General features: G+C 40.1%; 2 protein-coding genes across 11 annotated transcripts; one reads left to right on the plus strand and one right to left on the minus strand.

Moving 5' to 3' along the window:
* Window positions 1-28,791: 28,791 nt before the first annotated feature.
* Window positions 28,792-188,535, minus strand: SOBP (sine oculis binding protein homolog). Of its 4 annotated transcripts, XM_067702428.1 has the most exons (8): window positions 188,401-188,535; window positions 174,780-174,918; window positions 172,437-172,622; window positions 145,848-145,999; window positions 96,319-96,414; window positions 87,814-87,954; window positions 48,264-50,204; window positions 28,792-30,748 (listed from the first exon to the last, which is right to left on the minus strand). In XM_067702428.1, exons 1-7 carry the CDS (start codon window positions 188,494-188,496, stop codon window positions 48,267-48,269), a joined length of 2,748 nt encoding a protein of 915 aa, XP_067558529.1. In that variant the 5' UTR covers window positions 188,497-188,535; the 3' UTR covers window positions 28,792-30,748; window positions 48,264-48,266. The 4 variants fall into 4 exon arrangements, with proteins under 4 accessions (XP_067558529.1, XP_067558530.1, XP_067558532.1 ...); XM_067702429.1 differs by lacking the exon at window positions 96,319-96,414; XM_067702431.1 differs by lacking the exon at window positions 87,814-87,954.
* Window positions 188,536-219,092: 30,557 nt separating this feature from the next.
* On the plus strand, window positions 219,093-482,439 carry PDSS2 (decaprenyl diphosphate synthase subunit 2). Of its 7 annotated transcripts, XR_010933790.1 has the most exons (9): window positions 219,094-219,682; window positions 322,135-322,269; window positions 370,905-371,103; window positions 390,154-390,228; window positions 427,134-427,307; window positions 428,248-428,379; window positions 445,150-445,182; window positions 481,327-482,028; window positions 482,086-482,439. XR_010933790.1 is itself a non-coding variant. In XM_067702437.1 (8 exons), the coding sequence occupies exons 1-8, from the start codon at window positions 219,402-219,404 to the stop codon at window positions 481,405-481,407; spliced, it is 1,110 nt and encodes a 369-aa protein (XP_067558538.1). In that variant the 5' UTR covers window positions 219,094-219,401; the 3' UTR covers window positions 481,408-482,439. The 7 variants fall into 7 exon arrangements, 6 of the variants coding, with proteins under 6 accessions (XP_067558541.1, XP_067558542.1, XP_067558538.1 ...); XM_067702437.1 differs by having other exon boundaries at window positions 481,327-482,439; XM_067702436.1 differs by lacking the exons at window positions 481,327-482,028; window positions 482,086-482,439 and adding an exon at window positions 454,491-455,129.
* The last annotated feature ends 9,396 nt before the right edge of the window (window positions 482,440-491,835 follow it).

Here is a 491,835-nt window from a genome sequence, read left to right on the forward strand (position 1 = left end):
TTTTTATTCTATACACACACGAAAACTAAATAGATGAAATAAAATCATGTCATCATAATTGTATTCTGTTGAGATTTTTTTCTTCACATTAACAGTGAAAACTTTTTGCTCAGTGCCACTGTAACATCATGAAGTGTCATGAGGCCAAAAGGTTTGTGTTTTACTAGCGATGCTGTGATTATGACAAGGCTCTCGCTAAATAATGAGGAATTCTGAGTAAGTGGAAATCCATGTGTGCTGAGCTCTCGAGGTTGAATGATGATGATTGAAATGTTGTGCCTTTTGTTTTATAAGTTGAGGGGTTTATTTTCAGATTCTTTCTTTCAACTCAGCCTTAGTTAATCTCATGTTTCCACCTCTTTATTCTGCATCTTGCTCCCAGTATGCCCACGCGGGAGACTCTGCTGTCTTTCCACCTGGGAGACGAGCAGCTGCATGCTTTCCCTGGTTAAGTTCTGTCTTTAAAGAAGGTACAAATACGCCATCCCCTCATCTCGGTAAGAGAGAAATAGGGTTGACTACGTCCCTTTTCTCTACCTAGATGGTCTCCCCTCCCTTCTAATTAAAGACTGTAAAAGGGTGCATGTGCACACGTATTCATTCGTGTGCTTTTGATTAGATTTGGGGATTTGAAACAAAGGTCATCCAGTGAAAGTTTTTGCATCATTTGCTTGTGCCGAGGCATGTGTGCAAGAAGGGCCTGGTGTGTGTGCTGCAGATACGGTCATTACTTGAAAATCCATTGTGCTTTCACTCTTTATGGACAGAAGGCAATTCTGGAGCATTACTTCAACTCCCTGCTTTATTTAGAAGTGCTCAAGGAATGTGGAGCTTCGATTAGACAATGTGTAGTTTTGGGGTCTGACTTTTTTATTTTTTAAATACTGATGGATCTAATCTTGCAGACCAGAAATCAATGAATAGAACTCATTGTATGGGGAACAGCATTTACACTGGAGAGAAAGCAGTAAATTCTGTCACCTGGGGAAAGAGGCCGCTCCTTAATTTTTGCTCTTTGCCGGCATGATGCAATCAGTGTTTCCCGATGTTAGGAGAATCCTCTCACCTCAAAATGTTCCTATGTAATTGTGTCACATAATGGGAAATTGTAACAGGCAATTTGGTTCTGTAATTCAGTTTGCAAAGCACGCAAACATAAGATAACTAGGTTAAATGCAAATAGGCATTACACTAAGGTACAAAAACAGGTGGGGAGAAAAGATGCTGTGTCCATAACTTAGAAACGACATGAATTTCATTCCTCATGTGCCTCAAAGTGTAGCACTTATTAAAGTTATTTATCCTCTACTTTAATTTCATCACATACCATTCATACAGATGCATCATCTGTATGTTTTTTTACTGCACATATTTATAATTTGTCTCTTATTTGTAATAAACAGGCTCCAGCGAAGCACGTTCAGGAGTGAGGTGATGTGCTCGTTTTTTACGATGTACAGTGCAAACAGACTATTAACAAATAGACCATTATATATGACACCATATCAAAGTGTGCTTTAAATTTTTCAAAGCCTTTTGGTTATTGTCTGTAACTTTTTCCTTGGTGCCAATTCTTTCATTATTTAGAGGTCTGGTTTTTCTTGTTTTTTTTTTTTTTTTTTTTTTTTTTCAGTATGCAGGCCTCTCACTGTTGTGGCCTCTCCCGTTGCAGAGCACAGGCTCCGGACGCACAGGCTCCGCGGCCATGGCTCATGGGTCCAGCCGCTCCACGGCATGTGGGATCTTCCCGGACCAGGGCACGAACCCGTGTCCCCTGCATCGGCAGGCGGACACTCAACCACTGTGCCACCAGGGGAGCCCCTAGAGGTCTGTTTTTAATGTATTCCCTTAAACAGTGACTGTTTAGTCAGACATATTACGTATCTGTTACATAGTCAGATATGTACAGTTTCATTAAATAAACACTACTGGCCTTAATGATTTTAATATTTTCAGGTGCTTTTTTCCATTTTTGATGCAGTTTTCCTTTTTTTTTTTCCTAGTACAGTGTATCATGGACCTGGGACTGATTCAATAAAATTTCTCAATCCTAAGATTCCAAGACAATGCAGTGTTTTCTGTTCAGGCTGTAAAAAGCATTTCTGTATTTTTATTAAAGAATGGAACTTACAAGCCTCTGTATACTTTGTCTGATCAACGTTTTAATGTTCATTATTATTTCATTAGGACTAATTCCTATAAGAAGATAACAAGGAAAAGTCTTTCAAATGAAGTCTTTTGACAGCCAAGACCCCAAAGGCCTGATTCACAGCTGCCTGGGAGGCCCCTCCCACTGGCTGCCTGCAGTCCAGCCCCTGCGGTGGTCAGCCCAGCCCCACAATGGCTCAGGAGGGACTTGTTACAGGAGCCCAGAGGTCTCTACTGACTACACTTCGTGTCTCCTTGACCTTCCTATTCCATCCCATGACTACACAGGGGCAGCCCCGGGGCAGGGAAGGAGCACCTTCCTGCTCCTTCCCTGATTCGATCAGAGCCCCCAGGTAAGGGTCCACCCAGGCTTATCTCGGACTGGGACCTCCTTCCAGGTCAGTAAGCAGGGACACGAGGGCTGCCTCCTGTGACAGGAGGATTAACATAAATTGCAGTGCTTGGAAATCTCCTCAAACAGTGGCCTTTGAATCTGGAATCCTTGTTCCAGGCTGTTTACTCCCATCAGTTGGTTGTAACTCTAGCTGTCTGGGGGTCGTGACTGCTCCTGAGTTTTGTTTGTTTGTTAGTTTTAAATAGATCTTTATTAGAGTATAATCGCTTCACAGTACTGTGTTAGTTTCTGTTGCACAACAAAGCGAATCAGCCATATGCTTACCCATGTCCCCTTATCCCCTCCCTCTTGAGCCTCCCTCCCATCCTCCCTATCCCAACCCTCTAGGTGGTCACAAAGCACCGAGCTGATCTCCCTGTGCTATGCAGCTGCTTCCCACTAGCTATCTATTTAACATTCGGTAGTGTATATATGTCCACGCTACTCTCACTTTGCCCCAAATTCACCCTCCCACCCCATGTCATCAAGTCCATTCTCTATGTCTACCTCTTTATTCCTGCCCTGCCCCTAGGTTCATCAGTACCTTTTTTTTTTTTTTAAGATTCCATATATATGCGTTAGTGTACGGTATTTGTTTTTCTCTTTCTGACTTACTTCACTCTGTATGACAGACTCTAGGTCCATCCACCTCACTACAAATAACTCAATTTCGTTTCTTTTTATGGCTGAGTAATATTCCATTGTATATATGTGCCACATCTTCTTCATCCATTCATCTGTCGATGGGCACTTAGGTTGCTTCCATGTCCTGGCTATTGTAAATAGTGCTGCAGTGAACATTGTGGTACATGACACTTTTTGAATTATGGTTGTCTCAGGGTATATGCCCAGTAGTGGGATTGCTGTGTCATATGGTAGTTCTATTTTTAGTTTCTTAAGGAACCTCCATACTGATTTCCATAGTGGTTGTATCAACTTACATTCCCACCAACAGTGCAGGAGTGTTCCCTTTTCACCACACCCTTTCCAGCATTTACCATTTCTAGATTTTTTGATAATGGTCATTCTGACCTGCATGAGGTGATACCTCATTGTAGTTTTGATTTGCATTTCTCTAATAATTAGTGACGTTGAGCGTCTTTTCATGTGCCTCTTGGACATCTGTATGTCTTCCTTGGTGAAATGTCTATTTAGGTCTTCTGCCCATTTTTTAACTGGATTGTTTGGGTTTTTTTTGATATTGAGCTCCATGAGCTGTTTGTATATTTTGGAGATTAATCCTTTGTCTGTTGTTTCATTTGCAAATATTTTCTCCCATTCTGAGGGTTGTGTTTTTGTCTTGTTTATGGTTTCCTTTGCTGTGCAAAAGCTTTTAATTAAGTCCCATTTGTTTATATTTCTGTTACTATAGAAGGTGGATCAAAAAAGATCTTGCTGTGGTTTATTGCAAAGAGTGTTTTTCCTATGTTTTCCTCTAAGAGGTTTTTATAATGTCTGGTCTTTAAGTCTTTAAGCCATTTGGAGTTTATTTTTGTGTATGGTGTTAGGTAGTGCTCTAATTTCATTCTTTTACATGTAGCTGTCCAGTTTTCCCAGCACCACTTATTGAAGAGACTGTCTTTTCTCCATTGTATGTTCTTGCCTCCTTTGTTGTAAATTAGGTGCCCATATGTGTGTGGGTTTATCTCTGGGCATTCTATACTGTACCATTGATCTATATTTCTGTTTTTGTGCCAGTACCATACTGTCTTGATTACTATAGCTTTGTGGTATTGTTTGAAGTCAGGAAGCCTGATTCCTCCAACTCCATTTTTCTTTCTCAAGATTGCTTTGGCTATTCGGGGTCTTTTGTGTTTTCATACAAGTTGTAAAATTTTTTGTTCTAATTCTGTGAAGAATGCCATTGGTAGTTTGATAGGGATTGCATTGAATCTGTAGATTGCTTTGGGTAGTATAGTCATTTTCACAATATTGATTCTTCCAAACCAAGAACATGGTATATCTCTCCATCTGTTTATTTCATCTTTGATTTCTTTCATCAGTGTTTTATAGTTTTCTGAGTACAAGCCTTTCACCTCCTCAGGCAGGTTTATTCCTAGATATTTTATTCTTTTTGTTGCAATGGTAAATGGGAGTAGTGAAAGAGATACTACTCCATTGTAGGAATGTAAAGCACCATCACACGCGTTGAGCACCGACACATCTTGCCTTCTGATCTCTAAGAACTTCCATTCATTTTAGTGCTCAGTGAACTTGCACATTTTCCCATTATCCCTTTTATAAAAAAATCATTTTTTAAGCAGAATTGCTTTTCTCCTTGAACTCTTCACCAAGGTTGATCCAATATCCATCTAGGAGTAGCTCCTAACTTATTGTTAACCTATTAGTGAAAGCAATAAAAAACTATTGAGACGCAAGGGCTATTTAGATGAGAAATATTTCTGTAGAATCCCCCGGGATTGGGAGGTGAAGGAGCAGTGGATCTGACAGTAGCTCTGTTGCCGGTTTCAGACTAACAGGTTTGGCAATGATGTTTTGTTAGCAGCAGTTAATCAGCGAATCCCATTACTTAATAAGGTTATCATTCTTAGCAAAAGCTGCAAATTACAGTTTCTTTCTCTCCAGGCTGAAGATAACACCCTTAAAAATTTGCACCTACAAGTAGTATGTCGTTAGTGGAAACCCAGTGCACAGAAGCCCACTGAAAATGCCATTTGTGTGCAAATGAAGTAGATATTTTATCCAAATATTTTACAGTCATGCCAGCCTTTCGCTTCCCTTCTCCCCCACTGTTTGACGCTGGCGTGGACTGTAAATCAGGAAGAGGTAGGAAGCTGCTCCTTTGTTCATCACCAGCTGAAGGAACACACTCTCATGTCCACCGAGAGTAAATTCACAGGCTTGTAAAAGCCTCGCTAAGTCAAAGCCAGTTCCAGGTCCGTCTGCTCATCAGCCTTGGAGGAGAATTTCCAGTGATTTAGTGATCCAGGAGATCCACTTTCCTTCAACAAAACCACCTCCATTAACGTCCCTCAGCTCTCACTTCAAGTCTCTCGTCCAGGGCACTTAGAGTAGCTCTGAGCTCCGCCACCCTACCCTTGACTCTTGCCGGTGTTTAAATCCCATGGCCCCATCTGCCAAATTTCCTGTGCATGAGTTCATACATGCTCACCCATCCCTTTCCCCGTGGGGCCTGGGAACCTCAGAGAAGGACCACGTGGTGCTGAACATGCTGGCGTCTGCTTTGACCTCCTACCAAGATGGCGTCATGTCCCCTGTGGAAGGGGAGGTGGTGTAATGGTGAGTGTGTCATGCAGCTGGTGGGAGTGTTATGACAGCCCCTCAGAGAAGGAGGCAAAGGCAGCCATTCCCTCCACGCAAAATACAGGACTGGAGGTGCTCGGCCGAAGCCGTTGGGAGCCAGGAGAGTAGGCAGTGGAGACCTTCTTTCAGCATCACCTCCAGAGGGGCAGGGCTGTGTCTGAGCACCATGCCGACACTCCCAGGTGTAACCCAGCAGACCTGCCATTCCCTCTCCACACTGCTCCACTTTGCAGTTCAGCTGTTTTGTTTTGTTTGGTTGGTTTTTTCCTTTTGGCTCAAAAAGCTCCAGAGGGGACGAATTTGAGAATTTTTCTGGTGTGTGGTGTGTGGTATGTGGTACATGGTGTGTGTGTGTGCGTGTGTGTGTGTGGAGTGTGTTTTGTGTACGCACGGAGTCTCTCTGCCTCGTTCCAGTAGTGGATGACATTTTCCCTCCCACCCTTTCTCCTCTCGCCCACCCCTTCCCACGCATCCTCTGGTCCCTAGCATTTCTTGGAGCTGCGTGAGATTTCCCCCGGGAAGGACTTTGTGTTTTCTGGCTGAATTATTCTTTATACGTCTCCAGTCCAACACTTTCCCCTTTTGCTTGCACCTCTTCATCCTTCCTCCACTTGGCTCTTGAAGCCTTTTTTCTTGGCGTTTTATTTCCTCCTCAGCCTTCTCCACCCCGACCCCAGTGAGACCGTCTATGGGCTCGTCTCACAGCCTTACATTTTCCACCCGCAAACGCTCTTCCAAGGGCCTCAGTGACTTGTGAACATTCCTTCCAAACTTGTCGCCTGGAAACAGGATGGCAGATGAAAGATTTCTTCATTAAAATTAGACACTTTAAAGAGGCATCCAGTAAAAGCTCTGAGAGTCCCAATGGGCCTCCAACTGCGCGGAGTTGGTGCAGAGGCCGGGAGGGGGCCTGGGCTTCAGGGAAGGCCAGGACCAAGCGCGCTGGGTCTACCCGCCCCCCCCACCCCCGCTTCTGACACAGACTCCCTCCCACTCCCCGGGCAGGGAGGTTTTGAGGTTTGGGGCTGTTGCCTCGCTTCCTACCCATTGCTCGTACTGTGACTGCTGCTGAAACAGCTCGTGTGTGAGATGCCTGGAGGTCCCGATGACCCGTGGTTCTCAGAGAACTGACTATGATTTATGACTTGAGAACCTCTGGATGTAATTCCACGCTGTGATTTCTCATTTGGGCTCCTAATGTTTGATTACGCAGCTGGGCGGCGGCCCCTCTAAGAGGCCAGTTCCCAGCCCAGCAGAGTGCGATCCAGGCCTGCAGCAAACTCCCGGGCTGGGCCTTAGGAAACTCAGGGCCGGGGAGAGCGGCTGTGGAGCTCCGGCTGCAGCAGGCGAGGTGGCGGCACCAAGCCGGTTCCTGCTCCGCGCCAGGAGCCGGGCTCGGCCCTGGGTGCTTCACGCACGACAAACATCTCGCTCATTCCTCCACCACCCTTGCTCCGTGGGCACCTGAAGGGCAAGGTGAGCACATGGAGGACCCCTGTCCTCTGTGAGGCCTTTGGTTCTCTGTGAGGACCGAGGCCGGGTCATCGAATCTGGTGATCAGGGCCTCTGTCCCAGGCAAGGACCAGCTCTCAGGCCCAGGCCTCAGCCTAATTGGAACCTTTTCCTTCTTTCAGGGACTTTGTGAATAAGCCTCTCAAAAGTTACCTAGGGGCTTCCCTGGTGGCGCAGTGGTTGAGAGTCCGCCTGCCGATGCAGGGGACACGGGTTCGTGCCCCGGTCCGGGAGGATCCCACATGCCGCGGAGCGGCTGGGCCCGTGAGCCATGGCCGCTGAGCCTGCGCGTCCGGAGCCTGTGCTCCGCAACGGGAGAGGCCACAACAGTGACAGGCCGGCGTACCGCAAAAAAAAAAAAAAAAAAAAAAATACAGTTACCGAGACACCAAGCACAAAAATAGATGGCGATTTTGGTTTTTGTCACCCAGCCCTCCGAAGGAAGCCAAGGATAAAGCCCCTTCTCAGTAGAAGCACACTCACACACTCGTATACACTCGCAACTCTCTTTCACACTTACACACTCACACACACAGCACTCGCAGCAGATGTGCCCCATGCTTTACTGTAGACCCTGGTTGTATGTAACTTCCAAGCAAGCTCTTAGGATTGACATTCCAGCCAGCGCACTGAGTCCCGCGGCACCAGTGAGTGAGCCACATCAGTCGAGTCCTTCTTGTCCGGCCTACAGTCCGCCCTCATCCGTTCAGCCTCTGCAGAGTCACGGCCACGTGTGCACACATTGCTCCTGCCAGCAGACGTTCGCCGGGTCCCGGACGCCGTGGTGTGTGAGCACGGTCCTCCTGAAGCAGGGACTGTGTGTCCTCATTTAGCTCCGCTGAGACCTGCCCCTGGCAATCAACCTGGAGGCAGCAAGGACTTGGGGTGCACGTCAGGGGGCAGATCTCGAAGAGTACGTGGACCAGCCTTCAAGACCTCACACATCGTCTCCAGGCAAAGGGAAGCTGTTTTCCTCTGTCCAATGAGAGGGGCCTGCTTCTGCTGGCCTGGAGAGCTAAGGAGAACTGGGGGTGAGGATTCCCAGGCTCTTCCAATCAATCAGTGTCCCTATCCCAAGTCTCAGGGTCCCACTCTGTCACTTTTAGGGCCATGAATTTGCCGCAGGAGACCTAAGGCTGCACATTCAGTGTCTTGCACAGCTCTGCCTCTATTATTATCAGATGCCGGGGCTGATTTCAGCACAGTTTGTGCCGTGGATGCAGGAGATGAGTGTTAAGGGCTGTCACAGAGGCCCCCTGACTTTCCCAGCATGCTCTAAGTGGGCAGTAAACTGTCCCAAACACTTTTTTTAAATCAAGTATTACAATGCCATCAAAGCAGCCAGAACCTACCGCAATCCTTACCATTGTAATTACCCCATTTCACCAGTCAAGAGCCACAGCCCACGCATATCCCAGCGGCTCCCAAACTTTGGTGCATATAAGAATCACCTGGTAAACTTTAAAAACTGCTGACACCTGGCTTCCACCTAGAGACAGTTTGATTTAATTGGTATGGGGTGGGGCCCAAGCGTGGGGTTATTTGAAAGATCCCCACATGATTTTAATGTGCAGCAGTTTGGAAACTACGGCGTATCCCAGTCCCTTGACTTGCACCTCCACTGCAGCGCGGGTGAAAGCGTTAGTGCCACCACTGCACGGTGGGTTGTTCCCAGTCCACTCACTACCAGAACCAGGGCCTAGTGCCTTCAGACCAGTGGGCTATTCAACTCCTAAATCACATTCTGAGGATCTGATCTCTAGGACCTCACTTGGAACTGTCTCTGCCCAGAATCTCTAGAAAACAGAGGCTGAGCAAAAGGTTATATGTTAAGACTTTATTGAGAAACAAGATTCTAGGGAAGCAGAACTGAAGATAAGAAAGAGTCAGGGGAAGAGAGAGTGCAAACCTCAGGAGGTGCGTTACCAAGCTGGTCACGGCTCCACGAGAAACCGATTGCTCCGTCCTGCAGAGAGACCACATGACACGACCCATCCTCAGACAGTCCCTCCCAGGGGAAGAAGGGAGACGATTGCCCCTCCAGCTCCCATCTTCCGTTGGTCCTTGCGTGCCAGTTACCATTTCCAGATGTGTCTGTATGGGCACCAGTGGGTCTCATGGTATCCTGCATCTCAGAAGGTGAGAGTCAAGAGATATGCGGCATGGCGTGTGGGAGAGGCACTGTGACTATTGCTGTGAGACACACCACCCTAAAACTCAATGACTTAGAGCAACAATCATTTGCTCACAATACCATAGGTAAGCATCTTGGGCTGGGTACAATGGAGTGGTTCTTCCCTTGGTCTTGCCGGGGGTTACTCCATAACCACAGGCATCTGGTGGCTCGCCTGGGGCTCACCTAGGGCTGAATGGTCCTAGACGGCTACACTCACACGTCCAGCTGCTTGCCGATGGCAGGGCCTCTCTCCGTACGTGGTCATTCACCCTCAAGGGGGCCGGCCTGGGCTTCCCGACGTGGCAGGATTGTGTTCTAAGAAGGGGAGACAAGAGGCTGCATGGTCTCTTAGGGCTGAGGCTCAGAAGTTACACAGGTCCTTCCTCCCTATTAGTCAAAGGAGCCGCGAGGGCAGCCCAGATTCAAGGAAGGGAAGATAGGCCTCTTGATGGGAAGGACAGGACAGGCACACAGCAATGGGCATGTGCACGGCAGTGGAAGGGATCATTGCAGCCCTCTTTACGAAGGGTGCACCGCGAGCATGGTGGCTTCAAGCCTGCCACCGGCCCCGGGCCCAGGGCAATGTGGAGGCACACTGACAGAGCAGCACAAGTTGTAGTTAGAGCCACTCCAGCTCCTGCCCAAATCCAAGGAGAAGGTGTGGATCTGGTTGGCTAGTGCCTGAATCTCTATCTTAGAGAGCACTGTGGCAATGTCTAATAAAGTTGAAGACTTGCCTACACTACAACATCAAAATTCCCTTTCTAGAAATTCTCACAGGTGTTCACAAGGAGGCCAAATATATTTACAGCAGCATTTGCTTGAAATAGCAAAACATTAGAACAACCTAAAAGCCTATCAACAAGGGAATGGATAAATGAACTCTGATCTATTCATTCAGTGGGATACTATACAATAACTAAAACGATACAGGCGTGTCAACACAAATAAACGCCAGAAGTACAATGGTGAATGCAAACCAAGTTGAAGGAGTTTTTATATAGTTTGAGCAAATCTTTAAAAATACAAAAATGATACCTTATATTGTTTAAGTATGCACATGTACATAGAAAAACACGTATGGGAGAGAGACTCTGAACCTCAGGTTTCCCACAGGGCAGAGGAAAAGGATGTGGGGGTGGGGAGGATGTAAAAACACTGCCACATTTTGTTTATTAAAACAAAAGGCATCTGAAGTAAACATACAAATGAGAACTTTTGTTATATGTGGGCCTTGGGCTCAGGGATTTTTGTACAATTTTCGATACATATTGTGTATTTGAAATATATCACAATAAATAAAAGCAAATATTCTTAAAAGACACCAAGAGACCTCAATTCTGGCCTGGGTTCAAGTTCTAAACTTGCCCTTTGATAGAACTAGGTCTGGAGATACACACCAAAATGTAAATGGTGCTTTTCTCTGGGTGATGGGATTTTAGATTACCTTTATTTCCTTAATTTTCATTGCATGTTTTTAGTATTATTTATATTTTTTATTCTCAGAAACATGTAAGACATTAAAGGAAAAAAAAAACTTGTTCTTTGGCCTTAGACAAATCACTAAACTTTAAAGCCACATTATGCCTCACAAGAAAAAAAAAATGGAGGGACACACTACAAAACACCTAACCAGTACTCAACACTGTCAAGGTCATAAAAGCGAAAGAAAAGTGGGAAACTGTCATAGACCAGAGGAGACTAGGGAGACATAAGAACCAAACACAACATGATGTCCTGCCTCGGATTCTGGGACAGAAAAAGGACACTAGTTGAAGAACTCTTGAAATCTGAATAAAGTCTGGAATTTAGCTAACATCGATGTGCCAGTGTTGGTTTCTTAGTTTTGACATGCGTACCATGGTTATGTGAGGTGTTAACAGCAGGAGAAACTGGGTGAAGGCTATACGAGAACTTTGTGTACTATCTTTGCAACTTTCTTGTAAATCTAAATTTGTTCTGAAATAAAACATTTATGCAGAAAAACTATCTCCCTTCAGGTCAGGAAGAGTGGTAGGGTGAGCTCAGAATGCTAATCAGCACTGGGAAAAAACAAAAAGAAATAAAACATATTAGGATCAAAAAGGAGAAACTAAAACTGGTATTATTTGATATGATTGTTTACACAAAAAATTCAAAAAAACAGTCAAACTATTAGAACTAATAAGGCTTCAGTCAGCTGTTATCAACACACACACAGATAATTAGAAAATGTAGATATTCTTAAAGATACCATTACAATAGCAATAAAAGCTATAATTTATCTCGGAATAAATCTAACATATAATGTGCAATATCTTTATAAAGAAACACAATTTTATATCGAAAGATATAAAGGAGAAATGGAATAAATGGAAGGTGCACCATGTTCATGGAAGAAAAAATGTTATATCATAAAGATGTCACTTCCTGACCAATTGATGTATAACTTAGTCAAATTATCATCAAAATCCCATCAGAGTTTTTCATGGGATACTTCCAGAGTAGTTCATTTCCACCAAGGGATGGGCCACAGGAAAAGCTCCACAGAGCAATGACCCGTGACGACAATCTAATCTCTTCTTTGCCACCATCCCAGGGTGATGGGGTCTGGGTCTCAGTCCCCGTTCACCCCAATAAGGTGACGAGCAGGGGAGTCTCGAGTCAAACCTATGACTGTGTATTTCAGCATCGGCCGAGTTCTGCGTTTTTGAAAGAGGAGCAATGGAGAAAATTGGTTCCTGCTATTTCTATTGCTCAGGAACCAAAGCCTCTTCAACCCTTGGATCTGGCCAGCTAGGACATAATAAATAACCCCACCCGTGGAAAAAATGCCTTCATGTCATTCCACGAGTTTATAAATCAGTATGTTACTCAGTTATCCCCTGACTTCATCTTTTTCTCCATCACTCCACCATTGGGGATAGTGTCCTTCAGGAAAAACTTACATTCTGCAATGTGCATTTCATCTTCTTCCAATATGGAAAAGCAGGCTCAGTGGAGGAAGAGGGAGCAGCCACTGCCAGCTTTCTGCTTGGAAACATGCCATGGAAAGGCATCCAGGAAGACTCTCGTTGGAAGACGACTCTATCAGGCCAGATCAGGAGTTTACGGCCTGCAGCTCATGCAGGAGACTCCAGTGACCCTCTAGGAGAGGAGCTGGCCCCTTCCCCTGCCAGTGTCTGTTCCTCCAGTCTGTGAAGCTCTGTGACACAGCTCAGGTCAAAAGATGAACCCCTACAACTGCACACCTGTGTACATGGGGACCTCATAGTTTGCAAACCATTTTGTCTCCTTTGATCCACACAACAACGCTGTGACTACTGCCATTTGAAAAATGAGGAATGTGGTGTTTTACAGAAGGGGAAGCAAAGCCAGACTTCGAATTCACAGCTAGGAAGCAAACAAGCCAGAACTCAGGCCCAGATTAAAAATAAATTAAAAATTGTCCTTACTCCTCTGTCTCCACACCCTGAGCATCGGTGCTTTCTGGGCTTTCTCCCCACAGTCCCCACCTGCCTCAACATCTTCAAGCTGTGGTTTGGTCAAGACGCCCCACAGTGGCCGTTTTACTCATCTGAAGGCAGAGAGAGGCCTGTGGTTAGTCCACAGGCAAGACCGAGGGAGGGGCTTTGGTAACTTAATCACCGTGCCCCTACTAATAAGAATGGCAGTTTCTCCAAACAAGGAATTTTATTTTATTTTATTTTTATTGGAGTATATTTGCTTTACAATATTGTCTTAGTTTCTGCAGTACAGCAAAGTGAATCAGCTATACGTATACATATAATCCCCTCTTTTTTGGATTTCCTTCCCATTTAGGTCACCTCAGAGCCCTGAGTTCCCTGTGCTATATAGCAGGTTCTCATTAGTTATCTGTTTTATACCCAGTATCAATAGTGTACACATGTCAGTCCCAATCTCCCAATTCATCCCGCCCCCCCTTCCCCCTTGGTATCCATACGTGTGTTCTCTATGTCTGTATCTCTATTTCTGCATATTACTCAGCCATAAAAAGGAACAAAACTGGGTCATTTGTAGAGACATGGAGGGACCTAGAGACTGTCATACAGAGTGAAGTAAGTCAGAAAGAGAAAAGCATCGTATATTAACGCATATATGTGGAACCTGAAAAATCTATATAGACGATCTTATTTACAAACAAGGAATTTTATTTTATTATTTTTTAACATCTTTATTGGGTATAATTTCTTTACAATGGTGTGTTAGTTTCTGCTTTATAACAAAGTGAATCAGTTATACATATACATATGTTCCCATATCTCTTCCCTCTTGCGTCTCCCTCCCTCCCACCATCCCTATCCCACCCCTTTAGGTGGTCACAAAGCACCGAGCTGATCTCCTTGTGCTATGCGGCTGCTTCGCACTAGCTATTTTACGTTTGGTAGTGTATATATGTCCATGTCACTCTCTCACTTTGTCACAGCTTACCCTTCCCCCTCCCCATATCCTCAAGTCCATTCTCTAGTAGGTCTGTGTCTTTATTCCCGTCTTACCCCTAGGTTCTTCATGACCTATTTTTTTTTCTTTCTTAGATTCCATATATATGTGTTAGCATACGGATATACAGATTGCCAACAAACACATGAAAGAATGCTCAACATCATTAATCATTAGAGAAATGCAAATCAAAACTACAGTGAGGGCTTCCCTGGTGGTGCAGTGGTTGAGAGTCCGCCTGCCAATGCAGGGGACACGGGTTTGTGCCCCGGTCCGGGAAGATCCCACATGCCACGGAGCAGCTGGGCCCGTGAGCCATGGCCGCTGAGCCTGCGCGTCCGGAGCCTGTGCTCCGCAATGGGAGAGGCCACAACAGAGAGAGGCCCGCGTACCGCAAAAAAAAAAAAAGCTAAACTAAAAATAGAACTACCATACGACCCAGAATCCCACTCCTGGGCATATACCCTGAGAAAAACCATAATTCAAAAAGAGTCATGTACCAAAATGTTCATTGAAGCTCTATTTACAATAGCCAGGACATGGAAGCAACCTAAGTGTCCATCATCGGGTGAATGGATAAAGAGGTTGTGGCACATATATACAATGGAATATTACTCAGCCATAAAAAGAAACGAAATTGAGGTATTTGTAGTGAGGTGGATAGACCTAGAGTCTGTCATACAGAGTGAAGTAAGTCAGAAAGAGACAAAAAAGGAATTTTAAAGGGCAGCCAGCCACACCTTCTCTGCGTGCTGGGCGGTCCTCCTAGAGCCGTGCGCAGAACCGGCACCTGGCCAGCCCACTGCTGCCACCTTGTGGCCGAGAAAAAGAGCGCCCGCCCATTTCCCCTCGGAATCACATCAAGGAAGGAAGCTGAAAGCTAGGACCAGCCCGACCTTCTTCTGTCCTTCTCCTGCTCCCCTGGCAACCCCCATCCTCTGAAGCCTTAGTGCCAGGGCTGCTTAGGAGCTGGTATAACCCTCGGTGGGTAGCTGCAGGGCTTCCTCGGGCCAGGGGCTGCCCAGCTCCTGCCAAACCACGGTGGTGGTCACAGGGCCCTCTAGGTGGCACCTGCTGCCCAAGGCAGTAACCAGCACGCGTGGCACTCGCCAAACAACTGACAGATGAAACAAGGATTTGCTCATAAAAATAGGCCTGAACCGGACACCTGAACACCGGGTCTGCTTGGGGCCCTGTGTCTGCTGCCGCAAACTGTGAACATCAGAAGGTGGGCAGAGGACACTCTGCTGGAAATAGAGCTTGCGGCGGACGGCTTCTGGTGATAGCTACTGAGGCAAGTTTAGAGGCAGAAATCATCAGGGCACTTGTTCCCATGTCAGCAAGAAAACACCTCAGATTCTCGGGAGACACTGACAAGCAGTAGGAAAGGGGTGCCCTTATGACCCCTGTTTGCACACCCTTCTAGTGGAGGCATCTAAATCTGGGGAGTCTATTGCTGTTTTAAGATGTGGTTGCAGTGATTTCAGTTCAAGGGTTTCTTTCTTTGTTTGTTGTTTAATATCCCTAACAGTCACCATCCGTGTGGCTGTGATTTGCTTACTAAGGATTTAAGGCAGTTCTGTGTCAAAGCACCGTGACGCCCCATTACACTTTGGTAGCTGAGGGTCCTGAAGCAGATCATTTGATCTCTTGCCCTCTGTTTCCCCACCTATAAAATGAAAATATTGAACAAATCTGTATTTCTCAAAATATGGTTTCTGAACATATGTGCCTGAGAATCACTTGGTTTTATTAAAGACCCAGTCACTACTCTGGGGTCTGGGGATCTGCATTTTAATCCATTCTTCAGGTAATTCTTATGCACGAGTGTTTGAGAATCACTAAACAAGGTGACGTGGGGTCTAAGATTTACTGAGACCTACATGCACCAGGTACTGGCAAGAGAAGTTCCTTTACCTCAAAGAGCCCACAGTCCTGTTGGGAACAGAGATGAGTGAACAAAAGATACAGCAAATGACAACAGATGCCATGAGGAAAGAGGAGAGTGGGTGACTGCCTGGGTCATCATCACTGAGGGCTTCATGGGGGAGGTGACGCTGGAGTTGTCTGGAAAGATGGGGTCACCGGTGCAGAGAGGGTGCTGCTGACAGAGGTCAGGAGGGGTGCCTCAAAGGTTTGCCTCGACAGCAGCATGGGACTTTCCGCCCCGTCCTAGGGCAGGAACTGTTAGAGATCCGACGCCCACTCCTAGGGTGAGGCCAGCATCTGTAAGAGGAGAGGAACACGCTAAGGATTAGCCTGATGTTTTCATTTGATCCAAAAATGGATCCAAAGCTCTGGTAATCTCATCCTCTCCTTCCAAAGCAGTAGGAGGTCAGGTCCTCACTGAGGGAATGCCCGTGTCCATCACGGCACACACGTGGGAGGCCCGTGGGACCGTCCACAAAAGCAGGCCTAGGGTTCTGTGTCAGCACATTACTGTCTTAATAAAGGATATTTTAAAAACAATAATCCTTTTCCTCCTTGTTTCTCTTTTTCCTGTGCCCCTTTTCCTGTCAATTTCCTTGACTATGTAATATTTAAAACTTTATTTTCTGTAGCTTTTGGAAGGATGTATAAAAAAATCAACTCCACCTTTTTTTTTTTTTTTTTTTTTTTTTGCAGTACGCGGGCCTCTCACTGCTGTGGCCTCTCCTGTTGCGGAGCACAGGCTCCGGACGCGCAGGCTCAGCAGCCATGGCTCACGGGCCCAGCAGCTCCACGGCATGTGGGATCCTCCCGGACCGGGGCACAAACCCGTGTCCCCTGCTTCGGCAGGCGGACTCTCAACCACTGTGGCACCAGAGAAGCCCCAACCCCACCTTTATTCACCTGCTACGTGGGGTCCGATCCATGTTCTTAAATCTGCCCTCTGCACCTCAGCATGGGTTCTGTCCAGGCCCTCGTACCCAGGTGGCCAGCATCCTGGTCTCCCCAGCCTGGTGGCCTTGGGCATACCCTGGGGAGGAGCGAAGCACCTTCCCATCCATGCTCTGCTGGTGCTGTGCTAGAGGCTGTCCCTATGGGCTCACGAGAGCTGATTCTCAATTTTCAGTTCCCAGTTGTTAAATACAGACATTATTAAAAATTAAATTATAGACATTACAATTAAGTAAGTTATGTTAAAAACAAGAGTAATTGGTGCTCAAAACTTATCACTCCCCAATTATTTTACCACCTTATACTATTATCTATGCTCTCGGGGTTATTTATACCTGTTGCATCTGAATAGTGGAAATACTGTAAAATGAGGAGCCACTGCACATGTCTTGCCAACTCTGAGTTCAATGACATCACACTGTTAGCTTGAAACTGATCATGGTGAAAATATTTATGCCACGGAAATCAGCGTATGCTAGACACCAGGGCTTGATTTATGGTTTTGCTGATTGTCTAAACTTAAGAAGGTAATGGAAAATATTAATAGTGAGGACTAAACTCAAAAGCATGTCCTATATATGGCTGTTACATTGCAAATAGCACAAAAATTTGAGGGACTATTCTCTCCATATTTGAAGGCTACTATCTGATTTAGGAAAAAAGTCATTGCTGTCACTGATAAACAAGCAAAGTTCCAACCTGTCTTTGTGGCTTTGGTTTTGTCTTATTTGTTAACACACAAGAAAATATCGCTGAATGCTCCTTCAGCAACTGCAACCAGGTACAGGTACAAGAATTCAGCCAAAATCAACAAAAACGTCCTGTGAGGATCAACTGGCTGCAGGGAATTGATAACATTGTATATTTTATTATTATGTGTAATTGTGTGCTACACATCCTTTATGTTAGCAATATTTACAACATACTTGTGTACATATGTATATGCACACGTTATATTTTCCATAGAGTCCACGGTTGAACATTTACCAGGGCACCATTAATCTTCTCTGGGCGTCACATCGGTGGAATACAGCTCCTATGCATCAAGGCAACACAAGCTTTGGTTGGTTTTAATCGCCGTGGTGGTCACCAGAAAGAGCACTCGAGTGAGGTCCCTGAAGGCCCAGGTTCTCACCTTGACACTGCCCCTCACTAGCCACCTGCCGTTGGCCAAGTCACTCAGCCTACGTCCCCATCTCAGTTCCCTCAGGTGCAAAGATAGGTGCATTGAATGGTATGAACGGTGAAGTCCAGTCCAGCTCTCAACTGTTACGATTTATGACTGTGTGAGAAAGGGATGAGTCTGAAATTGCAGGGCTGCAACCCGGGAGATGTTGGTAGTATAGACCTAAGGATTCCCAGCTCTGCGCTCGAGTGTACAATGTCATCTGTGACGTTACAGGTGTGTTTTAAATGTCCTCGTGTTGTTTGGTTACTATACTTTCAATAGGAATGACATGAAATCCAGCCAAAGGGGAGGAGAGAAGCCTTACCCATAAAGAATGTCTTTCTACGCCTGTCACTTTGAGATGAAATAGCATAAATCTGCCTGAGGAGATGGGAGTAAGAAAAATGTATTAAATATGCTCTTCAGGCAAAGGCACTGCTGTCCTAATTGTCCCTCTCCCCACAGAGCGCAGGTAGCTCAGGACCCAAAGGGTGATGGCCCCCAAAATATAATAATCAAATAGAGAGCACTTCAGAGCTCCTACTGTGCCTCTGTAGCCTTCACGATGCTGGGCAGGAAATGGTTAAGCAGGGACCATCCTGAGCCGGGCAGCCACCAGCAGGGGAGGACCACCGATTAATAACACTACACAGGAAGTCGGGCCTCCTTCTCTCTGCCCAATGGGGAAATCCATTTTCAATTCTGACCTCAATGAGGAAGTTACTCTTCCTGCCAAAAGGGGTGGAATACAACCTTCCGCATCCCTGTGGCACAGCAGAACCAGAAGACAGAGGGCAGGCGGAGAGAAACAGCACTGAAGGCAGAGCAAACCCGGGAGAGACAGAGCAGGGGGTCGATGGACACACACCCCCCTTAGTAGTACAGGGATGAGACGACCCTTAACGCTCACTCACTGAAGCAGGAGACGAGGCTGGGAAATGAGCAAATGCTCCCAGGTGTGAAACAGGAATAGCAAGAGACTCAGGAGAAGGTCAGCTGAACATAGAAGAGTCTAGACACACCAGACCACACCGCCTATAGGTTCCTGAGTAGAGAGTAAACGGAAGGCAGGCCAGAAGTCCACTGGATATTTTTATTATAGTGTATATATTTAAACTAATGTATGATTTAAAAAATATATAGGTCTTATCCAATTTTTTTGTCTTTATAAAATCCCCAGTTGAAGAACCCCTCTGGAAATTGTTTCCGGTTGACAGTTGGCCCAGGAGGATCCTGACCTCATGGTTAAAGTCCAGGATCTGATGCTTAGGGTGAGAAGAACCAGGTCAGCCGCTCTCTCCCCTCGCACTTAGTGCAATGAGAGCTTCTGTTTCCATCTAGGTGTACAGTGCGTTTACATGTTCACATGCTCTGTTGCCTAAGGTCCAACCAGGAAAACAGAAAGCACCTCAGCACTTGCATTCACATGCAAGGGAATTCAACGAAGGGGACTGGCTGCACTGGTGACGGTGATGGTGAGCTGAGCAGCTGGGCAGGGGATGGCAGGGCCACCCTGAGGCTGAGGGACAAAGGGAGGAGGTCATTACGGGAACTGCAATACTAAGGACTTTCCAGAGGGGACTGGAGGCTTGCCAGAGAGGAAGCTGCTGCCGGAGAAGCTGCCTGAGTCAGAGAGACGGGGAAGGGAATACCTTCCCCCATGTTCCCATGGGCTGAACTCAGCCAGGGTCTGGTCCCCTCCCATCCAAGGCAGAGCAGGGACAGTGAAGGAACAGGCCCAGAGCTGGCACACATAGGATCACTTCATCCTGGAAGTAACTCCACAAGTCGGTATTACAACCTCCATATCATGGATGGAGAAACCAAGCCTCAGAGACAATGAAAACCAACCCAGCCAACAGCAGTGTAGATGGTGGAGCTGAGACAGAAGCTCAGACCTTCCATCTGTCCACCCACACTCTGCCCACTCTCCTTATTTGCTCCTGCACTGGTGTGGGGTTTAGGGCTGCCTATTGAGCCACACGGCATTTCCCAGCTACCCACGGTAGTGGTCCTTCACCTCCAGCTCTTTCCTGGGCCAGGATGCACAGTCAGGGCACCACGTGGTGCCCTGGCATGAGGCGAGACCACTGTGTGCCAAGACTGCCATCCTGGGAGGGGGACTCATGGAGGGTCTTGCCCAACCTCCCTGAGCCGCCATGGAAGGACTCTGTGTGCTCGTCAGAAGGCAGAGCAATGGGCCAGCACATAGGCTGTACCAGCTAATTATCTAGCCCTCCTTCTGCTGCCTGGAAGCCCAGGCCCGGCTGGACGGGTGGGCGTTCTGTGTTTCTGATGTCAGATGGCCTGGTTCCATCTCTCACTGGGGCTGGTATTTGGTTGGTTCCTTTGGGCTCCCATTTGGATCATAAAACACAAACATCTGCTGGGGTTCTGGTTGGCCCGTGGCAGACTTCAGAGTGGAGAGGGACGGAGAAAAGGTGAGGAAGGGAGAAGGGACTCGGGGAGGGAGGATGAGAGCAGCCTTTCCAGAGGAGTTCATTAGCTACCGTGTGATGGAGAGAGGCTTTATCGAGCCAGGGCCCTGATCAGCCCCGGAGGAAGGGAAAGGCAAACGAGAAGATGAATTTTCATGGAGTTTCACTGGAAAGCCTGGGGTAGAGTCTGTGCCTGCTTTTCCTCCACTGCTTTGCTTCCTCCAACTGTTCCTTTTCTCACCAGTTGGCTATCATTTTCTAACGCATTTTGATAATTACTTTATCAATCAAGAAAGATAAACAAAAGCCTAAAAATGTATCCGAGGAGATGAGCTCCTAGAGCTAACCAATCTTCAGTACTATGTTCTTTATGTCTTTTTTTTTTTTTTTTAACAGACGTTCTTGGGAAACAGTTTAAGGGCTCGGGGCCTCATTCATCGGTGGTTCCGTAGAAGATATCAGCCACCCTCTGCCCCCCGGCACTGATTCAGAGAAATTCAGTGAGTTAAGGAAGTGCTACCCAAGCAAAATAAACACCCTGAAAAGACTCACCTACAGTCTTATCCTTATTAGAATGACCCTTTGCCTTTGACTGGTTTATTAAATCAACAGAATATTGGGTCAAGACAGGGAGCACGTCACGAGCCACTCCTAAAAGGTAAAAGGCAGGGAGTTTGTATCATTGCAACTGTTTAGGAAGAAAAAGTGTCGGTTACTCAGTGAATAAAATTCACCTTGCAGAAGCCAAAATGCTGCCTAGATGTGCCCTGTGAGGGACTGGATGTAAATCCTGTCCATCAGCCTCAAGCGTGTATCACGGAGGGGTCTAGCTGAGCCTGGCTTATTGAGAGCCCCGGGAGAAGCCCAGGAGCCCCGCACTGGGGCAGGGACGGGGACTCAACTTCCGCCTCCGTCCTAAATCCATGACTTTGGAATGAAAAGGTCACTGGGGGCAAAGCACGCTTGTGACCAATTGGAAAGTCTTGTGCAGCCTTCCCCATCCCACCCCCCAACCCCTCCCGGGTATCCTTAACTTTGTGCCCTGCCAGGAGGAGGCCTGAGTTTTCTCTCCTATCAGGAACAGCACAGGACTAACACCTTCAGTGATCATTCCCGACAGTCCTTAGCAGGTACCATAGGGATATCAGACCTGAAGGAAACCGTTCAATTTATAGCTGCTCACGTAAAAGCCATCAGGAGAATCACGAAATGATTCTCCATATGGTGCCCTGAAGCTTCCAAAAACTTCCAAAAACTATACGAGAAAGGGGCTTGGAAGGAATTCTTTCCTTTTCGGAGACAAGAAGGGTGGAAGCCAAGCATCTGTGGAACCAGGGAAAGACACTCCTCCTTGACACTCAGCCCCACTGCGTCCCCAGGGGTGGCCTGGAAGATCGTCTGTGACTCGGCCCTGCACCCGGGGTCACCGACATGGGTTTGTTAGGCTTTTCCATTAACCAAGCTTATGTTTTCTAGTGTAAATGGACTCTACAGTTACATTGTGTGGAAGCTTCGGGACACGGTTTGCCAAATGGAAAAACATTTGGAGGTTGGGAAAATATCTTGCACATAAATTACTGACGGCACAGAGAATCTAAAAGAGGGATAAAATCAGAAGCCAAGGAAAAGCCGGGAAGGTGCCAAAGTAAAAAACGGAGAGACAGAGACAGGGAAAGCGATGTAATGATTTCTCTTAATGACCTGCCTTCAGACCGAAGAGGCGAGTTTCTAAGCCATGTTTGAGCCTCATAAAAGCCATGTGCCTGCGTATTGGGAAATATCCTTTAAATGGCAAGATCAGGCCCCCACTTTACATCCTTTCTGAGTGGAGCTCTCCGTTGATTATGTTAAGTGCTGGCCACCGGTAAGAAACACAAAAAGGTCATTGTCCTGGACTGTGGCAAAGGCCAGTTACACACTTGTTAATTTCCTGATTTATGACACTGAGGAGATGGAACTGAGGGCAAGGCTTCCTCTGTCTCTCCCTCCCTCTGTCTCTGTCTCTCTCCATCTTTGTTTCTCTCTTTCTCTCCCTCTCTCTCTTGCTGTCTCTCTTTTGGTGGTGCTGGTGGAAACTATTAAAACAGAGGCAGATCAGGAAGTTTGTGATAAAGAGAAGCCAGGCTCTCGTCTGACATACAATCTCTCTTGGCTTCAGTAAACTTGCTCCTTCAAGGCCTGCCATCAACAGAGTCGGGCTCACGTTTCACCACTAAATCTGAGTCAACAATCTCTAATCTGGACACTGGGTTCGGAATCCAGGCTCAGGTTGCACTTGGAAGCTGACAGCAGGGACGAGAGCAGAGAAAAATACGGCCTTTGTTTCTGGTTTGCTCGTCCCCACTGAGCTGAGCTGAGGTCATGTGTCGTTTTCTGTCATCAACAAGATAAAAGTTTGCACCTCTCTGGCCCTGAAATGGCTCTCCTGCCATTTATATTAAGGCCAAGAAGCTCTCTGCCCCAGGATTGGAGGGCCAAGTTTGTGGAGAGCTGAGATTTGGAGTCCTTTTCATCTTTCTGACATGTGATACCGTGACATAGGCAGCTCTTGCTGGGTTGCTATGCAGATATACAATTTCTGAAAAGTTACACCCGGAAAATGAAAACCTCGGGCTGGATTAGCATTTCACAAAGAACAGGGATAAAATGTGTAGCAGTTAGGCTAAAAAGCTAAAAAAAAAAAAAGTGAATTAAAGTTTCATGAAAACAAACTCTTTTTTAAAGGATCAATATGTATAAAAGTATCTTATTGCATTCCTGGCCTTTGGTCCTGAGCCCTAATCCAGCTACCGCATGTGAAGGGGATACCTGAGGCAAATGGACGAGACCGGAAGGCAGGTCTCGGTGTGGGCTGGGGGCTGGGTGCTGAGAGCACGCAGTCCAAAATGCCCCTCCTGGGTGCTGTCGTTTTATGGACCTCTTCTTTCTCTGTCTGTAATTGTTTTCATTGTTTTTATGTTGTTATCTTTCCCTTTAGTTTAAGTAAACCTAGAAAGAAGGGGAAGAGAATACCGCATCGTCTAAAGCTTGTGGCTGAATATGCTTCTGCCTTGACCTTCCCTTTCTTGATCAAGGTCAGAAGGCATGCCTTCCAGAGCTCACTCCCTCCACCACCAGCCTTTCCTAAACACATTTTTTTTCAAATATTTCCAATACCAGGGCTTCCCTGGTGGCACAGTGGATGTAAGTCCGCCTGCCGATGCAGGGGACGCGGGTTTGTGCCCCGGTCCAGGAGGATCCCACATGCCGCGGAGCGGCTGGGCCCGTGAGCCATGGCAGCTGGGCCTGCGTGTCCGGAACCTGTGCTCCTCAACGGGAGAGGCCACGACAGTGAGAGGCCCGCGTACCGCAAAAAAAAAAATATATATATATATATATATTTCCAATACCAGAAATTATCTTAGATGGAGCATTTAAATGGAATGTGAGGTGTTTGCATGAGAAGCAGGAGAGGGGAAATGACGAGGGGTTTTCCTTATTCTCCCCGACCAGCTGAGGCTCCCCGAGCCGGCCTTATCCACACAGCTGGGCAGGTGGTGGCCCCTCACTGCTGCTCAGAGGCTCTGGAGGGGAACCCAGAGCAGGAAATGGGGAAGGGGGGTTCGAAGACACAGAGGGTGTGGAGCAGATTCGAGGGACTCAAGTGATCCTGCCTAGCAACTCAGTCCTTCGACACTGAGCGCACTGCACGCCAGGTGCCCGAAGGGAATGCAAAGATGAATTAGCCCTGGTGCTTGCTCCCAGGCTGTTAGAGGAAGGCTCGGCAGTGGAAATAAGCACCCTAAAGAGCTTTGGAGCGAATCCCCTGGAGCCTTCTTCTTTGTTACGTTATGAGGCCGGCAGTGTTTGCAAAGAAGAGTTCTCATTCAGGACAGGAATTGATGGGAGGTTAGGTGAGGAAGATAAGGGCAACTGCCTTTTTCTATAACTCAGGAGATGGGAACCATTCCCGTGCTCATCCACACATCACTTCCAGGGCTCATGCTCCAGTCACACTCGAAGGTGAGATGACACATGTGAAAGTGTCAGATCTGGCGTTCCTCGAGGTACTCGATTAAATGCTCTTCCATTCATGCGTGCAGGCATCTATGCACCTGCAAGAGGGAAGCGGAAACGTGAGCGTGCTGGTGAGGGAAGGGCTAGGTATCCGAATGCCCAGATGCGGGAGCACGCTCTGCCCTTACTTAGCCCCTGTGTGCTCGGCTTCCTCATCTATAAAATGGGAATAATCATAGTAATCACCCCACAGCGTTGTTGTGAGGCATAAATAAAATAATGCAACCAAAATGGCATTTAGTACGCATTGGATAAATGTCGTTAAGATTAGCATTCCCTCTTGGAGGGGTTCACGTCTGCTGGTTTGGCCCAGCCCTGCAGGTGAGGAATGGGTGAGGAAAGAGAACGTGATTTGTTCCCAGAGATCTGGAAGCAGGCTGGAATGACATCATCAGGCACGTGTCCCATTGGCTGATTCAAATTCATACTGAGTTGTGACCTGAGTTGACACTGGTATTTCTGCTGCTGCGGTACCATCAAAGAGCATTGCATACGGGGACTGAGGGTCCAAGTCTCGGCTCTCTGACTTATTAGCTGAGTGACCTGAGCAGATCGCTTAATCTTCCCGGACTGTACCTTCCTCATCCAGAAATGAGGATCGCACGGCCTGTATAGCATGTGGTTTAATAAGAATTGCCTGAGACTGTCTGTGTGACTGCTCGGTGTGGTGTCTGGCATGTGGGGACTTTCAACATTTCTGTCCATTCATTCGGTCAGCTAGTTGACCCTGGATCCAGTGGCCCAGCCCCAGAGTGACTGTGAGGCTTGGCTGTAGCCCCCTGCCCTCCGGGCAGAGGGACGGAGTCCTGTGTGGCCCTGGCAGCCCCCCTGCTGCTCTTCTTTGACACCCCTTCACCCATCCAAACAAGTGCCACAGGAGAAAGCCCAGCTTACAGCTCCCCAAATCAGAATAAGGGGAAATGGAAAACAGCCCCTGGCCCACATGCCCCCTTTCTTCCTGCCCCAGGAATCTAACACAGGACCAGCCTGCCTCTCTCTCCGCTCCTCTGAGCTGTTGACACAGGCTCCCTTCCCATCTCCCTCAAACTTTCCCTACGGAATCATTGACTGTTCCTTTTCCGGTGATGTGCAAAACCAGGCGTCAAGAGACGTAGATTATTTTTTCCTCTCCAAACACAATATGAAGGTCAAACGTGTCTCCAACTCATGGTTTAGGCACCAAGTAAATGACCCGAACTCTCCCTGAACCGCCAGGCATCCTGGGCCCTGGTGAGGTCATGCTTAGCATGACCAACGGGGAGGGTGGCCACTGGAGCCCACTGCTGGGTTCTGATTCTATTTGTGGACAGAAGCCCCCTTCATCGTCATGCCTCAGTTTTTTCTGACCGTGAAGTGGGGATGTGGTAATACCAGCACCTCCTTCACAGGGCTGCTGTGAGAATTAAGTAAGCAGATGTGTGTAAAGCTGGGGCCGTGCACAGAGGAAGCAGCTAATTCATTGTGAACCAGCTGAGGCCCCTCCTCTCGTGAGAAGAGCTCCATACACTGGTGGCAACTGTTCATTCCATCCACGGTTGAGAAGATAGAATAAGAGGTCCTTTCTGGGTGCTGAAGACTAACTTTCCATCTCTATGTGTGTCTGGGGGTCAAGGAATGATCTAATCTCCAAGGCTCCTCAGGGTAAAAGGTGTAACCCTCTGTGGCCTGGAGTCACCGCACATCACAGAAGCCCCAGGGCAGTGCTGCGTCTTCTCCCCTTGTGTCACTCCTTGTTTTCAAAAGCAGTCTGAAGATGTGCTGAACCGGGGGCTGCTGCTGGTACCTCCTCCCTTGAGCACCAGAAACAAAATGAAACTCCGAACACAGCCTTCCTGTGTCTGCCACACGACAGCTCAGGCTTCTGGGGTTCCCTGTCCTCTTCTCCCATCAGGCTGGTAGGAGAAAAGTACCTCAACTCAGCCAGCATTTTCTGTTCCAAGAGTGGAGAACAGCTCTTCAAAGATGCAAAATTAGGAAGACCACGGTGCCCGCCTTCGAGGGGCCCGGATGATGTGGGAAAGACCCTGTGAGAAGTGGTCTCGGTCCATTTAACCAAGAGCTGTGGGAGACAAGGAGGGGAGGGCGTAGGTGTGAGTCTCGAGTGCCTTCGCCCCCGGGCCCCAGCCCTGACATTTGGCTGTGCCTTGTGGGCAGGACCGGCCGGCACCTATAGGCCTGCTTGCAGCTCAAGTTGCCCTTCCAGTGTCAAGGGAACACCTGCAAAAAGAGGGTGGCTTTGCAAAGCTGTGAATCCAGGCTCCACATGTGCATTCATATAAACTCTGGAAACCTACAGAGAGAGCCTGCTGAGACCAAGAAGTGGTCCTTCTTTTCCACAGCCCCATCTTCCCGTTACATGTAAGCCCACCGGGGCGGGGGCTGTGAGCTGTGTTCGTTTCCAGTCTCCCCTCAGCATCACACATGGGGCCTTGTGTTCAGTGGGGCTTTGATAACCAACAGGGAATTCATTGCCTAATTTCTCAGAAAGCAGAGTGGCCTCAGCACATCCACACACCCAGTAAGACGTGGAGGGCAGTAACCATGAACACTCAACTCTCTGGCTTAGTTTAAAATGAGGGCCACTTTAGAACAAAGCTGAATCACTGCCAGCAACTTACAGAACTGAATTACTGCCACAAAATGACAATTCATGAAAATGTCAACAGTTTTTCTGCAGATTGGACGTGCAGCCTGGGCTCTGGCACCAGCCCCCCTGGGTTTGAATCCTATTCTGCAACTCACTGGCTGCGTGATCTCGGGCTATTACTAAACTCACTGGGCTTTCCGTTCTTCACATGCAATAAAGGGGAAATATCAGGACCTTCCGTGAGTAAGTGAGGCTAATGTACACGTACTCAGCACGTGCTCGTAATTATTGACATTATTATTTCTATTTCTCTCTGTACAGTTTTGATAGCCCAAGAGGATTCTGTATTTCAGGGAACACTGAGATTAAGAGAAGGAAGAGAAAGAGGAAAAGGTGTGCTGTCTGATGAGATGCCACGGAATCTTTTCTTGTTGGAACAAAGGGACCTTTTGTTTCCTGAAGGGTCAACATGTTTGCCGGACAATCTTGGACTACAGACAAAAGCAAAATCAATACCCTGGGCGATTGCGTCTATGGCCAAGTCCAGCTGAATAACGCTATCAGAGACTTTGCACCAGACAACCCCAGCTGGGTGCCCGCCCCCGCGTGGCCTCGGCTGGGGCTGAGGAGTTCCCATGGAGTCATAACCATAACCCCACACCAGGAGCCTCCGAGATCACTCAGGCTCCACGAGAGAAAGAAACCGGGTCACCAGAATCCACTCCTAGAATGGTTATATAGAGAAGATTGCTGATGGTGCCTAAGTTTTTTTTATATATATAAATATATTTATTTAGGTTTTTTCTGGCTGCGTTGGGTCTTCCTTGCGGTGCGCAGGCTTCTCGTTGCGGTGGCTTCTCTTGTTTCAGAGCACGGGCTCTAGGCACGCGGGCTTCAGTAGTTGTGGCACGCGGGCTCAGTAGTTGTGGCACACGGGCTTAGTTGCTCTGCTGCATGTGGGATGGTCCCAGACCAGGGCTCGAACCTGTGTCCTCTAAATTGGCAGGCAGATTCTTAACCACTGTGCCACCAGGGAAGTCCCAGTGCCTAACATTTTAATGAACATTTGTTTTCTGACAAGCTAAACCAACTCAGTGTGGACTCGACAGGTCAATTCACCTTTCTAGGCTTCAGTTTTTTTCACATGTAGAACAAGAAGATTAGGCTAGATCTTCATTGATTAGAACTAGGTATCAATGTACTTTCCATCTTAGAAACTTTCTGATGTTAATTCAGGTACCAAAGCAGAACCAGATCGACCCCTCTCGTTCACAGGAGCACTCCCGACCTACAGTGAAATGATGTACTAACGGGACCAAAGTCCACTGGGGAGGTTTGCTTCTGCTGCATGGTGCTTCCTGAGCCTTCGACCAGAACCCTTGGAACTGAAAAACATCAGGACTTGGAGAGCACTTGGGAAGGGACACCCCAGTCTACAGGCCCAAAAGCCCACTTCACACGCACTGTGTGCTGTCAACAATGGACACGGTGGGGAAGCAGACCCTTGAACAGGCCAGGTGGGCTCTTGTTTGCAGAGATGCAGGTTGGGAAGGGCCAGCATCACCCTGATATTTCAACATCTTTTAAAACTTACTAGCTTTATTTAAAAAAAAATTTCCCTGGGGGAAAGAAATGAACACCTTCTGTAACAAGGAAAATAACAACAATAGCCATAATAATGAGAAAAGCAAAATAAGCACATGTAAGTGCATTTTTCTTTCTTAGAGATTTATTTTTGTTTGATGAATCGGACACTGGTCAGGGAGAGAGGAAAATGCTGGGGGCCCCGCAGGGAAAGGGGCACCCAGAGGTGGGGCTTCTGCATCCTGCGTGGACAAGTTTGGTGTTAGGGTCGGTTGGTTGGTTTAATCGGCTGCTGGAAGTTTTCCTTTTGTTCACTTTTATAAATCTCTCCCCAGACTTGCGAGCTTCCCCTCCCTCCCGCCCCCTTCCCTTGCTCCCCAATTTCATTTTTAAAAAGCGAGCTCGCTCGCCAGGTGTGTCCCCAAGCTCTCACAGCTCTAATAAATAAGGAGCACCTGTAAAACAGTAGCTTGACTTGTTAAGTGACTCTGTACAAAGGAGGATATAGAAATACAGTATGTACACCGCATCCACGGCCCCGTGGTGCTTCAAGGCCAGCGTGACTCTGTCTTGGCCTCGCCTGCCCACCACACCCCACCGCCCCGCTGCTGCTGGCTCAGCGGCCTGTGGGCGGGGGCACCTGGACCCCTCCAGAGGGAACAATTGCTTTATTGGAGTTAGTAAACAGATACACTGAATCACAAGGTGATTTGATTTTTTTTTTTTTTTTTTAGTTTTCTTCTTTTTTTTTGTTTTTTTTTTCTTCTTTTTTCTTTTTTTTTTTTTTTTCTGTACTCATCAGAATGGGATACTCCACGACTGTCTCACCAACTCAGTGCCAGTACACATGCTCTAGAGGACTTCTGGACTCGCAGCTACAACTGTACAAGTGCACACAAGAAAATCTACCCTGTTATCCTCCACCCACTGATTGAGGATCGAATTGCACATTTCTCTTAACCATGACAGGAGAAAGCAAACAGTGAAACAGAATCATGGGCGAGCTTTCTCACTTTCCCTCCTGTTTTCATTGGTTTGTCCATACCATTCTAATTATCATGAAAGGGCTCTGCGTATAGAGAGATTGCTTCACTGACTTCCTGGATCACCGAAAGCCATCAGGGTTGAAATTTCATCCAAGTCTTTCCTGACGCCCAGCAAATATTCCCCCTCGGATTATTTTACACCTTGAGGGCATTTTGGTCTTCAGTTCAACACTCTTGCTCTGTTCCCAAATGGGGTGCTATTTAAGGGAATTTAAGGAGAAAGCTGAGAAGAATAAACATTTACCGAGTTCTCTTGGCATTCAGTCTCTGAAAAACCACAGTATAAACTATTCATGCTGCTTCTTACATCTGTCAGATCGAAAATTAAAAGCCATAAAAGTGTAACACTGAAAATATGGCATTAAAAAGGATAAAGGTGGCCTTTGTAAAAATAACAAGAAAAGTATATTAGCCAATAAAATATTTTAACTCTTCATTTAAAAGTGCATCCTAGGCAGGACAGAGATGAATCTGAAGCATTGGGACTCCAGTATGATCCCTCTCCGCCGTCAAAACGTGAACAGTATAGGTCCAAAACCGTACAATGCAAATCACAATTCTTCGTGTAGCAGCAAAACCACAGCAGTTTTTAAAAAGGTTAAAAAACGATTTTTGTTTTCAAATCTGTATCATCTTCCAGCCTCACCCTCTGAGCCTTGAAGATGAGGCAGGGAGAATACCTACATTGGTCCTTGTGGCTTGTTGGTGTTTTGTCGTTTTTTTTTTGTTTTTTGTTTTTGTTTTTTCTTTTAAACCAGGGGCAAAATCCCTAAGTTCCTCTGGGGAGAAGCAGAGATGGTGGCAGCAGGAAGGCTGGGCCCGCTTGGTGGGTCCAAGACGTGCTGGCTTCTCTGGGCTAGAGGCCACCGAGGGAGGGCTGCTTCCTCTGAGATGCTTAATGACAGGAAGCGGCTTTATTTGCTTGAGTTTTAGCCAGAGGGGGTGGTGAGCTGACCAGCTGGTGTCACTGGATGGCGAGACATGGTTTGCTCTGCGCCCTCTCTCCATGCAAGGTACCCTGTGAGTGAGCGTTCCTAGAAAAAGAGGAAAAGGGGTTTGTTAGAATCCACTAGACCAAACTACCCCCCACCCCCCAGGCTGGGGAGAACCCGGGCATGAGTCAGAGCAGCACACTCTCCAGCTGTCAGGTCAGACTTACAACAAGGCCCCAGAACTGGGGCGGCGCAGCCTGATTTCCACACAACTTTCATTCACGGTTCTGCGCAGGATCAGCCCTGCCAGCTTTGTGTGAGGAAATGAAACTCGAGTCGCTTTTTGGAAGACCATAATGAGCATGGAGCACCACGCCCTCACCCAAAGACTGCAGCAGCATCCTTTGCAACCCAGCAACAGTCACTCTCCACGTTACTGCAGGCTTAACTGGCAGGAGGTCTTTGGAGTTGCCCAAGGGCATCCCAAAGCCAGGCAAGGTCATCGGGGGACCCTGGTGTTGCAGACCTCAAGCCTGTACCCCGTGTAACAGCCCTAGTGTCTGCTGCAAAGGAGGAAGGCCATGAGATGGACTTTTTAGCATGTGAAAATTTCCTGGGGCACAGAGACCACTCTTCAGAGGTTTCCTACAGGGGCGACTGAGCTGGAAGAAGAGCCCCTCTCTGGGGTCTTGCCTGACAAAGGTGAGCCGCTCACATCACTTCACATCCAGACCAAGCATAGGACTGGGATCCCAGGGCAGAAGGTCTGAATAGGACTGTTGGGCTCTGCCTCTCTTATCCTTACTGGCTTATTTCATTTGCTACCAGTCCCTTGGCTTGAAACCTCCTAAGGACACTCCATCACCCCCAGGAAGCAGCCATTCAGAAGGCATCCAACTAAACTGTAAAGTCCCTGAGGTCTGGGGCTGTGTCTGTTTTGCTCAAACCCCTACACCCGGGGACAAATGTATTCAGCTCAACACACATTTGTCAAATGAATGAGAATCAAACAGCTCTTGTCCCCCATGTCCCAAAACGGTACTTTTTTTTTCCTGCCAATAAATGGGGATGTCAGATATGTGAATGGGAAAATTTGGCTAACGTGAGGTGGTGGGAGAGGACTTGTAAACATCTTTACAACTGTTGAGATTATTCCTAGACCAGTGAACAAATAATTTCAGGTGATAGAATGTAGAACTTGAAGGGACCCCAGAGATAATATACACAGTCTCCCGCATTTTATAGACGAAGAAATGGAGGCCACAAAGAGCACTGGAGAGTTCAGAGTGTCTGTAGCATGAATTTAGCAGAAGCGTGAGGAGGTCAAAATGCCCATTGGGAGGACTAGGTCCAAGCTTGTGCTTTGAACCCTGCTATCCAAATACTGGTGTTAATGGTAACCATAATAATGATCAGCCAAAAACAAGGTTTGAAAATCTGAATGTGCATGACAGGAAATGCCTGAGTTCCCCAAATCACATTAAATCACCAGATCTGTGTGCATTTAATATGTATATTAAATAACCAAAGTGAAAATGCAAAACACCACAAATATGCAATGGGAGTAGAATTACAAGGTCATGGAAACCTTTTCATTTGGCATGGTCAGATTTGGAAATGTGGCTATTTCTCTCAGAATAAAGAGCTCACTTTAATTTCTTTCTTTTCTTCCTCTTCTTTCTTTCTCTCTTTCTCTCTCTTTTTTCCTTCCTTCCTTCCTCCCTCCCTCCCTCTCTTCCTTTCTTTCCTTCTTTCTTTCTAAGACATAATGGTGGGAAGAGGTACAGAAACAAAAACACCACAAGCCACCAACAAATGAGAAGTCACAAAGGATTGGGAAGAGGCCTTGGAAACGGACCCAAATGGATCCTGAGACATACTGTAGCTGCTTCTGGGCAGGATTTACTTTTGTTTAGGAAGCACAGCCTGGAACTTGCTTTGGAGGGAGGGAAACCATCCCTACCTCTGGGCTTGGGACTAAGAGTGACCAAATCTTGTAGTCAGAGAGGAGCTCTGAATCCTTCTTTAAAAAAGGAAAAGGAAAAGAAACGGTGTTTAATGGTTTCTTCCAGTGACTGAGAAACGCCACCATTTTGAATTACTCACTCAAGAACGCTGCGACTGCTTTTTCAAGGGTGTAAATTGTTTCTTTAATGTAATCATGAACCCCCCAAAGAGGACTATTTCTCAAATAAGTTTCCTTACGTTGAAATCGCCTTTGGACAAAGGCCAAACATGGACAGCATCAGCCTACTTAGAGAAAATCTCAAGGCTTTCATAAGGGACTAGGAAAACGGGATTATAATGAGAGCCATTCTGGAACCTTAACTACAGCGTTTGCCATCCCAAACGCTCTAATAATCATTATCATTCTCTGGTATCTATTATTGTCTGGTAAATAATATGTGTTTTCCCCCGAAGTTCTACCGGGTGCAGCTGCACCGCACTCTATTGTTTGCAGCCCCACTCCTGCTGCCTGGAAAGCCTCCTCACGCCAAGCTTATTTCAAGAGAATGGCAAAGGGAGGATCTGTGCCGCTTCCTTCCCTCTCACCGCACACTTGCCGTGTCTGGGACACCCCCCCAGGCCAGATGGTGGCAGTGCAAGTCCCTCTCGGCGGATAACGTTTGAGGAGGGGGTAAACTGAAGGCCCCCTCCTCTGTCCTCCTGACTCTGGCTGGTTCAGGGCAGCCCCCATGCTGGTGACACAGGAATCAATGAAAATGAAGAACCAAGCTTGGGCATCACTTTCCTGACAGTTATTTGTTTGCAAGGTGTGAAACTCAAAAGTGGGGGACCTTGGAGTTTTAGAAAGTGATCACGGCAGGAAGTTCCAGAGCCCAAGTCCGTTCCGACTCAGCCCCTGCTAAGCAGAGGTGTCTTCTAGAACAGTCGGTCCTCTCTGTCTAAATTTCTTGGTCTGAGTAAAGGGGAAATTTCTACAATATGTGAGACAGAGACACAGGTTACAGCATGAACCCTATGTAGCCGTGTGACCTTGGACCTATTCCTTAACCTCCCCAAGCCTGGATTCTTCCTCTGTGAATGAAGGCATGGGTGAGATTTTCTATTACATCTTCCATCTCTCATATTCTGGGATTGTAGGATCTTTGGACCAAAGCCATCATCAGGTATGGTGGTACACAGTTATCCATGTATAAGAAAGACTATTCATTTCTCTATCCTGAAGTCCCAAGTTTCAGAAAGAGTCTCCTTCTTTCTATTAATCACATACACACACTCTCACCTTTGGCAGAGATTTATGGAGTGTCCCTTAATGCAGGGGGTTCTGGGGAAGTGGTTCCACCTGTGCCTCACATTCGGGTTTTCCTCTGAATTGGGGTTTGTCTGAAGGCAGGACAACCCAGGGTCCTGCCATGCGGAACATCTCTCTCTCACACACACACACACACACACACACACACACACACACACACACATCCCATCCCGTGGACCACGTTGCACCGTGTATGAAGACCAGCTCCACAGTGCGTGGTCTCCAGCAGGCATGTACGGTCAGCATCTGCAGAACTCCAGGCCCAGCTGCCCCTTCTGGCCAGAAGAATAAAGTCTCTCCCTCATGGACTCAGCTGCACACCAAGTGCCCTGAACAAGCCTCTGACCACCGGCAATTTCCCTTTCCATCAGGAAAGCATTGCTAAGAATGTGACTGAGTTACTTCTCCTTTATCACATAAGCGTTGTCAGAGTGTCATAGAGAACAAATATAGGCCTGAGTACTAATAACTTCTTTCAGTGTTGATACTGTCAACATACCATCATCCTCACCTTTTCTTCTTTGACCTTTACAGCCTAAGATGTACGCAGGTTGCATTTAAAAGGAAATTTTATAATTTCCAGGCAACCACTCCCAAAAGTAAACGTGTATCCAAAGAAACTGTCTGTCCTATTCTACATCCCATCATAGTCCCTCCACGGCACAAGATTTCACCTCCACCAGGCAGCCTGCCTCCATTAATCTAATCTGTTTTCTGAACTTTTATTCTTCTTTGCTTCCTCAAATACCTCTGTCATTAGCATAATCAAAATCCAGTAGGTCTGTCCTGTCTTACCTGTCTAGAAGGCAAGCTCTCCAGGTCCATCATATTTATTCCCCAGAGTCCAAAATCCCGTGGCATCAACCCTATAATGTACAAGAGATGCCCACTGCCAGGCCGGCTTGCCTTTGTCCAGTTACCCCAGCCCTGCCCGTGATGCCACTCGGGCACATCGGCCCATCACTTATCACGGTTAAATACAGCTATTACGTGCTGGCTTCGGCCACGCTGTTTATCTGGGACAATAATGAGTCCCTGAGGACTGGATTGCTCTCAGGTAGCCACAGCTATTCTGGGACGCTCACAAGGGTAGAACCCCGTGGTCAATGAACAGAGCCGCCTGCACCAGCTGATAAGGCTGGGTGTGATGCCAGACAGTGGTCTCTGCACCAAGCCCATCCCGGAAAGGGCTACGGCTTGCTGAGGTTTTGCCAAAAAATGGCTCCCTCTCTCCTCCATCGACCATCGCTTCACGAAGAGTTCTGAAATGGCTTTTACCAAGTTGGAAACCGTTTTCATTTACGAAGTGGATGGTATCTCTTTTCTTATAGCTTGCTAATTGATGAAAGTAATTTAAAAACATCGCTTCTCTAGCATGATTGCTATGGGAAATAACCCATGGTGAGGAGAGGGGAGTAGGGCCAAGGGTGAGCTCCAGCACCACTGAGCTGCCCACGGCCTGGCTCTGATAAGCTAAGGCTCAAATTATTTAAAAGAAAGAAAATTAAACCAAACATGAGGCCTTCTTTTCTTTTTTATAATTTTCCCCTTTAGCAATATCTCTTATTTTACTCTTTAATCAATTAAAATCCCACCCATACAAGACCCCCTGCTGAGATAACTCCATCTTTAATTTTTTGTTTTACAAATTTAAATTTCGGTTTTCTTTGCTTAGCTGGTTCTAGGAGTTAAATGGGCAGAGAGACCTGTTTATTCATATGAGTGGCCAGTGCTATCTTGCTGACCTCTACAAGATCTTGGGGGGGACAAAGAACCCTGAGCCACAGAACCCCCTCTTGTGCACTTGCAAAAGCCTTTATCTTCACCCTGGACAACGGATCTCTTCAGCCACCTCAAATCTTTTTTTAAAACCTGGGAGTTTAAGCTAAACAAATTACCCTGTCTCTGGTCCTTTTCTAAAAGCAGGCAGGGATTCATGACTAACTGCACACATTTTTACAAATGCACTGGAGCAAGTGGCTGCATGCATTCGTGAAAGAGAAAAATAAAATGAAGAATTACATGATATAGTTAATGTTTTACAAGAAATTTTGAATAAGAGCCTCAAGCCCTATGCCGCCTGGATTTCAAGACCAAGCACTTCCTATTATGGTTTGGGAAAGCTGCAGTGTTTTCAAAGAAAGTTACATTTACTGAGCACTTAATGTCAAATACTGCGCTAGGCACTTTTATATATTTATTTCACTTAAAAACAAATATATTTTATATACTTATTTCATTGACACAACAATGCTACGAAGTATTTATTACTGTCTCCATTTTACAGATGAGGAAACTTTCCCAAGAAGGTTAAGAAACTTACTTGCTCAAGGTCACCAGTTAGAAAGGGGCCAAGCTGGATTGAAGTCCAGCTCCTACAACCTCAAAGTCCATGCTCGCCTCCGAGTGCTATCCCCTAGCCCAGGTTTCACCTCTCCCCTTCCTCACCCTGACAAGCAGGGGTCACAATGTCAAAGTTGGCAGGGGCCTTAGAGACAGAACTCCGAGAAACTATTTGCTAAGAAATAATAATTGCATTTTCATTCAAGTCCTATCCAATACACAAACTAGCTGATGCCGGTTCTTGTGCCTTCCAAAAATTCTGCCTTGGACACAAAAGTAGATGTTTATTGTACTAAGATTGAGTCTGTTATTTATTTATATAATCTGAACACAGGCAGTCTAAGTTAAAAAAAAAAAAAAAGGAAAGAAAAGAAAAGAAAAAAAAGAACCTAGAGAAAAGAGCAGCTTTACATGGCAAGTAGCTATTGTCTATGGATCAACAGACTTTAAGATTTTAGGCTAGGTCTGGAAAAGAGGTCTGACACTTTACAACCAGCCTTTTAGCAGAAAGAGAGAGGGAGAAAGAGAGAGAGAGAGAAGGGCTTCATTTCACGGAAACTTCGTGTAAAAAATTAGAGCAAGCATACTGATTCCCTGCTACCCCCCTCTAACAGCCAAGGAGATGGAGCGTGTGCTTAATAATTGCTTTTCTGCAACCCTTCCACCCTTCCACCCCAGATGTTCAGGTACAACCTATTTCCTCTCTGAAATCAGCTGCCCGGTGTGAGGCAGTGATGCCGTGGGTAGCAAACGTATGACTCTGGTCCTTGGCACAGGGCGTGTAACTCAAGCAGCTCTGGTCGTATCCCGTGTCCCACTGAGGGGAAAGGCAGATGAGGACTCAGGTTCTAATCCTGGCTGCGCCACTCTGTGACCTTGAGCGTTTACTCTGTTTGTCCCAGTCCCTACTTATAAAAGTGGAACCAGACATCTTAGGAGAATTTCTGGAATCATTTCCCTAACCTCCGAGGTTGACAGCATCGAAATGTTTTGTTACCTCCCATTACACGTTGAGGGAAGACGTTCTGGGCTGCAGGGGCTACCATTACAATTCTTATAATGAGCACCTAGTATATATATGCCAGGTGGGCATTTTCCTTCTGTTATTTACACTGGAGCCTGATAACGCTATGAAGTATGGGTTATTATCTTCATTTTTTTTTGTATATAAGACATGCTTGGTGGTTCTGCAGGAAGATTCTGGAGCCAGGCTGCCAGTCAGATCCCAGCACTGCCATTTACTGGCCAGTGACTCTGGGTAGGATATTCAACCACTCTGTGCCTCAGTTTCTTCATCTATAAAATGGGTTTAATAATGGTAGCCCAGAGGGTTGTTGTGGGCATGTAACATCTGGAACACTGCTTACATATAGAGAGTGCTCAATAAACATTAGCCGTTACAATTATTAAATGAGAAAAAGTAGGCATAAAGAGGTTATAAAACTGGTCCAAACTCACAGCTGGTTTTCAGATCCAAGCAGACCTCACTCCAGCCCTGGACTCCTCTCCCAGGCATTGTAGCCTAATAGGACAGTAACTCCATTTCCTGGGCACCTCTACCTATGTTTTCTTATCTGCTCCTCCCAGCAGTGTTATGACCTTGAGACTGAGGCTTGGGGAGGTAAAGTCGCTTCCTCCTTCGCTTACTAATTGGCTCTGCTGGGATTTGAACCCAGGCTGGCCCAACCCCAAAGCAGAAGTCTGTATCCACTAAACCACACCGCTGCCTTCCTTCACTACCAGGAGCCCACTGTCACCACATGTGGAAGCTTCAGAAGATGTACGACCTGGGAAGTTACAAAAGATAAAAGGACATTTCCAAAAGTTGCCACACCACTTTAAACGTGCCTGCCAGCCCTGGGAGGATCTGATTCAGCTTCTGTGAAGGTGTCTGAGGTTGAGCAAAGCCACACAAGCCTTGTGGCTGCTCTTCATTCCAGGGACCGAGCTTTGGGCATCACTAGGGCCACCGTCCAGGCTCCACGTCCATCCTCAGGGAAGTCCTCTGCTAGGAGAGCTGCTGCCTGCCTTGTGCACCCATTGGGCGACCAACGGCCTGCACCACGCCCTGCCCCACTGGCCTAAGGCTCAGAGCAGCTGGGCAGTCAGAAGGGTGGAGCCCCTATTTCCACGGCAACCTGGGGCCCGGCCAGCATCCCCCTTGACTGAACTTTGGAATGTTGTGAGGTTTCCTTCCACTGTGTGCTATGAAACCTCTTAGGTCTGCTCTGGGCACAAAGAAGAGAGCTCATCCTCCCCTTGCATTGCCACAATGGCTTTACACGCGTAAAACATAGATGTGGCAGCTCTGGCGGCTCACACTGCAGCGATAACATCTCGCAGTGTTTAGAATCCACTGCTGGTAACAAGCCTGTCATCAGAATTCAGTGATCAGCTCAGCGATGCTAGTCTTTCTCTTGCTTCCTTTTCAGTGCACAAACAGCTGCTGAAGTAATTTTCCTCAAACACAGATTTCCTCCTGTCACTCCTCTGCTCGAGGTCGTGGTGACATTGCCTAACGTACAGAGTACAAGTGCTACAACCTTCCGCTCCACTGCCCACCTGCTCTCCTCCAGCCTCCACCCCCTCTCCGTCTGCAGCCGAGCCCTTCACTCCAGCCGAGCGAAGGGCAAGGTCATCCCTCACGCGACTTCCTCTTCTCCGCACCTGTGGCTCTTGCCATCCTACTGCCTCTTTTATTCCTCCACTCCCGACTGCAAGTTCAAGGCCCTCCCCAGTTTTAGAACCTAACTCCAAACTCACCTGCTGTATGGAACCCTAACCTGGTAACTCCATTAACTAGACCTCTCCTGACACTCTTCTCGTTCATTCACTCAATAAATACTCATGTGCCCATCCTGCCAGCCACAAGCTAGGTAATCAGTTACAACAATGTGTGAACTGCCCCCATTCACACCAAAGCCCTCACCAAAGCCCCCTGTCTACAGTGTCATATCTGTTTGCAGGTCCTGCATAATGCTTGTAATAGTGGCCTTGGTTACTTCTTGCCTCACTCAGGTTATTAGCTCCTCAAAACAAGTCTAATGAGACTCCTGCCACTGCCTCTCCCACTTTTTTTTCTTTTCCCTCCCTCCCTCCCTCCTTCCTTCCTTCCTTTCTTTCTTCCTTCCATCTCTTAATAACAGTGTCCCTGCATGGAGTCAGTATTCAATACAGTTAGTTGAAAATGGATGTGTTTTCCCCTCTAGGGAAATAAATGAAGACTATCTTTGAACCATAAATGAGTGAAAGGGGACTGCCTCCCTCTGTTCGGATATGATTAAGAGTTTATTAACTTTCATGGGTCGTAATATATTAATTAAGTATAAATTAACCATTCTAAATATAAGGTTTTTTTTAAAAGTTACTATCCCTGTGCATCACACACACACACACACACACACACACACACACACACACACACACATACACACACACACACACAGCTGAGACACAGAACAAGTTGATCGGAGGATCAGACAGTAGGAGGTGCTATCAAAATCAGAACCCTGAATGAGTGACCACTCAGCTTCATTTGCAAGGTCATAAGGTTTTTCCACAAAAAATTTTTCATAGTTTTTCAACTAGTATTTGGGATTCAAGTTGCTCAGACCTTGGTGGATATGAAAATAGACCTTCAGTCCCATGTTTACGATGTCACCGTATTAAATGAGAGGAATGGAGGGACCTGGATATATTTTTGGTTTGGCAAATTGTAAAACTATTTTTTTTCAAACATTTGGGGTTTGGCTAAAACCAAAACTTATTTTGCCAAGCACTTTGGCCTTAATTTTTAAACCCATGTGTATTTTAAAAGAAATTCAATCTATATGTTTCTGACTCATTTACACTTAACTCATGAAAATGCTGTTTGGTAAGAGCTATTAGATGTCCAAGCAAGTTTATGAGCCCTTTTAAGCCTTCTTTTCCTCGTTCTTGCCAGAAAGTTGTATTTTGCCAGCCATAAAGAGTGTGAGCCCCAGAGGCCTGTGGTCAGTTTGAAATTTATAACCTCTGAAGCTTAAATGGATTCTGACTTGGAAAAAGGTTTTTTCGCTCTCCTCTTTTTCATATTAAGTGCTCGAACAGGCTACTTATGATAAAGATGGGATCCTGTGTCTCAGTTTCCAAGATGGCTGAGGGTGAATAGTGAAGAATTCCATCTAACCACCAATAAACTGCCTCTAAGACATTTTGGAGGAACAATACGACACTTTAAGTTCCTCTGGACACAGATCCAATACTCTAGTGGAAAGTTTTACTAATTACTCTCAGGATAAGAAAAAGAGGTAGGAATCAACATGATTCAAGTTGAACATTTTATCTTTGGGGGACTTGGTAATTCTTTAAAAAAATCACAGACAACCAATCCTGTTTATGACTTCTTATACATTTAAAAAATAAGCTGAATCTACTAAAAACGACATTTGAATTAAAACCAGAAAAGCAGGAAGAACGTGCATGCGTGCTGCAGTGACTTCACCCTGTATCTACTGGACGCTCAGATGATGCTCAGATACCACTCAATTGTAGTATTCTAGTGGGAGAAAGCTTTTGGATAAAGTACTTAAAAATGGCTTATAAATATTTAAAGTATAAGCATCTAACAAATCATAATGACAAAGTTTTACATTTAACCACATGTGCTCCAAATATCTTGAAATTAGTCTAAATATGGGTTTAAAATATCAAAAGGGCTTGTTGATGGGATGCAGAACTTTGCAGAGAAACTTAAACCTGATCATTCTTGCTCTCACAACACCCAATAGGCACAATTTTTAAAGTGTGCGTGTATAGATTTCCTTAGAAAAAGATCATGCTACGGTCTGAATTTCCAAAACAAGAGTTGAAGGATGAAATATAGGGTTTCCCCTTCTCTCACCAAATGCAACTTAGCCACTTTGCTTCTAGATAATTTGTTATTGTAGGTTGGCTCAAATTTAAGACAGTAACATCTTAGAAACAGTTGGAGAACGAAGCCAGCTGCAAGGAGGATATCATTACAAATTGAGACACATGTTATATGGGAATACCATTCATTTTCAATACCAAAAACATGTCTGGGGAAATAAGCCATGCAAATGAGGGAGAGATATGCTTTTTAATTGCATTTTTTGGACATTAGGTCAATGTTTCATATCCAACGGGTCCATAATGTATGTTTCTCCCTTCTGTTCTTCTGTCGCATTCTTACTTCCCTTTTTACCCAAAACAAAACACAGCTTGCTATCGAAGAAAGACAACAAAGCAGAGGTTCAAAGGGGGAACTGATGAGACAGCCAGCGTTGCAGCCAACTGTCTGGATGGAATGAGGCCGGGGAGTGCCGGACAGCTTTGATTGACCCAGTCCTGACCCCACGCCCACGTGGAAAGGCAGTTCTGCTCTCGTGTTCCCTTCTCTCTATTCAGACTTGTGTGTTTGGTAAAATTGCACAAGCATATTGTTGCTTATGGCCACAGCTCAGTCCTAGGAGCTCAGAGTTAAGGGATATCAGGAGCTACTTGAATGGTGTCAATTTAAGAATGTTTAGTACACTCAGGAGCTTTTTTTTTTTTGCGGTACGGGCGCCTCTCACTGCTGTGGCCTCTCCCGTTGCGAAGCACAGGCTCCGGACGCGCAGGCTCAGCGGCCATGGCTCACGGGCCCAGCCGCTCCGCGGCAATGTGGGATCTTCCCGGACCGGGGCACGAACCCGTGTCCCCTGCATCGGCAGGCGGACTCTCAACCACTGCGCCACCAGGGAAGCCCCACTCAGGAGCTTTCTAAAGCACAAAAGGTGCTTTAAAAGTTTTGTTCTCATGTCCTTTGCTTTTGCTCCGGTCGTTTTCACTAGAATCTTTTAAATGACCCCCTTGAAATAATTTGTGTGCGTGCGTTTCCCCTCCTTGCTGATGGCTGCACATTCTCAATCCTGATCCCACCCTACTTTTTTCTCAAGCAGAATGCTGTGGAAATCCGTAAATCTAGAGAAGAGCTCTCCGTGGTTAGTACTGCAAGCTGGCATCTGAGATGGCATTTACTCCTTTTCCTTGAGAATGGGACCCTGTTAGATGATACCAGTGCTAAATTGTTTATCTTTTAAACTAATTTATTTGTTTCTCTGAAATGAATTCCTTTTATGTTTTTGAGGCATTTGTAAAAAAAAAAAAAGTTTACACATGCAGAATGCATTGCCTTAACATGCAGCCATGTATATTTAAACAAGCAACTGAAGGATACAAAATAATTCTGGGTGGGATAGGGTGAAGGAAAACAGAATGGCCACCCTCTGTCCCTTTGACACAATCTCTTCAACAAGAGAGTCTGGAAAAGGCAGAGTGTTGGTGGTGGATGGTGTTCTACTACATGAGGTAAGTGTTCCAGGCTGCAGTGGATTTTGGTCCTCAAACACCTCTGCCCCTCTGTGATGCTTGTCTGCATGAAGGTAGGTGTAAATGATTGAACCAGGATGCCCAGGAAGTTGCTCGAGCCAGCAAGGGAGTGATTCATTGGAAACCAGACAGGGAACTTATTTCTAGTGCCCTCCTGGGCGATGGCTTGTTGGTAGCTGGTTGAATGCTTTCACCTTTCCAAGCACACCCTCTCCAGGTGAAGAAGCATGCTAGGGAGCTAGGGGGCTTGGTAGAGCTCCAAGACATGGCCATGCCAATGCCCTGGTGTTTACTGATCTGTCCACTTCTCCGACTCAAGCCATTCTCCTCCCTTGGCCTCAACAGCAGGGTAGAAGGTTTTCCACTGAAGGACAGCATCTGCCTGTACAGCACAAACTTTGGAAGTCCAAGTGCTGGGGAAGTGTCTAGCTTGTTTCTTTCCTTGCTTCCCCTTTCTTCTTTCCCATAGGCACTCACAAGTTATAGTAACTTGAAGAAAAGTCTATCACCCTTTGCATTTTGTCACTAAGGCAATCTTATTGAGGCAAGGGTCCACAGCAAAAATTGTTAAAAATAAATTCCAAGTTTTAAGGGAAACTTACAATTAATTCAGCTTCCTCAGAGTAACAAGAAAAATTTCTGCTCAGGTATTGCTTGGTGATAATATAAAATAATCTTTCAGAGATGTAAGGCATACTTTTCCTGTAGCCAAAATCTATGGACTGCTCCTCCCAAGAAAACACCTCCGTGCACAAGCACATAAAGCTTTCCACAAAATTCCAGAGGGAATAGCTGAAGGCTATGCATGGACAAGTCTATGGAGACCAGCTCCGGGGAGCTGACACACAGATCGGGAGGTCTGTAGATCAGGGCCAGGACTCGCGCTGCACTGCCTGACCCTGAGGATCGTCGCTAAAGCTCGCGCACTAAGCACTTCTCTTCCCTCACCCTAGCCCCAGCCCTGCTGAAGATGGAAGGCTATGGCTACATCTGAAAGAACTAAATACCCGGTCACATATGTCATTTCCTATCCCATCATAATCTGATTGAAATAATATCTAAAGCCAGGTGCCTGCACATTAAAACCCTCCTTCAACCCCCTTCTCCTAAAGGTTAAAAGAGACCTGGCAACACTGAACGAGATGTGTCTAAGGCCAACCTTGACACTGTTCATCCAGAAAATTCTCCTCTATGAGTCTCAAATGATCACAGCAAGCACTCTCTCAGGTCCTCACCACTCACACGTGCGCATGACGCAGACCTGGCCGTTCCTCACTGCTGGCTCTCTGAATAACCTATACCTAGAGCTGGGCAGCCATCTGCATCCTGACAGACGGGCAGAACTTGAACATCAGGGATTACGTCACCAATGAACGTTTCCAATAACCAAGTATTAGAACATTAAAAATCTCAAGTCTGGCAGAGATCTGAGCACACCCTACTTGTACTGATTTCCTCCTCTCAGTCACAGTTTTTCCTCTTTTCCTTGCTTTCGTAGTCGGCACCCACAATCACATTTCAACTGCCTGGACTTGACTTTGCAGGCAGCCAATCCTCTCAAACTTCTCAGCTGGAGAAACCAAACCGGCAAAAAGTTACCTGCCACCTCCACCCTTGCGGCTTTCCTAATGAGGCGAGTCCCCTGCCCCCTTCTTGAAATAGTCCTTTCTGGGATTGTGGCTCCATGGCCAGACTAATAATTAAACTCTAAACTCCAAAAAGTCAAAACTACAGCCCCTCTTCTTCGGCTGTCCCAGAGAAAACAAAAAGTGGAAGGAACTCTTGCTGTTGAGGCTAGGGGAGCATCTCGGAATGGGGGCCGGGGACAAGACTGTTGGATTTTCTTTCTGGTTTTAAAAACACATAAGGAATTTGGGAGTCACAAAGGTGGCAAGTTCTTGGTCTTGCCGCTCCTCGGGAATGGAAAAAGTGAGGGTGAAAGGGTTACTCATGGTACACATTTTTTCCATTGATTATTTTACTTAAAGAGAAGATGTCATTTCCCTGGAAAATCAAGGAGGGGGGGATATTTGCTTTTGAATATCTTCAAACATTTGCAAATGGTTACTCTGAACTCCCCAATGTACCATAAACAAGTGTAAACTGTAGAAATTCAGAAAATGTACAAATACAAACAGCTATCCCCCAAGCTCAAAGGCAAAGACAAAGAAAGGAGTATTCCATTTATAAATGGAATTCTTTGTGGAGAGAACAGTTCGGGAAATGTTTATACATTGTTTCCCTTATTATTTGGGGGGATTTTTTTTTTCAGCTTACAGAAGCATCTTAAAAGTTGAAGATAAAAGGAAGTTTCCAACCTTTTAAAATCGTCGACTAAACTTAATTGGTTCTGCATCTAGGAAAATATCTGCTCATTTAAATCATTTGTAATCATATCAACAAACCAGAATGCATAAAGTCAGGTAACTGGGAACAGAATAACTTCAAAATGGAAAAAAGAAAACCCTGCGATTTGCCAAGAACTAGCAAAAATGATGACTTCTTTGAAGGTAACTGTAGCTGCCTGGATTACTGATTTCAAGACACAGTCTGCTTTGAATCTATTTTAAATGATTTTTAAAAATAGTAATACAGTATGAAAATGGTGGGCATAGTGAAAATGAAGAACCCAGACGAAAGTTACTGACAATGAGTCACCAACAAGCACAAGGAGAAATCACTCACCTGCGCCTCACCCACCACAACTCAGCCCAGGTTTGGTTTTGTTTTTTTAGTGCTTTCCCCTTTGGCTTTAACTTGTCACCAAACAGTGTTCACTGTCAGGGCACAAAAGCCATGCAGTTCTTTACTGAACAGATGCATTTCCAGGTTCCATAACCATATGCATAGGCTGGGTTTCTGAAGGCATAGAAGAAAAACAGCACCACGTGTGCACAGAAAATCAGGAAGGGTCAGAGAATGGGAGTGAATTACGGCAGGTTGAGACTGTGCTGTGAGCTGACACGGAACTACAGAGGGCAAGAGGCAATGCGATTTAGTGGAGCAGAGGCGTTCTTCCCCACCTTAAATCACTCGCCTTGTCACCCCACTGGAGCTGGCAAAGCCTGAGAGTCTCTGGCTTTAGAGAAAAGCTGTAATTTCTTGCGGGACCCATCATAAAAAGAATTTTCCAATCTCAGGGGGATATGGGCAATTTCATCATTGCATCTTCCGAAAATGACTGAAGCCAGGTTAATATTTTTAGTAATGACTCTGGTCCACATACAAGACCCTAGCCTGACTCTTTATTCAGAAACATATATCATCCAAATAGCCATCATATATTTAATGCTTTTATATTCTTTTGACCCTATACTACTTATGGACTAGTGACACTCTTCCTGACCTGGTCACTTCTCACTTTAGCAATGGTAGTAAAATCTTTCACCCTCTCGTTCTTCCTTTAATGTCACACACTAGAATGTGTTTAAAATTACAATTCCTGATGCTTTTCTGGCTTTCTAAAGGCCATCACTTTTTTTTTGTCCCACATCTTCCCATTACTCACTGCTTTGTCAACCAGATTAAATTACTCTGGTAGAGAAATCAGGGGCATTTTCAATTGAGGTGACTATGAGAAGGCTGAGACTGTCTTTGGAGAGCAGAACTTGCAGATATAAAATCAAGGATTGGTGAACTGATTTTTAGTATTCTGCTCCTACTGGCAAAGCCATCAGTGGAAAAGGAAGCCTCAGACTATGGTGGCTGAGAAACCCTTCTCACACCACCCAGTAAGGCCCCTTTCACTGGCTCTGAGCTTCCCAAGCAAACTCCTGGCTATAAGTGAGGTAGGTGCCCATGTAAATATGCTGACTTAGAGACAATGGTTTGGACACACCACATCAAGTGTGCTGGTCCACATCTATATTTCCTACCGTGGAGTAATGGGTTGGTATTCTAGGTTTTTCATTGTTGTTGCTGAAAAAAAAAACTGAGCACGCTAAAAACAAACAAACAAACACCATCTAAACACTTAGAGAAGTTGGTAGGTAGGCTTGGTTTTTGTCTAGGAACTTTCCCCCAAGGCAACTGAGGTGGATAAAAGAATTTTATCAAGTAGGGTAATAAAGGGACCAATTAACCTATTCTCCTACAGTGGTTCAAAGAAAATGTAGCCCTGGAGTCAGACAGCCTACATTTGAATCTCAATGCTGCTTATTAACTTGGTAATCTTGGGCAAGTTACTTAATTTCTATGTCTTAGTTTCCTCATCGGTAAAATGAAGACAATAACAATTGCCAAATGGATCCTGACCCAAATAAATACTGAAAACCACTTAGAGAAGGACCTGCACATACAAACGTGAGCAACTGTTCTTCCTAGAAGGTCCACTTCTCCTACCCAGGCCTCCTTCCTCCCCGGTGTACATTTCCACCAGACTATAAGTGCCTTGAGGGCAGGCACTGCACCATATTCACATTTGTAACCCCCAACTCCCGGAAAGAGCTGTGCATAAGTTATGTGCTCAGTAAATATTGATTTCCCTTCCTTTCCTCTCCACAAATAGTTGATAAACTTCAGCAGAACATTAGCCTGTTTGCTGTCCTTGTGGACAGAGGAGAGCGCTCAGGCTCTGGATCCAGCAGGCCTGAGTTGAATAGTGGTTCCCTCACTTACCAGCTCTGATTTGGGCAACATCTCCAAGCCTTATTTTCCTCCTTGGTAAGACGCAGACGATGCTTATTCCACCAGGATTGTTGGGAGGATCAAACAAATGAGGCCACATCTGGCTACAGTGGGCAGCCATGCAGGCTAGTTTCCCTCCCCCTTACTGAAATTCTGGACTCGTTATTTATGGTTCACTTGGTATTAAGCAGGATTCCGGACCCTCCCCTGCCAGAGGTCAGAGATGTGCGCTCTCACCCACTTTGGTGATGTTGCCCTTTTCCCTGTCAAAGCCTCCCACTGCCTGGAGAGGTGAGCACCTCACCCACTGAGCTGATGAGCCCCAAAAGGGGAGAAAGCAAAGCTGGTCAGTGATGCTTGAGGCCCACCCCGGGAAATGCTGGTTGGTGACAAATGAAGGAAGAGACCCCGTGAACACGAGCTGCTCCAACACCTTACCAGGCAAATGGGGCTTCGTGGCCTGGGTTCAGTTGGCATAGCATGTAAGAAGGTTAGATTTTATTCTCATCGTGCAGATGGAATCCCCTGGTTATTGAGAACATTTGGTGAATTAGGACATTCTGCCAGTGACTCTACCAGCTCCAAGAAGTGGCTCAGCTTGCCTTTTAGCACAGTCCTGTAACCTCATGACTGAACATTTACCGGTCCCAAGTAATCTCTCCTTCCTCCCCACATCCTCTTCTACTTACAGGGATGAGCCTAATAATAAAAGTGTAATTAGTAGATAGTGTTTCAATGCAGGTTCAAGAATTGGCTTTATCCTTAAGTAAGTGACCCTGGGCATGGCACTTACATGCTGTGAGTCAGTTTCCTCATCTGTAAAATGGGAATGATGTTGGATCAAGATGATGATAGTGTGTGACCACACAAGGTGTACTGTAAAACACGTAAGGTAAAACCATGATTATCAATACAACTCTCTCGCGCGCCTCTGCCCTGTAAGAAGTAAGGAGGGGTGCGCTGACTCGTGTGGAGAAAAGCCCCAGTGTACATACAAACCTTTTACTTATTCTGATTTCTAATTCGGAGGCACCTCCTTTTGAGCGGAGGCTCCAGGTCCTCGGGCCCGGCGCTGAGCATGGGCGAGGAGATGATGCACGGCGCCATGGCAGTCTTCTCCGCGGGTTTTGGCACAGGCTGGATCACGCAGCCCGTCTTGGGCAGCATACGCAGAGCATACGCGTGGTCCTCGTCCGCGGGGTTATTAAGGTTCGGGTCTGACTTGTCGCCTCCCGCCAGGGCCTCCTCCCCCATCAGCTTTTTGGCCGCCTCCCCGTCCAGGTGGCAGTTGGAAGCACAGTTGTTCTCTTTGACGGACTCCAGCTCGCTCACCGCGGGCTCCTCCGGCGACAGCAGCTTCTTGGGGGGCGCGGGAGGCGGCGGCGGCTGGGGCTGCTCAGGCGGCGGCTCCGCGCCCTTGGCGCCCTCGGCGGCACCGCCGCGCGTGCCGTTCACAATGACATTGCAGGCCGCGGCGGCCTCGGGGCCCGCGGGCGCTCCAGGGCCCGGGTCGCCGGCGGCGGGCGGGCTGCAGTGGCCATCCCTGCAGCCGCCGCAGGTCCTGCGCTCCGCGGCGCCCGGCTCGCGCTCCGCCTTGATGTGCGCGTGCAGCGCGCGGTGGATCACGTTGTGCAGCCGGGCCCGGTGGCCCACGGTCAGGTCGATGACGCCGTCCTGCGGGCCCTGCAGCACGCCGGGGAAGCCGAGCTGGCCGCCCGCGCCCGGGGGGCTGCCGGCGCGCCGCGTCAGGTCCACCACCTCGCTCCGGCCGTGCTCCGCGGGCGCCAAGCTCAGGGCCTGGCCGGAGCAGCCGGGCGGTGAGTCCGCGGACTTGGACGAGCCCTGCTTGGAGTCCCGGGGGGACAGGGAGTGTCCGCCAGGCTTGCCTCCTGCCGCCGAGGAGTCGCCGGGGGCGCTCGGAATGAAGTTCTCCCCGTTGCTGGAAAATCCGTTGGGGGGCTTGGAATCATTGATGTGAGGGATGGGAATAGGGATGGGGATGGGCACGGGCAGGGGCACGATCACGGGGTATGGCACGAGCAAGGTGGGGGGCGGCACCAGCGGGGCGAGCGACGGCAGCCCGAAATTCATCATCTGGGGCACGGGCATCGGGCCATTTGGCATCATGCTCACTGGCGGGAAGGGGAGACTCGGCAAGGGCGCGCCCGGAGGTGGCGGCGGTAGCAGACCCGGAGGGTTCCCGGGCATGGTCGGGGTGCTCGGGGGGTGGATATGGGGCGACAGCATGGGCCGGTGCATGGGACTGGAGGTGGGGCCCAGGTTCCTGGGGCCGCCGGGCGGGGGCCCGATGCCGGGGAGCATGGGGTTGGAGAGAGGGCTGTTAGGGTTGGAGGCGTGGTGCGGCGGGCCGCGAATGAAGGGCGGGCGGATCTGCTGCATGATCTGCTGTTCCATGAAGATGGGCAGCGGTACCGGGCCGCGGTTGGTCATCACCATGGGAGGGCTGCGAGGCGGGACGCCGAGGGGAGGCCCGATGCTAGCAGGTGGCTGGACGGAGACAGGAGGGATGTTTGGAGTCTCGCTAATGGGCATGGACTTGGGCACTGGCGTAGGGATTTTAGTAACAGAGCAGTTGGCAGTGTCAGATGGAGAGACGGTGGTGGACACCGATGGGCCAGGGCCCTGGCTTTGGCCAGCTGCAGCCGCCGGGGAGGGGGCCTTCCTGCGAGCATCTGTTAGAGGGATATTCCAAGAGTCTGGAGTGAGCAGCTGCACCCCAGTGCCTTCTGCTTTATTTTCCATGGGAGGGTGTAATGTGCTGCACAGCCCAGCTGGAAGATTGGCCTGTGTCTCTTTGTAGAAAATGTCCATTTTGTACTGATTGAGACATTTTGCACTGCAGAACTGAAGCCTTCTTTCCCCGTCCCCAAAATCCAGGTATTCTTTTGTGTGTCTTATGTGCTTACACCAGTCACATACCTACAACACAGTAATAAAGAAGAAAAAAGTAAGGTAAACAATTTCCTTTGGTAGCTAGCGTTTCATGTTTTACATGAAGGTTCTTTCAAACTTTATCATAATTTTTCAAACAGGCGGAAGTGTTTCCTTCTAAAAGGTACAATTCTTAAATGTTTGTAAAACAATTTCTCTTTGGAAGCCAGAATTGCTTTATAAATATGAACTCTTCAGAATAGCAATTACCACCATCTCCTATTTTAAAAAAAGAAAAAGAAACTGTGTTATCCCATTTAAGCATGACTTTAAGGTAGATCTAACAAAAAAAAAAAGAGTACATATACCTGCCCACATAGTTTCACTGGTCAAAGAGGCTCATTGTACATGCAAATCTAAATAGTTTTGGTGAGAAGAATTCTCCAGAAAGTTCAGTGGACTTTGAAATATAGACCCTTAAAATTCTCCTCATGCAAAGTCACTTTACACTATTGACTGTTGGATAATGCAGTTGGAAGGGGTGTGCTGTGTTAACCAATAACACATAGCACTGAACATCATTATGTCTGGCTTCCAAGGGGAAACTTGGAATTAGTCATGAAGTCTGTGTGAGGTTTAGCTATTCCCAACCTGTGATGTTGCAGCAAGCTAGAATTATTTTTTGAGCTGTTTGCCCACTCTCTCTCAGTAGTCAGAATTTTTGGTGACATTTCTTGGCAGGCAGTCTTATTTAACAACTTTTCAAACACCAAGAGAACGTTTTCCAAAAGTTTTTATGGCTTTTCCCCCCTTCAAATCTACTCCTGGCAAAAGAGAGACATCACCAAATTTATTTTAAAGTTGGGCTGCAGAACTAATTAAAGGCTGAGAGCTTTTCCCAACTGGAAATCACTAGACATCAAAGTTCAAAAAATAGTCATTCTCGGCTTCAGAACCCATTACTTTGGAGAAATTATTGTGATTTCATTAACACATTAATTTTGTAACACCATCAGCTCTCACAGATGGTGAAGACATGATCTACAATTCAAATACGACTCTTGTTTGCACAAATGTCTTTCCTTCATATGGCATTTTAAACAAGAATTAATACGAGTAATCTTGCCATAGCTATAAACAGATAAACAGATGTCAAAATTTTCAATGGTTCTTTCAGTGCCTTACTTTTTTGACTGAACATTACATACACAATCTTTTTTTCTTTTTCTTTCTTTCTTTCTTTTTTTTTTTTTTGGTCATTTCCTCAGCACTCAAGCCATACAGCAACAGAGGAAGAATTCTGAAACACAATGCGATGGTGAGTTCATTGAATTTGCTTCTCTCTTCAGTAAAGCCCTGGTTCCAATATTGCTCTAAATGGAACCTGTTTTTGTTGAGGAGAGAGTCTGTTGTTCTGTTGCTGGTGCATGTTGCTTTTTTAACTATGGTAAACTGATAGCATTAAAAGATGATAAATTTTAATAATGATTGGTCACATAAACAATGCAAAAACAACATATGCTGGGCATTTGATTACTCATCTCATTGAACTCTCAGCTTTCCTAGACTGTAAACAGTGGTGGCATGCTACTATGTGATTGTGAGTATACACACTCGTGGCAGATGTAAGTCTGTTTGTGTAAATCCACTCTTTTCCTTCGCACTTTTATTCCCACTGATATCTGCAGGTGATATACTCGATGGTGTGAGATTGAATGACAAACACTTATTGGCACACATTAGCTTTTTGTTTAGTCTCATATGAAAATACCCTTTCAAAATGCTTGTTGCAAAAACAATAAAATCAATGCTAAGATACTCCTGTGTTTCACTACAGTGTTTCAAGTTTCTCCAGAATTAAGAGGTTTGTTTTTTTTTCATAGTTGAGATGTCTAATTTACAAATAAGCACAGAATTGCCTCTGATGAGAAGAGACACACAGAATCTCAGACTCTCAAAATTCTCATCTAGATAAAGGTTAAAGAAACTAGTAGTGAAAACTTGATGCATGTAAGTTATTATTTTTAAAACCTGATCATTTTTAAAAAGTTAATGTATAATGACATGACATTTAAATTCCAATATGAAATAAAGCCACCTGATTCTGTTTCAATGTTAGGCATCGATAGCCTAAAATGTAAACTTTTAAGCTTGAAGTGAAGGATCAAATATAGCCTCTTTAATTATGAACTAAAAAAAATTATCAATGAATTAAGCTAATTTAAAAAAATACCAAATTTTCTGGCATATTTCTTTTGGATCGTATTTTTTAACCATAAGGGGAAAGAGTTTTCTGAAATCCTTAATTGGTCTTCAAATTGCCAGATTGAATTATTTGCCTCCAGAGGATTCCTCTGTTTCCTCAAGCTAAATAAATATTTTCAAGTAGAGTCACAAAAAGTAACCTAAATATAACTTAAATGTTCTCCCTTCACTTTCAGTAATTCATTGACGAATAAGGAATGCTCACAGATCTATCCCAATTATCCAATGAGAATTCTCCACCACATTTTATCTATTTCACATAAAAAGAATTACAGACATCAAAGTTCGAAGAAAATTCTATTTCATCAAATTTTCCAGTTAAAGCAAAAGCCTAATGGTTACCCTACTTGATTTTCTGCAGCATCCCACGATGTTTAGGTAATAGTGTGACAGTTTCTGACAATCTCATTTTGGGTAAGGAGTGTGAATGTGAGTGTCTTCTTGTCTTGTTACATTTCAATTCCGAACACTAGTCTAAAAATACAATAAGGCAATCTTTCTGATGAAGCAAAAAATTATTTGGGGAAAAAACTGTCACTTAAGAAATAATGGATCATGTTTGTCTTACAGGACACATCGTCTAAGATTAGGTCAATGAATTTATGGCACAAATGGCTGTATCATGTGAAGCAATAAAATGCAGCACATCATTCATTCTACATCTAACTAATACGCTTCTAGTAATTAAAGATTTCATCATAAGAGCCTGAGCTGATTACTTAAGATGTGGTAGTTAGGTGAAAATATATACTGTAGATCTTTCTCTTTAATAAAAGAACATTTGCATATCCATGAAATACACAGCATGTGTCTCATAAACTATGGTTTTTCTGAACTGTGGTGTTATGGGGTATTCTTCCCACCTTTTTTCCACAGACGGCTTTAATTTTTTTCAAACTTTTTGAGGCATTATTTTTTCCCTCATTATGCCAAGAAGTACCAAAATTCCTTCAGATATTTTAGAAGATAAAGACTAAGAAGTGCAGAGCTCAACTCACTGGGCTCTGGAATGATTTCCCCCTAATTCCACCCGGCTTTGTTTCTGTTGGAATCTGGCCTCTTTGGTTCCACTTCTCTCCCTAACAGGTCCCAGATTGGACGGAGCTGAGGCTGAAGCTGTTTAACGATGGCAATCTGGGGACCGAACAATCAGCTAATGCCAGGCTATTGAGCGAGACAGCTGAAATGCTTCGTATCACAAATACATAATGTATCACCGGGGAGACAAAAAGATCACAAAGGAGATAAACAAATGCATATTCCATTCAGCCCTATAACAGCAGTCCTCAAAAAGATTAAGTTTACCTTCCTGGGATGTGTCCAATTCTAAACAACAGAATGAACATTTCCTTTAGTCCATTTAGAGTATTTATATTTTGGTGGCTGGCTGCCAGGGTAGTACTTATAAGCTCAGTGGCCTGATGGATTCACTCCTTTCCTGTGAAATAAATGTGGCAACCTACACCGCTAAACTGCTCAAAAGACACTGCCTCAGCAGAAATATCACTTGCTCTTGATATAAGAAAACTGAAAGGCAGGACTTCTGGTTCCTATAACTCTTTCCATCTTGTATTTCCCCTGGAAAGAAAGAAAGCTATTCATGTTGGCAACTGAGCCTTTATATAAACGTCCAAAGTCAAAGCCAAAGTATGCCATGAGGTTACCCACATGGGCACGATATATACACTCTGCTGGGCTCAGAAGAAGATTCAGGTGATCAGGGAGGGAGACAGGGTTCCTAATTAACACACATTAATCAGCTGTCAGCTGTGGCAGTGAACTTCATCCTTCAATGGAACCCATCCACCGCTGCCTTCTGAGTGGTAACCTGGCATCAGGCGATATTTCATTAAGAAACTCTTTTGCTGAAATCTTTCTTATCTGGGCAAAGGCATTTGCAGCAATGGAACAGTAAAAAGATATTAGCAATCTCTTGAATGCCATCAACAATCTGAAAAACAAAATCTTCGCACGTTCCTGACTTTTCACGAACACAGCACCCATGTAACAGCTCAGAAGTTGTAGCCCCTTAACCAAAATTGGAGCTTGCCATAAGAGGCTGGTTCTTTAGATCTTGGCCTGTTAAATATGGCATTGATCTTGCGGTCCAGGTCACCTCAAAAAATCATGAGCTCACCTAAGAGTGAAGCAAAGGAGGCTGGAGAGACATGGACAGGGGTGATCAGTGTTTTGAAGGGTTTGGGTCTGCCTCACCTATAGACAGTCACCTCATAGCATGAATTGAGGGCCTCAGACTGATCCCACCTGAATACTTGCTTCCAGCTCAACCCTGCAGTCCCATGGCCCCAGCATCAACTGTTCCTTTGGGTTTAGACTCTGCCTTCATCAGGGCCCTAATTCGGTGCACTTGGGCAGCAAAGGATGCTATAGAAATCACATCTGACTTGGAATCAGAAGATGTGGGTGTGAGTCAGAGCTCCATCATTCTCTCTTATGAAAATCTCAGCTTCAGTTTCTTCCTCTGTGAAAGGGAGCTAATATAGTAGTAGCAAGCAACACTGGTGTGCTGGGCCTAACAGTAACCTTGTTGCATAGAGAATTTTTTCAGTTCCTAGCCTGTCTCCCTCGTGGTTGCTGATTTCCCAGGAACATTCCATAGGCTTAAGTTCAGTTTAACTTAATAGGAGGATGTTTTTCTGGCAGTGTGAGGAGGAAAAGGGAGGTTTTCATCTAGGCTTTCCTAGGAGTCTGCGTGTCTTTGAGACATGGACAAACACATGCTGAACCTCACAGACTCCAGCCCCCATCCTGCATCCTGCCAGCCCAGGGGTGACAGAGGGACTGTCTGCAGTGACAAGGAGCCAGATGACAGGCCTATGGACATCCCAGCTGCCCACCATCCTGGGAAGGCTCTTTTCAGCTCCTGGGGAGCCCACTTTTTCCAACGCCAGTCACTCTCTAATTCAGGTGAAAGCTTGATAAAGCAGCATGGCTGCTTGGAAATGAGTGTTAGAACCATTAAGATGAATAATTCCTCTTAGGCTCAACTGCTGTTTGAACAGTGGAAGCCATAAACTGTACTATTCATGTTTTATTAAAAAACAGAGCTGATGAACGATCTGCTTGACTCATTACATGGCAGAACTATCTTCCAAAGGAAGGGCCAGAAGCCACAGTATCACATGCCTTGAAGACAGGCTGACCCATGCCCGGCGTGGCAGAATGCGTGTGAGGGCGAGTCCCCACAGAGCGGTGCACCAAACTCTGATGGGGGGACCGAGTTCACCATTCCAAGTTTCCTTGCAAAGTTGGGTTACAGTGAAGGAAGGAAAAAGATGACCTAGCCTTAGACGTGCACAGCTACACAGAAATCAGGAGTGGGATTTAGAATGAGCAAGGGCTGTTTTTTTTTTTTAGAGCCAATTCATGGAGAAGTTCATTTGCAAAATAAACTTTCTGCAGGTTTAGATTCCAATGTGATGATGTTTGCTACATGGTTCCTTTTGTTTAAGGGTCTTATTTGGTTTTTTGTTTTGTTTTGCAGTTTGGCTTTCTCTCTCTCTCTCTCTCTCTCTCTCTCTCTCTCTCTCTCTCTCCTCTCACATAGGATTTGGAACTCAAGGAGAGACTAACGAGCATTTTTGTTAGAATTGAACATCTCATTAGAAAGCTGCCCTGGAGGAACTTTATACCATGACTCAAGTACTACTTATAGGTTAAGCTGGATTTCAGAAACCGTGGGCCAGGTCCTTCTCTTTCACACGTGCCATGAGCTCTGAAATGCAGAGCAGAGATGGGCTTGGTTTCCAGAATTTCAATGAGTGTTGACAAATGGCTCCTTACTGACCCAGGTCTCTGTTTCTACAGCCAAAGCAAGAGATGGAGTCCTGGACTGTATTCCATGACCGAGCCTCCATCCTCACAGCCAAACACATGACTCAGAAGAAGGTGACGTTTCCCTTTGTTCTGACATATTCGGTCGCCTAAGTGTGTTAGTATCATCACAAAACTCTCCACTTCATTTAAACTGGATACATGCAGCTCACCTCTTCTTAACACAGGTCACCCAGACGGAAACTGAAAAATTCAAACATTGGAAAATCTGATCCACCTGAGGCCAAACGTTTGCCTCTCTGTTTTCCAGTTCTGTGGCCGTGAAAGGCCACAGGAGTAGCCCAGGAGATCTCAGAGCGATGAAAGTGAGCCCTGAAGGATACCTCAGAGATCATCTAGTCCACTCCTCCAGCCTCCAGCTCCTGGGGAGGTGCTTAACCACGCTGAGCCACAGGCGCTCAGCTGTAAACTGAGATCATCCATAGTGACGCATTGCCCAGGAAACACGTGAGGAAGAAAGAACCAGCAAGTGATTGCAGACATGGAAAACGTGCCCCATAAAAGCGGAGAGCCATGTCCTACCCCATCCCCCACTGAAATGCTGCTGCCAGGCCCCGTGACTCGATTTTCTCTCCTTTTTTTCAACTCCAGGTATTCTGTGACCTGCCTGAAAATTTTGCCATGACATAATCCAATTTATTCATTCATTGAGGGCCCACCTTGTGTCAGGCACTGTGCTAGGAACCAGGGATAGGAGTTAAGTAAGATGCATCCCCTGCCCTCATACAGCTTAGCATCTACAGCAGGAAACAGGAGGCCTGCACGGTTTTGTTTTGTTTTTACTGAATCCTCTTTGCTTCAAACTGAAGCTTGAGAATAACTGAGCTTCTATTTGTAATGCTTTTATTTTTTTAAAAATAAGTACTGAGCTGTGCTCAAGAAGGCACTGAACTGTGAAACAATGGGAAAGATTCAGCACCTGCCCTCAAGAAACTCAAAATCTGTCTATTAACAGTCATGGGAGAAATCTGCACGCACTTCCTCTCCCCAGATTTCTTCTAAATGCAACGAACAGTTTCTAACTAAAAAATAGTCTTAATATTTTACTCTCTCAATATCTAACCTCCCTTTGCTCTGCTAACCCTGTGACTCCTCTTTTTTCAAATGTATATCTGAATTTTTTTTCACATGTATATTTACGTTGGTTATTGTAACTCTCCCTGTTTTCCAAATAGATATCTGAATCTCTTTTCAAATGTGCCTTTGATCTCCTTTATCTTTACTTGCTGTTTTCTAAATGCATACTTGAATATTTGAAGTTTCATTATGTGTGACTGTAAGAGCCCACTCTCCGTCTGAAAAAACTGTAGGGAGGGACCTTGGGTTGCACCTGTGTATAAAGGGAGCGCCACCAAAGTGATGTGTTGAGAAGTGAAGTGTACTAATTATCTGGCTTCTTTTTATCTGTGGTCACTCACCTCATTTCTTCCTTCACACAGGCTTTTTAGAAAATGGCAAAAATGATATTTCAAAACACATGGCTTTAATTCCACAACACAGCTAATCGCACATCAATAATAGGACTTTTTGGAAGGACTGCTATTATGATCTGTGATATCTGAAACAGTCTCTTTTTTTCTAGGGGTTTTATTTGAATCTGCCTCCCAGCCCCCTCATCCACCCAGGCTGTGTCTTGGCATCAGCGATGAGAAGCAGCACTGAAATGCCACAGGACCAAGGCTGTGTGTGTGCAGGTGGTCCAGGTCAAGGGCACTGCTAGGCGGAATTCACGGCTCCTCTGGCAGTTCTGCTCCTCAGCTGCCTCTCTGGCTGCTTCTCAAAGGCTCGCAGCTGCTCCTAGTGAGTCTCATTTATTTACCAACTATATACTGATTGCTTGAAATCTGCCAGACACCTGGCAAAGGGCTTTACCTGCAATGCTTCATTCAATCCCCTTTTAGCAGTCTTGAACGTTTCTGTGCTCCTGGGTTCCAGACTGAACCAGATCCTACCTGTGGATGCCAGGATTGCCCCACTTCAGCCCCTGGTGTCCATTGCTGCCCAGTCCTCAAATCTCTCCAGGACACTCCATTGAAAATTATGGCTTTTATTACAGTGCCTACTGGAAGCCCCAATTTGATGTAATAATGATAGATTATACGAGTTAACAATAGCTTGCATTATTTAAGCACTAGTAACCATGCTAAGCATGTTATGTGGATTACCTCTTTTAATCTCCACAAGTACCTTACCATATAGATAACTGGGGTTTAAATAACTTGTCTAAGATTCCCTATGCAGATAAGAGATGGCAGATCCAGATTCTAACTTAGATGTGTGTGGCTTCAAAGCCCAGACTGCACCACTATCTCAAGGACTTTGGCATTTTCCTTTAAAACTACAGAAGTTTTACTGATGACTGACTAATACAGGCACACCTCCCTTGTTTGCACTTCTCAGATACTGTGTTTTTTACAAGTTGAAGGTTGGTGGCAACCCTACATTGAACAAGTCTATCAGTGAGCAATGGTATTTGCTCACTTTGTGTCTCTGTGTCACATTGTGGTAATTCTCACAATATTTCTAACTTTTTCATCATTTTGTGTTTGTTATGGTGATCTGTCATCAGTGATTTTTGATGTTCCTCTTGCAAAAAGATTAAAGCTAGCATTTTTCAGCAATAAAGTATTTTGTAATTAAGGTATGTACATTACTTTAGACATAGTGCTACTGCACACTTAGACTACAGCATAGTTTAAACATAACGTTTATATGTAGTGGGAAACCAAAAAATTCATGTGACTCCCTTTACTAGGATATTTGCTTTTATTTCCAGTGGCTTGAAACTAAATCCGTAATATCTCCAAGGTACGTCTGTATTTGATAATAGCTTTGTTTTGAAATTTCAGAATTACAGACATTTAGATCTCTAAGGAACTTCATGGGTCAAGCCCAACCTACCTCCCCCAGCAAACGTGTGTTTGCTTCTACACAGATGGTCTTCTAGGTGCCCCTCATCTTCCTACGACAGGGAGACCATCCTGATCCATCCACACAGCCAAAGAGTGAATCCCACAAAGACGATCTCTCTAAAGAGGGTTGCAATATAGTGCAGAGTCCTGCGCAGCCTGCTTTGCTGTCGGACAGCTTTGAGTGTCAGAAAGTTTAACCATTCAATGTTCCCCATCACTTCCACCCATTGACAGTAGTTCTGTTCCCCAGGGTCTCTCAGCACAGGTCAACTCCTCTTCCAAAGCTCAGCCTTTCAAATACTTAAAAAGAGCCATCATATTTTCCCCAGATTTTTATTTTTAAACCTCCCCAGTTCCTGCACCCATTCCCCAGGGACAAGTTCCCAGAGCCCTCCTATCCTGTCTGTCCTCCTGTGTCTTTTACGCAGGCATATACTTCACCTTGGTAATGTCCCTCTTAGAGGGTGGAGTCCAGAACAGGACGCATCAGCCTGACCAGCATTGAGTCCAGAGAACTCTCCCCTCCCTCACATGGAACACAGTAGCTCCACTAATGCCACCCTAGAACACATGTGCTTTTTTAGCAGTCGTATCCCGCGGTTAGGTATTGCTTTTTCAAAACAAACATTTATTGAATGTCTGTTATGTACTAAGCCTGAAGCTTTCACTGATCTCCTTTAATTCTGACAACAAACTTGTAAAGGAGCTACTGTTTTTCCCATTTTGCTTGAAGATAAGAAAACAAATGTTCAAAGAAATGATGTGGTTTCCCTAAGGTCTCAGCCTACAAATAATGGAGCCAGAATCCAGAACAGAACTTCCGACCCATCATTTTTTCACTCTGACATGCTGCATGCTTCACTCTGAGTTTCTGGTCAACCAAAACCTTTTTCTCTAAAGTGCTTATCAACCACTTGTTTAATGATATATTCAAGGCCTTTTGAGGGTAAGCCATCAAGCCTACTGGTCTAGAGTTTCAGAAATCAGAAACCCTTTCCCAATTTTGAAATTTTAGTCCATTTCTGTCTTTTTGAAACCTCTTCCATTCATCATGATAGAATAAAGATTATCCCAAAGTAAATATGAAATTATCCTCAAATTCCCTCCAAGCGGCAGGGAGAGCTAAATGTGGTGAGTGTAGCAGGTGCTCCCTGCCTATCTCTTTGCCCCCAACGTGGGATTCATAGTTTTCTTTAGGGTTTCTGTTACCCTTTCCAGTATAAAGCGCATTCTCTTTATGGAGACAATGGGAAAAAAAAAAACAAATAAAGGTTGCCCATCCTTGTCTTCTCACCCTCTTTTGTTAAACATTACACCATTTGCTCTAAACACTGAGCTCTCCAATTCTGCTTCTTGCTCCTTCCATGAGCATAGCCCTAATAGCTCCTTTTATTACCTTGGGCAGTTCCCCCAAGGGTTTACCCCTTCATGCACCCTTGCCTTCCTGACACAATATTCATTTTCAGAATTTCCCACCCTCCATTTTGCCCTCCCCACCCCCACAAACTACACTGAGCCTCTGATTTGGGGAACAAATCAACCTTCCTTGGATTAAAAATGTCTGCTTATCCCAATTCTAGGGAACATGGTTGATCACATCCATGCACATTCCAAGATGGTTGGGTCAATTCTTTCCATCCACACACCAAGCTGCTCTCCCCTGTATTAATCAATATGGTGGTTAAAGTAGGATTCCTCTCACAGCTTCTCCACCTTCTCAGAACTATGCACAAGGCATGGGAAGGAGGATCAATCGCTCCGTTTCTAACAGAATGGTATCCTTAGCAGATGTCTAGGTAAATGGCCCCATATCTTGCTTATTTGCTAATTAATCTATTTTCAATATCTACTTCATATTTTGTACTCAATTACCGCCCCCCAAGTACTTCTTTTGACGTTTCCTTTTATTTTCTTAAAATTCCCACCTTGCATTTTCCCCTCAGGTGCATGCACTGCCATACAAGGATATATTTTCCAGAATTTTACCCACCTACTAGGTATGTTGGTGGGATGTGGTGTTTTTCATTTTAGTTCTATATGTCATCTCTCATCTAGGCATTAACCCCCCTCCAAGTCTCAGTGGCATCTCCAAGATCGTTTTTATCTTTTGGGGCCCACAATCCAGGGTAACTTGGTCCTTCCCACTCTTTGCATTGGTAGAGAGATGTCAGAAGCCATTGTTTGTTCCTACCTGTGACTTTATTTACTCTTAAAAGGGACTGGCCCCCCTTTTTCATTATCCCATCTCCTCCTGTGTCATATCTGCTGCCTTCACTGGGTCCAGTTTTAAAGGTTTAAAACAGAGCCAACTGGTTTACCTAAACTCTTATTTACTCATTCTTTTATTAAATCTCAGTTATTAAAAACAAAGAGGAAATTCACTACTATGAAATTTCCTATGATGCGTACTTCAAAGTCAAAAGCACACCACAAAAATAAAACCAGAAACCCAAATCAGCAAAACACTTGACCCCCATATTCTCTCCACTGTGTTTCCAAGGGCTTGTAGAGTGTTTGACAGTAACATAATTGCAATAATGAGGAGACTTGCCAGCCAGGTTGTGGTCTGAAGCTCGCGGATGTTTTAGCCCTAGGCTCAGCTTCAGGCCAGCACCAGTCGCCCGGGCCAGAGTCACCAATGGAATCCCTTATGCTCAGTTACACACAAATGTGACATTTATGGCATCTGGTGCACAGTGCTACCAATTCAAAAGGCCCAGAGTACTGGGCTCACGAACTTGGGGAAAAGAAATAATTTAGGCTATCTGCTGTCTTTTTAGTTAATTAAAACCAGTGGGAGAGCACCTACTTAGTGACAGTTTCTTAGGTATCTGTGAGGGATATGCTGGACTGCTTCCAACTTCAGATCCCCATGTTGGTTCCTTTGTCTCTGAAAAACTTCCTGGATGTTTGTGGACCCTAGGTTCGCCTAGTTCTCCTCCATCTTTGTTCCATGAATGCAGCCACCCTGCTGAGCTAACTACTTAACTGAAAGCCAACACTCCACTAATGCTAGATTCTCCACTGAGCATCCCTCTTACGATTCCATCCTCAAAAGCAAATCCTGGGTTAGCTCAAGCCAATCTCCCCATCCAGGCTGAATGTCTGAAGGGCTAAATGGTATGAAGCAAGACAATTTGCGACAAAGGTATGTTAATTCATATATGTTTATAAACACATCTGTTATTTCTACAACTCCTTTCTTCCAGTAAATGCAAGTGGTGCAAAAGACACTATCACAATACCACTCACCAGAAGTCTGTGAAGAGATCAGCAGGCAGGTAACAGACCTTATTTTAGAGATAAGGAAATTAAGACTAGCAACAATTATATATCCGTTATCAGTATTTGGGTAAAGGCCCCCATCTCATAACCCGTATATGACTGACTACATCATTCTTTGGTCTCCTCTGAAGAAAGGAAATGAAATGGAAAAGGATCCTACCATTTGACCCACTGTACAACTGGACTGTTGGCTCCTAGGTGAAAAGAGAAATGAGTATGGTGCACTGCCTAATCCAAATAGCCTGTACAATGGACCTCAGATCTGGTACGATACAGAAGAAGGGTATATGAGGGGATAATTGAAATATGTGAGGCTGAGCCTCTCTTCTAGTGCTTAGTATCTAAGAGTGAAAGAACAGGCGTCGCTGGATATCTTGTGTTATATCAAGGCATGCCTTTGGTGTGGACTGGCACGTACAGAAGTGGGGAGGAACAGGAAAGGGGAGAACGAGGAGAAGAAAAACAAAACTGTGTAGGAGCTACCTGTGTATCAGAACAGAAGCCATTAGGCACTGAGTGCCTGCTATGGCCACTGTCTGCTGCTGTCCTGCCCTTAGCAGACCGGACTCGAGGGTACCTCAAGACCTGGGGCGGGGACTCTGCCTAACAGGGACAGAGCAATTCAGCAAGCCAATCAGGTTTTCTTCTCTGGTGAGCTGGGAATCAAGATGACCTCAAGAGACTAAGTAGTGGTGGGAAGAGTGGGCAGAAAGCCAGAGGACCACAGAAGACAGGCAGTAAGCAGAAGCGCGGGGGCAGCACAGGTGGTGAGGCCGAGTGGAGAGGAGAGGGCTGGAAGTGGCAGGACTGGAAGTCACACAGCAGGAGTTGCAAGTCCTCCGAGGCCGTGTGCTAGAGCAGGAAGCAATGGTGCCTATTCCTTGGGGGCAAAAAGACTGTCCCATCGCCCAGTTCTTGGCACTGTGGGGCCACGTTTGCTGCCAGAACAATTGCCCAGGCTCCAGGAAGATGGGCAGCAATGGCTAGTCCTGCCTTGCTTGTTTCCTCGAGCTTCTATATAGCGAGCCTCCAACTTCAGGGAGACCAAGAATCTACCCCAGCTTTACAAACTTTCTCCGATTTAATCCCGACCACGGCCCTTGCCGGTATTACTCTATATTAAAAGATGAGGACAATCTGGGAAGGGTCAGGGACTTCAAAGTTCTTTCTGATCCCACACTACTTCCTCCTGTGGTTAAGGAGCTCCTTGTGGCATCATCCTACCGTGTACCCTGCTATAGGTGTGGGGTGCCCAGGGCAGCCTCGGCCCAGGAAAGCAGGAAGGTGACATCAGGATATGCCTCTTACACAGATCTCCTTACACCAGCACTATTTCTGAGGGTCACCACAGAAAGGAAATGTGACTGCCACATCAGGTCCTTGCCTGTTCCTAATTCCACTGCAAACCCCGCCCCCCTTCTCATTGACTACTCCTATCCCAACTCTATCGCCTACAGGGTATCCTGAGAAACACCAGTCCCATCAATGTTCTGCCCCTAAAAAAGGAATCCATGGTCAAATGAGTTTGGGAAAAGTTGCACACCCTATGCTCCTCTGGAAGATTCTCATTGCCATATTTAAGCCACTGAGAAGTTCTGCAGAAAAGAAACATTTAACTTCAGTAATCCAGAGTTTCCTCAACTTTCCAAAAATAGAAATCTTTTTTTTTTTTCCTAGTAGGATCCTGTAGAAAATCACTTTGGAAAATGATGCCTGTCAGACAGAGCCAGGAAACCTAGGCCTTAACATTTTTTGTTTGCTTAAAGCTTTCCTCTGTGGTGCCAGGCCTGGGCCTTTACACCCCAGAGCACTGTCCTGCACATGGTAAGGCTTCCCACGTGCAACTGTTGGTTGTTTTCTGAATTGTAAGAGAAGGCGAAGGTGATTCCCATGCCTTTGCCCTTCCACATGTTCACAGGCTCTGCCCTGCTGGGAATCAAGGTTACTCGTCCCCTTGCAGCCCTTTTCTCAGCCCTACAGCTCCCTCCTCCCCTCTCATCAGCTTCCTGTGTTCATCGAGGCCTGGACCCTATTACATTTCACCCTGTGGTTTCAGCTTCTGCAGTCACTACAAACTCAATTTCTGTCCTCTCAGTTCTAGTTACCTGACACAGCCCGCCAGCCCACAGGATGTCATGAATACTGTTACCTCTTGTGTGACCTTCCAAACCCTGAAGCTCCACCCAAGAGCATTTTAGGTCACACCACTGCATTTTCTGCATTATAGATGGATGCATGAGCATCTCATGGGAACCGAGGCTCCACGATCAAGGGGGCAAACTCTTAGAGCACAGCAACAAGAAAAACAAATGGCTTATCAGTATCTTCATATTCATATACAAAGGAACATCCTTATCTGTCCCACTAAATAAAAATATAAAATCAAGAATTACTGCCCCAATCAGCTTTGCTGGCCCACTGACTCTGAACTGGATTCGACTGGTCCATGAGGGTTTATTCCACGCCAAGCCACACTGGTCCTGTTATCTCTTCCTCTGGCTATTCTCCACCATAGGAGAAATTCACCCTCACAGGAGTGTGTCCTACATTGGGTTACACTGTGCAAAACTGATAGCAGGAACACCACTTAGCAGAATATTTCACCCCACTGTACTGAGGCATGCTGCCAACTAGGCACAGTGGATGAAGAAATTTAATTTTGTCCATTGTGTAAATAATATGTAACCCAAGCATCTGGAAGAGTGTTTGGCACATAGTACTCAGTAAATATTTGTTGAATGAATAATAAAGTGAACTAACAAATGAAAAAGAAAAAAGAAAGAGTGTGTCCTAAACGGCCAGGAGAACTATGGTCTCAAAAGGAAAATGGGTGGTTAACTATCCCTGGGCTAAGTCCATTTTTCTAATCAGACACCTGCATCCTGTAACACACACTTCATAGCCTGATAAACCCAGCAGGAGCACGGAGGCCCTAATACTGCGATTTCTAACAGATCACCTACTCTCCCAAGTCCTATCAGTTGGAAGTAACTCAAATTCTTTCCTAAGTCCTGTTAACAACGTACAGTCATTTTATCCAACAATCTGACTGAAAAGGGTTGTGACAATTGTCTAATGAGAAAGCCTAGTACTACCTAAGCTGCCCATACCTATGTTTCTAGACACTTTAAGAGAACACGGGCTTGGCCCTGGGAGAGTCAAAATGAGCCGTGGAGTGAGCAGACTCGCTGGCTAATTGAGTTTTTTGCTTAGCGCCAGTGAGACGTAAGACATGAGCTCGGATTGGAATTCCATTATGGGTTTTTAATAATTAAACATTACATGTTCGGTACCTTACTCTTCTGTATTACTTTTTAAATATTAATCTATTTACATCAGCTGGACTTCCTGCAGCTTGACACGCAGTAAATGGGAGTCACACTGAGAGAGACAACTGTGTTCCTAGCTTAAGACGTCTTTGATGTTCAGTAACAGTAAACACGACACTAACCCTCAGTTCAACCCAGTCCTGTAGCATGACTACCCCCCGCTTTTAGAAGGTAGTTTCTTCCATTTTCCAACACACTCATTATTACACTGACTTTTTAAATTAGCAAGAATCCAAATTCGTCTTATTTGGAGAGTTTTATAATGCCCCTTGAGACCTCAGGGGCGCGGGGGGCACCCTGCCCTCTTCAGAACCAGGGTTGGAAATGGACGTGGAAGGCACCTGAGGGTTTCCTTGGCTACTACCACACACTGTGATGAGATGCCAGCAGGAAAATTCAAAACCCGGAGTGCACGTAAAAACCTCATCAAGGGCTAACCCTGCTTTACACAGTGCCCTCATGCCGAGAGGATGTCTCCTCGGGTGGGCAGCAGCCACGGTCCTCCTGGGGAACGCTGCTGCTTCCGCTGCGGCCTTTCCGCCTCCCATTTCATCCCTGTCAGCAGCTCCCCGGTGCCCTTCTCTGGGCTGCTGGGGGGTTTCTGACTCTGAGTTTTGCTGCCTGTCCGTCCTCTCCTGGCTCCAACCCAGAACATCCTGGAGACAGAGAGAGGGCTTCCCGAACGGACGCCTGAATGCAACAGTGGACAGCCTGAGGCTGGTCATCAGTGGAATTCGGGATTCTAGGCCGGGCAGGATGATCAAAGGCCGTCTAAATCCAAGGACGGGGAGAACACACGCAGCGAGTGTCCACTGCCCCAGAGATTATGGACCCCGCTGTCTCCGCAATTAAGGTAATCAGCAGACCCACGTCTCTGCATGCCCCTCGCAGAGCGCGCCACAGAACAGTCTCCGATTTGGTTTCAACTTAAGAATTTTATTCCCTTTTAAGCAAAGCTAGCCGTGCAGACCGGCGACGGTCTGTTTTAAAGAGTAAAACTCCATCTTATTTAATAAAAAAAGATGTAGGATTCAAAGTGGAAAATTACATGGGAGCTGCCCTTGTTATAGGAAAATAGCCCCCCTACCCGGACTGCCCACCTCTGTGACCACAGAGGAAGCCGGGACCCCCCCAAGAGGTTAAACATAAAAATCTCTACCAAATTCAGTATATCTTTCCATTGTTTTACCTGTCAGTACTATTTAATGGCTTATGCAAAATACCTCATTTCAAATGTCTCTAATTAGTCTCAGAAGGAAAGCCCAGTCCCACACCCTCCAGGCTATGCATGTGCCCACAATGGCTGGTCACATGGCCGCATGTGACCAGCTGGTCCCAGACCACACGGCTGGTCCGGGAAGGCCGCAAGTCCTAGACAGTGACTGGTGGCCCCCAGAATCTGGGCCCATCCTGGAAGAGTTGTCTGTACTAGACTTTGGGAGGAACAAGTAGATTCCTAGCATGTAGGGGAAATGGTCCAGAGAAGAAAAGCTCCAGGATTATGGAGGGTTTGCAGTGGCTGAGGGCGCCATCTTCCTCAACCAGTTGTTTTCAATTCTCCCTGCAGCAGGTGTCTCCTTTTGACCCAGAGTTTCAAGATCCTTTCCCACCGATCACAGAACGTTTGACTTTCGCCTCCTCTTCCTGCCCCTTAGAGGCACCACTAACAAGCAGGCAGAGAAGTCAGGTGCCTGCTCCACCCCAGATTCTCTCCAGAATTCTCCTCTGATTCTCACATTTGGATTTGACCCTTGGGAACATAACCACCTTTCAAAAAGTCCTGGTTGTAAGAAAAGCAAGCACTTGCTATAGGCGGACAGAAGTCATTCAGTAGGAGATTGCCCACTGAGCTTTTCATGTTTATGAGACAGACTAGAAGGCAGAAAGCTAAGCACTCTCCGTTTGCCTGATCTACAGAGACTGTGGTTTCCTCAAGATTATCTCGGCCTTTGTCCCTCTGATTTTCAAGTGACTTGGAAAACACAGGACAGCATTCCCTAGAAGATATCTAAAAGCTTCATCAATCTATTGCTTGGAAGTAGCCCACTAATATTCAGTCTAAATCTTTCTTTGCTTAATTTCATTCCCTCACTCTTACCCTAATTAGATATACCCCTTGTCTCGAGCTAAATACATTTCTTCCTTCCTCAGTATTTACATCCTTCAGATGTCTGAAGAACATGACCATGCCAACCACCCAAATCCTCAGACCTCACTAATGTGAGCCGAATGCAGTAGGAAGAATGATAACACAGAAAGTCCCTGTTGTTTGCCTCAGACTCCAGCTGGGTCTTCCCTGCTTTGTTATCTCCCAAGATGCTTACCCACGGAGCAGCTCCATTTTGAGCTTTCCAATTATTAGCCTAGAAAGGGAAATGCCAATGGGTCACAGCAGTACACAGTGATCAGAGGGTATTCAAATTGATGCTCCCACTGAACTTATAAAAAGGAGACAAAATCCCCAAAGAATAATTACTCTAAATATTTCAGAAATGTCCATCAGTGATGCTGAGTGATTTTTTTTAAAAGGAGAGACATAATTTAAACAGTGAAAATGACAGATCACTATCAAATTCCCTTTCAATACTGGTTTTGCATTCAGCATATAACAACTCAGCAGCTAAGTTCAAGGTCATAATGCCTTGGAGTTAAACAGGCACCAGGGAGTCATTTTTGTCTCACCTTCCATTCAGTGCAGGGAGCCCTGCCACAGTCTGCTTGGCTGGTCATCAGACTCAACTGTGATGCTTCTGCCAACGGGGAACTCACTACTCCACAAGGGTGTCCATCCTACTCTTCTGAGCAAACTCTTTCTGATACTGAGAAGAAATCTGCCTTCCTGCAACCCCTACCCATAGGCCTGGCCCTCTCCCCCAGAGCCACTCAGCATGGCTGTGTCCTCTTCCGCAGAGCTGCCCTTAATCTACCTGGCAACAGGGTCATATGTGTTCCCCTGGCCTCATCTCAGTCACTTCCATTGTCCTTAGGGCATCATGACTTCCAGACTGTCACAGTTCTGGCTGCCTCCATCTCACCTTCATTTCATTCTCAACACGTGACACCCAAGGTAAAACACAACACTCTCCTGAGCCTGCCCTCCAGGGATCGCAAGCGCTTAGCTTGCAGGGGACTCCGCAGTGTGGTTCCGCGGTTGTTGGAAAGGTCTTCCTTTCCTCTTCTTCAGGTATGACATTCTACCTTTAAAGATTTATTTCTTTAGGTTAAAATAATACATATCCAGGAGTCCTCTGTTAAAAATCCAAATATCCCCAAAGGGGTAACATTTTAAACCACCCACAGCCAGTATAAATTGATTTATTCAGCAACTTTGGACTGAGAGCTGGATTCTAATTGCTGGCTTTGTCATTTTCTAGCCATGCAACCACAAGCAAGTTATTTAACCTTTCTGAATAGGAAGAATAATTAGCTGAGAATAACATATTGGGGCCTATAAGTTAAGACCATAGTCCCTGAACATTACCCAAGTATCTGTGAACTTATAGCAAATACATTTTTCCTTTTCTCTTTCTTTTCTGCCCACGTACTACCTCTACAATTCTCAGGGGGGAAAAAAGGGCTGTTTTCTACAGACAGGAGTAGAGTGGGTCATTGTTATAGTTAATACCAAGGTCATCATGGGGTAACACAAAACATGTGAGTGAAATTCCAATCAACACCTGAATGGTTATGTATTTTTAATAAATGTTTTTCTGCCAGCCCTTTAAAGTATTTTGAGGCATCACCCTTGAAATAAAGTCAAAGAGAATCCCTGATCTGAACAGGTATTTTTCTTCTGGGATTAGTCTTAGAAGGACCCTTGAGAAACTCTAAATATCGATCTCTGTAGCATAAATGAAATGTAAGCAGCCACAGCCTTGACCCCTGGCTAGGATGGATGAAGCTGCAGTAGGGCAGACTGCACTGAGTGTTCCAAGTTTCTATAGAAAGACAGCTCTGGGGCTCTGGGCCAGACCTTCTCCAACTTAATTAAGTACACGTCGGAATCACCTGGTGGTCTTGTTAAACCACAGATTCCAGATATTTGTAGACCAATGTTCATTGAAGCATTATTCACAGTAGCCAAAGGATGGAAACAATCCAAGTGTTCATCAACAGTTGAATGGATAAACAAAACTTGGCACACGCATACGATGAAATATTATTCAACCATAAAGATGAACAAAGTGCTGATACATGCTACACCACCACGGATGAACCTTGAAAACATTATGCTAAGTGAAGGGAGCCAGACCCAAAAGGCCAAATACTGCATGATTCCACCTGCATGAAATATCTCTAGAATAGGCAACGCATAGGGACAGAAAGTAGATTAGAGGTTCTCAGTGGCTGGGGGGAGAGGGGGGAGGGGAGTTATTGCTTAATGATTATAGATTTTCTGTGTGGGGTGATGAAAAGTTCTGGAAATAGTGGTGATGGTTGTACAACATTGAGAATGCCACTGAATTATATGCTTAATATGGTTAAAATTGCAACTGTTATGTTACATTATATTTTAGCACAGTATTAGAAAAAGCGAACCCCACATATTCCAGGGCAACACCCCCAGAGTTTGTGATTCTGGTCTGGGACGGGGGTCTAAGAATCTGCATTTCTAACAAGTTCCTAGGTGAGGCCGATGCAGCTGGCCTGGGGACCACATTTTGAAACTACTGCCACAAGCCTACAATGAAGCTAAGCAAACCCTTCAACTTCTCCTGCTTTGCTTTGCTGATCATCTAGAAAAGCTCACACTTCTCTGCGTGTATAGCAATGTCAAGCCAAGCTGGGAATAATAAAAGCAGCTGCATCTAGGTCGACTTGAGGCTCTCAGTGCTTCCCTGTGGTTTTCTCCCTCTTCTACTCAGTTTTGAGCCACCGTTGACCAGCAGGAATGCCAATAACTAACACCAACTTCAGCAGGGTAGGGACACAGGTACATGTCAGAATGTGCACTGGGGGCCTGGAGAAGTCATCTTCAGGGTCTCATCCTCGGAGAACTGTCCCCCTCCCCAATCCAAACTCACCACATGAACAGTGGATTATTTTCTAATAGGGCTTAGAAAAGTGCTTGCTGCCTAAAGTTTCAAAAGAACTTGTGTGCCAGGCTCCCTGATATTGATCTGGGCAAGATATTCGTATGGGGCATACAGGACGTAATGCATATGTCTCATTCGGGGTCTGGTAAAAGGCCGAAAGGCTCACATTTCTGAGATTCTCTTTTTTGACATTTTTGGGTTCACCTCAAGTTCACTGGTTTTCCCGACGGTATTACTTAACTTCTTCAAATTTAATATATTTTTATTCCTGCTCATTTGAGTGTTGTATTTCCACACATGCATGCTTAATTGAGCAAAGTGCACTGGACGTTTTTCCCTACAGAGGTAACACGGCACGGCTTTCTCACCCGGAAGGAACGGCATCCTTGTCACCACTGCTGAGTAGCCTGCCGTCAATGGCTGACACATGAATATCCATGGCAACACAGGTGGACCCAATGCCTGGCCCGATGCCAATGGATGGAGTGGGTCGGGTCCTCCCACCGGGCTGAGGGAAGACGATAGCTTTTACTCAGCAAGCAGATAAAGTGTTGGTTCTTTTCCATTTGCAGGGCTGTCGTGTTTAAATATGAAAATGTTGCTTATAGACAAATGTTAGTGACAGCGGCCTGTGGAGACTATCACAGTTTGCACTCTCACTCCTGCTAAAAATAGGCCTCTTTTCTCTGGATTCCTTCAAATTCCACATCTGCAGGAAGTTTTTGTTGCCGTGGTTGTGGCCCTTTTCTTTCTTTTCCGAAGATTACTACTCTTTGGCTCCGCCAGGGCCCCCTCCCCTTCCCCCTCCCCAGGAGAAGCCATTCAGAAGGACGATAAACACCTCAGGCTCAGACAGTCCCACAAAGGCCTCAAGTGGGTTCTCAGTTCTTATCACAAGCCCTGCCTCTGAAGTCTTTAGGGAAGGGGGAACGGGGCAGCGACCAGTGGCGGAATCATTTGACCTTCAGCAGTAAAAGATGGGGCCTGATGGGACTGACGTGGCAGGTTGGGAAGCAAAACCAGAGGGTGAGACTCCTGTGTTTGGGCCCCACTTGGCAGCCACACCTGCAATGGCCAAGCAGACGGCCTGCTCTCTCTCACATGCTGGAATACTTTTGTTTTCCAGGTATTATATTCACACCCAGCAAATGGTAACTATGGTAATGATGCATTTTGAGCAAATGTTCAGTTCTTCTCAAGGCAAGTGTTCAATAGCCTTTATTATTCTCTCTCCTTCTTTCCTGCCCAAGGTGTGTGTGTGTGTGTGTGTGTGTGAGAGAGAGAGAGAGAGAGAGAGAGAGAGAGAGAGAGAGAGAAGGGAAGGAAAGGGGGAGGGAAGGAAGGAAGGAAGGAAGGAGGGAGGGAGGGAGGGAAGGAGGAAGGTAGGGAAGCGTTGCCGTGGGTATTTTCAGAACCAGCCAGAAGATATTGCATGGCACAGGACCTAAGCGCCTGGAGATGCTCCAAGTGCTTCACAACACGTTAGAATCACTGCAAAAGATTTTCTCGGCCCCATTCTCAAGGGTTCTGACTCAGCTGGTCTGCAGCAGGTGGGGTCCCCTCAAGGGCTTGCGTGGTAGCCACGTGGCACCTGCCCCGGCCTCCTGAGCAAAGGCCACAGGTCGGCTCTTGGATCTTTTGGCTGCTGAGACCTGCCATGTCTTCTTCCCAGACCATCCTTCCTCACTCCCTGCCGCCTCTGCGGGCCACTCACCTCGGATATGCCCTCCTTTTCAGGAAGTGGCAAGGATCCTGGCTGTGAAACGTTTCACGGGAGACAGTCCAGAAAGCTGTTATGGCTCCTCCTCCCCCAGAAAGGAAGACGGGCTAGCTTTGCAGTCCTGGCCCAGCTGCCTTGTTCTGGGGGACCCTAGGCAGCTCTGGACTGAATGAGCACCAGGGGAAGGGAAGGATCCGTCTCATAACCCTTCTGCTCCCAGCTTTTCCCAAGTACCTGACCCTTGGTAGGTACCTGACAGAGGTTTGCTAAAGTGTTAGGTGTTTTCTCAGTTTTCCACAGAGCACACAACCTATGAAACGGGGCAGGGGGCCTCCAACTGGGAGAGGAGATGTGACTAAGAAGAAGGCTCTTTAAATGAATTCCTATGAACTGATCCCTCTGTGGGCCCCGACTTGGCTTATGGAAACTGGAGATGTGTGTTTATGGTGGGGGGGATCCTCCTAGAACTGGATCCCTAGGTCAGGAATGGGTCAAAAAGCACCAGAGGATGGAGCCCTGGGACGGCTTGGGCAGCATCTTAAGATTATGACCCCATTGCCCAGCCCTAATTTACTGTCTCCCTCCCAGTTTAGTCCTCCCCAGGGATAGGGTGCAGGGCTTCCCAGGTAGACCTTCCAGAATCTCTGTCCACTTTTATCTGGGATTCCTAATGCCCTAATGGAGCCAGTGGGTAAGATCAGCCCACTGAGCAGGGCTGCTAACACCAGCCTGAAAGCTCCTCGGGATCCGGCAGAGAGGTCCTGGGGAAGGTATCAACTACCTATGTGTTAAATACAAATTCTGCACTACAAGCTGAATTACGACCAAGAATCTCAGCATTGTGCCCCACAACTGTTCTGTAATTTCTCTCTACCATCCACAGACATCAACGTATTCCTGAGATTTGCCGAGGAATAGGATGTGTAGCCTAATGGTATACATCCTGAGGCTTTTCTTGCCTAGGGGAGCTATTCCTACAAAACCCAGTCTCCTGCAGCAGCCTATGTGCCCCTCTCTAGAGTGTTGGTCTCTGAGGTGGGGCAGGGTACCTCAGAGAGTACAAAGACAATCTACTGAAGTGATGGAAGAAAATATTAGGGTGTCTAATGTTTTGTTTTTCTACTGGTGGGGCATGTAATCAAAACCCCACTGAGATCACAGGTCTAAGGGACAGTCTGGCCTCACTTTTTATGAAACACTCAAAGTGGCAGATTAGGGTGTGAATAGCTGGGGGGCAAGGATGACGCTCCCTAGGTTTTTCTTTGGGGAGGGCGATAATGGGCAGGTCAGAAGTGACGGATGCCCCTTGTTTCTGTGTCAGCCGAAGGAGCTTTCTGACGCCAAATCTAACAGACTCACCTGATTCCCTCTCGTGGATCGGATGTGATTCGTCCCTCCTTGGGACCCTTCTTTGGCACTTTTCCCCTTGCTCAAAGCTCAGGTCACTGTAATTTCTGATGTTACTTGAGTTTTTATCATGTCTGTCCTAGACTCTTAGCTTCTCGAGGGCAGTGTCTGTTTCTTAACTCATCTCCTGAAGGCTTTGCATACAGTATCTGATGGAGAACGCTTGCAAACATAAAGCTTTCATTTTAAAAGAGATGACCATGTCATAGTGAGGTCACTGAGCACTAAGTATTCCCTGACTTTGGGTTCCATACTCAGTGGAAACTTAAAAACAGCTTTTAAGTTTGCCTATGTAAGTCCCTTGATTCATGTTTGCCTAAGACTTTTTAAAAACCACTATTTATTATCACTGCAATCTCAATTTTAAAAAAAGAAAAGAAAAAAGACATTTCAATGCCACACAACTAAAAGACATAATCTCAGAAAGAAAAGATCAGCCTTCCCCCAAAAGACTGGGACCTTACACCTCCATATAAAGTATTTAAACAGCATCCTCATTTTTCCCATTCATAATGCCCCAGTCCAGGGATTACCATTTAGAAACAACTGAGGCGGAGGGAAGCAACAGCACAATTGCCAACCAAGTCACTGACAGCACTTTGTTCCCTTGGGCAGTGCGGAAGAGACAAGCCCGGTTCTGAACAGAACTAGTGATGTGTGAGATGTAAGATGTTTATCCCACTTTCTCCTTCATAGGTCTGTCTCTCCCTTCGTTATCTATCCTTCTTTCAGGGCCTTGATCCCAGATAGATAAAACCCAAGGTTTTCACCTTAGATAGCATCAAAACCCAAAGCAAATAACCTCTGATGGTAGAATTTCAGGTGAGTGGGTGGCCATCCCTCCCCCTTGAGTAGCCCTTCAAATCAGAGCATCTTCATGGTTACAAGCCAATCCACCTCTCTCCAGCTGGCCCTCTAAAAAGGTCCAAAGCTCCAGCAGCCGTTAGGACCCTGACTGACACAGTCTCTCACATCTGGTCAGAGGACAGCATAAAATGCTGATAGAGTTAATTCTATCATTTGAACTGAAAACAATGTTATACCCAGAAAAGGTGATTATACTGACTGTACTGCATGTACATCATCAAGAAGACCCAACCTTAAGCCACATACTGCCCACAGGCACACAAAAGGCTGCCGAACTGCACGTGAGCAGCTCTTCCTGAGTCCTTCAGTACTAAGGCTTTTCTATTGTTTCTTCAGTTTGTCAAGTGCTAGCATATGCTTGCTATAATAGGTACCAGGTACCAAATGCTTAAGAAAAATTAGAAGAAAAACTCTTAAATGGAAAAAATTATATTCATTTAAAAAAATCTTTTGGTTGCACCATGAGGGATGTGGGATCTTAGTTCCTCGATCAGGGATTGAACCCACGCCCACCACAGTGGAGATCGGAGTCCTAACCATTGGACAACCAGGGAAGTCTCTATATTCATTAACTTAATTTTTTCTGCAACAATGCCCGTATTTGACACCAGCAGCAGAACATGAAGGCCCAGCTGGAGGTGCACCAGTGTTCCTTGGGAGTTTAATGATAACAGGCCAGAATATTTTACATCAGGCCTGTCCCAGAAATTCCGGGTGGCCATAGACATGATCCTTTAAGTTAACCGTCCACTTCCTGTTGTGCAATAAATTGTCACCAATTGCCTGAAAAAAAATATCAGGACACATGATCTGACCTATATTTGTTCTGCCATGGTGTGTAAGGCAGACTGGGATGTATAGCTGAAGCCCCAAGTCATCTTGCTGATTTATAGTGACAACAGGCAGAACATTTGAAACCAGGTGCCCTGGAAAAGGTACAGTAGCCATATTAATAACATCACCCAGAGCACATCCCCAGGACTGGACTTAAGGTCAAATGCTCACTGGCCCTAATCCCTTGTCACACACACCTTCTTCCCAGTTCCCTTTCTTGGTGTGGACAACAGACTCTGTACCCAGACTATGAGAAACCCAAGGCCTCCCAGTCTGTCATGTGCTAAGCTCCCTCACCTGTTCAATGCACAGGGTGGGGAGGGAAGGGAGGAATGGGGGCAGTGCTAAGCCCCAAGTTGGGCACCACTGTGGACAGCTACTTAGAAGTCACATGGCAGGGACCGGGATTGCCCAGGCTACCCTTCCCACAGCACATGTTCACCTGCCTGAGCAGAGGGAAGCCAGCCAAGTCCAGCCCCTCCTGGTCCTCCAGGCAGAAAACAAGGGGATGAATCCTGGTTCAGACCTTGCCCCTCTATCCTCCACCCTGCCCAGCCTGTGGACCCCACCTCCCATCCCACCAGGCTGAGCCACCTCTCCTAGGGTGAGATGCCACGCGGGAACCCTGTCTTTTCCCTTTGGGGATTAAACAATGAAGCCCAAATGCCAGGCACCAGAAGCTGTTTGGAATTCAGTTTCCCATCAACGGCCTCACCTTTTCTTCCCAAACTGGAGCCCTAAAACTCCGACTGCAAACATGCAGAGGCGCTAAAGCAGTGGCTGAACTTCCTTCCCGTGGAGCTGTGGTCTCTCGAGGCTGTGTCCCCCATCCCATCTACCTTTACCAGCCCCCAACCTGCTCCTTCTAGAGACTCCCAGCAAGATACTCTCTCAGCTGAGGGTACGAATTCTATCTGTTGGACGGGATAAGATTTTCAGTGGCTGTGAAAGAGACTCCAGCAGGGGAAGGAGTACGGGGTATGAATTTTTGAATGCGTTGTGGGCAGGTGTCCTATGATGATAAGGAGCCCGCTGAAGCCGACTCAAAGTTACAGGATAAAAATACCCAGAGCTTCTCAGACTGTAGGGTACACGTGACTCCCCCAGGATCTGGTTAAAATGCAGGTTCTGATTCAGGATGGCTGGGTAGGGCCTGAGAGTCTGCAATCCTGCCAGGGGCCCGGGTGGAGTCCAGGCTGCCCGTGGGTGGACCACATTTTGATAGTGAGGGGCTACAGACAACCTGGGGTGGGAGGGTCAGCCCACAGTCAACGGAACCATATCTTCTGAACCCCAAGACAGGGCCTATGGTCTAAGGGAAGATTGGGGTTTGCTTTCGGGAGCCAGAGGCAGTGTGGAAGCCACACCAGGATACTGAAGCTTCTCACTTCCTGGGACATTCTCAGAGACTCTGGGGGTGGTGGTTCTGAAACTCAGTTCCCGAGGACACACTGTTTGCCTCTAAGCTGGACCAGCTGGAGCTGCTACTTCAATCAAATCACTTTGTCTCCTCCCAGACCACTGAGGAGAAATGTTAATGCACTAATTTTGCAAATTTATGTTTTTCTCCTATATATTTTCCTCAGCTTTAACTAGAAAGCTTCAAGATTTAGCTATGGCAGGAGAACCTCTAGTAGGAGAAGGGCAGCTAACTGAGCAAGAGGCAGAGATCCCTGAGCTTCACCACCTCTGGGGCTGCCCCACATCAGCGCTGCCGGCCCCCCCGCCGGCCCCCCCACCATGGGTCTGTAAACGGCAGCTGTCTGGTCTTTAAAGCGCGCGCACAAGCATCAGCCCTACTTTGACTTGCTTTATTCCCTGCAGGACTTCAAAAAAGATATTATAGTATACAATATGTGAGAACAAAAGGGAAATACACTCAGAGAGTACAGGAAGCACAAAGGCTGCCGGGCAGTGCCTGGTCTGTTCAGCATTAAAAGTTGAGGGGAATGTGAGCACGGGGTCTGAACAGACAGAAAAGTGAGGCGAGGAAATGGGACGAGGGGAAGATGTCTCTGAGCAGACTGACAGGTGACCGTAACCTGTGGGGAAATGCAGCCAGGAAGAAGTTCCTGGGGGCTGAAAAGTTTTTATGAACTGGAATGTCATATTTGAGCTTCTCATGGTCCTGTGATATAAAAGCCCTCAGTAAAAAGTTGCTGCATGCACATGCACGCCCACAGGGACACACACACACACACACACACACACACACACCACAGTCTGGCACAGAGAATCTAATATATCAAACTCACAGGTCCCAAAGTGCTGGCACAATTATGCAGGCCTGGGTCGAGACACAGGATCCAACTTCAGGGCCAACTTGGAGGGCGTTATTATACCACAAATCACTAGGGGGCGCCCTCACCGACATCCACACCGTAGTGAGGGCCAAGAAAGCCTGCCTATCCCCTGCCCTCACCCTTCTTAGTTTCCGAAGGGAAGAAGGTGGGAAGGGGAAATAGATGGCAACCGGGGTCGGGGTAGAGATGCGGGATTGAGTTTAGAAATATGAGACGCCACTCCCTTCAGTCTCTTCATAAACGGAGTGGCCAGGTCTCCAGAACAGGCTGAGCAGGGAAATAAACTCCTATCACAAGGCAGTAACCACAGCATGCATAAACAGGAACTACCCAGATTCAGCAGCAAAGGACTTATCTCACAGACGGAGGCTGCAGGATCTGCTAGCAAAGCATTCAAAGATGACGAAACCAATGGGCAAGCAGCAAAGGAAGATGAATGGGAAACAAGAAACTGTCACTCCTGTTTAGTTAGCTTGATAATATATTTACTGAACTGTTTATGACTTTGTATGTCATATGTGTATTACAGATGGCAAAAATTCCTCCTAGTTCATGCAGTGGGGATTAAATAGGTCAATAATTCATAGTGTTCCCAAGAGTGACACTACTTCCAGATGCTGGGCACCTGAACTCATCTGAGGACCACTGGTTTGTGAAAACAGATGATAAACGTGAAACTGGGAAGGCTGTGCAAATCCCGGGATGTGCAGTCATCACCCCGATAGCCAAGGTGCCTGTGTCTGCCTGTGGGTATGATGCCCTCAACAAAGGACATCCCCCAACACAGCCCTGAAATCCCAGCCCAGCAAATAAGGAAACTTTCCCAAGAGCAATCCAATTTGTTCAACCTGAACTTATCTCCTCACCCTCCACTTTTTAAGGAATTATTACAGGGGTTGGGGGTTGGGGGTACTCCAGGCCCCCAAAGCATGAGAGCCACAGGTACCCTCCACCTTCTGGCCCTGCCTTCCCTCATGGGACCTCCCATCTCCGGGGGGAAGGGGACTGGTGTGGAAACACCAGCTTGGTGCGGACACACCAGCTTAGTGCACCTCCCTGGGCATAGAGGTTTCCTTCATGCTCCTATAGCACTTTTTTGAGACTCCTATTACATGGTACTTAAACTGCTTTTGAGACAGTTTTCCACTGTGTTTTCAAAGCCTGCCCTGGCATGTCTGTAAACATCAGTTCATATTCCTGGAATAAATCTTTTTTGTGTTCCATCCTACTACCCACAGGGGTACAGATGGCATGTTTTATGTGGTGGCCACTATTTACAATCCAACCCCATGGAGGCCCATGAGATGCCACAAATGGAGCCCACACAGGAAGACAGCCCCTTCGGTAGAGACATTTGTCCCGACGGGCCAGGAGTGCCAGGAAAGGACACACCCTGAAAGTACATGGGGTGCCTCTGTGCCGCTGACACACATCCTCTGTTCTGGGCCAGTGGGGTCTTGGGCATCCCCAGGAGGCACACGGAGAGGCAGGCTTTGCCCAAGTGACAGTGGGGTATGTGCGGCCAGTGGCTGTAAGCAGGCAAAACAGCACACAAAATGCCCAAAATTGGTTGCAGAGTTAAAAACATCAACAAAGCAAATCCTTCCTACCAAGGAGGCTCACCACATTCATTTGCATGTTCATGAGCATCTGCTAGCTGAGTACCAACGTATCCTTCTTTCTATCCTGATGGACAGCCATTCATCACAATAGACTTGACCGTGTCAGTACCTCAATGAGGGGATAATAGAAGCAGGGTTTTTTTGTTGGGGAGGAGGGAGAGAAGGAGAGAAGAATCGCTTCACTCTGAAAAATACTCTGAAGAAGCCACGGCTGCCTCTGTCTCAGACGAAGATAGCATTTGCCGAAAATGTCAACAGATTGCTTCTTGAGTTGGAGTAGTGCAGACATCAAAAGCTTATTTTAACAGGGCATTTGCTTAAAATCACTTGGTTGGTTTAGGCATTTAGAATGTCTCTGACTATATAATTTGGATTAAGAGGTTCTTGTTGGGTTTTACTGATTTAGCATAAATCAGAAGGACATACTGGAATAGACCCCTTCACATAACCAGAGCCTTTAGGCCATGAACGTAGTAAAATTTGCTCTTTGTTTGTGCTGCATTTTTAGTGGGTTCTTTTTTCTTTCTTTCTTTGTTATTATTATTTTTTTTAACGCGGCTTAGTTGCTATGCGGAGGCTTAGCGCTCCTGCTTGGGGATCAGTTCCAGACTTCGGTTTGATTTGAAACAAGCCAAGCAAATTTGCCTGAATGTGATTTCAAAAGGTTTTCCTATTTCTCTCATCAGGAGATTGAAGGAAGCTGGGAAGCAAGACACTATTTGAGTTCAAATAATGCTGGCCTGATTTTCTCAAGAATTCGGTACGATTCAGTAGACACAGTTCTGATGGACGACCACCGACCACAGCTGCAATGGCTCTCAGGACCAGGTCTCAGGAAGCTTAATTTCAAAAGGCAGATTACTCATACTTGGAGATAAAGTCTTTTTCCTCCATTTTTACTTTTCTTTCAGTCTTTTTCACTTTCTCTCTCCATATCACATTGACTAGATGTGACTCAAAAAGTTAATGGTAATTGCTCTCATCTTAATTTAGCAAAGAGAGAGGAAGAGAGGGAGAGAAATGAGTGTAAGTTGTAGATCTAAGCACAGGTCATTACAGGTGTGTTATATTAGTGTATTCATGAGCCCCCCAGGGACAGACATGCTGCGATATCCAATAACTTTCTTAATGTGTAATTACACACCATCGGACTATAATTGATTAATTGAAAAGAGAACGTAGGCAGATGTGAGGGCAAGACTTCTGCTGCTCATTAAATGAATATGTCCTTGCTTGTCTTCAATAAGTTAAGTGGAACTACTCAAAAGCAATTAAGTCAGTAGTGAAATTCATTAAATTTTAAGTAATTATTGGTATTAAATTCTGTAATAGAATTCAAGACTTTGCATCGTTCTATTTCAAAAAGAAAGATGATCATTCTATGGGGCCAATTCAACAGAATGAGGGCTCTGAGAAAACTACATCTTGGAGCCACTGACATTTCGTATGAAAATCACCTGAGAGAGAGAAGGAGCTGGAAGAGGGCTAGGGGGATTTCCGGAAGCTTTGCTTGCCATCCTAGACCAGATAGACGCGAGTGTCTCACTTAAACCTAGGAATGTAGTCGTGTTTCCAAAGCAATTCTTTCATTTAAAATCTTAATCTAAATAGTTCGAAAAGAATGAAAAATACATATTTTTAAACCTAATGCCTTGAATACTACATCTGATACTTTCTCTAGTAGCTAAATTCAAACACAAACATGGATATGCGGCATTGAATGCAATTTGGAGAAAATTCTTTCCAGGCTCCACTCTCATGTGGGAAATGAACCTGGGTGACTGGGGTGGCGGCGAGATTATGAGGTATGCCACAGTTCAGAGAGGGAACCCCAGATAGTTCTCAGAGCCCAGAAGTGGCTCCTACACCTCTGCCACTATTCATTCTGCCCAAGAAACCAGACAACTCAGAAATCTATCAGAGAGGAACTCCATTCAGCCAGTGCTGCCGCATTCCAGACATTCCTGACAACTCCCTAGACGCAGGAGAGACCTTGGAGTCTGAGCTGGCTGTGGAAAAGTGCCAACAGGGAGCCACACCAGTACGGTTTGTTCATTCATTCATGCAGTAGGTATTTCTTGAGCGCTTATTCAAAGCCTTTAGTAAAATGAGTTTATAAATACTTATGTATGTCTATATCTATCTATCTATCTATCATCGATCATCTAACTATAATATAAAGTAAATGTACAAAGAACTTATAGAAACCAGGGGGCAATTCTGTGAAGATGGAGTCCATTTCGTACCCATCCAAGATGATCTTGCGCCCTGCACCTCGTAAGCACTCAGTAAAAGCTCGCTGACTGAATGATGGAAGAAACTGATGACGTGGGCTTTGAGGAGAGCATGATTGTGTGTGGCACCCGCATACAGTTCTCTAATTTATGGAAACAGTTAAGAGATGTTAATGGCATGGCCAGGATAAGCCAAAGAGATGGTGATGATGGCAGCTGAGAGTGAAGGAGAACTGATTGCAGAACCTTTGTCTATTCCCAGGTTTCTTGCTCTAACCATCAGCATCTTTAACAGTCCTGTCATTTCTTTCTTGGGATAGAAAACTTAAAATGTAAACCCATGTATTGTGGTCATTTTAAAAAAAACAACAACAGTGGCTTCAACTACATTTTTTAAGTCATACTTTCAAATCTACAAATAACTCTGTATGGTTAGTTTCACAATCTAAAAAGACATTATTGTACTTTCATTGTTTGCTGGGGCTAACACTTCAATGACATGAGAGCCAGTCTAGATGCAAGGCTGTGGGGCTGCTGGTTCTGGAGAGGCACTGTTCCCACCCTGGGCCCCGTGAGAGGCGTCCCCACAGCAGGCTGACCAGACACAGAGACAGGAGGGAGATATGTGATTCTTACCATTCCCCAAAGGAGGAGAGAAAAGCATATTACGTACACTCTAATTGCTGTTGGAAGAAAAAAAATTCCAGTCCTCGCACACATTGTAATTTTAGAAACCATAACTAAAGCTAAAACTAAATTAGACTAAATAGGTGTATTAGGCTCAGAAAGAAAAAAAATCAGGGCATGTGGAAAGACATTAGGTCTCATTTTCTGTTTGCATGTTTTTCTGCTATAAAGGGCAATTTATTGTCCCACAGCTCATTTTAATCTTCAACATGACCTTGATAATCTGTGTAGGATAGAGGCAGCCCAACAATTTCAAAGAGGAGTTCTAACCAAGGGAGATGCTTTCCAGCTTTATCATGTTCACTTAATGACATTCTGCTCACATTATTTTGGATTTTTGCTTCTTTTCTTTCTTTTTTTTCATTTTTATGACTGTCACAAGTTCCACATGCATTTTAGCGAAATCAGGCCAAAAGAAAACTGATTTATCAAATCAATAATTAAGTGCCTAACTGATACATCCTGAAACTTATCAGCATATGAACAAAGAAGATGGCCAAAGAAGTAGGTGATGGTGTTTACTTCCAAAAGAAAAGTAAAATTTTAAATAGTCAGGTAATTAGGAAAATCAGGGAATGTGGGATTATAAGAAATTTGCTTTGGAGGTTTAACTAGCAAACCCTTTTTGTGTAAGACTTTTTTCCCCCCAAACCATTTTATATTAGTCTAATACTCTATCTTAGTAAAGACAGTAAATTCAATAAGATGTTTTTTCTTTGATGAAGATCTTGAAAATCTTTAGGCTCATTACTGGATAAATACCAGTTCTCCTTCTAGAGTCCTGTACACGTGCAAGGTGTGAAGAGTAAGCTAAATCCACACAATCAAAAGCTATGTGTTATAAGATTTTTGTCTTCATTTTTAAAAGACAAGGAATCTAATTATTCATGTGAGTTTTATTTACTGGCATTTCTTTCTTTCTCTTAAAAGTTGAATACAAAAAAAGGGGGTTTATTCCCTTTATTAGTTACCTTTTGTTGAGTGCTTATTATACACCAAGCACTTTATATGTATTATCTCATTTAGTTTTTATGGCAACTCTAAATGGTGTATACAGCTATCGTTCCTGTTTTACACATGCAGAAACCGACCTTCCCAAGGCCACAAAGCTAGTCACCACACAGCCAGGTTAGTGTGACTCCAGGGCACATATGCTGCACTGCCTCTGTGCTGTTCTCTGGGCAAAGGAGTTATTGCATTCTTGTTAAGGGAGATTCTATCCCTCTTTAATCCAAATTTAAGATCCTTTCCCCCCTAGTTTGTGTTTAAATCACAATGATCCCTGAATCATTCTGGATCACAGTTCAGTTTCTTGCTTCTACTTTGATCTCAGTTTTTCCCACTGTTCACAACTACCTACTTACTCGATTACGACTCTTATCCAAAGTCTAAATTTATAAGAAAATTGGCTTGGGATGAAATCTTTGCCAGTTACTTATATTAACATGGTCATAAGAACTTGATGGCCAATATTTTTGGACAGTCATTTGCAGTCTCTTTCTTGCCTTTCCAGCTGTGAGAAGCATTTGTCCTCATCACAGTGTGCCTGGACTGCTCTAACCACCTTCTAGAAGTCTCGCTGCTTGTGTCCTGCAAGGCGTGAAAGCACTGCTTTCGTAATGGCACGTCCTGGCGCAGTTACCTAATACAGATCCCATAGCCTAAAACACCAAATGTGAAATTAGCTGTCTGGCTTTCACTGTTTTTATTACTTGACCACAACGTACCGAGGTAACTCTATTCTCACTACTCACAAAATGATGCCAGGCAGTGTCTCGATGACCCCCACGTGCTCCCTGCTCACCTCCCTCCCATCATTCCACCAATAGTCTTCTCTTTCTCTGAGACATACTTCCATTCCCCTTCCTCCAAGGACCAGCCCAGGCCCCACCTCCTCTGAGGATCTATTCCTGATGACTCCAGCCCACCATCTCTTCCCCATTAAATGACCCTTTACTTCCTTTTTCTACACATAATACTTCAGTACATATTTCTATTCTCTAATCAGCATACCACCACATCTGGCACTTTAATATACACTGGAAGTTCATTGTTCATATCAGCACAGTTTGCATGTAAGCTCCTTATGAGAAGGATCCACATTTTATGCTGTGTTTGCACTGCAACACACGTCTTTTAAGCACAGCACTGGGGAGATGGTAGGTGCTCAATAAATGCACCTCGACTGAAAGACAAATATCTTCAAAATCTGGGTCACATACATACCCCATCACCACCTACTCTCATATTAATTCCACCTTCTGAGTTGTCTCCATGACACTAAACACTCAGGTTTTTAGAAAAGGTTTTAAATCTTTACAGATATTGCACTGAATTATAGATATCGTCTTCATGCAAGGTACACAGAAGAATAAATTAGAGATGTAAGAAACTATCCAGACCAAACACACCAGAGAATATATCCCTTGAGAAAAGGTCTTTTGGGTTTGAATTATCAAGACCGGCTGTCTCTACTGATGCAATTCTCAACTTGGCTGATTTGATGACAGTCATAACATTGTTTAAAAATAAAAGTGCTAAGGAAAAATGAAAATGAAAATTTCACTACAACTTTATTTTTCCATGTTATTTATTTTTATGTGTTCATATATAAACATCAAATTATGTTTTTGATGTTTATATCAAATACTGCATAAATGATTGAGATGTGTTAAATGCCATAGGCTCATAAGCACTTCTGTAATGCTCTAGTTTATTTTCATTTTCCTTTATGTATGTATCCACATTTCTGCATGGGATATATAATTTGCCTTCATACACTGTATTTTATATACACAATGATGTCACAAATTGTCAAAATTCAAGCTCTCTGGCAAATATATAAATATTTCGCTAAGCCAAAACTAGTGTTTACACCATTTTTGTCCTAACACATTTATCAGACAATTTAGAAGTTAAAAACACCACTGCTTGAAATGGCTATATAATGGAGACCCCAAAGTATTTCATGTATCTTAATAATCAGGCTACTTTTCATTTGAAGGCCTTATTCTAGCATATGCTCAATATTAAATATCGCCTCCCTTCCCATCTCAGGCTTTGACATTTAAAAATGTTTATGTGGTTTTCCCCTTCTGTGTTCACACAAAGAAGAGTATAACAGATCCTGCTGCAATATCAGAATCAGATTCAAATTTTCCATTCAAAGGAAACCAAACTATATTGAGATCTGAACACTATAAAACAGCAGAGTATTTCACAAAGTTAAATATAGGGTGTAACTTAGCTGATATCCTGAAGGTGGATTATCAAATTTGAAGTGTAGGAAATGTACTTATCTATGTGTACTTGTCTCTTCTGTAGATTGGGAACCTCTCTAAGAGATGATGGCGTTGGTGATGATGATGGGTAAAAAGATCCTGATTTATTTTAAAAACCCATACTTTATCCTGATTTATTTTAAAAACCCATACTTTATCCTAATGGAATCTACAGCTCATTCTATTGAGAAAGAGAGAGAGAGAAAGAGAAACCATTGCTTCTCCACCAATGTATCTTCATGGATTTTCAAGAGAAATATTGATGGATATGCAATCCAAAGTAGAACATTAAGCACTTTTCTGGATAATTAAGGCAAAAGTACTGCTTATTATTTTAAACCTGGCTTATCGGGAGTATGCCTTAACCGGTTCAACATTTCCCTTGAAATTATGAACAAAGCCATCTATCAGCTCCACTGAAGGGAAAGGATACAGCAGTAAAATTCTCAGCCAAGACAACCACAAACCAACCCTCCACTCCACCTTGTCCGTGGCCAATGCACAACCCAGACCCAACCTTAAGCATTTCGTTTTTATGTGAACTAGAACCAGGGGGATATGTTATTGCATGCGTTCAACCAACAATAATTTTTGAGCACCTACGTCCACAGATCATTGAATCTATATCACCACTGATCGTTAAGATGCTATTATTTTATACCATTAGGAAAAAACATGGCCAATGAAAAAAATGACAAGTCATCAACTGTAACATGCAATCCCCCTTCTTTTTTTGGCCTTTCTGCACAGCACACGGGATCTTAGTTCCCCGACAAGGGATTGAACCTGGGCCCTTGGCAGTGAGAGCTTGGAGTCATAAAATATGGGGTGGGCAAGCATGGTTCTCAGGGGTACACAGAGCTCTCAGCTAGGGGAGCCTCATCTGGACTTAAAAGAGGGTTATCTCAACTTCTGGTTGTACGTGGCCAAGGAGGAGAAGCTGGGAAGACAGCCCTCATGGAGAGTCCGATGCCTCAAACCAGAAGAGTAGGAAGTGTACAAAAAACATTATTACAAAAGACGCTTAAGCCAAATTCAATGAGAAAACACATTAAAGACCGTATTTGCCTGAACCTGCTTATTTGCCATTGAATCATGGCCGTCTATCTTTCTTCTTCTCTTGAAATTTCCTCTCACCGGTCCCCCATCACCCCCACATCCCCATCTCCGATTTCTTGCCTCCTTTATTACTCATATATGTCATTCTTCTCAAGTCCAAATACTTTTTATTCCCTTTCCCTTTTTCTCCCAAGAGACTTTCATTAGCTTGTTCTTCTAGCCATAAACCAAGCATATGACTAAATATGATTAATCCTAGTTCTGGCTGGTTTCTTAGGCACTTTTATATTGATAATTGATATCCTATCTGGTTTTCTGGCTTTGCTTGATATATGATGTAGAGTTTCTATCAAGCCATCAAAGGTGAATTCTCTTTGGTACTTTGGGTAATTGTTCAGTTCTAGCAATTAAAACAATGAGGGAAAATGTCACTGACCCCTAACTCCAGTATGCTACCTGATGGCCGGAAGTCTTGAAGGCAATAGATCAGTTCACCCCGAGGAATACAACCCCATCAAATCAAAAGAGGCCAAGCCTTTTTTGAAACGGCCTTATTGATTGTAAAAAGAATCAAAATCTTCAAAAGAAGATTTAACATTTATCATATATCATCTATTGCTGTCAGATTTTTAAAAACCCACTCAAACGCTTATAACACATTGAAAATTATATTTTCTATAGAGTACCAAATTTAAAAATATATATACTTTGGTTCCTTTCCCTATAATTTAGTATTCATTGGAAATTCTCAAACACTGACATGCCTTTCTGAATAAACTCCCCTTCCTAACGTTCCCACAGATGTTCTTTCTGGCTTCCGAATTCTACCAAAGAATTGTTACCATAAAGGAACTACAAAGAGCGATTCTGGATTAATTGCTTAATTCCTTCATGTCACAAACATAGATTGAACCCCTTCTCTCGCCCTGGGATGGAAGAATGTATCAGACCTGGTCCCTACCTTGAGAAGGTGGCAGTGTGTCTTGGCCTGAGCACAGGTCAGAGAGATGTGGGTCAAATCTAGGCTCTGCGCCTGCTCACTAGATCCCCTCCTCTCTCCCAGGGCAAGGAACGTAACATCCCCGAATTTTAATTTCCCCATCTGTAAAACAATAATAACAATATCTACTAGCAAAGGTATAGAGCGTACAGGGTCTAAAAAAGGGTCTGTAAAGACCAAGCACAACGGCACGTTGGGGGCGCCCCACAAAGGATGGTTTCTTGTCTCCTTCCCTTAACAGGCTTATCAGAGGCACGTCCATTTGCTACTGCAGACATTTACATGTGTAAATTATATTTTTCCTTTGCTTTGCATTTATTATCTTCGTTGTATATTTCTAAGATTAACAGTTTTAGTATTAAAGGAGAGAGCAAGATGAAGGGGTCTTGGATCACGTAGAATCTTCCTGGACAGTTATATATATTTTTAAAAAGCTTAGCTATAAGAATTGTCTGCATAATGCACCTTTGTCCCTCTCATTGTTCACAAGGAATTATTGTGGCTTTTGCATGCAAATATAAATACGACTTTCAGATAATCTGTTGCTAGAAAATTTGGTCAATGGTATTCTATGATGTGCTAGTAAGTATGCAACCTTGAAAGAAATAACCATAATCATAATTACAACAACCTCAATTGAATGCCATCAATTTGCTGAATACCGTTCTAAGCGTCATAGGGGTATTCATTCGTTCAGACCTCACACCAACCCTACAGGATACATAGGATTGTTGTCCTTATTTTACAGACAAGGACATGGACACAGAGATATTCAGTGACTTGCCCAAGGTCACACAGCCAGTGGGTGGAGTGGTGGAGCCTCCTGAATCTGAACCAAATAGTCTGGTTCAAGAGCTCAAGCTCTTTACCCCAACATCGTACTATTTTCTGGAAGTTTTAAATTCTTCTTTGAAAAAGTACTCCAACATTTTAGTACCTCACAAATCAGCAACATTTGCTACGCAGCCAACAGGCATCTCTAGTGCCCTCGGCATAAATAGGCAAGTGAGTGGATGTTCAAGGGTTTCTCTGAAGTTTTGTCCTAAATTAAAATATTACCTGTGGGCTTCTATCCGACCCCACCGGAAAGAGACTCTCGTTAGAGAATAAAGGCAGGTACTTCCAGCATTTGCCTGAAGATTTTGTTTAAACTAATGCCACCTCCTAGATCCATTTTATTAGTAATAAGACTCCTGCTTATTGAACTTTTTCCTAGTCTGTGTCAGGCGCACTAAGTGCTTCATATACATGATCTCATTTACTCCTGGAAACAACCCTACGAGGCAGCTACTATATTTATCTTCATTGTATTGATAAAGGCACTGAGGCTCAGGGCAGGTAAGAAAGTTGCCCGGCTTGCACAGCTGGCGTGTCTGCAGAGCTGGGACTGGGACACCCACTCTTACCCACCCTACCACAGTGCCTCCCCTGGAGAACACATGGTCCTCGATCCCTCTCTCTGGCTCCAAGAACCACTGTGATGTACTGTGTGATGGACTGCTCATGTAAGCTAGCATGAACATCAAACCATATGCCTCTGACCTTTTTGCACAATGGCCCTGGAATGGGAAAGGCGAAGATCTCCATGCCTTAGAAAAGGGAGCATGCAGGGGACCAAGGGTCTCCAATCAAATCTAATCCCAAGCAGAGTACCTACACCAGAGCAGAAGCAGGGGAACTCCAGCCCTCCTGCAGACAGCTTCTCCCCCAAAGAAAGAAACTAAAAAGGGACAGTTAAAAGAGGGTTTCAATGGGTGGTAGGTGAGGGGAGATGGTCTTTGTGGGAGAGGGTCTTTGTACAGGAGAAGAAAAAGGCTCTAAATCACAAGACCATGGCAGCAATGGGAGCCAAGGGGCTAAAAAGAGAAAGAGAGAAGCAGCAGAGCCAGCTGGAGAGCCAGGGGAAACAACAGCACAGATGGAAACAGAGGAGTGTGCAGGTGAAATAGGACAACTCAGGTGGAATCCACTCCTCTGCCTGTGTTAAAGTCCAGATGGTCTAGGTGGAGAGCATAATGGTGCCACCTCTTTTGGAACTGACCCTTGTTCAGTCTAAGATTGGTCCTCTTCTTTCTAAAACGGTCCATTTTTCTTTAAAAAAAATAGTTCAGAGAACTGTGGGAACACAGGAGTAGCTCCAGAGTAAAGGGATCTGGAGGGTGGGTAGAAAAAAATGGTTGGATAGGCCAACTCTCTCCAGATAGCAACCAATCCCTGGGGATTTCTGGGTCATTTTACACCTTTGGGGCATTTACAATTACTATTTCAGGAAACCGGCACACAGCATACTACATACACATACATCATACTATATTTTATTTGATGTGATGGGAGTCCAAGTGTGTCGCCATGAATTTTAATTCTCAGTGCCTGGGCTGCTCAGTTGTAACAGCAAAGAAACAGTGTGTCAAATCAAGTTGAGCTGGGTCATGTATCTGGCTTTCCGCAAGACTGGCAGTGTTAAGGGAGGTCTTTGGTCAATTATACCTATTTTGAAAAGCCTATCGAGTTTCAAGTGAAATGTGGCTGTTTTTATCACCTTTTGGGCGTTCTCATTAAGATTCCATGATCTAGCCAGAAAGGCCTAGCAGTAGCTAATATCTGACAGCAATCCAGAATTCCCCCTCACTGCCGCGATGAGGCCAACATGCACTGGTGAGAGGGGCTGGGTTGCAAAGAGATCTGATCTTACTGTTAAATAAACACATTTAAAACTAGGGGCCTATGCAAACTATTCTATATAGGATGCATAAACAGCAAGGTCCTACCGTATAGCACAGGGAACTATGTTCAGTCTCCTGTGATAAACCATAATGGAAAAGAATGTTTTTAAAATGTACACATATGTATAACTGAATCACTTTGCTGTACAGCAGAAACTAACAGAACATTGTAAATCAACTGTACATCAATAAAAAAAGAAAGAAAAATTAAAATATAGAAGAACAAAGAAGACTCAAGTCATCGCTAGCATTATGGCAAGTCTTTCAACTTAAGGGTTTTTAAAACTCCATCTGAGGGCTTCCCTGGTGGCGCAGCGGTTGAGAGTCTGCCTGCCGATGCAGGGGACACGGGTTCGTGCCCCAGTCCGGGAGGATCCCACATGCCGCGGAGCGGCTGGGCCCGTGAGCCATGGCCGCTGAGCCTGCGCGCCCGGAGCCTGTGCTCTGCAACGGGAGAGGCCACAGCAGTGAGAGGCCCGCGTACAGCAAAAAAAAAAAAAAAACAAAACTCCATCTGATCGTCCAAGCCTTACAAGGCTGTGCTGAGCAGGGAGGGAAAAGCATATTGCATAACCAAGATTCATTGGTTTTATGTATACATAGTCACAAAGCTCTAATTCCCAGTTTACTCAGTCTTAATGGATTCTTCATAGCCAGAGAAGTGGTGTGCTAGTCTTTACAAAAAAACAAAACAAAACCAACCAAACAAAAAAGCATATAGGCTTCACAATACTTCAGCAGAATAAAAGGGTGGGATGGGTAAATGGGTGGGTGAAGCAAGATTAATTGTTGATAACTGTTAGTATATGGAGGTTCATTATATGACTCTCTACTTTTGTATGTGTTAGGAGTTTTCCATAATAATTTTTTTTTAATCCACAGAAGTACTAGGAATTTCCATGAAGCAGAACTACTGAAGTCTAGACTTGAAAGGATGGTGTCAGTTATTTAGACCTCTGCAAATGGGCCGGCCTACCAGCTCACCCTGTATCCTTCAGGTACCCTATACTCCAGCCAACTTAGTTGTCAAATGAGGTGTGAGTCACCTGGGCTGTACTTTCCCACTTCCTTGCCTTTGCCCATGCTATTTTCCTCTGCTTGGAATGACCCCTTCCCTTATACCCCAGCTCCGACTATAGAAAATCCAACCCACGTAAGGCCTAGATCAAAGGTATCCTCCTTTGTTAAGTCTCTAATTATGGCATGTGGAAATAATCTCTTCCTCCTTTGTACTCCAGAACTTTGTGGGTGCTCTCTAGGGCCACAGCTCACTGTGTAATGATAATAATCATGAAAAAAAGAAGCATGATGATGATAGCAGTGAAGATATACTGAATGTTGTATGTACCAGGCACTTTCGATATGTCATCACTTTCGATCCTTACAATATCCTTTGAGGCTATTACCCTTTTATTATCACATTTTACAGATGAAGATCTGAAATGCAAAGAGGTCCAAAAGGCGAAACGGGGGTCCAATGTGATATGATGCCAGATGTATCACCATAAATATTAAGCCTTTGTGCCTATGACCCTTAGCTACCACACCAGAGTGATATGGTATAAAGTCTAGTTGAGACAAAATTCTAACTTTCAGGAAGACCGGAGGGCCCACATTCCTGATGGTTAACAATACTGCATATGCCTATTCTTCCTACTGAATTGTAAGCTCCTTCAGGGAAGGGACTGTGTCTTTTTCTATTTGTGAACCCCCAAAGCACTGTCTAGTAAAATGCCTTGTACATAGAAGATGATCAGTAATATCTTGTTAATTGAACACTGCATTAATACAGAGCAGTTCTGCCTAAGGGCGATATACAACTCTTATAATCCACCTTGCTGCCTCCACAAGGAAATAAGATGGACACATCAGCCCACAGAACTGCCTAGGCCACTCTCCTCTCCACCAGCTCTATTCACAAGGCCACAAAACTGAAATAGTTTTCATCTTCTCCCTACATTGGCATTGTAAAGAATGAATTCTTCTTTCAGAAAGAAGAAATAATTATTCCCCAATGCTATTTTTATTTAGCTTCCCAACTGAGGGCCCCCTCCCCTTTCCTCTGCAAAGCTCCCACCCTCAACAGAGTAGGGAAAAGCCAAAAGGAGTCAAACTTTGTCTAGGTGATGACCCGGGAATCTGGAACTAAGGAAGACAGGCTGTTCTCCTCTTGAGTTTCCTTTCTCTTATTTCCCCTTTCAGACTTCCTAAACCCGGGTTCTTTCCAACCAAATTACACCACACTGATTGCTGCTAATCTCTGACCATATTTTTATTTTTTATTATTATTATTATTTTTTTGCGGTACGCGGGCCTCTCACTGTTGTGGCCTCTCCCGTTGTGGAGCACAGGCTCCGGACGCGCAGGCTCAGCGGCCATGGCTCACGGGCCCAGCCAGTCCGCGGCATGTGGGATCTTCCCGGACCGGGGCACGAACCCATGTCCCCTGCATCGGCAGGCGGACTCTCAACCACTGCGCCACCAGGGAAGCCCTCTGACCATATTTTAACCTTCTTCCTGAACACAGTGATGCTCTCTGTCCCCTAAGAACACTTGGGGCTCAATTGTCTTCAATTCCTTCCCCAAACTCTTTCAACGTTCCTTTTTCTCTAGCTAGAAGTCTTCTCCCTCCAAGGACTCAGCTCATGCTATACTTCTGCTAGGTGTTACCCCAGGTGGCTTTCAAGAACTGAGCAAGTACTAGCTTAAGAGAGGTATGATTTAGGTCCTTCTTCCACTCTGGCTCTTAATGCAATTCCCACCATCAATATGAGCATTTTAATAGGGGAAATGAGAAGGCCTTCTAGTCCCAAAAGAATGAGGCAATAATGGTAAAGGGACTGGCAACAGAGTTGGGATTTGGGACAAGGGCTGGTCATTGAGGCTGGCTCTAAGTGTTCCCTCTTCTGGGCTCTCATAAGCCACGATGCTGTATTGTTCAAGTGATATGAATTTCCCACATTTTCTTTTACTGAAAGCTATTTGCTTTGGTCATAAACTTAAGCCAGCAAAAGACCCTGAGGAGTGTGTGTGTGTGTGTGTGTGTGTGTGTGTGTGTGTACATACATCTACCTACGAAGAGGTAGATGGGGCCACAGTGAATTGTGATATATCAAATAATACTCAAGTTTTATCTAATGCCACTCATCTTGACAGCCTTGCATTTTCAAAATTAATAAAAAGCATAAGGAAACTGCTACACAGTCACCAACCAAAGAATCTTGGCCACCAAGCTAAATATCTAGTCATCTGTGTTGTACATTAAGTGTGAAGGCACATATCACAGTTTGAGATTTAAATGGGCAAAGCAATACCTACAGGAAATCGACAGTCACATAGCAGGTTTTTCTATCAGCCAATGCTTTCTTTGTCAGTGCCTTCTGATTACACACACTTGTGTATTCTAGGCATCGGTTCTACTTTGCTTTTGTTTAGGTTACTTAATATTCCTCCTCTTCCAAGAAGCAGAGACAATCAATAGTCAGTTATAAAGTCAGAGGCCATGTCCCATCTACCTGGCCAGGGTACTTTCTGTCAACACCTGTGGCCCAGAGGGTTAGCCTTCCAGCCATGTGTTCCTGATCACCTGGGAGCGTGGAAGTAACCTGTGCCCTCAAGCCTTTCTCCCAAGAGCCATCACCATCTTCCAAAGAGCTCCCCCACTTTCTAAAGCCACCCTTGTTCTAGCGAACCATGCAAGATGGCAGACCCACCCTTAAGGTAAGAAAAGCCCTTTGGAGTGGGGCTTGCAATCTTCTCTCACCAAGTCTTTTTAAAATTTGCCCTAAGCTGCACTAAGAAAACTCCAAGGACTTCCTATTTCTCTCTTATGAATGAACAAATCATTTTCATATAGAAGCATAACTTCTCAGGGCTTCATAACCAGCCAAACACCATCCTTTCTCTTGCAACTGAAAAAAATTACAATTCTCCTTGGAGAAATAAGCTTACTTGTTTTTTCTCTCTATTTCTTTTTTTTTCTTTTATCACAAGAAAGTGTACTGACCAAAATAAAGCATTTCTAACAGCGACTAAAAGGACAAAGATTGTACCAATCTCTCAAAATTACTGCCAACACAATATCATGTTTAAGCACAGCAATGACTAAACGTATATTTTCTCTAAAGATAGCTGGAAAAGATGTTCACATATATGTTTTACTTTCTCCAGTATAAACTGACCACAGCCAGAACTCAAGCACATTCATTTTTCCAATAAATAGGAAAAAAAATCAAATATGGCATATTAGTTTTAACAATATCTCTAAAAAGGAGTAAGCTACTCTCAAAAGCATTTTGATACCAAAACATAGTATAAATGGCCCCTATAGTCTTCTGCTAGAAAATCAGAGTGACGGAGTAAAACATTAAAACGAAAATGAAAGAAAAGGGTTCCCCCCAAACAGGTAATGCTAGCAAGCCTGGAGGTTTAAGAGCCCTAAGATAAAACATAAGGTGAGTTAAAATTTCAGGAAAAAAACTGCACTTATAAGCAACAAATTTGCCTGTGGATTAGTTGGTCAAGGGACGACACACAGAATAAGTGATGCTATTGTAAACCACGCAAACTGTGGAGTGGGAAGGAGTTTCTTACTGTCAACATCCAGCTACTGTGGCTAGAATGAGAAAGAACTGTATTTTTCTCTCTTCTCCTGCTCTTTGGACACTTTGTTTTTAATGAACAGTTGGTATCAGAGCTAAGTCCAAAGACTGTTACATGTGGGATTTCCTAATGCAGAGACCTGGCAGGGCTGTGCTGTTAGGCCAAAAAACTAAACAGAAAAAGAGACTACCTCAAAATGTAACAAGTGAGCATCCTCATTCTCTTTCAGTGTTTTCATTTAGTTGGAGCAAATGTTTTGCTTTAATGCAATTGAAAAGAAAAGAACATTTAGGGACAACATAGCTAGATCCCTCATAAAGCTTCATTTTCAAAAGCAGTGTTTGAATCTCTAAATAAATGACAATTCATTCTCTGTTTACTTTAGGTAAACAGAAAATGCATTGCAGAGCACTTGTTTTCAAAAGCTAATCAAGAACATTAGGTCCCAACAGATTCATTTAATAGAAATATAATAGGCATTCCTGCTCGCTTTTCATCTTGTCTCGCTATAAATGCTAAAATGAACAGCAAATTAACCCTGCATTGGAACAGAGTCCCTGTCACAGCTGAGATCCTCTCTCTCACGACTTGGAAACATCCCCGCATCCTGTCGCTGCTTTGACTTCTACATAGGAGAGAGAAAGCGCCTGATTGAGTTTGGCAAGAGAGTGTAGGAATACTTGAATTCTAAAGGGAGTACTGCGTGTCAACTCTGCTATCTTTCCTAGCAGAACAAAATATTACCATGTTGTCTCCTAAAATAGTGTACAATTAGGAAGTAGGAGGAGGGATGGGGATGGGATTTTTTTTTTTTTTTTCTTTCCAAGCTACATACATCAACTGTCTTTTTCTATATTTTTAACTTTACTAGCCATTCTCCAAATGGCTGCTTATCAACTACTATACAGAACAAGCTAATAAAGACAGGGCCATCCAAGCTCTATAATCAGATACAAAAGATTTGCAAACAATTTGAGATCTTATAATTCATATTCAGTGATATCAGAATTAGCATTTAGAACTCTATACAGAAAAACTATAATACTTCAAAACTTATGTAATAATGAACAAACCCTTTCAAAAACTGTTTTCACTGTGCTAAAGTAACATTCTAGACTTGTTGTAAGTATGTTATTCTTACAAGTAGTTCGCAGTTATTCTTGAAGGCAAGCCTTGGAGTTTCCTTAGCATAGTGCTGCTGGGGAAAATTTTCAGCATGTCCATCTTCATCTCTAGCCTGAAGGGAAATATAATGGCCTATTTAGGGACTTACAAATAATGGAAGAAAAAAAGCTAAAAGCATAACAGCTCAGATCATTAAACAAACGGGAATCCAGAAATCACAACATTAATAAGAAATTTGTTTAAATACGCAGTACGCCTTTTAGGTATCAAAATTTGGGATTTATTTTTCTTTACATAGTTCAGTTTGAACATGCAAATTCATTGTGGTGTAATATTTAAAATGATACAAAACAAATCAAAAGCAAATAATTCTGTTGAAAATTACCACCACTTCAGACTTCCAGTGACTTTTGTTGCACATTTAGGATTATATGACATACATACGTGTTTAAACTTTTTGGCATGCTTAAGCAATCTCTAGATAATGCACTTTTAAAAAATTCTAATAGCAAGGCCATAAGAAAAGCAATTTGCATAGTTATATTTTGCATTGTAATATTATTAGAGATAAACTGATTCCCCTCAATTTTTAAATAAAGATCTAAAAGGAGTAATGATCTAGTAAGAACAATGATTCTTCAATCAAATGCAGTAAAAAAAAAAAAGATTTAATTAAGAACCTGCATTAAAAGTTACTGGTTATTTTCATCTACACTGTTAATTAAGAAAGCTGAAGTTTAAATGGAGACATTAACAGAACCCATTAGCAATACCCCTTGCATACAGTCTTCCCTTTCTAATCTCCATTGGTTTCTGGTTTGGAGTTGGAGAGAAGAAAGAGGTAGGTGAAAGGAGGCGTGTCTGCAGCACACTCATTAAACCATTCATTTGGGTGACACTTGCACTCTGCTCTGCACTCCTCTTATCTCAGCCCTAACTGCTCTCTCTTTCCTGGCCTCCTGAAATTCACAGCTGAGCTGTCTCCCTCACATATGGCTTGCATATAATTATGCATATTCCATTTTGCACTGCATTAAAATGATGAGCTCCTGGCTCCCTGCCAGCTGATTTTAAAAAGCCCAAGTGAAGTAGGAGAAGGGAGAGAAACACAGGGAGAGCCGCACAGGAAGCAGCAGGTAGTTCTATCTGCTGTCTCTTTAGATAAAATGTATGTCTGGCACCAGGGGAACAGCTGAGAACTACCTGTTGTGATGTATGGACTGAGGAGGAGAAAACAATGAGCATACATCTGTGCATAGCGATGACAGCGCTGATGTATTGTTTCTCTTTTAATGGCGTGAAATCTGCCCCTGACAAGTATCACTCAGAGCTCTCAGCTAGACTAGGGACTGTCGTTTTAGAAAGGGATCACTACTCCGTACATTTTAGAATGTACAGCTTGCCTTTCATAAAGGCTTCTGCCACTTATTGCAGGGAGGGAACTGATGGAATTTGGAAGTGGACTGTCATGGTAGTAATACTGGGGTTACAAAAAGTATTTTTGAGATCTACAAACATCTCTGGGATTTGGTGCCTTTTAATTTTACCTTTTATTCCCCCCCTCTACCAAATCAGAGTAAAATAAAAATGCAGGATTGGACGATGTGTGACAGAAAAAATGTGTAAGCATGCTCATGTCCAATCAAGGCACTGAAACCAGTGATGTTTCTTCTCACAGCATCAGGTCTACTAGGCAGCTACATCAGTGTTTAAGCCAATAGAGCCTTAAATGGGGCCCATTTTAAAGCAGAGTGTATACATAAAAGGCAGCTGTATAAAAAGCGGTAAGATGCCAATGGGTAGCAAACATGTCAGATTCTTAAGTGAATTTTAAGGCACTCTGTGAGGTGCAGGTCTCTTGAAGGCAGGGACCACATCTATTTCATCTTTCTTACTCTACTATGCCCAGCGCCTTACTTTTAGTTGGTGCTTAACAAACATTTCAGTGATGAAAAGAAACCCATACCTGGTTAGTAACTAGACCCTACCACAACTCTGTAGAAGACACCACCTCAAAATATGCTAAACTTGGTGGTAGGTTTATTATATTCCTGATGCACTATGATGCATATGCTTGGAAACATACTTGGCATATAGTTTACAAGGGCTACTATTTACATATGTATGTCTATATTCAATATATATGTATCTTGTGTATAAATATTCATAAGGTGGAAGATGTTTATTATGCATGTACTATGTATACACATTCATACACACCAGATGCCTGGGGATATTTTCAACATTAGTGGCAAAAATATATTCATTCCACTTACATGTAAGGTGCTCACAATGCTTTTTATGTTTTTAAAGAACAAAAAAACCCATTAAGGTTTGACTGTGCTTCCTCAAAGGGGCTCCAGGATTTTATATAAAGTCTCATAATTTATGAGAGTAAATAAAACAGCAGTGGAAGAGAAAGTAGAGGAGGGTTGGAGTGATCAGAAGTGGAGAGAGAAAGGCAGAAATTTGCTTCTTTATTAAACCGTGTATTTGCCTCTGCATCACACTCCATGGAGCTTGGAACAGTCTGCCTCTGATAATCAACCTGATTCTTGAGTCCAAGAAATTCCATCCTCCAGCCATTCGCTGTGTTTCCACCACATGCCACAGAGACGGAAAGCATATGACATGCAAGAAGACCAAGCACCATCACCCTCACGTGTGTGTGCACACACAAGCACTCACACACCTCTCACTGACGTAATTCCCTTTGCATTCTCAAGTTTTTTAATGTAAAATTTTAAATTATTATTACTGGACTAAGTGAAATTAAGTGCATTCATCTAAGGCAGTAGTTCTCTGCTCTGGTTGCATATGAGAATCATCTGGGGTGTTTGTTTTTTTTAACATATTGATGCCTGAACTCCCCCTCCCCACTATGTTTCCAAGATTCTGATTTAACTGGTCCAGGGTGGGGCCTCGATATGGATTTTTTTTTTTTTTTTAAAGCTCTCAGGTGGTAGTAATGCACAGGCAGCCCGAGAACCGCTGATGTCAGGAGTGTGCCTGGAGGAGGGGTATTGAGAGGGGGCCCTGAGCGGACTTGTCAGCATGGCCTCCAGCCAGGCCCCAGGCCCACTGGAGGGAACAGCTATGCAACACTAGGAGGATACAGGATGTGTCTCCAGCAGTGGGGTTTACTCCAAAGATTTAGAGATTTCATGACTAGCTGCTTAAAGCGAAAACTTCTCTTTATTTATTTTTAGTTTCTGGTGTGACAAATAGTCTTGGAAGAACTACTACACCTCTTCTTCAAAAAGGCCTTCCTGAACCTCACTAACCAAGTCAAATACCTCCACTCTGCCCTCTCTTAGGCCTGACACAGGTGCACCCTTACACTGGCTGCTGTAATTTTTGTCTTCCCCACCAGACTGCAAGCTTTCTAAGGGCAGGATGGTGTCTGGCTTCTCGCCATTGGATCGTCGGCCCCAGCCACTGACTGGAGCATAGTAAGCGCTCTGTAGGAACGAGTTTAATTATCATTCCACAGCAACTTGTGGCAACGTTAGACAAAATCCATTAGAACTTCTTTACCCTACACGCGCAGATTCATTTCAGCACTTCAGATTCATTTGTATATTGAAGCCATTGCCTTTTTCTGCATCTGCCCCATTATGGGTGGCAGACAATGGCGTACCATGCAGGTAGACAGAGGGAGTCCACGACCCCTGCAGGGAGGGTATGTAAACACTGAAGCTGCTCGGAATCACTGCTCACAGTAATAACACAAAGCAGACCAACTTTCGGCTGGTTTCATTATTGTTCTGGAATTCTCTAAGGACTGTGCCTCCTCTAACGGCCTGTGTCGAGGCGGACCACCCCACCACCAGTTCGTGGTATCCACTGGGGCCAGGAGACCGGTGTTGATGTCTGACTTTGTTCTAAAGTGACCAGTTCTTGGGCGTCCCTGGTGGCGCAGTGGTTAAGAACCTGCCTGCCAACGCCAGGGACATGGGTTTGAGCCCTGGTCCGGGAAGATCTCATATGCCGCAGACCAACTGGGCCTGTGCGCCACAACTACCGAGCCTGCGCTCTAGAGCCTGAGAGGCACAACTACTGAGCCCACGTGCCACAACTACTGAGGCTGCACGCCTAGAGCCCGTGCTCCACAACAAGAGAAGCCACCACAATAAGCCCACGCGCCGCAACGAAGAGTAGCCCCCGCTTGCTTCAAGTAGAGAAAATCCGCACGCAGCAACAAAGACCCAACGCAGCCAAAAATAAAAACAAACAAATAAATAAATTTATTTAAATAAATAAATAAAGTGACCAGTTCTGACAGAAGGAATGTCAAAACACGTCATGATGAACTAACTCTCTCCATGGGTCTTATTCTCAACAGCTTTATTCTGACTAAAATGCTAGAGATTTATGCCAACTATGGGGAAAAGCAAATGGGAAACTTTTTCACATTTTACTACAAATGTGATTGTCAAACCAAAGGTGCATTTTTGATCTATTATTGTAAGAAGGCTTCACTTCTTGCCATGGAATAGAAATAAAACTTAAAGTCCTTCAGTTAAACTGCAAGGGGATTTCCCCATCTCGCTTCCACTCATGCATCTATTTTCATGCCATGCCTAGCATTTGAATAAATAATAGCTAATGTGAGAAACTAAGACTAATTTTCTCTCTATCTCAAACACCTCTGGCTTAAACAAACTTTATTTTCACCTCTCTTTCCCTGTGAATCATCACTAATTTACTTTTTAAATTTTGATTCTTACATTCAGCAAACTTTATTTCTTCTTTCAAAGAATCCACTTATTCCTTTGGGCTAAAGCCTTGGTGCCATGCGCATATCCAAGCAAGATCAGCATCTTTTCTCCTCAGGAGGATTCCTTTAGAAAATGTGGAACATTCTAAAAACAGCTCCACTGGCCCATCCCAGAAAAGTGCAATGTTTCTGACTCAATGAAAAGGTTAACACTGTTGCCATTTAAGTGGAAGGATAACTAGGCTTGGGAGTTAATACCTCCCTGTGAGGAATGGGACTTTACACCTCCCTGTCATTGTGATTTCAGAACTTCTTTGGAAAACAAGAAAAGGTTCTGCCTGGAATCAGAGCTCGGGGGAGCGCTGTAGAGCTTCCAGACTTTGCTTTCCAACCCTTTAGCAGATGTAGCACGTGTCAGCTCACACATGTGCTGTGGTGACTAGACTTGGGAACATCAAAAATAGTGCATCTCAAAGTTGCAGGAGTACGCTTAGAGATACAGAGCTCTAGAGCAAAAATTTTAGATTTTATAACTAATTTTTGGAATCAGAAGCAATAGAATTTCTTTTCAAAATTCAAGATAAATTGAAGTTATCACAGGGAGACCACTTCTGAAAACCCCTGGAATTTCATTTTCTGGTGTACCATTTCTGGTCTGAACTTCCTTTGTCGAATGTCTATACACACTGCCACATGTGGCCTTTCAGCACGTCACGAACATCTCTGTGGACTTGACGTAAACAACAGCCCAGCTTCTTTGCCGCTCAGTGAGGTTCAGCCAGTGCTGGCCCTGGGCTGGACAAGCTTAGGGAGGCCTCCGGAGTAGCTCCTGCTTCCACTTGAGGTACCGCCAAGTTACTTTCATCTCAGTGGCCCAATTCCTCATGACTGAAAGCCCTTTTCCCTTCAACTGGATTCCTGTCCCTTACCTCATTTCCTCAGGGTAAAACCAGTTTCCATCTCTCCTCCCCCACCCTTCTCCTGGAAAATTCTTAGGCATCTTTTAAGCCTTCATTCAGACTGCAGCTCCTTTAGGAACCCACTTGAGACCTCTTCCTCCTGGTCTAACCTGGGCTTTGTACCCTTCTGTCTCTCTATATCCACTCCCTCCATTGCACTGTACTATGACCATCTATGTGTTTGCCTTCCCCACTAATCTGTGTGGTCCTTGAGTGCAGAAACTGTGGTCAGTTCAGCTGCAAATCGCTAGGGCCTCATCTAGTGCCTGGCATATTATAAAGGCTCCATAAATGGTAAGTGAGTGAGAGAATGAATGAATGAATGAGTCCTATCCTTTAACCCTAGCAACTGGACATTCTGCCTTGCACCCCAGTCCCCAGAGGTGAATGTTCTGCCCCTGAACCGAGGAGAACTCTCCATGCTGAGTCTCAGCAGGCCTCTGCTGGTGCTTTCTGACGTCATCTGCCTCACACCTGGGCCATCACCGACTATTCCATGAACTTCTGCCCAACTTGATTAGTGTCCCTCCCACTTGGTTAGACACTAGGGTCTTAGCCTGAAGATCCTGTACTCAATTTGGACTTTGGCCAATAATCCTTTTGTCCCATATGTTTCTCTCCTCCACCTCCCACCTGGACTGACTTTTGCCTAACAAAGATCAGTCTAACCTCTGGTCTTTGCCTACGAAACTCTCATCCCCCAAATTCCGTTCCTAGATCAACCAACCTGGTGCCTCGCTCCCTGTTTCTTTATCTCACCTAGTCATAGTGCCCCAAGTCCATCTGGGACTCCTTGGTGTAACTCACCCCAGTTAGGACTCCTCTCTCACCTTCCCTACCAGAATGGAAACGCCTGAGGGCAGAGACGGTGCATTATGTATGAAGCCCCCATGCTCAGCGAGTACCTTGTATAACAATCCTATAAATATACGTTGAATGGATTCATTAATCCTTTGCCCTTCCTTAAGGTAAGACCCAGAAATGCCCTTTTTTCTCTACTCTGAGCTGCGTATCTCTACAGATGGGTTGTTTCTATGTAGGTACATATTCAAGTCACTGAACATCAGAAGGCAGATGGGTCATGACAGGATTGTGTGTGCATGCAGCTTGGGCAGAGAGCTTTCTTTCTAGACCGAGGACTCCCACCTGGCATCGGGCTCCCTGCTCTGGAGATACTCCAGGCACCCAGAAACTTCAATGTGCGGAGCCAGGCATCTGCTCAATTCATGTTGCTACCAATCTTTGCATCCCGATCCTTTGCCCTCCCTTTCATTAGCTTGTCACTGAAGACTGACTATGGGATTCTGCAGCAGTGCTGCTTTACTTTGCTCTTTTAACAAAATGTATTTAAATTCCCACTTAGCATGTGGGCCGAGGGAGAAGCTGTTTCCCCCAGCGAAGTTCCTCCTAATTCTCCATCCTCCTCAACTGGCAAGCAGAGGGGCTCTCTCCATACCTCTTCAGGCCCCTCTGACAGCTCACACATCTCTGATGGATGAGACGGACCTATTTGCTGCTGCCCTTTTTTCACTCCATACAAACCTTTATATGTATCATAAATTTTTAATAGCCAATTTCGAGTCTTCAAAGAATAACGGCAACAAACATGCAACATGAAGATAATGGGAATCAAATCATGCTTATGGCCTCCATGAGCATCTCCTTAAACGACGTCAGGTCAGAGCTGCTCAGACCTGCGAGTGTATGAGGCTACAGGGCTGATCTCGCGCCTGATTAATGGCTGCCCTCACTCAGGGCCCTAATGGATTGCATGACAGTTACGGCAACAGATTCCACATCAGCCTGAAATACAGCTACCACACGGACTAAAATATATCATCCTCAATCCAGCACGTTACAGCTGTGTCTGGAATAATCAGAGCAGTTGCTAAGTGGTTCTGAAATCCCTGTTTTTGCTTTTCCTTTTTAAAATCTATTTTCTCTTTAGCGAACAGGTGACCCTTCTGGATTCATCTTGCACTGCTATTTGTCAGGTCACCTGAGTGTCTTTGTTTGGTAAGAACTGTTTTTTCAAAGTGGCCACATGTAAGACCCGGCAACTGGGGCATGTGGCCCCTTCTTTTCAATTCTCAGCTAAAGCGACATCACTATCACATCCCAGTCAGCTTCTGATCATCCCAGGACCCTTGATCCACAGTGGATTATCCAGACTCCTGACTGCTCCCCTTCCCCCCCCCCCCACCTCTGCCCATAGCCCGCCATTTGGTTTTTCGCTATTCATTTGCATCTATTACCCTGGGACCCTAGAGGGGAAACAGAAGGCAGGGAATCACAGATGACTTTCTTTTCTCTGACCAGCGACCACAGAAATGCCATAATCAAGGTCCAGATACAACAGGGTTGCCTCCATCTCCTCTGGACAGTTCATATGCTAAGCCGCAGTCAGCCCCGTCCCCTGGGTGCCCACTAACCTGCAGACGGGACTGCAGAGACCCAGAGGCTGATCTCAGCAATCAGCCTGCACTCTTGTCACTGGTCCCCTACCAGCTCTGGTTTTGAGTCCACTTCCATACCACTCCCAGCTCTCCACTCTCACCCTTGACTCTGGCCCTGCCTTGGGCCCTTTCATCTGTGCACTTGGCCTGCCTGGAGCCTGCAGTCCCTCATGGACTTAGCTTTGGACCGTCCACTCTGGTCCTCCACTCTGGACAGCCACAGGAGGGTTACTCTGGTCACTGCTTTGGCCTGGGACAGTTTTACGGTCAGCATCCAATAACAGTGCTCCAAGTACGATTTGTCTTAAAGATACGATTTCTTTAGCAAGAAACAGAACTGTGAATTATGCAATGTGTGTAAAGATCTAAAATTGGCCTGAACATGAAGAAGAAAGACGAGGACTAGGTGTAAAACCCTGACTGTCACTGTGCACTGTCCACACAAATGTTCTGACTGACTCGGAGCGGTGCTGTGATTTATGTGGAGGGGGCAAGCAAAGAAGAAGGACAGGGTGACCGGTCCATGGGCTCTGCCCCCGGGTCTTTTAGATCGTGAAGTCAGAATGCGATTCTGAACAGGATGGTCCTCCTGACAGCTCCAATTATGATCCACGTGAACCTTGACCTGTTAACAGAGGCCCCATCAGGCTTAGAGGAACAAAGTGTAAATTACCTGGCTTCCAACCCCAGGACCAATCGGCAAAGATGGCAGCACAGAGGCTTCATGAATAACAACCTCTGCTCAAACAACACTCTCTGGAGTCTTAGTTTTTAAAGCCCAGTCATTCTGCAGATGATGAATGGAGGTAATAAAAGGTGGGATTGTGGCATGTTTAAATAGGAGATAATCGTTCGCGCAGAATTTGACTGGGGTTGACAGAAAGGCCTGTTGAGGCCTTTCTGCCGAGTATCAGGTTAAAGTCCATTTTTGGATGACAATTTCAGTTAACACTTGTTCGTTCCTCTGTTGTGATTACTACTATCATTATTATTATTTATTATTATTATACTTCCAGGAAGTATATTCTGGAATCAAAACCCAGGTGACAAAAGACAAAAAATGACCTGGGTCTCCACGTCCTCTCCCTTTTTAGAATAACTGAGAACAGGGGATGCGTAGGCTCCCTGTACAGTGAGCAGCCCTCCCCCTTCCCCCCCATTTGCTTTAATCCCTCCCTCACCCAACCATTCTGGTACCAAAATTCCCAAACTATTCCAGTTCCTCTGCACCCTGGTATCTCAGTTGCCCAGTGTGATTCTAGATATGAGATAACTGGTAGCCCCACTGGAAGGAGGTTCCCAGACCACAGACTGGACCGCACGGGGGAGAACGTTACCACTTCCAGAACTTCCAACTCAATGACCGCTTCACAGGGCTCTTACCACAAAGGAAGAAAACTCAATATAGAAGTCACTTTGACAGTAACACAAGACTCAAGTCTGTTCTGTGCAAGACACCATGCTAAGAATTTTGCAGACTTCAGCTCATTAAAGCTCCCCAAACCCTTATGAGGTCTGTATTACCATTACCACCTCCATTTTGCCAGCAAGGAATCTGAAGTGTAGCCAAGTTAAGTACCTTGTCCAAAGCTAAAGAGCTGATAAAGAAAAAGCTTGGCAGGTGTCTCGACAGCAGGCACCGGCTCCTGTCCCCACACCGCAGGGGCTCTTCCACAGCGGCACAGCCAGCAGAGGAAGCCTGGCTGACAATGAGCAAGAGAAACGGCAGACATTTTCGGAAGGCAGAGAAATGATGGCTCAAACGTCCCTGTGGGTCCTGGTGGAAAAGAGGGACATCTTGCCCTGTGGTCTCCCCTCTTCATGGTGAAGCACTGATGCCCAACGCAGCTCAAATGGAGGTGGTCACGGAAGCTGGCACCCCACAAGGGCCTGAGGGGCGGTCTACTAGACCACAGCCAACACAAGCAACAAGAAGACACCAAAGCCTGAGCAGACCGAAATCCTGAGCCCACCAAGGTGGAGGGCAATGGCCTCTCCAAGTATTCTGCCCTTGAGGTATGGGGCAGAGACGGGGAACGATGGAAGGGGAGAAAGGGTGAGGAGTGGACATCGAAATGGGAGTGTGCCAAGGAGTCTTGCACAGCAGCAGGAGGAACTCTGCATGGAGATGGGGAAGGACACATCCTTGAACTTGACGGACTTCTCATTAGGGGGCCTGCTTGTTTTCAAATCTCTCTTATATTTTGGTTTCATCCTACAAATTTAAGATTATGGGATCCTAAGGTGAGAGTGGGAGCCCAAATCTTTTCTTGGATATCAAGATAGATTGAGACGGGCTTCCCTGGTGGTGCAGTGGTTGAGAGTCCGCCTGCCGATGCAGGGGACATGGGTTCGTGCCCCAGTCCGGGAAGATCCCACATGCTGCGGAGCGGCTGGGCCCGTGAGCCATGGCCGCTGAGCCTGCGCGTCCCGAGCCTGTGCTCCACAACGGGAGAGGCCACAACAGTGAGAGGCCCGCGTACCGCAAAAAAAAAAAAAAAAAAAGATAGATTGAGACATGTTTTCAAGGACAAAGGATTCTAAATTCATAAAACTCTTCTGGTGGCTCTTGCCTAAGCATAGAACATAAAACTGTTATGGTTTGATGTGGAAAATAGTAAAAGGGGAATAAGAATGATCAGTTGATATAACTATTACTAGTATTAGCTTTCCTTTATTAATAATAACAAGCAGAATGCAATCAAGTATCCTAGTGTGATAAAGAAACTTCATTCATTTCTTTGCCTTACGGGATGACAGACCTTTCCCTGTGGATTATATTAAAATGTTTTGCCCAAATTCATAAACTGTAGGTTGCACTACTCCAAATTTACGCCGAACCACTTTGTGTGGCATTGTGACTTCACAGAAAACAGACCGCAATGACAAGAGCACTTACATAATTTTTTCCTGAGGTCTCATTCATTCATTCATCACTCATAGAGCATCTACAACTAAGTATCCAAAATGAATGGCATCCAGCCCACATGCTCAACACATTTTAATTTCCGAAGTTCAATGATAACAATAGAACGAACGATCCCTAGCCAAGGTCCAACCATACACCTTCTGGAGTGTCGAATATCATACGTTTATATCCTATTTAAAATTTAGATTTTTAAATAATTATAAATTTGAAAGGTAAATAAAAGTAAACCACAAAAAGTAAGGAGTAGAAAATATTCTCATAAACACACAAGAATTATGAGGAAGTAAAAACCAAGAAAAAGCAAGAGAAAATTCTGAAAGTTTGAGCAGCCCTGTGCCATTTGGTTGAAGAAGTTAGTACAGAGAGGGGTGAAGAGAGCCATTTGGTGCCAATAACGAGCTGAGCGTGATTTCCGGTGAAAAACGGGGGACGTAACATCCAGCTTAGAAATTCGTTGCAAGGATTGAATGAGAAAACCCATCACATGTCCCACACAATGCCTGGCACAGAGTAAGAACTCAATAGATGACAGTTATTTAAATTTCACAAGTCCACTTCTTTTCTGGAGAGAAAAACTCAGCTGGCAGGAAGGCCATAGTGACTCAGTATCTTTTCTTATCATTAAAGTCTTGATTAAAATCAAGTTGCAGGCAGCTATAGGGCATGGTCAGCAGCGAGAGGCAAAGGCGAAGACACTGGCGAAGGTTTGAGGGCTTTTAGAAATGCATAAACACACCCTCTAATCAGTATCCTAACCCCCTACACAGCATCGGTACTTAATGACGGCTTCTATCTCTCTTCTGCCATCTGACTACCCATTGTGCCCTCTGCAAATAAGGCATCATTTTGTTTTCTAACCTCTTTATCTCCTCTTATGTTTCATGTGTAACATCTCCATCAAGAAACTTTCCACCCTCACTGGGCAGCTCCCACCCACATAAGCAGCCTGAGATTCCTGGAGACTGCTACATGTTGAATTCCACCACCTTCACCACACTTCTGCCAAATTAACAACCAAGGTTTTATTGCTGGTACCCTTCTTTACCATTCACATCATCCCCCTTTATTCCCTATTTTCCAGCTACTAACTTCATCCTGTATGAACTTTGTTTCTAACTCAGTGATAGACGACACCTGTATCATTTGCTGATTTCAATGCTCAGAAGAGGTTGGACATGTATACATGGTGACCACACACTCTTTCCAAACTGAATGGCCTCACCAAAGATGGATAGGAGCAGACAAATAGAGGCGAGGAAGAATTTCCAAACAATCTAATATTTGGTTCACCATTTTCAGAAAATGTGCAAATGAGTGAATATTATTTTCTTATTCAAAAGGCTAGGGCTTTTTTAAACTAAATGTTGCAACTCTTATTAGGTTCTTATTTGTTTTAAAATTCAGTTCAATATTGTTGTCTTTGAGGTTTTTTTGTGTTTGTTTCTTATTGTGTTTATCCTCATCTTTCGGACACATCATCCCTCCTTCCCAACCCTTAGACAGGACTCTGAATCACCTGGCAATCCCCTCACCATAAGTGAGAATCCCCTCCTCCACTTAGTCACCTGTACAATCAGAAACAGCTTTCTTTTATTTTACTGACCTATTTCATCTTAAAGTAAAATGCCCTCCTTTACAAAACACTTTCATTTCTTTCCACCCCTTGCCCTGTCGCAGGAAGCTGCTGTACGGGTACCATATAATGTTTATACTCATTTGTTTCGTTATATTACATCCTGCCTTCCTGCTCTAGGATCTGATGTCTACAAAGATATAATCAGAATTGGTTTAGATTAGTATCTGTGGCAGCAATTCCTATAAATGATACAGACAAGGCAGTAGCTATAATGTCTGTCTTGTTTCAAGGTAAAAATGAAATATGACATCTTTGATGGAGAAGACTCCACGGAGACCCGGGTGGAAATGCAGCCAGTTCTCCTGCTCACAGACATCTCTCTTTCCCGTCATATGGCTGACAGGTGTGTAATCATGTTCCTTAGTCACAGTTTGTGTTAAAATAACCAATTACCAAATGAATAAGAGTCGAGTCCCAGTGTGACTGTCGCCACCATTGCAAAGTGACGATGTGCTTCTAAAACACAGGGCTTGGACTTCCCTGGTGGCGCAGTGGTTAAGAATCCGCCTGCCAGGCTTCCCTGGTGGCACAGTCATTGAGAGTCCACCTGCCGATGCAGGGGACATGGGTTCGTGCCCCGGTCCAGGAAGATCCCACATGCCGCGGAGCGGCTAGGCCCGTGAGCCATGGCCGCTGAGCCTGCGCGTCTGGAGCCTGTGCTCCACAACGGGAGAGACCACAACAGTGAGAGGCCCGTGTACCGCAAAAAAAAAAAAAAGAATCTGCCTGTCAATGCAGGGGACACGGGTTCGAGCCCTGGTCCGGGAAGATCCCACATGTTGCGGAGCAACTAAGCCCGTGCGCCACAACTATTGAGCCCGCGCTCTAGAACCAGTGAGCCACAGCTACTGAGCCCGCGTGCCACAACTACTGAGCCCGAGCGCCACAACTACTGAAGCCCACGCGCCTAGAGCCCATGCTCCGCAACAAGAGAAGCCACCGCAGTGAGAAGCCCGCGCACCGCAACAAAGAGTAGCCCCCGCTCACTACAAATAGAGAAAAGCCCATGCGCAGCAACGAAGACCCAAAACAGCCAAAAATAAATAAATAAATTTAAAATAAATAAATAAAACACGGCTTGAAGGGGAGGCTCTGATGCGCCCCTCCCCAGCCAAGGATGCTCTCCGAGGCTAAGAAGCCTTTCCTACTCCACGATAAATTTGCTAAAATGCAGGACATTTCTCCCCTGGTCCCTGCCCTTAGTAATGAAGCTTCCAACAGGGCCACCACGGATGGTCTGTGGGACCTCCCAGGCAACTCAGTATCCGTACCATTTCCTGTCCTTGATCTTTCCAGAACACATCACCCTCGCCTCTCATTGAGTACCCAGAGGTGCTCACCCACCTGACCACCTGCCCACCTAGATTTCCACATGAACAGGGCAGTATCTACCATCAGCTATTCTTCTCCCCATGGTGTACATCACCTTCCCTGAGACCCCGCAGTGACAAGAGACAATGCTAAAACCCAAGAGCCCTGCCATTCCAAGCCTATCGTCCCAGGCAAGGAATTCCCCAGACCTACTGCTCGGGAAAGGTGGGGTAGCACACAGGTAGCCTATACAGAGACACGTGTCGTTCTATGTTGTGGTACAGTCAACAGTAGCAAATCCATCAGCACTCACAAACAATGTAAGCACAAAAATCACACTTTTGATTGGCCCAAAGGTTATTTGTTAACATGCTGGGGAAGAAAGTCTACAAATAAGTCACATGAAATCAATGTAGCAAGTTGAGATAATGACTTAGTAACAACAGATCAATTATAATAGCACTGTTATTATGCTTCATCAAATATAATAACCCAACCCCTCCTGTTGCAGGGCCTGTGGGTAGAGGAGCCCTACCTCCCAGACTGGCGGCTGAAGAAGTTGAAGGACAGGTAAAAGGCAGTTACTGCCCTGTGGCTTGGTTTCCCATCTGTGAAGCAGGGCTAGTACTCGTTACCCACACTCGGTTTAGTGAGAGAGTGGCTATAACCTCCATGTTACACTGATACATATAGATCACGAAGAGAGTTTGAGTTTGAGTTGAGCGGACATTTTTTGATCAGAAATACTGTATGCTTTCAAACAAACAAGTTTCCAGTAAAGCCAAAGGTAGTGACGATTCAAATTTTCAGCAGCAAATATGAAAGTAAAATACAATTAACCAAAAAACTCTCTGAATTGGTTTACTTCAGGTAAAGTATACAAGGAGTGAAAAGTACAATTATCTTATATCTCTCATCTTTTTTTTTCCTTATCATAGAAGAAGTTCCACCAGAAGATTTACCTATAAAGACCAGACTAATGTTACTTTCCTGTAAAAAGGCTTGGTAAGCTATGCTTTGCATGAGATGAAGGACAAGAAACATTTACGGGGAAGAAAAAATAAATCAGCTGGTTTTCCTCTCATGTCATTCCTCTGTAACTGATGAGTTTTTAACCACAGTCTTGTTATCCTCATTAGCATAAGTGCTAATTACACCTCTCCTCTCCTACCAGAAGGGCAACCGGAACTCCACACCGGCCTCAACAACGCCTGGCACCCCGGACCAAGGCTGAGGGGGCAGGATGAGGTTAGGGGCACTGTGTAAGGTGAGTGGAAAAGAGTGGGACAGATGAGCTAACAAAGGGGAGGGGGTAAAAAATGCAGGTGGGTGTTGAAAGCGAGGGTCTCTTTCCAAGGAGGTGGCGAGGCCTGGTGCCGCATTGCGTTCGGGGTGTCTCTCCTCCACTTACTCAGGCACTCCTGGCAGTTTTGGCAGCGGCACCTCGGGGGAAAAGCACACTACTCTGCACATATGGTGGAAAGAATCTTGTGCATCAGTTGAATGCATGCTGTACTACATACACATTCTGTTTTATCTCCGGGCCCAGCCGTGCTGCAAACGCTTGCAAATTGGGAAACCTTCTGTGCAGTAAAAACACGGACAGGAGAAGCTAGACTGTGACTTATAAGATGTGACACCAGCCAAAAAAGCCAAAGTAACAAAAAGTTAAGGCGGGTGCTTCACACTCATCGCAACAAAGGCAGCTCTGCAAGGCAGGGAGGGACTCGCAGCCAGCATTTATCTCATTCCCCTTCATCCTGTGGTTTCAGGCCCAACGGATGGGCTTCCCTTCCACACACACGATGTCCCCTGGGGAACCTCTGCCTGTATCCATTGCCGATTTCGTTTTTGGAATGCTTGAAATTTATATGGACAAAATAGCAGTGAAATTTCTCAGATGTACCTTGGAAGAGGCTAGTGATGAAATGGCTATTTCTGGGCTCTGTCTCATCCCGAGGCCTCTAGCGGACCATACTGCAATGGGATGCCACTGCCCCTGGTGAGCGAATGGCAACCTTTTCACTCCATAAGTGTTTCTAAAAGCACAATCTGATACTGCTCAGGATTCAGAACTCCCTGTATATGGGGGATGTAAAAGGGGCAAAGTGCTGGATTGTTCTGACCTTGCTTCTTTCTCACTCTTCCTTTACCTGACACCCCCCCCAATAAAGTATGATTTCTTGAAGTAACTTTTAAAATAAATGGTCCCTAATTAAGGAGATTGATATAAAAACCCATTCTCCCTTTAAATCAGAGCTCTTCCTTTCTTTTCTGTTCGCCTTGTGCATGAGTAGGGAAAAGGTGTGAGAGTGTAAAGATTTCTTTAATAAATGAAGACTATTTTTACACGGGTCAATGCATTAAGGTTTCCATTGCTCTTTTTCAGCCTGCGGAGAGTGGTAATGTCTCCCTGTTTCACAAATGAAGATACTGAGATGTAACCAGGTGATCCAACTGAAGGCACAAAAGAATTATAATACGGGGTTCATGGCAACATACTGACTGGTTCAGGGATAAAAGGAAAAGAGCAGAGGGTAGCCAGGGTAATACCCAATATAGTCCCCACTATCTGCTGGTACCTTTCTTATTCAAGGACATATCTCTCCCCCCCTAAACCTTTCGTCTGTGCAACATCAGGGGTGGTAAAGGAGCAATAGGCTTAATAATGCTAAGTGTGTGTTGCTCCTTCCCTCACTTAATCTGTGTGTAGAATTCATGATTTCGATTCCATGTTATTCAGTCACACCTTAGGAGTGACGGAAGTTATTAACCCCAAACTGGTGGGAAGCTCGGAGTTGCCTGAGGCATGCTTTGCCTTATTTCAGTCAGTTGTTCATTTTCAATATGTTTTTAGTTTGTCGAGTTGCTAGAAACAATAAAATACATATTTAAAAGATTGTGTTTTAAAAGGACTCCACAGGCAACTTCACTCTGCACTTTCCACTGTTCAGCACTTTGTCCTGTCTTATTCTTCTTTGTTCTTGTGGCTGCCTTTTTTTTTTTTAATTTGTTGAAATATACAGAAAAAAGTCAGTCATTGGAAGCGACTCTTGCCATTTAACTCTACCTATTGACAACGGCGTGTGATTGTTACTGATATATTTGAAATTCTTAATGGAGATTTCTGAGAAGGATATGCAAACCGAAGGGAAAGAAATATATTACATACTTGGATAAAGCCCCAGGTCCTTAAAATGGACAAGGTCATAAGAGAACCAGCCAGTTGCGTTTAAATACTTCCCCTCCTCCTACACGCCCACACTAGAGCCAGAAAAGGTGGAGCCAGGGGAGAGCCTCTGGGCTACTTTCAGAGTCTCTTTCCTAGTTTTCCCTTTCAAACCTCCCTTCCATGCCAGGCCTGCCAGGGCAAAGACACACCTTCAGCATCACAGCTCACCCCTGGATGAGCAACCACTGTCTACGCCACAACATCCTTCCTCAACCACGAGATTACCCCCCAAAGCCTCTATTATTGGGCATTTCAAGTACGGCTATTTTGTTTTGTATCATCAAAATACCTGCGTATTTTACTAACCAAATTCTGAGACTGGATTGCATTTTCACACACAGTATATATTCAATGCTTAACCAAGGCTCCTCTTAGATGAACTTCTTCCAGCATTCTGAATTCATTTTCCTTATCTCATCAACTATAGGAATTATGGGAATTATGTAAGATCTGGCCCTTTCTCTCCAGGAGTTTTCTGCTTGGTTAAGAAGATTAGACATACACACATTAAAGAGAGGAAAAAACTGGCAGATTCTTGTTTAAATATGTACCCTGCTTTCCAAGGCCATGGGAGAGAGGTATCCTTTTGGGCTGAAGGTGGTCAGGAGGAGATGCAATTTAGCTGAGCCCTGGAGGGAGGCTTTCAATAGGGTTTTTTAGTCATTTTTAAGGTCCTGTCCACCTTTCAATTTCACACTCAAGGAGCAAGACTAAAGAGGAAGGAAATGTGCTTTTGGATCAGAACCACAAGTCTGGTTCTAGATGATTCAACCCTATACTTCTACCATCTTCCCCATGTGCTTCCTGCCATTTCTTATCCACTTCTAGATGTAGTCATTTTTTTTCTTTCCTCCTTACTACATAAATAGGAAATGAATGAAAAGCCTTTGATCACCCTTGACACCTAGCAAGGTGCTTGACACAAGTCAACATTCAATAAATGTTGGGCAGTAAACTTGAGATATCAGTCAAGGTGTCTACCTATCACATCCCTTTCCAAGGGACTGTGTACCCTGTTTTGTACCATGTGACCCAGCCTTGGCTGACTGGAGCAAGGATATGCACATGACCCAAGGGCGGCCATTAGATAAGCTGTCCAGCAACCCACGATGTGCCCTGTTGCAAAAAGACAGACCGATTGCATCAGATTTCCTCTCTCAGGAAAGAGAACTAGAACACAGCAAGAGACTACAACAGGTAAGGATGGGACCTGAACTGAAAGATCACAATATCAAGGGGAGCTGGAGAGGCCGTGATGGAGTTGTGCGCACTGAAGTGATGAGGACCACGAACTGTGGGGAAGCAATGAAGTCTGGTTGATAGAAAAACATGGAGCAGAGAGCCAGAGAAACTCAGAGATACCAAGAGAGAGGAGGTGGAGAGAAGCCAAGCCCTAAAGCTGCCTCAGTTCTCACTGCTTTCTGGTTCCAATTCCAGCTCCCCTTCCCTAAAGAGCCTGGCTAAAATAGACAGGAAGTTCTTCTCTCTTCAGTTTAACTCCACTCTCTTCCCTTTCAAAAGTCTCAATGCTTGTATTCTTTCTCTCCCACGGTGGAGAGGGAGAGTGGCTACTGCAGATGGAAGGGGCCTCAAAGGGTGAACAAACAACGAGGGTTTTGCAACCATCGCGTATCTCATCACAAACCTCCATTACCTGCTGGGTCCGATACACAGGGCACTGCATTAAATCTTAGGAAAGGGAGTGAGAACGGTTTGGGTTTTGTTTTGCAGGAGAAGACAGCAGTGTTAACAAGCACAACCAGGTTGCCTGTTTTCCTTCGTTACCTGAAACCACCACTAAATGCATGGATTAGACAATGCTGTCTGTTTGGTGAAGAGTGGAGTCTGAGTAGATTCTATTTTTTACAGAAAATTAGCCACAGCCTTTCACCCTTCGGGGCATCTGTCATTTCTAATTTCTGAGAGTGGCAGATGTCAGCTCCCTTAGCAAGGGACAATTTTTAAAATCTGTTTGTACACATAAGCTGACACAACCTGAGCTGAAGCCCACTGGGGAGACTACAAGATTACGCTCGAAGCAGCTGGAGAACACGGCTCCCAGTGCCTTCTCTGCCCAGGAGGGGCGGGATGACCCAGGGCGCCTTCCCTCCCCAATTCCCTTTATTTCCATTTAACATATTCCAGCTTACAGTTTTGGAAGGTGCAGAGACTGGTCAATTAACACGAATACTCGGATTAGGTGCACTTTGATTTTTCAGTCTCTGGCTCTGCACTAATGCCTAGAAATTAGGCGTATATCCTGCCATTTAATAGAACCTCATTTTTGTTTTCTGGGTTTTTTTTAAAGTTAATATTATGTACTCATTCCACTTATCTCCAGATACCTCCAGTTATAGCCAAAGTCCAAGAAAGTACTAAGGAGTGAAGAGTTACTCCCTGAACTCTGCCTCCTCTCCTTGGGCTCCACACCTCACCCCCCGCCCCCATCCATCCCATACCTACCTGGTCCCACTCTTAGCCCAGGAGCCCTGGGAACCTAGAGTAGGCTCAGGTCACCTCCTACCCAGGTGACCATATGGAAACTGAGTCAGATTTAGCGCTTGCTCTCTCTCTCTCTCTCTCTCTCTCTCTCTCATACACATGCACACACAAACACACCCCTTCTAGTACTCACCCAACCTGAATCAGACCCTTTGCACCTGCCTCGTACTGGATTTGGAGAACCCAGCATGAGAAGGTGAGGAGTGGGGAGGTAGAACTCTCTACCACGGTGGAGACTCTGAAACGACCTGGCCTCAGTCACACGGAACCTGCCAGGACAGCTTTGTGCAGACAGTCTACCACAGATCAGACAGAGGCAAGCTCAGTGGGACCTAACAGAGACTCTAGAACACATGGACAGCTAGGTCCTATTTCTGATTTTCTATATCACCTCTTTTGTGTCGTTAAATATCACTGAGTCCTGAAGAAAAGACTTCTTGAGGTCTCTCGACCCTTCAAATGACAAGGGGACTCCACTCCTTTATTATAACAAGATTTGAAATACCACAAGTTGATCTAGTCATATAATCCAAACCAAAGAGAAAACATTGGACAATCTCAAACTTTGTGTTGCTGCCATCCAAACTTCAGCTTTCAATAGGCATCTCTTCTTTCTCTCTTGCCCTCTTCATTTTGATTTGCTGCCCTTTCAGGCAGTGCTGCTGTTTTCTTTAGTAGACCAAAAGCAGTTTGTTTCTGAGTTAAATGTCACTTCAATATTTCCCCAAGTGAGATGTTTGAACTAGTTGATGAGTTTCCTAAGCAACAGAGAAATGCTGGAAAAATATTTGGTATCTCAGGTCTGAAAGTTGCCTTAAACTTTGGCTCCCTGAGGCAAATGAAACAGATAGATTGAATACTCCAGTCTCACTAAAGTTTCAAGTTGAAAAAATAAAGTATTGGCCTGAAAGCACAGAAGCTCTAAAAGCCAGCCTCCTAAAGCCATGCCACTCGGGTTGGTGCCCTCAAACAATTTCAACACTGAAATATTCTAGTGACAGTAAGAAACAATCGCGGCACAAATCCAGAATCACGGAGCCATAGTCAACAACTAATGTGTGAGGAGGGAAGTAAGCTTCCCTAGCCAAACACAGAATTCTGCAGGAAAATTCCTGTGGGAACCCAGATTATGCCTTGAAGGCTGAGATTTGATTAACCTTCTTGTAGCATGTGTAACGACAAATGTTATCGGTCATAAAATTATCCAGCCCTTATTAAAACACAGCTGCAGCTCTGGGCTCAGTGACCTCCTAGGGGAGAGATTTCCATAAGATAGCAATAGACTTTATGGAAGGAGAGCGCCTTCCTAGCGTCAAAACTACGGGAGAGTGTTTTACACTTTAATGAGGAGTTCTTGAGAGAGGCCAGGCTCCTTGGCATTAAAAGCTTTAAGGAATAGAAGGACCAGATTACATCCAGTCTGCTACTAGGTGGGCAGCCAGCCTACAGCTCACAATATGGATACATCCTCCCTTGACAGGGAACGTGCCGAGTCACATTCTCAGGCGTACCTATCTTGCATCCAACTGTTACCGCTGAGGATGTTTTCATTTCTCTTTGTCTTATGTAATCATAAAAATCTCAGTCTCTGAAGGAAACTTAGAAACTCTCTGGTCCAACTACCCATCCAATTCCATCACTAAGTAGAACTCCTGAAAATGGGAGCCTGGAAGTGTTCCAGAGAGGCTATGAAACCCTATGGGATGTTATCAAGGGGTAGCACAGCCAAAGGAACAGATTTCTCCTGAGAGCTGAAGCTAGCTGGCTCTCCATCTCAAGTTGTAGGGGGCTTCCCTGAACCTCCACATTCATGGAGAGTGTTGCTGTAAGACTCCACCCCCTATAAGCCAAATACCATTGTAAGAAGGGGATCCTCTGCTTTTCTGGGCGCATACAGGTGAATCCCTTTTTGTCTATTACAAGTTTTGTAAATAGCTAGGGATAAAATAAGAACAATGAAAGTGCTTATTCTTTTCTGTAGTTGGATGCCTATGATTTATATCCAATTTCTTTTCTTCCACATGAGCCACTAACTCATTTTTACTGATGGTGCTTCCTTTGTGAAATTCAAATCTGTTCCTAGAAATACTTCCCTCAAATACAGAGTATTTCCCCAGTTTAATTTCTCCTAAATCAATAATTTATCTGCTGAAAAAATCAGAACCTGAAGGATTGCAGAGTTTTGTCTCATTAATTTTTTCTCAGTGACGTAAATTTCCCAACGATATTGTTTATTTGTTTTTGGTGGGTTTTTTTGGCCCTGCCACATGGCATGCAGGATCTTAGTTCCCCATCCAGGGATTGAACCTGCACCCCCTGCAGTGGAAGCATGGAGTCTTAACCACTGAACCACCAGGGAAGCTCCACCAATGATAAAATTTTTTTTCAAATGATGTAAAGCTTTTCTTGTGAAATTATGTTGGACCACCAAATTGCTACAATTCATGATTCTTATTTTTCTATCTTGTACATATCATGCTCCTATTAATATTTTATCACTTAAAAATTATTATGAATTTTTTAAATAGCCACAAAAATAAAGATAATAGAATAGTGAATCTCCAAATTCCCATCACTCAGCTTCAACAATTATCAAATTTTTACCCCACTTACTTCATCCATCCCTTCTTTTCATTTTCTCCTTGCAGAATTATTTAGAGTAATTCTGAGTCATTTCATCCTTATACACAGCAGTGTACCTTTCATTCTATCAATTTTTGCTTAATTTGGATACTATTTTATTTCCTTTTTTTGAGATTTTTCAGGTTTGGCCTTCAGGTAAACCATCTCAGAATGTTTCAGAGAATCTCATCATCTCAATATGTCACATTCATTGTCTCTACTTTGGAGAGAAGGTGAGAGGGGTGGGGGCAAGGTTTGCCTCACCAGTAAGAACACCCTATCATGAAATGTGAGATGCTGGCCATATATTCAAATTGTCTGCAAAACTGGCATATACAATTACTTGGGGAAGACAAGTTAATGTGCATAACTATACCACTCAGTAACCATAAGAAAATATGCTGCTGCCCATATTCTCATCAAGACAACACAGCACCGTGTACTGAGTGACCTGCCAGTGTCTAAAGACAATCTTTCTTTAAAATTTCTTTTATTAACCTCTAAAAGGTTTCCTTTTAATCTACCATCATTAAGTGAAATACAGTATTTAAGAACCAGGGAGCCATTAAGAAGCAAGCGTGCAATGATTTAATAATATTCTAGTTCAAAGAATACATGATTTCATGATTTTAATGATCTCTTTTGAACACCATAGAATCCCAGACCCTGGAAAGAAATAGAAACGTATGACACACCATTCAAGGGATCTATTTCTCTCTGTTGTTCTTACTTCCTTTTTTTTTTTTTTTTTTGCGGTATGCGGGACTCTCACTGTTGTGGCCTCTCCCGTTGCGGAGCACAGGCTCTGGACGTGCAGGCTCAGCAGCCGTGGCTCACGGGCCCAGCCACTCCGCAGCATGTGGGATCTTCCCAGACTGGGGCATGAACCCGCGTCCCCTGCATCGGCAGGCGGACTCTCAACCACTGCGCCACCAGGGAAGCCCCGTTCTTACTTCTTTTTAAACTATCAAGCTGTAATAATTATTCAGTCTAAGCAGCCCCCAGTAAATGAAACAGCCCTTAGACAGCTGTCAAGGCTCAGTCTTCCGGAAGCTTTGATTTTAATGAAACTCATTAAGGAAAGAACTTAACAGAAAATATCATAATTTGTCTTGGTTCAGAAAACTAAACAGAAACAAAGGGCTTCTTAACCTGACAAGGAGTCTGACCAGCCAAGCTCCTTCCTGCTCTTCAGAGCTCCTCACCAGGCAGCTCTGCACATGCATAGGATTAGGTTAGAAAAAGTGCCTCGTCCTAGAGGGATGGCCCAGCCCAGCCCAGCCCAGTGACTTGTCTCAGCTTCATGGAGAAGGCCTCCGCAGCCAAAGCGGAGGTTTTTTGGAGCCACGCAGCGCAAGCACAGAATATTCAAGGAAATGAACGGCTATGGAAAACATAATTCCCATTAAAGGGCTACAGTTGGAGGAATCGTCCACACATCTGGCTGAAAACACTAAGTGCAACTTCTCTCCAACAATGATGAAATTTTACCTTGGGTTTCTTTCTTTTTAAAAAAAAAATTTTTTTTTTAAATATAAAGCGTATATATGAAGGGACTTCCCTGGCTGTCCAGTGGTTAAGACTTCGCCTTCCAATGCAGGGGGTGTGGGTTTGATCCCTGGTCGGGGAGCTAAGACCCCACATGCCTCGAGGCCAAAAAAACCAAAACATAAAACAGAAGCAATACTGTAACAAATTCAATAAAGACTTTAAAAATGGTCCACATTAAAAAAAAAATCTTAAAAAAAAATAAAGCATATATGAAGTATATAGTTTCCTTGCTTTCCTTTTCCTAGTATCTTTCAGGTCAAATTAACCTGGAATGTTTCAAAGACTGGACGAAGCATTCACCTAAACTTCTATCTACCAGCTAGGACGCTCCCAAGGAGGGTGCTGACGACCCCATAGTCTTTAGGCTCGGCACAGCCCCAATTTGAAAATGTTTAGATTACAGGTAGATTTAATTGGCATCTTGCCCTAATAGGTCAGGTCACCCCAGAGACAACTTTACAGACAGAGGGCATCAGAAGTGTTTATGAAACTGAAAGCAAGTATAACACTGACAGTGGTCTCCCTGCAAGCACACATTTCTGAGTCTCTCAGAAAAAAAAGCCTGAAAAGGTGGTTGGGCTTTTCTAGGGATTTCGGTTGTGTTAGCAGCAGACAAGGAACAGAACAGAGCAGGGACTGTGTGCATGGCACTGCTGCACCCACCTTCAGCCTGGTATAGGGATAGCCAAAAGTACAGTCTGGTGGGAGAAGAGACCCAGGCCCATTCCCAGCCTGGTCACTTATGGGCTGCCTGACTGACCTGAGGAAGCTATTTAACTTCTCTGAGTTTCAGGTGCCTCCCATATAAGATGAGGACAAAATACCCTTTTCATCAGGTTGTTGTGAGGATTAAACAACACAAAGTGCTTGGCTCGTTGTCTCATGTAGTAAAAACTTTAAAAACGGGAGGAACTATAGGCATCCACAGTTGTATAGAGAGGGTGCTAACACAATAACCCTTGGGGGTCAGGAAGGCTCTTGGGGCCAGGATTTGGGGAAAGGATCCTAGAAGGAGAGGAACAAGAGAGGAAGGAACCCCTCGTGTGGTGGGCGGAGGTGACACCTGGAGGTTCCTTCACTTGGCTGACCTCTCATCCTGGTGTTGCACGTCCCCTAAACAGGTCCCCAGGAGCTGAGCTGGGGACAAATCCTTCCTGAGCTAGTCTTCTCAAATCGTTCCTGAGTTAGTCCTGTCCTTACCATGAGAATATACACAGGAGACCCAAGAGAGAGCTGCATAAAGCTTAACTGAACATCACTTGGGATGGGGAAGGTTAGGTAAGGCTCCTGAAATCCTCTTTTTTACAAGCCTGATAGGTAAGATGAAGGCAGGAGGCTGCTAAGAAAATAGAAATCACCAGACAGACAAGAGGGAAAAAAAAAGAGAGGTTCTTCTATGGCACACAGTACTGTTTCAACTGTCTAAAAGGTCATTTTGAATTAGTTATTTTCTACCTTTTGCTGGGCTCCATTTGCTATACACTGGGGCATCAGATTCCTCCCTGCTCATTGCTGCCCTCTTTCCTCACAGGGTTATAAGTCAGTTCTATGCAATGCATTGAACACTGCCTTTTCAAAGGAGAAAGAAATTGACATGTACATTGCAAACCAGTGAGTGATTGATGACTGAGATTTCTACTTCAGATTACAAGAGTCTGTGTTTGCTGCAAGGTACAAACTACGTGTGGATGGTATTAAGAGAAAATAATCTATTTGTCACCCAAACTTCAGAGAAATCCGTATTCTTTCACACAATACAAAATAAGTTTTGTATGGTGATACCACTGAATAGCTGAGAATAAGATAATTATTCCTACTACTACAAACCCGGAAGACAGATTAGTTAATCTGCAGAGGTTTTATACAACCCAATAATTCAGGAACAAAGCTATGTGGGATAAGTGATCAGGAGATGAAGGACCCCCGACTCTGGATCCATTTACCCCAGAGAGGATTATGCATACATTGTAGTTCTCAGTCATTTTCCAATATCTCCCCTTTTTCTTAATTTTATGCCTGTTTCTATTGTTTTCTTGGCTAAAATAAACTTCATCTGAATTTTTTCATCTTCAATCCACTTAGATTCTTTGTGCCAAAGTATTTGCATATTGAAAGAAGAAAAAACTACGACAATCAACTAGTTTACCATTTATTCTTGCAGCCTTCACAGCCCCTGTAAAGATTCCCAGGTTCAAAAAATGTGACACTTGAAAAAAAATTTTTTTAATTAAAAAAAATTAAAAAATGCAACACGATGATAAAAATGAGGTTATCTATTAGTCTACAAACTAGCTCTTTTTAACATTTAATTAATCTAATTTGATAAACAAATTAACATTCCTTTCAATGATCCCTATTTCAAAAAGTCTGGTCTAGTTTATTGAGTTCATCATTTAGCTCAGACCTAGTCCATTCATTCATTCATTCATTCAGTGAATATTTATCAAGAATCTTTTATTTATTTATTTATTTTTGCGGTACGCGGGCCTCTCACTGTTGTGGCCTCTCCCGTTGCGGAGCACAGGCTCCGGACGCGCAGGCTCAGCGGCCATGGCTCACGGGCCCAGCCGTTCCACGGCATGTGGGATCTTCCTGGACCGGGGCACGAACCCGTGTCCCCTGCATCGGCAGGCAGACTCTCAACCACTGCGCCACCAGGGAAGCCCTATCAAGAATCTTTTATATGGCTGACACTGCTTCAAACACTGGAGATATGCCAGTAAACAAGACAGACAAATCGCTGTCTTCATAGGGTTTTGTTATGATAGGAAGTACGGACAATAGGCAAATATCTATAAAAAATATACCATATCCAGTAGTATTATATGTTATGAAAAGAAAAGCAGTTGTACGAAGTTAAAGAGTGATGGGGACTGCTGATCTAAATAGGTATTTGTTGAATAAAATAACAAGTGCTCAATTTTTAATATCACTAGGGAGAGTTTAAAATTTTTCTTATCTTCCATAGTATGCTATGAATTAGTACATTGGAACAAACATGTAGCTCTGATATTATGCAGTTTTACTTATTAATTCAATTTTGTTTATTAATTTATTCATATGCTGTCTCATTCCTGAAAAGATTCATGGTAGAGCTACTGTGCAGTTCCACAAATTGCCCTGTCCCTTTACTATTAAAGAACTAGACCTTTATGAAAACAGAAGAAACACAAACTCATTTCCAAAATATTTCATTTTCTCTCATCTCAAGTTGATTTCCTTGACAATTTAAGTGTGTCAGTAAGTACTCAGAACCAAGATTTTCCAGGAAGATCAAATGAAAGGGCTAAAAATCAATACAGTCAGCAACCACTTCTTATAATCCCAATTTTTGTAGACATTTTACTTTGTGAATTTTTTTCACAATGCGTCAGTCTCAGAAGCATATCAGGATTGATCCGGTAGTCAGCATCCTAAGTCTAAAATGTTGAAATTTCATATTCTGGTAGATATACAATGAAGGTTAACATGACATGGGAGAGTGGAGGCAGAATGAAGGGAGAAATTATTCATAAATTGTGAGGAGTCATCTTTTGCTGATGCTCCTTGGTAGGATGGGAGAAGTCTGAATCACACAGGACAAAGGATAATCTAAAACTTGCAATGGAACATGCACAACTAAAATCCCCCTCGATAACCAAACTTGGCCCCTCAAAGCTCCTCTTGACAGCCAGAATTTAGGATGAGGATGATGACAGGCAACCCAGTGCATTGCTGTGAAAACTCAATTCATGGATAATCAAGTGTAGTCTGCAGAAAACGTTAGCACATAAAGTGAAATCTCTGTTTGAAATCTACTACTTGGCACTCGGTGTCTATCTGTTCAAACATTTTAGAATAAATTTCTGAAAGTTTGACTTATTTTGACCACACCTGATATGCAATTATAGGACTTGAGATACACTTTGATTTGTGGTTCATTTTTGCCGTTCTCAAAAGAGTAGCCATTAACAGTTTTCAAATAGCTATATCTTCCATAATTTTTTTTTTTTGTCTGCGCTGGGTCTTAGTTGCGGCACGCAGACTCTTAGTTGTGGCATGCATGCGGGATCTAGTTCCCCGCCCAGGGATCGAAGCCGGGCCCCCTGCATTGGGAGCATGGAGTCTTACCCACTGGGCCACCAGGGAAGTCCCATATGTCTTCCATAATTTTTAATAGCTGAGAAAATTTTTATATGGAAATAGCAGAAATAGATTTTTGCTGGTAAAGTAAGCCTATGGGTCACAGAGGCATTAGTATTTAATAAATATTTGTTAATATTTTATTTAATAATAAAATAGTTTAAAATATATTTTTTACTTTTCAAACCACCTCTACTGGAGGTATTAATTACTTATGCAAAGAAAGTTTTGTATGTTTTCATTTTTCTGTTTATTTCAAAGGAAAAAACCCTCTAAAATGTGAAATATATTTTCTATCCCTTAGTTTTAGCTCTGCTTTGCCTCCATACTACGTTTGTCTTATCTACAAAGTAATCCTTGCACCAATAGCAAAGCGAATGTACCAAGTGCACACAAAATATATGTAATTAAATAACACAACTGGTAAAGATCAGAGAGGAAAGATTAAGAGGTATGTGAATGCTTTGTAAATTACAAAATGTGATACAAATGTTTATTCTTATTGTTGCTACTGGTGACATCCTATCAGTTAATTTCCTTTAAGGCTCCTTACATAATAGGTTAGGCCACAGCTTTTTGAATTACCATGTGGCTCTCTTTTATCAGTCACTTGATTTTCAGAGTTGCCAGATGGACACATCTGTTCTGAGGTCTGACTAGACTCTGATTCACCCAGGAAGAAGTAAGTTCAAACAAGCCCAATGCCTACAGCTGCTGAAAGATCTGTCCCAGATGATTATTTACATGCTAACTCCTGTTCATGTATAATACCCATGATTCTCCTGCTCAGACTCAAGGTTTGTAGACGAGATTGTGCCACTTGCTTTTTAGGCACAAATTAATGCAGTCGGACTATATAATTAATCCATGCCATTCTGTCAAGCCAATTCACGAAGAAAGAGCATTGGGAAACCACACCATTACCCCTGTTTGATATCTCCAAATTGTGTTCAGTCATTCGCTCTCAGGTGCGATGGATCAGAAGGGCCTCCAGAAAAGTGTCTGAGGTGATGGAAATCAGGCTGCTGTGAGCACTGTGAGATCTCAGGTAAGCTGATTTGTGTGTGCATGTGTAGAAGTATGGCACTGGTATAATAGAAAACCTCTGACTACATGGAGATTTTGGAGAGGCCGTTATTAGGCCATTCAGCATATCAGGGACAAAGCACTGATTTACTGTGTTAGCTTGAGTGTGCATTTCTGTCTTTTACAAATGACAAGCCACTGAGTGGGATCACTGCATACCACCCTTGACCTAGGACCTTCTTAGAACACAGGCCACCTGTGCACCATTATAACACCTCTATTATTTTAACAAGCAGAGCCGTGGTCTGGTTTCCCTGACGTGCCACAGAATTCTCAGGTCAAGTGTAACTGCATATTACAGAGCATCCTCTGGCATGTATTGTTAAAGCCCTCATTAAAAAACCTCCAAAAGTCTTCAACTGTGCAATTGGAAATGTTTCCAAATCCTCTTATCCCCAACATAGCAAATCCCATTGTTTATTAAACCTGATGTTTTGTAAATCTGATACTGCCTGGCTTATAGGGAAGGAATATCTTCCAAAGCAACCTAAGAGAGTTCTTAGGGAAAGAAAAGCAAATCAGGAGAACCCCCTTCCATGGTAAGAAGACAATTCTAGGATTTGGAGACACAACAGTATTGCTAACCAATTACAGTTCTGTTTGGGTCATGCCGCTATCTATAGCAGAAAGAGGCAAGATGGCAGATGCCCTGGGTTATTTTAATTAATTTAATCATGTGACTAATTGGTCTCTGCTGGGTTTCTGTGGTAACTGCTTCCTAGGTGCTGATGGGCAATTGTGTTCAATGTAGCTTGGAATCCGCATGTAGGGCCCAGTGCCTCGGAGAGCTTGCAAGGAGAGCTGTCTGTGCAGCTGCGCTCGGAAGGTGCCCCGCTGGGCCTCTGATTGTCTGGCTGCGGAGAGCATACAGCTGCAGCGTCCTCTGGAACCAGGCGCTGCCTCCCTTTTCTAAAAGAGCATTGCTTACCTACCTACGTGGCAAGAACTCACTGTGGACATAGGAAAATGACCTGTGATCAAACAATGCTCAGGTTCGGCAAGGATTTGGAAATGAGATGGAGAAAGGTATCTGTTAATAAAGGGACACTGGAACGGGAAAGAGGAGAGAAGGAAAATTAAGGCTACTCTTCCGGGCATGATATGCAGCCCCAGGAGCGATCATGTGTTATTCATAGCTGCCCTAATCAGCCATCCTTTTAAATGCCTTTCGGGATTTATCTCTTCTTTTTTTTCCTGCTCTTACAATGCCATCTCCTTGTCACCGAGAAGGTGCGTGGGAGAATGGGTGGGTGCGTGGCCAGTTTTAGAGCACAGTCTACTTTAGACAGATGGAAGGAAAATGACTTCCAAATTCTCTCATGAAGTGGGATATGTTTGTATTTGGGCAATGCATTCTAGCACCTGTGCAGAGAAAAAAAATGTCATCACAGATTTCCCTCAGAAGGGGGTTAAAAAAAAAAGGTGAAACGACTAACTGCAGCACAAAGCTGCTGGACTTGACCAAGCCCTTCCGTCTACAGTCCCAGGCAGGCTCTCAGAACTACAGTTACTCCCACCCCAACCCCACCCCTGAAGAGAGAATGGTCAGTGCTTGCTTCCTGAGATCATTCCCGTGTCTGTACGAACGCGCCATGAATGATACTCTTTTCCAGAGAGGGAGTGGGAGGCAGCAGCAGGATGGCATTGCTTCTCCCTAACAAATGCCACAGTGACCCACAGAAGCCATTCTGTGTCATGTGTGCTCCAGACTTCTGCAAAGGGGCGGCTCCAATGGACTCCAGCCCTGCTTTTCCTCCCCCAAACATGAAGGGATGTCTTGGTAAATTAAGCTAAACTGGCTTCATCTAAAAATTTCACATTAGGGACGGACATTAAATGGGCTGACAGTTAAATTCCTTTAAAAAGTGACAAGGAGTTCTGTTAAGTATTATAATGCAACTGACAGGACATCTAGGCAGCAAGCGTTATTTAATCCAACATCTTGCTAAGACTGGGCGCTTCCCCACATCTGTTATGTCTCTGCAATACAAATGGAAGAATCCGTCCGTAACATCACCAGTTTTTGTGACTTTAATGACATCCATTTTGAGAAGTATCTGTCTGCTCTAAGTATCGGACAAATTGGTGAAAATTTGTGTCGTTTGATTCTCAAGGCCTACGGAAGGAGCATCATCTCTGGCACTAAGGCAGAAGTTATTATTTATCATTGGACGCTTATTCTAAAGATCTGCCTGGAGACATCAAGCAGTACCAGTCAACCCCGAGCCTGCCTGTACTGTCCCTAATGCTGTTGGATTTATATGGCTCTCCTCCACCTGTTCCAAACCTCTGTTCCAGGCTGCACAGGTCAGAAAACCTTTTGTCTTCTATCTCTGGTTTAAGGGAAGAACTCTAGTTTTTAGAAGAGCAGATGCGGAGCCAACTTCCCCCACCTCCAATAACCCTTAGTCAGGACTCTAAACCTGGATTCAAGAGGTCCACAGATGAATGTCAGAAAGTCCACGAACCTACGAAATTATCTGTAAAATTCTGTGTGCATGTTTATTTCTTAGAGAAAAGGTCCCCTTTGATGTTTTCTTGAATTATCCAAGAAGGCCATGATTCGAACAAGAGGTTAAGGACCCCTGCCCCAGACAGTTTTCTATACAGGTTTGTGCCCCACTCCGCCCTCACCCTGCCTCTGATCTGGCTGTGGGTATCAAATTATTTAAACGGGGAAGTCTTAGCTGTCATTTCTTTATCAGCCTACTATAAAATAGATTCAACCACTCTCTTTCCTTGGCAGCCAAGCTGTCCTCCCAAACAATTCCCCGGACGTTGCCAGACCTTGTAAAGGATGAGCCTCACACCGTGATGCGCAGCGCAGCTCTGTGAAACAGGCCTGGCCACTGTCTCGTTGATTGTGATGAGAAGACCGGGCCAAACATGGCAACAATCTGTCCCCCCATCACCTTTGGCCCAAGGCTCAGAACTACAGTGGAAGCTGCTTGGGAGGCTGTTCCTCCTTCACGTCCCTTCTCTGGCCCCTCCTCCCTGTCTGGTTTTCGTCCACCCCAAAGTCACCTCTGCCTTCTTTTACTTCATTTTCTCCTGATACAGGAGCTTGACATAGCACTTTTTTTTTTTTTTTTTGCGGTACGCGGGCCTCTCACTGTTGTGGCCTCTCCTGTTGCGGAGCACAGGCTCTGGCTCAGCGGCCATGGGTCACGGGCCCAGCCGCTCCGCGGCATGCGGGATCTTCCCGTTCCGGGGCACGAACCCATGTCCCCTGAATCGGCAGGCGGACCCTCAACCACTGCGCCACCAGGGAAGCCCAACATAGCACATTTTAAATGTGAGCATTCCCTTTTACTGTCTGATCAGTATACCCATCACCCCCAGTTCTCCATCAGGACAAATGCATACTTAAAAACAAATTATAAATGGGGCAGCCGTGGGCCATTTTAAGGGATAAACAGGACTCCGTTAAGAGAGTCCACAAGGAAAGCTTAGAATAGCTGACAGAAATACCTCAGTTTAACCTGTTAAAATTGTAGAGTTAAGGTCAAGGAGAATCCAATGGTGAGACCTTGAAGGGTCCCCTCCCTACCCTGCCATAATAATTACATTCAATACAAATCTATCTATTCATCTATTTTCAAGCTGGGTTCTCAGTCCATTCATGAGTCCCAACCAGCAACTTTTTAATGAGACAGAATAGAACAAAACAGAAAATATCAGAGTATATCACATAGAAAAGTAAGTATTGTTTCATGAAACTTTTGTTTCAGTTTTAAATAGATATGCCCTGTTTTGTGTATTCTAAAGCTTGAACCTTTTTCACATTTTAGTACTTCTGAAATTGTGCTGCATCTTAACGATTGTTGTCAGCCAGGTTGCCGTTGTGACATAATTGTGGGAAAACCTCCTGATGACACTTTCTGGTAAAATCAAGAAAACGCCAGCATCAAAGTGACTTAGATACTATGAATACGGTATGAGTTTGGGTGTGTGTGTGTGTGTTGGGGGGTGGCATACTAAATTACAAAGCGAAATTTACTTCTTACCACAGGTTCATGGTAAATAAAAGTTTGAAAAATAGCATACTAAGCCCTTTCATAAAGTTTATAATGTGCACTTACTGATATTGATATTCTAATCAGAAAGAAGAGCAGTTTCCATTGCTCTTCAGACAACTGCCAATGCAACTCTCCTCTTGTGGCTGCCATCCGAGACCTCATCCTAGTTGCAGAATCTGGGGTATCTGCCCTTCACTAACTCAGGGCCACAGTTTTCTCCTCTGTACAAGGAGGATGTTGAAGAAGCCTTCTAATAGCACTTTCATTTTGAACAGTCCAGGAAGTATGCAGATAAGCATGCAACTCTTCACATGTCTGTCATGAGCCCTGTCTGTCTATTGTCTCCTTTGCTGCTTCCTTTATCTCCTGCAGAAGAATCTTCATAATACAACCCAAGGACCAAATGATGTCTAGTATTCCTATAAAGTCTGTAATGTTTTAAAGTGTTAAAACATAATGTGGGAATTACAGTAAGGGTTATACAGTTGTTTTTTAATGTGCGGCATGTGGAACACTCATTCCTGACTCACATCCTTCTTTCCTGCCTCACCATCCTTAGCTTTGTTCCTAGCCATACCATTTCCTGAATTTACATTTTGGTCTCCATCCTCACGTGTGCTCACTTGTGCCCACAGCCTGGCCCCTGGGCTGGAGAAGTCACCGTCTGGTCCCCCGTTCTTCTTACCCACATCTGTTCCAGCCCACCTCACACCATATCATCTGTTTACTTCTCAGTCTCACCTACTCAACTATGAGAGTCTTAGAGGCAGAGACCTCTCCTTATTTGTCTTTGTCTCCCCAGCCACGAAGCAATGCCCAGCCTGCTGTGGACACCGCATAAACGAGTAAGGGAATAAACGTGCGGCATGAAGTCAATTTCCACGCAAGCACAGGAAAACGCACACACTCAGGCAGACATTCTTCTGAGCAGAAACCACGTCTCAGATTTCTGTGTTCCATGGCACCCAGCCCTGAGACAGGTCCAGCCTCGGAGAAGCTAACTGAGCTGCTAGTTCATTCACTGGCTGCACAGACACGATCTGTACCCAAATCCCTGAGCTTCTTTCCGGCCTTTTACTTCCGCAACCTAGGCCGGTATTGTGGCCCAAGCCAAGAGTGCTGGGCCCCACTGTTCCTGGTCTTGCTGGCAGCAGCCCCTGGGAAGGGGCTGAGTGACAGAGGGAGTTATTTCAGGACCCACGACCAAGATGGAAGCAACCAACTTTCTTCCTGTCCCCACTAGGAGGAAGCTGGGCCTTCCAGGTGTGGAGAGGAGGAGCCCCATGGGTGCGGGGCTAACCAGGAGTGAGTGAGGCTCATCTCCCCACTTCTCATGCCCTGCACAGCTGGTGTAGAGCAACACGATGGTGGCTACCAGGCCCCGGATATGCCTGGAGAGTACACACGACGGAGGAAAACTATAATAATCACTTTGATATAGGTTTTATTTAATACGTCTTCCTATCTCCCTACATACATAGGGAGAAAGAAACTGAGGTCCACATCACCATTATCAGCCCCTGACCAAGTATTCAGGTCCTGGGGTGTCAAACATCTCCTTATCCAGAGCTGAATTTCATAGTTATAAAGAATTAAATTTCACTGATATTTGCTAAGTGACAAATGGCTGCATTCAAAATGTAAAGGAAGTGAGCAAAAGGGCTTGAACGAGGAGGGGACTTCTGCTTGTGGGGAATGGAAATGTTAATCTCACCTCTGTTTACTTTGGGGCACTTTAATTTTCTTCTCTCATCACATTTAATACAAAACAATGCCCTAAATGAAACACGATAAGGCATCTAAACTTTTCATGCAACTCTTCCCAAATTTCTATTTAATTCTGGCTGTCTTGACTTAAGCTTCAATAAATACAAATAATTTCTATGAGCTCCGCCCCTGGCCTTGGGAGTATGCCTCTTCATAATTAATTCTCTGGAGTTTATCTGTTTTTAATTTACTCTTTACGTCAACTTTAATGCTCTGGAATTTGGGAAGCCAATATTCTTTTTTTACTTATTAAACAATTCAGGATACAGGAAAATGAAAATTATATCTTTGGTACAGGGCTCTCTCTGGTGCTAACAGGCTATAAGACTGGGGATTCTTTTTTTTTTAAATCAGTGTTGACTCGCTAATCAGGTTCAAAGTTTCACTAGATTTACAGCAGTGATGTCCACTGCCTTCACATTTGATTCACACATTCCTTATACTCTATGTACTCTCAGTGGTACCACTTTAACCAGAAGTAAGAAGTCAAACTAAATCATGGACCTGGGATGTGAGTCTACCTTCTCTTCCTTCCATTCACCTGACATAGTCTAAATCACCCCTTCCCCGGAGCACGCCTCATCAGCTGTGCAGTGCAATACAAAGGGGGAGATGTTTTCCCACCCTAGAAACTCATCAACTTGAACCCTGAAGCATGACATCTGAATACCTTACTGCAAGAGCAGAGGCAGCTCACAACTGCTATACACGATCATTAACAACCTGCTTGCATTTCCAGGGCTGCCTCGGTGGATTAATATATGCACCATGTATTAAACCATCTGCCACGAAGTTTGACCCAGTCTCTCTCCATGGTGGCCAACTGCAAAGGTTACCTCTGAGTGTTAAGAGGCAGGGTACACTTTCATCACATTTATCGGTACTAATTCTTAGTTTTATTATTGGTTCTTTTGTCCTCAACAGAATACCTTTTCAGGCTCTTGTGTCTCATATTTGTATAGCCTGGAGTCTAATGAAAATATATTTAATCCTCTATGTCAACTCTTTTAAAGTTCAGCATTAACCTTTCATAAAAATCAGGTTAAAGAAGAATGAACTTCACATTTCCTGGGAAGATGGGACAAAGTTTGATTATCAGCATATAGCCCGATGTACTTTTGTCCACTTTAAAAAATTGTCTTTAAGGCAGTGAAACATTTCAAAGTTTTTTGTTTTTTTTTTTTTTGGTTTTGTTTTTTTAAGTCTAGGTAAGGAACAAAATTGAGCCCCCTTCACACAGGACCAAGTTCCCCTCTCCGGAGATGCTGAGAGACAGCCCATATCAGGGAGTATGGAGATTGAAACTTTTTGCTTCCTTATGCTAGCTGGCAGCTCAGTGAATGGAACTGCATCTGATGTCAGGTTAGCTCATTATATTTATATATTTGCAGAGCAGGGGGTTTTGGGGGTAGTGGGGGCAGGGGGAGAGGGGAGATATTCCTCTGTGGTTTTTCAAATGAAAGCAACTTAGAGAAAATAACAAAATTCTCCTCCTTCCTGACATCTACTTCCAAATAAGCAATCAGTATATTAAGTGACACTACTCTTAATAATAACCCCCTGGGATGGTATGCTATTAATTTAACTGTACTCTGAGGAATAGCATCCGTTCCTTACCTAGGTTCTTAATCCAAGGCAAGGCTTTATTCCTTGCCTTCAGTTATTTATTTTCCTCAAGGGTCCCTTCACAGGGAGTCAGCCAAACTCTAAGTGAATTACTTGGATTTTTGAAAATCCAAATCTACCTTACTTTTTGCAAGGCCGTATTTGGCCATTTTTTAGTTAGGTTTATATTGAACGTTAACTCAAGACACAAGTACTATCTTTTTCCTCAGAGGAGGCTTCTCAAATGGTGACCCTACAAACTCTGTATTGTTTTGTGATTCTTCAGAGTCTGACTTCTCTCAAAATTATGATAACAGAAGCTCACCCATCTAAAATCCAGGAATTTTCTGTGTATGTATACGTGTATGCCCCTGCACTGCAGGCGCAGAGCAATACACTTGGGGGATTGCATCCTTAAGCACTCATGGGTACCCTCAAAAAAGGCTGAAGTCCCTCCCAGCCAGTGATTTCGCAGTTCTCAGGTATGTTTACAATTTTTAATAACAGTAACATCGTAATTTATTTCCTTCATGTGCTTTGGACCTTCTGATTCACGGCACTTAAGCTTCTCAAATTTGCTTCAGCTGATTTTTCTTGGAGATTCTTGGAGATTCAAATCACCATTTCAGTTGCAGCGAATCCCTATGAAAACTGTTTTGCATCAAAAATATAGGACAGGGAAGCCCAACTCTCCACATACTATGTCTTTCTCACTGCTTTCTGATCTCCTTAGAGCACAGTTTCTGATACCCAAGGTACATAAACACACTGTGTGTTTTCACCATCTCTGGTTGCTTTTTGAAATGTCATCTTTTTGCCCTCTCCATTCCCCACTGGTCTTTAACATGTCTTCTGAGTTTCTGGAGACAGATTTTTCACTTTTCTAAAGGATGCCTTTTTAGTACTAATAAAACTTTCATACTTGTCTGCTTAATCACGCCAGCTTTACTGTCCCTTTTTTTACTTTTTTGTTTTTGGCTCAGAGGTATATGAACCATCTGTGCCTCGAAAACAGTTTGCTTAAATAGCCTCCAGGCAGATTTTATGGTTTTTAAGTTTTTTACTTTAACCTTCAGCCTGCTGTTAGCCATTTTCATCACAGTTTTAAAATCAGCCTCTTTTGGAAATGACTGTCACTATACGTAGTTTTCAGAAGTTACTGGAACTGGAAAGGGGGGCACTGACTCCAGCTGAACTGCACTGTGGTTTCCATTCACAGTCATCTGAGGCAGGTGCAGGTATGGTTAAGCTTGATAAGGGTCATCTCCTCCATCTGGCATCCTGAAGAGTGATGGAGACCCCCTTTCATTTAGAATAGCCATGTCCATATCACCCAGTTAAAACCCAGGAATATTCAATCTGATTTACTTACCTGCCTTTTTATTTATCACCACATGCCTATGACTTTGTCATTCTGATCCTAGGCACTCAATGAAATACCAGGCTGAAACAAAGAATCCAAAGAAAGGGCAGAGATTCCTCCCTTCCCGCCACACCAGTGTGCCGTGAGAAGCGCCCTCTGTTCGCATGCCAGAAGACGTGCTGCTCTGTTTCCATTTTATCACAGTTGTCTGGTCTGGGGACCAGCGTGTCAATAAGCATTCTTCTTTGGTGGAGTATATCATCACCCAAACTTCCTGTCTGCCCTCACATTAATATTAACATAGCTCTATAGTTTCTTTCTATAACAAAACCACATCTCTGTCCACACTCAGCATCGTGGGGGCTTGGGGGTAAATCTTTCCATCTTAAAGTAGTTTACCCCATTTATTTTCAACCATCTAACAACATCTGTCAGACGATAATGACACTATTTCTCTCTCTCAAATCAGGGCATTTTTACCCAATCTTTTCTCTGTGGTCACTGTTGCTTTTCTGATACATTTGATAACTAAAAACACTTGGGTTCTTACTGTTATCATTATTTTTATTATTATTATTTGTTTACAAAATGCTTTTACCTCCAGGAGTTACAAGCTGTCAGTTTACTCCCTGCAATGAATTAGTACTAACGTGCTAACTCTGTAATTACGAAGTTGAGTGAAGAGTCAAGGAAGGCAGAGGCTAGCAGGCAAGCAACGAATCTCCAAAGGTCGGTAGAATGAATGAAAGAATGAATGAATGACTAAATGGACACACAGGCAATTGGATAAGTGAGATTATGGTTGTAGGGAATGTTCATTTGTTCCATTCTTTTCTTGTTTGCAGGTAAAATTCCATCCCTTCCCAAAGAACTTGAAATGAGCAAAGAAGGAGCAAATCAGGGCCAGGATTGGAAATCATGTTGCTGTGTTCTCAGCCCAATAAGCTCTTCCTTCCCCTCTTCCCCTACTTAACACACCTTCATCTCTCAGATTTCAGTTCAAGCACGACTTCCTCAGGGAAACTTTCAGATCTCCTGATTAGTCAAATCTCCCTATAAGAGGCCCTCACAGCACTGTGCCCACACCATCACAGCAATTGCCACAGTGGCAATTTCACATCTGTGTTATTATTTAAATAAATAGCGGTCCCCCACTGGAGTGTAAGCTTCGTGAGGGCAGGAACCAGGAGTTTTTTTGTTGTTGTTTTTTGCCACTATAGTTCCAATGACTAGCGCAGTGTCTGGCACATAGTAGCTGCTTGACAAATATTTGTTGAATTAATTAATTAATTACTGTGAAAGCTGCAGCCTCCAAGGTCTCTGCTCTTTGGCCACCTGAACTTGATGTATTCAGCCTCAGACTAAACCACAATTTGTTTGAACACTCTCCTTTCCCTTCTGTTTAGCAGACACAGTTTTCAGCCACACAGAAAGTGCCTTAAATGTGGGCGAGCAGGCTAACTCTTGATGGGGAACAGTAGCCTCATCCCATCACCCATCTAGTCCCAGGCATCTGCCTCCCCACATCCAATATGGTCCTTGGCCAACATCTCCCAAGCCACTTACACTGATGAAACTACATGCTGGGTTATCTGCTGTTCTAACTGCACCCTTGTTCCTCTTCCTAAATGAGTATATCTAACAGCTAACTACAATCCCTTTGTCTTAGCTCTGTGCAATCTCATGTTCTATAGACTCCAAAAAGAATAGAAAGAGTCAGCACTTTGGTCCTGGCACTAAAACCAACATTCTAATTATCGGGTTTGTCAAAGCAGCTGGTCCTGGGTAGAAGAGGTAGTTCATCTAAGGGCCCTATGATGAATGTTAACCACGTTTTTATCTTTCAATCCACACATGGGTTTCAAAGTCCTTCCACATGACAAAAGTCGATGGGCATGACACATTCACTGTGTAAAGAATTCAACCTCATGAGATCACCTCTCCTCTCTAGTGGGCATTTGCTGGTACCTACCGTCAGCCATCACTCTGACCTCTTCCTTGTTTAAACACTTTCCAGATTTTCATTCTGGTAGCTTCTCTTCCCCCATGCAGCTTCCCATGGGCTTTAGAGGAAAATGAGCCCAACTCCAATGTCAGAAGGAAGCCCTGATTGGCTCAGGCTAATTCAAACATCCATTGCCCTGGTCATATGCCAAATTCAGGCATGAGCATGTGATCTAAGCACAGACAATGAGTGTGAATTTCAAGACTCCTGCTCGGAATGCTAGGGCACAGGCACTCTGTCTTCTATTGGATGTGAACAAGGAGGCATATAGCCCTGATTGCTGCTAGCAGCCGCCCCATGGCCTCTGGGGAGCTTGCATTATAACATGGCCAACACTCTATACAGAAGAATACAGAGATGGGAAGAAATAAGACCATGATAAGATCACTGCACTGCAGGACCAACCTACCCTGAAGCATACTGTAGCTTAGGACTCTACAGTTTCATCAGATAAAAGATGCGTTTCATTGATTAAATCAGTTTGAGTTGGATCTTCTGTTATTTGCGTTAAAAATCCTGATACACCCTAAAAGTACATAATCACCAAATTAGGTCTACTCTTAGAATAAAATAAACTTTAGAGTGATTTAATCCAAAGATGGCCCCTTCAAAGTTACCATCTCCTTTGCCTCATGCTACTTTGAGGGGTAGAGCTTGAGAAGACCAGCATATGCTATAGGTCTCCCAGAGCAAGAGCTGGGTTCTCCGTGGAGCTTGAGTTTGCCTCCTGAGGCCTAAACCTCCCCACTAGGTTGGAAGCAAGCCCTGTCAACCCTACAGAAAGAAAATTGCTGTGTCAGAACATTTAACCAGCAACGTCCATCCTCCGTTCATTTCTTCCCACAGTTTGCCAAAAGAAAGAAAGAAAGAAAGAAAAAGAAACCTAAATTGGTTCAACATACTTTTGCTACTGGGAAATGTTTCATAACTACCAATGAATAATTCAGTGAATATGATATTTTTAGTTTTCTATTGCCAGACACACCCAACTTTGATGGGAATGCTGTTGCCTTTCTTACTCTCCAAATCCCCTTTCCATCCAGGATCTTAAACGTATTATGACAGAGATCCAATCAACAACAAAAATCAGGTCATGTCACGTACCCTACTCAACACCTCCGAATAGCTGCCGTCACACTTAGAATGAAATCCGAACTATTAGCTCTCCAGCCTGCATGATCTGGCCCCTAACCACCTTGGTCATTCAACTCCAGACACTCTGACCTTCTTGCTGTTGCTCAAAAATGCCCAGCCTCTTCCTGCCTGAGGACCTCTGCCTTTCACTTGCTCCCCCTCCTCTCTGGAACCCTCTGCTACAAGCTCTTCACTTGACTAGCTCCCTCACTTCATTCTGTCCCTACCCACACATCACCTCCTCAAAGATAACTTCTGTGACCATCAGATACAAAACAGCACCTCGTCACTAGCCATCCCCTCACCCTGCTTTTTCTTCATAGCATTTATCACTACCTGAAATTGTGTTAGATGTATACATATTTTTAACCTGTATATTATCCATCTTCCTTAGAGAATGGAATGCAAGTCCCTTTAAGGCAGGGATTTTTCTCTTGTTCAAGGATGTGTCCACCAAACCTAAAACAGTACCTAGCACATTATAAGAGCTTAATATATCTTTTCACTTTATTTTCTAAGAATGAATGGATGAATAAGTAACAAGGTTTTTTTTTTTCTCTCTCTTAAAAACAAACAAAAGAGCAGCACAGAGGCACTCATCTCTGGTTGGACAAATCCCCCTTGTCTTTAGCTACTTGCCCAGCTTTATCTCACCTACTCCTGGGTCTCTGTATCTCTAAATCCTTTAAAACCAACAACTTAAATTGCTCCAACTTATGACACATACAATCCTACAAATGACCACAGAAAGGGTCAGGGCCTTCAAAGGTTCTTCTTATAAAGAGTTGGATGTGCAGTCACAGAACTGCTCGCCATATTTTAAGTAATATGAAGTCATTCTATCAGAACGGAATACAAGATAACACATCATTTATTGGATCCATATAGAAATCACCACTTTATCACGGAATGTTTGGCAGAGGCCTGTGAAGCAGACTAGCAGTCATCATACCTCAAAACTCCTATTCCACACTGAACCCCCAAAATATACTTATTGGGGTAGAAGCCTGCTCTCTTGATACTAATGAGCTAGTTAAGAAAGTGAAACACTCAGTTTAAGTTTGTGTGACAAAAATTGAATGCAAAGTCTTTCATTTATGTCATAAATTCTACTATCTCTGTGGAAAAAAATAATAATTTCAAAGTCAAGGCAGTTGTTTTTCCACAGTCAAAAGTGGTTAAATACTTTTAAATACATTTCAACATATTTATGAAGGAATTTTTCTACATGCTTCCAAAGCTCTCTCATAAATCAGTGTAATGTTTCCAAGGCACATTTGGAAGTAAAAAATATATATCTCCTAACTGTATTTTCTTCTATTAGAAGATGAGTTAAGCAGAAAATATATTAATATCTGAATTTATAATAGGAGAGGTTAACCCTTAACCACAGCAAACTAATGAGGAATATTTTACCACAGAAGGATTAATCAGGGCTCTTTTAACACTATGCAATTTGACATTTTAAGGACTTAATCAAGAAAGAATTTTCTTCACCTATTTGCTTTTCATCATCAGGATGCCTTACAAAGACAACACATGTCAAGCTCACCATTCTCAAGCTTAATCTCACTGCCTTAAGAAAATGTTAATTTAATTAATATTCCACAGCTTTTACAAATAGTTCTCACAGAAGTAACGCTACTACACTTATGTCATCTCCGGGCCAAATTCAGCTCAAACATGCAGAAAATATCAATATAGATGTGGTGCGCTCCAAAGGCTGGACCTGACTAACCCTCTGTTAGCAATGAGACAACAACACAAATTCTGGGAGGTTGTGATTCCTGGACACTGGCTTCTATCTCCAGCCGTTGATTATCTCTGTTAAAGACTACAGGAGTTTCATTTAACTAGAGTGCTCAGTAAATTGCACAGAGTTCAAGCATCTTTTATGGATTCATTAAACCATTGATCTGCCTTCTAGAGCTTGTAGTAGTGCCCCGCTCTGGCCCACAGCCTGTGTTTACAGAGAATGCAACAGACTGGCTTTGTAACCTTCAAAGGCAGTCTGTCAGGAGACATTAGATTCCGTTGTGTGCATGGCCACCCTATGAGTGGATTGTAACTTAGGGAATTTCCCATTCTCAGTCTGAGCGGCTGGGGCAGAAATTAAGTGGCCTTCTGTAGCAAGATTTTCTTTATTCCTTCCTAATCTGTGATAATAAGAACAAAGAGCAAAGAGCCCAAGGAACAAAGAATTGCACTTGGCTTGCCCAGTTCACACTTTTGCTTATGTGTACAAAAGCTATCCAGAGGTACTGAGATGGGGGAGAAATAAAAATAAACACGAGCGTGCCTATAGTTTGCATCTCCTGCATATGGCCCTCTTGGGTGTACTAGGTTTTATGACCAGACATTGAAAAAGTATATGAGAGAAATTCTGGACTCAAGCTACTATCTTAAAATATCTCATAGCAAGCCACCTGGCCTGTCTTATGCATGCACTTTTTTAGACAGTTAACATTTTTAACAAAGCATTTGAATTAACAGAGCATAACTACAATCCCACGAAAATGCACAATCATCTCTCTTGGTTTATCTAGACAGTGCACTAAGCACTCTTAGAAACTCCTCTCCCCTCTAGTCATTACTAGTAAGGTCTCATGACACCTTCCTTTTAAAATCAGGCACAAAGAGACTCTGTGCTGCACGTAGCTTATGACTGGAGAAGCACATGAAAATGACCCGTTAGATAATTCTTTAAAAGCTCATTCTTCAGATAAACCTGAACACTGTTAGCAGCAAGGTGAGAAAGTCGGCAAGACAATGACTGGATCAATAAGGAGAATGCAGGTCCCAGATAACTAGATCCCTTCCTGATCACCTGTTTCCCTGAACTGCCCACTACCCAGACAGACACTGGACTATGAACTGGAAGCAAGCACATTCATCACTCTGCAGCCCAGTCACCAGAGCACAATGCGGCTGATGCAATCTGACACTGTGCTTAATGTTAAAAGGGAGCGTGCCTTTGAGATGGATTGGATAATTACCGGCAGTTCAGATGAGAAAAACTTGCTTTAAGTGTATAGCAGGAGCTATCACCGGGATGGCCAGAGACTGACCGAAATTAACATTCAAGCATCTATGTCAATAGCCCTGTGTATTGCTCTCCAGGTGACCAGATTCAGATCTATGAAAAGTACTCCCTCTTCCTTCTGCTCATTGGAAAGAAATAGTATTGGGGCTTGAAGCTATTTGGAGTTTTAATCATCTCTTCACATTTAATCTAAAATATCTACTGTTACTCAGAAGTTGACATCTATTCTGGGTAACAGATTAAACTTATTTCTCTGTTTCCCCCACAACCTCCCCAAATGTAGCCCATTCAAAACTAGACGTGGCTGCTATTCCTTTCTTTCAGTACAAACTCGCTTGCCCCATTCTGTTTGTGTTCTGGGAATTCCTTAGACCAGTGTTTCCCAAGTGGTGGTCAAGTGTTCTGGTAAACACAAGATCACATGCCTCTCCCCCAGGCTTCTGATCGATGGCTTCCTAGGGCATTGTGTCCCACCTGGCCTGCAGAAGCTCTGTCCTGGGACACTTTCTGCCTTTCTTCAAGAGCCCAGGCATCACTTTAACCTGACCTGCATCTTATTTCTCTGGCCAGAATTCTCCTGTTCTACCCCCCACCCTGAATTTGTAAGGACTAACACCGTCCCTCCCCTCTGCTGGTGCTTTTTTCATAGGTTCTCATTTGCAGCAGCTCATCAACATTCCATCCCATATTTCAAAATATGAGAGAACAAGAAAACAGGTGGGTTTGTTGTTCTTTCCCCAAAGCTTCCAGAGGACACCCCTGTTTGCTGCAACCAAAAGGGAACTAACTCAGCCACTGGCCTGCAGATTAAAGGCAGAAGCCATGCTATGTGCAGGCAGTGGGCAGGCTTGCAGCACAGACACTGCAGAAGCAAAGCAATCATCCCCCAGGGCAGGGTGAAGGTAGACAGACCCAACAGGCTCACTGGCACCCCATAAAATCACGGTGAATCCACAGGAAGAAATCCAGTGCTCCCTAAGCATTCCTGTCAATCAAGAATATTTGCAAACAACTGGCAAAAGCAAGTCTGTGGCTTGAGCTTCAGGCAGTCAGGGGACATTAATTACAAGTAATTTAATGTCCTTCCCTAAACCTTCATGAATGATAGCCATTTTGCAAATTAAATCTTGCAGGTGTTTAAAGGAAAAAAAGTAGACAGGTTAATCACAAGATTAACAAGGCAATTGTTACACATTTCTTTTGCACTAGTAGGTTCTGTAATGAAGTTTGAAACTGAGAATCTTCCCCAGGATGTATTCAAGTTTAATAAAAAGACCAATAGTCTAAATAAAATGTAACTCCAAATAATATGATGATACATGCTGTGTATCCAGGGATATAGTTTGAAAGTAAAGGAAATGCTTATTAGACAATATTCCCCTCGTTGAACATTTGTTATTATTATCATGATTGTTAGATCTTAATGGTATCATCTGCAAATGTTGTTTCTATCTATATAACCTTTTTATTTTTAATTCATCCTTATCTATTATCTACATAGGTTTCTTTCCCCTATAGTCTGTGGAGGAACAGCAACACTGTGATATTGAAGAAGTATTTCCATCTATTCTTGTCTCAAGTTATGGAAAAACTAGAACGAGGAAGCAAACTTTGGTACTGTTAGGAATTTGTGTCTATTATTAAAGTATCAATGCCACTAATCCACAAAGAACACTATAAATTTGGTATCTGAACAAGGAAAGAAAACAACCATTCTTTACATTGCCTGCGTTGGACACCTGTCTTGAATTTTGATTTCTTGCTTGATTTGTGGCCATCCGTTTAGACAACAGGATATTTCCTGTGCAGAAGGAAAAAGATCAAACACAGGATATTTGGAAATGACTACTATTTGTGACCTTGTTTGTTACTCTTGTTTTAAGTGGGATAATGGTTACAAGGCATCACTCCCTTAGGAAAAAATATTTTTGTGTCTGTTATTGTGCAGAGTAAAACCGGTATTAGTTGGACTAAACACTTCAGCATCTCTTGCAAAACCACTAAGGAGTCCACAACTTTCCAACTCCTAGGCAAATCACTAGGTTAGAAATGTTCTCAAGTTCTTCTCTACGTGTGGCCTCAAAAGGGGCTGGGAAGAGAATGAGCTATTAGGTCCCTGAAAAGTCTCCAGTGCATTAAGTAATGAGACTGACATCCCATTGTTCGGCTGATGCCATAGACTACAAAAGTATTTTTCTTACCCGTTGTTTCAAACACTTTTGAGTCAGCAATTGGACCTGATGGGGATAAGGATTCTACGAAATATGATTATGAATTAATACTGTACACTTCTTAGAGCCAACATCCTGAATTGTGTACGCTAGTAGTTAGGTTCCTTAAATGAAGACAGCTGTGACTCACAGTTCTAGCAGAAGTATTCTGAAGAAAGCGTACATACTTACAGTAATCCAAACTACTCTTCGAATTAAATTTTAAATTGGTTTAAAGATATAACCTATATGGCATAAAAGGTTAACTTGGCTTCAGTCCATCCCACCTTACTTCACAGCACCAGGGTTTAGGAGAGAGGGATGTGACATTCTTAACCTACTCCATCAAACAAACACAGAGACCTCTGGAATAAGGTTTGAGAAGCAAATGAAATTTAAAGAGCCAGTTTTCAGTGGGCCTTCATTTTGAGAGCTGGGCTATTTTTGTCCTTGTTTTTAGCAGAAAAGCAGTTCCTGCCTCTATCCCCGAGCATTTGTGACGAGGACAGCAGGGGAAGCACAGGCACAGCTGTCCAAATTACATTCACAAATGCAGGTGTTGCTCAGACACAAAACAGAGGTCAGCTGAATACTGCTCCTAATTAGCTACCTTTTCTACTAGGATTTTTCTTTGTAAAGTTATGCATGCGATTTGGGTTCAACTTAGAGACCATTTTTAGATCCCAGCATGCTATCCACCAAGAAGCGGGCTGTCATTATAAAGCATAATTTACAGCATAGTTAATTTTACATGTTTTTTTAGATTCTACATTATACCTAAGGCAAAATTCTGTTCTGCATACACATTATTCACTGTTTTCCATCCAGTTCTCATTATTTAAAATTGTAGAATTTAGCCAGAAAATCTTTTAGGTAGGGATGGGAAGAATTCTGCCCTCTTTCTAAGATTAAGAAAGTCCACAGTTTTAATAATGAGGACTAAAGACTTTGTCAAATGATACAAGAACAGAAGTAGCTATTTGCTATTGTCTTCAGTGGGGAACACCCTGGGGCTTATTACAGCAGTTCTTAGAAATGGCAGGATGGAGACTGGTATCTAATACAATCCATTAGGAAACCCAAGCCCTAAATGAAATGACCACAAAATCCTATCAGTTAACAGAAATGCAGCAGCTGTACATGTTTATTGTAATACAATAGGATATTGTTGCAGAGATAACACTCTTAAAATTAAAAAAAAAAAAAAGAATCCAGCAAGCGATGTGACCAGTTTATTTCTCTATCTGAAAAACGAGAATGTCTAGTGTGGCAGAGCTTTGGAATACATAAATAAGCATGAAGATTGCAGAGAAGACAGGTATTGTATGTACACTAATGGGCTGCTGGGATCAGCTGTCAAAGTCACTGGCTAAACTTCAAGCCACTGCGGCTCCCAGGTTTTGCAGGATGTTCAAAGAACTACCCCAATAACTCCTTGCAGGAAGTGAAAAGTAATGGTCTTTCTCCCCTTGCTGACTTTACCTACTATAAGTATTCCAAATACTAATTCCTATCTTGGCTCCCAGTTATCTATTTTGCAAAACTGTATGCTGTGGAAGTTTAAACTCAGTTTGACCTTAAACTTTATAATCACAAATATGTACACATTGTATATATGATATATATTATACATATATATTATTATGAACTGCTTTTTCAAACTGAATCAGGTGCCTTTCATCAAAGGCTTAAAAAGTTGGATCACTATGCAAAGTGTAACATGTATCACAGGGATTGTGACAAATTCATCTTGCTTGATTTTATTCACTACAGGCAGTCCATCAAGATTCAGACACATAACCCTTCAGAATCATAAAGAAACAAAAACCCCTGTTCTATAGCCATCTTCTGGGATGGAATGCAAAGTATTTTGTTGTGGTAAGTAAGGCTTTGAAGATGAAAGCACTGGGTCCACTCTTGTGATTGTTACCCCAGTGCTCAGCATTAAAAACGGGAGCCCCAGGGTCTCAGAGATCATTTTAATCCCCCTATATTAAAACAAAACGTGTCTCCCATGCGTTGCTCTAACTACCCTCCTCTGAAGCTTCACCGGCCCCTCCCAAGGGAAAGTGAACTGTTGACTGTCCCAAAAGAATTCCAGACAATTTCCTTACTTGCCTCCCTGTTCCAGTGAAGATTATGAGCCTAATTCTTAGAGACTGCTCCTAAAATTCCACCCCGCTGAATTCTGCAGCCTAATTCTTTCGGCATTATGTTTTTTGGCAGAATAATGTGACCCAAATTTGCAGTAGATAATTTGCTGCAACAGTGCTTCTTGCAATGCAGTGAGCACAAAATTAGCATTTCAGGATTACAAATAAGACTTTAAAAAAGTAGCAATTGTTTGCTTCAAAGAAGGACAGATTTTGATCTTATATTATGGAAATGGAACTGCTTAGCAAAATGTGGATGATTTTATGAATTAAGGAAAATTTACAGATCAATGGAAAATAATCAAGAACTAGCAATTTATTTCAGTAATTGGTGGCAAAATGCAATAGCGGTTCTTAAAAGATTAAGAAATTAGCTGTGTGTGTATGTGTGTGTTGATTGTAAAGACATCATGCATTCCATTTCCCATCAATGGTGGCTAATGCTATTCTAAAAGGACATTTTTATATCTGAGATGTCTTAAAACAAACAAAACAAACAAAGAAACCATAACTATGGCTGTTCCTGTGTTCATCCACCATGATTCTCACAAACGCTTGGCTGTGTGAGCAAGGTTGGTTCATGTATTCATTATTTCATCTTCTCTCAATATCAATCAACTTTAATGTAAGGTGTCAAGAAAGACTTGACATTTTTCTTGATTAGAATTTGTGGATCAGATTTTGGAAAGAGCTAGAGCAATATTCGCAATGGGAACAAGTATAAAACTGAGTGGACTAAAGCTTTCTGGCCATGCTTCTGTGGCTAGTTTCTCAGCCTTGATAAGAAATCTCTACCACTTATCTTTCATGGACCCTAGTCTAGTACTCTACTGCTGGAGAGACACTGTAACTTAGGATACCAGCTGCGACCACCATGTCCTCATCAGATTCATTCACCCTCTCAGAATTCAAACACCAAGACAAGAGAAACTGAAGGGCAGGTTACACATTAGAAGAGGGTTCCTTATTCCAGAAGGTTAAGCATGGCAGAGAAAGAGAACAGACAAAACAGAAAGAATAAAAGTACGGGGTGCGCACTGATTTCGGCTAGAAGCTAAGAGGCGCATGCGCACAGGGTGGTGAGGCCTGAGTGGGCCGCCTCTCTCTACGGTGCTCTTACCTTATTTCTCTTGAAGTAGGCTCGTCGGCAGGCCGCAAAGCACTTCTCGCTGCAGAAGCTTTTCACCTCACTTCCCATACTCAGGGAATAGCGCTTGATTCCCACTTTCTGGCACCAGGCACACATTATTTGTACATTTGACACATCATCTTCTATAATAAAAGTATAAGAAAAATGTTCATATCAGAAGCAAACATCCCTTCAAACTTAGACACACCCTGAACCTCACAGAGCTACTTGAGGTCTGTTCTTAATTTCAGTATCTCACCACTTTCTGACCTAGTAGATAGCCAGCTCTTGGTGGGAAGACTCAGTGCTTTTTTCTTTTTCTTTCCTTTCTTTTTTTTTTTTTTTTTGGTTGTCTCCTAAGTTTCCAAAAGACATCATTTATTTAAAAACCAGAGCATGACTGCAGAGCCATGAGGATTCCTTGCACTTGGTATCCTGGTACAAATGCTTATTCTGCCTGGTTAAACCAGGCTCAGTACTAATGAAGCTTGTAAAGAGACCCATATCTTCAAAGGTACTGCTGACAGCCTACAAGATTCACACTGGGTGGGTTGCCCAGTGCTAACCTACAAATGTGATGCCCTCATGTGAACTTGGACAGTCAGGAGCCAGGCTCAATCTTGACCTGTTCCCTATTACTGTTACATGAAAGGGGGTGTTGTTTACTCCTGCAATATAATGGTTCCCGAGTGATACAGTTTCTCAAAGAAAGGAAAGATGTGAGTGGCCATCTTCTCACGATGAAAAGGCACCATCCTGGCTCACACAACAGTCTGCTGTGATACAGCCTTCCCACACTGCTGTCCTCGGGGAGGCGCAGGCCTGATTTAAATTCCCCTCCTTGTGATATGGTTCGTGGTCCCTGGATGGAGGAATGGTAATGGGGGTGTCAGCCATGAGGCCTGAGGTCACACATCTGCCCAGATCATTCTCAGCCAGACTGGTGGTCCTTGTAGCTCCTGTAGCACCTGCCACCCATGTCATGGGAATGCTCAGAATAATGTTAGGTGGTATGCAGATATTTTCAATATTTAAACTACTGTATTTCTTTTCCTTTGTAAGAGAAAAAAACAAATTTTACTAGCACAACAAGCCCAGGATATCACAAATACTACTGCTTAAAACAAAGAAAGGCTTTTAAAGTGAGTCAGTTAATAAAATATATTGAGGAAATCATAGTGCAGGTGGTAAGATGCTGTAACAAAAATGTGATGGTGATATTCAAATGACTGAAGTCTGGGAAACAGTGGTCTCTTTACAGGGAGTGACTGTAGGAGAGACTACAAGTAGAAGTCTAAGAAATATTTTCTTGCTGCCTCCTAGGGGCTTTCACTATATCTTACGTTTTCTCAGTCTTCCCCATTGACTCTGTGTGTGTGTGTGTGTGTGTGTGTGTGTGTGTGTGTGTGTGTGTGTGTGTGTATGACTGATTGCCACTATTAGGTGCATCTCTTCCTCCTTTATCAATTTTTTTTGTACTGACCCAGACTCATGCTCCAGACATGACTGGTAATCATAAAATCCCCAATAAGCTCTGGTATACTGTTGTCTGATTTCTGAATAAAATCCCCCAAAGACTAATTGCTAAGCAAGGCCTGGTCCGTGAGTTGTTGACATATTCATGGTTCATAGAGTCTGTCATGCAATCATTCCATTTCCAGGGAAAAGATTTGGTTTGAGGCAGTGCGGTCATCAGCCTGCAAAATTAGAAGCAAACTAATTTGTAGTGCAGTGATAACGGCATTTTTTCCCCCTGAGTGTCATCACTCAGAACTATGTAAAGCATTTTATTTACCTTAATGGAATAAGTGTTGTCATTTTAATGATCATTTTTATTTCACAAATTACATGTTGTAATTTATTGTTAATTATCAAATGAGACAGTGTAAAAGGCAACCTTTGATGTTAATCAAACATTTTTGATAAAATAACTTTCTTTAAATGGAGTCATAACATGAATTCAAATGTCATACAATGATTGTGTTTAATAATTTATTCTATTCAAAAAAAGATTTATTTATATTTTGTATGATTTCTAATATGGCATCTGTCTACATACAGACATTTTACATGGTATGAAAAATTAACAAGACTCTATAATTTACCTTAGAGTATGGAGGAGTTTTAAAAATTAAACTAGAAAGACTACATTTAGAAAATAATCATCTATCATTACTAAACTAACTAGCACTAATAGTTTCTATTTTCCCAATCCATTAGCTGCTTTAAAATCTTAAATTCCTGAAAAAGAATATGATACAGCAGAACTCTCACAAATGATCCGTTGGCAATAAGCTTGATTCTGGTGAAATCTGTAAGGAAAAAAAGATTTTATGGGGGAAATTATTTGGCCACAGAATTCAACGAGGAGACCCCACTTCCCAAGGATCCACTTTAGAACATGCATTAGGTTTCCCCTTTCGGTTTCTTCCTTTCAATAGTCTGCTTTGGGGGAAAAAAAATGTTAAGTGTTTTAGTCCTAGATCTTTAACTATCATAGACTAAAACTGAGATGACAGAGGGTGGAGAGCAAAGCTATAAGAAGACTGGGCAGCGGGCCTGAGCTCTGGCCTGGCCTGAAGGAATGATGCCTGGGGCAAAAAGGCCACTCACGGGTCTTTCTCCCGCTTTACTCCATCATCACCGCACAGACCTACTTGTCTTTTTTTTAGGGGAGGCAAGGATAGTTTCTTACAACAGAGATAACAAATAAACAAAAAGTAGAATTTTAAAGCAGGTTATTTTTATAAATCATTTGTACTACAAAGTAACAAAACGGGAAGATGAGACAAAAGAAATTGCATACTTTTGTATCTGGCAGTTGGAAAACTCTTAGGATGGTGGTTAGGATCTGCCTTGTTAAATAATTCAGTATCCCCATCCTTTTTTCATAAAATTCTGTTTCATAAAGGCAAACCCTTTAGAAAACTTCCATCAGATACCTCCTTTTCTGTCACCAAACTGCTATCAATAGCTAATGCTCCAAAGAAGCGTCTGATAAAGGGATTGTTCCAAAAGTTCAAGAAAACATTTTCAGATATCTCAGATATTCTAGTCTTATAAAAGTCATTTTTATTAATATATTTAAGAAATTAAGAAAGAACTGTGATTATTAAAGTTAATTTTGTCAGCTAAAACTTAGCTCAAAATTCTGCCACCAGACATGAGATGGTGCCCCATCTTAAACAATATGACTGCACCTCTAGAAAAGTGAGCTCTTCTTAAGTGCTTAAAGCCAAGGGGATAGGTTCATTTCAATAACCGCATCTTTTTTTTTTTTAATCTGAAACCCAGGAATCGTGTGCATGCTTTATATTAGCAAAATAAAGAGCCCAGCCCTTTAGCTTTCTGAATCTTAACTGCTTTCAAAACTTTTTTATTTAAAAAATATTTCTTCAAACTAGGGAAAAACCTGATTTCTTATATTTAGGCAAAAGGTCCCGGCCATTAGAGATGATATTGCCTCAAAGAAAATTCACGTAACAGATCTTTCCTTACAGCCATTATTAGCCTGTGTATTTTTCATAATGAACAATGCAGCAACAAATGCAAAATGCTTACAGCATTATATCACATTCCAGTTTATATAACATAATAAATTTTTCATATGATAATATCATATAAATATGCATCAGTCAAAATATGCATGTTTCAGTTAATCATGAAAAGTTTGTACCACCTCTTTTGGATTTAATTAAGCAAAATATTTAGGGCATTATCTTTCCAATCTAATGTTCAAAGAGCTATAGAACATTATTCTACTTTACACCCCAGAAGGAGAAATTTAGATTAATTACTCTGAGATAAAATCAAAATTGTATTTATTTATCATAGTGCAGAGAAGTATGAAGTCAAGCATTTGTGGAATGCCTTGCTGAAGCTGTTTGAGAGACTGCTTTATCTGGTGACTTAAAAATAAGGATGGCCATTCTAGGGGCATTTTAATTGGCTATGAACATGCATACTAGCTTACCTGACCAGAGCCCAAATAAAATCAGGTGGGCCTTAACGAACCCCAAGTGATTAAACTGTAGATTTACCACCCCTCTGTAACTTTCATGGGAATCCAAGACTGAGGAAAAAAGACTGAAAGTATCTGCTGGTGATATTTCTCTCTTCCAACAGTTCCTAGAATGCACATGTCCAGATAATCATTTCAAGACTTGAATTATATGAGACAAGCTGCAAGACAATCTGAAGTGATTCCTGTGTGTTCTCCACGCCATGAGATGAAAGCACAGGTAACACTCTATCAATCTATTTGTTGAAGAAGGTATATTGAAGAACAGAATAAAGACATGGCCTGAAAGGCAGGCAAAAAACTAGGATTAAAGTTTGCTTTCTTTCCAGCCCTTCTTGTAATAATTGAATTCCAAAAACTTTAAGGCAGTCTGATTTAAAAGTCTCTATAGAGACTCTAATTTAAGAGTCCTATAGAAGCTTTTGTACAATTCCCTGTGTTCCAGAAATAAACATAAGGGAGACCCAGCGAAAATCTGGACCACTGAGTCAAAAGGAAAATAATGATACTTAGCCATTATTTACTATTTAATAGGTGCCAGGCACAGTGCTAAATTCTTTAAATCCATCACTTAGTCTTAATCACAGCCACTACCCCGCAGGCAGGCACTAACATTATCCCCATTGTGCAGATGGGGAAAGTGAGGTTTAGAGATTAAGTGATTTGCTCCAAATCACACAGCCAGTACAAACCAAAGCCAAGATGAAGCCCAGGGCATCTGGCTCTAGAGCCCAAGCTCTTGACCACTACACCTTAGAGACCACAGCCTTTCTAAATGGGTGAGATTATGCACCATCCACACAGACGTCCCTCCACAAAAAGGACTAAAAGGTGTCACAGACTCTGCTACTTACACAGCACACTGCTCCGTGACACACTAATAGACAAAGAAAATGGAATCCAAATGGTCAAAAAGTCTTTGAGGAGACACCTGAAGTGTTAATCGATATTTGTTGACTGATTTTTTAAAAAACAAGTTAAAGGCCCACAGTGCAAACCTTTACTTCTTTATGACTATGATACTTGGATTTGCTGCAAACATTCTGTCTGAACTTTCACCAGCAAGTGCCACTTGAACATTAAATGATGAGACAGAACCAATATACCTGGATCTCAGGAAGCAGTCATTCTACTCACAGGAAAGCAATACTCTTCCCAGCTTTTTCTTTTGTAAGGGAGGGCAGTCACAGCAGGACATGAATAAGACTGACTTTCCATGTGGGTGAAGTGGGGAACCACTTACATGTGTAACTTCAAAGATGCCAATAAGAATATCCTAGCTTCAAAAAGTATCCTCAACTGCTCACAAAAATTTAATTCTACCATTAGAGAGTAATTTCCTGGGCTAAATATTTCTTATATCCTATTAAAACACAAATTCCCTGAAAGCAAGAAGGCTCGATATGTATTTGTCTATAGTGATTTATGCTTTAAAATGAGTGATTCTTTCTGAAGAACAAGTTTTCACAGAGAGTGATGAGAAGGGCTAAGGACAGGGCTCCAATGAGAAAGAGGAGGGCAGAGATGGGAGAGGCTAGGACAAAAGAAGCCTCTGGTCACTAATTTGCTAATGTCTAGCCCTGGGCATATAGGTAGAGCAAGCTGAGGGCTGCCAAGTAAAGGCAGAGTGGACAGAAAAACTACTGCCTGATCATACTGTAGCACAATGTCAGATATTTCCAGAATGACTTTTACATGTGAATTTAAAGCACCGTGGAAGTTGAAGGAGGTGGGAGGAATGGCATATCGCTAGGGATCTCTAGAAAAGAAAAGCAACAGGCAGATCCACTTATTACAGCTCAAGGGGGTGACTTTTTGTTAAGCAAATGAGGTAACAAATATATACTCCTTTGTGAACCTAAGTCACTATTATTTGAAAGACATTGTGATGGAGTATGGAGAGATGGAGACAGAGGAAACGGGTGAAAGTATTAATACTGCCCCTTCTAGTTGTGTGATGTGGGTAAGTCACTTAAGGGATAGTAATGCCCACCGTAACTCTAGCTGTGGTGAGGATCAATCCAGAGAAAGTAGACACATTCTTCATGTAAATGAGCCTTCCTTAGAATTACTGGCAATTAGAGCCATAAGAAAAGGGTAGGTGTCACAGCAAAGGAAAACATAAACAAGACGAAAAGACAACCCTCAGAATGGGAGAAAATATTTGCAAATGAAGCAACTGACAAAGGATTAATCTCCAAAATTTACAAGCAGCTCATGCAGCTCAATATCAAAAAAACAAACAACCCAATCCAAAAATGGGCAGAAGACCTAAATAGACATTTCTCCAAAGAAGATATACAGATTGCCAACAAACACATGAAAGGATGCTCAACATCACTAATCACTAGAGAAATGCAAATCAAAACTACCATGAGGTATCACCTCACACCAGTCAGAATGGCCATCATCAAAAAATCTACAAACAATAAATGCTGGAGAGGGTGTGGAGAAAAGGGAACTCTCTTGCACTGTTGGTGGGAATGTAAATTGATACAGCCACTATGGAGAACAGTATGGAGGTTCCTTAAAAAACTAAAAATAGGACTACCATACAACCCAGCAATCCCACTACTGGGCATATACCCTGAGAAAACCATAATTCAAATAGAGTCCTGTACCACAATGTTCATTGCAGCTCTATTTACAATAGCCAGGACATGGAACCAACCTAAGTGTCCATCTACAGATGAATGGATAAAGAAGATGTGGCACATATATACAATGGAATATTACTCAGCCATAAAAAGAAACAAAATTGAGTTATTTGTAGTGAGATGGATGGACCTAGAGTCTGTCATACAGAGTGAAGTAAGTGAGGAAGAGAAAAACAAATACCGTATGCTAACACATATATATGGAATCTAAAAAAAAAAAAAGTGGTTCTGAAGAACCTAGGGGCAGGACAGGAATAAAGACGCAGATGTAGAGAATGGACTTGAGGAAACACAGGGAGGGGGAAGGGTAAGCTGAGATAAAGTGAGAGAGTGGCATGGACATATATACACTACCAAATGTAAAATAGATAGCTAGTGGGAAGCAGTCACATGGCACAGGGAGATCAGCTCCGTGCTTTGTGACCACCTAGCTGAGTGGGATAGGGAGGGTGGGAGGGAGATGCAAGAGGGAGGAGATATGGCGATATATGTATATGTATAGCTGATTCACTTTGTTACACAGCAGAAACTAACACACCATGGTAAAGCAATCATACTCCAATAAAGATGTTAAAAAAAAGGGTAGGTGTCAGCTGTGTGCAATCTGGCGAGGCCCAACGAGCAGGCGCCAGTCTCTTCAATCACATCCCCCACCAATGGATGACATCTGTAGACTCACTAACTCTGAATACAAAGAAAAACCCAGTAATTGGTTAAATTTATTTAAGAATAAAGCCATTAGATTTAATAAAAGCTTCACTTACATTTATTCTTTTTTAAAATTACTTAATTTGAATTAATAGTTGACAGGGTGTTGCCAAATATATCACTGTACTGCCAGATATTCTGTAATTAATAGACGGGAATTCTTTGTAATTATCACATCAACTATCCACACATGGGTGGATCTTTCTACACACCTGAGAAGTTTGCTCTTTTAAGAAATATCATAGGAACAACTGAAAATGTCTGCCACCTTGGTAACTGAACTATCAATAATTGCCAAAGAATAGAGTCTGAATTAATACAGTTTTATTGCACTTGTTTCTCGTTAAAAGGAGAGATGCAGTTAAATGATAGCAGTTCCATACGATTACGATTCTTTATAGTACCTAAAATTATCCCTATTTTTCTTTTGGAAATAGAATTATTTGAAGTGATTTCAAGATTTTAAATAGTCAACACCCCTCTAAATAGGGTAGTACTTAACCCCAAAATAAAATCTAAATTGTTATATATAAACTAAAATTTGGTTCCAGTATGTAAAAGGAATGAGCACATATTACACAAAATGACAGGAAAATGATGGAATTTAAAATTCATTTTCAATTTTCTAATGGAAGTTTTCTAGCTGATTTTAAATTATTTATGTATATGATACATATACATGGGGTGTATATATATGTGTGTGTGTATATACATACATACATATATATATACAGGTCACACACACACACATATTTGTAAAAGATGTGACTTCAAAATGAATTAAACATTTACATCCAGGTGCAGGTCCCTGTGTTATGTCACTGGTCAAGAACGATGAGTTGACTAGGACATGGCCCTGCTCCCAAGAGAACAGGCAGAAAAGTGTGTGCCCCATCATTTGACAGGGAGAATGTGATAAGAGAGGAGTTCAGAAGCCTCTTCGAGCCTAGAGAGCACAGCTTCTGAGTTGGGTCTTGAAGGATTTGGAGCGGGAGAAAGTTCAAGAGAAGGAGGGAAAGGACAGAGGACCAGCAGGAGCCAGGAAGTGGCAGACACACTCAAGGATGGGGAGGAACCCTGCAGCAGCTCAGCCACTACAACTGCATGAAGAGAAAAGTAGGAATTAGACTGGGGCTGTGGGGCCTGCATGAGGAGTCCCTTGAATATCATCTTGCTCTGGGGTGGGAGGGGTTCCTCTTCATTCCACAGGTAATGAGGAGCTCCCAAACATTTCTCACAGGACATGACAGGAGCAGAGATGGGCTGAGAAATGTTACCCCAGCAGGGTGGATCAGAATTCAGAAGACCGGGGGCTTCCCTGGTGGTGCAGTGGTTGAGAGTCCGCCTGCCAATGCAGGGGACGTGGGTTCGTGCCCCGGTCCGGGAAGATCCCACATGCCGCGGAGCGGCTGGGCCCGTGAGCCATGGCCGCTGAGCCTGCGCGTCCGGAGCCTGTGCTCCACAACGGGAGAGGCCACAGCAGTGAGAGGCCCACGTACCGCAAAAAAAAAAGAAGACTGGACTCTTGTTCCACATCTTAGAAAAAAGCAACATGAGAGCAGCCTCAATGACTCATTCACTTTTGTGTGTTCAGTGACTAGTACATAGCAATGCTTAAGCTATGTTGAATGAATGAATAAAAGGATGGATGGATGGATGGATGGATGGATGCAGAGGAAAGGAGATGAAGTTCTGAACCCGTAGAATAACATTTCTAACAGTAGAAATGAAAAGGAAAGGATAGATTTAAAAGTGAGACCTAAACAATCACCAAAATATAAGAATGTAACTCACCCAAATTCAGAGAATTCTTCTACCTGTGTCTCTAGTCAAAGCATACCAGGGAAAAGTCCAAAGAGTTCTTTGTGAAAATTGACTCTGTAGTCAAATTCAAAGTGAATTTGCTTTACTTCCAGTGTCCCTTACTCACTTATTTTTTCAACATTCAAACAAAGAAGGTAATAAAAGGAGAGATCCCAGAATGTCACAAAATAGTAATTCTCTCTTGAATACCATACTAAACTTGGATTCTTTAACAGACACTACTAAGCACATGTGTCTGCAGCTCCTTGACATTAACTTAAATACTTTCACTGATTAGCCAGAGTAGGGACTTCTGATAAGTCTCCTTGACAATCTCACCTCCACGTCTCAGTACTCAATATAGAGAGTTTGTCTTCCCTATGTACCCACCCTAAGAAGCTGGAATAAGAAAGGAAGAGGATAAAACTTAAGAGTAAGGAAAACCCAGAATCCTCTATGCAACATTTCCCAAAATACACTCCCCACAGAACACTAATACTATGGGATACTTAAAGGGGTGTTATTTTTTTAAAGACTTCCATGGTCAAATATGCATGGAAAACACTGGGCTGAACAACAAGTTCTTTACTGTAAGACTTTTGGGCTCCACCAATGTGTAATTAGAAATCTTCAAGAGGGAGATAAGAATGGCTGTATTTCACAAATTTGACCAGGGACAGGTATTTTCACAGAGAATCCACAAGACTGGATTTCTAAGGATGTCTCCCTGGGATGTTCTGCTCTACTACCCTACATTAGTGCTGAAGCATGAGCACTTCCATGTGGGCCATTAATTATGAGGAAGGTTTCTCCTCTGTTGCCCAGAATTGGATCCTCCATTGCCAGGAGTTTTGTCTGCACTGGGCAGAAGGACAAGTCCAGCAGCCGTGTGGCCAGTGCTGGGTTTGCTGACCAACACCCACCAGCCCTCAATAAACACCACCAGACTGAACAAAGACACCCACAGTCCACTAAGTCCTGTGGTGTCTGCTATAGCCATCATATACAGAGAAGGCAACCCTTTACCTGTAAAGTCCTACAGAGAAAATGGCAGAAATCAATAATAAGGCAATGGGAGAGTAACACTGCTCTTAATAGACTGGATAATTCATGTTCACTGGCTGGTTGCAATGGAAAAGAAGCTTGAGTAAACTCTTGTCCCCCATCCCTGAGTCCTGGATTTGACCCTCTGTCCAATCTCAGGTGCCCTGGGACAATGATGGGTTTGCTCTCCACCGGACCTTTCTCTCCTACATGGCTAAAGTCCACACACTGAGTCCCAGCATCTAGCCAACAAATGCACATGATTAGGGACAAGGGAGCAAGGTCAAAAAGTGTGCACGAGCACATGCATCACTGCTGGAAAAGCAATTCCGAGCCACTGCCCTGCATAGAGAGGCATCATCTCCAAAGAAACGCAAATAGCAGCATATTAGGACTAAAGGGTCAAGCTGCTTTATATAGGACTTCAGCGCAGGAAAAGTATACCCGTTACCCACTATTTATCTGAAGGGCTCATTTCCCCTTCTGAAATCTGGCTGTCCCATTAATTACACTTAATGGGCCCCGCAGTGGTTGACAAATCCCCCCAGAGGGGGAACCTTAATTGTAGACAAAGGATTCATTTATTTACTCTACTTTGTGCCAGGCACTATACTAGGGACTGCAAATACACTGGCAAAGAAGACAGACACGATCCCAATCCTCAAGGAGGTTTCCATGGCTGCCCCTAGCATAAAATGCCAACATGCAGTAGAAAAGGACCGTGAGAAAACCAGGCCTGCTCCCGGGGCTCTGTCACCACTGGGGGTGTCACAGGAGCCAGGTGTGCTTGGTGACCACAAAGCAGGTATAAGCAGCCCCACTGTGACTGACCAGCACACCAAGTCCCACCTCTCAGCATTCCAGGCAGTTCTACTAAGCAGCATACCTGCTGGGGCTACCATCCTAGGGGAGGGGAACTGACAGGCTAGAGACCAGGGGGTCAAAGGGACACGTGGGGAGGGTAAAGCCTTCGCATCAAGCACCACTGTCTCCTCCTCAGCCCCTCCTCTTCAGTCTCCTTCAACAGACGGAAGACTGGGAAGAACTTCACTCAACTAAATTTGTTAAAAGAACCAAGATGAACCCGCTGGAACACTGTCAAAAAGATAATTCACTCCCCTCTTCACCTTCCCATCTTAAAATATTCATTTAGATTTCTTGAATGAGAATGATGAATGATGGAGGGGCTCTCTGAAGGGGCCCCATGCCAATCCCTACTTGGGAATGTGATGGGACATCACGTGTCAGAACAGCGCCACTATGGGAAAGGGGGAGGGTCACACCCACTGAAACCTTTCAGAGTCCTCTCTTCTCTCTGCATAGTCCCCGTGGGCCATAGTATTTATGCACTCCTGTGACTCCAGCTACCATCCATAAGATGAAGATTTCCAAATCAACACAGTTACTTCTCAGTTTATTTCCAACTGCCTCCCAGCATCTTAACCTGTCATGTCCAAAGCTACATACACACCTTTCCCCTAACCTGTCCCTTCACTGTGTTTCCCATCTCAGTTCCTGGCCCACGCATCCATGCAGTTACCTGCTAACAGAAATCTGGTCTCTTTCCTGCCCCTTTCACCTCCCACATTCTGATTAATCACCAGGTCCTCCTAAATATTTTTATAATATTGCATTCATTCATTCAATTACTATTTACCCAGTCTAATTGCATACCAGGCGTTACTCTAGGCTATACGAGACCCATCCTCATGGAGTTTACTGCTGTCGGTTCCAGTGAAGCCATCAACACCTCTCACCCGTACTACAGGTGGCCTCCCATTTCACTCCCATCTAGCTCATTCCCTCCACTCTGGAGGTGAGGAATTCTTGTGAAACACAAGTCTGATCACTGCTCTCACCTGCCCAAAGCCCTCCAGTGGCATCCACTGCCCTCCAGAAGTTGGAACTCCTCAGCATGGCCTCTCCATGGCTCCCAGGACGAGGCCAGTCTCACAGCTTGTCTACTCTCGGGCCCGTGGCTTCTGTTGCTTTCCTTGAGGCTCTCTCCTCTGAGTCTTTCCAAGTGCTGCTTCCTCCCTCGACCACAACCTCAAAATCCTTGACCAATTCAGTCCTATTGCTCCTCCATATCCTAAACCTCCTCCTATGGGAGCCTTTCCTGACCCTGAACCTGGTCAGATCCCAAAGCACCCTGGACTTGATCATCAACACACTTGATTGAGATTTCTTTTTAATGTCTGTCTCCTCCACCAGACTGTGAGCTAGTTAAGACAGGGACCATATCTGTCTTATTCACTAGAATGAAATGTCTGACTTTGGGCCTCAGCATAAGGAGAAAAAAAAGCAGAATCCTTACTAGATGTACCTTGGGTGGTTGGATGTCCAGGGCGGGGGCAGGGGGTGGGGGAGGAAGCCAAGGGCACCATCTTTGCTAACCACTCAGAACCAAGTTGCCTTAGAGGGAAACACCAGTGAAAAGCCCCAGAACAGAATGCAATCATTATTTCCACTCTCCTTGGCCAAGTCCATGAACTAAGTGTTCTCAATTTAACAAGAACTTTGAGAAGTCAGCATTGGGAATGTCCCTAGAATAACACGAGTTACCAACTTCACCATCACTCCTCTCTCTTAACCAAACCTTATTTATACCTTCAAATAATTAATTGCAAACAGTTCAGTCAAGTCTAAATTAATTCCAGAATTAAACACATCCACCCTCTACAAGCAAAGGGAAGTACAGCTGACGTTTCCTCTTATTTCCTATTAGCATCTTAGCTCTTTGGTGATCTGGGGCAGGGTGTTCTAAAATCCTAGCTAGGTCATACCCCCAAAAAGAGTTTATAGAATGCCAAGAAAAGTTCTAGGCTGCCTCATGGATCACAGAAGTGTGTGATTTATAATCCATGTTTAGATGGTGTCCGTACTTCTGCCATGAAAGCAACTCAGTGACCTTGAGAAGGTCATTTACTCTCTCCAGCCTCATTTTCCTCATCTGTAAAAGAGGAGATTTAGCTAGATGATCTCCTAGGTCCCTTCTAACTAAAAATCTAGGACTCTAAATCTCTCAAAATAACAAGATCCATTTAAAGGAGGGCAGCCAAGGGGTAATCTTTTTCCTTTCTTTTTTTTCTTGAACCCCTCAATTTCCTTCCTTTTTTCTCCTTCTGTATGGCCACCACTATTGTCCCTTGCCCTTACCACAAGAGGCTTAGAAAATTCTTTGGCTGATGGGACAATTTTAGAAATGGACCTTTCTAAGCTCTCCAGTATTTGCACCACCACAAATCTGGTACCCTCTTTTTAATCCTTTATTATATATTTATGCTTCACTTTAAAGGGACAAACATGAATGTTTATAAAATTCTAACTTTTTATATTATTTTCCATTAATTTCTGATCTTTCAGTGTGGACCTCCACACACATGGTATTTTATGCTGAGTTTCCCAGAAAACAGAATCTGAGACAAAGATTTGCAAGCAGCCAGTTACTGGGCGTGTGATTCCAGGAAGTAGGGGGTGGAGGACAAAGGGAATGAACCTGGGGAGGATGAAGAGCCAACGTAACGATGTGATACTAAGTTGGCCACTATTAAGGAAGACTGGTATTCAATCATAAAGAACAATCTTTGGAGTATGTGACATACATTTCATAACTCTTTACCCAGGGGACAAAAAGGAGAAAGAATTTATTCATCACATCTATGCCCCATTGACCTAGTGTGTTAATTCCCCTATATTTCTGGTTTGCATTTGTGGGCACGCAGCCAAAAAGATTTACACAAAACTCATGCTGCCGTATCAGGGAAGTCCCAGAGCAAGAAGCTAGGGACATATGCCACAAGCATGAGGCAAGATCCTTTCAGAATGCACATGCCTAAGCTGTCAAAGTACTATAGCAGTCACTATGGGGCCAAGAGGATCTGGTGTGGCACATAAGAGGCGTCCCATACTCAGAGTTGTCATCACTATAGAGCCTGGTTTCTCAACCATGGCACTATGGACATCTTCAGCCAGATAATTCCTTGTGTGGGACTGTCCTGTGCATTGTAGGAGGTTTAGCAGCATCCCTGGCCTCTACTCACTACACACCAGTACCACCCCCTCTCCCAGCTGTGACAACCAAAAATATCTCCAGATATTGTCCAATGTCCCCGCGGGGGGGGGGGGGGGGTGCAAATTTACCCCCTGATAAGAACCACTGGTGTAGAGTAATGTATATCCTACTTTAGTCACTCACCCGGTGCCCCTTCATTTCTCTCCACTTTACACGGTATCAGAAACAGCTCTCAAGTAGACCACTGTGAGAGATATTTATGCCTCATGCCTATAACTTAATTTTTAGGCTTCACCATGATATAATTCACGTAAATAGGTGATTATTCCTTAATAATAAGGAATGATGAGATTTTAAATACTCCATGTGAGAAAGCTATGAACAGACTAGACATAGGACAAAAATGTTAAAATTACATTCTAGGGTTTCGTTGCTGAAATCAAGACAAGAAGGAATTAAATTTTTTAAAAAATTTTGAAACCTAGGTCTTTAAGTCAAGGACTCAATATATTTTGAGACAAGGATTTTTTTCTCTGAAGTATGCATATGTAATATACACACAATTTCACATTCAACTTCAAGGCCCACACTCACCCACCTAAGGCCATCCAAGGAACCCCTTGGAGACAATGTTAACTACAGTTGACGAGAATTTAAACTGTTTCCAGTTTTTAACTATTATAAATAAATGCTCCTATAAAGGTTCTTCCAAATGTTTTTGGCATATATATATATATATATATATGTACATACATACATACAGAGAGAGACAAACAGACATTTATGTTGAGTATATACCTAGGATGGAATTATTGGATAATAGGATATGTTTAGTTCAGCATTAATAGATATTCGCAATCAGCTTTCAAGAGTGGTTATACTGATTTACACACTCAGCAGCAATGCATGAGAGTTCCAATTGGTCTGTGTCCTTCTCAATGTTGGGTACTGTCTTTTTCATTTTAGCCATTCTAATGTTTGTGCACTGGTATCTCACTGCGATTTTTTTTTCTTTATTATATCTGTATTCAAATCACAACATATACATGTAAATACTGAAGTGGAGCAGAATACAAAGATTGGAGGGCTCTTCTAGAGGATCTTTGTGTTTCTTTTTTTTTTTAACATCTTTATTGGAGTGTAATTATTTTACAATGGTGTGTTAGTTTCTGCTTTATAACAAAGTGAATCAGCTGTACATACACATATATCCCCATATCTCCTCCCTCTTGCATCTCCCTCCCACCCTCCCTATCTCTCTCCTCTAGGTGGTCACAAAGCATCAAGCTGATCTCCCTGTGCTATGTCTCACTGTGATTTTAAATTTTATTTTCCTAATGACTAACGAGGTTGAACAACTTTTAATATGTTTATGGGCCACTTGGATATTTTCTTTAGTGAAGTGCCTGTTTATATTTTTTGCTCATTTTGCCATTGGGATGTTTTCTTTTTTATTTCTAGGGGTTCTTTATATATTGTGAATGTGAGTCTTTTGTGGAACGTGTTTTATAAACATATCTCCTACTCAGTGATTTGCCATTTCATTTTTTTGAAAGATGTCTTCTAATCAACAGAAATTCTTAACTTTAATAGAGTCTATTTAATCAACCTTTTTCTTTATGGTTAGTGCTTGTAGTATATAATTTAAGCAGTATTGGCCTGCTCAAGATCATAAATATATTCTCTGAGGCTTTCTTCTACAAGCTCTATTGTTCTAACTCTCACTTTTAGATCAACAATCCATCTAGAACTGATTTTTGTGAATGGTGTAAAGAATCAACATACATTTTTTATCATAAGAACTGAGAAGACTATTCTTTCCTTACTGCTCTATACTGTCACCTTTGTTCTTATGGACTGAATGTATGTGTCCCTCCAAAATGCAAGTTGAAGCTCTAACTCCCAATGTGATACTATTTGGAGATGGGGTATTTGAGAGTTAATTAGGGTTAGATGAGGTTGTGAGAGTAGAACCCTGGTCTAATGGGATTAGTGCCCTTATAAGAGGAGACACAAGAGAGCTTGCTATCTCTTTCTGCCATGTAAGAACACAGGGAAAAGGCAACCACCTGCAACTCACAGAGAGAGTTCTTACCAGATACCAACCCTGATGACTTTGATCTTGGACTTCCATTCTTCAGAATTGTGAGAAAATAAATTTTGGTTATTTAAGCAACCCAGGCTATGGTATTTTATTATGGAAACGCAAGCTGACTAATACATTTGTCATAAATTATCAATTTAGATTTGTTTCTGGATTCTAGTGAAATGATTTATATGTATATCTTTATGTCATTATCTCATTGTCTTTTTTTTAATTCAACAGAAATCATTTATTACTGCTCATGGTTTCTGTGGATCAGATATTTGAGAGTGGTTTGGAGCAATTCTGGCTCAGGACTGCTCATGAGGTTACAATCAAAGGTCTCTGGGGGCTACAGTAATCTGAAGGCTTGACTTCAGGCTGGGGTATCCACTTCTAAGGTGGTTCAGCCATAGGGCTGGCAAGTCAGTGCTGGCTACTGGTAGGAGGACTCAGTTCCTGTCTACATGGTCTTCTTCACAGGACTGCTTAAGTTTCCTCATGCTTCCCACAGAGTGAATAATGTGAGAGAATTAAGCAGAAACTGCAATAAGCTTTTACGACAGCATTAGAAGTTGGTCACACAGACCATCCCTGATTCAATGTATGAAGACACCACCAGGAAGCCAGGATAATTGGGGGCCATCCCAGAAGCTGGCTACCATAATTTCATTATCTAAAGTCCAAAACTAGGCAAAAATAAACTATTTTAGGGAGGCATACTGAGGTGTTTAAACTATAGAAGAAAGAAAGGTAATGATTACCATAAAAGTGGTTACCTCTTGGAGGAAAGAAGGTGTGAGTAGACAAGGATCACTATTTGTAAAAGGATACATTTATGTTTTACGCACTTTTCCAAAATGTATATATTTCATAATTGCAAGAAAAGGTTCTTTACAAAAATTAAACCAAAAGAGAACTGACATGAAACAGAAAGTGTTCTTTCCTCTTTTATGTCTCAAATATAGATCAATAGATTCCTAAAGGATAATTTTAAATATGGTCAAAAGAAGAATAACAACAACAGCAACAATTAACACTAATAATATTCATTAATAATTATTCTAGTCTTATAATAAATGTTGAGATCTCTTAGTATAAGTCTTCGAATTTTGCTTTTTTTCCTCAAGATAATCTTGGCTACTCTTACCCCTGTGCATCTCCATGTATACTTTAGAAGCAGCTTTTTTTTTTTTTTTTTTGGTGGTATGCGGGCCTCTCACTGTTGTGGCCTCTCCCGTTGCGGAGCACAGGCTCCAGACACGCAGGCTCAGCAGCCATGGCTCACGGGCCCAGCCACTCTGCAGCATGTGGGATCTTCCCGGACCGGGGCACAAACCCGTGTCCCCTGCATCAGCAGGCAGACTCTCAACCACTGTGCCACCAGGGAAGCCCCTAGAAGCAGCTTTTTAATTTCCACAACACTTTATGATGAAATTTTATCAGAATTGAATTAAACATATAGATCAATTTAGGAAGAATCTGCCTTTTTAGAATATCTAGTCTCCAATCCATAAACATGGTGTGTCCCTTCACTGATTTAGGTTTTCTTTCATTTCTCTCAACAATGCTTATACTTCTCTGTGTAACAATCCTGCACACATTTTGTTAGATTTTTTCCTCTGGGTATTTGATGGTTTGATGCTATTTTCAATGGTATTTTTAAGGTTTCGTGTGTGTGTGTGGCTGGCATATAGAGAAATAATGGATTTGGCGGTACTGACTTGGGGGTTTAGACCCTGATAAATGCACTCATTAATTATAATAGTTTATTTGTTCATTGGTAGGGGAGAGAGGTTCTAAACAAAACAGCATTTCTACCTTTCAAATCTTTTTTTCTGTTGCTTTTTCTTGCCTTATTACATTGTCTATGAGTTCTAGTACAAAATTAAATAGAAGTAGTGATAGTGGTTATCTTTATCTTATTCTTGATCTCAAAAGGGAAGTTTTAAATATTTCACCATTAGGTATGGTGTTTGCTGTAGGTTTTTTGTGGATATTTTTTGTCACATTATGGAAGTTTTATTCTATTCCTATTTTTCCAAGAGTTTTTATTATTAATTGTGTTAAATTTTTATAAAATTGTGTTTCTGAATCTTTTGAGAATATTGTATGAGCTTTATTTTGTTCTGTTAATGTGCTTAATTATATTGACTAATTTTCAAAATTTAAATCAACCTTGCATTCCTAGGAAAAAAATCCAAGTTAGACATGATGCATTATCCTACTGCTTATATCACTGACTTTGGTTTGCTATGATTTTGTTCAGGATTTTTGAATCACTGTTCATGTTAAACAGAAGTTTTCCATTTTAATGTAATCTAATTACATTAAATTATCATTTTTACTTCTAATGCTTTTGTCATGTGATGAGATCAAGGTCATGCTGGGATCATAAAATGATTTCTATTCTCTAGGAGAGTTTCTCTAAGTTTGTTTTTATTTTTTCCTTAGATGATAGAATTTAACACTGAAGTTATCTGGATCTAGAATGTTCTTTGTAAAATGATTTAATTATTTAATTTCCTTACTACTCAGGAAATGTAGGACTACTCAGGTTTTCTTATTCTTGTGCCTGTTTTCGTAAATTAAATTCGACATAATGTGACTTCTCTTTGCAGAAATTCTGGGAATTACTTCCAGTGATCACAACTTATGTATAACATCAAAATGATTAGGTTTAATACCATATGGGTGATACAGTCTTTTTATATACTCATATTTCACCTTTCTAGCACTTTCTCTAAATTTTATTTTTTTAATTAATTTTAATTGGAGTACAGTTGATTGACAATGTGTGTTAGTTTCTGCTGTACAGCAAGGTGAATCAGTTATACATATACATATATCCACCCTTTTTTAGATTATTTTCCCATATAGGTCATTACAGAGTTTTGAGTAGAGTTCCCTCTACTATATAGTAGGTTCTTACTAGTTACATATATTTTATATGTAGTAGTATGTATATGTCAATCCCAGTCTCCCAACTTATCCCTCCCTCCTCTTTCCCCCTTGGTAACCATAAGTTTGTTTTCTACATCTGTGACTCTTTCAGAGTAAAAATTAACAATCATTGAAAGTTGTCCTAAGTAGCATAAATCTTCCATCAGAATTTCAGCTGCTGTAACTACACACATAGGTAATTGGCTTTAAATATATTCAATCAATTAACAAATACATATTATGACATATTAAAATAGACCCTTTCAAATATTAAATCATCTAGGCATTTCACTATACAAGTCATAAAACCAAGATTTTATAAATGTAGGGAAATTACAGATTACCTTAGTTAACTACATCATTTTTCAGACAAGGAAACTGAGGCTCAGAAAGGCTAAGTGGCTTATCCAAGATTAGACAGCCAATAAATGGCTGAGCTGGCATTAACAATCCAGGTCTCCTGGCTCTTACTCTGGTGGTCCTTCCACCACATCATGCTACCATTCAAACTACACATTCCATTTGGCATTAAGAATGACTGAACATATTGAAATTTGACTTACATCTTTTCAAGACCCCTTGATTGTATAAAGAAAGATAAAACAGGACCCATGTCATAGTAGCTAACATTTTAAGACTTCATTTTGTGTCTTTTTTATCACTTTGAATTTCAAATGACTATCTCTAGCTTACATTATGTTTCAGATGCCATTTCTCCCCAACTGTACAAACATAACAGTTCCTGAGTATCTGCGTATAGACTTTCTGCTACTCCAGTTTAACTGCCCTTCTACTCCCCATGCACCTTCCAAATGCTGTTAAATTATTTCATACTTTCCAAAGTCAAAATAGAATAATGTTTTGATTATATATCAAGTACACTGTAAGTTCTTGGTGATCAGGGACGATATATATATTTGTATCATATACATATATATAATTTGTATTTATATTGTATATATTTGTATTATCTCATATAATGTAAAGAACATTCAGTAAATACCTTATTGACTAAAAGACTGACACAGTGTTTTGAATAATCAAGTGGTATGAATATGGGTTAAGGAGACATTGTGCCTAAGTTCAGCTACCAGCTCGACCACTTATTACCTGTGTGACCTCAGGCAAGTTGCTTAACTTTTCTGGGTCTCAGTTTCCTCAATTGTAAAACAAGGTTAATAATAGCATCCACACAGAGTCTTTCTGAAAATTAGATGAGATAATCTATTACACAATGCCTGGCCCATAATAAGTGCTCAAAAAATATTAGCTTGATGAGATTATATCAATACTGTTATTAACTACTCCTCTTCCTGTCATTCACCATAATTCCTCCTGTCCTCATCCTAAGCGGTTTGGAAAGATCTCCAAATCTGAGGGTTCAGTGAACCTCTTCTTTTTATTGAGAAATGTATCTACTACATAAATAGTAAGTCATCCAAATCCCATTAACTCTAGGTAATTTTATTTAATAATCATATTTTAAAAGTTGGACAAATAAATAAATGGCAAAGCAATTTTTATTAAATCCTGTTTTCTCAATGGCTATTTGGAATACAGCATTCATATGCAAGCCCCAAGAATATTGAATAACAGATAAAATAAATAATGATCATAATGCAAACCACATTCTGATTCCCACTTCCCTGCAAGTACAACTCCATGTAAGAATTACAAGAGCCAAAAAGTAACATGCTTATTAACTGTGGGCTACTCAGCTATACACATAGAGCTTAGCAGATCACGTGAATGTTTCCATATTCTCAATTAAGCTAATGGTTCCTTAGAGCCCAGTTCTTATAACCCCTTAAGAATTTCAAGATTTGCCTGAAAAAATATATCACATTTCCATGACTATGACTGAACACAAATTTGGAAAGCTCACTGAAAGCAAACCATCCTGGAAGACAGGAAATGGTCATTGTTTTCCAAGAAAGGCAAGACGCTCCTGCACAAAGGAAATCAAGCTGGTCTTAGAAGCTTAATCTCATGTCCCTCCACATAAACCTGTGTGTGCTGTGTGGATGGACCCTGCCTTGCACTTCACACACGGGAACATACTGGGGAATAAGAATAAGGTCACTTACCATTTGAGGTAAGAGACATTTTATTCAAAATTGCCATATAAATGCATCCAGAGAAGTATATTCCCTCCTTTTTTCACATTTCATTTTATTTTAAAGTATTCAGAGATTTAAAGGGATTCTGGACTTATAATAGACAAGTTATAAGCCTCTGGAAAAACCTGACAAAAGACTCAGATCTAAAATATTGTTTCCTAGATACACAGTGTTTTCTGCAACTGGGCTCAGTGAAACTTTCACTAGCAAAGTCTTTGCATTTCATCTTTACCTTATGAACAAAAAGAAACTGCACTAATTGTTTTACTGATTTTTTAAAGTCTTGAGAGCAAAATGTTGTTCATGGAGCAAGTCTAAGAGCAGGAGATAAAAAATCCTGGTTCAAGTCCCAGCTGGTTACTTTAACCAGAAGTAGGCAACCCAAGCTTGCCCAACCACTGCAGAGGGTTGATGTCTGCTCAGTGGAACTGGGTGCTACTACACTTGTAAAGCAATAAAGACCAATATAAGGTCTTTGTAAAAAAAAAAAAAATGTATTTAAAATTCATTTTGAATGGCTTTGCTTCAATAGTCAAACTTGCGTGAGAGCAGAGCAGGCATAAGTGTTCTGATGGAGATTCACTGTTGTACAGCTCTTCCAATCCATGCTGGAAGTCCTTTACTGGTACAACCCTCTCTGAATGAAGTCCCAAAGGATTGAACCCATATTAAAATCTCTAATATGAGAAGAATTACAGCAAGGTTACAATGTAATTAACCTGAGTTATCTTTCAAAACTCTTGCTGATATATATTCTGCCACTTCAGACTATGCTCACGCTGTGGTTTTTTAAATTAGCAAAGAAGGAGGTTTTCATATTCATTCTAACTGAAAGGATAAAGGAATGTTTGTGTAAAAAGAGAATTGGTTGATACTTTCTATTATTTTCTAATATTATTCTTATCATTATATTCTTATCGTTTTTTAAAAATGGTGACTCTATATGGCAAAACCTTATTTTGTCCACTGCAGAAAAGTCCGTGATTCTTATTTAAAGATCATGGTGATTCCCTTCATTTGCTTGGAGGGAAAAGAAAAAAAGTAAAAGCAGGGCTATTATTCTGTGTTTATAACAAGTCTATTACCATAGTAACGACTGTGATGTCACAAACCCTATACCAAGGGCCAGATTCTGTCTCTGAGCGGGGAAGGGCAGCTTAGCCTTGGAAATCGGATGAAATTGGATGCAAACATGTGCAGCAGAAGCAGGGTCAATGCTTGTGGTAATCACCAAGGTGCAAGAAGTTCCCCTTCCGGGAAGAAAAAGGGTGCAGGAACAGAAAAGCAATCCCCCAGGCCCAGAAATAAGCTACCCCCACAGTTTTGTCTGCAGCTGTGCAAAAGGAGAGTGGAAATCCAAGCGAGTGTGCTATCACCGTGTTCCCGATCACGAGTATTCCACTGGGCCCACTGGCTGCCAAATGTGGATGGGATCCAGTGGTGAGCCTGCCTGAGCACAGGGAACACTCTCTGGAACTAGTGCCTGACCAGATGGAGCCTTCCGGTACCTCGAAGCAGGAGCAACTTGCTTCATGATGGCAAGACTTTAAAACCAAGCTGGGGGGTTACCACTGCTAGGTCATCCTGGTTCACAGAACCACAGATGCTTAAGAGTTAGAGAACTCATCAAGTCTCCCCAAAGATGTGGACTTGAAAAAAATAACCTTTTGCAGGAACAAGCTATATCCCCTGTCACTAAGGAATCTGAAGTAGCAGATTAATAAATACTCTTATTCTGATACAGTCTAGGGAAGTTTCGTATATATACGCTGACAAGGCAACTTTATATTAAAAAGAATATTGGATTAGGAGTCAGAAGACCTTAGTACTAGTCTTGACGCAAGTACTTAGAAGCCACCTGACCTTGAGAAAGCCATTTAACCTATTTGAGCTTCAGTTCTTTATTTAATGATATCTCAAATGCTATTTCCCAGGGTTATTGTAAAGATCAAATTAAATAAAATCTGAATGAGTTTCATAACTGTAAAGGGTTTAATACAAACATAAGGTATTATTAGCATTTTCACATAGCCGGCTTACAGTATACCAGGAATAATTTGAACACTAATCGTTCTTTTCTTTCCAGGAATCCAGAGCATACACACAATCCTCTTCTTCCCTATCCCGAGAAGTAGACACTTGCATGATACAGTCAACTCTGAATTATTCAGGGGTTGATTACCAAGGGGCCTTTTGTTCCTAGCCATCGTATGATTTATTAGTTTCCCTCAGAAATGCCCCATTAACCTATATACAGCTAGACCATTGACAGAGGGTCCCTCAACTGGATTACCTTGAATAACAACTCTGGTCAAAGTTTTAGCAAAAGGAAAAATTGAAATGATTAACTAGATGGGAGTTTTTGGATAATTTGTGGACTTTACACTTATCTATGGATAAGTACACACATCACTGTCACAGAGGCTATGGTCATGGTCAGACAGACTGAGACTAATCCAAACAAGATCCTAGCACTTTCCCAGTGAACAACAAAGTAGCCTGTACTATCTTCTGCATGTGCAATAGGAATTTGAATATCAGTCATTCATTCATTTATTCAACAAACACTGGTGGAGTACCTATTATGTGCCAGAGCTCACCACATACCCTGAAAACCCCACTATTTTCCTGCCCTTTCACTGTCCCTTCCTCACGATATTACACAGAGCACCTTGACAAATCTCATAGCCTGACTCTTAGAAACTCTATTCACCTTCCTGGTATCATGAGACTTTTGCCAATCTTACCCTAGTGCTAGGGTCAGCAAGCTATTGTCCCTAAGCCAAACCCTGCCTGCTGCCTTCTTTGTAAATAAAGATTTATTAGAACACAGCCATGCCCATTTGTTTATGTATTATCTATGGCTGCTTTTCTGCTACCACCGCAGAGTTCAGTAGTTGTGACAGAGACGGTAGAGCTCCAAAGCCTAAAATACTATCCGACCCTTTACAGAAAAAGTTTACTGACCCCTGCACTAGATAACATAACTAAATCAAAATTCATCTCTCCTGTAAGTTTCTGCTTGGAGAATAATAGAGTAAGCTCCTTGAAAGCAAAGAACCTTTGTGTATCTTTTTCTTGTCATATAGAACCCTGGAGTAGGATCGAGTCAAGGTTTAGAGAAGATACAGAAAATTAAACATGTCCTTCCCTACATTCTGTTTTCAACAGATGAGTGCCTTGGAGTTCCATGGAAGACAGCATAAAACCACTGGTGTTCAGTTACTCTGGCTTCTAAATCCTCAGAGTTCCTACATCTAAGACTTCCAAGGCTCAATTTTTGGCCTCTATCCTTTGCATATTTATTTCTTGATCTGATGTGGAATTAGAGTTAAATAGGAGCTGTGTGCTGGAATTCCACGTGGCTGGCTCAGCAGGAAACTCCAGGGCAGGTTTTTTGGCATGCCAAACTCATGTTAGCCTCAGCTATGCTAATTTCTAGAGCTGTTTGCTTTGCTCAAATAAATCTTAGAGGGGAATTTGCATTTGGATACACACTTTTTTTTTGCACAAATTATGTGCATGATAACTCTGGGGCAGAATAAGGACTGAAAAAAAAAGAACAAGAGGCATGGTGTTTACTGAATGGTTTTCATGTGGCAAGCACTATGCTGGTGCTTTACCTACATTTTCTCATCTCATGGCCACAACTATCCCATAAGGTGAAACTGTGATCCCCATTTTACAGATGTGGAAATCATGTAACTTGTCTACACTCACAGAGCTGGTAAATGACAAAGCCTGGATTTGAACACAATCTGTCTGAATGTGAAGCCTGTGTTCTTTTCACTTAGTCACACTGTTTTATTGATACCCTCATCATCATCACCACTCACCTAAGCCCCTGGACATACTTTCAAACAATGAACCCCACATTTAACAAAATTAGTCACCCTTCTCTCCAGTTGTCCTATGCAAAATATGTGTTTGACCTTTAGGAGATAAATTTGGGTCCCTCTGCACCATAAAACAATCAACCAAAGGAGAACAGTGGCATTAGAAAGACAAACTTTATATGTAACACAAATTATGTTAGTATTTAGTAGACAAACACGATTACAAGTGATTTTGATAGGTAAATGGATTTTAATGACATATCTGAGGACCTCAGTATGAAAGGACACTTTTGCTGCTAAAATGTCATAGGCTAAGCAAAAGAATGTGCCCATACCATGAAAAAAATGTTAGTAACACTTAGAAGATGGTACCAATATATCTATAATATAAGCCAAGGAATTTATATCTACAAATATTTTCACTATTTATGGAAACATAACCAAACACCTATCTTCCTTAAAAAAAATACAAGCATTAACTTTAGTGAGTTATGATAAGTACTGCTATCAAAACTCAGTATTTATCATTGTTCAATTCAACATACAGAAAAATAACCAGTGTAGCAATTAAACGTTCTAGCATAATTCTGACATTTTACAGCAAGCCAGATACAATATCACTGAACTTCTTTCTCTGTGTGGAGCATAACTGTAACCTAGCTTGCAATAAGATTTTAAGACTGGCTTAATAAAACAACATCATGCTCAGCCCACTGCCGTCTAGCTTAATACACCGCCATCTAATTTTCTAGAAATATAAAAGAACTGATTACATTTTCATGCAAATGAAATTCAGATCTCCATTTTTTTTAAGCTCTCAAAGAGCTTTGCACAAATTAAAAGGAACTCTGTATGAGATGGGTAACCTAGGTTGTTTCTTAAGTGGATTTATAAGAAGGCACGCTGGGGAACAAGCCTGCCACACACACTTCACAGATTGCCCCTTCCTTCGCAAAACCCACAGAGGAGACGTGGTCCTCACTGCACCACCACCCAGCTCAACCATGGTTCCTTTTTTTCTTGCTAACCAGGCAGTATATATCTTATTTTTTTAATTAGTTCATGCTTTTTTTTATTTTAAACAGATGATTTTAGAGAAGGAAAATAACTTCTTTTATAGCCAGGGGTAGGAAAAATTTATTGTCAGTTGAAAGTTGACAGCCTAACTAGTAGTAGATTGGCCTAATAAAACAATACTACTTTAAATAATACATGCACTAACATTTCTTAGCTGCAAAGTCCCTAAAACAGTCTTTTCCAAAATTAACTTAAGCATTTAATAATTACCATAGGATGGTTAAAACAATTTTCTATCAATCATTATCACTGGAAACCCCAGTATTGACTTACCTGCCGGTGGCTTTATGAAAGGTGGAGGAATTAAAGGTACAATAATGGGCACATTGCCATGATCCTTTGACCCTGCAGGTGAGTCACTGAGTCCATTTCCTGTGGCAAGCCCTGAATAGCCTGTGCTTATATTGTATGGTGAAATAACACTGTCCTCAGGTAATTTTGGTTTTGGCAAAGAATTTTCTGTAAAAGAAGAAAATCACATTCAATATGACGAAAGGGCTTACAACCACATTTTCTCAAGTAAAATGGCTATGGAATAAAAATTTTATTTTGCAAATCTTTAAACACTTTATCAGAACTCCACAGACCATCCTGGACCTTTTCAGTCGTGTTACCATAAATTTCTAAAGGGCTTCTTTATAATTTGCTCCACTATGATAGCTAACATCTCAACTGTACTGTGGTGATGAATTTTAGCATTGTAAAAGCCCATAGAAAATTGAGAGGCAATTAACCCTTTCCATGTACAAAGTGATATACAGCAGACATCGCTCTCTGTCTACCAGGGGAGAAGCTTAAAAAGTGCCCCTGTAGCACTGTAACCAGGTCCCACTGTATTGTAAACTTGAGTGATAATATAATTAAAAGAACCAATGAAGGGAAGAGATATGGGAACAGATGTATATGTATAACTGATCCACTTTGTTATAAAGCAGAAACTAACACACCATTGTAAAGCAATTATACTCCAATAAAGATGTAAAAAAAAAAAAAAGAAAAGAAAAAAAAAGAACCAATGAGAAAGAAGCTGATGATTAGGAAAAAACTGTTGTTTCACAGGGTAGACCCATTAACCCATTAATACCCATTAAAAATTAACAAAAATGATCATAAAGAAAACTTATAATGATATGAACCTTGTGAATTTTATCCTTGCATGTGAATCATTAAAAACAACAACAGTGGCTTCCCTGGTGGCGCAGTGGTTGGGAGTCTGCCTGCCGATGCGGGGGACGCGGGTTCGTGCCCGGGTCCGGGAGGATCCCACATGCCGCGGAGCGGCTGGGCCCGTGGGCCATGGCCGTTGGGCCTGCGCATCCGGAGCCTGTGCTCCGTGATGGGAGAGGCCACAGCAATGAGAGGCCCGCGTCCCGCAAAAAAAAAAAAAAAGAAAAGAAAAGAAAAAAAAAACCAACAACAACACTCAACCATAGAAAACAACTTGTTCCCTCCAATAGCATATCCTGGCACTCTCTCCATGTTCCCCAGAGGCAAAGATTATTACCTAGACCAAGTGTTAAACGAGCTATTAGTTTACAGAATATAAACTCGACTTGCATTTTTCGTTTACAGTGAAATTGATGACATTATCTCTGTAACATGATGTGTACAATTTCATACCAAGCTTAACATAAAATTTGTCACATACGTTCAATTCCACATGCCTGCAGGACAGCTCATTTACATTTCATTGCTTGGCATATAAGAAGGAAAAGCACTATCTTAGAGACTGGAAATAAAATGCATGAACAGGTAGTTTATGCCAATAGATATTGAATGTAATGAAAATACTGATCAAATTGCCAATTATATCACACAATTAGTTTTAGTCACACTTTATTAAAGTTCCCCAAATGGATTGCTTCTTCACATAATCCTTTTCTTTGACAAACAAACACTCAATCCAAATTTAGGTTCATAAACTCAGTGTGCAGATCAACACCCACCAATGATTCTAGGCTTCATGAAATATCAGGCACTGCTACCCACCGGCAGATTCAGTGTTATTTCAGCTCCACTAACCTTCTAATTTCTACTCTTTGGCTGGGCTTTGATGATCATTCTTATGGAATTATATAGGACCCAACCTTCTACTACTCTCTTACTCTTCTTCTTAACCTATCCAAGGCTGTGTGGATGAGGCAAGGGTGAAAACTTCAAACAGAAAACAGAAATAGGGCCTTCCTTTAGAATTCCCACCCAAAAGGGGGGGAGGAGAAATTATCAAACTAACCATGATTGTCTCTTACCATCTGAAAATCTAAACCTAACATTTCACTTAACAGAAAGCACCAGTCCTTAACAATTGATATATCGAAGGGTTCAGGAAACTAGAAATTAGCAAACACTGTCCCTTTCTATCAATTTGTGGGCAGGACCACAGCGCTTAGCTAGCCCTTGTCTAGCTAACTGTCCCATTGCTGGATGGAGATTAAGCTGTGTCTATTTTTGTTTTATGTTGTGCTCTTACATTCTGCAGAATTCTGCTTACGGGGATGTCCATTTAAATCAACCATTGGCATCATGAACAAAACGAGTCCCAGAGCAACTCAATTCTGGCAGGTTGAGATAGCCAATCCTTGTTTGCATGAAGGAAAGGACATTGAATATCATTACCTTTGAGAACAGAAATGTGCTGCCGGCTCTCTCCATCTGTAGGATAGTTTCTGAATTCAATATCTTCACCATCTTTCAATTCAACCTTATCATAGCCATACCAGCCAAGAAGTTCATTCATGGTGTTTTCTGCAAAGTTCTGAAAGAGAAGCATAGGCTACTTATGTATATAATCAATAACTATTTGAAAAGAACACATAAATCGAATTCTGTTTCCACTACCCATTTTCTGCCAGCCCCGCCCTACCTCCCTTAGAGTCATGTTTATTTTTCAAATCACGTTCAAAAACTGTCATGCGTTTAAATCTCAGGATGACGCATCCAATTATGACAGGCCTTCAGACATTTGCAATTTAAAGATAACAAGAGAAAAGGTATTTGTCAGTTTTGCTTAAGAATAGGAAGTCATATTTTGGCATATCCTTCTGCAAAGTCTATATCTTTCACTAATACAAAAATATTGAAAGGTAAAAGCACAAAAACAGCTAAGAAAAAATTTTGAAACTGAAAACAATCGACCATTTTGTGGCTCAGATTAATTTAAACTAGAATTGCTTTCTAATTTAGGTGTTGTTTCTTAACATGACTCTTATCTCAGATAAAGCAAAATCTCAGCAAAGAAATAATTTCTCAACTGTCAACCACTACCATCCAGAAAGCTGAATAGTCTACAAGGGTTTCCCTTTTGTAACAGTATTCTTTAAACATTGAAGCATAATTTCCTTTACGAATTCCACTAGTGACAGATTCTTTCCCCATGAAATCAAAGGTCACTGTGATTGTCTTCTGACAAGTAACATAAAAGTACCAAATAACTTTAAGGTTACTAGCCAGCTCAGATTTTGGATAATGTATGAAAACACTTTATGAACTATAAATCAATATACAATCAGCCCTCCATATCTGCAGGCTCTGCATCTGCAGATTCAAGCAACCGCAGTTGGAAAATATTTGGGAAAAAATTCCAGAAAGCTCGAAAAAGCAAAACTTGACTTTGTCATGCAGGCAACTATTTACACAGCACTTGTATTGTATTTACAACTATTTACCTAGCATTTACATTATATTAAGCATTATAAGTAATCTAGAGATGATTTAAAGTATACGGTAGGTTGTGTGTAGGTTATATGAAAATACTACACCATTTTATATAAGGGACTTAAGCACTGTGGATTTAGGGATTGTGGTGTGGGTGTGGGGTGTCCTGGAACCAATCCCTTGTGGATTTGGAGGGACAACTCTATAAAATATAAGGCATTATTATTGTTGTTATTATAGATATCAAGCTGTGGAAATAATGGGTAAATAATAGTTGGACAAATTTAAAGCTTATACTACCAGGTGACTATTTTTAATGAACTTAACAGCTGCTATATCTTAATGCTTGTGTGTGCCTTAAAGCATCTCTATCTGAGAAAGAGAGAGTAGAGAAGTGGTTACCCGGGGCTGGGGGCAGCAGAAACGAGGAGACTGGTCAAAGGGTATAGTATAGCATGCTGTACAGTATGGTGATTATAGCTAATAACACTATCATGTACTTGAATGTTGCTGAGATAGTTGATCCTACATCTTTTCACTGCAAAAAAGAAATGGTAACTATATGACAGGATAGAGGTGGTAGCTAATGCTACGGGTAGTAGTCATTTTACAATATATAAATGTATCAAATCAATACATTGTACACCTTAAACTTGCAGTGTTTTGTGTCAATTATATCTCTTCTCAATAAAGCTGGAAAAATTTTAATAAAAAGGATCCTATACTACAGAGTAAGATAATAAATGTTTGTTGAATTAATTTTTTTAAGGCATCTTTATCAGGCAAGGCAGGCTGAGCCTCCTAGACTGAGCTAGAAAAACTATACATTCTAACCTTCTCTGTGGCTCACAGAACCTTTTCTCATTCTCCCTAGAAGTTGTCATTTCTGAATTACACTGGGATGTATAATTTATACCTGAAACAAGCACCCAGGCTAAACCAGCATGTGCACAGCCTCAACGTGTAAGTTCCATGTTCTCTTGAACTTCACTTTAGATTTCAGCAGGGGTTGCATAACCCCTGGTGGTCCAGTGGGTAAGACTCTGCGCTCCCAGTGCAGGGGGCCTGGGTTCGATCCCTGGCCAGGGAACTAGATCCTGCCTGCGTACTGCAACTAAAAGTCCACACGCCGCAACTAAAAGATCCCACATGCCGCAAGGAAGATCCCACATGCTGCAACTAAGACTCGGTGCAGCCAAAATAAATAAATTAAATAAATAATAAATAAGTAAAAAGAAATATTAAAAAAAAAAGTAAGGATATTACACTACATAAAAACAAACCTGGCATTTCAAACCACCCACAGGATGCTAGATTTTTTTTTTTTTTTTTTTTTTTTTTTTTTGCTTTAGTACCCACTTGAGCTCAGAGTTCCAAATGGGTCAATCTGTGATAGTATAATGCACAAGCAAGTTTTAAAAATCTAGCCAGGTTGATTCAGTGTTACCGTCCACAAGGCCAACAGCCAGCCATATCAAGCTTTACTGAGGCATTTATTCTATCTGATGGCTGGTCATGTCCACATTAAATAGACATTCTTTTCATGAATGCACGAAGATGATATGATCGATATGTATAATAAGCTCAGCAGCTTCTGGAATACCACCGAGGAGGATTCTGCTAAATGCTGCACTACTCAATCAAAAGAGATTGCTTTAATGAGGTGTCAGTCTCCCTCCCCTAACACCCAATTTCTTTCACTGAGCTGAGTGCCTGGACTGGAGAATGACAGTCCCTAAGCACACAAACCAAGGTCCTCCATCAGGGGTCTGGCAGCAGAAATCTCTGAGGATAAGGATTACATCTTGCATCAAAAAAACAATTCCCAACAGTGCTAAAAGCCAAGTTCAAGCCATCCTACTGGTTTATATGCTGTTTGCCTCAATCTCTAAGAGAAATGTGCCCAAAACCCAGAAAATCTCTTGCATAGTAACTCCTGGCCACCATATCTAATTTTCTAGACCATTTGTATCTTGGGCACCTCTTTCTCTGGTTCTGTCTAACCTCTGAAGCGACACAAAAGCTACAGATGCATAATTCACGGAGCAACCTCCCAGCCAAGGATATAGATTTGTTTGTTTTAGTCCAGCTGCAAATCCGTTCAGCCTTTCAGAACCAATCCCAGGGATGGGATCCAGAAGTTTCAGACATTCGCATAAATACTGAAACCTCAACTGGATTATTAACACAAAATTCATATTATTTGGGCATCTTAAGTGCATCACTTAGTTTACGGTTTGTCCTGAAAACTCAGAGGCTTCATGGAACAATCAATATGATCAACATGGAACTGATCTATTCCATTTTCGAGTTACTATAAATGTCAGCGAAAATAAACTCTAAAACACTCCCTTTCTTATCACTGAAAGTAAAAAGAAACATATTAATGTTTTGATATATGACTGGAAAAGCAGAAAACAAAAGGTTTATAGAGCCTTGAGCCATAACTCTCAAACTTTTCATAAAAAGTCGAACAAGATCAAAGAAAAAGAAACACCAAACTACAAGAATAGGTATCACCTCTGTCTTATATACTATTGCATTAAGAAATCAAAGAACCCCAAGGAATAAATAATTTTTAATTTCTAGTTAGAACTTGATGCTAGACATCATATGGGCTCGCTATGGTGCTAAACCAAAGGAAATGAAATGGATTTTTGCAGTTACCATCCAAGAAACATAATATATTCTAGGAGAAGTGAATTTAATGTTTATGGTCCATAAGGGTTTTCAAGTTTTTCTACCAGAAAATTAAGGTGATAAGAGTTAAAGTGCAGAGAGACTTTTGAGGTAAGGCTGTTTGATAATAGGACAAACCACTGTACTAAGAGAAGCTGTAAAATTTGCTTCCCCCCATATCTTCACCCAGAATTTCTCCTGGAGACTTAGAGCAGGAAACTCAAGTAGAATCTCTTAAAGGCCCTTCTAGCTCTAAGGTCCTGTGAAATCAAAGAATTTCTACTTATACAAGAAATAAATTGCCTTTTGCTAAGAAGTATCATAATTACAGTGATCACACAGCATAAATTTTACTGAACAGCCACTATCTCAAATATTTTATCATTGTTCCCATAAACCATCAAAATGTGCCAGAATTTCAATATTCTGGCATCCAAAACACATTTTGCAGACTGCCTCTCACCCTTGGAAGTGGCACAAAAATCCTCCCTCATACCATGTGGTCCAATTTGGGTTTGGAAAATAGGTCACTATAATTACAATGATAATGTCTAACACTCTTATAGCACTTTACAGTGTTTCCACATCCTTTAACTCTCTTGTTCCTTTCAATTACCCTGTGAGTTAGGTATTTGATTTCCACAGTAAACTTTTGGTGAACCTCTGTGACATCCTCATTTTACGAAAGAAAATTGGAGCATACAGAAGGTAAATGACAGGCATGAGAGATCACCTAGTAAAGTCAGAACAAAAATACAGATCTTCAGATCCTTATACCAGGACTCTTTCTATTATAAATTCCGTACAGTCCAATGTGTCAGCAACTCCAAAGGAGCTACCTCCTTGGACCAACAACAGTATTGCAAAGAAATCATATCACCGATGTCAATGTCACATACAAAGAGCTTTTCAACTAGGACATATCTACCTATGCTAAAACTTTGCTTGTTTTGCGACTTGATCATTGACCTCTACTCTCCTTAACTGTCTTTATTGTTGGGATAGGGGGGTCTTAAAATTCATAATCAAAATTTAATCTTCTCATTTGACAATTTTTTGACATCACATCTGACTCTAATGGCTTTGCACTTTTAATACTATACCTCCATACCCCTTCCTCTCCCTTTCCAATTCCCCTCTCTCACCTCCAGGGTTCCTAAAGAAAGAAAAGCCTAACCTTTAATCTGAAAGCATGATCTTTTCCTAGAATTTAAAAAAAAAAAGGTCACAGAAAGATAGTGGAAAGACAGGAAACTTAACTATTTCCCCACTCCTCTGAGTTCTTGGCAAAGTTTATTTTTATTGGACTCTAATTCCCAGGACATTCATTAGACACTCTCCTTATTCAACTAGAAATACTGTATGCCTGTCAAAGTTCACTCTAAATGGTTTTTAATTGAACATTTTATCAGGTAAATAATAATGACTTGACTTCAAGTCATTTTGAAAATCACAGTAATTACAAAGCCTCAAAATACTCTGAAATGCAAGTACTTCAAGGTCTTCAAAAAGAACTAATGATTTTATTCTGAAAACACCAAAGTTTAAAATATAGGGTAGGTGCCACCGATTTCTCTTATCTCAGGCCTTGCATAACTGAATGTCAGATGTGTTTTCAACTTGGTATCCTACCCAAGAAAGTAGAAAGTTTTCAGAGAGCTCCCAATCATTCATTCAGATGAGGGGAAAGCCACATCCTCCCTCTTCCCACAAACATAATTCCCATTTCCACTCCAAGTCCTACATCCCTCCACAGTGCTAGTATAATATGTCATCTATCCCAACGAAACACACTATAAGTTACTTGAGGGCAGAAACCCTTTATTTCATTTTATGTCCCATCTAGCACAATGCCTAGCACTTAGAATCTAATCAATAAATGTGCTAACACATTTGGATACATCCATAAATATTTTTTAAATATGTAAATACAGAAAAATTATCAAACAAAATTCAGGACAGCTGATTCTAAAAATAAATATGTGAAAGCTTAAAAAATTATAATATCCAGGGCTTCCCTGGTGGCGCAGTGGTTGAGAGTCCGCCTGCCGATGCAGGGGACACGGGTTCGTGTCCCGGTCCAGGAAGATCCCACATGCCGCGGAGCGGCTAGGCCCGTGAGCCATGGCCGCTGAGCCTGCGCGTCCGGAGCCTGTGCTCCGCAACCAGAGAGGCCACAACAGTGAGAGGCCCACGTACCACAAAAATAAATAAATAAATAAAATTATAATATCCAATGTTAATGAGCACTCTCAGACTTTTTTTTTTTTTTTGATGTGGACCATTCTTAAAGTCTCTATTGAAATTGTTACAATATTGCTTCCGTTTTATGTTTTGGCTTTTTGGCTTCGAGGCATATGGGATCCTAGCTCCCTGACCAGGGATCAGACCCGCATCCCTTGCATTGGAAGGCAAAATATTAACCACTGGACCTCCAGAGAAGTCCCACCCCCAGACTATTGGGAATTCAAGTTAATTCAACTTTTAGAAAAGGTAACTTGACTCTCTGCAATAAAAGCTTAAAATTTTACATACCCTTTGATTCAGCAATTTTATTTCTAGGTATAGTAGGGACTATTCTAAGGAAATAGGTGCAAAAATATGAATGTTCAGGAATGTTTATCTCAGTGTTGCTTTCTTAGAAACAAACTATATGTCAAACAATCGGAATTCAGTTAAATAAATTATAGACTAGTCATGAAATCACTGAAATGGAATACTATTTTGCCACTAAATATATGCTGTGGATAAATTTTTACTGCCATGAAAAGTTATTAACAATATGTTAAGTTTTAAATGGAAGGTTAGTAGTTTTTTGTTTTTGTTTTCTTAAAAAACATTCATCATACATAGAAAAGGACATGAAAAGACATACATCAAAATGTTGACGGTAATGGTGTCTGGGTGGGAAAATTACAGGCTTTGTTTTTCTTTTTGCTTATTTATATTGCTTATTCTACTATTTATATCATGTCCATGTATTATTTTTATAAAAATCAAAAAATAGTTTTAATTAACACAGTCTTCTCACAGACAACCATGTCAGTCATATTCACAGTCCTAATAACAGTAAAAAGGATCTGCCAGTTACATTACTTAACTTCAAAACATTCTTACACACATTATCCAAGAAAGTGGAGCATATGAGAAATACTTTCAAAGGAAAAGGAAACCCCCAATCCTGAACAATTTACAAGGTGGGGAAAAAAAATGCTGGTATCTCTGCCAGTTAAGGTTATGAATAATAGAATGATGGTTATTTTTGGAAAATATTTTATCTCCCTTTTCACCTCCATGGGTTCTGACTGACTTCTGAGGTAGATTTCTATTAAGCATCACTGGGTTCACTAATTAAGATTTTTAAAGGGCTGAGGGGATGAAGCTGTAGAAGAAAAGCAGTTCCTTTTGTAGGAAGTAGGAATTAAACTTGATTAGAAATCAATTTCTAGCTCTACCTATCCCCAGGTCTGAAAGTTAAAAGAATTATAATATCCAGTGTTAATGAGCACTCTCAGACTACTGGGAATTCAAGTTGATTTGACTTGAAGTCATCTCTCTTAACACAGACCTAATGGATTGGTTTTATTTTAAGGTTCTACCAAGAAGCAGGCAACATTTAAACAGTGAAAAAGAACTGTGGGAAGAGCCCTTTACAGACTACAAAGTACTTCCATGCTCATGATCCTACTGGGTCTGATGGTATCCTAAGGATAAGTCACTCCCACAGACATCCCATGTGAGGGTCATCCACATGCATGTTATGTTAAGAGCAGCCAGATTCATACTCTTGGTGCAGACTTTACCCATTGAGCCTTGCTGTTTGTATCTGAACTGCATACAGATTTTTGGCCTGAAATCCTTTTAAGAAGGTCACTGAGCTCCATCTGGGTCATTTTGCAGCATTGTTCTCAGCCACGACACAATGATTAGCACACAGTTCTAAGGGCAGAGGACACATCAAAACACTAAAATCCAGCTCCGACCTGGAGCCGGCCTGAGGAGAAAGTCTCGTTCTCTTATTGACACAGTCTGAATTAGATGGGTGTATTATTGTCACATGAAACCAAGATTGTGTGTTTCCACATATAAAAATCTACGTTGCTTTACTGTCTTGTTGTGACACAGAACAGACAATTATGTCCCCATGTTTTAATCTGTGGCCAGGACATCAAATGTCCTAAAAAGGTCAAAGAAATGTGTGAAATTGTGGAGCCCAGCCCTGGGGCCAACACTGTAGCAGGCATGGCAGGTGTGCAGCTGTGTGCAGCTGTGTCCTATCACAGCTGCAGCACTGGCCTTAAAATCACCAAGTCTTGTTACATTGTTTTCCTGTCCATGCCAAAAGCCACTGGCCTTAAAGCAGGACAGAGTTCCACAACCCTTTAGTTATATAAGAGATATTAACACCCATCAGTCTACAGATTCTAAAATATACATTCACCAAATCTCACCCAGCACAGGCTTTCATGTCTGTTTACATGTTTCAGTTGGCACCATCAAAAACAAAGTTGTTTTTTTTTTTTCATTCTACCCTGGAATATCCCTTCTCTTTTAGGAAAATATTCAATAATCTTATTAGCTTGAGTACAAGTATGGCTGACTTCCCATTCCGCAAGAGGAAGTTTTAGACTTCAGAGATTTTTAAATGATCCACCTTCTACTACTTCTAATAATTTTTTCAGAAAAATAAAAAGTATAAAGACTCGATAAAAAGAACACTTCCTTAGAAGATGCAAGAAGTCTGGTCACCCTTGCAAGACACCTCTATTTCCCTGGAACTCTCCTTTTTCAGACAGTCACTTGTATTCACTGATATTTGCCTTTTCTGAGGCCCTGTTTTTGACTTTCATTTAAAAACTCTGTTACCTCTTGGTTTCTATGAGTCTGTCTTTCACACAAGGAGAGTAGGGCTTGGCTTCTCAGAGCAGTGCTTGGCAAGCACAGAGGCAGGAAACGCAGAAGGGAATGAGTCTGTCAGACTCATTTTCTTCTAGTTCAAATGTTTATTTCAGATTCGGGAGGAAGTGGAGTGGTTCCTTTCCATTTCCTCCTCTCTGGAACCTGTGAATTGTGTAAGGCTTAGAGAGTCTCACTCTACCACACACTATCCTCACCAGTTCACAGATGGAGAAAGAGACTCTTTTCAGAAAACTCCTGGTTTGAACAGAGCAGAATTCATAGCTCTCTGTGCCCTCCCAGGACCTTCTCTTATGGTTTGAGACTAGAGCCTTGAGCAGGACAACCGAGAGCAACACAGAGGACAGGGCTGGTGGGCTCGGGAATATCCTACACCAGCTCCCAAGGGGCAAGCACCATGCTCCGACTGACAAGAGTTCCCAGCCCTGCCACGTGGCACACCTTAGACCACTGCTCAGCCAGGGAGGTCTGACATAATTTGTGAATGCCACAGTGAGATCTAGTCCCAAGCCCACTTTCTAGGTTCCTGAGACTCACTGTTTCTGACATCAGGATGGAGTTTCAGGAGCAAAACTTAAAATATACCTGTTTTAGTAATGAGCTGATTTCAACCTTAAACATGCTGACTTTTCCAATCCACACTCTGATATCTCTATTTTATTTTATTTTATGGCAAGCTATTTAAATCACTGCACTCACCAGCTCAGCTCTGCAACTTGCTTTATTGTCTATGCAATTGACACAGGTCATTTTTAATGCCAAATGGAGACCATCAGAAACTAAACTAGAAAATCTTATGGTGAGTTTACTACTAAACTCTAACAGATGTGCCTGCCTCTAACTGTAGGCATTAGGACTGAAGCATAATTTTAGGTACAAATTACTTGCTAAGAATATTTATAGACAGAGAAATTCAGCAAAGACCCTAAGACATTTAACACAGATTATCCTGTAGTTGAGCAATTGATAAGGAAGCCAAACATTGTAAATGCATTAATTATGGTTTGTTTAGGAAAGTTTCCAGGGCAGAGTGCTTGATCTAATCACAATGGTTTTGTCAAAGAGTTTTAAAAGATGAAAATCTGACTCATTATCTCTACTCATAGTCTACTTTTTTTTGAATTGTATTACTGTTTGGTAGTCACTAACCATGTTCACCAAGATCTATGCACATAAAATACATACCCTTAAGTGCAACTATATTTATACTTACTCATATATTTACATTTGCACAGCCAATATTACATCTAGCTTTTATGTTATGTTCTGGATGAACACCTGAAACGAATTAACACTTCCATATACCAGAATTCCCTCCTAAGAGCCATTTGTTATGATACATGTGAGCTAACAATATATTGAAGGCATATTACAGTAGATACAATCACAATATTCGCTTTAGAAACCGAAAGTAGTCAAAATATAAATTGAATTGCCATCTGATTTTTTAAAATCCTCTCTACTGGTCACTAACTAAATAGGGCAGACTGATTGTAAGTACAGTAAAGCAATAAGTCTTTTTAATTAAGAAAAACCAGGATGAAGTGGGGGGGGAAGGAAAGATAAAGAAACATTGTAAAGGTCATAATGAGACAAATATTTCTACTTGAAGATATTTTCACTAAAGGACATTAAAGGCAAGCTATGCCAAGTCATGTACTTTTCACACACAAAACTATATTGTATCAAATTTAAATTTGTTACAACTGCTTTGTACATTAAACCAGTGATAACGAAAATGTAACTCAATATCTGATCTAGTGAAACAGCAACCAACATTAGCTCCCAGCCACATGAAGACAATCTCCAATGCCATTACTGGTGTCAGCTAAACCTCTGCCAGTGTGTCTTCTCTGTCCATTTTTAAATAAATTTGTGACTATCTCAATTAGGAAATCTTGAAGGAAGTCTCTATGATGAGGCAATTTTGTTGCTCATTCTCAGCTCCCTGCATTTGCTGTACTTAAAATAGATGCTTATACCAATGTCCTTTCTATTACCCGAAGGGGAAAAAAAATCACATACACACCAGTCCTTTTTCTTTCAGCTCGCAGAGAAGCAACTTGATCCAACCAGTGTTGAAACCTGAGTAGGTCACTGTACACCACGATAAAATTCCCTAATCCCTGAGCCAACTCTCCCTAAGGGGGGGGCCTCCTCCGGATCCTCCACTTCCCAGGCTGACTTTTACATTCGCTCTCTCCTCGTTCCCCCTTTCATTTCCCCTACCTTCAAGCCTTGATATGTGATCCACGGTGGGGCTCAGGTTTCCGTTTTTACAGCTTAGGCCGTGCTAGCTGTATACATTCCTTTCTCTCTGCCGGGCTGTGATTACTTACCAGGGCTTAGTTTACACTGGTCCAGATGAAAGCCGTTCAGATGAAGGCAAACACAGCCAGGCAGCTCCAACGGCACCGATATGAAGCTGCACAAGGCCACATTGTGTTCTCGGTGACATTTTGTTGCACATATTTTTATGCAGGGCAACCAACTTGTTAGGTTACTCTACACTTTAGGTTTGGGGAGATGGAGGGGTAATAATACCATGAGGTTCAGGGAGGGGTTTTATTGATGTGGTTATTAACATTAAAAGCAGAAAAATCTTGATGAGTTCAAAATAACCCTTCCAGCTTTTGACTTTGAGAAATCACTTTTAAAATGAGGACTTTTGGTTCTATTATATTAGAAGAATGCATACCGAACAATTCCACTAGAAATGGGATTTCATGACTCACTGGCATGATGTGCATTGACACGACTGAAGATTCTGACCCAGTGTCTCTTACACATTGTTCCAAACTAGGGAGAAAATACTGATCCTTCAGGCAATTGAATTATTTGCTGTGTAAAACTTCTTATTTAATGCTACTCTGTACTGAAATGATAAGGATTAAAACTTCAAATAGTAGGTGGTGACTTGGAAGAAAAATAACATTTTAAAAAGAGGAAAGTCTGTGCACGAACGTTAATTCCATACTTAGTCCTGCAGCATTGGCTAAAAATTGTGTAATTTTTCCCCTTCACACAATGTTGTTTTTGTTTCTTCCTCACCAGTTCAGACAAACATCTGTTATACTGTAGAAGGACAACTATCTCCCAAACCACGGAGTGCTCCCACAGCCAAAGTCAACAACGTGAGACCCAAGCATCGAGCACAGTCAGCCTTTATATCCAGCCGGGATAACATTTCACATGTTTTGATTAAAATTAGCTAATTTGTAATTCTAGAACCTATGAAACTTAAAAGCTGCCATCCATATAGATCGCATTAGACAGTGTTTTAAAGGGCCAGTGCACACTGTGACTTCTTAGTGCCTTTACCTCTCTCCTCTTCCTCCACTCCCAATTTAAAATGAAATGGAAAAGTAATCTGGAAATGCAGGACAGGAGGGAAAGGCGAGTGAGGAAGGATGGTTATTGTAAACTGTTTGAATTCCATCCCCATGGGAAGACAACTCCTGCTGGTCTCTTTTTTAAAAAACTGTCTATCAATGGAATCAATGGAGGTTTCCATCACAAGGAATGGCACTGATTTCCAAGGCAAATCTTCCTTAACTCTCCTTGGACTGATGCTGCACCTCATGCTTCCAGGCACTAAATTCGTCACCCAGAAATAAAAACCCTTATTCCAAAATGCAGATTGCTACAGACATTTTCTGGAAGAAAGGAACGCTAAGCATAGGCACCTAGGTACAGATATAGGATGTATTATCCGTGTGCCCCTTTCTAAACATGGGCTTCATTCAAGGCACTCTCTAGAATATGCTTGTTCTAATCAAGACAACATCAAACCGCAATAAATTTTACTTAGTTGCTTGCCATCTTCATCGTTTGTCTTTTAAATAGCAACTTAACCAACCTGACCAAGTCAGTGGGCAGTGTTAAGGATTCTATGCAGAAGATGGGGAACACCAAGACGGCTGCAGAATGAAAACTAAAGTCCCCCCTGAAATCTGCTACTTGTTTGTAACTCACAGAAAGACAAAAAATACAAATAAAACAATTTTTTTAAAAAATCAAGAGAGACTCGTGAAATCAACACAAAACAAAACCCTCACCGGGCAAAAGCTGCAACTTCATGGAAAATAAGTGGGGGGGGGGGGGTACGAGGGGGGTCCGGAGCCGAGCGGTGCTCTTGTGCAATCACTCCAACGCGAACAGCTGGAGCGCCAGGCTGCTGCGCTCGCCACCTCTGGAGCACCGCTGGCCTGGCGGGGAGCCCGGCCTCGCCGACAGGACTCCGGGCTGGCCTTTCCGAACAATGGGCAGGCGCTCTGCGAAGGCCGCCCCTCAGACAGCTATCTTGCACCGGGGTTTGCCCGGGTCTGCTTAACTGGGAAGTGGAGCATGCAAAGACGAGCGGGAGGCGGAGGCAGACGAGTGAGAGGAGCGAGCAGTTGCGTGCGAAGCGAGCCGGCCGTCAAAACGGTACCCAGACCCGCGCCGCTCGGGCCACAACTCGCCCCGGCACTGACAGCCCCTTTTACACCGTCGCCGCTGGCTTCTAGTCGGGAAGCGGGATCGAGGAACGGGGAGATGAACTGGGGAGAGGGGTGGAATCCAGCGCTCCCCGGCTGCTCCGGCCCGGCGGCTCTTAACTTTGGAGGGATCCCGGGGATGGCTCCCGAGGAAGAGGGAAAAACTACCCCACCGACTAGGAAAGCCTCTTCACCATACCCACCCGCCACTTGGGCTCCCGGTCCCCTCCCTCTGAAACGCGCCTGTTACCAACCTGGGGTTTATAAGGTTAAATAGTATGTGGTTTCCCGGCCGCCCCTCCACCCCCATCAAATCTGAGGAAGGCAAATCTCGGGGATGCAGCCCGAGAGTTGGCCTCGGTTTGCACCTGGAGGAGGAGCTGAGGCGTTCTGGGCATCCTACAGAAACTGACAAGCGCTCCCCTGTACCCTCCGAATCTATACAACGGCCCAAAGGGAGCAGGCGGAAGAAAGAGCTCAGGCTCTCTGGCCCCGAAGTCCAAAAATACCTTCATTTCCTCATTGATCTCCCTTTTCACTGGGTGAGCCGGTTTCCTGCTTCTTTTATTTTCCGGAGGTCTCCCTTCTTTCTCCATTTCTGCCATGTTTTTGTGTCTGGTTTCTGTGGAGATGAAATGGCTGCTGCCGCCGCCGGCGGTGGTGGCGGCGGCGGCGGCGGTGGTGGAGGTGGTGCTGATGGTGGCAAGGCTGGCGGAGGTAGCGGTGCTGGCGGGGCTGGGGCTGGGGCTAGGCGGGGGGGAGGGAAGGCGGGCACCGGAGAAGCGGGGTCTCTTCTAGCGGCGGAGAACGTCAGTGGCTGTCAGAGGGAAAGGTAGCTCGAGGAGTCTCGGGGATGCCGCCGCCGCCGCCGCTCCTGCTCCCGCTGCCGCCGCCGCCGCCGCCGCCAACGCCGCCAACGCCGCCGCTGCCCCTGCCGCCGCCGCTGCTTCTGCCGCTCCCGCCGTCGCCGCCGCCGCCGCCAGGCTGCATCCTCGGTGCCCCGTGGAGTCGTCAGCCATCTTCCGTCGCTCTGTCCGTCTGCATGGGCGAGGGGAACGTGGGCCGGGCGCGGAGAGAGCGGCTCTGGGCGTGCGTGCGTGGATATGTGTGTGTGTGTGTGTGTGTGTGTGTGTGTGTGTGTGTGCGCGCCCAGGAGAGCGCGCCAGCCCAGGCGCCCAGCGCCTCCCGCTAGCCGAGCCGGGGGCGGGCCGGGGGCCGGCGCCGGGAGGAGGGGGCGGGCGGGGGAAGGGTGGGGGGGCTAGGACAGCCCCCAGCTCCCGAGCGGGCGTGGCTTCCACCGTCACTGTAGACGCCGATGCTGCGCGGCTCCGGGGGCTGCTCGCGGCCGCTGGCTCATCCGCGGCGGGCATCCGCTGGACTCGGAGCCCCTCACGGCCGCTACCTTGGTACGACGCCTCCCCGGGCCCTCTCCGACTCCGGCCGTCCCCCTTAGCTCCGTGATGAAGGCCCGGGTGGGCTCGGAGTTGGGTTTTGAGCCCGAACTAGAAGCTGCTGAGGAAAAATGAATGTGGTTGAGGGGAGGAGGTTGGGCGGTGGGAGGGCGCGGGGATCCGAGGTCGCGTTGCTAGAGGTCCGCTTTCCTCCCCCCTGAAGAAGGCAGACTGAGCTCGCCCCCTCCGGATGGCAGCGCCGGGGTCTCGGAAGAAGGAAACCACAGTCCCGACCTCCCCACAGCTGCCAGGACAGTGTCCCCTTCTGGGGGCCACCTCCGGGCTCGTGAGGCTGGAGGCCCCTTGGAAAGACCCCCGCGCCCTGCTCGGCTGGTCCCCAATGCGGCGCGGGCTACGTACGACTGCGCTTGCTAGAAGGCTTTTGCCTCTCAATGAACCACTTAGAAGTAGGACATCTCGGCCTTCAGCTCCCTGCTCTTTTTTCTTTCTTTTCCTTCCAGTTCTTTCTCAATCTCTCTCTCTCTCTCTCTCTCTCACACACACACACACACACACACACACACACACACACACAACGTCTCACTACAAAGTAACAGCCTTACCCTGTGACCCCGCGCGCACTCTTGTCCCGGTGCCCTGAGTTTAACCCCCCAAAGATTGGGTGCTGCTGGGAGCGCAGGGTCCCGCGTGGGTTCCATTCTCCAGGGAACGGGACTCCCTAGCCACCCCGGGCGGGACCCTCCCTACCCGCTGGGTGCACTCGTTCCCCTAGACTTCCCTGCGTGCGTCTGCTCTCCCCGAGACGTGCTCGCTCCCCCTGTGCTCGCTCGCCTACTCTTTGGGCCTCTCTGTCCACGCCCGGGGCCAAGCTCGGATGGCGTTTCTCCCTCTCTGGGTTGAGGCATTGGCCTGAACGTTTTGATGAGTTTTCGGTGAGACACGCAGCCCTAAACCGCTCGTACACGCGGCGGGGGACACATTGACGTTCCGGGCTTCGCTTTCCGGCGCCGCGACACTTCGTAATTACCTGACACAATGCGATATGGGGGTGTCCATTGTTCCACTGAGTGTTATAGTGGAGTGTGCATTCTGACAGTCAATGGAATTTTAAGTCAGTGGAACTTAAAATTACACATTTTTTTTTAAGTACTAAAAGACAGAATGAATTCGGTGTGCGGATATGAGTAACCTTTCCATTAAAATCTCAGTTTGGCCTGTCAAATGAGGCTCGTCCTGGGTATTACACTGCCTAATTTGCATTTTGGCATTGTTTTGTTTCTTAAACGTCAAATTAGAGCTCTTTGGGAGCGTACTCAGGAGGGCTGAGTACCTCCATGTTGGCTATTTTGCCTTTTAGCATCATTTTGTTTCGTAAAGGTCAAATTACAGATGCTTGGGAGGGTACCCAGGAGACCTGAGCACCTCCTCTCGCCTCTTCTCTTCCCTGTCTGGAGAGGAGGCTGCACCCGGCTCCGCGTGGCTAGTGGATCCCAGGCGAGCCAAGAGGCCAGAGGGAGCGGGGCCGAAGCAGGCTCCGCAGCGCCTGCAAAGGGTCCGCGCGAAACGCCCCAAGGAAAGTTAAAAATCCTGGGGCGGTTATCCCGGACGCGAAAAAGTCAAGAGGTGAGGGTCGATGAGGTTTTAGGGAGTGCTCTGCCGTACAGGGGTCCCCTATTCGAGATATTACCGGTAGCTTCTGGGAGTGTACCCAGGTATACACAGGTTGTGAGCCCAAGTGCTCTGGCCAGGTCACGCAGCCCGCAGTAGCCCACAGCTGATCTAAGACGACCCAGGCAGCAAGGATGCGGGGAGGAGCCCAAACCTGTTTGCACTAACCGCCCCCCTCCCCCTTCCTGGAACGTTAACACATTTCCGAGTGTGTGAGAGTGGGTGTATTTCACAGTGAGGAATAAGCATCCTAATGCCGTTGCTGGAAGGGAGAGAAGAAGAGGGAATATTTTTGATTTTTCAATCTGGATTTCATCCAAAATATCTGATAAATGGTATGTGGGTTGGAGTTAGTCTTCTCTGTTTTGTCCTCTCAGTCTTTAATGAAAAATAGTGAGAAAACTTTTTTTGGACTTTCGAATATTCTAAAAGTGTGGAAACATATGTTATAAAGTGTACACAAAGAGAAGCTTTTTGTCTTCTGGAAACATATTTAAGTCCCCTCTGTTTCCTTTGGTGCCAGAACCATTACAATTGATTCACTGTGTTTCAGCTGATATCAAATACCAAGTTATATACCCCAAGTCCTAAGATACAGTTTCACAAGTTAAGAATAAACAGAAAAGGTGAACTGTAGCCCAGAGTTATATTTAAAGGCAGCTATACTTCCTTTAAAGAAAATTACTTGCTCTGCCATTGTTCAGGCATTTAATAAAAATAGTCATATTAATCAGCCACCTGTTCCTTCTAAGGCATATGTCCTCCAGAAAACCGAGGTGAGAATGTTGAATTACAGCCCACAATGCACATCTTCAGTGACAGAATGAAAGCTCCTAAAGTATGTGTGAGGAGACTTTTAGTCTAGAATAAACTTCAGAGCTGATGATTGTTGCACGTTGGCAATGACAAGGTGTGGGTTTCTTCAAATGTGCTACAGATGAGGACAATTATAACAAGCTGCTGCTTTATGAATACCATGAGTCCAGTAATATTCCCTGGATAACTTCATACAGCCTGTAAGAGTATAACCTTATGAGGACAGGAACAATCAATCTCATACTTATCTCAGAAGAGTCACTCTTTTGCTTCTTTGACTTAGCCTTATGCTCTCCAATCATCAGCTTGTTCTCTCTCTCTCTCTCTCACATGCACACATACACAAACGCACCAAAGACAGACCCTGGACATAGAAAAAGTCTTCAATTTTCCCTTTGGTGACTAGTCCTGCCAGTCACCAAAATAAGCACGGGACTGACCTTTCATGCATCATTTCTCAGTTATATTTTTGTGACTTCTTTTACTCTTCAAGGTTGCTCTTGATGTTTGTTCTAGCCTGATTCCTCCAGAAAATACATTGGAGAGTGGATAGGAAGACCCCAGGGTGATCTGCCTTCAGCCCTCAACCCCTAGATCTGCGTCTTTGTTATCTCCAAGAACACCTAACTGGAAGCCCAGTCTTCATGCCTGGTAAGGAATTAATAGATATTTGCTGATTGAGCAGTATGACATAATGACAAACTTACTTTTGTATATTGTTTGAAATTAATGCTCCTTTTGAACAAGCTCTGTGATCTAACCAAATGTGGTGACTAAAATATGTGGGAAAATTACTATGCTGGAGACATTATTAGAACTGTCTCATCTAACATCCACAAAACCCTATGAGGCAGCATCTACTGTGATCCCCATTTCACAGATGAAGAAACTAAGGCTTACACAGCTAAGTTATTAAGTCACAAGCTAGTAAGTTTTGGGATTTGAATCCATAACTTTCTGTTCACCTCTGGATTTCGAGTTCTTGACACTATACTAATCTTCTTTGACAAATTCCTTTTAACAATCTGTATTTTATATAATCTAAGACCCACATTTTTCTAATTTTAACATCTCTGAAATTGTGATATATCTTACAAGACTTCTTTCGATTATAAGTGACAGCTTTTTTTCCCCTCCTTGGTATATGAAATAATAGTGTATTTTCCAATCAGTGGCATATTTGGTTATGGTAGTTTATGCTGCAATATCAAATCATTAGAAAATCTAAGAGACTTAAAACAAAAGAGGGGGCTTCCCTGGTGGCGCAGTGGTTGAGAGTCCACCTGACGATGCGGGAGACGTGGGTTCGTGCCCCAGTCCGGGAGGGTCCCGCATGCCGTGGAGCGGCTGGGCCCATGGGCCATGGCTGCTGGGCCTGTGCGTCCGGAGCCTGTGCTCCACACGGGAGAGGCCACAGTGGTGAGAGGCCTGCATACTGCAGAAAGAAAAAAAAAAAAAGAGGTTTATACTCCTTGCTCACACAAAGTCTGCTGAAGATCTGTGTGACTCTCCAGAGCAACTGTCTTCCATGTGACGGCTTGGCATTGCACCTCTGTACCAGCATGTACTTCCATAGCCACTAAGTAGGAGAAGATGGAGCCCTGGAGGATCTCACACAGCAATTAAATGCTCCAGCCTGGCAGTGACATAGGTCACTTCTGCCTCCAATCCATTGGGTAGAATTAGTCATATGGCTCTGCCCAACTGCTAGGGAAGCTGGGAATTGAATCCACCATGTTCCCCAAAGGACAGGAGAACTGGATATGGATGACCAGTTAACATTTGTACCACAGTGTTTTCTTCATTCACTGAAATATGGTCATTAGGATCAGGTAATGTAAATATCATAGATCTATTTTATTCAAATCCAGTGAGCAGCAATTGGCCTGTGATTTGTTATAGTCCATCTTAAGCATACATTCAAAATTCGTGCTCATGTTAAACTTCAAAGAACAAAATTCAGAATTAATTTCAAAAAGAACATTATGAAACAGAATAACTATAATGCAGGGGCTTTAATCAGGAGCCTACAGGTGAGCTTCCAGGGCTTTGGAACCTCCTGAAATGATATACAAAATATTCAGTGCATTTTTTTCTGAGGAATGGGTACATATCTGTCATTCTCAATTGGGATTCATGATTTATTCATTCCCTTATTCAACAAATGTGTATTGAGAGCCCACTATGTTCCAGGAATTGTGTTCTGAGTGCTTTGGGTCCAGTGCAAAGATGACAGACAAGTTCCCAAAATCTCACTAAGCTTACAGTGTACAAAAGGGACAATGAGTAAGCAAACAAATAATCAAAGAAGGGCTTCCCTGGTGGCACAGTGGTTAAGAATCCACCCGCCAATGCAGGGGACACGGGTTCGAGCCCTGGTCCAGGAAGATCCCACAGGCCACGGAGCAACTAAGCCTGTGCACCATAACTACTGAGCCCGTGTGCTACAGCTACTGAAGCCCACGCACCTAGAGCCCATGCTCCGAGAGCCTGTGCTCCACAATAACAGAGAAGCCACTGCAGTGAGAAGCCCGCGCACCGCAATAAAGAGTAGCCCCTGCTCGCCGCAACTAGAGAAAGCCTGTGTCCAACGCAGCCAAAAATATAAATAAATAAAATTAAAAATAATAACAATAAAAGAAGGCAATTTTCGATCCAGATAGGTGACATAAAAGGACAATGTGATAGAGAGGAACTGGAGTAGGGTGGTTATAGAGGTTGGGGTCTGCTTTAGCTAAAATAGTCAAGATAGACCTTTAGGAGGAGAAATTTGACCTGAAATAGGAAATATGAGAAGGACTGCCTATGCAGAGGTCTTGTAATCCTGGAGAAAAGTGTTCTGGTCAGAATTCTATAGGAGCTGAAGAATGTACTCAGCACGTTGGAGAAATTGAAAGTATCTAGAGCGTGAAGAGTGGTAGGAAAAGTAGTGAAAGAGGAATGCAGAGGCCAGATTATATGGAGACTGCACATAAGGGATGGATAAGAGATCAGAATTTTATTTTAAGATCAAGGTGGACAAATGCACAGTATAAAGAAACCCCCTTTGCATGGGAAGGCCTAAATTTCTTTCTGGTTCCATTATTTGTCTGTGTGGATCATCAGGCCATGATTAGCTCTGCCATTAATCAGCAGGTTAACTCAGCTGGGCACCTCCCTGAACGGGGATCCCCTTCCCTCCTTGCTGTTCCAAGAACATCCTCACCCCCTTTGCCATGGTGTCTTGGTGAAGACCATGACCTTCTCAAAAAAATGGAGGCCTTCTGTCAGATATAGGGCTATAAGAAGCTCCCCAGCTGGTAGCTTCAAACAGACTCAACATTCTTTGCAGGAGAATAAGGGGCTTCATACTTTAGTGAGGCCTTGAGCAAGTCATTTTACATTAACATTCACTTCTTCATTTGTGAAGTGAGAATAGTGAGTTATATTTTGGGTGTTGTTATGTCCATATAATGTCCATTAAAGTGAACTAAAAATAAACCTGCACAAATTTCTGTATGCAAACGTGTATCATCTGCTCTTCTGAGGATCATTATTATTTTACAATAGCCTTAGGTTTATATGTACAGACTAATACAGATGTGTGCCAATTTAAGGAAACCTGACACATGAGGAATAATCGTCTAGATAATAAAAGTGTTCTTCATTTTCAAACTAATGTACACCAGGGTCCTTTTTAATAGTAATTTGCTAAAATGTAATAATTTTAATGTATAAAAATGAGATTTTCATATACATTTTCAAGAATATTTCTATCGTATCCATTGAGGCAAGCATAGCAGTACCTCCAAATTCAAGGAAATGGTCAATTCGAGTTATAATTCTTTTTTATTTATTTATTTATTTTTTGCTGGGTTGGGTCTTCGTTGCTGCGCTCAGCCTTTCTCTAGTTGCAGAGAGTGGGGGTACTCTTCATTGCGGCACGCAGGCTTCTCATTGCAGTGGCTTCTCTTGTTGCGGAGCATGGGCTCTAGGCACGTGGGCTTCAGTAGTTGTGGCGCACGGACTTAGTTGCTCCGTGGCATATGGGATCATCCCAGACCAGGGCTCGAACCCGTGCCCCCTGCATTGGCAGGCGGATTCTTAACCACTGCGCCACCAGGGAAGCCCTCGAGTTATAATTCTTAATTTTATCCATTGAAGCAGAGATCAAAGCCTAGTGCTTATTTACCCCAAGCATCTCTATGCTCAAAAAAAAAAAAAATGTTAAGCTCAACTACCAATGTGTATGTCTGAATATAACAGCATTATGTGTAGTAAACCTGTGGAAATAAATGAAGACCATCCAAATGAGAACAAGCAAGGTCTGTTTATTTAGAGCAAGGAAGTCAGCCACCATCACTTGCATTTAGCAGAGACTCAAAGGCAGGCATAGGAGTAGAAAAACTTTATAGGGAGGAAAAAAAAAGGCTTCAGGTGTGCTCTGATTGGAGGTTGCTGACTTGGAGACGCTGGAGAGGGCTAACTAGACGCAGGGCATCCTACTTTGGGGGAAAATCAGTTTGGGGAGCATATTGGCTTTCTCTAGTTCGTCCTGAGTTGGAAGCGGGTGGTGGTAAGGAATTGGGAAGCTGGCAGTCTTTTACCAAGTTCCAGTCATTCTGGGCTGATTGTGGAGAAATTGGTTTGGCTTCTCTGACTTGTTGCTTCGGAGATTATGGGTCAGTGTTTTTGTTTTTTTTTTTTTGGCTTTTCTTTTTTTAAATTTTTTTTAAATTGAAGTTTAGTTGATTTAAAATGTTATGTTAATTTCTGCTGGACAGCAAAGTGGCTCAGTTATATATACACAAACTATTACATATAGAATGGATAAACAACAAGGTCCTTCTGTATAGCACAGGGAACTATATTCAATATCCTGGGATAAACCATAATGGAAAAGAATATAAAAAAGAATGGGTCAGAGTCCTATTGTCATACATGGTTTGGCCATTGTCCAACTGTATAGTCAATCTCTCAAGCCATTAACTAGAAAATAATATAGGCCAGGCAATGAAGAATAAACTAAATCCAGGTATAGGGCAACTTCCATTTGTGGTGAGACAATATTTTGATGTATTAAGAAGTGTTGTTTTGTTTGTACCTGTTAATTCCTTTCTACCCCATGCACTCATTCATTTAAACTAGACTTTAGCATCCATTGCTTCAGGGTAAGGCTGTTATAAAAGAAATTCACAAAACTATGAGTTGTCTGTGACTTTTGAGATTTAAAATGGGCTTGTGAAATTCACGGCAGAAAAAAAAAGTTTGAGAGGAAACTTTCTTCTTTGAATTTCAAAAGTCTAGATTTTGAGTATCAAGACCCAATGACCTGAAGGATTTAGATTATAAAATTTACGCCTTGGGAGTTCCCTGGTGGTCCAGTGGTTAGGACTCTGTGCTTTCACTGCAGAAGGCGAGGGTTCCATCCCTGGTAGGGGAACTAAGATCCTGCAAGCTGTGTGGCACGGCCTAAATAAATAAATAAAGTCTATGCCTTAAAAAATAGGTTCCAAAAAAGAAATGATAAGCCAAAGGAAGATTTCCCAGTCCAGAAATGGATTACGATTCTGTGTGGTTGCGGGGAAGAGGGAGGAAAGGAGTTTATACAAGGGATGGAGGCTCACTGAAGCTTCCCACCCGGGTCCCAGTTCCCTGGGGTGTCAGAGGAGCAACTGGCACACTTGCTAGGTTTGAGGGAATCTGAAGGCAGAGGGCAGAGAGTCGAGGCGAATAGTGCCTCCTTTCTGAGATGCAGCCTGGAAGAGTGCCAGCCCAGCATGGTGCAGCCAGGCACAGTGTGGGTAGGCACAGCGGTGTGCGAGGGCTTGGACAGAAGGTCCTGGGGTCGCCGTAAATACTCTCCACTCACCATAGTGTGTGTTTCATGTGTGGCTGAGAGTGGAGCAGGTGTGGCTCTGAGAGACTGCAGAATTTTTTTTAATTTATACTTAATTTTTAATTGATGTATAGTTGATTTACAATGTTGTGCTACTTTCTAGTGTACAGCAAAGTGATTCAGTTATACATATATATGTATTCTTTTTCATATTCTTTTCCACTATGGTTTATTAAAGGATATTGAATATAGTTCCCTGTGCTATACAGTAGGACCCGTTGTTTATCTATTTTATATACAGTAGCTTGTATCTGCTAATCCCAAACTCCTAATTTAGCCCTCTCCCCTTTTCCCCTTTGGTAACCATAAGTTTGTTTTCTATGTCTGTAAGTCTGTGTTTTGTAAATAAGTTCATTTGTATCATATTTTAGATTCCACGTATAAGTGATATCATATGGTATTTTTCTTTCTCTTTCTGACTTACTTCACTTAGTATGATAATCTCTAGGTCCATCCATGTTGCTGCAAATGGCATTATTTCATTCTTTTTTATGGCTGAGTAATATTCCAGTGTGTGTGTGTGTGTGTGTGTGTGTGTGTGTGTGTGTATGTACACCACAACTTCTTTATATTGTATATTCATCTGTTGGTGGGCGTTTATGTTGCTTCCATGAGACTACAAAATTGAAGTAGGCCTGCCCCCAAAATGTTTGATCAGAGATTCCATGAGGACTTCCACATCAGAGAATGCCAGCTGGAGAGGTGACAGTGGCTGAGGAGTAAATGCCACCCACCCACCCACCTGTCATGTAGATGCCAGCCCAGTGAGAAAAGTGCAGGGGATGGACACGAGAGAAGACTAAATCAACTGAGATTATCTGAAGGTTTCATTTCTACCTTCTAGCATAGTAGTCTTGTGAAACAGAGATTGGGTTCAGTTATAACGAAAGAAAAAGTTTACATGTAGCAAATACCTAAAGTTTTTACATTGATACTTATAGCTCACACATAATATTTACCCTATAACTCAAATTTGCTTTTAAACAATTTTTTTAAATGGAGTTTTCTGGCTCCTGAAGTAAATTTTGGGCATTATCTGCCTAATTATTTACTATCTAAATAGTATCACCCAAACAAGAATAGTTTCCTTGAGGTTATGGCCTTAATATCATAATAAGACCAATTTAAACACAGAACATTTTTAATAATTAGGCCAAATTCTAGTAAATATAAATTTCAAATTAGTATCTGAGTTATCATGAATTGTCATTGCCTTCCTCGATGACATCCATTGATGAAATCAGAACCCTTCTCTGTATTAGTTATATATAGATACTAATGTAGACTTACAATAATATCACATTTCCTTTAGATAATCAAATGCCATTAAAACAATTAGCCCTCTGACAATCCTATGTTGGGTTATATCGTCAACTATCGTGTCTTGAATTCCTGCTACAGCCAAGTATTTTGTGCAAATTATGTCATTTATTTCTCACAACCATGCTTGAGGGTATACTTGTTCCCATTTCACACCTTAGGAGAGTGAAGCTGAGAACAGGGTCACACTAGGAAGTGGCCGATCCCTGATAAAAGTCCCCAGTCAGCCGACTCCCAGACAGGTGAGATATGCTTTGACCTACACCACATTCTGCTCTTCTCTGCTCAGCCCTTCTATCACCTTTTTTTTGGAAAAGAGAGCATGCAAATACTGTAAATAATTCTAATTTCTACATGGATGTTATAGAAATTAAAACATCCGTAACAAAATACTCAACCTTTCAAAAATAACATACTACATTTTAATATTCTCAAACCAAATATGGTATTCAGTAAATGGTTACAGAAGATTGATATCTATGTTTTGACCCACCTCCTTTGAGAAACATTACATGTTGTAAAAAACATTTTTCTTTCACAGAAAATTTGTCTCCAACGTGCTGTTCGGCCCTGAGTTGTCTCTTTATTACATCCCAGAGGGAGGACATTGAGTGGAAAAGTTTCCACAGTTTCACTATGAGAAGACATTATACATTTCAGTGGAAGAAAGAAAATGTCATCAAAAGCTAAGTAGATAAGTTAAGGATGCTATAATAAGTCTTGGGATATAGGCTGTGCATTTGTTTTGTTTTTTAATTTCATTAAAGTCAGTAAATCTGTGTACCAGATGCTGAAGTAGGACTCTTGCTTCAAGCCAGTTTTGCCCTTCCCATCTGAAGTCAGCCAGTCTTTAGTGCAGCTGATCTCCTTTTGAGTCTGGAGGTGAGGGAGAGCTGGCAGGGACAGATGGAAGAGAAGAGAGAAGATCCGGGGACAGTGACTAGAAGCTGTGCTCCTTGAGGAAGTCTCAGGATGTACAGTATGGGAAGGTGCCGAAGCCCTAAACTGGGAAACAAAACAAAACACCAGCATGGGGAAAAAAAAAAAGGAAGTTCAACATTGAACACAGAGTATGCACAGAGGCATCTTTTTATGTGGTGAGCAGTAGAGTTTTGTCGCTGAACACACGAACAATTATATAGAATTTAGTAATACAAAAGCTACTATTTCTTGAATGCTTTTTACACACCAGGGACCATGCTTAATATTTTACAGAGATTATTTTATTCAATCTTCACACAGTTGACACAATTACAGATTGTGTTCCATTTTGCAGATGAGGAAATGGAGAGTTAAGACATTCAGCATTTGCCTAGTAAGTGGGCCAGCAGTCTGAGTAGAGTCTAGAATTCTCCCTGCCACCTTGTATTACCAATGGTTTTGGTGAGGAGTCTTGCTTACAAGTAACAAAACGAGCTCTAACTGTCTAAAGAAAAAAAAATGTTGGAGGAAAGGGGGTTCACAGAATCCAAGAGGCTGGGAGAACAAGCTTGGGAAACAGGCAAGAACCCAGGGCCTCAGGAGGCCAGGCCACAGGAACACCCTATCCAAGATGCCACCATCTCTGCTTCTGCTATACCATACCTTCTAGAAATGACAACTGGACATCATGCTGACCCCATGAGCTGCCCCAGATGCTCCTCCTTCATCTTCACCTCGGGGTGCACAGGCCTGGATGGAAAGGTCCACGGCCAGGTGTTGGAGCCCCGTTCCATATTCCAGGGGGTGGGGAGAGTGAGATTCAAACTGTTTGGCATCCACAGTGGAAAGTGAGGTCTTATATCCCAAGATCACACGCAATGAAGAATTCCCCTAAATGCAAGGACAGATGGATTTTGACAGCCAAAGGAATGTTATAATGTCCTTCCAGACTACCAGCTGTAGCCACTTTGTAGCAAATCATTCCATTAGGAAAGTAAATGTAGGGCTGTTAAAATAATTTTGAAAGGTCAGGCAAAGGTGGAATTGTGCAAACATTAAATATTGAAAATCAAAACCTGACTGACCTAGAATTTCATCCTAATAGATTTATTTTCAATCTCTAAATGCAGACTTCAAAAAGGCAAATTTGGTAACCCATATGCTAAACAGCAATTAATTGGAATGTTTAGGGAATGGAATGTTCTTGTTAACTTAAATTTCTAACTAAATGTGATTAAGCCTTTAAAAAGACCCACAAGCCTTTATATTTCAGATCTTGTCACTGGAATTCTTAATAAAATATTTGGATTGTGAGGATTTTGCAGTTCCTCAGAATTACTGATGCCACCATATGTGGTTGTAAAGTGCAGTCGGTGTAGACTGTGCTGAATGTGTTCAGATCTCGGGGTATATGTTCCATGTACATTTCATTAGCCAAATTTCTTTTTTCATTTTAGGCTGATCCTTTTGCAAATTTTTATTAAAATTCTTATTTTTTAAAAAAGATTTATCACCTCTTCACATAAAGGGGAAATGGCTATATATTCAATTACAAATGCAGAAACATATAATACGATTTGATCTTGAAAATGTAACAGCCATGAAGGCATCCAATATTCCTTCATTAGCCAAACTTCTGATATGAGTTTGCCTTTTGTTTTCTCCATTGCATAAAAATTAGATAAAGAGGAGGAAATAAATTCTGTCCACGTAAACTTTTTTTTTTGGAGCCTACTAAGGGCAAGCATACTACTAGGCACTGTGAACATAAACATAAATAATAAAGGTGTTTTTAAAATGAGATGGGAATTCAGAAAATGGGCTGACTAATTCTGAGTGAAGGATAGAGATGGCAACCATCTGAGCTGGGCCTTGAGGAATGAGAAGTAGGATATTGTCAGATGAGGGAGGGAGAAGGAGGACATCCTAGGCAGGAAGAACAGTGTGAAGAAAAGTGTCAAGACGTGAAAGTGCAAATGGAGGAAAGGGAAGGGGGAATAATTCAGTGGGCCTAGGATGAGTATGTTAAAGGGGGCTATGAGATCACCCCAAATGTAGGATAGGACCAGACTGTCAATGGCTGCAAATACCATCCTAAAGGACAGTGGACTTCTTTCTGAGAGTCCTAGGAAGCCACTGAGTCTTTTTTAGAAGGTGATAAGATCATAAATGTGGGACAGGAAGATCACTTTGACAACAGGTAAAAGGCAGAAGAAGAGACCAGAAGTAGGAAATTACATAAGAGGTGTTTGTAAAAGTCCAAGAGGTAATAAATTATTGCTTAGACTAGTGCAGTAGTAGTTGGAAGGGATTCTTTCTACGAGTTACCTTAGAGACAGAATCCATAGGAATTGGTATCTGACTGAACAGAGGGGAGAGGAGATTGTGTGAAAAAAGTGAGTATTTGGATAATAGAGCCCATTGCATAGTAACTAACTCCTTTTTGCAAAAACAACAATAAAAATTGCACTTCTAATTGGCTCATTGAATAAGTGGAGAAGTGGATTCCAGTTTTGATTGATCATCTCTCCAGCCCAGACCTACTGAAGTAGGTTGTCTGGAAGTAAAGACCAGTAATTCATATTTTAAAAGCTCTCCAAGGATTCTGATGATCAGTCAATTTAAGAAAGCACTGCAATTGAAAATCTGAACAGCAAATGATACCCAATAACATTAGATTCTGCGATATCTTATGACGTCCTGTCTGCTCTACTTCTGAAACATAGCCTGAATCTCAGTATCCTCTCTAATTCCTCCACACCCATCCTAATATTAGGCCCATTTATTTATTGCCAAAACTAAGTAACTGCCACCTACCTGGGCTCCTTGCTTCCACTCTTGTCCCTGTGCAGTCCATTCTCCACAAAGCAACCAGACCATTTCTTCAAAAATGTGAAACAGAACTTGCACCCTCTTGCTGAAAATGTTCCAGTGACTTCCTGTCACACTGTGATGGTTTTAAAATATGTCCATAAATTCTTTGTTGCTTCTCCCTTGAAAAAATAAAGCCTGATTCCCCTCCCCTTGATTATGGGCTATTCTTAGTGACTTGCTTGTAAGAAACAGAATGTGACAAAAGTGATGGTGTGTGATGTCCAAGATTAGGACATAAAAGATATTGTGGTTTCCTTCTTGCTCTCTTTTCTTGAATCAATCACTTACTTGGGGGAAGAGAGATACTATGTCACATTCAAGCAGCCCTACGAAGAGGTCCATATGGTGAAAAACTGAAGCCCTCTGCCAACAGTCAGCAAGGAACTGAGGGCTTCTGCCAATAGCCAATTGAATGCTCCATCTTGGAAGCAGATCCTCCAGCCTCAGTCAAGCCTTCAGATGACTGTAGCCATAGTCAATATCTTGACTCCAATTATCTGAGAGGCCCTGAGTCAAAACCACCCAGTTATTTGGCTCCCAAATTCCTGACTCACAGAAACTATGAGATAATAATGGTTTTAAGCTATTATGTTTTGGGGAAAATCTGTTAGCAACAATAGATAACTAATACACATACTTAAAATACAATCCAAACTCCTTGCCATGACTGGCAAGGCTCTACATACTTAGAATTCTGCCTATATTACTAATTTTATCTACCACTCACTTTGTGGAAAAGACTAATAGTTGTCCCTTAACAGCTAATTGTCTCTACTTTGTTTAGAAATAGAGTCACCAAAGTTTATCCAGGTATATGAATTCAAACTACTGACCATATTTCCTAGCCTGCCTCACAACTAGATTTGGTCATATGGCAAATTCTAGCCAATAGGATGTGAGCAAAGGGATGTGTGTCACTCCCAAGTTTTGCCTTTAAATAGAAGGGATGTGGCTTCTGTTCCCCTTCCCCTCATTTCTGATGACTAGAATACCAGTATGATGGTTAAAGAGGAGAAGCTGGACTAGCCATGTCAAGTCACAAGATGGAAGTCTCATGGTAAGCATGGCAAAGCAACAGGATAAAAAGAGCATTGGTCCCCAATACCATTAAGCCAGGTCTGTCTTGTCTTTAACATGAGCAAGACACAGGGCTATATATTGCATTAAATCATTGCATTTTTTGGTCTCTTTACTACAACAGCCCAACCTATACGTTAACTTACTCAGCTCCTTGTTTACCATGTTCTAGCCACATTGATCTTCTTTCTTCTCTTCTACTACCCTGAGGTCTTTGCACTTGCTGTTCACTCTGCTTGGAATACTTTCCCCAGCCAGGAGTCCCCCATGGCTGACTCCCTGCTACCAGGTTTCATTGTTTCATCTAAAACACCTACCCCTGTGTTGTTCTCCATTACATAATCATGAATGAGTTCTATTCTTCATGGTACTCTCAGCACCTTAAATTTTCTAACTTATCTGTTTGTTGTTTGTCTCCACTAGAATACAATCTCCATAAGATCAAGACTCTTGTCTGCCTTATTTCCCGCTGAATCTCCTGTGCCAGGAAAGTGCCTGCACGTAGTAGGTGCTCTATAAGTATCTGTTGTGCAAATAAGTTAACAAATGAATTGATGATAAATGATGTCAAGAGCCTAGTCCTTGGATCACTTTTCATAATTCAGCCTCCTTTATCTGCTGAAATTAGGGTAAGTTAGGTAACAATAATGACTCAACTCAGGATTAACAAAAGAATGTCAATAAGTCTCTTATACCTTCATTATTAAGTGTTCTGATTTAATGAGGAAATAGAAACACAGAAACAGTAAATGAATCTCTGCCTTTAGCCTTTAAAACCCAACTAGAGAAAAGTAAAAACGAGCTCATAAAAATATTATGCCTAAAGAACAGATTCTCTTAAATCCTAATATAGATTATCGTATTACATTGCCTCTAAGATGCCAGCTATTGTGAGACACACCATTGTTTTATGTACCATGAAAAAAGAAAAAATGCTGCTGTGGTACATTGCGTTACTATTCCTCTGTGCCCACAGCCCCTTCCCAGCCTCAGGGTGGATGGAGTATACTTCCCCTGCTCCATTGTCAGGATTGACCATGTGACTTGCTTTGACCAACTGAATGTGAATAGACATGGCAAAGGCCATATCCAGGCAGCTTTAAATGTGCCTGTGAGGTTAGATTCAGCTTTTGCTCCTTCCCTCAACCGTGAGATAATGGTAGAATAGTCCCAGAAAGTGGCTAGTCCTTCCACCTGGATTCTAGAATGACATATGTAGCTGTGCAGAGGTAAGCCAAGCCCAGTCAAACCGACCAGAGCAAAGGCCAGTGGAGCCACAGCCAACCCACAGCCCTACATAATGTGAATAAGAAATAGGTTTCATAGTAAGCCAATGAGATATCGATAATCACAACAAAAGCTATGACCATTAACCTACCACATACCATCAATTGGAAGCTGCATGTTGGTTTCAGAGATGTTAAAATGTGGACCAACGTGTGTCTTAGGATCAATAAAATATGGTATGTATTATATGTTATCACATATCAGCAAAGATATATTGCAAGTGCCCAATAAATATTTGTTGACTTGATTTTATGTACATGATGATGTGGAGTTCATATTTTTAGTGAGAGTTCTTGATACACACCTTTTCTTTTTAACACATTATATGTAACAGTATAACCTTAGGTATTAACTGTAATGGAAACTAAAATTTATATAGCAAGCAAAGTTAAAACTAAATAAAAGGCAAGCTGGGACTTTTCATTACTTCTCATCTGTCCCCACTCCTTACACCTCATATAATTTCCTGACTTATATCCCAGAGGACTTCCTTCTCTATCTGTCCCCCTCCATAGCCCATATACTAGATATTAGTATTCTATTATTTGGAGGCCAACAGAGAGCAAAGGTAGCAAAAATGGAGTTCAGTAGCCACTGGCATAAACATAAGACTAAATATTTAAATGTATGCTTGTGAAACAGGTTTTTCATATTCTCCAAACTAGATGAGAGACTGAATAGGCTGAAGGAGGGAAGAGGTGGAACCACATGAGCCACAGAGTTTCAGAGATGTCAGCATCTGCCAGAACAAGCACCATCTATCGCCAATGCCAGGAGCTGTGTAGGTCCTAACTCAGAGCATTGTTCACTGTATATGGTGTAACACTGAATATGTATAAGCTAATCACAATATATAATTTGGATATTTTTATCCAGAAAAAAAATTAAAGTGATGATTATGATAATAATAAACATTAATTGAGCAGGGCACTGACTATATGCCTAGCACTAGGCTAAATGATTTATCTAAACTATCTTAGTTGTTCCTCACAATAGTCTTATGTATTAGTAGCTACTGCTGCAATAATGCTTTGTAACAGCCACCCCAAAATCCAGTACCTTGCAGCAACAGGCATTTATTCTCTTTTTCATCCTTCTGCAGGCCAGCTGTTTGGGTGATCTAGGCTGAGCTCTGCTGCACAGCTTTAATTCAGGTCGTGGGTAGGGGAGACTGGCTCCAGTGTGCGTTTTAGGTTAGATCTGCTCCATAAGTGTCTCATTATTTTGGGAAGAACAGCTACCTGGGGCATATGCTCCTCATGGTGACGTTAGGAGAACAAGAGGGCAAGTGAAAACACATGCTGCCAGGCATGGAACTGGCACACCGTCACTTCTACCAGTATTCCATGACCAAGACCAACATCAGTGGGGCGGGGTGGGGGTCATACCCCAAGGGAGATGGGAGTGAATATTTGCTGAACTATAATCAAAAATATTTTATAATAAGGTAGGTATATAGGTATTTTACACCCATTTTACAGATGAATGAACCAAAGCATAGAAAGGTTAAGTGACTTGCCCAAAGACATTCAGCTAGGAAGTGATAGAACCAAGATTTAGATCTAGCCTGATTCCAGAGCCTAGTATCTTAACTATCACTCTATACAGTTTTAACAAACCATACTCCAAAAGGCATTATAAAGAGAAATATAGAAGCAGTGGTAATTTTACAATAATAAATGGGACCCGAGGAAAAGAAGTATGCAAGATAAAAGACTATTTTGAGTTCCTAATCAATAAAGATGATTTTCTCACTAGCTTTCATAGCTGCAAGAGGTTATACTGTAGCAATCCACAGAAGGATGTGGGTTCATTTATTTTTGGATTCCCCCCACACCGTACCAATATGTTAACATTTTATCTATATAAATACTACCTTTGTTACTTATTTCCTATCCACCTCCTTTGAAAGGGATATCTCATTTATTCTGATAATTACAAGTAACCTATAAAGGAATTATAAAGTGTCTCCTTGTAAAAACGCTTGGGGCCTTCAATGGTAGTCGTATTAAATCAATATTAAAAACAATGAGGTCCAATAAAAACATTAGATTCGAGCCTTAAGAGGCATGCAAACAGTCCTGCAGAGAAAAAAAAAACCTGAGACATGATTATAAAATATGAGAACGAAGGTGCAAATATCACCAACAAATCCTTTGGAAATATTTTTAAAGAAAAGACTCTCTCTCTTACAGCCTGGGATAAATGAAAAACAGGAGAGAGTTCTATGCCCAGGGGACTTCAAAGATTGAGATGTTGACCAGTTCATTCAGCTTCAGTGTCTTGGAATGCCCACAGACAGGCTGTTTTTTAAACTCCATATGCTTCCTATATCACAAGTACTTTAGAAGAATTGTTTTTCTTCTTTCTACGATAGCAAAAGAATCTACTGTCATGAAATAGACCCCTGGGTCAGTGTTACAAGTAAAGCCCAAACCTACTGTGAGACTCCCACTTCTTACTCTAGCTTTCTCTCCTCTATTATTATGATGATTTCAACTTCAAATTGCAGCTGTGGTCATTCATTTCCCTTTAGAAAAAGTATGAAGCTGAAACATCTTCCAACATATAAAACCAAATAGCTACAACTTAAACTACCCGTTTCAGATTGTTCAGATCTTAACTTAAACAAATCACCCATATAAAGGCATTTTTGAGACAATTTGAATGTTAAGAATTTTGGTCATTTTGTTAGGTGCAATTGTATTGTGATTACTTTTTAAAAAGGAAGTCTTTATTTCTTGTAAATAAATTCTGAAATATTTAGAGGCAAAATATGATATCTGGGAGTTGCTTCAAAATACTCCAGCACTGTTGGGAAGGGGAGTGAAAAATGTGGATAACTGCCAAAACCAGATAATAAGTACATATGGTCTCATTATCCTTTTTTTTCTACTTTTGTGTAAAGTTTGAAAACTATAATAGAAAGTAATAAAAAGTAAAAAAAATACCCATTTAAAAATATCACAAAAAGACCTCTGTAAGAGAAATCTAATAATTCAAAAGAGGGCTTCAAAAGTGAATGGATTTCTACCTGAAATAAAGTAAGATCTAAGCCCTATAACTTTCAACATCCTTAAAACAACACATCACCATAAGATTCACAAGCAACACAGCGTTTCAATTGTCTTTTGTACGCACATGTGTATGCTATGTGGGTAAATTGTATGATTTGTTCTGGAGTTAAAAATAGCCATTCTCCTAGAAGTATAAGAAACAAAAGCACTTTATATCTATATATTTTTTACTGATTTGAAGTCGGGAGGACCTATGGTTGAACAGTGGAGAACGATGGGGGTTTGTGATGTAAGTTTCCTATTTGCCGGGCACTGATCTAGGTACTTTATGTTTATGAACTCATGCTAATATTCAAAATTACCCATTAATATAGGTAATATTGTTCTTCCCATTTTACAACTAAGAAAACCACAGCACTGAGAGTAAATTACATAATTTGCTCAGTTTTGCACTATTGGTTAATAGTAAGGCTGGGATTCAAATGCAGGGAATCTGGCTCTTGTGTTTGATCCCTTAATCTCCAAGCTCTGTCACTCTCCATGGAAAGAGTGTCTTGTAGAGTTGTTCTTTGTTTAGACTTTGGGGACCCAGTCTCTTTTATTCTTAGAAAAATAAAGCAACTCTTACTCCCTTTGACATCAGCATGTTCCTTTTATTTTGTTATACACTTCAAACCTATTACTCCCAACGTAGTCATACCAGCCCTATAATACTCAAACATATTTATTACAGATGTTTGCTTATGGCATGATTTCAAAGAACAGAAAACATCACAGCGAGCTCTTCTGATTAATTTAAACCACGGTACTTTTGAGAAAGAGCTCTGACACCGTAGTAGTTGACAATGACATCTCTTTTATGTGGATGTCAGCTGTTGGGAAATGACCTTACATGATTTTTTCCTAATCATCTGATCTCAGATGGTCTTTCGCAAATTTTCTTCAGCCCAGCAAGTTGATACCACTGCTTCTGTATTTCCAGGTTTAATAATGGAATCTCTTTCTCTTTCTCCCTCTCATTTCAGACACGTTATCTTTATTTGGGAAAAAATAGTTTTTAAAGATATATTTATCTATGGGCCACACCATAATAGCCTTTGCATATGATGACTTTAATTTGGGGGACTTTGAATAGCTATTTCTAGATAAGAATTAGTGTGAGTCTACATGGGGCTTCAAATTGACTTATTTAGTTGACTTGGTCATTGGACTTATGAAAAGAATGGCTTGACTGAGTTGTTTCAGTAAATTTGTAAAAAGTGATTTTTTAGAATTAACTGACCATACTGATTTGATTGTTCATCCATAGACACATCCATCCTTGAATTTTCCATTTTCCAGTTTTAGAAGAAAGCTGCATCTTAAGACAGAGAAAATATTTTCAGGTAATTTAGGAGTTATTTTTATTACTACAGGGCAGCAGTTACTGATAAGATGCCTTGACAACTCTATAATTTGATGTTGTCAACCTTTCTATGTATAACAAATGCAGTATGTCTTGACCCCCTTCTGCCTGATGTTACCTATGTATGCATTCTATGCAACAAAAGGAGGATTCTTCTATATGTAGAATTCTATCACAATTTCTCTAGAAACTTAGGGGATGAAGTCTGACCTATATATTTATTTTTCTTAAAAAAGAAAGAAAATAAAGAAAGAAAGTAGATAGGAAGGGAGAGAGAGAATGAGAGAGAGAGAGAGAGAGAACCAACAAGAAATAATAGTAAAAATGGTTAGATTATCATTTTTCTAGAATAGTTATTCTCAACGCTGGCTGCATATTAGAATCTCCTGAGGAGTATTTGAAAAATACTGATACCTGGTCCTCAAGTCCAGAGATTTTGATTCAGTTAGTTATGGTGACTTTTTGGTCTTCATGAGAAATGTTTAAGTGGCAATGGAGAACTAGCTGAATTTGTAGTCATGGAGACATTCTTTGCTCTGGGTTTACTGATCTTATCATAAATAAAATACAACTAAAATAACTTCTGAACTTGAGTGTGATGATGGAGTAAAGAAAGGAATGGAGAATAAAGGCCCAGCTCATTCATTCAGTATTCATTCAACTGACCAACAAATATTTATGTGGTGTCTATTCTTCAGCAGACACTGTATTAAGAGTGGGGATGCAATGACAAACAGAACCATTAAAGAAGAATGATAGGGTCCTCTCTGAAATCTTCCTTATGGGCCTGGTGTTACAACCTATGTTAATGCCTATGTTATGTTACAACCTATGTTAAACAACCCAAGGTCAACTGGGTTGTTTGGATCAGAGAGACAGAGAAAGACTGAAATGACCATAAGGACCAGATTAGTCAACTAGTTAATTTCAATCATGGAATAAAAACGTTTTGATACTTAACTGTACCTCAGAGATCATTTACTTTTGTTTTACAGATTTGTAATTTTAAACTCAAAAGGGTTAATGACTAGCCTATGATCATACAGTGATTCAGAACAGAACTGTTGAACTCAGATTGCTAGCCATTTTTTTTTCAACTTTTCTGTAAATCTAAATTTATTCCAAAATAAAAAGTTTAATTTATTTTTTAAGTGAAGGAAAAGAGAGAGGACAATGAGGGTGGAAACTTCCAGATCAGAACTTTATGGTAAATTAGAGAACAGAAAACGTCCCTACTACAGACATCCAGAAATACAGATAAACTTTACAAACATCCTTTGAAAATTAAGCTGGGCTTCCAAGAAAGTGAGGAGGGCACCCAGGGGCAGGAAACAAAGTTAGAGATGGAAACCAAAGCAGTGGGAGCATGCGCGGCAGAGCTCTCGGTATGGTGTTGCTAACGGTTTTTAATGCTGTCTATGTTCAAGCAAAAACCGTCTCAGCAGATTTTTTTTTTTTTCCATTCCAAGTTCCTAAAAGAAAATAGTCTCCTGGAAGGAGTCTTTGTAAAAGAAAAGGACCAAGTTTTTCCCCCACCCACTGAGCTAATCCTAGTGTGACATTAACTAGCAGCATTGCTAGTCAATTCCACATTGCTGTTCTGTAGGGAGAGAAACTAGGAAAAAAGGAGAGCCCTCTTGGTCCATTTCCTCCCTAATTAGAGTTGTTCTAAGGTAAAACACTCAGATCATTAGATGTCAAGAAAGAACATGTGAACATGGGGAGGATTTGAGAAGGAAAATTAAAATGAAGAATTATAGTCATATATACTCTCCCACATCATCTTTGAAGGTTAATCTGTAAGATGGAGAGGACATTCAGTGATGTGGGAAATGCAGATTCCTACTGTAATGAGATTCCATTTTATACCCATTTGTTGTAAATTTTAAGAAGTCTGACAATATCAAATGTTGAGAGGGAGTGATCAACAGGATCTCTCGTAAATAGCTGGTGGAAGTGTAAATTGGAAAAGCCACTTTGGAAAGCTGTTGGGCATTATCTATTAAAGTTGAATATTCACATATCCTACAACCCAGTAATTCCAATGCTAGATGTAAACTTTTTTAACATGTGAACCTGGAGGCATTTGTAAACCTCCTCATGGCAACATTGTTGTAACAGAAAAAAGAAAAACATCTGGAAGCAATCCAAATGTCCATTGACAGGAGAAGGGATAAAGTGTGGTATGTATATTAAACAGCAGTCAAAACAAATGAACTGCCACTATAAACATCAATATGGGTGAATCTCAGGAAAACAATGTTGAGTAAATAAAAAAGGTCACAGAAAATTACATCTAGCATTGGATTTCCTTTTTAAGCTAAAAATAACAAACTAAATAATATACCTTTTAGGAATACATATAGTATTAAACTACGTGTCTTAAAAATCATGGGAATGATAAATACAAATTAAGGATAAAGGTAACCTTGGATTAGGAAGTAAGGAGAATGGGATGGAGGAAGGCCACACTGTCAGAAGTAAGCTATTGTCAGTATTCTAGTGCTTGTGCCGGTGGCGGGTTCACTATATATATTTTACAAGGATTTAAAATTATGAATTATATATTTGTAATTATAATTTATAAAAGATTTATAGTTTTTTAATTGTAGCAAAGCAAATTATCCTATAATTTAGCAACTTAAAACAATATTTGTTATTTCACATAGTTCCTTGGGTCAGGCATCTGGGTGCATCTTCGCTGGGTGGTTTGGCTCAGAGTTTCTCACGAGGTTACAGTAAAGCTGTGAGTCAGGGCTGCAGGCTCTAAAAGAGCTGGAGGATCTGCTTCCAAGATGGCTCATTCACATGGCTCTTGGCAAAAGGCTCAGTTCCTCAATACATGGGCCTCTTCATAGGACTGCTCATGACATGGCTTCCCCCACTAGAGCAAGTAATGAGAGAGAGAAAGAGACAGACAGAGACAGAGAGAATATGAGAGAGAGAGAGACCAAGAGGGAAGCTGCAATGTCTTTCATAAAACTAATATTGAATTAACACACCATCACTTTTGCTGCATGCTATTGATCACACATACCAACCTTGAGACAAAGTGGAAGGGGACCACACAAGGTACGACTATTCGGATGCAGGGGTCACTGGGCACCATCTTAGAGGCTGCCTACCACCATAATAAAATAAAAAAGAACAATGCATGGACCAAGGATGAAAGTGTGTTAAGAAGCAATTATGTGTACCTGAAGCTGGAAAATAAACAAATAAATAAATAAATGCATTCAGTTCTGAAGACAACAGGATACGGGGGAAGGAGTGAGATGAGCTTTAAATCTAGCTCTACCACTTTCCAGCTTTATGACTTTGGGCGATTCATTTGACTTCCTTCCATTTATAAAAAAGGGATGAGGATATTTACTTGCCTCTTAAATTTTTTTTAATTATGAAAATATTCAATCATACATGAAATTGAATAACAAATACCATATACTCATCATCCTAAATCAACAACTTTCTAGATTTTAGCATACTTGCTTTATCTATTTTTTCTCCTCCTGAAATGTCATAAAGCAAGTTCCTGACACTGCATTATTCTATCCCTATATACTTTAGTATGTATCACTTAAAAATACGGACATTTTTCTTGCAGACTAACACATAAAATTAATAATTCCCTTGCAATATCTAATATATCAAAACTATGGCTCAGATTTCTCTAAATGTCTCAAAACTTACTTTTTTACAGTTGGTTTGATAGAATCAGGATTTAAACAAAGTCTACACATTACATTTGGTTTGGTATGCCCCTTAAAAATCTTTCAACTTAGAGGAGTCCTTGTACTCATTCCCATTTTACCCTCTTGTCTTGTTAAATAAATTCAGTCAGTTGTAGAATATCTTACATGCTGGATTGGTCTGTTTGCTTCCTTGTGAAGCTATTTCACTTGTTCGTCTCCCTCCTTTGTTTCTAGAAAATTGGAAGTTAGACCTACAGGCTTGAGGAGATTTAGATTCAACTATATGGGCAAGAATATTTCATAGGTAGTTTTGTATACTTCATAATGCACCACACCAGGAGGCACAGCTATGTGGACTCCCCACTCCTAGTGATGCTGTCAGTGGTTAGTGGTTGCAGGTGGTGTCAGCCTGAGGCCTCCATTGCAAAGTTCCCCACCAACCTCTCATCTACTGATGATTGTTGCCTGAATTGATTATTTCGTAAGGAATTACAATATGGTGATTTCCTAATCCTATCCTTTATTCCCCTTCTATTAGGTGGAATTGTGTTATAAACTTTCTTTCACCAGCCTGAGCTATTTGGTTACCACATTAGAAGAGGCAGTTGTTCCCAGTTTCACATCCTCTCAGCCTGCCTCCTACTACAGCCATTGCTGAAGCAACCTGCTTCCTGCAGGTGTAACCTGACAGCATCTCTTCTCATACATCTCACGTTCTACCCCCAAGTTCCTCTGACTCCATGAAGGTGGGACATCTGCTAGCACTCACAGGACAGCTTAGAAATGTGAGGGGGCTAAGGTCCCAAGGGGAAAATATGGATCAATGGGCCGTGGAAGCTGGTTGATAACTGCTCCTCTCTTGCATCAAGCTGACAATTATGAGGTATATTCTACATAGCAATTCAAGGAGTCCCTGCAGGCTCAAGGCCTTATTGCCCACTGTGATGACTAACTCAAGAACACCCTTGTATTGACTTGCCCTGTTTCACTCTCCTAGTCATCCGCTGCTGTTTCCTGAGAATGCTGTCCAAAATATACTACCTAAAAGAAAGCCCTTGTCCCAGGTTCAGCTTTCAAGGGGGTAAGCCAGACTAAGACACCACTAAATGTAATTCTTTCAGGAAGGGCAGGATAAATGCTCTATTCTTTCATTATATTGCAAATACTCAATTAGTTATGTCTAATAATGAAAAAGATTTATAGGTCATCAATGAATTTCAATCAATTGTACTTGTCTTACTCTTTTCCGATGCTCAGATTGTCCCTTTTTCAGCCAGTAGAAGCTCCTTTATGCTGACAGCATTTTCCCTTTGACTTGTCCCATTAGACTTTAGACTTTAATAGCTTCTGGCACAACAGGGTGTCCCAGGCTCATCATGCACATTTCTAGCCCCAGACCTGATATCTGTCATTCCTCCAAAGAATGTCCTTCCTTTTAATTAGAAATGATGTATTAAAAGTACAATATGAACGCTAAAGGTGCTCATTGGTACACGATTATCATTACTTCTAGGACTTTTCAAGGGATAAAGCAAGTAAATTTTTTTTCCTTCTTCAATAAATGTAAAATTTTCCTTGTTGGGATACAAGAAACATTTTTTTTTCCTGAAATGTACTTACTTATTTTTTAAAAATTTATTTTATTGAAGTATAGTTGATTTACTATGTTAATTTCTGCTGCACAGCGAAGTGATTCAGTTATACATATATAGATATATATATTCTTTTTCATATTCTTTTCCATTATGGTTTATTACAAGATATTGAATATAGTTCCCTGTGCTATACAGTAAGACCTTGTTGTTTATCCATTCTATATATAATAGTTTGCATCTGCTAATCCCAAACTCCCAATCCTTCCCTTCCCCACCCCCCTCCCCCTTGGTAACCACAAGTCTGTTCTCTATATCTGTGAGTCTGTTTCTGTTATAAGAAACACTTTTCAAAAGGAAAAATCATAAGTTCATACTATTTCCAATTCACCTTTAATCTTACATGGATTCTACTTACTCTGAAAATCATTCATAACAACTCTAATATTGGTTTTTACCTGTAATATACAAGAATAGTTTGAAAGTAATATTTCTACTAGCAATAAGACACTGAATGAAGTTTAAGACTTCTTTGTAAATCTATTTATCCTGAGAGCATATTCTTCCATGAATGTACAGTGAAAACAGTATTTTCTGAAGTCATTAAATTAATTACTTGGTGTGATTATACCACCAACTTAATATACAGTTAGGTAATTTGCTTCAGTTGTTTTCAAATTTTAGGAATCACATTTTTCTTTTGAGTTTAAAATTATTTTGAATATGTAAAATATATATATATGATTCTAAAGTCAAAACTATATAGTCAAGGTATATTCATCAGAGTACTTTGCTTGCATGCCTGTCCTTTCCACCTGTTTTCCCCCCTCCCAAATGTATAAAAATATATATTTGTAGTTCACCTATCTAAAAAAATAGCATACTATACTGTTCTGCACCTTGGTTGTGCTTTTGTTGTTGTTTAAAGCTGACATATTTTCTGGAGATATACGAGACAGATTTTCTGGAGATGGCCCTCATTCTTTTTCAGAGTTGCATAGTGTTTCATTGTATAGATCTACCCCAGTTTATTCAGCTAGTCCCCTACATATGGTTATTTGGTTTGTTTCCCGTCTTTTGCTATTACAAATAATAGTGCAGTGAAAAACCTTGTGCATAAGTCATTTTATATTTTGGGAAGGATTTCTGGAATTCGGATTTCTGGGTCAAATGTATATTGTAATTACACACAGTATATAAACATATATGTAATTTTGCTAGGGATTATCAAATTCCCTTCCATAGGTGCTGCTTACACAGCATTTTACATTCTTACTGGTAATATGTACCATCCCTGTTCTCTAGCCTGCCAACCCAGTAGGTGGTCAAACTTTTGGATTTTTGCTAATCAGATTATTGCCTCCTTTTATCATTCTGCCCCAAGATATATGCCATGCTTTCATCTACTTTTGGAACAACTCTCTTAGCATAAACAATAGGTGATTGTTTTGAGGGTGATAGGAGGGTGGCTGCAGTATCCCTATCTATTTCCACTCACCTAATCATGGAAATGCTAAAGCCCAAAGCATACACCATCCGTGTTAAGACCTTGTATTTCCAAAGGCTGGTTCGAGTTTCTGGCCAAAGAAAAGGACATCAAATATGACCTCACTTCTTTCTAAGGTCAGCAGAATGCAGAGAGACAGCAAGTGAAGTCCACTAGTACTTTACCAGCTTCAGGATCTTTAGAAAGGTGAAGGAGGAACTGTGACCATCTTTTGTCAGCTTTCTGTCTCCAGAAAAATCCCAATGCCAAGGAGATGTCCCTGTGTATGGCTGGAGGTTTCCACAGATTGTAGAGTGACTACTCTCTAATCTGCAGGGCTGCTCACACCCAGGACCTCTTCTGCTGCTTTGTAGGAGTAAATGTCATGGATGGGAATTTTTTTCTTTCAGCATCTCCCATTTCCCTGTATCCTTATGGGCGATTTTGCCCCCCAGGGGACATTTGGCCAGGTCCTCAGACAAATCTGGTTGGAGAGGGGTACTACTGGCACCTAGTGAGTAGAAGCCAGGGATGCTGCAAAACATCTACTAAGCACAGGACAGCCTTCACCCCCGGCCCCCTGCCTACCATAACAAAGGATTATTTGCTCCAAAATTTCATTAGTGCCAAGGTAAGGAACCCTGCTGTATTCTTCCTTTATGCACACATTCACAGACATCCTCAAAATGACTATCAGCAGTGACAGAGGAAGGGCAGAGTCACAGATTCTCCCTCTCTGCACCTCCAGAAGTCACTAGCAATTCAGATATCTCTTTAGTCAGACTCTAAGGAGTTATGTATTTATCTGGAAGATTAAATAATAAATACCATTTTAACCTTCTAAAAACTGATTATCATTAGGTATAATGCAAACTTTTAACTCTAAGAATAAAGGAAAGTGCTATTTATTTCAAGTAAATGGGACTAAAAGTCCCATGAATAATCAAAAACTTGGTTAATAGAGTATGACCAGAGAATAATGCTCTTGGCTTCTGTGGAGAAATTAAAGTACATGCTGTGAATTGGTATTAAGGAAATTGCATGAAAAGTTAGTCTTAAAGTACCATGCTGCTAAAGAAACAGCCTCAGGTGCACAATATATCACATTCAGTCCTTATCTCCCTTCCTTTTTTTCATGACTTCTTTCACCTTGGATAACCCAGAAGCTCAGGCCTTGTAACTTTTTAGAATGGTAAGGTAGCTCACTCTCCACATTTATTTTCATCTAGAACAGACCTGAATTTTATTGCCGGGAGTGTATTATCTCTTTCACAGGAATTGTTTTTGAACTTCGGCCTGCCTTATTTATTGGGCCAGACTGTTTTTAATACTTATGAGCATAATTCACTTTATCTAAAATGTACCCTTGAAAAGTTATGCCTAAACTGAACTTTTGGAAATAAAATTGGATTGTTAAATCACAAGGGAAATTTGCCATTCAAAGGGAGTCTGAGGCTAAACCTTTTTAGAGAAAGCATCTTTTGTGCAAAGTGAATAATTACTCCTTAATTTGCCCGTTTTTAAGTCTGAATTTTTTTATGTAGCCCGAGTCTAGTCCAGTATTAGGCATGATGCTAATTTTAAAAATATCAATCATGAATTTGAAAGGATTTTGAAAGTTAAAGAGAGTTTTACAAGCTATTTTTTTAGGGTGTAAAACTCGGTAATATATCTTTATTATTAACAAGGGTTTGTTAACACTTGTTTTGGGTGATGAGCAAGGGGTCAAGATGCTAGACATACATGATAAAAAATAGGTAGCATTACAGGACCACACTGACAACAATGAGAAGTGGTTGGTAACCTGTTACTTAGACAGTAATGTTGTAGCTAAGAACATGGATTCAGAAACCAGATTACCTGGGTTTACTTTCCTGCCTAGTGTGGCCTTAGGCAATTTACACGACTTGGCTGTGCCTCAGTTTCCTCATGTGAAACACGGAGAATACTAATATTATCTACTTAACGGGGTTGTTTTCAGGATTAAATGAACTAATACATGGGCTGTATGTAAGTGGAAGCACTAGAGTCAGTGGTAGTTTTGGATTCTCGACGGTGAGCGGAGCTTCCTTCTAGAAGTGTCTCTGTGCACCCGTTCAGGGGGCACTGCTGGTTCTGCCTGAGCTGTACACATGGGGCTCAGTGAGGCGGCCAGAGACAAGGAATGAGGACACAACCTGGGGAAATAAAAAACAAAAAACACCCTTTCTGCGGGGCTACGCCACCTTTCCTAGGTTGGGAGCAGAGGTCACGAGCGCTCAGCCCCACGTCCGGATTCTGCCTCCCACCTCACTCCACATGAGCCGTGGCCCACAGCTCCTGAAGCCCCACAGTCCGAGAGGCGGTCCTCACGCCAGTCCACCACCACTGCCAGGGCTTGGCGGCCGATGGCTTCCCAGAGGAGCTGGCGCCTCCGCCTGAGCCCTTCCTTACGGAGGGCTGGAGGCCGCGAAAAGACCATTAGTAGACACCGACCCTCGTTCACGACACATATTTATGCGTGCCCACTCTGCGCTGCGCGGTGGGAATCCTACGACGATTCAGCTTCGTCCCAGATTCAAGGGGCTGGGGCATCACTCGGGGCCCACAACCCGGTCTCTGTCACCCTCTGTCCTCGCAGGCAGGGACGAGAATGTGGGAGGAGCTGATGTTTTCATCCTACCTCGCCTTCCGGGGTTCACCTCCAAAGCCCCGCCCCTCCGGGCCGTTCACGGCTGCGCCGTAAAGTAGGAAAAAATTCTTTGCCGCAGAACAGCCCGCCTCCGTTTTTACGGCAAGCCGCGTTTGACGCTCACAATATGGCGTTCCCCACTTAGGCAGTGCTGTGGCTGCTTCCTTAGATGGCCGTGGGCAGCGCTGACTTGGGGCTGTGGTCTGTCTAACCCAGGCTGCAGAAAGCTGCAGTTAAAGTTCGTTTCTGGTCACGGCTCCAGAAACCCACCCTCCTCTGAGGGTCAAGAAGCGCTGCTTCCTTCTAGTTCCCGCAAGTTCCTCATCTGCTTCTAGCTTGTTTCCCGCGCCACCTCCGGACACCCTCAAGTCCCTGACACCCCCAGACTCAAACTATGAGCCTTCGGCAGCTGCTTTTGCGCTTGCCCTGTTATCTCGGGGCCTCGGGGCCCCGACGTGGCCCCCTCGACACCATCTCCTCGGTGGTCTCCTGGCGTGGTCAGTCCTCCAGGTCCCCGGCCCACTGGAACCAAGTGGTGTCAGAGGCGGAGAAGATCGTGGGCTACCCCACGTCCTTCATGAGCCTCCGCTGCCTGCTGAGCGACGAGCTCAGCAACATCGCTATGCAGGTGCGGAAGCTGGTGGGGACTCAGCACCCTCTGCTTACCACAGCCAGGTGAGCTACTCCCTCTCGCCCTGACACACTCGCACCCACTCGGGTCCTTTTTTCTGGCCTATACACCCTTTCCTCCCTCTCTGAGACTGACTGCCTGCTTATTCCTTTTTACCTCTTCCTTTCCTCAGCCATCCTAGGCATTCGATGTTGTGTCTTCTCTATTCTACTCGCCTTAACTTACTAACTCTGCGGAGGAAGAATGAGAACACGTGCGGTTTTCGCGTTTTTGCTTCTTAACTACTGAAGGTGAAGTCACAGTGATTTGTGGAGAAATCGAGTAGGGATGTGGGTTTGAGTCGCTTCCTAGAAATAGTCTTTTAAAAGTGGGATAGGTTTATTTTCGGTTCCGCATTATTCGAGAGGTCACCTCTAAAAAGAATGGGGAGGGGGAGATAGGCCGAAAGTTAGTTACTTGCAACGTTTGTCTCAGGCTTGAAGTAGGAATTTATCTAGTCAGTAGTCATTTTCCCCTCGGGATTTTTGTCACTTATGCTGAACTACTACTGTGAAATCTGCCATTAGGACTTTAAGGACCACAACTTTTGGTTCCATTTTTAAAAACTCCAACTTTTTATTAATAAATAATTTCAAACATACTGAAAATTTGCAAGAATAAAAATAATACAAAGAACATACTTTATAATCATATTCACCTATGGTATACACACATACGTATACTATTCACATGTATATGTAAACAGAATACATACACACACACACACACACGCAGATATATTTTTCCTGAATCATTTTGGGGTACATTGCATATGTCATGGTCCTTTACCCCCAAGTACTTCATTTCATAAGCATAGGGATATTCTTTACATAACTACATTAATCAACTTACTTTTAATATTGATACAGTACTTTTATTTAATCTACCATTGATAGTCCACTTTTGTTAATTGACCCAATAATGTTTTTTTTATAGCATTCTTTCCTCTTTAGTACAGGATCCAGCCTAAGATGAGGTATTACTTTAGTTGTCATGTCTCTTTAGTCTCCTTCAATTGAGAATATTTCCACAGTTCTTCACTTTTATGACTGGAGCACTGGTTCTCAAATGGTGCAGTCTGCCCACTAGGGAACATTTGGCAGTGTATGGAGATGTCGCAACTGGGGCATGCTACTGGTGTTTAGTAGGTAGAGGCCAGGGATGTTGTTAAACACCCTACAATGCCCAGGACAGCCCCCTACAATGAAGTATTAGGTGCACCAAGATGTCAGTAGTACCAAGGTGGAGAAATCCTGGACAAAAATTATCTTTTTAAAAAATATTTTCTTTAAACAAAAAAAACACTTTTGAAATAATTGGAGATTCACATGCAGTTGGAAGAAATAATGCAGAGAGAGCCAATGTACCCTTTATGCAGTTTCTCCCCCCAGGCAGGATATTGACACTGATACAGTCAAGATGCAGAACGTTCCCATCACTATAAGCATCCCTCACATTGCCCTTTTATAGCCACCCTCACTTCCCTTGCTCATCCTCTTGCTTTAATTTTTTATGAGACACTTGCTATTTCTTTGTTACTAGTTACCAAATAGCAATAGTAGGGTGATTTTATTTCTTGGCATCATTCCCGGTTATCAGGAATGTCATTTTATGAGTAGGCTAAACTTGTCCTGAAGCTGGAATGTTAGTTCTCCAGAGATTCTAGATGATACACACTCAAAACACACATACGTATATATTTTAAAGCTTATTAATGAAACGAATGAGCTTACCACCCAATTGAAGAAGTGTAACTTTATCAATCCTATTGAACCTTCTCTCTTCACTGGTCCATCTCCCTGATCCCCACTCTACTGAGTTTTGTGTTTATTTTTCTTTCAGAAATTACACGAGTGTTTCCTTAAATAGTAATGTGTATAATTTTGCTCATTTTTGAAATTTATAAATATACTAGTTTATTGCATGCAGTCCTTTATGACTTGCTTTTAAATTCGACATTGTTTCTGAGATTTATCCCTGTTATGTTTAACTATACTTCATTAGTTTTTCACTGGTGTGTAAAATCCTACTGTGTAAATATACCACAGTCTTCTTTCGATCAGCCTTTGGGTTGTTTGCAGTTTTTGGTGCTATGAAAAGTGCTGCTGTGAATATGCAGCATGCGTCTCCTGGTGTACTTGTCTTGAGAGAATAAAGGCGTGTGTGCACATGTGTTCAGCTTTAGGAGATAGTAAATTGTTTTCCGAAGTGGTTGTACCAGTGTACGTTCTCACTAGCAGTGGCTGAGTTCAGGTTACTCTGTGTTCTCACAACACACGAACCATGAAGTGTCTTAATTTTTGCTAATCAAATAGTGGGTTTTTCTATATGTGATGGGAATGATAGTGTTAGCGGTGGAGGTTGTAGTAGTACAGCCAGCCCTCCGGATCTGTAGGTTCCACAACCACAGATTGAACCAAGTGTGGATCGAAAATATGCAGGGGAAGAAAAATTTCAGAAAGTTCCAAAAAACAAAACTTGAATTTGCTGTGCACCAGCAAATATTTTTATAGCATTAACATTGTATTTACAACTATTTACATAGAATTTACATTGTATTAGGTATTGTAGGTAATCTAGAGATGATTTAAAGTATAGGGGAGGATGTGCCTTGGGTTATATGCCATTTTATATGAGAGAATTGAGCATCCTTGGATTTTCATATCTGTGGGGGTTCCTGGCTCCAATCCTCCTGGACTGTATAGTACATTGTGCAGATGCATATTGTAGTCTCTGTAATAAAGTGTTGAAGTGAAAAGGGCAGAACTAGAAAGAGCCTTATTAATGTATGTATTCTGAGAAGTGCAGTTCATCTACTTAAATGTCAGAGCATCATTTGGGGTCTTAGAGAAGATTCCTTCTGAGGGCACCAGAGACACCCTAGATGAAAGCTTGTAAGACTGATGGCTCTGAAACTTCCCTGACTGTATGTAGCCTACCCTGCCTGCCTAGTCCCATATTACAGTGAAAGAATTGAAGAGGAACGAAATAGTAAGTTTCAGCAAAGTTGTAGTAACATATATAGATTATTTTGTAAGAAAAGGAGGAGCTAATCTGCATATAGTTTTATTACATTTATTTAAATTATTTAAACAGTCTAAACTCACAGGCAGCTAATGAACAAAAAACTTTTGGGGAGGGGGTTGTACATATATCTGTTTTAGCAAAGAAGCAGGCATCTGATCCATAGGGTAGGCAGATTGTGGTTATTGTAAATTATAGCTAAAAAACATGGATTAAGCAGCTATATTGTTTCACGTACTGCACCTTACTTTGTTGAAATCTTGTGAGCAAAGAAAGCATTGATAATTAAGAGAGAGAGCCTCTCAGGATGCTATCCAAAGGACACAAATACCCCATAGAGTTAATATAGTTAGGACCATAGGAAATTGGATTTGGTAAATTCTTTTACTAGTTCCATTTTACATTATTTACTTAAATCAACATTCTAATCCCTTGGGTCATTTTACTTTTTGGGTAGATATACATGGTATTGATATATTAGGGGTGAATCATATCTTATGGCCCTAAAATTTAGATGTATAGTGACATTTATGGCAAACAGAAGGAGAAAAAAAGGAAATCACCATAATTCAGTATTCACTACCTTCTCTTTCTTTACCTAAGTTATCTCACCAAGAAAAAGGAAAAAAGCCTAGAAGTATACTTTTATAACAATTTAATTGAGAAATGAGATTAAATTTAAAATCTTGAGATTTAGTGAGATAATGATCTTATTACTAGGAACAATGTAGCAATTAGCTAATTTTTTACTCTTGTTCTACATGTTCTAGTTTCTCTGTGTTGTAAGTTCCAATTAGATAAATAATCCTTAATTCAATGTTTATTAAAGCTTATGGAGGAATATAAAGAATTCTAAAACATGGACCATGTCCTTTGAGAATAGACATTGTGTTGGACACAAATATATTTACAAATATCAAAAGGAGGTAAATGACTTGTTACTAATGAGTAGTAGAGATATATTAGCTATTGCATTTAGAGATACTGAAGTGGCCTGGCGAAAGGTAAACCCTGTATGATATTACTTAATGTGGAATAAAATATAAAACAATCTAGTGAATATAACAAAAAAAGAAACAAATTAACAGGTACAGAAAACAATCTGGTGGTTACTAGTAAGGAGAGGGAAGCGGGGAGGGGCAAGATAGGGGTAGGGGATTAAGAGGTACAAATTACTAAGTATAAAATAAATAAGCTACGAGAATATGTTGTATAACACAGGGAATATAGCTAATATTTTATAATAACTGTGAATGGGGTATAACCTTTAAAAATTGTGATTCACTATGTTGTACACCTTAAACATACACTATTGTACATTAACTATACCTCAGTAACAAAAATAAAAAAACTAAAGTGGCTGGAATAGTAGAGGACCTTTCATGAAGAAACTGGGATGTGATTGGGATAGATGGATAGAAATTACATGGGTAGTGTTTTAGAGTGGTGGTACTATATTACAATTTTTTTTCTTCTTGATTCTTTTTTCTTCTTTCTCAGGCTGTCATACCTCTACTAGGCATAGGGAGGACCTTAAAAGCAAGAATAATCAGTACAGTAAAGTAAAATGAACAGCATGAATGGAGCTAGAATAGCTAAAACAATATTGAAAAAAAAAACAAAGAAGAAAGTGGGAGGAGTCATTCTACCTTATGTTAAGCCTAATATATATAGCTTAATTGATCACGACAGTGTTGTATTGGCAGCGGAATAGACAGATTGAGGGAACAGAATAGAGAACTCAGAAATAGATCAACACAAATAATACCCAATTGATTTTTGACAAAGGTGCAAAAGCAATTCAATGGAGGGAGGATAGTCTTTTCAACAAATGCTGCTGGAACAATTGGACAGTATAGGCAAGAAAATGAACCTTGACCTAAACCTCACACCATATTAAAAAAAAAGGTCTATGTAAAATGGAATTAAATGTGAAATGTAAAACTATTAAACTTAAGAAAACATAGGAGAACATTTTTGGGACCTAGGGCTAGGTAAACAGTTCTTAGACATGAAACCAAAAATGCAGTTCATTAAAGAAAAAATATAATAATTGGACTTAATCAAAATTGAAAACTTTGCTCTGCAAAAAGACCTTGTAATAGGATGAAAAGGTTAGCCACAGGAAGAAAACATTTGCAAATCACTGTCTGAAGAAGGACTTGTATCCAGAATATGTAAAGAACTCTCTAAACTCAGTGGTAAGAGAACGAACAATACAATTAGGAAATGGGCAAAAAGAGCCTTTAAAGATGGCAAGTAAGCATATGAAAAGTTGTTCAACATTATTAGCCATTAGAAAAATGTAAGTTAAAACCATGATGAGATACCACTACAAACCTATTAGAATGGCTAAAATAAAAAATACAATATGAAGTCCTGGTGAGAAACTAGATTTCTCATACATTGCTGATGGGAATGTAAAAATGGTACAGCCGCTCTGGAATACAGCGTGGCAATTTTTTATAAAATTAAACATACACTTAACATACAACCCAGCTATCACACTTGTGAGCATTTATCCCAGAGAAATAATAACTTATATCAAAACCTATCATGAATGCTTGTAGCAACCTTATTTGTAACAGCCAAAAACTGGAAACAACCCATATGTCATTCAAAGGTGAGTGGTTGAACAAACTGTGGTACAACCATACAATGGAATACTACTCAACAATGAAAAGAAATGAACTATTAATGTGAATATACTTAACACTACCAAACTGTATACTTAAAAATAGCTAAGATGGTAAATTTTATGTGTATTTTACCACAACTAAGGAAAAAGTCAATTTCAAAAGTATGATTCCATTTATACAACATTTTCAAAATGACAAAACTATAGAGATAGAGAACAGATTAGTGGCTACTAAGTCATAAACTGTGGGGAACAGGGAGGAGTGTAAATACAAAGGAGTATATTGTGGTGATGGAACAGTTTAGTATCATGATTGTGATGGTAGGTACATGAATCAATACATGGTATAAAGTTGTGTAGAACAGTATATACCTACACACAAATGAATACAGGTTTTTGAAAAGTGCTGAAAATGGAATAAGGTCTGTAGTTTTGTTAACAATAATATACCAATGTTAATTTTTAGGTTTTGATATTGTACTACAGCTATATATTGGGGGAAGCTGGATGAAAGATACATAAGGACTTTTTATACAGTCAGTCCTTAACCATGAGTTCTGTGTCTGTGGATTCAGCCAACCATGGATTGAGAATATTTGGGGGAAAAAAATTCCCCAAAAGCAAAACTTGAATTTGCTGAGCCAGGCAACTATTTATATATAACATTTACATTGTATTTACTACTATTTACATGATATTTACATTGTATTAGGTATTGTAAGTAATCTAGAGATGATTTAAAGTATACTGGAGGGGGCTTCCCTGGGGGCTTCCCTCGTGGCACAGTGGTTAAGAATCCGCCTGCCAATGCAGGAGACATGGGTTCGAGCCCTGGTGCAGGAAGATCCCATGTGCTGCAGAGAAACTAAGCCTGTGCGCCACAACTACTGAGCCTGCGCTCTAGAGCCCGTGAGCCACAACTACTGAAGCCCGCGTGCCTAGAGCTCGTGCTCCGCAACAAGAGAGGCCACCGCAATGAGAAGCCCGCGCACCGCAGAAGAGTAGCCCCCACTTGCCGCAACTAGAGAAAGCCCGTGTGCAGCAACGAAGACCCAATGCTGCCAAAAAAAAAAAAAAAAAAAAGTATACTGGGGCTTCCCTGGTGGCGCAGTGGTTGAGAGTCCACCTGCCGATGCAGGGGGCACGGGTTCGTAACCCCGGTCCGGGAGGATCCCACGTGCCGCGGAGCGGCTGGGCCCGTGAGTCATGGCTGCTGAGCCTGCGTGTCCGGAGCCTGTGCTCCACAACGGGAGAGGCCACGGCAGTGAGAGGCCCGCGTACCGCAAAAAAAAAAAAAAAAAAAGTATACTGGAGGATGCACATAGGTTATATGCAGATACTACGCCCTTTTATAAAAGGGACTTGAGCAACACAAATTTTGGTATCCTCAGGGGGTCCTGTAACCAATGCCCCTGTGGATACCTAGGGAAGACTGTACTATTTTTGCATCTTTCTGTGAGTCTATCATTATTTCGTTATTTTGAAAAGCTAAAATAAATCACTTTGAAAAGAGAGAGAATGAATAGATGGATGGATGGATGGATGAACAAACCAGTAAGTAAGCCTAGGAGACAGGAAGCTTGTATGTTCCAGTTTCATCTCTGTCAGTACGTAGCAGTGTGACCTTAGGCAAGTTATTCCATCTCTGGGCTGTAGTGTCCCAAGCAGTGAAGTAGAAAGTTTGGCTAAATGATTTCCAAAAGTGTTGCCAGTTCTGGACTAGTAGAAATTAGTGTTGTAACTGAACATAGCAGCTAAGGGAGCTATTGTCATTTCTCAGGCAGGGAATGAGCAGATTGAATGCAGTATGTATTGATAGTACAAATCTATCATCCTCTTCCTACTGTTTAAAAATCCTGAAAGCTCAGAAAAAATGTTTTCTTAGACTCATAAATCTGACCTGAACTGATGTGAGATCATTTATAGTCTTCTTTATCCCACTTAATGTGAATATTCTTGCATTTTGCTACAGAAATATTAATGTGTTTGATTACAGGGTGCTGCCCCAGATTTTTCTGGAGTGCTGGGTGAATTGCACCTTCCTGAAATCGAAAAATTTCAAATTCTGAAAGACCGTTGGTTTCAAGAACTTTGAATGAGGGATTGTGGACCTGTCCAAGCTAGACAGTGGTATATTATATGTAGGATGATGTCAAAGTCCAGGTATGTGATGTGGATGGGTAGTGTGGGAGAGGTTGAAGGTAGTGACAGTGCATCAGTCCCCACTTTCTCCCAGTACAGCTTGAACCCTATGGGCCATTACTATCTTGCTAATTAAATGTAATTATCCATTTGTGCAAAATATATATTTTTATTTTTAGTCACTTAAATTTCTATAAATCAGTATTATTTTTAAGTACTTCTAGCTTTTATAAATTCACTGCATATACTATCTACTGTCAAGAACTTAAGAGCTTTTAATAAACATATGGAGGACACTTAATTGTTTCAAAGATAATAACAATACTTTTTTCCATATAGAATTGGTTAAATTCTTGTTATTTAACATAGCTAAGTCCATTGAGCAATGTGGCTTTGTGTTCATTGATTACTCTTGACAGATTTGGCTCTGAGGATTAAATTTTTGTTTAAATAGTCTGTCTTTTTACTTTTGCCTTGGAAAAACTGTGATCTCTATTTTAGATTTAGATAGATGGGATCAATTTGGTATGCCTTTATTGGAGACAAATTATGACATTTAGTCTCTCTCTTAGAGGGTATTGATTCCTGGGTAGAGACTTTTTGTTCCTGACTGAGTTCACTAGTTACTTAGCTACCTAAAAAACCTTATTAGTCTTTTTCTGCATGGTAAACTTCTTTAGAGCTCTTTGAATTTATTATTAGAAATTTAATTTTAGTCTCTCCCATGTTTATGAAAGACCCTTTCTAGATTCAGTTCTGTAATTACTGTACTGAAAGCCTACATTACTTATGAAGGACTTTTTCTTGGAAGACTTCGAGAAAATTATAAATTTTAATTCATTCCACAAATATTTGAGGTGCTCTGGGCATGGATATACAAATAAGAATAAGACATAGTTGCTGCCCTTCAGGAATTCGTGAGAGGCAGTATAGTGAGCATGAGCTCTGGAATCAGACTGTTTAGATGCATATCCTGACTCTACCACTGCCAAGGTATGGGATCTCAGGCAATTTACTTTACCTCTCTGTGCCTTAGTTTCCTCATTTGTAAAGTGAAGATAATAATAGTACCTATATCTTAGGGTTTTATGAAGAGTAAATGGGCAAGTATAGGCAAAGTACTTAGAAGAGTACCTGGAATGTAGAAAGTAGTCACATGTTAGCAGTTACCGTTATTATTAGAAAGTCATTTTAGTGGGGAGACATGCAAATAGAGGATATTGAGATATATGCTGTAGTATGTGTGAACAATATGCTGTAGAGGCAGAGAAAGAGGAAAAAATCTCTCTCTAGAGAAAATTGAAGACTTCCAAAGTTAAGGTGATGTAAGAGTTGGGTTGTGTTGGATGGGAGGAAAATGACCAAGGCAGGGAAAAATAAGCCACAAGGAGTTGCCTAGCAAAGTGTAGGGAAGTAGTAGTTTGGGGTATGCTGAACAAGGGATAGACGAGGCAAAAAGGATAGATTGGAAATGTCTGCTTCTGCTAAGCTAGAATAATATGCTGTAAACAAATAGAAAACTGGATACAATATATATGAAACAACTATATTCTGCTTAGAGTACAGGGAGCACAGGATTGTGATCCCTGTGAGTGAGAAAACAAATGAGGTGAGAGCTGTGATCACTCTGACTTTCTGCTGAGAGGTACTTTCCAAATAGCAGCACAGAGAGGGGGAACTCAAGCACAGGGTGCTGGCACTGCTGAGTTGAAGAGACGGATCAGATCTGGGGGAGGCTGAGGCAGCTGGAAATTGTGGGACAGAATGCAGAAGAGGAGAGAGCATGCACAGAAAGGCTTCAGAAATCTAAGGTGCCCACTTGAATCTGTTACTGAAAACTAAGCAGCACACACATAGGATGCTTGGGCGCTATAAGCTGTACAACTGTCAGAGTTCTTCCAGAGCTGGGAGACGTGCAAGTTCTGACTGGACAATGTGGAAAGCACTTGTTGGACAGCTGGGCACTCTAGAGAAGTGCCCAGAACTTTACCCAGAAAAGTTATGCCTTAGTAATGGGACCAGTGGTATTCTTAATTCCTACTAATTAATGTTAGCTCAGAGCTAGTAGGTAATAATCCTCAAGGGGATTGGGTATTTTCCTTTTGCCAACTCATCATTACCTGGGTAATGGCCAGAGATGCATTCGGGAAAAAAATCTTCCAGAGGGATTTGGCCTCCTCTTCATTAAGAACTGTGGGTCTTAGATTTGAGTGAGAGGCCAAGACTCTCCACTGTAGCATCTCAGAGAGGTCTCTGTTCACTAGACCTGGAGTTGTTTGTTTTTGGTTATTTAAATCAAAACATCTTAGTGGGATGGCTATTGATTTGAATTCTTGAATCTGACCAATTAAATATAGACAGGGATTTCTGCCTATCACAACGAAGCCTGAGATTACCTAATATTCCCAATATCCACCTTGCTGCCTGTGAGAGTCACCATGCCCACTTTGCTTCTGGCAGTTAACTGCTACCACCAGACCTAGCCTCCCCTGGGCTCCTCTCATTGCTTTTTGGGTTCAGGGAGTCCATTTCATTTGTAGTCCCTCCCACCCAAATCTTTAGCCCTTTCTAGAAGCCACTAAAGTGATTAGTAATGATTGTGGTATGCTCCTCACCAATCTTTTTCTTGTGTCAAGAGTTAAGAGAGAATCTTGTGGGCCCAGTCAGGAGACCTGGTAAAAGCAGTGTGTTAAATAAATAAAAGTTTCGTATAGTTCGAATAGAGAATAGTGGTGAGAGAATAGCATCTTTACCATAGGATTCCCTTATTCCAAAGAACCGCCCCAGACGGTCAGAACCATTTTCATTACTGGGAATTGCAATTTAGTTTAAGTCAAGTACCATCACCTGTCATAGTAAATTAATGCCATTTTGAATAAGTTTTGTATTCAATTTGTAATTTTATTTATTTTAGTTGTTTAAGAACCATAACCATACAGTGTTTATAATTTTTATATTAATACATATTTAAATAACATTTTAATAAAAGTCATTTAAGGCAATACTGGATGACTGAATTTTTACCCTTTAAAAATATTCCAAATGTTACTCAAGGTTGAGGAATACTGACTAGTCTGTGTTCTTAATTCTGGGCCCAGTTAATAAAGATAAGTTGGTTGTAGGTTCTTAAGTGCTATAATACTTAATTCTTTGTGGTTAGATTCTAATGAATTAGGATTCAGACATCCACATCTCTCTTCTCATATTGCTCATTACTGCTGTATTGCCAAATGCTTTTCATCAATATTGTATTCTATAATTGTTCCTTCTTTATTCTTCTATAGGATTCAGAATCTTCTTGTGTGTGTGTACGTGTTTTACACACCTTGGACGTTCTTTAGTTACCAAAATTTATTTATCTGTGTTTGTGGTTTTAAGAGTTTAATGAATGTTTTCCCAAGAATAGCTACCCTTGAGTAGGTTTTAAAAATGGGTACTAGAGGTTAACTATTCAGATAGTTGTTTCTGATTTAATACTTATCCGAAGTTCTAGATACAAATCTTTAGTTTATGAAGTGCAGCTGGATTTGCTTTTCTTCCTGTGACTCACCAAAGTCTTCTCAAAGCCTTTCATTTTTTTCTATTTTTGTGCACTGAAACTTCATTTTAACAGATATTTTAAAATAGCTTTAAAAATTACCATTCTCTTGGAATCTCCTTGGAAGTTTATTTCATTTGCTCCAGAGATTTTTTTTTTTTAGCAAACTGAATTGGTTTTGTTTCCACAATTGTGAGGCTAGAGATACTTCTAGTGAATATTATATCATATTCTAAAAACTTAGCAGTAGTGTTTTGAATTTTTCAAGCATTGGTAATTTGCATGAGCATATTCTTTATAGTGTTTAATAATTACAGGGCTTTTTTTTTTTTTTTAGCTTTAGACTTTTCCTTTATTATTTTTCTTCTGTAAATACAAAGCACTGAGTTCCAAAGTAAAAAAATAAACACAAGGCTACATTGAGAGTGATAATCCATACTCCAGAATATGGTTACATGCAAAACAAACATATAAAATATATATATTTTTTTCACATATAAAATAAGCATGATCACATATGTAATAAACTGATATTTTGTAGCTCTAATATCTACCTTCCAACTTTGTAAGGCAATGAATTAAGAAAGTCCCACCAGGTGGGAATTGTCTCACTTCTAGTCTTGTCCAGACCATCACTTTCATTGTCTTGGTTCTGTATGTGGACTGATCAGCACTTGATTCTTAATGACCTTCCATAGTATTCAGTCTCTGCATTGGCAGAGTTGCCTCCTTATACATTAAGATTCTTATACTAAATGTAGATAATTCTCAATATATCTGTCTATAGTTTAAGGAAATAAAGAGTCTACATCAGCTGTATTCTTTTTCTCTCTTGCTATCCTTGAATGGCATTTTACTCAGACATATTTCTTGAATGCCTATGCAGGGTAGTGTGCGAGCTAGTGGATGAATAAAATAGATGTGGTTTTTGCACTTGTCACTTCACAACTCCTCCATAAATAAAGGCCCTGCTGGAACAGAAGGTACGTTGGTCTTCACGTTGGTGTTCTTCAATATGCCACCTTATAAATGCCTGTGAATCACTTGAGAAATGATTTCTCTCTGCATTGGTGTGTCTTTGCTTGTAGGGGGCTTGGGATGGGGAAATACTCCTCCCTTCCTAAGATAGTTTGTGTGGGACATTAAAGAGATTCCTTTGGTTTGTTTGGGATAGGTGGTGGTTTATAGTTTAAATATTTCTTATGTGCCTATGTAGAATAGAATTCCTCTTTCTTCTCTGAACTTAAAACACTGTTAATAAGTGGACTCCATAGAAAGGAAGATGACTTTTTGAAAAGCAGTTGATCCTTGAACAATGTAGGGGTTAGGAGTGCCCACCCTCCCCACAGTTGAAACACCACAGATAATTTATAGTCCCTTTCTGTATATAGTATGTGGTTCTGCATCTGCTGATTCAACCAGCCAACTATTGTGTAATACTGAAGTATTTACTATTGAAAAAAAGATCTGCATATACGTGGAACTGCATATAAGTGCAGTTAAAACCTGTGTTGCTCAAGAGTCAATGTACTATGTCCTAGGTTGTCAGTTATATCTTGGCTTTCTCCTCTGTGCTGGAGTACAAATTACCAGGTGGAAGAAGGGTAGAGTAGGTCATTGAAATTCTTTTAAAGGAAAATAAAGCCCGTGTGCAACCACTAGACTGTTAAAATGTGTTCTTATTAAGAAAGGAGTATTTGAATAAAAATTCAACTTGTTTTTTTAAAAAGCCAAATTTGAAAAATTGAAGGTAAAATAGAAGAGAATCTTCAAAAATGTTCTGGAAGTTTCTAGTTGTATTATTCCAAATTGGTGATGTTAATATTTTTAAAATAATAATACCTGCATGGTTTATTATTCTCCAGGGATACTCCAATCATTGGAGTTGTGCTATTTATTTATTAGTGTTGGAAATGAAGGAGAGGTACTGAGAGAGAAAATTCAAGAGTTGCTGAATTTTCCCTGAGGTTTCCAAGTTTGTGCATACATAATGGTTTTAGTCACTTATTCATTTTTCTTCCCACCCTTACTGCCAGTGTCTACTTTGTGTTTGTACAAATTTTTGTTTCTCAAGAAAAAAATCTATTTCCCAACAGTATCATATTGTATCTCCAAACTTCTCTTAAAGCTTTTTCTGTTAATTTTCAGTATGCATAATTTCACTTTTCTTTTTTCACTGCCATTGTCTTAATTGAAATTTTAATACGCTCTTAGTTTTTCACTGTTCCAGTTTATTGTCCTAAAAAACATGGATTCGATCCCTGGTGAATTACAGGGCTTTGTGACAGGTGCTTTCTATATCTTAAATGGTTAAATATCACCAAATAAATGAAATTTATTTTATCCTCAATAAAAATGGTTTCACAAATCTTCATCAACATTTCTTTCTAACTTTAGGTTATTTCTTTTATGTTACTGTGTATTTAAAGGAGTGTCAGTTTCACAGGACTAATACTAACAAAGCTTTTATTTAAAAGCATTTTTATGTAGTTCTATTATTTTTAAATATTATTTATTTTTTCATGTACTTTTTATTCCGTAGTACCCATGATTAAAAACAAGTATGACTATATGACAATAAAGTGTGCCTGGTATAATTTTATGAGTACATAGAAAGGAGCCCCAGAAATGAACATCTAGAGGTTAGTGGTCCTGGCCCCAGTATTTTAACCTAATTTTAAAAATACTTATGGATGTACCTGGGCAACTTAGAAAAAAAACTGGAATGGATCTTTTCCATCCTTGATAACTTTAACTACTGCATAGGATATGTTAAATAATTTCTTGATATTGAATGTATGTTAGAATAATATGTTCATTTGTTAAATGGTCAGGGTAATGTTTCTTGCCCCATAAGAGGGCAGTCCTGGGAGCTTGATGGTTTGATTTCCCTCCAAAATATTGAGTTTCTGATTATCTACATGTCGGTTTTCCAGTGAAGAATTTCTTTTAAATTCCGGGTCGATATTATCCTGCCACCTGTTTGCTGCTTCTACCACTTTTATTTAATAGTGGGTTGGGGAATGCATACAGATTTTAACTTGGAACTCCAACTAATTTTAGTTTAACTTAATTACAGTGAAAGCATAATATTCTATGAGGAGCAACGTGAGGGAGGGAGGCAGTACTGGCTGAGGTTGTAGAGAAGAACATGGGCTTGTGAGCTAACCAGTACCCGAACTTGAATTCCAAGTTCGGGGTACTGCTGTTTCCTAGCTGTGTGAACTACAGAATTTTTTGAGCCTTGTTACCTCATCTGTAAAAGAGATGAGATTGTTATTATTCTTGTTTCACAGGACTGTAATGAGAATTACATGAGACAACACTGTAAAATGTTTAGCTCAAGTGCTCAATAAACATAGCTGCTGTTATTAGCTGTTGTTTGTGCCCAGTAATCCTTTCTCTGTGATATTAGGTTATTTTTGTTGTTGTTGTTTTCCTTTGCCTAAGTTGCTTGAAGGATAGTTTTAGGAACCCAGAGAAATATTACAGATGAAAATGATTTGAAAGTATACCACACTGTACAAATATAAGGTGGAAGTGGAGTATTATGACTTATTATTAGAAACAGCAGTTGAAGCTATGTAGTATAGTGGAAAGAACATAGTATTGGAAGCAGATTGACCTGTTCAGACCTGGCTTATGTCATTTACCAGCTGCTGTTGGGCAAGTTGACTACTCAGAGCTTCAGTTTTCTCCTCATTGAAAATGAGAATAATAATAGCTATCTTGTGGAATAATAATACCTATCCTGTTGTGAGGCTTGAATGAAAGGCTTAGAGGACAACATAGTTTTCTTTCCCTGTTTCTAAGTGGAGAATAGGAAACGTCCCTGGCAAAAACAAACATCCTTTCTGAAGCAAAATGCAGATTAATTTTGGGTTAGAGTTGATTATATTTTCATTACTGAATTGCAGGTAAAATAAGATTGACCAATGGGTTAAGATGATGACTAAAATGGGTTAGGAGGATGAAGAAAGGGGTGCTGGTTAACCTGTGGCCCTGAATTAGATTTTAGTACTCTTGAATTCAAAGTAGTTTAGTATAAAGAAAAGAGTTCAAAATATGAATACAGTTGGTTGCTGTGGGTGTGTTATAAACCCAAAGTAGAAAATAGGGAGCCGAGGATCTCTTAGATGGGAGAGGATAATATATGTCAAGATGTTTTGCTAACTTTAGGTCATTTTAGCAACGACTAAGGTATTATCTTTTTTTTTTTTTTTTTTTTAAACCCTTGCCAAGAGTAAAGGGGAAACATCTGGGGATGGTAGATCTCCCAAAACTTTCTTTTTGGGTTTGGTATACTCTTTTCCATGGGTAAATTGGCTGCTGTTTAAGCAGTCATTGCTGCTACTGGAACCATATGGGCACTTAGACATCACAGTAATTGGAGGCCTAAGACAAGTATTTAGGTACAGTGATGCCCACTCTAGCTTTATGGATTATGAGCAAGGTGCCTGCTTCTTTATATGCCTATCAAATCTTGACCTCTCACTGGATAGCATTTTGGTAAAGCTTACTACAGATTGATAAATTGTAGCCTTCTACGATGTGGAGTCACAGACTCTTTAGTAGCTTCCCATGTTCTGTAGGATACAGTTTGGCCTGTGCATGGCAAAACATCCCTTCCTTCTTCTCTAGTCACTTCTGCCACTCCCCCCTTTCCACCCTAAGCTGTGGCCATAGGACATAAATCATCTACATTCATACCTGGTAAGCATTGCTTCACCTTTAGGACTCAAGTGTTAGCTCTTTTGCTAAGCATTCCCTGACTTTCTCCAGGTTAAATATTTTGCTCATTCCTCTAACTTTCATTCTCTTCAAAAAATTGGAAGCTGTGACGCTATTGAGCTTGCATTCTCCATGGTCTTAATCTGCTCATGTCAAGTGGTGGCTGCGTTAGACTGGGCATGTGTTGTATGCTTTAAATGTATACAGTTATATTTGTCAATTATTCCACAATAAAGCTGGAAAAAAAAAGATTGGCCTTGTGTTCTCCACTTCACCATTTGAGATGCTTCAGTTACAGCTGGCCATTTCATGGATTAATTGGCTTCTGTGGATCCTTTATTTTGGACCTCTAATTTAGGTATAAGTATTTCTAAGACTGTGAACTTTTCAAAGGAGATGATTTTGTCTGTATATTCGTATTGCCTGGCATATACTTGACACAGAAAGCCTTCAGTAAGTACTCACAGAATTGAATTGAATAAAGCAAAACCTTTCCTAACCAGAGGCCTTTTCCTGACCTTTGCCTTACTCATTACTTTAATTAGATCATGGTGTTTATCTTACATATTATTCTTCATAGCCTAGAATATCATAGTTGAAGATAGTGATCAACTCTTCCTGAAGACAGAGAAGGGAGAAAAATGCACTTAAATTATAGCAGAATTGATTACAGTTAGGTAGGGAAACTTCTTCCTAGATATAACATTTTTTAGGAATGGATTACCACGAGATGCTGTTACATCCTTTTATTTTGAAATCTTCCATGGGATTGGCATATACCTTCTTGAAGACAGAAAGAGCAAAATTAAATTCCTTATGAGTCTAGTGATGTTCAGAATGTTTCAGACAGTTTTGACTATACTTAATATATAGTATGAAAATATATTAGCTTTAAGACATTGTAGGTTTGGATAGAATTTGAGAATAAATTCTAATCAGCAGGTGCACAAATTCTCAAAAAATATGGAGTTTGTCATTCCATAATTTGCTTCTCTATCAAAAACAGCTGACTGTAAAGAGTGCTTCATACTGTTGGCAAATTAATTACAAATGCAGGAAGCAATCTCTGCTTCATATGATTGTGATTTGTAAAAATAATTTAGATGTAAGCTATCCACAAACCATTTTTTTAAAGTAACAGTCCTATCTAAATCCTCATATTTTGGCATTACACATGAGTGTCATAAGTTTAAATTCTGGGACTTCCAAGCAGAAATATAAGAAAGAGCTCATTTAGGATGGAATGGCAAACATTTCTAATTGGGAGGGTCTTCATTTTGATTCCTGCCCTCCTGCCTCCACCCCTTAACCAAAAACCAAAGCAAAACATCTGGAGTTATTTAGGCAGTATAAATATTCTTAAAAGAATGGACCCCTAATCATAAACTTTTCTGGCACTGAAAAATTCTCTTGGATAGATAGAAGTCACATGATTGGTAAAAATATATTTGAATTCATGAAGGCTCCCACAAGTCATGAGTGCAGAGTTTCGGAGCACTGGGGACCAAGACTGATGGAGTTCATATGCTTTTAGAGGAAAGCAATCCTCTAAAACCATTAGTGCACAAGGGGTATTCCCTCAGCTTTTCCCTTAGACTGTTCTCCAATAAAGGTAGCTTATTTGTTAAATGATGGTTGTTTTACTTTCAAAGACATGTGCCAAAGGTATAAATTTAGTTTTATTCTCTTTTAAAATGTTTAAACAAGTTTCTGAAGGGAGACAAAGAGAAAACAATGCCCTTCCAAGTCCCTGTCTTCAGCTTCTGCTTTGTGGTTCTGTCCCTATAAGTAAGGCAGAGGGAATGGAGGAGCAATAATAGCTAAGGCTTGGGGAGGAAAAATAGTATCAATTAAGGAGGGGAATTGAAAGACATGGACGTGTTGCCAACCAATATTTATTGACCATCTACTATATATTAAAACAGTGAGGGAGGGACTTCCCTAGTGGCGCAGTGGTTGAGAGTCCGCCTGCCGATGCAGGGGACGCGGGTTCGTGCCCCGGTCCGGGAAGATCCCACATGCCGTGGAGCGGCTGGGCCCGTGAGCCATGGCCGCTGAGCCTGCGCGTCCGGAACCTGTGCTCCGCAATGGGAGAGGGCACAACAGTGAGGGGCGCGTACCGCAAAAAAAACAAAACAAAACAAAACAAAAAACAGTGAGGGGTGTGTTGAGGTAAAAGGACTTCCTTTTCTCAGAGAACTGAGGGCGTTCTTGAGGAAACTCGATATAAACATACAGAGTTTAAAGTGTGGAAGTCAGGAAGAGCAGAGTTAGTATCATGGTAATTTTGAGTGAAAATCAGCAGTTAACTATGTGGGAGAATTTTAACTTAATGAGTCAGGGAAAACCTCTTGATGATTTCGGCATATTGTAAGTCCCATTACTTCAGGCCTATAAAACAAAAACAAAAAAGTTTTTTAAATGCTGGAAGGGAATAGAGAAAGTGATGCCATCTGAGATATTCACTATCAAAGCAGCAATATTACATTTTTAAGCTTAGACACTTGAAGCAGTTTAACTGAGGGAAAGAACATGCTCAAAGGAGCCATGTGTCTCTAATAGAGAAACCTTAGCTTTCAACACATAATAAGCCTTGTTAACTACAGAGCATCAAATAAGCTTTCAGAGATTCTGAGCTTGATACAAATTACCAAACTAAAGAGGAAAAACTTTCCTTCTTCCTTATCCTTAGAGCTAAGGTGCTTCTGTTTCTCAAGATCATGTTAAAGAAGATGTTGTTATCATTCTTGTCATTGTATTCACTTTTATCTTTTTCCTGTCTATCTTTCTTTTACTATATTTATTATAGGGTACACTTATCAGTATGTTTTAATAAACTGTCTATTTAAAAATATCTAAATCTGTACTCGTTGCCATTTACAATTAGATATAAGTAGAGATGTAGAGATTATCAACTTCATGGGGAATGGGCATAAACATTCCTTGGGTTGCATGGACTGTTTTTTAAAGCAAATCTTATCAAGTTTTGTTTGTTTTTAGACTAGAAATGAAGGGCATCTTTTCAGGAACCTGGAGGAATCATAAAGAAAAAGCAAATGTTGCTGTACTAGGCAGGGTGGTTTTTTGTTTCTGTGAAACTAAAATATCAAGTAGGGTTTTAGCATTATAATATATAAAAATCTGTAGTCGAAAGAGCCTTCTTTAGTATGTGTTATTTGATTTAAAAATCTTCTCATTTTTATATAAAATGAGACAATACAGAGATTTATTCAAAAAGTACCCATAATCTTACCACTCAGAGATAGCTACTGTTAATATTTTGGTATATAGCTGCAAGACTGTAAAAATGAGTTTGTCCCATGTGTGTATTTTTGTTTCTTGCCTTTCTCTCATAGCACTATATAGAGAATTGCTTTTAATATTAAATAAACATAATTTAAAACTACATGATATTCCATTGTATAGATATACCGTAACTACATGATATTCCATTGTATGGATATACTATAGTATAATTCATTATCCTCTTTTGTTGGACATTTTTTCCCCTAAATTTTTCACTGTTGTAGATAGTACTATGAAGAAATTTACGTGTATGTCATTGCACGCTTGTTTATTTCCTTGGGATAATTCCTAGATTTGAATTATAGGGAATCAGGGTATGTGTATCTTCTTTTGAAAATATTTTCATATTTTAGTTTCTATCCATAGTATTATATAGGAGCACCTGTTTTCCTTGTTCTTGCCAACCTTGGATATTGGAAAATTTTGCCAATTTGATAGGTGCTAAAAATATCTTGTTTTATGTTGAAAAAATTTTAATACTAGTGAGATTGAGTCTTTTTTATTATGTTTATTTGCCAATTTTATTCTTTTGTGAGTTGTCTATATCTTTTGCTCATTATTAATTGCATTTAATCTACTTAGTGACAAATAAGAGCTCTTTGTATATTAAGGGTTTTACTTTTTCTCAAATGTTGTCTTTTTTTTCCCCCAGTTTTAAATTTTATCATGGCTTTTTGGTGAATATAAGTTTTGGGTTTTTTTACTTTTTTGTTTTGAAATAATAGAGTCACAGGAAGTTCAAAAATAGTATAGAGATGTCCCTTGTCCCTGTTATCCAGCTTTCCACAAGGGTAACATCTTGCATATTTATAGAACATTATTAAAACCAGGAAATTGACATTGGTACAATACTGTTAACTACAGATGTTATTTGGATTTTACCAATTTTTACATGCATTCAGTTGTGTGTGTGCCTGTGTGTGTGTTCTGTAAACTGATCACATGTACAGATTTGTGTAACCATCACAGCCAAGTTATACATCTGTTCCATCACCATGAAGAAACTTCCTAGTGGTACCCGTTTATATTCTCAGCCTCACCTCTTTCCTCACCCTGGGCATTCATTGATCTGATCTCCATTTCTATATGTTTGTAATTTTGAAATGGAATCATATAGTATGTAACTTTTTGAGATTGGCTATTTTCACTCAGCAGTGTTCTCGTGATCCACCGAAGTTGTCGTGTGTGTCAATAGTTTATTCCCTTTTATTGCTGATTAGTATTCCATTTTATCAATGTGCCATAGTTTATCCACTTACCATAAGACCATTGGGTTGTTTCCCTCCCCAGTTTTGTCTATTACAAATAAAGCTGCAGTGAACACACATAGGTTTTTATGTGAACATAAGTTTTCATTTCTCGAAGATAAATGCTCAGGAGTGTGATAGTTAGATTGTGTGGTAAATGTATATATAAATATGAGAAATCCAGTTCCTCCACATCCTTGCCAGCATTTGGTATTGTCAGTATTTTTTATTTTAACTATTCTAATAGGTGTGTAGTAATGTCTCATCTTCGTTTTAATTTGCATTTCCTTAATGACTGCATTTCCTTAATGATTTTGAGCATTTTTTCATGTGCTAACTTGCCATCTTAGTATCTTAACTTTTTGGTGAAGTGTCTGTTCAGGTCTTTTTGCCCATATTCAAATAAATTGTTTTCTTACTGTTTAGTTCAGAGAGTTCTTAATACACTATGGATACAAGTCCTTTAGGTATGTGATTTGCAAATATTTTCTTCCAGTCTGTGGCTCATCTTTTTATCTTGTTAATGGGGTCTTTCACAAAGCAAAAGTTTTCAATTTTGATGAACTTGAATTATTGATTTTCTTTTCTTTTATGGATCAAGTTTTTGATGTGATATCTAAGTGCTCTTTTCCTAGCCCTGGGTCCCAAAATGTTCTCCTGTGTTTTCATCTAAAAGCTTTGTTGTTTCGTGTTTTACGTTTAAATTCATGATTTATTTTGCACCCACTTTTGTATATAGCATGAGTTTTAAGTCAAGATTCAGTATTATTATTTGGCCTATGGATGTCCAGTTGTTCCAGAATAATTTGTTTGAAAGACTCTCCTTTCTCCATTGAACTGATTTTACACCTTTATCAAAAATCAGTTGATGCAAAAACAAACAAACAAACAAAAAAAATTAGTTGGTGTGGGCTTCCCTGGTGGCACAGTGGTTGAGAATCTGCCTGCTAATGCAGGGGACATGGGTTTGAGCCCTGGTCTGGGAGGATCCCATATGCTGCGGAGCAACTAGGCCTGTGAGCCACAGCTATTGAACCTGCGCATCTGGAGCCTGTCCTCCGCAACAAGAGAGGCCACAATAGTGAGAGGCCCGCGCACCGCAATGAAGAGTGGCCCCTGTTTGCCACAACTAGAGAAAGCCCTCGCACAGAAACGAAGACCCAACACAGCAAAAATAAATATATAAATTAATAAACTCCGACCCCCAACATCTTCTTAAAAAAAAAAAATCATTTGGTGCATTTGTATTGATCCATTTCTGGGTTATCTGTTCCATTGATCTATGTTTCTGTTCTTTTGCCAGTACCGCACTGTCTTGATTATGATGGCTGTATAGTAAGACTTAACATCAGATAGAGTGATTTTTCCTACTTTATTCTTTTTTGCAAAATTGTTTTCGAATAAGCTTGTTTCTATCTGTTGTAGTTATCATGGTGGCGGCAGCAAAACTTGGTACCTCGCTAGCTTGCCAGGGTGCGGAACTGGCTCTGGCTGAGGCCAGGAGGAGGTGACAGTACTCTGTTGGGGTGAGCTTTTGAACATTCATCTGAGCCCAGGGTGGGAGGGACAATCTTTTAGGGAATACAGAGTAGTTCCTAATGTTAAACAGATACATGACATCATTAAATAATATTTTTATAGAAGATTTTCCTTTAGTGATATCAAGACTACTATGTGGTGTTTAGAATGGCATTGTCCTGCTTGAAAGCAAAGTAGTATATGGCTGAGTACTCAAGGACCCTTCTGTTGTTGTTTTCATTTTATCCAAGGTTGTCAGAGACTTGGTTTTAGGTTTCTACAGCAACAATCCAGACTACATATACCAACACTTTGTGTGCATGTGGTGTTAACTCTGATGCCTTATACGCTGCATTTGGCAGAGTTACAGTTGCTATGGAGATCAACCTTTGGACACACTTGGTTGATAACGATGTCTCTCACATGTGGATATTGCTGCCATGAGTTGACCAAGAGATGCGTAAGACTTTGTCAGTGATTTTTCTAGCTGAGAATCTCACATGTGAAAGCTCTATACATTTGCTCACAAACATACTAAAGTGTGTGTGTTTTGTCTTGTTTTTTAATAAGTAAGCTTGCTACCTGGAAAATAGAGGGAAAATATGACTTTGAAGAATACATTATCTGTGGAATTTGACAGACTTGGCGAGTCTATACTATTTCTAAATCATACCATAAAAATTCAAAGACTAAATATCTTACATAGTTTTAGGAATCTAAGTCAATTGTCAATAGAAAAGCAAAGGAAGAACAATTCTTGTTATGAATTACTCTTATTTAAATATGGGGCCTCAGTGTAACAGCTAATAAGAACCTTTTTCTTGGAGCACAGTGTCTCTAAAGAGTCCTTTGAACTACAAAAATGAAAAACATTGAGGAAGAAGAGTGATCTTATTTTTTCTTTTCTTTTCCTTTGACAATGTCAGTTAAACTAGGTCACAGCTTCCAGTCTTAAGCCAAACTGTCGTTGAGTGTTTTCATTTGCAGAATTCTTGAAAGAAATGCAGTTTTAGAGTGGTATACATTCCTGTTTGGGGTTAGGGAAACTTGTCAGTCGTGAGCTGATATACTAGAGCACTGATTCTCAACCCTGGCTGCACAGTAGTGTGTAGGGCTTTTAAAAAGCGCTGATGTTTGAGCCTAACAAAAGTTAAATCAGAATCTCTGGGACTGGGGAGAAAGCATGGCATTGGTTTTTTTTTTTTTTTTTTCCTTAAAGCCGATTATTTGATATAGGCATACTCGTTTTATTGTTCTTTGCTTTATTGTGCTTTATAGATACCGCATTTTTTTAACAAACTGAAGGTTTGTGGCAACCCTGCAAGTCTGTTGGCACCATTTTTCCAGTAACATTTGCTCACTTTGCATCTCTGTGTCACATTTTGGTAATTCTCACAATATTTCAAACTTTTTCATTATTATTATATTTGTTATGGTGATCTGTGATCAATGAGCTTTGATATTACTATTGCAAAAAGATTATGACTCACTGAAGGTTCAGGTGATGGTTAGCATTTTTTAGCAATACAGTATTATTTAATTAAGGTATGTACATTGTTGTTTTAGACATAATGCTACTGCACACTTAATAGACTAAATATAGTGTAAACATAACTTTTATTTGCACTGGGATACCAAAAAATTCCTGTGACTTGCTTTATTGTGATATTCACTTTATTCTGATGGTCTGGAACCGAACCTGTAATGTCTCTGAGGTATGTCTGTACTGATATGCAGCCAGGGTTGGGAACCACTACAGCAGAGTAAGTTTTCACCTAGAATCTTAAATTTTAGCTAAATTTGTATATTAGAACGCATCAGTAGAATTCTGTAATTTGAACATTACAGAAAGTTTAGAAAGGGCGATCTTACCATCTATGAGTTTCCTGTTGTTGTAACAAATTACCACAAATTAAGTGGCTTAAAACAACACAAGTTTATTATCTAACGCTTTTGGAGGCCAGAAGTCAGAAATGACTCTCATGGGGATAAAATCAAGGTGTCAGCAGAGCTGAGTTCCTTCTGGAGGCTCTAGGGAAAATCCATTTCTTATCTTTTCCAACTTCTGGAGACTGCCCATTTTCCTTGACCTGTGGTCACATCATTCCAACCTGTGCTTCTGTTGTCACATCTCCTTTTCTGACTCGACCCTTCTGACTCCCTCTTATAAGGACCCCTGTGATTGTGTTGGGCCCATCCAGGTAATCCAGGACAGTCTCCTCATCTCAAAATCTTTAATCACATCTGCAAAGTCCCTACTGCCAAGTAAAGTAGCAGTCACATGTTCCAGGCATTTAGGACCTGGACATCTTTGGAGTGTGGTGTGGTGGTGGGGGCAATTGTTCAGAGTACCATACCAGCTTAACATGATTATCACTTTGGTATTTTCTTTCCTAGTCTTCTTTAATGTGCATATTTTTAATTTAAACGTGATCACCTTACAAATACAGTTTTCTAGCCTTTTCTACTTAGTTTTCATAACCATCATTTAAAAGAGCCACATAATATTCCATCCATGATTATACCATATTTTACATTGTGTCTTTACTCTGTTGTTGGATTTTTGTTGTTTCAGATTTTTATTACTGGTAAGTGAAGCTGTGATAAATATTTTTGTTTATTAGATAGAGTCCATGATGTGGGAGTACTGAACTAAAACATTAGAAACATTTTTATACTGTTTAATTCAAAACACCAAGTTGTAATTTTGAAGAGTTCTGATCAATTTATTATAAGAAATAATGTATGAGAGTATAAGTGGCGCTATATTTTTGCCAATATTGGTCATTATCATTTAAAAAAAGACTTTTTACTAATTAGATAGATAGAAAAATATTACCCTGATTTAAATTTAATTTACTCAGAATTGTTTTTTATGTTTCTGTTTGTTTCTCTTTGTATGTTTTGCTCCTTTATTTCTCATGGTCTGAGTTTCTTGTTATTAATACTTATGAGATTTTTATATAGTGAATTTATTGTCTTATATGCTACAGATGCTTTTTTAAACACGTTTTTAAATTTTAAATGTTCATATATGTTTTTTCCTTTGTGATTTTTCTGTTTTCTCTGTGCTTAAGTTTTTCCACCTAGCAGAGGTTTGCAGTAAATATTCAATTTTGTTTTCTTTGATTTCTTTCATGATTTAGTCACTGCCCTTAGCAAATTACCAGCAAACTAAGAAGTTTGGAGACTTATGAGTCTAAACTTACTGTATGACTTACTGTATGAAAGCAAGTACCGAATTAATTTGGTTCCATTCACATAATTTATCAAATTGGAAACAAATTTTTAAAAGGACTAGAGAAGAATCTAGCAATTTTAGTGCATTCCTAAGATGTTTTTTGCCCTTTGCTGAAAGGTTTACTCACCATGCCTGTCATGTTGTGTGTTCATGCAGATAATTGAGAATTATAGTGAGCTATCTTAGTCCATGATAAACAGACAGAATGCACTTTAATTACATTCTAATTTATTATCTGGTGAAAGTACCTTGCTAACAAATCAACCCGGATATGACTTATTGGATAGCCTTTGCACTTAGAGGAATAATCAGTCTGTAATCACAAACAACATGAACTGTTCATCTTCTAGATTGCTGTTATATTTATTAGCCTGAAATGCCTGTGCCCAGTTTCTTTCCTGTTTGTTTCCCATTTCATGGCTCCTGTGCCCCCACTCAGCCTGCTGTAAGTTGGTAGAATCCTGTGCTTACAAATTCTTTTTCTTGAAAGAAGGTTTAGGCACATGCCTGGGAGAGAGTTCTGTCACTTTACCGTAGGAATAAAATGTATTCCCCCCAGTAACAGTAAATAGAATAAACTGTCACCATAATGTACTAATATGTGATTTATTCCTTGCTGCCCTGGTAAGAACTAACAATTCTAATTCTGTAAAGAAATAAAAACTTTGCCCGCTAGAATAGCCACCACATCCTTTAGTATCCTCTGTTACTTCCCGCTGGTTTCAAAAAAAAAGAGGAATGCAGATTAAACTGAAACAGCTCTTGTTTTTTTCTTTTGCAACAACCTTGTACAGAAAATTTATATTAGGGAGTAGATTTTACCAAGTGAACGCCTTTCTCTGACACAGTACCTTCTTAAAATTCTACCACTTAAGGCTGATGGCAGAATGAACAACCAGTGGCACTAGTTCCACAGCATAATTTAGAAGCATTACATTTCCTTAGTTGACCCCGGTATATTTGAATACCACCACGTTAAGCTGAACATTGGAGTGGGGCTGCAGTGTGCGGGCATGAAACGGTGTAGAACAACCTAAGGAAAATTATACTCCGCCTCTTCGATGTAGTTGCAGTGAAGAGCTGTTAATTGCCTTTTCTATTCCAGAGACCCTTTTTTCCTTCTCTTCTACCTTTACCTTAATGATTTTAGTTGAATCTACTGATCCTGCCTGGTATCTTTAGCAAGCAAAGAAGATAATAATTCTTATTTGAGAGTATCCTCTTTTTATGGACAAGGATCTTATACCTAAAGGAGATCTCACCAGGGCTTTAGGTATAACACTGTCACGGTGGATGTTCCCCTGTTCAAGCAGCTGGTAAGTGGTAGAAGGGACCTGGAACTTCTGCATTTTAGTGCCATGATTTTTTTGTTTCCATTCTTGGTCCAAATTTGTGTTAAAATGAAAGGTCAAAAGATATTGGTTTATTTCACTTACCATATTTTTCCATATTTCAGATTGGTTTTGGCATGCAAATCAACTCACGTGGGCTTGAAAGTTCTTTCTGTTCTGAAGAATTCTGCAGAACTATAATAATTTTTTTTCTTTAAACCTAGAAAGTTCTCAGTAATCAGTTCCATTTGAGAGTGTTAGTTTTGTTTGGCTCAAATATGAGTGATAAAATTGTAATGTAAAATCACCCTTCTTTTTTTTAAAGCATCCTTTCTGAGCTAGGTGACATCTAAGGTCTCCCCTTAAGATTCTATGATATGTCCCTTGAACGCTTTGCCTCGTTCTGTGTGTATTCTCCAGCTTCACACAGTCCCAGGTTTTTGGAGTTTCCCATGGAATATTCTCCTTCGGGCCTGTTCAGCCCCGGTTTGGATCTGACCAAGGCAGTTTGGATCTGTCCAAGGCATTGTTACTATTTTATTGACTCCTCTTGTTGTGTTTTGTTTTGTTTTGTTTTGACTCCTCTGTTTTCTGACCCCTCTTGGTATCTCCTTGAAGCTAGATCCTGTGTACTATCCTGTCTGAATATTAGGAAAGAATTAGGAATAATTCTAATCCTAACTTTACTACCAGTATCCTTACTTTCCTACCAGGGAAGTCTGTATGCTTCTTTTTTTTTTTTTTTTTTTTTTTTTTTGCGGTACGCGGGCCTCTCACTGCTGTGGCCTGCGGAGCACAGGCTCCGGACGCACAGGCTCAGCGGCCATGGCTCACGGGCCCAGCCGCTCCGCGGCACATGGGATCCTCCCGGACCGGGGCACGAACCCGCGTCCCCTGCATCAGCAGGCGGACTCTCAACCCCTGCGCCACCAGGGAAGTCTGTATGCTTCTATTGGGACTATCCAAAAGAGAAGCCACAATTAGGATTTGGAGATCAAGTTGAGGGAGGGAGAGAGTGATATCTTGAAAAGATGCAGAAGGAAGTATTTCTGAGCAGCCAGGGCTTGTTCTGTGCATCCTATTTAAGGAGTTACCTATTTTATCTGGATCTCCAGCTGTGCTTTTTAGAATGTTAGCAGGACCTAACTCCAAGCCAAATCGTTCTATGAAGTTATAGCTTAGTTTGCTTTGGAGAAAATTTGCTTCATGTTTGCCCCCCTTTGCTCTGTAGCTGTTATTTCCTACTCTGGTTTCTGATATTTCCTTCTATTGGCAGTATTTTCTGGATCCATGCATTCTTTGCATGAATTATTCAAGAACCCTCTTCCAAGACTATGTTTGAACTCCATTTTAGGAATAATAACTTACAGTTATATTCCAAATTTAGTGGCATTTTGACTTCAGGAAGACCCTTTTAGGATCAAATTAGAGCAAAATAATTATGTTTGTCCATACTGGAATGGAAGTCCCACTGTGGCTTCCAGCCTTATAAGTCTCCCCACAATAGCTCTTACTAAGATCACTAATGACTTCCATATCACTAAATCTAATGGATTTATTTGAAAATGTTTTTATCCTAATTGTATTGTTGATAGTTTCTTTTTTCTTGAAAAACACTTTTTACTTGATTTTGTTCTTTATACCATTCCTTCCCCCTGTGGCAGGCTTGTCCAGGTGATTAAATGTTGCTATGCCCTCTTATCATTCTATTCTTTCTCCAGTTTATCCCTTCCGTATTCTTCAATTACCAGAAATAATCTACATTAGTCTAACCTATCCACCTGGCCTCCTTCCAATCTACTCCCCGTATTCCTGAAGAACACAAAAGTAGATGTGAATGTAAACATACCATGTTCTTGAATAGGAAATCTCAGCGTCATAAAGTGCTGATTCTCCCATACTAATTTACAAATTAAAGTGATCTCAATGAAAATACTAGAAACACTAATTGTAAAGTGCATATTGAACCCTGAATAACATTGAAAGAGAAGAGCAATGAGAGGGGGACTAGCCCTTCCAGATTAAAACATCCTATGAAGTTTCAATTAGAGCAATGTAATACTGGTGCATGAATTGACAGACTAATAGCATGGAATTGAAAATTCAGAAATAGACAATATAGCAACTTAGGATATGCTAAAAAGCAGTATCATAGCAGTTGGGAGTAAGGATGGACTCTGATAACTGGTACTGGTATAACTGTGTAGCCATCTGGAAAGAGAATGTGTTAGGTCCATACTTGACATTGTATATTTGGATAAACTCCAGATTGGTCAGAGATTTAAACATAAAATGTGAAATCATGGGAGAATTTAATTATAACTTTAGAGTTATATAGCCTTTCTAAAATTATGACTCAAAATCCTAAACTCAGAAGGTTGGTTTATTTGCCTTTGAAAAATGTACATGACCAAAACTCACCATAAGCAAAGTCCGAAGAAGAGAAATATGAGATGCATTGTAATTCCTGTCAAAATTCCAGTGACATTTTTCATAGAAATAGAACAAACAATCCTAAAATTTGTATGAAACTACAAAAGACCCCAAATAGCCAAGCAAGGTAGAGAAAGAATAACCAATCTGGGAGAATCACTTCCTGATTTCAAACAATATTGCAAAGCTGTAGTAATCAAAACATTATGGCATTGACTTAAAAACAGACACATCAATCAATGGAACAAAGTAGAGAGCCCAGAAATAAACCCATGCATACATGGTCAATTAATTTGTAACAGAGGAGCCAAGAATATATAATGGGGGAAGATGCCAAGAATATACAATGGAGTTAAAGTTTCTTTAATAAATGAGGTTGGGAAAGGTGGACAGCTACAAGCAAAACAATGAAACTGGATCATTATCTTACCATACACAAAGAAATCAATTCAGAATGGGTTAAAGACTTGAATATAAAATCCGAAACCATAAAATTCCTAGAAGAAATCATAGGGGATAAGCTCCTTGACATTGGTCTTGGCAATGATTTTTTGTTTTTTTGATTTGACACCAAAAACAGGCAAAAAAAAAAAGAGGCAAAAAGAAACAAGTAGGACTATATTAAACTAAAAAGCTTCTGTACAGCAAAGGAAATCATCAACAAAATGAAAAGGCAACCTACTGAATGGGAGAAGATATTTGCAAGTTATATATTTGATAAGGGGTTAATATCTAAAGTAGATAAAGAACTCGTACAACTCAATGGAAAAAACTGAAACAATCCAATTAAAAAATAGGCAGAGGATCTAAATAGACATTTCCAAAGAAGATATACAAATGGCCAACAGGTACATGAAAAAGCGTTTAACATCACTAATCAGAGAGAAGCTAATCAAAATCACAATGAGATATCATCTCACACCTATTAGAATGGCTGTTATCAAAAAGATAAGAAATCAGTGTTGGCAAGGATGTGGAGAAAAAGGAACACTTTTGCACTGTTGGTGGGAATGTAAATTGGTGCAGCCACTATGGAAAACAGTATGGAGAGTACTGAAAAAAATTGAAAATAGAACTACCGTATTATCCAGCAATTTCACGTCTGAGTACTTATCCAAAGGAAACAGAGTCACTATGTCAAAAAGATATCTGCACCCCCATGTTCATTGCAGCATTATTTACAATAGCCAAGACATGGGAACAACCTGTGTTCATCAACAGTTGAAAGGATAAAGAAACAGTGATACACACACACACACACACACACACACACAAAATGTTATTCAGCCATAAAGAAGAAGGAAATCTTGCTTTTGTGACAACATGGACGGACCTTGAGGGCATTATGCTAAGTGAAATAAGTCAGACAGAGAAAGGCACATACCGTGTGTTCTCAGACAATGAGAGGCACGTTGCATAATATCACTTATGTGTGGAATCTAAAAGAAGGAGAAGGAGAGGAAGAAGAATAAGAAGGAGAGGAAGAAGGAGAAAGAGAAGTGGAGGAAGAGGAAGAAGAGGAGGAAGAGGAGGAAGAAGAAGCACTTACAGATTACAGAGAACAAATTGGGGGTTGCCAGAGGTGGGGGGGTGGGCAAAATAATTGAAAGTGGTCAGAAGGTAGAAACTTTCAGTTATGAGATAAGTAAGTCCTGGGGATTAATATGTAACATGATGAGTTAACAATACTGTACTATATATTTGAAAGTTGCTAAGAGAGGAGATCTTTTTATTTTCTTTTGATTTAAAAAATGCATAAAAATACCCACAAATCTGATCATCCCCCCCTTCTCCTAATAATTTTAGTGGGTTTTGTTGCTCTGAGGATGGAGACTTCTAATGTAAATAGCAGGGCCCTGGATGGCCTGTTTCTTCTGCCCTGACGACACAGCATGCTTCCCTTTGTTCTCTCTGCTTTTGCCACATTGGCCTTTTTTCTGTACCTCAAACTCCTTGTGTTTCCTTCCATCACAGGACCTTTTCTCATGCTCTCACCCCTGACAGGAGACTTCGCCTAGTTAAAATATGTTTAGCCTTTGATCTCAATAGTTACTTCTACAAAGATGCCTTCTTGGGTAAGATCAAATTTGCTTTTTCCGTGAGTTAGTAGTGCCTTGCCCATCTCTTTTCTAACTCTGGTTATAAATGCAGTTGTGCATTCTTTGTTGGGATTGTTTAATGTCTGCCTCTCCCACTAGAAAATAAGCCTCATGAGGGTAGGGGCCGTGTTTACTTTGATCAGAGATAAAAGTACCTATTTCATAGGGTTGTGAGGATTAAATGAGATGATACATGTTATGTGCTTAGCCTGGTACCTAGCACATAAGCATGTAATGCTAATTAGATCCTGCTATATATTTTGTTTTTAGTAGAAGGAAATGATATTGTTTGTGGATAAATTAAATGGCTGAAGTTTAAGGAAGAATTCTGACTCTTCTTGGCCAGAGGAAGGATTACCTTTGGAGGGGAGTAGCTAGTCTTTTTGTGAAAAGAGAAAAATTAGCTTTTATTCCTCCACTATTCTTGGCTCCTGTATCTGTCAAACTGCAAGAAAGCAGCTTTTTTTCTGAAATATTTTCCCCTTTTCCAGTTGCATTTCTTTCTCCCTTCTTTCCTTTCTTTCTTTCCTTCTTCCTTTCTTTCTTTCTTTTTCTTTCTCTCTTTCTCTTTTTTTCCTTCTTTCTCTTTCTCTTTTTTCTTCTTTCCTTTTCTTTCTTTCTTTCTCTCTCTCGCTCTCTCTCTCTCTTTCTTTCTCAAATAGAATTTTTCACTTGGAATCTGGGAATTTGTACGTGCACTTGCAGTTCTGTATTTGTCATATCAACCAAAGTTGTAAAAATCAGGTAGAATTCAAGACAGTGGGATCCAAAATGATACAACAGACATTTCATGTTGTGCCATAGGGGACAGGTTTATTGTGAATCACTGGGATCATATTCCCTATCGTGTAATTTATAGTAAGGTGGCTTTAAAGAGTTTGAAAAGTTGTATTCTAGCTGCGTAATATTTTGTTCCAGCATTCTTCAGTTACCATAGCCTCATCTCAGTTCCTGACATTTTGAAAGTTGGTAGATTATTTGAAGTCCCAGGTTTTTACTTTTCATATATTAAGTAGGTAAATTGCCTTTTTGGTTCACTCCTTTGGTTTCTTTATTTTATGTTCCTTGAATGTTGCCTGCTGCCCTGCTCTTAGGGAATTGGAGTCCTTATTGCAAAATGAGATATGCATAACTGTAAAGTATTGTTTCCTGCCATTTTCCTTCATGGCTTGGAGAAGGATATGCATGGAGCAGAAAGCACAAACGGGGGATCTGTAGGCTACTTGGGCTTCTCAGATCTGTTTTGCTTAGCTTGTAGAGTAAGTTGAAAAATCTGGATTTCCAGCCTCATTTAAAAATTCGGAAGGTATGGCAACAGTGGGCTAGCATTACCACTTGGCAGCAATTGACTGTGCTCTGTAGGTGTGACAGAAACACTCCAGGCTGCCGTAGCTTTCTCTGTCTCCCTGCTTCTCCCCAGATTCATCCCGCTTGCTTCATTAATTTATGTTCCTTGCCTGGCTTCTGGCTTCTTTAGACATTTGAGATTGTGACCTCTGGCATAGAGAGGTAGGATGCTATCAGGTTAAGAGCAAAAGAGGCTAAAATCAGTGGTCTGCTGAGCTGATTCTGTTATACAGTCTCAGAGGTCTTCCGTCCCTGTGGCATCCTGATCAAGGGAGTTCTTGGTCCCTCCCTGGTAAATGAGATTTTTTTTTTAATGGCTGTCTTGTAGGAATAGATGTCTTGTAGAAATAAATTTAGGATGATTAAATAACCATTGAATAAGAACTATAATACTACCCAGTCAGGACTGGTTTTACTGCCAGGACTGTTTTCTGGAGCTTCCTGTAATTCCTCTAAGTTTGTCAAAATATGTTACCTGTTGATGTGAAAATGTTTATTACTTTTTTCAAGAAATGTTTTTAGGGGAAATAACTCATTACTAACAAGTTGACAAGTTGGTAAGTGGCCTAGAAAGCCAAAAATTCCTCACACCTTCAAAACTCTTTTTCTTCCATTTTTTTTCATTGTGGTAAAATATACGTAACATAAAATTTACCATTTTAACCATTTTAATGTGTACAATTCACTAATGTTAAGTATATTTTCATTGCTGTGCAATCATCACCACTATCCATTTCTAGAACTTTTTCATCATCCCAAACAAAAACTCTGTACTCATTAAACAGTAACTCCTCATTCCCCCTCTTGCCAGACCTGGTAACCTCTATTCTCCTTTCTGTCTATATGAATTTGCCCATTCTAGGTACCTCATATAGTGGAAATATACAATATTTGTCTTTTTCTGTCTGCCTTACTTAGCAAGTTTTCAGGGTTCATCCATGTTGTAGCACGTATCAGAATTTCATTCTTTTTATGGCTGATTAGTACTCCATAGTATGGATATAACACATTTCGTTTATTCATTTATCTGTTGATGGATCAGAACTCTAATTTTTTGACTGTACTGCACCTTCCTTTAGTGGCTAAATTGGAGCGTAGATCCTTTTTGTTCTTCATCCTCACTGGCTTGTTGGTGTTCTTTCTCTCAAATCTCCCCAGGAGCCTTGCACATCAGCATGGTTTTTGGTCATTGTGAACCCAAAGTAATTCTGCTTCCTTTGGACATTAGTGAAGCTGTTGTATTATGTATATTCCGAACTTATCCTAACCCACTCTCTTGCTTAATTCTAGGAGGATAGTGATTTCTGACTTGGTTCTATATGACTATATGTTCTTTTCCTGTGAATTACACCTTCTTCATGCAACTCCTTAGATGTCTAGAAGGCTTAGCTTTCTCGTGTCAGCTGTGTCATTAATTAGCTGTGTGAGTTTAAGCTACGCTATTCTCAATCATGAAATGAAGAGTTTTGGAGTAGATGATATTTCTGATTTCTTCTAACTCTCAATGATATTTTATCATTTAAAACATGCTACTTGCTTTCAGCATGGTGGTAAAAGCAAAAATTGATGGAAATCCATTTAGGTATCTGTGGATCAAATAAGATTATATATCAGAAGGTGCTTGGTAGAGGTGGTTTTACCATGATTAAGACTATAAAAAGATTTCTGTACAGGGCTGTTGGAAATAGCTTAAGAATTAAGTAAGGAACTTAATTCCTTATTGCACAGATAAGTGGGGCTGTATATTATGTGAGGAGAGAATGAATTTAAGAATAGTTAACTGAGTCTAAAAGCAGTAAGAAGGCAGTATCTTTTGAGCATTTTGAAAAGCCAACTGATACTACTTGGAAACAATTTCAATACATTTCTAACTCTTTGGTACTGCCACAAGAGTTACTAACTTTTATTACTTTTGTTTGGGCCTTTTTGAGCAGGATATCTGACTTGATAAATGGATACATGACTTTATTAGAGAAGCAATGGAACAGTCAAAAGCAGATCCTGGTAAATTGATAATGTTGGTATAGACCAGTAGTTTGCATATATTCAAATTTCCTGGATCAGTAATTTTCAAAACAAATCAACCAAATAACTTTGGGAATTATTATAGTGTTGTTAACTTTTCAGTTCACACACACACAAAATTATTTTTAAAAATTAATTATCTATTATCACAATTTCACAAAAGAAAAAAACATTCTAACAATAAAATGTAGGAATTATCTTAGAATTAAGGACAGATTTTAAAATAGAACAGCACATTATATTACTATTTTTCTATGCACCACAGTAGACTTAGTTGTGAATTAATGTTTGGGGATTACTGGTACAGTTATAAATGTTTTTGAAATTAGAGGAAAGGAAAATCATAATTGCCTGGATTGACCAAAGGTGGAAAGGATGGTGCCAGTGAAAGGGCAATGTTTGGAAAAGAAAGTTTTCAGTGGTGAAGAAGATGCATTGGTTTTATTTATTTATTTATTAAAATATTTATTTATTTATTTGGTTGCACCGGGTCTTAGTTGCGGCATGCAGGATCTTTGTCGCCACGTGTGGGATCTTTTAGTTGCGGCTTGTGAACTCTTAGTTGCGGCATGTGGGATCTAGTTCCCTGACCAGGGATCGAAACTGCGCCCCCTGCATTGGGAGCAGGAAGTCTTAGCCACTGGACCACCAGGGAAATCCCAATGCATTGGTTTTAGATATGCGGAATATCCAAGTTGAAGTTCAGCAAGCAGTTAAATAGGTTAGACCTGCAGATAAAGATTTAGGTATCTTCAATCTTGAGATGATAGTAGCAACTATGAAAATGGGCTGAGTTTCCTGAGGGAAAAATGTGTGGTAGATAAGGCAAAGGATAGCTTGTTAGAGGTTAGAGGCCAGGACTCTGAAACCAAACTGCTTGGATTTGAATTCTGGCTTTACCAGTTATGAGCTGTATAACTTCAGTGGCGATACCTTATGATGTTCTCTTCAGAGTTAAGTGAGTTCTAAGCATTATATAAAATGCTTAGAATATTGCTTGGCAGATAGTTAATGATGTATGTGTTGGCTACTGTTATTTGGTAATGGATTAAAAGAACTGAGTAGTAGGTAGTGGCAGGCTATAGCTCCTATGTAGAAAATGGATAAATTCCAAAAATCTTATTTTGAAAGTTATGGAGCTGTGGAAGCAAAGAGGAGGAAGTAAACTCAAATTCTAGTCTCCCTTCTTGTGTGAACTGAGATAGCCAGCTGTTTTTTCCCTGAGAGCAATTGCCAAATATGGGCATGTTCTTAGGATTAGGTTTGATCCAGGCAGAGGGAGTCCACAGGGAAAAAGAGAAATCAGAAGAGCTTTTAACAGTTGCGTGGGCTGGTTTGACAGATGGAAATCTAGGTGAGCCCAAAATGCAGTGCTTTTTTTTTCTCCACTAGACACTTGCTAAGTGCTGGGGCAGTGTCAGAGGCTGGAGCTAGCCTGGTAAAAGTGAGTAAAATCTCTTGCAGTCTCATGGTACTTAGGAGACTTGCTATGTTCTCAGACTTCTTGATTTCAGGACCCCTTTTCAATCTTAAAAGTTATTGAAGACACCAAGGAGATTTTGCTTCAGTGGATTATATCTGTTCATATTTACTATATCAGAAATTCAGAAATTAAAAATAAGAGAAATTTAAAATATTTATTAATTTAAAAATAACAGTAATAAACTCATTGCATGTTAACATTAATAGGCTTTTTTTTGAAAAACAGTTACATTTTTGAAAACAAAAAATATGTTATTGAAAAGAGTTAATTTTTAAATATTTTTGTAAATCTTTGGCTTAATAGCAGACAACTGACTATTCGTATCTGCTTCTGCCTTCAGTTTGTTGAAAAGCGTTGTTTTGGGTGAAGTAAATGAAGAAAATCCAGCCTTACACAGTATGTAGCTGGAAAAAGGAGTAATTTAATAGTCTTTTCAGATAATTCTGAACATTCATCTTTGATCCTATGGCAAAACTTGACAAGTGGTAGTTTCTTAAAGGTTAGTTGCAGTGTGGAGTATGAAATCATTTCAGTGAACTTTTTGTGTGTTACTACATTAAAATCTATTGTTCTGTCTTTTATTTTGAATGGATCTTTTACCCACACATAATTCTGTATCATGCCTTGGTTATTTGGAAATAGTGGTTCACTGAGGTGTGCAAATCTTCTGTAGACAATACAAAACCCCCACACATTTGTTAATATCACCACTGAGCTCATCAGAAAAGTATTAAGTATTGGAAAGTTGTCAAGATTATGGTGGCTGATATGTTTTGTGCAATTCTAATTTTTGCCTGAAAGTTCAAACTTTATTGTTGGCAACAAATGCTGCTGTTTTTATCCCTTGAAGTAATAGGCTCACTGCATTCATTTTTGAGAAAACTCCTGCTGAATATCCAAGTTGAAAGACCATAATTTATCTATTGGTTGTTCTTTCAAGTAAAAATGGTATTTTATGGGAAAAAAAAAAAACTAATTCAGCTGGTGACTCAGTCACATTAAGTGCTTTTCCTCAAGACAACTACCATACTTTGGTATACAACAGAATACTTTGTACATGCTTTGATTTTGTGACTTGGATTATAAAAAAGATATATATTCAGGGGTTGGGATTTAATAAAATTAACCATACTGTTTCATCAGCGATATTCTTAAGTAAAAGTGATATTTCTTTTACTATGAATGCATGATCCTGAGGAATATAGCTGTATAGTTGGTGTTACTGCCTTGATTTATGCTAAGGCTGCAGCAGTTTTACCTGCTATTGCTTTGGTACCATCAGTGTCAATGTCGACACAGTGAGAAAGGCAAATATCTTAGTATTATTATATTATAGTTTTTATTTCATGGACTCCCTCCTAAAAAAATCTCGGGGACCCCTGGAGGTTCACAGACTAGACTTTGAGAACCACTAATCTGGGGAAAGGGACCTGCAACAAACACTTGACAGTTTTACCCTTGAGACATTTGAAAATAGAAATGAATGGAGTCTAACTAAAGCTACATTCCAGTCCCAATCCAGTTCAGTCCTTTCTACCTAACAGAGGAAATGGCAATCCTCTGTGGAAAATAATATCAACTATAGTCTCTACAGTTATTTTATATGTAGTGTTTGACATAAGATCAAATATTGTGAGAAAGGACTTTTGCTTCTCACCATGAGAGAATAACAGGATCTGGAATTGCTGGCTGTCTATAAACAACTGGAAAACTGGACAGATACTTGAAGCAACTATCTTCACATACTGGACCACAGGCAACATAACACTCTGATTCCTAAAAGAAGGGAAACAGAAGAGGTAAACTCTACAATTGCTTTGGCTTTTTGCCTGGAGGCAATTTTCAGATTGTGGTGCAGGGAGGGGAAACCCAAATAGAACCCTGTGGTATTGCTGAGTGGTGTGAGACACAGGTCAGAGTTTGGGGAAGCCCATGGTGGCTAGAATTTACAGGGTAATATACCATAGAGGAAGGAGTTCTACAGAGGAAGAGCTCTAGAAATCCGTATAGGTGTCCCAGAGTTCTGTACATTGGCTATGGTGAAACACCATGATGTTGGCAAAGAACAACTTCTAGGAAAAAAGTTATTGAAATCTGTAAACTGAACAATTCCCAGAGCTCATACAGGATCAGAAATTGTTTGGGTTCCCATCACCAGAGTAAAAAGACCTCTCTGAATACATGGGGTATTCAGGGAAGACTTCAGAAGGGTCACCCCCTTTGTAGTGGGACTAAATTAGCTCTAGAATAAAGGTTATTCTATACCCACCCTAAACATAAACCCAGTATGGATCAAATTGGTTTACATGTAATTTAATTGCCCACTAGAACAAAGTCCAATCCTCTTTAACAAAATCTAACACTCAAGAACATAAATCAGCAACACTTAACATACAATAAAAAAATTATGGACATGTCAAGAAGTGAGAAAACATAACTCACAACCAAATGAGAAACAGACCCAGAAAAGGCAGAAATGATGGAATTAACAGACAAGAATGTTGAAACAGCTAAAATAAATATGCTCAATATAGTCAAGTTATTAAAGGAAAATATAATGAACACTATAATTAGAGTAATGGAAGATATAAAGAACCAAATGGAGCTTTTAGAGTTGAAATATAAAGTATATTAAATGAATTTCACTTGATGGGATTACAGACAAGTTAGATCTTAACAGAAGAAAAGATCAGTGATCTTGAAAAAAAAAAAAACAGATCCAGAATGAACATAGGAAAATGACTGAAAAAATTTACAGAGCCTTATTTTTATTTAGACCAATATCAAGTGGTTTAAAATAGAAGTTATTGTAGCACCAAAAGGTGGGGACTGGAAAAACTATTTGAAGAAATAATGTCCCAAATTTTCAGACTTTGATGGAAAGTATAAACTTCCAGATCCAAGAAGCTCTTCACAACCCCCAAGCAGTATAATCATAAAGGAAATCACACTAGAATTAATCATAATCAAATTGCTAAAAAAAGTGATAAAGAGAAATTCTTAAATTCAGGTAGAAAAAAAATGAGTACATTAAGTACAAAGGACAAAAGATAGTGGTTATTGTAGACTTCTATCAGAAACTATAAAAAGAGAAGATAATAGAATAACATCTTTAAAGTATTGATAGGAAAAAAAAAACTGTTAACCTAGATTACTATATCCACTGAGAATATGTTTCATTAAAGGAGGTGAAATACTATTTCAGACAACAAAGCTGAGAGAATTCATCACTGGCAGACTACTGCCACAGAAATGTTAGACAGGATTCTTTAGACAGAAGGAAAATGATACCTGATGGAACCTTTGAGCTACATGAAAGAATGAAGAGCTCTTAAAATGCTAAACATGTGATTAAACAGAATTCTTTTCCCTCATTTAAAAATTTAAAAATAATTAACTGTTTAAAGCAAAAATAGTGGCAGTATACTGTCGGACTTATAACATACGAGGAAGTAAATTGTATAAAACCAATAGAACAAACAATAGGAGAGGGATAATGGAAGTATATTGTTAAAAAGTTATTACACATGAAAGAGTAGACCATGATAAGTAAAAGATGCATAGTGCAAGTCCTAAAACAACCACATTAAAAAAAGAGAGTGAACTAATAAGCCAAATAATGGAGATAAAATGGAATACTAAAAAACAAAAAAAAAAACAATCCAGAGGACGACAGGAAATGAGGGGAAAAAAGGAACAAAGAACAAATGGAACAAATAGAAAACAAAGATCAAGATGGTAGATTTAAACCCAGTCTCATCAATAGTTGCATTAACTATAAAGGATCTAAATACTCCAGTTAAAAGCCAAAGATTTTCAGGCTGCATATAAAGTCTCTGCTGTCTATGTGAAATTCATTTTAAATATACAGACAGGAGTATGGGGAAATATGTACCAAACAAACACTAATCATAAGAAAGCTAGAATGGCTATATTAATTTCAAAGAATTAAACAAATATTCAGAACAAAGAATATTATAGGGATAAAGAGGAACATTTGAAAATGATAATGGGATTAATTCATCAAGAAGGTATAACTATTCTTAATACATATACCTGTAATGAGAGAGCTTCAGAGTACATGGAGCAAAAACTGACAACTGAAATTGACAAATCCACAATTATGTTTGGAGATTTCAACATTCATGTCTCAGTAATTGATAGAACAAGTGTACATAAAATTTATAGGGATGTAGAAGACTCAAACAACACTGTCAACTAATGTGACCTAATTGACATTTATAAAACATGCCTCCCGCCACTACGAAGTAAACATTCTTTTCAAGTGTACGTGGAACATTCATCTAGATTGACCATATGCTGGATGATTAAAAAATAAAAGTTTTGATAAATTTGAAAGTTTCTAAATCACACAGAGAATGTGTCCTGACCAAAACCAGAATTAATCTCTAGCAGGATATCTGGAAAATTCTAAAATATTTAGAAATTAAACAACAGTTTTCTAAATAACTCATCGATAAACTAAATCACAGGGAACATTAGAAAATATTTTGAATGAAAATGAAAAAACAACATGTCAATTTGTGGAATGCAGCTAAAGCAATGCTTAGAGGGGAATTTATCACTTTAAAACAATGGTCTAATCTTCTACCTGAATAAGCTAGGAAAGAAGAACAAAGCAAACCCAAAGTAAGTAGAAGGAATGCAAAAATAAAGATGAGAAGAAGTCAGAGAAATAGAAAATAGAGAAAAATTAATAAAATCAAGTGCTGTTTTTTGAAAAGATCAATAGCCTCACCAGTATCAGAAATGATACTGAGAAGAAGAGTAGGTAGAGACATGGGCAGTCCCCAGTTGGGCATAAAGACAATGTATTGAGTTATGGGGCAGCAAGAGAAGAGCCAAAACAGAGGCTAGGCTTCAAGAAGGGGAATGCCAAGTTTGAGTTCTTAGTGGAACTGTTCTGGGATCAATCCAGAGTATGCCTATACTTCTGCCACTAAAGTGAGGTGAGGAGAAAGTGAAGGGAGGCCAGGGTGGAAGTCAGGGGATCCAACAAGCCATCTTTTGATATCGATGTAACTAGGCATGAAAGGAAAGGTGGGGGGGGGGGCAGGGATAACCTACCACTTAGAAGAGAGTAATGTTTGGTTTGCCCTTGTGAAAAATTCTTTGACTATTTCTGCATGAAAAATTCAGATGCTGCGAAAGCCTTAGATGTGGTCATTTTTCACTCTCAGATTGAACCTAATGAATCAGGGTCAAGTTAAGTTAAACTGTATTTAGTAAGAAAATGCCTAAACATTTTTCTTTGGAGAATTTTCAAGATGAACATGGAAGTGAAAATCAACAGAAATATGCAACTGCTTGTGCTCTCCCCCTACCCCCCCCCCCTTTTATTTTTATTTTTATTTTTATTTTGTGGTACGCGGGCCTCTCTCACTCTTGTGGCCTCTCTTGTTGCGGAGCACAGCCTCCGGATGCGCAGGCTCAGAGGCTCACGGGCCTAGCCATTCTGCGGCATGTGGGATCTTCCCGTACCGGGGCACGAACCCGTGTCCCCTGCATCGGCAGGCGGACTCTCAACCACTGCGCCACCAGGGAAGCCCCACTCCCCCTTTTAAAGGTGATTTTCAACAGTAAGTATTTTACTGGGTTTTTTTGGTTCTGTTTTGTTTACTGTTACTTTTTACTGCTGCAGGTAGTAGCTGACCAGTCATTGTATGTACGATAGGCTAAGTAGAAATAGAAAAAAGTTCTGCTAGGTACATTTCAGGTGAAGGAAAAATCATTGGGTTGAATTCTCAGATTATGCTTAATAAGAGAAGAGTCTAGGATTAATATTGATAGAAAATTCAAACTATAGCTGGGTTATCCTTTTTTTAAAAGAAAACTGATTTGAAAAGTGGCTAAAGTGCTTTTTATAAACTGTTTATTAATGTGCCTGACAAAAGAGAAATGTCTAGATTGTTTTTCACCAGATGTTAAATTCTGGGTGGTAGATTGTAGAATGATTTTTACTGCCTGTCATTTTTGTACTTGTTTGGATTGCTTGAATTTTAAAATAATGAACATGTATCTTTTCTTCCCCAAGCCATAGAACTGTTAAAAAAGTGCCTAGCACATAGGAAACATAAAGTAAATATCTACTGAATAAATGAATGAATAAAATGGATTCTGTGGGAATATTAAGGGTAATATTTATTATATTACTGTTAGGTTTAGTTATAATGCTCATTGGTATATTGGACATACTGGAAAGTCATTTTGTCAGTAATTCTAGTTGGTTACGCACACCAACCCCACCCCCCCATGAAATATGTGGGTTTATGCCATTTTAATATACACCTACCTTCCTCATACAGCTATTGAAGGGGGAAAAGCATCAAGAAAAATATTTGCTTCCAAATGATTTCTGTACCCTCTCTGTAATTTTTTTTCCCCCTGCTGGGAATAGAGACTATTTCTGGCAGCAGGAACTCTCTAAGGAGAATGTTAGTCCTTACCTCAGCAGGCAGAGTTGTACAAAGAGTTAATTTAAAAACGTAGCGTGTTTGCTCCCAGCCAGGATAGAAGGCGGCTTGTCAGTTTTCAGTATCTTCTTTTCCTCCCTGTTATCCTTGTCTTTTACTCCCTCTTATCCTTGTAAGTGGTCTTTAAACTCTACCAATTTGTTTCTTTCTTATCTCTCTTGAGATGTAGTATAGTGTTGTGGGCTCCCCAGTTCACCACTGCTCTTGTGAGTAGTGGGATTTCTTTTCCAATTGCTGTGTTGTCGTTATCTCTTCCACAAGAATAAAATACTTAAGCCCTAAATATAAAACCTGAACAGAAAGGAAGTTCACAGTTTCATCACAAATCATCTTTCCTTCTGCATTTCCCCCCAGTTCAAGGAGCCTTGTTTAAAGCATTGTTTTGTACAGCTAGGAATTATAAAAGAGAATCTAAAAATTGTTTCCTTAGCAGTGATGGAATCCAGTTCAATTTTCCATTGATCACCAAATAGCACAAACTCGACTGTTGTGCTCTAGATTTTCAACAGAGGATGTTAAGAATGAAGGTAGACTTGGGTCATACATCAGATGAGCATAATGTCCTGCTTTTTCCTGGCTTATATCTATTTTCCTGGCATACTTTTTTTTTTTTTTTTTGCGGTACGCAGGCCTCTCACTGTTGTGGCCTCTCCCGTTGAGAGCACAGGCTCCAGACGCTCAGGCTCAGCAGCCATGGCTCACGGGCCCAGCCGTTCCACGGCACGTGGGATCTTCCCGTACCGGGGCACGAACCCGTGTTCCCTGCATCGGCAGGTGGACTCTCAACCACTGCGCCACCAGGGAAGCCCCCCTGGCATACTTTTTAACTGCACTTTTTATTTTGGAATAATTTTAGATTTACAGAAAAGTTGCAAATATATTACAGAGAGTTCTTGTATACCCCTCATCTCATTTTCCCTGTTGTTAGCATGTGATATAACCATGGTACATTTGTCAAAACTAAGAAATCAACAGTACATTACAGTACATTACTATTAACTGAACTCTAGACTTTATTCATATTCCACTAGCTTTTCCACTAACGTCCTTTTTCTGTTCCATGATTCAATCCAGGATACCACATTGCATTTAGATGTCATGTCTCTTCATCTCCTCTGTTCTTTGGCAGTTTATGTCTTTAATTATCTTTCATGACTTTAACAGTTTTGAGGAATATTGGTCAACTATTTTGTGGAGCTTATCGCAGTTTGGGTTTGCTTGATGTTTTCCTCATATAGACTGCGCTTATGGTTTTTTGTGAATGATACCACAGAAATAAACTGCATTTCTCATCACATAATATTAGGGGTATGTTCTATTAATGTGACTTACGATTCTTGGTGTTAACCTGGAGTCATCTGGCCAAGGCAGTGTTTGCTAGGCTTCTCTACTATAAGGTTACCCTCACTCCCCATACTCTGTTCTTTACAAGTCACTAAGTCTAGCCTATGCTCAAAGGAGGGAGTAGGATAAGCTTTTAGAGTATCTACATAAATTATTTGGAATTCTGTAAGGAAGATCTTTTCTTTCCCATTTATTTCTTCAATCATTTATTTATATCAATGTGGACTCATGCATATTTATTTTATACTTTGAGTTATAGTTCCTTACTACGTTATTTTGTTGCTCAAATGGTTCCAACTTGGGCAGATGGAAGCTCTTTCAGGTTGGCCTCTTATGTCCCTTTGACATGCCCCCATCCTTTTGGTTTTCTGAATACTTCTTTACTTTCTGGCACTACAAGATGCTGTGGGCTCATCTTGTGTTTTCCCTACCCTAGTCCTAGAATCAGCCATTTCTCCAAGGAGCCCTGGTTCCATGATTAGTGGTATTTAGAAACCAATATCTGGGCAGTGAATATGCTCATTGCTACTAGAGTGTCATTGTTTCTAGGCCTTCTCAACAGACAGAGCAAGGAAATATATGTATATATACTAATTCATATATATACACATATCTATAATTATTTCTGTATCTTTTCATCTGTATGTACATTAAGCTAAACATGAGTTCATACTGATGATGCTGACTAATCCAATAACATAGAATTCTTTTAGCTTTCCCCTTTTGTTTATCTGAACTTCCCTCTCCAGCTGTGATTAACCTGGCTTCTGTCATCCATCATCCATTTACTTATTTCTTCAACTGTAGTATACATGTAAAGCAGTTTCAGAAATGTTAATTTCTACCCAAACTAGAAAACAGTGTTCATGTACAGTTCCTTTTTCTTCTACCCTTACTGTTTCCAGTCAAAACATGATTTTCCAAAATAATTTAAAGTCAGCTCCTTTTTATTTTTTTCTTGTACCCTCTTCAGTGAGATTATGTCATACATTTATAATACAGTTATATTCTTTTTTTTTTTTTTTTTTTTTTTTGCAGTACACGGGCCTCTCACTGTTGTGGCCTCTCCCGTTGAGAGCACAGGCTCCAGACGCTCAGGCTCAGCGGCCATGGCTCACGGGCCCAGCCGCTCTGCGGCATGTGGGATCTTCCTGGACCGGGGCACGAACCCGTGTCCCCTGCATCGGCAGGCGGACTCTCAACCACTGTGCCACCCGGGAAGCCCCAGTTATATTCTTTTGACACAGTCTGCATTCCAGCCTGGGGTCCCCAACCTCTTGGTTGATTTTTTTTAATGTGTGTACATTAAAATTCACTTTTTTGTGTTGTAGAGTTCTTTGTGCTTTGCCAAATACATAGTGTCATGTATTCACCAGTCAAGAATATTTCCACCACCCTAAAAATTCCTCTGTGTGTCCCCTTTAGTAAACCGCTCTTCACTCCCCCCAGTTCCTGGCAACCACTTAACTGTTTTTCTGTACTTTTAGTTTGCCTTCTCTAGAATGTCAAATGAAGGGAATCATATAATATGTAACCTTTCAGATCAGACTGTTTTCATGTAGCAAAATGCATTTAAGATATATCCATCTTGTTGTCTGAATCAGTAGCTTGTTCCTTTTTATCACTGAATAGTATTACGTTGTATGGATGTCTCACAGTTTGTTTATCCATTCTCCTGTTGAACAGTAGCTTGGTTGCTTCCAGTTTTTAGTGATTATGAATAAAGCTGCTGTAAAAACTTACATATAAATTTTTGCATGAACATGTTTTCATTTCACTTGGGTAAATAACTAGGGACATGACTGCTAAGTTGATTGTAGGGTGAATATATGTCTAACTTGGTAAGAAACTGCCGAACTGTCTGAAGTGGCCGTTAACATTTTGCATTTCTATCAGCAATGAATGAGAGTTGCTGTTGCTCTGCATCCTTGCCTAGTATAATTTTTAATAGTGTCCCCTTTCACTTTCAATTGTGTCCAGGTTTGTATGATAAACGATGCTGTATTAAGTAAGCATAATAACATATTCTATCTTCTTATGCTTTGTGACTCTACTGGTGAGGAATTTTGGTGACTCTATTGAGTCCAGTATTTTTTTTGAGAGTTAGGATTTTCCTCATTAGGAACATGATTTTAGATCTTCTAATTTCAATAATGGTGGATTAAGGAAATAAATAGGTAAAGGAAATCAGAAAAAAAGTAATTCAGTTGATTAAATCGGGTCAACATCATGTAATGAGTGCCAATCTCTGTGAGGTTACTCATTTTGATACCACCCTTCTAGGTGTCTGTTCACGTTCTGAAATGGCACCCACAAGTAATTTTGTACATTTTTTTTACTTTTAATCTTGCAGCCCAACCATAATTTGGACCTTTCTTAATACCTCAAAAGATGGAGAAAATGAAATCATTACAGCTTTTAATGTAGTTCTGTATCAGACTTAAGGTTGAAGCCTCTAGGGAAAGTCAGCAGTACCAGAAAGCCATCTCTGTCTGTGGAACACCTGCAAACTAAATGTGGGTACCCTTTAGCCTTCAGATCTTTGTGTCTCAGTGTTATTTTAATTTTCATATTTATTCTTTGGATTCTGGGGTTAGATATTTCAGTTACACTTTTGGCATGCTGCATATTAGCCTTGGGCATGTGCCCTTTCTGCCTTATCTTGAAGCCAAACAGAGCAAATAATGCTTTTCTTTCTTTAAAAATTTTCTATGCTCATATCTCTGTACTTACTCTTCCTTATTCATACAAAAATAATGGTGTCAGCAAAAATGAGAGTTAAAGATTTGCTGAGATAATTTATGAGCAGCTCATTCGTGTTATCTACCCACGATCTCTAGGGACAGTTCATTTAAATGAAAACTGCTAATATTTCTAGAAAGCCAGGCTGCTGCTTCACTTAGTCATGCAAGTGAGATTTCTCACAGGTCAGAGGCCACAGGTGCATCTACAGGCCTGTCATCTCATGTTTAGGAATTGCCAACCAACCTTTCTGGTCTTTTTCGTAGGTGGTGGGAAGAAGATGGGGAACGATGCAGTTTCCAGATGTCAAGGTCTAAGTAGGTCAAGTCAGAACCTCTTTGGGAATGCCTAGTCCACAATGGTCAGGGTACCAAAGCAGATTGCAGTGGTTAGCAGAAAATTGACAAACCTGTCAGATTTATTTGAGGAGATGGCAACTTGTGGATTAAATTGCTCCACTAGTGATTTTCCTTTCTTTAGATCGAATTCAGTTGTAATATTCCTGTGCATCTACTACTATGGGAGAAAGATGGTAGGGAGAACCCTAACTTTGGACTTCCCTGGTTTATTTTTATTCATTTATTTATTTTTATTGAAGTATAGTTGATTTACAATGTTGTGTTAATTTCTGCTGTACAGCAACGTGATTCGGTTATACATACATATATATATTTATTTATATATACACACACACACACACACACACACACACACACATTCTTTTTTTATATTCTTTTCCATTATGGTTTATCATAGGATATTGAATTTAGTTCCCTGTGCTCTACAGTAGGACCTTGTTGTTTATCCTGGATTATTTTAAAATTTTCCATTGCTTTAAATCTTGAGGAAATATTTTGAATATTTGCTTTATTACTGAAAGTGATTGCTATTTGATCTTTATGTTCTTTCAAATTCAGAAAATCACTTTATGGTGAAAGAAAAAAATTAAGGCTTTGAAAGATATTTCTTCTTGGTTGAATGTGATTCAGTTAGCTTCAGTGTTAAAATATTATGCCTACCGCTATGCTGTGCCCTAATCTTGAGAGCACCAGGCATTTTGGACAAGGCAGTTACCCAGTTGGCCCTGTTTTGTTCTTTTGTAAAATGAGAATATTTGGACTAGTGAGCTCTTGGATACCTTCCAACTCTGTAGTATGTGGTTTTATGACATGAGTGGCTGTATTAGATTTTACCCTAAAATGAACATTTACCAAATAATGTCAATGATTTAAATGTAAGCCTAGTCGTACTGTGAGTCTTAGTAGAACACAGAACAATGTTTACTGTGTTCAAATGACATTTTAATATAGGGTCAACTTTTCAGCTCTTGTTTTTATTATTTTTTTTGAAATCTATATCTCCAATATAATTCTGTTTACAATTATAACCTTTCTGCATGTATCTAATATGCATGAAGTTACTTTATAATATCAATAAGTCTAAATTTTTATTGTACAAATATATTTTATAAATTGTTTTGATTCCTGTATATAGGAACCCAGAAGAAAAGTGAATCACTATGTTCAGTGCCAGATTTTTTTCCCTGTGAATACATGTAGCTATTTATTAAATAATTAATATAATCTTAATTTTTTAAAATGTGTTCGAGTTGATTTTTGAAGAGAAAAATTTGTAGCTGCCTTTTGAAAGATACTTTTTTAGAGGACAGGGTAGGGAATGAAGAGCGTGGGCAAAGGTAGGTTATCCTTACCTTCATTTAACATGAAGTTCCAAGATAGATGTTCTATTTACTTAACAATTAATAAGATATTTAAATATTACATATGATTTTCTGTAGACTCTTTACTATACTTTTCAGGGAGTGATATCTCTTGTTCCACTAGGCAATCCTGTTACATATTTTGAGTCATGTATTTTTGCTGATGTACGGTAGTGCTTTTTAAAGGTGGAATTGACAGCACCCGGAAACAGATTTGATGAAAGTTCAAGGCCACATAAAATTGCTGCTGTGTACTTAGCACGTAAAGGAGCATTATAACTCTGTGTCCATTTTTGCTTGGCCTGGTGTGGTTGTCTTATTCTTGGAATGGACACAGAGAATGCCATTAAAAGGCACAAAGAAATAAATGGACTTTTCTCTTTTCATGTCTTCATCACACCAGTATTTGCAGAGTTCCTTCTGTTCCTCCTCTTTTTACAGTCCACCAGGAATCAAACATTTCATATTTGAAAGACTGTATGAAACTTCCTCCTTTGATCCCTCCTCTCTGTAAGGATTCACAAATGCCAGCATTCCTCCTCGTTAAGCTTTCATTCAGCTTTTTCTTTGTTTCCTTTCATAATTTAGTGGTGAATTACCAATTATTTTATTTATTTGTTTTTTTAAAAAATGTTTCAGCTTGCAGACTTGAGCTTTCAATTTTCTTGGTTTCACTGCCCTATAGTAAAAAATTGTCTGTCTGGCATTAACTGAAACTTTCTCACTGAGTACACATGCAACAACAACCTAACATAGAGAATAATGATCGTTGGTTATAACCATGACCCTAGGGCAGCGCAAGATACCTAAATGTTTTCTGATTTATTCAAGAAAGATAAGCTCATAATCAACTCAATTTGTTGTGTATTTTGTTCCAATTCATTTGACAAGTACTAATCTATGTTTAGTAAGTGGATATTAACAAGAATACCCCATTCCCCGATCCAAGAGGGTACCAGCATGTTTGTTGTGTTTTACTTCAACTCTGTTGTAGAGATGTTCTGCATGAAAGATGTTTTTAATTAAAACACTGGAGAAGGTAATGCTAGCACCCCTTATATTAGGGTCATGTTCTGAAGATTTCTCAAATCTTTCCTCCACCCAAAATGGTTGAAGACTTAATAAAGAAAGAGATGGAATTCAGAAATCAGTATTCCTCTGGAAAGCCTTGCTATAGCAGTACTTCCTTCTAACCATTCACATTCCCTAGACATTTTTTGAAGATTCATTTGAGCAAACGTTTACTGAGCACTTACTATGTATAAGATAATGTGATAGAAAGTAAACAACGGGGTCAGGAATGAAGGGAAATAGAACTATGCTGTTGATAGTTTTGTGACCGTCAAGGACTTCACACTCTAACAGTTAAATTAATTTCAGGCCTATAACGATAGGCCTGAAAGTTAACTGAATTAACTTTCAGGCCTATAGTTATAAATCTGGGGGAGTTTTGGTATATTTTTATTTTTGGAATTTGAGCATTTTGCAGCAGTCAACTGGAAGCCACCAGGAAGGCGAATGATCTATTCAGAAGCCCACAAGTGTGTGTGTGTATGTTAATATAGCTTTATTGAGATATAATTTACATACCATAAAATTGACCCTTTTAAAGAGTCCAGTTCTTTGGGTTTTAGTATACTCACAGAGTTGTGCAGTCATCACCACTATCTAATTTTAGAACATTTTCATCATCCCCAAAACAACTGTACCCATTAGTGGTCACTTCTCCTAACTCGTCACCACTAATCTGATTTCTGTCTTTATGGATTTGCCTATTCTGGACATTTCATGTAAATGGAATTATAGAATATTTGTCTTTTTGTGTCTGGCTTCTTTCACTTTGCATAATGTGTTCAAGGTTCATCTATTTTGTATCATATATTAATACTTCATTTCTTTTTATGACTGAATAATATTCTGTTGTATGGATTTACCACATTTTGTTTATCCATCGATCAGCTGATGGATATTTGAGTTGGCTGTTATGAATAATACTGCTGTATACATTTGTATGTTTTTATATAGATGTATGCTCTAATTTCTCTTGGATATACCTACGAGTGGAATTATTGGGTCATATGGTGACTTTGTTTAATCTTTTAAAACTGTTTTCTAAAGTGACTATGTGATTTTTCAATTCTACCATCAATGAATGAGGGTTCCAGTTTCTCTATATCCTCATCAGCACTTCTTGTTGTCTCTTTTTTAATTATAGCCATCCTAATGGGTGTGAAGTGGTATGTCATTGTGGCTTTGATTTGCATTTCCCTAATAGCTAATGACATTGAGCATCTTTTCATGAGCTTGATGGCCACGAGTATCTTTGGAGAAATTTCTACTTGAATCCTTTGCACATCTAAAAATTGTGTTATTTGTCTTTTTGTTGTTGAGTTGTAAGAGTTCTTTATATAATCTATGTACAAACTCTTATCAGCTGTATGATTTGCAAATATTCTCTTCCATTCTGTGGGTTGTCTTTTTACTTTCTTGATGGTATCCTTTGAAGCACAAAAGTTTTTAATTTTGATGACATCAGTTTATTTTTTTCTTTTGTTGCCCATGTCATATCTAAGAAACTATTGCCTAATACAAGGCTATGAAGATTTACTCCTATAATTTCTTATAAGAGTTTATAGTTTAGTTCTATGATCCATTTTGAGTTAAATTTTGAATATGGTGTGAGGTAAGGGTCCAGCTTCATTCTTTAGTATGTAGCTACCCAGTTGTCCCATACTATTTATACTGTTCTTTCCCCCCATTGAATGAACTTGGCACCCTTGTCAAAAATCAGTTGATCGTAAATGTAAGGGTTTATTTCTGTATTCTCAAGTCTGTTCCATTTATCTGTATGTCTGTCTTTATGCCATTGCCACACTGTCTTTATTATTGTGGCTTTGTAGTTAAGTTTTGAAATTCCACACATGATTTTTTTACTTTGTACTTTTCCTCATTGTCCACATCCTCTTGGTTACCAGTTTTCAACTCTCACTTTTTATTATTTTTCAGACTGGTGTGAGACTATTTGTGCCCCCACTAACAATTCATTGTTTTAGGATCTTAATTGTTTGTTGTTATTGTTGTTTTGTTGCCCCTACCTCCTTTCTGCACCCCCACCCAAAAGCATTAAATGCTTCTTAACTGCTTCTTTTTTTATTTTATTTTTTTTAATTCAATTCAGCAAGTACATGTGCTTTAACTGGTTCTTTACATTAATTCATTCAACCATTTTTGTTTGTTTACTTGCTGAACTTGACATTATATGGGTATTGGGGGTATAATGATGAATATGTCAGATACAATCTATAGTCTTGTAGACCTCACCTTCTAGTTGGGAAAGCACAATAAATAAGTTTAAAACAATTAGTGTGATGAAGGGAATTAAGCAAAATTATCTTTATAAAAATAAATCTAATCTGGCTACTTTCCTGATTAAAATTCTTCAGTAACTCCCCATTACTTTCAGGATGGTATTCAAGTTCCTGACTTAATTATAAGATCACTTTATCTTACCTAATTATAAGAGAAATTTTTTCAACATTAACATCTTTCTAGTAAGTTCTCTGCTATCTTCCTTTGTGAATATTTCTTATAGACTCTGTAAACCCTGTATTAAACCTTTTAAAAATTCATCTGTAGCTATAAAAACTTTGCAGTAGGCTCTTACAATATTGTCTTGTATATTGGAATATACTTTAATTAAATGCTATAATTTTAATGAAATATTTATAAGATGAAGTATTTTAAAGGAGTATATTGACATCTTAATAAGGAAGTCAAAAAGTACAGTTGCAAAAGTTATCTCATAGTGAAAGCATTGTAGTTGCATTGCATGAAACTAGATCATAGCAAGTCTATCTAATTGTGGTCTTTGAATGTGCCAAATGTTCTAAAATATTAAATTATGCCTTTGACCATACTGCCTGGCTTATTTTAAAAAACACTTAACAGGGCTTCCCTGTTGGCACAGTGGTTGAGAGTCCGCCTGCCGATGCAGGGGACACAGATTCGTGCCCCGGTCCGGGAAGATCCCACATGCCGCGGAGCGGCTGGGCCCGTGAGCCATGGCCGCTGAGCCTGCGCGTCCGGAGCCTGTGCTCTGCAACGGGAGAGGCCACAACAGTGAGAGGCCCACGTACCACAAAACAAAACAAAACAAAACAAAACAAAAAAAACAGTTAACAGAGCTTCCCTGGTGGCACAGTGGTTAAGAATCTGCCTGCCAGTGCAGGGGACACGGGTTCGAGCCCTAGTCCGGGAATATCCCACATGCCACGGAACAACTAAGCCCGTGCGCCACAACTACTGAGCCTGTGCTCTAGAGCCCGTGTGCCACAACTACTGAGCCCATGTGCCACAACTACTGAAGCCCACGCGCCTAGAGCCCGTGCTCCGCAACAAGAGAAGCCACTGCAATTAGAAGCCTGTGCACCACAACGAAGAGTAGCCCCCGCTCGCTGCAACTAGAGAAAGCCCACGCTCAGCAATGAAGACCCAACGAAGCCAAAAATAAAAACAAACAAACACGTAATGAATTTACTACTTCAGTTTCTTGGATATGGTAAGTAAACATAAGCAGCATCATAAGAAAATGGAACATATCCATGAATGAGGTAAAAAAAAAATCTCATTTCCAAGATAACCAAGATGAATTAGTCAATTTTCTGTTGCCATAAATTCTGCCATAAATACTATTTAATAGTATTTTACATATGCTCTTTGATTTAAAACTGTTTTCTATCTCAATTGGTGGTGAAACACAAAACCCAGAAGACAAGGGCTGGATTTGGCCCCTTTCCAGCCTTATGATAATGGAGATCAGAGTCAAGAAAAGGCAAGACTAGCTCATTAGTCTAACAAACTTTTATTGAATGTTTACTATGTGCCGCATACCGTTTTATGCACCAGGAATACCAGTATGTTTGCCAGTGTGGCCATGGCAAACAAGGCGCCTGCCATCAGGGAGTTTAGGAGCTGATAGGGTAGACTGATAAAGAGAAATGAGGGGATGGCATAAAATACAGTCCAATGGCCACTTTTTCCTAAAATAAACCTTTATGTTTTCCTTTTACCTCTTCTAGCACATTCCATTCTTTTTTTTTTTTTTTTTTTTTTTTCAGTACGTGGGCCTCTCACTGCTCTGGCCTCTCCCGGTGCGGAGCACAGGCTCCAGACGCGCAGGCCCAGCGGCCATGGCCCACAGGCCCAGCCGCTCCGCAGCATGTGGGATCCTCCCAGACTGAGGCACGAGCCCACGTCCCCTGCATCGGCAGGCGGACCCTCAACCACTGCACCACCAGGGAAGCCCACATTCCATTCTTTAATTCAGATTATTAACAGCTTTTGGGGAAAGAAAGAAATAGCAGAAAAATAAATCCACAGAGACTTCCAGTTTCTGCTCTGACATGTAAAGAGCTTAGAAGTTGTTGCTCCCCTTCTCACAACAAGAAAAAAATTCAAAAACTGAAAATCAGTAATTTTTAATAGATTTCTCAGAGAGTTGAGGTCATAGGGCAAATCACCACTCTGAAAACTAGAGAGACAGGTGAATATGGAGAATCACAGCTTGATAGGAGCGTGAGCTGCTGCAACTGGTAGGATCACTTAAATGATAACTTACTAGTTGCTGAGGACCGAGTGTGGACTAGCTTGAGAGTTGTTAAAAGCTCCTGGGAAACCAGTTTAAGGAGGTCCCCACACTTCCATGACTTTTATCTCCAGGTGTCTCACCACATTTTCAAGCTGAAGATCTGAGAAAAATCCCCTTATACTTCTGACAGGTGGAGGGGGAAAGTAACCATTTTGAAACGCTCCCAATTCTATTCTCAGGAAGGAAGGCCAGCCCTCAAAGGGCACTCCTAGAGCTTTATCTGACCTAGGGAAAGGGCAGTTAGGCAGCTTATCCCCCTGTATCCTTTCCTTCTCATATAAGAGAATGGAAAAACACTAAGAATCTTTTCTGAAGGTTACAGCCGAGGGGCTCAGGCCCACGAAAAAAAAACCTGAGATTTAATCATAAGAATACAGAAAACTTCTCCCACAGTACCTTCAGACCACATCAACAGAGCTCCAGTAAAGTAACAATGGATTACAACTGAGAGAGCTACAAGACACAGACCCTATTTAAGAGGGAGTTTCTAGAGAAACCCAAAGATAACAGGAAAGACCAAAAAAAGGACACTAGAGGAAATTGAAACCTCTGATACCTACAGCTACAGCAAACATTAAGCGCAGCCTAGCTCCTAGGCAGATAAACATATAACCTCACGCTAAAGACCTGTTTTCAGTAAAGCACAAAGGCAATCACTACAACAGGGGGAAAAACCTTTCCTAAATATAAAAGAAATCTTACAAACGAAAAAGCCAAAGAAAACAGGTAATAGAAAAATAAAATATAACATATAAACATAATAATTATAAAATAAAATGGCATAGCTAAGACCAAACATATGAATTATATCAGTAAGTGTGAATAGCCTCAACTCACCTCACCTATTAACAAAAAAATATTTTCAATTTGGTGTTTTCAAAAAAAGCTACTATATGCTGTGCACAAAGGTTACACCTAAAACAACATGATTTAGAAAAGCCAAAAATAAAGGGGTGAGTAAAGGAATATCACACAAATCAAAAATGATTAAAAAGCAGAGGGTATAGTTCTGACAACAGACAAAGTAGAAGTCAAGCCAAAAATTATTAAAAATGAGGAAGAACACATTTCAATATAAAAGGCCACAATTCATAATGAAGATATAACAGTTACAAGTATCTATGCAGTAGATAAAATGGTACCCACATTTATAAAGCAAAAAATACAAGACATACAAGGAGACATAAGCATGCTAATTTATATTGGGAGACTTCAACACACCACTTTCAATGCAAGACAGACAAATATATAAAAGGCTTTAACAATATAATCAAATAGGTATGTGTATATATATCAAACTTTAAACTCTGATAATACAAAATACATCTTTTTCTCAAGTGCATGTGAAATGTTCACAAAAATTGATCATTAGTAGGTCACAAAAGTAAACATCATTTAAGTGTCATAATATAGAAATATTAGAAGCTACATGCTTTGATCAAATGCAGTAAAACCATACAGCACAAACTAACACAACATTGTAAAGCCACTATACTCCGATAAAAATTAATTTAAAAAATGCAGTAAAGCCAGAATTACAAATTAAAAAAACCCAAAGTATAAAATAAACATCCATGCTGAGATATATATATATATATATACACACACACACACACACACACACATACACACATATATATTCATCTATTTCCTATTTCTTTTTGCAGAGAGGACTTAGAAATAATGATACCCCAGTAGTTATGAGTACATTTCATGCCATATAATGGTTACTACATACCTTCTCCACTAAGAAGAACCACAGTCCCCTTTGAAAGGACAAGATGTCCCTGGAACATCTTTTTGTGACCAAAAGTGGGAAGTGCTCAGAAATGATGAGGACATGTCCAAAGGACAGGAACCAGATCAGATGAACTCCCACATGCCAGATCTCAAACAATGTGAGCATCGAAGGAGTGAAGATAATGAATTATATAATTCATTGAACCAAATAAGAATGCATGAGTTCATACTGATAAAAATAGATAGATAGATATATAGGTAAAAGAAAAGGGAAATTTCTTTGTTAAAGTACAATATAATGCCAACTATGAAAGTAGAAAAAAATAATAGAAAATCACCATTTGGCATCCATCAAAATAATAACTGTTTTAGGCAAGAATCATCAGTAGACATTAAAATTGGTAGGTAAAGTTTGATCAGTAATAGAATATTTCAGTAATTTCAGAGTATCTACCCATAATATTAATTACAAAGGGAAAAACAGTAACTGGAGAAAACTAGCAGACACCACCTTGACAAAGTTGTAAACCCAGCATCACCAATATTGAGACAAATTAACCTTGTATGCTTCTTGTACTAAAAAGAACACAACATTACTTCCATGGTATTCCTGCCAAAAATGCATAACCTGAAATCTAATCATGTGAAAAATTAAGAAAGGCTCAATATGGGGGGCTTTCTACAAAATAACTTCAGAAAGTTTACCATCAAAAGGAAAAACAAAGGCTAAAGAACTGTTCCATATTAAGGAGACTGACAACTGAAGGCAGTGTGATCTGGGATTTTCTTTTGCTGTAAGGGACATTTTTGGGACGATTGGCAAAGCCAAATGAGGTCTGTTGATTAATCATTGTATCACTATTAATTTCCTGATATTTGTATTTGTACTGAGTTATGTAAGAGAATGACCTTGTTTTTAAGAAATACACATTGAGGTATTTAGGGGTAAAAGAGCATCATGTCAGCAACTTGCTCTCAAACAGTTCAGGAAAAAATGAGTATTTTATATAGAGAAAATAATCGAGCAAATTGGTAAATTGTTAAAATTTGTATGTTGAGATTCTTTCTAGTGTTACGGCTTTTCTGTGAGCCTCAAATTATGTCAAAATTAAAAGTTAAAAGAAAAAAAATATTCAACAAAAGAGAAGGAGTTTTGCTCTAGGCACTTGAAAAATTATTAATTAATATCTGAGGGACTTTATAAATTTCTCTTTTCCATCCTAGTCTTGTTGGGGAAAGAAAAGACAGGGTTCAAAAATAGAAAGTGACACCCTGGGTCATCATCTGATAAGCACACAGGGCTATTCAAATGATCTGTTTTGTTTCTGACCTGGACCACTTTTTTTTCTTCTTAGGTACTTAGTGCTCAGGGAAAATGTGGCTTAAATGCCTTTCTCAATGCATGTGTTGGAATGATATAGCTTCAGTAAAGATGTTTTACTAACCAAAAATTGAGTGTCTCAGAAAACCTAAGATATATGGTTGCCATAGCTAGCTGTAGCTTGGATACCTGAATTCAGAGGCTTAACTTCAGTCTCCTGGGTTGCTAGGACGAGCTTATACTTGACACTATTAATGTCAACTGGATAGTGTTGGACATGCAAATTCCTGGAATAAAAATAGAATCCACAGTGGAATTGGGGTCGTTCCATTTCCCACAGTTCCCCTTTGGCAGTGATATCTAACTGCCCACTGGTCATCTCAATCAGGATATTGACTATGTGTCTAAAATTGAATTCCTTATACCAAACCCATTTCTGCTGCATTCCCATTATCCACTTGGTTGCTCAGACTACACATCTGGAAGATAGCCTAAATTCTTTCTTCTCCCTGATTCTCTAATCCATATTCATTGTAACTCCTTAAATTTCTGAGCTCTACCTTCCTCTCAGTCACTACTATTACTGCCATAGTTCAGAGCTTCATCTTTGGCCTGCGTTTTGTTCTCCACCCCCACCCACCCACCCCCACCCCCGCCAAAGATAAATGATCTTTCTATTTCAGGTCCTCCACCCCCAACCCAAATCTATTTTCCACATAATCTGTTGAAATGATCTCTTGAAATATGTCTTTACAGTCTTTGGTGGCTCCCTATTTCCTACAGGAAAGATTCAAGCTCCTTAGCTTGTATTACAAAGTATTTATAATCTAGCAACTACGTGCCTCTGCATCTCATTTCTTGCCACTTATTACCTTGTATCATCTTCGCCCTGCAACAATAGTGGATTTCCATAGTGGAGTTCCAGGATGAAACCAAGTTGTTGCTCAACTGAGTCTTTGCAGATGCTGTTTTCTCTATGTAAAATGTTTTTCCTTCTCTCTCTACTTGGCTAAAGAGCTCGCTGTTCTAGCAACATGGTAGAATACGATAATATGGAACCCCTCTTGCTACAAATACTCAAGGGTACCAGACAGTACCTAAAGGAACTAGGAGGACGTCTGTGGCATTTTAATGACCTAGACTTTGGAATCCAGTGTCACTTCTACAATATTCTATTTGTGAAGGTAGTCACAAAGGCCCATCCAGTTTCGAGAGAGAGCACATAGATTATACTGCTTCATGGGAGGAATGTCAGGGTCTCATGCAAAGAACATTTAAAATGGGAGATGTTGTTGCAGCCAAATTTGGAAATATAGTCTGCCACCATCCCCAAACCTGTGTCTTATTGTGAGTTTCACGTCTGATTTTATCCTACCTATGTGATATGGGATCCTCAAGTCCAGAATCAGGAGTGGAGGTTCCATTGTAACCACATCATAATTTGGTCTGCTGGGACTGCAGTGTTAACAAATGCAAAACTGGTTTGGAGTAACGTTGCTAGAATCCAGAACATCTAAGATTACCACAATGAAAATAATACCTGGTGGTGCACTCACGAACAGAAATGACAAACTGTGGGCATTACCCACCATAAATAAAAGGAAGCAGGAGGGTTAGCACCTCGGGAACCTAAGATATAGGAAAATATGAAAGGGGCTATAAAGTAAGTGTTTAAAATGATTAAAGAGAGAAAACAAGGAAAAGAAATCAAAAGAAAGAAAAAGCTATGAAAATGCTCAAGTCCAGCAGCATGTCCTCTAGGAATTATTTTCTGTACTCTGTGGTAAGCTGTGCAAATCACTGTTATGGCATTTAACACACTGTTAACATTCTATGCTGGAGCTTCCTCCACCCACCCCCCACCCAAAACCAATCTAAGTCTTGAGCACATGGATTTGGTAGCAACTCAACTTTATTCTTTTCATATCCAAGGCTTAGCACAGTTCTGGCACTTAGTAGGTTCTCAGCAGTTGTCAAACTGAATAAGACTGCATAATTCCATGTTAAATTATAAAAATAAAGAATTAGATCAGTTCAGTTATCACTTTCGATTAAGGGATCAAGTTTTTGTATCTAACATTCAGCACTGACATTGGCAACAGTACTAAAAAGTATTAGCTGCCTTTAGTTGCTTTAATTAGTGATAATTTATAAGATGTTCATGGGATCCTCCTTTTTGAAGCGAAAATCTTACTCATTTGCTTAAGAAAAAAGAGGTTTCCCTCCTGTCTTAGGTAGTAACCCAGGTCTGGAAATGGGATAGAGGGCCATGCTAAAACTTCTACTTTATCCATCATCCAGAGTGAGAAAAAGCAGTAGGTTTGACCCACAGAACCATACCTTCTGTGCTTTGACGAACTATGGTCTCTAGCAGAAAGAAGGTGGGGGATAGATAATTCCTTCCCGGTCCTTATAGAGAGGCATTAGGCTAGTAGGTGGCTCAGGGGAGGAGAAGAAGGGCTGCTTGCTGCTTTCTCCTTTCAGCTTTATATAAAAGTTATTGATGGCACTTTTGAAGGAAAGATAGGTAGGCCCAGCTCAAGAATTCCTGGTTGATCATATGAGAATACAAGGAATAATGGGGAGCAAAATAAGACTCTAAGCTATCTCTAGATTCAGAACAAGCCCTAAAATGTAAATTTACACATTGCTTCCTGTTTGTAGGTAGTATTAATCATAATAGTATAAAAATATTGCAACAAAGAAGGTAAAATTATTTCTTTGAGTTAAACTTATTTTCTTAAGTTAGTTCTAGTTCTTTTGAAAGCCTGCTATTTTCACTCAGCCGCAGTAGACTAAGAAATTACTCACCATTACTCAACTTGCTTATAAAATGGATTATTGGATTTATCAAGCAAAAAAAGTCTAGTGCATAGGTTTAGTTTTGGAATTCTTTTACAATTGCCTATATATATTGGGAAACATGAAAAATTGAGGCCTAGAATTGGAAAGTGGTCATTCAAATTTATTACTTATTTGATTAGAACTGAGCAATTCAAAACTTTTCAGTTGCTAATATAGAAGGGTTAAAGCATGAATTATGTGATATTGAGGTAACACACTTTTGACCAAGGAGAGTTATTTTTGTTCCCTCTACCCCCTGCCCACATGACTAAATCCAGTTGCCGTGAATTTTCCCTAAAAGCAGTCTACCTAGAAATTCTTAGAATAGATATACTACTGAGCCTTGAGATTCATTCATACTTACTGACCATGGTCTTTAAGCCACCAGTGTGCAACAGTGAAAGAGAAACCAAGAGACAGAATGAAAAAAGAAAGCTGGTGCCTGCTGGAACCTTTGCCTGCGTACCTTGCCTCCAGCACACAGTTTGTTGGCCACTTTCCTGACTGCCCAATAGAATATGGAAAGTCCATAACATCAGGATATAATAAATGATTATTACTTTCTTTATAACTGGATCTTTCAAAAGAATAGAATCTCTAATATTTTGATTGAATGTAGTAAGATATGAAAGAAAAAATTAGAGTCTGGGTACTTGGTTTGAATTTTGCCTTGGTCCCACTGTAAGCAAATTACTTAATTCTTCTGAATAGCATATTTCTTATCTGTGAGGAGACAAAATGCCTGTCAGGGTTGTTATGAAGATAATTGAGATAATGCATATTCTCTAGCATGTGCTTGCATCAGAATAGGAACTCAGAAGATATTAGGTCCCTTCCATTCTTGTTAGACTCTGACAAATTGTTTAGTTTGTAAATAGTTCCTCAAGGAACTGGCATCTTAAAGTATCATAGACCCTAAGATTCTTTAAGACCGAGCTATTTTTTTTGGTCCTGGAGTTGTCTGTCTTCCTTTATTCTTACTAATTCTTACTAATGGATAGCTACCAATTTTACATTACATCTAAAATAACGTAAATCAACATGCCAGGGAACACTTAACATTTACTAGAATAATTATTTAGTAGATTACAGAGAAACTGTCAGTTGAAATAAATGAAAATATGGGAACATGTAACATGCAGATAATTTCTTTGCTACTTCAGGTTGTCCTTGAATCTTGCTATATTCAGTTTAATCTTAAACATTTTCTTCCTCTTTATATGGGAGCTAGAAGGAAAACCTAAAATACTCTATTTCCTTTTCCATTATACCTGAATTTTGGGTCTCCCAATCCTTTAGTAAAAAGAAGTTGGTCCATTTAATCCAGGTTAAATAACTGTGGTAACCTGTAAATCAACCTTTCTTAATGATGTTTTACAGGGAAATCTCATATTCAGTAAGCTTTTCTTTGGCTTCTGGTAGTTGGCATTTTCTTAAAGCAGTCATTACATCTGTATTTAAAGAGGAAAAATGGAGGATTGCCCTGATTGTGAACTAGAAACTGGAGGTTCAGAGGTACCTATATTTTCTTAACATCATGAAGCGCTATCTTGCCTTCTGACACTTGAGAGGAGGTGATAAAATACATTACTCTAGAGCTGTTATCTGTAGGTCTAGAACTGATGTTTGCTAAATGGGGAAAGAACAGAATTGATACTTGAATACCCTGCATTGTAACTGGAGAGGGAGAAATTAAAATTTCAATATTTTTTAATATGTACTTATCTTTGAAATACACGCCAGCTATACCTAGGTGGCAGACTTAAGATTCAGCATTGTAAACCACACCATACTATCTTTGGAGATTCTTTAATTCTGCAGATGTTATTGGGTGCCAAGTTCCCAATGGAAACTGCAGATCAAGAATCTTTGTTTTACTGATGAAATTCTTTGTGGAAATCAGTTTGGTAGGGTATTCAGATCTTTGCCTAGTCTTATTTTCTTCAAATTGGGATACTTAAATAGCCCTACAAATTGGGAAACTTTTGAAGGCGATCTTGTATAAGTGATCCAAAGAAGAGCTGCTGATGCGTTCATTCACTGGTACACATCCCACTTATCACTGGTGAATATTATCTGAATTACTCAAGACCTTGCTGGTAATTTGTACTAAAAATATCTGGACCTCAGGATGATGATTCTGTAAGTTTTACCAAACCTGCCACAACTCTTGAGCATAATTCAGAACTAACTGCAACTACAGGGTGGGATATGAGGTGATGTTCTCCAAGGTCTTTCTTGCTCCTTCATCACTCCACCTCTTTAGTGGTTCCAAAACTCAGAAGTTCAAAACTGTGGTTTACTTTTCAGAGTTGAGAAAACTATTTCTCATTGTTGAAGATCTTTTGGCATTCTTTCTGTACCTTAAAATTGCTTATTACTAATACTAAGTTCTTTAAATCACTTAATAGTAGTAAGTTTTGTATTGATAGAAATATGTATGTTGTCTTTTCTCTAATGGTTCCTTTTTCTTAGTAGTTAAATATATCTACAAAAAAGAGTTGTCAGCTTTATCATGGGTCAAAACAAACAAATACAAAATATATATGATATATATTTATCATATCAGTACTAAAAGAAAATAAATTTCCCTATAATCCCATCATGATAATATAACATGTGTTTTGGGGGGCAACCTTCCAATATTTTTCCTTTCCAAATTTATTCATGTTTATATGTTTTACGTAGGTGTAGTCATAGTGTATATGTAGTTACGTTCGACTTTTCATTTAGGCTAAATGTACACATATTCCATATTACTGTAATCTTGATATTTATTTTTTAATGACTGTCTAACATTCTGTCCAGTTAAATCTACTTCCTTTTTATTTGGCCTTTTATTTCCAGATTTTCAGTTGTAAATTATACCATAGATATTTGTCCAGTTGTCATGCTTATCCCTTAGTGCTTTATGTGTATATACTCTAAATTTATCTTATGTGAAAACAAGAAACACCCTCAAACACATTGTGATGTATTAAAAAAGAATCATTACCATAAAATTCAGTTGATCTACTTAAAGAGATAGTTGGGCCTGGATGACAAATTAAATGTCTAAAGAAGAACGTGTAAAAGCTGGATCTGAAAGATAGTTAATTAATTGTTTTTTAATGTCATAGGAAATACATATTCTTTTTATCTCACAGATACACCAAACACTTGGTAAAATATGTTTATTTTTGTGTAAGCGACGTCTCTGAATGAATTGACAGTGATTTACTCTGTGGTACTCCATTCTCCATTTAATGAAGTAGAACGCTAATGGAGACTTGAGTTCTTGGTTTAAGTCAGTTTAGCTCTCTGGTGCTCAGATGCAGTGAAGGCTGGTTAGGGGAGCTTATTTCCAGGCTATTTCTTATAATTTTCACAAAACCCTTTGAGTAGATTTTGTCCTGATTTTACTAATAAGAATATTGAAACTCACAGAAATTAAGTGACTTGTGCCAAACCGTCTAGGTAAGTAAATGGTCAAGCTGATGTCAAGCCCAGATTGCTTGCAATGCCCTATTCGTATTCTACAACTGCCTTTGGTATCTGAGAGATAAAATGGATTAGGTGTTTTCTAAGCTGAAGTACTCTCCTGTTTTAACATTCTCTTAATGTTTCTGGAGAAGCTATCTCACACAGATAACAAAGATAAGCACTAGACATTGAAAAGGAAATTTTGTTCAAGCAACAGGTAAATTGTTAAGAACAAATGTATAAAGATCTGGTATAAGGAAATCATACAAAGGATACACTGAAAGTTTCTAAACATTTATTAAAGACATAATGTATTCATGTAATACACTGTAATACAGAAGAGATGTAAAGATGAATAAAACAGTCTTTCCCCTCAGTTTAGTTTGTAATCTGATGAAACTGACAGAATTAACCAGATGATACAATAGTTTGACAAAAGTTGAATGTAGAGAGGGAAGTTGCTAGTGTGAAAAGATTTTAGAACTACTTGGCTACTAGGTTCTGACTTGAAACCAGAGTGTTATGAGTTCAGGCTGTTTCTGATTGATAATTGGATCTGGGACTGAAAAAGGAGGAAAATCCAGGATTCTGTTTTAAGTCTCTTTGTGGCATGGTCTTGGACTGATCCTCAAATTTATTAAGTGGCAGAGTACATTGAAGTCATTTTCCTTCAAGTGAAATTTGGTAAGCCCAAAATAACCAAAATCAGGTGTCCATTGGATTGTAGTAGTAGGTATTAACAGCTTAAGAAAACTGTATAGGAAAGTATGGAAAGGGAAATTAGCCATTCATGTATCTTCTTTGATGAAGACATAGTTCTCAGCTCTTTTACTTAGGTCTGTGATTCATTTGAGTTAATTTTTGTGTATGGTGTGGGGTGAGGGTCTGAGTTTATATATATAATGATTGGGAACAAGGTAAGAATGCCAATTCTTGCCACTTTTTTTCAACATTATATTGAAGTTTACAGCCAGTTCAGTAAAAAAGTAAGGCATCAGTTGGAAAGGAAGAAATAAAACTTTTTATTCAAGTCATATACATGACTATTCAGTGGCTCCAGCACTGTTGGTTGAAAAGATTCTTTGCCTATTGAATTGTCTTGATACTTCTGTAAAAATTGATTGACCATAAATGTTTAGGATTTATTTCTGTACTCTCAGCTCTATTCCATTGATCTTGTATGCCTGTCTTTAGGCTAATACTACACTGCCTTAATTACTGTAGCTTTGTAAGTTCAGGTATTACAAGTCCTCCAACTTTGTTTTCAAAGTCATTTTGGCTATTCTGGGCACTTTGCATCTCCATATAAATTTTAGAATCACCTTACCAATTTCTATAAAAAATTTGCTGGAATTTTGACAGCGATTATACTGAATCTATATGTCAATTTGGGAGGATTAATATGTTAACAATACTGAGGTGAACAGTCTATAAAAATGGAATGTCTCTATTTAGATCTTCTTTCATTTCTCTCAGTAAAGTCTTATAGTTTTCAGTGTCAAATACTGCATTTTTTTGGTTAGGTTTATTCCTGAGTATTCTTTTTGATGCTATCAGGAATACAATTGTTTTTTGAATTTTATTTTTGCATTTTTTTGCTAGTATGTAGAAGTACAATTTATTTTGTATGTTGATCATATGTCCTGATACCTTACAAAAATCATGTATAAATTCTAGTATTTTTATTGTAGATTCCTTAGGATTTTGTACAAAGATGATCACCCTTGAATAAAAACTTTTTTTCTTCTTCCTTTCCAGTCTGAATGGCTTTAATTTTTTATTACACTGGCTAGAAATGTTAGTACAATGTTGAATAGAAAAAGCAAGAACTGCCATTCTTATCTTATTCCCAGTATTTGATGGGAAGCATTCAGTCTTTGATTGTTTTATGGTGTTAGCTGTAGGATGCCTTTTATTAGGCTGAGGAGGTTCTCTTCTGTTCCTTATGTATTGAGAGTTTTTATCATGGGTGTTGGATTTCGTTAAATGATTTTTCCATGTCTATTGAAATGGTCATTTGGTTTTTGTTCTTTATTCTGTTAATATAGTATATTACATGACTGGTTTTTGGATGTTAAACAAACTGCTCTCCTGGGATGAATCCTACTTGGTCATCATGTATGAGCTTTTTTATATGTTGCTGGATTCAGTTTGCTAATATTTTGTTGAGGATTTTTGTGTCTGTATTCATGAGGGATATTGATCTGTAGTTTTCTTGTGATGTTTTTATCTGGCTTTGGTGTGAGGGTAGAACTGGCCTTATAGAGTGAGTTGGGAAGTTTCTCTCCTCTGTTTTTTTTAAGAGTTTGTGAAGGATTGGTTATTTCTTTTTTGCAAATAGTTGATAGATTTTGCCAGCAAATCCTGAGATTTTGTGAGAGGGTTTTTAATTAAAATTCAATTTATTTACTTGTTACAAGTCTATCCATAGTTTCTATTTCTTCTTGTCTCAATTTTGGAAATTTGTTCCTCTCTAAGAATTTGTCCATTTTTTCTAAGTTGTCTAACTTGTTGGTGTAAGGTTGTTTATAATATTCCCTTACAGTCCTTTTAATTCCTGTAGGGTCAGTAGTGAGGTCTCTTCTTTCATTACTAAATTAGGTAAGTTGTGTCTTCTCTCTTACGTTTTTGATCAGTCTGAAGGTAAGGGTTTGTCAATTTTATCGATCTTTTCAAATAGCCACTTTGAGATTTTATTGATTTTTGTCTGTTGTTTTTGTTTTCTATTTTGTTGATATTCACACTAAACTTTATTAACTTTCTTTTCCTGCTTGTTTGGGGTTTAGTTTGCTCTTCCTTGTATAGTTTTTTAAGGTGGAGGCTTAGATTATTGATTTCAGACCTTTCCTGCTTATAAGCCATAAATTTCCCTCTAATCACTTATTCAGTTGCATCCTATAAAATTTGGTACATTGTGTTTTCATTTTCATCCAGTTCAAAATATTTTTTTTAATTTTCTCTATGATTTCCTTTTTGATCCCTGTGGTATTTAGAAGTGTGGTGTTTAATTTCTAAATATGTCAGTTTTCTCAGACTTCTTACCACTGGAGATCTTTGACTTAGTTCATTTGTGGTCATGGAACATACTTTTTTTTTTTTTTTTTGCGGTACATGGGCCTCTCACTGTTGTGGCCTCTCCCGTTGCGGAGCACAGGCTCCGGACGCGCAGGCTCAGCGGCCATGGCTCACGGGCAGTAGCCGCTCCGCGGCATGTGGAATCTTCCCGGACCGGGGCACGAACCCGTGTCCCCTGCATCGGCAGGCGGACTCTCAACCACTGCGCCACCAGGGAAGCCCGGAACATACTTTTAATGATTTCAGTCTTCTTAGATTTATTGAGACTTGTTTTGTGGTCCAACATGTGGAGAATGCTCCATGTGTGCTTGAAAAGAATGTGTATTCTATACTCATTGTGTGGAATACTCTATAAATGTCAATTATATCATATTGGTTGATAGTGCTGTTAAAATCTTCTATATCTTTGGTGATTCTCTGTATAGTTGTTCTATCAATTATTGAAAGGGGACTATTGGAGTCTCTATCTGTTATTGCTGAATTGCCTGTTTCTCCTTTCAGTTTTTCCTTCATTTTGGGTCTCTATTATTAGGTGTATATGCATTTATAATTGTTATAGCTTCCTTATGTACTGATGCTTTTATGATTATGATATGTCCTTCATTGTCTCCAGTAACATTTCTTGCCTTAAAGTATGTTTTGTCTGATATTAATATAGCCATTCCTGCTCTTTTATGGTGACTGTTTGTATGACATATCAATTTCTATCCTATTACTTTTAATCTCTTTGTCTTTGTGTCTAATGTATGTCTTTTGGATACAGCATATAGTTGTGTCTTGCTTTTTAATGTAGTCTGAATATCCCTGCCTTTTGAGTAGGTTATTTGGACAACGCATATCTGATCTAATTATTTATATGGTTGGCTCTAAGTCTGTTTAATTTATTTTTGTATTTGTCTCATGTCTTTTTTGTCCCTCTGTTCCTTCTTTACACCCTTCTTTTACGTTAAATATGTATATTTTAGTATACCATTTTAATTTCTCTGCTGTGCTTTTTTAAAATATAAATTTATGTATGTATGTATTTATGTATGTACTTATGTATGTACTTATGTATGTATGTATGTATGTATGTCTGTGTTGGGTCTTCATTGCTGCGCCCAGGCTTTCTCTAGATGCAGCGAGCAGGGGCTACTCTTCGTTGCGGTGTGTGGGCTTCTCATTGCGGTGGCTTCTCTTGTTGTGGAGCACGGGCTCTAGGCGCACGGGCTTCAGTAGTTGTGGCGCATCGGCTTAGTTCCTACGCAGCATGTGGGATCTTCCCAGACCAGGGCTCGAACCCGTGTCCCCTGCATTGGCAGAAGGATTCTTAACCACTGCGCCACCAGGGAAGCACCTGTGCTTTTTTTTTTTTTTTTTTTGCGGTATGCGGGCCTCTCACTGCTGTGGCCTCTCCCGTTGTGGAGCACAGGCTCCGGACGCGCAGGCTCAGTGGCCATGGCTCACGGGCCCAGCCGCTCCGCGGCATGTGGGATCTTCCCGGACCGGGGCACGAACCCATGTCCCCTGCATCGGCAGGCGGACTCTCAACCACTGCGCCACCAGGGAAGCCCTGTGCTTTTTTTTTAAACTATATGATTTTGAGTTATTTTCTCTTAGTGGTGGTTCTGGCATTTACAATGTGCATCTTTATTTATCACAGTCTGCTTCAGAATAACACTAATTTCAATTCCAGCAAACTGTAGAAACTTGCTCCAATATATCTCCTTCCTCCCTTCGTTTGTATTACTATTATTATATATATTGTATCTGTATATATGTTATAATCCATCAATACATTGTTATAATTTTTGCTTTATATAATCTTACGTCTTTTATAAAATTTAAGAGAAGAAATGAGAAAAAATATTTACACAATCTTTCACATTTACTCACATATTCACTATTTCTGGTGCTCATTGTTTATTCATGTGGATTCAGATTGCTGTCTGATATCACTCTATTCAATGTGAAGAACTTCCTTCAGTACTTTTTGTAAGGCAAGTCTGACAACAAATTTTCTTCACCTTTTGTTTATCTCAGAATGCCTTTGTTTCACTTTTATTTTTAAAGCATGTAGAATTTTTAGTTGCCAGCCTTTTTCCCCCAGCACTTTATTTATTTATTTAAAAAAATTTTTTTTTGGCTGCACTACACAGCTTGTGGTATCTTAGTTCTCCGACCAGGAATGGAACCCGTACCCCCTGCAGTGGAAGCATGGAGTCCTAACCACTGGACTGCCAGGGAATTCCCTTTCCCCCTAGCACTTTTTTTTTTTCTCCCACATTTTTAACATTGACCTTTTCTACCTACTTGACTTCTTTCATTCAATTTGTATCTCAAATTTCTTTTTCTTTAATTTTTAAATTTTATTTTTTAATTTTTTTATACAGCAGGTTCTTATTAGTCATCAATTTTATACACATCGGTGTATACATGTCACTCCCAATCGCCCAATTCAGCACACCAACCATCCCCACCCCCCCACGGTTTTCCCCCCTTGGTGTCCATATGTTTGTTCTCTACATCTGTGTCTCAACTTCTGCCCTGCAAACTGGTTCATCTGTACCATTTTTCTAGGTTCCACATACATGCATTAATATACGATGTTTGTTTTTCTCTTTCTGACTTCACTCTGTATGACAGTCTCTAGGTCCATGCACGTCTCAACAAATGACTCAATTTCATTCCTTTTTATGGCTGAGTAATAGTCCATTGTATACATGTACCACAACTTCTTTATCCATTCATCTGTCGATGGGCATTTAGGTTGCTTCCATGACCTAGCTATTGTAAATAGTGCTGCAATGAACATTGGGGTGCATGTGTCTTTTTGAATTATGGTTTTCTCTGGGTATACGCCCAGTAGTGGGATTGCTGGATCGTATGGTAATTCTATTTTTAGTTTTTTAAGGAACCTCCATACTGTTCTCCATAGTGGCTGTATCAATTTACATTCCCACCAACAGTGCAAGAGGGTTCCCTTTTCTCCACACCCTCTCCAGCATTTGTGGTTTGTAGATTTTCTGATGAAGCCCATTCTAACTGGTGTGAGGTGATACCTCATTGTAGTTTTGATTTGCGTTTCTCTAATAATTAGTGATGTTGAGCAGCTTTTCATGTGCTTCTTGGCCATCTGTATGTCTTCTTTGGAGAAATGTCTATTTAGGTATTCTGCCCATGTTTGGATTGGGTTGTTTGTTTCTTTAATATTGAGCTGCATGAGCTGTTTTTATATTTTGGAGATTAATCCTTTGTCCATTGATTCATTTGCAAATATTTCCTCCCATTCTGAGGGTTGTCTTTTCGTCTTGTTTATTGTTTCCTTCGCTGTGCAAAAGCTTTGAAGTTTCATTAGGTCCCATTTGTTTATTTTTGTTTTTATTTCCATTACTCTAGGAGGTGGATCAAAAAAGATCTTGCTGTGATTTATGTCAAAGAACGTTCTTTCTGTTTTCCTCTAAGAGTTTTATAGTGTCCAGTCTTACATTTAGGTCTCGAATCCATTTGGAGTTTATTTTTGTGTATGGTGTTAGGGAGTGTTCTAATTTCATTCTTTTACATGTAGCTGTCCAGTTTTCCCAGCACCACTTATTGAAGAGACTGTCTTTTCTTCATTGTATATCCTTGCCTCCTTTGTCATAGATTAGTTGACCACAGGTGCGTGGGTGTACCTCTGGGTTTTCTATCTTGTTCCATTGATCTATGTTTCTGTTTTGTGCCAGTACCATATTGTCTTGATTACTGTAGCTTTGTAGTATAGTCTGAAGTCAGGGAGTCTGATTCCTCCAGCTCCGTTTTTTTCCCTCAAGACTACTTTGGCTATTCGGGGTCTTTTGTGTCTCCATACAAATCCCCTAGCACTTTAAAACATCATTCCACTGCCTTCTGGCCTTCATCGTTTCTGGTGAGAAATCACCCATTATTGTATTATAGTTCCTTTGTACCTGGTGAGTCATTTTTTCTTGCTATTTTCAATATTTTCTCTTTGTTTTTCAAAAGTTAATGATGGTTCTAGGTGTTTTGTGCTTGTCCTACATGGGATTTCATTGAGTAGGTTGACTCTATAAATTAATGTTTTATTCAGATTTAGGAAGTTTTCATCCAGTGTTTAAGTATTTTTTTCTGCCCTTTTCTTGCTTTTCCTTACTCTCTGGGCTCTTATCACACATATTTTAGGACACATGGTATTGTCTCATAGGTCTCTGAAGGTCTGTTCATTTTTCTTTAGTCAGTTTTTTTTTTTTCCTGTGCTCTTCAAACTGAATAATTTCTGTTGATCTGTCTTCAAATTCACTGATCTTTTTCTGCTATCTCAAATCTACTGTTGAGCCTCTCTGGTGATATTTTCACTTCAGTTATTGTGCTTTTCATCTCTGGAATTTCCATTTGGTTCTTTTAAAAATAATTTCTAAACTTTTACTGAGATTCCATAGTCATTCTTTAAATATGTTTTTTTTTTAGTTCTTTGAGCATATATATAAAAGCTAGTTTGAAATCTGTCTGCTAAATACAAGATCTAAAGACACTTGGAGACATTTTCTGTTGACAGCTTTTTTATGGATCACATTTTCTTTTTTCTTGCATAACTCATAACTTTCTGTTGAATTCTGAACATTTTAGATAATATATTATAGCAACTGTAGTTAGTGACTTTTTCCCTGCACTGGTGATGTTGGTTGTTGTTTTCATTTGTTTCTTTAATAACTTGCCTGGACTGAACCTTTGAAGTCTGTAATCCCCCTCAGTGTGCAGCTGCTGCTATCTCAGCTCACTATTTTTCCCTTGTTTTTATTTGTAAGCCTGGCTTCCTAGGGGTTACCCCTGTATCTGCATAACTTAATGACCAAAGATTTGTCAAAAGTAATGCGGAAACACCTCAAGCCAGTAAGACTTCTAATCTCTCCTGATGGATCTGTGTGCAAACTGGGGAAGCACATTCACACTTCAGGCTGCCCTGGCTTTACTTTTCATTGGGCCCTCTTCTGTGTCACCTCACATGCTTGAGTCTTCATCATCCAGGGATATATGGGCCCTTTCTGTCCTCTGCAGCAGTGCATACAGCCTCTAGTCAACCCCAGACATGTGAGGTCAAGCCCCCTCTGGCTCTCTGACCTGCTGGAACTCCCTGTTAAATCCCTGGCTCATCTGCTTGTCTGCTACTTGCCCCACTCAGGTTTGCTTACTCAGGCTTACAGAGCCACTGACCATTTCTGTTTGCTTGCCACAGAGATTACCACTGTAACTGACACTGCTCCATATCAAGTGATCGCTCTCTGGCAGAGGTGACAAAGCTCCTGGTTTGCACAGCCTGCCCTGCTCTGACTGAACGGCTGCACTGACAAAGCCAGGGATAGTTGTGGAGCAGCCCCAGGCAAGACTCACACTGTTCCTGCCTTTAAATTCCAGAGGGCTAATAAAACTGTTGCTTTTGACAGTTTTGTCCAGCTTTATAGTTGCTGAGGGAGGGTTTGTCCACCACCTCACTCATGATGTAGTCCAAAGTCTCTATACATTTTAAAGCAGTAGTGATTTGGGTTATGTTACATGTGTGATCTTTTGGTATTATTTGTAAATAATGTCTCATTGGTTAGTCTTTTGGGGGGAAGTTTTCATTTCCATTGTGTAGAAATATAGATGATTTGTTACCTAAGTGAAGTAATACTTTAGAGAAAAGATATTTGTAGGGTCAAGTAGAAAATGTCAACCCTAAAAATTTTCCTTGAAACACAAATTTATAAATGAAGTGGGTCAGAGAGCTCAATTTTTTTTAGAGCTCTTTCCTCTTTAGTTTGTAGCAGCATGTTTCCTGTAATAACTAAAGAATTGTTTGTTAAAGTAATCCTGTACCTGTGTGAAATGTCCACAATGTGTAAGTAAAATGCAGGGTGCCTATTTATTTGTTTTATAAATTTAGAAATTTATTAGCATATGCATGGTGTTTAATATTTAGAATTATTCAAGGAATATCAAAGGAATCTAAATTTATTAGTCATAGGTTCAGTATCATTTGCCAAATTGGTATGTTTATTTCTTTTTCTAAGTGAGGACGTTGTTTAAAATGTGAAACACCATTTTGTTAAAATTCTAATTTTTCGCAATAGGTTTTCCAAATAGGATTTGGGTATTTATCAGGTATCATGAATATTGTAATATATGTAAATTATAGCATTAAATGCAAAATCCTTTGGCATTGCAGTTTTTTGCAACTAAAAATAAGTTGTCTTCTATCTAAATCAGATTTCTTAGTATATCTAACATTTGAAATTAAATTTTCATGTACCATAAAATTACTGTTCCAATTAGACTTTGTTAAAGGAAATACTGCCCAGTATGTCAATTCATATTTAGCAGATTATGTCCAAATTTCTAATGTTGGATATATCACTATACAGAGAGTCAAAACAAAATAGTATTAATAGAACTTTTCAGCCTGTAGGCATCCCTTTGTGAAAACAGACCACTCTCTTCTTTCACAATGTTGAAGAAACAAAAGTTTGTTGAGTATGTACAATGGAGACCACTTGATAACTTTTCAAGTGAAGGCAAAACCAAAATGAGCAACACTCTCCTTTTGATGTTTGTAATTTCCAAATTCGTCAGTTGTCCAGACTACTTTTTGTTTGCTTGTTTGTTTTCAGTGCGGAGCCAGTAGGTTCCCAGAATTGGAGGAGGCACTAATGGCAGTCCTATCTCATGGACTATGCCTCCAGTGGCCCTAATTCTTCTTCTTTTTTTTAACATCTTTATTGGAGTATAACTGCCTTACAATGTTGTATTAGTTTCTGATGTATAACAAAGTGAATCAGCTATATGTATACATATATCCCCATATCCCCTCCCTCCCTAATTCTTTTAAAAATTGATTCTGAGCCAACTCATGCTTGGTCACTGGTTCTCAGACATTCCTTTTCATCTTTCTCTCTTAGTGGTCTTCTTATAGAGTACTTTGATATGCCCTGTGCCCCAGATATTTAATGAAGTGCTATCATTACCAACCAGTTGTTTATAGAGTGTCATACTTCAGCAGGAGTGAAGGCTAGAGTAGAGAGCAAGAGAAGATGATGCATGAGGCAGAGGAGGTCACTTCTTCCCCTTCATATATTATATGGGCCTGACATTTGCTTGCCACTTCAATTATTTGGTTCTTAATCTAACATTTTAGAAATCTCCAGTATAATAAACCTTCAGTACTTTTGAAACCTTTGGAAAGTGTGAAATATGAGAATGGTTTTATAACAAATTTTCCCCATAAAATCCATACACAGAGAACAAAACCACATTGTTGTAATTCTCCTAGGCCACTGGATAGGTTGCATATAAGCTAAATGGCTTGCTCCTGAATTCTAGCCTGGAATTGTACTTGAAAGAAACTTGTGCTTTAGCAGATTGACAAGTTATTGTATTTTGGAAGAGTCGGAAAGGAAGTGCTATGGGTTTCTTGGAAGGTGGCAGAGCTATTTCTAATTTGAGAAACTTTAATATAATGAAAGATAACCTATCTCTCATTAGGAACATGGACCTATTCATATTTCTTTGGACTTTGGGAAATTAATGGCAGAAAACTGTAGAATCAGAACCCAGGACACAACTTGATATTGAGTTTGTGCTCTTATTCCTCTATTCAATACCCTAATGCTTGATGCCTTAGAGCTGAAGTTATCTTTAGATACAGCTTTAGAATACTAAAGCTTCAGATTTGCTTTGTCTCTAGGTGATATTTTAGTATGTATCACTAGCTTGAAAAGCAACATAAGGTATATTAGTCTGCCTTATCCAGTGTTCTCAACCAGGGATGATTTTGCCCCCTGGGGACATTTGGCAATGTCTAGAGCTGGTTTTGGTTGTTTCAACTGGGGTGTGCTACTGGCATCTAGTGGGTAGAAGTTAGGGATGCTGCTAAACAGACTGCAATGCACAAACCCATACAGCAAAGAATTTTCCAGCTCAAAATGCCTGTAGTGCCAAGGTTGAGAAACACTGTCTTATCAAATTATTTCCATTTAAAATACCACCATATTTTTAAGAATCATCATTCTGTCTTTGACTTACTCATCAATCCCTCAAATTTTTCACCATTTCATTTCTACAGTGGCTTTTACTACGTCCTTGTGGATATAGATCATGCTATACCACCTTTATTCTCTGTAGAGTATGGCACAAAATTCATAATCACTTCATACTTCTGGAATAAGTAGAAATAATATCACTATTAGAACATATGTAAGTGAATAAACCAAATTTTTTTAAAAAACTAGATGCCGGTAAATATAGTAGTTTGAAATAACATCAAGAACAATAACACATTGAATTTTCATAACGTTGGGAGATAGGTACTAGTATACTAGTTTTACAGTATAATAGTATTCTGACAGTTTATGTGGTCACATATTGCTATTGTGTTTATTTTTGGCAAATTAGCCTCACTGTACTTTATTTTCTTGCACTGTAAAAAATATATTGAACTGGATTATCCCTGCTGCAGTTCCAACTCTAACATTCTAAGTATTTTTATTAAGATGTACAGATGATTCCTCATAAATACTCAAATATTTAGTTTATTAACCAGTATTTATAGATGAGACAGTAAAAATTATCAGAAGATAACCATTGATACTCATGTTTTTCAAAATAAGTAGTATATAATGCAGTGAAATGCACTGAATAGAGTGGGAGTGTATGTGATTCCCTCTCCCAGTTTTAAAAAGATAGATGCATGTTTGTTTCATTATTTGTTTAAGTTTGAATAAAAATTTTGTTCTTAGTAAACAAAGCTTGTTTGGCTTTGTCGGGTCAAGACAAAAGGCCACTCATCAATTTTTTACATTCAGATGAGGTTTAATGTGAAGGTTTTCATTTGGGGACTTAGGAAATACTGTATATGAACTTCGGTATCCTCTGTGATCAGGACCATAGAAAAATACCTTTATATTAAATTAAGCTCTGGAAAGCTAGGCATTGCTTTCACATGCTAATAGATGGAATTTAAATTTGTATTTATTTTTAATCAGTTGCCTAGTACTAAAATAAATTTGGATACCAGCAGCTCATAATAGTTAATAGCCTGTATAAATGGGTCCCAAGACACCTGTTCCTTTATTGTTAATGAAGCTCTATTCTATGTGCAGGAAGACTAGAGTTCCTGTTGATTCTCTGTCCTAGCATATCTCCCTGTCTCCTGTGTGCATATTTAAATAACATTAAGAAATGTTGTTTCCTCTTGTTTTCTGTCATCTCTAGCATTCTGCCAGACACACTTATTCCCTTTAATAGGTTGTTTCTTCCCAAATACATTAGGGTGATATTTTTTCCTGTTTTGTGTGTTTTGAATTTTTTTGGAATTAAACCTCAATCATGTTATGTTATGAGGATTTGATGTAAAATTATGATGAGTTAATAGCACCAGACACAAAAATAGCCAAATAAAGTTTCTCAAGGAAAGAATAAATGACTTGTGGAAATTTTAGTAGCCTGTGGAAATGTAAGAAAACAAACAAAAATGTAGAAGTAGACTCCAAGGCCCTTGTATTATCATGGTTTATTCTCTGAGTTAACTGTGCACTCCTCTCCCGATTCTCTATCACTGACGATTTGGAGAGTGTGTATTTATTTTATTTCTGTTTGCTATTTCATAGCAAGCAAAAGTCATTGGTCTTCTTACAAATAATCTGAAAGGAGAAAATCATATATATAAAGAACTACTATCACAATCTATCAGACCTTTGCATTTTTCTACATGGTAGAATTTTGCCATGAGTGTGTGGCTTGAAATAACATTTGTGATCTACGGCGTTCATTTCTACTCTCTTTTGGGGACAGTAGATTAACAGGTTTCTTAAAATTGTTTTTTTTTTTAATGTGTGCTGCAGAAGAAGATAAATGGCATCCTTCTTATGCAGCTTTTCCTGCTCTAAACACCTGAATTTTCACTGCTGTTGGTGATAGTTTAAAGGTCATTCTTGAAAAAAGAGAATATCATATCTCTGAAGTAACAAGTGAGAATTACACTGCTGATCATTTAAATCAGTTATTCAGAATATGTGTGAAGTACACTGGAAATCCAGAAAGCACTTATTTTTTGACTGTTGAAGGTGGAGAATACATCGTAACCATCTCAAACACACAGTATATCCCAAAAGGAGTGAAAGTAAATTCACCATTCACAAGTCTTCCTGATAATGATAGTCTTTTTAAGAGGTAAACATTACTATCTGGCATAGTTCTCAGGAAAAGTTTTTTCACACCTCAGTCTTGTATTTTGTTGAACTCCTTCATAATAAAATTTACCACACCAAATCGGTCCAGCAATTCCTGTTCTTTAGTTGTGTGCCTATCTGTAGTGAGAAGGAAATCTAACTCTGAAATGTGTATCCTGAAAAAATGAAAGTGGTGATTTGAGATCTCTTTCTCACCGTGTGTAAATGTGAGTCACAATCTCTCTGGTGTTTGTTTTTTGTTGTTGTTGTTGTTTTGTTTTTGTTTTTTTGTGGTACGCGGGCCTCTCGCGGTTATGGCCTCTCCCGTCGCGGAGCACAGGCTCCGGACGCGCAGGCTCAGCGGCCATGGCTCACGGGGCGCAGCCACTCCACGGCATGTGGGATCTTCCCAGACCAGGGCACGAACCCGCATCTCCTGCATCGGCAGGCAGACTCTAAACCACTGCGCCACCAGGGAAGCCCTGGTGTTTGTTTTTTTAAATGCTGGCTGCACATTAAAATAATACCTGAGGAGTATTTTTAAACTACCCATGCCTGGCCCCCACCTCTGGAGATTCTGCCTAGATTGGCATATGCTGTGGGTATTGTTATATTTAAAACTTTTCAGGTGATATTGTTTTGTCACCAGGGTTGAGAACCACTCCTAGGAGAAGTTAACCTAAACTAGGGGCTATTAGTTGCTTGATACTCTCCCACAGTACAAGTACTATAGAAAGCAAACTGAAAATCCTTTGAAAAGGGCTTCTGGTTACATGGTCACTCAGATAGTGATCACTTGCTGTAGGTAGGCATGTTTTTTGGGTGGATGAGCTGGGTACCTTATTGGAGACTCTCCAGCCTCATGTGAGAAAGGAGGCTCTTTCCTGGGTTCTCCAGGTTTAAATAATTCCCCAAAATTGTATAATGAGAGCAGTTTTTGGTAGACTGTGGAGTTCACTGTAGCTCATCCAAGATACATAATTTTTTAAACTTTTCCCAGTTTTGAGTCAAATATAAATCTGAGACAGTTTCTACCAGTCTTAAAATGTTCTAATTCAAAATTTTTAATTTTTCAAAAAATTTTATATAAATTATATATTATATAAATTTATTTGTTTACTTATCTATTTTTGGCTGCGTTGGGTCCGTTGTTGTGCGCTGGCTTTCTCTAGTTGTGGTGAGCAGGGGCTACTCTTCGTTGTGGTGCACGGGCGTCTCATTGCAGTGGCTTCTCTTGTTGCAGAGCACGGGCTCTAAGCACACGGGCTTTAGTAGTTGTGGCATGAGGGCTTGGTAATTGTGGCTCTTGGGCTCTAGAGCTCAGGCTCAGTAGTTTTGGTGCACGGGCTTAGTTGCTCCGCAGCATGTGGGATCTTCCCGGACCAGGGCTCGAATCCGTGTCCCCTGCATTGGCAGGTGGATTCTTAACCACTGCACCACCGGGGAAGTCCCTAATTCAGATTTTTTTGCTTTTCAGTTAAACCATGATACACTTTACATCGTTCAAATTCACTCCTTTCATAAATATGCATACCCCTTTTCTGTATTTCCATCATGGATTGTTCTGCAGAATGAAATATCTCATTTCCAGTGAACTTGCTTTGATGTGAGAAGCATGGAAAGAATTTATAAATGATAAAAATCATCAAATTTAGGGATAGATACATGAGAGGGAGAATGTAGTACAGGTACCATTTACCAAATGTTGTTTTATAAGTGTAATCAAAATGGCCATTTATATAATTTACAATAGTAAATATTGTCCCCAGTTTTTTTAAGGTAAGCATTCCTTGTCTTGCTTGGAAAATATGTCAGAACCTCTAAGATGGGCCTATTAAGAAGGGATGCCAGTGCCCCTGTGGAGCCACGGACTCACGTATGGCTGCTTCTGACTGACTGCCTGCCTTCCAGACATAGTCACTGCCTCAGATGTGTTGATAATTCATGTAGGAATTGGCTTTTCAAACTTTTACTGCCAGACTATTCACATTTATAGTTTCTTGGCTTATTAGTTTTTTAGCAAATAGTACCTAGCGAGTTACCACAGTTAAATTAGTGGAGTTCAGAGCACCTGCATTTCTGAAGGCATTACTTTGTACATGGAATGGATCTGATTTTTAAACAACAGTTTTGCCATTTGCTTTACAACCTATTGTTTATTGTAAAGAAACTCTTTGTGCTTCTTAATTTCTCATTTACTCTTTAAGAAGTAAAGATGGCCAAGGAATATATTTACAGATGTGGTTCGACTTTTATTATTTCAATGCATTATTTTCTCCTCATCAGATCCATATTTGTGGTGATATGCCCTGCATGGCAAGTGTTGAGAAAACATTTACACAAAGTCTTGCCAAGAAAGACTGTTGACTCTGTGGAGTATAGTGACTTCACTGTTCAAGATCCTCATGTGTTTATTAAAAAGGAAAAAAAAAAAACCCACCCAGATACTGGTTAATTATATTTGTCTGTCTAAATTACTAGATCTCGTGGTTGGTATATTAAATTTATTAAATAGTTCAAGTGTATTCAATACTCTATTACAGCAGTATTATTGATATACTGGCAAAGAAACAAACATGACCACTCTTTACCATCTGTTTATAATGCTATATAAAGAAGACCATGTTGGTTGCTATGGAAACTACATTTCCAAAACCACTGAGTGTTTGCTTAAATTCTCCAACCTTTTAAAGACATAAGCTTTTTTTTCCTGAGAAAAAGAATAGAAAAATACATTTTAAAATTTCCAGTGATTTTCCTAAAGTCGTTTCTCTGTAAAATTCATTTATTATTTCTAGGCTGATATTTTGCCTCAGGATTTCATGAATTAAATTGAGGGACTCTTAATTTGAGAATTCTTTGGCATTTTCAAGAACTGGGGAGAAAATGTTAGCACTATTCTATTGAGGGCTGCCACCTATCTTTATAAGTAAAGGCTTTACTTCTTCAGAAAAAACTTTTTACTAGTGTAACAATAGAAAGGAGGCTGAAGAGGTGACAGATATAGTTACGTGGTCATCTGGGGAGGAAAAGCAGTTGTAATGTACTTAAAATGGCTAACCATGTTTAGTTATTGCTGTCATATTAGCTAATATGAGAAAAATTACAGGAGGCGAGTACTTGGCTTTAAACAGAATGGTTCTGACTTTAAAAGTTGTGGCTACTAAAAAATATTTTGTTATAATAATTGTAAATAAAACCAGTTGCTATTCCTGGGAATCCTCCCTAGGGAAGAAAGAAGTGAAATATATGTTGGACTGTTGTTCTTACTGTAAATGAAAATCTAGAACTAATTTTTTCTAATGCCAACTGATTGTGTGCATCCACGCAAACCTGGGGTCTATATAGACACTCAAGAAGCTCTTTTGCTATATTCTTTTTAAAAAAATCTTTTTTTCCAACATCTTAGAAGTTATTCTTGATGTTTTTACACTGGGGCAGGTAAAATAGGATTGCATCTGTTCCAGCTTTCACTAAAGCCCAAAATCATTGTCTATGTGGATAACAATAATAATACTGATAATAGTAATTACTGATGCATATTGTGTGCATAGTTGTGCCAGGGAGTATACCTAGCATTTTACATGCTAAATGTTTATATTTAAACGTCATAATAATCCTATGAAGTAAGTCCTGTAAGTACTGGACTGGATTCTGTTTTCTCATCCTTGGCACTATTGACATGTTGGGCTGGCTGGTAGTTCTTCGTTGTGTGAGACTATCAGTTATGTTGTAGGATGTTCAACAGCAGACCTGGCATCTACTCTCTAGAAACCAATAGCATTCCCTCAAGTTGTGACAAGCAAAAATATCTCTAGACATTGGCAAAGTCTCCTGGGGGACTAAAATCGCCCCCCATCTGAGAACCACTGCTGTAGATGAACCAGCAGTTTGATTTTTTTCTGGTAGAAATAGTTTGTACACCACTTCCTGCTGTTCACATGCTGTATACCCTTACTACCATCCTTTCTAAAATGAGCTACTCTCCAGTTTTGTTCAGTTACTTGTCTGAGTAACTTAACCAGAATCCGTGTATTATGATAGCTTTCTTTATCCAGGATTTTGAAAACTTTTGCAGCATAATGAAACAAATGGAATAATTAATGTAAGTTGCACTAAAATTACATATTCATAAAAGATAATTTTTAATAATAAAATTTTAGAATCTTCTGCTGAGTTTCATATACTAAAAATTGGAGGAAATCCTTATTTCCATGTATTCAACTATAAGTGCCAAACTAAGATCATTGTTTGTTTTTCCTATTATTGACCTGTCTGGGAATATTTAGTATAGTTGAGTCTGTGTGAATATTTTCTCTGATACTGAAAAATTAGAAGATGGTCAATCATGGCCCATTCTTAAAAGTTAAAGAATCTTTTTAAAAAATAAACTCATAATAGCGATACTAACTTAATAGTTATGGTTAATTTTCTGCTCTTTTTGAAAAACATGACTGTTTTTGTTGCATTTTCTTATGAACGTTTGCTTTAATACAAAAAACGTTTCTTAGCGACATTTAAAAACTGTGATACTGTGAAATGGGACTCAGCAGGCTTTGAATTGACAAAGTTAGTCAGGTTTCTGTGATGCTCAAGTTTCTTTACCAAAAAGTCTTAGCTTATTTTTCTTTTTTTTAATGTCTGATAAGTATATGCAGTTCTGTTAGCCTTATCACTGTTTTTCTTTTTTAATAGATGTTTACTGGAGTATAATTGCTTCACAATACTGTGTTAGTTTCTGTTGTACAACAAAGTGAATCAGCCATATGCATACATATGTCCCCATATCCTCACCCTCTTGGGCCTCCCTCCCATCCTCCCTATCACACCCGTCTAGGTCATTGCAAAGCACCGAGCTGATCTCCCTGTGCGATGTTGCTACTTCCCACTAGCTAACTATTTTACATTCGGTAGTGTATATATGTCACTGCTACTCTCACTTCATCCCAGCTTACCCTTCCCACCCCGTGTCCTCAAGTCCATTCTCTATGTCTACATCTTTATTCCTGCCTTGCAGCTAGGTTCATCAGTACCATTTTTTTTTTTTTTAGATTCCATATATATGTGTTAGTGTATGGTATTTGTTTTTCTCTTTCTGACTTACTACACTGTATAACAAACCCTAGGTCCATCCACCTCACTACAAATAGCTCAATTTCATTTCTTTTTATGGCTGAGTAATATTCCATTGTATATATGTGCTGCATCTTCTTTATCCATTCATCTGCTGATGGACACTTAGGTTGCTTCCATGTCCTGGCTATTGTAAATAGCGCTGCAATGAACATTATGGTACATGTCTCTTTTTGAATTATGGTTTTCTCAGGGTGTATGCCCAGTAGTGGGATTGCTGGGTCATATGGTAGTTCTATTTTTACATTTTTAAGGAACCTCCATACTGTTTTCCATAGTGGTTGTATCAATTTACATTCCCACCGACAGTGCAGGAGGGTTCCCTTTTCACCACACCCTTTCCAGCATTTTTTGATAATGGCCATTCTGACCTGTGTGAGGTGATACCTCATTGTACTTTTGATTTGCATTTCTCTAGTAATTAGTGATGTTGAACATCTTTTCATGTGCCTCTTGGCCATCTTTATGTCTTCCTTGGTGGGATGTCTATTTAGGTGTTCCACCCATTTTTTAACTGGATTGTTTGTTAAAATTTTATTTATTTATTTATATTTTTGGCTGCATTGGGTCTTTGTTGCTACGCGTAGGCTTTCTCTAATTGCGGCAAGTGGGGGCTACTCTTCGTTGCAGTGGGTGCTCATTGTGATGGCTTCTCTTGTCGTGGAGCAAAGGATCTAGGTACGCAGGCTTCAGTAGTTGCAGCATGCGGGCTCAGTAGTTGTGGCTCATGGGTGTAGTTACTCTGTGGCATGTGGGATCTTCCCGGACCAGGGCTCAAACCTGTGTCCCCTGCATTGCCAGGTGGATTCTTAACCACTGCGCCACCAGGGAAGCCCTGTTTGTTGTTTTTTTTGATGCTGAGCTCCATGAGCTGTTTATATATTTTGGAGATTAATCCTTTGTCTGTTGTTTCATTTGTAAATATTTTCTTCCATTCTGAGGGTTGTCTTTTTGTCTTATGGTTTCCTTTGCTGTGCAAAAGCTTTTAAGTTTAATTAAGTCCCATTTGTTTATTTTTGTTTTTATTTCTGTTACTCTTGGATGTGGGTCAAAAAAGATTTTGCTGTGGTTTATGTCAAAGAGTGTTTTTCCTGTGTTTTCCTCTAAGAGTTTTATAGTGTCTAGTCTCATTTAAGTCTTTAATCCATTTGGAGTTTATTTTTGTGTATGGTGTTAGGTAGTGTTCTAATTTCATTCTTTTACATGTAACTGTCCAGTTTTCCCAGCTCAGCTTATTGAAGAGGCTGTCTTTTCTCCCTTGTATGTTCTTGTCTCTTTTCTCATAAACTAGATGCTCATATGTGCATAGGTTTATCTCTGGGCATTCTATCCTGTACCATTGATCTATATTTCTGTTTTTGTGCCAGTACCATACTGTCTTGATTACTGTAGCTTTGTGGTATAGTTTGAAGTTGGGGAGCCTGATTCCTCCAACTCCATTTTTCTTTCTCAAGATTGCTTTGGCTATTCGGGGTCTTTTGTGTTTCCATACAAATTTGTAAAGTTTTTCTTCTAATTCTGTGAAGAATGCCAGTGGTAGTTTGAAAGGGATTGCATCAAATCTGTAGATTCCTTTGGGTAGTATAGTCATTTTCACAATATTGATTCTTCCAATCCAAGAACATGGTGTATTTCTCCATCAGTTTATGGCATCTTTGATTTCTTTCATCAGTGTTTTATAGTTTTCTGAGTACAAGTCTTTCACCTCCTTAGGCAGGTTTATTCCTAGGTATTTTATTCTTTTTGTTGCGGTGGTAAATGGGAGTGTTTCCTTAATTTCTGTTTCCAATTTTTCATTGTTGGTGTATACGAATGCCAGAGTTTTCTGTGCATTAATTTTGTATCCTGCAACCTTACCGAATTCATTGATTAGTTCTAGTAATTTCTCGTGGCATCTTTAGGATTTTCTATGTATAGTATCATGTCATCTGCAAACAGTGACAGTTTTACTTCTTCTTTTCCAATTTGTATTCCTTTTATTTCTTTTTCTTCTGTGATTGCCGTGGCTAGGACTTCCAAAACTATGTTGAATAAGAGTGGTGAGAGTGGACATCCTTGTCTTGTTTCTGATCTTAATGGAAATGCTTTCAGTTTCTCACCATTGAATATGATGCTTGCTGTGGGTTTATCATATATGGTCTTTATTACGTTAAGGTAGTTTCCCTCTATGCCCACTTTCTGGAGAGTTTTTATCATAAATGGGTGTTGAATTTTATCAAAAGCTTTTTCTGCATCTATTGAGATGATCATTGGTTTTTATTCCTTAATTTGTTAATGTGGTGTATCACATTGATTGATTTGCATATATTGAAGAATCCTTGCACCCCTGGGATAAATCCCACTTGATCATGGTGTATGATCCTTTTAATGTGTTGTTGGATTCTGTTTGCTAGTATTTTGATCAGGATTTTTGCATCTATGTTCATCAGTGATGTTGGTCTATAATTTCCTTTTTTTGTGATATCTTTTTCTGGTTTTGGTATCAGGGTGATGGAGGCTTCGTAGAATGAATTTGGGAGTGTTTCTCCCGCTGCAATTTTTTGGGAGAGTTTGAGAAGGATAGGTGTTAGCTCTCCTCTAAATGTTTGATAGAATTCGCCTGTGAAGCCATGTGGCCCTGGACTTTTGTTTGTTGGAAGATTTTTAATTATGGTTTCAATTTCATAACTTGTGATAGGTCTGTTTATATTTTCTAATTCTTCCTGGTTCAGTCTTGGGATATTGTAACTTTCCAAGAATTTGTCCATTTCTTTGTGGTTGTCCATTTTATTGGCATGTAGTTGTTTGTAGTAGTCTCTTATAATTCTTTGTGCTTCTGTGGTGTCAGTTGTGATTTCAACTTTTTCATTTCTAATTTTATTGATTTACATCCTCTCCCTTTTTTTCTTGATGAGTCTGGCTAAGCATTTATCAATTTTATCTTCTCAAAGAACCAGCTATTAAGTGTATTTATTTATTTATTTTTGGCTGTGCTGGGTCTTCACTGCTGCGTGTGGGCTTTCATTTTATTTGTGGCTAGTGGGGGCTACTCTTCATTGTGGTGCACAGTCCTCTCATTAAGGTGGCTTCTCTTGTTGTGGAGCATGGGCTCTAGGTGCATGGGCTTCAGTAGTAGTGCCACACGGGCTCAGCAGATGTGGCTCGAGGGCTCTAGAGCCCAGGCTCAGTAGTGGTGGCGCACGGGCTTTGTTGCTCCGCGGCATGTGGGATCTTCCCAGATCAGAGCTTGAACCCGTGTCCCCTGCATTGGCAGGCTGATTCTTAACCATTTCACCACCAGGGAAGCCCCCAGCTATTAGTTTTATTGATCTTTGCTATTGTTTTCCTTGTTTTTCATCTACTTCTGTTTTGATCCTTATGATTTCTTTCCTTCTCCTGTCTTTGGGTTTTCTTTGTTCTTCTTTCTCTAGTTGTTTCTAAGGGTAGGTTTAGATTGTTTATTTGAGACTTTTCTTGTTTCTTGAGATGAGATTGAATTGCTATAAACTTCCCTCTTAGAACTGCTTTTGCTGCATCCCATAGGTTTTGGGTTGTCGTGTTTTCATTGTCATTTGTTCCTATGTATTTTTTTTTTAATTTCTTCTTTGATTTCTTCAGTGATCTCTTGGTTATTTAGTAGTGTACTGTTTAGCCTCCATGTATTTGGTGGGTTTTTTTACAGTTTTTTTTTTTCCTGTAATTGATTTCCAGTCTCATAGCATCGTGGTCAGAAAAGATGCTTGGTACAATTTCAGTGTTCTTAAATTTTCCAAGGCTTGATTTGTGACCCAATATGTGATCTGTCCTGGAGAATGTTCTGTGTGCACTTGAGAAGAAAGTGTATTCTGCCACTTTTGGGTGGAATGTTCTATAAATATCAATTAAATCTATCTAGTTTACTGTTTCATTTAAAGCTTGTGTTTCCTTATTTATTTTCATTTTGGGTGATCTGTCCATTGGTGTAAGTGGGGTGTTAAAGTCTCCTACTATTATTTTGTTACTGTCGATTTCTCCTTTCATGGTTGTTAGCATTTGCCTTATGTATTGAGGTGCTCCTATGTTGGGTGCATAAACATTTATAATTGTTATATCTTCTTCTTGGATTGATCCTTTGATCATTATGTAGTGTCCCTCCTTATCTCTTGTAACAGGCTTTATTTTAAAATCTGTTTTATCTGATATGAGTATTGCTACTTCAGCTTTCTTTTGATTTCCATTTGCATGGAATATCTTTTTCCATCCCTTCACTTTCCGTCTGTATGTGTCCCTAGGTCAGAAGTGGGTTTCTTGTAGACAGCATATATATGGGTCTTGTTTTTGTATCAGTTCAGCCAGTCTGTGTCTTTTGGTTGGGGCATTTAATCCATTTACATTCAAGGTTATTACCAATATGTATGTTCCTATTACCATTTTCTTAATTGTTTTGAGTTTGTTTTTGTGAGTCTTTTTTTCTCTTGTGTTTCCTGCCTAGAGAAGTTTCTTTAGCATTTGTTGTAAAGTTGGTTTGATGGTGGTGAATTCTCTTAGCTTTTGCTTGTCTGAAAAACTTTTGACTTCTCCATCGAATCTGAATGAGATCCTTGCTGGGTAGAGTAATCTTCGTTGTAGGTTTTTTTCTTTCATCACTTTAAGTATATCCTGCCACTCCCTACCGGCCTGCAGAGTTTCCACTGAAAAATCAGCTGATAACCTTATGGGGATTCCTTTGTATGTTATTTTTTGTTTTTCCCTTGCTGCTTTTAATATTTTTTCTTTGAATTTAATTTTTGTTAGTTTGATTAATATTTGTCTTGGTGTGTTTTTTCTAGGGTTTTTCCTGTATGGGACTTTTTCTCCTTCCTGGCCTTGGGTGACTATTTCCTTTCCCATGGTAGGGAAGTTTTTGACTATAATCTCTTCAAATATTTTCTCAGACCCTTTCTTTTTCTCTTATTCTTCTGGGACCCCTGTAATTCAAATGTTGGTACGTTTTGTGTTGTCCCAGAGGTCTCTGAGATTGTCTTCAATTCTTTCCATTCTTTTTTCTTTATTCTGCTCCTCAGCAGTTATTTCCACCATTTTGTCTTCCAGCTCACTTATTCATTCTTCTGCCTCAGTTATTCTGTTATTGCTTCCTTCTAGTGTATTTTTCATTTCAGTTATTGCATTGTTCATCTCTCTTTGATTGTTCTTTAGTTCTTCTAGATCTTTGTTAAACATTTCTTGTATTTTCTCAATTGGTGCCTCCATTGTATATCCAAGATTCTGGATCATCTTTACTGTCATTACTCTGAATTCTTTTTCAGGTAGATTGCCTATTTCCTGTTCATTTCTTTGGTCTTGTAGGCTTTTACCTTGCTCCTTCATCTGTGACATATTTTTTTGCTGTCTCTTTTTTTTTTTTTTTTTTTTTTACAAGTGGGATTGTGTTCCTGTGTTACTGGTTGTTTGGCCTGAGGCGTCCAACACTGGAGTTTGTAGGCTGTTGGGTAAAGCTGGGTTTTCGTGCTGAGATGAGGACCTCCTTGAGACCTCACTCCAATGAATATTCCATGGGGTCTGAAATTCTCTGTTAGTCCAGTGGTTCGGACTCCAAGCTCCCACCACAGGAGCTTCGGCCCGACCCCCGGCTCATGAGCCAGGATCCCACAAGCTGCGTGGGTTGGCCAAAAATAAAAAATAAAAAAGTAAAAAATAAAATTAAACTAGGAAACTAATAGATATGTTAGAAAGAATATAAAAATAAAAATATAGATGAATCAACAACTGGAAGGTACCTCACTACCACAATAGTAAAAAAGAGGAGGAGGAAAAAAAAGGCCTTGGCTGTGGAGGGCAGGGCCTAAGCAAGGGCAAGTTTGGGGTCATGGTTGGGGCCTATGCTTAGGACCCACATGGCTGGAAAAGGCCCTGAGGGCTGTAGGGGGTGGAGCTTAGGCTCAAGGAATAGAATGGGCCCAGGCATGCCCCACACCCCTAGTCTCAGAGGGCGGAGGACCTCACCTGGGAGCCCAGCAGTCTTCCTGGGCTCGAGTGGGCAGGGCAAACACCCTCCTCTCCTCTCCTGCTCCTCCCAGAGGGCCCCTCCTGCCTGCCTTTCTTGATCTCCCAGACTCCCTCTTATGCCTCCAGGACCCACGCATCCTGGAGGGGGTTTTGGAGGGGGGTTACCAGCCTGGGAGCTCAGCAGGCTCCCCGGCCCGAGTGGGCCAGGAGATCACCCGCCACTTCTCTTCTGCTCTTCCTGGAGGCTCCCTCCCTCCTGCCTCGCCTGATCTCCCCGGCCTCAGGGGCACCGATCCTGTCTGGCCTCCACTTCTCCTCCTCTCTCAGTCCCCCCACGTCCTACCGGTTCACTTGGGGGTTGTTTCCTCCCATCTCCTTGAGCATCAGGGTCTGCCACCAGCAGCTGGCAGGCGCACTAATTGTGGGGAGGCGCTAACTTGGCGTCTTCCCACACCGCCATCTTGACTCTGCACCCCCAAGTCTTAGCTTATTAACCCATTCCCCTAAAATCTAAAAATGTGAAAACATTTTTCTGTTATCTGAAAGATTATTTCAGAAATGTGTATTAATAAATGACTCTATTGCAATTTGGTAAGAAATTACTGCATCTCACTATAGTTAACTAAAGAACACTTTGGAAGAATGCAAACATAGAGAATAATAGCTTTTTTGGAAAGAATAAGAATATTAGACCCTTTAGATACACTTAAATAATTGTGAATTTTAACTATTGTTTTTTATATAGGCAAAAGCTTGTGGAGCATTTATATCACATTTTGAGACCAGACTGAATGGGGACCAGGTATACAGTGATGATTGTTAGTGCTTATATATTGTGAAACACTTTTCAGCTCTTGAATAATATGCAGCAGTTAGAACCATTCACCAGGCATTGATTTAAATACACAATATTTGAAGGTGAGGAACACATCCAAACAGTCAAACATTTTGATAGGCCTAAATAACCTATTGATAAGTTTCTAGATTTTACCTGTTCATGAACAAAATAAATAGTCCTGAAATACATTGGCCACAGTCTTCACCTGATCTCTAAATTTAGTATTTATCTGGCTGCTTTTGGAGTAGTAGTCCTTCAGTCAACTATATCCATAGAGAAATGTACATTCTGCCCAATTTCAAGGAAAGGATCGGAGGTATTCAGTAAAGAATGATGAAAAACGTGATCTCCTCCTTCCCTAAAAGTTATAATTTTGTGGAGTATTTTAGAGAATCGACTGTCACAGGCCACCAGAAGGGCACAGAGCCGTATGCCACAAGCTGGGCCTATGCAGATCAGCGTAAGACTCCTTGGCTGTGGTATAGACCCTGGTTACTCCTGCAGTCTGTGCGGGTTTTTGTTGTTTTTTAGTTGTGGTTTTTAATCTGGACTGCACTTTCACTGCAGTGCCAACTTTTCTCAGCCTGTGCGTGAATGGGGGCTTTTGAAGTCTTCCCATGGCTCTGTGTTTAACGGACCACAAATCCTCTGGCTCTGTTCTACTTGGGAGTCTTGTTGAACTTGCCTATAAGGAGAGGGCAGCACCCAACTTCTTGTCCAGCTGTCAGTGCACCAGGCAAGTAATCGAGAAAAGTTTCAAGGAGGTGCTTAGGAGAAATGAATTAAAAATTTTTTTTCACTCCCTTTACCTGTAAAGTACTTTCTGAGCTCTAATTCTAAGCTCCTTTTTATTCTTTGTATGTTATTGCTGCGATCATTATTTCTCTAGGTTGGCTTTGGAGGCAGACTTCTGAATCGAGCCCGAGGTCTCTCACTTATTGGCTATATAGTTTTGGGCAGGTTACCTTATTAATTCATTCAACAAGTATTTATTGACTGTCTATGTGTGCCAGGCACTGTTCTAAGCACTGAAGATACAACTGTGGACAAGTAAATGTGCTGTAACATGCTTATGTTCTAGTCAAGGAAGACAAGTAATAACCAAAATAAGTGAATACAAATATGTAGTTTATCAGTGTTAATCGTTGATGTGGAGAAGATAAACTTGCCCTGTGAGCCTCAGTATCTTCATCCATAAAATGAGGAAAACTACCACCTCCCAGGATAGTTGTCAGGTTAGATGAGCTGGCACCGTAAAGGCTTGAGGATATACCAGGGTGGATGAGACAGTCTGCCTCTAGGTAGCTTGCTGGCAGTCTGGTAAATAAGGGATTTCTTCCCAGACCCTTTTGACCTGCTAGAGTAGAGCAAGTGTTACGTTCTCTGAGGATTAAATGGGCTAGAGTAACATATATGTAATTTATTCCAAGTGTCTCTCTCTTCATTCAGTAGGTGCTATCTATTAATTAATACCATGTAAATGAAACTTTAAAAAATCAAATCATGTTTTCCTGTTGACACACGTAATTTGAGACATGCCACTATCATGGTAATCATTTTCCTTTACCTCTGTTGGTAGCTATTTTAAATATCTATATGGTCTTATTGTTATTTGGGTGGCAATTTTTGTGATTTTGAGAGCTAACAGATTTTAACTTAGGCAGCCAAACATGGGATCTTTTCTGTGGTGGACGTTATTTCTGTGGAAGATGAAAGCAAGCAGTCTATGTCCTGCAGCCATCACTTCTAATTCTCCCATGTTTTGGTCTGCTGTACCTTGATTTCAGTGTTGATTTTGGAAAAATAAATGAGATTTTCCTAAAAATTTTGCACTTGATTTCTGAACCATCATGTTGCAATAATATTTTTAGGTTTTGATTTTTTTTCCATTCATTTTAAAAAAACTCATTTCTCCAACTAAAACCCATGATGTGTTGCTATTCCCCCACTCCCAGCTCAATTTGCCTTTGGGGTATTACCTGTTTCTCTATAAAGTGTTTTATAATTTTTTTTCTAACTTGCTTATTTTTACTGGCTTCTCCCATCTCCTGTTGTATCTTCTACATTTGGCTTTAGCGTCTTAATAATATCTTGTGTAAAGCCAATTGAATGACCTATCTTTTTCGACTTGTCCTAATGCAAATATTCTAAATTTGGCACAGTTGAACCATCTTCATTAGCTAGTAGGACTGACCCACCAAGTACTAAATAAATATTTAGTACTTACATTGAGATATTCTTTTTGATAAAAATGTGCTTATACCCGAGTAAAACCAAAAAATAATAATAATAATAGAAGATCAATCTGAGAGCAGTTCTCTTGCATTTGAATGGCAGAGTCTTTTGAAATTAGGGCTGCAAGTTGAGAAAAGCACTGAGCACTAAGGGAACACTTATTCACATTTGGTTGATTTATTCCCTACACAGACGGACCGTGGTAGTGGGAGGTGTGATTCACAGCACGTCAGCTCTTAGCCAGTGTCACTGCTTGAGTGGTGGTATGAGTTTCGTGTGTCTGTATAGTGTAATGATGCCTGTATTCCAGCACTCGGTTTTTCTACCCCTTTGCTTCGAAACTAAATTGATCTTTTTCTAATGTGAACAAAGGGGTCTATATGTAAAACTTATTGTAAGGGATTGTTTTAACAGAGTTTTCAGTGTGACCAGAATATTTTTTAATGGCCTGTTTTACTACATTAGTATTTTAAAATAAATCTTCAGTTATCATTTGAGTGGGGAAATCTTTGTTGTTGTTGTTTTTTCCCCTGGTGATAGTTTAATTCTAAGGTGGCCAGCTTACATCTTGCTGCAAACTTGATTGATGATAACATCATTTTATACTTGTTTTTTATTTCAGTCATATTTCATTAAACTACTGATGTTCATTCATTAACTATTTCTAAAAAGCTCCTGGCTTGATCTCCCCTCTGCTCAACAACCCCTGTGCCCTACACCTGTTCTACCTTCTCTTCTCTCTTCCTTTCTTTCCAGTGCCTGTCTTCTGCCACATGCCCATCAAACCTAATTGCATCTTTGGGAGAGCTTTGGTGAGGCAGTTCCTTGGCCCTACTGTCCCTTGGGGATTTAATGCGGGTGGAATGTGCAGGTGGCCCTCGAGCCATGTCAGTGGCTGCTACAGCTCCCAGATTCTAAAGGCTGGTCACCTCAGGCCCTAAAGTTGTTTCAAGTCTAGGGCATTTTAGTCTCAGGATAGATATGGCAGGAATAATACAATCTGGGTCATTTTGTCAATGGAAATTAACCTCCAGCTCTTCTGCTAATTTTATGTAAAAATCTGTGACATGCAGACTGTTTTTAGTCTCCCTCAAATTATAGTGCTTTAAGACAATTTTCATGAGTGTTAATGTTTTTCTTTTGCAACTGAGTAATATTACTGTCACAGAATTCCTAATCATATATATATTTGATACCATTTAAACTTTGGCCTTATATCTAAACCTTAGAGAAATTAAAGGTGAAATATGAGAACCCAAAAGGCACCCAGCATAGGACTTTGGGGTTCATTAAAGGTGAGTTAAATTTTTTCTTCAAATGAGAAATACAGCTATAATGCAGTATGCCATATGCCTTCTTAAAATTCTGTTATTTTAAAAATACAGTTATTTTTTTCTCCAGACTTACAAAGCGATCTGTGCTCTTATGCAATTCGGAAAATAAATCACCCTTAATCTAAAAATCCATTGATTAACACTTGTTACAATTTAGGGGTATTTCCTTCCTATCTGTTTCTTTTTACTTTTAAACAAAATATTTTAAACACACACAAAAAATACATGGACACTTTGTGTATTGGCTCCTATATAATGACACTCATTTAAAATGTTACTGTTTTAGAAAACAAACTTATGGTTACCAAATGGGAAAGGGGTTGGGGGAAAGGACAAATTAGGAGTTTGGGATTAGCAGATATAAACTACTATATGTAAAATAGATAAACAACAGGTCCTACTGTATAGCACAGAGAACTATATTTAATATCCTATAATAAACCATAATGGAAAAGAATATGAAAAAGAACATATGTGTGTGTGTGTGTATATTATATATATATCACTTTGCTGTATACCAGAAACTAACACATTGTAAATCAACTATACTTCAGTCAAAAAAAATAAAATGTTAATGTTTTGTCATATTGATTCCTAGTTTTTTCTTGGCCTTGTTCATATGTATATATGTGTGCATATATTGAAACATAATTGGGATCGTGTTATATATACATAGTTTTATACTTCTGTCTTTTCTTTAACATTTTAAGTATTTTCCCATATCATTAAAATTTGTTTAATGCTTTGTTGCAACACTAAATTTGTTCTAGTGTATGCACAGATTTTCTGTTTTTAAATAGTGATAATTCTATTCCTATTTAATTAATTTTACATTTACTTCTAGTTCTTTTAATATATCACATACTAGGCATGACTTAAAACACTGTTTTTCAAAAAACTGCAAGTTGCAACTCGTTAGTGGGTCACAAGATCAATTTAGCCAGTTACAGTCAACATTAAAAAAAAAGAATAGAGGCCTTCCCTGGTGGTTCAGTGGTTGAGAGTCCACCTGCCAATGCAGGGGACGTGGGTTCGAGCCCTGGCCCGGGAGGATCCCACATGCCGCAGAGCAACTAAGTCCGTGCGCCACAATTTCTGAGCCTGCGCTCTAGAGCCCGCAAGCCACAACTGCTGAGCCCACATGCCGCGGCTACTGAAGCCTGCGCGCCTAGAGCCCATGCTCTGCAACAACAGAAGCCACAACAATGAGAGGTCCGCGCACCTCAACAAAGAGTGGCCCCCGCTCACTGCAACTAGAGAAAGCCCGCTCGCAGCAACGAAGACCCAACGCAGCCAAAAATAAATAAATAAATAAATTAATTTAAAAAAAAAAAGAATAGAGAAGATCAGGGTATTCCTGTGATTCTTTGGCAAAAATTGTGCATCTTCTAGTCAGTTCTTTTGTTTCAGTTATCTGTATGTAAATTTAAAAAATGTTTTGACTAGGGGTCACAATCACAAGCATTATTAGGAGTCTTATCAACCAGCCCACCTCATGTATGTTAGATTTGACATCCATCTTTTATGCTTACATTTTCTAGATTGATTTATTAGAACTAGATATGTTAAAGTGGGGTAATCAAATTGTGAAACAAACTCTATACCTCTAGATTTTAGCACTGGAGGGAGTTCTCTTTGGGGGGGTCTGGGAAGTGCTGATTTTTCCCATTCAGTTTTAGTCTGGGGAGCTTTGAGCTAACTTGAGGGTGATGATCCCTTGTAGGTGATAAATTGTCTCCTTAATATTTGATTATCAATTTACCAAAATATTGTGATTTGAATCACTGGCATACATTAGAATTCTGAATACTTTTTTTTTTTTTGATAGTCCATTGTGGGGATGTACCACAGTTTATTTAAACAATTCTCTACTGATGAAGAATTCTGAACTCTTGAGCATAAATATCAAAAGTTTTCTCTCATGCTCCAATTCTGCCATCCTACCTCAGCTCTCCATCTGGAACTACCCCTACCTTCTGTTAAAGTGAGGGTAGCCTCCTCTCACGGGTACTGATGCAGTAGTGAATTCAGTCAGTTCTCCTAAATGAAGACACAAAACACATAAACACTCCAGTATATTGAGTTCTCTCTATTTAAAACTTAAGATAGGTACTTTGATATGACATGATTCTTATATACAGTAACTTTTCAACATTGCATTAAAATAAATCTCAGCATGTTTTCTTGGAATGTATCGGGGCTTTTCTCTTGTGTGGCTGTCACTTTTTTTTTTTTTTTTTTTTTTTTTTTGCGGTACGTGAGGGCCTCTTACTGCTGTGGCCTCTCCCGTTGCGGAGCACAGGCTCCGGACGCACAGGCTCAGCGGCCATGGCTCACGGGCCCAGTCGCTCCGCGGCATGTGGGATCTTCCCGGACCGGGGCACGAACCCGCGTTCCCTGCGTCAGCAGGCGGACTCCCAACCACTGCGCCACCAGGGAAGCCCTGGCTGTCACTTTTAAAGAATCCACTATGATTTAGGAAGGAGGGACTCAAGACTTCAGAGCTGGATGGTTGAATGTAGCAAATGGATGATAGGAGAGATGAGGAAAGTTTGGAATAGCAATAGGTCCATTTGGGAAAGATGTTTACGATAGTGTCTGCTTCTCTACTTCTTGGAAGTTATTTATTCTCTCATTTTGCATTTTTTGAGACCTATTCTGTATCAGTTACTCTGCTTGGTTCAGGGCATCCAAAGATAACTAAGCCTGAGAGCCCTCAAGGTTCTCATAACTTCGTGAGGAGTACGTGAGAACAAATAATTAAATAGCAAGGCTGCAAAGGCTCCTGGACCTTGGAGTCCAAATTATGTCTAAATCTTGGCACTTATATTACTAGTTGACTAGTGTAACTAGTAATTATTTAAGTTCTCTAAGCCTGCTTGCTAATTCTCCTCATTTGTAAAGAGATATTACCAGTTCCTTTACGTGGTTTTTGTGAGAATAACAGTGTATGCATGTAAAACAGCACATGCCTGGCATTATAGTATGTTGTAAGCATTGTTTTCTGTGTCATTGTTGTCATTTTTATTATTCAGTGTATTAAGTGCCAAACTAGAACTTTACAATAAATACTCTAAAAGCCCATGGAAGAGACAAATACCTGGCCCCAGTTCCTATACACCGCACACAGTTCTCTGCCTCTGTTGTGCATATATGTTCACTCTTCTTTCTGGGTGTCTGTGGAGACCCCTTTTATTTGTTTGTGGACATACTGTGTTCTTTCACATGGGTCACTCATCCTTCCCCAGTTCCCTACATATAGGAGTTGTCTAAGATTCCCTTTCTCTCTTCCCACACCTTCCTTTTCCCTCTTCCTTTCCCTGTCTTTTCTCCTTTTTCTCCCCCCAAAATCTCATCCATCAAATCCTACTGCTTCAGCCATCATCCTCTACAAAGATGCTTCCCAAATCTATACCTGCAGCATTTCCAGGTGCCTGCTGGGCATCTCCATCTGGAAGTCCTTCTTGCATTCAAAGTTAACATGTCCAAAACTGAACTCATTAATTCCCCATTAACACTCCCTTTTCTTTCCAGTCCTTGCTAATACTAGCATCATCACCTCCGGCAAACAGGTTTGAATCTTAAATTCAGCCCTTATCTTTCCTTTGCTTCCTCATCCCTTCCTGATGTCTCTCTCATGCAGTCAGTTGGCCAGACTAGGCTGATCCACCTCCATGATACTGCCATCATTCAGCTTTTCTTTCCCATCCCTGCTGCCACTACCCTAATTTAGGCCCTCATTATCTCTCACCTGGAATATTGGAAGAAACTACTCCTAACTAATCTTCCCTCTCCTTTCCCCTGCACCCAGCACACTATTGCCAGAGTAACAATATTAGGCCCAGAGTAACACTTTTAGTCTTTAGCTTTAATCACATTGCTCCCTTGCTGACAAATCATCCATGCCTTCAGATTGCCTGCAGAATGAAGCCCTGACTGTAAACTTTTCAAGGCCCTTCACTCTTCAGGGTGTCTTCTGGAGCTTGTTCACCTTCACACATTGCCCAAATGGGCAGCCCCACAGCTCCTGAGCCTGCTCGCCATACTTTTACCTGCTTATTACTCTAACCTGTTCCTTTCTCCTAAAATACCACTCTTTCCATTCCAATAACTCCATCCCACTTCTTCCTCCATTCTCTGCTCAGGGAAATTTGACCATCTTTAAGGCGCAGTCTGAATTCTGTCTCTACTGTGAGGCACACCTCTAACAAGAAGTGGTTTTCTTTCTTCCTTTGTTGCTTTTTGTTACTCTACTATCTTTGTTATCTGTTCATTAATATTATACAGTTTAACCATTTTTGGAACACATTATTATAGCTCTTTTATTAGACCTCTTATTTCTTTGTATACCTCTTAGTATATAAGTGTTGAAGAAATAGAATTTGAGAGAATATGGAAAGATGCCATAACTGTCATTTGAAATATTTATTTGAAATATTTGAAATATTTATAGGATAGGGTTAAGGAAGAGAAACTAGTTAATAGTTGTGGAAGGATAGGATGATGCAGTAGGAACTGCAGTTAGCCATAGAAGCCATAATGTGAGAAGGCTATAGAGCTGGGTTGCACAAAGTTCACCTGTTCAATCCTTATTTCCATGAAATTGTAAAGCTATTAGAATATTCATGTTTACTGTTGATCTGTTGTAGCTCTGGAGCAGAATTTTGAAGGCCAAGTTTGTCCCCCCAAAATTCAACTTACAGACTTTTCAGAATATTATTTTAAATTAGTGATATATCTATAATAGCTAATTTTCCAGAACTACATAGTATCTGACATATATTTAAATTGAGTTGAAATATTACTTTAGATTTGCTACACCTCTTGTTTGTCCACCAAGCTACCCCCATATTTCTCATTGACTACCACAAAAGCCTTCTAACCAGTCTCCTCATATCCACTTTGTCCCCCCCACCCCAAACACACACCTAAGTCATTTTTCCACACTGATGATAGAAGTTTTTCTTTTTTCTTTCTTTTTTTTTTATTTTTTAAAAAATATCTGATTACATGACAAGATGCTTAAGTTACTGTGGTAGCTTCACATTGCTCTTTGGATAAAGAGCTAACATCCAATCATGGCCTGTTTGACCTGTGTGGTCTGGTCTCTGTCTGCTTCTAGCCTCACTTTGTACAGTGTACTCAGCCTTGCATGTGCTCATTCTTGTGCTGTGGAGACACTCCCCTTACCTATTCTCTTCCCACACCCCTCTTTTACATCTTCCTTTGGGTGTCAACTTGGTCATCATTTCCTAAGGAAGCCTCTGACTTTCCTTGCTAGGCTAGTTCCCCGTTGTAAGCTCTCACAGCATCGTCTCTCTTTTTCCTTTGTGGCATTTATTACTATTGTAATTTTACATTTATTTGTCATTCTTTCATTATTACCAGTCTCTTCCACTAGGTTGTAAGCTTCACAAGCTCCATGCCTGGTTTTGCTCACCATGACATCTATGCCAAGCACTGTGCCTGATGTATGGAAGGTTTTCGGTCTGCATTAGTTGAATGAATGATAAAGGTTTTGGGTTTTTTTTTTTTTAAATCTATATTAGTGAAAGGAAAACAATTCTGTAGAATTTTAGTGATAAAGATTACAAGATACTAAATATTGCTTTCGTTTATGACACTTAGATGATGTTAACGAATTCTCCCAATTTTTATACTTATTATACATATTGTAGGGTATTAGATAATTAAATGTAGTAAAGTGAGATAATAAAGAATCACAGAGTAAGAGAAAAACCCAGATGTTGAATAGTCCAGGCTTCCCTCTAATGTGTTGTATCAGAGGCTGTGCAGCTTCTTAAACATCTTTATTCTCAAGGGACTCAGCATCAACAGAGACTCCTCTGTTTTTTAATCTCTTCATGTCGAGCCAAAATTCACCAGCTATATTTTCTGTCTATTAGTGTCAGTCTCTAAAGTAATACTTACCAGGTCTATCGCCTATCCTTCTGGTACCCTTTCAGATGAAAATACAGTCATCATGTACTCCTGTAGCTTTAATTCTCCCAACCCTGCCCTTCACACACTGTATTCCTGCCCTATTGATTCTGGAGACAGCTGTGTCTTCCTCTTTCTCCTCCAAACTTTCACACATATTGTCTCCTCTCTAGAACACTCTTTTTTCACTTCCCCTCCTTGCTTCAGCTCCCCTGACTACTTCATCTCATCCTTTAGGTCTCAGGGGGGTCCCTTTCACCACTCCTTCACCCCTGCTTATGTTAGTTGCCCTTTCAATGTGCCTGTGTTAGTTGTCCTTGTTCATCTCCTAAAGTAGCTCATACCACATTTTATTATTATTTTAAGTCCAGACTGTATTATCCACAAGAAGGGAGACCACAGCTCACCATTGCTCGCCGTCATGTCCTCCACTCTCTGTTTAGCTCTGTACCTGACATGTAGTAAGCATTTACTACATTTTTGACTGCGTAAATTTGAGAACACCAACTTTACTGTTCTCCAAGCTAGCATTCATTTTTTTTTTTTTTTTTGGTCAGCCAAGCATGTGGAAGTATATGATTTCACCATCTTCTGGATATGCCCCAGCTTGTCAGTATTTCTCCTTAAGAGAGGCATTCAGAATAAATCATAGTGTTCCAGGTGAAGTATGACCTGGACCATATGAAACATTAACTCTGCAAGTTTAGAATCCTAGGGACTTTTTATGCTCAGGAGCAAAATTTCTTATTTTTGTTGTGAGCTAGTTTTTGAGCTGTGAACATTATCGAATTATCTTAGTACTTTTTTTTTTTTTAAGGGTGTTAATGAAGTGAATTTAAAGACATGGTGTTTTGGAAACATTTAATTTACTCAACCTGTTAATCTGTTCTCTGGGTTGTTAACTACTGTCTTGTGTGAAAATTGATGGTTAGAAGGTGTGCTTTTCTGACTGCTCTCTTGATTTCTGGTAACTGGTCTACTATAGTTTCTTTTCCTGACCTTTTCAGTAATGCATTCTGAAAGTGGCCAGTGTTTCAGTGATACATGATGTTTCTGGGTCATGGTCGGAAGAATTCCTTAACTTTTGTTATGTTGGGGGTAGAAAAGGAAAAAGTATTTATAGGAAATTATATATGCTGGTAGTGGGTAAGACTTTGAGAGACAGAAGGAGAAACAGTAAAAGAAAAAGAAAATATAAGAGTTGAGAAAAAATAGATGGCAAAAAATAATGAGGGACTTCCCTGCTGGTGCAGTGGTTAAGAATCCGCCTGCCAATGCAGGGGACACGGGTTCGAGCCCTGGTCCGGGAAGATCCCACATGCCGCGGAGCAGCTAAGCCCATGCATCACAACTACTGAGCCTGCGTGCCTAGAACTCGTGCTCCGCAACAAGAGAAGCCACTGCAGTGAGAAGGTCGTGCACCACAACAAAGAGTAGCCCCCGCTCGCCACAACTAGAGAGAAAGCCCACGCACAGCAATGAAGACCCAACACAGCCTAAATAAATAAATAAATTAATTTTTAAAAAAAGTAATAAGGAGAGAGATGTAGTTTTCTGATCACCTTGCCACGTTCCATGTGCTTCCACAGTGGTTTATGCTTCACTCATGTTGTCTGTTCCATACAATGACTACAGAAAGTAGATGTTGTTAATCTCATTTTACGGAAGAGGTGATATTCTGAGTCATACAGCTAATAAATGGCAGAAGGATTTTTCAAACCTGGTTCTAAAACGGTCACTATTCTACTGACTTAGCAAATAGTTGGTACATGAGGTGAAGCAGATGGAGGGTCACTATAGCATAATGGGTAAGCATGTATATAGACTCTAGGGCCAGGTGGCCTGGGTTCAAATCCTGGCTCTATCAAGGCTCTAACGCCTACTGTCTCTGGTACCTTGAACAAGTTGCTTGATCTCTCTGTGTGCCTCATTCTCCTCATCTGTAAAATCAAAGTAATTGTGGTACCTTCCTCATAGAGTTGTTGTGAATTAATTTAATTAATATATAATAAAATGCTTAGAATAGTTCCTGGCATATATAAAGTCCTGTGTAAGGATTTGTTGTTGCTGCTGCTGCTGTTGTATTTTGATGATGATGATGATGATGATGTATGTGTCCTCTGTGAAAGGTCCCCTCTCTGAGAAATTTGAGGAAGGTGTTGTCAGAACTGTTGCCAGGCCTATTTCTTCAACGTGACTTGGCCAGCTGTCAGAGTTCTTACCCTCATATCCTTCATTAGAGGATATGAGTTCTTACCTTCATATCCTTCATTCCTAACCAGGCTCAACCCCCCAAACACACAGCCACACACACATCCTCACCTTCCACTTTTCCCTTTCTAGAATTAGGAGCCAATTCAGAGCTTCTCTTTAATATTATTATTATCTACCTCAGGTAATACATAAATAAGGGTCTAGTAGCATAAGTTAAAATCTGTAATTCAAAGCAAAAAATTTGGAGAGCGCTCCCATTTTACATTTTCTTCTTCTAAAATAGGGTGCTTCGCAACCTCCCAACAGTTCAGGTCTGTAGGATTTAAGTAGATTGTTACATAATAATACAGAGCTTTGGACATTTCTGGTGATTATTTGTTTCTACTATAATATAGCTTAATTACCTTAAATTAACAGATATTAGAACTTCTTTGTAAAAATCATTAACCCCTCTAGCTTGCTGAAGGTTACTTACTAGATTAAGGAGAAAATATAAGTAGAGAAAGAGCTGTAACTGTTATCTTGCAGAGAGCCTGAAGATCTGTCTTATTTTGAAACTATTGAAAGAGCAAGAAGGGATCCCTTTTAAAAATTTATTTGGAGGCATGAAGGGTGAAAATTTTCTTAAGTAATGGACTGACTCATTAATTTTGGCTATGTTAACTTACTTAATTTAAATTAATTCGTTGTTCAGAATTTACCCAAGGAAGTCTTAATAATTCAGTGAAGTATTAAAATACAAAATTTTACTGTTTTTAGAAACAGAGTCACAGATTTGGAAAGCAAATTTATGGTTACCAAGGGGGGAAAGATGGGGGAGGGATAAATTGGGAGATTGGGGTCGACATATACACGCTACTACTATATATAAAATACATAACTAATAAGAACCTACTGGGCTTCCCTGGTGGCAGTGGTTGGGAGTCCACCGGCCGATGCAGGGGACACGGGTTCGTGCCTCGGTCCGGGAAGATCCCACATGCCGTGGAGCGGCTGGGCCCGTGAGCCATGGCCGCTGAGCCTGCGCATCCGGAGCCTGTGCTCCGCAACGGGAGAGGCCACAACAGTGAGAGGCCAGCGTACTGCAAAAAAAAAAAAAAAAGAACCTACTGTATAGCACAGGGAAATCTACTCAATACTTTGTAATGACCTATATGGGAATAGAACCTAAAAAATGTGGATATATGTATACGTATAACTGATTCACTTTGCTGTACAGCAGAAACAAACACAGCATTGTAAATCAACTATACTCCAATACAAATTAATAAAAAATTTTTTACCGTTTTCACCACATTCAAGAATTATATTTATGTTATTTATGTATACTTTAGTATAACCTATTTGATTAATGCTCATGAACATTGTTCTAAATATTAATTTATTATAATATGTTACCCATAGTTTTCTGTCTTTTTTCTTTTTTTAATGATGTCATTTAGTTCTTGTATGACAACCATTTGCAATACTTAAACAAACATATAATCTTAGAAAGTATTCCTGACCTTAGTTGTAGTAGAAATTATAAAAATTCAATCCTCATAGCAAAAAAATATTACATTCTATGTTAAAGACTAACATTGTCTAGAATGATTATTCTTTGCATAAAAAATAAGAAATGGCAAGATATTTGCCCATGGCATTCATTTCCATTTTACTTCTCAAATAAATTTTCTACCTGTGAAGACAGAAACCATTTTTTACCACTTGCCCTTACCAGCATCATCGCCACATAATACCACTTCATCCAAGCCATACAATTTGTATTTCACCTGCTGTCAACTACCACAGAACAGTTTAAAACTATGGGTTCCTCTCATTATCAGAGCAAATGGTTAAGATTGCGTGGTAGGGTATAGACAGTGGGAAAACCCAGAAAGAGGAGGAAGCCAAATCATTAGGCCTCACAATTTTCAGATTGTTACTTTCAAAACCAGCCATGGGTTTCTCTAGTTGTTTCCTGAACTTGTTGCTTCCTCCTGTTAACTCTTTCTTCCACCAATCCTATTTCTTTTCAACAAGTCACATTGTCTGATTTTGGAAGCATGGGTGTATTTGCAGCAATTCTCTAATTTGATCTGACTGATTTTGTGAGGGTGTGTTAATCCTCTTCTTTCTTTACTTGTTGACAGGGGCCTTGTACACGACAGCCAGAATAACCTCCAGTTGAGGGGCTTGGTGGTGCTACTTATTTCTAAGGCAGCTGGGCCCAGCAGTGTGAATGCTTCATGTCAGAGCTATGACATGGTCAGTGGTATCTATTCATGGTAAGAAGAAATTTTGACATTGCTCTCTAAAGCGTGTTTTCTTACAGTGGTCAGTAGAAATCAGTTTAGTTTTTTGTCATTCTCTGATTCAAAGATAGATTAAAATATTTTGTTAAGTTAAAACATGGATTTTTATTATTCTTAACAAATCTAATAGGCTTAGCTGCTTTCTTTGTATGTAACTCTGGTAAATTTTGTGTCTAATATTTCTCATTTCTGCCTTGAGCATTTAAACATTCCTATTGAACACTACTCTCCTGCTCCATCATGGTATCATTGTATTTCTGTAGAGAACTCTATGTCATTTAGTCCAGGATTCATGATTTTTAAACCTACTCAATATGATAACTTAGTTGTGTATATAATAATTACAACTACCATTTTAGGAGATGTCTACTTCAGTGCTATATCATTTATTTTATTTTGCTTATTTTTATGGTGAAGAGGTTTTTATTAAAGTGACTGGAATAAGAAACTTTTACATATCACACATTTAGATTAAAAAAATTAATTTATGAGTACATATCAGTCATTTTTGCTGCATATAAAACAAACTTTAAATTTTCAGTTTTGCTTTTTTAAATGACAGCATGTTTTTTAGTAATAATATATCAGATCTTAGCAGTATACTTGACACTGTGTTAAAAGCCTGTATGGAAGTAATAGTCTGCAAGTGGACATGGGCACCTGAAATTAAAACCACCCAGAAACACGGGTGACAGGAAAATTTTCCTCACAAAAAGAAGTATTTCTAGAAACTTTGGCTTACGGTTAATATATCTTTTATTTATTTACTTTAAAAACAAATCCACATCTTAGATTTTTTAAAAATTCCTGGTAGTCTTACCCATAAATGTTTTTTTTCTTCTGTAATATTTAAAGATGACTAGCTTGCCTGCTGTGAAGTCCAGTGACCTTCATTAACATGCAAGCAAAGATTATCACTGTTGGGGTTACAAATGGCCTCTCCTCTAGCCAGGGTAATTTTGCAGAGCTTTTACCATTGATCCACGTAAGTGTCTTCACTAGAAGAAATATCTTGGGATCATTTTCAGTTCCTGTTCACTCTGAGATAATTTATATTTATTTAGTGCTTTGTAGGTTACTGATCATTTTAATGACAGTTATCCCATTTGATCCTTACAACAATTCCATAGGTAAGAATTGTCGTTATACTTATTTTACTCTTGAGAAAACTGAGTTTCAGAAACCTTGAGATGTTTTTCAAGGTGACATGGCTAGCAAATGAGGAAAAGTTCAGGCTCTAACTATAGTTCTCTTTCTTCCAAATCTCATGTTTTGTTGGTTTTTTTTTTCTTCTTAATTTTATTCGGCTTTTCTAGTCTGATTCAAAAAATGTATTTCACTTGTAGATTAGACTAGCCATTAAATTAGTATACCAAAAAAGGTCTTCCCTTAAGTATGTCTAGGAAAACTTATGAACGGACAGTAACTTGGCAAATCTTCAATACATCTATCTACATCCTTCCCCAACCTGTTTTAATTGGAGCTCAAAATTTTACCCTGTAAATTTTGTAGAAAAGCTGTTGGCTGAGTTCAGTTGAAATAATTAGAGAAAATACATAAACATCTACAATGAATACTAATAACCTGTTAGTCCCCGGAAAGGAATTAGACCTCACATCACCTTGTAACCATGTATCTGTTTCCTGTTTGGAACTCCATTGATTTTTCAGTCTCCGACTTTAACCGTTTTATTGGTCAGTCATCTGCTCTTTTTTTAAATTTATTTATTTATTCTTGGCTGAGTTGGGTCTTCGTTGCTGTACGTGGCTTTTCTCTAGTTGCAGTGAGCAGGGGCTGCTCTTTGTTGCGGTGCGCAGGCTTCTCATTGTGGTGACTTGTCTTTGTTGTGGAGCACAGGCTCTAGGTGCCCGGGCTTCAGTCGTTGTGGGATGTGGGCTCAGTAGTTGTGGCGCACGGACTTAGTTGCTCCGCGGCATGTGGAATCTTCCCTGACCAGGGCTCGAACCCATGTTCCCTGCATTGGCAGGTGAATTCTTAACCACTGTACCACCAGGGAAGTCCATGGTCAGTCATCTGCTCTTGCATTTGGGTAGCCATACACACCTCTAATGAATACCAGCTATGGTTTACTATCACTAATCCTAAACTAACACTTGGAAGTATTCGACACATGATAGGTATTCAGTAAATATTTATTGCATAAATGAATAGTCCCCATTTTATAGAAAAAGAAACTAATGCTGAGATTAAGACTTGTCTAAAATCCTCTAGGTAGAAAGTGATGGAGTTAGAATTTAAATATAAAGTGTATTTCTTTCTACTCTGCAGATGCTGTTACCTTTATTGTATGTACACAGTGCACTGTGTTGTGACCTTGTGTTTCCAATTTCTTATTTAGCCTCTAAGAAATAGCTGCATTGCCTTCTGATCCTTTACAGGAACATAATGCATTTGGTAGATAGTCGTTGTAATATGAGCAATTGTAAAAGAACTCTGCAAAAGAGTAGGTGGTACATTATGAATATAAAATTTTTCCAAATGGCATAAATGGGTTTCATACCCAAGTGTATAGAATCCACAGTTACATTTAGGGAATAATCCTGGTTTGTGGTTCCAGGCTGTTTTTCTGTAATCAAACTTTATCTAGTAAGTCATTGCTGATGCTTGGGTGTTCTACACACTGGTTAATGTGAAAATGTAATTTGGCATACTACTACGAGAAACCATTCATTTGTTTCTCTATCCCTGAAGTCATTTGTTTGGCTCCTGCTAGCTTAATTGTTCAAGTGTAACTTTTGCTGGAGGCTTGTATCTATAATGCCACAGTGAATTATTTAACATTTGAGGGAAGTACTGATTTGGGAGCTTTTAAATTCACCTCTTAACCACTGGGATTTACATTGTTGGTGTTTTTCCTCATAAACTTGACTTTGATGTCAGTTAATGGAACCTGAGTAAATTACCTAAGGGAACAAAAGTGAGTTAGGTGACCTGTTTTGTTTGGCCTAAGGATATAACTGCTGGATATATCTTGTGGATGTGTCTTGTGAACTTATCACATAATGGCCAAGAGAGGCAGAATTTAGGCTAAAATCTAATAACTGCATTTTGAAAAACAGGTGAGTCACATTTATAAAAATGCACTGTAAACATCTACCATAACCTTTTTCAAACAAGACCATGGACTTTAGGTTTATTCCACCAACTCTGACTTTAAAAATTGGTTACAAAGGTGATCAGGCAAAAAAAAGTATTACTGAATTTACAAGCATCCCTAGCCACAACTGGGAAAATGTTTATAACTTATTCTTAATGATAGGATGTTTATATTTTGTGTACAAAAGATAGATCATGTAATATATAATACATAGCATAACAAAGTATAGACTTCTCTAGTGTTACATGATTATTACATTTAAAGAAATGCAGGTGAATTTTGTGACTAATGGTTCAGTTTTCTCAGTTGGTTTAGGAAGAACTGACTCAAATATTTCTTATCTAACTAGCAATTATAAACAGGCCACAAATTTTCACTCTACCTTCATTCCCTGAAATTTCCTACCACCTCTTGTTAACTGTATTAGAAGCGATTAAAACAAGTTTGCCAAGCACATTTTCTTTTCTTCCTGAGTATTCAGCTAGACTACATTTCCCAGCCTTCCTTTGCAGTTGGCTGGGCCGTATGAATGAGATCTAGCCAATAAAATAAAAGCATAAATGAAATTTACAATTTCCTGACCATAAAAATCTTACATTTGCAGTATACCTTAAGCAGGTGATTTTGGAAGTGACCAATTCAAGATGAAAGGTACCTGCACCCCTTGGAGGAGAGCCATCTGTCCATCAGGAATATCCATGTTGACTTGATGTGTGAGAGGAAAAATCTATTTGTTCAACCACTTAAACTTTAGGGTTTATCTGTTAATAACAGTGGCACCTTAATTAATATTTTGCTGTTTCTGTCACCCAGTTATCCCAGTGAATTTGGTAATCCTTGGTTACTCCCACTCTTTTATCTTCTGTGTCTAATAAACCACCAACTCACAAGTTTCTCCAGGTCTCTTTTTCTTTCAGTTAACTTTCCACTCTCCCGTTACAGGCCTTTGTTACTTCATGTTTATTTATTTATTTTAATTTATTTATTTATTTTATTTTTGGCTGCGTTGGGTCTTCATTGCTGCGCGCGGACTTTCTTTAGTTGCGGCGAGCGGGGGCTACTCTTTATTGCAGTGTGCGGGCTTCCCATTGCGGTGGCTTCTCCTGTTGCGGAGCACGGGCTCTAGGTGTGCAGGCTTCCGTAGTTGTGGCGCACAGGCTTAGTTGCTCCGTGGCATGTGGGATCTTCCCGGGCCAGGGCTCGAACCCATGTCCCCTGTGTTGGCAGGCGGATTCTTAACCACTGCACCACCGGGGAAGCCCTACTTCATGTTTAGATTTTATCAATAGTTGTCTGTTGGGTCTCTGTGTCTCTAGATGTTCCTCCTTCAATTTTTTCCTATTGGGTCTTGTTAAATTGAACACCCTGCTTTGATCACTCATTAAACAAACTCTTATTAAGCAATTACTGTGTGGTGTTCCAGGCACTATGCTTAGTGCAGGAGATACAAGCTGAATACTGTATAGTATTTACCCTCCGTGACCTTATTAGCATCAAGCCAGGGAACATACAAGTTTACAAACAACTGTAATATGATGCTATAGATACTGTAAGTAAAGTATAAACAGAATTCTTTGGAGCAATTAAATATGTTGGGAGAGGAAAGGAGAAAATTTCAGAAAAAGAGACCATTTGAACTTTACAAAATAGGGAATTTATAAGTGGGTTTTGAAGGTAACTAGGAGGTTGTCAGTTGGAGGAACGCAGGTAGTCAAGGGGTTTGGTAAAAGGTGGTTGCATTCTAGGCAAAGGAAGTAAGGAACAGACTGACCAAAAACATGTGGTCTGGTACATAGTACATAGCAGGGCCCACAGAGTGCTGACACTGTAGTGGGCACTCAGTACATAATTATTATATGAATGTATGAATTTACATAATAGAGACCAGGTTCATGTATATAGATGTTATGGATTGAATTGTGTCCCCCCCAAAATTCATATGTTGAAGTCCTAACCCCTCGTTCTCACAATGTGCCCTTATTTGGAGATAGGGTCTGTATTGATATAATCAAGTTAAAATGAGGTTATTAGAATGGATCCTAATTTAGTGTCCTTATTTTAAAAAAGGGGAAATTTGGACACAAACATGCATATACCAGCAGCACACCCTGTGAACATGAAAATGGTTTTTTTCAAGCCAAGGAGAGGGACCTAGAACAAGTTCTTCCCTCATAGTGCCGGCAAACTAATGTATTACAGAATACTGATGAGGAGACGGTGTAGAAAAGGAAGGCTGAAGTTGAATTGTGAAGGGCCGAAGGAATTAGAGCTATATCCTGGAGAAACAGTGGGGAGCCATCCAAAAGGCAGCAGAATAGACTTGGAATCTGGAAACAGACTATATCACCTATTAGCTGTGCCTCAGATTTCAGCTCTCACATTTCAGAGAATGGTTTTAAGAATTAAATGAGTGAATAGAATAAGGCATAGCATAGTAAGCATTCTCTAAGTGTTTATTCTTATTCATAGCTATTATAAAGGTCTTTAAGCAAAGGAGTCACATTAATATATCTGTGCTATAGAATGTAATTAGTTGAGAAGGTAACGCAGAGAGTTGAGGTCCAAGAGGTAGAGAGAACCAGCCAAGGAGTTATTGAAGCAGTCTAGGTGATGGCTGAGAGGGAAAACAGAGACGTGGAGAGGTTAAGGAGTCTTTACCTAAAACAAGAGGTTAGCAGTTGGCCAAGCCAGACTCAGACATAGACTCATTAGGTCCTTTGATCTCATGCCGTTTTCTACCAACATTTCCCAATTTGTGCTTCATTTGGGATGAAGGTTTTGCTAGGTTGTCAGTGGGACAAAAGGTCCTGTGGTCAGATAAATTTGGGCATGCCAAAAGATTGCTTCATTTCATAAATCTGAAGAATTGTTAGGTATATGTGGCATGCATCACGAATCTTTAAGAAGAGATATTGTTTCCCAGTTATTTTACTCTAAAACCCTGTAACCCTTTTAATCTTTGCCAATCTGACAGGGGGAAACTATGATTTTTTTTTTTTTTTGACTGTCAGCAGTACATCTTGTAGAATGCTGCAAAACAGTTTGGTAAACGTTATTTTATGTTAGGGTACCTAACTTTGAACCCTAATGGGGACTCTGTGAGGCAGAAATAACAGTCACCAACCAGAAAACTGAGACTCAAAAAGATGAAGTAACTTTCTGAGATCCTACATTAAGTGATCAAGTAGGGGAAGAAGTATATCATGTTGGTTATAAATTGCCTTAGTTTAAATCTATCACTTATTTGCTATGTGACCCCAGACAAGTTAGGTCACCTGTCTGTACCTCATAGGTTTGTTGAGTGGATTAAAGCAGGTAATATGAATAAAACACTTAGAACAGTGCCTTGTGTGTAGACTGCACTTAACAAGTGTTGTCTATTATTGTTATTCCAGACCCCTGTCATGCTGCTTTATGTCCTTTATCAGATTTCTCACATGCTGCCACCTTCTTCTTGCCCACCGTTCTCTGTCTCAGTTTGCTAGAGATAAATTGTGATAAGTAGAACATGCAAGAATGAAAAAGTATTAAATGAGTCAGGGGTAAAGTGTTATTTTCGCCTTTTAGATGGTCTGTTGGCTTGGGTACATGTGGGTACTGGCGAATTTTAAAGCATGCCAAGTCTATGTGTAAAACAAGTACTTTTATCTTACTACTTATTTGGCTTCTGAGTGGCAGGTGAGCTGATGAATAGGAATAAAATTATGGACTGATCTTTTTCTGTATTTATTTGTAGTGCTGATAAAAGAAGACTCTGTGCTCTATGTGCCATTAAACACAGTTCAGATGATCTGTTTTCTTCATATTAGCCCAGCATTCAGCATGTTCCTAGCACATGGATGACAGTCAATGACTATTTGGTTACAGCTGAATAATAATATCTATTATTATTGTTGTTATTATTATTTAATCTTGAAGCAAGGAAGACCTTTCTAAAATGTTTCAACACTCTGGACCTATAAACAAAAAGATTAACACATTTGACTTCATTAAAAAAGAATTCTTCAAAGGAAAATAATTCCCATAAAGTCCAAAGATAAGTGCCAAAATTATAAAAATATTTGCAGCATACATGACAAGGGACCGAGTTTTAATTAAAAAAATCCGTTGGAGATCTTATGAATCAGGAAGAAGATAGTACAACACAGACATGGACAAAAGACATGAACAGGCTGTTCAGTGAAGAAAACTCATAGATGGTTAGTAAACAAAAGGGGGAAAAGGCTGGACCTCATCATACAGGGCAAATTAAAAAAAAATCAGGGCCTCCCTGGTGGCGCAGTGGTTGAGAGTCCGCCTCCCGATGCAGGGGACACGAGTTCATGCCCCAGTCCGGGAAGATCCCACATGCCGCGGAGCGGCTAGGCCCGTGAGCCGTGGCCGCTGAGCCTGCGTGTCCGGAGCCTGTGCTCCGCAACGGGAAAGGCCACAACAGTGAGAGGCCCGCGTACCGCAAAAAAAAAAATAAAAAAATCATAGTTTCCCCCTGTCAGATTGGCAAAGATTAAAAAGTTTGATACTCAGCATTTCTTGGCGAGGAAGAGGCACTTGAATGTTTTGTTAGTGGGGATGTTAATAGGTATAGTTGCTTAGAGAACAATTTGGTAATAGCAGTAAATTTTATTTTAATCCAACTACCCTTTGATTTAGCAAAATTGTGTACTGATGTATTAGCATAAGTGCTCAAAGATGTATTTATAAGAATGCTCTTTGCAGTATACTTTGCAAGAACAACAGCAACAAAGGAAACAACCAAAGTGTCCACCAAGAGGGCACACGTTATGTTATTCATGCAGGGGAGTATCAATGGATCGTTTAAAAGAACTAAGGAGATCGGTATGTGCTGATCTGGAAAGGGCTCAAGGAACATGTAAGAAAAGCAAGACTGGAAAACGTATTATAGTTTGATCCTCTTGGGGCTTGACTGGGTGGGCAGTGGATTTTTATTTGCATGAAAAATATCTCAAAGGAGACACAAAGAGCTGTTAATAGTGGTCACCTCTGGGGAGCGGCAGCTGTGGAGGGAAACGGGATGAAAGACTTTGTTCATTCTTTGTCCTCTTGAGTGGGCTGAATTATTTTTAATTTATACATGTTTATTTAAGTACTTCTTAAAAATTAGTAAAAATTTTTGTTGAGTGTTGGTAGTTAGCTTAGAAATTCTATCCTACTATTAAAATGAGGGCCTTAGAGGCCCTGAGCTGACTTAAACTTTTATCTTTTGCCCTCTTTGACAGGGTCAGATATCCTATGAAAATGCATAAACTCTAGGTGCTTTTTAAATAAAGAAAGCAGGAGTGAAGCAAAATGCTATCTTTTGATTACCTTTCTTAGGTTTACCATCCATGTTAAAATGGACACTATCAATTTCTCGGTAACTGTGCTAATTCTAGCTCAGTGTATCATTCAGTTGATTAAGATTAAATTAATGACTAAGGTTAAACATGCTAAGGTGATTGTTGGGCTTAAAGGACTAATCAGAAGAAAGGCATTATAAACATAACTAAGTTAATGTAGAAAACATCTTCTAATCAAATTACTGACCTTAACATTACTTTCTCCTCTAAGTGAAAATTGGTCATGCTTGGTGTGCTGTTAGAGGAAGTGGTGGTGGAATACTCAGAGACCTATATAATTTACAAGTGGAGAATATAAAAGCTGTGAAAGAGGCAAGTCTTTTTTTTAAAAAAAATAAATCTTTAAATTTAGGGAATTGGACTAGGTCTTAGCTGCAAATTTATGGTTCATAATTTATCATTTTTAATGTGGTACTAATTAGCTTCTGATGACTTCTAATTATAGTAACAATAGACTGTGACTATCAATCCTCACCTTCACACTGCATATTAGAATTTGTCTGGCACTTAAAAATGCCAAACAGAATTAACAAACCATATTTCCCTTGGTGATTGACCAAATCAGAAAGCACCATAAGAAATGACACTTAAGTAGGAACGTGTTGATTATATTATTGTTTTAGGGCTCAGTTTTATTAATGTGAAATAATTAATATTGAAATAGATAGCATTTTAAAAGTTATGGTTATTTTATTTTAAGATGGCATGTGTAGGGGACTTCCCCAGTGGTCCAGTGGTAAAGAATCCGCCTTCCAATGCAGGGGACGCGGGTTCGATCCCTGGTCCCACATGCTGCGGAGCAACTAAGCCTGCGCACCACAACTACTGAGCTCGCGCACCTCATTGAGAGAGCCCACGTGCTGCAAACTACAGAACCCACACTCTCTGGAGCCCACACACCACAACTAGAGAGAGAAAACCCACACGCCACAACTAGAGAGAAGCCCAAGAGCTGCAATGAAGAGCCCATGCACTGCAGTGAAAGAAAAGATCCTGCATGCCTCATCAAAGATCCCGCATGCTGCAACTAAGACCCAGTGCAGCCAAAAAAAAACCCAAACAAACAAAATAAACAAATGGCATGTGTAAATGCATAGGAAAAAGTCTGGAAGAAACTTCACCCACCTGATGATACCTGTGGTTGGAGGAAGTGGGGAGGGGGAATGGTTTGGAAACAGGTATAGGGGATAGTCAAAGGGAACTTTATTTGTAATATTTCTTTTTTTAAATAAAGAAAATTCAATTAAAATAAACTTGAAAATTAAAAGAAAGTTATATTTCATACTTATAAAGCAATAACAACCTATTTAAGAAATGTATCTTTTTGTACTACAAGAACCTCGAAAAGGAGGAATTGACAGTGATTTTAAATGATTATGCTGGGTTTCCCTGGTGACGCAGTGGTTAAGAATCTGCCTGCCAATGCAGGGGACACGGGTTCAAGCCCTGGTCTGGGAAGATCCCACATGACACAGAGCAACTAAGCCTGTGAGCCACAACTACTGAACCTGCGTTCTAGAGCCCATGAGCCACAACTGCTGAAGCCCACGTACCTAGAGCCCATGCTCTGCAACAAGAGAAGCCACTGCAGTGAGAAGCCTGCGCACCGTGACGAAGAGTCGCCCCCACTCATTGCAACTAGAGAGAGCCTGCGCGCAGCAGCGAAGACCCAACACAGCCAAAAATAAATAAATAGATATTTTTAAAAAGCAACATGAAGACTTTAAAAAAATAAAATAAAATGATTATGCTGAATAATTGAATTCAGAGTAGGCTATTGAAGATAATTTCCTAAAGATATCTCAGCTCCTTTTCAGAGAGATCCCAAGAGATGAAAGCATGTGCAGTTTGATTACACATTCCTATTGATTGTGTTCCATTTACAACAAAAAAAATAAACTCCAGGTACAAATCTAGCAATATTACTAATTAATTACAACCAGTACTTATTTTCTTCATTAACTTTTTATTGTTATTTTTCAACCTACACAGCATGCACAAATGCAGCAATTATATGTTGAGTAAGAAAGGGGAAGACTCTTTGTTCCATGTACTGTACATCAGAAGTCTTTACTTCACCAGAGCTGTTGGAAAAACACAAAATAGGAACAGCCTCTTACAAAACAAGTATAATTCACCACAAAAAGTAGGTGGGCTCAGTTACTAATCTACTCAGCTGAGAGTTAATCGTATATAAATATCTTGGTACAGATTAGCCTGCCTGACTATATCACAACAAAAAACAAGCTGCATAAATTGTTTTGTCAATAGTGAAAAAGTTTAAGTCTTTTACTTAAAGAAGGGCTGTATGTTGACTAGTAAGAAGCCACAGTCAAAGGCATTGTCCAGTGTCTAATTCTAAATTTTAAACTGTGCTTAATTCTTGACATTCACTGTAGTAAAATGTTAGTTCTGTTAGAAGGATTGCAGTCATTTAAAATGTCTAATGACAGAGTTTACTTAATAGCTTCATGACATAATGTTATATCCTTTGAACCCAAACTCAAGGCACCCCCAGTGGTAAACAGTGTGATATAAAAGAGACTTGGGTAAAGGGCCAGAGATCTGGGTTCTTGTCTCAAATCTGTAACTGATTATTTATTTGATCTTAAGCAAGTCACTGATCATGCTGTGTGATTACTCATCTATAAGGCAGATAGGGATAAAATGGACTTTAAGTCACAGAGCTTAATGGGCATATATCCAGCTAGGTTCAAGTAGCCTGTGGTCCAATATAGCACATCCTGACCACCTCCTCTCTGCAAGGCACAGGGCTAAGCGTTGAAGGAAATGCAAATATTAATAAGAAATAGTCTTTGACCTCCAGTGACAGTAGTCTTTGACCTCCAATTTATGACACTATTGACACTATTGATGCAATTTCATTTCTAGAACTCTGTTTTTGGAGCTTAATTTCTAGAGCTGTAACCATATTCACTCTTGGGTCCACAATCCACCCATGTCTACTCACAGCCATTTGTTTGATTAAAGACAGTCCTTAATACCCTTCACCTAAGATGCTAGGAGAAACTGGCATCTACAGGTGGCTTAGTGCCCAAGGAGCTCCTTCTTCGCTATCCTCTTCTTCTTGCTCTTGGACTGGGTAGCTGGGTGGCAATGGTAATAGAGGCAAAGAGAGAAGATTCTCAGGTTGGTTATCTCTAACCCTGTAATCCTTCTTCTCTATAGTCAGTGGCATATTGAGTGTCCATTTTCTATTATTAAGGTTGCCCTATTCCCTTCTATGCTGCTCAACTTTTTAAGTGGAATAAAATATCCTTAATTTTTCAATAGTATCCCATTCCCTACAGGATTAAATCCGAATTCCTTAACAGCAGCAGTTACTTCCTAGCAGCCCTAGAGTAGAAGTGATGGAGGTAAAAATAAAAGCATGATTGTGATTTTTCTTTGCCCACCAAGAAAAAGGTATGTGCAAAAGAATGGTTGTTGACCTAATAGAACTGTTTAGGCTCAATCAGGAAGGAAGGCTGAGGGAGTCCAAAATTAGGTAAAAAATAGTGATCAAGGATTGGAGGTCATGAAGATTCATATTTTAGGGGGAAAAGTAATAATTCAGTGAGAGAACTGAGAGATTAGGAGGTCATAGATAGAAAGCAGTATATGTGAATTGAAGATTTCAGAAGTAGAACAGCTCTAAATGATAAGTTCCAGTTGTTCCTGAGAGTGGGGTTGACAGCATTTGAATTGAGTAGATTGAGAAACTACAGGTGGGCAGTTCACGTGATTGAAGTCAACCAAGAGAACAGAACTAAGCGAAGTGCTGAGGGCTCCAGTGAATGCAGGGTGACAGAGAAGAGAGTGGTGCAAAGTAGAGCTGCTGCAAAGGAGCAGTGGTCTCTCAAGACAGTGCAGAAACAAAGCACCAGTCCCACCTCTCAACTCTTCAGTTTGTGGCTTGTAGGAAGTTAAGTATATCCACTCACAAAGATACAGGGATATTGGTACCCCAGGAAAAGCTCTGGCTCAATTAGAGCCAGAACCTAGAGCGACTGTTCTGTGAATTTTTAGAACACTTAACACATTGTTTTGTAATGACTGATTTATGTATATGTTTCCCCACTAGATAGTACCTTCTAGAGGTCAGGGCCTATGTTTTAGCCATCTTCCAACTCAACACCTCTCCAACCACTGAGGCTTTTATTACATTTTGTACCTTTGAGGCACTTTTTATCTATTTTTTAGTAATTTGTATACCTATCTTATCACTCATGGACTCATTCATTCAACAAACATTTGTTGGGCACCTGCTATGTGCAAAGCTATGATACTTATAGAAAAATAATCACTATAGCTAACACATATCGAATTTTCTATATGTCTGGTACTGTTCCCTGTGCTTTATAAATGTTAACTCATTTAATCCTTACAATATTGGTTAACAAAAAAATCACTTTTCTTGGGAAACAGGCTTAGAGAAATTTAATAACCTGACAAAGTTGGTAGTGTAAATAAATGGCAGAGTTGGAATTCAGACCCCATTTGACCATGGAATTCGTGCTCTTTCCATTACTGTAGACGCCTCTGAATTAGAGTGCCCTAAATATACAGTTGCTCCTCGGTATCCCCGTGGGGTTGGTTCCAGGAGCCCCCGTGGATACCAAAATCCACTTTGATGCTCAAGTCCCTTATATACAATGGTATAGTACAATGAATACAGTCGGCTCTCTGCATCCACAGGTTTTCCATTTGTAGATTTAGCCAGCTCCACAGTTGGTTGAATCCATGGATGCGAAACCCAAGGATATGGGGGCCAACTGTACTTTCTTTTTCATCTTGACATCCTCAAGACTGAGCGCAGATCTTTATGTTTGGTGGTATTGAATTGCATAGTGCTTAGAAACCAGGTTATAGACTTTTTTCTTTGGCCTCTAAAACCCAAGCACTGTGGTGGGCACTCAGGTGCTCCATGAATTATTGTTGATTTATTCAGACAAAATTTGCTTTTGTTTAGACGTTGAATGTGGATCATGGTGTTCTATACAGTTTAAAAATAAAAACATTTAGGTTTGTAGGCTATACCTCTTTTATTGCACATTTCCTTTACTCTTTTATCTATTGGGAATACAGATATCTGTATGTTTTCTTTGATACAGAAACCATGTTTTTAAATAGACCTGCCCCACATAGATGTTCTGTCTAATGGGCTTCCCCTATAGACAAAAAACAAAGTGTACTTCATTTGTCATTAGTCCTGAAATGCTCAGTGCTATAAATTTTGGTATTAAAAACCATTACATTCATACTCATTGGAGACACGTTTTCAAGGAAATACTTGGATAATTATGCACCTACAAGATTTGCTGCCGTCCATGGGTAATTTACATTCTGCAGTAATATGGAGCTTCTATTACCCTACTATAATTACAATGAATAACTTACATATTCATTGCAAATAATGATGTAACGGATTTTTAGAGTCTATGCATAAGAGAACCAACAAACTGAGACGCAAAACAAGTTTCCACCCCTTCTTTCCAAAGCTGTAGTTAATCACTTGAACCCTATCCAATATAGTAGAAAGCTGGCAGACTTCTCTTTGCAGCAGGCTGTGTAATGTAAAAATGTTTATAATTTACAGCTTATTATGCCATGCAAACGACTCACTTCTCACTCAGTGAAGGAGAGTGAGAAAATAGGGCTGCGAAATTACTTACCTCCCCTTTGTTAGTTGTTTTCTGGCAACAGCGGAAGGATACTTAGCACTTAAAATGCATCTCTATATTTAATTTTATATCATTCACTTCAGAACTTTAGAAATAGGAATTTACTTTTTATCTCTTTTTGTAGAGGCCAGAGCAATTTTAATTTAACAAAAACAAGCTGAAAAGTCAGTTGTCAGAATTTAAATGGAATAGTACTAAATTAAGAGGGTTTAAGTCAATTTATGGCTTCAATTTTGCAAAAGCTTTTTTTTTTTGACACACCTACAGTGTTTAATAGGCAACTTGTTATTTTTCAAAGGTACCTTATGCAAATTTTGTTTTATCTATACTGCTTTGGCTGGAAGTTAATCTTCCTCAGGAATACTTAGAAGGGTAGGCAAGGTAACATGGACCTCTCTGTAATCCACCCATTTTAGGTCCTTCCTTAGCATTTTCTAATTTTATTGGTTCCACTCTTAGATTCATAAAGCCCCTAAAGTCAGGTACTACATAGTCTTTTGTGGTTGCCATTCTCTCTGTGCCTAGTACACTACTGCAGGTTTATACTCAATAAATATGCCGCAGACCATGACCTCCATTTTGATGGGAAAGTAGCCCCTCTGTGAAGGACTAGGGCTCACTTTTAGGTTCTGTACCTTATAGATGAGCCTTCAGTGAGGGAACTTCCTAAGAGAGAAGTAAAAACCCAAGAACTGGTAACTAAAAGCCTTTTTCCTTCTAATTCTTCGGCTCTTGATGGAGGAAGAGCTTTCTATTTCGTTTACACTTCCCTGGAGTTAGAGGAAAAATTTATATGTAAATATTTAAAACATTTAAAGCAACATGTTTAATTGTTCCACTCTCCTATTTGTTTTAGAATTAATGTAGAAGCTGGGACGTTGTCACAGGAGAATTCCTTTGTTTTCTAATTCAAACCTTTTTTTCTTTTTTAAGTTAAACATTACAACAGCCTTAAAGTCATCTCTGATCGTGACAAAGCGAAAAATTGAGTGTAAGGATTTATTCTGTCTTTTTGGCTTCTTCCTCTTGAGTAAACAGAGACCTGAGATGTGCCAGAGCCCAGCTGTCTGGGTGCGAGGATGGGGTGCCCAGCACTGCTCTCCACTGACCTCTTCTGGCCTCCTGTTAGATGTGTTATTGAAGTGGACAGCTGCTGTCTCTTAGAATACCTTGGTGATAGGGGGTGGCCAAGGAAAAGTAGAGGGAAGTTAGCCAGCATAGACTCCGTGATGATAACCTCTCAGCCTTTTCACCACTCAGGACTCCTTTTGCTGTTCTCCTGCCCTTCTGTAAAGGAGTCTGTTTACCAAACACACTTTATATGTAAAATAATGATTACTTGATTTTCCATTTTATCAGATATACTTGTAACTGGGTGCCTCATGACCAAGATGTAACCACTACTATCACATCTTATTAATGAGTACAGAACTAAAGGAAATTGATGTTTTTTATTAATAGATGTTCCTTTATCCAGGGGTGAATGAATGGCTTTCCTTAGACATTTTGGAAAGGGGAAGATAACTCACTTCTCTGAAGAATTCTTTCTGTGAAGAATCCTTAAAGATCTAGGAAATCCAGACAGGGAACCACTGACTTAGAGTGTATTATCAAGCAATAAGTGCTCAAATATTTTTGCTATACAAATGGTGATCGTTACTAATTTAGTGCCATTTTCAAATAGTAAAACATGAGCCCCTCTGTTACTGTTATAAATGATGAATCAGAAGCTTTTATTTGTACCCGTAGAATAGGAGTTAGAGATGTAACCCAAAGCCCTGATGGTTTCCAAAACAGAATTTCTTTCTTTCCTAAAACTGGGAGGTCAGGAAATGTTTTAATCTATGTACTGTGTTTGGTTTGGTGATGCATAGTCATCACACCTAAAACTCAAACATCTTAACATTTTGAGATAAAATAGCAGGTTTGCTACACACAGAAAAAGCCTCTGTTTCTGAGTGCTTCATTAAAGTCTGTAATTCAGACTGTTATTGCTCTGCGTTCCCCCCTCCCTTGTATTTTGTGCCTTTCTTTCTCAATTTATCATACTTCATCTCTTGTTACACTCTTGTCTCATGTTTTCCCCACATCTACTGGTTGTGCTTTTTATCTGTTATTGAATATCATCTAGTAATACCTAAACCATTTTAAACTCTAGAATAAGGCAGAGGTGAGAGCAAATGAATAAATTACAGTCCTTAGAATGGTGGGAAGAAAAGACATTGACAAAACAGCTGCTCCAGCAGGACCTCTGGATGCCCTCGTGAAGTGGGCCCCCCATGCTCTTCTCTCTGTGCACCTTCAACAGTCTCATTTTTGTTTTGTTCCTTGCAGCTCATAATTCCACATAGTAATGATGTGAACTTAGAGCAATAAATAATCAGTATGGGGCCCCATTGCTTTTTCCTTTTCTATAGTTTAACAATATGACTTCTTATTGTTGTATTACAATTACCATCTCATGATGCTCTGTACCTCTTGTGACTTCTGATGTTCTTCAGCTGGGGCTTTTCCTGACAGAAGAAAATTGAGCCAAGCAAAATTCAAAGTCAGGAATGATGCTGCAACCATTTACACAAAGCTGTATGTACATAATATGTACACAGTTATAGATATCATCTTACATATAGTTTTTAAAAATCTTTGGAATCTTTACTTATGTTTGTTCAACAGATGAATATCTTGGAAGGTCAAATACTACTGAATTGAAACACTATTTAGAAAGGGGGAATGACTGTTACATAAGAATCTAAATCAGCATAGATTTATAGGACCTAGTTTAGAAATATCATGATACTCAAAAAAGAGGATATCTGTTATGCTCTGGAAGAAATGAAGTATTGCTATCATGATGCCACAATCCATTCAGGAGTTCATTATATCCTAGACCATAGCTATGTATAGAGGCTGTATTAGGACATAATGGCATTTCTGTTAAAAAAAAAACAACAACAAATTTTTGTGGGTATCTGATTATACCTGAACTGTAGTGGGTACCATACCAAAAGAATTAAATAATTCTGTTCTCTTCCCTCTAAAAGTTTGCTATGTTTTACACATATTTCAAGAGTAGACACACATATATTAGACTATAGTATATTATAGCTCATACTTTTATCAGTTTAAGAGGAAAGACACAAGGATACTTCTCTCATTTGAGGGGATAAAGGACAATTAGAACAGCCAGTGAAATTCAAAATTTGGTCATGGCAAGTTATTCAATTGGACTTAGAGTTAACATTAGATGGATGATACCTTTATTCACTCTGAAATTTGATTAATCATACATGGACCTAACCAGGGAATGTTTTCCTTAAGATACCTTTTTTTTTTTTTTAACATGATCATTTGAACTTCCTAGACCTTCCTTGCTGACTTTATTTCATAAAGTCCGTCATTCCAGTGTTGGGATATTTTCCTCTAATTTGGATCGGCTTTTAAAAGAGATTCCTTAAAACTGTATTTTCTGATTCTCTGAGGTAAATGATCCCACTTCAGCACCCTCACTCCCCACTTCTCCACATTCTCTGTGTATTTCTCCCCCTCATTCTCTACTAGGTAGAATTATCCTTTTGGTCCCACTTTAGGTGTTACTTTCTTTGGGAACACTTCCCTTACTCCAGCAAGATTTGGGCTCCCCTGGCCCCCTGCGTGTGTTTACTTCTTTGATAGCAGTTGTTGCCTAGGATTGAAATCATTTCACTTCCTGTCTGAATCCTTCACTGATCTGTGCATGAGCTTCTTAAGGACACAGTATAGTTTTCTGCCCCCATCTCCCCATTTTGGGATGAATTCTCAGAACCTGTCACACAGTTTGACATGTGGCAGGCACTAAATAAATGTTCATTAAATGAAAGCAAGAGATCTTTGAATATCCACTACAATTACAGTCTGTTAATAATAAAATATGGGGAAAGTATATTTGAAATATTATCCTTCTAACTATAATTAACTGTAATATTTTATTAACAACCAAGCAGGACTCTTCAAAAGATCTCTTTGCTACAACTGTTTACTCTGTTAGTAATTCAGATGCTACTAATCAGTTATCTGATGATTTAACAAAATCCATTAAGTAGCTATTTTTTAGTAGTATCTATTTTAGTTTTTGTTACCTACTCCAATATTTGCTTTTTTGACCAGCTCTTTCCAGCTATAATAGTTTTATCCAAATTTCCAATTTATTAAATATTAATAAATGTGGATTTGCCACAAAGATGAGAACCTAGGTTATCTTTTTAAGAAAATAAATACTTTATAGCAATAAGTGAATTTATTACCAAATTGTGCACAAAGGCAGTGTAAAAAAATGTTTAAAATAAGTTGATAGGTGAACAAAGCATTTCAAAGTATAGGTTGGTGCTTCTTCATTAACTTTAGTTTTGTGACTTTTGTCAGTTGATGTCACAACCTTAGTATTATTTTTTAAATAGTTTTTTTTTTTTAAGGGATACTTAATTAAGTAATGTGGTGTTTGCTTATTTCAGTCTGTCTTTGTTCCTGTCAAAGCTGTGCTGCCAGGGCATTGCTTTTCTTTTCCCTTTTGTTAATATTCTGTGTTAGATAATGGTTTCGCAAATAATAGATTCCAAGGACCTTTGATCCACCATTACTGTAAAATAGAATGCAACTTAATTTTTTTCTGAGCATAATGGTTTTAACCTTGTATACTAATTTGACTGTGCTTGTGGGGGCAGATCCTTAAATGAGACACAAATGAAGGAAAAATTGCTAATGCTGCCACTGTATATCTAATGAGCACTGTGTAATAAACCATAACCTCTTCGACATTTCTCTGGAAAGCGGCGTGATTATTTTGGATGGCTAGCCCTTTGTGGATGGCTCATTACCATCTGGCATAATATGTATTGATAGAGACTGTAATTGTCAACTCCTATTTGACATGCTGTTTCTAATAAATATGGCTTACATCGCTGGAACCCACTAATGGTTATATGGGAAACTGTAATTAAAGAAAAAAATTTTATATATTTTAGGTTAAAAACATTGTATGTATATATATAAAATATCTCTGTAGAGGATTGTCTGCTCTCCTCTGCCCCCCAACCTCCCTTTGCAGCTTCTTGTCTTAGAGTATTTGAAGCTTCCCCCGAGGATTGGTGCTCTTTTTTTCAATACAGGACCAACATGTGACAGGTCCCGTGTGTGTGTGTGTGTGTGTGTGTGTGTGTGTGTGTGTGTGTGTGTGTGTGAGAGAGAGAGAGAGAGAGAGAGAGAGAGAGAGAGAGAGAGAGATTGATTTTCCTCCACACTTGAAAAAGACATCTCCATTGACAAAGAAGTGACAATATGCAAAGCTCCTAGGTATGTATAAGATCTGTAAGACTGTAGTTTATACTTCTGGGTTCAGCTCATGAAGTTAATGCTTTATAGCCAGGCAGTCTGATATTATTCACCTTTCCCATGGTTTTCTTTAACTTTATTTTTTCCTAACTTTATTCTCATTTTGGTATAAGAAATTTATATTCTTTGATAGAAAAAAATGATACCTGAGGAGCCAAATTACTATGAAATTATGAATCTCAAGGATATTAAAAACCCACAGAACACCTTACAGAATATTTAAGCTTGGAATAAAAATGTAAATTAAAGATTAGAATTGGGCCTGCCTCATGTTATAAAACAAATGTAGGCCTAGTCAGTTTATGTCTGAAAATGTAAAATTGGAGTTCTAAAGAATAATATTTTTGTTACCCATTGTATAATTGTAATATGCTCTGAACTTCAGACAAGGAAATGTACTCTTGATTTATATCCTATAGTTCATGATCTTTATGAAATGGAATCCTCAGCATATAACACATGAAATCAGAACATGAACAAATGTTTATATTTCCTGGAGTAGGCCCAAAAAATCATGTGAAAACTTAGGCAGTTCTCAGGTTTCTTCTTAGCAATGTGAAGTTTGATATTATAATCTTCAAGCTAAGAAGATGGAGACCCATTTTCACCATTCTGGTGAAGAGAAGTAGGTGTTTGAGAGAGCGTGGCTCTGTATTCGTCCACCCATGTTTTGAATTGTGATTCTGTCCATTTTCTAGGCAAATTTCTTGATCTTTCTGAGCCCCAGTGTACTCATGTATAAAAATAGGAACAATACTACCTACCTAGCACAGCTGTTATAACAATCATTTGGAAAAACATATGAAGCACTTAATGTAGTACTCTTGGTACCTAGTAGGTACTCAGTAAATATTATACTTCTTTTTGCCCTTTTATTCTCCCTTCTTCCTTCCACCCCTCACAGATGACATTTCTAATCTAGTGCATTCTCTACTTTCTCAAGGATGTCCTGCCCATGAAACATGGAATTTTAATTTTGTTAGTTTATAATAGCTAATCCTTGTTAGTAGCCAGACCCTGTTCTAATTTTCCTACATGTATTAACTCACTGAATCCTCACAGCAACCTAAGAGATTATTATCATCCCCTTTTAACAGACAGAAAAGACTGAAGTACAGAGGTGAAGCAACTTGCCCAGAGTGATAGTGATGGAGCCAGGATTTGAACCCAGGCAGTCTAACTCCAGAGCCCAGACTCTTCAACTCAGCTACATTCCTCTGCAGTTTACCCTTTCTCATGTCACAAAGGGAAAGAGCAGGTTCTGGTAAGGTTCTAGAGAGGGCTGGTCTGCTTTTCTTTGTAAGGCTGAATTATCCTTAGAGGACAAAGCCAACGTAGCTGTCAGGGGTAGGCTGGGTATTTCTGGGGAGGATAGATGGTAAACTATGTGGAGAAAGAAGCAGCTATGCTATAGGATGCCAAGGAAAGGGGGAACTGAGTGACATCTATTCTTGTACTAGACCTGCCAGCAAATACCAAATGTTTGCAGTGCCCTGTATACTGTGCTGTTTCCTCAGCATGGAATGCCATTCCTACTTCTTTTCATCTGACTCTTACCTATTCCTTAAGACACAGCTTAGCTCTCATCTTCTCCAGAAAACCTTCCCTGATCCCCAGGCTAAGCTAAGTATCCCTTTTCTGGGCTCCCATAGCACACTGTGCATAAGACTATACAAATATTAGTGGTGATAGCAGTAATAGCTACCATGCACTGGGTACAGACCATGTGCCAGGCATGGTGTTGAAAGCACTTTACACATGTGATCTCATTCATGTCTCACAACAGTCTTAAAGGGTCAGTAGTGATAGATGAGGACAGTAAAGGTTGGGGGCATTAAATAATTTAGCCAGGATCATACAGCCGTAAGTGGCAGATCTGGGATTTAAACCAGGTCTTTCTTACTCCAAATTCATATTCTTAATAACTGCAGTGTATTTACCATGCTTTGTTGACATTATCTGCTTTTGTCTTTCACATAATCAGATTACAAACCCTTCAAGGAATGTACTGTGTTTTACTCATTTTTTTTTACCCTAGATCCTATCGAAATTGTGCTTTAAAGAAGAAAGAAACAGAATATTAAAACATGCTTATTTTTTTCTAAATGAACTTGAATTTTAAATGTGTTTTGTAATGAGCAAAGTTTAATGTAATTTTCTTTTGACTTTAATATATTATCAATCAGTAAAAACCATATACAGATATTGCTGGGTAGGTTACTCTAGATCTTGCTTTAGGATTTAAATCAAATATTATATGAATAAATGTTCATAATTGATAATTTAACATGATAAATATGCAACAAAAGGTAGTACCATAAAATTACTCAAGATATGCCATTAATAATATGATTCGAATAACTATAAAGTATTTGTAGAAATACAGAGAAATTGAACTGCGGCTATTAGCAGGGATTCAGAATGACAGCCATTTACCTTTAGCCCCCTGAGGAACAACCCAACATCCTGCCCTTTCCTCTCTGTGGGCACCAAAACTTCACCAGCAACCCCCTCTCAAGCCCCTCTCTCGGGACTCCTGGCTTAGTCCTTTCCTATGGAGAAGGGCAAGACCTTTACAGCAGAAGGCAGTTCAATTAGGAACTATCTAAATTATTGCCTAAACCTAAGACCCAGTGAGGCTGAACTGTGGGTACATTTTTATCTTTCAAGAGGGCTTGCTAAAAGGGCAAGCCAGGGTGTTCTCTGTATCACCTCCCCTGATAAAGTCTTCACTGCTTTCTTCTCTTTAGAATGAGATTGAAGACAAAGGGCTAAGTTAGCTTATTCATTTCTCTGCTTTCAGTCTGAGTTAATTCTGTCAATTCACTTTGATTAATATGTAGGCCTCTGTTTTAGACCACAAGCTGGGCACTTGTGTCCAGATGAAAGTATGCTGGTGAAATTAGGTAGTATAATGACTTGACATTCTGATAATTAATTGGCAGTGAATATTTTACTGCAGTTTCTAAGACCCAACTGTTAATTCACATTTCTTTGGTTTAGGTTACCTTACTTAAGCAAAATATAAATAAGAAGCATGTTAATTTTCTTTTGTCTCTGGGTGAAAATGACTTTTGGGCAAATAGTAGCAATTCCATTATTTCGTTCTCCTTAATTTATCCAAGCCACTTGGTACTGTGGCCAGAGGATAAAGGATGCTCCTGGACTTTCCTCCTCCTTACTTGTATTGTTCTCATTTCTTTTCCTCTCAGGCCCTGTCTGAGAGGAGACACCCAAGCCTTTGTCCTAAACCTACGCTCCGCCCATATTCCCGTTTCTGTCTGCTGGCTGCAGCCATTCTTGAACCATTCCATGGCAGCTGTCGACTTTGTTCATTGTCTGGCAGGGGCAGTGAGCCCTGTTGGGACCAGCAGCGGCAGTAGCATCAGCAAGCGGACTGGAGAGCCGCCCCCGCCCTCCCACACAGCGCTGTGGCAGCCACGCATGGCATTGGCATGGCGGGTGTGAGCAGCAGCATCCTTGCTCTCACTGATCAAGAAAAGTCCAGCTCTCCCGTTACCTCTTCCATGGAGCCTTCCCATGACTCCCCCATATCCTCAGTGATCATCGCTGTGTATCCCTACTGCAGTTACGGACTGTGGCATTCATTTTACATTTACTAGATGCTATAGAGTTTCCTTGTTAAATTTTTTTGGGTCACTGTGATCTATACCCAACTAAACTGTGAACCCTCAGGGCAGAGACCATGTCTTAAACAACTTTAAGAGAAAGAATGCATATACACTCATACTTTGATACATACTCAGGGATAGACCAAAACCACTTATAATTTCTATTTCTGGGGTCTGACACATAGTGGGTATTCTATTAATAATTTTATTGAGAATAATGATAATCACATAACCCAGGTTAACAGTTTTCTCAATTTTCACCTGTTCTGACTCATTTAAATTACAAATAATCAAAGTATTTTGCTTTTAAAGTTTTTTTCCCCCATGAATTAACTCAGGAATGAGCTATTTCATGTGGTTGTGAAATACATATATTGAGGTTAACATATTTTAGTTTACTGTAATGGGACTATATATAATCTGAATTGAGTGAGTGTTTATTAAATGACCCTTTCTCCTTTCTTATTACATTCTACTGATCTTCGACTTCCAAATTAGCTTGTGAACCATTTGGTATCATCAACTATCAGCAAGGGTTTTTTTTTTTTTTTTAACATCTTTATTGGGGTACAGTTGTTTTACAATGGTGTGTTAGTTTCCGCTCCATAACAAAGTGAATCAGCCATACATATACATATGCTCCCATATCTCTTCAGCAAGGTTTTTAATAAGGGAATTTGGTGACTTGTACTCAGATATTTTAGGTTTATCTTATTCCTTACAACCTTCTTATTTTTTAAACTTACAAACACATTTATAAGAAGAGTCATCAGTGTTTTTTAAATGATTACCGTAGGCTTCGATTACTCTTTAAGTGACTGGACTTGATTGGAGGAACGTCTAAAAATGCAGAGTAGTGAAAGGAAGCTGGTTTCCTTTAAGAAAATCATACTGTGGACATAAGAATTAACTAGACCAGAGCGTGGGGAAGATAATAATGGTAGCAGAGTGCCAAGATGATTAAATGTGGAAATGTATAAAGACATAAAAGGCAAGACAAAGCCCACAAGAAATGGAAAAAATCAGATTACTTGGATAGTTAGGCATTGCAGAGTTTGCTCAGAATAAGCACAATAATATAGGCAGCCACACTCTCAACTGCTTGCTTACTGAAAAGTCTTATAGAGTGGAAGTGCTTGTCTATGAGTTCGAAGTATATTAGATGAGCTTCAAGGTCTCCATTTAATTCTTTTTTTAATTTTTGGCCATGCCGGGCAGTTTGCGGGATCTTAGTTCCCTGACCGGGCCCATGGCAATGAAAGTGCGGAGTCCTAACTACTGGACTGCCAGGAAATTCCCTTCATTTGATTCTTTAAGTCCAGACCTTTTAAGATGCTACCTTGTATTTCAGTTGAAAGCATGAATAAAATGTTTCCTGATTGGGATATATAGTTTTATCCCTTTGCAAAGTTAATGTATTTTCTGGGGTGAGCAGGGGGCATATTCAGATGTCTGTTTCTGGTTTTGTTGTTTTTGTTTATGTTTTTTGTCCCTGCCAGGCTTTAAGCTTCTTGGGAACAGTACTCCAGCATGTTTACAGGGTAAAGGCAGCGCCAAGCACAATGCCTGGCACATCACAGCTCACAGTATACAAGACTGGCAGAGCCATGTGCACATTTGGCCATTCTTTGAAAGTACATTTTATTAGTTGTTTGTTTAAAAAGTATGTTCTTAAAATGTGTGCATATTTAAATAAGCATATCACCTGCCTTTCCAGGAGTAGAGGTGAGCACTGTGGATCCAGAAGGCCAGGATGAGAAGTCATGGTTACATACAGGGAAAGAGAGCGATCACTGGGGTGCAACCAAAAGTAACGTGGTCTTAGAAGTCTCTATAAAAACCAGATACTTATGCTCAGAACTATTTGGGGTTTGAAGCCAACATTTGCAAACTTAACATATTTTGTAAAGCTAATGTATTTTCTGAGGTGATCGGGAGCTATTTTCAAATATATCTATTTCTGTTTATTATGCAGAAAAAGAAAAATTTCACAAATTGGATTATGAAATTCATCTCTGTGATCCTCTTTGATTATTTAATACCATGTAATCAAATTAATTGATTTTTAAGATTTCTTGTCAAATGCTAGTTCAATTTTTTAAAATTTCTGTATATTGAATATCTGCATACCACATACATATCTGAAAGACCACTAAGAAGTTATAATTTCTGGAACATATACATTCCAGCATAATAAAAGAATGATTATTCTGTGCCACCTGATTTTGTCACTAAACAGAAATTTTTTGAGAAACTTCCATCTAGAAAACTTACACTTAAATTATTTTATCTGCTCCTTCGGGTAGCATTATATATAGAAAAGATTAGAAGATAAAGGTTGTACCCCTAGATACAATGGATGACTGCCTGTATGGCCATGAATAAAGTACTTAGAATTTCTGGGCCTAGATTTCTACCTCTGTAACTGAGACAGCAGAATTGGATGATGGGCATCCAAGGTCCTCATTATAATTCTTTTCTGAAAAAAGTCCTAAATTTGGTGTTTGGCTTTCAAAGGTCTAAGAACCATGTCAAGCCCCTTCCCACAATAGTATAGGTTTCTGGAACCATGTGTTAGCCTACTCTGTATTCCTCGTGCCTGCGTAGTACCTGTCAGGTAACAAGTACTTACTAAATGTCTCTTGAATGAATAAATAGAGCTAGAGAACTAGTCCCATTTTGTAAATGTAAAAATGGGGGAAAAAAAAATAAGACATTCATTATCTGTCTACCCGTTTAAGCAATCAGTGTAGTTAGGAAAAAGCCTTGTCTGTTACCCAGCCGATAGTTAGTATTCCATAAATCTTTATTGCTTGCTCAATGAATGAAGTTTACTTACTCCTTACAAAAGTCATATGGAATACCTGTTGTTTGGCCCATTTTCAAACAAGAGAAAACCGAGATTTGGGAGGGATGAAATAACTTCTTAAGGTTTTGCAGCTCATAGGAAATGAAGCCAGGATTTAAAACTAGAGCTTTCTGATAACAAAAGTCACTATTTAGATAAACTTAATTCATCGTAAAGTATAAATAACTCATAATTATTCCCAAAGGTTCTGATGTGAGGAGGCAAGATTAGAATAGGAAGACACATACTTCAAGTGTTGTGGGAAGATAGGAACACAGAAATCAAGCTTACCACCTTTCTGGAGTTGTACCTGGCCCAACCATTGAGATTACTTGCAATTCTTAGCAGTTTTCTTTTCAAGTAGGTGAGGTATCAATATGAAAAAAGTATTTTCTTTGCTCGTAAAACAAACTTCATGAGTATAGAAGAAAAAACACAGGATGGGAGTTAGGGCACCTGGATTTTAGTTCTAATATCTACAACCCATGGGACCTTAAGTAATTCAGTAGACCTTTTCAATCTACTGATCCCTCATCTGTAATATAGATGTGTTAGTCTAGATCAGTGAATTTTTACAAAGATTCATAGAAGAACTTCAAGGGCTGGACAGGGGTAGGGAGTGGGGATTGAACTAGAGAGATAGGAAAGGATTGCCCATCACCAAAGGAGGCACCCAGAAGTCCAGGGGGCTCTGTGGTCTATACCAAGCCCAGGATGCCCCTGTAAGAATGCCTGTGGTACTGTAATGGATGACTCCCTGTCACCACAGGTTCAGATCTTGCTGCTCTGTAGGTGCCTCACTCCTGACATGTACTAATGAGATAATTGGGATATAAAGTTTCCTCTCAAGCTTTATTTTAATTGAAAGGTGAATTGATTTAAAAGCAGTAATAGTTAATGTTTATTGAGCCCTTACTATGTGATATTATTGTTCTAAGAAGTATACATACAGTCATCTGACGCCCACAACACTGACATGTGCTTTGTTACCCCATTTTACAGATGAAAAGACTAGGCACTGAGAGTGGTTGAGCAAATTGTTCAAGATCACACAGGTAATAAATGGCAGAGCTGAGATATGGATCTAGGCAGTCTGGCTACAGAATCTGCACTCTTAAGCTCTTTGCCATAAGGTGTCTCTAAACAAATCCTAAAAGAGAATTTCAAGATAAGATTTAAAGAAAACCTTAAATACATAAGAGTATATGTGGTATATGCAGAAATGACTGCATACTTGAGTATGATGCTTGAATGTCTGAAGATCATAAATGCTGCTTTGGAGCATTGCCTTTTGCAATTCCCAGATAAACCTGAATTTCAGATTCCCTGAAGAAAGAATCTGAGTGCCCTTAATTAGGCCAGGTGCTCAGCTCTAGGTCACTCAGCCAGGGTAGGGGAGACTGAGGCCACATAGAAGAGACATGACAGCTACTACCCACGTTATGATCTCAGTAGGGGATGAGGAGGCAGCATTTCCAGAGAAAAGGGAATCATTATCAGGATGATCACCCAAAAGGTGTTCACCACAATAATCAATTGGCTAAGTCTGGGCTGACTTCAGGACATAGCTTAGAATTGTTTTTCTTCCCTGAGTCTCTGACATAAAGCTTATGTCCTTGTCATTTCAGAGACTCATGGAGAAATTATGGACTGCCACAAACCAGATCATTTTTCTTTTTATTTTGAAAGTAAAATAGCCCGTTTAGCAATATCTAATGCAATTTCACTTCTTAGGGGTTTTATCCTACAGAAATACTTCCACATTATGCACATAGATATATGTATGAGGATGTTCACTGAAATATTGTTTATAATATGAGAAAATAGGAAATGACCTAAATATTTATTAATGGGGTCTGGAGAACATTATGGTATATCCATAAATATCTATCATTAAAAAGAATTAAGTAGTCCCATATGTAATGACAAGAAAATTCTACAAACTACCTTAAGTGAATAAAGCAAGTTACAGTACAATATATATACAGTATGAACTCATTTTTATAGGGAAATGCATGGCATTTGCTGTTTATAAATGCATTACATTTGCTGTATGTTTATAAACATGTTAAAAACATACAGCAGAAGTCTGAAAGAAAATATGCTAAACTGTAAGGGAGAGAACTTCTGGGGAAGAAAGTAAGATGGAGGGATAAAGAACCTGGTAGGACCCCACAGGAATATAATTTTAAAGTTGCTAGTAAACATACTAAAAATGTAAAAGAAAATGTGTTTAATTAATGTTAGCAATATATTTTATTTAAACTAACATAGCTAAAATATTATCATTTTAACATCTTCAATATAAAGCACTTATTATTGAGATTGTTAAAAAAATTTGACTGTCTTTAATGCTTAAGGACATCCCAGTTCAGACCTGCGACGTTTTCAGTGCTTAATAGCTGCATGTGGTTAGCGTCTATCACACTGAACAGCTTATCTCAATATACTTTTGTATTGTTTTGATTTTTTTACAGTAAGAGTATTTTCTCATCTGACTTGTATGATTTATTTTTGTAAGTAGACCATTTAATTGCTGTGATATTTTAAAGGTGAGTTTTAATCCTACCCTTTAATCTTCCTGTTCCACTTTTCTATGAAAAAGAAATTTGGATGGCATGCTTGTTTCACTTGAAATCAGTAGTCATGGATTTTCATTCCAGTGAACACACATTAAGTCCATATTGGAATTAAATAAAGTAGTACAGTTTGAAAAAACAAATGGAGATAGCTTTTTATCGCATCTAAACTGTGATTCACAGAGTTTTTCATTACTTCTTATGTATGTATTACTCCTTTCCTTGCAGCTTTCCTGTGGCAGCCTTTTGAACATTTCTGTTGTTTCTTTGGATGTAAACAGAAACACACTAAAGGAGAAATGTGAAACTTAAAGGTTGCCCGGGGTGTGATTATAAAGTAATATGGTTTGTTTGTTTATTTATTGGTGAATAAACAAACTATACATTTGTCTTTCAAAGTAATTTGCTTGAAAGCTGTATATGGATACCATTTTCTGCATATATCCTTTGAGATACTTTATAGTCAGTTTTTTAAAAACAAGCATTACTTTCAGATACCTGATAGATCTGTCATTTATATTTGGCTTTGAAGAACATGTATATCATGTGGACATTTCACTCTTTGTCACAGATTGTAATATTTTTTCAGTAAAAGTATGTTGACATTTCCATTTTATAATTGTTGCTCTTTATAATTAATTTCATTTAAAATTTTAAATACTTGAAAAATTAAAACAAAAATCAAGACAAATAGCCTAAATTAAGAATGACTCGAAATGAGCATAAGGTTTATTTTTTAGGGCGATGGAAATGTTCTAAAATTAGGTTGTAGTGATGGTTGTACAACTCTGTAAATACTAAAATTCAGTGAATTGTACAGTTAAAAATAGGTGAATTTTATGATATATAAATTATATCTCAATAAAGCTGTTTTTAAAATGAAGATAAAGTAGGCTTCAGTGAACTATAGTCTGAAAATAATTTTATGCATGGTAACAAGAGTATTTTGTAGGATCTAATTGTTTAAAGTGGTATTTAGAAATGCCATTTGATTTTTAAATATTCCTTTCATTTAATGTTCAGATTGTATGTCTTTCCCTCTCTTGGGTAGTATTTCCTGTAGAGGCTCTCTGGCATTTCTTTCCCCTGTGGAAATCTATTTCTTCATCTGTAAAATAGGGTTAATAACTAAACTTGGTGAAGATTAAATGAGATTCTATTTTTTAAAAATCATAATATCTGGGATGTAGTAGGTTATGAATTGTGCATACTGATATGTACCTGTCCATGGTTTTTATGGTCTGTAGTTTAAACATGTAGGGGAACCACTCTACTTTTATTCACAAAATATTTGGGGGAACATTTAGGATCTATGACTCTAGATTCCTAGCTTGATTAGATAGCACGTGTAAGCAATCGAATTTAAAGCATATCACTTTGTAGCCTATACCCTGGCACCCTTTTTCATAGGAAACAAATCTTTGCCCCTTTATGCTCACCTTACCTTCACATTTCCTAGCCTTAGACACATTTCATGGTCTAAACGAAGCCTGCCAAAGTTGCCTTTTCAGACATCATTGCCTCCTGTTATTCAGTTGGAGAGGTCTTTGCAGAATGACATTTCCATCCCACAGTGCTTCCTGTGCCCCATTTAACATGCAGCCTTTGCATTTCTCCTAACCCCTACTTGCTTTCCTATCATGAACAATTCAGAACTCACAGAGCCCTGCCAATAGGTATTGGGCCCAGCACTAAAGTTCAGTAATGATTCTGATTCCCCGTATTTTTAAACAATCTCCAAGATTCACAGGTAAAAATCTGCTTGTCTTCTTCGTTTGCCATCACACATTCTTCCTTTCATCCCTCCTAAAACCAAACTGTGCATGGCAACTCCAATTCACCAAATATTTTTAGCTTTCTCCTATTCTAACATAGCTCCCAAGCATTTTCTGGTGTATAATCTGGGTTTCACTGGACTGTCATTTCTCCCAGTCTGGTTGAGCCTGTAGCAGATTTCATAGCTAAATGATGAACCTTCGAAGAAAGGGGTTTGTAATGAAAATGGAAACACCAGCGTGCTCTTTGTAATCAGTTCTTTAATCCTCCACCTGCCATAATGTAGCGACGGCTCATAATTATCGGAGCAGAGAACCAAACTCCTGTACTGCAGCAGAAAGAATGAGCACTGTGGGAGGGCAAGTGACAGAATCTACACTCCAGTGGGGAGGGGGACAGGTATTTTGGAAACTTTGACACAGAATCAGATGTATTTGTATAACCTTTTCATGTAGAACTGTGCTGCAGTCAGAGAGGGGGTTTTGCTTTTCTTTATTAAAAGCTTATTAAATGAAGAAATAGGACAGTCATTTTGCTTCGGTAGATGGGGGTCAGAGAGGCGGGTCTGATCTCCTCAGGATATTAATGTCTGCCTTCAACTGGGGGAAATGAGCCGTCACTTGAGTTAGAGGCAGCTTTATGTGCTCATCACTAGGGATTCCCATATGTCCAGGGAGCTGTAACAGTAAAAAATGTCAGAGCTCAGTGGTAGAGTGCAGAGGGCTCTCATTGGAATTCATGTCAGGAAGCTCAGCTCAGTCTGCCCAGAGCAAATCTGTTTAATGTTGATCAGCTGTCCATCTGATAAACTGAACTGATACGGGCATTCCCTCTGAGGCTGCCCTGACAGTGACAGCCACAGCACCCAGATGTCTTATTAGGCTTTTTTGGTAGTCTCAAGTATTTTTAACCCCTTTTGTGATACCCAAACAAAAAGTACTTTTAGAGACCTAGATAAGGAGGCCTAGCAAGGTTTGCCCTTTGCTTCTCTGGCAGAAAACAGCCCAGCTTAAACTGTTTCCAGAAACCACATACTTAGTTAGCTACCTCTCCTCATAAAAAGCATCTAGTTAACCAGCAGGATAATTATGTGTTGACAGTGTCAAGTAGTGTCTAGTTATTCAGAATAATGTTTCTTAAAATGTTTTTAGGGACTTCCCTGGTGGTGCGGTGATTAAGAATCCACCTGCCAATGCAGGGGACAGTAGTTGCAGCACACGGGCTCTAGAGCGCAGCCTCAGTACTTGTGGCGCATGGGCTTAGGTGCTCTGCAGCATGTAGCATCTTCCTGGACCAGGGATCGAACCAGTGTCCCCTGCATTGATTGGCAGGCAGATTTGTTTTATACACATCTTTATTGGAGTATAATTGCTTTACAATGGTGTGTGAGTTTCTGCTTTATAACAGAGTGAATCAGCTATACATATACATATATCCCCATATCTCCTCCCTCTTGCGTCTCCCTCCACCCTCCCTATCCCACCCCTCTAGGTGGTCACAAAGCACCGAGCTGATCTCCCTGGGCTATGCGACTGCTTCCCACTAGCTATCTATTTTATATTTGGTAGTGTATATTTGTCCATGACACTCTCTCACTTCGTCCCAGCTTACCCTTCCCTCTCCCCGTGTCCTCAAGTCCATTCTCTATGTTTGCATCTTTATTCCTGTCCTGTCCCTAGGTTCTTCAGAACCACTTTTTTTTTTTTTAGATTCCATATATATGTGTTAGCATATGGTATTTATTTTTCTCTTTCTGACTTACTTCACTCTGTATGACAGTCTCTAGGTCCATCCACCTCACTACAAATAACTCAATTTCGTTTCTTTTTATGGCTGAGTAATATTCCACTGTATATATGTGCCATATTTTCTTTATCCATTCATTTGTCGATAGACACTTAGGTTGCTTCCATGTCCTGGCTATTGTAAATAGAGCTGCAGTGAACATTGTGGTACATGACTCTTTTTGAATTATGGCTTTCTCAGGGTATATGCCCAGGAGTGGGATTGCTTGCTCATATGGTAGTTCTATTTTTAGATTTTTAAGGAAACTCCATACTGTTCTCCATGCTAGCTGTGTCAATTTACTTTCCCACCAACAGTGCAAGAGGGTTCCCTTTTCTCCACACCCTCTCCAGCATTTATTGTTTGTAGATTTTTTGATGATGGCCATTCTGACTGGTGTGAGGTGAAACCTCATTGTAGTGTTGATTTGCATTTCTCTAATGATTAGTGATGTTGAAAATCCTTTCATGTATTTTTTGGCAATCTGTATATCTTCTTTGGAGAAATGTCTATTTAGGTCTTCTGCCCATTTTTGGATTGGGTTGTTTGTTTTTTTGATATTGAGCTGCATGAGCTGCTTGTAAATTTTGGAGATGAATCCTCTTTCAGTTGCTTCATTTGCAAATATTTTCTCCCATTCTGAGGATTGTCTTTTTGTCTTATTTATGGTTTCCTTTGCTTTGCAAAAGATTTTAAGTTTCATTAGGTCCCATTTGTTTATTTTTGTTTTTATTTCCATTTCTCTAGGAGGTCGCTCAAAAAGGATCTTGCTGTGAAGTATGTCACAGAGTATTCTGCCTATGTTTTCCTCTAAGAGTTTTATAGTGTCTGGCCTTACATTTAGGTCTCTAATCCATTTTGAGTTTATTTTTGTGTGTGGTGTTAGGGGATGTTCTAATTTCATTCTTTTACATGTCACTGTCCAGTTTTCCCAGCACCACTTATTGAAGAGGCTATCTTTTCTCCATTGTGTATTCTTGCCTCCTTTATCAAAAATAAGGTGACCCAAGGTGCATGGGTTTATCTCTGGGCTTTCTATCCTGTTCCATTGATCTATATTTCTGGTTTTTTGCCAGTATCATACTGTCTTGATTACTGTAGCTTTGTAGTAGAGTCTGAACTCAGAGAGCCTGATTCCTCCAGCTCCGTTTTTCTTTCTCAAGATTGCTTTGGATATTTGGGGTCTTTTGTGTTTCCATACAAATTGTGAAATTTTTTGTTCTAGTTCTGTGAAAAATGCCATTGGCAGTTTGATAGGGATTGCATTGAATCTGTAGATTGCTTTGGGTAGTATAGTCATTTTCACAATGTTGATTCTTCCAATCCAAGAACACGGTATATCTCTCTACATGTTTTTATCATCTTTAATTTCCTTCATCAGTGTCTTATAGTTTTCTGCATACAGGTCTTTTGTCTCCTTAGGTAGGTTTATTCCCAGGTATTTTATTCTTTTTGTTGCAGTGGTAAATGGGAGTGTTTCCTTAATTTCACTTTCAGATTCTTCATCATTAGTGTATAGGAATGCCAGAGATTTCTGTGCATTAATTCTGTATCCTGCTACTTTACCAAATTCATTGATTAGCTCTAGTAGTTTTCTGGTAGCATCTTTAGGATTCTCTATGTATAGCATCGTGTCATCTGCAAACAGTGACAGCTTTACTTCTTTTCTGATTTGGATTCCTTTTATTTCTTTTTCTTCTCTGATTCCTGTGGCTACAACTCCCAAAACTATGTTGAATAATAGTGGTGAGAGTGGACAACCTTGTCTTGTTCCTGATCTTAGAGGAAAGAGTTTTTCAGTTTTTCACCATTGAGAATGATGTTGGCTGTGGGTTTGTCATATATGGCCTTTATTATGTTGAGGTAAGTTCCCTCTATGTCTACTTTTTGGAGAGTTTTTATCATAAATGAGTGTTGAGTTTTGTCGAAAGCTTTTTCTGCATCTATTGAGATGATAACATGGTTTTTCTCCTTGAATTTGTTAATATGGTGTATCACATGGATTGATTTGTGAATACTGAAGAATCCTTGCATTGCTGGGATAAACCCCACTTGATCATGGTGTATGGTCCTTTTAATGTGCTGCTGGAACCCCACTTGATCATGGTGTATCGTCCTTTTAATATGCTGCTGGATTCTGTTTGCTAGTATTTTGTTGAGGACTTTTGCATCTATGTTCATCAGTGATATTGACCTGTAGTTTTCTTTCTTTGCGGCATCCTTGTCCGGTTTTGGTATCATAGTTTGGTATCATGGTTTGGTATCATGGATGGTGGCCTCATAGAATGAGTTTGGGAGTGTTCCTCCCTCTGCTATATTTTGGAAGAGTTTGAGAAGGATAGGTGTCAGCTCTTCTCTAAATGTTTGATAGAATTCGCCTATGAAGCCATCTGGTCCTTGGCTTTTGTTTGTTGGAAGATTGTTAATCACAGTCTCAATTTCAGTGCTTGTGATTGGTCTGTTTATATTTTCTATTTCTTCCTGGTTCAGTCTCAGAAGGTTGTGCTTTTCTAAGAATGTGTCCATTTCTTCCAGGTTGTCCATTTTATTGGCATATAGTTGCTTGTAGTAATCTCTTATGATCCTTTGTATTTCTGCAGTGTCAGTTGTTATTTCTCCTTTTTCATTTCAAATTCTATTGATCTGAGTCTTCTCCCTTTTTTTCTTGATGAGTCTGGCTAATGGTTTATCAATTTTGTTTATCTTCTCAAAGAACCACGTTTTAGTTTTATTGATCTTTGCTATCGTTTACTTCATTTCTTTTTCATTTATTTCTGCTCTGATCTTTATGATTTCTTTCCTTCTGCTAACTTCGGGGTTTTTTTGTTCTCCTTTCTCTAATTGCTTTAGGTGTAAGTTTAGGTTGTTTACTTGAGTTGTTTCTTGTTTCTTGTTGTCGGATTGTATTGCTATAAACTTCCCTCTTAGAACTGCTTTTGCTGCATCCCATAGGTTTTGGGTCGTCATGTTTTCACTGTCATTTGTTTCTACCTATTTTTTGATTTCCTTTTTGATTTCTTCAGTGATCTCTTGGTTATTAAGTGGTGTATTGTTTAGCATCCATGTGTTTGTATTTTTTACAGATTTTTTCCTGTAATTGATATCTAGTCTCATAGCATTGTGGTCAGAAAAGATACTTGATACAGTGTCAGTTTTCTTAAACTTATCAGGGATTGATTTGTGACCGACGATATGATCTTGGAGAATGTTCCATGAGCATTTGAGAAGAAAGTGTATTCTGTTGTTTTTGGATGGAATGTCCTATAAATATCAATTAAGCCCATCTTGTTTAATGTGTCATTTAAAGCTTGTGTTTCCTTGTTTATTTTCATTTTGGATAATCAGTCCATTGGTGAAAGTGGGGTGTTAAAGTCCCCTACTATGATTGTGTTAATGTCAGTTTCCCCCTTTTACGGCTGTTAGCATTTGCCTTATGTATTGAGGTGCTCCTATGTTGGGTGCATAAATATTTACAATTGTTATATATTCTTCTTGGATTGATCCCTTGATCATTATGTAGTGTCCTTCTTTGTCTCTTATAGTAGTTTTTATTTTAAAGTCTATTTTGTCTGATATGAGAATTAGTACTCCAGCTTTCTTTTGATTTCCATTTGCGTGGAATATCTTTTTCCATCCCCTCACTTTCTGTCTGTATGTGTTCCTAAGTCTGAAGTGGGTCTCTTGTAGACAGCATATATATACAGGTCTTGTTTTTGCATCCATTCAGCCAATCTGTGTCTTTTGGTGGGAGCATTTAATCCATTTACATTTAAGGTAATTATCAATATATATGTTCCTATTACCATTTTATTAATTGTTGCAGTTTGTTTTTGTAGGTCTTTTCCTTCTCTTGTGTCTCCTGCCTAGAGAAGTTCCTTTAGCCTTTGTTGTTAAGCTGGTTTGGTGGTGCTGAATTCTCTTAGCTTTTGCTTGTGTGTAAAGGTTTTAATTTCTCTGTTGAATCTGAATGAGATCCTTGCTGGGTAGAGTAATCTTGGTTGTAGATTTTTCCCTTTCATTACTTTAAATATGTCTTGCCACTCCCTTCTGGCTTGCAGAGTTTCTGCTGAAAATCAGCTGTTAACCTTATGGGGATTCTTTTGTATGTTATTTTTCCCTTGCTGCTTTTAATATTTTTTCTTTGTATTTAATTTTTGATAGTTTGATTAATATGTGTCTTGGCATGTTTCTCCTCTTCATTTGTTTGGTCTGGTGGGTTTTTACCTTGCTCCTTCATCTGCTGTGTGTTTCTCTGTCTTTTCATTTTGCTTAACTTGCTGTGTTTGGGGTCTCCTTTTCACAGGCTGCAGGTTTGTAGTTCCCATTGTTTTTGGTGTCTGCCCCCAGTGGCTAAGGTTGGTTCAGTGAGCTGTGTAGGCTTCCTGGTGGAGGGGACTAGTGCCTGTGCTCTGGTGGATGAGGCTGGATCTTGTCTTGCTGGTGGGCAGGACCGCATCTGGTGGTATTTTGGGGTGTCTGTGACCTTATATGATTTTAGGCAGCCTCTCTGCTAATGGTTGGGGTTCTGTTCCTGTCTTGCTAGTTGCTTGGCATAGGGTGTCCAGCACTGTAGCTTGCTGGTCATTGAGTGGATCTGGGTCTCAGTGTTGAGATGGAGATCTGTCCGAGAGCTTTCACCATTTGATATTACGTGGAGCTGGGAGGTCTCTGGTGGACCAATGTCCTGAATTCGGCTCTCCCACCTCAGAGGCACAGGCCTGACACCCGACCTGAGCACCAAGACCCTGTCAGCCACATGGCTCAGAAGAAAAGGGAGAAAAAAATAAAATAAGAAGAAATAAAGTTATTAAAGTAATAAATAAATAAAGTTTAAAATTATTAAAAATTTTAAAAAGTAAAAAAAAAAAGAAAGAAAGAAGAGAGCAACCAAACCAAAAAACAAATCCACCAATGATAACAAGTGCTAAGAACTATACGAAAAAAAAAAAAAACGGGGCTTCCCTGGTGGCGCAGTGGTTGAGAGTCTGCCTGCCAGTGCAGGGGACACGGGTTTGTGCCCCGGTCCAGGAAGATGCCACATGCCGCAGAGTGGCTGGGCCCGTGAGCCATGGCCGCTGAGCCTGTGCATCCGGAACCTGTGCTCCTCAACGGGAGAGGCCACAGCAGTGAGAGGCCTGTGTACCGCAAAAAAAAAAAAACAAAAAAAAAAATGGAGAGACAGAACCCTAGGACAGATGGTAAAAGCAAAGCTATACAGACAAAATCACACAAAGAAGCATACACATACACACTCACAAAAAGAGAAAATGGAAAAATGTATGTATATATCTATATATATAAAAAAAGGAAGAGAGCAACCAAATCAATAAACAAATCTACCAATGATAATAAACTCTAAATACTAAACTAAGAATAAACATAAAACCAGAAACCAGTCAGTCGCATACAGCAAACCCCAAGTCTACAGTTGCTCCCAAAGTCTACTGCCTCAATTTTGGGATGATTTGTTGTCTATTCAGGTATTCCACAGATGCAGGGTACATCTGGTTGATTGTGGAGATTTAATCCGCTGCTCCTGAGGCTGCTGGGAGAGATTTCCCTTTCTCTTCTTTGTTCGCTCAGCTCCTGGGGTTCAGCTTCGGATTGCCCCCGCCTCTGTGTGTAGGTCTCCTGAGGGCATTTATTCATGGCCCAGACAGGACGGGGTTGAAGTAGCAGCTGATTAGGGGGCTCTGGCTCACTCAGGCCGGTGGGAGGGAGGGGTACAGAATGTGTAGTGAGCCTGTGGCGGCAGAGGCCAGGATGATGTTGCAGCAGCCTGAGGCACGCCGTGTGTTCTCCAGGGGAAGTTGTCCCTGGATCACGGGACCCTGGCAGTGGCGGGCTGCACAGGCTCCCGGGAGGGGAGGTGTGGAGAGTGACCTGTGCTCGCACACAGGCTTCTTGGTGGCAACAACAGCAGCCTTAGCGTCCCATGCCCGTCTCTGGGGTCCTCGCTGATAGTCACAGCTCACGCCTGTCTCTGGAGCTCGTTTAGGCGGTGCTCTGAATCCCCTCTCCTCGCACACCCAGAAACAATGGTCTCTTGACTCTTCGGCAGCTCCAGACTTTTCCCCGGACTCCCTCCCGGCTAGCCGTGGTGCACTAGCCCCCTTCAAGCTGTGTTCACGCCACCAACCCCAGTCCTCTCCCTGGGATCTGACCTCCGAAGCCCGAGCCTCAGCTCCCAGCCTCCGCCCGCCCTGGCGGGTGAGCAGACAAGCCTCTCGGGCTGGTGAGTGCTGGTCGACACCGATCCTCTGTGTGGGGATCTCTCCGCTTTGCCCTCCGCACCCCTGTTGCTGCGCTCTCCTCTGTGGCTCTGAAGCTTCCCTCCTGCCACCCCCCATATCCAGCAGTGAAGGGGCTTCCTAGTGTGCGGAAAATTTTCCTCCTTCACAGCTTCCTCCCTGAGGTGCAGGTCCCGTCCCTATTCTTTTGTCTGTTTTTTCTTTCTCCTTTTGCCCTACCCAGGTACATGGGGGAGTTTCCTACCTTTTGGGATGTCTGAGGTCTTCCACCAGCATTCAGTAGGTGTTCTGTAGGAGTTGGTCCACATGTAAATGTATTTCTGATGTATTTGTGGGGAGGAAGGTGATCTCCATGTCTTACTCCTCCGCCATCTTGAAGTTCTTCCCAGCAGGCACATTCTTAATCACTGTGCCACTAGGGAAGTCCCACAAGTTTTGTTTTGTTTGGCTAATTTCAAGTAATAACTATTGTGATTCCTTGCTGAGTCCCAACATCCTCTGCTTTCTCAAGTATGAATACCACCACTGAAGGCAGCTCACCTCTCTGTAGATTGGTTGGCAGGTATGGAGGGAAATAATTACAGAATCCATCAATACTGAACTGTCGTGACTTCTCTGGGTTTTTTTTTGTCTTTTCTTCCCCCTCACTTCCAGACCGTGTGTTTTCATGGCATGGCAAGATTCTAACATTGCTTGGATATCTAATCTCTTTGAATGAGACCAGATGCAAAGACTTCTTGCTTTCTGCCTCTTTTCTATATATTCTAACTTAGAATGTCAGGTGAGCTTTCCTAAAAGAGATGCAGAGCCCTCAGTCCTTTTGAGTGATTGCTTAGTGTGTGTGGTCAGAGCTGGAAGTAAGACCTGGGCAATGTTTCAGCCCTCGAATCTGTGACTTGATCTCTATTTGGAAGTTACCATTACTGCAACCTACAGCTTTGAGATTTTGGGTTTAGTCACTGTTTTTAAAATCACAATTCTCATTGCCAAATGAAGGAATGAAGCAAGATTAGTTTTGAATGCTGTGGTCGTGGCAAACCTAAAATTCAAAGATATCTATGCGAGTGACAAAATAGGAGAATCACTATGTTTCTGTAATTTTTACAATGAATTAAATAAATGTCTTAGGACTTTGGGCCTAGCTTACTTATTAAAAAGTAATATTTGACAAAGTTATCACCATGAAAGTTTCTTTCATCTGGCGTTAAAAGCATATACTTTTCCTTTTTATTATTGCTATCTTAGTATTTTTGATATTTTGGTATTTTTGAAGTGTATTTTAGGAGCTCTATTGCTCATATCAGCTTTCCCCTCTACTTTCTCCATTCTTTGCTCTTATGGAACTTTCTTTCTATGGGACCCTGGAGAGAGAAGCAAAACACAGATGAAATAACTAGTGTGTCAGATGACAATAAGTGCTATGGAGGGGAAAAAAAAGCAGGAAGTAGAGATATAGAGTGCCAGCAGGAAGGGGAAGGTTGCTCTTGTAAGTGGAGTAGTCAGAGAAGGCCTTCCTGATCAGGTGCACTTTGAAGGGACCTGAAGGAAGCAAGTAACGAAACCTCGCAAATATATAGGGGCAGATTAGTCCAGACAGAGGAAGGGACAAAGGCCCTGTGGTAGGAACAGGCTTGGCTTGTTCAGGGAACACCAAGGAAGCTAATGTAGCTGGAGGAGAGTGAGCAAGGGGGAAGAGAGTAGCAAATGAAGTCAGAGAGTTAAGGGGTTAGAGGAGCAGGGGCAGATTGTGTTGGGCCTTGGAATCCATTCTTGGAACTTTGGCTTTTACCCTGAGTGAGATGGGGAGCCATTGGAGGGTTTTGAACAAAGGAGCAAAGTGGTGGACTTCATTGTTTCTTCATCTTCCTGCTTGCCTCATTTCTAATCTTTTCATTTTTGCAAAGCTAATGGACTAAAAATATTATCTCATTATTATTATAATACTCCTTTTCCAAATTTTTAGTTAAGCGTCATTTTATATGGTTTTGACCATTTGTGTTTCTTTTGGAATTACCTCTTCATTTCCTTTCCCATTTTGCTCTTGCGCTGTTTATCTTTTTCTTATTAATTTCTTGTCCAGCTTGGACAAGCTCCACACGTATTTTGAATATAATCTTCTGTCTGTTGTATGTGTTGCAAATATGTTATTTCTAATCAGCCTATATTTTATTATATAAACATTTTTGTATATTTCACTCAATTTTATCCATTATTTTCTTTATGACTTCATGACTTCCCATTTTATTTTGCAAGGCTTTCTCAGCCCAGGGTCCTAAGAATGTTTTCCTAAAGTTATAGTTTTGTTTTTCACATTTATATATTTGATCCAGCTAAATATATTTTTATCCTCGGAGTACAGTAAGTATCTAACTTCATTATTTTTTTCCTTTAATCGATAGCCAGTTGCCCCAACAGTTTTTGTAAGAATATTCCATTTTTTCCCTAACAATTTGAAATGTTATCTTTACCATAAATAATTTTCCAAATATATTTGGATCTCTTTCTGGAGTTCATTCCACTAATCTATTAGTTTGTTCTTGTGATAGCACTATTCTTTTAAAAATTACAATAGCTTCATAATAAGTTTTAAAATCTAGAATGACAGGCCTCTTCCAAAATTTTCTTTGTAATTTTCAAATTTATTCTTCCCACATGAACATAAAAGTCAATTTTCCAACTTAAAAAAAAAAACCTTTTAGGGCTCAAGTAAAATGATTTTAAATAAATGACTCTTGCCTACCATTTTAATACTTTCAGAAACACCCAGAATTTTGTATATTTTGTGTTTTGGGTTTTAGAATCAGAGAACCCGGGGCTTCAACTCCAGCTCTGCAGTTTACCAGCTAGACTTGAGCAAGTTACTTAGCCTGCCCACCCAGCTTCCTTCTATACAATAGAGATAATGCTTACCTCAGAGAGCTGCTGTGAGTTTTACATTATTTTATTTATTAATCTGTTAATTGAATTATTATTATGCTTGCAAAATTATATAAACTTGCTTGGCATACAGTAACTAATTGGCTTAAAGTAATTTAGTAAGTGGGAGCCATTTCTGCTGTTAGGCATTTTAAAAAATAGGATATTTGAAGTATTGTCAGATGAAATGACATGATGTCTGACATTTGCTTCAAAATAATCTGGAAGGAAGAAAATCTGGAAGGAGAGTGAAAGGTGTATCTAAAACAAGATTAGGGTCCACAGAGGTTCTTTATGCTATATTTTCTACTTTTGTTATGTTTGAAAATTCCCAAAATAAAAAGTGTTTTCAAGAAATGCATCTTTAAAAAGGAAAGCAAAGAAGGAAGGAGGGGAAAAAAAGAAAGAATAAGAAAGAAAGAGAAAGAAGACTGTATTATCTTTTATCTCCTTTGCCTGTGTGGTGAAACACTATTGACTCTTGTATTATTTTAACACCAACTTAAACATGTAAAACACTTTAAGAAATTTCAAGTTAATATTAGGAACAATTTCTGATAATTAAAACTGTTCATCAGCAGACCTGGCTCCTGTGTAATTTGTGATTACTCATCCCTGGAAGGGGCTAATTGAGCTTAATTGACCTATGGGTCATTTCCAACTCTGATTCTATAAATCTGACTTTTTAGTTTATATCATTCCTTACCTTTTGAAACTCAGAGTGATAGCTGTTCCCTCTACCTTTATAAAATTGATTGCTAAGTAAAGAGCTATTCGTTTAACAAATGTTTATAGGCAGGCTAGGGAAATAGGATGGTATCATTTACAGTGTTGTGAGGGAGAGAGAGAGCAGGAAGAAATATGGCTAACGAAATAATTACAGGGGCTTCCCTGGTGGCACAGTGGTTGAGAATCTGCCTGCCAATGCAGGGGACATGGGTTCGAGCCCTGGTCTGGGAAGATCCCACATGCCACGGAGCAACTAGGCCTGTGAGCCACAACTACAGAGCCTGCGCATCTGGAGCCTGTGCTCTGCCACGAGAGGCCGCGACAGTGAGAGGCACGCACACCACGATGAAGAGTGGCCCCCACCCGCCGCAACTGGAGAAAGCCCTCACACAGTAATGAAGACCCAACACAGCCAAAAAACAAATAAATAAACAAAATAATTAATTAAGTTTTTAAAAAGTAATAATTACAACATAGTACAACAAATGACTGAGCTATGTTCGAAGGCTTTCAAGCACAGAAGGAGTTAACTTTGGGGAAATGAGGGAAGACTTCAGAGAAGTGACGCATGGGCTGATTCTTAAAAATTGTTTAAACAAAAATTTATCATTCACCGTATAGCAGCAAAAGTATGGCACATCTACACAATGGACCTCTGAAGAGATGTTAAAGAGAACTAGGCGATCCTTTATTTGTAAATAATGTGGAACTATCTCCAAGAGATAATATTAGGTGAATAAAACCAGAGTGCAGAAATATGAACGTAAAATGTCATCTTTATCATTTTTGTGGTATAGCTGTTTGTTTGTTTGTTTTGTTTTGTCTTGTCTTCATTGCTTGTTTGTTTTGTTTTGTTTTGTCTTCGTTGCTCCACACAGGCTTTCTCCATTTGTGGCGAGCGGGGGCTACTCTTCGTTGCAGTGCACGGGCTTCTCATTGTGGTGGCTTCTCTTGTTGTAAAGCATGGGCTCTAGGCATGTGGGCTTCAGTAGTTGTGGCACGCAGGCTTCAGTAGTCGTGGCTTGCGGGCTCTAGAGCGCAGGCTCAGTAGTTGTGGCACACAGGCTTAGTTGCTCCGTGGCATGTGGGATCTTCCCAGACCAGGGCTCGAACCCGTGTCCCCTCCATTGGCAGGCGGGTTCCTAACCACTGCGCCACCAGGGAAGCCCCTGTGGTATAGTTTTTTTTTTTTTTTTTTGCGGTAAGCAGGCCTCTCTCACTGTTGTGGCCTCTCCCGTTGTGGAGCACAGGCTCCGGACGCGCAGGCTCAGCGGCCATGGCTCACGGGCCCAGCCGCTCCGCGGCATGTGGGATCTTCCCGGACCGAGGCACGAACCCATGTCCCCTGCATCGGCAGGCGGACTCTCAACCACTGCGCCACCAGGGAAGCCCTGTGGTATAGTTTTTATTGACCATATCTTTTAGGAGTTTGACTCCAGCAAACAGTAGCTTAAAGGAACGCAGTGTTTATTTGTCTCAGATAACAAGAAGTGTAGAGATGGGCATGTCAGAGCTGGTGCAGCCCTAAGAAGTCACCAGGGGTCCAGGCTTCTCATTTCTTCCTGCTCTACCATCCTTAGGTTGGGGGCCCTCTTAGGATCTTTAAAGTTTCTATTGTGCCCCCAGGCAGCTGGGCCATAACCAAACAGGAGGAAGAGGTAAGCTCAAAATGCCAAAGGCATGCCATCTGAATCTGTTCTCTTATATCAGAAACTCAGTAGATTTCTCAGAAACTCCACCTAGTGGACCTCTGCTTACATTCATTGGCCAGACTGTGCTACACAATCCCCTCTAGCCTCAAGGGATCTTGAGGAGGTGAGTATTTTTAAATGAGTACATTGTCTCTCCAGCTATAACTACAGGTATGTTAGTAGTGAGGAAGGAGAGAGTGAAGAGGTAACTAGCAATGTCTGCCGTCTTATTTCTAAAGCTTAGGATGCTAAAAAAATTGGAGAATGGTTGGAAGAATATGGATCAAAGCAGGTTAAGTTGTTTAACATATAACTGAAAGAAAGTAATTTGGTGAAAATTCGTGTAAAAACATTGATTAATCCTCGGGGTTACATTCAATGTAGTAATTACTTCCTTACTCTGATTACTTAACATAAGCAGTATTCATTTGTGACTCTTTTCCAATCAAGATTTAGCATGAAAAATACCCAAGTACTAAAACATATATACATAAGATCACATGAAGACTTTTATACAAGATAATTTTAAAAATCCAGTACATTGAAAGTTTACTAGATTGCTTTGGGTGGCTAAAATAGGAATAAGATAATGAAAAGGAAAAATTCCCAGATTCTTTCATATTGTCACTGCTTCTCTGCTGTATGCTAAATTAACTCTTGTGTAATGTGGCCTGAAGTTGTTTATCTAATGGTAAAATCTTAGAAGTTGAGAGCATCATTACTAGATAGTGGAATTGCAGGACAGATTTCAAGATGACCAATCAGTTCATTTCTATTTCTTGTAGAAAAGTAGGTACCAATAATAGCAATAATTTTGTCTCTTTTTAACTATTAACTACCAGTCTAAGTAATTTTTTTTTAATCCCCGAATCTTAGAATTTTAGAGCTGAATCTTAAATTTTAGGACTCAAATCCCTGAACCTTAGAACTGGAAGAGACTGTTTCTCCAGTTCCCCTCCTTTCAGTGTTCAGAAGACCAAGGACCTGAGAGTTTAAGGGATTTGCCCACGACCTGTCTGTTATAGGTAGAACTGTTATCTAGGTTCCTGACTGAGTTAAATCACTTGATTTGATTCTAACCAAATGATTTGGAAACAACTTGATTACTTTCCCTAGCTACTATGAACAAAAAGAGTCAAGTCTAGTCATAATATACTTTCTCCTAGAAATATTCTCTTCTGTAGTGCTTAGAACTAAGGATGAAAATTGGACAAGTTTGTGGTGGGCATATACCAATCTTGGTAACATTGGTGACTTTGGCCCCCTACCACCATTTGCTATTCATTAGGCAAATAAACATTTTAAATTATCATTGGTCACTATGACAAGGTGACTCTGAGTTCCAGCTTTGTCCTTTATAAACTGAATGTTCCGACCAGGTCTTTAACCTCCCAGACCTGCTGTAATTAGAATCACAAGTAGATAATATAAGTGAAAGTTCTTTGCGAATGGTGGGTGCTGTACATATTATGGTTTTTCACTTTTATTATTACCACTGTTTTTGTTGTTTCTGGCCATGTGGCATTTAAAGATTGCCATTTGTTTAATGAATGCAGTTTTATGATTATAGATGTCTTTATTAAAAGCTCCCAATCATTCATTTTCATCCTTAGGGTAATTCAAAACACCTACAACTTTTGCTTTCCTGGTTATTACTTTCTTTCATAAGCTGAACTGCATGAGAGATTTATCCAGTGCTTAACCCTTCTTGAGTTTTATACTTGCTCATAATCTCATTGTGCAATTTTTGTGAAATGTAGCAGCGAACTTTTTCGTAAGCTAGAATACATTTGCAGGGTACTAATAAAATATATTTTTATTCCTTTCTTTTAGTCACTCTTTTAAAGGATAGTTTTAAATTTTAGCTCCCTTTTCAAAAATGTTTTCTGTTAACTTCTCAATAGTCTTATAAGGCTCCATCCTTGGTGATTTTCTTTGGGATGTAGTGAGGTTTTAATCTAAACCATGAATCTACTCTTTTCAGAAGCTGTTTAACTCACTGGTTCATCTTCTCCTACACCCCCAATTTGTAGTCAGATACAGTATGTACACGGGGTCATTTTTACATATTCTTTTACTTTTTTTTTTTTTTTTTGAAGCTAGGGGAGTAAATCAGAAACGTAATTTTTCTTTTGTATATGCCAAGTATTTTGGCTCCTTTATTTTATTGCATCTTTATGTAATTACTGTACTGTAGTTGTTAAACAAGTACTACATTTTTTTGAGAGAAGAGTCTCTTATATTTATTATTAGATTGTTTTATATTTATTTGTCTCCTTGTCTAAGGCTGTTATTCTAGGTCAAATGCTTAAATTTGACCTTTAGGTCAAACCCTTTTGTTACTTGGGCCTTTGTTACAGCTTCCTCCACTGATCTCTCCACTTTCACTACCTACTTTTTAATATTTAGGTATATTTTCTGTCTTTCAAGTTACCACAGATAAAAGTTTTGCAAGTTGTTTCCCTACCTTATAACACCATATGTTTTTGCTCAATCCCCCAATAACAGTTTCCTCACTGCCTTTCCAGATTCTACTAAGACTTTGCCATTTCTTCAGCCTTTACCTCTAGCCCCAAACATTCAGACTCAAAGCCATTGACACATATTTTAGGCTTTTTTTGCAACAGCACCCACTCCTAGATATACCAGTTTCTGTATCAGATAGCTATTGCTTCATAGCAAACTATCCTAAGATTTAGTGACTTGAAACAGCCATTTTATTTCTTACATTCTGGGGTCACTAGTGTGACTGCACTGGACGAGCCTTAATGCATAAACACTTAGAAGGCTTTACTTATGTCACGTGTGCTAATGTCTTTTTGGCCAAAGTAAGTCACATGGTGAAGCCCAAAGTTAGGGTGGAGGGGACTACACAGGAGCGTGGAAACGAAGTGGCATGATTCACATGGGGCCATTTGTAACAGATTTCAATGGATTTCTAGCTCTGTATTACTGTGTGCCTTTGGGCAAGTCATTAAACTGTGTACATCAATTTTCTCACCTATAAAAAGAGGTTAGTAATACCTATCATAGGGTGGTTATGAGGTTTAAATTTTACAGTAATTGTTAATTTTTTATGATTATAAAAGTAATACTTTTGTTATAGAAAAGGTACAAACTATAGAAAAGTATAAAAAAGAAAACAAACATCTCTTGAAATCCTGTCTGATACAGTACTATACTATAAGCTCCTCAAGGGCCTTCTCTATTTTAATTACTGCTGTAGATATATATCTTGGTTCTTGTTCTGAAAGATAAGGTCCTTGAAGGAAGAGACCACATTCTATTCATGTCTGTAAATCCCACAGCTTTGCATTTAGGATTAAAAGTAATAATGCATAAAAGTGCTTAACCTAATGTCTGGCACAAGTTATATTCCCACTCAAATTGGAGTTTTATTAGATACCAGTAAGAATTCTCATAAATCTTAAAGTTATACTGAGGACAAAGTATCTAAATGGAACTGTAGAGGGTGGCCCTTACTGGTCAGCTTCTCTCTGGGGAATCCTGGTGACTCGTGGGATAGAGAATGGGGAATGGTAGAGAGAAGAAAGGTGTCAGGATCTGCTTATGGATCACAAACTACTTGGTGGAAAGGCCTCTAATAAAAACTTCATTCAAGTGTCTTTGCGAGGGTGCTTGATATGAAGTTACACCAAACCCTCAGCTGCATTTGCCACAGTTTCTGTCTTCAGCTTCATGATGTTTCCCTGAGTTTGAAGCATTCAGCTAACAATGGCAAGGCAGAGACACCAGAAACGTACACATGATTTCCATGACAAACTGGTAATACTAGTGGGGCCACTTTGTGTTGCTATATGGGTATATGCAGCAACACAAATTGGAATGCTGTGGAACCTGTCCCCTGCTAGCAGAGTCACCCCAAAAGAATGGAGAGATCAGTGATCATCAGTCATCCAGCTGGTATAATACTGAATTGCTTCAAAACCAACTCATAATTGATGCCAAGTAAAAGTACCATGTACCCATTAAAATATGGCATGATTGAAAAAAAGTGCATTTGAAACCTTCAAAAAGAAACCCCACGAAGCTTCAAAATGCTAAGTGAAATAAGTCAGAGAAAGACAAATACTGTATGGTTTCACTTATATGTGGGATATAAAACAAAACAAAACAAAACCAAAAACTGAACTCATAGATACAGAGAACAGATTGGTGGCTGTCAGAGGTTGGGGTCAGGGGGCGGGTGGAGGGTGGGAAGGGAGACAAAATGGGTGAAGGTGGTCAAAAGGCACGAACTTCTAGTTATTTTAAAAAGAAAAGCCATGAAGATATAATGTACTGGGGATATAATGCATAAATGGTGACTGTGTATTTGTAAGTTGCTAAGACAGTAGATCTTCTCATCACAAGAAAAAAAAATTTGTGACTATATGTGGTGACAGATGTTAACTAGGCTTACGGTGGTGTTCATTTTGCAATACAGCCCTCCCTTGATATCCACGGGGAATTGGTTCCAGGACCCACTTCAGATACCAAAATCCACGGATGCTCAAGGCCCATAGCCGGTCCTCCATATCTGTGGTTCCACATCTGCAAATTCAACCAACCTCAGATTGTATAATACCTAAGTGTTTATTGAAAATATCCTCATGTAAATGGACTCACACAGTTCAATCCCGTGTTGTTCAAAGGTCAGCTGTATGTACAAATACCATATCATTATGTTGTACACCTGAAACTAATATAATGTTATATGTCAGTTATATCTCAATAGAAAAAAACTTCATGAAAAAGGAATAATCTTAAAAAAGAGACACTAATCTATAAAATATTTTGTTGTTGAAAACTGAAGTCTGACATTAGTGATAAGTTGGTATTCTTTATACTCAGACAAGTCTTACCTTTATGTTTTAGTCAAAGAAGTTTGGCAGAGATCACAGAACTTATCCATACTGCTCTCCTTGTACATCGTGGGATAGTAAATTTAGATGAATTGCAATCTTCTGATGGGCCACTGAAAGACATGCAGTTTGGAAATAAAATAGCTATCCTGAGTGGAGACTTTCTTCTAGCAAATGCCTGCAATGGACTAGCTCTGCTTCAGAACACCAAGGTAAAACTGGGCAGGGTTTGCTTGTATCTGGATGGCCTTTGGTTGACTGCAGGAGCCACAGAGGTCTGGACACCCTGCTGCCTCAACTCCCCACACATAGATGCTCAGTAAAATTGTGATGATGACAATGACGTTGATGGCAGTGTCAACACCAGTTAAAACTGGTAAATGCTAGGAAAGAGTTTTGAAATTAATTTCTGTTTTTTTCTGATTACAGATGGGATTATTTGTTAATTATAGGGTAGTGTTAAATATTCAATATAAAGATATAAATAAATATTACCTATCATCTCACTATCCAGAAATAATCACTGTTGGTTAATATTTTCATGTATTTCCTTTCAGTCTTTTTTTGTTTGTTTATTCATACATTTATATATGTGGATTTGGGGGTAACATAAGTGAGAACTTACATGTGCAAGATTTTTTTTAATCCTGCCTATTTTCTCTCATGGCATATATGATGTGGGCATTTTCCCATGTCATTAACTTTTTTCATAAACTTTCTAATGGTTGCACAATATTCAATTATTTAGATGCAATATTGTTTATTTAAGAAGTTCCTTGGGCTTCCCTGGTGGCGCAGTGGTTGAGAGTCTACCTTCCGATGCACAGGACACGGGTTCGTGCCCTGGTCCGGGAAGATCCCACATGCCGTGGAGCGGCTGGGCCCGTGAGCCATGGCCGCTGAGCCCGCGCGTCTGGAGCCTGTGCTCCGCAACAGGAGAGACCACAACAGTGAGAGGCCCACGTACCACACACACACAAAAAAAGTTGAATATGAGGGACTTCCCTGGTGGTCCAGTGGTTAAGACTTCGCCTTCCAGTGAAGGGGTGTGTGTTCAATTGCTGGTCAGGGAGCTAAGATGTCACATGCCTCACGGCCAAAAAACCAAAACGTAAAACAGAAGCAATATTGTAATAAATTCAATAAAGACTTTAAAAAAAAAGCTGAACATGAAAGATAAAATTGTTAGTTTACAATATTAATACAGGTACAAATTTAGGTGAAACACATACAGTGTTGTGATAAAAATGACCGTCTTACTATCTTGAGAAATCTATGGAGGACTTGGAACTGGTTGAGGCACACCCATAATTCATAATTGCATCGAAACAAACATCAACATTCTACTAATTGAAATAGAAGCTATTGTTACAAAAATTTACAAATATCCCTATAGTCAGACTCTCTGGACTACAAGATTTGGGGGATATAGCTGATATTGAGTATAAAACTATATAGTTCAGCACCACAATATGTGCCTTCTCTCTTTGTTGCCTGTCATCAATCAGATTTTAGAAATCTTTATACCCAACAATGGTATTGAACTTTGTTATAAATGGCTCATCAAAGTTTTGGTGACATTTTGTTCAAAATCAAGTGGAAATCTGAAATCAAGTGTTCAACAACTGAAACACCCAATGAAGCTTTTATAGAACTGCAATTAATGAAAACAAAATTTCCATTGGAATTTTTCCCTACAGAAGGAAAGAAGGAATTGAACAACATAAATGGTAAGAACTCAAATGCTCTACAAGATTAAAATCTGCAATTCTGTACTTCTGATTGGGAATATTTCATCTTGCAGGAAGAATCTTTTGGTGGTGCTCCTATTTTGAATAAATTATACACATACATGAATGAAATGAAATTGAGAAGGCCTAGACTTTGCAGCATCTAATTTTGGCAAAACATTCAAAAGAATCATAGAGTCAATTTATTTGACAAGTTTTATCTTTTAAAAATATTTGTCAAAGGAAAGTACTCTGAAGGAAGCAAGAAGACAGTACCTTGAAAATATTTGGGGTGGAATAGTTACACTTTTCAATGTGAAAAAAAAATTAGAACTGAGTGTCTCTTCCATTTAGAAAATTTGCTCTGAGCTTACCAAGTAACTCAGAACCTGTAGAAAGAGCATCTTTCTCAATTAAAAATATTATGGTCTACCAATAAGAATCAATTAAAATATCAGTAATTTCAAATTAATTAATTATAAAATGCAACTGTGAAGAGTATTGCTAGCAGTTTTATTTTTAAATGCCATATTTTTACAGACACATCCTTCAGAAAAATGCCAGTGACACAATATTAGAGACAGATATTGCTAAGAAACAAAGTATGTGAATATGTACCAAGAATAATTATTCTACTGACTATTTTTTAATATTCAGATTATCAATATAAAGAAGTTTTTTTATTTTATTTTAATGTACATGGATATATGTTATTTTATTTCTTTTGAAATTTTATTTTTGAAAATGGTTTTTGAACAGAACTAGTTAACAAGTCCCCCAGTATAATAAAATCAATTGTTAGTTAATAAATACCAGTTTCAAAAAGTACAAAATTTTAATTATTTTAGCACTCCCTTTTACTCTCACATGGCCCAGTTCGGATGATAAATTGTATAGTGTCACCACTTTAAAGACGTTTCTCAGAAGTTATTTGAAATCCTTCTGCTTACATCCTATTGGCTAGAATTTAATGATATGGTCACACCTAGCTGTCAGGGAGACTAAGAAATGTAAACGATCGCAAGGTTGCCATGTGCCCAACCAAAAATCCGGAAGATGCAGAGAATAGATACTGGGAGACAAGTAGCATTCTGCCCTACCTTCCCATCCCACTTTTGGCTAGCACATATTTTCATAAGACAGACCTGCTGGTTTTAGGGAGAAAATAGTATGGTACCTTTAATATATAGTTTATATTCATCTGAAAAGGAAGCTAAAGAAGGAAATGAATTGGCCGTATAAAATGGAATAATAGGGGCTTCCCTGGTGGCACAGTGGTTGAGAGTCCGTCTGCCGATGCAGGGGACACGGGTTCGTGCCCCGGTCCGGGAAGATACCACATGCCGCAGAGTGGCTGGGCCCGTGAGCCATGGCCGCTGAGCCTGCGCATCCGGAGCCTGTGCTCCGCAACGGGAGAGGCCACAACAGTGAGAGGCCCACGTACCGCAAAAAAAAATTAAAAATAAAATGGAATAATAAATAATCTCAGTTGACTTGGGAGCCACTCTCTGACTGCATTGTCCAACTTCCCTCTTCACCATACCTGCTATGGTCTGTGTTGAACTTTGGGTCTTGGAGAAGGAGGAAGCCTCAGAAAGTACAGGTCTGGTATGGTTTCTGGGTGCGTTGAGCTGCAGATGACTAGCCACACACACTGGCCACTCATGGTTTAGACCCACATACCTGAGAGGAAGAGATGTTACGGACATACTAACTAGGTCCACATTTCAGTAATTAGCCCTCAGCCTGGCCCCTACCATTAAAAAAGAAAAAAAAAAAGCTTATTGCCTTCAGACAAATTTATATCTGTTTGCTCTGATCATCAGATCTAACTCACTTAAGCTATTCTGATGAAATGTTATATAAGGTTAAGATGATGGTACAAATATTAAGTACAAATATTATTAACATGCTATAATGACACAAACAAGTATTCACTTGTGTTAACCACTTTATGGGAATAATATTTAATATGTTCCTTTTTCTTAGCTAGCTTGTATCATTCACACATTCTTTCTTTCAGTGTGGTTCAAGTTCAGAGAAAATGGAGGCTTTGTTCCCATCAAAATCAAATCAGATTCACAGCCGGTGAAATCCACTCCTGGTGTTTTGCATTCAGAAGCATCACTATAAATGTTCCAGAGTCTAAGACCTCCACCATCTGCTCCATTAGGCACTGGATTTCAGTAGCACTACTTGGTTTACTCCCCCCACCCCCCAAAAAAAGCTTAGAATATCCAAGCAACGGTTCAGCCTGAAGCTTCTCCTTGGAATAAGAATGATCAGGCATTCCCTTCCCCTCCAGTGAGCCCTGTACCTTCACGGTCTGTGCACAGGTTTGCACCTTTAGATTTGCATTTTATCAACCTTTGTCTGGTGAGGAATTTTTTTCCTTTTTAAACCATGGTATGTTTTTTTCTGACTTTGATAGTTGTGTGTTAAATTGAAGCCTTTATTCTACACAACCCTGTTCATCCAAAACATGGATCTTTTGCACATTGTTCTTCAAAGGGTCATTGAAGGCTCTACAAGGTCAATTTCAAAAGATGCTTCACTGGCTCACTTTTTGTGAAAGACCTTGACTACCATGTCCAGGGGTCCATAATTGATCTTCTACAAATCTGGGCTTTTTGTAGCCCTCTTTTAATCATAATAGATGATTTCCAAATCATGTGAACAGTATTTTAAACTGAGTAGATTGTAAGGGGTAACTAAAATGCTTTATCAAAGAATTTTCTTTGATAAAGCAAATCTCCCATATTCAGAGCCAGTTCCTTTCATTTAAATACATGGCAATATTCCCCTTAGAATATTTTTTTTAAGGAAAGTAAAGTTTTATCTCAGAAGAGGAATAATTTTATTAAATGAGTTCCCAGAAGCTTAAGTTAAGTATAATACTAACTACTAAAAGGGGGGTTTTGAAGGGGAAGAAGAGGTGACGATAAATAAGCTCTCTACATATGGTTAATATCTTGGTAAAGTTAGATTCTATTTAATGATGTTTTAATTTTCTTTTATAAGAAAGAAAAATTGTCGGCAATAGCAACATAAATAGAGGCCACAGAAATAAGGGAGCAGGTAGAACATAACACAGAATTGTTGCGTATAGTTTTCTGTTTCTCCACAGTAACTGTCTGCTTTTTCTTTGAGGGTGTATATTTAACTTGGTAGTTAAAATTAGCATATTTGTAGCAACTTTAATTTTTTATGACTTACTCATTCTACCAATTTCCCATTTTCTTTTGCTACTGAATTCTTGTCTGAATTTCTATATTATGTGTTTATCACTGTACTTCTGCTGGGACAGGCCATTAGATGAAGTATTCTGCAGTCATATGAAATTCAGAGCTGTTTTATAATTGCCAAGGGTAAAATTAGCAAAGTCAATTATTCTCCCTTTGGCTTTTCCCTGAAGATATTAGGGGTCTTCAAGGTAATTGCCTTAGGTAACACTTAGATTTTTAAATATCTCTAAGTATAGAAATTGGTATATTAATCCTCTGATAATTGTCTTCTTACTGTTATAGCTGTAGTCACGTACGTGTGAATTAACAAGATTTTGAATTCAGTAGTGAGTTTAAAAATTAATGCTTGAGTTATCATTCATTTTCAATTTTCGGACCTAAGGGCAACTTTTTATTTTAGTACTTCACTACATAAAGACCCTGAACTAAGAGACCTCAGATGCCTCTTTTTAAGCTGTAAATTCCCTGACTCCATTGAAATAAATTGCTCTATGTTGTGTTCATGCAGAACATCACTGAATGCTGAAATGATGGGGTCATGCCAGAATCTAAAATTTTAGTGTTTGAGCATCAAGCTATCAATGAGACACACTGAATAACTGGGGAAAAATCATAACATGGAAAAGCACTATAATTTAGAAATCTGGCTGACCATTAGAGCTTTTCCCTCGTCTCTGTGTTTACTTGTAGACTGGATTTGTATTTTAAGATTAAGCCACAGTGTAAATAAGACTGTGCATATTATTATTTGTCATCTATTTTTAAAAAAAAAAACATAGTGTTTTATATGTACAGTGATGACCCTAGTATCTAAAGAATTTAATTCACCATGTTATTTTTTTAATCTTTGTAGTGATTTTCATTTAATGGACCTATGATTATACATCTGTGAGTTAGTTAGTTCTGGGGTCTTGTCTAAACATCCCAGAACATTGTCATGATGTCACTCCTGGGAGCCATTCTATTAAGCATTAGTGATTTATATTTCTAAATAACCAGTGGCACAGATGTAGTCCTTGCATAACTGATGTATTCTCTTATGTTAACTTTGTTTTCCAAAAGGTATAAATATGTTGTTTACAAGGAATAATTTTGTTTGTATAAATATGCTCAATTTATGCATATAAATCTCCTTTTATACCTCCTTTTATATAATCTCCTTTTATATAATATATCTATATATTTTAATAAAGCAGCTGCTATTGGTTATTTGATGTTTTTCTTATCTGTTATATTGTTTACTTTCAAGTTCATGTTGAAAAGTGAAACCTGAAAACATACTATGTCATATGAAATTTAAGTTTTTCTCTGTCATATTTATTTAAAATAGACATTATTGTGACCTTGTGTGTTTACAGTCTTGTCATAAGTATTTTACCTGTGGAAATTATTGAATTAATTGCTTTCATCCTCTTTAGTTTGACACCCATGATTAATGTTCTTTTCTTCATATGACCCAGTCAAGGGTAGATTTTCATGACTAGAGTAAATATGTGCAGAACGTAAGTGGGGTGTCATATGTTGTAACGATAAAGGAAACTATCTCCATATCAGAGAAGTCAAAATACTATTTTAAAATTACAATTTCAAAATCCCCAAAATAATTTTTCCAGCTTTTTTCTTATCACATGCTAACATAGCCACATATTAAACAGACACTGTATTTATATTCTGAGTCTGCTTCCGTGTATTTAAAGTGAAAGTGATAAATGTTTGAGATGTGTGCTAGAAATAAGAAGACAGGGACTTCCCTGGTGGTGCAATGGTTAAGAGTATGCCTGCCAGGGCAGGGAACTTGGATTCAAGCCCTGGTCTGGGAAGATCCCACATGCCGTAGAGCAACTAAGCCTGTGTGCCACAACTACTGAGCCTGCACTCTAGAGCCCGCGAGCCACAACTACTGAGCCTGCGTGCCGCAACTATTGAAGCCCATGCGCCTAGAGCCCATGCCCTGCAACAAGTGAAGCCACTGCAATGAGAAGCCCGCACACCGCAATGAAGAGCAGCCCCCGCTCTCCGCAGCTAGAGAAAGCCCACACGCAGCAACGGAGACCCAACACAGCCTTAAATCAATAAATTTTTTAAAAAGGCAAAATATTATGTTCTTTTAAAATGTATTATCTCATTAAAACCTTGAACTTTACCCTTGTGGTGCCATAAAACAATGGAATGAAGTATCTTTTTGTCATAGGAAGGTCAAATGCCATCATGCAAAATGGACACTTCTCTGAGTGTCTGTGTCAAACCAGAAACCTGAAGACAAGAAAAAAAGAGCAAGAGAAGCATTTCTTCCATATGCCTGGCATTTAAAGAAACCCATTTTTTAAAAAGTCTGTGTACTGGGCTTCCCTGGTGGCGCAGTGGTTGAGAGTCCGCCTGCCGATGCGGGGGACACGGGTTCGTGCCCCCGTCTGGGAAGATCCCACATGCCGTGGAGCGGCTGGGCCCGTGAGCCATGGCTGCTGAGCCTGCGCGTCTGGAGCCTGTGCTCTGCAACGGGAGAGACCACAACAGTGAGAGTCCCGCGTACCGCAAAAAAAAAAAAAAAAAGAAGTCTGTGTTCTACAAAAATACACCCTCTGACATGGGTACAGTTGAACCACACACCGTGGTTGGCCATGAGAGGTAGAAACATACTGATTATGGCAATCTCATTGTATACTTTGGCAACCTCAATTTTGTAAATCCCTTTTCCCACTTTCTAGAAGTAAAATTAATTAAACCAGCTTTTTTTTCCCCTCCAATTTCACTGACATAAATTGCTATTTCTCCAAAGCCAGAGAGAGAAAAAAATGTATTTTCCAGCTTGAGTTATTCAGTACTCTTCTTTTGCCTTTCTAATGATTTTACTCAAGGAATTTCCTGAGTTCAGAGTTTACAAAGTACTAGGCAGATGAACAGCTGATTACTTCCTCTTCATCCTCAGCCACCTGACCCCAGTCTCTTCTCCAACCATCATTTCTTCACCCAGTAGACTTGTACACAGTGCCCCTTTCTTTGTCTCTTACTGTTCACAACTCAGTTCATTTCACCTTAGACAGTCTCCAAAATGTATACACATCCTCTTCAGCTGTTTTCCACCAGATTTTCATTCTTCTTTTACCTGTTGTTTCAGAAAAATTGCCAAAAAAAAAAAATTTTTTTTTAAAGAAAAAAAAATTGCCATCCACCATTTTGCCTTCTCTCTGCTTTTTTCAAGAGGAAAAATAAACGAAGAAACTTGGAGTTGAAGAACACAGAGTAAAGCTTGGTATACTCTTGTGTTAAGAAAAAGGAAAATTATAATTAGAAATGAGATAGGCATAGGAAAGAACCAGTGTCTCTACCCTTATTCTCTTATTAAACCAAATTTCCCTGCAACCATCAACATTTAAAGATCATTTTAAAAATGTTTCCTATTTAGTTTTGTTTTCCAATTTTGTTTAGTTGCAAGTATTATAAGATTGTGGTTTTCAATCTTATTTTTAATTACAAGTATATGGTATTTCTAATATTATGGGCTAACTAAGCTTTTGTGGGCTTCCCTGGGAACCTAGCCATCATTTATAGCCTTTTATTTTAGGAAAATGTAGTATAAGCTCCAAAAAAATTTACTTATAGATGAAATTCCAAAATGCAGTGCATTTGTAATCTGGTGCCTGCTATATTAAATTAAGACTGAATTTGAACACCATAAGCAAAAGAAAATTTAAGAGCATCCAAAAGGATCCACGTGACTGCTTTTCATTACTTTTATTGATATAGCTTTGGTTTTAGCATTTCCATCATTTTCCTCTGAGTTGTAAATACTCAACGAAAAATTTCACTTTAAGCCAAAGTTGGCTTACAGGGCCTTAACCCAGGAGCAAATTTTATTTATTTAGCAATAGTGATTGGGGAAGAGCCCTTTTCCGGCAGCTAATGACCTACTGGAGGACTTGTGTGCCCAAGGCAAAGCTGAAGGCCATTAGCCCAGCAGGTCATTAACTGACAAATGCCTGACCCTGAGGTCATTTCTGATATTGTAAACTGTGAAAACATTAAAGTGGGTTTGTTAGAAAGTATGGCTATGCCAAGGAACTTTGTTTTTAAGAATTTTGGAAAATGCATTAAGTTGTTTGTTGTTATTCATGTGGCTTAATCGTCTTTGTTCTTTGTTCAGGTCAGTCAGATATCAGTAAACATCAAAACTATACTGTGTGTCTGTGTTCAATCTTTAGTTTTTAAAGGACAGTTTCTCTGTTTAGAATATCAGATTAACTACTTCATTACTAAGCAGCTACACTCTTGTGGATCACTTATGTTTTCATCATATGTTGAGCTTTATAGCACTTACCTATTTTATATTCCTCAGTGATGACATATAAAGCTACAAAGAGTCATGGAAATAGCCCTGAAGTAGAAGTCTGTAGACCTAGTTCCTATCCCTACCTTTTTTTTTTAATTCGCCATTTAACATTGGACAGCTCATTTTATCTCTTAGAATTCCAGTTGAGATCTTTTCCTCCATATTGTTTATCTAATGTGTTAATATTCCATTTTTGAAATGAAATTAGAAACTTCATAATGTAGAATATTTAATAGTTATTAAAATTACTACCAAACATTAAGAAAAAACACCTTATATTTTTGAGTATTTACTATGAGCAGGCACTGTTGTGTTTTTTTTGCGTATTAACCCATTTAATCTCTTCTGAGACAGAGGAAAGGGTTAAATAATTTCCTCGTGGTAATAAATGGTAGAGCTGCTGCCTGAATCCAGGCAGTCCGGCTCTGAAATCCTCGTGCTTAACTAAAGTAGAAGACAAACCAACAAAGAACCATGATGCCTTTTTTGCCAGCAGTTTTGCAGTTACAGATACAGGAATTTATAATATCTTAAACAACTAGTGGTTTTTAAATATTGGAATAAACAATACAAACATCAATAGGGCTTTATAAAACATTTTAGAGAAATAACTACTAAGCAAAGGCAACTTGTTTTCTTAGTTTCCTCATCTACAAAATAAAGGCAGCATTATTTCCATCCCCTACCTCCTTGCCAGTGCCAATAGTCTACAGTTCTGAGTGTTGTAAGAAAGACTGTAAAGGTACAATATATAACCAGATTCTGACAAGGGCATTAAATATGAAGAGAAACAAAGAAATCAAGAAAAATTGTTAATAAAAATCAAAGATGAGGGCTTCCCTTGAAGGGAATTGGTTGAGAGTCCGCCTGCCGATGCAGTGGACACGGGTTCATGCCCCGGTCCGGGAGGATCCCACATGCTGCGGAGCGGCTGGGCCCGTGAGCCATGGCCTCTGAGCCTGCGTGTCCGGAGGCTGTGCTCCGCAGCGGGAGAGGCCACAGCAGTGAGAGGCCCGCGTATCGCAAAAAAAAAAAAAAAAAAAAAAATCAGAGGTGTAATAGAGAAGCCAAAATATTTTATAAATGTCAGAGATCTTAAGATTGACATGCATATTTCAGCAATCTAAAGTAATATCCGCCCCATAGCTGATTCACTTTGTTATAAAGCAGAAACTAACACACCATTGTAAAGCAATTACACTCCAGTAAAGATGTTTAAAAATAAATAAATAAAGTAATACCCCAAATTAGTGAACTCATCTTTATGGCAGATTTGTGATGAGAAACTTAGGCTTTATTTTATCAATACTTTAAGCCATAAGGTGATATGCAGATGTAAATTTCTGAAAATAGTGTTTGGACAAAGTGGTAACTGTGCAAATTTATTTTTAAATAGTTAAGATTTATACAATGAATTCAAATATTAGAAGAGTACTGGTAATTCAACGAAAATTTTTGTGTGCATGTGCTAAGCATTAGAGATAACAGTTTGAAAGTCAATTGTATATCTTTATAGATTTGAGAATTTCAAACCCAAGGGTATCCATTATTTGATTCAAGGGACAATGCAGCTAGTCTCAAGTTTCTACTACCTAATTTTTTTAAAGGAGGGGAAAATGGATTATCTAATTTTCTAGAATGCAGTATTAGTAGGGCCAGTTATTTTTAGAATTTCATTGAATCACAGATTTTGAAGAGCTGCTAAGGTATTTGGAAGAAATACAATTTAGACAAGATGCATGGATTTTAATGCATATGAGTCATGCTTTTATTTCTGTGACTGCCTTTGAAGTGCCGACCTTGGGATGTCTGTAAATTACAAACATCTGCTTTTCAGTGTGGCAATTTGAAGAGGAACTGATTGTGCTGAAAGGTGAACTCTGTTACCCAAAGGACATGGTATCCCTGGAATTTGCAAGATGTATGTGTGAATTCCAGAAAAATCCTGAAATATTTAACTCTTTGGCCAATGTGGTCTAAACCAATTTGTTTTCATGAATCTAATAAGATTGAAGCTAATAGTCAACATCAGTTAATGTAAACCAACAAGATTGATATGCACTCTAACAGCATATATCCCATAGTACCCAAGAATGATTCTGTTTTATCCTGCCTGTTTACACTCAGTTAATTTACATGTTTTTGTTATAAAGTGATAAAGAAGTTAACACCTTTACAAATATATTTCAGAATAACAGTGTTTAAACTGCATGCGAAAATTTGAGGACTTTGTTTGCAATTCAGATGGCTGACCAAAGTATGAGCTATACGCGACGTATATCAGCATGATGTAAGATAATGGTTCAAACCACAGATCACATCCTGTTTATTGGTGGGTGGTGAAATCGTTTTAGTAAATCACTGTCAACACTTTTTTTTTTAGTGAAATGCAAAAGAAAATAAGAATAATGAAACTTTTGTTTTATAGAACTTTTCACTCATTTTTGTGCATATGCATGTATGCATATACTGTGTCATGATGTAAAATATAGTTCTTACTCTGGGTTACAATTGAAAAATTTTGAAAGCTGGTACTACTAAGCAGTGTTCTAGCCAGCAGCATCCTTTCAGTTGCATGAAATACTGTACTATGATTCTGGTGTTCTGAAGATTCACTTTGTAAACGTCTCAAAAGTGGGATTAACTTTTCAGTAAAATCATACTTGGAAAGCCTTAGTTAACATCACTGAGAGGACCCTCAAATGAAGAAGCAGCGAAAGCAAAATGTAGGTTATCGGCTACATGGGGAAAAGTGTACAGATCATTGAAATGGCAGACATGATTCTCTTCAGAGAAAGTCCAGTCAAAACATGGTGTAACAGTACCCTTAAGTAAAGAGCACATTAACGTGGACCATCCTGAGTCCAACAGACTTCATGTGCAGGAATTCTCATGTTGGAGAAGGTGGAAAATAAAGCAGCTGACTGCTGTATGATAATGACAGACAGAATTGCTTTGTTTCATGACTAAGCATGCAGTCCTCAGCAACTATTTACAGTTTTGTAGCAATGCAAGGTACTTGGCAGAACCATTTTTTAACCACTGGAAAGCATCTCCTTTTTCTTTATTTCTTCTGAAAAGTTTCATCTTGATGTCAGCATTTTAAATTATCTGCCACTTTTCAGGAACCTAATCATTGTTTAAATAAATAAATGATATTTTTCATTGTTAAGTGACAAGGCCAAGAATCATGCACCATCATTCAAAAAGTGAACAACTTTTTGGATTACTTTTGTATTGCTAGTAAAAGGAATCCACATTTTTGGCAAATTGACCATTCCTTACAATTGTTATGAATAAAAAATGTGTGCAGCTGCACATTTAGGTGTTTCTGATCATGGGGCTTACTGTTGATAAAGCACAGATGCCTCTTACCTAGATATGCAAACTGAGGCCCAAAGAAGTGATGTGCTGGCCCAAGGTCATGCAGCTCATCTGTGTATTAATCCTCTAGGTGATCAAAGACAAATAAATGGCCTTTATATGGCCATCACTAGTCTCATTAGTACAGTGCCAGGTACATAGTAGGCTATCAGCGAATGTTTCTGAAATGAGTGCACCAGCCAATATAATGTTAAATTTCAACACTTCATACTCAAGCCATTTTCCTGAACTTGTGGACTATTTAAGTTTTATCAGCTGTGATTTTACTTTTCTGGAGTTCACTGAGTTTTCGTGAACCATTTTGACAAATGTTACCAGTAGTTAGTTTATAAACCAATGTATCAGCTGTTCTAAATTAAAAATTAAGATTACCAATTTGCTTAGTTTTTGCTGCACCTGTCCTACTGGTAGTGCCATTTCTCTCTCTGCTCTTCGCCCTTAGCCAGAAAGAAGTTCCCAGCTCACTAGAACAGATTGCCATCCCTCCCACAAATAAGCACGGCCTTACATATTTGGCAGCATTGAAGAGGCTCCCTTCAAAAAGCTGAGTTAGAAGCTTCTTCCAGAACTCCTGTGAGTTAGTGGTATGTTTACTGCAACAGACCTTTCATCATTGTCTTCATTAAACCTGGTCCTTGTCTGGTAGGAAGGAGTGGAGAGAACCATTCTTTCACCGACTTCATCAGTGGCTTATTAAAGCCACTCATTTATATTAATCAGCATGCAGATTAGGGCTCATCTGGGTTGTGTGTGCCCAGGTGGTGGGTGAGTAGATTCACCCCTTATTTGGCCACTGCTTCTGCTCCCCGTGTTCTTCAGAGGTTGCTTCTCCAAGGAGGCTGCCAACCTGGAAGTTCTGGCTGGGTGCTGAGGACTCTACCTGGAACCAGATAGCGCTTAAACCCAGTTTGTAAATGATAAAGTGCTTTACAAATGTTAGATATTATTGGCCTCTATGGGAGAGCGCTACTCCTTTACCAGTCCTTCTCTATCTCACCTTGGTAATGTAGGTAAATCTTCCTTCTTTAAAAGCAACTCTCAAATACTTTGTGCTCCATTTGTATGAAGAGGAACGGAAGAGTGAAGCTAACCACTCTGGTTACCATTAGCAGGCTATTCAGCATCCTTTATCTATAAAAGTATTTTTCTGTAAAATATTTTCACTGACAATATAGTTTTTGTGGCTTAAAAAAAAAATCTTGACAATATCCCTTCAAATGCCAAAGCACTTTGAAAAGAACATATTTACACTAAATCTGTCTTTTGTTCCTCCCAAGATGTATATTAGAATTAATTTTCCCTCAAGGGTGTTTTACCTTTGCTACTGCTTCATGCGTTGCTATTTGTTCCTGGGGATTGGGGGGGAGTGCAATAGATTCGTGTGTAATTAATGCCATCAGAACTGCAGATGCGTGCACACACATGACTGTTTCCTTTGCTAGCAGCTGTTAAGAGTACTAAAGACTGAGGGGCTGTGGGTTCATTTGCCTCCCAACTAGAGTGATGGATCACACGTTGTCCTTTCATTCCACACTGTAGTAAAAAATGTCATTAAAGTAACCTTCCCAGGGCAAGTTTTTGAAAGACGATTATAAATCTGTAGTAGCCTCCACAGTTTGAGTATACCAAGCAAATTAAGTACATAGCAACCTTTTAAAAGTGAATTAAAATACAACTGTACTACCTCATGACATCAACTCAGCTTATGCTGACTTGAGTTTCAGTTGGGCCACATTAGTTTATAATTAACATTTTTCTAAAGATTTAGTTGCATTTTACTTTAAATTTAGTATAGGCGCTCCTTTGCTCAAACAGAAATGGTCTGGTTTACTAGTGAAGCATGTACAACTCTGTTGAGTCTATTCCATCTGTCAAATGCTGACTGACAGTACTCCTGAATCACATTTATTGAGAAAGGCACAAGTTTTCTGCACAGAATGCTTATCACCACTTACAGATCTTATTTTTGCTAATCAAGAGACTATTGATTGCTATATTCCATAAATCAATTTGTAGACACAGCTTAGCTTGAAGCCTTTCTGAGACTGAAACAGGGTATGCTTCTTCCCGTCCCAACCCCCTAGAAGTAGGTTTATTTTATCTGATTATGAAAGCAAGCTAATAAAAGGAGAGAAAATATAGTACATTATATACTAAGCAGTTATACATTTAAGCAATTCAGAAAAGTTGAAGAAAAAATTTTAATTAAAAACATCTAGAATCTTACCACTTACAGATTATCATTATTATCAATATTTTGCTGTTTCAGACTTTTTTCTCAGCATATATGAACACATAGATTGACCTCATTTTTGTTTTAAAAATACCTATCATGTTGTTCTGTTTTGTACCCAGCTTTTCTTTTTCGTTTCCTTAAGAATATGTTATAGACATCTTTGTATAGCAGTAAGTGAGGATGTCTTTTGGCCATTTGGTCATTACCACCTCCTACTTCTCTCAATTTCTAATTTTTAAGTTGAGAATTTTATTATAATTATAATATATAATTATATAATATAAAATTAATATATATTATATATTTATATATAATTAATTATATTATGTATAATTATATTAATATATAATTATAATTTTATTATATAATAATTACAACATCTTTTGTAAGGGTATGCATCACTTTAGTTTTTCAGTTTAAAAAAAAATCACTGAATTTTAGTTACCCTTGCCAAAAGATAAAGAAGGAAGCAATTACATATTCCCTTGCAGTTGGTAAAATTTGTCCTGTAAATTAACCATTTAAGAAATTCATTCCATAGGTCAGTTATATTGGATCTGTAATTGTGCTAAGGTTCAGACAGATCTGAATACTACCTATTCCTTATCTTTGATGAGAGGGTAGTGATTAAAATGGGAGAGGTAACAGAGATTGTTTGCTTGAGAACAGCAATTTGATGTCCACTTCCTTTCCTATGCAACCTCCTCTCTGGTAGCCAAAAACGAGGTGGCACGAGAAACCAGCTCATAACACTGACATTGTGAATGGTTACGACTTCTGGCTCACTGAAATCTAAGGTGTTACTTAAAAGATTGGGAGATAGTGTATGACATTGCTGTATCGTTAAACACGACACAAATCAAAGAAAAAAGCATATTTGCATTTGCATGTACAGGTAAGCAATTCTGCTATTCTCACAACCTCCAGAAATGCAGAAATGAAGAAACATCTCCTATTTGATTACTCTCTAGGCAGGTAAACTAAACTTTATAATAGTGTTGGTGACAGTCATATAATCTGAAATAATGTTTCAGGATGCAACAAGTCAGTGTTACAGAGACCTCTGATTTTGGTTAAAATAGTCTTTTCATGTGTTCTGTTGTTGAATTAAACCCCACTTTTTCTAGTAGAAAGTGTTTGCTTGCCCCCCTGGGCTTGGAACAGAAGTCCTTGGTCTTTCTCTGGAGCACCAAAAAGTCTGGGACGGGGACTCTTAGTCTCAGACAGTCTGGCAGTTGAGCTCTAGATTCTCTTCTGGCTGACGTTATCCTTGCTACCGTTTTAGGTTGCTTGAACAAATCATTCCTCAGTAATCTGAGGGAAGGGAGGAGCTCATTAAGCAAGTGCTTTCTTTTTTTTTTTTTTTTTTTAATTTATCTTTTGGCTACATTGGGTTTTTGTTGCTATACATGGACTTTTCTCTAGTTGCGGCAAGCAGGGGCTACTCTTCATTGCAGTGCGCGGGCCTCTCTCATTGCAGTGGCTTCTCTTATTGAGGAGCATGGGCTCTAGGTGCGCAGGCTTCATTAGTTGCAGCACACAGGCCCAGTAGTTGTGGCACGTGGGCCCTAGAGCATGCGGGCTTCAGTAGTTGTGGCGTGCGGGCTCAGTAGTTGTGGCTCACAGGCTCTAGAGCGCAGGCTCAATAGTTGTGGCGCACGGGCTTAGTTGCTCCGCGGCATGTGGGATCTTCCTGGACCAGCGCTCAAACCCGTGTCCCCTGCATTGGCAGGTGGATTCTTAACCACTGAGCCACCAGGGAAGTCCCAGTAGGTGCCTTCTTGTATTTAAGTACAGTAGTTATCTAAACAGGTGAATGCCTGTGATAGTAAACCATGTGATGAAAAAAAAAGATGAGATCATTAAATGGTCTTGTTAACATATGTATGGGCTGTTAGCCCTGTGGTCTTCCTAGAAATATTTGCAATTTTAAAGGAGGATAATACTTAAACACATCTCTTTTTGGTATAATTTTAAAAGTAAACACTTCAGGCAGTGGAAAGATATTTAAGTGTGTGCTGGATAAGTCACTTTTGCCTGGGACATATTCAACTCCCCTAGGCTAGACTGCTTTTTATACTCTCTTGCCTTCCTGGACTTGTTAACCTAAGGAAGTCCAGAGCTTTTTCCTTGATGGTTGCTGTTGGCAGTGGAGGTGTATTCTGCTTAAGCAAGGATGGCCGTTTGGAAGTACAGGTCATTTATAAATTATAAACTTGTAAGTACAGATCTACATATATTTGCTAATTGCATTAACAGAAAAAGAATTGGAGAATAAAAAGGTTTTGTTGCTTCTTCCTGGTCTGGAATTTCAGGGAAATAAAGGAACACTCTGTTTATCCAAAACCAGATCCATTGTTAAAATTAGTGTCGGACTTTCTTTTTGTAAATCCCTCTTCACTTTACCAGTGCTGGTCTCAGACCTCAAACTGTTTCAAAACCATAACATTTCTTAGTGACTGATTGATCTGTATTATGTGTCCAGCCATCAGAGGGATCTTGGGATGTTGCTTGTGTAAACTGTAATCCAATCTGATGCTGTGCATTTAGTTACAGTCTTTCATAGACCTATTGGCAATACTCTATCCTCCTGGATTTGGGAATAGAGCTTATCTGATACCTTCAGGGGGGAAAAAATCCATTCATTTTTCTCTCTTTCCCCACTTAAATAACTCAACACATCTGGTAACACTGTAGGATCATTGTCCTCGCAGTTCCTCTGCAGCTCATATTGCTACAATATTTCTTAAGTATTTGGTTACCTAAAGGGCAATGCGATTAAAAAAAAAAAAAAGACTTTGTATAGGTCTTACAAATTAACCCATCTGCAGAGCTAGAAAAAAATAATCCCTTTAATCAGCAAAATTTCCATATCGGCAGCCTTGTGTGTGTTGTGCAGGATGCATGTAAATATAAGTTTGGAGATAAATGCTTATGTGTTAAAATTTTAAAGCATATCTTTCTAAAAATTCATGTCATTTGCCTCTAAGAAAATGTTTATTAAATCCAAGGTACCTGAGATTGAAGTATCTTGTTGTTTGGGTCTGTATCCTTTGGCTTAATAATGTCTTCAATTACAAGAATGATAAAAGCTGAAACAAAATCCTTTAATTCAGTCAAAACTGAGCTAAATTTTAGGAAGCAAAGAGTGGAAATCTGATACAGGACTGCATAACATAGGAAGTTAAGTATATAAGATACTAAGACTTCTTAAGAAGCGGGTAGGGTTGCCTTGAGGAATTCTTGTTTGAAATGGCTGCACTGAACATTATAATAAATACCACTGTTTTATCCTCTTGAATTAAGATGGTTTATGCAAACAACTCTAAATTGTACAGTAGTTCCAAAGAGACCATTTACTATTTTCTGCTTGTTTTACATTCTGGAACAAGTTCAAAGCTTTTGATTTTGTTTGATTTTTTTTAATAGCCTGGGCCTTGAAAATAATACAGGTTTGATGATACAATTTCAATATTACAGTTCTGTAAAAATTTTCAGTGTTTATGGTACATTTGACCCAGGGGCCCTACACCAAATATATCCACAGTGCATTTTTAGTACAACAGAATGAACACGTTGGAAAGGTTGCTTTTCTCTCTGTATTACGTATGAAAATTAGCATTGTGATGCCTCCCAGAATGGGGATATTGAAAAAGTATCCACCTGACAGAAATAAACATTCAGCAAATAAATTGGGTTAAGATTTCATTAGTTATCTGAGGGACTTCCCTGGTAGCGCAGTGGTTAAGAATCCGCCTGCCAATGCAGGGCACACGAGTTCGATCCCTCGTCCGGGAAGATCCCGTGGAGCAGCTAAGCCCATGTCCCACAACTACTGAGCCTGCACCCTAGAGCCCGCGTGCCACAACTACTGAAGCCCGCGCACCTAGAGCCCGTGCAACACAACAAGAGAAGCCACCACAATGAGAAGACCACGCACCACAACGAAGAGTAGCCCCCTTTAGCCGCAACTAGAGAAAGCCCACGCGCAGCAATGGAGACCCAAAGCAGCCAAAAATAAATTAATTTTTAAAAAATTTTCATTAGTTATCTGAAATTTAAGCTTATGTTCAATATGGCTATTACTGGATTTTCACATATATTAAATGCTATGCTTACAAGATTTTTTTTTTTTTGCTTGAATTATGACCGGAAATATTGGATCACAGCTCTAATATCCAGGTGGGCAATGCCATTTGCCAGGATCTTTGCACATAACCCCATTTTTTTTTCTATCAAGCAGAATACTGCCTTGCTACTAAGCCTTGTGAAGCATTCTGAGGTAAAAATAGGAATACATTTTTTTAATTGTCTCTTTTGATTTTTTTCTTCTTTTTTAGGTTGTGGAACTTTTAGCAAGTGCTCTTATGGATTTGGTACAAGGAGTATACCATGAAAATTCTACTTCAGCAAAGGTAAAGATTTGGTAGTCATTATAAAATGTTAGGTTAAAAACCCTCGTGGCAAAAGTAGAATTGACAAGCAAAAATATCATTCTTGTTTTGTGTTTAAATTGTTCGTGACATTTTTTTAGATTAGTGTTTTGGCTACAAATTCATGGTCATATGCTTTGCACATAGCAGATTTAGCCAATTAAAACAACCTCTTATCCTCTGGCTGGATTCAAAGTCTGTTCAATCTGCAGCAGCCCAGAAGACACCAGGATGCTTCTGGCTGGAAGGTAGCACTGTCAAAAAGGCAGGCAGGCTGGAGAAGCAGCTCACGCTGAGGTGGCTGGACCCAGCCTTTCCTCAGAAGAAGGGGCTTTCCATGTCCCAAAAGAGTGGACATGGTCCCAGGAAGGTGACTGTTGGGGGCATGAGGGAGGAATGTCTTTTATATCCAAGAACCAGAATTTACTGCATTATTAAATTCTCTGTGATAAGACGTAAGATGATTGCACAGTTGGATTATTTTGATTAATTTTATAGATCTAGAATTAAGGATTTTTGACTCATTTAGCAGGACATCTCAAAAAGGGTTACGTTTTATTTCCTTAAAATGCAGTTATTTCATTTCAGCAGGATATTGAATGTGAAGCAATTGCTTCATTGACCACCACCATCAGTTAACATGTTATAAAATATTATAAGGGACTCCTATATAAGTGTTTCATTCTAACTTCTTAAGCTTCTGCATTAGCAAGATTTCACTCACTGCAAATTAGAAAAAAAATATGTATGCACATCTTAAGCTTTTTGACATTTCCATGTGAAAAAAGAAAGACAAATTTTACTCGAAGTGAAACATAGGGCATGAGCAACTTGGATATGAAATTTAAAAGTATAACCCAGGGATTCTGGATGGTTCAGAGAGTGGTTAGTGAAATATGAAGAATTATACCTTGAACATCTGCTATCATTTGGTTCAGGGAACCATAGTTCCTGGCAGGCATATCAAACTTCACCTAAGCAGCATAGTGCTGTGTGGGGACCTGGCAGGGTATATGACCACAGTAGACCCCCTTTCCTGTGTTTTTCAAAAACATACCATAGGGCTTCCCTGGTGGCACAGTGGTTGAGAGTCCGCCTGCCGATGCAGGGGACACGGGTTCGTGCCCCGGTCCGAGAAGATCCCACATGCAGCGGAGCAGCTGGCCCCGTGAGCCATGGCCGCTGAGCCTGCGCGTCCGGAGCCTATGCTCCGCAACGGGAGAGGCCACAACAGTGAGAGGCCCGCGTACCGCAAAAAACAAACAAAACAAAACAAAACAAAAACATACCATAGTTCTCTACCATGGCTGAAGGTTAATAGGAGATTGTAAAATGGAGGACTCCTGGTCTAGTTCCACTTATAAAAAGACCCCTTGTATATAGTATGATGAAGACGATGGTAGGTAAGCAAATAACACTGTGGTAAGTAATTCACCTGTTTCTTCCTTAAAGTCTTCACAGTAATCCTGCTAGCAGAGACTGCTGCTCTCCCCATTTTACATCTGTGAAAACTGAGGCTTAGAAAAGATTAATGTGCCCATAGTCATACAACTTGTTAGTTGAGATTGAACTTCAGACCTCAGGCTCTTAACCTCTCATTCACTGCCTCTGTAACCTTAATGAAACCTGATTTGCTAGCATGCCTCTGCCATACCTGAGATCCTACCATATATGATGATTACAGTGACCTCTTCTGGCAGCTGAAGCATTGTTTCCCCCCCGGGATATTTCTAAGGTGTTCAGTTTAGTTCCATATAAGATATTAATGTTTTATAGTTAAATATCTGTTAAGTTTTAAGTGAAAGTGTTATTGTTGATTTTAAGGTTCTTGACTTATTCACTCTTATCATTTGTCCACTATAATTACTCCAGTTTATTAATAATTTTGTGAATATTTGTTAAGTACTTTTTATATTTCAAGCAGACCTACTAGCAACAACAATAAAAATGCTTAGCACTTCACAGTTTGCTTATACTTTCTACATAATCACCTATGAAAAGGGTGACATTTGTTGGTACCCATTTTATAGAGGAAAAGCCTAAAATTCAGAGATGACAAATGCCAAGAAAGCATAGTGTCTGGAAATTGTTAATGCATGTTTGACAGTGACATGATCTAAACCCAGGTTTTTTGACTCCAAGTCCTATATAATCTCTTTCTTCCTAGGAAAGAGAAGAGAGGCAGCAGCAGAGTCTTTGAAGGACTGTTGATCATACATGAACCATCACTTAGCAAGCACCAGTTGCTGACTTTGATTATCTAATTTAAGTTTTACTCAAAAGACTCTAGCAATGCTTTGTCATCTGCCCTCTTTCCCCACCACCTTCCCAAACACAGTCCTTTCAAACACTTGAGAACTTTTTTAAGCAGTTACATTTCTGAATATAGCCAAACCATTTAAAGAGCTGTTCTTTTTTTATAACGGAAACAAAAATGCATAGTTGAACTGAAGCAGTGGGAGTGCTTCTTGATGCCTTCATTTGCTCTTTAGGTCCAATTTAGGTTAACCACATTTCCCTTCCTAACCAGAAAAATTCTGAGCTTTTTTTTTTCCCCTTCTGCGTGTGCTTGCCATTACAGTGGCTGTTCAGAATCTGGTTTTTCTAACTTGGCCCAGGAATCATTTCAGAGACAGAGAGAGCACTGCCCCCCACATGGAGTGCCTTCAAGGTTTTCATGTTCTGACAAGATTGGGAAGCAGCCACAAGTGGAGGTCATGTGGGAAGTGAGTTGCACAACCTCCGTAGCCTGGGGCCAATTCAGTACACAAAAGAATTGCTTTGTGATTTAAAATAAGCTGCAAACCATTTCATCTCTCCAGGGATAAGAGGATACAATAGTGGTCTGTTTTCTATATGGCTACTTACTACAGTGATGGAGAAGCTGGGTAGTATAAAAATAGCTTTCTGTGGAGTAGTATCTCTGTGACTAGGGTAGATGCATTAAAGCAAATGGAGGGGAATCGTAACTGAATATGTTAGAAATCACCTTCTCTAGAAGTTTGTAGAGTAATTACCTAATCCTCCTTAAAACTATGAAAATGTATGTGACTTATGTTAGTAATACTTAACAGATTGTACGTAAATTGGGATTCAGTGTTATTTAGGAAATTCATCCTTGTTCTGTCCATTGAAAAATAACATTTTTATTTTTGCATTTGCTAGTTTGCGAACCATTTCTTCCTTGAAATAAAAATTAGCCATTGTGCTTTCTTTAGTGTTTATATCTCCCTTCACTTTACCTGCTTTTTCTTTTTTTGTTAGCTAATTGAAGAAAGAAGCACATCAGATAGAAAAAATGCACTTTAAATGGTCGTTTGCCATCCTAAGAGTTCCCTAGTCATCGTATTCATATTACCGTGCATGCTAAATATTTTACATTTTAGCAAAATTTGCTTTGAATCCATAGGTCATTATATCTAAAATCTTTTTTTTTTTTTTTTTTTGCTGTACGCGGGCCTCTCACTGTTGTGGCCTCTCCCATTGCAGAGCACAGGCTCCAGACGCGCAGGCCCAGCGACCATGGCTCACGGGCCCAGCGCTCCACGGCATGTGGGATCTTCCCGGACCGGGGCACGAACCCGCGTCCCCTGCATCGGCAGGCGGACTCTCAACCACTGTGCCACCAGGGAAGCCCTATCTAAAATCTTTTTAACACAATTATCTTATTATTATAACTTGTTTTCTAATTAGAAAAGTAAATACATGTTCATTAAATAAAAATTGAAAGTACAGAAAAGGTCAAGAGGAAAATAAAAATTATTTTATATAAGCCATCCCCCAGAAATGAATCATGATTACATTCTAGTGTATTTCCTTCTAGAGTTCATTCTATATTTCTCCCATTTTTGAGTTATTATTGTACATATAATTTTTCATCCTGATTTACTCTCCAGGATAGTCATTTTTGTTATTAAAAGTCTTCAAAAATATTTAATGGCTGTTTAATATTTCTTCATACTACTGTACTATAATTTACTGAACCAGTCCACAGTTTTTGGACACTTGTGGTTTTTTTTTTTTTAACTAATTTAAACAATATTGTGATGAACATTTTAGTGTACATAACTTTGCTCTATTTCATACTATTTGCTAAAAAAGAAAAATCTGAAAGTGAGATCCTTGAATTAAAAAAGTAAGAATATTTTCATTATATCCCTATGCAGAAAAGGACTACTGTCCTTAGAAAAACAGCTTGTAAGGTTGGCCTTGGATTTTAGGGATGTTTCCACCGTTCTCTAACTGATAAGGGCAGTTCACTGTACCTAAATTGTCTCTGCAAACAATGTTATTTATACTGATCACCCGCTTTCTTTCTGGGAGTCTGGAATTTCGGTACATCCTAGGCAGTGGTTGCCTACATACCAATTCCAACAAAAACTCTGAAAACTGAGTCTCCAGTGAATATCCCTGCTAGACAGCATTTCACATATGTTCTCATACATGTTAATTCTTGGAGGAATTAATCACATCCTGTGTGACTCCACTGGTAGAGGAAGGATTCTTAGAAGCTTACACCTGGTTTCCTCCAGACTTCATCTCTGCACCTTTTTCCTTTGCTGGTTTTACTTTGTATCCTTTTGCTGTAATAAACTACACCTGTGAGTTCAACTATATGCTAAGTCCTGTGTATCCTCCTCACAAACCATCAAACCTGGGGGTGATCTTGGGGATCCCAACACACTCTTTTTCTGATTTTTTATTGTTTATTTCCCATCCACTCCTGCTCCCTCCTTAGGAGTCTAATCAAGGTCCTCTGTAAGGCATGAGTCTTCAACCCATGTTGGTGTTGAGATGGATAACAGCAGACTTCTTCCCTATTTTCAGAGGTTCTGCTTATGTTAGCTTGGTCCCAGTTTCAGGAAAGTGAGAGGGTTTTAAAGAGAATCCAGTTGTCTTGGAAAAGAACTGATTTTAACAGAGTCACTGAAATTGTAAAGATCCGTTCTATTTTTTTCTAAACACATTATATTTCCAGTAGATTATTCTCTTATGAGGAATATCATTGTTTTTGTGGGGCAAGATAACTTCTATCCACTTATTTGTTTTATCTTTTTCTTTTTTTTAAAGATTTTTTTGATGTGGACCATTTTTTTAATATAAATTTATTTATTTATTTATTGGTTATTTATGGCAGCACTGGGTCTTCGTTGCTGTGCGCGGGATTTCTCTAGTTGCAGCGAGCAGGGGCTACTCTTCATTGAGGTGTGCGGGCTTCTCATTGTGGTGGCTTTTCGTTGCGGAGCACAGGCTCTAGGCACGTGGGCTCAGTAGTTGTGGCACACGGGCTTTGTTGCTCCACGACATGTGGGATCTTCCTGGACCAGGGATTGAACCCATGTCCCCTGCATTGGCAGGGGGATTCATAACCACTGCACCACCAGGGAAGTCTCTATGTGGACCATTTTTAAAGTCTTTATTGAATTTGTCACAATATTGCTTCTGTCTTATGTTTTGGTTTTTTGGCCGTGAGGCATATATGATCATAGCTCCTGACCAGGGATTGAACCTGCACCCCCTGCACTGGAAGGCAAAGTCTTAACCACTGGACGTCCACGGGAAGTCCCTGTTTTATCTTTATGTTTATCTTTTTTTTTTGGCTCTCATGCAGCTTTCAAGTAAAACAAAAATAAGATAATTCAGTCCACTAGGAAGTTATGGATTATGTCCTATCTGCAAAGCCCTATGCCACCATCTATAATATAATAAAAAAATGAGCAAGCTGAGTTTTTCCCATTGAGAAATATAACAGGAGGGACTTGTGAACAAAAATTACATCTGGCTGGGAAAATCAGAAAAGATATTATGGAGAATGTGATATTTGAGACAGACATTTAAGGATAGGAAGAATGTCTACTGATGGCATCCTTGAGGAGAAGGATGGCATTTCAAGCAGAAGAAACAGCATGATCAAAAGTAGGGAAGCATACGTAAGATCAGGGCTTTCTCCATGTTAGAATAAAGGAATAGTGAGAAGACTGGAAAAGTAGGTTTTGTCATATGCAAGAAGACTCATAATGCTGGAATGTAGAGCTAATATCCTTTTTAGTAATTGAGATAAGAGAGAGAATGAAGGTTTTTAAACACAGTAATTACACGATCATATTAACCTTCGGGGAAGTTAATTCAGCGTGGCTTACAGGAGATTGGAGGGAAATGAGAACAGTTAGAAAGCCAAAATAATGATGAAGGTCAGAGGTGCTCTTCTCGCACTTCGATGTGGTTGGCCCCTTCTTGATATTCATATCTCTACATCGGTATCATCTTCTCAGAGAGATTACCCACCCCCAATCTAAAGTAGCCACCCTACTTAATTCTCTTTATCTTAATCACAATAGCCACCATCTGATGTTTTTCTTATTGTTTACTTTCAGTCTCCTCCTACAGGAATATAAACTCCATGGGAGGAAGGATTTTGTTTACCATAGTAATCCCAATATCAGCACGGTGCCTAGCACATTAGTAGTAGCCCAAAAATATTTGTTAAATTAATGATATAGAAAGGCCTAGAGTGCTTGGAATGGAAGATTTTTCTCATTTTTCTGACAGCTTTATTGATGTAAGTCAGTTGCAGATATTTAAAGTACACTATCTGATATGTTTTGATATATGTGTGCACCAGTAAAGCTATCATCACAATCAAGATAATAAATATATACATCACTCCTTGCTGCAAAAGCAGTGGATCCCCCAAACTCAGTGTTCGTTAGCTGTAATATAAGTCCACTGAAGGCATAGCATCCGTCTGAGCCCCTTGCATTGCCCCTGCAGGATTTGGGGTAAAGGGTAACCAACACAAATATGCTAATGCACATGATTCTTCCCATGCCATAAATAATAAAGTCCTTTATCTCTGAACCAGGAGTCTTATGTCTTCTGTCAGCATCCACAAAACAGCAAAACAGTAACAGACTAACTCACTAGGTTGTATGTATGTAGGATAAAAGCAAATCCCAGATCCAACAACTAGACCCTCCAGTATAATGTTGAAGTGGTGAGAATGGACATCCTTGCTTTCCTCCTGATGCTAGGAAGAAAACATTCAATATTTGACCACTATTAAGTATGATGTTAGCTGCAGGTTTTGGTTTTGGTTTTGGTTTTGGTTTTGGTTTTGATAGAGGCTCCTGATTAGTGAATATGTTCCCTTATATTCGTAATTTCCTGAGGGTTTTTTTACCAGAAATTAATGTTAGGTTTTGACCATTTTTATTTCTGGAGCTACTGAGGTGATCATATATATATATGTATATATGTATATATATATTTTTTTAGTTTTCTTCTCTTTTGAGATTTTCTTTTTTAGTCTCTTAATATGGTGACTTAATTGATTGATTTTCAAATGTTAAATCAGCCTTGCATTCCTGGAATAAACCTCACTTGATCATGATGCAGTCACCCTTTTCTATATTGTTGGATTTGATACTCTAAAATTTTGTTAATGTTTACATTTTTATTCGTGAGGAATAAGGTGTGTTATTTTCAGTTCTTTGTAATGTCTTTGTCTTTTGTCAATATCAAGATAATGCTGGCCTCAAAATGAATTGGGAAGTATTTCCTCTTTGATTTTTTGAAAGATTTTGTGTAGAATTAGTACTGTTTCTTCCTTACCTATTTGATAGAATTCACTAATGAAACCATCTGGATCTTTCTTTATGGGAAAGTTTTTTTGTTTTTTTTTTTCCTACTACAAATTTAGTTGCTTAAAAGTATCATACTATTTAGGTTATGTATTTCTTCGTGAGTAGATTTTGGTAGTTTGTTCGCTGCAATGAAACACTATTTAATTTAAGTTGTCAAATTTATTGGCCTAAAGTTCTTCATATTATTCCCATATTATCCTTTTAATATCTGTAGAATTTGCAGTAATGTCACTTCTCTCATTTCTGATACTGGTAATTTGTATCTTCTCTCTAATTTTCCTAGAGGCTTAACAATATTATTGATTTCAGAGCACCAGCTTTTGGTTTCATTGACTTTATTTTTTCTCCTTTCTTTTACATTGATTTTTCACTCTGATTTTTACAATCTCTTTTCTTTTGATTGCTTTGGTTTTATTTCCTCTTCTATTTTTATTCTTTTAAGCTGAAATCATGTATTTGAACTCTGATTTCTTTTCTAATATGGTATTTAGTGCAATGAATTTCCATCTAAGTCCTACTTTAGTGGCATCCCACAAATTTCCATTATGTTGTTTTTCATTTCCATTCAGTTCAAGCCACTTACTAATTTCTCTTTTCCCTAGACTCATGGATTATTTTACAGTTTGTTATTTAGTTTCCAAATATTTGGGGATTTTACAGATGTCTTTCTGTTATTGATTTATAATACCATTGTGACTAGGGAACTTTTTTTTTTTTTTTTTTTTGCGGTACGCAGGCCTCTCACTGTTGTGGCCTCTCCCGTTGCGGAGCACAGGCTCCAGACACGCAGGCTTAGTGGCCATGGCTCACGGGCCCAGCCACTCCTCGGCATGTGGGGTCTTCCCGGACTGGGGCATGAACCCGTGTCTCCTGCATCGGCAGGCGGACTCTCAACCACTGCGCCACCAGGGAAGCCCCGGGAACATTTTATATGGTTTGAATTATTTTAAATTTATTGAGAGTTGTTTTATGGCCCAGATATGAACTATCCCAGTAAATGTTTTATATTCACTTAAAAAGAATATGTAGATGACATGATACTATACATAGAGAATCCTAAAGATGCCAACAGAAAACTACTTGAGCTAATCAATGAATTTGGTAAAGTAGCAGGATACAAAATTAATGCACAGAAATGTCTTGCATTCCTATACACTAATGAAGAAAAATCTAAAAGTGAAATTAAGAAAACACTCCCATTTACCATTGCAACAAAAAGGATAAAATATCTAGGAATAAACCTACCTAAGGAGATAAAAGACCTGTATGCAGAAAATTATAAGACACTGATGAAAGAAATTAAAGATGATACAAATAGATGGAGACATATACCATGTTCTTGGATTGGAAGAATCAACATTGTGAAAATGACTATACCACCCAAAGCAATCTACAGAGTCAATGCAATCCCTTTCAAACTACCACTGGCATTTTTCACAGAACTAGAAAAAAATATTTCACAATTTGTATGGAAACACAAAAGACCCTGAATAGCCAAAGCAATCTTGAGAAAGAAAAACGGAGCTGGAGGAATCAGACTCCCTGACTTCAAACTATACTACAAAGCTACAGTAATCAAGACGGTACGGTACTGGCACAAAAACAGAAATATAGATCAATGGAACAGGACAGAAAGCCCAGAGATAAACCCACACACATATGGTCACCTTATCTTTGATAAAGGAGGCAAGAATATACAGTGGAGAAAAGACAGCCTCTTCAGTAAGTGGTGCTGGGAAAACTGGACAGCTACATGTAAAATAATGAAATCAGAACACTCCCTAACACCATACACAAAAATAAACTCAAAATGGATTAAAGACCTAAATGTAAGGGAAGATACTATACAACTCTTAGAGGAAAACATGGGGAGAACACTGTATGACATAAATCACAGCAAGATCCTTTTTGACCCACCTCCTAGAGAAATGGAAGTAAAAACAAAAATAAACAAATGGGACCTAATGAAACTTCAAAGCTTTTGCACAGCAAAGGAAACCATAAACAAGACTAAAAAACAGCCCTCAGAATGGGAGAAAATATTTGCAAATGAAGCAACTGACAAAGGATTAATCTCCAAAATTTACAAGCAGTTCATGCAGCTCAATATCAAAAAAACAAACAACCCAATCCAAAAATGGGCAGAAGACCTAAATATACGTTTCTCCAAAGAAGATATACAGATTGTCAACAAACACATGAAAGAATGCTCAACATCATTAATGATTAGAGAAATGCAATTCAAAAGTACAATGATATATCATCTCACACCAGTCAGAATGGCCATCATCAAAAAATCTACAAACAGTAAATGCTGGAGAGGGTGTGGAGAAAAGGGAACCCTCTTGCACTGTTGGTGGGAATGTAAATTGATACAGCCACTATGGAGAACAGTATGAAGGTTCCTTAAAAAACTAAAAATAGAATTACCATATGATCCAGCAATCCCACTACTGGGCATATACCCAGAGAAAACCACAATTCAAAAAGACACATGCACCCCAATGTTCATTGCAGCTCTGTTTACAATAGCCAGGACATGGAACCAACCTAAGTGTCCATCAACAGATTAATGGATAAAGAAGATGTGGCACATACATACAATGGAATATTACTCAGCCATAAAAAGAAACGAAATTGAGCTATTTGTAGTGAGGTGGATGGACCTAGAGTCTGTCATACAGAGTGAAGTAAGTCAGAAAGAGAAAAACAAATACCTTATGCTAACACATATATATGGAATCTAAAAAAAAAAGGTCATGAAGAACCTAGGGGCAAGACAGGAATAAAGACACAGACCTACTAGAGAATGGACTTGAGGATATGGCGAGAGGGAAGGGTAAGCTGGGGCAAAGTGAGAGAGTGACATGGACATATATACACTACCCAATGTAAAATAGATAGCTAGTGGGAAGCAGCTGCATAGCACAGGGAGATCAGCTCGGTGCTTTGTGAGCACCTAGAGGGGTGGGATAGCGAGGGTGGGAGGGAGGGAGACGCAAGAGGGTAGGTCTATGGGGATATGTATCTGTATAACTGATTCACTTTTATATAAAGCAGAAACTCACACACCATTGTAAAGCAATTATACTCCAATAAAGATGTTAGAAAAAAAAGAATATGTATTCTGCTATTATTTCTTAGAGTGTTCTATAAATACCAATTAAGTCAATTTGATAGTATCATTAAAGTCTTTTATATTTGTTATTATTTTCATTCTGCTTATTCTGTCAGTTACTGACAGAAAGGTGTTAAAGTCTCTGACTGTGACTGTGGATTTTTCTATTTCTTCCTGCAGTTCTAATTTTTCCTTCATGTATCTTGAAGCTTTGCTTTAGGTACATTAACCTTTAGGATTAATATATTATTTTTAGGATCATTATGTTATCTTGACGATTCATCCCTTTATTGTTAACTGACTTTGTAATCTCTGGTAATAGTCTTTATATTTTTTCAATATGTACTTAATCTGATATTAATATAACAACTCTATCCTTTTGATTAAAATTATCATGGTATATATATATATATATGTATATATTTCCATCCTTTTACTTTTTATATATTTAAAATGAGCTTCTTGTATGAAGGATTTTGCTCTTTTATCCAGTATGACAATCTCTACCTTTTAATTTGTGCATTTAGATCATTTACACCAGATGCATTTATTAGTATGGTTCAGTTTAAATCTATAATACCATCTTGTTATTTATTTATTTGTCTCATTTTTTCTTTCTTCCTTTTTCTTCTTTTTTTGCCTTCTCTTAGATTATTTTACATGATGCTATTTTTTCTCCTTTTTTAACTTATTAACTATAAATCTTTGATGCATTTTTTTAGTGGTTGCTATTGAGTTTATAATATATATATCTTTAACTTATCACAGTCTACCTTCAAGTGATAGTATACCTTTACTTATAGTATAAGAATCTTACGAAAGTTTATTTCTGTTTCTTCCCTCCCAGGTTCTGTGTTATCATTGTCATACATTTTACTTCCATATATATTAAAAATCCCACAATAAATTATTATTTTTGCTTTAAACATTCAATTATATTTTCAGGTGATTTCATTTTTTAAGTCTTTTATATTTACCCACATGGTTACTATCTTCAGTGCTTTTCATTTCTTTATGTTGATCCAAATTTCCTTGTGGTATTTTTTTATTTCTTCCTAAAAGATTTCTTTTAACATTGCTTATAGTGCAGGCCTGCTGGTGATTAATTCTTTCAGCTTTCGTGTGTCTGAAAAAGTCTTTATTTCAACCTTGCTTTTGAAAGGTATATTCACTGGATATAGAATTCAAGATTGATTATTTTTTTCTTTCAATGTTTTAAAGATATTGCTTCATGGTCTTTTCACTTACATTGTATCCAACAAGAAAGCTGCTGTTATTCTTATCTTTGTTCCTCTGTACATAGCATGTCTAAATTTCTCTGGCTGTTTTTCTGATTTTCTTTTTACCACTGGTTTTGAGCAATTGGATTATGATGCCTTAGTGTCATTTTTTTTTCTTTCTGTTTCTTGTGCTTGTGATTCATTGAGCTTCTTGGATCTGTGACTTTATTGTTTTTATCAAATTTTGGAAAATTTTGGTCATTATTTCTTTAAATATTTTTTTGATCTTTCCTCCTTTCTCCTCTATCACAGGGACACCAGGCTGCTTGAAGTTATCGCAGAGCCCACTGTGCTGTAGTCTTTTTTTTTCCCATATTTTTCTCTCTGCATTTCATTTTGGATAATTTCTGTTGGTGTGCATTCAAGTTCACCAATTTATATCTTCCATGTTTCTACTTAACATACTCAATGTTTCTTCTAGCTCTCCTAGACCATATGGAATACAGTTATGAAAACTGTTTTAATATCCCTATCTACTAACTCTATCATCTGTGTCATTTCTAAGTTGATTTCAATTGACTGATTTTATTCCTCATTATACATTGTATTTTCCTGCCCCCCCTTTTTTTTTTTTTTTTGCATGCTTGGTTATTTTTGATTGGGTGCCAGACACTGTGAATTTTATTTTGTGGATGCTAGATATTTTTGTGTCTCTATAAATATTCTTGAGCTTTCTTCTGGAATGCAGTTAAATTACTGGAAACAGTTTGATCCTTTCAGGTCTTACCTTTAAGCTTTGTTACTCAGGACCAGAGTGGCATTTAGTCTAGGGCTAATTTTCCCCACTGCTAAGGCAAACCCTTCCGAGTACTTTACTGATACCCTGTGCATTATGAGTTTTCCCCCTCCATCTGGTGGGAACAGGAACTATTCCCAGCCCTGTGTGAGCTCTAGGGATTGTTCCCTCCATACGTTCTGAATGATTCTTTCCCCAGACTTTGGTAGTTTCTTTGCACCCATGCACTGGGAATACTCAGCTAAAGACTTTCAAGAGACCCTCTATACCCCTCCAGAGCTTTGTGCAGCTCTCTTTTCTTGAGTACTCTCCTGTGAACTCTGGCGCCTAACTCAAACCCCTTTGTGCTCTCTAGACATCCAGGTCCATCTCCTCAACTCAAGGAAACTATTAAGGCTCTAGTGCAACCTGGCATTCTCTCCAGGCAGTAAGCTGGAACAATTGTAAGATTCATTTATTTCCTGTCTCTCAGAGATCACTGTCCTCTGTTGACTGATTTTAAATGACTTAAAAGCTCTTGTTTCATATATTTTGTACAATATTTTAATTGTTTCAGGTGTGAGAAATCCTATTGCTCCATTTTGCTGGAAGCACCAGTCTTCATAATTTTATTTTTTAGTGTACATTACAATAACTTTTAAAAAAATAACAAGTATAAAATTTTCCGCCTATAAATTTCAGGGTGTTGGTACCCTAAAATACTTATTTTAGTGTGTCTGTTGGGTACTTCATCCATGAAAATAAGAAATCAACAATGGCTCCAATGTTTTTCACCTGGTTGACCAGAAAAATGATGGTAGATTTCACATAAAAGAGAGTAGGTTATAAAGAGAAGTGAATGAGTTTAGTTGATATCAGATTAATGTTGAGCTGCTGGCAGACTCTCTAGATGAAAGAGAGAGTCAAGAGCTCCAGAGAGGCAATGTTGGAAATTCTCTTTGTAAACTTATAGGTAAATGAGTTTTGGTAGACAAAGAAACAAAAAAGTTTAGAAAAATAAAAATAGAATGGAGAATACAAAGGAGGTAGATATGGCAATCAGTACTACCAGGATGCACTGTAAGTGGATTTTGAATTTGACACTACTTCTTCCCAACTAAGACTGAAAGAGAAATATGTTGTGTTCTGAATTTATTATTTGATGACTAATGCTACAAATAATTTTTATATAGAAATTTTCTCCTAAACTTAAACAAATAGGGATATATGTGATGGACCCCTATGTAAGGGATATCGGCAAACATAGTGAATAGTACCTTCAACATAAAATTGCAAACAGTGCATTCTACCAGCATCTACTCAGAAATTGGAGGATATGTAGTAACTCATATCGTAGTGAAGATATTTCTTGTGATGGAAAACTGGGAGAATAAGATTCTGTCTCCTGATACTTTCACATAATAAAGAGATTGAATTTTGGAAATCTAGATAAAGTGTTTCTCATTGGATTCTGGTTGATTTGTTTGTTATCATGAATTCTGCATTTAGCCATAGCGTTGAATTAGGCCATTTTGATAAAGTGCTTATTAGTAAACTTGTATTGAATTGCTTCTCTATCTACAACAGCACACTGAGTACTACCAGAGCACTGAAAACAAAGCTACAACAAAAAACACAAACCTTCTCTCAGGGATCTGATGATACATATAGGTCAGAAGAAAAGTGTGCATGAAACCACTGGATAGCAGTTTACCCATGAGACCACATGTCAAATTATATGATACAGGCTAAATATTTAGGCAAACATGCAACATTAAGAATAAATAGAAGTATTTCAGGGGAAGCTTCTTGGAGGAGCTAATTTTCTTTTAAGTTGAGTCTTAGAAGGTATAGTAGAATTAGGAGAAGTTGTTGAGGTTTGTTGGAATCAGAGCATTGTCTGGGAGGTCAGATTTGTTTATTCATTCATTTAACATATTCTTTGAGCATCTGCCATGTGGCAGACATTAGTGGTATAAGAGCTCGGTGAATAAGACATCTTTGTTCTCATGGAGCTTACATCCTAGTGGAGAGGCCAACTGTAAACAATTAATCACATAAATAAATGAACAAGAGAAATAACTGATACTGCACAACATAGAATTGAATAGGGAGAAGTGACAGTGAAGGATTAAGTGAGTTACTTTGGAGTGAATGTTCTTGAAAGTCCTGAGGAAATAACTTCTAAGCTGAGATCTGAGTAACAAAAAGCAGCAAGCAACTCAGGCAAGGTCCTGAGAGAGGAACCAGCTTAATGTATCCAAAAAATAGAAGGTCCACTCAGCTGAAACATGGTAGATGAACAAAAGAGTGATTGGAGGTAAGGTTAGAAAGGCAGACAGGTATTATGACAATATATGTGACTCAGTCATGAAGGTGCTTTGAACACAGGTTCAAATAAAACTGAAAAGAGAAACTTATAATTTTGTTTTAGGGTTACCTAGTTATTTTTTAGGTCTGCTCATTCAACAGATGTTAATGAGTACCTATTATGCACTAGCAGCTGTGCTAGACAAATCTGGAGCATATGTATTGAGAGCTGAGATAGAGACAAAGCTATAGTCAGATCTGGAGCAAAGGGCATTTGCTAGGGATGGGTGATCATTTTAAAAGGAATCAATGAATCAATAGATAGATCTTGAACATTAGTATTGGGGAGTTTGGATTTAAAATAGTAAGTAGAAGGAAAGTACCATAGAATCTTACACAAAGAGAAGATCTTTGATAAGGATTATTGTAGAAGCTATGAATAGGGAAGCCAGAGGAATTAGAAGCAGAGGTATTAGCTGGAAGAGTGTTAAAATAACACAGGTGTGAAGCAACAGACAAGACTGTTGGCAGTGGAAACAAGCATAGGGCAAGGGCCCAGAAATTCCACATGTATCCTATCTCTCAACTTTTAAAGTGATTTGCAATTTATGTCTCCTGTTTTATTACTCTCTTGCTATGTATTTCGTGGAATTGAGTCAACGTTCACCATCTTTTAACCTGTTCCTTACACATCACAGAGTTTATTTTGGTGCTAAGAACTCTCTAAACAGCATCTTCCCATAAAATGCATTGCACAAAACTATGTTTTAGAAAGTAATAGACGAGCATGAACCAAGGTGGCGGAGTAGAAGGACGTGCTCTCACTCCCTCTTGTGAGAACACCAGAATCACAACTAGCTGCTGGACAATCATCGACAGGAAGACACTAGAATTCACCAAAAAAAGATACCCGGCATCCAAAGACAAAGGAGAAGCCACAATGAGACGGTAGGAGAGGCACAATCACAGTAAAATCAAATCCCATAACTGCTGGGTGGGTGACTCACAGACTGGAGAACAATTATACCATAGAAGTCCACCCACTGGAGTGAAGGTTCTGAGCCCCACGTCAGGCTTCCCAACCTGGGGTCTGGCAACAGGAGGAGGAATTCCTAGAGAATCAGACTTTGAAGGCTAGCGGGATTTGATTGCAGGACTTTGACAGGACTGGGGGAAACAGAGACTCCACTCTTGGAGGGCACACACAAAGTGGTGTGCGCATCAGGACCCGGGGAAGGAGCACTGAACCCAGGGGAGACTGAACCAGACCTACCTGCTAGTGTTGGAGGGTCTCCTGCAGAGGCAGGGGTTGGCTGTGGCTCACCATGGGGACAGGAACACTGGCAGCAGAAGTTCTGGGAAGTATTCCTTGGCATGCACCCTCCCAGAGTCTGCCATTAGCCCTACCAAAGAGCCCAGGTAGGCTCCAGTATTGGGTTGCCTCAGGCCAAACAACCAACAGGGAGGGAACCCAGACCCACCCGTCAGCAGTCAAGCAGATTAAAGTTTTACTGAGCTCTGCCCACCAGAGCAACACCCAGCTCTACACACCACCAGTCCCTTCCATCAGGAAACCTGCACAAGCCTCTTAGATAGCCTCATCCACCAGAGGGCAGACAGCAGAAACAAGAAGAACTACAATCCTGCAGCCTGTGGAACAAAAACCACATTCACAGAAAGGTAGACAAGATGAAAAGGCAGAGGGCTATGTACCAGATGAAGGAACAAGATAAAACCCCAGAAAAACAACTAAATGAAATGGAGATAGGCAACCTTCCAGAAAAAGAATTCAGAATAATGATAGTGAAGATGATCCAGGACCTTGGAAAAACAATGGAGGCAAAGATGGAGAAGATGCAAGAAATGTTTAACAAAGACCAAGAAATGTTTAACAAAGACCTAGAAGAATTAAAGAACAAACAAACAGAGATGCACAATACAATAACTAAAATGAAAACTAAACTAGAAGGAATCAATAGCAGAATAACTGAGGCAGAAGAACGGATAACTGACCTGGAAGACAGAATGGTGGAATTCACTGCTGCAGAACAGAATAAAGAAAAAAGAATGAAAAGAAATGAAGACAGCCTAAGAGACCTCTGGGACAACATTAAACGCAGCAACATTTGCATTATAGGGGTCCCAGAAGGAGAAGAGAGAGAGAGGACCTCAGAAAATATTTGCAGAGATTATAGTCAAAAACTTCCTTAACATGGGAAAGGAAATAGCCACCCAAGTCCAGGAAGCACAGCAAGTCCCATACAGGATAAACCCAAGGAGAAACACACCGAGACTCATAGTAATCAAACTGGGAAAAATTAAAGACAAAGAAAAATTATTGAAAGCAGCAAGGGAAAAATGACAAATATCATACAAGGGAACTCTCATAAGGTCAACAGCTGATTTCTTAGCAGACACTCTACAAGCCAGAAGGGAGTGGCATGATATATTTAAAGTGATGAAAGGCAAGAATCTACAACCAAGATTACTCTACCCGGCAAGGATCTCATTCTGATTCAATGGAGAAATCAAAAGCTAAGAAGCAAAAGCTAAGAGAATTCAGCACCACCAAACCAGCTCTACAACCAATGCTAAAGGAACTTCTCTAAGTGGGAAACACAAGAGAAGAAAAGGACCTACAAAAAAACCCAAAACAATTAAGAAAATGGTCATAGGAACATACATATCGATAATTACCTTAAACATGAATGGATTAAATGCTCCAACCAAAAGACACAGGCTTGCTGAATGGATTAAAAAACAAGACCCATATATATATGCTGTCTACAAGAGACCCACTTCTGACCTAGGGACACATACAGACTGAAAATGAGGGGATGGAAAACGATATTCCATGCATATGGAAATCAAAGAAAGCTTGAGCAGCAATGCTCATATCCGATAAAATAGACTTTAAAATAAAGAATGTTACAAGAGACAAGGAGGGACACTACATAATGATCAAGGGATCAATCCAAGAAGAAGATGTAACAATTATAAATATATATGCACCCAACATAGCAGCACCTCAATACATAAGGCAACTGCTAACAGCTGTAAAAGAGGAAATCGACAGTAACACAATAATAGTGGGGGACTTTAACACCTCACTTACACCAATGGACAGATCATCCAAAATGAAAAATAAGGAAACAGAAGCTTTAAATGACACAATAGACCAGATAGATTTAATTGATATTTATAGGACATTCCATCCCAAAACAGCAGATTACACTTTCTTCTCAAATGTGCATGGAACATTCTCCAGGATAGATCACATCTTGGGTCACAAATCAAGCCTCAGTAAATTTAAGAAAATTGATATCATACCAAGCATCTTTTCTGACCACAATGCTATGAGATTAGAAATGGATTACAGGGAAAAAAACGTAAAAAACACAAACACATGGAGGCTAAACACTATGTTACTAAATAACCAAGAGATCACTGAAGAAATCAGAGGAAATCAAAAATTACCTAGAGACAAATGACAATGAAAATGATGATCCAAAGCCTATGGGATGCAGCAAAAGCAGTTCTAAGAGGGAAGTTTAGAGCTATACAAGCCTACCTCAAGAAACAAGAAAAATCTCAAGTAAACAGTCTAACGTTACACCTAAAGGAACTAGAGAAAGAAGAACAAACAAAACCCAAAGTTCGCAGAAGGAAAGAAATCATAAAGATCAGAGCAGAAATAAATGAAATAGAAACAAAGAAAACAATAGCAAAGATCAATAAAACTAAAAGCTGGTTCTTTGAGAAGATAAACAAAGTTGATAAACCTTTAGCCAGACTCATCAAGAAAAAGAGGGAGAGGACTCAAGTCAATAAGATTAGAAATGAAAAAGGAGAAGTTACAACAGACACTGCAGAAATACAAAGCATCCTAAGAGACTACTACAAGCAACTCTATGCCAATAAAATAGACAACCTGGAAGAAATGGACAAATTCTTAGAAAGGTATAACCTTCCAAGACTGAATCAGGAAGAAACAGAAAATATGAACAGACCAATCACAAGTAATGAAATTGAAAATGTGATTAAAAATCTTCCAACAAACAAAAGTCCAGGACCAGATAGCTTCACAGGTGAATTCTATCGAACATTTAGAGAAGAGCTAATACCCATCCTTCTCAAACTCTTACAAAAAATTGCAGAGGAAGGAACACTTCCAAACTCATTCTAGGAGGCCACCATCACCCTGATACCAAAACTAGACAAAGATACTACAAAAAAAGAAAATTACAGACCAATATCACTGATGAATATAGATGCAAAAATCCTCAACCAAATACTAGCAAACAGAATCCAACAACACATTAAAAGGATCATACACCATGATCAAGTGGAATTTATCCCAGGGATGCAAGGATTCTTCAATATGCACAAATCAATAAATGTGATACACCATATTAACAAATTGAAGAATAAAAACCATATGATCATATCAATAGATGCAGAAAAGCCTTTTGACAAAATTCAACACCCATTTATGATAAAAACTCTCCAAAAAGTGGGCATAGAGGGAACCTACCTCAACATAATAAAGGCCATCTATGACAAACCCACAGCAAACATCATTCTCAATGGTGAAAAACTGAAAGCATTTCCTCTAAGATCAAGAACAAGACAAGGATGTCCACTCTCACCACTATTATTCAACATAGTTTTGGAAGTCCTAGCCACAGCAATCAGAGAAGAAAAATAAAAGGAATACAAATTAGAAAATAAGAAGTAAAACTGTCACTGTTTGCAGATGACATGATACTATACATAGAGAATCCTAAAAATGCCACCAGAAAACTACTTGAGCTAATCAATGAATTTGGTAAAGTTGCAGGATACAAAATTAATGCACAGAAATCTCTGGCATTCCTATACACTAATGAAGAAAAATCTGAAAGAGAAATTATGGAAACACTCCCATTTACCATTGCAACAAAAAGAATAAAATACCTGGGAGTAAACCTACCTAGGGAGACAAAAGACCTGTATGCAGGAAACTATAAGACACTGATGAAAGAAATTAAAGGTGATACCAACAGATGCGGAGATATACCATGTTCTTGGATTGAAAGAATCAATATTGTGAAAATGACTATACTACCCAAAGCAATCTACAGATTCAGTGCAATCCCTATCAAATTACCAATGGCATTTTTTATGGAACTAGACCAAAAAATCTTACAATTTGTATGGAGACACAGAAGACCCCAAATAGCCAAAGCAGCCTTGAGGGAAAAAAACGGAGCTGGAGGAATCCGACTCCCTGACTTCAGACTATACTACAGAGCTACAGTAATCAAGACAATATGGTACTGGCACAAAAACAGAAACATAGATCAATGGAACAAGATAGAAAGCCCAGAGGTAAACCCACGCACCTTTGGTCAACTAATCTATGACAAAGGAGGCAAGGATATACAATGGAGAAAAGACAGTCTCTTCAATAAGTGGTGCTGGGAAAACTGGACAGCTACATGTAAAAGAATGAAATTAGAACACTCCCTAACACCATACACAAAAATAAACTCAAAATGGATTAGAGACCTAAATATAAGACTGGACACTATAAAACTCTTAGAGGAAAACATAGGAAGAACACTCTTTGACATAAATCACAGCAAGATCTTTTTTGATCCACCTCCTAGAGAAATGGAAATAAAAACAAAAAAAAAACAAATGGGACCTAATGAAACTTCAAAGCTTTTGCACAGCAAAGGAAACCATAAACAAGACGAAAAGACAACCCTCAGAATGGGAGAAAATATTTGCAAACGAATCAACAAAGGATTAATCTCCAAAATATATAAACAGCTCACGCAGCTCAATATTAAAAAAAAAACAACCCAATCCAAAAATGGGCAGAATACCTAAATAGACATTTCTCCAAAGAAGACATACAGATGGGCAAGAAGCACATGAAAAGCTGCTCAGCATCACTAATTATTAGAGAAAGGCAGATCAAAAGTACAATGAAGTATCACCTCACACCAGTTAGAATGGGCTTCATCAGAAAATCTACAAACAACGAATGCTGGAGAGGGTATGGAGAAAAGGGAACCCTCTTGCACTGTTGGTGGGAATGTAAACTGTTACAGCCACTATGGAGAACAGTATGGAGATTCCTTAAAGAACTAAAAATAGAATTACCATATGACCCAGCAATCCCACTACTGGGCATATACCCAGAGAAAACCACAATTCAAAAAGGCACATGCACCCCAACATTCATTGCAGCACTGTTTACAATAGCCAGGTCGTGGAAGCAACCTAAATGCCCATTGACAGACGAATGGAGAAGGAAGATGTGGTATATACATACAATGGAATATTACTCAGCCATAATAAGGAACGAAATTGGGTCATTTGTTGAGACGTGGATGGATCTAGAGACTGTCATACAGAGTGAAGTAAGTCAGAAAGAGAAAAACAAATATCATATATTAACGCATATATGTGGAACCTAGAAAAATGGTACAGATGAACCGGTTTGCAGGGCAGAAATTGAGACACAGATGTAGAGAACAAACGTATGGAAACCAAGGGGGTAAAGCCGCGGGGGAGTGGGGATCGTGGTGGGATGAACTGGGAGATTGGGATTGACATGTATACACTGATGTGTATAAAATTGATGACTAATAAGAACCTGCTGTATAAAAATAAATAGAAAAAACCTAGTTATTAGGTTTATAGACATGTGTGTAATTAAAAAGAAAAACCACTACTGTTACCTTGATATCAATGTCCCAATCTGCTTTTTACCTATATTTACATGCTTGGTACTAGTACCTGTGGTGATTTAAGAAATACTGTTCATAGTGTGTTCTGTGTGTGCGTGTGTGTGTGTTTCATAAGAGATAAAATGGACAAATGAGTCACTGGCAAAAGAACAGCATGACTGTGCAGGGGAAAAATAAAACTTCATCCCTAAAAGGAATAAGGAGGCTATTTGAGGCTACTTTACAATCATCAGAGTCCACAACTATATACCTCATTAAAGAGTGTTTGCCTTCATTGATATGGCTGCAAAGAAAAAAAAAAAGTGATAGACAATAATTAGAAATATAGGGTATTTGTACAGGTTCATTTCAGTCTCTTTGTCTGCAAAATATAGCATTTCTAGTCTTTCATGAGAAGCCCCAAGCTAGAACCACCCAGCTGAGCCACTTCTGAATTCCTGACCCAAAGCAATTGTGAAACACAATGAAAGTTTATTATTGTTTTTGGGGTTTTTTTTTTGCGGTACACAGGCCTCTCACTGTTGTGGCCTCTCCCGTTGAGGAGCACAGGCTCCGGACGCGCAGGCTCAGCGGCCATGGCTCACGGGCCCAGCTGCTCCATGGCACGTGGGGTCTTCCCGAACCGGGACACGAACCCGTGTCCCCTGCATCGGCAGGCGGACTCTCAACCACTGTGCCACCAGGGAAGCCCCTATTATTGTTTTAAGCCACTACGTTTGGGGTAATTTATTATGCAGCAGTAGAGAATATACTCATCCATGTCCTTTGCCATATAATTGTGATGCATGTGAACAGGGTGTTCTTATATTCCCTTTAACCCTGAGCTTAGCCATTTGATTTGCTTTGGCTAATAGGAGGCTCTCTTGGTCCTCTGCCATCACCATGAGAAAAACATGTCCTGGCTAGACTGCTGGTCCAAGAAGAATGGGAGACACTTGGAGCAGAACCTCTCCACCCAGCCCAGAGACATGCAGTGAGAAGCAGAGCCACCCATCTAGATTAGCTGAATCCCAGCTGGTCCACAGACACATGAGCAATAATAAATGACTATTGTTTGAATCAGCTGAGTCTGGGGGTAGCTTTACCACAAGTGAACTGGAGTCAGATGGAGTCAGAGAATCCATGGGAACCTGAAGGTCTAGGCCAAGCCCTTAATTAGGATTCTGATTTGAGGAGCTAATTGGAGGCTTCTAGCCTGAGTACCGAAGCCTTGCCTTCTAGGGCTAGGACCCACTTAGTAACTGGAATGCCAGCTGCCCCCTGGCTGGAGAGAGCAGAGGTTTGGTATTTGGAATTTCAGGAAATCCATGTCAAGACTGTTCACAAAGCACCTACAGTGGGGGTTTTTTGTGCTTTTCCTTACGTTTCCATAGTTTATTATTAATTCTCTTATGAAAAATCTGCATAATCACCACAAATAAAGTCATTGCAAAATCTGCACCTTCTTTTTTCCAGCACCAACTTCCCTCAGTCTGTTTTTGTGTTCTTTTCACTGTTTTCTTGAGATCTTTTTCTTCTCATAAAGACCATGTCTTGCAAGTCTGTGTTTGGCTTCATGAATTGTAAATCATGCTGAAGCCAGGTGTCTTGCCACTACCAAAATGGGTTTTTTTAAGCCAAATTCAAAGATGACATCAAGTGTGGTTTTGTACATTTTAGCAAGTTTTTCCCAAATTTCTGTCTAAGGCACTGTTGCCTTCCTTCCCAGGATGAAGGTCATCAGTGATCATTTGTTTCCACTGAAGTAGTTGGTTGGTCATGCACTCCCTGGTTAGGATTTATACCATGTTGTTCATGATGGCAGTCAATCCTCAGCAGCCAGAGAGGACTACAGTGTTTTATATGGAGACATTATTGTGCAGTGTGAAAACAGAAGCACGGGATAGTGATGGAAAATTCAGAGCTTTGCAGACTATTCCCATAAAAATGGGTGAAGGTGGCCAGGGGAGGTTGACTAGAGAAAGGAAATAAGTGCATTTGAGTTCAAAGAAGCTAATTAACCTTATTAAAGTGGAATGGAGCTCATACTGAAAATTTTCTTCTATAGATTAGAAATAGGAAAATTTCATTTTCCTTTCTTTGAAGTAAAAAATATCCCAAGTATATATACATGTAAAAAGTACCTTTAAAAGAAAACCTATTTTAAGAGGTTTGAAAGTGAAACAGTGAGTACAGTATAAAAGCATTAAGATACTCTGGGGTGTATTTCATTGGTACATTTACTCACAACCTGTCCCTCTCATTGTACTCAAGGCATGTATTAATGAGCTAATAAAACATGCCATGTCATGTTTTATTGTTTGCTGGGCATCTGTTCAATCTTGTATCACTCACATATCCAAGACTTCAAAGATGCTGGTGGTGGTGATAATAAATACCTATAATTTTACTAACATCCTTTTTTCATAAAGTAGACACAGTCTTAAGTCATTCGTTGCAAATAAAACTGTTGAATTTATTCAGATTTAAAAGTTATTGAGTATGGTTTAAATGTTTTTTTATTATGAAATATATCAAGCATACAAAAGAGTGTATATGACAGATCTATACAGTTTAAAGACTGAAAATAAAATAAAACACCTAGGTGCCCACTACCACATTTCAGAAATAATGCTGTCTATATTTTTTTAATCCACAAAATGTTTTTATTTAAAAGAAAAAACAGAAAATGTATTGTGAAGTAAGCTTATTAGAAATCAAATATAGGAATATTATATTAGATATGCAAAGGTGAGAAAGCAAAGGTTGATACAGATATGAAGAAGGCAGAAAAGCCCTTGGTGACTGAGAAAGCTAAGTGTGTATAATAGCCCTTTCGATTAAGCAGGCCCTCAAGTTTAGAGTGGGTATGGTTGGTGAATGTTTTTATTTGATAAATGTTTAAATTGAATTTGTATGCCATTTAGAGGTACTCCAGGTCACTCACTGTCAGCTATCGCAGCAAAGCATCTTAAAAGGCAGTTTATTTGCCTGAGAGATGAAGCATCACTATTAAGCTTGTAAATTGTTTAATAGAATACCATTTTGATCACAGGACAAGAATAGACCATTCAGAAAATGAAGCCCAAGACCTCAATTACCATCTGTCTATATGCCAGTAAGTCCCGATTTAATCTCCATCCCAGATCACTACTGAATATTTTGCTGCTTATTCAATACTTCCACCTGGTGGTATCACAGGCATCTCAGACTCAGTACTTATAAGACCAGATGTATGACCTTTCTCTCCAAACCTATTCCCTTGTCCTCTGTCTTCATGAAGAGCACCACCATTCATCCAGGCTCTCAAGTCAAAAACTTACGAGTCATCCTTAATACTTCTGCCCCTCACCAGGCTTAGCCCCATGGCTGCCTTACTCCATCTCCTGTATCACCACCTTAGCCAGAAGCGTGACTGAGAGGGAGCAGAGAAAGCAAGTTGCTTTCCTCAGCACTCTCTTCAGTAGTAGACTGTGGTGGTTAAAAACAAACCAAAAAAAGGCCACAAATTCTTTAACTCTCCTCCCATTGGCTCCTATCGAGTGGTGAGGATATATGACCCTTGAACCTCAGTGGGCTTGTGGTCCCCTCAACTGATAGAATAGGGTAGAAGTGACACTACCTGAATTCTCAGGCTGGGCCATAAAAGGGTCTCTTAGAATTGCTCACTCTCTTGAAATGCTCCCTGTCTCTGCCTCCTCTCAGAATTTAACCACCATGCAGTGAGAGACCATGGGTAGGTACTCCAGCCCCCCATCCCAGATGGGCCTGATGTGTGGGGGACTCAGCCAGTTCATTGGAAGTGGACCTCTAGCAGTTCAGTTCTTACAGCCCCAGCCCTCTGAATCATCGCTAGCTTTTTAGGCCTTCCCACCTGAGGCCCCAGACATCATGGAACAGAGACAAGCTGTCTTCTCTGTTCCCTTCCTGAGTTCCTGACCCACAGAATCTGTGATCATGATAAAATGGTGGTGGGTTTTTTGCCCGTGAGTTTTGGGGTAGTTTGTTACACAGAAATAGATAACTAGAATATAGATCTTTCCAACATGCTGGTTAAGACCATGCTGAAAAGATGTTGGGAGAAACAGTATAAATATACTTCCAAAACATCACTGATTGAATCCTAAGATTTATAGAGAAGGTAGTTACTTTATTCAGCTCGGGCTGCCATAACAAAATACCATAGACTGAGTGATTTAAACAACAGAAATTTATTTTCTCGCAGTTCTGGAGATGAGAAGTCCAAGATGAAGGTTCTAGCAATTCAGTTTCTGGTGAGAGCTGTCTTCCTGGTTTGCAGATGACCGCCTTCTTACTGTGCACTCACACAGTGGAGAGAAAGCCGAGCAAGCCCTCTGGTGTCTCTCGTTATAAGGACACTAATCCCTACCCTTATGACTAATTTAACCTTCTTTACATACTTACTGTAAATATAAACACACTGGCAGTTAGGGCTTCAACATATGAATTTTGCAAGGACACATACATTTGGTCCACAACAGTGGTCAAGAGCAGTACCTTGTTGATGCCCTCACTCCCCCACCATTGATGGCATAGGCTGCAGCCTGGCTTTACCCCATGCCTCCCCCTTTTGCATGGTCCAAGATGCCATCCTCTCTTGCCTGAGCAATTCCAGTTACCTCTTCCTTCTCCGTGTGTTCAATCCTCCCATCTTCTAGTCTTTCTCCACACCACCAGAGATCTCAAAATGCGGATCTGATGCTGCTGTTCCTTCATCTCAACCCCCAGTAACATCTCATCACTCCATGGATAAATACCGAAATCCTGACAGTGACCCAAAAGACCCTGCGTAATCCGACCCAGTCTATCCCTCCAACCTCACCTTGTACCATTTTTACCCTCACTGTCTGCATATCAGCCCCAGTAGCCTTCTCTCATTCCTCAGACAAAGCATTCTCCTTTGTATTTACAATCCTTGCATACTTCTTCAACTTTACTAACTTATCCCTTATTCATCCTTCCTGTGTCAGCTCAAGTGTCACTTCCTCAAGGAAACTACTCCCCAAAGCCCCAGTCTCAGTCAGGTTCTTTTATTACTGCTGTCATAAAAGTATGTTCATTTTCCCCATTGGAAGTATCTCACTTTGCAGTTACATATTTATCTGTGTGGTTATCTGATTGTCTGGCTTCCCTTCTAGACTGTAAGAACTGTGAATGCAAGGACTCTCTGGTTTTCTCACTGGTGTGAACACCTAAAACAATGCCTTGTCTGTAGAAGATACTCAGTAAATAAACGAATGAATGGAGGAAATACAAATGGTTAATCAATGAAATTACTTCCCATATTTAAATGAAATGCCACTTTTCACCTGTTAAATTCACAAGTAAAACAATAATTCTACTCAGTGACAAGACAGTCTCAAACTTGGCTGGTCAGTGTGCATATCAGAACCTTTCTATAAAACAACTTGCAGAATATTTTAAGAAACTTTAAAATGTTCAAATCTATTGTCCCAGTAATTCTAATCATAGACTCTATCTCTAGTAGCCAGCTTCCAAGGTGACCCCCAATGAGCCCCACCTCCTAGTATTCTGAGTCTAATTCCTTCCCATACTATACTAGGTTGGTCTGTGTGACCAATAGCATACGGCAGAAATGATGGTGTGTCACTTCCAAGATTAAGTTATGAAAGATTGTGACGCTTCCCCCCGGAGTGTGCTCTCACTCTCCCTCATTCTACTGGATCACTTGCTCTGGGGAAGCCAGCTACCATGTCATGGGAGCAGCCCTGCAGAGTGACCCACGTGGCAAGGAACTAACACCTGCTGCCAGCAACCACCCGAGTGAGCTTAAGAGTGTATTCTCCAGACCCTTTTTGTGGCTGTTGCCTGAGCAAACAGCTTGACCGCAGTCTCCTGAGACATCCTGAGCCGTAACCAGCCAGCTAAGCCATGCCTAGACTCCTGACCCTCAGAAACTCCGAGATAATAAGTGTGTGTTGTTTTAAGATGCTACATTTGTGGGTAATTTGCTATGTGGCAATAGATAACTAATACTCCATCCTAAGGAAATTCTTCCTAAAATGTTTTAATAGTTTGCTAATGTTGGCAATGCAGACTTTATATAGTATAAACATTTCTCATCTTAAGGAATGAATTAATTCATTGAAATGCTTTCAGCTGCAAAAAATGGGAAATCCAATTAAATAGATACAAAAGTAAGGAAACATGTTTTACTCTAACTGAGCATGCAGAGGTAGTCAGGCATCAAGGGACAGTTAACATGACAACTCCAGATATCAATGTTTTCTCTATATCTCTGTTCTGCTTCCTAGTGTCCTCTTTATTACCAAGCTTGTGGCAGTTTGGCTACAGTAGTCCTGGGTGTGGCTCATCAAGACAGAGCAACATCCACAGGTGCCACTTTTGCCTGGATCTCTTTCTGGGAGCTCTGCAGTATACTTTCCTCATGTCTTATTGCCTAGAATTGGACCACATGCCCATTCCTAAATTAATCATTGACAAGAGCAGTGACTACCTGAACAAAATTAGGGTTTGTTAGTAAAGAGAGAGAGGGAAGTAGATCCTCGGTGAGCGACTATCGTGTACACAGTAGGGAGCTATCTTGTTTCACTTTTTGAGCAGCTCAGATTGCTCTTGCCTCTCAGTTCCCGCTGGCCACCACTGTATGTCATTCCTGCTTACCTGGAATATAACTTAACCCCTAATGGATCTTCCAGTTGTTGCCCCTCCAGTCCAAACTGCCTCCGAAGCAACCCATCTAATTGCATGTGTAGTCATATAACTTCCTGCTAAAGACAGTTTTCTAGCATCTAAGTAATAAGATCCAACCCTCTGGACCTCTCACCTACCTGACTAGCCTTGTCCTTCTTCATCTACCTTTCCCACTGTCTGCTTCAACAATATGGAACTAATATTGATGCCCCAAAGTCATCTCATACCTTATCTTCCTGGCTAATTCCAATTTATTATTCAGAACCTGATTCAGCTAACAGTTCTCCAACTGAAGCCTTCCTTGGTAAAACTAGTCACTCCCTTCTCTGTGCTGTAAGCATAGCTTTCTTTTCACATACCATACTAGTTCCTGTGTACTGTCTTTCTCCCTTACTGAACTTCTGCTAAAGGTCAAGGAGTAATACCTAATTCTCAAATCTGTAGTGCCTGGCGTAGTAAGCACACACAAAAATTAATTGAACTGCATCTACTGCACATTTACATGGTATATCAAGCACCAACATACACTGCACGTTTCACAGCAAGCCAAGTTTCCCTTTGGTGCTGTTTGTTCATCTTAAAGAATTAAGCAGCGTTCCCTACTGCCCCTACTGTGCAACCCCTCTGAAGACTATCTGCTGCCCTCTAGCTGTTCAAAGCTTTCCCCATCCCAAGGATACCCCTTGCTGAAGGATTTGAGCTGTAAAACAGTCTTCCCTTCTCCATCCTGACCCCTCCTCAACATATCATTCCCATACATCTCAGCAAGAACTGACTCGTGGGGAGTACAGGAAGGGGCTGGCTAGCCCTAGACCAAAGAATTCCTGACTTTTAAATTCCCTGATAACCATTCTCTCTAATGTGTGAGTAAAATTTTAATAGCTTTATTTATTATATAGAAGCACTTTTTAAAACAGACTTTAGTTATACATTTATCACATCTTATCAGTTTCTCTGCCATGATTTACCTAGATACCTACTTTACTGTCTCCAGTGTGATTGGATTATAAATCAAAGCAAATTATTTCATCCTATTAGATGATGCTGTTAAAATGTTATACTCTTTCCCCCTTCCTCAGGATTCCTGAAAAAATACTATGACATCTACTATTCCTAATCTTGTTACTTATATGCTCTAGATTCTTGGATCTTTTCAGTGGATATTATTAAAAGACTTAATTTACAGGTTTAAAATGCTTTGTTGATACATAAATGAAACGTGTCATTACTCTTAAATACAACCTACTTTTTAGACTGTATAAGATATTTTTAAGTATTTCTACTATGTATTAAGCAAAATAGAATCCGACTGCTATACAGCTAAGACCCATCTCTGCCATTTACTAATGTCTGATCATGATCAAAATACAGCCTTCAAGTCTCCTTACCTACTGAATGGGAATAATGATAATCAAGATTTTTGAGAGGTAATAGAATAATGAACATGAAAGTGTCATCACATATTGTTGACTCCCAGGAAATATTAGATTCTATTCTCCCCCTTGCTTTCTTCTTATCCCTAAATTTAGGGAGTCTTTCTGAAATTTTCCTTGACTTAAAAAAAAAAAATAAAGCTGGTAAACATTTTGGCTGTTGTTTAGCTTCTCAAAATAGCTGAAAAGGCTAATTCAAAGCAAACATTTAAAATGGTGAAATGTGGCGTTAGATCTGATCTCTTATCAGACCCAAATTTATGCTGCATAAATATACAAAGATATATTTTACAGATAAATTATAAAGGTAGCAGCTCAGTATATGAATCTGAAAGAAGCATGACAACAGGAAATATTTGCATGCTTTCTTTAAAGTACTTTTAACACTCTTCTTCTCTGGTAATGTGAAAGATAGAAGTTTGGCTCGGCAGGTTCCGGTTGGGGCTTGAACATCTTCCTGAATCAATTAGTTTGCCTTTGTTCTGTGACCATGGACTAGACCTTTAATCCCAAGCAGCCACTTTACAAACACACTTTGGTTCCATGTAAATAGGTATGTACAAATGTATTACTACCATTAGGAAAGCAACTCAAAGTACACATTCCCCAGACAGCTCAGTAGCAGAACAGAATATTATATCTGAGTACAACCACCAGTGCCACTGTCTTGGGAGACATCATCTTGCAAGATTCAGGGTTTTTTTCCTGTGTGTTTTTTGAACTAACCTTGCTTGAGCAAAAAGGTCATGTTACAGTAATGAGAGACCTACGTTTTAAAAATTAATATCCTTCAGTCTGACAGTCCTTCAGTAGGTATGTTGACGTATATTACCTTTCTGAAAAAGAGAAAATCCCATCAAAAGTCAATGTTCACTGAATGTATCCTCCTTCTATAAACTGTACAGATGTAAGTTGATGCTGTAAGTATATCTGAATCTCATTTACTCTGAGTGCTCTCATTCATTTCACACCAATTCTGTATATCTGATATCTGAAGATACTAATTCGGATGTGGTTATCAAACTAGTTTCTTGGTATTTTACAATTGTACATTAACTTTTCCTTTGTAATAGAGCATGCTCCCTTAATGTATACATGGCAAGCTGACAGAAATAAATAGAGGGACTTTGTTTCATTTGTAACCAAGGTCACGATAGGTAATAATTTAATGTTCAGGTAATAAATTTTCTGATTAATTTAGGAACAGAATTATTGACTTATGATCTGATTAACTTATGATAGCAGATTTCAAGGGACTATATATTAAGTGTTTCTCGGCTATCTGAATTTTCTAATTTTGTTTTCGGAGATCGTGTATTAATTGAATTAAAATGTAGAAATGGTGAATAATAAAATGTCTTAATCAGAATAAGGAAAATATAATAAAACTGAATCTTTGACCATTGGAGATCTTCCAAGAATTATTCTGAGATAGAACTGTATTGATTTATCTATTATATTAATATCCACATATAGATAGGTATAGATGTCATTCCTGTATTGTGAGCTTCTTGAGGACAGGCTATTCATTAATAAATATTATTAATAAATATATTCATGTCTATATTGCTTTACAAAGAACCTAACCCATAATAGAAACTAAATAAATGTTTGTTATATGAATACATGAGGATGGTATACAAACCACGAAAAGTTAATTGAGAATCATATAACTTTTTAAAATTTTAAGCATTTGAGACCAAGAAATGTAAAATTTTATATTCATTACCCTTTTTTCTTTTTTAGGAACTTTATTTTTTTTTTATTTTATTTTATTACATCTTTATTGGAGTATAATTGCTTTACAATGGTGTGTTAGTTTCTGCTTTATAACAAAGTGAATCAGTTATACATATACATATGTTCCCATATCTCTTCCCTCTTGTGTCTCCCTCCCTCCCACCCTCCCTATCCCACCCCTCTAGGTGGTCACAAAGCACCGAGCTGATCTCCCTGTGCTATGTGGCTGTTTCCTACTAGCTATCTATTTTACATTTGGTAGTGTATATTTGTCCATGCCACTCTCTCACTTCGCCCCAGCTTTCCCTCCCCCTTGAGTGTCCTCAAGTCCGTTCTCTACATCTGCGTCTTTATTCCTGCCCTGCCACTAGGTTCATCAGTACCGTTTTTTTAGATTCCATATATGTACGTTAGTTAGCATACGGTATTTCGTTTTTCTCTTTCTGACTTACTTCACTCCGTATGACAGACTCTACCAGTCATATTTGAGATGCCTGTTTCTTCACAGCCTCACCAACACTGAGTGATGCTTTAAGGCGGTGGAAAGTGGTTTGTTTGGTCAGAAGCCTCCAAATCAAGATGTTGTCAGGGTTGTATTCCTTCTGGAGGCTCTAGGGGAGAATCCCTTTCCTTGCCCTTTCTAGTTTCCACCTTCATTTCTTGGTTTGTGGCTTCATCCTCCATCTTCAGACCCTGCTGCCTCCCTTTTATGAGGATCCTTTTGACTGCATTAGGCTCATCCAGTTAATCTGGGATAATTCCTCCATCTCAAGATCCTGAATTAACATAACTGCAAAGTCCCCTTTACCATGTAAGGTAACATTCACAGACTCTAGGGATTAAGATGTGGCTATCTTTGTGGGGGACCATTGTTAGCCTATCACAGGGAGATTTGTCATTCATCTGTGATAGAAAGTGCACATACCTTGCCTTATTGTCTTTTGTCTTCTATTGTTTGTGGTTCTTTTGCTTTTATTTTTTGCTATGTAGAGTTTATCCTGATAAATTGTGTGAAATACAGAGCAGTCTTAATTTTCTTCCAGAAATCTATTCAGTTGTACCAGCACCATTTACTGAAAAGTCCAACTTTTCCCTAAAATATAGTAAATTCCTGTGTATAGTTTGATTGATTGCTGGACTTTCTATTTCGTTCCATCATTTGTCTATCTAAAAAGTGCACTTTTTATTTTTTAATTATCGAGGCTTTATAATATAGTATCTGGTAGGGCTAGACATCATTAGCTCTCCTCATCTACCCTTCTTCCCCCCACCTCACCCTACACTGCTCTTCTTTTTCATGGCTTCCTGCTTATTCTGGTTATTCTTCATGCTGTTTCCAATATGAACTTTAGAATCAGCTTGCCTAAGTTGGGGGGGAGGGGGAGGGGTGGTGTTAATTTTATTGGAGTAACTTTATGAGGTTGGATCTTACTATCTTTAAACATGATATGCCTTTATATTTATTTAACTTGCTTTCCTTCAGTAGTATTTTAACATTTTTTTCATACCAATTTTGTACATTTCTAAGTTTATTCCCAGCTTTTAAATCTTTTTTTCATAGATATAATGTAAGAAAAGGCCCTATTTACAATACTTTCTGATTAGTTTTTATGTATGAAAGCTATGGTTACATCTATTATGTTAATTATAAATTATATTGATTTTATATGCTGCTACCTTACTGAATTATCTTCTTGTTTTAGTAGTTTTTTGGTTGAGTTTTGTATATTGGTCTTCCCCAATATACAGTTATACTGTCTTCAAATAGTGATACTTAAACTCTTCCTCTCTAATTTTTATACAGCTATCCTTTTCTTGCCTCTTCTATTACATTGTTAAATAGCAATGGTATTGTGTTCATCTCTGTCCTGTTCCTGATTTTAGGAAGAAGGGCTCATGTGTTTCCCCATAAAGTATTTGCTGACTTTTGGGTGATCATGCATGCTTGTACACACACACACACATAAACACAGACACCTTTCACATTAAAGAAATATACATCTGGAATGAGGGCATTTTTTTTTCCTTGTTAAAATAGTTCCTGTTTCTGCAGAAACTTCATTATTAGATTAATCTGTGATGGATGAGTTATCATAATTCAAGTATACAGTTCTTTTTTTCTATCAACTATTCATTGTCATGCAATAGTAAAAGCATTAAAGATGCAGCAAGCTTACAAAGTACTATTTTCTAAAAGAAATAGCAGGCATTTTCTTCTTTATTATTGTACTTTTGGTTATGCAGACACTTTGATGTTATAAATTTTTATGTCTCCCATAAATCTGGTCAGAAATTACTTTTGATTTTGTTGATTAAGTTAAACAGTCTATAGTAGGATAGAGTACGGGGTACAAGTGGTCCAAAGTAAGATAAAAGACTACGATAAAAATGATAGATCTTAAAAAAGAAACTGGTTTATGCACTAAACATTTTGTGTTTTGGTCTAATATTAACATGACATCTGTGTAAAATGACAAAAAGAACCGGTGTTGAATCACATTCGTTATATTTCCAGTCATTCTGCATTATCCCAGATGGCTAAATATGTTCTTTGCATGAAGTTTGAATTACTGTGTACGTTTAGTGTCCTATACGACATTTTTGTCATTGGTAGAGATTTCAGTAATTAAAATGGGAAACAGGAGCTTAGGTTATTTTCCTTACCAAAACTATGTTCCTTGGAACCACATTACTGTGATGGTTTTCGTGCTCTTGTACATTGGATGTCTTAAGCTGAGTGCAGGTTAGAGGATCCTTTCTGTATAATTACAGGAAGGTCTTTCTTTCCTTCAACACTGTGATCTGACCTGTGACAAATCTGTACCATAGTATGTAAATGGCTAACAAGTCAACTGCAAACCAACTGAATGTACAAATCTTAGTGCTGGTGCTGAAATCTCTTCAGAATAGTGATCATGATCTCAAAGTTTATTTCAAAATTTGCAAGCATCAAGTGTCAGTCATAACTGAAGATGAAACACTAATGAATTTTCATGCTTTAGGTGTACTTGCTTTTTAGATTTTTTGGTTCTCTGCTATTTTTACCATACTGTTTCATTTAAATTTCCTACACGCAGAACTTCCCTGGTGGCGCAGTGGATAAGACTGCACTCCCAATTCAGGGGGCCTGGGTTGATCCCTTGTCAGGGAACTAGATCCCACATGCATGCCGCAACTAAGAGTTCACATGCCACAACTAAGGAGCCTGCATGCCACAACTAAGGAGCCCTGGAGCTGCAACCAAGGAACCTGCCTGCCACAACTAAGGAGCCCTTGAGCCTCAGCTAAGGAGCCCACCCACTGCAACTAAGACCCGGCACAACCAAATAAATAAATTTTTTTTTTAAATATAAATAAATTTCCTACACGCTAACTTCGTTTGTGCCATTGAAATAAAATTGCAGTATATTACATTTATAAAAAAAGAAGAAATACGCATCTGTTCCTGTTTTATTCAGTGCTTTTTTCCCATCAAGAATAGGAGTTGAGGGCTTCCCTGGTGGCGCAGTGGTTAAGAGTCCGCCTGTCGATGCAGAGGACACGGGTTCGTGCCCCGGTCCGAGAAGATCCCACATGCCGCGGAGCGGCTGGGCCCGTGAGCCATGGCCGCTGAGCCTGTGCGTCCGGAGCCTGTGCTTTGCAACGGGAGAGGCCACAACAGTGAGAGGCCCGCGTACTGCAAAATAAAGAAAGAAAGAAAGAATAGGAGTTGAATTTTGTCAAATGCATCTTTAGTATATCTGGAGAGATAATATGGTTTTTATCTAGGTTTATTAATATGATATTAACTTCACATATTTTAAAATCCATTCTCAGATTTCCAAAATTAAATGCTATCATTTATTCGCAATGTTTTATGAAGCAGTTTACGCACTGTTTCTCCCCAAGTGGCTTTTTGATTATTACACGATACTATGTTGCATATTTGTAACTGTTGCTATAAGTGAAACTCTCTTTTTGTTTAAAAGCATGTAAAATTAAGTTGAGAATTTGATCTGACCAATGGGTTGAAGATTCCCTTCAACATGGTGAAAGAGGTGGGGCTAAATCTAAGATCTTTTTTTAATGGTGTCTAAGTTTTCTTATTATTTTTTATTTTGTCCCCAAATAATGGTGGAAGGAGAAGGATTGTGGTATGGGTGGCAGGAAGTAAAGTGTTTGAGTTAATTAATCCTTCTGGATGGGTTCTAGTTAGTTTGAGGTTTCAAAGAAACACCGTAAAATGAGCATCATTATGTATATCGCTTCATCATTCTTGTCCTCAGAGAGCTAACTACCTAAAGCAGAGCTGTCCACTAGGGTAGCCACCAGCTCCTTGTACCTATTGAGTACTTGAAATGTCACTAGTGATGTGCTGTAAGTGTAAAATATACACTGATTTTGAAAAGTTAGTGTAAAAAAAGAATGTAAAATATTATTAATAATTTTATATTGATTATATTTTTTATTTTATTATAGTAATATTTTAGATACATTGGGATAGATAAAATGTCATTAAGATTAATGTCACCTGTTTCTTTTCACTTTTTTAATGTAGCTACTAGCAAATTTTTAATTGCATATGGGGCTTACATTATAATTTCATTGGACATCACTGGTCTAGAGTCAGTAGGTATGTGTATGCTTATGCTTCCTTAAAGATACTACCATGATTTTCGTAATGTAAAAAGATGAAATTAAATAAACTACAGTTATGTCTTCCCTTATCATCTTGTTTCTTCTTATGGGAATAAACTTTGATGAATAGTATGATCTAATCATACTCCATTGTAATGGGTTACCTTCTCTCTGATTTTTTCTATCTGCCTGCTTATAAGAGAATGCAGTTCCTTCACTATGCCCTTGACATTTTAACATAAGTTAAAGACAATAGGATTCTTGTGTTTTGGAATATTAGCACTTAATTAAGAACTGATATGAATCTAGAAGAGAGTTAGTTTGAAGGTCTAAGTTTCTAATTTTGCTTATAAGTATATTTTCATAGAAGTTCCCTAGCTCAAAATAAAATTTGCTTCAGCATTTCTTTCATTTTTTCCCAATTACCCTAAAAAAGCAGTTCCCACCTCCTTAGTTCTCTTTAGGTAGAGGTCAGGGTCAGCATCTTTTAGTTCTGTCTTGTTGCAACAGCCTGAGTGTTTTGAATAGTTCATTTTTTAATGCTTATTCTTCAAAAACCTAAACAAATTACTCCTCAAACCTTTTTAATCTTGGCTTTTGTTGCAATTTTTAGGAAAATCATATCACAGATGATATTGGAATATTAACTTGGAAGAAGCAGACTTTTCTCTCCCATGGTGCCTTATTAGCAAAGAGCTGCCAAGCTGCAATGGAATTAGCAAAGCATGATGCTGAGGTTCAGGATATGGCATTTCAGTATGGGAAGCACATGGCCATGAGTCATAAGGTATTTGCATACCCTTTCTATTTTTTCTGTATTTAAATAGCTAAAATGATACACAAGAAACATTTTACAGTTTAATGAACTGCTTTTATATCTCAAAAACTGTCTATTGAGTACATAAAATCTATCATTCGTGGTGGTTATTACATAATATAAACAGTACGATTGGTGAGTACTGTATAATTTTGATAGAAAGCTACAGCTTACTTAAACCATATTTGTGATGTTTGTCTCTTCTTACCACCTGAAAGGGTTCTTGAAAGAACTCTTGCAAATTATTAAATAACATGTAATGTTGTCAGTCACAAAATGGAAGAATATTTGCATTTTTGTTACAGTTCCCTTATAGTTCCTATGTAAAACAAACTGTGGAAAGTTAATGAAATTTAGAAATATATGGAGCAAAGTTGAAAGCTTTAATTCCAATAACTGATTCTTTTGAATGGGCATAATGAAATATAAAATGTCTCAAGATTAGCTGTTATTTTGTTACCTCCATGTATATGTAATTTTAAATTCCATTTAGTACGTATTTCTTAGATGCCATTTAAATAGCTCATAAGAAGGGGGAAATATATACAAAAATATGTAATATCTCCAGGTGAGTTTTTATGTCCTTTATTAAATCTTTGATTAATTTATTTATTATTTGATTATATTTATTAAATAAATATAATTTATGATCCTTACCGTGAACTTAAAAAGCAAAATAAAGGCTGCTGCCAAATAAAAAAGGAATATGTTAGGGGAAAACTATTTTAAAAGTTTTTTTAAGATTATTGTTAATCATATGAGCTGTTCTTTTGCTTATTAAAGTACATCTAAAAACTGAGTTCCTTAAGCTTAATTTTTCACTGTAGTAACTGGTGCTTTCTGAATATGACTAAAACATGCCAATGTATATGCATTTCACTGATTTAACTCTTTTCACTATTCCTCCTAGATAAATTCTGATCTCCAGCCTTTTATTAAAGAAAAGACCAGTGACTCCTTGACTTTTAATCTAAACTCAGCTCCTGTAGTCTTACATCAGGAGTTTCTTGGAAGAGATTTGTGGATTAAGCAGATCAGAGAGGTAAAATGAAATTACTCTTATTTTAGGTACCAATAGTATTTGGTTGATTTTAAAACATAACTCATATTTTATGATGATCTAAGACTGATCAGCCATATAGAGCATATAGATCAGTCATATAAGAGCTTATTCATATAACAGGTAAAATTCTTAATTTATAATATACATTTTTGAGAGGTAAGTGTTAGTTAAAAGTTAGAGACTGTAGTACTGTGTTTTCTTATTATCTGAATTCATAGAATACTGCAATACAAAATCTGTGCCTGTGGTAAATACGAATTAACTCAGATGATTTTTTTTTTCTAAAGGCTTTCAAAAATTGGGCTATGGTAATAGCATCACCCTTTAACTGACGGCAATTTCCCATATGTAGACTCTAGCACAAGCTGCAGAATTCCAGGGGTTCTGCCTGTCACTTCATTGGGTTATTTTAAAACAAACTTGGAAAAAAAAAAAAAAAACTTGGATCCTGAGTACTCAAGTTCTGAGGCATTATCAAAGCAAAAAAAAAAAAGTGTGGTTAAGTAAGAGGGGTAAAGGGACTTGGGTGAATTTTCTACTTTTTTGTGGGGGAAGGAAGGTATGGAAGATGAGAGGGAGCTTTTTTAGGTTTTTCTTAAATCCAGAAACTTTTTTGGGGTTTTTTAAATCCAGGTACAAAAAGTTCTTGCCTTTCTATCCAAAACTTCATGGAATTTATTTAACTTGGTGGTTCTAGTTGATTGGGTTAATCTGAGACTGGACTTGGGAAAGCAGGCACAGCTGAGGCGGAGGTAGATGGCACACTTCAAGTAGAGAGAGCCTGAGATATCTGCTTTTGGAAAGATAAGATTTTCCCTCTCCAGCCACTCCTCCCTAATAGATCTCAAAATACTTACAGCCAGCTTAAAATCCGTTATATTCACCAGGTAGAAAATGAGAGGATTCCTTTCTGGGGAAACTGTCAAACCCAGAGGAAAAGCCCTGCAGATGTGGACTTTTGGGGCTCCCTCAGTAAACATGCTGTAACCCTGGCCAGCTGCCTTACAGTGAGGTCCACCAGTTGACAAGCCTCAGAGTATCCAAGGGCACAGAACATCCAACTGAAGTAGAATAGCTATTAAAGGACCACTGGGCATTTGAAAGCAGCCTCTGCCATGAAAGAACAAGTCAAAATCAAACTGATTAAAAAAAAAAAAAAGGAGGGAAGTTAGAGGAAACAGAGGCAGTGCAAGGGGGAAAAAAGACATTTCCAAATGTACTACAATCAATATATTCAGTGAGATAAGATATTAAATCCATGAAATAAGAACAGGTGATATGTAAAAAAGGACAATTCAAGAATAAGAAATCAGAATTATAAAGTATAAAAATATGAAAGCAGAATTAAAAAAAAATTAGAAGAAGGGGCCTCGCTGGTGGTGCAGTGGTTAAGAATCTGCTTGCCAATGCAGGGGACACAGGTTCAAACCCTGGACCGGGAAGATCCCACATGCTGCGGAACAACAAAGCCAGTGCGCCACAACTGCTGAGCCTGTGCTCTAGAGCCTGTGTGCCACAACTACTGCAGCCCATGCACCTAGAGCCTGTGCTCTGCAACAAGAGAAGCCACCGCAGTGAGAAACCCATGCACCGCAACAAAGCATAGACCCCCGCTCACTGCAACTAGAGGAAGCCGTCACGCAGCAATGAAGACCCAAGACAGCGAAAAATAAATAAATAAAATAAATAAATTTATTTTTTTAAAAAATCAGAAGAAGAATGGAAGATATTAAAAGAATCTCCCAGAAAATTGACTAAAAAGATAATAGAAAATAGAAAAGATAAGAAAATTAGAGGACCAATCTGAGAGATCTTATATCTATTATGAGTCCCAGAAAGAAACTTAATGAAAATGGAGGTGAAAAATTAATAAAGAATTAAAAGAAAAGAAAAATGCTAAGAAATGAAGGACCTGAAGGTGTCTCCAAATTGAAATGGCACTCTAAATTGTGAATTTTAAAAGACCTACACCAAGTGACATCATTATCAAATTTTGAAACAATGGGGATAAAGAAGAGATCTTAATACTTCCAGAAAGAAAAACCTACGTACAAAGGATCAAGAATCAGAATTGTCTTAGTAGTGACACTGAAAGCTTCAAGACAATGAAGTAATAACTTCAGCATTCAAAGAGAAATTGTTTCCAAATTAGAATTTTATGCCAGTCATATTATCAAGTGTGATGTTAAAGACAATTAAAGCATAAATAAAGTCTCAAAAAACTTAACCTCCTAAGCATCTTTTTTTAGGGAGCTGGTGATGTATTCTATCAAGGGAATAACCAAGAAAGAAAAACATGTGGAATTTAGGAACTAGGGCATCAGACATAGGTGTGAGATGATGGGAATTCCCAGGACAATATGAAGGGAAGAATAATAAACAACAACAAGAATGCCAACAATAAGAGAACTTACTTTGTGCCAACCACTGTTCTAATGAGAAACCTGAAGCAGAGAGAGATTAACTTGAGCACAGTCACACAGCACTGGTAAGTGGTAGAGCCAGGATGCAAACCCAGGCAGCCTCACTACAGGGCCCACATCTGTAAGTACAATAGCATGCTACATTGTCTCTCACCCATGCAAGTCCTAGGCTGATGGCTCTGCATCCAGGCTCAATTGGGACAAGAGGACAGAGATCTCCAGAAGTAATATCTCCAAGGAAACAATGGAACTGATGATCCTCTAATGTACTTGGCCATATTGAGAATTTAGGGACAAATTAATAACAGGAACATAGAAAGTACCAGTTAAGAGTAAGAGTACCAGTTACCACTGCTGCATAACAAATTACCCCAAAACTTAGCTGCTTAAAATAATCATTTTATGATGTTCATGGATTCTGTGGGTCAGGAATTTGGACAATGCACAGAAGGGATGACTGCTCCATGATGTCTGGGGCCTCAGCTAGAAAAACCCAGAGGCTAGAGGTGATTCAGTGATGCTGGGGACTGGAATCATTTGGAGTCTCCACTCACACCTGGCACCTAGGCTGGGCTGTCAAGAAAACCAGGCTTCTTAACAACCAGAGTATTCACACGTGGCTCCTCCACTTGGCTTGGCTTCCTCACAGCATGGCAGCCTCAGAGTAGTCAGACTTCTTTCTTGCCAGCTCAGAACTCCAAACACAAGTGTTCCTTCCAGCAAACAAGGCAGAGGCTGCATCTTCTTTTATGACCAGCCTCTGAAATCACACGCCATTTTCATGATCTCCTATCAAAATAGTCACAAGCCCACCCAGAATCAAGGAGAGGGGCTGTATACCTCACCTATCACTGGGAACAATTTCAGAGAATTTGGGGCCCACGTTTTTAAACAGCCACATTAAACATATGATATGAAATGAGGCAGTTCTTAGGTGTAGTGAATAAATTTTTAATGTATAAGAAAGAAAATGTAATCATAATACTTAACATGGCTTAGAGGATAATATTTATATAGCATAAAAATGTAAATACCAAATACTGATTTAAACCAAAAAGTATAATCACTGGGGAGAGGGTAGTGGAAAGGAATGTTTTTGGTCACGTAAGAAATGTAATTATTCCTTTTATCATAGGATCAATAGATAATGTCTTAAAATTTAAAAATCAAGAAAACAGTATTTGAAGATAAACAGAAGAAACAGCTAAAGTGAGGGAAATGAGACAGACAAAGTCTGGAGAGTGCTAGGATATTTTGTTAGAAGTCTTGTGTTATTAGACTCTTTAAATACTATACATAATTTAAACCTTTGGTTTAAAAGTTTATATACTTTGCTATAGTAATTGCACTCTAGTAACGTATCCCAAGAAAAATAACAGAGATGTGGGCAAAGATTTACATATTAAAATATGTAGTAAAATACTAATTATAAAAGGAAGAAAATGAAAATTGATCCATTTGAAAATAGAAAAAAGTTAAATGAAGTATAGTACAATAAAATATTACACAACTATTGAATATTGTATTATGAGCATTGTGTTTGTGTGTGTTTTGACAGATGAACCAAAAATGTATATACAGATGGTGTTAGTGGCTCTAATTGGATTACATTAGAATACATTGCAGATACACATTTTGGTTGAAAAGATCCAGCTAAATATGTTAAATGAAAGCTATCGGGGCTTCCCTGGTGGCGCAGTGGTTGAGAATCTGCCTGCCAATGAAGGGGACACGGGTTTGAGCCCTGGTCTGGGAAGATCCCACATGCCGCGGAGCAACTGGGCCCATGAGCCACAACTACTGAGCCTGCGCATCTGGAACCTGTGCTCCGCAACAAGAGAGGCCATGACAGTGAGAGGCCCGTGCACCGCAATGAAGAGTGGCCCCCGCTCACCGCAACTAGAGAAAGCCCTCGCAGAGAAACGAAGACCCAACACAGCCAAAAATTAATTAATTAATTAATTAATTTTTTTAAAGAAGAAAGCTATCAAGTCTCCGTTGGCTATTCACATATATACATATATATATATATATGTGTGTGTGTTTGTGTGTGTGTGTGTATATATATATATATATGAGCAGCATAGATATGAATTTTAAAGAAGCTTCACAGAAAAGGAACATATTTAACTCTTAGTGTCTTTGCAAGCATGCAAAGTTGTAAATATAGACTACATGAGAGTCCAGGATTTCCTAAACAACTGGTGAAATATTCCCAAATCATTATCTTCAATTTGATTTTCAGTTCAAAGGGATATCCTTTCCAAACAGCCTATGCCTTAGGCATTATCTCCAGTAAATTAAATAGATTTTGTCCAGAGGTCAGTAAACTGCCAAGATGACACCCATGAGCAGACGAGGTTACATCCTCCAGCCTAGGTCCCCTGTGATCATCTCTAAATCCTCATCCTTCAGGAAGAACTGGCAGTTTATTGCCCACCTCTCAAGGCCCCACCAGACTGCTGTGATTTGCTCCATGGACTTCGGGCCCTTCTCCTTATATCTACATGTCTGAGTCATGAACAGGGTCACAGAAGAAGAGAAGGTGAATTTGTCTGAAGCAAATAAGAAATTTAAGAAATCAGTTTCTGTCATGCAGGGGGCAACATTTTTCAGATTAAAGACTCCTTACTTGAGTTTATTTTAATTTTCTAAATTTTATTCATGTTTATATAAAGCTCTCTATAATAATGATCTTGTTCTGTGAACACTGCCTAGTCAGGGTTAGGGAACACAATTTGCATAACACTTGAGAGGGACATTCTATCCTGAATCTCAAGGAGGCTACTTATTAATCCTGAAATTAGTTCTAGTGCTCTCTTTCCAACTTTCTGTGATATTTTTCTCCTCTGCATTTTTGTAAACCTTTCTTCTCCTAGGTTTTGAATTTTATTGTAAGATCCTTAAGGATCGTAGTGAATTTACCTTTGAATTACCAATAGTCCTGTATAGTAACTTACTTGGAATAGTCATCTAATTAGTATTTGTCAGAAAGTGTGTGTGGTGTGGTCTTCGGGGGACAAAACTGGTGGCAACCTGTTCTGTTAAATAGAAAGAATCAAGTTGGTATAGCAGAAATGGTCCATAGAGGACCAGGATTTGGAAGACCTGTATTCCAGTTTGGGCTCTGCTAGCATCTGTTTACCTTGGTCACATTCTTTAACATCCTTCTTCTTATTTTTTTTGCAAAATGATGGCATTGAACTAGATCCTTTCTAAGGTCCCTTTCAGCTCTCAAATAAATCTAAGAAATTTCTTTAAATAATCTCTTAGGCAAGAGATGCATTATAAGAAAATATTTATCTCTATTAGAAGCTAAATACTGTCTTTGACACTTAGAAATAGAAAAGTCTTGCTCCCAATGATGGAAGACAACTATGATTTGTTATTATCACATGTAAAATTATAGACAGGTTTGTGTCCCATCTCCCTTTTGATTTCCTGCTTAGGGAGAGTGAGAATTAATGACCGGAAAGGAAGGGAAGAGGGGATCACATACCCTTAGCGCCCATTCAACATCACTGCGAAGCCAAGAAGCACAGCACCTCTGGAATTTTTCATATCAGGCCCTGCTACCCCCTCCAACTTCCCCGTCCTCCCCAAATCTTAAGATCGGATAGCTGTCTTCCATCGCACCCTCAGGTGTACGCACACTATGCACTTTCGTAAGAGGCAGTTTAGAGCACCAGGCCAGACCAGAAACAGATGAAAAATATTTGTTAAGCAATGTCTCCATACTAAATTCTACAGATCCCTTCCTACCTTAATTTTAAATTTAAATTTATAGCTGCTGAAAAATAATGATCAGGTTAAAAATACTGATAGTGAATGGGTGATTCACCCTAGGGAGGTGAAGTCATTACTCAGCTATCATTTTGATTCCGAATAAAAGAAGGTAGAATCCTTCAGAGAACCACAGAGCTCTGACTCTCTCAGGGAGTCCAGGGGCTATTGCAGGTCAGCAAACTTTATTTTTAATGATCCTTCTAGTTTTCTGCTGCCATTATAAGTCACCTGAAGAAATAAGAATTATGATTATTTTTTTCTTGGCTATTTCTGAAAGTATTGAAATGTCACTTAGGCTTGTGACATTCTGCCACTGTCATAACCATCCATAAAATACCTTAAGTGAACTACATATTACCAGTGCTAAACTATAACTCAGTTGTCCCTAGATATCCTACTTTTCCTTCTTATTCAAAAAGTGAAACAAAAATTGCTAGGCAAGGCTGATGTGCATGAATATAACACATATATATTCTTAAACAAAAGAGAAAGTGCACATTCAGAGAGTTCTCATGAATGCCACATGATATTTTTCTAATTATTTAAGTTATTTTGAGTTGTTTCAAAAGGAATAATACTGACAACATCCTCTACCATAGAGGGTGTAGAGTGTGGGCATTTGAAAGGACTATATGAGACCACAAAGACTATGAAATGGCTCTAACTATCTCCTAAGTTAAAATATTTCTTAAGATTTTCTGAGCACTTAAGGAAACAAAGTGCTTGACTGTAGGAGATACAGCAGTAAATTGCCTGATGGTTGTCTTGGCCTTGTTAAGAGAAGCACACAAATATAAGGAATACTGTAATTGATGCCAGTGGGGCAGCTCAGAGGAAAAAGAGTTTGAATCCTGTTGGAAAAGTCAACAAAGGGTTTGTGAAGTAAGTGATATCTGAGATAGTCCTTGAAGAAGATCTTGACAACAAAGATGGGAATAAGGGCTTCCTACACAACAGAAACCATGAAAAAGGGCTGCAGATGGGCAAGCATGCAGTGTATTCAAAGAAAAAAGAAGTATTATAATTTGGATGGAAGGTGAAAAACATGGGGCATATAGGGATAGATGAAGAATTGCCAAAATAGTACATAATGACTATACTTAAAAGACTTTGGTTCAAACAAAAACATGTATAGCAATATTTACAAAAGCCAAAAAGTGGAAACAACCCAGTGTCCATCAAATGATGAATGTATAAACAAAATATGGTATATCCATGCAATGGATTATTATCCAGCCATAAAAAGGAATGAAATATTGATACATGTTACAACATGACAAAAATGTTCTGGAACTAGATAGTGGTGATGGTTGCACAACATTGTGAATGTATTAGATGTCACTGAGTAACATAAATTCACATTTATGTTATGTGAATTTTACGTCAATTTAAAAAAAAGGATTTTGGGATGTTTGTCTTTAGAAAATGAACTTGATTCAGAAGTCATGGAGCAGAAATTGAAGTTTCTGAGCCAGGTATTGTCAAGGTTTGAAATGTGTTTTAGAGAGGTATATCTAACTACGTTATATAGAATCAGAAGAACAAGGAGATACTATAGAAAAGGAGATCAGTCAGGAGGTTGTGAGGAATCTGTTCATAAGTGCAGGGAAAAAGTCCTAATCAGAGTATTGGCCATGAGAACGGGAAGGTAAGGAGGTTAGGTATAAAATTCACTTCAGAGAGAAAATATATAGGACCTGAAAACTGATATGATAGGGAGAACCTGGCAGATATCTACTGGGGAGGGGTGGTCAGAGGCCAAAACGAGGATTTTGAACTTAGATAACAGAAAGAATTGTGCCATAGATAAAAACAGGAAAGTGAAGTGGGAACATTGGCATAAGTTTGGTTTTTGACATGGTGGCTTGAGATACACTGTCAGGGTTGGTGGACATCACCTTGGGACCTGGGCACAGGAGGAAACAGCTCAGTTCTTCTGTCAGCCTCATTTCCTTGCTCATGGCTTTCTGAGATCTGGGTAGATTTTTTTTTCTTAGTCGAACTGTAATTTTATATTTCACGTCTCTTCCGGATTCCAAGAGTGCATAGTAAGGAAAATGGATTGTAAGTGATAACAAGACTTCTGCTTGAGGGAAAAAAAACGGGGCTGGAGGAATCAGACTCCCTGGCTTCAGACTATACTACAAAGCCACAGTAATCAAGACAATATGGTACTGGCACAAAAACAGAAATATAGATCAATGGAACAGGATAGAAAGCCCAGAGATAAACCCACGCACCTTGGGTCACCTTATTTTTGATAAAGGAGGCAAGAATATACAATGGAGAAGAAAAGCCTGTTCAATAAGTGGTGCTGGGAAAACTGGACAGCTACATATAAAAGAATGAAATTAGAACACTCCCTAACATCATACACAAAAATAAACTCAAAATGGATTAGAGACCTAAATGTAAGACCGGACACTATAAAACTCTTAGAGGAAAACATAGGCAGAACGCTCTTTGACATAAATCACAGCAAGATCTTTTTTGATCCACCTCCTAGAGTAATGGAAATAAAAATAAACAAATGGGACCTAATGAAACTTAAAATCTTTTGCAAAGCAAAGGAAACTACAAACAAGACGAAAAGACAACCCTCAGAATGGGATAAAATATTTGCAAACGAATCAGTGGACAAGGGATTAATCTCCAAAATATATAAACAGCTCATGCAGCTCAATACCAAAAAAACAACCCAATCCAAAAATGGGCAGAATACCTAAATAGACATTTCTCCAAAGAAGACATACAGATGGCCAAGAAACACATGAAAGGCTGCTCAACATCACTAATTATTAGAGAAATGCAAATCAAAACTACAATGAGGTATCACCTCACACCATTTAGAATGGGCATCATCAGAAAATCTACAAACAACAAATGCTGGAGAGGGTGTGGAGAAAAGGGAACCCTCTTGCACTGTTGGTGGGAATGTAAATTGATACAGCCACTATGAAGAACAGTATGGAGGTTCCTTAAAAAACTAAAAATAGAATTACCATATGACCCAGCAATCCCCACTACTGGGTGTATACCCAGAGAAAACCATAATTCAAAAAGACACATGCACCCCAATGTTCATTACAGCACTATTTACAATAGCCAGGTCGTGGAAGCAACCTAAATGCCCATCAACAGACGAATGGATAAAGAAGATGTGATACGTATATACAATGGAATATTATTCAGCCATAAAAAGGAACAAAATTGGGTCATTTGTAGAGACATGGATGGATCTAGAGACTGTCATACAGAGTGAAGTAAGTTCAGAAAGAGAAATACAGATATCGTATATTAATGCATATATGTGGAACCTAGAAAAATGGTACAGATGAACTGGTTTGCAGGGCAGAAATAGAGACACAGATGTAGAGAACAAATGTATGGACACCAAGGGGGGAAAGTGGTGGGGGAGGGTGGTACTGGTGGGATGAATTGGGAGATTGAGACTGACATATATACACTAATATGTATAAAATAGATAACTAATAAGAACCTGCTGTACAAAAAAATAAATAAAATTAAAAAGAAAAGTGATAACAGGACTTCTGAACAGAGAGAGATTTATCATGTAAATGATAAAAGCCCCCTCCCCTTTTTTTAATGGGTTACCATAGCCTTCTGCATCTGTCTATTTCTTCCTCTTCTCGCATCAAACCAAAGGAAGAGAATACGAGAAAGTTAATTCCATGGAGATTGAAATTTGCCTCCAAAAATTAGCTTTCCCCGGTGAAGGAGATGGTAAAATCAGGTACCCAAGTTCTGAAGGGTGTTCACTTCCTTGCAGATGCCTTCTGCGCTCTCTTATTAGTAGGTAAGAATGGTCAAGATAGCAAAGAAAAGGCTTGCCCTGTTCCTTTATATTCTGACACCTTTCCAGCTCCGTAACTGGAGAGCCCAGCAAGGATTGCTTCTCCTCCCAAACCAAACTTAGCTAGCTGGCTGCTTCAACTTGGGGGCTAGCAGATCTAGTAGATATCTGATTTGTGACCTTTTAAAATCCTCATACACTATACCCAAACAATTTTGGGATGTGTCCTTTCTCCGTTCCTCTGTCCACCAACAAATCTCACATATATATACTAAACTCCACCTCTTAATACCAATGCAAATGCAAGGAGAGTTTGTTTTCAGTAAGACATGTTTTCTCTAAAGAAATTGATGATATTTCTTCCAGTACCAAGGCAGACCTTTAAAATATCATTATTTTTTAAATATCATTATTTTTGTAGCCACCAATATGATATTTTACTCAAACAAGAATCATTAGTGAATAATTGGTTAAAACAATTAGATGAATGGTTAGTAGGGAACTGAATATTCACAGGGACTCAAAGCACCCTACAGATTACTTATTGAAGACAAAGGGAGGAAGTGAACAAACTTAGTCTCACCAGTAACGAGACAACTGATATTGTATGACTCCTGATGTAATGGAGAAGTGTTCAGCATCATCTATGTAGGAGTCTTTTCAAAAATATTTTAACCTGAATCTAATCATGTGAAAACAATTAGACAAGTCCAGGAGAAGGGACATTCTGCGGGGCAACTGACATGGATTCTTTTAGAAAATGCCATATTATAAAAGAAAAGGTGGTGGTGTGGAGAATGTTGTAGAATAGAAGAGATTAAAAAGCCGTGACATCCAAAGGGAATGTGTGATTTTTAATTTGATCTTGGATTGGGATTAACATAGCTCTAAAGGACGCTACTGGTTGGACCAGAAATTTTGAATACGGACATTATCTTAAATACTATAGTAAACGTTAAACTTGTTGGATGTGGTCATGGGTTTGTAGTTATGTAGGAGAACACCATTGTTCTTAGGAGATAGATGCTGACATATTTAGGGATGAGATATCATTATGTTTATAATTTACTCTCATATAGTCAGCAAATGATCATCTAGAGAGAAAGCAAAGATGACAAAATATTAGCAACTAATTAATCTAGTTGGAGGGCAAATGGGTGTTCATTATGTTCTTTCAACTAAAAAATTGGAAAGAAAGATAGTTTTTCTTGAAGGCTGAAGAAGAGAATCTTATTTTTTAAATTGTTATTCTAAAATATAGCTGGTAGCATTGGGGAAGAATAACATGATAAGAAGAGATGATCAGTCTCTAGCAATTTCTGCACTCCCTGCTGTGGAATATTAGTTTTCTGCTTTTAGAAAAAGGTTTTTCCATATCCAGTTTTCAAGTCCAGATAGCAGTAGTTAGAAATTGGAAGCAGTTCATTTATGTCATCCAATCCTTCTTTGTTACCTGACTTATAAAAAAGCATTTGTTTCTTAAAGTAAAAGACCACATTGTACATCCATCACTTACCAACAGAGAATCTATCTGCCTTTGGTCTGCAGAGACTGGTATATAAACCTTTGGAATTAATCCCTCTGTGCATCCTCTCAATCAGAGCACTGGCTTTGTTTGCTTTGGTGTAGAATATTGTTTTACAACGCTCACTGTAGCTGTCAGAGGAGGCCTTCAATGTCATGAGCACTGGCACACTAGCTTGTCTATTTTCACATTTTTTTAAGATAAAACAAGGTTCAAACCACACATTCTCTGTGAACTGCTAAAGACTGGGAAAAATTACTTTCTTTTCTCATGACCTGGATTGACAAGGAGCACACCTACAGGGGGCAAAAGATGAGTGAATCCCTTTTAAAGACCCAAGTAATGAAGCCCTCAGGGAATCGCCGTGTGTGGCAGAATTTACAGTGGTTTCTGGAGACGAACAGTGTGGCAGGAAGAGGTTCAGGACTGCCGGCTATTGAAATACAGTCTGCATTTATTTTATATCAGCCTATTTTGGGCCCCAGTGAGGAAGTTATTTTAATATCTTGCTCTGCTAGGAATATACATGGTAAGTGGTAGATGTCAGAAAAAGAGGGTAAAGTTACAGCACTCCATTCTCCTTGAGACTTACGGAGCTTATATAGTTGTTCTCTTTGAAATAAACACTGATGCATACAGAGCATAAATTGAAAAGGATGTTAGACATAGTCCACACCACTGATCCTCAGATGACTCAGAATTCAGGGCTAGAGTATTAAGGATCTGCATTTTTAATAGGCTACCCAGGTGATTCTGATACAGCCAGCCCAGCATTTGGGGATGCCTTTTCTGACCCAGTACTCTTACTTTACAGATAAGAAAATGAAGACCCACGTAAAAATTTAAAATTACTTGAGGTATTAACCTATTATGGGCTAGAAACCATATTTTCTGGCTCCCGGCATATCCATTTCCTAGGAGGTCACAGTGCCTCTTAAAGTGGTCATAGTTAAGAGCTTAGGCTACCTGTTTCCCTCCGTAGCAGGGCCTACTTACCACCTGAGGCTTGGGGGAGTACATTTGAAATCTGAGGTCTCCTGACCTCCAGTCAGGCTCTTTTCTCTTCAATACACTGATACCAAGGTTGAGGCACTCAATTACTCTAAACCGCTGCATCTGTGAGAAGGCTGATAGATGATTCTTTTGTTCTATCCTTTTGTTGTTTGAGTTTCATGAATTCTTAGAATTTATTTTCTATAGATTCCCTTCTTCAGTCTACTTCTAAATAGAAGTTGAGTAATAAAGTCAAAATATGGTACTGTTCAATACGAGTAAAAATTATCTGTAAGGCACCAGGTAGTGGCTCCACATCAACTGCATACTGACTGAATCTAAACACCCAGCTTTCTTAGAACTAGGAGAGAGTAATAGGAACTTTGCTTTGTAAGTTTCCTGAATAAATGGTACATAACCAACGCTTATTAAGAAAAAGCATTTATCCATTTATTCATTCATTCACCAGATATTGACCATCTACTATCTACAAGCACTGATCTAGACATGGAATACTGTTATGATCAGGAGAGAAAATGTCCATACTCTCATGGAGCTTAAGTTCTAGAGGGAGATTGTATGTGAAAACAAGACTATGCAACCCCCAGAGGAAGATTTTTACTTGTTCCGTTCCTGGCTGTGTCTCCAGTGCCTGAGCAATACCTAACATATAGTAGGTGCACAATGGACAATTACTGAGTGAATGAGCACCATCAGATGAAACAGAAACCATAGCCCCTCCCAAATTAACTTTTTTTACAAAAAGAAATAGAATTTGGTAATGTTCAACGAGAAATATTACTTACGTAGGGGATTAAATCATTTACATTTGTTTCTAATTTGCTGTATTTTGTAAACTCTAAAAGCTTTTTGTGAAAAAATTTTTATATCAGTGTGTAGTTTCAGGCTTGCGTCTGGCATACATAGATACTAACTCACGTAGCAGCTGGAAATATATACCTATAAAGATCTAAATATTTATAGCATTTTGTTTTATAAAATAAATGATACTTTTCTGTACAAGCTAAAGCAGTCAAGGGTGAAATGGTTTCACAGGACTGGAATGTTTGTTGTGATAAAATAAAAAGGACATTCAGGTGAGCAGCATATCAGCAGTTACAGCCTGTTCGGGTGGTAATGGCCGTGGTAATCGTGCTGTCATTTTATGTAGGCTTCTAGTCTCAGCTTTCAAAACGTTTAAGAGCTGGGCTTCCCTGGTGGCGCAGTGGTTGGGGGTCCGCCTGCCGATGCAGGGGACGCGGGTTCTTGCCCCGGTCCGGGAAGATCCTCCATGCCGCGGAGCAGCTGGGCCGTGAGAGCTGATGTTGAACAAATAGGGATTTACGTACATGGCGTTTCTTTGCCGTCATCCCCAGCAAAGTATATCTCCACTGGGTGAAAGGGGGTGGCCAAGCTAGTAATACAAAATAAAGTGAGAAAAATAAATAAATACATAAATAAAGAGAGAAGGTTTGAAAATAGCTTGTGATTCTGTAAAAATATTGAATCACTATATTGTACACCTGAAACTAAAATAATATTGTAAATCAACTATACTTTGATTGTTTAAAAAAGGAAAATAGCTTGTAATTGATTAAGTACAAGTACTTCAAAATAATAGAATTCTCTAAGATGATTAGTTTATAAACAAGGTATGTGATGAGACTACTCTAGATGTCCTTATCTGTAAACAGCATTATAGTTACTGTTACTACCTGAAAAAACTGATTTTTTTTTTTTCTGAGACAATTGGGGAAATGGCTCAATACGTCCAAAAGGAAAAGTCCACCTACATCATTGTAAATTATAGTTTCTCTGCACTTTACACTGCAACCTCAAGATATGAAAGGTACTCAACTTTCTAACTTTCAACAGATACCACTTTCAACACTTCTACCATGTCGTTTGTGTTAAACACTGTAAGGTGAGGATGTTGAAAGTGCAAGAATGAAGAGGAGGTGGTTAGAACAGAAACAAGACTGAAAGTAGTGAGGAAATGGCAGATGTGTTTCAGGAATGAGTTGTTTGACAGTAGGAATCATTCCACAGGGGTCCTAGTTTGTGCGTCATTGGAAAAGTACTGTGCCTGAGCAGCCCTTGCTGATCAGCAAGAGACAGGGAAAGGATGAACAATTGAAAAGGTGGAAAACTGGTGACCACAGGATCAGCCTCCATGTCAGATATCCCTTAACCTAAAATGAATTCGAGAGACAGCTGAGAGTTTGAGAACTTAAAGACTAAGCATATTGTGAAATGCTGCTGCTGAAATTTTGGTCACAAGCCATGGATTATTCATGAGATCAAGGCCAATTCATATTTGTACAATATGAAAGTGAGTAGCTAGGTCATGAGTGCACTATGCAGACGTGCTCAGGGGCTCCACACTGCTCCTGCAGAAGTTATAGTGCGGGGAGAGAGATTTCAGTGTAGACAAAACTGTTTTATCTTGGGAAAAGATGTCCATAGACAAACAAACAAGTAAATATGAAATCTCTGAGCAGAGAGAAGAATGAGCCTGGTTTTAAAATACCTGCAAGAACCGATTCTCATTCCTGTTGGTATATTGCATCTCAGGACTAATTCAAACCCTTCTTAGTTCACTGAAACTCCTAGATCCCCAAAACATCTTTGAAGAGCAGATTGAACCACGAATTCTTTTTTAAAGTATATTGGTTGCAGAGGCCTTTTGGTTCATTGAAAGTGTACAAGTCACAGTTTTAACTGAGTCGTTTGTGATAGTGCCAACAGCTATACATGAGCAGTGTCTTATTAGAAGTTGCTTTTTATGAAAACAAGAAAAACAAAATGCAGGCATCTTTTGGATAAATTTTTTAAAGATTATAAAGAAACGAGAAGAGTCAGGATTAATGTTATAAAGATCTCATTTTCTCTCATGAAAGTAATCTACCCACATTTATTATCTGTATAGTGTCATTTTGGACTCAGGAACAAAATGGTCTCAAGACCTAACCTGTTCATAAGTTGAAGGGCTCTTGCTCTGTGCAGAGATGTCAGGAGAAGTTTGTTCTGAAGTCCACAAAAAATGAGCTTACCTACCAGCAAATACTAACACATTGGTTGTCTCTATTATGTTCAGATTTGATACATACACTTTTGAGTATATGTTTTCATTTTAAGTTGTTCTTTAATAACTAAAAATAATTTAAAATAAAATTTGACCTCATACAGGATGTCTCCTACCTCCAGCTTTCTTCCCTCTCCTCATCCCTGGTGACAGTGGGATGGAGGTGAGTGTCTTTTGGCATGATACAACATATTAAAAATTATGCCAAAGCAAGTGGAAAACTTGACCCCATAGATTACTAATTGTAGAGAAGGAAATATGTCATTACAGTGGAACCATCTGATAGTCACCACTTTAACCAAGTGATCAAATTTATAGCATTATTAAGAGTAGGACAGCCTGACATTTGGTGCCTTCCACATTGATGCAATATGAAGTATATAATATTCCATGTAAAATATTCTTGCGAAAAATGTTTAACCTAAACCTAAGCAAGCTTCTTCAGACCCAACTTCCAGTTTGTAAGCACACAGGGACAAGTGAAATGACACACGAAGAAATAATGTAACAAATCCAGAAAGAGAAATTTTATACAACAGCTGCCCTGGTCTCCTCAAAAAGTCAATTATTTTAAAAGTTAATGATTTTTATTTTCATTTCTTAAAAAACGGGGAGGGGCTAGTCTAGATTTAAAAGGCGAAACAGAGACATAAAAACCAAGTGCAATGTGTGAATCTTGATTAATTCTAGTTTGAGAAAAAAAGCTAAAATAAAATATATTCTTGGGACAGCAGGAGAAATTTGAACATGGGTTGTATGTCAGATGATATGGCATTATTGTTAGTTTTTTTAATTTGAAAGTGATCATGTATGAGATGTCCTATGCTTATGAGTTGTGTGCTGAAGCACGAAGGGGTGAGAGGTCATGGTGTCTGCCACTGTCAAACCTAGAGTGTATATGTGTGCTTGTGGTACTGTTCTTACAACTCTTCAATATGTTTGAGAGTTTTATTTATATGTATACACATACATATATATATATATTTCACTATATACATATATAGAGACAGAGAAGGGGAGAGGTGAGGGGGGAGAGAGTTGACATTCTTTGAGAAGCAAAAGTTATAGAAATACTAAATGATTTTTAAAGAACTAATTAATTTCCCCCTCTTTTCTGTTTTAGGCTCAACGGAAAGGAAGATTAGACTATGCTAAGGTAGGTAGATTTTGTACCTTCTACACAGTTTTATACATTTCAATTTGACGCTTGGTTTTTGTTTATATTTGAAAGGTCAAAAGAGAGTCATCACATTCAAAACTGATTAGCAGGTAAAATAGGATTCATTTAATGATAAGCTTATTTACTGAATGCCTGCGTCATTCCAGACACTGTTAGGTGTTGGAAATACAAGAGTGAACCAGATCAACTCTTTCTTTCATGACATTTACAAGCTAGTGGGGGAGATGGGTAACTAATAAACAACTAAATGGATGCATAATATAACGTCAAATGGTGGTAAGTGTTGTGAAGAAAAACTGGGTAAGCACCAACCATTGCTGGAAAGATGCCTTTGGACTATGGAAAACAGCTTTTAGCCTCATCAGCTAATACCTGGGAAGCACCATTCAGGGCAGATTTGGATTTGTAAAGGCAGTATTTTTCATATCACCTGTGGGGCTTTTGAAAACATACATGCCTGGGTTACCACAGCATAATACCCTCTTCCACCAACGTCAAAATCCACTGGTGGGCAGAGCAGGGCGGGGCAGAATGGAAGGGTTTGAAAAAAGGCTCCACAGATAATTCTGACTCACAGCCTTGTTCAAAACCTGCTGTGGGGCTTCCCTGGTGGCGCAGTGGTTGAGAGTCCATCTGCCGATGCAGGGGACACGGGTTCGTGCCCCGGTCCGGGATGATCCCACATGCCGCGGAGCGGCTGGGCCCGTGAGCCATGGCCGCTGAGCCTGCGCGTCCGGAGCCTGTGCTCCGCAACGAGAGAGGCCACAACAGTGAGAGGCCCGCGTAGTGCCAAAAAAAAAAAAAACTGCTGTGGGATTTCAGATTTCAGTGCACCGGTGCAAGCCTATGAACACACTTGGGTCACATTCTGTTTTCTCCTGAGGAACAAATGGAATATTTTAGCAGGTGTATGGGATGCATACAGCTGCTTGGCTAAAGGAACATTCTAACCATCTGGTTTTCACAACAGTCAAGAATAGCCAGAGTGTGAGCACATCTGCACACCAAAGACAAGGAGGGAGAAGTGGGACCTGTAAGGGCTCTGCTTGCAGTGGGACAACCAAAACCCTCAGTGATCTCTCCAGGGCTGATCCAGAACCTTGTGCTCTCCTGACAGCCCCGGAGCGCACACCCCTGGCTCCGTGCCTTTTCCTTGCCTGAAATGCACGTCCTCCTTTTCTCTATCTCACAAACTTTTGCATTCTTCAAGAAAAATTAGATTAATAGGAGCACCTCTAAACTGAGGACTTCTATATCTGTCACTGTATCTTAGATGTCTACTTGAGCCTAATACCCAAATGGTCTTCCACAGGCTCAAAGTGTCTTAAACTGAACTCGGCATCTTCCCAACATCTCTGGACCCTTTTTTTTTTAATACACTTTTATTTTTCAGAGCAGTTTTAAGTTCACAACAAAATTGAGCAAAAAAGTATAGAGAGTTTCCATTACCCCCTGACCCCACACAGGCACAGCCTTCCCCACTACCAACATCCTGCTGCAGAGTGGTACCTTTGCTACAATCAGTGAACCTGCATTGATGCATCTTTATAACCCAAAGTCCATCGTTGACATTAGGGTCCAGTCTTAGTGTTTTATCTCTGGTCCTTGTTACTCATTCTGTCTCCTGATATTGGCACTGTCATCCCACCAGTCAACCGTGTGAGAAACTTAGAAGTCACTCTCAAATGCTCTTACCCCCTCACCCCTATGTTCCATGACCAAGTCACATCAGTTTTATATCCTACATTTTCTTGAATCCAGCCCCTCCTCTTGATCTCTCTTTCATTGTTCATGTTGAGTCTCCTCATCTGAACCACTAGGAAGCCTAGTGACTGGTCTCTATGCCTCTCTTTTGTCCCCACAGATCCATCGCCAGCCAGAATGTCTATCTAAACCACAAATCTGGCAGTTTCACATTCCAGCTTAAAACCTTCCTTGGCTCCATGTTGTCTATAAGGCAAATTCAGAGCTTGCTGGAGTGGCATATAAAGCACTGTGGTCTCATCCCCTGGAGGGACTCTCCAGCTTTGTCCCCTCCTACCCTGTGCTCCAGCGGCACCAAATTACATAAAACATACTGTTTCTATTCTCCGTGCCTTGACCCATGCTGTCCCCTCTGCTTGGAATGCAGCAGTGTCTCCCTTAATCTGGCTACCCCTGCCTCTTCTGTAAGGCTTAACGTAGGATCATCTCCAAGAGGAAGTCCTTCCTGGTTCCCTAGGCTGGATGAGGTGCTCCATTCTCTAACACACTGTGCATCTCTCAGTCATTGCACTTAACTCTGTTATTTTATAATGACCATTTATGAGACAGATCATAGACTGTGAGCTCTTTGAGGGCAGAGACAGTATCTTTTTTTTTTTTTTTTTTTTTTTGCGGTACACGGGCCTCTCACTGCTGTGGCCTCTCCCGTTGCTGAGCACAGGCTCCGGACGTGCAGGCTCAGCGGCCATGTCTCACGGACCCAGCCGCTCCGCGGCACGCAGGATCCTCCCGGACCAGGGCACGAACCCGCGTCCCCTGCATCGGCAAGTGGACTCCCAACCACTGCACCACCAGGGAAGCCCCCCAGAGACAGTATCTTATTTGTATGCTTGGTGCCCAACACAGTGTTTGGCACTTGGTAAATGGTGAGTGAGGCCATAAGAAAATAGAAGACCCATGAAGTTAGTTACAGGAGATATTCTGGTACAGGGTTTTTTATTTCAGTCAAAGAGGAAAGGAAAGCTTTTGACACAAGTTGCAGGTATCAGCAGGGATAAGAAGATTGCTTGGGAAGGTTGTAATAAACTAGCTTGGAGATAAATGCTGGGATTTCACTGGGATAGTAAAGGAAATAACTTATAAATGAAAAAGTAAGGGAAATGACATCATGATTTGGCAGTAGAGTGATTATTTATCATTGATGCTTATTTATGACTCAGAGAACTCCTTTAGGATTTCTTATTGCAGAAGCACCTGATAGTGGAAGAGACTGGAAGAAAAGAAAAGAATATGGGGCGCAGATAGAACACCCTGAACCGAGCAATGGCTCTGTTACCAACTCACTGCAAAATCTGTTATCAGCCACTTAACCTTTTAGGTCTTCCCTCAGTTTCCTTAGTATAAAAGGAGCAGTTTAGAATAGTGCTGTTCTACTCTTTAGGCCCAAATTTGAGAGGAGACGTTCTTTTTTGGGGGAGAGGGGACATTCTTATCTTGTGTACTACTGTGGTCCAGATTCATTCCTTCATCCGCTTCATACGTCCAAGCACTGTGGATCTGATATTTAATGTGGGCGAGGTGCTGCGCTGGGGCTGACTACCGCCACAACCAGGACTGACTCAGACCTTCCTGTTGAAAGTCCACCTTTTCTCTGTTTTTTCTCTCTTTAACATTTATCATAATCTAAAATTATCATTTTTATTTAGTTGCTTGTTTTTTCTGTCTTCTTCCACTAAAATGTAAGAGCCCTGAAGGCAGGGCCTTCAGTGGCCTTGTCCGTGGTTGCATCGTGTACCCAGCACAAGCTTACATATAGGGGTGACAAATGCGTATGGATGAGTGCTGCATTGGTGCGATGCTAGGAGAAGTGCAGGACGCTAAGAGGTCTGGAATTGGGGTTTGTAGACTCAAATTAGCCATTTAAAGAGTATATTGACTATATAACACAGTCCATCCCTATGTTCAGTTGCCTTCCCAAGTGCCCAGTGAGAATATTTCTCATGCCAATAAACAGAAACCCACCCTGCTAGGGTATGTGGTGCTGTGCTGATATTTAAGGGATCTAGGCGATTAACCCAGACCTATCATCCATACATAGACCCAAATCCAAGTACCATGGGTAAAAACAATTATATCCATCCCTACCAAGTGTCGAGGAGACGTCTGCAGGGTCCAGCGCACAGTATTGTCTCTTACGTAGCATATCATGGGTCCATGATATGGTCCTGGTGCTCATGCTGACTGATGCAGGCATCATGCTAGGCAGCTTAGGACTCCCCTGGTGGGTTTATCTGTAAAACTACTTTTTTTTTTTTTTTTTTTTAATTTTTGGCTGCGCCAGGTCTTAGTTGCGGGCACGCAGGATCTTTGTTGTGGCTTGTGGGATCTTTAGTTGCAGCATGTGGGATCTTTAGTTGCGACATGTGAACTCTTAGTTGCAGCTTGCGTGTGGGATCTAGTTCCCCGACCAGGGATTGAACCTGGGCCCCCTGCATTGGGAGCGTGGAATCTTACCCACTGGACCACCAGGGATGTCCCTCTGTAAAACTACATTTGAAAAACTCAATGGCCATTTCTGGAGAGTGTCATGAAATTTATTTATTGCTGGAGATTTCTTTATTTCCAAATGGTGAGTGTTTTCTCAAAAGCCATATTTTATCTGAAAAATCAGATTTTAAAAACCATAGAAAATTATTTTGACCATGTGCTCTATGGCTTTGTATACCAGCTCTCCAATTTTGTCAGTCTCAGAATGGCAAGGAAGCAGGGGAGAGGGCAGAAGTGACGATCAAAATCAGTCTCAGCTAGATCTCGAGAGTGCCTGTCACATTCAGCAAAACAGTGGTCTGTCCTCAAACACTCAGAAAAGAAATTGAATTACTTCTTAATTGAGTTCCTGTGGCGATGAAGCCTGGATGTGAACGCTTTACACTGCTGCACTGCCTTTATCATCTAAAGATATCAAAGCACTCAGCAACTATTCATTCATTAAGTCTCTCCCGCCTCTGGAAGGTGGTTCACACCAGCACAGGAGCACTCTACCTTCCCCTGAAGCTCATCCACCCAGGGCTGGGCAGGACTGGAAGCTGTTGAACTATAAGGCAATTCTGCCCAGCTTCTAAAATGAAAAAAACAAGAAGTATCTTACTTACCTAGTTAAAACTGCAGAAGTTTTATTGGACAGAACGTAATTACCAGAAGCGAATTGTGACCAAAAAACCGGTGCCGATAGTTTTGCTCATATGCGCGATGCGATGGGGATCTTCATTACAGTGATTGGTCTGCAGCCCTGAGTGTGTATCTCTCATGGAATAGGGAACTAGTCCATGTTCCCTAGGTTTCTGGCCCCAAGCAGATTGAGTTCAGTGTTACAGGGAAGAGTGCCACCTATTGAATTGTAGAAATTCATGGGCGTGTGTCAAGACCAGTGGAGAAGTTTCTCAGCCCACATTCACTCTTGGTTTGCTATGGTAACTAATATGTATGTCTGAAGGAAAACGAGCATGTTGACTACTCTTACTTAGAAAAACATCTACAAACGGCTGTGTATTTTCCCCAGCTGGGGCTGAGCGTATGCCGGTAGTTTAGCTACTGCTACTTGAAAGAAGCATGCTGCTCAGAGACTGAGGCAGATGGTATTTTTACCACTTCAGGCAAAACACGGCACCTATGGTTTGGCTTTCTACAATTTTAATTTTTTAACACTTTCAAAAAGGCTGGCTTAAATATCTCCATCACAGAGATACAGACTTTTTCTCAATTTCCTGTTAATAATTGCTTCAGGTATGCAAATATGAATAAATATCACTTGGTCAAAACCAGACTCTCAGCCATGTGGGCCGGCCTCCTGCTCATTCTTCCCCAAGTGCCTAGGACTGGGCCTTACATGGGCTTTGACAGTCATGCTGATTTTGACACAAAGACTCTAAATGGTTTGCAGGAGCTTTCTTTGTATCCATCTCCAGTCTTGACTGTGTAGTTCATATAATTTTCCCCACGACTCAGTACAGAAAAGAGAGTTGTTTTTCATGTCTTCTTACTGAGGTTCACTCGAAACACAGAGAATTGCTCAAGGTTAAGCCCTTGGTAAAGAAAGATTTTGCAGGTGTTGATTTATCAGGCATCCAGTTCTCAGTCAAACGTGAGAGAGGTTTTTTGAAAGGAGTGGGTTTTTGCCATGGCCCCTCTCCTGGAATTTGTTCAAGGTCCCAGAGTAGCGCATTCCCCTGCCTCTCAGGCACAGCGTCTACAGCCCCTGCCCTCCTCTTTCCTCCCTGCCCTCAGAAGGCCCTGCACATTTTGTTTTATTATAAAACGCATTTGCATAGGGTACGCATTAAAATTCCCTTCCCAGCAGCAAACTGTGCTGTCCACAGACATTTGCATTTGCATGATCACATATCATCATTTCCCTTTAAGAAGAAAAAGAGTCTTTCCTTTCCAAGGCTTGCCCTTTAGCCATTTCTTCTCATTTATTATCCATAGATTGCTTCAGCCATTTTGCTGCCTATTGAATCCAAAATTCTTTTTTGAACCTTGAGTTTAGTATAGGAAATTTTCTGTAAGTATTACTGTCCTTTGTTTACTGACAAAGCCAGACACTTTTTTTTTTTGGCAGACAGTTTTTTCCTGCTTGTTCTTTCCCATAACCCTAGCTAACTGGCTCTGAGAATTTTTCACATTGGCACATTTAGAGACCAGATGTTGCTGTGTTTTCTCTTCCCTGTACCCCTTTCTTGGGCAGATGCTCCTTCTCCTACCCTGGGACTTCGCATTAGCTCCTTTGGTAAAATATTCCAAACAGCATCACTGTATGCACTAAATCTCTCATTTCTTCTAACCTCTTGAAGCTGTCTTAACACTTAGGATTTCTGTTTTAGTGATAATTATGGAGACTATGTAGAAGCATTGACATTCCCCTCTCCCATCGTTTTTCATTAAAGACTTGTGGTCCAATTAGATGAGATGTTTGTAAAACAATTTAAAGGAAAAAAATCCAAATACCATTATGATATGGATGCAGCTATATAAAATTTTACATGCTTGATAAAGACTGAATGACAACATGTAAAAATGTAAATAAGGGTATTAAGGTAATACATCTGAGCAGAGTTTTTTCCTGAAAGGTATCTGTTTTAAAAGTGTAGACTCTGGGGCTTCCCTGGTGGCGCAGTGGTTGGGAGTCCGCTTGCCGATATGGGGGACACGGGTTCGTGCCCCGGTCCAGGAAGATCCCACGTGCCGCGGAGCGGCTGGGCCTGTGAGCCATGGCCGCTGGGCCTGCGCGTCCGGAGCCTGTGCTCCGCAACGGGAGAGGCCGCAGCGGTGAGAGGCCCGTGTACCGCAAAAAAAAAAAAAAAGTGTAGACTCTGATTTGAATTGGAATTTTCCAGATTACAACCTGAGCTACTGAGAATTGAAAAATAACTTGCCTGAACTCGTGTTTTTAGTGACATAACCAGCATTTAATTCTAGGCTCCTAAAGACTTGCTTGCTTCTATGGCGATAGAAGGAATACACCATTGGAAAATGTGGGGTTTTTAAGAAAATTTTTTGATTGAAGTATAGTTTATTTACAATGTTGTGTTAGTTTCAGGTGTACAGCACAGTGATTCAGTTATATATATTTAATTGAATGTATGTATATATATTCTTTTTCAGATTCTTTTCCCTTATACGTTATTACAAAATATTGAGTATAGTTCCCTGTGCTGTACAACAAGTCCTTGTTTGTTATCTATTTTATATGTAGTTGTGTATACATGTTCATCTCAAACTCCTAATTTATCTCCACCCCTTCCCCATTGGTAACCATAAGTCTGTTTTCGGAAATGTGATTTTTTTTTTACACTGTGAATTTTTGTGTGAGGGCTGAAGTTGTGGTTGAGGTGCTGGGGAACAGTTGAGGAAGACAGAAACGTCGTACACCGAGCCCGCAGTGCAGGCGCTGATCTGATGACCTACCCACAGCAGAGGGGTGGGTGCTGGAAGACACTGCCAGAACAGCCATCTGAAAGTTTTAAATCCTCCGCTCCTTGTTTCCTAAAAAATCAGATAAAACCAATTGTTTTTCTTTTGGCAATCACATTTCAGAAAAGTGGGGTATTTTTTGTTTTGGGTTTCCTTTTTTTTCAGCAATAATGAATAGGTTCTGTTTAATCTTTTTTTCAAAACAATTAATTTACTAAAGCCAGTTTTTGCAACCACTGCTTTGATTACAAATCTCCCTCAAAATACAGTTATCAATGATGGAAAAATAATCATTGATCAATTTCTGTCTGTAATAAAGCAAAGAAGCTTTTGTACCATGTGAAACTTTTAATCAAAAATAAATTCTAGGACTTCCCTGGTGGCACAGTGGTTAAGAATCCGCCTGCCAATGCAGGGGACACGGGTTCGAGCCCTGGCCTGGGAAGATCCCACATGCCGTGGAGCAACTGAGCCCGTGCGCCACAACTACTGAGCCTGTGCTCTAGAGCACACAAGCCACAACTACTGAAGCCCGCACGCCTAGAGCCCGTGCTCCACAACAAGAGAAGCCACTGCAGGGAGAAGCCCACACACCACAACGAAGAGTAGCCCCCACTCACCGCAACTAGAGAAAGCCCGTGCACAGCAACAAAGACCTAATGCAGCCAAATAAAATTAATTAATTAAAACTAAATAAAATAAAAAATAAATTCTAATTCCACATGCAATAGTCAGTATCTTGAGCCAAGAGTTGTGCCTTATTATGAGCCCTCAAGTCTTTTTGCAAAACAGTCACCCTCTGGACATTCATTCATTCATTCCCCATTATCAAGCTAGTTCTTTTCCTCCTTAAGTCTCTGAGTGTATTATTTTGCATTTGTCCCCAGTGACTATCATCTTGCCCTGATGATCTGTTCCACTAATATCTTAATGTTATTTTAAAATTAGATTCTTGTTATCTGAGGTGTTGACAATCCCACACACCTCAATGGCATCAACAGATTTAATGATCATAATCTCTAGTCCCTTGTGGACCATGAATAAAATTATTAAATGATAAAAATGATAAGCCTCTTTGTGACATCATAAAATATTGCCACCCTCTAAGTTGTTCACCCAAGTACTATTGATACGCTTTATTTTTTATTTTATTTTACTTTTTTTAATTTTATTTATTTTTTGTCTGCTTTGGTTCTTTGTTTGCTGTGCGTGGCTTTCTCTAGTTGCAGTGAGCCGGGGCTACTCTTCGGTGCGGTGTGCGGGCTTCTCATTCTGTTGGCTTCTGTTGTTGCGGAGCACGGGCTCTAGGCACGTGGGCTTCAGTAGTTGTGGCACACGGGCTTAGTTGCTCCGCGGCACGTGGGATATTCCCCAACCAGCGCTCAAACCCGTGTCCCCTGCATTGGCAGGTGTATTCTTAACCACTGTGCCACCAGGGAAGCCCTATTGATACTCTTTAAATTCAATCCTCTAGGCAGTTATAAATCTTCTTTATTTTTCTTCAAATCATATATTCCTAGCTTATTGGTCTTTAATCTCTAATTTTATATATAAAACATTATTTAGTTTATGACATTAGTATTTATTGGGGCAATCTCTCCCATCCTTAGATTCATCATTCTGAATTACTGGGACCTGAAAAATTACATGTCTGCAAAATACCTAACATTTATCAGGAAGCTACGGCAAACTTAGATTGTTGATGAAGACCAGTTCTTAATTGTAAGCCTGGAATCGAGTCTGGTTTTGCACACCGTTATACCCTGAGGGCCTAACACAGTTCCTGCCACATACTGGGTACCCAATAAATATATGCTGAACTACCGTTGAATGAATGAATGAATAACCCAAGATGGGCCAGATGTTTGTGCCTATATTCCTTTTAATTCATAAGACATATTTGACCCCATCTTTGCTCCTCTTATTTCTCCCCAAGTATATTTTTAATCAAATGGTTACCTCCTCAATGCCATATACTCTCTGGGTTGAAACAAAGATTCAATTGGGGTAACCTTTTGACTCTTAGTCTAGAAAGCTAACTACAGATGCCCACCAGGCTGGTTCTGTGGGTAAATACTTTGCACAGTGGGGTGGCTGGATTCAATTATCGTTCTCAGTTTGTGGTATCAGGAGCCACTTATGCACAGGGAGAGCCTGTATGATTTTATGTGGAGGATTGAGCCTTCTGTCCCCATAGAGGAGCCTGCTTAGTCCACGGAACAGTTTTAAGTAGAGCTGAAGAGAATGCTGTCTCTTTCCCTGTCATAAAAAAAAAAACAGTGGAGAGGCATGAGTTTTCTAAAAAGAGAATGAAAAGGGAGGCACCTCTGTGTTGATGTTGAATGTGGTTTTTAGTAAGTCAGAAGTCTTTGTCATTACCTTAGATTGATATTTTCAAACTCATTCACTAATCCTACAGGCTGATTTTTTACAGAATTAAGGATTTTTGTCAAGATGTCTCATCTTTCAGAAAGCTGTAATTTGTTCATTTGGTACATCTGAAGACATTCCCTCATGTTTCCTAAGCAGTGTCTGCAGGCACTACTCAGCCTCCCCAATGACACGTGAGACAGAATATTGATCCTGGATGTGCTTAACCACCTTTCTGAAATAGCAAGGAGGCCGTGCCGCCTCAATTTTCAAACAGAATTACTGAGATAACAGTAGAGATCACAGGACCTGTAGCATAGGTCGGTGATGTGTACAGTGCTCCTAACTAAAGATTACGGGTGAGTAGATCCTTTCTTTCCCCCAAGTCCTTGACTTTTTGGATTGATGAAAGGTCTTACCTATCCACCAGATAGTAATAAAGCCAAAGATGTACCTCTGAAGATTGATTCCTGCATGGTGCAATGGTGCCCCCTATGGAAGGTCTCCCTGTTCTAGATCTAATAAAATTATGCTACCTTTTATCTTCAGTCCTGACGAGATTTGTGTGCACCTGTTAGGAAAAGTTGTAGGCCTTTTGACGTCCTGTGATCTCTGTCAGATGCATGCCATCGTACGCGTGTTTTTCACTGTGCACTCTGTTCAAGACATACACTAAGCACTTTAATGAAGTGGTTCTATCAGATTCTGTCTCTGAATCCCTTCATTTTATGGAGAAGAGATTGAATAAGCTAACAGCGTTCACAGTTGACTATCTCACAGTCATGATTCCACCTGAGTCCGCTGACTCCACACTGTACTCTTCACTACCATACTGCTTCCCAAGGTGCTTTAGACATACTACAAAAAGAAGAGAGAATTTGTAGGCAGGCTCTGGTCTTACAAAAATGCAGAAAATGGTATGCATTACTCTGTAATCTAACATAATTCTGATCTCAAAAATAGTGATTGTCTAGTAAGTGACTGTCTTATCATTTATTTGCTGAACCAGTACAGTGATTATTGTGATTTTTTTTAAGCTGGTAAGCATTCTTCACTCTTTCAAAAAAGTTTTATAGGTATAACCATTTAAACCAAGTTCTTGATAAAGCAACTATACTCCAATAAAAATTAATTTAAAAAAAAATTTTTTTTAAAGAAGATGTTGGGGGTAGGAGTTTATTAATTTATTTATTTATTTTTGCTGTGTTGGGTCTTCGTTTCTGTGTGAGGGCTTTCTCTAGTTGTGACAAGCGGGGGCCACTCTTCATCGCGGTGCGCGGGCCTCTCACTATCGTGACCTCTTTTGTTGCGGAGCACAGGCTCCAGATGCGCAGGCTCAGTAGTTGTGGCTCATGGGCCTATTTGCTCCGCGGCATGTGGGATCCTCCCAGACCAGGGCTCGAACCCATGTCCCCTGCATTAGCAGGCAGATTCTCAACCACTGCGCCACCAGGGAAGCCCTAAAAAAAATTTTTTTTAATAAATAAAATTATAGGGCTTCCCTGGTGGCGCAGTGGTTAAGAATCCACCTGCCAGTGCAGAGGGCACGGGTTCAAGCCCTGGTCCGGGAAGATCCCACATGCCATGGAGCAACTAAGCTCGTGCGCCACAACTACTGAGCCTGCAGTCTAGAGCCCACGAGGCACAACTACTGAGCCCGCACACCACAACTACTGAAGCTCACGTGCCTAGAGCCTGTGCTCCGCAACAAGAGAAGCGACTGCAATGAGAAGCCTGCGCGCCGCAACGAAGCGTAGCCCCTGCTTGCTGCAACTAGAGAAAGCCTGCGCACAGCAACGAAGACCCAACGCAGTCAAAAATAAATAAATAAAATAAATTTATATAAATAAATAAATTAAAATAACACAAGTTCTCAGGACTTCCCCAGCAGTCCAGTGGTTAGGACTTCACACTTCCACTGCAGGGGGCACAGGTTCGATCCCTGGTCAGGGGACTAAGATCCTGCAAGCCATGCAGCGTGACCAAAAAAAGTAAATAAAACAAGTTCTCATTACTGTTCTCTTGAGGAAAGCAAGAATCTATGTTAACAAATACCATAGCACCATAACGTCGAGCCCTCCTACATCTGGAAGAGGTGTTAATCCTGCAGATATGATTACAGTTACATGGCCGAGTAACAGCGTCACCCCATACATTGATTCCTGCATTTGCCCCCAGTCTGATGCAATCTGCCTGGAAGGCATGGCTGAGGTATACATTGGTTTCATTGTCATTGCTCTCAGTTGACATAGTTTTCTAGTTATATGATTTACGTTCTAGTGATAGAAATCATAAATGACTTTTGATCTCATCTTGTGTCAGGATGCATGTTAGGATGTCAAGAATCTAGGGTCACGTGGATGGTGTTGGCGGTGGTAATGGTAGTTTTAAGGTAATTGATCCCCAGGTATCAGCAGATGAAAAACCTGGACATGAGGAGGATTTAAGAAATGTATAAGATATGGACTCAAGTAAAATAATAGAAACCCAAATTCACTCTGGCATAGTTTATGTATTCCTCAAATAACCCCCAGGACTGTTTACCTACATGACATGCATGCTCTTGTCCCACAGTGTTCTTTTTAATTAAATAACCAGCATTGCATTTGTCATGAGATTGCAGAGCTTACTATTTATTGATTCACTCCTAAAAAAGCTACAGGCAAGAGTAGCTCATTGCTGCAATCTACAACCTATGATATGTTTTGCTTGTTGAATTTCTGGTACAGAGTTTGCTAAAAAGCTTCAAGGTCCCAGTTTTGCTTTTTGAATTTCAATGTATAGAATTAAGTTTTTCTTTGGAATATAGTACTAAAATTAAAAATTAGCTTTTTGAGTCAGGTTATAGATAAATCAGTGATTATTTATAAATCATTAAATTTTCCTTCAGAAGACATGATAACCAGGAAGCAAAGCTTGCTTTTCCTATGGAATTAAGCCTCAATTTAATATAATTCCATATTACTAACTTCAGATTCCCTACCTATCAAATGTTAATGAAAGTTTATAAGTTAACTTTTAAAAATTAAACTAAATTGTACATTTATTCCATTTAATTACATTTTGAAGTCAGGCACATCTACTCATATCGTGAGCTACAAGGTTGACCTCTGTTTCTTAAGTAGCAAGCATCACTTTGCCTGAACGCTCAGCCACAGAGTCAACAATTTAGGTCAGTTTTGATTATGGTAGTAAAATGTTTTTAATGAAAATATCTCTAAACTACATATATATATAATATATAGTTATATATATTAAACTGTATATGTGTGTGTTTGTTTAGAGGTATTTATACATATAATATACATATATATTCAGACATGATAATTTGTATGAAATAAGTTGTTTGGTTATGTTCAGGTCTTTGTGGATAGTAGTTCACAGCACAGACTCATAAATGTACTTAGCTGAGAGGTTGAGCCTTGAAATCAGTTCTGAAATCTCACTCTCAGTAGGAGGCCACACACCGTCCAGACCGAGCCTAACAGACTCATGTGTGGAAGAGAGGGCGAGAAAAATGGTACCTTACCTGTCTTTATTATGTTTTTTTCTTTTTTCCTTTTAAGGGGAATAGACTGAATTTTAAATGGTCAAGATGATTTGGAAATTCATTTTTCAAAACAAGCATGTTTCCTATTCACTAATACAGTGTTTAAGTATTTAAAACATCTTCATGAATCTATGTAAAATAATCTATGAATGTTTATAGTTAAAGGCAGGTACATCATTAAAAATGTTACACGTAAGGTTTGCAATGAACCCAGTGCTCACTTACTCTTCAAACCTTGCCTTTGTGTAGCATTTCATTGATGTCAGAGGAATTTCACATACATTATCTTATTTGTTCCTCATAATAATTGCCTGTGGCATAAATACTACCTCTGTGATTTTATAGGTGAGGTGGGCTTAGAGAAGTTGCTTTGCCCAAGGTCACACATGTCCAGGTCCAGAGTTTCCCTACCAAAGTTTGCTCACTGCCTCTCTATGATCATTTTTCATATTATTATGAAATAGCATAAATGGATTAATCAGTCTTAGGAGGAGAACATCTCATCATATTATAAGAAAAAAGAGGTTCCTGTGTGGCTTCATCTGGAGGATTCTGCTCCAAGGTGCTTGAAAGACCATCATGTCTGGAAATACATGGCATTTTGTTTTTCCCAGAGTCCACCTCTCTTACCTCCCATCTCCATGGGCTTCCAGAACTTGGCCAGGGAAAAGAAGAACAGTGTAACAAACGTCATGTGTGTCCTGTGCTCTCACACAGTTATACAGAATGATTTTAATTCTGCAAAACAATAAATAGAGGGCTTCCCTGGTGGCGCAGTGGTTGAGAGTCCGCCTGCCGATGCAGAGGACGTGGGTTCATGCCCCGGTACCGGGGGATCCCGCGTGCCGCGGAGCGGCTGGGCCCGTGGGCCATGGCTGCTGAGCCTGCGCATCCGGAGCCTGTGCTCCGCAACGGGAGAGGCCACAACAGTGAGAGGCCCGCATACCGCAAAAACAACAACAACAACAACAAAAAAAAAACAATAAATAGAACTTGTTAAAAGTGAATATCTTAAAGCTCAATACAAATCTATATTATAGTAATTTTGCAGGCTATTTTACAAAAGAAAAATATTCTGATATTTTAGGGAACAGTAAAAATGTTAAAGCATGGGATAAACTATGTTCATCATTTTGAACTCATTGAATAATGCTTTATTATTAGCACTGAATAATGCTTTATTCAGTGACTTAAATGTAGTATGATGAACCCTGAAATTGGTTTTTAAAAAATTGTGAAAATGACATGAGGCAGTGTCCTGTTGTTGTGTGAAACCCCAAATACCACTGCTGCAGTCAGAGTCTTTGGTTGAGATTTTTAGTTTAAAAAAATATGGTTTTATTATTAAGAATTTTTAAACTACAAATACATTAGTTTTGTTTTGTAACACAGTAGTCTTGTTCAGTGCCTTTTTGTTTAAAAAAAAAAAAAGAAAAAAGGTCCAGAAGAGTATACTTAATCAATTGAGATATTTATGGCTTTTTCTTCCCAGAAAATGTGGAAATTTTCCACCTCCAATTCCTATTGACATTTGTTCTACAACCATATGGCATTTTTACTTGTGGTAGAAAAAAAATGTATATATTGTAATAGAGGTACATAATTAATCTAATGATGGCTTAAGTTTTTTGTCATCTCTGTAAATATGGTTTTATCCAAAGGTATTTGACTTGATTTATTCTTTTAATCTGTGATGTGTATTTTAAAAGTTTGCCCTTGTGCAAAGGACATTATTAACATAGGTATGTGTTCTCTTCTCAAAGGAAATTCTAATGTTTTCCTAAATAGATAGATAGATAGATAGATAGATAGATTGACAGATACACACACACCTCATAGGGTATATAGAACAGAAGATAGATAGATAGATAGGTAGATAGATAGATAGATAGATGTACAATCCTCACAACAGCCCTATGAGGTAGGTACTACTATATATATCTTACAGATATATATATATTTTATATAGATATAAATATATTACCACAGTGCTAGGCACATATAAGTACTATATATGGGATTGTCTTTGTTGTTATTGCGATTATTAATATTATTACTATTTTAATATTGTGAAGCACTACCATTCTAATTGTGTGTTGGCATGTGAATTCATGTGATTGAGGAAATATAATAACTAAAAATTCTCTTATTTCCACCTCCTTCCACTTTTGCCAAAATAAGATATTTAATAAGGTCAGTAGATCAGTAGATTTTTTTTCCTATAGATTCTTTTAAATAATTTGTTATTCTAAGAAAAAAGGAAATTTTTATGTTGTTTGTAGTACATTTCACAGTTTCTTGTATTAGAGAAAGGTTTTTGTTTTGTTTTGTTTTGTTTTGCGGTACGCGGGCCTCTCACTGTTGTGGCCTCTCCCGTTGCGGAGGCTCCGGACGTGCAGGCTCAGTGGCCATGGCTCACAGGCCCAGCCGGTCCGCGGCATGTGGGATCTTCCCGGACCGGGGCACGAACTCGTGTCCCCTGCATCGGCAGGTGGACTCTCAACCACTGCACCACCAGGGAAGCCCTAGAGAAACGTTTTAATTGTAGCTTTTCCTTTTGTACCAAGTCTTGCCACTCAGAAGCTGGCAAAACCATTCAGCTGAAGCACTGTCAGCTAGGATGTTGAAGTTGCATGGTACCTTGGAGGCAGCCTTGTGCCACCTCCCCCTTCAGCTTAGAGTTTCATTCATACCTTTTTCAGATGTGGGCATCTAGTCGCTGAGGACTTTAAATAATAGGGAGTTAACAGCTCGTCAAAAAAAAAAAACTATTCGTGTTAGACAAACTAGTCATTTGAAAACTCTTTCTTGTTTGTTACTGAAATTAAAGCTTCCTAGAAACTTCATCTTGTTGCTCTTTGTTCTGTTCCCTGAAGCGTATAGAACAAGACTGCTCCTTCTCCCATTTAATTGCTTTAGAAGTTTGAAGATGGGTTTAATATCTTCCTTTAATCCTTTCCTCCAGGTTAAACATTCCTTAAATGACATGTTTCCAAATATTTCTTCATCCCAACACTGGACCCTTTCTATCTTGTCAGTGTCCTTCTTGAGACATGGCACCCAGGACTGAACATAGTTTTCTAAACATGATTGACCACCAAAGATTGCGGTGAGACTGTTCCTGCCTGTCTTTTGGACATGTACATCTGTTTATACTGCCACAGTTTGCGTTTGCTTTTTTCTTTTTTAGTGTCTACATCATAGTGTTGGCTTACATACAGAATGTGGTTATCAAAGATTTTCAGCATTTTTTTATGAGTCACTGCCAAACTGAGGTTTAAACTTTTGCAATTAGTTTTTGAAACCTAAATGCTCAACTGTACAGTTGCCCTGTTACATTTCTTCTGGCTAGTATCAGTCTATTGCTCAACATGTCAAAACCATTAAGATTTTGATGCTATCCATGTGTTGCCTTTCTCTCTTGGCTATATGACATCTGAAAATTAAAATTTAATATGCATTTCTTCTTCATCTTCATTCAAGCACTGTGATAAGGGAAAGGAACCAAGTATTGAGTCTTGTAGCACAACACTAGAGATCGCTTTTCTGCTCAATATAAATCCACTACTAAACACTTTCTAGGAATAGTTATTTTACGTATTTGAATCCATATTGCCAAACTCTTATACAGATCCCTTTTCTCTGTCTTATCCACGACTAAGTTTCCATAATCTGAATATACTCTATCTTTACTATTTCTGAAGCTAACAGCCAAGTTAATATCAGAAGAAAAATGAGAGTGTTTTGTCATAATGTGCTCATTGTGACCCACCTACCTTGGGGCTGCTATCACTGCTGCCTTTTCTCGAGAGCTCACAAACTGTCTATTTAATAACCTTTTCTGGAATTTTGCCGTAATTTTCATAAGCTCCCAGATCTGTGTTCCAGAATGCACATTCGTCCTCATCTTTTTCTTTTTTGTCTTGTGTTGGAAGGCTTTAGTCATTTGACTCTCCCATCTGTGACATTTCTCACAGTCTTTCAGTAGCCGGGAAGGACAGTTTTGTGCGTTCTGAGCATGAGAGAGCAGAACAGAGGTGGGTGGGTGCGTCTGTGAAGGTGCCCTAGACCAGAAGCTAGGTCTCCAGAGTGAGGAGGAAGACAGAGAAGGGACGTGTTAGAGGATGAAAGCTGGACAAGAACATCAGAAAAAAAGAGTGAGAAAGCTGACGCAGGGAGGGGCTCAGTGGGGTGCTGCACAGTTACTTGTCCTAGAGGATAATATGATGTTTGGAATGGGAGGGTGGGTGGTCTTGGAAAGCAAAGGACAGCAGAAGCCAGGATGGTAGCTGCATCCAAGGCCCCCCTGACAACTTGTAATGGGCTATGTGAATGCACATTTCATCTTTAAAGGCCCCTCTTCATGGAATTTATTTTAGTCTTTACGACTTTGAACTCATTCTTCAGTTGTTCTATTTCCTTTTTCTTTCAATAGTATATTATCTTCTTCTTTTTAACATCTTTATTGAAGTATAATTGCTTTACAATGGTGTGTTAGTTTCTGCTTTATAACAAAATGAATCAGCTATACATATACATATATCCCCATATCCACTCCCTCTTGCATCTCCCTCCCACCCTCCCTGTCCCACCCCTCTAGGTGGTCACAAAGCACCGAGCTGATCTCCCTGTGCTATGCGGCTGCTTCCCACTAGCTCTCTGTTTTACATTTGGTAGTATATATATGTCCATGCCACTCTCTCACTTCATGCAAGCTTACCCTTCCCCCTCCCCGTGTCCTCAAGTCCATTCTGTACGTCTGCATCTTTATTCCTGTCCTGCCCCTAGGTTCATTAGAACCATTTTTTTTTAGATTCCATATATATGTGTTAGCATATAGTATTTGTTTTTCTCTTTCTGACTTACTTCACTCTGTATGACAGACTCTAGGTCCATCCACCTCACTACAAATAACTCAATTTCATTTCTTTTTATGGCTGAGTAATATTCCATTGTATATATGTGCCACATCTTCTTAATCCATTCATCTGTCGATGGACGCTTAGGTTGCTTCCATGTCCTGGCTATTGTATATAGTGCTGCAGTGAACATTGAGGTGCATGTGCTTTTTGAATTATAGTTTTCTTAGGGTATATGCCCAGTCGTGGGATTGCTGTGTCATATGGTAGTTCTATTTTTAGTTTTTTAAGGAACCTCCATACTGTTCTCCATAGTGGCTGTATCAATTTACATTCCCACGAACAGTGCAAGAGGATTCCCCTTTCTCCACACCCTCTCCAGCATTTATTGTTTGTATACTTTTTTGATGATGGCCATTCTGACCGGTGTGAGGTGATACCTCATTGTGGTTTTGATTTGCATTTCTCTAATGATTAGTGATGTTGAGCATCCTTTCATGTGTTTGTTGGCAATCTGTATATCTTCTTTGGAGAAATGTCTGTTTAGGTCTTCTGCCCATTTTGTTTGTTTCTTTGATATTGAGCTGCATGAGCTGCTTGTATATTTTGGAGATTAATCCTTTTCAGTTGCTTCATTTGCAAATATTTTCTCCCATTCTGAGGGTTGTCCTTTCGTCTTGTTTATGGTTTCCTTTGCTGTGCAAAAGCTTTTAAGTTTCATTAGGTCCCATTTGTTTATTTTTAGTGTTATTTCCCTTTCTGTAGGAGGTGGGTCAAAAAGGATCTTGCTGTGATTTATGTCATAGAGTATGCTGCCTATGTTTTCCTCTAAGAGTGTTATAGTGTCTGCCCTTAGATTTAGGTCTTTCATCCATTTTGAGTTTATTTTTGTGTATGGTGTTAGGGAGTGTTAATAGTATATTATCTTTTGGAAATATTTGCACATACTTGTTCTTACTCAACATACAACCTTTACATCTGGGAGCCCCTTATTTTTGTCATCATCTCCTTCCCTCATGCATGCCCATCAGTCTTTTAGCAGATTCTGACAAGGTTGTTTGTTTCTGAACATTTTCTGTGAGGAACGGCACTTTAAAAACACTTGTGGCAAGTGTCCTGGTGACAATACAAGCCTCTGGGTGGAGTCCCACACAATTTTTACAGTTTTGTACATCTCTCTTGTCAGCTCCTTCAAAACAGGGATAGTGCCCTGTCTCCACAGTGGTGCTCTGTGCAGAGGAAATGCTCAGCAGTGGAGGGAATCGTAGGCTCCTCCTTTTACACCCAGACCTTCTCAAATGAGAGCCCTGAGAGAGCTTATTCAGTAGCCATTATTTTGATCACTTTCATAATTAAGTATGACATTGTTGGAATTTAGTTTTTCAGAGGCTTCCATCACCCTTGAACTTTATTTCCAGTTATAGTTAATGGCAATCTTTTCACTAAACTTATTTTTGCAATGCACTTTCCTAACATGTAGTCTGGGTGTCCAAACCCATTCCTGCTAGGCCTTTCTAAGGACTGATTCTAATACCAAGATGGCATTAATTTTTTGTTAATTCCTATCACCTTTATATCCAATTATGCTGACATAATTAAGCAAAAAGTGCTTCTTCTATCTTCTAATACATAAGATTATCAGTTAGGCACACCAGGAATTTGCCAACTATAGAATGCAAGTTTTAGCAGATGTTCAAAGGTTGAAGTCCCGTATCATTACTGCATCATACCTTTCTGCCAGCTGTATAATCTGTTAAGGAAGCATGGTCCACTTCTACCACTTGGGTGAGAGGTATGTGGTCTCTTCCCATAACAGCATGGCTCCCATTTGTTTCCTTTTACCCTTATCCAGCTGTTTTCAACCATTTAAATACAAAACAAAACTTCAACATATTGTTTCATACTCCCTTACTCTCTATTGTACAGTTTCTTCAGAACAAGGTCTGCCCCGTGTTCCAGATGAGTTTTAGTATCCCTGTTCTCTCTAAGCACTCTATCTGGTTGGGTGAAAGAAAATTTGGGGCTATCTCCAAATCTTTCCAGTGCTATAGAGTAGAAGAGCTCTGGATGTGCAGAAATGAAACCTAGGCCATTTCTCAGATTTGCTCTTGACTCTGGTCCACATCACTTAGCCTCTCTCATCCAGTGTCTTCTGCAAAATGAGGTGAGAAGCGAAGATGGTGCTTGGGGTTTCTTCTAGGTCTAAGGTTTTGTTTTAATTTCATTGGAGAGAAGCGACTGCTGCCTCCACATCTTCTAAAGCTGCTTAGATCCCGTGGCAAGGGCTTGCCTTTAATATTTTAAGAGGACTTTCAAACCAAATAGTTTTCAGAGGCATACAATGATTTCTCAAAAGAGTCTCATAAAAGCAACATTTATCACGGAAAAGGTGTTTAATAACACCTTTTAATAAATGTTAAATAATAATGCATTTTAAGTACTGTGGATCCTCTTGGTGTTAATATCTTTAATTGGATCCTCTAGCAGGGGATTTGGACTTAATTTATTTCGGGTGATTCTGCACTTATACAGTTATTCAGTTGACTTAATTAGAGATTTAATTACATTATTGCCCTAAAGTGCTATATCAGGGAAATAAAATGGAGACTGATAATTCACCATTTTGTATTTTTTTAATTTATCTTACAGCTAAAGTGTTTTTCAGGCCATAAAGGCCAGAGTGGGCATACTAGCATTTCTAGCCACATCCTAATATGGAAAGTTCTACCTATGCATCAATTGGGAATTTGCCCAGTCAAAATGTAGGGGAAGGCAAAAGCGGAAATAATTTTTTTTTAATTGTGGTCTTTTCTCTTGCAGTTATTAGAACCAAGGTCATGGGCCCAATCCCTCAGTGTTCCATTCAACCCTCTCTGGTTCTGTAGCCCTATGACAAGCCCTCTAACAGTGGTCCTGGGGGCAGCAACTGTGTTTCTCTCTGTACCTACAGCCCCTACTATATACCTATACCATATAGGTGCCCAATAAACGCTTGCTAAATTTAATTTGAGCATCACAAGAACAACCCTTTGGAAGTGTGGTTAAAACGATATAGGGCTTCCCTGGTGGCACAGTGGTTGAGAGTCCGCCTGCCGATGCAGGGAACACGGGTTCGTGCCCCGGTCTGGGAAGATCCCACATGCCGTGGAGCGGCTGGGCCCGTGAGCCATGGCCGCTGAGCCTGCGCGTCCGGAGCCTGTGTCCACAACAGGAGAGGCCACAACAGTGAGAGGCCCACATACCGCAAAAGGAAAAAAAACCAAAAAACCAAAAACGATATAAACCCAACATGACAGTTTTAAAATACAGTCTCTCAAAATACATGCCCCAGCGAGTGAGGTACTCCCAAATCTGGCTAATCATTGCAATGACCAGTGATTAGCATTTTAAAAAAACATTAAAAAAAGAAGCATTTTTTTTTTAGGCCTTACTGAATCCATCTCCAAGAATGAGGCCTATGCATCTGCATTTGAAAGCTCCCCAGATGAATCTTATGATCAGCCAAGTTTAGGAACTCCAGCTTAATGTGTCTTTTGTCGCATTTATTTACAAAGGACAAGATTGTATTTTTCTGGGTAAACTCATGGCCTTTTCTAATTTATAGTAAAAACAAGTCTCGTTTATACGCTATTAATTATATCTAAAGGATTTCCTTTGAGCCAGTAGTTTATGTTTGGTTGGTGGAAGTGTATACAGATGCCTGTGAGGAATAATACCTTCCATGAAGGATTAGATTACTGATGAGTTCTGAAATGGGCATTTTACACACGGAAGCTATCAGGTCCTTGGTATGCAAAGTCCTGGGAGCCAACCGTGTGGAGAGCAGATTGGAGTATTAACTGGAAGTACAGTAGTCATTGGGGAAGAGAAATTAACTCTTTTAGGACTTGAGTAACTTTTAGTGATGTCCTCCTGGGTGCTATTTTGCCCTAGTCTGAATTACCCTTCATTGTAGGGTTAAATACCATATAAGTCACCATCAAATATTCAGTTGAGCCTGACTGAATAAAGTTTACAGACTAACAAACTAAGCGTAGCAATCAGAGAAACACAGAATGTAGAACATTGTACAACATAGCTTGGTCCTTTCAAAATGGCAATATCATAGTGGGAAGAAGTTTAAAGTGTCATAACATGAATGCAGTGTGTAAACCAGGATTCATTGTGGTTTGGGGGGCAAAAAAGGCTAAAAAAGACATTTTGGAGCCAATTGGGGAAATTTGCAGATGGACTAGATATTGATAATAGGAGAGGATTACTGTTAACTTTCCGAGCTGTGATAATGGTATTCTGGCCATGTAGGAGAATGTTTTTATCTTTGGAGATGCTTCTCAAAACAAGGGTAAAGCATCCTGCAGCCTGTGGTATGTCCAAGCCTCCTCCTACCAGTTGAGAGCCAGTTGTTAAATATTCAAGAATTTTGTGATTCTACAACCCTTGGTAGCTTGAAATCAGCCATGATGGGAGTATTTATACCACAAAAATCTGCAAATGCTACAAATAGGGCTTTTTCCTCCTCTGGAGAGCTAATATACCAGCTTAAACAGCTTACTTTCAAATGATTCAGAAAACACACACATACAAGTAGATAGAACAAAAATAGCAAAATATTAATGGTTGTTGAATCTAGGTAGAAGATACGCGTTCATTAATTATGCTACGTCCAGAAGTCACAGACTTCCTATAAAGGCCAAAGTGTAAATATTTTAGGCTTTGCAATCCATACAGTCTCTGTGGCAGCTACTCAAGTCTGTAGGTCTGCCGTTATAGCACAGAAACAACCATAGACAATACTTAAATAAATGGGCATGGTTATATTCCAGCAGAACTTAGTTTATAAAAACAGGGGGGCCAAATTTGGCCTGAGGCCATAGGTTGCCAACTCCTGGGCTAGTCTTTCAACTTTTCCGTACTTTTAAAATATTTGAGGGATTTCCCGGCTGGTCCAATGGTTAAGACACTGCGCTTCCACTTGCAGGGGCCATGCGTTCGATCCCTGGTCAGGGAACTAAGATCCTGTGTGCCACGCAGCACAGCCAAAAAATAAAAAAATAAAATAAAAAATAAATTAAATGTTTGATAATAAAAAAAATTTTTAATAAAGTTCTTAGGTTGGGCTTCCCTGGTGGCGCAGTGGTTGAGAGTCCGCCTGCCGATGCAGGGGACACGGGTTCGTGCCCCGGTCCAGGAAGATCCCACATGCCGCGGAGCGGCTGGGCCCGTGAGCCATGGCCGCTGAGCCTGCGCGTCCGGAGCCTGTGCTCCGCAACGGGAGAGGCCACAACAGTGAGAAGCCTGCGTACCGCAAAGAATAATAATAATAATAATAATAATAATAATAATAATAATAAATAAAATAAATAAATAAGTTCTTAGGTTGGTTTTCAGAACCCACCTGGGTCCCCTCTCACCTACTCCTGTAAAGTATCACACCAATCTGTTTTCATTCACTCTGGTCTCCTCTGTGCCTTTGTTCAAGCTATTCTCTTTCCCTATAATTTTCTTGCTACCCCGACGCCATAACTACTTATCAGCATTCTCAGGACATGCCTTAAATCCCTTTTCTGTAAGGCCCTCTTAAATCTCTTCTAATCAAAGTTGCTCTCATTTCTCTGGTCATCTGTAGTCCTTCACTTGCTGCTTTTCACAGTATACCCTTCGTTAGTTCCTGACCCATAAAGCAAAAAAGGATCATTGTACCCTTTACACATAATAGGTGCTCAATTAATATTTACAAATTGAAATCCAGTCATGCAGATATCCACTTGCCTGCAGTTACCAACCTAGAAGTCCAGAATAGAGAATGTTGGCCAGTCTAATTTAGACTTGAGGGAATTAAAGATAATGAAAATAAGAAGCACGTTCTTTCTTTTTCTTTTTTTTTTAAATCTTTAAGGCTGGTCTGATCCAAGTTCAGCTACCTTTGAGGTTGCTGTGTGTCAAGCTAAAATAGACTTGATCTATTTTGGGTGGGGTAGCTTTCTTGGCAATGGCTAAGGGCTTGAGGAGGAAGAAGAATTAAGTAGTTCTGAATATCTGTAGTGTTTTAGACACTGTCAAGCACTCTATACTGTCTCATGCGGTATCCCCGCCCCCCAGCAGTCCTACAAGGGACTGATATTATCCCCATTTAAACTCAGAGCAGTTAACTGGCCTCTCTAAGATGGGAGCTAGAAGAGGAGCTTGAATCTGGCTACCTCTGATACCCAGGACCATTTTAGTGCCTTCATGCATTCAGTGATGGCAGGAAACCAGGGAACCCTAGGCTGAAACAATACCAAAGTTCATATGCAGTGTGGAAATACCTGTAGAATGCTGAGAGTCTGGCGGAGTATAATATTAAGTGCCACTGGACTGGGTGTTAGGAAAACTGGCTTCTGATCGCAGCTTTGTCACTATCCATCTGTGATCTTGTGTGAGCCGCTGAGCTTCTCTGGCCCTTCCTCTCATCTATATAATTAGGGGAGTAAAGCAGGTTATTTCTTTTATTCCTTTATGTTTCATGCATTATACGATAGCTCCAAGTCTAATGAAGAGATAGATAAGTGAATGGAGAATTAAAATACAACACTATATAATAATGCTGTACTCCACATATGCACAGGGCACTCCAGGAGCCCCAAGGAAGAAAGGCACCTAACCCCTTAGGCCTGTCATCCTAGCTGTGTACATTCCACCCAAGTGGAATTGGGGAGCTTGATGGGGCGAGGGGGGTGTGTGGAGACTGTCTCAAGCCATCAGCTGCAAGTAGTTTCCCTAAGTAATGATGAAACGGCGGAAAGGGAAAGGACTTCCATGCCTCATGAAAGAGCTTGGACTTTTTTTTCCTTAAAGCTATTGGAAGGCAGTGGAGGGTTTTAAGCAAGATCACATTTGCTTTTTATAAAGATCTTCTTTGCAGCGTGAAGGATGGAGTCCAGAGGCAAAGAACTGGTGGTGGGAAGACGCTTTAGGAGGTGATTGCAAAAATAACCCAGGCAAGCGATGATGATAGCCTGAACTGATGTGGCAATGAAGAGCAGATGATAGTGAAGAGCAGATGATAATTTGAGGGCTTTGTATGAGATAGAATGGCTGACACTTAGTGAGTGTATCAGTCAAGATGGCCACAGGCAACCTGACAGTCTCTTCAGACAACAGACGTGTTTCTTGCCCATACTACATGTCCTGTGCAGGTTGGAGAGGCACCGTGGTTGCTCACCGTGGCCACTCGGGGATCCGACCTGAGGGGCTTCTTCAATGTGACTGGTTGATGTACCAGAGGGAAACCTCTGGCGGGACTCATATGGACCGTTAAATGCTACAGCCCAGAAGTGACACACACCGTTCACGTCTCATGGACTAGAACTTGTCACTGGGCGCCAACCAACCTAGTGGGGAGCCAGAAAGTTCAGTCATGGGTGAGCCATGGTGCCTGAATGGATGAAGAGAACTCCCGAGTTTCTGATTTAGGGAGTAAAGCAGACATTAGAGGTATTCACTGAGAAGAAGATGGAATCGGGGCAAGGGGAAGTGGACCGGCCAAATCATTATAAGTCTTTTTCAGCTCTAAAGTGTAACCATTGTATTGGTCCTTTCCAGTCATCAGGGAGAGGGATTGGAAATCAACTCCATTTGTGGGCAAGAGTTGACTTTATTCTTCACAAAGGGTATTTTAATTCATTCCTCCCAAAGTCTTACAGTTTTAATAATGTAGTGCTCAGATCTAATACTATGTGTCTTTCTTGAATTTTCACATGGACTATTGTGCCAACATACAGTGTAAAAATATTAGTTATTAACTAGGATGTTAATGAAGCCTTCCTCACCTAAGAATATCAGGCTGCTGAATTCAAAAGGTCAGAGATGTAAATGCCCTCTGCCTCATCACCACCACCCTCCAGCAGGGCCCACTTCAAGATATCACAGGGCGGGAGTTGGGGAAGAGGTGTAATTAGGCTAATTGGAGCCTATTGTTCTGCTCTGGAGGGCCAAACCTAGCAGCCTTAGGGAATGTTAGTGCCTCAAAATCACTGGTGGATAGTGTCCTCTTTAACCTCAAAAGCAGAAACAGTGAATCTGTACTGTTTCTCCCCTTCTTTGTTTTCCACCTCTCCTCCCCAATTTAATTGTGGTACCTTAAAAACTGACTTTTCCTGTGCATTTGTTTCTTAACAGTTGCGAGAAACAATCAGCGCTGGCAAAGGTGTGACTTCAGCTATTGACCTGTGTCGTTACCATGGAAACAAGGCACTGGAGGCCCTGGAGAGCTTTCCTCCCTCGGAGGCCAGAACTGCTTTAGAAAACATTGTGTTTGCTGTGACCAGATTTTCGTGACACCAAATTAAAAAGACTATTGTTCGTTAGCTGAAAAAAACTGGGGAATGAGGTGATCGGGAGAGCTTTCATGATGAAAGATCTAAATGTGTTAATGACTTTAACAACATACACATTTTTTTTCTTTTTACCACACTGCTAAATGAATACTGCCTTCTTTTTGGAACTGCTACAAACAAAATTAGAAGAAAAAAGGTCAAGCAGTTTTCAGTTGTCACGCCACAAGCACACTTGAGGCTTCAGTAGCAGAAATAATTAATGAGATTCGCTCCTGTGACCTCAGCAAATGGACAGGAAATAAGTCCTTATTGATTGGACTGAGCCAGGGATGGCGCCAGGGCGGTGGCCTGTGGTTTTCCTTCTAGAGAGGACAGGGCAAGCTGGAAGCTGCAGGTGTCAAGAGAAACACTATCAATGCCAGCCAGGGAGGACTGTCAAATCAAAAGCCAGTGACCAATTTTTCATAACGGAGGGTAGTTTAATGATTAAGAAAAAAAAACATGCTTTGTCTTCTTGCAATTATGTCTTTGTATTTTATAGCTGCAGTATGGATATACTTTGTGCTTCTTGGGTTCTGTAAGATTTTGGGGGGAAACTGCTGAAAAAATAAGGCCAAATATTTGAAGTAGGAGATTAAAATGTTATCAAATGTTAACTTGGTTATAGTAGGAATTGCCTGTTTTTCTTTCTGGAAGACCAGATTTTTTCAAACGCATTTCAAAGAACCAAACTTTTTTTTTCAAGCTGAACAGGATGCTTCTTTTTTTCAAGTAAATGTATTCATTTGTAATACGTTGGTGTAGAGAATACCTTTAATTTTTACAAGTGTCAGATATATAATTGTTGTACTGGGGAATTCATTGGTGATATTTTTTTTAGCCTCAGAGTGTCAGATTTTGGTCTTGAACCACAGACATCCAATTACAGAAAGAATATAAGCAATCTCACAGGCCTGCAATTGGACACTGTCTCTCTGTGGTTCATAGGAGATGATTTTTGAGGTTTGCATGCATGCAATATGAGAACACCGTTGACAAGAAGGCTGAGTTTACATAAATGATCTAGATTGAGACTCAGCTACCTTTCTTCCTTATGTGGTGTAATTACAGCCCTATCTGGAGACAGCGAACACAGCAAACAGATTTTATTACCTAGTTCACTCAAACACTAAGTGAAGTCACTTTAGTTAAATTCCTTCTTCAAAAGTTACAAAACCGTTTTATCAGGACCCATCATGTGGCATGCAATGAAAAGAAAATGTAAGCTACAGAGGTTAAGGTATTGTATTTTGAAATATTTTTAAGCGTACTTGAAATGTTGTAATTGTACAGTTTATGCTACTACAGTTTGAAGGCCTATAGATTTAGCTGAAGAGAACACTCCACTCTTCTGTTTGAAATGCCTTTTCTCACAGAAATTGGCTTAATTAGTAACTATGGTTAGATGCTTTAGATCAGACTAGGTTTTAATCATTAACTTCCACAAAGGAGGAGTCATGCTTTGTGTCCTCTGGATGAGCAGGAACTTCAGCAAGCTGTAGGTTTTATTAAGCAGATGGTCGGGTACTATGGAACACAAGGCAGGATTCTAGGGCTCCTCTAGTTCTGGTTTAGCACCTGGTTCTCTGTGTGACCTTGAACAAGTCACTTCCCTCTGAGCCTCAGTTTCCACATTTGTAAAATAAGGTTAAACAAGAGAATATATGAGGTCCTCTCCAGCTTTGTTTTATTTTCTAAAAGTTTGCCATTTCTGACTCTCTAGATAACAAAGATGCTATGTGAAATTCAGGGAACAGGGAAGGTGAAACACAAAGAGAGGCTATGAAGGAAAGCATAAAACTTAATGGCAGACTTCTTGCCAAGCTGCCTAACAGGTGACCTAAAGAATTCCCAGCTCTCCTTTCTATGACTTATAATCCTGGACTCTTTGTTTCAACACTCGCCTTTCTGCTTTCTTTGGAACATTTCCTACCTCCCTTTCATCTTCCCAGCTGCCTTCCAGGCCTCTGTTCCCTCTCCTGTGCCCTGCTGTCTGTCCGACTCCCTGGGAGCAACAGCCCTGCCCTCACTGTTGAGTGACAGCTCTGCTTTTGTTAAACCTAATACGCTGGCTAAGTCAGTCTAAAGTATTAAATACTGATAGTCTTCTCCGTACGCCTTCTTCAGGGATATTTATTTATTAATTCATTTTAAGCCCTTATAATTTCAGACAATCTCTAGGGAGAAATTTGGGGGCAGCAAGACGTGCTTAATTACACCTTTTGGCCTACTGCCTGAGTGCTGCCAGGGAAGGTACTGACAAGGCAGAGTTAGTGACCTTAGAATGTCTCCTCCTTTACCCCCTCTGCATCACTCTCCACCCCCAGTTTCTTGCTAGAGTGAAGAATTCATTCATTAACGATTGTCCCTCTTCCCCGCCACCTGGACCTGCAAACCTCACTCACTTCAGGCCCCTGAGCCCACCTGCACTCTCCTTCCTCCCTATCAGTCTTTTCTTCAAGTAAGGGCTCTGCGTGTATACCAGGCACTCTGCTAAGGGCTTTAACAGTACTGTCTTGTTCGAATCCCATGACCACTCTCTGGGGGTAAGACTTAATCCCCCATTTATAGATGCAGGAGCCAGCAGAAAGGACTGCCTCTGACAGACTGGCTTGCCTTCACACGCCATCTCCCCACTTTAGAGTCATTCCAGACAGCACCTCTTTCTCTCTTCCTTTGCTTCTCTTTCCAGATAAGACTCTACTCCTTTCCAAAGATCTCGAGCCTTCAGCCTCCTGTCTCCCTCATGTCCCTATTCTTGAGTCTTGTGTTTCCCCTGCTGGCTATGAATGGGCTCAGTTCTCCCCTAAATGACATCCCTCACTTCCCCTATTTATCCTTCCACCTCTACTTTTTTCTTCCTAGCATTAGCAGCACACCTTCTTACAGGCTACTAACTCCTTAACCCTGGCAATTGGTCATTCACTGCCGGGTCCCCACCATCTAGACCAGCGCCAGCACTGTAGACACTCAAAGACTACTTGTTCAACAAATCTATCGGGTCTCACGGCACTACTCCACTGAGATGCCTTCTTCTCGTTCACAGATGGTGACCTCACTGTGAAGTTTACCAGACGTCCCCCTGCATGCAGACTTCCCCACAGCATTTCACCTTGCTAATGCAGCTTCCGCCCTCACCCCCACAGCACCTGTGACCCACTTCCCCTCTTCTCTGACTACCCTTCCTTTTGTGTCTCATACATCTCTCTCTTAGTCCCACCTCTAGAGACATTCTTTTCTAAATTTTTAAATTATATTTCCCGAGGAACTATAAAGCCGTTTCCTGTGCCACTAAGTCATCTTCTTTTGAATTCCCCAACTTAGAAAAACTGTTTCTAAAAAACAGTGTCAATTAGATATTGATTAGATAGTGAGTTATTTGCCATTCACTGTTAGTTACTTTGAAAGAAGATAAGGATTATGACTATCATTAAACTTTGTTGTGAGTTTTACTTGATGACAACACTAAATCCTCTTCATGTTTTCTTATATAATGTGGTAACCCAGTCACACCTAAAAATAAGTGATCAGTGACATTGTGTGCCTGGTCCAGGTCTCGTTCTCTAATGTTTGAGACTTTCTCTTACCTATGCCAATGTTATTGCTATGGCCCAGCATGCAGGTGAAACCTACAGACTTGGGGTAAAAGACATATACATTAGTGCAAAATGCTCCAAAAAGATGTACACGTTTTTTAAGGCCCAGTACCTACAACATTCTGGTCACTCAGGTGACCAGAAAGTAATCTGAATAATCCGTGATTATCTTTCAAAACCTGACAAGTTGCTGTAACATAGATCTCTTTGGGCAAGTGGCTTTGGGGGAATTGTGTTTAATCAACAAAATTGCAGCTAAAGGCTACTTCTTTTTCTTTCTCTCTTTTTTAAGACTTAACTAAGAATTCCCTGGCGGTCCAGTGGTTAGGACTCGGTGCTTTCACTGCCATGGCCTGGGTTCAATCCCTGGTCAGGGAACTAGGATTCTGTAAGCCACATGGCGCAGCCCAAAAAAAAAATAAAAGACTAAACAGCAGGTCCATCACAGACAAGGAGGACGTTGCTTTCAGAAAACTCTTTTCACGTTCCTTCCTAGAGCTCTTAGATTCAGGAAGATTCTTTCCTGCCCCTTCATTTGTCTTCCCACTGTGAAATCCTGTTGTTAAGATCTCACCTTTCTGACGAATAGAATTCCAGGATTTATCTTTAGAATCTAATGACTGCCTCTCAATCTGGAGAAGGCATGCCACACCTTCGCTAAGACTCAAAAGGGCAGAGATGGATTGGGTTGACTTTTTAATCTATTTGTGAGGACACAATTGTCACTCCATTGTTATTAATAGTTTCCATTATTGTTAATCACCTTTTAGTAATAATAAAGCTATTTGCACTTTCTTTCTTTTTAAAACACAAAGCAATCTAACAAGACTGTCATTTACCTCTTTCTCCATTTCCTACCATCACTCCTAATCCCTTCTCAAATTAACTGTTTTATTTTTTCAGAAGGGATCCTGCCTTTACATTAAGGAGATAACATACTTTTGAAAAAGAAGGTCACCTGGGGAGAACCCAGTGTGGCCAGAACTGACAGTGGTGTCCACCCCTCCCTTTAGCTTCCCCACCTGCCCTTGGGGCGCTGAAGTGCTAGGTTTTAGGCCTCTACCGGTGGAGGAATATTCTTCCTAGATATGTATTTCTTACTCTTCCGTAGAAAGAGAAAGTTTCTCAGGCTTTCATTCCTTTTCTTTCTTTTTATAGATGCTGATTCCATCTTCATGGAGAAGCTCTATCAGCTTTCTTTCAATGTGATCTGCTCACTTCTAAGACTGATAGTATACCGGTCACTGTGCATCCTGAGCAGATGAGTAGGCTCCCCACTGCCTTGACTGTTGTTGGGAAGATTTCACTTTTTGATGTGTTTAAGTAAATAAACACTTCTAAAGAAATTTTGGAAAGTAGAAAAAAATTACTCTCAGTCTCACCATGCTCACATAATCAGTATCACCATTTCATTTGTATTTAATCCAGCCTTTTCTGCTATGCCTATCTTTTTTGCATGGTTGTAATTCTAGTATAAATTCAACTTTGGGTCCTGCTGTTTTTACATAATACATCATAAGCATTTTTTCATGGTGCTGCAGTCTTCATCACCACTATTGATAAGTAGCTTAAACTCCAAACAAGGTATATTGAATTTTTATTCCTGATTGGTTTCTCTGGGATAAATGGGTATACGGTAAATACTCATAAGTCAACATCCCAACCTGCTACTAAGAAAGTCTTTGTCTTGGAAAAATAGTGCCCCTGCAGGTTCTCCACAGCAGCAAGTTAAAACTGTGAAATAAATTCCCTTAAAATTCTTTAGCCTGAATGATTAATCTTTTCAGTTGGTGGTTCCTATTCCTTCGAGACGATGCTCAAAATGGATTCACATCTCTATGTATTTTCCTCTTGCTTCACTGCAAGTTCTCAGCCAGCCACACTTCAGTAGGATGACTTCTTTCTTCCCACTGAGGTTCAAAATCTCCTAGGACGGGAAAGGCCCGCAGGCAGTTGTGTTAGGTTCTGCTCTTGGCCAAAACCAAGGAGAAACCACGTTCTAAGAGTTGAGGAGCCGTCTTTCCTTCTTCAAGGACTTGGGACAAGAGGACTCTAGAAACTCCTAGGGTTTGTTTGAAGGGAAACAAAATAACCTTTATCTGACTCAAATCTTTCGTGCTATTACAGTATGAGTTTATTGTGTTTTGTTATTGTCTTCTTTTGTTTGGATCTTTCTTTTTTTGTAAGCCTTCAAATGAAGGAGAAAACAGCATCATCCTCAAAGAATTAAGCTACACTTGCAACCTTTCCTTCCTTAAATTAATCATCATAACTTTACTATTCGCATTACTTCTCACTTGTCACATTTCAATGAAGTCTCCCTGCCTGTCCTCCTCCCTTATATCATGAGTTGCAGTTACTTAAACTTACTTGTGTATGTGGAATACGATCAATTAATTGTGAGCTTCCTAATTGCTGCCTGTTTATGCAGTTCTGTACTTTTCTTTCCTTTTATTCTTCTTTTTTTGAAGATTTAGAATTGCTTTAGTTGCATTTTCAAAAGCAGCTTTATTGAAGTATAGCTTACATATCATAAAATTCATCTAGTTTAAGTATACAATTCAATGCTTTTTTAATAAATTTACAAAGTTGTGCAAGCATCACTACAATTCAGTCTTAAAGATCCCTTGTGCACATTTGCAGTCAACACCTGCTCCCACCCTCAGTCCTAGGCAGCCACTAATCTACTCTCTGTTGCTATAGATTTGCCTTCTCTGGACATTTTATATAAATGGAGTTTTACAGTACTTAGTCTTTTGCATCTGGTTTCTGTCACTTAGCATAATGTTTTTGAGGTTTATGTATGTTATGGAATTAATCATTATTTCATTCCTTTATATTGCTAAATAATATTCCATCGAACAGATACATTATATTCATTTATCCCTTTACCAGTTGATTGGCATTTGGGTTGTTTCTACTGTTGACCTATTATTAATAATGCTGTTGTGAATACTCATGTACAAGTCGTTATGTGGACATAAGTTGTCATTTCTCCTGAGTAGATCCTCAGGAGTAAAATTTATAATAAATTTATGTTTAACCTGTTAGAAATTGCCAGACCGTTTTCCAAAGTGACTGTATCATTTTACCTTTCCAACGCATGTGGGTTCCAAATTTTTCACATCCTTGCTAACTCTTGGTATTCCCTTTTAAAAAAAAATATTTATTTTTCTTTTATTATTGCTATTTTTTTTGGTTGTGTCGGGTCTTAGTTGTGGCACACAAGATCTTTCCTTGCGGTGTGTGGGCTCAGTAGTTGTGGCACGCGGGCTTAGTGGCCCCGCGGCATGTGGGATCTTAGTTCCCTGACCAGGGATCAGACCTGTGCATCCCATGCATTGCAAGGCGGATTCTTTACCACTGGACCACCAGGGAAGTCCCCGGTATTCCATTTTTTATTATAGCTATTCTAGTAGGAATGAGACTGTATCTCATTGTGATTTGTATTTGCATTTTCCTAATGACTGATGATGTTAAGCATCGTCTCATGAGCATGTTAGTCATTTATATATCTTCTTTGGTGAAATGTCTGTTCAGATCTTTTGCCTATTTCTTAATTGGGTTGTTTGTCTTATTGAGATATAAGCATTCTTTATATATTCTGAATATAGTCCTTTATCTGATATATGGTGTGCAAATATTTGCTCCCAATCTATAGCTTAAATTCATTTTCATAATGGTTCCTTTTGAAGAGCAGAAGTCTTTAATTTTGATGAAGTCCAATTTATCAATTTCTTCTTCTATAGATCATGCTTTCAGTGTCATATCTAAGTAATCTTTGCCTAACCCAAAGTCACAAAGATTTTCTCCAATGTTCTTTTCTCAAAGTTGTATAGTTTTAGCTCTTACATTTAAGTCTATGATCCATTTTTAGTTAACTTTTGTATAAAGTGTGAGGTCAAGGTTTAAATCGGGTATCTCATCCTCAGCACTATTGACATATTGGGCTGGGTCATTCTTTGTTGTGGGGTTGCCCTGTGCATTGCTGGATGTTCAGCAGCATCTCTGGTGTATACCCATTAAATGCCAGTAGCACGCCAACCCCAGCTGCGACAACCAGAATTGTCTCTAGACATTGCCAAAAGTTCCCTGCCTTTGGGAAGCCAAAATCTCCCCCATTGAAAACCACTGGACTAAATTAATTTTTTTTTGTATGTGGATATCCAGCTGTTCTAGAACCATTTGTTGAAAAGACTATTCTTTCCTCCTTTGAGTTGCCTTAGCAACTTTGTAGAAAATCAGTCGACCCTAAATACAAGAGTCTGTTTCTGTCAATTCTGTTCCATTGATTTCTATGTCTGTCCTTATGCCAGAACCACACTTCCTTGATTACTATAGCTTTATTTTCATTTACTTGTTTGTTTATTTATTGGCTGCGTTGGGTCTTCGTTGCTGTGCGCAGGCTTTTTCTAGTTGCGGCGAGCAGGGGCTACTCTTCGTTGCGGTGCATGGGCTTCTCATTGCGATGGCTTCTCTTTTTACGGAGCACGGGCTCTAGGTGCGCGGGCTTCAGTAGTTGTGGCTCGCGGGCTCTAGAGCGCAGGCTCAGTAGCTGTGGCACACAGGCTTAGTTGCCCTGCGGCATGTGGGATCTTCCTGGACCAGGGCTCGAACCCATGTCCCCTGCGTTGGCAGGTGGATTCTTAACTACTGCGCCACCAGGGAAGCCCGATTACTACAGTTTTATATTAAATTTTATAATTGGGAAGTAGAAGTCCTCCAGCTTATTTTTTTATTAAACTTTTAATTTTGAGATAATTATAGATTCACAAGTAGTTGTAAGAAATAATACAGAGAGATTCTAGGTACCCTTTACAATTTTCCCCAATGGTATCATCTTGTAAAACTATAGGACAAGATCACAACCAGAATGTTGACGTTGATACAGTCCATCAATCTTATTCAGATTTCCCCATTTACACTTGTAGTTCTTCTTTTACAGAATTGTTTTGGCCACTCTGGGTCCTTTGCATTTCTATAAAAATTTTAGGATCAGCTTGTAAATTTCTACAAAAGAGTCTGCTGGGATTTTGATAGGGACTGCATTGAATCTATTGATCTAATTTTGGATAATTGCCATTTTAACGATATTAATCTTCTAATCCATGAATCACGATTTTCTTTTTTTTTATTGTGGTAATATATATATATATATATGTATAGCATACTATGTGCTATTTTAGTAATTTTAAGTGTACAATTTAGTGACATTAATTATATTTACTCTGTTGTGCAGCCATCACCACTATTTCTATAACTTTTCCATAACCCCAAATGGAAACCATGCTTTTCTTTAACAGCAGTACTGTAATTGCCAACTTACTAGTTACCGTATGGTCTTCTGTAGCCCCAAAAGTTCTTTTTCAAATCAGTAATTTAATACCAAACCCTGAATCCCAGGGAATCCTGGTACTTGTCTTTGGAATAATATAGACAGACTCTTTGTTAAGAAATTGGGCTATAGGAACTTCCATGGTGGTCCAGGGATTAAGACTCCAAGCTTCCATTGCAGGGGACACGGGTTCAATCCCTGGTCCGGGAACTAAGATCCTACATGCTGCATGGTGCAGCCAAAAAAAACCAAACAAACAAGAAATTAGGCTTTAGAGTCTTCAAATCCCAGCTCTGCTATTGACAAGCAGGTTAATTTACTTCTCTGAGTCTTACATTATCATGCACAAATTTTAACTGTTTTATTTCTATCAATCTTCCAGGTGTGGGTGTCACTAAATGGGGTACAGAGACTCCCAGGAATACTCAGAAGCCTGCCAGGTACTGTGGAAGCCACAGAATGAACATGCACATTGTCTAAGAACATATTTTTTTCCCACAAAGTTAACGTTAGGTAATTTAACTACAAATGAGCCTTTAAACTTGTATAGCATACCAGATATATATATATTATGGAATTAAATGTAAGATTTGCATTCATTATATTATAAAATGTAAGACTTAAATTTACAGTCTGTATTTGGGTGCTTTGGGCTAACCCTGCTTCCCTTCCACCCCCCACATTGCACTTAACAAGTCTTTTACCCTCTAGTCTCCCTCTCAGCTGTGACAGGCATTCACTCATCATTCACAGCCCTTTTCCTACAGAACCTCAGAATCCTCCTCAACACAGCTCTCCAGGGCCACTATTATTGTGTCAGAGCCAGCAGGCAAGTTGAAGTCCATTTGCCATGTCTGTTCAACTAGCTAAGGACTATTTGATTTAACCTGTATTTGACCATTACCAGGGTATTTGAAATAAAATTAATAACCCTGAAAATCAAGGTGATTTTATTTCCTCTTAGCTTTCCAAAGGTTATGTTCTTCCTTTCAGATTATTTTACTTTCTCTGTTTTACATATAAATTATAATAAAGATAATGAAAGACATCATATGTTGTCTTTAAAAATGACAGTATCCATCATGTCATCCAAGTCTGCTGGTCCAAAGGTACGTAACTTTGTCCCTTTAATAGCCATCAGCAGAAATCAAGTGTCCGTTAGTATGAAAAAACCCTTTGGAAATGTCTTTGCAAAACACTTTCCAGGGACTTCCCTGGCAGTCCAGTGCTTAGGACTCCGCACTTCCACTACAGGGGGCATGGGTTTGATCCCTGGTCTGGGAACTAACATCCCGGGTGCCACGCAGCGCAGCCAGAAACAAAAAGCAAAAAAACAAAAAACACTTTCCATGTACATGTTGTGATCATTAGATCCTATTTAAGAAAGAATAAAGTGTGTTGTTTTATTTCCTATTTAAAAGGTTTAATTTTTGTTTTATCTCATCAATTTAAATATGGGGGTTTGTTTGGGTTGTTTCTTGGTTTTGTTTTTTTTTTTTTTTTAGATCCTCATCTCTTTATAAAGAGATAGAGAGAGAAGGTGAAGAGACGGACAAGGGCAGGTAATAGAACAAGTCTCTTTTTGATTAAACCATTAAACGTCTAAACATCTGTATTTTTCTTCCCAGTGTCCTACCTACCAACTTTTTATGATCAGAGGCTGGCATGGCAGATTACCTTAATTTTCATCTAGCTGTTGCTAAGCTGTCACCATGGTACCAAAGCACTCAGGCAAATATAAATGCCTAAAAACAAATGCGTAGGAAGAAAATTTTGTCCCTAGCCCCCTCACCTCTCCTGTCATCTGGATGAGTAGTTCAGCATTAAAATTCTGTGTCATAGTTGCTTTATACCCATAACAAAAAAAAACCAAAATGACCCCAAACTTTTGAAAACTGAAGTATTACAGCCCATAAAAATATAACAATTTCTGCAAATGTTTTATCATTTACAAAAGTCATCACTAGTCTGTACCTATGCCTCGTAATGATTGAAACAGCCTGCATAGTAACAGTGATTGAATTTTTGCCCTCAAGCAGTATAAAACACCGCAAAAATACTGCCCTATGAATTATAATTTTTATGGTCATACAGTCACAATGAATGGCGTATTTTTGTTCTTTCTCAATGGTTAAAGTTTTTCAAATAGTTTTTAAATTTTCAAATTCTAGTAGATGATTTCAGCAAAATGACCCCAGTGTAAGCTTTATCTTCAAGAGTGGTATAAATATAAACTGCACTCTCCAATGTTATATCTCAGTCCTATTATTTCCTTTGCCTCACCACATATACACAGCAAGAGATTAATCCGAAGGGAACTGCTTCATTTTCTTAAAAGTGCCCATCAACACTCTTCAAATATGTTTATAGACTGGATGTATTACTTGTTTACCTAAATAGTAGCATAAATATCTGTTTTTAGAAAGCTTTACCGTAAGTCTTTCTATATGATTGGATTCTTAAGGAAGGCCATGATTAGTAAATTAATCACTTTCCCCCTTGACTAGTGCTAATGAAAGCTTTCCAACTTAAACATTGTGTGCTAACACTTCCTCCTCCGTAGCAATCTTCCATTTTTGCCCATCAAAAAGCACTTTCTGTTTGCAGTATGTCAGCTGTACTATTTATAACTGAGTTAACAATGCCAACTAGAGGCAGTAAAAGGTGTGTATTTCATATGCAAATTCCCAACAATAATTTCTACAATTACCTATAGTTGCTTGCTCTATTATGTTCAACATCAGCATTATAAAACTGAGTCCAGGAAGGAGAAAATAGTAGTAATATTACATGTTGTATCACCTAAAGACTTTTACTGAATTAATTAGAAAAATAAATTGAAGAGTTCAAAATGAAAGTAGCCCTAGCTTATTACAATGGGCATTTTCACATAATGGGACTTTGATGATCTGTTACAGTAGCTGTTCAGAGGAAGAAACTCACTGTGTGACATAGAGTGTTCTTTCTGTTTTGTCTCCGAATTTGTGTTTTTCCAAACGGTCCTCTTTACTTCTCTGTTTTACCCGATTGTGATTCCCCTGACTTGGAAACCATAAACTGAGAAAGAAGTAAGAAACCAGGATAAATTCATGTTTTCTTTTCACTGACATTTATTAAGTGTGACTATGTGCAAAGCACTATCTTGGATACAAAGATGACCAGAGAGGGAGATTGTTTGTGTCTTTCACCACTATACTGTGGGCTTCTGAGGATCAGAGTCTCTTTGAAGGCAGAGTGGGATATAACAAATAGAACAGACAGATCTGGGTTCAAATACTAGCTTCCCCATTGACTGTGACATTAGGCAAATTCCCCAAGCTTTGTCTTGCCTTTCAGAAGTGGAGACAGTCGTGCTTACTAGCAAAGTGGCTGCTGAGTGCTCGAAAGCCCCTATCTCCGCACCCATTACAGAGGTTGACATTCAGTAAATGCTGTCAAAGGAAATATGTTTTTATTTTATTTTTTAATTTTTTAAAATTTTATTTCATTTTTTTGGCCCCGCCATGCGGTTTGCAGGATCTTAGTTCTCTGACCAGGGATCGAACCCGGGCCCACAGCAGTGAAAGCACTGAGTCCTAACCACTAGACCGCTAGGGTGCTCCCAGGAAATATGTGTTTATAATGATGAAGGAAGCAAGTAAGATAGAGTAATAGTAAAGGAACACTGGATTGGAAACTAATTAGAAGAATATAAATTATATATAAAGTAGGTCTAGAGAATTCTTTTAACATATAGGACAATATAAAGTGAGAAAAGGTCTAGAAAGGAGATTGTAGAGCCCACCCAGGGGTGTATCTTTAAAAAGCAATATTTAAAGAGCAAAGAGAAGTGTAAAGCTTGCTATTTGGAAAGCTGTGGGGTTGGATGAGAACAGTATTCCCACAATGTGGTCTGTGAACCACCTGCATCAAAGTCAGGGGCTTGCTGTAGATTCAGGACTTTACCCAGACCTACTGAGGCAGAATCTCTAAAGAGGAGGTCCAGGAATCAACATTTCTTATAAACTTCCAAATAATTTTCACACCAATACCAGTTTTAGATTCAGTGGGTAGATGACAAATTTCTAAGGTTCCAATGACATCTAACTCTTGGTGTGGTACAAAAGACAAAACATGAGTTTTGAAGTAAGACAGATTCCAGGCAAACTGGAATGCTCAACATTTAAGCCAGCAAAAACAAACAAACAAAACCCTACCCAATAGAAAGTAGAAAGGGGAGAAAGATAAATACTGTATGATCCCACTTACATGTGGAATCTGAAAAAAACTGAACTCATAGATTCAGAGAACAGATTGGTGGTTGCCAGCAGCAGGGGTTGGGATGGGGGAGGAGGGGAATGGGTAAAGGTGGTCAAAAGGCACAAACCTCCAGTTATAAAATGTAAGTCATGGGGAGGTAACGTACAGCACAGTGACCTACAGCTAGTGATACTGTGTTGCATATTTGAAAGTTGCTAAGAGAGTAAATCCTAAAAAAACTTCGTTAACTATGTATGGTGATGGATGTTAACTAGATTTACTGTGGTAGTTATCTCTCAGTATATACAAATGTCTAATCATTATGTTGCACACCTGAAACTATGTTATATGTATTTGTACCTCAATTAAAAAACAAAGAAAACAAAAAAAAGGGAAAAGAAGTATAAACTGTGTAATAAGTGAAAAATATAGAATAAAATGGCAGAAATTAGTACCTATATGAGAACGAATTATAATAAATTAATTAAATTCACCAATTAAAAAAACAGAATCTCAGATTCAGTTAAAAAGCAATATCCGGGGGCTTCCCTGGTGGCTCAGTGGTTGGGAGGCCGCCTGCCAATGCGGGGGGTGCGGGTTTGTGCCCCGGTCCGGGAGGATCCCACATGCCGCGGAGCAGCTGGGCCCATGAGCCATGGCCACTGAGCCTGCGCGTCCGGAGCGTGTGCTCTGCAGCGGGAGAGGCCGCAGCGGTGAAAGGTCCGTGTACCGCATAAAAAAAAAAAAGCAATATCCAAAAATAAGTTGTCTAAAAGAGAAACTTAAAACAAAAGACACAGAAAGATTGAAAATAAAAGATGGAAAAAAATATGAGCCAAAAGAAAAAAGGAAAGGAATATTAATATCTGACAATATAGAATATAAGGCAAAAAAATATAATGGACAAAGAAGGGCATTATATGCTGATAAAAGGAACAATAGAGCAAAAAGATATAACCATAAAAAACATGTATGCATTTAACAATACAGCCTCAAAATATACAAAGGAACAACTGAAAAAAAAAATGCAGGGAGAAATTGATAAATCAAGTTACAGTTAAAAGATTTTAGCCACATCTTTCAGAAATTGATAAATCAAGCAGACATAAAATATACATATCAAAATTTTGAATCAGATAATTAATAAGCTCAAGCTATGAAGTATATATATAGAGCTCAGCACCCAACGAGTAGTTTAGTAATAACTGTTAGACTGTACTAGATGAAAATGTCAATAGTTGAGAATTTTTTGCCTATAAAAATAGGTATTTTCATATTATGCCTCATAGGTTTTTGAGGGATTAAACTAGCTAATGTCTATAAAGCAATTAGCACAATGTCTAATTTAGTCTCTTTTGGTCTTTAGTCTACTAAGAGAATACTTGCCTCAATTATTAGTAATTGAATATGTGAGATCCAAAGAATTCAGTGACGTGAAATGTGAGGTCACAATTTTTTGTAAGATTAACAAAAAAAAATGACCAGTATAGAGCTAGCTGGTGAGGAATTCTGGGAGTCTAGCTGCCCTATCTAAATTCATGCCCAACTCAACTGTGATTTGGTGCCACCTGGTGGTGGTGGTTGGCTCCAACTTAAATATTTTGGGGGATAATTTTGAGTCCAGAGGCAACAGGATAGCATCCATGATCCCAGAAATGTACCAGTTAGTTGGCCAGATTCAGAAATTCATCTGGGAGAATACTGAGGACCAGGGACTCACCCTTCACCTCCTCTCTTTCTGAAACAAGTTCCCATGACTTTCCTTCACCTTCATGACCTTTGCCTCCACTCCAAGACCCCCTTCCCCACCCTAGTGTAGAACTTTAAGCCCTACCCCTGACCCTTATCCCTGTCTTGTTCTCAAATAGGGGCTAGGCAAGAAATGGGAACCAGTTGCCCATTCTGAAGTATACCTAAAATTATATTTTTGATGAGTGCATTATCAGGGGGTTTAACTGTGCTTTATCCAGGATCCCCTGAATGCTTACAACATATTAGCACTATAGTTTTTAGTTTAGAGCCTTTGATTACTGCAGGAGTTTCTGGTTGGCTATAAAAAGCCTTTATTAGGTTGAAACTAATTGAAATTCAAGGGAATTCCCTGGCGGTCCAGTGGTTAGGACTCAGTGCTTTCACTGCTGGGGCCTGGGTTCGATCCCTAGTCGGAGAACTGACATACCTCAAGCCACACAGCATGACCAGAAAAATAAAAAATAAAGCAGTAAGAAAAGGGAAGACAGGCAAAGGTGGAAAATTCCGTGCAGAGAATATTAACCCTATTACATGAATGCCATGAAATCTTAAATTTATGATTGCCTTTTGTGGATGATCTCTTGTCACCCAGCAGGTTCAGAAATTCTTAGTTCGGTTATTTCTTTGTTTAATTTCTTGATTTGGAGTAGCAGCTTTTCCTTCCTTGTATAAACATGTTGCCCTGCTCCAGTATTTATAGGTACACCCGCTGGACACACACACACTGGGCTTCTTGGAAACTGCATGGAGGTGCAAGGCTATAGAGGGGGCAGTGATCAGTTATCATTACCTTTAGTTTCTGTCCCCATCACCCTTCCTGGCATCCTCCCACTTCTGAGTTACCACTGGGTCACTAAAACGGAGTCAGGGAAAGGCAGTCTGAGAGACCAGCAGAAGTAGCGTTTTGGGATCAGGGTCTTCTTGCCCTACGGCTGCCAGAGGTCACATGTGTCTTCAATGAAACTGTCAAACACCAAGCTGAGTGTTGGATTTTGGAAGATTTGTGGCACACACCAGCGAAAGACTTAATCTGTCCACCACCTCTTGCTCTCATCTTACCTTCTTCTGCCCACCCTCTAACTTGAAGGCTCTCTGTGTTTCACTCAAAAGGGCTATTTAAAGTTTTCCAAATAGGACCTGCAGTTTCTTGCCTTAGCTACTGCCTATAGTTTTCCCCACTCAGAATGCCCTTCACCCGGCCTTTGTGGGTCAGAATCCTGCTCAGCATTCCTACGGGCTCCTAGGACAGCCCCTTCTCCACAGAGCCTTCCTGGCTCCTCGCCTGGCTCCTCGCTCATCCCTGCTCTGGGTCTCTCCTGTGGTGCTGCCTTCTGCTTTATATCACAGTTTTCAGGGTTCATGATTGATTCCTGGGGTAGAATGACATCTCTTTGAGGACAGGGACCTTGCTTATCTGTTTCTTAATTCCCCAAAGGACTCAAAGCTTTGCAGTCGTAGGTGTTCAGTAAATATTTGTTTAGTTTTGAAAGCTGTTGTCACATTAAAGCTGGCCACGCCATCTTCCAAAGGGGTCTCACCTCCCCCTGCCAACTGCATGGGTGCTCAGCCCTCTATTTAGGTACTAATGGTCTCCCCCACCTCTCTCCACAATTGACGTGAGCCTACTTCTGTCACTGCAAAAATTCTCTGGGAGTGTAGCATTGGGAAAGCACATTCACTTACTCCAGCCTAGGTGAGCGATCCCTTTGGCACTGAAATAATTTGCTTACTTTCCTAATGTCAAGGCTGAATAAATGCAGTTTCCACAAGTACAAAGTTTACTTACTGAAAACTAGGATTGCATCAAGCATCTCACGAAGAATTTGCATGGCTACAGAAGCTGTACCTTTTATGTGTCTTAATTTTTTAATATTTAAATGTTATTAAATCATTAGATGTCAATTTGGGTGTCATATATTTTATTATAGACAGCATTTGAAAACTTCAGTATCTCTAGAAGGAAAATTCAGGAAATACCAGATGTTTTGAGTCTTAGGGCATCATAACATAAGCACCATATTTATCCCAAAACATTCATTTCTCCCTGCCACTATAGATATGCCATTTATTTCTGCTGATACTAATACTCTCCTTTAAAAAAATGTTTGTAACTTTACTGGAGGAAAGTAACCCAAAACTTCCCTAATTTCTAGTGTAAAATATTCAGAGGGAAGAAGCAGGTAATGTGGATTATTGGGTTCCTCTGGTACCTTTTCCCTCAAATTCACATACTCGTGTGCTGCAGGGCAATTATTCCTCTTTGCTCCATGCTGATTATATAGGTCAGGAGGGTAATAAGTTCATTTATTTGAAGGATTTTCATCTGGTATATTTCTAATATTCTTGCCCCATTCCTGACCACTCAAATCAGTATCACAGTGAGACCAGCATCTCTCTCCCACCACCAAAGAAAATGATGAAACAAAGGTAATTTGAGTGTGAACTTTCTGCTCCCAAATCTTTCATCTTCCCAGAGCACAAGGGTTATATTGCTTTAGTCCTTTAAACCAGTTATGGCTCAGTAATAACGTTAGTCCTTTAAATCCATAATGGCTCAGTAATAACTAGTATTGTGTTTACTATTAACTCAAACCTTCAAGGTATTACATATTTTTTCAAAAACCTTATTACTGAATTCAGAAATTGCCCATGGCAGAATCAAGAATACAAGGGACCTATACTAATAAAAGTAAGTGTTACATCATACTATATTATTAACAAGATGCTATGTTAGATACATCTATTTTACTGTGAAAAATGGAATCTTGATTAATTGGCTGAATTGGGATTTCCTTTCTAAAAGATTTTCCTAGTGCTTCCTTCCTTAGAGTCCATAGCGTAGAGAAATTCTGAAACTGTTTTATAGATAGCCTCAGATCAAATATGTTCAGTAAGTATGTGTGGCAAGATAATATCTTTGAGATACTAATCTATATTTTTATTCTCCTGGTATTTCCTCCTTTCCCTTCCCTGTCTCCTAGCAGATATTCCCATCTGGGTTTATCATCTTGGCGAAGGGATGAGATGGGGCAGAAAGTTGAAATCGCCCTCAAGCTTTTGTTTCTAAAAGCTTAAGCCCCAGCAGGGAGAAGATTTGAGCCAGAGGCAAACTGTCTTGGGCAGAAGCAGGAAAACCCTGGACGGAGTAGTGGGGACAGGCAGGGCTGCTGTGTGGGCTCTCTAGCAGGCCTGCCCCCAAGAAGCTGTAGCGGTGAGTTGTGACCACAAAGTAAAGGCCAGTGGGTTACATTTGACTTTGTTTGGCCATGTGAATTTCAGTCGCTCAGCATTACAAATCTAGGCAATTTTACATAAAAGTCCGGGTTGGGGCTTCTCTTGAATAATTAGCAGTTTGGGCCACACTGTGTTCAGTCGTTTATGGCACCAAGGCTGCCTGCCTTAGATAAGGAATGAACGCTCTAGTTTGCCGGAGTCCCTAGAAGTCCCTGTTTCATCCCTACGCTGAAGCCAAGGGTTAATTGCCACTCATCATGGCACTTGCACTGCTGCTCTCCAGACGATAGAGGGTGGTCCTCTTTAACCCAGATTTTTTCCGTAAGTGAAGAAGTACAAGATAGACTAAAGATGGCTCATGCTGAAAGAAACAGAGGAGCTAGTGCATTTCTTTGTAGACCTGAAGATGTTCTTATGTGTCTAACAGGCAGACTGCTTGCTTCACTCATGAGCTCTCCTTACACGCTTCCTGTAGGCATTTGCATCACATATCCCTGTTCTAGGCAGCCTCGCAAAGAGATGACCGTGTCCCTGGTTGGGCATGGCAGAGCTGCTGCCTGCAGGGCACGGGCGAGCAGAATGATAGACAGGCAAGAACCCATGTGGGCAGGTGCCTGGAGGGCAGAGGCCCCTGGAAGCTTCTGGTGGGGGTGGGGAGGACTCCAAAAGGCTGGGGCTCAAGATAGAAAGTAAATTATAAAAGTTGTTATTTCATACACACAAATGTATCGACTGAGATTTGCTTGCAGTACCTTTACTTTCTGGCTGGCTTGGTCATTTAAGCTCAGGGCTCGGGTGGCACCAAAGTGAACATGCAACAGAGGCCACCAGGGCCTGTCCTGGAGAAAGATGGCAGGATTCACTGTCCTTTCCTTATGAGAGGGGTAAGGAGAATGGACATTAGACTTGTAGTTTGGGGACCATCACATGTTTTAGAATTATATGACACTACCCTTTTTCCTTCCTGGGTGGAGTTTGAATTTAAAGCGCTGTCTTCCAGATGGCATTCTGGGTGGTCTTATGAACCTTTGTGCTTTTTCTGCTAAACTAGAAATGTGTTTTTCAAAACCCTAACTGTTACGTGCCTGGGCTAGTTATTTCAACAGTTTGCTCACCTCATTTATAACCAATAAAAATAACAGCTATTCTTTATTGAACTAACCTTATACCAGCTGCTCTGCAGTGCTACCCATAATTGCGTGCCTCAAGGTGGGGTTGCCCCATGCTTTGAAAAAGGAAATGGAAGCTGAAAGCTTAAGCAGCATCCAAACTCTTACACTTAGTACAAGTGGGAGCCTGAGTTCAAATCCAGGACTTCATAAGCTCTGCAGTCTACAGCCAGCAAGTGTGACAGCATTTATCACCACCTGCTACCTGCAGGACAGCAATAGGGCTGGAGGGATGGAAATGTGAATGCAAAGGGCCAAGTCCCCAAGGAACAGCAAAACTAAATTAGGCACATTCTTTAGAAAGAAAAGGGAAAGCAGATTCCTGCAGTGACAGAGATGTTGGCAGTGATCCTTGGAGTTGTGCTGTAGCAGAGGAAGCCACCTTGTCAGCAGACGTTCACTCTGGGATCCAGTGCCTCTGGGATGTTAGGACTGAGTCCAAGTCAGCTTACTCCTCTTTTTCCCACCTGTTATGAGGTGGACTGTGTCCCCAAGAT

The sequence above is a fragment of the Pseudorca crassidens genome, chromosome 13, assembly GCF_039906515.1.
Source record: "Pseudorca crassidens isolate mPseCra1 chromosome 13, mPseCra1.hap1, whole genome shotgun sequence".
In the NCBI taxonomy this organism is placed as follows: Eukaryota; Metazoa; Chordata; class Mammalia; order Artiodactyla; family Delphinidae; genus Pseudorca; species Pseudorca crassidens.

Coding starts and splice junctions, on each gene's coding strand:
- SOBP (XM_067702428.1), bottom strand. CDS start 188,496: ATGGCAGAAATGGAGAAAGAAGGGAGACCTCCGGAAAATAAAAGAAGC. Junction 146,000..172,436: donor TTTCATAAAGCCACCGGCAG/GTAAGTCAATAC, acceptor CTTTTATTATAG/AAGATGATGTGTCAAATGTA. Junction 50,205..87,813: donor CACACTGCCACCTTCTCAAG/GTAGGGACCAGG, acceptor ACTGTGTTGTAG/GTATGTGACTGGTGTAAGCA.
- PDSS2 (XM_067702435.1), top strand. CDS start 219,402: ATGAGCCTTCGGCAGCTGCTTTTGCGCTTGCCCTGTTATCTCGGGGCC. Junction 219,683..322,134: donor CCTCTGCTTACCACAGCCAG/GTGAGCTACTCC, acceptor ACTTGTTGACAG/GGGCCTTGTACACGACAGCC. Junction 371,104..390,153: donor CTCTGCTTCAGAACACCAAG/GTAAAACTGGGC, acceptor CTTCTTTTTTAG/GTTGTGGAACTTTTAGCAAG.